This window comes from Lycorma delicatula, chromosome 1, assembly GCF_047948215.1.
Source record: "Lycorma delicatula isolate Av1 chromosome 1, ASM4794821v1, whole genome shotgun sequence".
NCBI lineage: Eukaryota > Metazoa > Arthropoda > Insecta > Hemiptera > Fulgoridae > Lycorma > Lycorma delicatula.
In genome coordinates this window covers 166,176,637-166,632,376 of record NC_134455.1, presented here as the reverse complement: position 1 = coordinate 166,632,376, position 455,740 = coordinate 166,176,637, and the positions used below count along the sequence as shown (strand labels likewise).

General features: G+C 30.9%; 1 protein-coding gene across 1 annotated transcript; it reads left to right on the top strand.

The window, feature by feature from the left end:
• The first annotated feature begins 22,592 nt into the window (after positions 1-22,592).
• On the top strand, positions 22,593-455,052 carry LOC142317703 (uncharacterized). Its single transcript, XM_075354249.1, has 8 exons — positions 22,593-22,768; positions 40,729-40,941; positions 215,769-215,958; positions 223,291-223,484; positions 253,186-253,231; positions 346,326-346,395; positions 365,140-365,239; positions 454,861-455,052. The coding sequence occupies exons 2-8, from the start codon at positions 40,729-40,731 to the stop codon at positions 455,050-455,052; spliced, it is 1,005 nt and encodes a 334-aa protein (XP_075210364.1). The 5' UTR covers positions 22,593-22,768.
• The last annotated feature ends 688 nt before the right edge of the window (positions 455,053-455,740 follow it).

Sequence of the window (455,740 nt, the reverse complement as noted above, 5' to 3'; positions counted from 1 at the left end):
AGACTTTGTTTTCTTTGTTATAAATGGTATAACTGAAATAGATGGAGACAGTTTAAAAAGACTTCAGTACTTTAAGACATTAATAAATAATGTAATAAATAAGGCAGCCAAAAAATATATGAAAAACCAAATTCATTCATTTTTTTCCTTCAAATATTCTGGCAACTAATGTTTTCTCAGTCATTTTAAATCTTTTTCTTGTCTTGCAATTCCATGCAAAAGAATTTAATCTTTTTGTTAGCATTTTCAATGGATATTCCTACTATCTTTATTAGTAAGTCTTTACTATTTTGGTTAGCTGTTACTGCTATCTCTTCCCTGATGCTCTTATCTGTTGTCATGTCTCTCCTTTTGTAACCCTTCCTTGAGTGCAGTTACATCACTTAGCTGGCCTCTGTGGTGCGAGTGGTAGCACCTTTGCCTTTCATCTGGAGGTCCCGGGTTCATCAAATCCCAGTCAGGCATGGCATTTTCACATGTTACATTTGTCTTATTCTCTGAAGAAATGCATAACGGTGGTCTCAGAGGTTAAAAAAAAGAAAAAAGTTATATCACTTAAACCCATCAGGTTGGTCTAGTGGTGAACTCATCGCAAATCAACTGATTTCAAAGTTGAGAGTTCTAAGGTTCAAACCCTAGTATAAGCAGTTACTTTTATATGGATTTGAATACTAGATTGTGGATACCAGTGTTCTTTGGTTTCAATTAACCACACATCTCTGGATTGGTCAACCTGAGACTGGACTGTACAAGTTCACTTACATATCATCCTCTGAAGTAATAATACCTTATGATGGTTCCAAAGGCTAAACAGAATGAGAGAGAGAGAGCCAGACACTTACCTTATAAGCGAGTCATAGCTGTATAAGTCAAACAAGTAAACTATTGCTTATTCTTATCTTTGTTAATACTGATACTCATACTCATTTTACCCATACTCATATTCTCCATTTATCTTAAACATAGATATCAGAAAATTTGTCCTTATTAACTGCTTTCTTGGGATGTTACTGGGTAGAAGTCTTAAAATTTTAATTTGCACGTTCATCAAAGAAAAATTAACTGATCTTGGATTAAGGTTGTAATTCTATTTCTTCGTAATGCCTTGAAAGTATATGGAATGTGCACTATATAATCTTAGGCTGATTTCGACAAACTACATAAGTAGCAACAGTGCTTTGCAGTTTTTTCATTGCAGCACTTGGTGTTGCTCACTGGATTGGTATTTTAACAAGCTCATTGGATTATGTCCCTTTACACTTACCTAAAGTCTTATAGTTAATAGTTAGTTAATAATTTCTCTTGGAGTTTTATAAACAATAATTTTATTTTTAAATATATAAGGTAATCTGATCTAACTAGACTTGTGTTGTACATTACAATTGTAAAAGTAAATAGACAATACTTTTTTGTTTGTAATTAAATTCTGCCTATTTATAAAATATCTACTGATTCCAAACAATTAATGTTTTTTGAAATTGCGGTTGCGATCATTTTATCTTTCTGAATGTTTTGATATTAATTTGTTACCACTGGATTTAAAAACAATTATCCTAAATCAATGACAGACATTTTTATCATTTTATAGAGAGTGTTCCAATTTTAATATCAAATTTTTTAACTCTTGCCAACCTAGACTTTAAATGCAGTAGCAGAAAGCATGGTCAGTCATTCAGAAACTTCAAACTATTTCTAAATTTAAAAATCTCAGGAGTCCCAAATAGTAATAGTATAGCCCAAGGTGCTGAAGGATAATGCCAAGCCAAATCTTAGTAGGTATGCTGAAAATAAGTCAACAATATATAAAAAAACTGTACTTAAACAAAGTGATGAGTTTATATCTGAGGTAAAGATCATGAACAGATCTTATTACTTTTGGTGAATGATAAAATTACCAAAAGTAACAAACTGCCAAATATCACGATTCCTCCATACTCTCTGAAGCACCTTAGCTAACAAACTTTAGTGGCTTTCAATTTTTTTTCTGATGTCACTTGGTTGATAGAAGAAATCAAAAGTTAGTGCAACTCTAAAACCAGGTAAGTAACCTGACAATGTGAGAATTGTTGACTGATAAACCTTCTTTGTATAATTTTCAAATTTATTCTAAAACATTTTATCGTCATAACTCCTACTGTTAAGCAAGATATGTTGAACAAACTTGTTTCTGCTGTAGTAGAAACTGTACAACTCAGGTATGACTCTCACCTTCTATACTGAAAGAGGTTTCCAGGAAAGGATGAAAATATTAGCTTTTTGAGGATTGAGGTCTGGCCTTCTGCTGAAGGCAGAATTTTTAAGCGTGGACATGGTCGGATTCTTTGTTGGTGCAATGAAGTATAAGGTTTCAGGGTGCACCAGCAGATTAGTGCAAGTAAAATTAGAGTTATATTAATGAACTCTAGAAAATGTTCTATTACCTGCAATTTTTGACATTTCATCTGACCTCAGTAACAAATTAATGTTTGCTGATGATCTTGCCCTGACAGAACAATCTGAAACCAATCTAGAGGCAGGAGATATTATGGAGTCTGACGTTGGTGTTCTTATAGACCATGTGCAATATTTGGTTGTAAAATACTTTTAAATAGATGTTTCTGATTATAAACAGAAATTTTATTTTATGGAATTAAACATAATTTTTCATTCAACTCATTTTTCTATCAAACCTATCAATAGTTCAGATGGGACTTGTTTAAATCTAGAACAAAATACACATTTTTCATTTAAAAGTAAGCTTATTATTAATTCAAATTTTCAGGGCAGAAATTCTAAACAGAAGTAAATTTTTCAGAAAATAATATTATACACTTTAATTCATATTTACAGAATGAGAAACAGGGTATTTTATTTAACTTAAATGAGAAAAAAAATTATATTAAAATTTTATTTTGTAGTTTTTTAACAAAATTTAAATATTGCTTTTCCTCTTATTTCTAAAATAACAAAGTTAAAGGTAATAAAGGCTGTGCCACAATTGTTATCCATATCTCTAGTTACAAGAGAGTTAAATTTTGCAAATTTTCCAACAATCCTTCCTTCATAAATTATGTAAAATTATGATAAAAAATTTAATAGATTTATTTGTACTGCTAAAAAGTTATATTATGGTCTTAGGATTGGTGGCTTAGGAAACAGAACTAAAGCTGCCTGAATCATTGTGAAGAATTTTTCAGCCCTTCCTTCCCAGATGAAAGTTTTCAACTACTGCTAAAGGACTAACATCTCAATGAGAATTTAGAAGCATTTAATGAATTTTTTATATTCACTAAAAAATTTGCAAGCTGAAACTAACACTGATCTTGAATTAGGGTTTCTTTCCAAATTAGAAAAAGGAAATAAACTGGCTTGTTCTGTACTGGTCTCTCGGTGAAGTGTTTAACATAATTTTCCACATAAGCTCATCAAGGGTTCTTGACAATGACAGTATTCTTCCATTTCTTATAAAATGGTGTGCTAAATTTATAAAAATTATATCACCTTGGTAAAGATCAAATAAAATAAAATACAGAATAAGAAACACTATTTATTGTGTGCCATTTATAAAAAATGAAATGAAAGTCATAACATGATTTCACTTTTATTTTTCTTCACTAAACCTGCTATCAATCTTAGGGCAAATATATTCAAGATTATTTTTATTTCAATGCAATCTAGGTGGTCATTCCAACTGAGACTATTAATCATTACAGTATGAACTTTGCTAGTGATGACTATTGCTAGTGATTATTGTTAAAGACAGAAGCAAACTTTCAGGTTTGTTCTGGTCACATTTTATCATTACATTTAAAGAACAGTTTTGGCTGTTTTTAATTGTTTAGGGGCTACTATTTCTAGTAAAGCATTAATTAAATCTACTAATTAGCCTACTATTTGGTATCTACAATTTTTTGGACTGCACACAATATTTCATCAATACCATCAAGATGTATTGTTTTTTAAAAACCTAAATGCTTGATCTATAATGTTATTTTATTTAATGTGTTGCTTCTGTCAAATTTACAAACATACTAAATTAACAAACACAGGATAGGTTGACTATACATTATCTGAATACATTTAAAGTAGCTTTCTAATCTTTTCAAACAATTTTCAACTCCACTAAGGTGCAACTATCTGTATAATTGAGGGGGGTGAGATGCAAAAGAGTACAAGTGCAAATTTGTGAAATTGGAGATAAGTACATTACTAACAACTAGAAATTACCAAAATGTCTGTGGCAAACAATGAAATCCTATCCTGTGCTGCTATCTACCATCTAAAATGTTAACTACCACACGAATAAGAGTAATACAAACAGTAATTATCTTGACTCGTCTTCTGAGCATAAGAAAATGTTTGAGCTGTATTTATTACTATCTGTGGAACAACAAATGCCACCAGTAAAGATATATTCATATAGACATATTTTTAACACTTGCTTCAATTTAACTTTCCATAAACTATACAGTGGTACATGTACTACTTGTGACAAACTAAACAACATCATACAACGTGGTCCTGAAAATGAGAAAAGCGAACCAGCTTCATCAAAAGAAATGCATCTCAGAAAAGCAGAATTTGCAAGGGAAGTATAGAAAATTAAAAAGATGTTGCCAGTAAATTTTCAGACTGTGTTGCTTTGTCCTTTGATCTGCAAAAGACATTGCCTACTCCATTTTTAAGCTATAGTAAAGTCTACTACCTTAGGCAACTGTGGACTTACAACTTTTGCGTACATAAATTATTGAATAATAGAGCAAATATGTTTATGGCCAGAATATGAAGGTTCAAGAGATTATGTCTTGTCTTTTAAAATTTATCTCCAGCCTTGCACCCCAGCAGTTAATAAAATAGATGCCCCCAGTGATAATGCAAGTAGCCAAAATAAAATTAAAAATATCATTACATTTTGGTTGTATGTGGTCAATAACACACATTCAATCTGATGATCACAAATTTTTGGTATCTGGCCACTCCTTTATGAAGTGTGACCTGGATTTTGCTGTAATTGAAAAGGCAAAAAAAAAAAAAATCTTTAACATTTTTGTACCACATGACTGGATTATTACAGTCTCAAAATCAAGTACAAGATCTTCTGTGGTTAAGATGAAGCAAAATGATTTTAAGTCAATTAATTCTGTGTCAGTTCATGTAAAAGACAATATACAAGGTATAAGGAAAATGCAGTAGTTACACTTTCAGAGAAATGCACCTTTTACCTTTTTCTTCAAAAACTATTTGAATGATATTACACCATTCGATCAAATTGATTTGAAACAAACAGCCACCTTTAATTCAACTTACCCAACTGTATGGGCCCCTTTATGTATTAAATCACTAAAATATAGAAATATAATGGAACTACTTCTTTATTCCTCTGATTTATCACCAATTCTGTATAAATCAGTAGCACATCAAATCCAAAAAAATAAGCAAAATCATGAAGAACCAACACCATCAGAAATTGATGATGATGTTATCTTAGAGTCTGATTATGAGTAAGGGACAGAAAAACAAAAATTTAATAAAACCTGAAATAAACATGGCAGAAATTCTGCCTTGTTTTTTTTAATAATAGTTTTTCTTGTTGTGTTTGCACTACTTTATAATATAATTTAAACTTTTCAGTAATGTTTTTACCAATTTATTATTTCGGATTGTTAAGTGGGAAAGATTAAAACAGTTGTTCAAAAAAATATGAACTGAGTGAATTATTTTTTCTACCTATCACTTTTTTCACAAGTCCTTTTGTGGCAAAGAGGTACAAGTGCCTTAATTGAAAGCAAAGGAATACAAGTAAATGTAGTGATTTAAATAAATTTAAAAAAACATGTATAAAATGCCGTACCATAAAAAAAATACATAATGATTGGTACTTTCCAATAGTGAAGCCTAAATGGAATGGAAATATTCACAGAATTTATTGTAACCAACAAACTTTAGAGCTGTTTTTCTCAAAACTGTGAAAATGACACTTGTATTCCTTTGCTTCTCATCCCCTCAATTATTACTGGATGATCCATTGGAAGAACAATTTCCATATAAATTGAAAGTGAGTCATTTTTAATAATTTATATTTTCATAGGTGCTTAAAAAATTGTATTCAATTTTTGTGTTTTATAATAAATTATACCAGCTGAACCAAACCACCCCAAATAATGAAATTCTTTACCCTTATCATATACAACACTTACAAAAAATGTATACACAAATTTTTTACAATGATTTAATTAACTGCCCCTGTTTAAAATCTCATATGTAATATATTGGTCAGTGCAAACCCCTACTCAACAAAATAAGATATTATTTTTCAGGTTATGTAATTACTAGACAACTGTGATTATACCAGGAAAGTGAAAAAATATAAAATACTTGATTAGAAGACATCCTAAAATAACTGTATAATGGTAGATACATACAGGATTTTTTACTAAAACAGCTTGATGAATTTTTTTTTTTTTAGCATTGTTAGACTGTTATACTCTTTCAGTAGTATAAGTAGCTTTATGCGAAGTTACTCATCATACCATTATCAAAGTCACAGGGTACCTTGTAACAGTCAAGGTTAACTCTAATATTGATCTGTAAATTTTAATATTACTTGGCTGGCTTTTACTAACAAGAAATTTGGACTGGAATCATTTCTCAGTTATAGTAGAAAATTTCCAAATTCAACCCACAAAAAAAATTTCATTGATTCTTAATTGACAACCCCAAATTTTAATGAAATTCTATTTTCATGATAAAATTATGATATTATGTCAAATTTTATGTACTTCCCAAAATGAAAGCAAATAAATACCACTTATACATTTGGAGAATGCAAATAGTCAACTAGGAAACTAAAGTCATAATCTTTTATGAAAAAATAAATATGAAAATCTTATCTTTAATGCAATAACTTAAATGTAATAATCTTAATCTTGAAGCAATAATTTCTTATTAGCAATAATTATGAAGCAATTAATAATAGTTATTATTCTCATAAACTGAGCAAGGAAAGTCATTATTATGATCTATAGGATAGCTGTGATGATAAGGAGATGTAAGATGACAATTAATATTATTATTAATGTCAGAAAAATTGACATAACTACTAATGTTTTTAAATTGTAGATAATGGGAGATTATATCTAAGTGTCACAATCATAATCATTGTAGGCCACTTGATATGACAAATCACTCTTGAGAGTGATAAAGCTGTCTCAAAAACAACATCTCATTTCAAGCTTAGAAGAAAAATGAGGATTGAAGTAGTTTTCTATTGCCTTATCGCTGAGCTGAATGCTTCATATTGTATCAGTATGCCAGTGAATGTAAATGATAATTAAGCCTATAAATCCTCTTCAGTCTGTATACCAGTTGGGTGCAAGCATTGTAACATGGTGAACATCACTACTTTCAGAGAAAGACCTCTTGTCTATTACTTTGGGTATTTTAAGTAAATCACATCTATAAAAAAAATTGGGACAATTGGTGTAAAGCGACAAATTAATGTACCTTTTTCTGATGTGAAACATCTTTTGCTGCTTCAACTCATTTTTGGAAAATTACACATAAATATTTAAAACGATAAATATTCTATTACTGCAAAGTGGTTATAAATGAAATTATGAGTTTTACTGTTGAATTTTATTACTCTAAATCGTTTAAATATCATTTTATGTATTGTAATAGTTTATTTCAGTACAGTCCATTTCAAAAATTAAAGTAACATTCATACCTCTCAAATCTCATCAATGTAAAAGTGATATTTCAAAAGTATGGTGTTATGATTCAATCGCATTATTTTTAATCTATTTTACTGGCTAATTTATGATTCAGCTTGTATAAGAAAATTAAAACTAATGAATAATAGCAGAGCCAAGTAAAAATAGGTTATATAAATAATTTTTGTTTGCAGTATCATTGGAAAACATTATATGCCTTGCTTTATTACTAGTGATATTACTTTTATATTTATTCAACTAGATAGTTTTTAAATCGTATAATAATTATATAATATTTAATAATTTAAAGAATCCTACCATAATGATCATCTCTTAAAGTTAATGAAGTGAAGTGTTTTTTATTGAAGAAAAATTACATTATTCACATCATTAAATTACATTATATATGGACTCAATATAAAAATTTATATTTTAAAAAACTTTCTTTTTACTGGTTATAGAATTCAACAAAGCAAAGAATGATTTAAAGAGATTTACAGGTAATATCCATTCTGAATATAACATAATTTTAAGATTAATGATACACATACCTAGATTTATTAGAAAAAGAATTTAAGAGAATGTATTAATTGATTAAGTGTACAGAATGCAATATGAACTGAAATTGTCTTTAATGATATTTTGATTGATTTTTCATCTTTGCAATCTTTAAAAGATTTTTAAAATTTAGTCCCTACGTATGTTGGAGTCTATTTAAATTGCATTAAATTATATTTTTCAATCTGAAAATATCCTAATTTACATATAGAAAGCTTAATATTTAGTTAAGTTTAAGTTTCTACATACATAACAGTTTCATATATGTATAAATTGGAATTGTTGATAAACCAAGTTATGCTAAAATCTGCATGTATATCATTTTGCTCATATTTAACAACATTCAGATTTGAACTTGTTAATTATTTTTTGAAGTATAAAATTGTTTAAGTTAAAACATGATAAAACATCCCAGAAAACAATTTAATGTCCAACGGTTGACAATTAGACCACAATAAGCTGGTGTTTAATTTTTTATTATTCAGTCTAGAAATTTTTCTTTCAGAAATATATTGCAGCTACTTTACTATATAATGAACATGCTTATCCATAAATACTTTCCAATAGTAACCCTGAGAAATTTGTATGTTGTTTTCATTTAATGTATTGTTATTAATTCGTTTATTTAATTTACACACTTACTTATTATTCTTATTCTGAAATTTAATAAACTAGTGTTTTCTTTATTTGTTAATAAAAAGAAATAACATTAATTTGTTTTACTATCAGATATTCTGAGACATGTTATGCAAGGAATGGGAGTAGCTGCTCAAATTATACAGCAGTTACGGTTTGGACATGTGAGCTGAATGGGTAATGAAAGATGGGCATATATAATTTTGACATAAGTTTCACCACAAAGGAAATTTAGAAGTCATCCTAGGCGTATATTGTGGATGAAGTTAATTAATTAGGTTATATATGTCAGAAATTTAAAATTAGATGTTCATGAGCCTTTAAAATGGAGAATTTCACTTTTGAATTTCATGTTTCATGGTTAGATGATGTATGTTTTGGTAATTAAAATAATTTCACAGCCATATAATATGGACTTCATTCAAATATTTAGTCTATGTACAGGATACAGGACTATTTCTTGGATTTAGTGTTATTATTTAAACTGTGCACGGGAAAATTATTTCATAATTTTGTGTTTCCTTAATAAATGTAAGCAATTAAAAAATATATATAAAAAGTAAAGTTAAAATTAAAAAATTTTTAAATATTTTTATAGAAAGCTCTCTTTTTGGTTCACTCATTTTACATATAATAATTATTTTTTGTACTTTAAAAATTGTATTCTAAAATATACTCTAAAATTCTTTTTTTTTCTGTTACGCTGAAGCTAGAGTAGGAAAAATGAAATATGTTAAATGCTTATTGGAATAGAATAGCAAAGAAAATATCCAGAAACATGTTAAGTAAAATTTTACGACGATGCAAATTCTAATTATTAAAGAACTACATAGGTTCCTATTCCTAGTTACATAGGAATTTGTAAAAGTAAATAAGATTTCAAAAACAAAACATAAACAATGAAAAATAATGTAAGCACGCTCAGTAAAGTTGTATTACTTAATTTTTGTTTACTCTTTAAGTGTTAGGTAAGTATCCTTTGTTTTTATTCTATTAATATTTTGTATACAGAATATTTTATTTTTATTAATTTTTTTTTTAAACTTTTTATTAATGATGATTATTCACAATCAAAATGCACATCTAGATTTTTTTTTGTGAATAGCTTTTTGGCCATTATTTTTGTTCTTTTATTGAAGCTGAAGTAATTTAGTTAAATTATATTTCAAAGGGCTCTAATAGGAAACCTACAGTTGTAATAAGTATATAAATAAGTGAAGTATATATTGAATTAGAATATAAAAATCTGATATCATAGCATAATGTGATTCCTGGCTGAAATTTCAGTTTTCATTTTATTATATTTTTATATAAACAGTCTAAAAATTGAAAGTACAGATTTTTAATGATTAAATTGAGATTATTCTTCGAATGGATTCCAAAACCACTAGATCTGGTTAAACAATGGATGTTGATTGCCATTATAAAAGAGAATCAAGGTATTAAAACACCACCTTGAATCATATCAGCAAAAGTTTCTTTATCATAAAGCAATGCGGCTACACAACCACAACAGTTTGATTATATGTATAATATAATCCTTCGAAAATAGAAATGTAAATGTAATAAAAGTATTTATCGTTTATTAGGTAACTACTTAATTTTCAACTATTATAATCAATGCTGTTATTGGAAAGTAACCTAATCTTTTGCTGATCTCTGTGGTAAATTGGTATTGTGTCACTCTCATCTGGAAGTTTCTGGGTGAGCAGGTATGACATTTTTCATAATATATAAAATTTTTCATATTATATTACAACACTCAAGTTTATATGATGTTCAGTTTAGATCATACTCAAGTACAAATAAAAAAATAAAAAATAGGATGTTAAATAAATAAAAACACAATTACCAATTAGGAAGTTATATTATATGTAAGTGAAACTTGGATAATTGGAATATCTGAGAAGAAAAGATTAGAAGCTTTTGAAATGTAATGCTATAGGAGAATGTTAAAAATCAGATGGGTGGATAAAGTGACAAATGAAGAGGTGTTGCGGCAAATAGATGAAGAAAGAAGCATTTGGAAAAATATAGCTAAACGAAGAGACAGACTGCAGATCTGTGGCCTATAGGCCACATATTAAGGCATCCTTAAAAAAAAAGGCAATGTTGTAGAATAACAATGGCAATGTTGGGAATATGTAAAACAAATTGTTAGGGGTGTAGGAAGTATACCGAAATGAAACGACTGGCACTTGTTAGGAAATCTTGGAGAGCTGCATCAAACCAGTCAAATGCTGAAGACAAAAAAACCAATTAGCTGTATCTTACATATTTAGACTTGTTAATTTTTTATTGAATTTACTTATGCAAAAATTACTTTCACTTTAGTACTACTATGACCAACCAGTTGATGCAGTGGCTAATGTGCTGGCTTCCAGATCAGATGTAGGAATAGAGTCCAGTAAGCACCTGTCTTTTTTGCTTAACTTCATTCATCTCGTTCTCCTCATTAAATTATGTACAAAAGAATGTCAAAGGTAATAATAATACAAATTTTTTTAGTTAATAAATTAAAGTACTCATAGAACAAATTTAGGAGTTTACTGAGATTATAAAGCTGTGTTATAATTACACCACTGTAACAAATTAAAATTTCATCATTCTTTTAGATAATTTAGTAAAGCTACATTTTACAATTAATCGTTCTTTGCTACTTTATATGTTCAGACTCTACCTACCTTACATTCATTTCAGTGGAATTAATGATATATATATGTAGCAGTAGCTCAGAAAACTGATTTATAACTATAGAATTGAAGATGTGAGATCCGGTATCTCATTTTCGTAAACGTTGGCCATTGAAGAGTATTCTTTGAGGATACAGTGTTGTTTAAAATCCCTTTTCTTATTTTAGTTAAAAGAAATGGCATTTTAAATAATACATAATTCTAATCTGCTAGTTTTAGGTTATAGACTTACATAGAGCTTTGTCAAAATATTTAGATAGTATCAGTATGTATTGTAGAAAGGGTTTTATGATTTTGAAATCTTTCCACCAAATGGTATGATGTAATAACATGTAACTTTTGAAAAAACTGATTCCTTTTTTTTGGAAAAAATGAGAGCAGTTTAAAATAAAGATCAGAAAAAATTTGGTCAGTGATAAAAATTTACCTCATAAAACACAATTGAGGGGTTCACAACCAAAGTGAACTAAGCCCATTTTTATCATTTTTGTGTTAGGTGGATTAATGTGTTTAAAATTAGTACATTAATTCACTGCCATAACAAATCAAGTCCAGTAAAATCCACCAGAATCTGTTGTTTGTTTATGCAGTGATTGTCTTATAAAATTTTTCACTGCCATAAAATTCTTCACATGAACCAAATTCACGTTGAGTTGTTTATGCATGTTCCAAGTTTGTTTTATGTTAACCAGAGATATTTTTTAAAAAATTGACACTGAATGCAGTTTTGCTTTAACGTGTCTATTAAAGGGAGATTGTAACAGATTAAAGTTTTGAAGTTAACTTTACAATTGTGTAATTGCAATATGTTTTCTTAAATATTTTATTATGAATGCTGAGTTTTATTTCTGTTTTTATTATTAAAATAATTAATTATAGTTTCAGTGTTAAAGTAATAACTTATTGTACATTTTGTTACAGGATTTGATCCAGATAATGAAATAGCTGAGAATGTGAAACATGTGGGCAATCATTATCAAACCTAGCAAATAATACAGCAATTGGATCAAGATAAAGAAAAAGAAAATTAAATGAGAGTTCTTGGAAGGAAAATATCAGGAAGAAGAAAAGAGATAGAGATGAGAATTATGTGTCTGCTAATTCAGGTAAAGTTGTACCTGCTAAAGTTTGTAATTCAGATTTCAATTGTAAATGTAAGAAAGGTTGCTGCAGAAAATTCTCTACTGATCAAAAACTAAAGGTATTTAGTCATTTTGGAAATCGAGTGACTATTTAAAGCAAAACATTTATCTTTATGGTTTGGTTAAGGCCAAGAAACCAACAAGATCCCAAGTTCTTGATGAAGATAACGGTAGGAAAAGGAAAAGTTTAACTTATCAATACTCATTAAAGTTAAATAAATATAATGTTTGTTACTATATGTCATAACCTTTTCCTAAATGCATTTCAAATAACTTGGTGTCACCTCTATAGATGCTTAGATGAGATTTTGAATATGATTGACAGCAGAGGAAGGCATGAGCTTCATAATAAACTTGACTTCACCGATATAGTAGCTCATATCAAATCATTTCCAAGTTACATCAGTCATTATTCCAGAACAGACAATCCTGGTAGAAAGTGTCTTCACCCAGAAGTGAATATACACAAAATGTATGGTTTGTATCTTGATAAGTGTAGATGGAAGACAAAGTACCAGTTAAAGAAAAATGTTCACTACAAAATTTAATTTACATTTCAAGCATCCTAAAACAGATACTTGTTTTAGGATTGTCAATGTTAAAAAAAACAGTTAATAGATGAAAAGGAGTTACATTTATGAAAAGCAGAAAAGACTAGAAATTCTTTAAATAATTATAATAAAGATGAAGTATCTGCTGATTTATACTGTTGTACTTTTGACTAGCAAAAAGCACTCCCTTTTCCGAAGTTGCTTCATCTGTTATACACTACAAATGAAATTTATACATGTATAATTAGGGAGTCCATTCCTTTAGTACAGATGTTGGTCACATGTATCTATGGAATGAAACCCAAGGAGGAAGGGTGCTCAAGATATTTCTACTATAATTAGAAAACATTTAATTCAGCATGCTTCAACCTTTAAACACATAATTTTGTATTCTAATGCATCAGGTGGACAGAGCTGCAATATTAAGATGGAGTTAACTTTATTGAAATTAGTTCAAAGCAGTGAAATACAAGCTGATGTCATCGATCACAAATTTATGGTTTCTGGTCACAGCTATTTGCTAAACGATAGAGAATTTGGAATTATTGAAGGAGCAAGTAAAAAAAAGAAAAGAATTTATTTATTCTTCTGAGGTCTGAATTCATATTATTGAACAAGCAAAGCAGAAGCATCCTCCTTTCCAAGTACAAGAAATTAATTTTGATGAGTTTTTATTAGCAAAACCACTTGAAGCAATAAATAACAAAAATCAGATCTTGATGGGGAAAATTTCAGTCAGTTGAAAATGCATTGGTTAAGAGTGTTCAGGGGGGAAAAATTCTTGCTTCGCTTCAAACTCATAAAGTTAATTTACAAAAACTACCACAACATGGAAGACAGATACAGTGTTTGTCTCATATTAATCTGTCTCAGTTGTATTCTCATTGCCAATCTACCACACAAGCAAAGAAGAAGGATATGAATGAATGACCTTTTACACTACATACGAGCTGTGCATCATCCTTTCTATAAGAATACTTCTGTTGAAATTGGTTCTAGGTTTCAAAATGATACAGATGAAAACAAGTTGGATGAAACAGAATTTTACAGTAAAGATGAATTTGTTTATGAGTAAAACACTCAATTTAAGACAGCTTATATTTTATTATCATTATTGTTTTGATAATATAAACATTAATATTTTGATTATTAAAAATTGTAACATTAGAAACTGTGTTCCAATTATTGTTCACTCTTTCACTGCCAAAACAAACCGAGTCCAACAATTAGATATTTTACATTAATAAAAACAATGCGTTTGGTTTAATATTTTTACTTATCTTTCATATACGTATTTAAATCAGAAACTTCTTTGTAGCACATCTTAAAAAAATCAGTATGTAAATCATTAATGAATTGATTTCAATGAAAAAACTTTGCAGGCTTTTTCCACATAATAATGCAGAATGGACTTAGTTCACTCTGGTTGTGAACCCCTCAGTTATTTGCAATACCCAAGCTTCTGGAACAAAAATACTGCAAAAATTGTATCGGCTCTATTTTCTAAATTGTCTGCTCCAAAAATGTGATATACTGTTCTAACTTACTAATTGTAGAAAAACATTTTTTTTTTTATTAGAAAAATTAAATTTTTCTAATAAAAAAAAATAATAATTTTAGTTAATAATAATAATAATAATTTAGTTAATAATAAAAATAGTAATTGAACTGTCGAATATGTTATATTCCACAGTTCAATTGGAATTCATGTTTTTAGATTAACGTTAATATAATTTGATTTGATATTCAAACTTGCTTATTAATATGTAAATAAAATTTTAAAATTTAAGAAGAACAAATAAAGCGACTTAATAATAAAACATTTTATGTGAACTAACATAACTTACGAATTTTCTGTATTAAGTTGAATCAGTCTGTAAGAATGACTGAGTGCAAGTATATTTAAAAAAAACTACCTTTCAGAAAAATGGAAAATGAAAATTGTACAACCTCTTATTAATGGGCTTTAAAATTTGGCAAAAAAACAATGGTGATTTTTAAGAGATTTACCAGCAGTTGGTTCTACAAATGCCGCCAATATGGATAAATGAAAAAATGATGGAATATAAATAAACATGAAGCTTTTATTCTTGTCAGTACATAATAATAAATTACACGGAGTTTTAGTAAAGCACGGGAACCCGTAATTAAAAAGCGTTTTAGCAAATGTAAATGTCACTTCATCGTAAATTGTAAAATGTTTTCATATTCTACCCTTACTACACACAAGTTTACAAGATGTTCAGTTTTAGATCATATTCATGTAAGTTTAGATGAAATACATGTAAAAAAAAAATAAAAAAATAGGATGTAAAATAAATAAAAACACATACGTGGTACTTAAACATTCCTTGGAACATAACAATCGGGTTGCTCGATTCTAATTTCTTTTTTTATAGAGAATAATTATACTTTTTCTCTAGATTTTATATACAGCATTAACAGTGCTTTCTTCAACTACTAAAAGATTTCTCCGATGCTGACTTTAATATATAGTAAGTAGCCAATCAAATAGATACAAATTAAGAAAAAACCAAACGTAACAAATTTAAAATCGAAGCTAGAGAACAATTAAAATACTCGAGGAAAAAATGTAGAAATAAACCGGATTGATAGAAATCTATATTTTTATAATAGCGACTGTAAAATTAATGACATAAGGGTTAGATTTACAAGTGCAATGAAAAATTATTAAATCCTTTTACATTTACAGGATTTGTAGATGATTTCGGAAGGAAATCATCTACACCTTCCAAGAGTATTACCACCCCTTAGATACTTCCAATGAAGACTGTGGGAAGTCTATGGGAAAATGAATTTTGAAACAAAGAATGAAAATATTTCTAAAAGAAATTAATGATATCCCCGATTCCTACTGTAGCATTGGACAACATTTCCTTTACATTGTTCAGAAGAATAAACTTGTCAAAAAAATTAAAGAGTTCTTTTCTTCGGTATCGAGTAACATGTCAAATCACAAAACTTAAATTACGACCTTTAAGAATTACTCTGCAATACGATTTCATTTTTGACGTGCGATCTTAATCCCGTGGAACTTGCACTGGCTGATAATTAATTTTAATTTAAGTAAAGTACTGGTCCAGAAAAGTTATATTAACGACAAATTTTCGGTTGATCGTCTAACAAATTGACCTTTAATTTTGTCAAAGTAGATAACCGAAAAAAATACTTTGAACATGTTACAGAAGTAGAAGAAAATTATTGGGTTAATGATGATTTGGTTGAAAATACAAATGGCGAATTAATAATTCCACTTGGAGGACTGAACAGCTTTTGAGTATTTAGATATATTCAGAAAATTGTGCTTTAAAACTTTGTATTAAAACAATAATTTAATATCTCATTTACGTCGTTACTTTGGGGTACATAAACTAAAATCTAATAATGTGTTAAACAAAGATGGTACACCGATTTATAATACGAAAGGTAAAGTCGATAGGTGGGTGGAATATATTGAAGAGTTATACGGAGGAAATGAATTAGAAAATGGTGTTATAGAGGAAGAAGAGGAAGAAATGGGAGAAACAATACTGAGATCTGAATTTAAGAGAGCATTAAAAGATTTGAATGGCAGAAAGGCTCCTGGAATAGACGGAATACCTGTAGAATTACTGCGCAGTGCAGGTGAGGAAGCGATTGATAGATTATACAAACTGGTGTGTAATATTGATGAAAAAGGGGAAGATCCGTCAGACTTCAAAAAAAGTGTTATAGTCATGATACCAAAGAAAGCAGGGGCAGATAAATGTGAAGAATACAGAACAATTAGTTTAACTAGTCATGCATCAAAAATCTTAACTAGAATTCTATACAGAAGAATTGAGAGGAGAGTGGAAGAAGTGTTAGGAGAAGACAAATTTGGTTTCAGGAAAAGTATAGGGACAAGGGAAGCAATTTTAGGCCTCAGATTAATAGTAGAAGGAAGATTAAAGAAAAACAAACCAACATACTTGGTATTTATAGATCTAGAAAAGGCATTCGATAACGTAGACTGGAATAAAATGTTCAACATTTTTAAAAAATTAGGGTTCAAATGCAGAGATAGAAGAACAATTGCTAACATTTACAGGAACCAAACAGCAACAGTGATAATTGAAGAACATAAGAAAGAAGCTGTAATAAGAAAGGGAGTCCGACAAGGATATTCCCTATCCCCGTTACGTTTTAATCTTTACATGGAACTAGCAGTTAATGATGTCAAAGAACAATTTAGATTCGGAGTAACAGTACAAGGTGACTTTTCACCTTGTTATCTTGTTCATGTTTCATCGTTATCTTTATAACGATGCTACGATTTGCTGATGATATAGTAATTCTAGCTGAGAGTAAAAAGGATTTAGAAGAAACAATGAATGGCATGGATGAAGTCCTACGCAAGACATGAAAATAAATAAGAACAAAACAAAAGTAATGAAATATAGTAGAAATAACAAAGATGGATCACTGAAAATGAAAATAAGAGGAGAAAAGATTATGGAGATAGAAGAATTTTGTTATTTGGTAAGTAGAATTACTAAAGATGGACGAAGCAGGAGCGACATAAAATGCCGAATAGCACAGGCGAAAGGAGCCTTCAGTTAGAAATATAATTTGTTTACATAAAAAATTAATTTAAATGTCAGGAAAAGATTTTTGAAAGTATATGTTTGGAGTGTCGCTTTATATGGAAGTGAAACTTGGACGATCGGAGTATCTTAGAAGAAAAGATTAGAAGCTTTTGAAATTTGGTGATATAGGAGAATGTTAAAAATCAAATGGGTGGATAAAGTGACAAATGAAGAGGTGTTGCAGCAAATAGATGAAGAAAGAAGCATTTGGAAAAATATAGATAAAAGAAGAGACAGACTTATAGGCCACATATTAAGGCATCCTGTAAAAGTCGCTGTAATATTGGATGGACAGGTAGAAGGACAAAATTGTGTAGGCAGGCCACGTGTGGAATATATAAAACAAATTGTTAGGGATGTAGGATGTAGGGGCTATACAGAAATGAAACGACTAGCACTAGATAGGAAATCTTGGACAGCTGCATCAAACCAGTCAAATGACTGAAGACAAAAAGAAATACGTCATTATACAACGAACTTACGTAAAACTTTCACTGAAATGAAGAAAGATGCAGAACTTTTTTTAAATGTTACCATCTTCAGAAAGTTTAAACAGAATTTTTTTAATTTGATAAGTTTTTCGGAAAGGTTCAATCGAAAACAAAACAATCATGTTAAATGTTATATTTCAAAACAAAAGTGGAGGACCGTTATTCACCACAAAAAAACGCTGGACAACTGAATTATAATACTCTTAATTTAATCATCTCTATGCAAGATATTATTAGAATTTGAAGACACCCAAATGTAAACAGCTTAAATTAGAATTTATCGATGTTTCTTTAGAACAGGTGATTTAATTCTAGTGATTTTTTCATAGAAAATAAATTTTATGCACAGCATATATACTATTTTATTTAATAACTGAAATGTTTTTCTGATATTGACATACTGCATCTGAGAAATATTAAAGAATACTCTTGTAAAGAAATCTGTTACACCATAGAGACGCTGAGGAGCTGAGTATGGCTTGTAACCTACGCTATATAAAACCTATGATTGTTTCTATGAGTAGAAACCTATGCTTTTTAATGTAGTAATTTATCAAATATTACAAAATAACTCGTTAATGAACAAATTTACAAAATATTTCACGGGTCAAAATAATGGATGAACTTTAAGACTAATTTAATATTAATTTATTTCTGCAATAACAACAAGGCTGACATCTGTAACAGCTGTCGATGGATGATAACGAATTTGTAGATATAAAAAAGCCATGCTAGAAGTGACTCGAACTCGGAACTTCTCGATGAAACGCAGAGATGCTACTACTCTACCCCGGATATAATAATAATAATAATCGGTAATTTAAAAGTTTATTTACGTTTGTTGAAATGCTAGTAGAACCTCTGGTGAGAAAGTGGTAGAATTTTCTCACTGCTGCTGGAGGTATACAGGTGGTAAAGCATCAATACTCATATTTTGATTTATTATACTACGGTAGACAAGTGAAATTTTATCAATGCAATAATTCATTAACTTTATTTTACGTGTACTGTTAAGCACTAATAAAATACTTCTTAAACTTAATTTTCTATGATAACTTACAACGATGAATTATTTAAAAATTAAATACGTCACTGTTCAGTTCATAAGTTGCAATAGCTTTACACGATAAATTAAATTATATTTGCTAACGCAATAAACTAATTCCAGTTGAAATAATGAGACTGTTAAAATTTTGTTGAGTTTAGTTGGAGTTATGGATAATTCGAAATGATGTAAGAAAATTGTATCTACTTCGGAGGAAAAAACGTTAAATAAGCTTGTTAAACCAGACTATTTGCAAAAAAGAAACGCTCAAGTTTTTATTTAGGCATTGTCAGGATATCAAGAATTATAAAAAGTATACAAGAATGAAAATACTCTACGAAGAATCGGTTATAGTAATTGGACACAGTAACAACAGATTACAGTAATTAGAAATCTCCTATTAATCTTGTTATAAAACGTTCTGAATTTGCGAAGAAGCTTTGAAAAACAATTGAGTTGTTTAAAACAACTATTTTTAAAAGGAGAATTGACTGCTGACAAAACTGGAATAATAAATAAATAGAGTCGTGATACGTATATCGTCAATATATATGTATGGAGAGGATTTCTAATACTTTTCACGTCTTGCAACAGAAAGATCATAAATAACCTGGCACGGGTATTAGATTGACATGTTGGTTTCGCCTTCAAGGAAATTTGTAGTTGTGAATCATTTATATACATTTTAATACTAAAGAGATAATAGTTATCAAAACTGTTTATTATCTTCACTGGTTTTTATTGGTTAACAAGCCCTACTGTTATACAATCACCCACACTTGCACAGATGTGTCCGAAGGTAAAGTAACACCCTTTTTAATTTGTTTAACGCTATTATTAAATGATACTCATTTAAACTTCAAATTCGTGTAATATAATTTAAAACGAATTTAATTTATGCCGCCTTACAAACACACTCACGAGTACCGTACACGAGGAGAAGCAGTAGTTACAGATTAAACCTTATCGTATGTACTACGTATTAGATTTATACCGATAAAATTTATATGAAATAATCTTCATTTTATGATGAGTCGCGTAGACCTTAAAAATCGCTCCTTATTTACTAAACTTAACTTATATTCTAAAACCGATTTTATTTATTTAAAGTCAATAAATAGAACATTTAATTTCGTAACGATGTATTTAATAACAAATAAATATTTAAATGTCGATTTTTTTTTAAAGAAGACAAAAATATTAAAACTTTTATTAAATAAATACCATTTAGAAAATTAGTCATACAAATAATAATTTGAATATATTTTGTTATTTATAGTCACTTTATTTTTTTTCTAGCGAAGCGTACTTTAAATTAAAATTGTTCTGAAATGAAAAAAGTTGGAACGTCATCCTAAAGTGACTAAGACCAAAAAGAAAAAAAATCTGTAGAGTAGTTTGTTGAAAAACAGCATGAAAAAAAAATTTCTGATATTTTTATTAACAATTTTCTAAAGTATTTTATGTTTTTAATATTACTAGTATTGCACAATAAAAATCTGTTGTTTAGTTTGGCATTGTACAGATTGTTGTTGTTAGTTGTAATCATGAATTGCAATACAGCAACAATATTGTTAGATTATCAAGTTGCGTGCAATTACCTACCTTTACTGAGAGCCGAAATAGATATATTTTAAAAATAATCACCGTTTTGAAAATTACCATTAGGAAAACGTACTTAAGATACTTTCTTTGAAGATAATTTTTGTTCCTAATTTTAAACACTAATTGTATGTACAATTTATTTAAATTGAAATACCAGGAAAGCAGTCAAAAATCGGGGTACTTTTATGCGCAAATTGCTGTAATTTCTTTAGTTTTTCTTAAATAAATTGAAATTCAAGAATATAGAAATAGTAAGTATTAACACGGTAAAAAATTCATATTTTCCTAAATTGGGTGGTTTATAAGATATAATAATTCTTTAAAGACAGGATTTTTCTTTTGCACCGAACGCTATAGTGATTTTTTCACAACTGATTACATACTACAAAATACTTATTTTTCTTAGAGATGTTATATCAATTTTTTTTTTATAAGTTAAGAATAATTTAATTTCTATTAAAAAAAATTATTTGGCAACTTAAATGCAGCTTTATCTGCTAGATCAAATATTAAAAATTATGATTTATTACATATCGATATTTAACACAATAAAAAAATACATCTTTTTAATATTTATTTTATTTCCCCTAATGTGACGTTGCAGTCTATTCAACTAGTGAACAATAAGCAATCCCCCCCGCGGCCTAGTGAGTTGAGGATGATACGTACATGTAAATGAGGTGTAATCTTGTAAGAAATCAGGCCGACATGTGTGGGAGAGTGTGGTTAATTGAACTCCAACCACCAAATTTTTGGTTTTCACTGTCTATTCTTTAAATCCATATAACAACAAATAACCTTTACTAGATTTGAACCTAAGAACTTTCGACTTCGAAAATCATCTATTAAACAGCTGATTTGGGACGACGAGTTAACCACAAAACCAGCTCGGTAGGCTACCAAAAGAAATATGGAAAATAAAACAAAGTAGCCGCTAAAAATTACTACTTTTTTGAGATGCCAATATCAAGGATGACACAGGCATAATCTTATCAACAATTTATTGAATATAAAGTAATAAAACCCACAGAATAATAAACCATATAAAGTAATAAAACATAAAACTATATAGTGAAACGGTAACTAAAAACAAACTATACCTATCCCGTATTTCTTTCTCGTGTGCGATACATACAACGACTATTACGCCCGTACTTCTTACCATATGTATATATACTCTTACACTTCTCGTTTTATCTATTTATTTATATTTTTAAATTTTATATCGGTAAAAAATCTCCGACTAAAATTAGAAGTTTATTCGGAATCACTATTTCTGATCAGAATAAAATGTAGAAGACGATTTACGTGTACCAATGCGGCCGCTAAACTATTATGTCGATTAAATCGAGTTATTTTTTCGGGTGATGTGCCACTCATGTCGTTTACTTAATATTTACGATGTGTTTACATCGGAAGGTTTAAAGCGGCGCGTGTTAGAGATGGATAATTGATAAAGGTAAAAGAGATGTAGTGGGGAACGGTTTGTTTGGTAGTCGGTGTAGACGGCAGCGCGATAAACGTCTAGTGCAACAGTCAGTCGCCGGCTGCAGTCAGTAGCCGTTGCATGTTCGTATCGCGAGCGTGACACGCTCTTTATAGTGTTCGTTATCGCGTTAAAATATTGTGTCCGCGAGTGTTTTAAACTTTTATTTCGTTCACGTGTAAAAACAGTGTAACTAAATGTTTTAAAAGATAAATTATTTGTCAGGGATTACAACCGACAAGGTAACATCTTAATATCTATTTTTGTAACATATCTATAAGGTTATATGTTTGTTATGCTGTCGTGTTGTACATATTGTAACCAGAAGAATTATTGTGTATATACTGCTGCCGTCGAAGGTTAAATTCTGTTACTAGTACATAGGTGATGCTAAAAGTAAAATACTTATGATCAGTCACTATTTAATCTGAAACGAGGAAATTTATCGGCTTTACGAGATCAGAATAATACTTTTATCCTGTTTAAAATGGTTTAATTATTCCCTGCTGTGGTAATAAATGTATAAACTGTAAAATTTTTAATAGATTAATTTCGAAGTGTGGTGAAAACATAATAATTCTAATCCAGCTCATTACGACCCGATGATTATAATTTATCTCGTTAATTATGATTATTTATTTTTAAATCATGGTATGTGTATTTTTTAAGAAATTATTAGTACCTATGCGTTTCAATACCGCTGACACTACAGGCTTGTATCAGAGTATTTCAAATGGGAATTAATCCAAGTCGATTTGAATACACACTACGTTCAGATTTTATCGTTTAGAAACTATACCCATAACGAAGAGGTTTACCTTACTGAAAGTTAAATAGTCTAGAGATCAGTCGTTTCTCACGCAATATACCATCTAGCCATAACGTAAACTCGATGTTTAGTGTAGCTGAATAGTTTATTATACAACATTACAGTTTACACGTATATCAAACAGCACACGCAATAAAAACTATATACAACTACAAAAATTAAGCATCTCGCAACATATTCATCCATTTTCGGTACTTTAATGAATTTTATGCGATTACCGAAAAATTTGTTTAATGCGTATTAATTTATAAGTTCACTGAAAAAAGTTAACATTTCTAAATCTTATATTAGTATTTACCATGTAAAGCAGGGTGCTCGTAGGATAGAATAAATGTTTTGATATTAAATTAAGTTTAAGTGAGTCTCCACTTATTTTTCGTGTTGTAAATTCACGGCAAAAAAATTACTTAGGAATAAAACAACGAACTATGTCGAGTAAAGACACAATTACTGTAACTACGACATTGAGTACATAACTTTTCTACATCCTGTTAAATATTTTTTCTCTAATATTTAAACTTTAAATCAATAAGATGGAAAATATTTTTTTTTTTTAATTTTAAAGACTATCTGTAATGCTACTATCGTTATTAAAAAAAAAATCATATTTTTAAGTTAAATTTTTTCGTATCTGTAAACTGCATGAGTTGAAATTGTTAAATATTAATTTATTTCTTTTATTTCATCCAGTGTGGTTATTTTTTTTTACGTACCTTCACACTCTAAATTATACTTCATACTCTAAAGTAGGTGCATAGAGTTCGATGGTTTTCTAATTTTTTTCGAGTAAGTTCTGTAGTACTGTTTTAAGTTGGTAATAATGGGCCTATTGTAAGTTTTTCTGATAACCGAAGCGATAGATAGATTTTACTTCTCAATGAAAAATTAAATTCTCTTTGTAAATGGTTTGAAAATAATTAAAAATATTTTCCTCGAAAATTAAAAAAAAAAAAAACTTAATTGGAAAAATAATACGTATTCGTGGCGTATATTCTGTTTAAAAAAAAAGTATTATTCTTTTAGTATTATATTTAGCCGCTTTTCTCTTTTTACGTCTTCTAACTGTTAGAACGTGACATAAATATTTTTAATATAAACTCATCTACATTAAAAAATTTATTTAAAAAATCTAATTCTAAATTATTCGTGTTTTGCTTATATAATTTATTAGAATAGTCATTATTTAAAACCTTTTGTTTCCGATTCAATCAGAGTTGTAATTAACATCACTGTGTATATTATAACCGGATCTTCCACTTTTAATAATGCAGAAAGACTGAAACAGAAAGATATTTCAACGTATGAACAGTATTTTTAAAATTGTTTTTATTTTTCTATTTCTGGTATAACAAAGAGAAATACAAAGAAAATTATTTGTTTTAACCGGTAGAAAAAAATGAAGGAACGAATTTTCTTGTAACCTAAAATGTAAGAAAATAAATTAAGGGATTATTATTTTAAATAAATTTGAAAGTAGAAATTATGAAATCATTGATTAGATTAATAAAATACAAACGCATTATTATTTATATGAGTAATATTAGAATTTTTTTTCCGTAAAATGCCATTGAAATTAGTAATACTGTGTTTTTCGGTGTAGTGATAAGGAAATTATTTCTCTAGCATTATAATTACTTTTAAAAGCAATTCAAAAAAAGCCATTTTAATGATTGTTAACCAGGGTTTTTTTTTAACTACACATACCATTTAGTATATAATACTTGTATGTAAAATATTTAATAAACATATTGTATACGTAATATATATATATATATTACTAGCACCCCGTCGCGGCTTCGCGCGCTATATGGTTACTTGCGTTTCCCGTTGCGATCAGTTTTTATTTTATTTTATATTTCATAGTCAAGTAACCAGAGGCAGTTGCAGTCAGTCGCATGGCACATACAGTAATAGTACCCGCGGCTGTGTTGGTTGAGCCGCCGCGTCGTACACCGTCGTACCCCTTAAAAAATCGAAATTTAAAAAAGCCGAAAATGGTTTTTAGATATTTATCTGAAGAGTATTTTCAAGCCAAAATTGAGTAAATGTCTCGTTTAGTACAGTCGGAAATGAAGAAAATTTACAATCATTGTTCAAAATTTTGTACCTTTCTCCACCCTTTTCAAGATCGAATTTCGACAAAACTAAAAATTGTTTTTTAGATATTCACAAGAAGATTACACACACACACCAAATATCAAGTTGATTTCTTCATTTGTTACCGAGAAATTAAAAAAAAAAATAGTAAATTTTATTGTAATCTTCTGAACTCTGAGTTTCAAAATATCCTTTCTTAGTGCGAACTTACAACGTAAACTGAACGTGAATACAAATTTTCATCAATTTATCTTCAGTAGATTTTGTTGGGTGTTGATGAGTCAGTCAGACAGTCAGGACATGTTTTATGTAATTAGCTTAATTTTCTTGAAATTATTAGAATATTTATTTTCTCTTCAGACATTCAGTTTTGCTGAATGCGTTTGCTTTTTTACACGCACGAAATTAGGTATTATATAACGAACTCGCGAATACATTAATAAGTAAATGTTTAAAATTTTTGATAAAATCTTTTAGTGTAATATATTTGAGTAATTATTCAGTAATTTACCTAAAAATAGCAATTAATTATTTGTTAGGTAACATTCCTCAGTGTACACGTACTATAATAATAATAATATTAATGAATAATTCATGTACGAGAACTTAATCTTCTGTTACATGTATGATTACACCAATTTCTATGAGGTTTTGAAAAATATCATACTTCTTTCACTTAAAAGTATATGTTTACAGAAAGTATTAATTTATTGTCAATATATTTATGTAGTGATTAGAATATTAGTTCAGTCCAGTCTTTGGTTTGATCCTTTCAGTCCAGTTCAGTCCAGTCTTTGGTCCCAGGCTTGGCATTTTCATTTACAGTTTTACATTTCCATCTCATCCTCCTCACCTCGATGAAAACGTATGAAAATGTGCAGTCAATGTAATTAACAAGAGATAAAAATTAATGCTTTCTACTCGTAATAATAACTCCTTAAGCAAGACTTGTCCATACACCGTTTTTTATTTAGATTATAAGGTTTTATAGATAGGGTTCCCGATCGTCTTAGAAATCCCTAATTTTTCTCTGTTTATAAACACCTGTCGCGGATGTACCAGAAATTTACTTTTGAGATGCTAATTTAAGTTTGTTAAGTACGAAGTTTTATTCTTTGAAGAACGCTTAGTGAAATATGAATTCAAATTTTATTATACAAATTATTTATTTTGATTAATCGAAGGATCTTCAATAATTAATTTCCTACGTTAATTTTTAATATGATTAATAATGCCTAACTTATTCTAATTCCGTACATCTTTGTCGATTAAGTTAAATAGATTAAATAATTCAGTTCATCGTGAACTGAATCGACGACGGACTTTTATTATTCCTTAATCGTTTTTTTCTTACTTAAGCAGTTTCATTTGTTAACTGAAATTTTTCTTCTAATGTTAATACAGCTAAAAGTAAAGAAAACTACTCATTTTTGACCGATTTCTTTTAGTCTAAAACGAATTTACGCTACCTAATTTAGTCTAACACGAAAAAATATTATGCAAATGTTCAAATAACTTATCTTTTCTGATTAATCTTCGTCAATTTAGATGACTTTATTTTTACTGACGGTTATGCAGATATAAGACTCATCACAAAAGAAAAATCTTTTACAGAGTTATAACTTAACGATCTGTTGATTCTTGAATCAACTTAACTTGAATCTTATGACGTATTAAATTACCCAATTGTTTATATGTTATTCTTATGAGCTGAAATCTAAAGAAAACCTGCAGGAGTTAAGGGAAATTACAGATAAAGGCCCTTAAGTTACGGAAAATATAAAAATTAACCGTGGTTTAAAATTTTCTGGAAATTGATAATAAAATAGATTTTTTTCATTTATCTATTTATTTATTTTTTCATAACGATGAGATTATTCGTCACATAAACTCGAAGACTGTGCTGTGCGAGTATGAAATGGAAATTTTTTAGGGTATGAAAAATGTCATACCCGACCGGGATTCGAATCCGGACCTTCGGATGAAAGACAGAGACGGATGAACACTTCGCCATTGAAATCGATGTTTAAAAGCATTTCATTGAATCCATAATTTTAAAAACTCTCACAATAAACAGGAATTAGATTTTTAGGAAACTTGCTGTATAAACCAAGATGGAAATAATTCATTGTTGAATTATCTTTCATTACGACAATAGTCTTATGAAATAAAAAAATACTTCAGAAACTTCACTTGATTCGATCGAGAAACAATTCGAGATATTACTAACAATCTAGAATCGCGTCATTAACGAATTGCAGAGGTTTGCACAGAGTAACTAAGTAATTTACACCAACTCCGTTAGTTGTCGCATCCCATGACATTGAAGTGAAAATTGAAATAAAATTATGAAATTGTGTAATATTTCGCGGCGCCCCTGTGAGGAAGTAGCGGCTTTCCTGGGCGCCGAGGCGCATACTTTGGGAACCACTAGCTTAGTCCTTACTTTCCTATTACTTGCTTTTTTCCCTCACACAGCATTCCAATCATCCATTATTATTCTACAACAGTCATTAATTTTTCTTTTCCGTAAGTCTCTTTATCTGTTCATACGCTACTTATACTGCGTCAACTTCATATTGATTATTTGGGACTTCTTAGCTTTTATAAAAAGTAAATCCTTTGGGTTCATTAATATTCTGACAGGAATTATCCTACCATTAGTAAAACATTGTTCTTTTTAAATATTTTTTTGTTTTAAATGATTCTTTTGCGTTGTTTTCTTCTTTATTTCATCAATGTATATTGTAACATCATAGCTTTTAACATTAATTTTTTTCTTTCCCTTGTCGCTTCCTCTGTATCAATTGTAACTCATTCTATTTATTTTCATGTGTTTTTTTTTCTGTAACTCGTCTGTTTGCAGAGAGATGTTCTTACTTTCTATCTGAAAAAAGCTACATCTTTTGTTGGCTTCTTTCTAGCAGCTGACTGTCACGACTTTACATGCTGCTTCTTCCAGAGATCCAGAAGGGAAGCGATTTTCTGGAACATTTAATAGAAAAACGTGCCATGATGTTCTTTGTGGAATCATATGCTAATGTGCCATGTTTGTAAAATTATTACTCGATATTCCGTTGCCTAACGTGTTTAGATCGGCCGCTCTTTATATGGGGAACAGACGCTGATTGCACCCATTCTTAAAACAGAGAACAGGCGGTGCTTTGAAGCCGCCCCTAACACGGAGAAACGAACGCCTGTATGAAGTACTTCTTAATATGGCTCCTTACCTTCATCTTGTTCGGCTTGAAAACCCTACTAGTAGTTAAATAGTTAAGTTATTGCCGACAGAGTTCTCAGGAGCAACGGAACTCGCAATCCCCACCACCATTACCAAGGCCTGTTACTTTGGTGGGAACTATTTCTTTTTTGAGAAATCGTTATTTCGTTTACTCATATAGTGTGCGATTATACACACATATACTTACATATAAACACACACACCCATACACACAAAATTCATAATTCGCCTACATAGAGCTATTACAATTTTTTTTAATGGAATAAACGACTTCTTATTACTGTATCAAAAAATTTCATTTCCGAAATACTTCATAGAAAAGGTCCAGTTTACTGTTAAATATAAAATCTACTTACTTCTAATAACACCAAATCTTCAGTTCCAGACTGATTGCTATATAATTATTGTTAAAACGTAACGCAATTAATAATCAGTCGGCTAACATTTTTTAACGCTTAATAAATAGTTTTGTTTTTGTTGTAATTAAGTGGTCTTTATATAAATTAGCTAGTTTTTATTACATATTACAAAAACATGTCCTACCGGTCGTGCGAACTAAAAACATTATTTTTCTTAATTACTTAGTCATGAAGTTATTTGAGTTGTATGTGAAGAAAATTTGTTCAAAATACGTCATTCGCTTTTGTTTAAATAATTAAAACTAATTAGACTGCTCGACATGATTTCATTAGGTGAGAGTAAACTTTTCATATGATGTCATGTTTTACATAAAGAACTGGTAGACATAAGTTTGGAACATAATACCTCACGATTTTCGCTATATATGACATTAATATAAAATAGCGACAGCTATTTTGAATGTAGGATAGTACAAATTTCAATAACTTTTAGTTCGCGCTAACGGTTAATTTTATTTTAACTCGTTTACAGTAAACTTTATTGACAGTCGTTTTGCAAAATAGTGACCGATATTTAAGCATTCTTTTCCGAGAGTTGTTTCTTTTTTTTTTAGATTTTTAATTTTTTTGTAGGTTTTAGATTTTTTCTGATTTTTTAAACCTATTATTTTTTTTAAAGTAGCCAGATATATTATTTTTGAGAAGTCTACTTCAATTTATTATTTTTGAGAAGTTTCAGAGATAAAAAAGAATCATACTACTAGGAGTTTAAAAAGCTTATCAAATAGAATATTTTAAATAATCGGTTTTATACGTTTTTTGAAAAAATATTTTCAGATTTTTTAATTTTTAAATGTTATATTGTTTAATTTTTAAATGTTATATTAAAAATATAGTTATTTAAAATCAAACTAACATAAAACGAGGTATAAATCCTTGAAATTTTACATCAAGCCGTATAAAATCGACGGCTTATAACCGATGGGCTTAGAAAATTAAATTGTTAAATTGCTCACTAGACAAAAGTCACTCCCTCCGATTGAATTCGATGTGACTTTTTAGAGTTTGGATTAAGGATTGTTGAAGTACTGTGCAATTCAATTATTTATTTGAATTAAGTATATCAATTCAGTATAAATACGAAACGGCGAGTTAATTTAAAAATACTGTTTCAGTATTTCTGAAAAAATAAAAGGCCTTCATTTCACGTACATAATAATTTTTCCCTTGTTTTTCCTGTAGAGCATATGAGTAACTCCATATATGATTTCTGAGTTCGAAATACTCTTTTAAAAAAAGCCGTTTTAGTTAACGAGATTAAAACATTTAATTATGTAAATAAATCGTACTCGCGTTTGTGGGTTTAAATTAAATTAAATTTTTCAAAAAATTGTACTCAAGAAAAATGACTGTTTAATTCAAAAGGTGAAAGCTTTAAAATTATTATATTGTTATTTTACGCTCCAAAAATTATACTTAAAATGTAAATACACAGAAATCAGTTAAATATCAGCTCCATTTACGGTTATTTGTTATCATATGTAATATACATTCGTGTAACCTGGACATTCGGTGCTTCAGATCTGTATAGTGTTATCTTAATCTGTTCTTCTGAAATGGTTTCTTTAGATCGGCTGAGTCGATTTGTGATCCAGCCGCTTTCTGTGAAGAGAAGATCGAACTGATGTATGATCTGTAGACCCGTAATGCTACGCTGCTTGTTTATATATCATAATCATTATTTTTAATGTAACTGATCTTTGTATGATAATTATACCGTATGTCCATAGAGGGGTTTAGTTTGTTATAATATTTCTTGGTATGACACTGTTGATTTACAAAGCTAGAATCAAAGAACAAAAGAGATAATTTTAGTTGTACGCATAGCCGTAGATTGATTATTTTTCTGCTTGACAATGCCACTAGCAAAGATGGCGACTCCTGAGCAGAAAGCCTTCGTGTTTTGCAGTTTGCTAGTTACAGAACGTTCAAAGTGCGTTCCGTAGAAAGTTTAATTGTGATCCTCCCAGTCATAATAATATTCATCTATAGCATAATCAGTTTGAAATGACCAGATGTCTGTGTGAAGGAAAGAGTACAGGAAGACCGAGGGAGTCTGAAGAAAATACTGAACGTGTCAGGGAGTCTTTTCTGCGTAGTAAAAAATCTTTGCGATGGCCAGCAGCGAACTAGCAATGTCGGTGATAATGTAAAATGTTTTAATGAAACGCTTATATATGCGTCCACCTCGCTGACAGATCTTACAGGCTTTAAAGCCTACCCACTACGCTGTTCATGCTGACTTCGCAATCGAAACGTTGCAGCCTGAAATTTATAACTTTCTTGATCGTATTGTGTTTAGTGATGAGATCAAAATTTCATCTTAGTGGAAAAGTTAACATACATAATGTCCGTACGTAGGGTCAGAAAATCTCCATGAACTCTTTTAATGTGAAAGGGACTCCCCAAAATTAAGTTTTTCCTTTGCAGTATCCCGATGGCAAGTTACGGGCCGTTTGTTTTTTCGTTGAAGCGAACGTATCAGGCGTTCCTTATTTTGATATCCTCCGTACATGGCGCTTTTACAAATAGTAAGGTAGTCCAAAAAATTTTATTTAGCAACAAATTGATGCGTCTCCTTACTTGCATAATTATGCACGGGATTGATTCAATGACGTTTTCCCCAACCGCTGGATCGGTCGGTATGGAACCGTGCATTTTTAGGGTGACTGCCAAGGTCATCCGATCTAACCCACCTCGTGATTTGTTTTTTTACGGGTTCTACAAAGGATCTTGTGTATGTGCCTCCGCTACATAGTGATCTACCCGATTGGAGACACAGAATTGAAGCAGTTGTCGCTTCCATTACTCTAGATATACTGGTTAAAGTATGAGACGAACTCTCCTGTCGGTTAGAAATGTAGAGCCAGATTAATTCGGTCTTTCATTCGAAAATATCTTCAAAGATATTTGTGATTCTTCATGAATCCCAGAATAATTCCAAAAATAATAAAATAAATAAAAAATATCTCTTAAACACCTGAGAGTACTTAGGTGTTTAAGAGATATTAAAAAAGTACGTGATTTAGCATTACAATAGTGATGTAGTATTGTTTAAGACAATAAGTTATTAGATTTTATTATCGATATAATATAAAAAGGTAGCCTTCAAAATAAATATAAAACTAATTACTTCCTTTTGAAGAGCCTGTGTCTATGTATCGAACTTATCTGTTTTTCTACTTTTATGAAAGTTATTAGATTAGTTAATTTGAAACAAGATTCTTGTTTTTCTTCTACAATTATTGTTTACAGCATATCATCTTTATAATCTAGTATCCTAAACTTATTGGGGGTTTTCCATGCTATATTATTAATAATAATTACATTAATTTGGCTTTAATTAGCTGTTTGTAATAATTTTACTTCATAAATTCAAACTCTTTGATAATTCATTAAACAAACTATTTTGACAAGATGAAACAAAAGCTGAATGATTTTCTTTTTGAAATCCTAAAAAAAATTAGTTTTTTTTACATTAAAATATTAAATATTTTAGAAGATTAAACATAATTTTTCTACAAAAATAACTCGCTTTATAAATTTGTGATTTGCTTCGGGAGGTGTTTTCTAAGCTTATAAGCCTCCTTGTTGGCTTGAGGAAGATAAAAAACTCTTCCTTCTAGTATGTCGTATAATAGCATTAGTTATTTTAGACCGTATTAAAAAAACCCACCGGGTTGGTCTAGTGGTAACTCGTCATTGCAAATCAGCCGATTTAGAAGTCGAGTTGTGAGGTTAAAATCCTAGTAAAGGCAGTTACTTTTATACGGATTTGAATACTAGATCATGGATACCGGTGTTCTTCGGGGTTTGGGTTTCAATTAACCATACATTTCAGAATTGGTCGACCTGAGCCTGTACAAGGGACAAGTAATTAAGGATACGTATCATCATCATTCATCCTCTGAAGTAATACCTTACGGTTGTTCCGGAGGCTAAACTGAAAAAAGAGACCTTATAAAAAATAAATTTTGGAAGTGCTAATTAGACCAGAATTTTCCTAAGACGACTATCGTTAACAACAGCATCGACAAACAAATTGCATGGGTCTTTTCAGAGTTGTCCTCCGAAAAGATTTTCCAGAAGTACAACTTCACGTACATAAAAAGTTAGTTCTTTTTTAAAATTTCCAAAAAGTTAACCGTATATCATCATCACAAATATAATTTTATAAAATAACAGTTTTCAAGGTATTTATATCTAACTGAGCTCTTTTTTGTTTAAAACAAAAGATAAAATATTAAAAATTAAAAAATACGACTGCAAAAAAAACATTGCTCTTTAATGTAAGATAATTAAAAAGCGTGCGGGTGACAGTTTTGTATATAGTATAATTTCTTTTCAAGTGTTTTAAATTTATTTAAGCATTATATATATATATATATTATTATTAAATAATTATTTAAATTAGTTATTTTAAATAATTTTTAATATATTTTATTTATATACTCGTGTGCATATATATTACACCACTACCCTAAATGCACTATACGTTTTTGGGTAGTGGTGTAATATAACTGCTTTATAAAATGTATAATTATTGTTGAGGTCTATCATTGTTATACAATTGTGTTATTAAATAGTCTGAAAAAATACTATTTTCCCTGATAATATCTATTCTTATTTTGTAGAGAATTTCTGTTCAAATAATATGTTATCAAATTTTTGTTAAAATACGTATAAAACTTAATTTTCAGACCAGAACTTTTCTTTAAAAAACGAAACAAAAAAAAACAGGAAAAACGGAAAACGTTCCTGACTCGGGTGACGGGGGAAGTTTAAAACCGAACTTAAATTACAATTGTGAAATGATTCGTTCTATTTTTCAATTAAAATTATTGTGTCAATTATTTACATATTATACTCCATAACATCTTTAAACGTATATTACAGTAAAAGTACCTAAATATTTTTAACAATTTTTCTAACGTAAATGTAAATGGAAAAATAAAACACCGAAGCAAACGTTTTAAATGATCATGTGTTAGAAACACGATTAAAATTACGTTAGTTGACTAAATACAGTTTTTTCCTGGTCCTTTTTTCAACCGGAGTGGCTCCTATTATTATTCCCTTCTTACATACTTCCATCTCTCGCACTTCCCTTACCCTTAATCCTAAAACAGTTTACTGTAAAGTGCAATTAATTAATTACTAGTCTAAGTTATTATTCTCTTCAGTAAATGTTATATTGAATTCTGGTAACGGTAAATAAATATATGAATTTGTTTTTACAATAAAATTTTGATAAAGGCTTTTTTTAATTCTGGGAATAAATGATTTCATTCTTTATAAATAGCATAAATTATTTCCGATTTCACATATAAATAATAATTTTGTTACAAATTCTACATTATCTCTGCTTTACAGTGCATAATTGCGAAAGGACACTCCCGATACTATTTTCTTTGTTTGTCCGCTAATGATATTATTCTTAAAAACTTTACTATATCCGTCAAAATTGTTTAACAGATATTTTTTCTAAACGGAGACTGAATATCTTAAAATATTAAAATTAGTGTACAACGAGGATGTTAGAATATTCAATTACGGTTGGGAAAACATATTCTTATGATAGTTTCAACAAAACAAATTAACTGTCATGAGAGAAAATGTAGGACTAGTAACAATAACGTATTCATGATGATGGAATTGTTTGTGGAAAATAGTTTTTGTAATGCTTCGTTCTAGGCTATTGTATCTTTTTTATGAATAGCGTATTAAAAATTGTAATTATGAATTTATTACTAAATAGAAAATTGACTATTAATAGAAATTTTATATCTGTCATATTTATTTATGTTTTCCGGAAATTTAAGTGATTTTATTTAAATGATGAAAAAGGTACATGAAATTATTTTTAGTCGTGCAGCAATTATTAGTATTAATTATTATAATCTTTAAAATGTAGCGAAGAAAAAACTTATTGTCGATCTAACGAAATTTTTTTATTTAGAAGTGTTTCTTGGAAAATTATTTTATGATTTTCGAAGAAAATGTATCTGATTTGCGTTTTTACTTTCCTGCCTAACGCTATAGCAAAGCTGTAACTTTAGAAGGGAAAGTATTGTATTTGGTCTAATTGGGCATATGCGGTTTTCACCGGATCTTTACGTTTTAACACCTAAGGAACTCAAAAAACACAAAAACCGAATGGAAATGTTTGCATGTACGTGTGTGTGTTCACACGATGTATAAGGTGTATGTTCACCTCAATGCTCATGTAAAAGGTGTTTCACACCTTATAACTCCGATTTTTACTCGAGCGATTTTGACCAAACTTGGTCAGATTATTGTTATATATGGGGCGTTGATGCCATCAAATTTTGAACTTAAAAGTCAAGAGGATGAGACTGTAGAGCAAGGTCACTCTCAATATCTGCAGATTTCGCCTAATTAAGGTCTTATTTTTCTTAGGCACATTTGTTAACAATTCAAAAATAATATCTCCAAAAAAACATTTTGCAAACTCGCACTCTCACCCCAAAAAATTCTCTAAATAAACTACTGGCTAAATGAGTATAGTACGTCATTAGCACCCCTTCTCACCACAAGGAGCACTAGTGTAGCACTGACGTGCAGTTGCTGTAGTCGTCTCTTTCTCTTTGTTTTACTGTTTAGCCTCCGGAACTACCGTAAGGTATTATTTCAAAGGATGAATGAGGATGATATATATAAAATATAAATGAAATGTAGCCTTGTACAGTCTTAGGTCGACAATTCCTGATATGTGTGGTTAATTGAAACCCAACACCAAAGAACACCGGTATCCACGATATAGTATTCAAATCCGTTTAAAAGTAAGTAGTACGATTTAAACCACAACTCTCGATTTCGAAATGATGACTTCGATGACGAATTCACCACTACACCAACCCAGTGGGATTGCTGTCGTCATCTGCTATGTTTAACGTCACAAGTAAGCGGTAGAATTAAATAAATTAATAGTATTTTAAGGGTAAAAAAATAATTAAAGCCACTAGAATCATTGAATTAAATAAACAAAAAATATTATATTTAAATACAATTATAAATATTTTAAATTGTGCGTGAATTTGTTTGTAAACCGTGCATCAGAAAAAAGCCGCGTGACGGGAAAGTCCTACAACTGTGTTGTCAGCTTTTTTGTATCGAAATGATAAATTACAGTCCTGCAGTTTTATAACCGGCGATGGAAGTTGTTGAAATTGATTTATGACTTTTAGTTTAACAAAATAACATTTGTCATTAAAAAAACAAACAATTTTTGATAAATTAATTTATTATTTGTGTTACATAACTTTTCAAAGATTTTCAGTCGAACATCCTAACCCCCGTAGGGGAAGCACCCTCCGTTACCGTTAACAATATTAGGCGTTGAGCCCTTTATAATATGTCCGGATAACTATTATATTTTAGTCTATCCGCCCAAACAGACGCCGCGTATAGCGTAATAGCCTCGCACACGCCTTTATACAGAATGCTTATGTGCTTAAAGTTAAGACCCCAATCAGGATTGACTACACGTCGAATACAGAAGAAGACATTGCAGTCCCTCTCCGCGACGTATTGAAGGTGCTTCTTAAATTGCAGTTTTTCATCAAGAAACACCCCGAGGTACTTTTGAACCTGAACATAATTTATACGCTGGCCTGCCATCGAAACAGACTCGCCGAATCACTACCAAACGGCCTTTGAGGAGCATCATCGTGGTCTTTTCCAAGCTAACCGTCATCTTGTGTTGATGACCCCACAGCTCAAGCATTCTGCAAGCCGAGTTGCTCGGAGTTCAACCTGCCTCCGTGAGCTTCCTTCGACCAGCACGAGCCCATCGGCAGCATAAGCCACGATGCAACACCCGCTGAGTAATCTCAGCCGCAGGAGAGAATCAAACTCCACCACCAACAATAAAGGACCCAACACGCTGCTTTGGGGACATCCCGTAGACAGGGTCTTGCCAGCCTCATGGCTGTCCTCGCGGAGCAGCACATCCCGATGACTGAAGTAACTTTGCATAACTTACCATTCACTTACAGTACATTCTCTTTTTTGGATTCTGTAAATAGCAGAAGGCCACAATAGATTATTAAATTCTCCGGAAATGTCCAGGAAAATTCCCAGGATATATTCCGTCTCAGTAGTCGTTACCACACTCATCACACGGAGTATGGCGCCTTTCTGGGACGAAATCCGTAATGATACTCCATCAACAATCTTTGCGAGGTTAACCTCTCATTTATACGCAGATACAGAACCTTTTCAAAGACCTTGCCAATAACCGGAAGTAACGTCAGAGGCCTATACAACGAACTGTTAGTTCGTTGTATACCTTTAGATTCTTGTCGCTACCTTTAAACAACAATTTCACAATCCCCTTCTTCCAACACACAGGGAAGTATCTTCCAAACGAAAACTTATTAAATACACGTGTGTCAACTCTTGCACTTACCGCAAACGAGCGAACAAGAAGCTCCGTCGTTATTCTATCAAAGCCTGGGGGCCTTATTCCTACCTAAACTACAGATAGCTTGACGCACCTCAGCCTCGGTAATCTCCAAGGACACTGCACCTCCACGGAACTGAGCGACCTCTCTCCGCACCCGCAGTTGGTATGCGGTCTCTCCAGCTTCACTATCTCATTAGGTAGTAAATCGTTTAGTAATTTGTGTAAAATCTCAGAAGTATCCGAAATTACACCAAACTTGATTGAGAGAGCAGACAGAATAACGTCCTTCGGTCATTTGTATCGCAAGACCCTATATAATACGCCCCAGGGATCCGTGATCCCCTGCTCATAAACAAAGGAAAGCCAGGCCGTCCCTTTCTGCAGTCCGGACTTTATGAAAGTAATGAGATCTGATATTTGTATTCAAAACTGCCCGATGTCCTCGACGTGAGAATGATCATCCTCACGTTGAGAAGCTCTCCGCAAACGACAAACAACCCTATTCATGATGCAATCCTCTCTCGACTGGAACTTCGGGGAATTGAACACTCAGTGGTATCAAGAAAAGCCACCGACAAACCAACGGCCAGATCTTCCAAATCCAAGACATCCAGACTCCGATTCAAAACTCGGAGCCTGGTCGAACAATTATAATAAAAAAAAAAAAAATACCACAAGCTAACGCAATTCGTTTATAATCCGTTGTTAATAGGTCAGTATGTACAATATAAATACACCGTTTGAAAGTTTTCCTAGCTGCTACCTCGTCTGGGGTACTGTAATTTTGATGGGCGTATTTCATCCACCGTTCATGACTATCGGAACAGATACGGCATGCACAGATTTTTAAATTAGCAGAAAAAAAATTATTTTTGGAAAATCCCGTTATGAGATAAAACATGATGTGAAGTGTAAAATTATCAGAGTAACAAAATTACGGATTTTTAACGGATTTCCAAAGAATTTGAAAATCGTTACTCCGTCCGGTCATTTTATATATATATGTATGTATGTGTAAGATTTTTCGTCCGCTCTGTCGGACTTAAATCTTAACGATTTTGACGAAACTTCGTGGAGTGATATAAACCTATTGGGAATAGAGCCATATTAGTTTTAAAGCGAATCGGTTCACAGAAACCGGAGTTAGAGGCAAAAAACTGGATTTTTGGGTACGTTTCCACGGTTAACTAAAACCGGAAATCTTTACTTCGACGCACTTACTGTGACAAAATTTTTTTAATTACAAGGACCCATTTTACAGACGTTCACCGATCTAACACTTCGTTCCTACACCTGCTTCTCCGATATGTTCGCTCTGTCAGGTGGTCGATGGCGAAGTCATTTTTTAAGTGCTAGAAAAACTTAATAATCGGTTATGTTATAAATTACAGTAGCTGTAAAATATTTTTTATCGTAGTTCTTACCACACTGAATTGTTAGTTAATTTTTTCAACATTACATCGAACGTCTAAAAATTCTTAATTGTTTTTTAGGTTTCTTAAAACTTTCGAAAGTTTTAAAGTCTTTCCTCTGTTGTTAAAATTCCACTCATTTTCTTCTCATCACTTTTTAAAAACGGATCGTGCAAGGAGGTGATAGAAGTTTCAGGCTTCTTTCTCTGCATTATTTTGCGCTTCCAAAATTCGTCAATTTGTTCTGATTTCTATCTCTACCCGTATGTTACATTTTAACCATGAAGTTTTTAAATTCCAGATATTACTTTTTGAGAATCTGTATTATCTATATATAATTACGGTTTGTATGATTACCAATCGATATATAATATTATCTTCTCTTCGAAGGCTGATTTCGCCCTCATCAAAGTTGTCAGTAGCTTCTATAAAGAGCTCAGGCCATAATAGCAATGTACAACGGATGAAGACGTATGATTTATAGCCACCAGTGCCTTTCCTCCAAGAAACTTATACAATTTGATAATGATTAATGTATTCATTTTTGTTTTATACAAAAGTATGTATAGTAAGACAAAACTAACATACTTCCTCTAAACGGAACAGATCAATGATTACTAATTACCGTGAGAGCTACCTATAATTACTGAAAAAAGACAAATACAAAATAAAGAAATAAGTGTGGCCTATTCAGAAAACATTATTAGCATTGTTTTGATTTTATATAACCTTAGCTATACAAAAAAGAAAAATATAGTCGTTACTAAAGAAAATTAGCTGTGTTTGCATCTACTGCCTGACGTTCTACCATACTTCCCAGTTAATTTCCAGCTAGTTAGTTATTCCCAGGGAATAAAATTCATCGAGTGGAGTCAAACAAAATTGGGAATTATTAAGTTTTTATCCGTACTCCCATTAGGAACGTAAAAATAATCTCACTTTCGAAAATAAACAGGATTAAAATTTTCTGTGCCATAGAACATTTTTTTTGTAGGGAAAAAAGGGTAAAATGGCGAATTAATAAAACGATATTACCTTAGGAGGTAGATAAATCTGCTATGTTTGTAATAGGTATTTATTTTAATACGCTTCAATAATTTATAGAGTTGAAATCTTTAGGAGTATTATTAGGTAAGAATTATGTAAAAGTGAAAACGTTTCGTTTTAACACAAAAGCTTACATCCGTATTAATTCTAACAGGTAGTCAGATTTTATTTATCTATTTATTTTTATTCTTTTTTTGTTAGTGAAAATATAGTTATACACTTTACATACCGGTACTAATAAACTAATAACACTGATTTTTCTTTTTAAATTATAACCAATCGTCTATTAACTAATATGCATAGCAAGTTTTACGTGGAATCAATTTGTCATTATAGTACTAAAACAGAATTATATCAGTAAAGTAAAAGAGAAATACTGTTCGTTTAGACAGAGAGGAGAGAGAGAGTTAAAAAGGTAAAAAGTTTAGTGAGAGTGTGCACAAGAGTATATGTTTTTGAATGTAGAGAATTTATTGTGTGTGTTATTTCTTTTTAATCCGTTCTTTAGAATAATTTTAACTATGCGTAAATATAGGTGATTACTGCCCCTCAAACGTATCACATTTATTAAGTATTCCAGTAACATGAATGATAATAATTTTAATTAATTACATATAGATTATTATTAAATTTCGTTGGTAAACTTTACTTAGAATTATTTCTTTTGCGTTTTAAGTATGAGAGTGTGAATTTTTAATCACATCAATTATTATTATTCGTTTTTTTTAGATGGATCCAGCAGCAGCAGCAGCTGGAGATCAGGGCATGCGTAAAAATCGTCCTGGTTTAGGTCGGAGACTTTCCAGAAGATTATCTCTTGTAACTCGGGTACCAAATCTACTCGGCGAAAAGATACGAGCAGAATTTAGTTCTAGAGATACACCTAGACAGAATCGTCGTTTTGAACTCTCAGTTATTGCACCGGACAAAACGCAAAAAATTGTAAGTAGTGATTCTTTTTATGTTTATTGAATAAACCATATCCATTGAAAATTACTTAATTCATTGTGATTTTTTTTTAAAATCTAACGAAAGAATTTTTAGGTCTTATTGAATAATACTTCTAGGAAACAAGATCTTTTTAAAATTATGTATTTATTGACGTAACTGTTATACTGATAACTTACAAAAGGTTCAAGCACATTTACTATACAAGTTGTGTGCGTGTGAGCGCTCGCGCGCATGATCATCAAGGAAGAAATTGAGGTAATCTATTGCGTTATGTTATTCCGTCACTAGAATCATATGCAACTGAATAGCTCGACTTTTAAATATTATTTCATATTAATGTAGGATGTTACTTCCATTCATACGCTGTAAATGATTTTTTTTTCATCATAAGATTCTATGTTACTTTATAAGTTACTTGTAAGTAATAAAAAAACACTTTATTGCATGAGATCGAGTTCCACGTTTTTAAAGGAATTTATTTTATGTTGTTAGTATATTGTCCTAACTAAAAACATCAGTTTTCAGAAATAATCGCACGAAGTAATATGTTAGAATGCGGTAGAACTATTTGTAAACACAAAACATAAATGGTGTTTTTAATTTTTACTTGAAAAAAAAAATTGCGAATTGGTCTGAGAACATTAAATAAGCCGGATATGAAACATCTTTATATTTTATGGATGGGCATGTTAGATAAATCATTGACGTTGTGTTAAGGGCTCATTGTAGTTGCTCCTTCTACCCCAGCGATCAATGCTTCTGAGCTTGGTCGCTTACAATGCATTATAGTTAACGTCTTTATTAATCTATAGCAAATTATTAAAAATCATTAAAGGAAATCTTTAAAAGGCTGTTTTGTGTCTTCAATAAAAAGAATTTGAAAATTAACTTATATTACTCCACTGAAAAAAGACAACGTTGTTTTTATCTCTTTAAGTGGTGTTAATTCTAAATTAGATTATTTTTAAAATCTGTTGAATCATGAAAATTATATGAATCAATTTGAACTTCCTGAATGCTATATTGTGGTGTACATAACCGAAGTAAATTACTATCAACCTAAATTACGACTGACCTGATACACTTTGTGAATTTTTGAGGCCGAAACTACAACAATTCTGAGTAAAAAAAAATTATTATTTATGATTATTTAATGGCATTTGTATTACATTATGTTTGTTTAAATCCCATTTATGAAATCTGGTACGGAAGCTTAAACGTAACAAAATAAAGGGATTTATTCTGTTACGTTCTTAAGAACATCAGCTAAGAAGAAGAAGAAGAGGTTACCGAGTTGTTTGTGGAAAGCAGTAACACACTTTATAGAACTTAACGAAAATTTTACTTTTGCATGTTTTTAGCGTATAAACAATAACAAAAAAAATGATGAAAAAATTAAAATTATAATTTTGCATACTTAGCTTAATGCAGAATATTTTTATTCGGCGTATGCTTACACCGAATTGAAACATTATTTTTAATCTGCCGTACAGATTTAAGCATTGGATTTAATGCATTGATTAGGAAGCTGGATAGAATGTCGCCATATTCTATTGATCTTACTGTTTATTTAATTTTCATTTTTGACGGTTTTTTCCAGTTTTTCATATGTTTCCTGAGAATCCTGTCTACAATGGAATTATTACAACCGTTCGCTGTGGTTAAATATTTAAATTTTTCCTAAATCTGTATTAAGTTTTAACCACCTCATATATTTTTTAAGTTAAGAATATTTTATTTTATTTACTACGGAATTTTAATGTTTTATTAATAATTATTTATGCTTAATAAAAATAAATCAAAATTCAACCTTAACGACGATTCGTCTGAGCTTTTCCAAGTACTTTCGGTCACTTGACCATCATCAGGAAAAATTCTACTTCAATCTAAAAGTATTAAAATCAAAATTAACATAATTAGATTAATAAGTTAAAAATATTAAAATCATAACAACCGTTCGTCATAGTGTAAAAGTAATTACGTCCGTTATGCAGGAAAGTCGCAGTTCATGTGCGCAGTTGTTATTAATCTAATTATGTTAATTTTGATTTTAATACTTTTAAATTGTAGTAGAAGTTTTCCTGACGATGGTCGATTGAACAAAAGTACTTAAAAAAGTGCAGACGAATTATTGGTAAGGTTGAATTTTGATTTATTTTATTTATACATACGTAGTCTTATATACCAACGGTGCCGTGATTGAAAAATTAATTATTCTTACTGTTACCAAACATATCATTATTACGAAGTATACTGACTGAAATACTTTTTAACAGATATGGTAGGAGAAGGGGTACATTTTAAAATTGTTTTAAAGTGAATATTTGTCAGCCTTTTGGAGTTTGGAATCGGTATTTCCAAATGTTTCAAGGAAAGTTTAGGAAAAATACTTAGGATACAACAGTATTTAGGCACGTTGTTTGCCGCTCTCGTGGTAACAGAAGACCATAAAATAACCTGAATAGGATTCATGTCGGAATATTTAGGCCATTATTCGGAAGAATTTGATTTTTTCCAATATAAAATCTTAGGCGTCGTGTAAAACCGCGTTTATGAAACGCTTGTCTCTTGAGTGGCGTTACTGTCAGTCACAAAAAAAAACAAACGATAGCAAAATCTATCGGCATGCAAGTTGATGGCTACCACCTTTTACAGTCACTACAGCGTCCAGTTGGCCGATTTCCCAAGTTAACTAGTTACAAATGATCTTGTGTTGTTGCACAATAATTTGGATCCGAATTCTGCAGTTACCACTCGTCGTTCGGGTGGAATATATTCAGCCACCCACCGTATAGTTTGGAATTAGGCTTCGAACGACTTTTATCCGATCAAAAATTGAAGGAAGTTTTGGAAAGAAATCGATTCACCAGTTATTTTGAACTAAAAGAAACCGTTAAATAGGCTGTCGACAAAAGAAAAAAAAGGAAATCTTGAAACTCGTGAGTCACTACGTAAACGCTTCGATATTCATAACAATCGAGTAAAAAGTTAAGCTTTACCGCTTAGTTTTATTAAATCAAAAACACGGTAATAGCTTCATTTGAAAAACTTTTAAAATCTGATGTATTTACTTTTAAAATACCCTTTACATATTTGTATTATAACTGGAATCTAATAAAAAAATCCTTTTTTGTTAAAATTGATTAGGTTTTATTTAACCACACATAAGTGTAAAAAAAAGATAACATTTATGTTGTAATAACGCTCATAAAACACGAAAATAAAAAGAACGATTTCGTAAAAAAATTAAATACATGTGAAGATTACTAAAATTTTGTGTGGTCTGTTTTCGTTAATTATTTTAAAAGACTAGAAAAAAGCTTATTAAATGGAGCATTATAAGTAGTCTAGTGAATAATTCGTGTAGTTTCAAAAGAAATAGGAAGTATAAAATTTTTAATTAGATGCATAAGAGAAGTGTCATTCGGTGGTCTGATAAGTTTATTAAGATTATGTTTTATATTATATCGGATCGACTGACAATTTTGACACCAGATATTCTGGTTTTCCGTTTATAATTTTATTAAATAAAAGCATATACTTCAATAAGTTTTTGTAAAACGACAATTGTTTGTTTATAATTTTTACGTGCATTAAATTATGAAACGAATATTTGTCTGCCTCTTTACTTTCATTAAATTATGATGTCATTCACACATTCTCATGCTTATTTGTTTGTTTGACACACTTGTGTAAAGCCGTGGTGTGACTTGTTACAGTGAGTTATAAAGTATGTCGACTTGGGTGTTAAAGATACGGGGGTTTTGTACTCGGTACCTTATAAATGTCAGCGTATTTTAATGAATATTTTGTCTACAAATTAAATAAATATATTTATTGGATCACTTTTTATCGTTAAGATGGCAGATGTAGTTAATGTAGATAACCGACCGTTATTTTTTAATCTAACAGTATAGAAATGTGAAAAAGATTTTTCCTGTGGTCTCTTATCTGTCATTTTACTGCAGTCAGGTGTTAACTTCTATATAGCGGCAGCATTTAAAAAAATTAATTGGAATTTAAACCAGATTTGTTCAGTCCGATTCGCATAAAATATGTTGACAGAACAGCCTTCTTTTACATTTACTTTCTTTTTTAAATTAAACCGAATTACAACAAGCTTTGAGCCCATATATACGCACAATTTGGAAGTTAGACCTTATTCCACTCAAGCCGTTTCCTGATAAATTTCCATTAATTTGATTCGACGCGGCCGAAGGGAATCGCATTCAAGATGCGCAAAGTACACAGGGAAAGGAAAGCGTTTAGAAACAACCCTTATGATAATATATATGTTAAACTATGTGATTTCCGCTAATCTATTTTCTACTGCGCATTCACAGCCCAAATTTATGGGCTGTTAATAATATTATGAAATATGTTATCTGAATCTCTCTGAATTTTTTTTGTAATTTCAATTGTAACGACGATTTCAATCTTACCATCTTCGTCATGCAGCTGTTCTGTGATTCCTTGTTTATAACAAATAAATTCAGAACGCTTGGTTTTAATTAGACTTACGGATTCGTATGTTACACATGTAATTTAGTCACTAAGGTTTACTTAATGGCATTGACTTGATGTTCAGTTTGATTATGAAACATTCTATTACTGATATTATGGCTATTTCAATAATATCTTCATAATCGTAATGTGCCTGTCAGCTGGCGTATTTTTTGTTATTTATTTTTCTTATTACGGATATTATATTAAGAATTTATTTCATTTAAAGTTTACTGTGGTATTTTTTCATGTTTTTCATTCTAGCTTTAATATATATACCTGTAACAAATTTTAAAAAAAATATATAAAAATATTAAATATTAAAAATGTAAGTAAATAATAAAATACATATATATATATGAATAAATACTGTAACAAATAATAATACTTTTCGCAAAAATTATAAATTTTAATTTAAAGCTCGCTGCTCTTGCTTTCTCGAGAACATACCACATACAGTTACCCATGAGAAAAGCACGGAGCTCGTAAATTTACAATAGCTGTAAGTAAAGTTTGACCTTGTGACTTATTGATGATCATTTCAAAACATATATTAACTGGAAGCTGGAGTTTTTTAAATTGAAACAGAAGGTTATTAGGTGTGATTGGAATTCTAGCGATAAATAGTTTCTCCTTTGCCGCAACCTGTTAAAATAGTCGCTTCGATGATATGCTTTTTTTATAGACTTAACTTTTAATCGAATTCCATTATCTAATTGTGGTGTCTTCAGATTTCTCATTAGTTTATTTGAAACGTGTGAGCTGTTAATCCTTATTCTGATAAAGAATTCAAAAATTCAGTCTAGTAATGAACTGAATCCTCTTCGCCCAAAACTGTATTAATGAAGTAATACGTTTTTCATCACCTGGTAATTCGAGTTGATCGAAAACCTTTTCGATCAACTCCGTCATTGAAGAAACTGTACGACATAATGATGGTGACAGAGGGGCGGAGCGAGTAATGTGGCGCTCTGTTGGATTAACTTGTGGAACCCACCGGCTTGGTCTAGTGGTGAACGCGTCTTCCCAAATCAGCTGATTTGGAAGTCGAGAGTTCCAGCGTTCAAGTCCTAGTAAAGTCAGATATTTTTACACGGATTTGAATACTTGATCGTGGATACCGGTGTTCTTTGGTGGTGGTTGGGTTTCAATTAACCACGCATCTCAGGAATGGTCAAACTGAGAATGTACAAGACTATACACTTCATTTACACTCATACATATCATCCTTATTCATCCTCTGAAGAATTATCTAAAGGGTAGTTACCGGAGGCTAAACAGGAAAAAAGAGAGAGGGGGGATTAACTTGTGGACGCCGTCAAGAAGAAAATTGAATAGAATTTTGTAGTAACTCCGGTTCTTTTTAACATACCGATGTCAAACAAATTGTAAAACCTTTTGCTCGGCACTAGCTACGAGCTTGCAAAGTTTCATTGAAATCGGTTAAATAGATTCTGAGATTAGCGCGGACAATAAAAAACTCAAGAGATTTATTTATTAGTATATTTAGTTTATCCTATAAAGTATATATATATATATATATATACATTAGCCAGAAAAATTAAATACACTTTTTTGTTAATAAAAAACATAGTGTATAATGTTAAATTTGTCTTTAGAAGACAGAATTTAAAGCATGACTGTTTAGAATGATAGTGTTAATAATAATAATAATATAAGTAAAATTCGCCTGGTAATATTTCGGTACTCATAATAATTTTCTTCAATCTTAAATAAATTTTTTTTCATAATTTTCTCTTTTCCTTTTATCGCTTTTTTGGTGAGTGTGAAGCTTTATGGAATAAACAGGATAAAATATTCAAGTCATCCTCTTTACTGATTATTAAACAAGGACATTCTATTCACTGTTCCGATAGTACTTCGCATTCTGTAATTCCTAATGAAATGTATATCGTTTGTTTTTTTTCAAATACTGTACTCGTTTTCATCTAATATGGAAATTTGATTTATTCATGTCGATCATATTCCTCATTTCAGTCTGATTTTATATCGAAGTTCGTACTACACGTAGCAGTTACATCACATTTCATTACTGATTATAAATGCTTTTTTAATGCATTTAAATAACAGTATTTTATAATGGTATTTTATATTTTACAGCGGTTTTAAACATGTTTAAAGTGGGTATATATTTTATTAGAAATACTTTTATTTTTTCATCGATACGGAATAAAATTAAAATACTTGATAATTTATAAACTGACAATATTTTAAATATATAGCAATAATTCTAAACCCAGTTTATTTGTTGTAACATCCTAAAATTAAGTAGCAGCAATATGTAATATCTTTGATCAACCGTGTGGATGAAACCGAAAAACCGTTGGTTCAATAACCCCCAAATGTAGGACAATAAGAAAAGGGTGTTAATTGAGAAATTGAATTGTTAATTGTTTAGGCAGTTAATTGAACATACTTTTAGATTTATTTTGCGCTTTTCTTGACGTGAATGTAAATTCGTGTAAATAAATAGTCAAAATAAAGTATTACTTCACATATGTTTTGTAAAATATTTCGTGGAAAATTTTTAATATTGAAATGAAATTTTATAGGCTAAAAAAAATTAAAGGAACACACGTCCGTTCTCAATTTCTTACCTCCATTACAAAGAGTTGGAAAATATATAATCAGAATAGTTTGGTTATAAATCGAATTAACTGCGAAACTGACACGGGTTTAATAAATAAATATATTTAATACTACAATTTAATTTTTATTCGGTGTTATTCGTCTTATTCATTTAACTTTTAATATTTTTACGTAATTACTTTCTTATACAGGTAGGAAACATATGAAATTACTTTCCGCCAATTAAAGTATTATTAATTATATAAATCTTATTACTTACTCTCGCTTATTATAATCGTTAAATGAGATTAATTTATCAATGAATGCATATTATAACTACCTTAATATTAATTATGAAGATTATCAAAATATTTTCTATTGCATAAACGTCGAAGTATTTGAATTTTTGTAACTTCATAGTTCATAAAATACATTTTATAAGTAAAATAAACAAAATATTTTACGATTACAAATAATATAACCTCGAATTTAATTCATTGCATTCATCAGCTACATTCTTACATTTCGTTAATTTATATATTACAATAAATATTATATATTTATAATCTATATATAATATAGATATATTATATATGTATATTTACAATATAATTATTATATTATTAATAAATAGTTAATATAAGTTTAAATTGTAATAAGTATATTAGCTAATAATTTTTATACGCTACTATTTAAGCTTATTATTTAATGAGCAGATTAATATTATATATTGTATTAGTCTATTTTAATCCAGTGGTAGCGAGTATAATACGAATACAGCTGATCATAAGCTTCAGTACAGTAAAATTACAATCAGACGACCTTTTTATCTAAAAAAAAAGTTCCATTTAGAAATTATCTGGGATTTACCGATGATAGTTATATCATGCTGATTATTTAATTTTTAAAACATTACACATATAATTAAGCCAAAAACATTTTTTAAATGAAATATGTTATTCACCGAGTTAAGCTGTCATGTAATAAAGAAGGGAGAAAATACATTAAAGAATATCACTAACTTAAAAATAAACGTATTCATATAAAGGCAATAATAGTTTGAATATTAATGTAAAGTTCGAATCTATTATTGAAAAAGAAAGCCGCCGTACATGTTATAAGAGCCAACGACAAATTAAATTAGAAAACTGTTAAAATTACTAAAGTATCATTAAATCAAAATGTTTCTGGTGGTGATCGTGTCTTTAATAGTCTGATTTTAGGAATTAAAAACTTACTTTTAATAAGGCATTCTTAAAATTACTGAATAAAATCGATTATCTTCTTTAAAAACTGAAGTCGCTTGGTCATTTCTTTTTTATTCGTACATCTGGAATAAAATCGATTTATAATTTTAACTTGGCTAGGACCTAATTTTTATTAAATTTATAATTATTTTATATTCATTACATAAATTTTATATTTTATTTATAAATAGTATATTTATATTTATTTTATAAATAATTTTTATTTATTTATTTTATTTTTATATTTATTTTATACATTTTTTCGTCCTTATTACATGACGAAATGGTGTTTTTGATTACAGCTGTAAACGCTACTTGATATTATATATTTAATAATTATTGAAGGGATATCCTATAACTAGTATATAGTTTTTTTATATGGATTCTCCGCTGATACGATGCTTTGAACTAATTTTATAGGACATGTCTTAAAAAAGTCAATAATTTCATTACCTTGAGTGAATTTTGAAAATAATTGTTAGTTACTGAAGTGAATTAATTCATATTATTACATCCTATCTTTCCAATAAATTACGTAAATTTTCTTCTCTCTTGATTATGGTTAATTTATGAAAATCATGGATATTTTATTTAAAAAAAAAAATACGACTTTCCTGTAACACCTTCAACTCACGACCGATAATATTCACACCCACTTACTCGCCCGCGTACCTGTACGTGCATAGCTTTGCTATAATCAAATTCAATTGAATTGAAGTTCAGTTTCTAATTCAGTTTTTATTTGTTGTGTAAACAATCGTTTCACCTTGAAAAGCCGTTTTACAGAGCGCTTATGCTCGCTCCATTGGTTTCTTAAAAGTGTAAGTGTAAATGTACAGTTAAACAAGAAAGAGTTTATTTTTTATACAGCACAGTGCGCCTTTTTTTTAATACTAATTTTTAACACATTGTCATAAAAAGTCTCAATTTCAGCCCACTCTTAATTTAATTTTGTTTTGTTCATTTTTTCAAACTAATTTTCAAACACATGTATACTACGTTCATAACAAGATGTGATTATCCGTGTTTAAGACAGCGTATATATTCAGGTATTACTTTAAATTAAAAATGTAACTTTGTCAACAAGCCATTACGTTCACCAGAAAAGCTGGAATTTTCATATTATCGTATGGAAATGAATACAAAAAATGTTGTAAACACTGATAACTGAACCAATATTTTATTAATTTCACTAGTTGTAGTCATTTTTGTATTTAAAACAGGGTGGTTTTTTTGTAAATTATAATCCTTCCTGGTTATTTCTGCTTAAGCAGAATAGAATATCTTCTTTTTCCTGACGTTGAAGACAAAGTGTCATAACAAAATCTGATCGATATTTAACTGTATTAATAAACGTCTCCGGCCAAAAATACGTCTCATAGAAATGTATTAAATTTATGTTGATGAAAGCGGAAATACCTTTATCTTAGTAACTTTTAAAATCTATCTATATTAGAAATTTATATTTTTCTACACGTGAAATTTACTTTGGTCTTAAGACGCACATTACGAAATGATTCTAAATATTTCAAACTTCAAAAGAATAAAAAAATAAGTTTTGTACGACCGAACTAAAATCCAGATTCCTTCATATTATAAACACTCATAAAACAGATATTATGAATTTACGTTTAGTTTTCTCAAACAATTTTTTCATTAAACTGAATATTTTGGAATACGCTGTACTTTGTAATAATTAGTTATCGCATGACATATACTAGTAAAGCAAGAGATTTTTCTATAAATCTAATTGAAAAATCATAGGTTCATCCGTTTTAATATGAATCAGTAGAATATTGTTTGCTGGATCATATATTACAATGCACACCGTAACCTTTTGAAAGCTTCTCAACGATAAGTAATTTTCAAAAGGAAAAGGAAGTGTAAGTTTTTCTTTCTAATTTACATCAGAAAGGTTATGAAATACGCTAACATTTTAGTGTTATATGTTCTTATATCTTACGGGCATAATGCGCGGAAGGTCATAAGAAAGGCTCTATATACTCGTCTATATATATTAAAACTAGGTAGATAATCTAAGGTTTTGTTTTAACTAATTCTTTTAAGTTATTGTTCCTATTTGGGATCTCTTTTTTCTTTAATTCTCTGACTTTGTAATTTATAAATTTTTTTGCTAGAGGTTAATAAGGTATTTTTAAGATAAGATAAGAGTTAAGAGTATACACGATAGACAAGATAAGAGTATACACGATTCCCTCATTTATTATCGGTGATTGTGGTTGTGGAGACCGATGATTTTTCAGTCAATTATTAATTTAGATTTTAATGTTAGGAAGTATCAAACCGGATACTTTTTGTCTCACTCCTGGGCACCAAACAGCGGTTTGGCTTCTTTAGAAATATTGTTATAGAGTTAATAACCAAACTCTTTTTGGGGATATTATAAACAAAATTATTTTGTCATTGAAAAGAAAATAATTCATTATTTTCTTTCGGTTTTATTACAGATTTTATTGTTTTCTTGAATAAAAATAGTTTTGTCCCGCATGAAATTTGTTCATTATTATACTAGCTAGTTACAATTGTTTTCCAAAACCACTCCCGTCTTTTGAATATAACTTTATCTTTTAAACATGTCTTTACTTAATTAAGTGGTATTTATATCTGTTAGGTCATATTTTAATATATTCCTACAACGTCTATTAAAAGTAAAAGAAAAAAAAATTCATGTGGAAAAAACCAACAAAACAACAAACAAAAACAAATTTTAATTAGTATGTCTTTGTATACATTAAGTGCTTTTAACAACAAAGACAATAACTATGACACGAGATGCAAGTCGTTTCTGAAAATTTGCAATTCTCAAATTAACAAGTAAGCTTTTTTTCCCTCCGGGACGACCGTTAGGTATTGCTTCAGAAGATGAGATGAATGATAAGTAGCGTTTGAAAATGCCATGCCTGACCGGGATTCGAACCCGGCACCACCGGATGAAAGGCCGAGACGCTACCATTCGCGCTATGGAGGCAGGCTAACAAGTAGGTCTATTCATTACCAGGCTTACGTACGAGAAAATGATATTTTAATTAATTATTTAAAACTAGATGTACAAGATTATTAATATTGATACCGATAATTTTTTTTTAAATTAATCCTTTTCTGATACAATCCGGTACTAAATAACTCTAAAATCATTAAAAAACAGATAGTTTTTTTGTAGTATCTTATTTAATTAAAGGAACTACATTCCGCTCATTTCTATAGAAATCACAATTTTTATTACAGATAGTCGTGTATTAAATGTAATTACTATTATATCCTTTTTTCCTATGATTTTTTAGCCCTAGAGTTTTGGTTATAATTTACGTTTGTTTTTAATTATTGTCATTATTTAACAAAAGCGGACAGTATTTGGTTTTGAGTATACTCTGTTTAATATAATCCTGTAATAATTTACGCAGTTGATATTTTGAGTAATGCTTTTCTTTTAATGAAATGATAAATGTGTTTTGCGGAAGTTTTAATTTTATTATTATACGTATCTGACAAATTCGGATCAAGACGTACAATACAAAACAGATAATTATAATTAGACTACACATTAAATGAATAAAATAAAAATAAATACAGCTATAAAGGATTACGATCCATAAGACTTTTAACTGAATATTACATCAGCAAATGAGGAAGTTAATTTTTAAAATTCATGTTAAATTTACACTTGCTATTGTGTGGGCTTATAGGTTATAATTACAGTAACAGGTATATAAAAAACAAAAAAATTTATCTTTTCCTATTTTTTTAGAGATACTCTTCAATAGATCAAAAGTGTCTACTCTACTCGCAGCCGACACTTTCTATAAATAATAAAATTTACTTTTCCGTATATAATCCAAATAGTATAATTACAAGTATATAACCTTGCAATTAGTAAATTATTTTTTGTTTTAATTAACAGGAAAACTTACTTAGGTTTTGGTAAGAAACTTCCAGGTAATAAGGAAACGCATTTCACTATTTAAATTCATACCTTTAACATAGATAATAATTGATGAAACAAAAAAATCCACGAACAAAATAATTATTATTAAAATTAGAGTCTTTTCGGTTGTTAATCAGTTAATAAATAAATATCTGTGTGAATTTATACTATAATTAATCAAATTAATTAACTTTATCTTCGGCATGAATAGAAAGGAAGTAAATTAAAAATGACATTATTATTTTTTTTATAATAGACGATTAATATGAAAGCGTTTTCAGTTATGAAGAGAGTAGCAAATTTTGTTGGACCGAAAGTCGTTTTTATCTGTTAGGAAGCGCGTATCCTAAGAATACACCATTAAAATTAAATTAAGGGTAATTATGACTCGCCAGGTACACCAGACAAGTAGTAACTAATTAGGTCAAGACGATCGGCTAATATTTTTACTTAAGTCACCTACAACGAACAATAAGTGCAATATAACTCGGACCTTGAAGTTGTACACTTTGTTAAAACTTTCATATATATATATATATGTTGAATATATATATATATATATGTTGCAGTAACTAATAAAAAATTTAATTTAAATCAAATATTATTGTTAATTTGACTTGATTCCCTTTAGTACGTCTAAATGAGCTAAAGTTTTTTGCGGAAGTTTTAATTTTATTATTATACGTATCTGACAAATCCGTATCAAGACGTACAATACAAAACAGATAATAGACTATAAATTAAATGAATAAATAAATATAGCTATAAGGATTACAATCCATAAAAGACTGATGAAAGTGAAAATTTCAGAAGCTTGTTAAAGTCAAGTTGTACAATAAAGTTGACGAGTGTATCCACCACATCGGTAAGCATATTATAACTTAATTCAAATATGATTACTAATCTAGGTACTCTTTTCCAAGAAAAGACGAAATTTCATGAAGGGCCGGAAAAATCAGGCGTGTATGATCATTTCAATACGATTTACTGTTTAGAATTATCCTAAAATAATAAAATAATTGTTTATTTTGTGTAAAGCAGCATCATTTCTCCTATTAAAAATTTAACGTAAATCTAAAAAGACCGAGTCTAAAATCTAAAATCTATAAAGACCGAGTCCCGGTGAGGGGATCCTTTGGGGACCCCTCATTAGAGGCATAAAAGACGCCTAAAAGACGGGTGTCCAGTCTATATGGCGGTAACTTTACTCCCGACGAGGTAGAGGCTATGACACCCGTCGGGACCGAGTGTATGTTTAGTTGCGGATCCGGCTCCGGGGGGTGGGAAAAAAAGGAGAAAAAAAGAAAAAAGTTCAGTCATTAAAGCGTCGAAATTTTTTTTTTACATTCTTAACACAGCAAGAAGCTGGTATAACTAATAAATGAGTTTTATAAGCTTAAATGTTAATCAAAACATTGATAAAAAATCACTCCTATTACTTGAAACGTTTAAGTAAATAAAATTTCATGTTATGTATTAATTGTATTCTTCTTGATTCTTTAAGGATGGACAAAAGTAATTTTACCGCTTTTTATATCCGGTTCAATAGTATCGTGGTTAAAAAGCCAAACATTACCTTTTTTTTCTACCATAATCTGATTTTTCATAAACTTTAAGTAACGTTTAACGATTAGATATACGTTAAAATTTTAATAGGCAAAAAATGGCCAATACATTATGTTTTCTATCAAGATAAGTACATTTTAAGGCGATTAGTAAGTTAATTTATATTACTGGGAATGTCAAAAATGTCCGGCACTTATAAGATATTTCAAAGAATGTGTTGTCAGAAAAATAAATCATTCCAAAATATAATTTTCTAAACGTGCCAAACTTCTGGAAGTATCCTTTTAATGAATGCCCAGAATCAAAAAATTCCTTGCTCTCCGTCAGTTGCAACCACATAAAACGACCGCGGTATCACTATGAAGAACTACAGTATCTCCATCGTCACACATCAAGCAAACTTTCAGGCGATAATGCGAACTTCGGTTTTCAGAGAAATCCACTTACTGCTAACTACTAATGCAGTAGTTACTATGAACTGGTAAAAATTTTTTTTCTTCTTTGTTTGTCAATAAGTTTATTTCAGCTCATGTTTTCCTTCATCTCATTATCATCTATTACAGTGATTCCCAAACATTGCGCCGCGGCCTCTTCATAGGAGCGCCGCAAAATATTGTAAAAGCTTCATAATTAATTGTAGACATTTATAATTATTAATTTAATGTTAATAAAGTAAAAAAATAATGAAGATACACGAGTTTTATTTATTTTTATCTCTTACTTACGAGTAGTCATACTTTTACTTAGGGTAGAGCCCCATGGAAAAATGTTAATTGAAAAAGGGCGCCGCGACTCGGAAAAGTTTGGCAACTATTGATCTACCCAAACGAATAGTACTCGCTTACCAATCTAGTGAAAATAAAAATAATATACTGAGAAACAAATTACTGTTGTGTTAATTGTAATAATAATATTAACGTCGCCTAATAACTCTGATAATATTAATAACTATAAGAAAAATGTGTTTGATAATAATTTTTCATTGGCTTCAGCAGCTCGAGTAGACCAATCCCCAAGAGCTATTTTTCATTGTGTATTTTTTAGTCTCAATGTAGTTACTTATTACCTCCTACATCGTTAGTAATCGGTTTCATACATTCCAATATTTGTTTTTTTTTAAGATTTTACCTTACACACGTCTTTCCATCACCGAATTAACTAACCCTGGTTATCCCATCAAGATCCATCGACAAGATTTTGCCACAAAATTTGAACACTTTCTTATTTATCTTAAGAACTCTTCATTTACATAAGATTTTCTTAAAATCTGCCGTTGAACTATCAAATACTTCAGAAAACTTTATAACATGCATTTTAAGCTGGCTGCCAGGAATGTACATTTTCATCTTACTCTAAAAACAATATTCCAAAGCCTTCTTTTTCCTCATTATAATTCTTTAATTTTAAATTTATACTTAGGCGAGACTCAAAAGAGAAGAGCTTGTTAAATTTCGCAGCTCACCAGGTGACCCTATTACAAAAGTATTATAATTTTAAATTAATAATGGATTACAAAACGTATGAATTTAGATGAAACTTCCACTTTAATACAAGTAATTTAGACCATCTGAAATAGGAATCCATTTTATCAACTCCCATAACGTAAAGTATTCGTGTGTGGTATAATTACCTAGTGTTGCATGAGTTTTGATTATCATATAATTGTAGGTTTTTTAAAATATTTTTACGCGCTAATTTCGGATTTAATATTTGTTTTTTTTTCTATCACTTACGGATTTTTGGAAATCAGATAAGTTTATTATTCCCTAAAAAGTAATTTTTATAAGTTTTTACAAGAAAGGAAATGTTTTCTTTCTAAGAGGGTGCAGTTGGCAGCACTTGTTACACCCAGCTGGCTTGCAGGCGTCAAACTTATTATTTAGTTGCTATAGTGATTTGGGCTTATGTTTGTGTTGTGATCTTTAGATTGTGCAGTTTGTGTAGAAATGAGTTCATGCAAGTATTTAAATAAATCGAATGTTTTCTGTTTGTGGTAGTTATATAATTGTAGAGCATATTACTAGTTTTGTGAAAAATGTATATTATGCATAATTTGCTATAAAGTCTTGATCCTCAAGGCTTTCTGCCTTGAAGATCAAGGCAAAAGCTGGGCGCCGCATAAAGTATGCCGTACATGTGTTGAGGGACTGAAACTGTGGAAAAATGGTAAGAAAAAATCAATGCTGTGAGCAATTCCAAAGATCAGGAGGGAGCGATAAAATCGTGTAACGATTGTTATTTTGTATGATTAGTGTTGATGGTCATAACGGTAAAAGTATGAAAAATTTAGTATATCCAAATATTCCTTCTGCCATAAGACCGGTTTTTTCCCTCTACTCCCCTGGGCCGGACCGACTTGATGGTATTACGCCACCCAGGGGAGTGTCCGTTACTCTAATTAGCCCTCCCCACCTACCGGTAATATACGGTAGACCGTATAAGACTGGTTGCACATAATGAATCTCACCCTCTTCCAATTTACATACAACTTTTGAAGACGTGCCAAAGGATTTTGAGTGCAGCTCAGAAAATGTAACTGATGACGATGAGTTCAAGCCGGAAGAAGACAATGCACCTGAATTGCTGAGCCAAGATGAACTTCACGACTTAACTCGTGACTTGAATCTGACAAAAGATGCCGCTGAATTGCTAGGATTAAGACTGAAAGCAAAGATTTTTTTACTATTCGTTGTATTGTTCTCTTGGTACAGGAACAGAGAAAACGCTTTATTATAATTCTTTAAAGAAGAGTACTCGATGGTTTTTTGCTGTGATGTTGAAAACTTAATGAATTTTTTTTATGTCACTCAGGACCAAAATCAGTAGAGACTGTTTGTTTATAGACTCGTCAAAACGAAGTCTAAAGAGTGTATTTACATAACTGCAATTGTTTTGACTTAGTCCCTGTTATTCATTGTGTGCATCTTAAGGAGTCTTATGAAAATCTTAAAGCTACGCTAAAAAACTGACAATTGGTGGCGATTTGAGTCATTGGTATGAAACTCGGTTCCGACTATACGAGAATGTCATGTTTTATGTATGAATGGGGCAGCTGGCACAAGACATGCATCCAACCTGTTCCAAAAAATATAATAAGTGAACCAGAGTCGTTCAGTCAGACAAGATACTACTACCTCCCCGTCGTATAAAGGTTGGCTTAATCAAAAAATTTACTAAAGCACTTCAAAGCAGATATTGGCTGTTTCCAATACTTAGTAACAAAGGTTCCGAAAATATCTTATGAAAAACCTAAAGAAGGGATTTTCGTGGGCCGCAGATCAGGAATTTAATGAAAGATAAAGCATTTGAAGCTACAATGAATCCATAAGAAAAAAGGTCTTGGTTTTATTTACAGACGTTGCAGCCAGTTTTGTGGGTAACAAGAAATAACCAAACTAAAAAACTATGGTTAAAGCGATTTTCCAGTATTTCATGAAATTGGACTTTAATGCGAGTTTGAAGCTTTATTTTCTACATTCGCAAATCGATTTTTCTCCTGAGAACCTTGAAGGACGTCAGTGACTAATAAGGAATATGTTTCCATCAGGACAACAAAGACATGGAAAAGAGTTACCAAAGTAGATAGAATGTTAACGTGATGGACGACTACTGTTTTTGCTAAAGAGAGACGCATTGCTGAGAGGGTGCAATTTAAGGAAAAGAAGTTTCAACCCACCTGGGAAAAAGTTAAATTAGCGTAGGATGAAGGAAAATTTATATGTAATATTTATCTTATGTTTTAGTTATATTTTTATCATTTGAAAATTTTTTTATATCATTCCCATTGTAAGGTTTTTTGTGATATATAACTTTGTTTTACACAAAATTCAAAGTATTTTTTCCTCTCAATTTATGCTTTTACACGCAGAAAAGAGGATATCTTCAAAATAGTACTATTCGCAAAGTTGCTTAATAAAAAATGTTTGTCATACCATTATTGGTGCATATTAAGATTCAATTCGTTTAATATGCAATGTTCAGCTGAAGAAATTATAACGTGGTGTGGCATTGTTATACTTGGCTATTCAGAATAACGGTAATACCGAATTTCATCACTGAATGTATTTCTTAAATTCTGCCAATCTACAATGTAATACGATTTACTATTTCGCATATTGAGGACCACTTGCTACGTATACGATAAACCATGGTGTTTTTCAGAAATCTCTTTTCTACTTTTTTGTGAATTTTGAAATTTATAAGATAACTAAAGTCAGTATAACACAAATATCATCAATGAAATCTATACTCATATTCTTTTTTAATAAAGTATAAAATTTAAGCGACTATTATACTAAAACAAACATTTTAAGTTGAATTTTTAAAAAGATGGGATGTGTTAGAGTAAAAATACATTTCTGCATTCATCAGTAAAAATTCTTTTAAAAACACCTATTTGTTACAAATAGGTAAAACACCTATTTGTTACAAATAGGTGTTTTTAAACCATCATTGAAAAAGTTGATTTTTGCTCCACTGTGTTACCTTTGAAGTTCACATTACACTGAACATTCCCTTGTTCAGTTAATTGAAATTGTCCTCAAAATTCAACAGCCCTTCTCGATATTCAAATGTTATTGTTTGATTAGTTTTCCCGCATTATTTTCGAAAGGTTTTGAAAACTTCTTTATCCAAATTTTCTTTTGTTCAAAATTTGATGATGAAATTAAGAAGATTGCAGCAGCTTTATTCAAACAGATTTTTATGATAATTCTGATATCATAACTATGGAGAAAATAGTTAACGAATTTAATTAATTTAATTTATTATGTGTAATACTATTACTTATAGTAATAGAAAAAATTGCAGCATAAATAATACTATAATATCTAGCCAAATTTCAAACGCTGATGGACGTAACATTATTTATTAATTCTTTTTGCTAATAACTAGGTTATGGACATGTTTAGTGTGACAAACACATTATAAAATGAATATTTTTGTACTTTCTAAATTAATGTTTTAAATTAAGTATATATAGAAGATATAAACTTAATAAATAATGCACCAGTGTCTTTAACGTGTACATAAACGGCGTACGTTTATTTTGCACGTGTAATAATAAAACAATGTTCTTAATTGTTAATACATAACTATTGATGAATGATTTTATTAACTAAAGTAATTTAGGAGCTGAATAGGTCACCCGTTTGTAATGGATGATATCTCTGTTATCGCTAAAACTCGGAAACAATTCATAAATAGAATAAACGCAAATATGTTAAAAAAAACCTAACTTAAAGAATTCATTTTCAAAAAAAATTTGAAAAAAAAACGGTACTAGTTGGAGATTTCTTATAATTACACACATGAAACATTACATATTTACCGAGTTAATTGAGAATCTATTTTAATACCATTTCTTTTTTTTAACGCTTCATCTGTTTGTGATGTAGTTACAGTCAAACGCGATATCCGATTTTTGTGAACTTTTTCAGTAAAGTTTCTTGTCATTAGGCGGAACAATATATCTGCAACAATGTATCATTTCAAATTGTTACCTACTATCTTTCTTATACAAGGATATTTGGTGGATGCGCTGGAGGGCAATTTCCGTCGCCAAGCCGTTGCTGTTGAAAAATTGAACAAGTGGTTTCCATGCTACTCTTGACGCGACATACATTTGACCGTTATCGAGAATTTCCAGTATATCTCTCAACTACTACGCGTAAAATACTGTATCCATTCATATTTCGTCTTAAGCTTTATGTTTTTCTGAAACCGTTCTCCACTGCTGAAAAGCATCTTGCCTATCTTAAAAGCCTATTAAATACTGAACTTTATGTTGGCTTTCGATAAACTTTTTTTACTGTTTTCTGTAGTTTTACTTTATTTAAGAAGAAAAAAGTGTAGAAATATGTCCTCGACAGCTGACAGTCGTCGGTCGATGATGTCTAACGTTCCGAGAAACAGAATTTATGAGTTTGCTAAAACAGTAAGGTTATTTTTGGCACCGGTGAACTTTGCACGGTCAACTACGTTCGACGATTCCGAATTATATTTACTTTTAATGTATTTATTCATTTTATAGAGATAAATTCTCTAAATGCAGTACAAAATACTAGCCTACTATTCACTGAATATGTTTTGTTTTATGTAACAATTCTATTCGTCTTTGTTTACGCAATTTTAACGTTAGTCATTTCATTGCAGATGCTATTTTACCTTGTGTGTGTAAAAAGATAAATGTGTCTCGTAAGGAAAAAGTGACTTAAAATTGTTGCTGAAATTACTGGAAACATATTAAACAGTAGCGTACACTTAGGGCAACCTTGAGCGTTGTTTCAGTTTTGTGTATTATTAAAACTAACAGTAATTATGCTATTTTAACGAAATAATCTCTTAATTTTATTTAGTAATTTTACCAAAAATTAAAGTTATAGCTAATATTCTGTTACTAGTGGCTTGCAGGAGATAGGTAAAAATAAATATTTACTATGTCAGTTATTTCATTTGTTTAAAATCCGACACTGTCATAATACAATGGAAACATGAATGTTTTAATTTAAGGTATTTGTAATTTGAATATTAGCAGATGTGTGCTTCAAAATTATTTTCCGATTTATATTGTAGCTTTTTTTTAGTTAATATTATTGAAATAGTAAACTTACTATTATAGGAAATAATAAATATATAAAAATTGCCTAAGATCAAGAACTGTTTACTAATGTGTGGACTTGCTGACTGCTCAACCAAAGGTTGGATTTAGTTATTCCTGATGAGGTCAAACTTCCTTACTTTCCTTACTAAGTCATTGTAAAAAAAGAAGTAAATAAAAGTAACGAAAACAAATTACTATCTAAGTAGTATTAATATACTTCTTTAATAGAATATTTTACTAATTTTTACTTAATTTTAATTTTGTTATTTATCTCTAATAGCAGTTAAAAGAAAAGTTTACTCTTCTTAAAACGAGTGGTAGTCTGTATATATTGCGATTACAGTGAGGTTTAGTTTCCTCGTATGTCAATTCGTGTGTGACGGAACTACTTATAAGTGCAACAAACAGAACAAGACAGGCCGGTGCTACTCAGCGGTTTTCTCTAGTCTAGTGGAGCAGACAAGTAACGGGCTGCATTGTATTAACGTTACTTTAACTTATTTTAACTTCACACACGAACAAACATATCACACTTATTGTGCTTAATTAAGTGACCGCTGTAAAATAAAATAATGTGATTTTCTCTGTAATATATTACTGCCATATTTTTTCCATTTTATCGAGGAAATTTTTAGACCGGAAAGTTATTTGTTAAATAATATTCAGGGATGAATCCATATTTAATTTATATTCAATTTTTTTTCTCTTTTTTATAAAATGTTAAACTCGCTAAAAGAAGTAATTCAGTTTACATGAATTTTAACATGGGCTACATTCGTTTTTTCTTTTTCGGATCAGTTCCTTTCTTTACATTTTGGTAAATGGTTTTTACATTAGATATTACATACACTATTACATCGACTACTTTATTCATTACCGTCGTAATAATGTGTTACGTGGTTCGAATAACAAAAAGGTCTTTGAAATTGGCCAGGTCTGCGTTTCATTGAATTGCAATTTTTTTATTGTTCCTTTAAATCATTAGTTAGTTTCATTTATGGTTCTTCCTTTTCTGCGAATCCTTGAAGTCCATTTATTTATTCTGTTGCCTTTTCGGTTTCGTTTAAACCATTTGTTGTCGGTTCTAATCCTGTCTGCTGAATCTAGAGTATATACACCACCCTACAAACATATACCAGTTTAACATGGGATGAACCGGTTCCAATTAAATAGCCTAAGATATTCAAAGTACTTCCTGATTTCGATACGACTCGTAAATTCAATGTTTCATACTCGTAAAATGTTAGAATATGTTACAAATTTAATAGTTGGAAAAATATAATCAGTGGATGTACTTTAACAGATGTCTCGCCTCCCTATCAGATTCTTTTAAATGCCTCTTTTTACCTTTCTTCTTGTTTCTATTGAATACTCCGGTTTTCTATTATTATGCTGCTGAAATATGTTTGTTACTTCAATTACTATGTTCTATTATTGTTAATTTTTTCCCCTGATTGTGTTAATAATTTTTACTTTTCTGTGTGATTTTTCATACGGTTTTCCGTTTCTTACCTCCTACCTACATAATTTTAAAATCTTTATATTTGTTTCTGTAGCATATATTCAACCGGCCTTACTGTAAATACAGCAATGGTTTGTACTTTCAGTTTAAGAAAGGAATCTCATAACAGACCCTGATTTTTTACTAATCTGTAATAATTTTTAATTAATTTTTGCATTAAAATAATGTGTTTTGTGTTTTCAGTGATATCTTCGACTATATTTGGAGTTAGGTTACGGTAAAAAAAATGGATTTTAAAAGATTAATAGAAAATTTAATTAAATTATGAAATTAATTTTTTGATCAATTAAAAAGGTAATAAATTTCATTTTCCTCTGTTCTGTTAAAAAAATAACATAAAATTGTTATTACTTTTGATGATAAATCACATTTAAGATAATTAATTGCAGTAGCTAAGAAGGAAGAAAATAAAGTTTAAGTTTTGTAAAAGTTAATTTATTATCGAGTTAAAAATCATTAGTATGAAATAATTAATTATAGTAAAAATTTATTTTTAAGTTTGGTAGTTTATAAAATTTCCTTAATCAGATATCAGTTATTTATAACCTACTTGCTTCTACCTATTTGTTTTAATTTACATATAAATAACGTTACCCATAAACTCACTCATTTATTTACATACTGATCGTACTAGATTTACTTAATCAATAAGTTTTTCGGTGCGTTCGAACGCACTATTAAACATTAATATCTATTTCATGAACTAAAACCGTTATCTTCTTGCTCCACCCCAAAAATTCCGTATATGCAATATCAGAGATAAATTAATTAAAACATGTAAAATAGCAAATATTTATGTTTCTCAGTATATGATGAAAATATAATTATTTTAAATTATTTAATCATCAACGTGTTGGCCACTACCGACTGCGGCCGAAATTTTCAAGGAAATTAATATGTGGGAGAGGAATATTGAGAGAGACATGGTTTTCTTTGGCATTGTTTGCTTAGCCAAATATATGTAATGTACAAAAGAATATCCAGTCCACCGAAATGCAGATCTTATACAGCTCATGTCATCGTTCCCGTTTTCACTAAAAGGATTGACATGAAATTAATAACTGTGCTTTACATGCATTAGAACTACTTAGCGACCAAAAATGATAACTTTAGATAGTAAAAAGAACAAATTTATTAATTGGGACCTGTAATAGACTACATCAGTTTTTCGTGTAAAATAGGACAAAAATAAATTATAAATACTATTTAAATAAATTATATATACTATCTACTGAGTTGGAGAATTAACATCAGGATTGAGTAATAGATCGTCGTAATATACTGAAGCCAAAGGCGATGTTTCTGCTTAGGCTGAGGTAGAATTTTAGTCCATATTTTATAAGAAAGTCTTCTAACAAATTCTTTTAATACATATTGATTTAATTAAATATGCTGACATTTAATTTTGTTGTTTTACTACTTTTATTTTTATGTATATCGTAAGCTTAAATTATTCATTAAGAAAGTGTAGACACGTTACATACTTAATCGGCTTGCAGCATTTTGGTTCTTACTTCTGAGTTTTCCTGTTTTACCGGACGACAATGTACTGTAATATAAACCGCAGTATTTCTTTTTTATCTAATATCTGTTAACCTCATGGAACAAACGCCCTTAAAAATGTAATGATAATTAGTCAATCTTCATTTATTGACAAAATTACTGTGCATATCGCCTCTCTTGGTCAGCTTTAAATAGAAAGATAAGATACTTGAAATATTCCTTTATTCGATATTTAATATTTGTTGTTATTTATGTATAAATTTTTTGTTACCTCTATTCTATATTACCCTGTCATTTATCTGTTTATTTAACTCTCAGTTTTATTCAATTTGTACTTTTCCAAAAAAAAAAAATCATTTATATACCGCTTGTTTCACTTGTTTGTGAAGATATCCAAAATTCTGAAGATATCCAAATATCTAATGGTGCTTGATTCGGGATCCGTATACAATGTATCAGTTGTTCATGTATTGAATGTACCTGAAGCTTGTTACACCCGTGGATTGCCGGGCCAGAAAGTGTTATTAATTGAAACTCGACAACAGAATAGAGTGAACGATGTCGTAGAGCTGTTAAGAGTTAAAATATCTTATACTTGGTTGGCCTTCGATTTGCATTCACAACTGATCTACCGCACCGAAACTAGAACTTTTATCATTTGCGCCTCTCCAACTCATTCCGCCTCTGCTAAATTTACCTTTATTCTCATAATATTAACTATAATATATTTCTGATAATGTCGTTAATGCTGTTACGGTTAAATTTATCAAAGCTTAAATTGAGGGTCACCTTTATTCTCTTTGTAGAATAAATTCAGCAGCAGTAATAGTTGTAGTCCCTAGGTGAGACTGCACTAGTAATTCGGTAAATTTCACGGTCAAATTCGAGGGAAGACATAATTTAAAACCCACAGGTGTTTCGAAATTTCTGACCGTGTAGGAGTCGCTTGAGGAATATTCAAGTGTTTTCATATTCGAGGTATGTTTTCGGGAGATGTGCTAATTTCTTACCCGGTAGGGAAATTCCTAGAACTCATTAGAAAGGCAAAGCTACATATTCTGGGTCACTTTCTTTGAGAGAAGCGTTGCGGTTTAGCCTACAACGAACTCCGCCCCCAAATCCATGATATAGATGTGTTATAACTGAATTACCGTATTTCTAGCTACTAAACTGTCGCTTGTTGCGTGTGTGCGCGCGGGCGCGCGTGTATTTTACTTAAATTTCATTCTATATATTAATTTTATGAGTTTAAGAATTGTCCGCTGGTTGTTTTATATCGTTTTATTTCCATATAAGTTAGGTCGCTTCAGCTTCCTAGATATGTTAATGCTGTGGAAAGCTTGATAAAAATATTTTTATTATGGTGAACCGATTTGAACCTCATCATATCAGTATATCGTGTCGTAAATCCCAAAAATTGTAATAATTTTTCTTGTAATGTAAAGTTACAAATAAAGCGCACAGAATATAATTAATTATCTTAACGTCAGTTAATTTTGTATAGATCTGACTTTATGATTTTTTTACATCCGACTTTAATACTTCGGAGTCTGTATATTTAATTGAAGATAGTAGTTTTATTTTCCGTGAAATATTTTATGATTATTTTTGGCAGTTATGGTTTTTAACTTGAATAAATATACGTAGATTATATTCCACCTTCCTTAAGAATTTAGTGGAGAAGAATTCCCATTTTACTCGATCGCATTTAAACTTCCATTTTTATGTAAAAGTATATAAAATTGTAATAACATAATATTATAGTTTTAAAAAAATCGATAAAAATAAAAACAAAAGAATTTTCGTTCGTAAATGAATTTACAGTTTATATTAGTTTCATTAGTTGAATAGCCTTCGATAACCTGATTTCTGAAGTCGTTTATAATATGACCACGTAATAAAAAAGATGAATTTTTATAAACCTTTTTGCGTAGTCATATTACAAAAGGTTTATAAAAATGAGAAATTAATGTAAACTAATTATTACAGTACTTCTTCGTGTTAACAGTTGATTCTTTTTTTTACATTTTTTGTTGCGTGTAGAGTGTAAGCTACAACATATACTTCTGTAGGTAATAAAAATTAATTTTCAGTTTGTTTAACTTTAATTTAAAAGAATGAAATTTTCAGATCTTGAAAAAACAATTCTATTCTTTTATCTTTTGTATAATTTAATTTTACATTTTTTTTTTAATAATATAGTACAAATAAAGTTTATGTTTAATGAGTTGCTTTCAATAAAAATATTTTTTTAATGTGTTGCTGTAAGTAGAACTAGATAATACTCTGTTATTTTCCTTTTATGAATGTGTTAAAAAGTCAGAGATTCTTCCTAAGAACAAAATCAGTTATTTGTAATAGTTAATCTTAGTTGTGTGTTTTTGTATGTGTTATTTTTTACTAGAAATATTATTCCATAAATAGATATAAAAAATAATTTTAGTAAGTTTGTTATCCGTCGAGTCGTTAAGTAAATTAATGTGGATATGACGATAAAGTGGAGTGATTGGTTCAGTTCCTCTGAGCTTACTATACAAAAACACATATTCACTCGCCCTGTATTACAAAATCTCTGATAAGACATTAACGTAGTTTATCAATCCGAATTTCCTAATATTTTTAATATCTTTAGTTTTGACAGATTTTTCTCCGTCTTTATTTTAATTTTAAATTGTTCAGTGTGTTCATTATGGTGTTTCCTCAGTATTAGAATATTAAATGAATATTTAAAATATTTTATTGTTTACACGTCAATTTTGTTAAGGTTTTATTGCTTTTTTATTTATTATTCTTAATCAGGGTGGAACAGATTTCAGAAAAAGTATTCGAAGTAGTTTTCAATATATGAAAAATCGTTCGGGTAAAGTAATTTCCACCTTTAGGAGGGCAAATTACATTTTAATCTATATGCCGTTGCTGGAAATCTTCAACGTCTTTCTCATTATGACTAATTTATATCGTAATTTTATTGAAAGTAATTGAAAATGAGGTTTCAAAAATTCTAAACGACACCATTTAGAATTTATTTCTGCTAAAATGTAATAAAATCATTTTTACGTTTTTATATCTCTATACTTTAAATAATCGTTACATTTTAGTCCAAAAATAATGAAATAAACTTGCAGTTATAAAAACATTTTTTTGCACGGAGATTATTTAACATTTATTTTATAGCAAAAAAGTAAACTTCAATCGTATAAATAATCATTATTTATTTAATGATTTAGTATTATTTGGGTAATAGAATTTTGTTGAATAATAGATTCAAAATTATTCCTCACTTATAATTTTTGTAAGCCTAAGAAACCAGTTGTTTGATTCGATTCGATGTTACTTGCCAAAGAATTAATAATTTCCAAAACTGAACAAAGAAATAAAAAAATTAAGTATATACGTGAATTTTTACTTTTTGTAAATATTATTAGATTAGGTTATAGTAAACTTAAAAACTAATAATAAATATGGCAAAATTACCTGTAATATTGTTTATTTATTGCGCAACGTTAGTAACAGTAAAATTCAGACGTAACTTAATTTGCGAGATAGTTATTTTACCGCTAATTTTTGATATATTTTCAATACATAACTTTCTTTTTAATACATAAAGAGGGAATACAACTAAAAAATAGATTTAGTAAAAAGTCTAGAAATATTTTCATAAAACTTCATTTTTTATTTACATGTTAATAAAGTTTTTTTTTTTATTTGCTGTTAAATAATCTACTTCATATTTTTTTTGGTCTATAAAAGAATAGGCTGGCTACATTTGCAATCTGAAATCTACAAAAATGTATTGATTTATTTTAAAAGCAAACCATTATTTGTTGAAAATAATTATTACTAACGTCTGATGAGTGGTTTAACGCTAGGTAAGAAATCAAGAAAGATTTAATGATATAAAATCCAAGTCAATAAATCGTCTTGTCGCATCTGAAGCACTTTAAAACGATTAACCCATCAAAAACCTTTCGACTGGCAATTTATTTAACTTATTACGAGGTAGGTTAGTTTAAATAAAATATTTGCTGTTATTCAATTTTTCATTCAATTAAAGCTTTTAATTAACATTGTTTAAAGCTATCGGCCAAAGTTCATGACGCAGATACTAATTTGATATTTAATTCTCGATAAACAAAAAAATGTTGCCATATTTTTGTAAATAAACTGCATTTATAAGTAATAAATAATTTATACATATAGATTGTTTTTTTTTTTAATACTTTTTGCAGATAGCATAATATTTTTATCATGAAATTATAAAAAAAGAAAAATATTTTTTTTTAAAAACCATTTCTGAAGACTTAAAATAAGCATAGCAAGAGTAAAAGTGTAATAAATAATGTAATATCGATATGCATAACTTAAATATAATGATTTTGCAAGTCTTCTATCCCCACTAATATTTACAAAGTACTAAGAAAAAAGAAACCGTAACCTGAATAGAATCCATTATTAATTAAAAATAATGATCTTTAATACAGAGGTTTAATTTCTATAATCTTTTGTATTATTTGGAAAATTTTATGATGTAGATCCTATAGATGAGAGATCCTTCTAAAATTAGTTTTACTAATTTTTTTTTTTACTTAACCTGAAAATTTCTCTTATTTCTTATACTATGTTCGCAGGCATTATATAAAAAGTGTGATCAAGAAGTTCTCCCGGAACTTTCATAACTTATTCTATTCGTGAAAATAATGGAAACGTTCATGTAAACATACGTCCTAAAATGCTTCGTTTGATAGTTAGGCTACTGAAAGACTTCACTCGGATTTCAGCTACCCCGATGAAATGAGATCGTACTGAAATTTTTATGACTTTAATTAAGAAGGAAAATTAGTAATTTCTTATGCTTTTTGGCCTGAAAAATTTAATAAAATAGGTCCCAGAACTGTATCTGCATTAGGTTTTGGAAATCTCGGGTGAAAACCAATAAATTGAGGTTAAAAACCCTGTTTTGTATGTTTGACGTACAATAACTTTTGTTAAGTGGGTAATAAATACATAAAACTTAAAAAAACCACATGTAGAGAATTTAATTTTGAACAAAATGGTGTAAGATAAGTTGAATAAAACAGAGAAGTAGAAAAATTTGAATGTTATTTAGAAACAGTACACTAAATCAGCGTTTCTCAACCTTTCAGTATTTGCGACCCAATTTTCAATCATAATTTTCATTCCCCCCCTCTCTCATACAATAATAATGTATTTTGAGTATTTTGACACTAAAGCTACACTACGACCTTAATTACAAACCTTAAAAATTACCAAGAATAAGTAAATTTATTGATATTTGACAACACCGATCCGCTGCATTGACAAAACCAGAATTGATGCCTCTCTATTGCTTACAATCACCATATCGGAAATTATTGCGGCTTTGCGAGAAGTTCCGATTTGTCTCGAATATTCTGGAACGTCTGCGCGACCGTCTGGGCAAACGTGTATAAATGCTATACCTCGTTCAATTCCAGCCAGTCTCAGTTGAGTCGATCCTTCTATAGATATCGAATCTATCGTGAATGTGTACGTTGTAATTTGCGTGTTAATTGCAATTCACGGTATTGAATATTCACGGCAGTAGATTTACACAAAAATAAAGTTTTAAGTGGATGTAAGCGAACATTAGACGATAGTGAAGCACCAACAAGTGCACAGACGAGCGTGGTTCCGATTAAAATATTTTCAAGAATACTGAAATTTTGGGTTTACCAATACTGAAGTAAAAGAAGGAAGGACTCTGTGTATCAATTGCTCAAAACCTTTAGCTGCAGACACCATGAAACCTTTTAAACTACCAACCTACTACCAATCGACTACCTTCGACCAATCTAACTTTCCAGGTGGTACCCTAGCCACCCGGGGTGTTACTCTACTCATACCCCCTCAGCTGATCTGCTCAGTACGAGATACTTCAGGAAACCAGCCACCTTTGTCCATTCTCTACGGGTCTTCCAACTGATCCGCAGATCCAAAAAGGAATTTACTCTCTCGAGTTCCGTAGTGACTCTGGTACGTTCAGCCTCGTACCAAGGACAAACATAAAAGACATGGCCCACAGTGTCATCAACTCCACAATCCGGGCAAAGGCCCGAATCGACCATATCTAAGCAAACTGTCCCTAAATGCACCATGTTTGGATAAAATTGTGTTGTGTTCCGACTGGGGGAAATCCACTTAACCGCCATCAATTCTCAACCACCATGCGTATATCGACTATTAGAAGATTCGTTTCACCTAACTTGCCAAGAGTCAAAACCTTGGTCTTCAGTTTCATGCATACGCCCGGGGAGTAGAAGGCCTTCCTTCTTCGACACATACCTCTTGCTACGTACCGTAAACAGAATATCTTTATTGCCAGTGATTACAGAGACTGCCTCTCGCGAGACAGTTTTGTAGCCCCCGACAACAGCTAACAATAGAATATGCTGGGCTCGCAATAAAATATCCCTATAACACTGAAATTGCATACGATGAGAAAAGACTGGCGCAGCGTACAACATTTTGGCCTCACAGATACCTTTATAAAGAATCCGTATTGTACGGAAATTCAACCCCCAATCAGGTTGGACTATCCTATGTACACCAAAGAAAGCATCAGTTGTCTTTCTTGTGACATACTGTAGGTACTCTTTGAATTGAAGTTTCTCATCAAGGATTATACCTAGATATTTCTGAATGGTGACATACCTTATGGGAAGGCAGCCCATTACGACTCGTGCATGACGAGTCGCAGCTAGGCGACCTTTCAGAATCATCATAGTGGTCTTTTCTGGGCTAAAGACCATTTTATGCTGAAGACTCTACGACCTTAGTACCAGGCATTCCTGTGTTTCTCGGCATTCTATCTCATTCCTCGAGTTTCCTTCGACCAGTAGCAACTCATCATCGTATAAGCGATAGTGCGGCAGCCACTGGGCAATCTCAACCGCATTAGAGAGTCGAATTCGACAATCCAGACGAGGGGACCTAAAACACTGCCCTGTGGACATCCTTTTGACACGGTTTTTCCTACTTCCGAAACGCCGTCGCGAAGAACGATGGTCGGTTGCTGAAGTAGATCGAGAGAGTTTCTATCTCATTTTGCGTGCAACCACGCCTCTGCAATTGAAACAACGCAGAGGGCCACCGCAGATTACTGAAGACCCCGGATGTATCAAGAAGACACCAATAACATATCTGCAAACACTAGACGATGCTATGTCTAATATTTTGAGAATTGCGTCCTCTGTGCCCTTGCCCGGACGAAAACTATGCTGGTCGTCCATTAACAAATGATCGGAAGTTAACCTACTATTTATTCGGAGGTACAAGCCCTTCTCGAAGACCTTACCTATTACAGGCAAGAGTGTTAGAGGCCGGTAAGATGAGCTTAGGTGGGATCCTTGTCGCCGCCTTTGAAAAGTAACTTCAATACACCACGTTTCCAACAAATTGGAAAATATCCAGCGAAGAGCATTCTATTGAAAATCCTAGTAAGGGGCTCAATGATTGTGGGCAATGTGCGAACAAGGAGCTCCACCGTGATACAATCATATCCGGGGGCTTTATTCCTAGCTAGACTACAGATTACCTGATGGACCTTCGCCTCGGTGATCTCAGAACCAAAACTTGCGACTTCCCTTCGAACTCGTCGATGATACGAGGTTTCACCAACCTCAGTATCATCTGGAAGTAGATTGTTCATCAGAAGACTGAGAATACGATCCTTATCTATTACAACACCGTCCTGTGTCGAGAGAGCCGACAAAAGGAGGTCTTTTTTCCTCTTATACCTGACAACTTTATAAACTACACTCCACGGGTCCTTATTTCCCTGCTCTTTCACAAAAGGGCTCCAGGAATCTCGCTTAGAAGACCTAATCTTATGAAAGTACTCCGTCCTTGTTCGGCGATAGTCCGCAAGCAGAGCTGCACGCCGTTTAGGATCGCCCTCACGTTGTACGACTCTCCTGAGCCGGCCCACAATCTGCTTCATCGCAGTCAAGTTCCGAGTCCACCAACATCTACTCTCTCTCGACCTGTACCTCTGGGAATGGATTGATCGGGGGCTTCAATAACCGCCGAAGAAAGACACTCTGCCAGGTCCGGCACAGCTTGAACGGGAGCTCGTTCAAGCTTCGATTAAACATCCGCAATGGCTTGGCTGCAAGAAGATTAGAAAATTTAGGCAAGTCCACTTTTCTGTGCAGGAAGCGTTCCTGTTGAACAGGAACGTTCTCCCTATATACATCGCGCAGCCCTCTCACTAAGTCAAAAACTATTAGCCGATGATTGCTCGCGCAATCATCAACTACAGATCAGTTCTGAATCCTACCAGGAATATCCTTGCCAGTAGTAACACCGCCCATTAACCGTGCCGGCTACGTAGCCAACACGCCCTTTATATTGAAAACCTCTAAATTGTGTTGCGCAATGAAACCATCGACCAACTGACTGCCTTCATCTATGATCCCATTCTGCCAAATGGATCTAATCATCCAGAGAGTTGAAATGCATCTCAACTGCCCTTACATAGCAACCACTCTCTACTATTGACGGAGTGCCTATAATTCTTGTGTAACCTTTTGCAGTTGACACAAGACGGAGTCTCTTTCTTCTGCGGACAGTGGGTACGCTTGTGGCTTTTCTCATCACAATGCGTGCAGACTGACTCATATTTGCAGAATTTGGCCCTATGACCGAACCTGAAGCGCTTAAAACATCGTTGCACATCAAGGTATTCCTTGACGCGGCAAGATGTGAAATCGACATAAATCCCTCTCTCAGCCAAGAATTTCTGGAAGACACAAGTACCTACTTCAAAAACTCCGTGATACCGCTGAGCATCACGTTTACCGGTCTTGAAGAACATCATAGACTCTTCAAAAGCAGCCTTGTTCAAATCAGTTTTTTGCTCTCGTATGAGAGTCACCATCTCCTCATCGGACAAACTGCGGTCAATGTCATAGACAATGACCTGGGGCCTACGCTTCCTTTTGGGATCAACTTTAACCTCAACTTTCCTGATAGCCGGATAATCCGTGATGACTCGGACTCTCTGACGACAGCACAGTTCACAGTACCCGATTTCATTAATGTACCATATAGAATGATATACTAAACACTAACACAGTATTGAGCATTGTTGACCAGCTGTTATTACTTTATTGCCAATTTTTAAATAATAATTTTTCATATAATTTATTGTATTTCTTTCATTGATAAAAAAAATTATTATCTTAGTAATTTTTATTTTACAATTTTTGTGTAATTTCCAGTTCTTTTAAAATTTGTTATCAGCTATTTTTAACAGTAAATTTTGTTTTAAAAAATTTTTTACATTACCAAAATGGAAATTGTTTTTTTTTTTTCAAATAAAATAAGTACTTTTTTGACAAATCCAGTAATGTAGTTTCTAAATAAAATTCGACTTTTTCTAACTTTTCTTTGTTTTCAACTTATCTTCAGCATTTTGTTCAGAATTAAATTCTCTACATGTTTTGTTAAAAGTTTTTATGTGTTTATTACCCATTTAACAAAGTTATATTACGTCAAACATGAAAAACAAGGTTTTTTACCTCAATTTATTGGTTTTCAAAACCATTGGTTTTACCTCATATTTCTCAAAACTACAACTGATACAGTTTTGAACATATTTTATTCGATTTTTCAAGTCAAAGCCGTAATAAATTACTAATCTTATTTCTTAATTTATGTCCTAAAAATTTCAGTATGACCTCATTTCATCGGGGTAGCTGAAGTTTGAGCGAAATTTTTCACTAGTCGTAACTCACAGATGAAGCGTTTTAGGATCTAATCGTTTGTTTATACGAACTTTTTCCATTATTTTCACGTGTAGAATAAATTATGAACGTCACGGAAGAACTTCGCGACATACTCTTTATGTGTAAAAATGTAAAACTATCGGTAAACCAAACTACACAAATCCCTGAATGTAAGGCAACTTGATAAGTTGCATAATACGCCATGCAGACCGGATTTGCTACCTTGTATTAAATTACTTTTCGATTCATTGTATTAATTTGAAGTAGAATTCGGACTAATATCAAACTTTCAGGATTCCTGCTTCTACAGTAAGAAAGTATATTCTTAGACAAAATTTCATTTTACAATCATTTTACATATTTTAAATTTACACACAATTTTCTGTAATTTAAGTAGACTACCAACCACTTGCCTACCTAATATCTGTCTGTAAATTCAAATAGTATTACTTTTCTCTTATAATTTTCTAAATCAAACCCCCTTAAAGAGCACTAAAAAAAAGAAAAATGATAAAGGAAAACAGAACTGATCATTGTCCAACCTATAATTCTATTTTCTTCTATGTAAACCGAAGTCGTCTTAACATATATATTTTGTTTTCGTAAAAATTGTTGATTCACTTGGCTATTAAGTATTTAAATGACTTAGTGGATTAAGTTTTTCAGTAATTTTAGAAAATGATGACAAAAACTGCCTGTAATTACTGTGATTCATACCTTTTATCTTTTTTTGAACCGGTGTAAGAAATTAAAATTTACCAGATAGAACGTTATTATTATTAACTGGACGAAAGTTATACCTTGAAGTTTTACAAATTTTTGTTGCAATTATATTAATCTCAATCTAAATTATTGTTTTCTTATTTTTATCGTTTTTTACAGTATTTTTTAGATGTTTGTTGTATTTGGCGTAAGGCAGATGGTAATTTTATTGTTTTAATTTGGATTATTAATCTACTCGTAATATTTAATTGTAGTTTTATTTTGCTTTAAGCGTACGTCATATGCGTTTCCATTTATACTATGATTTTATATTACTGGGTTTTAGTTTTTAATTTAATTTTTAATTGTTAATTTTCAATATTTATTTACTACCTAACTACCTTGTCCGGGAGCTGATGACAATTTCGTTGTGCGCTTAGGAAAAAAAGGTTTTCTTATATTTAACAGTTGATATAATTGACTGTACTTCTTTAGTGATGACGATGGTTATAATTTCTGTTCACTACAAATGCTACAATAATTATTCATTTCAGGAGGTTACAAAAATTTCCTCTGTTCTCATTTTTAAAATTTTCGTCTTTTAAAACAGTTCTTCTTTAATTTTTCGTCGCTCCTCTTAATTGCATTATTTATCATATTGAAAACAGTCACACCAAAAAGTTTAAAAAAATGCTTTGTGATTTTAACAATAAGAACAGAAATTCTTTTCGTTCTTAACATTTTAAACAAATTCTTAACATTTCACGATCTTTTTTTCTTTTCTTTATTCTGTTAACCTTCGGAACCACCGTAAGGTATTACTTCAGAGGATGATATGTATGAATGTAATTGAAGTGTAGTCTTGCACAGTCTCAGGTCGACCATTCCTAAGATGTGTGGTTAATTAAAACCCAACCACCAAAGAACACCGGTACCCACAATTTAGTGTTCAGATTCGTATAAAGTACAGATCATTTCATGATCTGTATCATCCATAGAATACGTTTTTATAAAATACGTTTTTTACAATATTTTAATATTAACGCAGTCATTTATACGTTGCTGTACATTTTATGTACAGTAACGTATAAATGACTGCGTTGGTATTAAAATATTGTAAAAAAACCAATTCTATTCTGAATTTTACGACCTTCGTGTATTCTTTGACTGATCAGTTGTCGTTTACTTTCTAAATAATTTCAATTTGAGTGATTTACGTTGTTATAATATCCGATGAGGTTTACCCGTTTAATAGACCTAATAGACCATAATTACTTTACAATAAAAATATCTCATTTTTTGAAAAATTGAAAATAGCAAAGGACTATGTAAATTGCTAACGTCTTTTTTTTTATTAGTATTCCCAAAATCCCAATCGTAAAATTCTTGATTTATATTTATAATTCTTGGCTGCAATGAAGTTTATTGAAAATGAAAGCAATCAAACCCTAATTGTATGTGTATATATATACACGTCAATCAGTCTAATTCATTAGGTTTGTAATTTCATATTTATTTGTTTTTCTAGCATTAATAATAAATGCATTATTTAGAACTTAACCCATTAAATTAAATATTATGAAATTTTGAGTAGGTGTATAAATTTATTACAGGTAGGCCCATATTTATGTACAGAGACCTGCATATCTACGATTATTATGTTATGAAATACTGAACTAATACTAAGACAACAATTTTTTATTAGTAATGCACTTTACGTTTTTATTACTGTTATAATCAAAAAACATAAATTGAAAACAAATTTTTTCTGAAATTATATTAACTAATATAAATACAGAATCCAACTGCTAACTTCGCTACATAGGTTTACAAAATTCTAAAGAGAATATAACTGTTCCAAAATATACGACACCAATAAAAAATAACTTATTGTTACTCTTTATATTAGTACGATAATATTTATAGGATTATAAATTTATCGGACTTTTCTAGCTTTTATTTAAGCAAAAATGATTAAATAAACCGAATAATATTTTATTATATTGTAATAGAATATTATATATTCTGCTACTGAGACATCGTGTTATAGTTTTAGAACAACGATTTACATAATATACATAAATATTAAGACAGAAAATACTTATTGCAAAATTCAGTTGTAGGTTTAACAGTAAAACTTTACAAAACACAGGTGACATGATGTTTATTCGATCACCACGATCTGGAGCACATGTGTACACACTTGCGCATTGCGTTAACTATTTATTCTTCTATTCATTTGTTCTTTGAATTTATCAAACGCAGAGTTATACACATATACGCATGTATTCTTCAATTGTCGTAGGCACATATTTTTTCCTATTATAAGTCAACATAGCATGTGTGTCAGTAATTTATAATGTCAGCACGTAAGTAAATGCAAATACATTTATTATTTTGAAAAAAAATTAGTGGTTTGCTAATACCAGTCATATATATAGCTTAAATTTGTTTCCTAACATTGAAAGTCTTGAATTCAATATTAGTGGCTGTTCAAGTATTACGTAAGCATTTTTTCGTAATTTTGGCTCCCCACCCATCTTGCAAGCGAATTCCATACATCCTTTGCTTACAAAGACTTCTAAATTTAATTACTGTCTTTATTTCAGTGTAGATTAAATCTATCGATTAAATAAGGCTCTGTTGATTTAGTCCTTACGGATATATCGTTTGAAAATCTAGGTATGTTGATGTACATTTATAACATTTAAAACAGTTCACTATTGGATTAATTATGATTTTTTTTAATAAGATACTTAAACATAAATTAAGGAATTGTTTATACTTAAATTCATAAGTAAATAGTTATTAATTACAATATTTGAAAAAGTTACGTCAGTCTAATTTGATGAATAGGACATGAACACTAATAATTCTGGTATCACTCTAATATATCACAACCACTGCATAGTTTATGGAACGTTTCTAAATTTAAAAAATCCTGTTTGTGAAAAATGTGATATGTTCTTGGAATGTTCTCCTCCCACTAACATGTTTACCTAATACCTAATCGCTCTCGTAAATATGTAAAGTCTAAGTTATATGCGGAAGAAAATTCATTTTTCGTAATTTTGTTTTTCATTATGAACCAGACAATAGCAATTGATATTACAATCATTAAAATTATATCCTATACGCTGTAGTCTAAAAAATAAAATTTTTTCTTCTGAGTATTTCCACAATACTCCCGCATAAGATGTTAAATACTTCTCTTAAATTTATAAAGATTTAGGTGTAACCGTACTAATTATGATTACGAATAAAAAAAGCCGGCAAAGAGTTTTCTTTCATCGCTGACTCTGGCTATCGAGAGCTTCTCCCTTAACAGATCACTACTTGAGTATTGCTTTAAGTGGAATATTAAATTATGTAAGTGTGCAAGTAAAGAATTATGTAAAAAAAATTATTCTACTCTGAAAAAAAGTTTGTGATATCGGGATCGATGGTGATGTGCCTTCTACCAGCTTAATCAATTGTGGTCAAACGTAAATGATACCAATAATCAATATTCAGATGTTATCATTCAAAATTTCATAAAACTCATTCAATCCAGACTGAGATATCAAGCAAAACGATTACTGGTGAAAAATAAATTGCTCTTGCTATCCCCTACCCTTAATGAAATTGCTTTATTACATGACCAAAGTGTCACGCTAATGTAATGAAATCATTTAATTAGTACAGGAATAAAACTTTGATTACAAAAAGAAGAAAAAAAAGGTTTTTTGCCTCCACCCTTTTTAGAGGTTTGAATATGACCAAACACCATTAGAAAATATCTTAGCCTCGTAAGGCCAATTAAATTAAGTGAAACATTTTTATCTATACTTTGAGTAAAACTTTGAAATAAAGAACCATTAAGAAGCGTATCTCCTGCCTCATGAGACCAATTGTGACCAAAATCAAATGGCTCAATGGTTCATATTCAGAAATCGTCATGCCAAATTTAAAAATGGAAGAAGTATCATTCAAAAAGTATGTCAACGTACGTACATATATTTTTCGGAATTTTTCGATGCTACAAATGTATTTTTTTTTTTTTGTTAGAGAAGAGTTCTTCAAACGTAAAAATTTGCAAAAATCGCGGTATGCGAATTTGACCCTATTGGCATACTTTCCCTTGTATAGTATACTTTTTACGGTAAATATAGTCTACCATATAGCCGAGAAAGAAAAAAAATTAATTTACTGTTTTAAAAATGATTTGTGTTTGTAATGTAAACAAATTAACCTAGTTCGCTTTCATATGTTTTTCTCTACTTTCTCATTTACTCGACTTACTACAACACATGTAAGGAATTTTGCATTACTAAACGACATATCGACCATTTTTTTCTAAATTAAAACTCTAATTCAGCAGTTCATTATTGTAACTATTGTTTACCAGTTATTTTGTTATTTAAATTACCTAAAATTTATACAAATCCGAGATCTTTAAACGCTTTTGCAAAGCTAAGAAAATAGAGCTAATTTAAATAAATCAATAAAGCTTTGAACCTGATGTCCAGATCGGTAATATAGTCTGCGTTTGTTATGACATACATAGAATCGCGAGTAAACTTGTTTTATTTTACTTTTGAAGTGAGCATTTATTCGAATGAGTGAACCTAGCGGCGGTATTTGTAAAGTAAACCTTAAAAAATGTATTTAATTTCAATAATTTTAATTAAATACTGTGTAACCTAGTTATTCAGAAAGTTCTTCGATCGTTTAAGTAAAATGCGATTTGAAAAAGTTTTTTTTAAAAAATATTACTAAAGAACATTGGCGCCGCACTAATGGCTGAAGGTACTATGGAGGCTAAAGTCAGGAAGTAAAGAAATTGTAATTCGCAAAAAGAGTTTTAATTAACATTGAAAGTCCTTAACTTAAAATAGCTTGTTAATCCATCTAATTCTACTTTAGTAATCAATAGTAAAGATTATTTAATAAATTAACTTTTACTCTCTTTTTTTTTATCAAATTGCAGAAGGAATGTCTGTTTAAGAGTTTGTTTACACGGTTGTTGTATACCGTGTATGTTATATATAAAAGAAAGATTCTATCTAATACCGAGGCTTTTCCATGTACATTTATAGTACTTACTTCAGAATTTGGTAAAATGCGTCTTCTTTTGATAGACAGTCAAACAGGTAGCGCTGGTTAATATAATAATCACCGAATTCAAATTCTGATTTATCAAAACGGACTTCCACGACTTATTTGTGAAATATCGAGCTTCATTATACAATACTGTTAAACGTAAAACAACAATCAGAAGCCACGTTAAGTACTATTGTCACGGCTTGTCACAAACTCGTATCCATCTTATCGAGTAGAAACTGTAATAACTAACTTAAATAACTGAGAATTACATAATTTGCAATAAATAATTGTAACATAAATATGGATCTTTCATGATAAAAAACAAACTGCAAGCAAGTCTATTATGTTTTTTGTGCCATATCTAAAAGACAAAGGCGAAGGTCGCCAGAGATTTCGTTCGAATTGTCGTTCCTCGGCGTATATCGTTGTCTTATAGCCACCTAATTTATACATAAATCGACCATTTAAAAGCAAAATCGAGAATTTATGTAGGAAAGATGACAAAAATGCGGGTGAAATAAATTCTTTGGGTACAATTAAGAACATTTATTTTTTATCTTTAATTGCACCACAAAAGTATATGGTGAAATCTGAAGAATTAGTTCGTAAAGGTAAACCAGATGAAACGCAAAAGTAATAGACTTGAAACAGAAGAGAGACTGTAATGATAATAACGTGATTCAATTTTTAAAAATCAACGTATGCGTTTATTTAACAAACTATTAAGTAGCGAAAATGTGTATTTATACGATTTTCTGTTTTTACTAAATTTAGTAATGTTGAAACCAAGTAATACATATATTTTATTAATTTTGAAAATATTTTAAAACTTAAAAATCACATTTTTTCACGATTTTTTTTTAACAAATAGTGCACCTTAGTTCCGTAGTCTTAAAAAAACAGGGTTTCAGTTCCAGATGATTAAATACGGTAATTTGATTGCAGGTAATGGATATTAAACAGGGATATATATGATTTTCTATATTTTTTTCTGGGAGGGGTTGCAATAAAATGAAGATTAATCCAAATAAATTAGTCAGAAATTTACGTATTAATTTAGATTAATGTAGTGAGGAAAAGAGCGAGAGAGTTAGGGAGGTAGGTACTTACCTGTAGATGTAGAAAGTATGTCTAGGTTAAATTTCAAAATAATGGAATGAAGAAGCGTATTGCGTATTATAAACCAAGTGACTGATGACAACAACAATAATAATAATTTACTTACATTTATATATATGTTATGGTAAATTTGATTAATTCGATAATTATGTATATTTCCGGTGAATATGATTAATCGCCTAAAATATTGGAGAATTTATCAATTATAATTTTTATGTTTAACGTTAATTAGAGTAGATTAGCGAGCGGAGCGAGTGTAGGTTATGTTTGGTAAGGTTATGTTGATATAAAAATAGACTTGTGAGAACGCATAGGAGGCTGTTGCTGGGAGTGGTTTCCGCTTACAGAACAGTCTCCTATGAGGCACTTTGCGTCTTGGCAGCAGTACCTCCAATCGACTTAATGGCCCATTACAGGGTAGAGATATCGCAAGGACTGGAAACTCAGGAGGCTAAGCATAGGCTGATAACCAGGTGGAAAGAAAGGTGGAGAGAGGTAGGACCTGCTAGCAGGACAAAACAGCTAATCCCTGACCTTGAGTGTTGGATCAATAGGAAACACGGGGAGGTGGACTTCTTTTTGTCGCAGTACTTTACGGGCCCCGGTAATTTTAATTATTACCTTCACAGAGTTGGGAGAAGACAAACGCCGGCCTGTATGTACTGCGGCATTGAGGACGATGCAGACCATACCTTCAAGGAATGCATCAGATGGATACAAAATAGACGGGACACAAATTTATCAACGATGAGACCTGAGGAGATTACGAGTAACATGCTACATAGTGAGGACAATTGGAAAAGAATTGAAGGAACTATCAGGAATATCTTAACAGTAAAAAACGAAGACGAGAGGAAACTGGGCTTCTGAGTGAATAGATTAGGGTAGGGTGGATAGCCCCAGTGGTGAGGGCTGGCATGCTTAAGTGTGCCAGTTCCAAGTATCCACTGGGGACTCCGAGGGAGAATAGGTCTATACAAGTGTAAAAGACCCATCGATGCGTCACGACTTTCCAAGATATGGCGTAGCGATACAGAAGGGCAAATGAGACTCAAAAGACCTGACCGGTGGGCCGGCCTGCCTTGCCGGACATACAGCCGGTAGGTGGGGAGGCCCATTAGAGTATAACAGGCACTCCCCTGGGTGACGTAATACCAACCAGTCGGACCGGCCCAGGGGAGCAGAGTCAAAAAAAAAAAAAAAAATGGTTATGTTGATATACGTACGATTCGTCAGTACACGGAATCAACATAATCTAAGCAAACATAACATATGCTCGCTTCGTTCGCTAACCTCGACTAATTAAGAGTAATGATTTGCTTATTTAAATAATAAGTTCAGTAATTACTGCTTATAATAGAGTTTTTTTTTTTTACTGGGCGCAAGATGAAGTGTCGTCATTACCGTCCAAACACGATATTTATATGATAAAAAATTAACCTAAAATTTATCATAAAGTAATGTGTAAACGTATCCGACATATCGTACGCCAAATTACATAAATAGACGAAAAAGACTGTATTAATAATTAATATTTTGAATTCAGATTTACAGCTTTAAGAAATCGTATGACATTCGATAACATAGTCGTACGGTTACCTAAAATATTTCTGATGTTAGCACCAAATTTAAATTTCCGACGCAGTGCCGCATAAAAGACATAGTCCCTTAGTATATTGTGTACAGTCAATTGCAGTAGCAGCGAGCACAAACGGGTGAATCGGTCTGACTCATCAGATATTCATGAGTGAGCCTGGTGTGCCCTGTTCGCGAAGAGCAAAGAATAACCTCCTCAAGACGGTTATTCCTATATGAAGATCTCCAGGGTAACATAGTGTCTTTAACCGGACGAAGTTTATTACCGATGGTAGCATTCCATTCACTCTGCCCATCACGAACTACACTATTTAGAAAACAGATAAGATCATTCAAAAAACGTGATTAGTGAAACCAGGTCTGCGGACAATCCTCTTTTGCCACAAGATCAGCGTGCTCATCACCTGAAACTCCAGTATGGCTGGGGATCCAGAAGAAGCTCACAATTAATTGTATTACATTGTGTCATTTCAGAGGTGATGGACAATAAGGTGTCTAAAGTACAAGTCACTAATGTCTCAAATGGTCGAGTTGTTATTTTAATATGTAAAAAATGTTAATGGAGAATATATAAAATGACCGATATATTTAATAAGTTGCTTTATATTTGTTAAATTCTTCAGCGTTGGAGGCGATTAATCAAATTCACCGGTAATTATGCGTAATCACCGGATTAATCAAATTTACCGTAACATATATGTTAGATATATGCTCACACAGTAACAGTAAGTGGTTTTCTCTCACTAGAGTTACTGATGGATGATAAAAGAATTTTGTAACGGGCGAAAAATGTCATGCCTGTCCGGAATTCGAACCCGGAACTTCCGAATGAAAGACCAAGACGCTACCACTCCGCCACGGAGATCGGCAATAATAAGAACAATAATGATGATAGTAGTGATAAAGATGCTGGTGTTGACAGTTTTATTTCTAATTTTATGGCCCTTTCTTTAAGCAGAATTTTAAATATGAACTATTTTGGGTTTATATCTTAAGCGGTTATTTAGTGATATATATATATATATATATATATATATATATATATAAAATTAAACGTTTATGATAATAAATAAGAATAAAATATATGCTATCGGATTTTTGTTAATTTAATTACGTAAGCTGTGTAAAAAAGTTAACTAGAAAGAATGACATTTAGTACATATTATAACTGTTAAATAATTAATCTTTATGTGCATAGACTAAATATAATGGGGTTAGTGTACACAGCGTGAGCATTATGCAATCGAACTTTTTATATATGTAATTTACGTAGTTTTAAATTGTAAATTGAAGTTTAAAAATATAACTCATCAATAATTGGTAATTATCCAAACGCTAATCATGTTTATTGATTATTAATTACTTGTTTTATTTTAAATTAATATTCGTCTACTTGGATATCGATATTGAACTGCTTATTTTAGCTACATAGAAAATTCAGATTTGTTGAAATATTTGATAAATTTGCATATATTTTCCATGTACTGGTTAGTTTATACCTTAATCTAAAAATTCACTTTTGGTAGCACCATAGCCTGACGTTACAAACACTGTTCTGTTACCCGATTGCACGAGACCGAGAACTGCGTGAAGCGGTTTACGTAGGTGTGAAAATTTTATGTTTGTAATCGCATAAAAAGCAAGACTGATCGTACCCAAGTTAAAACTCATACTTAATACAGAAAGCAAACCTGGAATAGTTAAAAGTTATTTTTAATATCTCAATAACGGATTTTACGATCGTTTTTAATTTTTATTAATTTACATCTTCTTAATTTGAATCTTGAAACACATCACTTCATCAGCAATCATTTATTTTCTTTCCTTATTTCAGGACAAATGCCACTATTTTCTTTATTCATTCTACAGGTGTAGTGTATATTTTATAAAAATCGATAGCGATGTAAATCTATCTTCCGTAATCGATTTGATTTTTTTTTTTGTTAACTTATTTAAAATTGTCGTTATAGTTAATATAGATTAATCGCCCACGCGGTCGCATGCGACACTAGTCCATTACCCCAGTGGCTATGCCATCGTAGCAGCTCTACTTTTTACTTCCTTGTACGAAGTAAAGGAAGTATTGTAATCGCGAAAAATTTCGGTTTTCAGATTTCAACGGAAATATTCATTTTGACCATCCCCGAATCCATTTTGACTAGTTTAGGCGTGACGTTTATACGTATATATCTTGCATAACTCAAAAACAATTAATCGTAGAATGCTGAAATTTTGGATTTAGGACTGTTATAACATCTAATTGTGCACCTCCCCTTTTGATTGCAATCGACTGAACCAAAAATGTCCAAAATCCAAAAAAAATTGGATTTTTCTTAACTGCAGTAATAATCCTTCATCGAGAGCTTTTCAACAATATATCATAAGTTATTTTCATTGGTTTCCAAGTTATAGCCAAATAAAATTTTAATTAATGAAATATTTGGATCTTATAAGGAGAAGGCACATCGGTTCGAATCCGACTTTATTTCCTTTTTATTAACTTTTTTTTTTAATTTAAATATATTGATTTATTAATAATTAATTTACTAACATCTGATTGCAAAATAAATTTTACAATAAATAATAATTCAATGATAACAATAAAAAAAAAAAAAAAAAATATATATATATATATATATAATAATATATGAAAAAAATCAGTAGTTATTAGTGAAATAAAATTTTATATACTCTTAATTTAAAGAAATGTATACATGTAATTTAATAAGTACAAGGAAGTCATGTGGTGTCCACATTTTTTTTACCTTCTTATCAAGAGAAATTTTAAAAACGTAACGACTCCATATATTAATTTAAGTAAAATTAAGGACTACTTTAATATCAAAATACATTTTCAAAAGTTTTATACATTTTTTTGCACTTATATGGATCAACCAGAATGAGAATAAATAAAAAGTCTTAATATTACCTAGAAGTTTATATAACATACAGTATTTTATGTAATTGGGTGATAAGATTAATTTGTTTAGCGCCAGCATGTCTCCTAAAAAAAAAAAGTATCTTCCATTCCATAGCGTACTTTGAATGTGCTACGTATTAGTTTAGTCTACTCCTTACTTCCTTGATAAAATAGATTACGGAAATTTCTATAATAATGCAACAATTACCTACGCTGATAGTTCCAAATATTTTGGAAATTTCATACATACTCGGTTAGAGGGTATGCAAATTCCTTGCCCTGTCATTAAAATACGGAAGATAAGATCTTACCTCAAATATCTTATATTATTATTATGTAATCTACGTTAAACCAATATATGTAAACCAAAAATAAAACGTGGAAATACAATGTATGCCCGCTAAGAAAGCTGGTCAGGCCTATTAGACATTACCGCTGTCGGAATTGATTGGATACTATTCGTTTTCTCTGTTATAAAGGTAGTTGAAAAATTGCTTAAGGTTTTGGCTTTTCTTGATCATTACTTAAGTCCATTGACTTTACTACAATTGTTTTTTTTTTTTTTTAACGGATGATTAAAATGTAAATTTAATGATACTTCAGAGCAGAGCCTGTTAGTACACCGTTTAATTTGGGCAATTTTTATGCAAATGCTGTGAACAGCAATATCTTATTTTACTAAACCGTCAGTCTAATTAATTTTTATTTTAAGCTTTCTCTGCGTCACAAAACGTTCGTTTGTTTCGTTCAGCCTCTAGTCGACATCCTAACTAAATTTTTGTTAATTGAATCCTAATGACCAAAGACGACAAATCTTTGGTATATGATTTATTATTATTTTTAATATAATTATTATATAAATATTGTTTATAACTATGCGTATCTGCATTCGTTGTTGACGCTAGCCTGAAGTTTTAAACAGATGAAGTAGTCTTTCATTCAAGTGTAATTATTTTGGGGGAATAAAGTTTATTCTTTATATTCTTTATAACTGCGAGTTCATTTTGAAAACATGTTAATAATTGAACTGTTTTAAATATAAAATAAATACCCCTCAGTACCTTAAAAATTCTTCATTTACGTACGTACATTGTTTTTATTAGTATTGAAATGCATTCTATCTACATTACTACATTTTTCCCGGCAGAAATAAATATTATGCCACAGTTAAGTAAATATTTTCTCCATAGGCTGAAGAAATTATAATAAATGATAGTGCATAACATTTGTTATTTATTTTCTTTTTGTTCAAAATTAATAACAGCTGTTCTTCTTGATAACTTGACAATAAATTAGTTAAATTACATTTCCATGACCGTTGTTTATTTGCGAGCACTCGTTTCGACTAAGGCCGAACTCCTTCTATTTAGGGCATAAGTAATGGTCTCTTGGGCAGACCCACATTCTGTAAAATATTAATCGTGTTATTCTTCTTCTTTCACAATGTAGAGCATGAATGGAATGCTCTTCCCATGACACATGTCAGCATTTTGTATTTTATATTTTTTTCTGTGATTTAATTCCTAATAATTATTCCGAGTTATTTATCGGTTTATTTATATTTTTATAAATATTTAGTAAGCGTTCTACGTCACAAGAATTAAAACAAGTCATAGGTCTGGAATGTTTATGCGTGTTAATATTTATGCTTATTTTTAAAAAAATATCGTTTTAAATTATAATTTTAATTTATTTATTAAGTTTATCAAATATATCGCTTAATTTTTATGCGGTGGTCGATATTTTTGGGTATTTTGTTTCATTTTTATTCATTGGATTGTATTCTGGTGATGCAGAATTTAAAATGCGATATCCATTCAAAGATGAAGAGTATGAAAACGAATAAAATTGATACCAACCGTTTAGTAAACTGCTACCTTAAGAGTGAATACTCGAATTTTCACAACGGTAGAATAAATTACAAATTTTATCATTCAAATTTCAAATGGTAAACAAAAACGTTTTCTAATGATATTATTTACATGAACTGTAACGAGAGATAATGGACAGTTAAAGCGAGATGTAAAATCTTTTAAGAGATCTGCACCCGATCGATCGAGCAATTTTTTTTCATTAGATAATTGGTTTTGCATTTTGTCGATCGGTATGTTATCACAACCCGTTTCTTTAAATCAAGTACTTGATGTCACTTTTCATATACTCTTGTTGTTCACATCGTTCGTTGTAAAATCATGCAACATTTTTAAGTTGGTAAATGGTGACGAAATTACTTGTATTTCATGAGGATATTTTTTTCTTGAAATCTATACAATTGTACATAAGTTTAGGAAAAATATATAAACCGGTATTTATAAAAACAAATATAAAGTGAAAGGTGAGGAGTGATAATACTATCGGGTAAAAAGTTAAACTCTGAAAACATTAGCAGAAAAAGAAGTCCTGACAAAATTAACCTTCGTAATTGCAAGAGGTGTGCTTACTTAATTCAGAATTTACTTACAGATATATAGTTCCACCTTTTAGAAATCTATTTTATGAAGATATTTTATAGGAAATCACAAAATTATTTAAAGATACGTAAAATCCTTGATTGTCAAGGTCGAATCAAAGTGGAGATTTAAAATAAAACATACAAATATTTCTCTCTTCTTTGAAAAAAAAAAATGTATCGTGTAAATTATCTTCCCCCTTTACGAAGACATTTTTTACTATTGCTGCAAAATGTAGCAATTTCACATTGACGTGGTCATTGATTGATTAGCAACTTTCAACTACTTTATATTTTCAACAGGCTCAGTTCTTTTGTATGATGATATGAGATAAATGGGCTTATTAACATCTATTTCAAAAGAATTTTGTTCATCTTCATCCCAACTTGAGAACTAAAAGTGCTTCCAAGAATATTTGTCAGTTTTTATGACTTTCCAAGAATATTTGTCAGTTTTTATGACTTTTCAGCAAGGAGCCTCCAGTACTGCAGTTTTGTTGTTTCTAACATTCCTATCCGTTAGCAAACCCTTAATTTTTAATTTCACTGATAACTAAAGTGAACCGGTTGTCATTACCTTTAGTAAACATCTTATAATTCTCATTCTTTGATAAGTGTTGACATATTCATATGACTATATCTTTGCTAATTCCTAACTTGGTTTGGCCGGTGTTTGTTCATTAACCGAAGCAGTTTTCAAAGGCCTTTAGGATGTAAATTTATAAAGCTTGCTTTTCACATATTGATGTGATTAGGATCTCATTTTAGAAATATCTTGAATTCACTGCACCATTAATTTCTTCAAGCCCTGTTTGCAGAAGACTTTATTGTAGAAGATCCATTAAAGGCCTACTTTAAAAAGGCCATATATTTTTCAATCGTACTTTTCGATTTTAAAAGAGATTTTGAAATGTCCTTTGAAAATTATCACAACTTTTAAGAATAGAACTTCACATTTTGTAAGAGCTATCCTGACTCCTAACATGAGCCACCGATTTGCAGGCATCGAGTTCCAGTGCAGTCTGTTGTAAACCAATAAAATCCATTCACACATTTTCCTAGCGATTCCAACTGGAGTCGCCAAACTCTTAGTCAGTCACACTGGGTGCCTTCAGATATTCATCCATAATTAGGACTACCTTTTAGGTTTCTACACCTTCTCACCAAAAACCGGCGTGTTTCCAACTCCCCTTTACACTCTACAATACAGTTTAAGCAGTCAGTCCTTTTACTGCAGCAGAGACCTCATGATTTCTTCTCGCTCATACCAGGAACTGCACACATACCAAATGTACAAATATATAACTTCTGCAATAATGATTTCTGGATTTATCCAAACAGTGACTGATTTTGCTTTTGTAAAGTCGTAGAATCTGTCTTTCAATCTTTTCCAGTTTGTCGGTAAACCTCGTCTGGTACGGTCCAAATATGGTTTCGCATCCGTAAAGTATTTCTGGTTGGATAACTGAGTTATAATGTCTTATTTTTGTGTTTATGCCATTTTTTGTTATAGATGTTTTGTGTTTTTATTGTGGCTTTGATGAGTTTATTTATTCTTTTATTCCAGTTTAGATTTTCTTGGAGGTTGTGTGTGATGTTTTCCTCCAAATATTTAAAGTTTTCTACTAGTTCTATGTCATTATTGTTTATTTTTACTTTGCTTATGCATAGTGGGTCTCTCAACATAATTTTGGTTTTTTCGTATGAAATTTTTAGACCAATTTTTCCTGCAATCTCTTCCAGTGTTGACAGTTGGTATCTGGCCTCTTCTATATTTTGGGATAGTAGGGCTAAATCGTCCGCAAAGCCTAGGCAATTTACTGAGATACCTTTTCCTATTTTAACGTTGTCTTTATTTAATTTTTTCCAATCCCGTATTATAATTTCAAGGGCACAGTCGAATAAAAGCGGTGACAGTCCATCTCCTTGTCTCAGTCCTGTTTTGATGTCGATTGGATCAGATATTTCTCCCCTGAATTTAACCTTGGATTTGGTATCCGTTAGTGTTAGTCTGATGATTTTGACTAGTTTTGGGTGAAGCCCTAAATTTCTCAGGATTTTTAGCAGGGATTCTCGATGTACACAATCATATGCTTTCTTGAACTCAATAAAAGTCACTAGCAGTTGTTTATTCCTTAGTTTATGATACCCTATAATTAATTTTAAATTTAGAATTTGTTCTAGGCAGCCTCGCCATGGTCTAAATCCCCCTTGGTATTCCCCCAGTATGTTGTTTGTATTAGACATTTTATCTTTTATCGATTTCCTGCTCACTCACTCTCTCTCTTTCTTGCACTGTACCACACCAATAATATCTGCTATCGCTTGATACATTTGTAAATATTACTAGTAATGCATTTGTAGTATTTTACTAATTCGTATTGTGAAAAAAATATTTCGTTGTAAACAGAACTTCGACCTGCGATTACCTACGGAGATTATTCGTTACGTGAAATCTTGCCCGTTTTATGAGATAATTGCGGTAAATTAATCTTACCCATTTATGAGACCCACCAGATTTATAGAAAATAATATGCTGCGTTAAATTTGAACAGTAAACAAGATATTTTACTTCCCAAGTTGTTAAAAAAAGATACGATAGAAACTAGTAACACAAAAGCAACACGCATTAAAATCTTGTTTCATGAAGAACCACGATCACAAAAGTCAATCCCATTGATGTTCATACTAACATAACGTACACCATCGCTCCCAAAAAACAAAAAAAAAACCCCGAATTATCTCTGATTCAAAAATATATATACTCTAATAGATTTTATGTTTAAATAATCGAGTGCGTTCAATTATCAAATGTAAAAAAAAATTACATAATTGTTTATATTTCATGTACGTTATTTATTTGAACATCTTTTAAAGTGGTTTGAAATACTTCTAACCAAATATTTAGTTATTTTGTACAAATATTTTGCCGGAAAATACCAATTCCTTGATATTTTATTTATCATTATCATATTTTCTTATCAAATAAACTAACCGAATTATTTTGAATTTGTAATTAGTATAAAAACCAAATTATTTTCTATTGCAAAAATTACAAAAAACATTATTATATTGACAAGAAAAGAAGAAAAGTTTCTAAAAATATGACTAATTTTTCTGTTGTTAATTCAACCAATTTATTTTAATGTTTCTTATTAATTTTATTGGTTGTTAATGAAATAAAATTAGGAACATTAGTAAAATATCTTTTTCTGTTTTAGAATAGGGTAATTACTGCATAATATACTGTATATATATATATATATATATATATATATATATATATACACAGTTAGTACTTCATGATATTACATTGTAGTTATGCGTTATGATTTCCCTAATTCGTTAGTTTACAAAAAATGATACCAAAATTTTGTCGTAGAGTGGGTTATCATGGTACGGATTGTAATCGTTCTCTGTTTCGAATATTTACATTGAAGAATAAAATATTTAAATGTAATTTCTTTCATTTAACCTTCATACAAGACTGTATATTACTCTCCTACTGATGTGTACGTGTAAATGGTTAAAATAACAGATTTTAATTTTATACCTCACAGTTTTACTAAATCGATTAAACGTTTTCCTAATATCTTAACATCAATTCCTAATATGACGTAAATTTGTTTACAAATAGATTTTCGACACGGTTATTCGGTGAGCAATATTATTGTCAATATTACGTTATCAGTTATTATACTATTAGTCATGTCTTACATTATTATGAGCTATATTATATATTATTACTATTAACAGTATTACAACCATTTTGCACATATTATGATATGTTTTGATTTATTATTAGTATGGAATATGTTTTATATGCCGTACTTAAAATTTTCAAAGATTTTTTAATCATAAGGTTTATGTGCTTATTTATAAATGATAAACCCATTTTTATATTAGCCTTGAATATTAAAATCGTTTAAAAAAAACTCCGACGAAGACTTTTTATTGCTTTTGGTGGAAAAATTGGCGATTTATACAGTTAATATTTTTCTTAAAGTATAATCTTCGAATAGGCGTTTTTTAACGCCGATTTAAATGTAATTATTTTTAGTTGTTTAATGTCTCCAGGAATCTCATTGAAAATTCGAGGTGGGATAAAAAGATAAATTCACCGGAAACTCTGTTAGGTGGTTAGGGCTGTTTGACGCTATATGTTTTAATGTTGTAAGCTTTGCGAATGTTTTTTTTGTTGCTACGGGTCACTTTTTATATAAACTGTTACTACAGTGTTATACAGGTTTCGAAGGGGTAGGAGATTCTATTCCCTGAAAATGGGTTAGGAATTAAATGTTAGAGGTTTTTTAAAAACAGTTCTCATAATATATTTTTGTCCTATTATAAGAAATTTTAGTATGGAGTAATAGATTCCCTCCCCACATTGATATTCTATATTGAAGTTTTTACTTTCAATTAAAGCGTAATATAATGATTTTATAATATACTGTGGGCAGAGATTACGAGTAAAATAAAGTTTTCTACAAGAATAATTTAGTTATTTAATTAATTTCACTGTGTGGTGTCCAGGACAACTTGGAATCAATCACTATGGCTAAATATTTCGCTCTATCCATTTCCTGTATCCTCTCGCAGTCGCAGTTTTGTATTGTAATCAATGCATATTTCTCAATATAACCTTAATCGAGATACTTTCGTTTGCGATCTGTAATTAACTTTACTTCTCGAAATACGATTACAGGCCGACATAAGTTTGCGGAATCGGTTTTAAAGTGATAATTTATAATCCACAAATTCGGATACACGGAAAGTAATTTAATTAAAATAAATAAATTTATCCTAAATTTTTATGAAACGTTAGTACTTTACGTTGAGAAAAATCTTTTTATTTAAAAAAAAGTAATCAGATTTATCTCTGTATAAACAGCAACTATAAGATACTACCTAATTTATAATCTAATTTATTAATAACTCTTTCTTGTACTTCACCACCGTTAATTTTATTTTACTTATAGATAAACAACAGTAGGTAAAGCTTAAAATCACTTTTTTCTTTTTCTTCTGTATGAAAAAAAACGAGTTCAACATACACAAATACATATAAATAAATAAAACTGGATTAAAGTTTAATGAATAGGGACTTATTAATGTTAATTTATCTATCTACTTTGTTTATTTAATGTGGTAACGTCAGAACTTTTGTATTCTGTTGACGTATAGAACATGTTGTTCCCTATCAGGTTTTTTAGCCTTATTTGTTTTTCACCTCATTCTGGATTTTGTCACGTAGATTATGTAAAGAAAATTGATTATTTTGTTTTAAATTCAAATTTTTTAGCATATCAATTTTGTACAGTATTTTATAGTTATAGAATTTCGGTCAGCCGTCATCTAGTGCACGTCTTCGAATTGTGGAAAGAAGTTCAATCTTATCTTATAAAACTAGAATTATTCTATTAATACAACCCGGTTTGTCGGTTCAAGAATAAACTTTTACAATAAATAATAATTCAGTAATAACAATAAAAAAAAAAATATGAAAAAATAACAGAATTTATTAATGAAATAAAATTTTATGTACTTTTCATTTAAAAAAAATGTGTATATCTAATTTAACAGGCTTACAAGGAAATCATATGGTATCCACATCAGATTTTTGTTTTAAGGATGTCTTTTTTTATTTATTGTTTCGCTGAAATCTTCACTAGTTGATCACCCTAGTTCTAACCTCAGCAATAACAGTTACAATATGCTAGGCAGTCATATGGTGCAGTATGGAAATAAAGTAACAATAATACGAAAAATGAAGTTTCTAAATGGTGTTTTAGAATTAATAGCTGGTTTTTCCGAATTTACAATTCAGATGCTGTATTTCATCTCATCAGAGATTTTTTATAAATTTAAAACTTTTGAGAGAAAAAGAATGATTCTAACAATTATTTTTCATTACACACGAGCGCACATACTCACTCTCACACACACACATACACACACACACACACGCACACACACACACACACACACACACACACACACACACACACACACACACACACACACACACACACACACACACACACACATGCATACATATATATACACACACATATATATATCATTTATGACAAATAATGAAAGTAGATGATATATTGAAATGTTTAAACCCAAATTTTAACCGTTATATATTTTGTTTTCAATGATTGGATATGAACTCTGTTTAAATGCCCATATCTATAAAATAAAGCGTATTTATTACAAAGAATCTCCGTTTTCTTCATTTTTGTCTCCACTTGACCTCTGTTATACCCTTCTTTTTTCAGATTCCAACGTAATCTGCTATTATACCCGTATTCCACCTGAATTTGATACCTTTTCTTCATTTCTTTATATACAGACAAAATCTGTTAAAGATAAATTATAATCTCTTTTTTTCCATTCGCCAAACTGCATATACATAATATTTTTTTAACGGTTACGTTGCAACCGGTTGTTTATGGTTGCAATGGCTTATTTATGTGACTATAGCCGATGCCTATGAGGGAGCTAGTTCCCTCTTCACTAAATTACATTAGATTCTAAAAAATACAGGAATGGTAATGTTTTTACCACGTTATTTACCTATTTCCTCGTATCACGACGTGTAACGTTTTCTACAGTACACTCATTTAATAAGGGAAATTGGTTAACTGATAGTTATATGCCACAGTTCTCAGGGCAAGTAAGATTTATTTCCATTAAGAATAATTAGGTCCTTCATTTTAATTATGAAATAAGAATCATCCGTGAAACTTATTAAAGAACTAATGGAGAATATCAAACTCGAAGAATCGTAGTTTTTTCTATTTCAAGCATTGTGCATGTTTACCGACTTGAGAGTACATGAATTAATGTATACGCGTATGTTTGCGCCCTTAGACTACCGATGATTCTGCTGAAACCCCGACCTCAAAAAAATGTCCAGTTATTTTTATAATGATGAGCGATCAGATGCTCCAGAGGTAAACATTTTTTTAATTCACAATTTGTTTAATGGTGGGTATTACTTTACTAATCTAATTATACGGCTGATTTAAACATTCTTTTTTCTACCTGCATGACGGTTTATAACCGAAATCTAACAGATTATTTATAATTCGCATAGTCTAGAATTTATAACACCGCTATAATATTTAATTATGCGTTAATTAGAATTTAAAATAGTTTGTTAATTTAGTAAATTATATTATTGCTGCATTTTCCGCTAAATGAAACGAAAATTTCTATATATTTTATATAAAATACTTTTTATTAATATATTAAAACAACAATTATTTAAAATCGTAATTAACCGCTTCTATGTATCGTATTAAGTCTGTTCACGTAGTTGTAGACTGTTTATAAAAATTAAACGAAGTCTATAATATATCGACGAATACAGTTTTTTCTCTGAATTTTGGCCGGTTTAATGGTAAAGCTCTGTAAAACTTATTTTTTATAAATTATATAATGATTCTTATTGTATCGCTTGATTCACCCTGCTTATAACGCTATGTATATACAGCATTGACTTCAATGTCACTGCCCTCAGGACTATTATAATTCGCCACACGCTTTTGTATTACCTATAGTATAACTACATGAACGATGTTCGTTCATTTAACATCATGTTATGAGTGCATAGACAAACACGTTACAATCGTACCTATTATTTGTGTGTGTGTCTGTGTAACAAAATTACAATCTATATATTAAACATAATTAAATACAATAAATATCAAAAGCATTTTACTTTTTAAAGAAATCATAATAAAACATTTTTACAACTTAGTTGCCGATTTATTAATTAATATATTTTATTACAGTGATTAATTAATTTATTATTCAGATCATCCGGGTTTTGAATTTCAAATTTAAAATAGAACGATGTATGGTTTGATGTTTAAATAGGTTATTTTGCCATATGCTATTTAATGGCAGTAATAAACATAGCCATAATAATTACAATGTCAGATTAATTAAAAATGTATTAAGTAATTCTAAAAGTAAGTAACATTATTATGACAAATGTTAAATCAGTATTGTGCAGTGATAATAAAAATATAAGCCTAGTTATTATTTTTATTGCAATTATTATATTTGATTCTCAACTGCGTCATATTGTTGGTTTGACCTTCAGCATGTACTTCATATAAATAATTCCTTCAGTTCTATCTTTAACTCCGTATAAACATCGTTCTACCAGTATTCAGATCATCCTTCATTTTATCCTTCTACATTGCTTATTACGTTTCCGTAATAAGCAATCTGTCTTCAGTACATGACCCACCTTAAAGTATTTTTTACATCCTTATCTTTGTAAGACAATGATCCCTTCCTATTTAGCTCTTCTAAAAATGTGTTACTCTTCACTCTGCCCGTGATTTTTATTTACTTTAATAAACATTATATAAAAATAGGTTCTTCATAGAAAAATCTAGCTAAGTTTTGGTTTCGAATTATGCATTATGAAAATTATGCATCAGATTATCGCTAAAATGTGTTAATATAAATCTGTATTTTTCGAATTTATTAATTTATTTTATCTTTACATTAACTTAATGATTTATTTAATGTTAAGTTTCTATCTGACCATTTTAAAAGGAATGAAGGGAACTTTTAATGTGCCGCCTAAATAAAAATATTTTTTATCCCTGTAATCGAACAAAATTTAAAAAATAAAGAATTGTTTATTTAACCCATAACATTAAAAAAATCTTCATGGTTAAATAAAAGTTAATGAGGTAAAAAAAAAAAAAAAAATAATAATAATAATAAATAAAAAAAAAACACTATTATTCTTAATTTAATATTAAGCTATAATATAAATTAATTTTAATAAATCTAGCTTAATTTCATTGATAATAAATTAAGATATCAGATAAGAAAAAATGTAAATTATTTAAAGTTACTTTTAAAAGAGGCGACCTGTTAGTTAATCCTGTTAGATCAGGTTACCATATCGGGAATGTACATTATAAAAGTTAATGTAACTCAGGTTACGTGATTCGCTACAAAATTTCAGGTAATTGCTTTCATTTCAGATAATAACATCGCCATATTATTGAACTTGCTTCAATTAAAATAATTTTGCGCAATACGTTTTTTGCTATATCCCTGAAATAGTTTTAGCAAATGGATTGAATTTCACGATTAGATGAACTAGCTCAAAAATAATGTCGATAATGCTTATATATTGCAGTAATTCACAAACGTAAAAAGAAAGCTGTTTAAATTAATTAATTTAGAAAAGATTACAAAGAAAAAAAGTTTGTGAAATTGTTAAATGGAGTAATGCTTTTAATTTTTGAAAATTACGTTTTTATATCATATGTTATAAAATCTTATATTTTAGTAAAAAATGGTGTGATAAAAAAAAAAACTGTTCTGTTAACAAAAAAAAGATTTTATTATTTTAATTTTTTGTTCTTTTTTTGAAAATCAGCTAAGTTTTACCAAAATAGGGTTATTATTAACAAAATTAAAACATTTTATTTTTGTAATAATTATTATTAATAAATAGCTTTGCAGTCGATGCCCGTAAAAATTCAGTTAAAAAAAAAAAAAAAAAAAAAAAAAAAAATTTTTAACGGTTTTCATTTATAACACAACGCCATTTACCGCATTTTTTCCTTTGTCAAACACATCATCGTACCTACCTCCACAATTACAGGGTTATTATTACAAAAACTAAAACATTTTGTTTTTGTAATAAAATCATTATAAACGAATAATAATGAGAAAATCCTGTACTGTGATAAATTTCACTGATTTATTTAAATCTGTTCATTGTAAATTATCAAAACACAAAAAAAACTTTTCGCTCCTAAATATAATTTACGTTTAGTTATAGTTTATTTTTGTTAAATCAAACTTCATCAGGTAAATAATTATTTTAATTAAAAAATATGAAAAGTTTATGGTCACATAAATTTATATATGTTGCAATTATTAATAATTAATAGACTATATTTTAATTTTTAACCGATTATATTAATTAGTAAATTTGAAGTATTGGATTTCTTTTTAATTAATAAATGTTTGATGCCGATCCTATTTGGAAATAATTTTTACTTTAATAATTAATTATGATAACATAAATTTAATATAATTTTATTTAAATTCCTTATTTATATTTACATATTTAAAATTTTTAAACATCTTTTACCAGTTCTATACCGTCCGTGTTCGTAGTAGCAGTTTTCATATTTTCAAAAGTTTCCAGGTTTTTACGTTATTCCCCAAAAAGTTAATAAAGTATTAGTTAATAATTTTATTCTCTAAATAAGAAGTGTTTTGCAAATATACTTTATTATCAAATACAATAGATCTACTACTTATTAAAGCGACAGTCGGTCGCTTCGCTTTCTTCAAAACATAATGTTAATGAATATCTCTCTTTGTCACTCGATATTCGATTAAAAGTATACTCTCTATCGATTAAGTGCACAAAGCTGTGGGCAAATGTAGATTAATATACTTTCGAATATGATACCGGGTGAGAGATTTGTTCACGGAGTAAACGAAGCAAGAAACGTTGGCATTTTACCTACACAAAGTTAGATCCACGCAAAAAGACTTCGAAAATTTTCTCTAGAGATCTAAATCATTATTTCAGAATATTTTCACTTTCTTACGTGGGTATATTTCTATAGGAAATTATTCTAAGCTTGATATAAACGAATGCGGCACGATTATTTATTGCATTCTCCCACATTTACCTTTTCAAATTTGTAACGGAATATAACTCAACAGGTTTAACTATTACCCACTATGAGTCAAGTATCTTTTTCTGTAAAAGTAATAGGAATTTGGTGATAAAGTAATTAGGTAAATTACTTATACCCTCACGACGTGACCTTATTATTTATTTATTTATCTACTTAAAGAAGAATAATACTTTCTTTTTCTTAAACAAAGCGTTCTAAAGTTGTTTACCTAATCGGCATAAAGTAAACGCAGATTCAACTTTATACTCAACCCCATTAAGATCTTTATAAAAAAATTCAGTTTTATTATTTATGTTGATATTTCTGACGATGTTATCTCTTGATTAGAAAAAAGAACACTTAAAAAACATTTTCATACTCCATCAACCGCATATTTAGACTTTCTCAATAGTCCGCCCTCTCTCACCCATTTTTTGAAAGATGTAATCAAATCAATCATCCTCACATATAGTTTACTACAACCAAATTTAAGAATATAAATTCAAAATGAATCGGTACAAATGCAATAATTTGTTTATTTAACTTATTGTATTTTTTCTACGAAATAGAATTGAAAGAAAAACGTTTAAAGTTTTTGAAATGAATACCCCGTTAAGTGTTAAGAACTACTGCTAATTATCTCTCTAATAGAAAAGATTAACCGCAGCATATTCTAAGTATATCCCTCGTTTAGTATAGGCACTACCTCAGTAAATTATTACTAGTTTTATAATAATTTTTAATTTATGCTAGAACTTTAGATCGGCTTTGATTGATTTGTACTAACGTGTTTTAAATGTGATTATTAATTCATACGTCACGTGGTTTAAAATACTTGGGTATTGAATAGAGAATTTATATTCGTTATTATTATTTAATAAAATTTATCATTTGGACGACCTCTCCGTTTAAAATCAATTTAAAATGGTTATGTGTAAAAACTGTATTATTAAATTTACTTATAAATAGATTATGTTACCTGTTCGCACAACATTATATCATTCGTTTCATAAATGGAAAAATTAATTCTTAGAAAAGAAATGAAAGACCTTGATATTTGTATAGTGCATTTTTATTCGTAATGGGCTTAAAAAGCCTGTAATAATATCGTATGTCCTTACATTATTACTTACTTGTCCTACTTCTATATATTCGTATCGGGCTTAAAACACTTAAGTCCTTTTACGTGGCCGCGTACATGCTTAATGACGTGTAAAAACTCATCCTTTTTTTTTTTATCTTTTAAATTTTAACTTGCTTATTGATACTAAAACTTACACGTTTTGAAAGTGTAATATAAAATTTGTTAATTTTTCAATGTTTATAATTATTTAATTTCTGTTGCGGTAAACATTATAAAAAATTGTCTCCCCATTACGCAACATATGTAAAAATTTGTCAACCGATTGACGACCAACGAAATTTGATTTGTAATCTGTCTAAAGCAAAAGAAACAGTTACTAAAAATAATGTAATAATATTAAATCAATCGGCCATAAATGTAAATGTAAACTTGATTTTGTAAGTAGGCCTTATTTGACACCGATTTTAGATAGTAAAATCCCACCAGATTGAAAAAAGTCTTTTTGAAGGACTGAAATCCCAACGGTCTATTGAGACCAATCGTAGCCCACCAGACTACTGCTTGCATGCAGACCGTATTCGTTCCGCTAGTACGCAGAAAAATGTACAAAACAATGCTAAAATTTCAGTACAAAGAAACAATCCGAGGAGACATAACACGATTTGAGAATTGACTGTTTACATCGTTCTTTTAGTACGAACTGACATCGAAGAAACAATTAACGATATGGTCTCATTAAAGAATCTTTAGGGAAGAATTTTAGAATAAGCATGCAATTACATGTTTACCTAAAACAATAATAACGAGTAAATTTTGCAAGAAAATAAAACATGGCTTTCACAAAGTTAAAGAATTTACCCTTTTTAGCTCCGTCCTATATGTTTATTTTTCCTTCCTGAAAGTACCACAATTATACGAATCATAATACCTTGTCTTGGCAATAAATTCGTTAAAAATTTAAGTCTCTTTGGAGGATTTTTTTAATAAATACACAAAATTCCACACCGTATTGTCTATCAGAACTGCTTTTGTTGTAATTATTGGGTCTATTGAATTAAAATAAGTACTGCCGTTAAGACTACTTATCAAAATAAGTGAACAATTTTAAGTTTACGTTATCTCTTTTCAATTACAATTGTATAATTGAATAAAAGCAACCTTTTACTTAAAAGTAAACACTGGAAATGTTTTGCGGTGGATAAATATTCTCTTATAAGTAATTAATTAATTTTTAAATACTCTTAATATTAATAGAATATATGTGTGATTTCAGTAACATAAACAAACATGTTTAGTTATATCTGTAGCTCTTCTTTTAAGACAAAGGATTTTATTTAGACATTTGATATTGTGAATAGAAATATAAACATATCTTCGGGTGAGGAAGAATTGCCTGCAGATACTAGTTGTGGACGGCGTTTATTTTCAGTGCTTTTAAAAGATCGTGCTGTCGTTTTCAATAAATCCGTAATCCCGGCAATTGTACATGACAAAGAAAAGGCATAGATAGAAATAAAAGATGCAATTTCCGTAAATTCTGAAAATAATTATACTTTTAGAATATTAAAAAAACTTCTTAATAATATGAAGACAGATGTAAAGAGAAAAACGAACCGAAATATTACAGGAAACAGAAAGATGGGAAAAAGCGTTTCTGGAAATGTTAAATTACGAACAAAGTCTGGTTTTCCAGTAACTGCAGGAGACTGCTGCCGTATGTAATCCACAAACTTCTTTAAAAAAATAGATCGGAATTTGGATTATGAAAAGCAGAATGTAAGTGTAAAAGTGTACATTCTGAATTACCACCCGCACAGATTACAGTAATTAAACGGAAAAGAAAAGAAAAAGAACTTCCGTTTAAAAATTGAAGAAACCGAAAATTTTTCTTCATCAGAACTCCATTGTCTTGTTTTACTTGAGCAACTAAATACTGCCAGGTTGCAAGCGAAAAAGGAATTTATCAGTGATAGAATATCGACTAGGACCAAATCTGACGCTACACAGTCAAGTTCGATATTTTAAATTATAGTAGTGAAAGTAACTTTGAGGTGGAACGAGGTGGTTTGCTGTCAAAATTACGAAAATACGTGCAGTTGTAGTAAAAATGACAAAAAGAAATATTTTTGAATAACTGTAGGCCTACTTAGAAAAAAAATTGAATTTTTATTTTGACCAGTCATAATTTGTAGACTACTAATTGTACTGTTTTTCAAATAAATAAATATCCTGTTTACTAAAAAGAAAAAAAAACCATAAAAAGTGCAAAACAATTTTTAATAATAAAAATTTTTTAAATATTAATGGGAAAAAGATTTAAAAATAAAAAGAAACAGGACAAGGTCAGCTCTTTCGTAGCTCAGTCGGGTAAGTTGTTGGACTAAATCAGTCGAGTTCTAAGGTTCAAATCCTAGTAAAGGCAGTTAAAAGTAACTACCGTATAAAAGTAGGCCGTATAAAAGTAACTACTTTTATACGGATTTGAATACTAGATCCTGGATACCGGTGTTCTTTGGTGGTTCGGTTTCAATTACTACACACCTCAGGAACGGTTGATCTGGGACTGAATAAGACTACACTTACATCCAAGCATATCATCCTCATTCATGCTCTGAACTAATACCTTACGGTGGTTCCGGAGGCTAAACAGAAAAAGAAAGAAAGGACTGAATCAGCTGATTGCACAAACTTGAGGTTCCGGGTTCGATTCGGCTAACTCAGTCCGACACCTTACTGACTGAGCTGCACCGAGATTTCATTTCTTATATGTTCATTACCGATTTTATATTCATATATTTTTTATAGGTTATTTATTTAGAATAATCAAAATTATCCTGTAAATATCTGCTAATGCTGATAACACAATTATTTTTGGAAATTTTTCCACAGATACTTTCACTTTGTTTCCTAAATTTGGAAACCTTTGCATGTGCTGGCCGAATACTCTTTCAACTATGACAGTATCCTTAGCATGCTTGACGTTGAAGAGTTCCTGTTTTCTGTTGACAGGGTTTTTAAATGGCGTTAATAACTACAGTGAAATTCCGTACCTACTATCTCCAAGGAAGCAGAAATAACCTTTAAATTCTGGTGTACTGAACTCTGAATCCAAATCCTGGAATCATGTACGCTTCCAGGCCACTGAGCGTTTACATTAGTAATCATTTCACAAGCGACTTACACATTGAGGCTCGCAAATCCTTATTAATATAATATAATCGTCTGCGAATACGATGGTGTTTAATCCTGACACGTGTGCACCGATGTCTGAAATTTGTTAGATCACTTCCATCTAACTACTTCCACTTCCTTACGGATGGAAATTTGACCCGTAAATGTGCTTTCTCCTTTATTTTATGTTGTCGGCTACGCTATTTATAGTCTTACAGACTGTTGAGTGGGGAACACTTAAATCTTACGCAACTCCAGTTTGATATCCGTTGTCACGAATTGCAAAAACATTTCAATTTTCTCGCGTAAGTTGAGAGCTCCTCTAATTTCATCTGCTTCTCACAAAACTTAATCTAAAAGGTAACCTATCTTTTCGCTTTCAAACTGGATTAAATCTTTGAATTGCTCTGGCTAATTTGCTTGGAGCGAAAGGAACTAATTTACTTGAAGATAAAAGTCTTCTTTCTGAAATTTTATAAACCCTGCCGTACGTCTCAAATTAAAATGGAATATTCACTAGTGCTGTAATCCAAGTATTCTCAATAGCCACCTTAAAAATAAGCAAGTGTTAACTTATTCATTTAAGTCAGTTCTTGTTTTTATTTAACTAAAAATAATCTTTTTATAAGGTAAATAAATACTGATTAAATTTTTAGTTTACTTACTGCAGTAAGAGAACACTTAATCTTTAAGAATCACTTTATTTTAATCAATTCGTCGCAAGTAAGTACTTAAAATGTTATAAGTAAGAAGTTAATATTTTTTCTATTCAATAGACCCATTATTTTGAATTTGGAGAATTTTTATAAAAACAATACAAACAAAAACAGAAACTTTCTTCTGACGCCGGAGTTGAAAATCAAATCAGTATGAAATTGCAATTAAAAAATTGAAAGTCTGTTTTAACCGATTAGAAAAAAATATATATATATAATGCATTGTTTCATAAGAAAACTCAAGTTAATATCTTGTCCGTTTATTGGTCCTAGTTTTTTTTTTATTCTTGCATGGATTGAAGCATTAATCAAAAAGATGCAACAAGCATCACGATTGTTTTCTCAGAGATTAATGTCTACTACACAGCCGACACTGCGATGAACTACCAGGTCTGAAGACGGAACGGCAAGCCGTCACTTTTAGAGCTAAAATTATTTTTTAGGGTTTGGTATGCCAGTTTACAGAGTAAATTCGTCTCGTTGAAGAAGACAACGGGAAACCGCTATGATCCTGATTTGAACGAAAAATTAACAGTGGAAGCTTGTTATTCTTGAAGAATAGCGATGCCATTTTCACGATCGACTTCCATCTTATTTCAAATGTATGTAACCGTTTGGTATCACGTTTTTAAAGTTAATTACAAAAAATTTTCTTGCAATTTTGAGTGCAATCATTACGAAGTGAAAAAATCCAGGATTATCAGAATTTTAAAAATTATATTTAACGTTTTACTGTGTTAAGTAAGGCCATACCGGAGGGTTCAGTAGCATTGAAATGCCTCAGCTTGATAGATTTTTATTTAAAAGTTCTGAAAAATAAACTTTTAACTTGCGATGTATCGCAATTCTTTACAGTGAATAACGATAATTGATTTCCTTCAAAAATTAAATATTAAATTTAATAATACTTATTTTTATCATAAACTAGCGTAATTTTTTTTAACTTACTTAACTTTGGCATTTTTTGAGTGAAGAGAGAGGTTTTGTTGTTTCTTGTTTTATTGAACAGGACTACTAACTAAAAACATAAATCTCTGCAATTTTTTCTCTAGTTGAGGATATTAAATTAAAAACTAGGCAGCTTTCTTTTCTGATATGGAAAAACCTATTTGAACTATTCGCTCTTTGTGGCTGAATAATACACTCAAGTATCTGTAAACATTCATACGAATGCATTTCTGGGATTTATAAGTTTCTCTCTTCATTAATTCATTTTTTCGATGATTAGATTATTTTTTAACTTCCGGGACCACCGTTAGGTATTGCTTCAGAGGATGAGACGAATGCCAAGTGGCGTGTTAAATGCCATGCCTGACCGGGATTCGAACCCTGGACCTTCGGATGAAAGGCCGAGACGCTACCACTCGCGCCACGGAAGCCGGCGATCTTATATATATATTTTTTTTTCTTTCTTTTTTTCCCTCTCTCCCGAATGGGATTACACAGTGAGGCATAACACAATCTGGGGGAGTGTCCTTTCATAAACCGGCTGGATCTTATCTACTAATACCTGCCTCTATCTCCCAGAGTAGGGTTACCAGCCCCGACTATGTCGTTCCTGTTCCCCCACTCTAGGACCCGGGACTCGGTTTTTATGCCTTTTGCCTCGATTATATATTAAGTTAAATTATCTTAACTCTTTTGAACAATTAATTTAATCTTCTTAAAATGAAAATAATTTACCAGCGTAGATTCCTCTCGCTACATTATAAAATAAGTGTTAAAAAGATTTGCATTATGGTTATTTATTTCTGTTGAAATTAAATAACAAAGTACATTCCTGTAGCAATCATGTACGAAGAACTTCGGATCTGGTGAAAGGTTTCTTTGCATTATGAATACGTATAAATGCTAACAGTAGGTAGCAGTTTATGTTAATGAAATAAAGCGTTAGATATTGACATCGATATACTAGTTGTAATACTTTAATTATAATTTATATTTCTTTCATAGTTTTACCATTTATTACTTATTAAATGTCCATTTGTAAGAAAACACTTATTGTATTTATAACGGATTACATAAATCAGTAATAAAAATTATAATATCCTGTTACTGAGAATGTAGGCTAATAGTCTCATTGAATACGTTTCTACTCTAAGAAAATTATTCGTAACGCATATCTACATTGTCATTACATTTATGGATATTCTGCCAAATATTTAAAGTCCTTAGTGTTCCTTCCCACTATTGTTTTTGTTAAACGCTATCTTTTACCTCCATGCCTTTTTCTTCTTTATTCACTATCCATTCCAAAGGACACCATATTATTTTTTTAGTGTATATTTTGGATTTATTTTTTATATACTTTTTTATATTATGAGGCTTGGGCATCTAAGGCATAGTCTGTTTATTTCACTCGATCACAGAAACATTATTCCAAACATAGTTTTTTATATACTACAATAAAGCTTCACAGCTCTTAGAAACTTGATGGTTCTATTTACAACCAGCTATTTGAAAGATCTTCCGTGATACTGCCGTTCAACCCATATCTGATTTGAGGTCGGTATGTAGATCGCATTCCTCAATGATGTGTTTCACCGTTAAGTGGGCCCTCACAGGATCAAATATGCTGTACAATCCCTGGAGAAGTTAGGATGAAGTTAGCCTCGTATGCTAAATTCTTAGCCTGGTGATGCAAACTTGTTCATGTCGACTGCACTCACCAGGCATAGGCCATCTGTCTATATCTCGCTTGATCGCGTGTAGTTTTGTGTGCATATTAGCCATATATGTTACCATGCTGCTACACAGAGATAATGTTGGTTGCGGCTGTATTCATCCCATCTTCTGGCTTTATGGCGACCACTTCGGCTGGCAAATCGTTTGCAGCAGTCTTAGCAGTGGTATCTGCTTCCTCATTGTCTTGAGTGCCTACATGGTCAGAGCTCCAGATGAAAGTGAGCAAGGAGCCTTTGTGTCTTAGTTTGTGGCACAAATCAATAATGATCATCCCGAGTAACAGATCCATTGTAGATTTATCTCTATGGCGGAAAAAATCAATTAATCTATATAGATGACAAATCTTTCAATACTACGGGTTTCGCAGTAGCACAACACTTTCAACACAGCATTGTATATGCTCGCTTCCCTTGGAAGTCTCCATGTATGAGGAATTCCATTAGTCACAATGGCGCACCCTACTCATCTTTCTGTCTTTGATCCATCATTGTAAATCATCGTTTGAACCGACTCATAATCATCAAGAACTGCTCAATTCTGTTGGGCAGCATGTTTTCTTGTTGCCATTCGTGAACTCCCGATGATAGTATATACTCTTCATCATCCAAGGAGGGGTTTCGCAGCATTTGTATGAAATCACCTTTGATGATGGCTGGATGAGTGTGTGTATGGCATCGGTCATAAAATTGTTTCAGCTTTGGTCATATCGCAGATGTATAGTTCAGGTGATTAGGAAGAAATTTTCTCTGTGTATTTCAGTAACCTCTAAACTACCTTCACGCAGTTGCCTGAGAATTTTAAATCTCTAAGTTTTATCAAATGCTTTCTCTACAACAAAGAACAGAATGGCCATGTTTTCCTTTGGACAAAAACATGTTGAATGGCGGTTTCCAGACAGACCAATTGATCGATGGGGTGGAATGATGTCTTCAATACCCTACCCCAGTGATGTACCTGTTAGAAGAAATTTTCTCTGTGTATTTCAGTAACCTCTAAACTACCTTCACGCAGTTGCCTGAGAATTTTAAATCTCTAAGTTTTATCAAATGCTTTCTCTACAACAAAGAACAGAATGGCCATGTTTTCCTTTGGACAAAAACATGTTGAATGGCGGTTTCCAGACAGACCAATTGATCGATGGGGTGGAATGATGTCTTCAATACCCTACCCCAGTGATGTACCTGTTAGAGTTTGTTTTTTCTAGACTCCATGTGAGCCGGGAATTAACAATTTTTTCCAGTAATTTTCCTAAATAGTAGGTTAAAGACACGGGACAGTAGTTTTCCATTTTTAGTGGATTTTTGCCAGATTTCAAAAGAGGGATGATAACAGCTTCTTTCCAAACTTCGAGATAGTTTCCCTATATCCAAATATCATTATATATGTTAGTAATCTGGTCAGTACTGCATTTGGAAATAGACACAGTATACTGTAAGGAATATCATCTAATCCCGCTGCCGTATCTTCAGCAGCTTTGATTGTAGATTGCAATTCACTCATCGTTAATGGCGTGTTATAAGGCATAATCTGCATCTGTGTTAAATTGAAAATCTCTCTCTGCTTGTAGATGGCTAGTAAATTTACTAACGTGGGTATATATTATGAAACTAAAGCATTAGAAATTTCTTCTGCACTGCAGATTAATTCCCTTTTGTCTTCTATACATGTAAGAAGACTGAATATTATTTTGCTTGCAATTGTTCGAATTTTCCTACATTCATCCATGATTGGGGTAGCCCTTTCTATTGCTGATATGTATTTCCCCCAACTAGATCGTTTCGCATCTAATATCTTCCTTCGTGCGGCGGCTCGAAAACATTTGAAAGTAACTTTATTATCATTAGTTGGCCTAGATCTGTGTCTATTAAGAGCTCTTCATTTTGCTCTTATTGCCTCCATGATCTTTGTGTTCCACCATGGTACCGGGATTCTGTATGGCAATCACCTGTCTTTGGAATGAATTGTGCTGTAGCAGATGTGATAGAGAAGGTGAAATTCATTACATCCTCTTCCGCATTATCAATGATATTCAAAGGTAGTATGCTGCTATTGAATCCCGATCAGTCAGCACGATCTAAACACCAACACCTCGATGAATGCACAGTCTCTTCTTTGGGCTATGTGATGATATCATAACGGAAAGTAATTGATTCCATGAGGATTTATTTTTCCAATAGAAAGTAAAACTTTAAATTGTATTACGTGTTAAATCGTTTCTTTTTCCCTGTTATGTTTTGAAAAAATTATGCCTATGGAAAATGAACAGTTTAAAATTCTGCATACTACTGATAAAATTTAATGAAAGATATAGAAAAAGCTCGCCTTCTCTCTGTGTATGTACCTATGTGGATGTGTGTGTGTGTGTGTGTGTGTGTGTGATTATTTACACACACACACATATATATATATATATATATATATATATGTTGGCCAGAGTTGGTGCTACTTCTGAGATTACGTCTTCTGAGATCTACTACAACTATAAAGGAAACTGCAGGTGTCGTAGCAACCTGAGCATAATACATCACTTTCGGCGATTTTCATGCTAAGCTCAATTTTCTTAGCTTCGAAGTAGTTGACCTTCTGTATGGTCTTTACCTTCGGGATTACTACTTCTTCCTTATGTCGGATACTTTCAAGATCCCGCAGAGTGATGCCCATGACAATTGGCAGAGGCTGGTATCCTTGCACGGTTCATCCGGATGCGAACGGTCACCACAAACACAAATTGGTTTTCTCGTACATCATGCTGCTGAATGTCTGAATCTCTGATATCCAAAGCACTGCAATTTTGTTTTGAATTAAATTGTAGATTTACATCTAATCTGTGAAAACTTCTCTGAACTCTTCAGTTTATTGAAAGTCAGGACATGCGACGCATATAGTCCAACTTCTCTATTGAGTCTTGTATTCAGTATTTGATAAATTACAACTCTAGTTCAAGAAGTTCTTTTAAATCAGGTCAGGTGAAGTTCTAAACAGTACGAAAATACCAATGTCCCCATCTCAATATTGCTTCTTTTCATTAACCTAGCAAGTTATTTTTATACAAGCTAAAGCAAAGAACGTTTATGATAAATAAGTAAAGATTAATAACATCATACATATAAAAATAAATATTTCTTTTTTAGTTGTCGACAAAGATTATTTATGACAATAAAAATTTACTCGCCTCTTAAAAATAAAAAAGAACTGATGCTTCCTCCATGTATTTGAAGATATTTCAACGGATGAAAATAAGGAAACCATGAAGTGCACAACCAAAAGACCAAAACTGACCGGTTCAGCATGTCTGATTATCCTGCCATATGACAACCATCACCCTAACTAACTAATATTAATTCATTCTTAAAAAAATTTGAAAAAATATAAGTAAGAAATACAGTTATATCAATATAAAAATTAGACAATACTTTATGAATGAATTCTTTATTCTCTTTGCAATCTGAGACCAGTGATGCTTTATTACTTTTCCTGTAAATGAAATGATGTAACATGATAAAAAATAAAATAATAATAATTGAGTGTTTATAGACATAAAACAGAATTATAACAAAATTAATGTAAAAAGATTCACATATAATCAAAATTATGTTTAAAAAAATCGGATGGTGCTGTGTCGGAGCGCGTTGGTTAACGTGAAACTTTACAGACTTTAGATGAAGTTCCTCCAAGCTACAGACCAACTAACTTATCTGTAGAGTTAAATATAAGAGTCACCAAAGTATTTTATGAACAAAACTTTGCTCCTCATTTCACAGCATCGTATGTTGTCTGACGAGCAGGATCTCTGATTCGGCGACAGAGTCAGGGTCGATAGACTCAATCTGATACTTGAGGCCGATATTGTCATCCTCGTCGTTGTCGGATGGACTCCAGTCTATCTGTATGTTGTAGTTTCTGTAAGTATGCGTCGGTCTGCGTCGACGACGAATTTGCATAAAGGATAAGCACGGCGAAATCAACCGAACACTTATCGGGTCGAGCAGTGGCAGGCCTTTGCGCGACAACGTCGGGATTTTATTGGTATCGACTTACATAATCGAAATGCCGCTACATTTTCGCCGAGGAATTTAGTCTGAAGAAGAGGAATGTTACGAGCTTTCGCCTGCTTTAAATCTCTGTCGATCCAAAGTCGATCACAAACGCTGCAAGATAGACCAAACGGATTGTTTTCAAATACCGTTTCGAAGTGTTTGTCGGCTGCACGCCAATGGTCCTGCAACGCATCATTTCGACTGATGCTGATATCCATCAGCACGGGGACGTCTTCGACAGATGTATGGGTGTTTTCTTCACTCGTTATGTCCATTAGTTCGGGTACAGCAGCGGTATAGGTACTCGCGCCGTCGGCGTTGTTCACTGAGCACGCCGTGCCAGCTTTGCGACGCTCCCGAAACAGTCTCCTTCGCTCGGCACCGGACATTGGAGTACCTGTGTGTGGCCCATAACCTCCCCTTTCCAGCGATATGCGTTTATATTTCCGGCTGGCTTTTGCGCGAGCTGAGGCTGACATATTGAATTTTTATACTTTTTTACATTACTTTTATTTTTTAGACATAAATATTGTCCAATATATACTTATTATTACTTAAATCGATCTACCTCGACAAACTCTAAGCACCAACGCACGAATCATCGCGCTATCACATCTAAGTCATGAGCTGCACTAAATGGAAATGAGCGAGAGCACCAGTTTTGAGCGATCTGCGCTGTGCCCCCTCCCCCCAACACCTTCGAAGTGACGCAACCTCAAAGTTGTATCGGCGAGTTGACCATGCAAGTTACAAAATCATACTGTGGTTACGTCTCTGAGACTAATAGTAAGCAGAACGATATAAACCTTTTCGTTACGCTACAAATTTCTGTTCTGGTACCCGCATGTTTCGGTGTGATTTTAAAGATGTTTCACGTCAAAACAACTTAACCAACCAATTTTTATTATTAACACGTAATCACAATTTTATGACAGAAATGAGTAGGATTAAGATTAAAGCATACAGTTAGTATTACCACCTAATTTTTCTAAGGTACTTTAAATATATTGTACTAAAAACAGCAGTTTTTAATTTTCGTATATTCATAACATTGTTATGTTTTGTTTTTAATAATAAAAGTTGATTTTGTTTCGTTTTTCATAAAAGTTTGTAGACTAATTTTTTCAGAATTAAATTCTCTACAAGGTTTGCTAATAAAATTTATGCATTTATTAGTCATTTAATTAAGTTACTTCAAACCTTAAAAAAACGTGTTTTTCATCATCGGGTTTTTCTATTTTACGTTGGATATCATGAAGTTCTGGTACCTATTTTATTCGATTTTCAGTCAAAAAACATAAGAAACCATCAAGTTTACTCCGAAAATTTCGGTATGATCTCATTTCACCGTGGAACTGAAATTCGGGCGAAATTTCCGTCCGGATTTCAGCGTAACTCGATAAAAAAGCGTTTTCTGACATTTATTAACATATATTATATTAACCTTTTATATTTATAAAAGGTTAATATAAACCTAATATAAACCAAGGTTTATATTAACCTCTTTTCTTATTTCAAGCTCTAGAATTAGTTCCCAGTTTATTTCCCTTTCCTCCTGAATCACGTTGTGTGTGTGTGTGTGTGTGTGTGTGTGTGTGTAATATATAAATATTATTATATAATTAAATTTCACTTTCAATTTCATAAAAAAAAAAAAAAAGATTAATATTATTACAATATTGTAAGATTCCAAGTGAAAGTTTTAGTTAAAAAAATATATTTTTAAGCTGATGGTATAAAATAGCAAATACAAATTTATTGAATCAATAAAAATAGATTATAAATAAACGAAGTTAAGTTTTGAAAAAAAAATCATGGTTTACTACTGAAAATAGAAAAAATCCTTAAATTTTAAATTTATAAAAGAGATTGACAGAAGAATAAGAGAGGTAAGAATAAGAGCCTCTGATTGTTGACGGATATTCCTCTTCCAAGGGTTGTGGTAATATTAGCTATGAAATTATATTTGTGAAATGAACTTTTGATAATAATAAAAAAGTATAATTATTTATATCAGCCGAAGTCGTGTCATGCTGAAGTCGTCGTCCTGATAGCCGTTCTTTAGAAATGATGATGGAGTTGTCCTGGTGGAAGATCCTTGGATGGCCTCAGATATCCTCTCTGCTTCCTGACCCCTGGTGACCACGGTTTTCTGACTGACTGACTGACTAAGGTAGAATGAGAATCATAAATCTTGAGCCAAGAGTCAAAAGAAAGAGAGAGATCGAGAGAGACTTGTTATTGGCAACCGCCTGGGCTTATATATACACGGGGTCCTGACGTCAGGTAGAATGTACTCGAACCAAATAATTTAATAACAGATGTTGAACATCTGACCTTTCAGTACTACTTTAAACACGAAGATATCCTAATAACTGTATTCCACCATATTTTTATATTAAATTGCTTAGTTAATATATTAATCGTGTCAGGATTAATATTACAAAAAATAAAAAATAAATAAATAAAATAAAAATAAAGGCTTTGTTTCAATTTTAGACTAATTATAGTGCGATATAACGCCTTTATACAGATTAGCAAAGATATATATATATATATATATGTACGTGTATGTATATATTTTTTTTTATTGTAGTAATGAATAAGAATAGAAGGTACGAAAAGTAATTGTTATTTTATATAGTATGTACTTGATACATACCGATGTTCTTTGGATACCGGTTCTTTGGATACCGGTGTTCTTTGGTGGTTGGGTTTCAATTAACCACACATCTCAGGTATGGTCGAACTGAGAATGTACAAGACTACACTTCATTCACACTCATACATATCATCCTCATTCATCCTCTGAAGTATTATCTAAACGGTAGTTACCGGAGGCTAAACTGGAAAGAAAAAAAGTATGTACTTGATATACGTTTATGGAATATTAAATGTGAGATTAAAATATAATCTAATAAACAAAGTTAAAAAAGAAAATTAATAAATAAAAATTATAAAAATAAAAGGAAATACAAGTTCCTTTGCTAAGTGCAAATTAAGTTTAACGGGGTTGTCCCATGAAGAAATATTAAATATTTTATCCCCTGGACTTAAAGTATAAGTACTATTATGCGTTAATAGAATAAATTATAATAAAATTAAAAAAAACATGAGGTTTTATGCTTAGCTTTAGCTAAAGTATGAATAGTTAACTTTTTCTAATATCTCTAGCTATAAGAAGTAATACTAGCTGCTGCTTAGTGCTTTGTACTTAATTTAGTTATTAAGTAGTAAAACTTATTAAGTGTACATGGATGCCTAGCTTAATTTTCTGGTATAAATAGATTTATGTTTGTAGTTATAAGATGAAATTACTTTTAAAATGGTAAAGGTTTAATAAACACTGTTCTTAGGATGCGTTTCTCATCTTATACGAGTGAAATGACCATTTTCAACTATGAAGTGTGACACGAACGTTTAGTAGGCTTATACTAATCAGTAACTTTCATGAAGACAATCATTTTTTTTATTTGCAAGTGTTATCTTAACCATTAATCTTTAGATACTTAAACCTTATTAAGTGATAATAATAAAAAATATATGAAATTTTTTTTTTCTGTATTATTACTTGGAACTCGATATATGATTTATTTTGGTCGTTTCCATGCGCGGTGTTGCTCGACAAAAACTGGAGTGACCTTCAGTCGGCCTTGAATGGAAGCTCTCACGTTTCCCAGGTTTTGTTACCGAAATATGTTGAACATGCGCGCGTTTAGGTATATCGTCGTTAACATTCATGTGGGGCTTCAAGAAGGGAAATCGGAAGAATGAATGCATTCCTAAAAGTTCTACTAATATGGAAGCGAACTTATATGCCGATCGCGTACAGAATATCTGTTCGATGATCCTATAATGAAGAGTTTAGTCGAATACAATGAACAAATATTTAGTGTTTAAGTATTGACTTTTTTGCAGTTAATCTGTTGGAAAGGGAATATATACAATCGATTGCTGTTAATCTCATTTTAATTTGATGCAGGGTCCGTAGGTTACAGGTAATTGATTTTCTATTAAAAAAAAAAAAACTGTATCTCTATTCTTACCCTGACTTGATTGTAAAAGCTGAAACGACCTGATTTGTCGACGGTAAACATGAATTTATACGCATGAAAGGTGAATTTATTTCCCTGAATTTTTACCGTTTATCTTTTTTTGCCAACTTAATTTAAAAATTATATTATAATATTATAATATTTTTTTGTTTAAATTTAAAAACTTCTTTTTAAAACTGAGAATGTAATTTTTTTATTAATATTTACTTACTGTTTAATTAACTGTTAGTATTTCTATTGCAGATATATAATTTTCTATATGTGACAGGCTTATAATTTTATGTTCGCTATAAATTAATTCAGAAAAAGATAATTAAGCGTGAAATGATTGAATGAATAATTATGTTATAATTGTAAAAATGTTTTCCTTTTTATATTGCATCAAAGAAATAAATTATAAAGTTAAATATAAATATATATGTTTTTAGATTTCACGGAAACTTTTGGTACTTTACGTAGAGCCGGTATTTGTGTCCATTTACATAGCTCGATTTTTTTTACAGTTTTTCATATATTTTTGATTGTATTATTGTAATAAAAGCTAGAAGTTAGTGATGTGAATTTTTTTGTCAGTATTTCTAAAAAAAAATATTTAAATAACTTTGAACAGGAAAAAAATGTCTGTGGGTGCTTAAAACATATAGTTACAGCAAAAAATATAGTATTGTACACGGTAATAAACAGCAAACATTTTATCAAGATCATATGCATAGCTTTTGAAAACTTTAATTTTCGAAAACGATTAATTTGAAATAAAAAAATATTCTTATGAATTTTATGGAAATTGGTTACAGGTGCTAAAAATATATAAAACTTTATTATACAAAATTAAAATTTTATCAGAATTATATGAAAATCGTAGTATAATAAAATACAATCATCTACGAAGTGAAGTATACATTAATATGATGCAGTGTGTGTGTGTGTGTGTGTGTGTGTGTGTGTGTGTGTGTGTGTGTGAAGTTAACAGACGAAATTTTCTAACCCCCGTAATTGTGTGGGGTGATTGTTAAGCGTAGTATCAAAATGTTCCTATGCGAGTTTATCTAATGAAAATGTTTATTGTACCGAACTACGATTATAAATTTTGCCGAGTGAATTTTTGCAGTTTCATAAAAAACAAAAACATTTTTTGAATTTTGTACGTTGATCTCGTTATACGTTTGAAAAACTGTACATTAATTTTTCAATACTAAATCACTATCCCACAAATAGCAGTTATAAAATTTTTAAATCTGACGTAAATGTTTTAACAGCTCTTAAGATAAAATTCTATCGCCACCTACCTTTTACTAAACAAAACGGTTCTGTAATTTCATATAAGATGCTAAGTTGTAGGGCCCCCATCTCGCTTATGTAGTGTAATGTTTGAATGTAATGAATTCTATTTTCGTCAAGTTGAAATTTCCTTCAGGAAGTCTGATTCTTTAGAAGAGGAAATCTGCTGTTCCGTCACCTGTTCTTCCTTTCGTGCAGCTCTTGACAGCAGTCTGAATCTATTTAATTATACTGTTAAAAAATAAATATTTATATAAATCTATTATGTTTTTGGAAACGGCATTAAAAACAACTTTATGAAGTTCTTTTCAAATATTCTGAAAATAAATATTGCTGTATTGTGTTTAACCTTATCATTACAAAGTTGAGTAACACTAACAAATATCTTTGCTTATTAGGTTAAGTTACTATAAATAAATTTAAAAATCATTATTTTAATGACAAAGAAAGAATATTGAATAAGCTTATATTTTTAGATTTATGAGTTATACTTCTATCTCATTTCGTTTATTGAATTTATCTTTTGACACATAATTAAAAATTAAAAATTGGATTAACTTAAATAAAGATCAAATTTAAATCATTTATACTTGAATATTACTCAAAATTTACCTTTTTCATCTGTGAGATTGTAAAAAAATCGGTGAAATAGCTGTATTTGGATTACTACAATAGTATTGATCGTATTACAAATAGCTTTTCTGATAAATATTCTTTTATTAAACTCGTATGTTGCATACAAGTCAAATTTTTTTCTTTTTAATAATTTTCAGTTTTTAACTTTTCGTAGTGCTGTATTGCGTAGAATAACTTGAAAATTTTTTGACGAATTTTGACTCATATGTATTATATAAATAATTATTTTTTCAGGTGATTTCACCTGAAGGAGACTTCACAACTTAAAAAGCATATAGAAATTTATTTAAGTAACTTACAGATTCGGTTGAGGTCTTTTCATAGCAAAATACATCAAGTGTTTTCTCATGTATTTGCTCAAGTGTTTGCTCATAAGTACCGAATCGGGCACCAGGGCTGTCATCAGAGTTGTTAAAAATGGATATGTCTACTGGGGAAACGTGCTCGCTGTGTGTAGATAACTCAGAGTAAGCTTTGCACTTAGTCCAAGAGATTTTCTTAGTTGAGATTTTCTTGATATTCGATTCCCAGGTCGGTGGATTTATAGTAAAGATCCAATTGCACGATCACCTCGCTCCCCAGATTTTACGCCGCTAGATTTTTCTTGTGGGGTTTCATTAAAAATCGGGTTTATGTACCCCCAACGCCTGCTGATCTTGTTCGGCTAAGACTTCGAATCAACCCGCAGCTGCAGAGGTAACGCCCGACTTGCTGGCTACAGTATGGGATGACATTGACTTCAGCTGGGATACATGACGGATTAGAATTGGAAGCCATATCGGAACAAAGTGAATATTGGGTGACAAACTTGATGTGTTTTTCTATGAAATGAGACCTCAACCGAATCTTTAAGTTATCTCAATAAATTTTTATATGCTTTTCAAGTTGTGAAATCCTTTTTGAATCACCGTTGTATAAAAGCTGTGTAATTTACATTCAAGCATATACAAAATAACAGTGCTCGGAGTTTGGTTCGTCATTGTATAGCACTCATTTTATCCATGACCGAAAACAAGATATATCAACAAAGGAGTAATTCAATTTTCCTTTTTTTTGGAGCATTGGAACAACAACGTAAGGAAAGGGATTTCACATTAATTATACGGATCTCCACTAAAAAATGGAACTGTATATAAAATCGAGAGAACCGATGTTAAGAACTTACCGATTATTGAATCATAAATTTAAATAACTTAAAAGTACATACTTTTTTAATTGAATTTAATTCTTAACGAATATAGAATTATAATTATTCAATGCTAATGAAATAATACGAAGCTCCATGTTTTATTCATTGTCTGTGTGGCACGATTACGTAAGAACCCCTTTGAACGAAGATAACCGGATCCCTTTTCATCTGAAACGTCATAAACCTTTATAAAAACTTAGAAAATTGGTATAGATTGGCCTCTGAGATTGTAATTTCCCCGAAACTTATCTAATTTCTTATTCACGCAAAATGAAAACATCTTATTAAGTTTATACATTAGGAAAACTAAGTGAAAAAAAAAACATATTTTTCCGAAACAATCAAAACTCTTCTTCAAGAAAAATACGTAAATTATTCTTGAAACTGTTAATTGGCTGGATTTCGTAGAAAGTGTTGTCGAATTAATAATGTAAACTATTACTCTCATCTTGCATTTAGATCTTGTATTTGGTTCTCTTGCTGAATTAGAAATGCGTCTGCTGGCGTTTAATTAGCTGATCTTATATTCGACCTCTAAGAAATGACATTTTTCATCATTATCTACCAATATAAGAAAAAATTGTGACACCTATTGCAATAAAAACAAGTTATTGAAAGAGAGTGGACGATTTTGGTCTAAAAAAAGGGTTGAAAGCCCTGCGATTAAATTAATTAATTTAGAAACTCCAAAATTAACAGTGCAATATAATTGAAAAATTTCATGAATGTAAAAGGAGTGTGAATTAATTAGCTTTAAAAAAATTATAAATTCATTGAAATTAATGCGGATTTTTTACGATAAATACTGCAGAGTAATAATGTTTTTTTTTTTTTTATTAATTTATTTATATTTATTTTTGGTAGTTTTGGGCAAAAATTGTAAGCTCATGTGGTCTTCTTTTCAAAACCTATCGATGGGTGTGGGAAATCCATTTACTAAGCACTGTATAGCGGTTTTATATTTAATTTACTACACAGGAAGAGAAACTGCAACGCCCTCTGCTTCCGCATCACTTCTCTTAATTTGCTTTTGCTAAATAATGTGTTTTATTGCGGATCTGGAAATAGATTACAGAATTTTCTTTTTACGTTTATTTTTCTTTTATAAATTCCTACGTTGTTATTTACCTTTAAATATCTTAAAATCTACTCGTTATTCTATTTAAAACTTAATAGGTAAGTAACCCCAAATATTGAAATATGTGGGGTTTTTTATCCATGACGGTTGGTTAAAACGTCTGTACTAAAATTTCGTTAACAACAGTCCTATATTTTTTAAATTTTATTAAATGTTACATATTAAAATTCACTTCATAAAAATTTCAGCTGCTGTTTTCGCTATGTTCAACGACTGGTACTGATGTTTCTCACTCTGGCGTCAGATGATGTTGGTTTTTTCTTGAGCTAGGAAAATCGTATTTAGAAGGCGCTCGAAAAGTTTATTTGATATGAACTGTTTTTATTTAATGTATTAAGCTTTTACGTCTTATATATTTTTATATTTCGTAATCTTCCGACATGTTACAATGTGATCTGTTTTTGTATGCATATAGAATATCAAGGTTATCAATAATGTTAATGGTTTGAAAACGATGACTTTATGTTGCTATGGAGCACTTTTAAGTATTCTTTATGTCTTAAACAGCGTCCCGTTTGCCCGATGCAAAACATTCAATCTGTAGATTTTTTGTTTTAAATTTAATATTTATTTATTAATGTCCGAATGAGTCAACGAGTGTGAATTTGTAATTTCAACTTCACAGTATACAATTACCAAAATCCTGATTAGAAATACTGTACGCATGATTTTGCTTGTACCGATGCATGTAAATATGTTTACCTGTATATAATTTAGCCGTAACCGTAGTTTTCTGTTAAACGGTCAGGAACAATTTTACGGTAAGCTATCCAAATTCCGAATTTTGCATGACAGTTTACGCACTAGGGATATTGATTCCATCATGCTTTTAATAAAATTTAATGCGGGTGGCGAGATATTGAGAGTTTGTAATACATCTTGAGCGGGTTGAACAAAACATTTTCAAAAATATAAAAATCATAAAACTTTTAGCTTATCAAAAATATGACAGTCAAAAACATTCCTGAAATTACAGTATCGGAAAATTTTTGTAAAATTTTACTAAGTGCTCGTCCAGCTAAAATATTTACTTTTAAGATGTTTTTAATTGTTTTTACCTACTAACTTTTTTTGTACTCTTAATGAGCCATAATATGGGTTAAAAACTTATGAGCACTAAAAATAAACGTAAAAAATATGAGTTTTAAAAATGCTTTTACCTATCAAATGTTTTCTAGATTGTTTAAACTTACCGATTTGAAATTTTTTTTAAATTAGTTTTCTGGTCAAATACAGTATTGTCATTCGTTGTATTTTTATTGTGTTCTACGATTTATTTAATTATGAACTAGATTATTTTAATATAGAGTTAATGTATGCTGATTATTACGACTTGTTATCGAACTGTATTATTTTTCTTTCTAGGAAAATAAGAAAGGTAATAAAAATAAGGATAATTTTCTACTCCACCATAGAGGAAGAATTAAATTTTTAAGTTCTGCAAACGACAGGAATTTTCAGTGAAACAATCATACAAATTTTTTATTGAAAACTAGGTGTAAACTCATTATATTCCATAAACGAAGTTAAATTTGTTATTTATATTAAGATCAGGATCCAAAAAAAAAATAATACTTCATGTGTGTTTGTATAAATACTAATGTGTAATATAAACAATATTGATTTTAGTTCTTGAATTTTTAACATTAGTACCCTTAGAGTTCCTTTCATTAAAAATCAAATTTATCAGTATTCTGGTGAATTTATTTAGCAGTGGTTTAATTAATCCTCAGCGACCTTTAATTTTCATTTACTGTTTCCTGTATGAAAACCGATTTCAATGAATAATGTTTGCTTTATCTTCCCAAGGCCTTCATAATACCAATTTATTATTTTCTTAGCTATTTGTGCCTTTGAGATTTTTATGCGCAACAAATATGTCTCTTTTTTAAGACGTACATTGTTATTTTATTAAAAATATAGCAAACTTAAGATTACGATTATTTTTAATATTACACTAAACAATAATACTTCAAGTCTCTTAAATGAAAGAACTCTGTCAAGTAAAATAAATAAATAAACTCAGCCTACTATGAAGGCTGTAAGTGTCTCAGATTGTAGAAGATAAACTTATTTGAACGTTGTTGGAAGCAAAGCACCTGACTGGGTTTGAGGAGGTCCCGCTATTATTAGCAGCGTGTCATAATGCGCGGCTGTGTGCACTTGTGTTACAACGTCTGGATAGTGCCGGTACATAAGGTTTATTTGATGCCTACTAACACAAAACAAAATTTATTAAAAAAAAAAGAAAAACACTTTATGTATCAATCATATTTTTTCTAGTTATTTTATCTAATATTCTCGTAAGTGTTTCCGTAAATCAATCTTAAATATTTTCACGTGCATTATTAATTTTTTCATTAATAACAGTGGGGAACAAAAATTTTTTTTTTTTTGTCTCGGGAAGAAAAATATGTGATTCTCATAGTATTTTTTTTCCTGAATTCAAATATGATATCGGTTTTTCCCCGATCACGTAAGGTTTCGGAGAGACAGGCATTTATAATTTCAAACATTTTAATGCTTTCTGCATTTTTAACTACACAATGTTCAAACATCTGACTCACCTAGAAAGTAAGAAATGACAATTTTCTGCTATATTTCGCCTGTGGAGGATTCCTATTGATGGTCCAACACTAATCGGCAAGCATATTAGGATTCCATTTGCCTTGATACCTCTTTTCCATAGCTGAAATCTGCTGATGAAAATGTTCCCCGCGCTCATCGCTCACTGCGCCATGATTTTCCGGGAAGAATTCTAGGTGAGAGTGCAGGAAGTTTACTTAACCGAAATTTTTATAAGATCTTATAAGATAGTTGACATTATCACGGTTATTTTTCGCCTTTCGATTTTTCAAAAAACTCTGAGTAACAATTTTGAATGCTTGCCAAGCTGCTTTCTCCAGTGGATTCAATAGATCCTCAAATCTTTCATCATGCATTAGTGATCGTATTTGCGGACCCATAAGTATTCCTTCTTAAATGTTTGCATCACTAATTTTAGAAGACTTCTGTTTTAAAGTACGTGAAACCAGGAGTATGCCCATGGCCTTGATGAAATTCTTCATTAATCCTAGTTTCATATGTAAGGAGGTAGATACACATTTTTAGGATTACACAGTGGATCATGCTCACATTTTTTCTGTTCAGTAATGAGTGATTCGCGTTTAGGCCATTTTCTAATGAAATGGTTTTTTCTGTCCGTACTATCTCATTCACACAAAAAGCAACAGTACTTTGTGTAACCAAGCTGCAGACCAAGAATAAGTACAATTTCCTTCAAATCACCACAAATATTTCATTCCTACACTGCGTATTGAAGCTTTTCCAATATAAATTTAAAGATTTCATATGTTTCTTTTATACTAGCAGAGTGAGTCACAGGTACTAATGGGAATTTATTGCCATTATACATAAGCACGGCTATTAAACTAACTTTAGAGGAATCAATGAATAAGCGCCATTCTGTTGGGTTATGTTCATTACAAAGTGTCTCCATAAGAGAAAAGATGTAATTACAAAACACTAAGTCATTTTCTTCAGAAAAATAGTCTTCAAATTCAGAATGACGAATACGAAAAGTGCATATCTTTGTATTCTTTTGAAGAAGATTCCATTCTTTTAGCCGGGAAGCAAGCATTTCAGACTGTTTTTTTTGATAACTTTATATCTCGTATGAGATTAAGATTTTCTTGAGTCAGTAAATGAGGCTCAGATTAACTGCTTTGTTCAAAAGTTGTATCACCAGAATTTGTTTCTTTTTCTCCCTTATTTCGATCAGAAACTGAGCTCATTTAATGTCACATGTTCTGGAAGCTTTGGTATGGGCAATTCTTCGCAATGTGGAATTGGTCTCATTGTAGATTGCAGTTAGGGTACACCACTGTATATTTTGATTTTGACATAATCCCTTTAATATTTGTTAACACAAATAACAGTCAGAAGAATGATCTTTGGGTTCCCTCCAATTCATAGGGATAGCAAATGTCATGTGGCGTGTGCCATTTTACCATGCAGTAAGAAGCCTAGAACACGATGAACAACAGATATGTGGTGCCCAGGCCCTTGTTTGGTCCCCGAATTCACACCCAAAATAAAGTTAATAACACTTTTTTACTGATTGAATAAGGTTTTGCCTTTGGGACTTGAGCGTCACTTCATCACACACATAAAAATTGTTAAGATGAATTAAACAAACTCTAGGCATTTTGTAACTAACGACTACTTAAAAGAGATAAAGTTGTAAATATGTAATACACAATAATTCAGACACACAAAGCACTCACAATGACGTGTGTACTGGTTCACTACTATCTCACAACTGGCATCGTTCTGATGAATGTGTGCTACACTAGATCACGTTTGTACAGATCGATACACGTCTGAACAACAGTAGCAACGCTACCCTTTGAGTTAGCTCATTTGGTTCCATCACATTTACAATTCTCTAGAATCATTTACTTGACAATGGACAAAAAACGTTTTAAAATATTTAAAAAAATTAAAATAACAAAAAACTATGGGTGATGGAGAAATTCAGAATGCATATTTAAAGAGTAAAAAATACTTTTTTAAAAAAGATTTTACCGAGAGTAAAAAATATTTAGAAAAAACAGTGAATTGCATGAAGTCCTACGCAAGAACTACCGCATGAAAATAAATAGAACAAAACGAAACTAATGAAATGTAGTAAAAATAATGTAGATGGACCACTGAATATAAGAATAGGAAGAAAAGATTACGGAGGTAGAAAAATTTTGTTACTTGGGAAGTAAAATTACTAAAGATGGACAAAGCAGAAGCGATGTAAAATGCCGCATAGCACAGGCGAAATGACCTTTCAGTCAAAAATTATTTGCTTACATCAAAAATTAATTTAAACATCAGGAAAACATTTTTTAAAGTATATCTTTGGAGTGTAGCTTTTTATGGAAGTGAAACTTGGACGATCGAAGTACCTGAGAAGAAAAGATTAGATGTTTTTGAAATGTGGTGCTATAGGAGAAAATCAGATATATATATATATATATATATAGTTAAAAATCATATATATATATATTTATATATATATATATATATATATAGTTAAAAATCAGATGGGCGGATAAAGTGACAAATGAAGAGGTGTTTTGGCGAATTGATGAAGAGAGAAGCATTTGGAAGAATATATTTAAAAGAAGAAACAGACTTGTAGGCCACATATTAGGTCATCCTGGAATAGTCGTTTTAATATTGGAGGGATATGTAGATGGAAAAAAATTGTGCGTGTAGACAATATTTGGAATATGTAAAAAAAAATATTAGGGATGTAAGATGTAGGGAATATACAAAAATGAAACGACAAGCACTAGATAGGGAAATTTTGAGAGTTGCATGAAACCAGTCAAATGACTGAAGACAAAAAATAATTGAAAACAGGATAACAAACTGCATTTAGTACACCTATTGGTATTCGTGAGGCAAAAATTATGTTGACCAGTGTAATTAATAAATATGGAATTTGTGTATTTTTCAAATAAAATTTCAAATTGTACTCAACAAATTAAACACTCGTAGTTCACAAATTACGTATGTTTCTTCCCCCGAATTGGCTATATTGCCAATTAAAACAATAGTTATAACTCATAAACATTTTATTTGTTTTTTCGCTTTATAGGAATTATTGTCAATCATTGTTTAGAAATATTTAATTTTCTGTTTCAAGGTTAAATTATAAACTGCATTTATGTGACGTTTAAAAGCTTTCTTTGCCAAATAATGTATTTAGCTTGTACACCTTTGTTTCTAATATTTTAATAACATTTCTATATGTAAATGCTTTTTCAAAGAAATTTTTTACTCTACTTTGGCATAACTTTTTTTCTTGTTACATATAGAAGAAAATCTCATTTCTTTAGTTTTTATTAACGAACGCTTTTTTTATTATTTATTCATCGCTTTCTAAAATGTTATAGGATCGTCATGTTGCAAGGGAATATCTTCTTCCTTACTTTTTAATAATAATTTTAACGCTATCATTTTCTTGTTTATGTCTCGTTGATATAATTTATTTTTGAATTTTATTTAATAGCACATTCCGGTCGGTTTCACCATGTGCTTGACAGATGTACACTACCATAACACAAGAATAGGATTTAGCTTCCCATACTAAAGCTGGTTAATTATACAGCTCGTTCACACAATCATTGTACGCAATATTTTGCGAAAAAAAGGCTGAATACCACTTGCATTTTGGTGTGGTTGGAATCTTGATACGCTAAGAATATTCGGCTTAGCGAAAAAAGGATACCACTTCACCTCTTATTCCCTACTAAGCTTGGGAAATTTGTTATTCTTGAAAAATGTAAAGGTGTAATGTTTCTTCCTTGGTATAATTTTTTTAATGCATGTTAGGTAGCTACTACCAGTAAAATTTCTGTATCTGTTAGGCAGCTAAGTAGCTACCTAACAGATACACATAGCATACATATACCGAGTACAAAATCAATTCATTTTCTACTATGTCAATTGGTTATTTGTACCTTTAAGTCGCTACAATCTTATTTCTTATCAATATACGTCGTTTAAAAGAGAATTTCTTTGGAATTTGATGGAAAAAGTTTTCTGCTCCAATAAATATTCTCATTTCAGTTATAACACTGGCCTTCTAAAAATAATCTAAGACATAGAAAAGAGATTTTTAAGAAACTATTTGGTCTTTTAAATGATGACACACTTAATATACACAAAACTCTGTTCCCACAGTATTCCATATCAGAAATTTAAATAAATAATGCAAGAAGAAGATTGGCTTTCATAGGTCACATTTTAAGGATGAGTGATAATAGAATCCTCAAGAAAATTCTCCTATTTATCTAGAAATAAAAACAGAGTGTACTTTAAAGTTAAGAAAAAAACTTTAATACAGCTAGAATAGAAATCCGGGTTTACAAAATTGAGAATTAATTAAGAAAAACTTAAAAGATTTCTGGAAAGCCAAAAAAAAAATAAATTAACAGTAGAATTCAGGAAAAAGGCCAGTGAGAACTTAAAAAGTCTTTTGTTGGAATGAAGGAAGTATTAAAGAGGTCCACTGTTGACCGAAACGAAAAAATCTTGTTTCTATTACACTAATGACGTAAAGTTACCGTAGACTAGAAAACAAAGTTATGGTTAAAGATTTATCGGTGACGAAAAAAACATTTCAAAGTCAATATTTACTGAAGTACCTCGTTGTAAACATAACGTGTCATTGGTGGTTCGAGTGACGCAAATAGTTTAATTAGCTTTCTCGACGGGTAGTTCGAGGCTTGGCCAGATCATCCAACACTAGTGGCTCTCAATTCTGTCCGGCCTTCGTTCTGTTTTAGGAATGCAGTTAACACATCTTTGCCTGACGATCCATGGATGTAACGATCAACATTCCAGATGATCATTATTACATGATGGTATGGTGGATTAAAGATCATTACATGAACAAGGGGACGCAATTTACGAATAGAGAAAGCTGTTCTAGATATCTGAAAAATTCTAAAATATCACAAGAACTAAAAAAAAAAAACAGATAATAGTAAGGAAAAATAAATATAATATCAGTGGAAAAATAAACGTATACGGAGGAAAGCCTACCAACACAAGTGAGATAAAAGCTGGCCGCTTGCAAAGCAAGAGTCGGAAATTCACAGACTATCTAATTTAGATTGGGAAGGTGTGTAATTTATATACTTTTTGATTTAATACGAAATATAATGTTTCATATCACACAAAACTATATCCATATGTTACTTCTATATACTCTCTAGACAATTCCACTTTAAGATTCGTGAAATTCCAGTTTATTCTGTACATTATCACACCATTTAAAAATTTAAACTAGCAACCAGAACTGACCGTATTCTAGCTGATGTATGACTTTATATATATCGGAAAGAGACGTTTAAATTTTAAAAGCACTAGAGTAACACAACTGAACTTTATTGTAACTTTGACCTCCTTTTTAAGAGCCTTTTATACTCTTGACATCTTTAGTTATCATCTTTGGTACATCTTTAGTACTCTTTTGATATCTTTAGTTGAATATGCTCATATTTATCCAGACGCTTTACGGCAAAAGGCAAAGAAAATGACCTACATACGAAGACATATTGTTATTTATTCGACGAAGAATTATTCCGAAGTATTTTTTAAACTACAGAAACACTTTTATATGTATATTTGCCAAAGGAAACTGTATTTTTACCTTTCATTTAGATTTGGTGAAACGTATCTGTGAATTTGTTAATTAATCACTCGCGGACGTGGCAAAGAAAAATAAAACAGAAGTTTTTTCTGGTTCTATGAATTCATATTTCTCATATTCGAACAACTCATATCTGTATATTTATAAATGAGAACGTCCTTTTGAACTATGCACTGATGTTTTAAATCCTATGAATCGTTTGAATGATTCTTTTATTATTATATTTATTGAAGTGGAAAAGTCTTTTTAACCAGGAAACTTTTAAATACTGTATAAAATAAAATAAAATTATTTTTTTGAAAGATGTAGGCGTAAGTTTTCCGAAAAAACGTCAGAATTTCATAATTTATGTAGGTAGGCGAGTGACGTATAATTCTGTAGCGAACGCTAACTTTATACTATATGTATAATTAAGGTTAGTTATAAATTACTGAAACATGTACTATTTTTTATGTTATCTTTGCGATTCATATAGTAATAAAGTAAAAGTCAATCCCTTCAATTTTGACGTATTACTATGTTTGCTCACTCTCTCGTTTCGTGTGTTTTCGGTTTATATAAATATGTACGAACAGTAAAAATTAGTTCAACAAAAGTTGCAAAATGAATCTATTTTAACCGGATATTGGAATTTTACGATTGAAATCAAAATTGATTTTTTTTTAATTCTTTGCTTGAATTATTTACCAGTGGACAACGCGTTTTTTTTTTCCGGTTGACAAAAGTTAGATTTTGATATTTATCAATTTAGGACAAAACACTTAACCAAAACCATGTAAAAGGAAAACTAAAGGCCTTTGTTAAAAATTAAAAAACGTTATAAGTTTTCAATACAGGAAAATAATATTCGAAACATTCTTTCTGTTTTATCTCAAACGGTTTTTACAACCTCCTTTTGGCACAATTGTTTTTTTTAGGGTTTACTGGATGAGAATGATTTCAAATTATGAATATTAGAGTAGGAAGAATTTTAAACTACTTAAAAGAGATTTAACTTCATAGGGATATTTTTTGCATCGTCTGGGAACAGTCTTTTCTTGTAATTTAATGGCGGGTATGTATCTTATAAATGATTTCAAGGGATAAGAATTGAGAAAATGAAATTGCAAACATTTTTTTTTTATTTTTTAATTTTGGCTGAGATTTTCTTCTAGTAATGGAAAAAATTTGGTACTCGCAGAAACACCTTGTATTTCAACTTATTTATACGCCAGTAAAAAACTGAGAACACCAGAATTAAATTTTCTGGAGTAAAATATTTACTCCGCATATACGACTGGAGTAGATTACGAAAATAGTAATTAAAATTTAACTTAACCTAATACCGTTTCAGAATATTAACAGAGGATTCGAAGATATGTTGGATTCAACGTATCCGGTCAGTTCACCTACCGCGATGAAGAATAAGTCAAATTTCTTAGTATCACAGTGGAATGAAATTCTGAGGTACTTGCAACGGTGAGGGTTTCAGATGCCGATGTGATTAAATTTTTAGTGGTTGAAATTTATAGTGATATATAATTAATATATTAATGAAATTATTTACACACGCCACAGTATTAAATATTATCGGTGGTATAAATTCCGTTAATCATGAAGATAAATTTTTATGTAAGACTATATAAGTTCAGACGCAGGCGTCAGTTGAAACCTCTATTTTTATACGTATATTATTGTGGCGGTGATGTCACATTAATAATGCAATTAATTGTGTGTTTAATAAACAAATCTTAGTTTTAATTACTTGATCGTTATTTTCCACATCGAGATCAAAATTAGTTGCTTATTCTAAGTTAGATTCATCATTGTCTATTACGCCGAATAAAATTACTGTTAAATGAAGAATACCCGGAAGACTGTCTGTTTTTTTTTTAACCCAACTGGGCTGTTTGTAGGCGGGTTTGTAGGATTGCTATTTCGCATTGGCTTATTCCTGGCATCACACCATTAATAAATAAACTTTCATAAAAACAGTCACACCACTTGATATTTATTCATACTACTCTGAACAGCAATATATATATATTATCTTTGTTGATCTATTTCTTCAAGTAATTTTGTAAAAGCTCACAGGATGAATTCCAAAACTGCTTCCATGACACGATTAATTAATATTAACCGAAAAAAATTCAATACAAAAAAAAATAATAAAAATACAAAAAAAACTATTTGGCAAAATTAAAAGAAAAGTTGCGCTTAATTAATTTGTAAATAAAACATGATATTGACAGATAAGTTGTAAATACGAATGATCTTCTGACAATGAACACAACATCCACGCATACGCCTATACAATTCAACAAGCATAAACAGTAAGAAGAGATTACGAAAATTTTCCGGTGATAGATGGATAAATCTACCTCATTGGCTAAAAAAATAAATCGGTTAAATTATAACTTCACTCTGTCTATTGAAGAATTACGAATAACAGTATTGCATGTAACTAGAAATAAAAGAATTACGCCTAGCCATGTGAGAAATGTTTAAATTGAACTTAAACAGTAGAAACTTATAAACAAGTATACCGTAACTTAACTATAAACAAAACAGCAAAAACAATGATGTTAATCTTTCATCGGCGTATCAATGACTCGATCTCAAATAACTCAGATGTATTCAAACTGGAGTTAAAGGATTAAGTTCTGGTGTATTTCTTGTAATAAAGAGTGTACTTATCAAAATAAGTACGCCCGAGAGATAAGTGTGAAAAGCATACATGTAAATGTGTCATATAAATTGCTAGAAAAGTTTTTAACAAATATTTTCAGATAGTATTATTTTAAATAATAATATAAATATTTAATAATAATAATAATAATAATAATAATATTATTTTTAATAATAATATTTTAAATAATATTTTCAAATAGTTTCATCAACTGACGTTAGCCGAAGAACGTCACTGGCATCCGAAATAGAGGAAGACGATGCCATGTCTGAGGCCTCAGATACGCTGTCATCAGAGGTTGAGGCCGTCAGAAGAATGGAGAAACGTAAAAAAGGATGGCCGAAAGGAAAGCCTAGAAAGTAATTTTATTGGATCAGAAGTTATAAGAAAAGTAAAATTTTGATCATTTTTTTTTGACACATGAAAATGTGAAATTGAACCCTTTTTTGTTTATTTTTTTTATTTTTGAAGTTGGATGGGGCTAATGACCAAAGTTGTCGATGCCCCTAAAAACCTCAAAAAAAAAAAAACAAATATTTTATGTAAACTATTACACTTTAGAGTACGTAGTCGATTATTATAAATTAATTTTCAAAACCTAAAATTATAAATTCACTTAAAATGTAGATTTTTCGTACAAGTATTTCTTGAAATTTTAGCCGTTCATTTTTAAAAAAACATAAGGACTCGACGGCTGGGCGCAGTCCAACCATTCCTGAGACGTGTGGTTAATTGAACCCCAACCACCAAAGCACACCAGTATCCACTGTCTATTATTCAAATCCGTATAAAAGCAACTAACTTTTACTAGGATTTGAACCTCAGAACCTTCGACTTCGAAGATCAACTTTTAATTAATTTTATTTGCTAGAGTTAACTACTAGGCCAGTTTTGTATTAAAAAAAAAAAATTATAAAACTAATATTCTTTAACTTTGCCGGGTTATTAATAACTGAGTACTAAGTAATATTTTTCCATTGTGTACTAGATGTAGAGGATATTTCTAATAGGATTTTTTTTTTTGAATCCGTACCGTGTGAAATATACAATTTATCATATTCACTTGATATTTTTTAAATAATTGACACAGAAATATTGTACATAAATTTATTTAAACTTTATTTCCTGAATATATGCAACTAAGGAAGTTACATTCATCGATTGTATTAAACTTATGTATTTTACATATACATACGAGTATATATATATATATATATATATATATATATATATATATATATACACTTTGTTTTTCTTTTTTGTTATGATAGAACTGTACAAAATCGGAAAAAGAAAATTAAAATGAAGTGTCTTATATTACTCCTTTCCTTAATTGGTTTGTGAAATCGAATAAAGATTGCTTCATGCCGGACATTATTGATTGATATAGGACGGCGAGGATGTCTAGAGAGGAAGTGCATCGCATGTTTAGAGGCATCGCCTTTTACTAGCCTTTACTAAATTGATATTAGGCATGTCGTTTCTTGAATAGATTCAAACGTTATTTAAGAATCCGTCAATTACTTTCCGCCTAACTCTAGTGTTATATTTTATATTTCAATTACTTAGTGAATGTTAAAGAAGTAACGGAGGATTAAAGAAGTAACGGAGAATCTGTTCTATATGTTGCTTTATAATCTATGTACATTGAATTCAATTTAAAATAGTAATAAGTTTTCATGGGATTAATTAATAATTAATTACATTTGCGTAACTATTGATGATAGTCATCTTATATGCGTAAACATAAATGAATCGTCCCTAATGTAGCCCTTAATGTAAATTACATTTTTTCTTAATAGAATTTCATATTTTGATTTCTATTCCGGAAATATGAAATGAGTAATTTATTGTAAATATTTTAGCGTTTAAAAAATAACATTTACTGATAATGTTTAAGTAAAATTTAATTATTGTTCAGTAATAGTTGTATAGATATAGTTTTAAGCTATATATTGTAAAAAAAAATATTAAGTACGGTATTTACTGAAAATATGGTAAATACTCGTAGATGAAATATTTCTACATTTTTTTTTGTAAATCTATAAGACAATTGAAAAATTTTTTTTATGCATTACTTAGAACGTTTTTATTCAAACGTTTTGTGTTTAGAAAATCAAACGCGTGGTGCCTGCCGCACTTTTGATCTAGATATCGTTTTCCTTTCATCTGACCGTGAAATATCAACTTGCCTAATGTACTTGCCTCAACTCTGATTGAAATGTTGAATATGTTGAGATACAACATTGTTCTAACTCAAAATATTTACCAGCACCTTTTTAAAAAAATAGAATATATTTATATATTTTTTTTGTTTTCTTCATTTAATCTTTTTTTTACATATATGTATATATAAGTTAATTTAAAACATTTTTGGAAAAAATGCCTCTGAAGAAAATCGAAATTGTTTTTTCGCAATATTCCTCCACCTCTTAAACGAATTTTGAAAAAATAATTAATATGAGCAGTGTCCCACATATAGAAATATTTGAGCCAGATTTGAAAAAATCGGTTAGTTCAATCCAGAGATGTAAAACAAAAAGCAGTGCGACACATATACATATGCACGTACATTATACGTACGTTTGTTTTTTTTTTGGTCTAGATGAACTAGTTAGACCCTAAAACGTAAAGATTTTAAAGAACCCGAAACCCCATTTTTGACATGATCACCATACTTTTCCTTGAATATAGTTATTCTAGCTGCATTCGCCGAGAAAGTAAAATATTGTACATTAAAGTCCATGTTTTAAAAATGTTAACAGTCTCGTCAATCTTCGCGCAAGTGATCTGACTTCTGTTTCTGAGAAGATTTTTATAACATTTTTTTTTTTTTTTTTTACAATTAAACACTATAAAAAACGACGAGACAAACATATCAGATCTTTTCCTCTTACATTAAAGACTATTTATTCTACAGTAATCTATCTGACTCAATTTCTGTGCCGCTATTTACAAAAAAGGTACTGCTTCAGTTGAGTAACAGCACGAATTGACGGAATTGGTACACCAAAATGAGAAAGACATTGTATCGTTCTGATATAGATAGTCAATTCCAAAAAGTTTTTTCTTACCGTTAAGTGGAACGAATACCTCGCCTCGGTCTCTGACGACATCTCCTCGGTGTTCAGGTTGAACAGGAGACTGCGAGAAGGGAAGAAGCCTCGCCATCCGGTTATGGGGCAGCGAGGTTTTCTTGCATACTCGGAGGCGGAGAGGGCCGAGGTATTCGCCGATACCTTGGAGGAGCAGTTCACTCCAAACCCCCCTCCCTCCCCGAACGACGAGCACACAACCGAGGTGGAATCCTTTCTTGTAGATTATTTCTCACAGGTGGAGGACGCCCCTCTAGAGATTGACCAAGTCACTGAAGCGGAAGTTTCCGCAGCCATTAAGGCCACAAGCCCCGACAAGGCCCCGGGTGTCGACGGGATCAGCGCCCGTGCATTCCGGAACATACCGGCCTCCGTGATTACAGCAATTTCGGTGATATTCACGTCCATTTTGTACGTTGGATATTTCCCGAATTGTTGGAAAACGGCCAAAGTCGTATGTTTACCCAAACCGGGGAAAAGTTTACTTTTCCCACGGAATTATAGGCCAATCTCCCTGTTACCGGTATTGTCTAAGTTGTTCGAGAGGATTTTTCTCGAAAAACTGAGGCGATACATGGAGGGAGAAGTGCGGCCCGAGCAATTTGGGTTCAGGGAGGGTCACTCAACCACCCTCCAACTGGTAAAAATAATAGACGACCTTGTCGGAGGCCTGAACAGGAAACGGGTGACTGCAGCCGTTTTTCTGGATGTGGCCAAGGCCTTTGACAAAGTTTGGCATAGCGGGCTGCTTTATAAGCTAGCGCGATCGGCGATCCCGTACCGCTATGTCAGACTGATGCGGTCATATCTGCTAGACCGACATTTTGTCGTGCGCGTAGGGGAAACGATTTCCTCTACCAGAGAAATAGCCGCTGGGGTTCCCCAAGGAGCAGTACTTTCCCCGTTCTTGTACACTTTGTACGTGAACGATATGCCGCTGTCGGAAGGGGTCAAAACGGCCCTTTACGCAGACGACACGGCATATTTCTACGAATCCGCAAATGTGGATTACGCGGTCCGGAGGCTCCAAAGGCAGCTGGACTTAGTGGAACCGTGGCTCGACATGTGGAGAATCAGGGTCAACGGTGAAAAATCGGTGGCCGTGATGTTCACATGCAAGACACGAAAACCGACCAGAGAGCTGGAAATCTCAGGGGAGAAAATCCCTTTTGAGAAAACAGTTAAGTACCTGGGGGTGGTGTTGGACAGGCGGCTTACCTTCGGCGAACATGTAAATTATGCGACCCGGAGGGCTAAGGCCGCCAGAGCCTCGCTATACCCAGTGCTGAACAGTGCCAGCCCGTACCCACTGGCAACTAAGCTCCTCATTTTTCGGCTGTACGTACTGCCGATTCTAACATATGCTTACCCGGCATGGGGGGCAGTGTTGAGCTCCTCGCTTCAAAAGAAGATCGAGGCCGTCCAAAACATCGCGTTGCGGACGATCTTTGGAGCTCCGTGGTTCGTCAGGAACGCCACTCTCCGATCTGATGCGAGATTTCAATCCGTGTCCGAGGTGGGGGTGGCGCAGGCGCGCAGACTGTTCGGGAGAGCGGCTGTGTCCGAACACAGTCATCTTCGGGACATCTGCCGAGAGGACCCAACTCCGACAGTTGTAAGGAAGCGGCCTCACGCCGTCCTGGACGAACCACCGTGATGGTGCGGTGCGGTAGCCGAAAATCGACAAACCAGGCTTAGGGGCCTCCATATCGCATGAGCCATAAACGGAATAGTGCGTCAGACGCGTTTCCGGGGTCGCGAGTGAAAAGTTTTCGCGAGTTATATAGTTTGAAGACGTCAAACACGGTAAGTCGCGCATAAAACAAAAACGCGGTCTAAATTTAAAAAAAAACTTACAGTAAGACAAAATATCCCAGCAATTGCGACTCCTCCGGAAAAGGGGACGCATTGCTCTCTCCTTATAGCTAGTGCCCCGTTGTGGCGTATTCCTGCTAGCCTATTAAAGAGTTAGCACCGAAAGGACTTCAGTGGACGGTCTGAAGGGGAATTACGTCGGGAGGACAGGCTTTATAAGCCTAGCCTTCCGCGGTCGGCCCATGAAATGGGTTCGATAACGCTGGTTTAACAACGGATTGGAATGCAATTAAATCCGTCTTAAATTCACTAAAATAATAATAGACAAAACTTGAAAAATTAGATCCGAGATAAAAAAAAAAAAAAAAAAAAAAAAAAAATAACCTTTTTAAAAACAAGCCCGATTAGAATGATCCAGCAGCAAGGGACTCTGTCCAGGTTCTGCGATAAAGTAGGGAGTAATAGACTCCTGCCAACTTTGCATTCCATTCCATTCCATTACCGTTAACTGTGTTTATCACTAATCATTAACAAGTATCGCCTTGTCTTTCTCATTAACTAGTTACTGAATTAAATGTATGTCTATGAACAGGCGTAGAGACTTAATCAAATCTAGAGGTTAATATATCACAAAGTTTACTCTCTTCCTTATCTGTTTATTTTACTGACATTTTTAACATCACCTTACTACCGATGAATTTTTCTTTCTTTTTGTAACAAGAGATTCATAATTAATTCTGGAAGAATCTTCAAGTATTCAGGGACGTTAAATCTCTTTTATATTACTTCCTTGTATGAAGTAAAGGAAGTTTTGTAATTGCGAAAAATCTCGGTTTTAGATTTCAATGGAAATATCCATTTTGACCTCCCTGAATCCATTTTGTCTAATCTCGGCGTGACGTCTATACGTTCGTACGTGTGTATGTATCTCGCATAAATCAAAAACGATTAGCCGTAGAATGTTGAAATTTTAGGTCGAGGACTATTGTAACATCTAGTTGTGCACCTATCCTTTTCATTGCAATCAACTGAACCAAAACTGTCTAAAAAAAGCCCAAAATCCCAAAAAATTGGATTTTGGACTTTTTCTTAACTATAGTAATAAGCCTTCATAATGAGCTTTTCAACTATATGTCATAAGTGTTACTTATTTTCATTGGTTCCAGAGTTATAGCCAAATAAAATTTTAATTAATTAAATATTTGAATCTTACAAGGGGAAGGCACATTGGTTCGAATACGACTTCATTTCCTTTATTTTACCTTTTTTTTAATTTAAATATATTGATTTACTAATAATTAATTACTAACCTCTGATTAAAAAGAAAATTATAATAAATTATAATTTAATAACAATAAAAAAAATGGAAAAAAATCAGAAGTTATTAGTGAAATAAAATTTTATGTACTTTTCATTTTAAATAAAATGTATATATGTAACTTAATAGGCGTACAAGCAAGTCATCTGGTGTCCACATCAGATTTTTTTCACTTTTAATTTTCACCGAGGCAAGTAAACAGGTGTTTAAGTTCTAGAATAAATCATTTTCCGAGTTCTATTGTCAATTGTGTCCTAAGGTTAACCATATTTTATTATTATGAAAGCATTCACATTATTCCGCAAAGTAATGCAAATAATTTTCAGAATTCTTCTGTTAGCTATCTTTTAAATGACTAGTTATGTTTTTTAACTATATTTCATCCTGGTTTTGAAAAGAAAATCCTCTCACACGCTTTAAACTACACTTCAGAACATTTGCCTCATTCGTTTTATGTTTCAGGACGATGTGGTTATAACTTCCTTTCATTTAGGAAGATAACTGACCAGTAAATTAATTAGTTTATTCTATTAGTAGTCTCAGTCTCATTCTGTTGGTGTATTTTTTCGTCGTTTACTTTTTATCAAAATCTAGTTACCTACCTCGTTTACAATTTATTTTTATCTTTGTCTTTCTGACACGCACAAATATTTATTGTTTATATTATTACTTGTTTCTTTTAATAAATTTTTGAAATGTACTTTTTATCTGTTTTGATAGCAATATCATCTACTCGATTTTTATACTTTTTGCCTCATCTTTTATTTTAACATTCATATCCACAGTTCTGCTTCGACTGACTCTTAAATTTACAAGTAAAACGTGATCCACAGTAATGCACATTTTATATAACTTCTCTCTTTATATTATATATATATATTTTTTTAACTTTCGTTTGCGGTAACCTTTTTATTTATTCTTGAAAAAGTTTAATTATGTTTGGCGAGCTTTTTTGATTACCTTTTAAAAGTTAAAATATGCTTTATTTTTTTCCTGTTAAGAAACGTTTAAATTATTTATAGTTAACTTCAAATTATACAAAGAAAATTTACAACTTAAAAACCACAGTGTGTATAAAAATGGTTAAAATAAAAAGAAAAGAATTTCTGCAAGTCATAAATTAACGGAACAATAGCTAAAATTTATTTTACGTAGATTTTTTTTCTGAACAGTATTCTGATATAGAGAAGAATATTCTGTTTACATTTCTCGTACAAAATGGACGACAAAAAATAGTAGTTTATAATAAATAACGTAGACTTGTTAGCTTTAATAATAATCATAAGAATGAATCCTCTGTTGCTGTTACTAATGACTAGTGTTAATGAAACAACTAAAATGTTCATTATTAATGTTTATGATCATAGCAACATAAATAACGCAAGTAATAAAATAAACACCTATTCTAAACTCGAGTACAAAGTATTTTTTTGACGAGATAAAACTGGAATACATGAAATAATCAACTGTTAAAATGATAAACAGAAACTTTTCCTTCGAAAACAAAAAAAAACTGTTTAATGAGTCTGAAATTATTTTTAAACGTTCTCATTTCACAGTACAAAATTATTGTGGATTTAAACCTGTATATGCTTTCAAAAGCATACGTGTCGGACTGCTAGTGATATTTCATTCTTCATACGTATAACGCATGACGTTTGGTAGTGCTTTGACTAAAGTATAGTGCAATATTCTGTTAAATTTTATTTAACAGAATATTACACAGAATATATTAATAAATCAATATATTTAAATATTTAAAAAAATATGGTTAAAAAAAAGATGAAGTCTGACTCGAACCGATTTGCCTTCTCCTAAGATCCAAATATTTCATTAATAAAACTTTTATCTGGCTATAATTCTGGAACCAATGAAAATAAGTACCACTTATATCGTTGGAAATCTCTCAATGGAGGCTTATTACTACAGTTAAGAAAAAGTCCAAAAATCCAAATATTTGGGGATTTTGGACTTACACTTTTGGTTCAGTCACTTGTAATAAAAAGGGGAGGCACACAACTAGGTGTTACAACACTCCTAAATCCAAAATTTCAATATCCTACGGTTAATCGTTTTTGAGTTATGCTAGATACACTCGTACATACATACATACATACGTACGTACAGACGTCACGCCGAAACTAGTCAAAATGGATTCAGGGATGATCATAATGGATATTTCCGTTGATATCTGATCATGAAATTTTTCATATTACTTCCTTTACTTCGTACAGAAGTAAATATGACTGCTGTTTAGGTACGCAGTTCAACCTGAAGAATTAAATCCACTCATTCCGCTTTTAAGGTATTACGCACAGAATACGTAACATCTGCTACTCTGAACGTAACATCTGAGGAAAGTATTGTGTACCGAAATAACTATAATTTATTTAAATAAGTTTTTTGAAAATCAAAGAACATATTTTGTTTTCATTTTCTTTTGTTAAATTTTATTTGATGTTATTTATCCATGAACCACACTGTCGAAATTTTATTTATCACTAGCACTGCGCTAAACGAATCTTTTTTAAATTCAAAAAAAAATGTTCTTTTGTGCGTTTTTATGACGATTTTTATAGTAGTAAAATAGTTTATATTACATTCGCACAGTATTGAAAAAAATGGAATCGAAGTAAATTTTCACACCGTAACAATGTGGTATGAAATCAATACTTTAAAAAATTTGGAATATAGAATATGAAAAATGGAGCGGATTGGATGGAGATAGTCGAGTGTAATATATATTTTATATTCTTGTTCTTTGCTACTCTGATATATTTATTAAATATCGTGACCATTTTTATTCTCTTGAAGTTTTCCATAGCAACCTGAAGAATTAAATCTATTCACTCAATTTTTAATTTTCGTATATCTTAGTTATTCAATAAATACAGCAAAAATAATGTTAAAAACAATTGTTCTGTTCCGTATGAATAATATTTGCCGTCATTTTCCAAGTTCATTTTAAGAACTTGTAAACATTTAAAAAAACACATGAAACCAGTCATTTATCTTCCCGTTAGAGCTTCCATGCCGTTAAATTATATTTTTTACCGAACTCTCTTCATTATAAAATGAAAAGTATCTATATTTTTATGTTTGTTTTTTTTTAATTTTATAAAGGATTTGGTTTTTTAAGCATAACGGTGATTACCATAAAAAGGAACGATTTTGATTATTGCGCAACCTCTAGGTATGCAAACGTTTTTTTTTTTTTTTTTAATTAATCTAAACCAAAATATATACAAAAATTCGGCGGGTTTGGAATTTTTGTGAGCTTCTGCCCGAAATTTTACTTTGGGGAACGGTTTACTAACAGACTTTGTAATGTGAATAATCTAAATAGAAAACAAAGCCAATTTAAATTAAACTAATTTATTCTTTCTGGTTTTCTTATTTTTATTCCAGAAGTTTATTACGAATAAACTGTAGAAAGTGCCTGTAGGTGCAAACTTTTTCTTTTTATTTTTACGGTAAACTAAGAAAAACCAAGGAATTTTTTTAATGACTTTCATTATAGATTTGAGGTCTTCATTGTTTATTATCTAAATTCCTACGATTTTAATTTTATTCTTAATACTTCTTTTGAATAAGATAAAAACTATTTGTAAGGATACATAATATTGTATGAATTTGATGAAGTAGCCAAGGTGAGATATGCTGTTAAAATACAGCGATATTACTAAAAGTTTCATGTACTCGTAGATACACGCAACCAATGATCAAAGAACAGTACTGTTCGTGCGCGTATCCAAGCGTCTCTGTGGACTGTTCTGTACTCTGTATCTCACTCATATGGAGAAAGTCGCGTCATATAGCGGAAAAAGAAATTGAATTTCTTCATTCCTATTTTCGTAATTATTATACGGTACAAAGCTTTTGACCATAATTTTTCCACATTGTATTTGTTTACTCTTGTGATAATCTTTTATGAGGCTAAACATCCGTTATACATGTCTACAATATTTCTACTTTTATTATATTTTTGTTTGATATCATTGTATTATATTTATTTATGTTATAATTGGAAATAATTGGTCTTCCTATTTATATTATTCGGAAAGTAATAACATACTTCAATACGAGTGTGTGAAATTAACGAATATATTGATATTTTTTGATATTTTAATTTTTTTTAAGTAACATTTTATACGTATATTTTTTACCCATACACTCCCAGCAAGCAAGAAAAATTCTAATAATCTTATGACCAGTAATTGCAACCTATAATTGAAAAAATACGTGGTTTAAAATCGGGAAAATAATATACACATATATACCTTAAAAAAAAAGTAATAATCTAGAGAAAAATAAATATGCTGGAATTTTGTCAAAATCTGAAAACCTTTTGTTTGAAAATTTGCAAAATTATGGCTTTGAGTAAAATTTAAAAAACTTTTGAATTCGATTGAGACTGATTATTCTACTTTTGGTTTTATTCTATTGTTGGTTATAGAGAAGGAAGTGGAATCAGTCTGTTACAACTTCATAATTTTTCGTGATCACCGACAAACTGTTACTGTCACTGGCACGCCAGACATTTTTGTAAAATTTCTCATTTAAACAATCGTTAAGAGATATTTTAATTTGTAAAAAGTTAATAAACTTTGTTAAAAATAATGACGAAACGATATCCTGTCTTACCTCGTCTTTTGATTGCGTTTTTGACGCACTCAAAGCCCAATACATTTTCCAAATTTTATGAAAATTTACGTTAAGGTTCCTTTCTATTAATCGAAACGGCGTATTTTTTACAATTCTTCAAAAACTTTTCCGTACAATGTGGCAGTTGTTATTTTCATAAACAGAAGGTTATCGGAAAGTTGTAGTGGAGACAAAGTTATCGCCTGTACTGTAAGGCACTAACACGTGTTTTCCCTTTTCTCTTGATGGGAGCTACTGTTCCCATCACCCATCATTTCTAGTCTGTCTTTTAATGGCTATGCGTTAGATACTTATCAATACTTGACAACATTTATTTTTTACTACATTTTTAATACTTTGAAACCGTTCTCCCACTGGTGTAGAGCAACGGTACTTTCCCCTTTCATTTTCCTGTTTAGTCTCCGGTAATTACATGTCAGATAATATTCAGAGGATGAGTGAGGATGATATGTATGAGTGTAAATGAGGTGTAGTCTTGTACAGTCTCAGTTCGACCATTCCTGAGGTGTGTGGTTAATTGAAACCCAACCACCAAAGAACACCGGTATCCACGATCTATTATTCAAATCCGTGTAAAAATAACTGGCTTTACTAGGACTTGAACGCTGGAAACTCTCGACTACCAAATCAGCTGATTTGGGAAGATGCGTTCACCACTAGACCAACCCGGTGGGTTAGAGCAACACTACTATCGTAACTTATCGGTGCTTTACGGTTAATTCTTGGACAAAAAAAAAACACAAATAAATACAGACTTATAGTGGAAGTGTCTCCTCAGAAATCATCAGTCAGTGATATTCAGCGTCCTTCGAAACAGTATTTACTATAATGCTTTCCAAACATTTTTAATTCCGAACGTCCTTGATTAATCCAGATTTCCTTAAGGTGCTGTATTTCAAATTCTAACAAATACATTTTGGGAAATAACCAATAATTTGTAATTGAACAAATTCAACTATAATAATTATTGAAACGGGTGAGCCTGTTGATCGCTGCACATTTTCTCAAATCTATGAATTAAACTGGAAACAGCCTACTTCATTTCCTTTTCGACACTGATCTTCGTGCGATACTTAGATTTATCACATCAACTGTCAGTAATCCAGCTTCGCACAATTAAGAAGTTGCAAAAGGAATTAAAATTCTCTGAGCTTTACTTGAGAAATAGATACTCATTTATACTGACAACCAAAATTGATAATTCCATGCTGCTAAATTTTGTTTTCAATGTATTGTTATAAGACAACTCAATCAGATGAATCTCTTTTTCTGCAGTAGTAAATTCAGATGTAGCAGTTGCATTAAATGGATCTTGAATCCATACAGATTTTTCAATGTTATCCAATAAAAAATATTTCTCAAATTAAGTGTTCTTCAACTGATTTCTCTCATATCGAGAGAAATTCGAGTGCGATTCTTTTTGGTACCTTGTAAGATTCTAGCAAAGCATCTTGACTTAATATTGATACCTGCTTGTAAAAACTACCCTTTTATTGATTTAACTCTTGGTTGCTAAAGTACTCACGAAACTTACTAATTACATTGGGATGGGTGGTTTCTAAATGGCGTTTCAACTTGCTTGGTAGCTTGCATTCTGGTGACAAAATTTTCATAAACAGAATACATTTTGACCTCTCTTCGCCTTATTTCTACGTAAATGTAAATTCCAAATAGAGCTGTCATCATATTTTCGAGACGCTGGTTGATGAAGTGCTATCTTTATTCCCATTTTCACAGTATTTGTTGCCGTTTAGTAAAATTAATCCGTTTTTAAAAATTCATACGAGAAAAGATACTTCAAAAATTTCACTTGCTTGATCACAACAATATTCAGTCGATACAATCTCCAAAAACTAATTTAACAGTAAAACCGCGTGAAACGACATTTATTTAAAAAGTGCCACAAAATTCGAATGACCACTAAAACATTGGAGACATTAGTGTTGCGTCATTTAGGAACCATTTACAGCAGCTCCCGCAAACAGTAACTAGGTGGTTTTTACTAACTCTGCTAAATATCGCGACCTACGACGCTGAATTGAAAATGTAATATAATTATGAAAATTTTGTAATATTTCGCAACGTTCCTGTGACGAAGTCGCGGCTTCCAGGGCGCTGAGGCGCACACTTTGGAAAGCAATGATTGATATACGTCAATGATTATTACGTTGTTCAAACAGTAAAGGTTGTTTATGTTACTGATTAAATCTTCTTTAGTCAATCAAGATCAACCATTCCGGTGGTTAATTTACTTGATTTTAACTTTATTAATTAAATTTGTAGGGCTCAGTATATTAAATTTAATACAAATGTATGATTTATTATGAAATACGTTTCAGTTTATAATCTGAAATAACTAATAAGAAGTTGCACATCAACCCTGGACAATATTACACCTAAACCTAAACCTCTTCTTTTTTACTTTCTTGTACGAAGTAAAGGCAGTATCGTGATCGTGACAAAATTCGGTTTTCAGATTTCAATGGAAATATCCATTTTGACCATCCCTGTATCCGTTCCAACTAGTTTCGGAGTTACGTCTGTACGTACGTACCTCGCATAACTCAAAAACTATTAGTCATAGGATGTTGAAATTTTGGATTTAGGACTTTTGTAACATTTAGTTGTGCACCTCCCCTTTTGATTGCAATCTATTGAACCAAAAGTGTCCAAAAAGCCCAAAATCCCCAAAAATGTGGATTTTGGAATTTTTCTTAACTGCAGTAATAAGCCCTCATTAAGAGCTTTTCAACGTTATATCCAATGTGGTACTTATTTTCATTGATTCCAGAATATAAGCCAAATAAAATTTGAATTAATGAAATATTTGAATCTTACAAGGAAAGACACATTGGTTGGAATCCAGACTTCATCTCCTTTTTTTAATTTAAATAAATTGATTTATTAATAATTATAATTTCTGATTGTAAATAATAATTACAATAAGTAATTATTCAATAATAATAAAAAAAATTCCAAAGTTATTAGTGAAATAAAATTTTATGTACTTTTAAAAATGTGTACATGTAATTCAATAGGCATTTTATGTATGTGTATATGTAATAGATGAAACATCTGATTATTTAACACTAATTTAAAATTATTATTTATAATCGTATTATTTTTAGATTTTCTAGTTTAATTTCTGTTCAATTTTATTCAATTATTCTGGACTTTCTGTTTACTTTTATCTACATTAAGGTTAACTCCAGCGTGACTGAAAAATAATCCCTCACAAGAATAACATATACTCTGAGGCATACATGCACTATCTTTAATAAACTGCAAAAACTTCTTATCTTTTATTTCATTACTCCTCCGATATTGTCGGGCAATATTCTCCTAAGTCGGAGTTGATCATCATTTTGTTTATTTGTTTTTGTTGCCAATCATTTAATCGCTCTTTGCTTTGATATAATTTTTCTGATCTTAATTTGTGTAAACGTTCTCTAGTTTTCAAATTCTCTCTCTCACTCTCTCTCTCTATATTTATCATCCGCTCTTAATCTTTTTTTTCTGTCGTTGCCCTTAATGTTTTCTTCCTCTTTATATTTATCATCTTCTATTAATGTTTTTATTTTCATTGATTTTAACATTTTCTTTCTCTTTTTTTTAGATATATATCTTCATGTTATCTTTCCTTTTCTTATATGATTGTCTCTTTTTCATTTTTGAATATTCATCAAATAATCCAATAAAAACACCGTAATAATATTATACCGAATATTTTACACCGTAAGGTCAAAATTAGCATTTGTAACCAGTACACAGGAGGTCGCTAAACGGAATAGTTTATTATTAACTTTTATTTATACGACACACCAGAAATCAGAAACGTTTGTTAATGAGCAACTCACGAAGATGCGAATAATACTGACTGATCTAGTAATACGAGTAATAAAGGGGCTTTTACTCTATCCTAATATTTCATGTAAGATTGTTGAATTAATAACTGTATAAATATTTGATGTTAATAAAAACCAATATTTCAGCAATTGTGAACTGCCCACTATATTAAAGAAATGGAGGATCGTATCTCACTTTCAAATGAAATAAGTTTAAATGAAGTGCAGCAAAAAAGAAATGTATATATGTAATTTAATAAGCGTACAAGGAAGTCATGTGGTGTACACATCAGATTTTTTACTTCCTTGTACAAAGTAAAGGATGTATTGTGATCGCGAAAAATTTCGGTTTTCAGATTTTAACGGAAATATCCATTTTGTCCTCCATGAATCCATTTTGACTAGTTTCGGTGAAACGTCTGTACGTACTACGTATGTACGTATGTCGCATAACTCAAAAACGATTAGCTGTAGGATGTTGAAAGTTTGGATTTAGGACTGTTGTAACCTTCCCTTTTTATTGCAGTCGACTAAACCGAAAGTGTCAAAAAAAGCCAAAAATTCCAAATAATTTGGATTTTCAACGTTTTCTTAACTGCACTAATAAGCCCGCATTGAGAGTTTTTTAAACGATATGTGATAAGTGGTACTTTTTTTCATTGGTTCGAGAGTTACAATCAAATAAAATTTTAATTAATGAAATATCTGGATCTTAGGGTAAGGCACATCGGTTCGAATCAGACTTCATCTCCTTTTTTTTTAACTTTTTTTTAATTTAAATATATTGATTTGTTAATAATTATTAACGTGTCATTGTAAAAAAGGTTTACGATGAATAATAATTCAATAATAACAATAAAAAATATAATTATTTATGAATGAAATAAATTTTCATCTAGTAGTTAGTAATTTAATGGGCGTAAAGGAAGTCATGTGGCGACCACTTCAGATTTTTTTATTTTTATTATTATTATTATGAAAATAATAATTTTATTAAATACCTTACGGAATAAATCAATCAAGCATGGACTATCAACAAAACTATTATAATCAGCTGAATATTCTGCTATAGCAACATGTTGTAAAAGAATAAAAAAGTAATATTTTACTAAAGTTTATTCTAAATAAATATGGCATAATCTCGTGTAACACAAAAAATTAATATTTACGTTTGATTTTAATAATAATTTGCACAAATGCAACATTCATTACATTATAGTGTATAATATTATTGGTATTATGATAATAACAAATAGCCATACTTAAGAAACATAATGCAGCACGGAATGAATAAGGAGATACAATTGGCGCTCACTTGTGCTTGATGTAGTTTTAAAAATTATTAAGTAGTTAGGTTTTCCTTCATTTCAAATATTGCATACAACAAGCAAATGTTACCTTCAATTTAATAAATTTTTTCTTTTCGTTGTGTTTACCTTCATTTCCTGTATTAAGCGTGTACTCTAAATAAATTAAAAAAATGCCTTAAGAACGGTGAAATTCACTATATTGTATTAAAAAATAAATTACATAAAAATTGCAGTTAACATTACATTAGTCGTTTTAGATCTGCTAGAATAGTGCTGAAGTCTATAATAAGAAACGTACAGATCAAATAAGTTTGAGTCAAAACATTGAGTTACAACTTTTTATTTATTTATTTTTTTTGTGCATGACAAGTATAATGAAAGTATAATTGATGTGATGCGGATGAGCTTCGCGTACAGATTGTTTGCTCGTTGCAAGATTTGACGATAGCTAATGGCCTTACTAGCCGTTTGCTAGATTGAAAAAATTTAAGAACCTTACGTATTTCTTTAATTTTGAAATTTTTTTCACAACAGTTGAGCATTTTTAAAATATTTTTTTGCTAAATTGTCTTATCAAAAGTATCATTTAAATATCTGTTACAAGATGTAGATAAGCACTAAAACTCTGCTTGATTATTTGTTTATATATATATATATAAAACAATCTATACGATTTCAAAAGAGAATTAATTAGTTGATTTTATGTTTAAGTTAAGCTATATCATAAAATATTAAAAAATTACTTTTCTAGTTTTTTCCTCACGTTATAAATTTGTGTTAGAAATATTCGTCAATAGGTCTTCATACTGATATAATATCGAGTTACTACAACAGTCCATGCAAAATCAAAATGATAAAATCGGTCTAAATTAATTGCTACTCGATCGGATTGATAAGTTAACATCAGCTGCTTCATACGTATCCGAGAGAGATATATCACTCCTCATAGACACGAATAAAACAAATTACAAGAAAAAATAAATAAAATATGTGTATGCCTGTTATTTTTTGTAACCCTTTACAATATAAACCAGCGAAATAAATGTTTAAAAGATCAGTAATAATATGCTAAGAAGCAAGGAAGATTAATGAATGAAAACAAAATAAGATAAATGATTTGACTTCTGATGATTTAATCGGGTATCAAGAAAAATTTATAGACGGAAAAAATTTGATGAGGTTTAAATATCCAAATACATAGGATATAACGAACAATAAAAATGTAACCAGGACTCCATTCGAGAACGAATTCAATTACTAAACAACCGTGTGTTTTTCCAATTTAAACTTAAAATTGCTCAAAAAAGAACTTGTACTCCCTTTTATTATGTATGGATGTGAAAGGTTGATGTTGACATAACCGATGAAATCCTATTAAAAAGATTTGACAGAAAGACTTTGAGAATCTTTGACCCAGTTAAAGAAGGAAACGGTTAGAAAATGCAAAAAAAGGGATTGTGTACTTGACAACAAAAATAAACTCCGATTCAAAAAAGTTGAAAGAGTATTTTTCAGATAACTGATAAATTTATAGAGAAGTTTGGAGGAGTATTATTCAGAAAGTCAAAACCGTCTCAGTGGCTGTAAACCTAGAATAAGTGAGTATTAGTGTTTTATATATATACTTCAACAAATACACTTTAATGTAGTATAAAGAAGTCATCGTTATTTACAGAAAGAAATCAACAGATCTAGTTCAGCTTTCTGTCAGTGTTAAGTTTTTTCCAAGGATTCTGTTTTCACGTCAAAAGTGTTACGTATTATGATCTCGTTTACGGGCTGAACTTAATGATTAATGATTAATGATTAATTACAGTTTAATGAAAATCCGAACCTTTAACCTGTCGAAATTTGAAGTCGGCCTTTTAACACTGATGGCGTTTGTAATGAAGTAAATGAGCCAAACAAAACAGATTTTTTTTTTATGTCTTGTGATTTGAAAGAAATTCGCTTGTTAAAGTGGGCTTTAAAAAATCCGTTTTATTATATGTAACTCGTCCTGTAAAAACTCACAACTTTAATGAGCATTATTACCTGTTACACAGGTAATTAAGTTGTCCTTCACTGAGCTCATCCAGAGCTTTTTTAGCGTTTGGTTTATTGCAGGTGTATAAAGAGAAAATAAAAATAGAAATAAAAGTCGATATCGCTATTCTGCTTCTGAGCAGATTTAGTTAACGGTTTGATATAAACTTTGGGATTAATTTTTAAGTGAGAAAAAACGATGGGTGGAATGTGCTCATTACTATTTGCTAATTAAAAATCATTCTAGAAATAATTTTAAAAATGACGAAGCATTAATACGTTTCTTAACTAAAAAGTCAGCTATTTGTTTAAATGCAAATGCGTACGACTATTAAAATATTTAAATCCGTACGGTACTATTTTCAGTTGTGAAAATAAGGAATGACATAAAAATTTGGAGTTTACTAATTTATGTATGATTAGGTCGTTTAACTTACTTGATGAAAATATTCTCTTACATAATAAAAATGATATTTTTTTAGTATTTAGAAAGGTAGTATTATTTAATTTTTTACGATTTATTGAATTATAAATAGATTTTTCTCAAAAGGCTGGTTTCATATATATATATATATATATATATATATATATATACACACCTATAAAAATTATTAGCAATATTACTGAAGCCTTTCAATGTCTTGATCATGGATCCATGACCTTATTTTAAGCAAACTTTTACTGTATCGCCCTGAAAGTTAATTGCTGACTAGCCCTTGAAATGATTTAAAAAACACTAAATGATCGTTTTATACAAACTCTTTATCGAAAAGAAAAGTATATATCTGTTTTAAAATTCACATCGTTCAATCTTTTTTTTTATTAGGGTTACAATTGACCTTGTATGCTACTTGATCGACCTTGGAAGTATCGGATATCGTCAACTGAATTTCAGTAAATCAAGTAGATTAGAATTATCGTACAGAATACATTCGTACATATTTAGTTAATCTATAAATTATGAAAAAATAAATAAGTATATGTGTGTGTATGCGTGTATATATATATATATATATATATAGAGAGAGAGAGAGAGAGAGCGATCAGGCGACCGAAGCGAGCCCCGAACGTCTAGTATATATATATATATATATATATATATATATATATATATATTTTACGAGTATTGCTTTACGCACAATAAATCAATTTCTATGATCTTTTTTGTTGTGGTAGTTCAGTTGTAAGATTTTCCACAAAACAAGTAAAAGATTTGTAGACGTACAGTTAAATTGTCCTGATAAAAGATCTGACATTTTTGGACATCATTTTGTTATCATTCCTTATTATCGGATTGTTAATAATGTAAATATAATGTCAATCAATATAATAATGCCATTAATAGTATTTTCGCTTAAAAATTTAAAATAACTGATCGGGAAACTTAATTCCCGATCAATGGTCAATCGTCATTCTAGAGAATCTTATATTAACATTTGATAGAAATCTCTTTTTACGTCGTTTCTCTGCATTTTATTTTTTATTAAGAAGCAGGGTTGTTCCGTTTCCGGTGAAAGCTTTTATTCATAACAACGATTTTTATACGTCCATCCTTATTTTAAATGAAAATAAAATTAAAATTTTAAATTACTTCAAAAAATTAAATCGCAGTCCAAAAACTAAAACATAATACTCTTTCAATTTTCTCTAAATCTCTTTTCTTTAAAGTTTGCGCCAAATTACGGGTTAAAAAGTTAATTGTTTTTAATTTGGCGCCGATTTCTATTTCAAAATTAAAATAATTGTAAAGGAACTATTTTTAAAATTTTATATATTATATGTGTGTGTGTATGTGTGTGTGTGCGTGTGTGTGTGTGTGTGTGTGTGTGTGTGTGTGTGTGTGTGTGTGTGTGTGTGTGTGTGTGTGTGTGTGTGTGTGTGTGTGTGTGTGTGTGTGTGATTAAATCGATTTTAATATTCACAAACAGGATTTAATTTTATATTGTTTAATATTAATTGTTAACCTATTATATGTATCTGGTACATGTAACTTTTGGTTAAATTATATAAAATTTAAAAAAATATTTGTTCATCATAAACTTTATTTGTATTTTAATATTTTTACTTATTGGATTATATAATTCACAAGGTTAATCACATTTTCTACTTGATTGAAATTATATAAATTATATATAAAAATAAGTAAGCACTTAATATTTTTTAAATTAAGCAATAGTCGTCTATAAGGCTAACGTTCCTCGGTAACATCAAAAATAATTTTTTAATCAATTAATACATGTTAAATATTTAAAAAGAAAATGACAAAATCCTTGAGTAAATTTAATTAATTTTATTTGACATTATTTAGTATTTGTTTAAATGCCAGAAATTACTACACTTTTAATCGATTACCTTTTTTTTTATTAATTTTAATATCTCTCTTGCTATAACGTTTAATCTCCAACGTTTAAACTCCATTATTATCTCCATTATTTAAAACGGTAACGTAATAACGTTACCATTTTAAAGAGATACGGTAAACCTTGAAAACCAAGATATTCTTTAGATCTTAAAAAATCAGGGTCATCCTGTTAATCATTTTCCACTCCCTAAGATGAGAACCTTTAAGTAATAAATTTTTCATTTCCTGAAATCAAGTAGCATTAGGTAGATACCGTGACAAGTGACTCAATACTTAAGTATTTTTATACTATACTGCAGATGTAGCAACACTATACATAAAGTAAATGTTATACTTTGCAAACGTAATACCTAATATTGATGCGATTTCTTTTCTGTAAAAGTTCTACAATATCGGGTATATTGTAATAATTCTAGACTTGTATATTAAACTTTGACGAACTAAACAAATGACAGGTTTATGAAGAATTAGCGTAATTAGGTGACAAAACACACTATGCAGTTCATTAAAGTTAACTGTTATTAGTGAAAACAAGAAAAAACTTTGTTTCGTCCATCAATTCTGAATGTTCTTCATTACTAAGTTCTGCTATTGTATTTTTAAACGTGCTACTTTTTTCTAGTACAAACCTAAACGATCAGAAATTTACTTCGTAATATTCTTGTTGTAAACTATATGTGTGGACTAAATTTTATTTATGCTGTGTGAAATTTAAGTGTTAAATAATTTATGAATGATAGCATTCGTAAAAAATTAGTGTTGCCAAAATATACTATTTATGCATTCAAGAGACATACAGTAGCGATCATTGCGGTAGTCAACAGTCATGATTGCGTTTAGAATGTCTGCGTAATCTGCGTTATCCTACGTTAAGCGTGTTAAGAGTTGGAATGAAGTACAATCAGTAAATTGAAATATATATATAGGTATAGGTGTCACTTAAAATAAATATTTCTGTTCTAAAAAATCAAAATCTATTCGGTCTTTAATTTTTTAGAAGTTTTCCTTCCTTCCGGATATCTTTATATCCCCTTTCAATTATCTATCGCTACGTTTGTTTTCGGTGGGTATGTTATAAAATTATTAATATGAATCGTGATTTGATGTGTTTTTTTTTTTTTATTAATTTTTGTCATCAATTTTCTCATCGGTATAGTGAACTTCTCCTTTCCGTTTTGCTTTTTTTTGAATTTCGTCACACTGGGTAAACCTACCTCTTCATTTATTGACTTTATTCTAACATTTTTCGGAGATCCGATTTTACCGAATGTCAAATGCATAGAGTCTCTCGATTTTTTGAGGAATAAATATCGATAAGGTTTCGTTACGAGTATGGTGTAACTAATTTACAATATACTGTAAAATTTGTTATTTTGTAACAGAAACATCATACATTTTTATTATTTTGATTTTCCTATTATTTCTCATGTTTCATTTCCATAAGATGCCGCATTACTTTAAGAACTTTAAGAGATTTCCTTGTTAGTAGTGATTTTCTTCGTTGTTTTTCTGACGTCGTCAGTACTTGGTAGTTTTATAACTTATACGAAAATTATTTTTCTATAATGTTCTTTCTTATAATATATGAATAATATTGTTATGAATTACATTAAAAATATTTTAATTTCTCTTGCATTCTTTTAGCCTTTCTTAATATTTAACGCAATTAGTTTCCTTTTTTCATTGTTTGTTGGTTTGTTTAGCCAACATGTATTTTCGTATGAAATCTATTTCCCAGCAATCATTCTTTTGATTACCTGTATGTGTTCCGCTGAAGACATATTTCAGAAAGAGGGGCTATTTTCCTTTATAATATGATGGTCTAGAGTATTAGATAAAATTTTGAATCGAACGTCAATCGATTATTTGTAGCAACAACAGCGATAAAGGGGTAAAAAATCTAAAAAACAAAAATATTTTCACGACCCTCAAAATAAGTAAAAACATTTTATTCACGCAAAAACAATTTCCTTTTTCAAAACTTTTAAGAAAAAAATTGTTAGTTCACCGATCGAACATTACTGACAGGCTAGAAAACCATTATTAAAATGTTGATAACTGCGGATAAAGTTACGAAATCAGTAGTTCAGTAGCGGTGTATATTATCGAGTGAGTGATCCTCTTTTAAAGGATAATCCTAACAAATTAAAAATAATTATAACAATGAAGGAAAAAGTTATCAATTAATATTCAAAATTGGATAATTTTTCTTGTTTTGTTTTTTCCATTTAATGAAGTATTATAATTAAAATTCGTACTGTTCCTTTTTTCTAGAATCAAGGAAACGACTTTGAATATGAATATAATGGTTTTTTTTTAATGTTTTTGTTATATTATTAATGCTGGTATTATTTAGATCAGAAATGTGAAGGTATTTGATGGAGTGTATTACGAACGTTACAATTTTTTTTTCTTTTTACGTTTTTTGTAAATAATATATTCTTGTTAGCCTACATTAAAGCTCTTGCCAAACCAGTTCCGTGCAAGTTTAATAAAAACAACTATAAAAAGATACTGTTCATTCCTTCAGTTATTCAATCATATAATCTATATAACATTAATAAAAGAAATTTAAAAATAAAAACAAAACAGGTATTTTGTATATACCTTGATGTAATCTGAAATATTTTACTTTATGCTGATGCGGTTTACCACTGATACGATGTTATTAAACAGTTAGTCAAATAAAAAATATACAGTACGTTTACGATACGCGGTAGAAATCTTTTTGTCCTTAGATTAACATTTTTAACGATACATAATTGTGGTTTCATTATTTCCGTTTTGTTCTATCGATAAGTACAAACGTAATTAAATTTCAGTGCTTAAAACTAAACGTTTAATTTACTATATTATTATTCTTATTAGTGACAAACAAGCCTATTTAAATATTTATTTACTTAAATTGTGCGTATTTAAGATTATTTTTTATTACCCTCACATTTATTGCGTAGCATAAGTAATAAATTCGTAGTCACTTCTACGTTACCATATGATTCTTCTTTGAATTAATCTTGGCCGATCGGATAATATATTTTTCGAAGGGCCTCTTAACTACTTGTTACCGTATTCCTGTTGATACACCCTAACGTGTATGAACACACAGAGTACGTATAGATCCTTGTCTGGAATATTTTCCAACTAAGTGTTTATTGCAATTCTATTGTCATTCTGATCTCACGCTGGTTCGTTATTATAATTATGGCTGCATATTGTAAATGAGTGACGGTGCGCAACTTTCGCGGGACTTGTTCGCATTTATTCTACGCGTCCTGTAAAATCATGTGTAGTGTCTCAACAAGTAATGTCTACAAGATTAAAAAAGTTGTAAAAGTTACGGAATCTGATCTTTGAATATGAAAATTAGTTTTTTTGCTTGAAATAAAATATATTATAAAAAAAATTGAGAATGAAGTACTAATTATTCTCCAACTTGTTAAACTGAAAAGAATAAAACTGAACCTACAGATCTTGTCAAATCGAACAGTTTCTTCTACCCTTTACGTTTAAATGCAACATTATTTAAACGTTTTCTCTACAAATAATCGAGATCACTTTTATTACCGAAACACTATTGTTTCTTCTCGCGTTTTGTGAAATCTTTGTTTGGAGAATTTAGTAGATTATTGGAAGTTTTACCGGATGTATTAAAAAAGAATGAAAGAGTTGACTTTAAATTTTATTTATTGACTTAAAATTTAAAACCGATTTATTATATGTAATTAAAATAAATAAATATCATGATTAATATTTTACATACTTTGTTGTACACAAATGTTAGGTTAATATGAAAAATTACAATAAATTAAAAAATGAATAAATTAAAAAGAATTCTTATAATAAATGAATATGATTTGAGAGCACGATGTTTCTTCAGTAAGAATCTAACAACTCGTCTCTATTATTTGAGTGACATCTTGATGCAAATTTTTAAAAACTATTGAACATTTTTAGAACATCATTTAATATTCTAATTCATTTCAGTATTGAAAATTTTGCCGTGTCATGGTGGTGTTGTCATATGGTTTTCTTTTTAATATTTTCAGTTTTTTATTTCTCGTTTCAATTGATGTCTAGACATAATTAAAAGAAAAATCAGCTGCAATACGGGTATTTCTTAAAAACAATATCGTAATTTTTTGTAAATTATTTTTTATTGGTGGATCTTTGACTATAATAGTGTTGTAATAGCAATATTATTCAAGGTCTTTTTTTTTCATATATTATCATCTAGTGTTATTCCGTAATAGCCCGTAAATGGCGTAATTAAATAACAGCACAAAAATTGTTTATTTAATCGGTAAATATTTTATCTCTTCATCTGTTCACCTTGTTTGTTTTAAAAGAGAATTCTTTTAAGTTTAATGATGTGCGTTAATTAAATAAAAAAAAAACAAACAGCTTACGATATTTTTGAATGGAAATTGAAATAGATATTTGTTTCTTTTGTTTGACTTTATTTGCTGTTTTATGTTTAGCAAAATTATGGCATAGGCTGATTTAATCTGTGCAAATATTAAGTTAAAATATGTCAAATAAATACAATTTTCGTCATGAAATAAAGGTGATTCATTAACAGTTTTATAGTCAATAGTAAAAAAAAATGTATTAAACCCGACTGATTTCTGTTATTGTCTATTGATAATATCTCTTTTTAACCTTTTACTAAATGATGACACGTATATTTTATTATATTGAACTAATAGAATTCATATAGCTTATTGTGTTTATTTTAATGTAGATTTTGTTCGGGAAGTCCGATTTAAATAACTAGAACATAAACCCTTGCAGCACGTTAGATGTTATATTTATTTTTATTTAACTTTGATGTAATAATCGCAAATCAGCTGATTTCGAAGTCGAGAGTTCTAAAATTCAAATCCTAGTAAAGGCGGATTTGAATGTTAGATTGTGGATGCCGGTGTTCTTTGGTGGTTGGGTTTCAATTAACCACGCATCTCAGAAATGGTCGACCTGAGACTGCTCAAGACTACACTTTATTTACATTCATACATCATCTTCATTTTTCATCTGAAATAATATCTTACGTGGTTCCGAAGGCTAAACAGAAAGGAGAAAAAACAAAACTTTGATGTAATAAAAAAAATCTTTTTTCCAATTTAACAGCTAATAAATTGCATTATTGAGATTCCATTTCCAATTACTCTTCGTTCTAAAGTTTTGCTTGACTGCCTTATTTTGTTCCTTATAAGACTACTGCCGCAGATGAAACATCAAGAAATTATTTCAGTGCTTTATTTAAAAGAAATGAGGTGTAACATTTTGAAAAAAAATAACTACTATGTAATATCAATGTCTAATTTTCTATGTTTAAAGAATGTGCTTCCAGTACATCTTTTCAGTTCTTTTATTCAGCTCTGTTGTCAGTGATATCGATAGGTTGGAAATTGTAAACGAAACTTATTTGGTCCGCGATTAAAGAATAAATATGATTTGTGTTGTATTTTCTCTTATCAACAAAAATCTAATTTAATTTCTTCAAGATAAATTAAATTGTATTTTTATCTTACGTATGTGTATTACAATATTTTCGGCACAAATTTTATACTGCTCTACTGTTCCAGCATTGGTTATTAATTTGATGGTTTGTAAATGATGTTTCTGAATGTCTGTAAAATTTGGATGTATTCCTTCTGTTTGTGTTTGAATGCGCTCCCTGTCTTCCCGATTTAATATTTTGTTGATTTAATATGTAGTTATTTCATTCAAATTAATATACTCATTGGTTTTTATGTTTATTAGTATATAATTTATGATTATTTAGTGTGCTGTTTTGTATTTTTTTGTGTAGTTCTGAAACAAGGGATAAAAAAACATCTAAAAGCACTAAAAAAAATTTCCTAACGTAAAAACAAAAAATACATAACGCTAACAAACAAATCGCACAAAATTATCAGCATTTTTAAAGTGGAAGATTAATTCATCGTTGTAATTCTTTAGAATAAATTAAGTTTAAGTATTTATTTTTCCCCCCAAAAAAATGATTGACTACAATTTGAAGAATCTATGGAAAAATTATACATTTATTTAAAATTAATTACGTATGAAATAATAATTCATAAAAAATTTATTTCATAGTTAAAGTTCTGGATGTCATTTTTGGAAGAGAAAATCGTATTAACTTATGAACAGGACATAATAATGTAATCCTATTTCGTACTTGCCATGTAAATTGAAAACAGAGATATTCGTGTACCATAAATTCATTGCTGCGGTGAAATGATTGATCGCTGAGGAATTCTTATTCAGTAACCGTTTACATTAGTTTTTCAGATTCAGTAATTTATAATACATTTGTTAAACAGTTACATTATTTGCTCTTTTTGGCCTTAAGTAGACATCGAAACCACTGTTTTACTCGTAATAAAAAATATCCGTTCATTTTTGGAATTTTGAAAAACTATTTTGTATAGAATAACTGAAACAGAAAAATACAATGTTATCTGTCTCTTTATCGGTTTGTAAAAACTGTCTCCTTTACTATTTTCAGTACTTCTTTTCTTATTTTGTCTATTTGTTTTATTCTTCACTAATTCCAATTTTTAATGTCTCACTCCAATCCTACCTGTTTTCCAGTTGTATCATAATAATAAAGAATCCTTTCCCCAGTTCCAAGTTCTTGATGCTCTGCAAGGTATCTCCGTTTTCCGTATTTAATTCCGTATTTGCTTATTTCGTTCAATTTGTTCTGATGTTAACATTTCTGAAATGAAACTTTTCGTTTAACCACTGTATTTCGTATACATTTTTAATGATCCTAACAAAATTTATATTGCTTAAAATTGAAATCCAAAAAAACTCTTGAGAAATTTTTGTATTTATGTGCAAATAAAAAGATAACAAACTAAGAATCGTGATGAGACAATTGAAATTAAAATATATAAGAAAATTCCATATAAATTTTTTCATGTATAAATTTCAGTGTTTACTATTTTTTTTAGTTCATCGTCATTGTTTTTTTACTTAACTTTGATTTATTTAGATAATGAAATTTCAATCTTTGTCACTGTGATTTTATCATCACGTTTAAATTAAAATTATTTTATTATTTGATATTCTTTTAGAATCTGATTCACCATTAACAACTTTTATTAATAATAATAATAATAGTATGTTCAATTGTTTTTATCAGTGGCAATAATACATGTATAAGGATGATTATCAAACAATTAAAGTGGTTTTTCACGATTAAAAACGAAATAATAGAAAACAATTATTAGGATCATTATACAATTCATATAACCTTCTTAATAATATTAAAATTAAAATGGAAGGTCCCAGGATCGATTCTCGGCAAGAGTCTAGATTTTTGGTTAGATAGAAAAGCTTTTCTAAACTACTGTTCAATAAACATTAAAAAATTAATCTAGAGTACTTATTAACTTAAACTGAGTAGAATGTTGGCTGTAAATGTAATCTTTCTTTTTGATTCTCTAAACTTTCAAAAAATAAATTTTGTAAAACTTTCCGTAGTTGCATTTGTTAGGATATTATATGAGTTAATCTCTAATAGATGAAAAATTTGGTTCTTCTTAAAAAAATAAATCTATATATATATTTTTTTCTTTTGTTTGATGATATCACCACATAAGCTTGAAGCTTGTTCGTGGGATATGGAAATGGAATTTTGAAGCGTATAAAAAATGCCATACCTGACCGGGATACGAATCCGAGATCTCCGGATGAAAGGCCGAGACGCTGCTACCATTCTGTCAAGAAGTTTCTAATTACACTATAACTTCTACGTCAACAATTCTCCTTCTAAAAATATTTATATTATTGCTGTTATAAATATACATCAAGTTTATTATAATTAAAGATATAAATAAATTTTACTATAAAACTTTTTAACTATATTTTGATGAATGTTACAGATTACACTGTTGTAAATAAAATGATAAAAACGTTGTAATTAAAATGATAGTAAATTACAAATTACTCTGTTGTAAAAAAAATGATGGTTCATTAATTTTAAAAATCTATTTAATACTAATCTTATATTTTAAATGTTTTAGCTATACAAAATTCATTACTGGCAAATATTTTTTTTTCATTCATTCATTGCAACTCGTGATGCCATGAAGGACAATTTTAATTACAGGATGTGAGGTATAATAACCGTTTTTCCGATTTAAATAAAACACATAAAAAAATATTTATAAAAATGTTTTTTACTGCATTTCATTCATGGTAGACTCACTAAAATGTTTTTTTTTCATGATTAACAATGGTTTTACGTTTAACTACTAAATTATATTGATATATACTTACATATGATTATCCTTTATAATTATATCTCAGCGTGTTTTATTTATTGATAATATATTTTGATATACACGCGTACTTATCTCTTTAAAATAATTAACAATCTATTTTATTTTTAAGATAAAATTCTGTTTTGTAAGTTAAGGTAAATTTTATTTATTTTTATATACTTGAGATTTTTATTAAACTTTATTATAACTTTTAGTAATTTAGATAAGGTACGAAGGAAATTGCATGAAGAAAAAGCCTTGACTAAAACGGGAATAGACCTACTGTCTGTCTGTCTGTCTCTATAGCTGTATAGAAGTGACTAAAATTATATAACCCTTTTTTTATATGAATTAATTTTTAATAATTTATGGTCTAGAAATATTGAATTACTATTATCCTATTTATGCGATGTTACAAAAAAGGTTTTGGGGTAAAGCCATAAGTTTATATTTATTTTCATAAAATTGAACTCCTAAAATAACTATTTTATTTTGTTTTTTTTTTTTAAGTTTATCTAGGCGACAAAAATTTTATAGCATTTTCCGTTGATGGTATTTATGTTGTCCCGACACATCAGAAGAACTCCTTGAGGTTGTAAATACAGATATACTTAATAAATCGGTCCTCACATTGAATAATAGGGAATTGACATATACTTTTTACATATTAAATTACAAAATAATAATTCATATTTAGTCAATACCATTCATGTTTTTTAAAACTAGCATTTTTTTAAATGTTAAAACTTTAAATATCTTTTCAGATGTATTCATATGTATCAATTGACCTATGTAATATACATCTGTATAAATACTTATTTAATCTCGTAGCTTTTTTTTTAGACAATAAATGCCTCAGCACTCGATCAATTATTAATGAAAATTATACCCTGGTTTATTATAATGTATGAGACTAATAAAGATCAATGTGAAGGTCAGACTTTAATGATTTGTAAATTACTTATAATACGCCAGATATTCTAGGTGAAATAATTTGATTTCAATAGATTGTACGTTGGGTCTTAAGAGCTAGTAGCCTTATTACAAAACTTTGTACATATTCTAGATATTTTAATAGAAGTTACTTTAAACGATTAAACTATTGATAATATATTTTTTATCAATTTTTAACAGCTGTTAAGAAGGTACGGGATAAAATCTCTCTTATTCATTTTTGGCAATTAGATCGTTTAAAAAGTTATTACTTTGAGACATTTTACTAAAAATGGAAAATGTATAATGGCTGATTGATTTACTTATTCAAATTCACGATTAAATGTTTTCACATACGATAAAAAAATAACGTATTTTATTTTTGATAAAAAAATTCTTAGACAATACATTAATATTATTAAATCTCATTATTATTCCTGTAGAAGTGATTATCGATTAATTTTAACAGTTGTAAATTACTCATGTATCAATTTATAGTTGCTTCTGAAAAAAAGTGATTGAAGAATGTCTAGATGAAACAATAGTTGTTAAGCAGTTTAAAAAGACATGGCATTAATATTTTAAAATGCTATACTCTATCCAGGAACTAGTCGAGAGGGGCGGCATTTTTCATGCTTTGCTTAATGACGGAAGAAAACAGGTATTATAGTTACGAGTATTTACATCCAACGTAAAATAATAGAAATGTTAAAGATAAAAGAAACAGCAGATTTCATTATAAAATATACCTACGTAATCATTTAATAAGATTAAAGAATTTTAATAAATAGTAAAACAGGTTTAACGGATCTCTTTGTAACACAATGCAAAACAGTAAATTAATTACCTCATTCATCAAACCATTAGACGTTTACTCATTATTTTTCCACACCGTATTTACATAGTATATAAAAAGCAATCCTGTAATAATTTTATGCTTCAATAAAGTGGCAAACAAGAAATACACACAACACCTTCTTTTCTTTTTCAGTTACTATATTAAACTGTTTTACTCGCTGTAATTTCAAATTGTTATTTTCTGATGTCACTGAGGTTATATGAGCCGAACTGAATTTATACGACAATTTAATTGGTTTTCAATGAAAATACAGCAGTAAGTATTTCTTTCATATAGAATTTAAGCTTTTTAGAAAAGAAAAATAATTTTAAAGTTAATGAGTATCTAGTATTGCATTTCTAAGCACGGATTTTATTTTATTTGAAGACATCTCTGATTTTAGAAAAAAAACAATTAGTTCAAAAAATCATGGATCAATGATGTTATTGAACTTTTGCATCAAATTATTTCAACTTTTTCATCCTAATCCAGATGAAATTTATGAAGTGTATTCTATTAATATCCGTTATTCATGATTAAGATGAATGCAATCATTTTATTAAGGTAGTTTAAATAAATAAATACGTAAATCTTTACTAACAACGTGAAAAAAAAGGCTCTAATGAAATGGTGAACGAACTTAAATATCTAAAAGATCTTAACGAAAGCGTGATTCAGTTTGCTGCCGATAATCGAGAGTGTTTCAAATCTTTATGAAGTTACTCTTATATTATTTTTACAAATACAAATTGAGTAAAGTATTTTTATCTCTGTTTATTTCAAACTAATACACTTAGTTTTTATAAAGCTTCCTTACTTTTAAGAATACTTCCCTTTAAGTTAACGGAATTCTTTTCTATTCTTTCAACTTAAGCGAATTTAGCGAGTCTTTTCAAGACTCATCTTATCTCGTGAATTATTGCTTTAGTCTTGTTCAGTACAAAAAAAAAGGACACGAATCCGGTTATCTCAATATCCGGTCACTTTTTTTAATATTGTAAATAGCGTAAATTCAGGGTTAATGCAAACGGCTCTAGACACGATAATTCTGTTGGTTATGCTTTTGTGGTTGGCGATAGGACATACATGTTTGGTCTTCTCAGTATCGCCAGTGTTTTCATCGTGGAGCTGTTTGCGATTAACAAGGCCTTAAATATACTTATCCCAACATTCCGATACGTACTTGTCTGTTCAAATTCTATGAGTGCTTTGCAAGCCATTAGTGATATGTGCTCCAGACACCCTGTTATCCGTAATACGCAATTTATTATCTCTGAAATGACTCAACGTAATACAACTGTGAGCTTCTGCTGGATGCCCAGACGTATTGGAATTTCAGGCAATGAGCGCGCTGATCGTGCGGCAAAAGGGGCTTGTTCACAATCTCCTTTAACTAATCGCGTTGTTTCGAAAGATCTTATCGGTTTTCTGTAGAGTCTGATTCGTGGTGAATGGCAAGAGTAAATGGAAGCCACCGGATTGGTCTATTGGTGATCGCGTCTTTGCAAATCAACTGACTTCGAAGTCGAGAGTTCCAACGTTCAAGTCCTAGTAAAGGACTTGAATACGGATTTGTACTAGATCTTGCATACCGGTGTTCTTTGGTGGTTGGGTTTCAATTAACCACACCTTAGAAATGGTCGACCTGAAACTATACAAGACTACACCTCACTTACACTCATACATATCATCCTCATTCATCTTCTGAAGTAATACCTGACGGTGATTCCGGGACGCTAAACAGGAAAGAAAAAAAGGCAAGAGTAAATATAAATAGAATGCTGTAATCAATATAAATTTCGACCAGTTACGGGCACTGTTACCGTGGAATTCTCCTTGTGGAGTAACCGTCGTGAGCAGGTTATTTGCCATTTTTGAGTAGGGCATTCATGGATAGCTGAAGACTCTGACTGATGCACCCGTTTGTGTTCAGTGCTACTGTCAACTGGCAGTACACTTGCGGAATATGTCTGTTATGCGGCATTGCGTCGGAAGTTTAAACTAGAGGCTAACTTACAAAGTATCTTAGCCAACAATGTATCGATATTGTCTAAAGTCCTAAGATTTCTTATGGTCGTATATCTGAATTCAGAAATTTGATTAATATTATATGTTAAAATTGCTGTTGTTAAGAAAATAATTATTAACTTTTCTGTTAAGATTATAATTATATATAATTAATAATTATATAAGTTAATAATTATAATTTCTATGTTTAGTACTGCTTACCCTTGTCAGCGCCATTCTTTTAACTCTTGTTGACGCGTTTCGGAACCACTCGATCTTCAAAACCTATTATACTACTTATAAACTTATTATACTGAGTATAACAAGTTTTGACAACGCAGTGGTTTCAAAATGCGTCAACAAGAGATAAAATAATGAAGCCAAGCAGTACTAAACATAGAAACTAGTTTTTGCCTTTGACGTTCGACAATTTTATTGTTTAAATGTACAATTATACATGAATATTAATTTTTAATATTCATTTATTTACAATATAAATATCGCCTCCGGCCGCTGATGACGACACTTCGATGTGCGACAAAGAAAAAAATCAAGACTCATATTTTTAATATTTTACTAGTAAATCAATTTTATCCAAAAAAAAATCTTTTTAACAAATGCATCAATGATGTACACATATAATTTTAAAATATTAATACATTTTTAAAATAGGACAAACTGCTGACAGCACCGAGATAATGTTCGTTCACATTCATAACGTGGATGTCGCAGTACAGAACGTCTCAAACTGCCTACTGCACGTACTGTGTAAACTCACAGGCGGCTAAGGTTTAATTGCAGCTTTCTAGTAGAATTCATTTTTTTCTTTAGTTGCTGTAGACTTGGGCATGTGCATCGCTACAACATTCTGTTCATATTATAACAACATATATGAATGAAATAACAATTTATTTAATACGGCACTTTATTGATGAACCTGGAAATTTATAATAGCATTGACATAAAAACTAAGTTTGAGAAAAACATAGTTAAATCTATTATCGTTAGGTCTAGTGTAAATATTAATAATATTTTAAAGGGGGAACGATTGAGAATGAAAGATTTCGAGATTAGATGGGATTTATTTTTGAAGTTGTGGAATCGCGCAAAAAGGTGGTAGTTTATTTTTTCTACTTGAATTTTACAGAAAATGGACCCATTATTTGTTAAATACTTCTCGTGAAATATAAACTAAACAACTGGAGAAAATAAAGAAATGAACACAGAAATAAAAAGGAATAAAAACTGTAACAAAATTTGAACGAGGCAAATAATTTGAACATAATGATGCATATTTCTCTTTATTTAAAGAGATGTATTGCAACAAAGAAAAAATGATGAATGAATACAAAGGTAAATAAACATTTATCAGATACAAAACAGATTGAATAACGTTTATGAACTATAGTAAAACGTTTCTCAGTAACTATTAAAATCCGTTCTTTCTACGGAAAGATGAGTGAAGTGGTTTTTTGTTTACTTAATTTACTAAAACAATTTCTGATGTATATGCGTATGAATGTCAAAAACGAATTCGCCGTCATATATTATTTCCTTTTGATCAGGAACAATTATGAAAAATATATATTAATCGGAGTTTTAATCCATTAAGCCGACTCTGTGGAGACGTAGTGAGTTATAGAGTTGGCGTATTGTTCGCGTTACAGTCTTTCATCTAAATCATCCAGGATTCTAGTACTAATCAGGCTTGGCATTTTTCACGCACGCTTTCTTGGTTACGTAGTGAATTTATTATTTAAGAAATTCTTGAATTTTTTTTCATAAAAATTGATCCGAAGTTGTTAAGGATGCACGAAGAAAGTTTCTTTTAATGAACGTTATTATAAGTAAATAAGTAATTAATATTACTACAAATATTAATTACTTATTAATATATTAATAAGTAATTTGTCATATGTATTCCTACCTAGTGAAGTGAATGAGAAATGGAATATTTTATTTTCTCATTGTTTCTATAGATTATAAATAATAATAGAGATGTCATCTCTTTTTTCCTTTTAAAACCTTATGGTCCTTAAATGTCCCATTACTTATGGACAACAGGAAAATAAAATAGATAAGAGGTTTAAAGCCACAATTGTAATTAATTTTGTTATTAATACAAATAAAACGTTACGAATAAAATAATCGGCCTGTTTTCTCTCTTTTTCTCTCTCTGTATGTGTGCGTGCATGTGTTTTTTTCTCAAAAAGGTGTTAGTCTTAGTATTCGTAGTAATATATAATTTTTCAATACTTTTTTTTTAACCGTATTTTGAAGGTTAATTACTTTTAGTATACTTTAATAGCGTTACTGAAGTACCTCTTATAGAAATTGTACTAATTTTACGAGCTACCGCTACCTTGATTTTGCTTAAGACACGTTATAATGTAGTAAAAAATAGATAGATTTTTCTGACCGATCTTCTTCGCTGCGTTTAATTAATCTTTAGAATTATTTAATTAATCTATGTTTTTAAGCGTACCATTTATAAATGTTAATCGTTGTTAATTAAATATTTCTCGAATAATATTATATAAGTGATTGTAAAGGTCACGTAAACTACCTTTTACCTTTATACTAGCCTTTAAATTTTTACGTAGTTTTTCAGTCCAAAGGAAATAAAAGATTTCTGATTTTATCAAATTAAAATTGAAATAAAGCATATACTTATAATCTATGACTAAATCTTCAAAGTACAAAAGTTTTTAGATTTTCCTTTGAATCCCATCTACGCCCACGTAGGCGTATATCATCGTACGTTTATGTGTTTATGGATTAATGAAATCTGCAACTCAATAATATCATTATAGATGCACCTATTTCCAAAATAAGTAAAGTTGTGCATAAAATATCAAAAGAAACAAATTATTAAAATTCAACAAAAAATTCAGTTGAACTTAAAAACTAACTGCGAAATTAATTAATGAATTTTAAAGTTAACTTTACACTTTGTATATAAAAACGCTTTATAATAACACATCTGAGTAAAATAAACAATAGATCCAACCAATATTTAAAAACATTATAATGAAAATAAAAGAATTTATCAAAGAAATTATTTTACGTAATTGGAATATTATCATCAGAAAAGAAATTATTTTTTAAAATAAAATTTATATAAAATATTTAGCTATAACTTACTATACTTAGAAATCTTAACTGAAATATTCATGAATAGATTTGATGACGATATAAAAAAAAAATAAAGAAACTTTACTGAAAACGTAATACAATATTTTTTATACGCATATCTTAAATAATTAAAAAAAAAAAAAAAATTTAATGAACAGGGTACTATACTTGATTTATTACAGAAATATAAAATAAATTTTAAATTTAATTATAAAAATGAAAGTTAACAAGCTCTTAATAATTTAGGATTAAATATTATAAAAAATAACAATTAAGTAATGGTTTTTATGGAGATGAAGTAATCATAATTATTTAATCAGTTTGATGATACTATTAAAAAAATAGATTTAAAAATTATATAAAAACCTTATTAATATTTAATTTTAATAATAATACAATGTATAATAATTGCATTTAAAGTAAGACACATCAAGCATATATATAAATATATATATATATTCTTCAATATATATATATATATATTTTGAAGAAGCTGTTAATTTTATAAAAAGATATCTCAATATAAAGTTGGAGTAAGTAATCAAGTAAATTTATCCGACTTGGATAAACACTTAATGAAGGATATAGTAGATATTAAAAAGTTTCATGAACATATTGGAATACATTAATAAAGGAAAAGACATAAATATTTTGAATTGATAATAATACATCGTTGAATGATATCATTTTTATTTAAATGATATCTATTTTCTTATAAAATTAAAAATTAAAAAATAGTCAGAAAATCCTGATTAAACTTGTAATTTTAATAATTTTTGAATGCTGGACTTCTCAACAGGTTGTAAATGTTGTATATACGTAATTTTTTTAGAAATTTATAGTATTGATAATTAATTATTTTTAATTTTAAACGCGTATTTCTGATAGACGTCCCAATAAGGTGCAATTTTTTTAAGTTTCTTACTTGTGTGTGTGCGCGCGCTCGCGCTCTCTCTCACTCTCTCTGTTTCTCTCTCTCATATATATATATATTCTAATAAAATTAAACTTACGTCTGCAAGTTATCGTATATCCTAAAATAATGAAAATAAATTGAAAGATAAAATAGAAGCAGTATGAAAGAGCCTTCTTACTGGAGGAAATAGTAATTTTTTTTATTACAATAAAATGGAAGAAGGAAGTCACACAATTTCTGATTGCGGTATTGTCAAACCCGTAAATATAAATAGAATTATTAATTAAATTTATAAAATGTATTCCCTTTTATTTATTAACTTTCTGTTTTTATTTATAATTTCGACATTTCTCTTAAAATTTCTCGATTTTTAAATTACCTGCTCTAGTTCATTTCAGCTACATTGACACTTCATTAAATAATTTTTAAATATACTGAAATATTTTAAATTATTGTAACTATTATTTGTAATAAATGTTTATTCAAAAAAAAAAACTTACTTTCCATGTATAAATTTTTACGAATCTCTATAATTCACACGTTTTTACTTCCTTGTTCGAAGTAAAGGAAGTAATGTGATCGCAAAAAATTTCGGTTTCCAGATTTCAAAAGAAATAAAGAAATATCCATTTTAACCATTGCAATCCATTTTGACTAGTTTCGGCGTGGCGTCTATACTTACGTATGTGTACGTACGTATCTATCTCGCATAACTCAAAACGATTAGCCGTAGTTTTGAAATTTTGGATTTAGAACTGTTGTAACATCTAGATGCGCACCTCCCCTTTTGATTGCAATCGATTGAACCAAAAGTGTCCAAAAAAGCCCAAATCCAAAAATTTTGGATTTTTTACTTTTTCTTAACTGCAGTAATAAGCCATCATTGAGAACTTTTCAATGCTATATAATAAGTGATACGAATTTTCATTTGGTTATAGCCAAATGAAATTTTAATTAATGAAATATTTAGATCTTACAAGGGGACGGCTCATTGGTTCGAATCAGACTTCGTCTTCTTTTTTTAACTTTTTTTAATTTAAATATATTGATTTATTAATAATTAATTATTAACCTCTAATTGTAAAAAAAAAATTCCGATAAATAATAATTCAGTAATAACAATAATAGAAAAAAATATGAAAAATATCAGAAGTTATTAATGAAATAAAATGTTTTGTACTTTTCACTTTAAAAATGTGTGTAAATCTAATTTAATAGGCGTACAAGGAAGTCATATGGTGTCCACATCAGATTTTTAAAATCGGCTTTCAATCACACTCATTTGATATTCCACTTTTTGTTTTAAACAGTTTTCGAATTCAAGATAACGCGTACTATTCAAATATTTCGTGTTCTTATTAATACTAGTGTGGCCGGCCTCCGTGGCACAAATGGTAGCATTTCGACCTTTCATCCGGAGGTCCTGGGTTCGAATCCTGGTCAGGCATGGCATTTTCACACGCTACAAAAATTGCTATCATTTCATCCGCTGAAGTAATACCTAACGGTGGTCTCCAAGGTTAAAACAAATACATTAGTGTAGTCCAGACCGAAAAAGGTTGGATACCTCTTCTATTAAAATCTGTGCAGTCTGTTTTGGGTGTTACAGAGGGCCACGCAGACTATCCAAACAAATAAGCCGTTAATTAAACAAATAACTTAGTACATTCGGTTGAAAAGTAGTTCATACATATTTTTTAATAATAATAATATTAGAGTATGTTGCTATCAAAACTTATTGAAAATCGATTTGGAATATATAATATACTTATAGAGAACCTAAATTTTTCAGTTTGCCGCATCAGTTTCAGATTCATTTTTTTAATTTTAAAAAGTTTATTAAATCTTTAATAAACTTTTACAAATCGAATTAATATATCTTTTATTTTTTTTCTTTAGATTAGAAAATAAATAACATCTTAAGAATAAATATGATTTTGAACTTAATTGCTGAAGAAGCAAATTTCAAGCTATAATTCGATACCAGGAAAGTTCAGCTACATTTATAAAAAAAAAGTACATTTATAAAAAGTTATTCGTTTTTATTTATATAAAAAAGAAAGAATTGCATGCAGATTTATAACGGACAAATACAAATAGGCTGTTCTTTTTATTAAGGATTCAATTTATAATACAGAATAATCAATTATATTATCGTTATAAAAGAATTGACTTTAGTTCAACGATTTCGTTACAGATAGGCTACATTGATTAATTATTGTGATTTATATTATCTGCCGTTATTGACACTGATTCTCATGACTGCAATTATCTTTTATACTTCCGAGTAGCGGACCTTCATAGCAATATTAAGATGGTATACTTTTAATAAACTTTATTACAAAAGCCGGGTAAGTAAACGTTTTTCTTTATACGTTTGCATGTAAATGAGCAAACAAATTTAATTAAATCAATTCGCATTCAGAATATTCTATTTGATATTCATTGATTGATTTAAACATACTAGATAATGTAATAGTATAATTTACTAAATATAACCCTTGAGGTGTTATATCTTGAGTTTATAATGGTATATTCATATTAATTTATTCCAGGAAGAATAATTGTAACTGGAGGCGAGCCCAGCATGATGTGGTTTTAATTTCCGTGTCATTTGTTATGATTACTGTAGGTAGGCCTAACACGGTTTCAGAACACATGCGCATTTCAAAATAAAATTGTAGTAAAATATATCATAAATTAGTAACGCTCCGATTACTAGAAATAAAAATTAAGGACGACGAAATCAAGCTTTTTTTCACTTGCGTTAACCTTTTACTACTTTTTTATGCAAAACAATTAAAAATTTTGTGAAAATATCTCTTCAAGTAATGTGAGATAAAAGTTTCGAAAATTTGAAATTAGCTTACGAAATGTGTTGTATAGATACTAGTTTGTTTTCTTATATTGTAACAATAATTTGTATCTTTTGAATGTGAATCTTAATTTTTTTTATATTTACTAGTTAATTTTTTTTTTAATTTCAAGAAAAAAGGGTGAAATTTAACATTAGTTTTATAAAATACATAAAAATTTGCAGTTCTTCCTTGTACATCATTAGAATATTCATCAAGATCAGAAATTGAAAAAAATTGATAATTAGGTATTTTTAAAAATAATCTTCGTGATTTTATTATACGCGATTTTTAAATAAGCTTTTTAATTGTTTCTTGAGAGGTGCCTCCCGAAAACAATAGAGCCATTTTCAAAAAATGAACAGGAGTAGTGCCGTTTCCGGGTTGATGACCTATACGAAACAATAATATTCATCGGATCATGCCAGTGGCTGGTTGGTTCGTTTTATCGATGCAGATAAGAAAATTAAATTTTACCGATCTGGATATTTTCCTGGTGAATACGTTCATTTTAGTTTGTTATTTTTTCCAGGCTTTTTATATCATTTGATGGTGATAATAATAACACTGTTAAGGATCAAACTAGTTACTTCTTCGGCCCAATAAGTTGTATTATGTTTGAAGAAATACTTTCTCTATGGGTCTAAAAAGACACACTTTCTAACGTCAATTATTATCAATGACATAACTTTAATGTGTGTCCCAATTAAGTCCAGATCGGTAGTTTGTTTTGACCGATTTCAAACCGTTGTGAAACAATCCGCTCGATTAAATCCTATCGTCTAAAATACGGCATTTATTATTGATGCTATTATTTGGGATTAAAGGCCTACAAGCGTTATAGTGTTTGAACCTTGTTCTATCACCCTGCAGAAAATGGTTGAATTCTATATTAAAATAAAGAATACGCATTTAAATTTCTTAAAGTGTAAAAAGACCATACGGTGGTTTTCGCTGGGGAATCGGTGACTCTTAGAAACAACTTTTATTGTTCCCCGAGGACCCTAAACGACTATAATATTTTATATTCTAAAAACTTAAAAGTAAAAAATTTTTTCGTTTATCTTTCCTAGTAAAAAAAAAAAAACAAAATTTTGATTCTATTTGTATTTTCTAAACTGCTTATCCGATGAGTCTGAAACTTAATTATTTATTTAACGATGCGAAATCGAGGGCGATATTACTTTAATTAACAGTTGTTTTTCTGTTAAACTAAGATATTTAATTTTATTCTTCTTTTATTTTTCTCTTAAAACTGAAATTTATCATCGAAAAGTGAAGAAAAACTAAATTACTCTTTTGTATTTTTTTCCTAATGGGATCTTACACCCGTATGAAATATGCAAATTCTTTTAAATCACAATCTTTTAACCGCTTAATAAACGATCTTTTCTTTGTACTCGTCCGGCTTAAGTGATTTTCAAATATTGGTCGAATATATAAAAAGTCGCTGTGCTAGGCCCGCTCATCGTACTCAACAACCTGTTAATCGCCCTCACAGTCTTACCGCCCTTCTTACCGCTTCCACTACATGCGGCAGAAAAGAACGCTTGTCATCTAGCGTTAATCCCAGGTATTTAGCCCTGGGCGCAGGTATAATCTCTATGCCTCCTACTGACAAATTAATCTTCCGGAGCAGTCGTCTTCCAGTCGTTAATACCAACTGCGTTTTCTCTAACGCTAGATAAAAGAAATGGTCGACCTGAGACTGTACAAGACTACACTTCATTTATACTCATGTATATCATCGTCATTCATTCTCAGAAGTAATACCTGACGGTGATTCCCGGAGGCTAAACAGGAAAAAAAACACCAAAAAACACCGGTATCCACGATCTAGTATTTAAATCCGTTTAAAAGTCAACCTTTACTAGGATATTAACCCTAGTACTTTCGATTTCGAAATCAGTTGATTTTCGATGACGAGTTAACCACTAGACCAGTCCGATGGGCTTTGTAATTACGTACTATAGTGACGGAATTTAACGGGATCAGGAGGTAAAAATAATGCAAGATATACAGGATCTTCATAAAAGAATGATGGAGTTTCTGTAATTCAGATCAAGGCAGTAAGGAAATTTTAAGAAGTTATGTTGGCAGCCCTGCTAATCTCCAAACCAGAAGTTTGTGTAACAGCAGCTCAGACCACCACACCAGTTTTTTTATTGTTGCTGAGGTGTGTTTAGTTCGTTACTATGACCACTGTTGACCACCGTTATGGTGGGCTAAATTAAAGTCCGTAATTTTAGTTCAACGTTTATTTCGACGTGATTGTAGAAAAGAGTCGTCACATGAAAATAATATACGACATTGGTTCAAACAGTTCGAAGAAACTGCATCTGATCTCAAGGAAAAATCAACTGGCAGACCACAAGTATTAGCTGAAACTATTGTACGAATTTGATAATCTGCAATCAGACGTCCTTACAAATCCATCTCTCGTCGAAGCCTCCAGTTAGATATTCCATATTAATGCGTGTATTAACAGACACAATTCACAAATATGGGATCTGAAAACCCACACGTAACTTTTGAGAAACGACTCGACACGCCTGAAGTTAATGTTTGATGTAGTGTGATGAAAAATCGTGTAATCTAGCCTTTTTTTCGCTAAAAAGACTATTAATGGAAATGTTTATTTCTATATGTTAAACAATATATATTTGGTTTCCTCAACTGGATGAACTCGTAAACATACAACGAATTCATTTCCAACAAGATGGCGCACCCCCGCACTTTAAGGCATTCTTCAGCCAGGCTTTGAACGGAAAATTTGGTCATCGATAGATAGGCCGGCAAGGACCTACACCCTGGCCTACAAGGAGTCCAGACGTGACACCTTGCGATTTTTTCTTGTGGGGGGGTGTATAAAAAAAACAGTTTTATTCGCAAAAAATACGCGATATACTGTCACGTAAACGTAAACATTAATGTAAACATAACGAAGATATCTTAATTCGGGTGTGAGCAGAAACTGAGTATCGATTGAACATTTGCCGAGCAACTGATGGTGCACATATTGAAATTTCTTAGTTAGGCCTATGTAAAAAAATTATTTGAGATGGCAAATTCGATAATTAAAGAACATCAATGGTAGGTAGTTTTGTTATCATTTAATCCATGTTCAAAACCCCACCATTCTTTTATGAAGACTCTGTATAATGATAAACAAAATCTTTGTAAATATTTATTTCTTATAAGACCCGTAAACGTATAGTTATAAGAATTAATATTAAACTCTACCAATAAAATCACGTAATACTCATGATTTTTTAATGTGATTCTAGTTTTGACAACGAGAGGCTGTCTTAGGTTTTTTTACTTATATATATATATATATATATATATATATTTTCCTTACTGTCGTAGTACTTTACTAATTATTTTCAAATTAAATCAACTACAACAGCCTATACGCATATCTTAATATTCTCCTTTAGCATCGTACTCAACAGATATTTTGCTTCGTTATTACATTTTTAAGTCTGCTTTAACCGCTAGCAGGTTTTGTTAGTTTAGTCACTTTGTTTTATATTCTTATTATGCCAGATGTATATCGTACTGTTATTGTCATATTGCTTTCTTTAAAGGCTGTGTAGTTTAACCGTCCAATTCCTAATAGATTTTATTTATTTGATGGAGGATATAGGTATAGTTCTCACTTACCTTTCCAAAACCGCTGGAATCTTCTCTTACTAAGGTAGATTACTTAATAATAGTAATTAATATACAATAAAGCGTAGTAGTAACATTTTATCATTTAAAACGTTTTCAGTTAAATCGGTGTAAAAATTTACAAGCAAATGATTAGTACGATTTCAGAACTGCCAGACAATCTTTTATCGAAGTGAAAGAAATATATGTACGAATGAAATTAATCCTACGTTTTATTACTACCAAACAACATATCGGTTAATAACCTTGCACACCGAATGCATTGTGTATCTGTTTCTGAATAAGATACTTAATTGTTTAATAGAAAGTAAAAGTCATTACCTAGAAGAAACTACATTTACTATTATTATACTAATTAATTAAATCAGAATTAATTAATCAATATATTTATAATGCTCAATCTTGACTTTTCAGTTATTATATATCCAACACGTACGAGTACAATAACGTAATAATAATTATTAAATTTAATAAAAATGTAGGGTATTTATTTTATTGTTTTTCTTCGTTTTGTTTATTTATTTATGATTAATTTATTTTTACATATTAATTTAATTAATGCTTAGATATAGAATACATACAAGGTGATCGTTCGAAATATAAACCATTACTTTCCCGACTAATATAATACGTAGAGTGAAAGTATTATTACCTGCAAAAAACACCCCTCCCCAAACAACATAGTCGTGTAGTTCTTCGCTTTGAGGTCTCTTTAGTCTAAAAAAAAAAAAATATATGCTAGTTTGGAATTTGGTTAATATTTCAGGACTTGTTTACTGTTATATAATGACGTTTAGAAAAGAAAATATATAAATATATATTCTTTGTAGAAAATTTCTACTATATATATATATATATATATATATATATATATATTTTTTTAAGTTTAAAATTAATTTTTGTTTATAGAAAGAATTTCTGCTTAGAACTCTCCGAATTTTTTAATTTTCTTAAAGAGGTAAAACATACGTTGGTTTGTAAATATCTGATTTAATACTCGTAAATTTTTGAATGCGTGCATAATTTTTGTTTTTTGTTTAATTAGTTAGAAAATGTAGTTACAGATCGATGTCATATTTAAAAAATATAATCATCTATTATTTTTAAAATAATTATTTTAATAAAAAATAATACATTTTTATGCTTCCATTATAAAAATATATAATTTTATTATAATAATCCATTATATAAAAAATAATTAAAAAAGAAGTTTAATGACCTTAAGTTATTTTTCACATTACAATCGTTAATAAGCATCATTTATCCCAGTTATAATCAACATTCATCATTATTCTCAGTTCTCAGTAAACTATTAAAATTTTAAAAAGGATTTATTCTTATTACTTCTATAAAATGTAATAATTTAAGTAAAATATTTGATTGGGCGTAAAAATCACGTGGTATGTAATTTAAGTAACAATTGGTCACGTTATATTCTATATCTAAATATTTAAATAAAGATATTATTTATTTCTCACATAATATTCATAAATATCTATGTTCACACCCGTATATCAACACAAATCAAATCTCACACACGTTTTCTAAAACTTACATTATTTTTGTTCTTTAAGAGACGGGATAAATATTTCCTTATTTCAATTTCGGTTATAAGTTGTTAATTTATAACGATGGGCTACTTCCATTCTTTCTAACCTAAAAATAAAACGTACAAGTAAGAGATATTACATATAATTTACAGAAACAGGCCTTAAAAGCAGGTGCTGGTAACTATTAGAAAAAGTCGCACGAGTACTGACATCGTGATGAAAATAACTTGGCTCTTATAGTCGCACTAAGATTTTTCAAGGTGGTTTTGTGTTTATTAAATTCATTTTTCTTTAATATTTGTTTACAAAAAGTTGTAATTACAACATTTGTATTGTAGTTATTTATTATTGCCACATGATATTACAATTTAGTATCGACATAGTTATTTATTATTGCCACATTTAGCATAAGATTAGAAGTCTTAAGTTGGTCAAATGACATTTTTTCTTTATATCCTACTTTCTTTTTCCTGTTTAGCCTCCGGCACTTACCGTTCAGATAATAATTCAGAGGATGAATGAGGATGATATGTATGAGTGTAAATGAAGTGTACTCTTGTACTCTTGTACAGTCCCAGTTCGACCATTCCTGAGATGTGTGGTTAATTGAAACCCAACCACCAAAGAACACCTGTATCCACGATCTAGTATTCAAATCCGTGTAAAAATAACTGACTTTATAGGACTTGAACGCTGTAACAATCGACTTCCAAATCAGCTGATTTGGGAAGACGCGTTCACCACTAGATCAAATCGGTGGGTCTCTTTATGTCCTACTACAAGTCAGTAAATTTACCCTTGAGTTTAAGTCGAATAACTTATCTATAATAAGGGTAAAAAAAATTGGTGAGTGTTCATATTTTATTTTTCTAGTCATTTTTCTTTTATATTATGAAATTATTCATTTTGCAGAACGTTTTCTCCATAGCTGGAAAAAATTATAAAATCCAGTATTAACGTTACTCGATTTTACTCTCCTATAAAACGAACAAAAAATAAAAAATAAAAATAATTCATTTTTAATTATGCAGTAACAAATTTTTTCTCATTTTCCTAGATAAATTTTGACGTTTATGACTAAGTGTGATTTAATCATCAACTATTTTGTGTGAAATAACATTAGACACAAATTGATTAAAATTTAATTTAAAAAACTGATATGTTTGTGATCATTATAATTTTTATATCAAAATTTGCTTTATTAATAATTGTATAATTAATTTATTAATTCTTTGAGTTAATAAATTAAACATGTTTTGTCACAATCAGTTTGTTTTTAATTTTTTCAATATTCGCCAATCTATATTAAAGAAGAATGTTCATGAGTTTTCTGTTTGCTATAATAATATGAAACTTATAAATAAATTACGCCCTTTGCCACTTGCACAATGACGCTGGTAATTATCAATCTTACTACTATTGTACAAAATACAATGGCAGTGTTTTAAGAATTAAGCAAGATTATAAATTTCAAGGTTAAACAAATCAACTGATGTAGTAGTAGGTGAATTTAATCTCATTAAGAACCCTGAAATTCATTTGTGGTTATGTAATATGAAATTTTATTACCGGATTAATTATATGCAGGAGTATCCGGTAAGGATGTTTTATCGTTCGAAAGTATTAGTATCATTGAGAATTAATAAAAATATTCTAATAATTATTAAAAAAAATCAATTACGTTACAGTAGTATGATTTAAAATCCTTATGGTTTGAAATTATTGTTTTAAATAACTTGATTAAGGAGGTTCTCAGTTTGACTTTTTTTTTCTTTTTTTTTTTTTACGCACAACCAAATGAACCGTGTGACAATTGCGCATTAGTAATTCTGCATATCGTGTAAGTCTATAGGCTTACTTACCCAGTGGTCCTAAGCAGGTTTTAAGGGGTTATATTTTCTATTTACAGAATTTTTTCTCTAGTTAAGTTATTTTTACATAATGTACATTTGCATATATTAATATGTTTTTTAATAAATTAAAATAGGTTTTGCTTGAACGATTGAGCAAGGTCAAACGTTTCTTATATTTGCTTAAACCTGTTGTGTGCCGATATAAAAAATTTCAGTAAGAGCAGAATCGCTGATTTGTTTTGCCAAGTAACCAATTGCATATCAACGATTATTTTTTATTTTATACCGGAAGTTCCTCTAGTGATCCTAGTAAGTTTCTTCCACGTAACATCAGAAAAAGAATTAAAATTTCAACAAAATTTGCTTATTGTAAAAAAAAAATATTACGTATTCCCGCATTCCAGCCATCCTTAGTTGATACTCGATAATTGTTTCGTAATGTCTGTTCTCCGAATTTGTTTTCTTGCTTTTGAAACAAGATATAGGTTTCTCAGCGTTTACCTGTTTCTTGCAAGTATTTTTTCATACAGTCGAAAGTTTCTTGTTAACCTATCCTTATTTCAATTTTTTTTAAACAGAACTTTTAAATGGCACAAACCTAAAAAGAAATATTGAGATCGTCTTTAACAGAACTCGCTAAGAAATAAAAAAATTATATCATTCCATTCTTTAAATTTCGGCTACGGTTTATTCTTGGAATAATATTTTTTTTAAATGTTCATATCAAGCGAAAGTGTGTTTATCAAGTGTTTTGCAGAAATTAGCAGTTTAAACGCTAGAGTGACAAAAGATACTGGGGTTGGAGATCCCTTTCAATATACGTTAGTACAAAAATTCAATGCTGATATTAAGTTAACTAGATCTGCTCTTTTTTAACAGCTAATTTACTTATATATTATTACAGAAGTTGGATTTTTTGCCGAGTCCTTGAACTTATAGGATTAATTTCTATGAATTATTTATAACTGAATTATTTTTTACTTAAATATCCCTAGACGGGTCGCATAAAAACTTAATAAGAATTTATATATATTTTTTCCTGAAAAAATATAAAAAAATAATTTAAAATAATTAAATATAGAATTAAATTAAAATTTAATATAATTACAATAGGTAAAAATAATTTTTTTATTTTATATATATATACATTGTATTATATTTTGTTTTGTATTATTATATCGTTTTGCCTGTACAAAGGGTAGAGACGTAATTCTAAATAAATTTGTAATTTTCTAGGAAGAAGGGAAAGTTTTGGCTAGTCTTTTTTTTAAAGAAATACTAAAGAGGAAGTGCTGTCAAAAAAAATAATATTTTTTACATTTTCAATGCAATGGGTAACTTGCGAGATGGATTTAAATTTAAAATAAATCTAAAAAAAAATGTTTTTTGTTACCACAGAGCATTGGAGTGGGATGAGCAAAAACCTTTTAGTAGGGGTTTGATAGCCTATTGATTTAGAAAATACAGATGCAAAAAACTCCTACTAACTCCTTTTCTGAAGCAGCATTTAATTAAAAAAAGAAAAATATATAGTTTTTTTTTTGGGGGGGAGGGAGTGAATATTAAATAAAAGTCTGGTACTTTGTGACCTTAATAAAAAAAAACTTCAAGGATTTTAAGAAAACGTTTTTGGTAAAGTGCCCCACTGAAGATTTGAAATTTTACTTTAGCCAAAACACCCCCATTCCTTTTACCAATTCTTCAAAATCTAATTTGTATTCGTTTTAAAAAAAAAATGTAATTTCTTTTATTCGGAAAAGAAATTTATAGAGAATATTAGATATAAATTATATTTTAAAATTGATATAAATTGTGCTACTTTATTAATAACCTTTTTAGGCATGACCATGAGGAGTGTTGTAAAATTTTGTGTTCTTAAAAATTTAATTTGCTAGAAAATCGTAAATTTCAACAACAAAAATAGTTACGGAAAATAGGAAGAGTAGGCTTCCTGGAGTACTCTAACGAGAGTACATGTGAAGCTTATTGTGGTAGTATTAATATAATTACTTGAATAAGAAATCATTACGATTGATTTGCTAACTGTTTTCTTTTTTCTTAAAATAGGTTGTATTAAGAACTCTCTACACTGCATTTGTATTATGTCTTTCTTGTTAATAATTCCATAATATCAGCTTAAAGCGTTCCAAACTGAAAAAAACGTTTTCGATAATTTTGTGAAATGTCTTGAAGATGAGCTTAATAATATTATATAAAAAATTTCAATTAATCTTAAAAAAAATTAATTAAAAAAATAATAAAATTGTATTTTTAATTAATTGTTCAGAAATTTCAGCGATGTTTTGAAAAACTTAGAAGTTATAAACATCTTTCTACCTTTATAGAAAAAATTGAACAAAAGTGATCATAGTACTGGTTAGTGAGAATAATCGTTAATCGAATATTTTATTCTATAAATATGAGAAAAACTGGATAGGTAATACAGTACAAAGTATTACTGGAATTTTCTTTAACAGAATATTATAGTATTATACTAGATTTAGTTTCTCTCCACAGAGATATACAGGTTGAAGATAAGAGATACGATTTCACCATCTGCGTCATCTATCACCGATAGTTAACCGATTCTTGTTTTTCCCCGACGTTAATTTATCCAAATAGAATGTTAATAATGCTTACACTGAGTTTAGAAATTCTTTAACGTAATTTTATTTCCTGTTTGAAGCTTGAAATACACACATGTACTGATAATTGCGTGCATTCTTTCTGCTTTATTTAAACAATGAAAGTGTCTATACATAGTTAATATTAAACTACTGAAATTCTTTGAACTGCAGTAATGTGTAATTATATTTCATTAACATCCTCGGTCGGGTAAAGGAAAGTGACACAAGCAGTTTTATTAATTATATAGACTATGTCAGACAAAATATATATAGTATTGTTAGGTTAACTGTGACACTGTCCCGTTATTACACGCCACGCATCTCGGTTACTCCTGGTGCATACATATGAGTATGTCCCCTTACTTTCCTGAAGGAAAAGTGGTCGTTTCCGGTATCAGTCACGCATCGTCATCCACCATATTATAGTTAATTCATGTATTTTTCATTCATTGTTATTATAAGGAAATATTTATCAAGAAATCAAATAGTTATTTACTTTAGAGTAGCTTGAGCGTCACAAAGAACGCATTTATGATTACAATTTTTTTTTAAATACCTTTATCGTTATACATTATCGTATTGCAATAAAAAAAATAATACAGTGGATATTAAACATACATATGCTGATAAAATTGTGTTAAGAAATAGTTCACAGCGTTAAGGTAAAGCTAATGAACAATATTTATTTGTCTGCTAACTGCCGTGAAAGTGTGGTTTTAGACGGCTTGACGTAAATTATAAAAAAGCGATTTTACACTGCGGCTTCCTAAAAAGTGCTAGTTTGAACGCAATAACGTATTGTTTTACATGTAAGACAGAGGGGTAAAATGATTTTTTTGAACAAATATCAGACGATCTAATACGTCTTTCACGTTCACTATCAGTCGCAAGGTATTATGCGCGTAGTCATTCTCAAGAATATAAAACATTACACGTAGATTTACTGGGAAATGTGAGGATCAAAGTACTTTCACGTTAATTTGATTCACTGAGCCGACTATATTATTGCACGTTTGCATTCCAAAATCACCGAAATGCGAATGACATCGGTAGTAATTAGTACCTTCATTCGGTTCACCATCACAGGAACAGAGGAAGGTCTCATAAAACTGCTTATTTGGTATTATTTATTACACATATAATTCTTTACTTATAAGAAAACGTAATTTACTGTACAATGAATGCTGGTCTAATTCAATGTCGTCAGACAAGCGAGCCGCTATACATACGGCCCGACAGTAAGTTTCGAAAGAACCTGCACAACGAGGGAGTTTTATTTTCTTATCTGAAAATGAATTCGTTTTCTCATATTTTTAACGATCTCTGTCGTTTTATATTTCCTACTCGGCTAAGACAATATACGTATAACAAACACATTGTTTTCCACAGAAAAAATATTTATGATTTTACTTTATCTATCTCAGTTTTATTATGACTGTGACACATTTAAAACACTTGCAGTACAAGTGACGCTAGTCAGAGATGTCGTTGGGATTAATGATGTTCATTATACAACTTTCATGCGGTCAAAAGAATGATAGTGTCACTTACTGGATAGAATATCACCTGCGTTTCAGCGGGTTTGCCGTACGAACTGTAATATTACAACATTCGGCTCAATGATAAAAGTATAGGATACCACCTCTCTTCTTTTACTTGCAAATCCGATACGCTTGTTATTCGTTGAAACAACTGTGTCATTTTGTAAGAGACCTTTGTGCTCATACTGTTTTACCATTCTTACATCTATACAATATAAAGAAATAAAAATTTTTAGTTTTCATACTTTACGAAACAATCGATTTTAAACACCATTCCCCTTATATAACAATGTTAGCATTTAATGGATTGAGAACTTTTTTTGGACGTGACATTAAAATTGATCAGTTGATTTTCTAGTAAAAAAGTTCAGAGTATGTTTGTTATTTTGTGCTATCAATTAGACTTAAATAGAATATGATTTTAAATATATTATCAAATCTTATGCCCTAGGGGATATGATCTAATTTAAAATGGGTTAAAGTTGGAATTATTTAGACTGAGGAAAAATTATAGGCCGTTTAGTTTGTAAGGTATGAAATACTTTCAAAATTTACTACGCAAAGCGGAAAATTGCGATAAAATTTTTCACTGTTGTAAAACTGTTAATTTCGTTCAGTGTATAACCAAAAAAATATTATTAAAACTTTTCTATTAAAAAATTTATTAAATACGAAAAAATTACATTAATGCAGATAAATTTATAGGTAGACATTCTTTGTACTGTTGTAATAAGTTTGTTTATCTACGTTACATGGAATCTTGTTTGACTTTCAACGAAGGCTCTCGACACCTGTAATGCGAAGCTTTTAATAAATAAAAAATTACACTTATATGATAAATGGCTTGTATGTAATATAATTTCATTATTTCGTAGAATTTCTTTATACTCAACAGATTTTTTTTTTGCTTTACTTTCACTTTTTTGTATGCATGTTTGTAGTTTGTATAATTTGACCTATCCACTGCTTCCATTTTTTTTGTTATAAAAAGCTTAAATTACTCAGTAAGAGACTTAAAACGCCCATAAACAATGTTCATTAGGTTTTTTTTTAATTTCGACTCTTAAATAGAAATCTATTTAAATTAAATTCGAACTCATGAAGATGGTGTCACAATAACCCTTTTTAATAATGAATAACATTTTTTATTTTTACGAATTCATTTGAGTTTAGTTATGTATCTATCTGATGAGTCGAATACTAATCATATAAATACTTTTTTTACGTACAATTTTCTATAAATTATTTTGGGCCTTAACGTTTATTGTAAATCTCTAAACTCTACATACTAAACGAAGAAAAAGGTCTGCTGTTAGTAACGGTAAAAGGCTTAAAAGTTTACGAAACTGTAAACAAAAAATGTGTAGTTTTGTTGTTAATTCAATCATCATTGTTCATATGAGTGAATGCGGGTGCGCCCATGCACGAATGTAAATCTTAATGAAACAAATATCTTTATCTCCCACATTTTAAACCTTATTTCCAATGAGAAAAGAAAGTAATATCTGTAGATAACACAAACTGTTACAGTTAAATTTTAAAACGGATACAGACTATTGAGATGAAGCGTACAATACTTTGCGACGGACCGTGAACGGGAAGGAAGTGTTGGGTCACCTTTTAAGTTTGTTGTGAAAAATCATCTTACACCTCCGTCTTAGATATAAGACAATACGCAATTATTTACAAACTAAAATTGATGAAGTTAAGTAACTGGTGCATGTTTCGATCATTTCATTCATGCGCATTCAGACTCTTTATTTTCTATTCAACTGAGCATCATTTCTGTAGTTTAAGTAAACATCCTTTTATAGCACAAAAAGATGTTCTTACAATGCATTTTTAATTAACGGCAAAAAGACTTTAAACCGGGTACACTACATATTTACTGATGAAATCAAAGGTTAACAACTCGTTTCTTAATGACGGTAAAAAATCGGTGGTGGTATTACTTTACTACGCGATTCCTTTTCTGTTAACTTACGCAGTTTCATTTCATTAATGAAATTTTTCTTAAAATTTATGAAAAATCAAAGATTTTATTGTTATTTTTTTAAGCAAAAAATTATATTATTATGTTATAATTATAATTATGTCATATTTATATTATGTTATTTTCTGCCTATTTGAAACGAGAAAGTGAGAAAAAATTTTAAATATCCCCTATTAACTTTCTTAAAAATTGATCTCTAATTTCCGTTCTTACAGAAACTACTTTTTGGACCGATAGTTTTACAATTGTTGGTCGTTTGCCTTGTAGTAGTTAGGTTTGGGCCTTATCGTTTATTGTAAATTTCTAAACTCTACATATTGTAAACGAAGAAAAAGATGTGCTGTTAATACCGGTAAAAGGCTTAAAAGAAGTTATTTAAAAAGGAGTAGTTAGGAGGCGTAGTTATTTAAAAAAATTAAAAAAACCACTATGTTTATTTAGTTAAACTGAAAAGGAAATATGTGTAGTACTGGATAAAAAAATTATTACGTCGCATTTGAATTAAAGTTTTTAAACAAATGTGTGATAAAGTATTTCGAATGGACATTGTACAATAACCTTGACCATAAAATATCAAACCAACGCATTCTTATGAGCAGTCCTCCACAATATGGTTTAATGGTAGTGTATGCAATTAGGAATCGTTACACTACTTTTCCTCTCCGCGACAGTTAATTTTCCTATTACGTTAAAAGGCTTTTAATCATAAGGCTTCATTTAATTTGTGTAAGGTTTCGATTATTAATGAACTCCTGAAGTAATAACGGTTACTTCTAATTGTACATTGCATATATTCTTAATCGTTTATAAAAACGAGTACACCAATTTTTAAATTGTAGAAAATAACTAATTATTACTGAAATCGATATTATTTTCAAAATTACTCATAACCGAAAGATCAAAAACACTAAAGCCGAACAAGAAAACGGTAAAGATTAGATATTACGCATTTAATATGAAATATTTTTAGGTATAAATTTTTATTTCTTTTCACAAAGATTTAACTTCGTGTCTGATTAAAAGGTAGTCAAGCCTGCTTTCGTAATGAAATTAAATTGCTGAGGTTGATAGTAATGATCGGTTAAAGCTCACCCTTGGTTTTCTGTTGTTATTAAAGTTATTAATATGCTTCAAAATCACTAGAAAAGATGAGCGCGCTATAGATATATCAAGTTTGTTTTATTTTCCAATTAGCTTGTTATACAGAATGTTTATAAAAGAACTATTCGGTTTCAAGTATTATTTAAATGACATTATATTTAAAGTATTACTCGTAATACTTTAAATACACCTCCAGACGGAGGTGTGCAGGACAACGAATAAGCTATCCAGCTCTTCTCACATATTCCAGCATGTTCGGTGTAATGGATATTATTTCAATAATAGCCTATAATCCTCTCCCTTAGGTGGTTGATGTCACGGAGTTTTTCCAAATAAACGACTTTTTTCACATGTCCCCACAAAATGAAATTTGGTGGGGGGTCATCGTTCGGACTCCTTGATGTCCATGCGATCGGCCCTCCTCTTCCAATCCACTTGTTTTGAACCCTATTGTTTAATGCAGCACGGTTACTGTAATGCGGCGTATCGCCGTCTAGCTGATAGAAAATTAATTTTTTACCTTCTTCAATATCGTCGATTTGTGGAAGGACGTAAATTTCAATCATATCACAGAAAATATCCCCATTAATTGTGCTTTCTACAAAAATGAACGGGCCCATACATTAATGAACGGGTCATTCATTAGTCCGCACCAAACACTAACAAAGTCACGCTGATATTCGATAAATTCATGCGATGGCTCTGATCCCCAAACCCTGCAATTGTGTTGATTTATTGACCCTTTAATGTGGAATGTCGCCTCATCTGAAAACATGACATTTTTCAGGTAGTTCTCATTTTCAACAATGTTGTTAAGCATTAAAGCTGCAAACTCCAATCTTTTCACTTTGTCATCGGATTTGATTTCATGTAAAGATTGTTGTATCTTATACGCACATAGACTAAGCCTCTTTCGCACCACTTTGTACACTGTACATTTAGGTATTCGTAACTCTAAAATGTGCCTTGCGACGTTTTTTTCTGTTCCACATTCTGTTCAGAAACGGACGGCCTACCAGGTGACTTCCCCTTTAACACATTGCCTGTTTCCTTAAACTGATTAAACCACTACAGTATTGTTTTATTCGCTGGAGCGGCACCGCCATATTCACATCGATAATTACGCTCGACTGTGATAACCATCTTGTTTCGATAAACCATATCACACACTGAATTTTCTGCTGTGATGTCGTCATGACTAAGAGTGAGTCTGTCGACCGGATTGCAGTGAAGATTACAGTGACTCCAACCGAGAAGAATATTTGCGATGAAAAACTTAATAATATAACGAACATAAATATGAAAATCGGATTCTTTTAACCGATTCCATTATGATTTTTTGGGACCAAGGAGTTGGTCAACATCCAATATAAGAAAAAAATCAATGATAAGTTTGTTATATGATTTATCTTTTGTTGTCGTGTTCACTTCACTCGCATACACACGTTTGATCCATCAGAAGTAATTAAAAACAGAAATTTTACGGTAAAAATTTTTTTTGATGACACTACCAAACATTTTTTATCAGTTATATGAATATAATTTTTTAAAAATCAGCTTTCTTATTTTTACTTTTTAACCCCCGATTCTAGCGAAGCGAAAAAAGGGAAGGATATGTATTTCACCTGTGCGGTATACGTTCCCGATTTTCTCGGTACCCATTGCAGATATCGACTGGTTCTTCAATTTTAACAGAATTATTTGTCATGTTCCCCCAAAGGTTTTGAGCCATAAAAGTCATACATTTTTTAAATGTCTAATCATTCTTTTTAATCTTTTGTTTTATTTTTTTTAACGTCGGGATTTTTAATATTTTTAATTGTAAACTTGTTAACAAAAATTTTCAAACCCACCGGGTTGGTCTAGCAGTGAACTTATCGTAAATCAGCTGATTTCAAAATCAAGAGTTTTCAGATTCAAATCCTAATAAAAGGTGTAGTTGCTTTTATTCGGATTTGAGCAACAGTGGTGGATACCGGTGTTCTTTGGTTTTTAGGTTTCAATTAACCATACGTCTCAGAAATGGAAGGCCTGAATTTGTTCCAAGACTGCACGTTTACCAGCACAGTTACATTACACTGATAAGTCGATAAAGATTTTAATTCTTATTGCAACTATAAATAAATCTATTTAAAAAAAAAGTTTCAGTAAAACCGATCAATTATTGTTAAATAAATGTTTTATTAGACTTGTAATCCGTTAATCTTCTTCTTACAACTCAGTTGGTCTTGTTTTTTTTACAATATTATGTTATTTTAATTTAGTCTATATCTGATTACCTTGTTACACGTTTATTTGGTCGTTTGAGTGCCGGCATTGTTTCGAGAACAGTTGGCCTCAGAGAATACCAAAATGTGCGAGTAACTGGACTTGTGGTCTCTTGCCAGACAATATAATCTGACGGAAAATGATCAGAGAAAAATTACTTTCCTCAGCACTTATAATTCTTTTAACTTTTATTATAAAGTAAAATTAAATAATTTTTTAATTTTACGTTTTAATTCTGATTTTGTTGAAATTCAATCTTTACATCACATTCGTTGAAATATAAGTTTCATTCTAATTGGCTATATATTTTATTTTTAATGATTAATACATCCAGAAAAAATTGCACGATTTCAAGCTTTTTTTTTTATTATAAAAAATTTCGCCTTTCCTCCACTCACCGTCTTTCTTCCTTTATCTTTTTCAAGGTCGTAACCGCTTCGCATTCATCGTAAATTTATTTAATTGCAATTCACGAATTTCTAATATTTCTTATTTCTAAAGTTTTAATGTTTACTCGTAACAATTATGTAAAGTGAATTTATTTTAATAGTTTTATAAAATTTTAGAAAAAGTATTAAATAGTACATACGTCAATGTAATCGGGATATATTAACTATTAGAATGGAATAAAAATGTTAATTATTTAAATATTTTCTAATTACATTTCGTTGTTTCAATGTGTTTTTTGAATTTTTACTTCGTTCATTATAAAATAAATGTAGTTTGCATTTTAATTTTTCCGAATATACAGTCAGTATTATGATGACGTAGTCCCATTACTCGTAACCTCGTAACGATGAAATAACATTTTTAGTCACTATCCGTATAGTTGTGCGTGAGGTTCTACGTAAAATTATTTCATCTAAAGTATTAATAACAATTTTACGATCTTTGTCCATGAAAATTCAATTACTTTCCTATCTAATTTATCAGTTGATGAGGCTAAAACGATTGTTATCTAGTTACAGGAATATTCCTCTATTATTAACTTAACTATCAAGAGGATCATTCCAAACAAAACAAAACTGCTGTCGTATTTTTAATTGAAGCACTGCCTCCACTGATTGAAGGGGCTATGGTGTGGCTCACAACGCCCTTCCTGCTTTAATAAAAAAAAGGAGAAACAATATGACTACTTAACCTACACTCGTTAGATGCGCCTGGTACTCCTAATTTTATATTCTTCCTCCTTCTTCTTCTTGGGCTCGTTCTTTCTTAAACAAATCTGAATCGTAATCAAGCGACTGATAGTATTCTATGTAAAAATAAGTACTAATACATGTAAATACTAAAAAAGAATAACACTCGTAATACTTTAATAATATAGGTAGTACAGAGTATTTTATTTTATAACTTGAAAATGTTTTTCTTTTTTAACAAACACTTTAATAATCAGTTACCCTATTAACTTTAAAACATAATCACTCCACTGAAATTATAATGTTGTTTGTAATCTGTTGGCACCGACAGTGCCAAATGTATGTTATCATTATGTTATCAATATGTTATCATTCACTTACTGGCGCTGGAATACGCCCCCTGTCAGCGGCTGAGTTTATCTGTTTTATTTGAATTTACTATAAGATACTATTCTTTATTTTAAATTTTAAATAAATACTTTAAATAAACCTAAACCAAATAGCAAATCCAACTTAAAAAAAAAACCGCGAAAAAGTAAAAAAAAATACTTTTAAATTTTGAAATCTAAAGTTTTGGATGTCGGTGCCAAATTAAAAACTAACAACTTAATTCCTAATTTGGCATTTATTTTAAAAGTCGATGTTTAAAAAGATATTGAGCAAACATGATTTTATACTTTTTCTGCGTTTTTTAAACGGATTATTTTTTTAAATTTAATTATATTTATTTTTTTAATATCTATTTAAAATTTGGGGAGGCCTATAAAAATCGCTGCCCCTATAAAATCATTATTAACAAGAAATGAAAAAGACCTGGAACCAACGTCTACGTAGATATAAAAATACATAAAAAAAATATAAATTAATGACGCATAGACTTTCGCTACGTTCATCTAACACTGATTGGAATACGGGATGAAACTTACAGCGATAATATAATTCAGAGTTTAGTTTTAATTGAACTCTTTAGCTAAATTCATTCTGTGAAACAAGTTATTCAGTTATATTACGATAAAAACGTTTTGGTAGCGCTTGGTGATTTACATTCCCATTTATCGTCGCACGAGAGCTCTTTCTCAAACTGCCTGATTCACAAACAACGTGTTCGATTGGCACAGATCGAGCAAGAACTGCCGGCTGGATGGTCGAATGCATTGTTCATAAATGCATGAGAATTAAGGGCCGACGTAACATTCTGATTATATTCTAGTCCCGAAATGATCGAACCCCTAATTCTAGCCGCTAAGACAATTTTTTGAAAAATTAGTTGGACAAAATTCGTTGCAACAGTTATTTTTTCGGTTTTTTAGTTTAAGTTAACAAATGTTACACCTTTAAAATTAGTTAGGCTGCAACAGCTAACTCACCCACTGGGTTGGTCTTCTTATGGTGATCTTATCATCATAAATCGGTTGATTTCGAAGTCGAGAGTTCTAAGGTTCAAATCCTAGTAAAGGGAACTCCCTTTACTAAGATAAAAAGTACTAGGTATAAAAGTAACTACTTTCATACGGATTTGACTATTAGATCGATTAGTTCTTTATTTTATCCTCGTATTCTGGCTTTTGCAAGCTTCATTTAAGTCATCAAGCATTTCATTTAGTTTACTTGGGCTCTCCATCAGTACCACTATGTAATCAGCAAAACATAGACATTCTATTTTGCTTCACCTGATTTTTATTCCTCGTTTCCCATTGAAAGAGCATTCATTGAAAGAGTTTGCTATTTCTTCCAGATATATAGCAAACAGTTTTGGTGATATGCACCATCTTGCCTCAATCCTCTACCAATTCATATTCCTGTCATTTCATCTTGTACTCTCACCTTTATTCTCTGATTATAGTACAGCTCTTTTATTAGGCGCCTCTGTTTCCAGTCAACTCCCTTCTTTTCTAAAATTAGAAGTAATTTTTGCCACCCTTGTTCAACACCTCTTCTAAACTCATACTGTTCTTCCTTAATACTGTCAACCAATTTATTGTATATCTTCTTATTTAGAACCTTCAGCTGCAGCTGCATGTGATAATAGGCTAATCGTTCTATGTTCTTCACATTTCTTTGTATTTCTTTTCTTTTCATTGAAATTTTTTTAATTAAATATTTTTATCTCTTTGTTTGCTTGTTTTATTTTCAAAGTTCTTTCTCTTGGATTCTACTTCTTTTTTTACATTTTTACCTTATCTAGTACTATTTTATCTAAGAGTCTTTTTAAAATTTTACCTGGTTTAATTTAATGGTGAAAATAGTGTCTTCACTATCTGATCTTGTTATATATATGTTTTTTAGACTGTTTTTTTCTCTAATAAATTTTTTTGATTATTTTGTTTTTAAATATTTATTTACACATTTATTTTATTGATAAACTTTTATCTCCTTTGATTATAGATTTCACCTAGCTTACTTCTTTTTATGTAGTTTTCTTCTTTTAGGTGTTTTTTTTTAGAAGTCTTAAAACTTTTTTTTTTCATTTACAACTTATAGATCTGTTTTGTTGTTTTTCATTTACTTAATTTTTATAAATGTATTTGATTTATTACTTTTCACTTTATAGTCTTAGATTTAGCCTTTATTTTTATTTATTTTTTTGTATTAAAATACTTTAAGAAGAATTTTATTCTTTGTTAGCTGGTTTTGTTTCTTTTTTCAAAGTTTTTACTACATTTAGTTAGTTCATGTACATTTTCTTAATTGCAGGGTATTCTCTGCATATCTTTTTTCGTAAACTTTTCTTGTAAATGCCTTTGTTATTTACTTTTTTATCTTCTCTTTACACCTTTTCATTTATCTTAACTGTATTTTGTTTCCTTGTTTTATTTGATTATTTATTTCTGTCTTTTCTTGAATCTAGTTGTTCTGTTTATTAGTATTTATTTTAAGAGCCTTCCTAGCCAATTCCTTAAATATTTTAAACTGCTCTGTTCATTTAGAATCTCTAAATCGGTATTATACAATTCTAATTTTGTCATTTTGATACTATGCTCTTTTTACATATTTTATGTGTATGACCAATAAATATGACTTTGCTGTAAACATTTGTGAACAGATATAAAAATATCAAAAGTTATTATTACCTTTCTTCAATTTCATTTCATACTTATTAATTCAGACCTTGGTTACTGTTAATTGAAGAGGAATATTTCAAATATGTACACATATTAGAAACACTTAGCAGATTTTAAAATGTTTTGGTAATTAATAAATAAACTGATTAAACAATTAAACAGTTTTTATTTTTTCTCAGCAACATCAAGCAGTATTTAATTTTATGTAATGGTAGACCAATAATCATTATAATTATTCAATAAAAAAACAATCGTGCTTTATATTTTTTTTTTTACCTGGGCACCGAACCAGTTCAGAAAAAACATATTTTCGACAACAAAAAAGTAGTGCTTGGTAAAACACTTATTTTTAAATAAAAGTAGCAATCTTCTGGGAATTAAATTTTCTTTGTGAGTTTTTTTATTATTTAATTTTTTTTTAAAGAATGTTATAATTTAATAATTTTTCACTTTGAACACTAAATTTGTTGATCTTTATTGTGTTTTTCCAGCCTGTTTTATATAGTAAATACTTATTTGCTTATTTTGTATATATAAATGCGGTTTCTTAAAGTGAACATGTACATCAAAAATTTTCTTCTAATGTTTGGTGTACTTAGATGATCAATGTAATAAGTATAGAGTTAAAAGTTATTTTTACCTTAAACAAATTTAAAAAATATCAAGTTTTTCACTGAATTTTGATAAGACATCAATCATTTCTGCTGCTGAATACCCTTATGTGATATCCAATTTTAAAGTATAAAAGATGAAGTTGCTCACTACTAAGTGTGTAAGGTAATGCAAAATAAGGAAAAGGGGAAAAAAATATTACATGGACAGATAATAGACTAGATAGACTAGACTGACAGATAATAGACTATTCGGCAAAGGGATACTTTTGTTAACCATTTTTAAGAAATATGTTTGGTTTAAATTCTGAAACATATTTCTACTATTTTTCAAATTTAACTTCAGAGATTGTTATATATATATATATATAACAATATATAGAACAGGTAAAATATATATATATATATATATTTTTTTTTTTTTACCTTTTCTTGGCCTTTTGTTTATTGTAGGGATATAGAAATTTCTGTAATTTTTTTTATATCAATCACTAGCAACCAGCACTCATGTAATGACCATCATAACTTAAATAATGGCACATAGATAGAAGTAATATGTGTTCTATTTAATATATCTTTTTTTTCCTTTTTGTTGTGAATTAGGATTTTTTATTATAATATGTTTAAATACACAACATTCTCAATTTTTAAATGGGGTTTTAATTTATTTTAAGTAGAAAGCATTTCTTTTTCAATTTGCTAATTAAATACATAATGCATTTGGCACAAATAGTTCTTTTAGTTTGATTCCGTTGGCAATATTTGGCTAGCTTGGGGAAATAAGACAAGCTCAGAAATTATATTTCTGCTAATGGAATGTAGTTGGCTTGCTTAATGTGAACGTATTACATCAGAAGAAATTAAAAAAGTAAGATGTAAAGTAAAGATATAAAGTAAATTTTTATAACAATATTTAATCAGTAACTTACCTATGATCCTAATATTTTTAAATCATTTGTTTGAATTTCTGTGTTAATAGAAAATTCTAATTTTGCTTCTCAAAAAACTAAAGAATTTTGGTATACAAAGCGATAGGAATGTTAAAAGGTAACAGTAGAACTACCTCTTATAGCAAGTTCAACCAAAGAAAAACCAAAAGGAAATAAATATTTCATAAACAAAATAATTGATTAAAAGGAAAAAATTGACAAAAAAAGAAAATTTTAATTTGAAAAAGATAAAAACCAGTTACTTTAGCGGCAAATTTAATTTAGAACCGTACAAAAAAGAGAAAGTTTTTTAATAAAAGAAACTTGTAGAAAAGTCGTTAAAAAAATAGACAAGGGTCAACAAAGGCTGTTCTAAAAACAGAGGGGTTTAAACTGCAGAGAATAAAAACCTTACCTAGAAAAGGAAAAGGATAAATCTTGATCAAGAAAAAACAAGGAGAGAAGTAAATAAACTTAATTTAGAAGCAAATCAAAAAAAAAGGTTTTACTAAAGTAATAATGAAAAACCATTAATTTTCAAAGAATAAAATTTTTCAAGAGTAACAATAATTACATTTGAAGTAAACAACTCAACAAGAGAAGTTTTTGTGAATAAACTTTTGTGAAAAGCAGAAAAAAGTTACTTTAAAAAACTTCCAGAGGAAACAAATTCATTAGAAGAAACACAGAAAGAACATACAATTTAATACAAAAAGTTGTCTATTGATTAAACAAAAGGTAATCTAATTTAAGTGATATAAAAAGAAACAGAAATGTTACAACCAAAATTATAGGGGAAGGATGGGATTATGTGGGATGGTGTGGTGGGCCCTCACTCTGATAATTTTCTTGTCTTTACAATCATTTTTGTTTGTGGTTGTTTTTATTTTTACAATTGGGAAATTAATTTTTTAAGTGTTAATGTAAAACACTTTGTAGTAAAAAAAGACAATTTTTTTGATTAAATTTAATTTCTCAATTTTTCTTTTTTTTATTCTAAGCTAGTAGAAATAAAATTTAGCAATAGAAGTAACTACTGACAACTTGAAAATGTTGCACGAGTTTGTGCGTATAATTAAAAAAATTTAATAGATTAAAGGACTTCAGCAAAACTTTTCTCAATTGTTCATTGAAATTAAAAAAAGAATTAGATCTATTAAAGAAGATATCTAGTTTATAGATCACAAATTATTTTTCAAAATTGCTAAAAGTTTTTACCTCATCATCTAAATTCTAATAATTTATAAGTAAACAGAAAATGTGAATAGTTAGCATTATATTTATACCTAGAATTTTTTGTATGCATGTACTTAACAGAAATTCTTTTAATAATATTGATAAGAAGGAGGATTTAAATTTGAATACCTGCTGACTGTAAAAATTCTAAACTCAAAATTTTTCTCCCACAAATTCCTCATGACTGCAAAATATTGCCTTTTTTTAAAAAAAAATATAAGGTAATATTTGAAATTTGGCATGTTTACTTTTGTTTTTTCATGCCAAATTAAGTTTTTGAGGGCTCATTATACCAGAAATAAAAATTATGTTATTTCACCAAATTTACAAATAATTGTAGATGCAAAGGAGATAATAAAATGAGGTTAGCAGACAGAGAGATTTAATTTAGAAAAAAGAAGGAAGAGGAATGGTACAGAGAGATATGAGTACAATAAAATTTTGTTTTTCTATAAATACTAGTTTCCCGAACAGGCTCTGACTTCTTCATAGCATACCTACCTAACCCATTGATGAGATTATACGGTGTGTTAAAGTATTTACCTTAATTTTAAATTGAAATCAGATCTCCACTAAAGATATTATTTTTTGGTAGACAAAATATTATTATTTGGGATATTATTTATGGGAGCCTTTGAAATCCCACATTTGCCATTTCAGATAAAAGGGCAGTAGACAAATTATTTACTTCTTGATATTTAATTGTGACGGTAGTACTACTGTTTGCAAGGATTTTGTTTCCTGTGTTGGAATTACCTGAAGGATCCAACTAGTGGCTATAAGATGTTCAATTGAATACTCATCAGGTACAACTGAATTTCTTTTAAATAACTATTAAAATGTTTAGTGAGGGATCTAGCTGACTGGTTTTATAGTACAGTTAAATTCTTCTCCTTCCCACCAATGCAACAAATTTTTTTGCTAGGAACTCAGAACCTGCTTTTAAGTAGCTGTTTAATAACTGAAGGAAAATAAAATAATATTTCAGTAAAAACTGAAACAAGTCACTACTTGATTGTTAATAATTAGTGATCCCATCTTTTTCAAAATGCACAAATATCCTGTGGAATTGTGGACAAGGTGGACTTTCAATATGTAAAGAAGTTCTTGACAGCCTTTCTTGTGGATGGATTTTTGTCATTTGCTGTAATTCCTTTTATGGAAGATCATCTTTTCTTATCACCCTCCCTCTTTCCTTAAAATTCTTCCTTATTTTTTAATTTTGTAGATCTAGGTCTGTCTGTGTTAGATCTTCCATGCTGAGGATGTTGGGATATGTAGATCTATCTTTTAGATATTATAAGGTACAGATTTATATTTGAACTCTAGTTTTGTCTACATAATTTTTCATAGAAGTGATGAGAGAGTGAATTTGCTGAATTAGGAATGAGCTGTGAAGGTAGGAGGAATTTTCTGTTATATTGCATAATTCATCAATATGGTGCCTCGTAATGTCAACAAAGTGCACTTCAATATCATATTTATTTCATACTGTTTTAAAAGTAGCTCATTCTTATAAGAATGATGTACAAATTCTCAGATATAAATTAATTTTCTTATCTGAAATTTTCTGTGTATGTGTGTGTGTGTGTGTGCTTTTTTTTACTGACTCCATTTGCATATACTAGGAGTTTTCTAGTGTTCGGTTCTTTGGTGTGATTTCAGGTAACATGGAAATGTTAAATAGTATTTGAATCATAATTCTAAAAGTTGAAATTTTTGTGAGTTTGGATTAAAAGATAACGAGAATGTTTTAATAACCTGTATATTTAAAATAACTGGCAAAAACCTTGTCATGGCCTCCAGCTCTAACCACTTGACTGATTTCACCAATTTTTTTTTAAATGAAAAGTTACGACCCCTAGATATGTTATCAATGGTTGCTTGTCCCCTCTACCCCACTATTTTTGAGAGATATCGCAAAAACACAACTTCACTGTACATTTTTATGAGGAAATAATATAAAACCATGTCAGAGTCCCCCAGATCCAACCACTCAACCGATTTTGCCAATTTTTTTAGTGAAAGTTTGTCTCCTAGATATGTCATTGCCATCATTGCTTGATGACACTGGTAGGGCTATCTTTGTTTATATTAGCTGATATCTAATATTAATGTATTGATATTCCATTGCGTATATTCGCGATTTATTTTTTTTATTTAATTAGAAATATAGAAAGGTCTAAGTAATTCCTGTACATTCTGTTTTGCAACAGTAGTGGATCCAAAGGGTTAGTAGCGGTTGTGGGTACCCGGATTTGAGTACATACATTTTGCCAAACCCTGGTTGGTAAAATGGTCAAAAGGAGTCGAAGCCAACAACATTAGGTGCTCTAGTACGCATTTAGCTCCAGAGACTCAACAACTAGCGAGTCGACGGATGGTGCGTCAACTATCAAGAAGAATAAAGAGCGGAAGAAGAGGATCCGCTCTACTAAAACAGTTCCGGCTGAGATGGAGCAGCAGTCAAAGATTAACCTAGAGAACATCCCTCAAGGGGAACTAGTTAAAGAGTTACAGTGTGAGCAGTTCACTCTCTAAGCACGCCAAGAAAAATTACACAGCTAGAGAACTGAAAGAGCTTGCCGTAGATATGGCAAGGTCATGACGGCATTTAGAGGATTTGTTGAATCTAACCCCTTTGAAAGAAAGGCAGAACTGAGAGAAGTTATATGTCAGATCAGGACTGATGCCAGTAGCAGCAAATTGTACTGGCAGTTGGAAGAGGGTGTCAAGAATGAAGACATAGATATCCTCGTGGCCGCTAAATGGAGGAGAGAATGAATGGTTCGTCAAGACTGTGGAACTGGATTAATCAGTATTTCTGGAATGAGAAGGGGACATTGCTGTCATACTCGATCTCAATAAGCCAAAAAGCAGATTCTTGGAGTCAACATTTAAAGTGGCTCAAAAAGTCAAACATTTGATGACTACAGGTCAACTGCGTATGGGTCAGCTGCTTGCCTGTAAGGAGTCAGATAAACATCTCCGGGGAGATGACCTGGAGGACTTTGAAAGAAAAGTGTTTATTCTTGTTATTGATTCCTCCATAGGAGAGAAGAATATTTCACATCTAAGGAAGGGTATTGCCGTAATTTTTCTCCAACCTAAACTAGATGTTATCTTTGAAGTCATGGAAGGGGAAGCAGCCAGTGACAAGGAAAGTTCTGAAATATGCGGGTAGAAGGACTAGTAGGATCACCAATCTCTACGTTGAAAAAGAGAGTAAAACTAAAGCCAAGAGAGATAGATCTACCAGTGTGGCAACAATAGAAAGGAAAAAGACTCTAGTTGTTAGGGCGGCAGACCACAGGAAGATTCCACATCCACGGTTCTGGATGTTTTTCTCCTTTAGGTATTTGTGGTGTGCAGTGTATGCGTGTAGTGGTCTGGTATGGATGATGTTTGCTTGCAGAGATCGAATGTGTTGAAGTAATGCTTTATTAGCGGTTTCCCAAGAGGTTGGGTCGTCAGGGGTGGAGGTTTAGTCAGTAGTGCACAGGAATACATACACACTTTCTGTAACAGCTTGCAGAACCTGTTAGCAAGTTCGACACTGCTTTGGCATCCGTAAATGAGGTTCCTCCACCTCAAAAAAAAAGACCATAGGAAGAAGACTTTCGCTGACATCCTTAGGGAAGTCAAGGGAGGCGTTACGGATATAGACTTGGAAATTTTCTCTGTCCATAAGGGGCAGGGAGAGGACATCTTGATCAGAGTTAAAGATGAAGCTGAACACCTTGAGAAGCTAACTAAAAAACTCCAAGAAGGGGTTCAGGGTGTTAAGGTGGTATTAAAAAAGAAAGTTTGAACCCGAAAAATTAGCATTAAGGACATAGATGCCAAAACAACTAGAGATGAGGTGATCAGTGTTGTGGCTGCTGTAATTAAGATTGAGAGAAAGTAGTCTATTAAGTTAAAACCTGCCTGTTCTAACACGCAGGTGGCCTTGTTAACAACTAAGAGTGAGGAGGTGGATAAAATAATGCAAAGAGGTCGACTCCGCATAGGGGGTAGTGTCCTGTAGGGTAACTCCCTGCTTTGATAACTATAGATGTTCAAAATGTTGGAATATGAGCCAAAAGGCCACAAAATGTCAAGGCTCTGACAGGTGCAGCAGTTATTTTAACTGTGGCAAGGAAGGGCATTTTAAGTCTGGTTGCAGGAAGCCTATGATCTGCCAGAAATGTGGTGCGGAGGGCCACAGACAGGGCAGCCCTATATAAGCAACCATGAAGGTATTGCAACTGAATATCAACAGGAGCCGTCAATCCCATAATCTCTTGTGGGCCATTGCAAGGGATACTGATGTGGACCTCATATTGGTCTCGGAACCTAATCTTAGTGTTGTGAAGGATGGATCATGAATCCCAAATGTCCATGTGCCATCACCGTAGTGACTAGACAGTACACTATCACTGATAATGGAGCAGATAAAGGGTTTGTTTGGGTCGCTGTTGCAGGCATGTCGTTCTTCAGCTGTTATTTTTCCCCAAAGATACCTTTAGAGGAATTTGGCGAGTTTGTGGAAGATAACAGCTGTTTCCTCTGTTTCCTTATTTTCAGAAATAAGGAAACAGAGGGACCTGATTGGTATTAATAGGAGGCAATTTTAATGCCAAATGCCAGGAACTGGGAAGTGAGATATTTGATGAGAGGAGCAGACAACTTGCTGATGTTATGGGATCTCTTGGCACTGTATGTGAACGCGTTTGGCGTTCACACATTTCATAGGAGTAATGGAGGATCTGTTCTGGACTTAACATTCATTAGTGAGACCTACACAGGCAGTGTTGTTCATTGGCGTGTTCATAGGATGAGATGCTCAGCGATCATAGATGTATTGAAGTGATTGTTGGGCGACCTCTAAGTAGCCGCGCTGAGTACGTGGGCTCTTGGAAGATACATGAGACACAGATACCGAGACTTCGGGAAAAGTTTGTGGAGAAGATAACTGGACATGATGAATTAGAGTTGGATGAGCTTTATGATGCTACAGTTGAAGGCTGCAGAGAGGCCCTTGGTCGTCGGAATAACTGAGAAAGGCACAGACCAGTTTACTGGTGGAAGACAGAAATTGTGGGAATCAGATCGACTTACATTTAACTTCGTCGTATCTTAACAGGATCTAAAAGGAGACATCAGGATTTTTCATTGGATGAGATTATTGTCTCACAGCTTAAATCAGCTAGAAAATACCTCAGAAGGGTAATAATCAGATCAAAGAGGGAGAAATGGAAGGAAGTTTGCAGTAAACTCGATGATAACTGTTTTGGGGATGCCTATAGGATAGTTATGGGCAGGTTCGGCAGGTCTCTGCCCAAACTACCTAGAGAAACTGGTGGATGCTGTACAGGCACATTTTCCTCAAGACCGAGATTGGAAACATAGAGAGATTGTAGCTGAAGAACTACCAAGATTTACTGTAGAAGAGCTAGAATATATGGTTTCTAAACTTAAACCGCATAAGAGTTGGGTTGTCTACAATATGGTTTTAGAAAAGGCAGATCGTCGGTCGATGCTATAGCGAGAGTAATTCATCCTACATATCTATTCAAAAGTATAACTACTTTTTATTACTAGATTTTTTTTTAAAATTACTATACTGAAGTATAGACCTATACAGTAGTGAATATGCAATTTTAACTACTGTAATTTTATTACCTTGTAAATATAAATTTATGGTCATTGATATATTACAATACAGTAGTCTTGCAAATTGGTTCTTATAAGTGTCACTGCCCAATATTTAGTTAAACATATTTTTCTCCACCAAAATAATTAAATTTTGTATTAAAATAGTTATAAATAATTAACCACTACTAAACAGGCTCTAATACATTACATTGATATAATAGAACTTTCTTTATTTCTGTATCCTCATATATTTCGAATTAAAAAAAAAAATAGTTACTGTATTTAATCAATTATTAGATGTACTCATAAAAAAATTAAAGCTTATACAAACTGATGGTGGATTCAGTCAATCTGACAACAAATAACCTCAGACCCCTCTTTCACCTTATTTACTTATACCAGTTACAGAAGTTTTTATTCTAACGCCTTATGCAAAATGATCATAGCACTTGAAATTGGCCTTAAAAAATAACAATAATTCTTTTGATAATAAAAACAGAAATGAAAAAAAAAACATTATGAAACTAATATAATAGACTCATCAATACAAACTCAGCACTTAGGATTGCCTTAAGAAAATGCACTCAACAAAGAATTGCATGGGCAATTCTTTGTCTTTCCAGTATAACAGACCAAATTGGTGCTTCGTAAAACACTTGACTGACTTGAGAACAGCACCCATGACAAGACCCTTCGCTTCACTGTGCAGTGATCACAAATGTTGTTCATTGTCCGACCGGCCGATGATGGCAGCTGTATTTTTGACCTTATTTGAATCTCTGGAATGTGGTGTTTTTATCTATCCATATCCCAAGGTACATCAACGTAGGAAAAGAGTAGACTACCATGGTTCCAACCTAACGAAATCAGGATCAGCTTCCGCCTTCCCAAGACCACAACCATGTGGGTCTTCTTAGGTGAAAGCTGAAGCCTGATCAAATGCAGGAATGAGATGATAATATTTATCATCTCGTTCCTGGTGTACATCACCACCCGTTCCGACTTAGCTGTCACAAATGCCAAGTCGTTAGTAAACCCCGTCAGGGGGCTGCCACTTCTTGATGGACAAGACTTTGTCATTAGCGATGTTCTGCAGTGTTGGCCTCAACATTGGATGAGTTGTACATGACAACTCATCCTGATCTACACCTCTTTTTACTAAAAGTATCTGAATTCAGCTTCAGATCCATTTCTCAATACACTCATTTTTTGCATAAACATAAACTATGTAAAAATTCTTTTAGCTAGATAAATCTTTTCCAAATGTATAAAGCATTTTGGCCTATCTACTTCATAAATAAAATTTAAAACTTAAATATTTGTAAATTTACTTTTCATTCATTAATCCACTACTTAATTTAAATAGCTGTTTTACGGCAGAGAATGTTGCTGTGTTATTCATAACAGTAATGTATGATAGTAACATTGTTAATTATGATTACTGAATCATGAATAAGATTAAATAACAAGTTTCAATTATAATTTTGTCTGAGAAAATCCTCTACATTATAATCATAATAACTTTCTATTAACTCTCTAATTGAGGTAATTAAGTAACATATGCAGTTCATGAATAACTGATGAAATAATTGAATATTGCAGAAATTTGTTAACACATACTCTGACTGCATCTGTAATAAAAGATGAAACAAAAAATTTTAATTGATTGCATTACTTAAATGTAAATTTAATAAAAATAATTGTTAATATACGATATACTGTTATATATATATATAAACAATAATATTAAAATTACTATAAAGATTATAGTAATTATATTAAGGTTTTCAATGTTTGGTCTTTGTAATCAACTGTGAACTACTATTATCTAAATCATGCAATGTAGTATAGTTTCATAATTTTTTATATTATTTTAAATGATGTAGCAATTTTTTTTAAAATTCAGTGTCATTTTTTTGTCATTTTAAAAAGCACAATGAAACACATGGTTTCAGTACAAGAAGCTAGAAGATGCTTTCTCAGTTCCATTCCATTCTGAAACAACATTTTCAAGAATTAGTTATTTCATATAAGTACTAGGATCACTACACACAGATTTGACAATTCATCTATCTAAATTCCTTGAGTAAGTATCATGGGAATAGTAGTTTTAATCTCTGGCCTGGGATAGTAATTCTGCCCATGGGATTTTCCAAGGACAAGTTTTCTTGTTCAAAATTTGCACAAAAAGCCATAATAGTGCTTGAATAGGTGCCTCAATCACTAGGTTGGATAAAGCTGAACTTCTTTCTACTAAAGTCTAATCTAATATAAAGGCATAGTATCTGCATTCAGTGATTGAAATGTAATTACTTTTTGCTATTTTTTGAATATGATAAAGTGATGTCGAATGTAGGAGAAAATAATGTAAAAGTGGACATTTTCTTACTAAGAAATAAAATATTGGGGATTGATATACAAAGACAGAAAATTAGTTTTTCAACTTTAGTATTTTTAACAGCTTATATTATTTATACAAATATTTAAACTCTGAAAACTTGTAAGTTTATCTTGCATTATCTTTTAACATTGTCATCCTCTCTTTTATGTACTGTGAAATGAAAATCATGCAGAAGATAGTTCAATGCAGTTATTTTAATACTTCATACTTAAGACCATGATCTGACTGAAATTGTATGAAGGTTGATTTTTCATTGCTGGAAACAGATACAGATTGAATCTGAAGGGGCAGATCAGGGCTGTGAACCAGGTGCTGAAGAATTTCTTAATCCCGGCTTTCCAAAAGTTTCATTTCAACATACACTTTGTTTTTTTTGTTTTGTTAGGGGGAGGAAAAAGCCCTGCCAGCCGCCACCAGGCCCACTGTGATGGCAAGTGCGGGCGGGCTCTCACCCACTAAAAAACCTCCCCTACTAGTCAAACAGGGGCAACACAGCCCTTGCACAATCACCCAGGCGCTCTTGTCACTGAATTAGAATAGCCAGAGTGACATCCCCAGGGGATCATCAGCAAACCATGACTCTGAGGAGCTCCCACCACCTACCCTCTAAGGCTGGCTGCCCACAGTCATCCAGCATTAGTTGCTTCACCTCAGGTCAACTACAGACTTCCAGCCTGCTTGCCCCTCTCCACCACATCTTGTTTCAAATTATGGCTGACACCACAGTCGTTACTCTCGTCCAAGCATCTCTGTCACCCAACAACACACTTATGACATTATCATTATCCACATTTACTGTGCCGTGGCCCATCATGGCGGCCTTCAAGTCCTTGTGCAAAATAGCATGCAGGAATTGCCAAGCAACAATAGTACTCCTCTAGCTGAAATCTGAGGCCTTCTCAGTTAAACTGCTCTATTTAGTTTCATAAGAGAAGTTTAATAGGTTACAGTATTAGTTGCTGCATAGTGAGCAATGAAATCCATCAGAATCAAACCATAAATGTTCCAAACACTATCTTTGGTTTTTCTGGTGTTGTTTGATTCTTAAACTTCTTGATAAGCAACTCAGGATGATTTGGAATTTTGTATCAGGACATTTATAGAGTACCTATGTTTTAACCTAAATAATTATGACTCTAAGAATTCATTATCTTTTTTAGAGCAGAGAAGCTGAGTAAGGGATATATACACATAAGGTTTTTCTTCTGCTCCTCAATGAGTTGCCCTAAAGACCCATTTTTGCATTTCTCAGCATCCTAGATATTTGTGAACAATATCCAAGACTGTACCATATGAAAGACTGAATTTCACTTCCAAATTTTCTAATTTTAATATTAATTACCACATATATTTTCTTTGATTACAGAAAATCTACTGTCCACTGATATTCCACTCCTTTCTAACTGTTACAAAATTAACAAAACAAATCTCATTTTTGCATTCTTTTCACAATAAAACCATAAACAACCTTAAGTCTTTGATCGATTTCAGTCAGTGTACAGGGATCCCTTGATTTACGCGGTTAACTTAGCCCTGAAAATTGTCGCGTAAATTAAAAAACCGCGTAAATCAAAACAGTTTTATCAAAAAAGTATTGTACTGTACTACTGTACAGTATAATATCTGTACATAGTGTCTGTATATGTATGTATTTAGTAGGCTAAATTTGTAATTCTTTTCGCAGGTAGAAGAAAAAATTTTTAGACAATTTGGCTAAACATGCTTAATTAATAGAAAATAAATTGAATGCAGTACAGTAAATATGATTACATACAGTTCAGTATTGAAGAAACAAAGTAAAAAATGTAAGAATAAAGTACAAAATAAAATTCATAATATAGTACAGTATTATTAAAAAAGTAATTACCTTAAAATAAATGTATGTTGGCCCAAATACAATAAGGAATATTAAAAAAAAACTTGTGCTTTAGTTCATCTTTGGTTTCTTAAAATAACTTCATTTTACTCTGCTTTACTGATAGTTGCAACTGATCTAACACCATCTTGTAGCATTTCATATTGCTTAACAGTCCATTTACAACTTTTGTACTTCGTTCTCGATCAGAATCATTTTCACTTAAGTAATCAGAAAATTTTTCAATATATTCTAATGCCTCCTGCAATCCTTTTACTGTTAATTGTGGCTGAGAAAGGGGAGGATGAGTTTTAAGGTTCATCGCTGTCGAATTTTGATGACCCTGATTTAAATGTGTCACTGCTATTCGATTTGTCATGTAGTTGCTCATTTGGTGATTCTGGTAGTGCTAACAAGTCCTCGTTTTCTAAAGGTTGTTTATCTCCTTCCACAAGTTCATTTATATCTTCAGCATCGACTTCGAGAGCCCTACTTTACTGGCAAGTTGCATAACTTCATTTTTAATAGTATCTGTAATTCCTTGTTCATTATCATCGAATGCAGTTTGATCTTGATCATCATCTTGATACAGCTTGTGCCATACTCTACAAAGTGTACTCTCTTTGATTTTCTTTCCAAGCTTCGCCGACATTGCGTACAGCATGAAGGATGTTATATTTTTTCCAGAACGTTAGCAAATCACAGATCTCATTGCTTTGAACTGTTAGCCACAGAAACCACCTGAGAAAATGTGTTTTTTTAAGATAGTAAGCACTGAATCAATCCTTGATCGCATGACTGTATCAGTGATGTATTTTATGACCTTTACATGTGGATAAGTTGCTTCAATTCCTCGAAGCTTAGGTGTCCTGGAGCATTATTGAGCAGTAGAATGGCTTTGTATGTAATATCGTTTCTTGTGCAAAAATCTTTGAGTTTCAGGCTAAAACAATCCTTAAACCGGTCAGAAAAAATGCACCTCGTTACCAGTGCTTTTTGGTTGGATGTCCAATGCACGAGAAGATATTGTTTGTTAATTCCTTTAAAAGCTGGTGATTTTCTGAGTGATACACGAGCAACAGTTTTAGTTTACAGTTCCCCTTCGCGTTTCCTCCAAGTAAAAGTGTGAATCGATCTTTAGATACTTTAAAACCAAGCATATGGCGTTCCTCTTTTGCGATAAAAGTTCGTTTAGGCATCTCTTTCCAGAAAATCGTCATTTCGTCAACATTGTCACAGTTTCTTTGACGTGTATCCTCCTTCTTTCATGATAATTTGTAGATCTTTTTTGAATTTTTCGGCTTCTTCACCTTGAATCAAAATCTTATGCAGGTTTGAACGTTTTTTTTAAATTTTCAAACCGTCTTTTGCTTGCATTGAACGGGTTGATACCTTCAGCATGGTATTTAGGTCTTAATAGTTCATGAAAACTTAATGCTCTTTCACAAATAATAATAGTTGTCGCGGGTATACGACGTTGAGTACAATCTTCTATGAAGATGTTCAACAGTCTTTCAAGTTCAACCGTTAAAGGAGATCGTAAATAAGACATTCGTGATGCCTGAAGAGGAACAGCATTTTTTCCAGCGACCAAAATTATATCATTTTTAATTATTGAACGAACTGTTAATTTGACTAGGCCATTATGATTTGTGATATCAATGTTACGTAAACCATCATCGTGTTTTGTTATCACCTCCAACTTTGTGTCAAGAGTGATAGTTTTCCTTTTCTTTCCCGTACTTTTAAGGTAAGACATAGTTGAAAACATGAAAAATATAAAATAAAACGGTATACGTAAATAATTAAATAAAATCCTAAAATATCTCGCACAATAAATTACAAATATTGTACGTACTGTATCATGCAGAGAACAGAGAATCAGAATTATAAAGTGCACAGTAATAACGAAACTCGACATTACTCAACACGACTTATTCTCTGAACAGCTGATGGCTGACTGACTGAGATCATTGAAATGTTTATAAACCAAACACTTCAGTGTTACCAAGCTAACACATGCTTCTGTATGCTATTATTATCTGTGAACTATTATAGACCTGTTTCATTGTTTACTGCATTACATGTGTATATAAGTCCATATGTATTGTTTACCATAAAACCTTTTTAGGAATTCTATCGGAAATATTATTTTATACCTTATAAATACAGTAATTCTGACCGCGTTAATTCGAAACCAGACCCGCGTTAAGTCAAGAGACTACGTATAAAATCAGCCGTCCAAATTCAAAATTGCGTAAATCAAATCGAAGGAAAGGAATATTGAAACTTTTTTAAGCTAGTGTTATCTTTTTTTTTTTAGGTATTAATTATTAATTTTGGAGTTAAGTTGACTGGTTGTTCTTTGTTTCAGAATTATTTTATTTTGTTCGTTTGGACCTTTTCTATTTTTTAGGTATTAATTAATAATTTTGGAATTTGGGGTAGCTTCATGTGTTTACTTGGGCAGGAAATCCTTTATTGGGGGATCCTTTATATAGGGTTTTAATGAAATATTTATTTTTTTACGTATTCCCTTTATATCACAAAAATCAAATAATAGGTCATAACTCTTCTTAAATGCTAACGGCTAGAATAGTCATTGTTTTTACTTACTTGTACGAAGTAAAGGAAGTATGATGATGGCGAAAAATGTCGGTTTTCAGATTTCAACTGAAATATACATTTTGACCATCCGTAAATCCAATTTGTCTAGTTTCGGCATGACGTCTGTACGTACGTATGTATAACGTATCTAGCATAACTCAGAAACGATTAGCCGTAGAATGTTGAAATTTTGGATTTATGACTTTTACTTAACTGCAGTAATGAAAACTCATTGAGAGCTTTTCAACGATATATCATAAATGGTACTTATTTTTATTGATTCAAAAATTATGGCCAAATAAAATTTAATTAATGAAATATTTGGATCTTACAAGTGGAAGGCACATCGGTTCGAATTTGACTTTACATACTTTTTTTTTTTAATTTAAATTTATTGGTTTATTAATAATTATTAACCTCCGATTGTAAAAAAAAATTACAATAAATAATTATTCAGTAATAACAATAAAAACAAAAATATGGAAAAAAATCTGAACATTTTAATTCAAAAATTTCTGCAGAGGTTAATAATTATTAATAAATCAATGTATTTAACTTAAAAAAAGGAAGTTAAAAAAGTATATGCATATGAAGTCGGATTCGAACCGATGTGTGCATGTTTATGGATCTAACATGTTCTCACTTAACCACATAACTACTTGAGCAAAGTGAAACAAAATTAATGTATAAACTAATATAAAATACTGATACGTACACCACAAAAAAGGTGATGCAATGTGGTGCCCACCACAATGCAATTGTGTAACTGTCCACTTTATTAAAGAATTGGAGGATTGTATTTCACTTTAAAATTAAATAAGTTTAAATGAAGTGCAGCAAAAAATGTGTATATGTAATTTAATAGGCGTACAAGGAAGTCATGTGGTGTCCACATCAGACTTTTAACCTTCTACAACTAAAGACCGATTTGCCTGGAATTCTTTGCCATCATGTTTATTGAGCATCATCTAAGGTAGTGTCATGTAAGACCTAACTAGTTCTATGAAGTACAGTAGCAGCAGTTTCTAACTTACCATTGTAATAAGGAAAACAGCAAAACATTATAAACAAGAGAGAATCATGTTTATAATTAAGAAATTTCAGTAGTATAAAAAAAATTATTTGTGGATCAGAAATTCTTAGATATATTTTTTTGTTATATGTAACAATAACAGTAGAAGGAAGGTTAGGAAGTTAAAGAATTTACATTTTTGAAACTGATGTCACAAAAAATTTTTGAAAATTATATAAGTTATACATTTTTAAATAAAAAGGTTTTTAATCTTTCTGGTTCAAATGGTAGTTGATTAGGCATTATTTTCTTAGAACAGTTAGTTGTACCTTTGCACATATGAAATTCTGAAAACATTTAATTCTTTTATACGTATAAAAGTAATTTAAAGTCTAAATTTAAATATACATACCATTATTTTATGAAAATAAAAACTTAAATTAATCGAAGACTGAGATGATTCATTCCATTATTAGAAAGCCAAAACAAAAATAATTATAATTTTTTTTTTATCATGAAATAGTAATACTATTAATTAATAATATATGTTCATTCTGGTCTTGCAAAAGTCACATTTATCAGTGACATTGCTCTTCTAGAACAATGCCATTATAATTCAGCTTACCATTCATCACATAATTGGGTAACAATATCCATTAGAAAATATATTTTCATATAATAAAATTTATCACTCGATGGATTTACGAGTAATGTAGAATATCAATAACTTGTAAGCTTATATATTATACTATCATATTACTTGAAATTTATATTGTACTCTCATGTGCACAATTAGTTCAATAAATACTTCTAATTCACAAGTATGTTAATTATGGAATACAAAATTAAGTTATACAAAATACAATTATGTAATTTTTTATTATATTGTGATGCCAGCCAGCAAAGAATAAAATCAAAATATCATTGTTTATAACTATTGTAGAGTATGCGATACCATATAATTAGGTGCATTTGTTAGTTTAATTGGTTAAAAACTTTTATAATAGAGATATGATGATAAAAATCATCAAATGAATTTCATTTGCATTTAAACTAATTGTTATATTATCCTTCTCTTTTGTTAACATCTGAAGTAGTTGTCTAGAATGTTGGATTTAGGACATTTTAAAGTGTATGATATGAAAAAGAATTAGATAAATGAGATAATGAACTCTAAGTCAATGTGGTCCCTCTGGACGAAGAGACTAATCCCCAGGATTGGACCGTGGATTCGGAGAGGGCATGGGGAAGTGGGTTACTGTCTCATCCAGTTCCTCTCTGGCCATGGGGACTTCATGGCTTACCTAAATCAGTTTAGACTGTGCATATTGCATGCAAGTAGTAACACCAGAGCATGTGTTTTTTTAACTGTGCTTAGTGGGATCATATCAGGGTACAGATGGGACTGGCGTGGCTCATCCCAGATAACATTGTGGGGTACATGGGAATGAGGCGGGTGCATGTCTGTATGAAGCGCCTTAAAACTCTGTGCTCATAACAGGGACTAAGACAAGTCAAAATAATTTGATGCAAACTGTAGTAGCAGTCCAACACTCAGTAAGTCTCGACACTGGTGGAAGGTATACATACAACTACCAGTTCAAAAACCACTGAATATAAACTAGAAAGCCACAGCAACTCTGGCTGCATCAAAGGGACCAGATTTTTTTGGATTATATGTACAAAGCATATTTGCTTTCCTACAAAGTTCAATGATACAAAAAAATTGTGTTGTATTAAAGATAAAAAATAAAAATAAAAAATTAATAAGCTGTTACAGAGCTGTAAAATTAATAAATGCGCTATAAGAGAATGTTAAAAATCAGATGTTGGATAAAGTGACAAACGAAATGTTGTGGGAAATTGATGAAGAGAGAACCATTTGGAAAGTATAGTTAAAAGAAGAGACAGACTTATAAGCCATATCAAGGCATCCTGGAATAGTCGCTTTGATATTGGAAGGACAGGTAGAAGGGAAAAATTCTGCAGGCAGGCAATGTTTGGAATATGTAAAACAAATTGTTAGGGATGTAGGATGTGGGAGGTGTACCAAAATGAAACGACTGGCACTAGATAGGGAATCTTGCAGAGCTGTATCAAACCAGTCAAATGACTGAAGATAAAAAAAAATAATGGAGGTGTACAGAATTGTTTCAAAAATGCAAAAAACAGGTGATGACTATTTAGGATTAAAATTATATTTATTCTTTTTGTAATTTTATAATTGTCAGTCCATAGCTCCATAACAGCTGCGTTTAGAGAAAATACCATAGAATAAAAGTATCTTAAAATATATTTTTTACCCAAAAATGCGATAAAACATGGGGTTTCCATTTGAAATAATGGCCGCCATATTTGATTTTACAAATTTCAGCCCGTAGCTCCTTAATGACTGTGTTAAGGAGAACAATACCCAAGAATAAGAATGTCGCATAATATTATTTTCTTCTCAAAAATGCAATAAAAACATGAGATTTCCAATTGAAATAATCAAGTTGGCTGCCATGAAATATGGTGAAGATTTCAAAAATTGTAATACTGTACTTTTAATGTAGAGAAAAATATAGGGAAGATTCATCATTTAAAGTTTCTCATAAGTGTAGTTTCTGAAATCATTATAGTGGCCAATTAGAGTTATTATTCTGTATACACTGTAGACAGCTTCTGATGAAGTGTATAAATATGTGCAAGGTTTGAAACAAGCTTGGGTGGTTGATGTCTTTCATTATTGGTCAAGGCAGTGATCATATGATATTACTTGATGTTCACATGGTAACAGGCAAGACAATACCTACCTTAGGTAGGTTTGCCTACCTTAAGAAAAATTGTCAATATAGGCATAAGCATGATGGTGTAGGCGAACTAGATAAGGCAAAATTAAAGGCTAAAAAGGTATTGAAAATTTCATTGAAATCATTTTATTGAAATCACATGCCAGGTGTACTAAGGAAAATTTGAAACAAACTGGTTTCTGTCCCCTTTTTCACTGAGACAAAACCGTTCCATATCAACATATTAAGTCCATTAAAATACAAATGATACTCAGCCTTACAAACGGCAACTTCACTTTGTTCATAACAGGGTGTGGTTATTGTAACGAACCCCATTAATCTCAAAGAAAGTAACTCTGATTAGTGCTACTCATACCTCTGATTCTTTCCCTTCATCATGGTTATTAGAAAGGCTGCGATAATACAGAGAGAAAATGTAAAGCAACAAATTATTGTAACCCTTTTGTGGGAAATAATGCTTTATACACATTTAATTATCCACTCTACAGCAAAGAAAAAGAAGTTTTATAGAAATTTTCAGTTCCTATCCAACAACCTTTTTTTTAATAACAGTAATACGTTGTTTATACCTTATTATAATGAATTGTATAAATTGTAATAAAAGAAAATTGAAAATAATAGACAGTTAACTTTATTTAATAACTTAATTTGATGGTAGTTTTGTGAAAATATAAATTGATAACTTATATTTCAATACATGACCAGAAATCAGTTAAAATTGTATTAGGAATGAGATGAATTATTAAATTTTTGAAAAAAATAGAAGATTGAGAATGGTTCAGGGCATCAAGCTTAGAATTTGTTAATTCAGTTATAGAATGAAATGCAGTGTAAAAGGAAAAGATTCTAAGAAAAATAAAATGATTAAAATATATGAAAGAAACAATTTTGAAATAATTTGTTTAGTATTAGATGCTGTTTTTATTTTACAAAATATTCAGTACATTTAAGTCATACATAATATAAAATTAATTCACCTATTGATTTATTTGAAATATATGAGGAAGTTGCAAGCATTCTGAACAAGTTTTTGATCAGACAAAAATCTATAGGTTAGAAGGCATTGTCAAACTATTATTTTTAAATTGATCAGCTCTATTACAATAATCAAGAATATTTGAATGAAATTGAAAAACAAAATTACAAGTATTTATCATTGTAATTACAAATTACAAGTATTTGTCATATTATTATTAATCTATCATGATAGCTACTATATGGTACTGATTTAATCAACAACCTGATTTAGATTTAACCAACAACCTGAATCTAACCTGGTTGTTAGATTCAGGTTATACATTTACCTTTCAAATTGAATTTGAATCACCACATTACTATTTTATTTTTCTGATTAGGGCTCAGTTAATGGAAATATCTCAAGTATGACTAGCTAATCCAGAATTGTAGTTTGGATTTACAGCCTGTTCCTGCAAGGAACAAATGTGGTTATTTACAAAAGTGACACTCATGTAAAGAAAAGATTTTTTCTTTATTCTCCCTTACCAATTTATTCTTATTTACTCTCTTTTCACCACTATTTATCAGAAATTTCCCAAAAAGTGTTATCTATTACAGCAATTAGTATCGCACTTTCCAAATAGATTATGTTACTGCAGTGAACGTAAATGATGATGTGATGATAATGATGCTTATGAAATAAGTGATTTAAACAACAGCACTTAAGTGCTTTCAGGGTCATACAATCATAATGATTCTTACATTAATAATAACCACATACATCCATGTACAATTAACTGTTTTTGTATTTAATATATGAGTAAATATTTATTTAATAGTTTTCTCATTAACTAAGATATGTCATATGAATTCATATTATTAACAATAATATGACTTCATAAATTTTTGTTTTTAATCTACCTGTATGAATATAAGAAATATGAATAATATAGATAAAATGTGATCTAGATTAGCAAAGTAAATGCCGTTAATGATTATTATTTTATATTCATTTAGATTTTACCTGATGAAAAATAACAAATTGTACACTGTACACTTTTTTCGGTTGGTAGATCGGAAAAAATTTAGAATTTCTTTCCATCTTGTTTAATAATAAATATTCTTTCATTTTCAGCACAAAAAGTAAAATTATTTCACATTCATATGGCCTGTGCAGCTTTGCTTGGCACAGCAATATCTATCAACAATATATTGTGTGACTCTTCGCACAAATCACCTTGAATTCCATTAATTACACATTGAATATTTATTTCCAAGTCATCAATTGTTAGTGGTTTATTTTTATAAACCTTGTGACTTAACATAACCCCAGAGAAAAAAGACTAAGGGAGTCAAATCACATGATCTTGGTGGCCAATTAACATTACTATTTCATGAAATTATCAAATCACCAAACCTTTAAACCAATAACTGAATTTTTATAGCACCTGTGTGACATGTGGCAACATCCTGTTGAAACCACATCTCATTTAAATCAAAATTTTCCAAATTTGTAAACAAAAAATCACAAATCATAGCTTGATAGCTTTCACCTTTTATTGTAACAGCATCTTCTTGCTCATTTTCAAAAAAAAAGAGCAGATGGTGCCACCAGCCCTAATCCACAACAAACAGTGATTTTTTCCAGATGTAATGGTCGCTGTTGAATCATTTGTGGATTGGAATCATCCCAAATACATTAATTTTGTTTGTTTACAAAGCCATCAAGCGAAAATGAGCCTCATCTAAAAAGATGATTTTTTTAATGAAAATTTGGATTCACTTTGAGCTGCTCTAGAGTCCAATCAGCAAACGATGATGTTAATTCTTGAGTTAGTTGAATCTTATATAATTGTAAAGCAAGATTTGATACAAAATTCACCATGTTGATTGTGATTGATGTGAAACCAATAAATTTTGATTTTCACCAACACTTGCACTTACAGCAGCAATATTCTCTTGACTCCTTGCATTTCTTTTGTGAATTGGTGTTTCAACATCAAGTAGAGAAAATTCCCTTCAAATTTTTTAACCAAATGATGAATTTTGTTATTGTTTGACCAATTATGCACACCATAAATATTGTCTAATGCACGATGAGTAGCTGTAACAAATTCTATACTTCGATAGTAAATTTTTGTCATTTGTAAACATTGTTTAGATGTGCAGCAGTCCATGATGATTTGTCATCAACTACTAAAAACAAATGACATTTGAAAAATTAAAAAAAATCAACACCACCACCACCACCTCAATCAGTCAATTTTTTTCTTTCAATTTAAAAGGCTCCTTATTAAGATGTAGTTTATCATAAAACTGTGGTAACTAAAATATATTTTTATAAACTGAATGTTTCCTTATTGAAATTTTAAACTATTTTTAATAAAAAATGATTGATTATTGCCAGATAGAACAATGCAAACAGATAATGTTGAATAATTACAAACAAAAATAGTCACATTTAGTGTCAACTATGTTAGTCGTAAGCATCATTCCCCAAACTCAGTAAATCAAATTTCATTGACAACAATAAACTTCATTCTATTTAATCCTTCTTTTATTTCTGTTTTATTAAAATTAAAATAGAGTCATTATTTTGATCTTTTTATGAATATAGAGATGAATCTATGAAACCTACCTAAAATAAATGCAAAAATCAATGCAGTCATTTAGTAAACTATCAGGTTTATTGAGGGCTTAATTTTTTTAAGACAGATTAATGGTTATAACTGTAAAAATATTACTAAAATCTTTTGGTTATTTCTCTTAAATTTTCATTTATTTTAAGTCTAAGAATGACTCATTTATAAAATTGTGGTTCCAAAATATCTTTTCAAATTTACTGTATACGAGTAGTCCCTTTGTCAGCAGTGATACTGATAATGTTGATAATGACACCTATCATGAATTTAGGTATATGAAATACTTTTAACTCATTGACAGCTGTGAACAATATTCATCCAATTGGTTTTCTTAAGAGGCACCAGCTGATGATTTGCATCCTAGTTAATTTATCATTTTTGACCTTGTATGGTTCTTGTAATAAGCTTGTTATTATTCAGTGATACATTCTTCATTTTGTTTCACAATGTAAGTCTTGTACCTGAAAAGCAATTGAACAAAGCAATGAGTAATTTATTTAATCTTATAAATAATTCATTTTAACATTTATTTTTGAAAGAAACAAAATACATTTCAGATAAGCTATTCATTTTTATTATCATTTCTATCAAAAAATTAAAATAACTTTATTTATTTGAGCTTTTATTTTATTTAGAATGTATATCTGAGTTTATTTAGAATTTATGTTTATTAATGCAGCATCATGTTCACTGTTAGTAGTATTAAAAGTGTTAATGTGTATGCAGGCAAATTTTTTTTATTCATTTTTATATACATATATTTGAAATTTACTATGCTTTAAAAGGATTTGTTTCTGGTAACTGCTTATTTAAATATTATTTCTCTTTATTTGCAATACCTTTTCCTCCAAATTTCTTCATACCATATTCAGTTTTTATTTAACTTCTTTACTAACTTGTTGAATTGTGTTTTATGTAATTTTCAGAATGCAGAGTATTCTCATAAACTTTTAAACATCTTATGAAGGAAAATTTTTCAAAATAATATTTTTTTCATAAATAACTTAATAATATATTCATAATTTGCATTAATCTATTAAGAAAACACGATTATTCTATTTACCTTAAAAAAAAAAACAATAAGCACAATAACCTTCTCTGACAATCATTAAGAAAATCTATTATAAGAATACATCATGAATAAAAATAACTCTGGTATAATTTCAGTCTGATTGTGATTATGTCATTGTCTTTTTTTTGTAATTTATTATTGATTGTCGCAAATGATGTACTATCAAAGTTACCAATTTAAATGATCATTCTCTACAATTTATATTACATATTATTTTATTATTTATTCATTCCTTTAAGTACTTTCAAGGCCATGTAGTCATATTTTATTCTGTTATTAATATATAAATAAATAGTTAAATATACCAATGCTATATTAAATCCCTGTGTATATTTATCTCACTTTGCATGTTCTAAAGAAATAAGTAAATATTTAAGTAACTGTAATTTTTATTAACAAAAAACTGCTACGTCATGACATGTTATGACTTAACACTGATGTCAAAAAAAAGATTACAAGACTTCGCTAAAAAAAAAAAAAATAATAATAATCAAAAAGAAACGATTTGTGTGAATAAATATCCTTATTTTCTGTTTTTAGTTTATATAATCTCAGTTCTGTGTCTGCTACTGTTTAAAATAAACTTCTTTGCAATTATACTGCATTAATTATTAATATTTCAAAAATGACTTATATTCAGTCAACTTACTTTTATTGCCTGCATTGTCAGAACTTTTACACATGTACTTAATAATAATAATGATATTACATCACCAAGTATGAACAGAAAATATAGATGTATAGTAAATGTATGTGTGTATATATGCATACATATATATGTATATAGTAAACTCTCTGATAGAACCTGGAATTTGGTTGATATGGGGTATATTTGAGTGAATATTTGGAGTATATTATATCTGATATCTCTCGATTTCAGAAATCAGGACTTTCAGTCAAATTTAGTGTTAGAAGTGTATTTATATCAGGTAATATTTTTCAGGATTAGAAAATTTTGTCCAGTAAATCAAAAAATCATTAATTGGCTAGATTGTTATTACCTAATTTTAAATATAAATAAAATCCCTGAAGTGAGTTTCTAAGATAGACGTTCTACTCAAACTACCTATGTATTTAAAAGATCTTATTAATTTACTTAAAATTATGTTAAAAAATTTCCTTTTCTAGAAACAATATTATTGATAGTTTTTTTAGAGCTGGTTAGATAAACCAGAATATTTTTTTTCATTCTCATTAAACATGTACTTAAAATGTACTCAAAAAAATGTACATGTACTCAAGTATTTAATAGCCAAATCCCCTTCACATTATTATTTTATTTATCTTTGCGTAATTATTATTTTACTTTTAATATAATTATTAGTTCATTATATTATTAGTAATAATATAATTATTAGTTAATATAGTTATTAGTTATTAGTAAATAGTGTAACAAGTTGCATCCTTATAAACTTGTTTTAAATTTTTCCTCCATGTTAAATTTTTTTTTCAAAGATTCCTCTTTCAAAATTTATTTATTTTTCATGTTTCAACTTCAGTAACTTGACATCATCTCCACTTTCTGGAAAATAGCTTGTCCCCACTATTTTCAACTCATCTGTTACTTCTTAAAATGTCCAGTACATTAAAAAAATACATGAATTAAAATATCCAATACATTATTCAGCATGTATGTGCTTGTCTTAATCATAACCAGACTTTAGCATCTTTTTATTTAACTTAATTCTTCTTAAGAGACCATATTAAAATTTTGTGTTTATATTAGACAGTCCTTTAAATGTGATATTTTCTTGTTTTGTACTGTATGTGTGTATAATGTCAGTTTATCATACTTTAATTTCAGATACATTTAGTAAAAGAATGATGATAATAAATGCCAGTGAATCATATTACAATTTACATGTAATTGTATGACCTGAGGTTCCACTTCAATCAGTTAACATAGTAAAGTGCTTTAAAAAGATGTATTTCTGGGGTTTAGCAGAAAATTTGGTAGTCATATCATTTGTGTGATCCATAGAAAAGAAAAAAAGTTCAGCATCCATAAATATCAGCTGTATAGATTCATTCTATTCAGTTGATGGTAATGTAAGCCTTGAGATGACATTCCCAACATCTACTACTAATTAGATATGTAATCTTTCTATGGTTTTTAACATTTTAAACTCTGCTAATTAATTTTTTTTTATGTGTGGTGTTTCAAATTCTTTCTCTTTTCTTGTTACAGTTAACTGCAGTAAGCACACAGAGAGTATGGGAGCTTGTAGAATTATTGATTGCAGAATACAGTGTTCAAGAACCACAACTTCGATTAGCAGGATCTAGAGCAGAAGTTGATCCTGATGTCAGTGCAGATTTATTGGAAGGAGATATTCTTTTAGTTGAGGAAGGATTACGTAATTTACACCCTCTAGGAGGTTTGTAAATGAAGAAATAAATTATATTCACAAATTAAATTCAATTTATGTTGTTTTAAGAAAGTATTTTAATTTTACTTTTGCTTACAGTCAGTTGGGTAATGTAATATAAATGAAAAAGAAAAAGTATTTAGTGATCTGCATAACAAAATGAATTTAACATTTCAAAAAGCTAATTAATTAAAATGACCCACCTTTTAAGTGTGTAGATATGTGATCTCAGAAAACCTTTTCACAGCTATTAGGCAACTCCTTTTCTAGTGGTGTGGTAGCTTTGGTGGTGCCAATTTTGATTTTTTTTTTTGTTTGGGTGTGAAAAATGCCTGAGCGTTATCATCGCTCGGAATTTTTATTAATAAAAGGGTAAAATAACTCTAAAATAATAAAACTTATAAGGTGTAAAATTAATATAAATCATGTAATAAAAATATATTAAAACAAAAGTCAAAAAAGTGAAATAAACTCAAAACTAACATCGCAGACAGAGTCTTTAAAATAAAATTGAAATAATAGAATAAAGAAACTATATAAAACTTACCTAATTCCAATAGGTTGTGCAAATGGCTCCCTTCTCAGATAATAAAATTAAAGACATAGAAAAAAAAAATCAAAATTGAAAGTAAAGTACACTTCATCGCCAATTTTGATGAAGTGTATGATTGAGTATAAACCATTTGAAATAGTATAGTAATTATAATAACAGTGCTTTTATTACAACTAAAGAGTATGACAGTGTAACATAAGAAGATATTATAATTATTATTTATTATTAAACAAAATCAAAAATGTATTAAAAATAAAACAAATTACAAAATATGATTCACACAAAGAGACATGACCATAGGTCATCTGCTGGCAAACTAGTTGAAATAAAACTATTACTTTATTTAGAACTCTAACATTTGAAACGTCAAACCAAATTTTATAAATAAAACATTTTTAATTACTTTCTGGTGATCTTTGCAAGAGCAACTGAAAAGATTATGAAGTTATTAAAAAGTCATTTTATTTATAGAATTTAGTTTGGTTTGTCTATTAAAAAATTTATTTTTTTAATAGAATTGTCATCACTGTCCACTATCAACAAAAACACCCCACTATTACTTTAGTTTTGTATTTGATTTATACATTTCTAGGGCTGTTTCATGTCATCAAACAAATAAGCACCATTTTCATATATGTTCCATCCATCTAATGTAAGCACCTGTATCATGTGATGACTGTAACAAAGAATAAAGACAGTTGAATATCTAGCATAAGTGAATATGGTTTCAGACAATTGTAGACCTGTTATGTAAGGTATAGAGCAAAATTAAAAACATTAGAGCAGAAAGATAGCTGCAATTTTCTCAAAATTAATAACATTTTCATCTGAAAAGATTCCTTTATAGCTTTCAGATTCCTAAGTAAATAACATCATATATCATGTTAACAAAACACAGTACAGGATTATCAAGTTAAACTGGTGTGTTCGCATCGAGTAATATATTGGGCAGTCTTGATGCACATTCAACTATAGATACAAAGAACGTATGTACAGGAGAATTAAAACATAACTGGTTTCTGTGTATTTAATTTCAATTCAATTCAGTTTCTGTGTAAATTATAGTAATAAGGCTCATTAGAAAGTAAGTAAGCATTTAATTAATTTAGCACCTACCAAACTACTATGAGATTATTAATTATATATTATATTATTATTAATATATTAATAATTATTGTAATATTATGTAAAAATTATATATTATATTATTATTATTACTTTTATTAATTATATATTATCAAGTTTAATGACAAATATCTCAGAAATTAATTGTCAGATTGTCATAAAGTATAAAAATAACTTTTTAGTTTTAGATTTTTTGGTGGCCTTTAAAGATTTCTCAGATCCTTAACATGAAAGGGTTCAAATATTAAAAAAAAAGGTATTTTAAAGATGATTCCAAAGGCCTTGTTAATATTGCTTATGAATCAGAATAGGTTATATACTAAAGATCAAGTTGTTAAATTCAGTAGCGTACATTTTTAACTTGTACATAAAATAAACATTACTGCTAATATGTATGGTTCTTAGAACCAAAAAAATTGCGTTATGTACAAATGGTTCATGTACAAAAAAAAATTGCGTTAGCACATAAAAGTTTGGATAGTACATGGTTGGTTAAAGAAATTAAAAATTATTATTGAATATTTCTATGAAAGGTAATTCTTTTCTATAATTCATTGCGTCATTTTTAAGACAAAGAAGATAATTTTATGCTTTTTTTATAGCGGTGGACAATTTACATTTTGATTAAGTAATTTTTTTTTTAAGTTATGCTAACAATAATTTTAACTTAATGAAAGTTAACTCTCTTTTTCTTTATCTCAAATAAATAAAGGATTATCCTTTTACTTCTTTTTCTAGCTGATCCAAATGCAAACTAAAATTTTCTTGATTACTTGGCCTTATAACATAAACAAATTTTCAAACATAAACACTTATTTATAATTATTACTCTGTTGCTTTAATATCTTTTACTGAGCTTTATGCCATAAAGGATGTGCTAATAAACATGAATTTCCTTAGCAAAATTCTAAAATTAGTCACACATTAAAGAATCTTGTAAATTCAATCAGAAATTTCTGTCAAATAAAATTATTCAAAATCATCAGTAGAATGAAAATGTACATTTAATTCTAAAAGTCCAAGAACTTTTAAAGTAGATTATACTTTGCATTATAACAGATTACACCTGTACACTAATTTTAAAATTATTCTTACATTTATACCCATTACCAGAGTGTTCAATTTTTTTTTTCTTGGTAATGATGACATTTATAATTAAAATACATATTATAGGAACTATGATAAAGTCCCTTTAAATTATCTTTCCTCTGTTGATTGTAAATGAGCATATTTCAAAATACTATCATATGTATATGATAATTCCGTAATTTGATTTAGGCTTGTCAATAATAAAAAAAGAACATAAAACTGGCCATGTACATTACTTACTTTAACAAAATAAAACTTATTAACACCCTACATTTTTATGAGAACTTCATGTAAAGCAAATAAAACTAGCACAGATCAAATTTACTTCTTTCCATCATATTTTTAGGGTTTTATATCACTAGAACATGAATGCCAAAAAAAAGTGCAATCTCTAATATGATGATATTGCAGTGGCACCTAAATAGGTGCCATCAATGGATGAAGGAGCTGCATAGTAATTCTTAGAAGATCTTTTAGAAGCAAATTTCTGTATACAGTAATCAGGTCATATTATTTTTTAAATAATAAATCAACTTTTATAATAAATGTTTTACTGATAATCCTTATCAAATGACATTAGCAAATAGAATGTTTTTTATTGGACATATTGAAAATATATACCAAAAAGTTTAAATATGAAACTGTTGGAAAATATTATATTTAGATTATTAAAGCATCTAAAAAAATATAAAGGTTGTAAAAAAGAAGGTTCCTATGGTGATAAGAAAGAGCTTTTATCTGATTAATATTTAGCTTTACCTTCCAATCTTTTTTAGTCTTTAGGGTTTAGAATGTTAGAAGCGTGCTACAATCTGCTTGCCTATCAGATTTCAGTTAGTTCAGGTAGTTCATACAATGTTGATGTTCAACTTAACTAATTATGATGCATATGCTTCATAGTGTGTTACAGTTATATTAAACTAAGGTTATTTTTTCATCAATACAACATTTTCAGATTGAAGAAGGATCACCTGTATGAGATATTTTTATTTACTCTAATGTATTACTAACCTCCTAAGTAACTGTAGAGATGGCCCTAATATGATATGCATTAGAATTCTTTTTAATGCTATACATTGAGATTTTACTTAAGTTTCATACTTGCTGGTTTGATTTTTCTACTTTTTTTTGACTATTTTAGACAATTTTGAAAAAATGACATAAATACAGCAGACGTAATATTGCGTAATAATAATAGTTTTTGAATTAGACAAATTTAAAATGTTTGTGGGATATTTTCAAAAGATTTATATTATAAAAATATTCTACTAAGCTGAAGCAGTGTAAATAATACGCATTTTGTTTAATTGAAGAAGGTAGAAGATTATAATAATAAAACATATTAACATAACTGGTGCTGTTTTGCACCACAGCACCAATCTTTCTTATGACTATGGTATGTAGCTACTAGAGATATATAATACACCAGTAAGAATTGCTTTTTTTGAGAGTTATGTTAACTATGCAGTCAGTCACTTTGTCAAACAGAGGGGGAATTACCACTTGTTGGGCTGAATATCTGCTGGATTTCAATGGGCTTGGTATGCTGATATTCATCAGTATATTCTTGGTTTGTGATAAAGAGAGCAGGAAACCACTTCACACCTCGCTTTGGACTTGTTTCTCTTGTTTATCGATATGTCATTTGTCATTTTCAGGTTTCAAGAGTTATTCGTATTGGGGCCTATGACCACTACACTTGCACACATACATATAAAAAAAATCTTTCTTTTTTTAAAATGAATAAAATATATTCTGAATCTTTTTTTTATTGTTGTGTGAAGAAGTAGTGACAAACAAAATCAACCATCCAATCAAGTAACAATAATATTATAAATACAAAAAACATGCATTTAATCAGAAAACCCTGATTTATAAATCTAACTTTTTAATGTTAATTCTGATGTAAGAAGATAAGGATGCTATTGTATTATTAGGAAGAAGCACAATATCCTCTTCTTTTCCATGATTCTCTTCATTGTAATTTTTTCTGAGCCAATTACATTGGTGATGTTATTAACTTGTTCAAATCTATTTTTTTAGAGATTGAAGTTTGTGGAACCACTACTACCACTTCTGAAAATCTCTTTATTTTTTCCAGCGTGAAGAAAATTATGAGTTAGAATTAGTGTCTAGTTTATTGAATGGTAAAAAGCTTTATTAAGACTCACTTTACAAGATCTGCATTTCTAACTGTTTACCAGAAATTCCTGAATTAGATTCTTAAGTCTATGGCACATTCTTTTAAATTATATTAATTAATTAATGCAGAGAATAAATATAGTATTGAATGGAGTTTTTCACTACCTAGATTCTTTTATACTGTTGATTGTAATTGTGGAAAAAGAGATAAATAACTGAATAAAAAAAGCCAGTCATGTACAATTCCAACTGAATAATGTACTAATTGGTAAAAAGAATCAGTAAGGAAAAAATGTTAAAGCAAGTAATTTTGATGAATTTTTCTGTCTGCCTTAAAAGATTTAACTTTGATAAAAAAAAATAAGAACAGGCTTATATCATTCAAGATGAAATATATGAAAGTTTTTGGTGAAAAAAGAGTAAGAAAGTTAAAAATACAACCATCAAGTCTGAAGTGGTTGAGGATATGGTGAATGCCGCTGTGCAAAAAGTGAGTGAGTGGCTACATTTGAGAAATCTTAGTTTGGCCCCCCCATTAATCCAAGGTCGTCGCACTCACTGGGAGGAGGCGATTACGAGAGATGAGAATAACTATTGAAAATGTTGAGGTTAACACAATGGGGTGCGCTAAATACCTCGGAGTGTGGATTGAGAAGAATCGGCTCTTCAACACTCATTGAATGAGAACATCCAAACACGCCAAGAGTGTTGTTGCAAAGTTAGGTCAACTTATGGGAAGCCATAAAGGACTGCAGGCATCCAAGAGGTGACTTATCCTGCAGGTAAAATAGAAAATACATCATTTTCTGTGTGGCCCCTGCTTGGATGGGTGCAGTTACCAGTAAAAGGAACGTTGATAGGCTGTTGTCGATTCAGCGGCGAATTTCCATCAAAATTATTGCGGCATACAGGACTGTTTCCCGTAATGCTGCTGAAGTGATTTCGGGCATCCCTCCTATTCTGCTGAGTTAAATGCTGTACAGAGTGTATAACAGAATGCCTAAAGTTGAAGCTAGATAAATCCTTTTGAGAGATTGGCAGGAAGTCTGGAATGCTTCTCCTATGAGAGAATGGACAAGACGCATTATACATAACATTGATCTGTGGGTTCAGCATGGCTTTGGGGAGGTGGGATTCTACCTCTCCCAGCTGCTAATCGGGCATGGGGAGTTTGAGGGATACCTGTGCTGGTTTGGTAAACATACTACCTCTGCTTGTAGATATTGCGTCACAAGTTACACCGGAGCATACCATATACGTTGTTGGTGGGACGGTGTTCAACAGGAGCTGGGTTTGACCTGGCTTACTCCAGAGAAGACTATGGGTTATATGCTTTCCAGTTGGCAGGCCTGGGAAAATGTGGAGAAGCTAGCTATTAGAATATTGAAGACAAACTCCTGTGACGGTTGGGACCTTGATCATGTGTAACCGTGCGTGTGTTTAGTTAGGGAGGGCAGCTTTGATATGAAGAGGACGGTTCACTGAGGTGGCCCGTTCATGATGAGGAATCGGGGACCCTTTGTGGTAGTTTTTTTTGTATAATGACAACTGGATAACCTCATATAGGAACACTGCTAAAAAACTGCACAGGAAGTGGGGTACTCTAATGGGTTACTAATAGTAATGACTTACTAATATAATATAAAATAAAGATCTGACCGGCAGCCTGGCCTGCCATGCCGGTCATACTGCCAGTAGGTGGGAAGGGGTGTTAGAGTAGAAAGGACATCCCCTACGTTGTTCTATGCTTAATTGCGGGTCTGGCATAGGGGAGTAAGGGGAAAAGAAGTCTGCTGAAATGAAAACCAACAATTAAAACATTTTAATGGTTCAGTCATATACTCAACAGTTCAGTTCAATTTATTCAACTAAAAGAAAATTTATTATTGTCACCTAACCAACAAAAAATTAGCAGTTAACCATTGCTAATTGTGCTTAATATCAATATTTGAATAATCCATACTTCAACAACAAAAATCTTATTGAATATTTCAATTATCTGAGCATTAAAAAAACATTACAAATATCAGTTGGTTATCAAAAATTATATCACTTCTTGTTAGAGAAACTAGTTTACCTTAATTGATGTACAAATGCTACAAATTATACAGAATAGCTTAAAAAATAAATTTAAAAGATGTTTTGAAAGAAAAATTTTTTTGGTGAAAGAAAAATAAATTGTCTATACTTCAATTAAAGGAGTCAAATATAAGTATGATTATATGAAGGTCCCTAAAATTATTTTCGTTTGAGAAACGAAGGTATGAACTAGAACTATTTATTAATTAAAGGATAAAAATTCTTATCTGAATTTTTTTTAAAAGAAGCATAGCAGTGTGTGTGTTTTTAGTTTTTTCATCATATTTTATCATATACCAAAACTCTACAATTTACCAAAATATGTAATATCATAACTACTTTTATTTTTTCAGAAACTGATCGATTTTATCGGGAGACAGAGAGTTTTATATTAGATGAACTCGAGTATGTGATTGCATTACGTAGTGCGGGTGAATTATTTGGAAGTCCTTTGAGCAGAATGCAGTGTTTTGAATTAGAAGACCATCAGTATATATTTGACAGTATCACAGATTTAGCCAATACGTGCCAGGATCTTGCAGAACAAGTAAGTTAATGTCATAATAATATTTTGATACAGATAACAAATTTTAACTTTATTGATGAGAAAGTATTATAAATTTTGAAAACTAGAATGACTTAAATGATTCTCTAGCTGGTGTTCTTTTGTAGAAGAATAATTTCAAAGTAATCCTCCACATATCTAATTTGTCTACACTGAAATTAAAACTGTGTAGTCAGCACAGTTGTAGGTAGTTGTTTTTTCATTTAGGTCATACTGTAAATAAGATCAAAGAGTATGTACTTTCAACTGTGTGCATTCATGTAATTTGATTTTTGTTAGTTTTTAATTTGTAGTACTTGACAATTTATAGCAACATATTTCAATATTTCCATTTTATCTTAAGTACATGTGTGCATGTGTGTGTTATTTTCCATTAAGTGATTATTTACAAATGTAGTTCTGTTTATATATATAATATTAGTATATGTTCATCGATTCTAATGGTGAATTTAAATCCCATTTGTCCAACGATATGTTCATTACAGTCATTGCAGTTCAACTTGTGTGATTTTACACAGTTATGTATGTTTGTTTGTATAGTGTTGGACATTGTAGCATATAGAACAATAAAATATAAACCAAAAAAACAGTTGCAAGTTGGCAAAGTGCTGTGTTGTTTATGGAGTTACACATAAGTGCATCAATTGTAATTTATCTTTTGCCTTCTTTGTCTTTGCTAATTTTTGGATGAATAAATTGCTGTTTTCATAATCCATTGTATGGTGTAAGGTTGGTAGAAGTCTGTTAATGAGTTGAAACAGTTTGTATTGTCTTCTGTGTAAAAGTACATAATGATTTTTCAAAGAAAAATAAAATATCTTATGAAAAAATATAATTAAAATCTAACATTAACACTAAAGTGCACTTTTAATTGCACTTTCAGTTAATTTTTCTGAGATAATTTTTCAGTTTCTTGCTTCTTAGAAATACTACATTATTATTATATATAATTTTTAAATTTTAATGTTGACAATGAAGCATTAATTTGGCAGAAAGCCATGCATCCTTTTAGCCTTTTAAATAATCAAGTTATCCTAATTACTTAATATTACACTTGATATATTTAAACATGTTATACTATGCAGTCACTCTTACTCTCAACTGGTCCTACAACATTTTGGATGTCCTACATTAATATTAAATTTATCTTCTTTCCTCCAGTATTTTTGCATATAATTTGCAATAAATTGTTTCTTAAGATGTTTTTGACTTCCTTGTACGAAATAAGGGAAGTATTGTGATCGCAAAAAATTTCGGTTTTTAGATTTCAACAGAAATATCCATTTTGACCATTCCTAAATCAATTTTGATTAGTTTCGGTGTGACATCTGTAAATAAAGAATAATAAATTTACAATAGATAATAATTCAATAATAATAAAAAAAATATGAAAAAATCAGACATTATTAGTGAAATAAAATTTTATGTACTTTTAAAAATGTGTATATGTAATTTAATAGGCATTATTGCATATGTGTCTATGTATTAGATTTGGTGAAACATCTGATTATTTAATATTAATTGAAAATTATTATTTAGAATCGTATTATTTTTGGATTTCCAAATGTAATTTATGTTTAGTTTTATTTAATTATTCTGGAATTTCTGTTTAATTTTATCTACATTAAAGTTAACTACAGAGTGACTGAAAAATAGACCCTCACAAGAACAGCATATACACTGAGGCATACATGCCCGATCTTTAATAAAGTGTAAAAAATTCTTATCTTTTAGTTCAATACTCCTCTGATATTGTTACACAATATTCTCTACATGTCAGAATTGATCATCATTTTGTTTATTTGTTTTCTGTTGTCAATCATTTAATCACTCTTTGATTTGATAAAATTCTTCTGATCTTAAATTGTGTACATGTTCACTATTTTCAAATCTTCTCTTTCTTTATATTCATCATCTATCTTAATCTTTTTATTCTTTCCTTGGTTTTAACATTTTCTTCCTCTTTATATTTATCAACTTTTCTTAATTTTTTTTATTTATCCTTTGTTCTTAACATTTTCTTCCCCTTCATGTTCTTGTTATCTTTTTCTTTTGCTATGATTGTGTTTCTTTATATTTTTGATTAAGCACCATATAATCCAATAATAAAAACTGATATTTTACATCGTAAGGTCAAAATTAACATTTGTAACTAGTATACAGGAATTTACTAAATGGGATAGTTTAATTATTATTAACTTTTATTTTACGACATAACAGAAATTTGAAACTTTTGTTAATCAGCAACTCACAAAGATATGAATAGTACTGATCTAGTATGAGTAATAAAGGGACTTTCACTCTATCCTAATATTTCATGTAAGATTATTGAATTTATCACTGTATAAATATTTGATGTTAATAAAAACTAATATTTAAACAATTGTGTAACTGTCCACTTTATTAAAGAAGTGGAGGATCATATCTCTCTTTCAAATGAAATAAGTTTAAATGAAGTGCAGCAAAAAATGTGTATATGTAATTTAATAGGCATACAAGGAAGTCATGTGGTGTCCACATCAACTTTTATGTTTTTATGCAGACTCTCACCATCAGTCTGGGACTAACTTCTTCCTTGCATTGTTCAAAGTTAAATTTCTAACTGTATGTAAAAAAATATTTTGATTCCTAGAAATCAAACTATTAGTTTTCGTATACAGCCTAAAATTTTGTTCTTCGATATATTTTCAAAGCAGACTTGAATTCTGTTTATTAAAGAAGGAAAAGACTTTACTTTTCACATCATCCTTGGATTGATAATTCAATGAAGTACGATTAACAGTACAAGCCTATTTAAGGAATATGTACATTAATGTAATCTGATGTGGTACAAGACTCCAAATGAGATCTGTTTTTTTTTTCTTAAACAAAACTGGTTTTTCATCATGATCGTCAGTTATGAAAATTATACATAAATATTATTTTTTTTAGAAATAAACTTAACCAAATCTATTTTTAATGTAGCATTTACTTCTGTGACCATCTTCTGTCACAAATATCTGCGGTAATGGAAAACTTTGTTGAAAATTAATATTTTTACATAACATTTTCCCTGATCTGAGTTTGAGTTTATGATTCTAGAAGCTTTTGAACAACTCATTACTGTTATTAGCTCCTGTTGTTTATTGATGCTTGTTCATTTTGAAACTGAATCACTGTGCTCTAGAAATATTTCTGTTTTCAAAAAGATTTATTCTATCCATCTATTAAATCTGATGATTAATTGACTGCAGCTTTTTTATAAGCACAGTAAAGTTTTCTTTAGTTTTCTGGTTTCACATAGAAACTTTTTTCTTGTATTTTACATATAGAAAATCTACAGTACCTTGAATGACAATGACTCATTTATCCACATTACCGCGACACACCTTATTATCCTACACATACAAAAGAAGGGTTGGTATGCAAGAAGTTGTTTCACACAAGTTATTTGTATAATATATATATATATATATATATATATATATATATATATATATACACACACATATACATTGTCAGTGACAACTTCAATGAACTTTTACTACAATTAAATATATAGATAGCACTTATCGCTAGCATTTCAACCAAGAAAGTTTAACTTTCAAAAAACAAAGAAATATGTACTGTCATATAATAAATAAACAAACACACTCTATCAAACAGAATAATCTAGAGATATACAAATCAGTCTGCAATAACTTCTCTAAAAAAATTCATTCATTGTACTAAATACTACTTCAGAAAAATAGGATGCACATTTATCAATAAATAGACAGAAAACATTCATGTTGTACATCCAACATTATCAACCTTTACGATCTTATAAAATAGGACATACTTAAAAAATGTATTAACCATAACATTTAAATTTTTTCACATAGCATACAAATGTAGTGCCACCAGTAATTTCACTGATAAAAGGAGTCATAATTAAAATAATTCCCAAGTCTTTTAGTAACACAATTCCATTTTCTAGGATTTGCTTCTCAGATGTGTCTCCTAATATATATATGGTTTTACTAATATATATATACTATTAAGGTTACAACAGTATAAGGTTTTATGATTGATATATTTATGGTTTTCTGTTAATATAAAAACTGCTGTTGTCAATGGATGCTAGTCAAGAATTGTTTGATACGTATCATATATATATATATATATATATTTATTTTTTTTATTTATGCATGATTGTTTTCCTCCTGTAATATGCTGAATGTGTATGGCCTACTCCATTCCATTATATTTTTAATGATACGCACATATTTGTAGGTAGTTGTTTAAGAACCAAATTTTGTGTACATAAGGGAATGGGTTTTATACATAAAACATACACCTTGTTAATGAGTATTTATATACATATTTTGTTACAACATGTAAATAAGTCTAGAAGCAGTCTGGAATTTGTCCTTACCCAGTCTCAGTGTGACCATAACTAAAGTATCATTTATTCATCCCCCGAAACAAAAATTCATCAGTAATATGAGTATTCAGATCAAACTAAAACCAGCTGCACTTTTAACTGAATTAGAACCAGTTTTCTATGCCTCAGAACTGTTGTCATAACAACTGGTTGTAAGTGATGCTAACTAGTCACCTAGCTGATGGGTTAAGGCTTTGTATTGACCTTGAAGTGTGGTGTTTTGGATGTATTTTGTTTTGGTCCCCTCAGGAGCTCTCATTTTAAAGGGCTTAATTGATTGCAGCCTTTCTTCTTCTCAGAATTAAAGCTAACCTAAACAATTCATACACTTCTTTCATCTGAAAAAGCATGAATTTCATCTGGAGCATCAACACCTGGGAAAATAGGAACAAATTTACTTCTCCAAGAAGCGAAATTTCAAATTGTAGAAGATAAAATAATGGAGCTCCAGTTTAAAGAACTAAAGCTCTTGCAATATTGCCCAAAACAAATATAGAACAACTAAGTATTTAGTTTTGGTAATGCATGATTTTTTTAATAATTTTAATAATATTTAAATATTTTTTTCTTCTTGAAGCTTTGTGTAAAACTGGCAATGGATTAATAAAAATTTGGTAATTATGATGTGCATATAAAATCAGCAACCTTATTTGCTTATTCTAATGCAAGGGTTTTTATTTGCATAATTTTTTGTTTACTACACATGAGAGCACATTGCAAAATATTGAATTTTAAACATACTCTACAAGATAGAATTAATGACATCTCAAATTTATTGTTGGGATTATATAAATGAAATATTTTGTAAGGTAAAGACTTTCCAATAGAAAAACTTGGTTATATGGTTATATTTTGTTTTATTGTCTTTACACTTTTCCCACATACTTTTTAAGCATGATAAGTTAATTCATAATGAACAACTATGTTTAAGATATATGAAGACAACATCATTTCCATGAAGGAGCCTTATTAAAAATCGACTTATTGATTTTTTATCTTGCTAATATATTTGTTATGAATTATTATTCATTAATAATATTCATTTTATTAATGTTCCAGAAGAAGACAGAACAGTAAAACTGTTTCCCACACAAAATCTCTACAGATATATAATATAAACATATGCAGTTTTATTATTCTGTGTTTTGTACAGATGCAATAATTTTGAACTTATACACCAATTTAAATAATGATTATAAAATTTTTAAAGTCCAGAATATAATTTTCACTCATTTTTCTTGGTCTTAAGAGTGCAGAAAAAATTTCATAAGAATGGAATGCATACCCCTAATTTGGGAAAATGCATGATAAGTACTGAATTAATTGTCATATTATTAGTTTATTAAACATAGCATAAACAGGAGAAGATGAAATATTTCAGAAATCAAATTCCTACAAAGACTGTAGTGAAATCGTACTTATAAAATAGAATATTTTTCTGAAAAAATCTTGTTTTAATCTAATTTTCTATAATAGTTTAAAAATGAAAAGTCTTATATTTTTCTGTTTTTAGTTCTTAATTGTTCATCCTCTTATTCATTTCTCATTTACCCATAAATCATTAAAAATGTACTTAAGGTATTGCATATTATTATAAAGGGAATTCTACACTGTAAAACCAGAAGCTACATATACAGCAGAAACACTCTTCCACCTGGATGAACAATCAAAGACCACCAGACTCCAGAAAATCGAAGAATTGGAAGAACCTGCTTCAGTACCAGAAAGACAGACAGTGGTTGATTGTGCCCGATAAAGTCACATACAAAGAGTCAGAATCCACCACTAATACCATATATAAGAGGAGACTAGGATTCTTTGAACACATCATGAGAATGTAAGATTTGAGACTTCTTAAACAGTTGATACAGTATAATCTCAACTTGAAAAACACCAAGACAGGATGCAGATGGATCAGAGAAAAGAGAGGATCTGAAGGAAATTGGCCTTACATCAGAAGACACCACAGACAAGATAAAATTAAAAAATCAAGGACAAAAAATACTTGCTTCACACTCACAAGAAAGAAACTCACAACATGAACATTTTCAACACCAGAAGGCCATGGAGATCAGAATGTATGAAAAAATACTGGGAGGATCACAAAGCCCAAATTGTCCCTTTGAAGACATTTGGATAATGGACTGATAAAGTGATCCTATGCGATCATAAAAGGTGAAAAAAAAGGGAATTCTACTTTGTAGAAATATTCACTATGATTTTTTGTCATAGCTCTTATTATTGACTCAGAATTTTGAGTCAAAAATGTAAAGTAGTAGTTAAAAAAATTAAAATTATTTGATATAAAAGTGAATATGAATGTGTAATGCAATACTGTAGCAATAACATAGACTTAGTGCTAAATTTATACTCTGTTGCTGAGCTTCTACTAAGTGACGACTTTTTAAAAAATTACTAAAAATTAAAAAAAAGAATATATATATATATATATATATATATATATATATATATATATATATAGTTTTATCTAATTATACATATATACTGAATAATTTTTCAAGAATAATTTTATTTAAAATTCACTTTAAAATAACCTTTTTCTTTGTTTTCAGCCATCAAAATAATGTTAGTCTTATATGAATAAAAATAAAAGCATGGGGTTGTCACCATTACAAAAGGTCATAATGGTTCAACAAACATCATTGCAAAAATATGTATGAATAATTCAATTAAAAACATATCATTTTCTCTTTCACTGTTTGCAATGATGAGCACCTGCACTTTTATTTTTAGTTTCGTAAGATCAAAATTATCTCTATGGCTTTAAAAAAATTAATTTTTAATTTTTAAAGAAACATTTCTAATAAATTTTAATATATATATATATAAAATTTTCCTTTCTTCACTTTTCACTACATTTTAAATAAAAGTCTTTATTAATTTTTTAAAATTGTTTTATCTATTTTTTGTTATATATTTTTAATAATGTATTAAGCAGTTATTAAAGGTGTGAGTTTTTTAAAATAGATTCTACAGAATTTACTAAATTATGAGAAGAATAAAAAATAAAATATACTCAAATATTATTCTTTATTATCCAAAGCATATATTACTAATAATTTTATAGTGTGTGACAGTGACAGAAGGTTATCACTTGTTTACCACTATGAGAAGTTGGCAATTTGAGGCTTGGCGAGATCTGTTGTATTTTAGCACTAATGACTTCTCAAAACTAGTCTGCTTATTATTGCATTCCAGTTTAAAATACAGCATGTTCGAAAAGTTACTGTGCATTGCAATTATGGAAGTTTAATGATGAAACTATCTTAATTATTTCTTTGTAATTTTATTTCATTATTTTATAGAAACTGATATTACAGTAACTGGAATAGTTTATAAAAGCTGTTAAAAGACCTCCTACAACATCAGTACAACACTGCTCACTTTCAATTTGTTTTCAAACACTTTAACTGGCTGATGTACTGGAATGTCTCATATGTATGCTGTTATTGTGGTTTTTAGTTTGTCAATTGCGCGTGGTCTGTTGTGATAACACTGCTTGTTTTGCTGCCCCCCCACAGAAAGTAATCTTTTTAATAATGCTTCCAACAAGATGGTGCCATAGCTCACTTGTCTTTGTTGAACTAATCATTTCAAGGGATTTGTGGCTTGCACAATCGCCCAATTTGACTTCTTTCTAGAAAGCTTACCTTTCTTGGTATTACCAATAAAGGTAATCTTTATTTTATTACCAATAAAGGTACTCCTTCTAGAAAGATTACCTTTATTGGTAATTCCAAGAAAGTTATTCCTTTCTAGAAAGGAGTCAGATCGGGCGATCATGCAAGCCACAAACCTCTCAAAATGATTTGTTTACCAAAGATATGTTAGCTGTGTGTGCTGTTGGCGCCATCTTGTTGGAACCAATCATGATTGATTTCCACTTTTGTTAACTGACTAATGAATTTTTTTAAAACAGTGCAATAATAGTCACTATTAATTGTATTTTCAAAAAAAATTGGCCCCACTGGTATGTTCTATTCGCGGTGACCTTGACTCCAATTTTCACTTTGTGTAATTCATGAGGGTTAGTTGTCATGTATTTTGTGAATTAATTAATATACCCTTCCAGATGAAAACACGCTTCATCTTTAAAAAAAACATAATGTCAAGGATACCTATGAAATTTTGGTCAATAAAATTTTTAAACCATTGACAATAATTTATTCTTTCGGCATGATCTGTAGGTTTCAGTCCTTGAACACTGATTTCTTTGCAGGGGAAAATTTTCAGTTTTTTTCTTACAGCTTTATGTGCGGTATGAAGTCCAATATCTTGTTGTTATGTTAACTTATGCATTGACTTTGATGGACTTACAGCCATAGTATTCAAAATATCAAGCAGCTTCTGTTCTTTAGATAGTCTTCCACTTTCATCAGTGTCTTCAACAGAGACTGTAGCTCAAAATATTTCTATTACAGTTTGAATTGCATTGCGATGAGGAACAGGAGTATGTGGGAACTTTACTGAAAACTTGTGCTTCACTAAATCCTTATAATTGTCACCTTGACAAAAGACATGTTAAACAAGAAGAATGCATTCCTCTACTGAAAGAACCATTTCATTTCTTGCAACTATTGATTTCAATAAACAAAACAACACAAAATGAAATGAAGCACGTTCAGTCACAAGTCAACAAGTGACGTCTTGGTTTATTACTGTGCAACATCCAACGAACTAACAGGGTCACCAACCTAACGCTGAAAGAACAGAATGCACCGTATAATTCTAAAACATACTGCACAGCAACTTTCCAAACACTCTCTACATTCAGTCTTTGCAATCTGTAGATGTTATAAGTTCCAGGTACACTTGCTATACAAACAAGGGACAAAGATACCTAAATCAAGAAAGCATCATAAGATATTTGGAAACCTAGAAATATAAAAATCAATTGATCAACCACTAAATAACCATGATCTACGTAAAAAGGGATTCATAATTTAATAAATTGAAGAAAATAACAGTTATAAATATCTATAGTTTTTTAAATAATGAGAGAACTGTACCTTTTTCCAACCTGGTAGTCCCATAACACTAGAATATCTAAGATATCTTGAAAAATAAAAAGATGTGAAGTAAGAAGTCATAAATATATATAAACTGTAGTACAAAAGATGTATTTAATCGAGAAAAAATATGGGCTATCGTACATGTTAAAGACTGATAGATTTTATATACTGGTTGAATTTTAATGATAATTGAAATTGAACTAGTAAGTTACAGTAGAAATTAGCACTAATGATTAAAAAATCCTTTGGAGAAAGATTTATACGATCTTACATCTGTTGTAATCATTAGTTCAGATAAACATTTTCCTGCCGATTAACCAAGAAATAGCAAAAGAAAATGTTTAATCTACATAAACAAAAGAATAGTTAAAAACATGTGTCAAGATATTCATATATACTTCAGCATACTGTAAACTAGCATGACAATGCAACATGTTAATGAATATAAGAAGAAATGAGTATAGCAGATATTAAGTCTATAAATGTTTACATAAAAGCAGGAATATTTTAACAAGTAAAACTGTGTAGGTAGTGTAATGAAAACAAAATAAAAACTAGAATATTAATTGCTAATGAAGAACTTAATAGAAAGAAAAGTTGCTACTTAATAAGATTGAATTAGTAGCTCAGTTGGAAGTAGAAGAGAATGGAAACAGAAAAGTATAAGGGGTCTACCACAGGACAGAAAACCATATATGACATATCAGCACCCTACAGTATTTCTATCAGTCTTTTAATTATTCTTTCAACATTATAATATCCAACATATTAGTAGATGTTGAAAATTTATGAAATAAATATTTTTTAAAAATCTTTTAGAGATTAAACTTGACTTATTATGCCTTACTGAATATTTATTGCATGCTTATAATCTCTTTAAAGTACACTGTCTAGTTTATCCCTCATGTTTTTAATATTATCAGTTCCTTAATATCTGCTATACTCATTATTTCTTATATTTATTAACATATTGCACTCTGTCATGATAATTTACAGTATGCTGATGTATATAGAAATATCTTGACACTTTTTTACAACTATTCTTTTGTTTACATAGCTCAAACATTTTCTCAATGGTATTAACTTCATCCTAGACTAAATGGCAATTCTGTTTCTGCCAAGTCAATCCTCTTTTTGAATATTGTGTTCCTTTGGTTATTTACAAACCCTCCCAATAACCTAGTTGGTTGTTGCATTAATTTCCTCAGCAAGTTTTATGATGGACTTTCAGATGCTAGATTAAAAGTTTCTTCTTACAGAAAAATGTTTTTAAACATTAGTGATTTCAATGTATATTTGCAGACTGTTAGCAATCAGGAACATGAGCATTAGATGTAGTGGAATGTCATCAACTTAATTTCTACATAAAGGAATTATGTGATTTGTTATGACTTATTTCTTGATAATTTTATGACCAGTTTTCATTACTACCAAGTAATTGCATTGTTTTTATAAACAGTACTTTCTGAACATATCGTTCAAGTCTTCAATAGCTGTAGTTTAGTATTTTCAATTATGATGTCTAGCAGACAACCAGTATATGTAAATTACAAAATTAAAATTTCATCTATAGATGGTGAAAGCAGACCAAAGGCTATAGTAATGTCCATTTTTAATTTTTACAGTATTTTAATTATATACTTTAGTAAATACACATAACTTTTCGGAACGTTAGTGGGAAAATTTTGTTTAAAAATACTATTAAAAAAAATTGATGCGGACACCACAAGACTTCTTTTACACCTATTAAATTACTTATACACATTTTTTTTAGTGAAAAGTACATAAAATTTTATTTCACTAATAGCTTATGATATTTTTTCCAATTTTTTTATTTTAATTTTTTTATTGTTATTATTGAATTATTATTTTTTGTAATTTTTTTTCAATCAGAGCTTAATAATTATTAATAAATCAGTATATTTAAATTAAAAGAAAAAGTTTAAAAAAAAGAAGATGAAGTCGGATTTGAACAGATGTGCCTGCCCCTTGTAAGATCCAAATATTTCATTAATTAAAATTTTATTTAGCTACAACTCTGAAACCAATAAAAGTAAGTAACTCTTATGATACATTGTTGAAAAGCTCTCAGTGTGAACTTACTACTGCAGTTAAGAAGAAGTCCAAAATCCAAATTTTTTTTATTTTGGGCAATCTAGTCGATTGCAATCTAAAGGAGGGGGGCACAACTAGGTTTTACAACAGTCCTAATCCAAAATTTCAATATCTTACAGCTAATCATTTTTGAGTTTGGGAGATACTTACGTACGTACATACGTATGTATGTACGTACAAACCATACAAACCATGTATACATGCAAACGTCACACCGAAACTAGTCAAAATGAATTCAGGGATGATCAAAATGGATATTTCCATTGAAATCTGAAAACTGAAATTTTTTGCAGTCACAATATTTCCTTTACTTCATACAAGGAAGTAATTAACAAGCAATAATGCTAAATAACAATAAAACTTGGAATACTGTAAAAAAAAATATAAATGTTGTTCAAAAGAATTCATCTTTAATTAAGAATTGTACAGTAGTTTGATGAGAATTATAATAATGGTATTAGGATATTACTTTGTCTAAAGATATTAGCATTTAACGATTATTACTTTGTCAGTCTCTGCAATAATTTAAATATTAATGTTAATGGAAATTCTGCTGTAGAATTATTATCTAAATTTATATATTTCCCTACTATTTTCAGTAATTTTATCGTTTCATTTTTTTTTTTTTTTTTTTAATTAAAGATAAAAATCTTGTTTTATTTCATATTCAATAGAGAATTGTTCTTAAACTGTGGTAGACTAACTATATTCATGATTATGATAAAGATCTTGACCACTGCTGGATGAATACATGACATTTACCTATGAATTTAAATACACCAGCAACCAATTTTTTAAAAAGTATATCTGAAAAAAAAAGAAAATTCGTGTACAAGTAATATATATTGTAACAGGTAAGACACCTAATTTTCTTGTTTTCTTAAATCCATAATCAAGATTTGATTACATAATTGAATGGCTAATTAATAACAGATGATGCATAGAAAAATATTCATTAGAATATGTAAAAAATGAATGTTAGGAATACACACTTATATTTACATACACACATGCAATTTCACAATATAAACACACACACTTCTTTTATAAAACAACCCTGTATTATTGATACCATTAAGATATATTGTCATCTAACGAGAATCCCCATACTTGTCTTAAAATATTTTTGCTAATGAGGTTTACTAAATTTATATATGAATTAGTCTGAATCATAAATAAAATTTTTATGGTTGAAGAATTTATGTTTATCTAGAAAATTATCACATTCAATAGCAGAACAAAATATATAAATTATTCCACAGTGCTGATTTACTCTAAATTGTTTTTTTTTCAAAAGGCTCAAAAGATTGCCTTTTGACAATGTACATTTCTACAATCTACAACTTGAAATGTAGAAAATTAACTGATGCTTGAATCTGTTTAAATGTAAATTTATATAATTTATTATAAATATAAAAAATTAATTCAATTTTCATTTCTGTTTAGTTTAAACAAGTAAATTAAAAATATTAAAAAAGTAATAACCTTCAATTTTTAACACTGGAGAAGGGTTTAATTTTAAGCTGTAAGAGATATCAGGAAAGTTCAACAACATCAATGTATGACTTTATTTTCGCTTTTATCTCTTTTAGATATCTTTGAGAGAATACACAATTGTGGTTAATTGTCTAATAATCAATTATAAAACATTGGTTAGATACTTATCAAATAGTTACTATTTTATAATAGTTTTAAAAGGTTAACTGATTTATTCATTAAGCAACTCTATTTTATGTGAGTTAGTATATAAAAATTGACTGACTTCAGTAATTAAGTTGAAACAAATAAAAATAAAAATAAAAATGATTAAACAAAAAATATGAAAGTTATCATTTATACTTAGCAGTAATTATTTATAAAAAAAGAATAATTTTATCTTTTACAGGCAACAGACATAAAAGTCTTATTAAAGTTTTAACTTATGACCCAATGGATTTATAATTTTTTTCATTAACTCATTTATTTCATAATTTATTGTTAAAGATCATTGTGTTATACTTTACAGTTGGAACTTGGATTAGAAGTATTATTTATCATTTTTATGATGTTTTTAATGAAAGTATTGATTGATATAACAACATTTCTAAGTAATTATTATCTTATGGTATCTATAAATCTATTTTTCTAATTAAAGTTTTATTTACTAAAAAAAATATTTATTCACAGTAGTAAAATTGAAACTGCATTTTTTGAATAAAGGCAAAATGAATAAATATCTCAACTAATGATTTTCACTTAAATAAATATTGTGGATTAAATTAGATTTATAACAGAAAATGTATCATAAAAACTATTATTTTATTAATAATACATTACATTAATAACCAGCTTAAATTAAGTTATTTAAACTCATTGCTTGTTCTTAGTATTAATACATTTATAATGTACATATTAAAATTTGTTACACTTCTCTCAGATTTGCTGATTCTAGTAGGTAAAGAGCACTTGCAACCTATTTAAAACTGAGAATTTCACCATACATGTAAATTCATATACATTACACATGTAAATGTATTAAAAAATGTTAATTTACTTTATGTATCTGCTTGAATTTAGTTTTTAGTGAATTATTGAAATATTTAAATGAGTACTGGTTTCAAATAAGCTAAATCCATTGTTTGACTATTTTCATTAAAATTGTACAGCTCCGCAGTTGCTATTTTATACTTACTGCTGATCAATCATAAATTCCAAAATTTTGTTATTCAAGATGCTGCAGGCAATTTCAAACAGGTTATAATCAGCTGCAATTCATGATTTTCCACAGAATAGTTTGTAAGTAAAAGGATAACTTTTATTTATTTAATAAGCATCTATAAATGAAATATTTGTCTTCAAAGTAAAACACAGATTCAGATAAGAGTAGAAAGCCTGCAAAGAATTGTGGTAGAGAAAGATGAGGCAATGCTTCAATGATACTTCCAGCATGTTTTTTAAGTTTTCCAAAAGAAATATCATTAAATTAATAAAACAACTTAAAAAAAAAAGTGTAACAGAAGCTGAACAAAGAACAAAAACTACTATTGTATCCAGGTACTGAGTCCATGCTTTAATGTAAAGCTACCATCGATGATGAAGTGAGATCTTACGTATCGTAACACTCAGATTGCAGATGGCTGTCACAGTCTACAACAAAGTAGATGGTGTACCATTAGCTATATGGGTTTATCTTTAAAGGTAAGCTAACCTATTAAAATGTCTGAGAACTGTCAAGAGAAATATACTGACTAGAAAATTCATTGATCTGAACAACTTCTGTTTGATGGAAGAAGAAACTGGGATCACTACAAAACAAGATAGAAAAATCGAATTCAGATATTTTCTGTAAAATGTTTGCTGAATTTATTCAGGGAGAGGAAGAGTTGAAAATATTGAAGAAATCTTCAGCCAATACTTGCAACACCAGTGGGTAAAGTATTGAAAAATAAATTGATTCATTGTAATAGACAAATTCAAATTGGAAATTAACATTTGTAAAACAAAAATAATAAAATGTGACAGAAAAGATACAATAAGTTATATAACATTAAGATATCGGTTTGCTAGTTTACATAATTGAATGTTTTAGGTGATTTGACATTTAACACTGGTCGCTCCCAACTAACAAGCATCTGACCCAAGACTCATGAGGAAAGTAATGTGTAAAATAGTTTCCTGTTACCTTCTTTTCTGAGCAAATTTACTGTTGCATATCATTGTGCCAAGCTTGCTAAATACAGCAGACAAATATTCAGCCTTTCAGAATAAACAGTGCCTTCTTCATTCTGTTCATCATAAGGACCAATTATATATGAATTAGTTCTTCTGAGGTAAACAATTTTTAAATCTTAAGTAAAGATACAGTTTATTTTTTAAGGCAATTACTTTTGTAGATTACTTTTTTTAATGAAATCCTAAATCATTATTTATTTACTCATTTTTTTTTTTTAAATTGAGGAAATTTTTTTCCTTTGCTACATTTCTGTTACAATAGGACCAAGTATAAAAATTCATTGGTAAATTATGTCTGTTTTAGATTGATATTCGACAAAATAATTTTATGATATATTTTACTATTTAGAGTGATAGAATTTTTTTTTGTTTTAAGTACATTATTAATTAAGAATTGTAATATAACTTTTACCGACCTTGTCTATAGTAGCATACCTAATTAAACTGAATTCTTTCCCCTATCTGGCCTTCATATTAGCTATAAATTTTGAACCAGGAGCAATAGGCTAGTCAAAAATATTAAATAATAGCAATAATAACAGTAATAATAATTTTTAATACAGTCTCGATCTTTTGATAGGCTGGCTCATTACTTCACGTAGTATGATGTTTATTCCATTAAATAAATGTTTATTTTGTTTAACTCTTTTATGATTATAATGGTTAAGGAACAGGTAATAAATCATTATAGCGCAGCTTATTAAAGAAAGAATGTAGGTCAAATTGTACATACCACGCATGTACATAAAAATGACTTGCCTGTTTGACAACATTAGATTGTATGGGTGTATAGCGTAATTCTTATTACAGATACACAAAACATACGACCCCCACAGATGCAGTACTCGGATAGGAGATTACCGGTCAACTCTTGATCTTCTCTACGAATTATGTTAAAAGAACACAGCACGCGACACACGTTGACCTAACGCCTACGCTATGTTAAGCTATCGTTCCACCTCCATAATAATAATAATAATAATAATAATAATATAAATAACAACTCCTATAAGGAAGATACAGCAGGAATACGTAATTTAATAATGACACAATTTCTTATTTAATTAATCTTTTACGGGTTTTATTTGAATTTGTTACTACATGAAAATTAAGTTTCTCAGTTTTTTAAAACGATTTATGCTTGTTATTATTTCAGAACATTTTTCTGACCTTATGTTACCAGAATACATTATTAGACTACGGTACTAAAACATTGTGAACGATGTAAGGTAAACAATATTACAGTTATGTGTATTAAACCAGTTCGTATAACATGTCCCGTATGTCCAAAATGCCGTAATTCTTATTTCATTTTAACTTAGTTTTAATTTTTATATTATACGAAGTAAATTCTAGAGCTGCATTTGATCCAAAATATGCAGTTACTTCACAAAATTAGTGCAATCGGATGCAGTGGACCAGCGAGGACCTTCTCGTTTAAGGCGGGTTTTCTTAAGTACGAAATAAACTCGCTGCAGTGAACGAGAAACGTTGACCTCCGACTGCTTCTACAAGGAAAAAAGGCCATATGATTTTCGTTGAAGACGGGGTGAATTCTTTCCGAAGTCGAACTTTAGGCAGGATAGACCGATGTCTGGACAGTTATTAGAAGCGGGGAGCGGCTGGTCTAGTGGAGTCTGTTGCATCATTGCGTGAATTTGTGTAATCTGCGCTTTTAAAATTTCCAGCTTTTTCAGATGTTTTTATTAAAATATATTTACTAAGTTTACGGTTTTAATTGTAAATTTCAAAAAAATAATTTTAAGTTTGCAACCTTTCGATATGTTTAATTTAATGATGTCATGTAAACGTTTCACATCAGCAAAGAACGAACAGTTTTATTTTTCGGTGAATTGGTCGCTGGACATTCATTCTCACGAGACGTGAAAATTGCAGTTTGAAAATTGAGGAGCTGAACTCGGGCCTCACTTGAACTTAAGCCTGAATCCCGTCGAGTACAGCAGAACATGATCCTATCCCGTTTTGCGATTTACGTTCCGCTGTAATCCGTGGGAGTCTGGTAATAGTTTCCATCCTACGCAGCAGGTTAATTTTGTTGCTATGAAAATCCATATTTAGAGAGGGGTTCTTTATTTAATAAAAGATAAAGAAAAGAAAAATTGCCGAAAGCGTGATACTGTAACGGCCCAATTTTATCCGGTTCTTAATTCGGATAATTACCCGAGCTCTGCACTCTAGTGACTCTTTTGCTTCGCGTTCGTACCTGACAGACAGTAGGTAAGTGTGAGTTTAGGCTCGGACTCCATACAAAAAGATGATGTACTTATAACGTATGATATATATTGAGAAATATTTATTTATTTTTCCTGTTTTAATACGGAGTTTAAATGTAATTCTTGATTGATTAATACCTGGGAGGATGTGTGTTATTAACTAATAGTGTCTAGTATATTAAAATTAATGTACAAACTTACTGATATTTAATTTAACTTTAACAACATTTAATTCAGCTTTATATAAGAGTTAAATTGCGATAGTTAACTGGAATGGTAAATTTTTAAATATATTTTAATAAAAGCATGCATCAGTTACTTATTTACGTTTTTTAAAGATTTTTAAGTGATTTTATTTAATGACAAAATAAATAATAGTGTGATTTTAGTGGGGAGATGTATGAGAATGTATTACAGCTTTCTATAACTTCTAAAAACTAAATCATGTATTAAGTTTAACAAGAAAAACCTGTTAGCTATTTTACACTAAGATGGGCAAGGCATGAGGAACAAGCTATTTATCCTTAACAAGAATAATCCAACAATTCGGCTGATATATTCTGAACTGTAAAAATAAAAACAGTAAATAGGAAGAAAGAATTTTCCTGTTTAATGAGGAAAAGAGATTGATAATTTAAAAATCAATGCCTGTTTTACAGCTACGCATTGCAAAGAAAAAACTAAAAGAAATACTATTTTTTTAGTTTCAAAAAAGCTAAATATGTGTGAAAACTTCTCAAATATTATTCATTTACTATATTTTAACATAAGTGAGCACTTTTATTTTCTCATCTTACAATTTTTTATGAAAATATCGCTTAAATAAATGGCATGACTCTTTTGCAGTTGAGATTTTATTATTGCTACAAACGTGAAGACTCTGATGCTAGGCACTGTCGGTACTGGCTGATAAAGATATTTAAAATGTACTGAAGGACCAATCCTGCGATCTTAGCTAAATGATACCATCATTTTAACATAAAAAAAGTATTCGTTTTTTTTCTAACCAGATCCATATTATTGTGTCTTTTGAAGACAGAATAATAGAAACTTCCAAGGTACTTCTTGCACTCGTACATTCTCCGATCACATTTCAAAAGCAGGTTTTTTACCTTTCTAGTTTTTCTACTCCCATGTTTCATTCCCTTCAAGCACAAACTGCACACAAATAATTTATGAATCTGTTTAATCTCATGGGAGTTTGAACGGTAATTTTTTTTTCAGAAGTAGAAATCTGAATTCAGTTAATATAGAGACTATATTATAATTACTTGTCTTTACGAAGCAAGATATACAGATTAGAGAGTAAAAGATAAAATTTTTCACTTTGGGATTTTTCTTGACTGCAGATCTTTAGCCCTATAGTTTATCAGGTAGTATTGAATCCCTAAAATATGATACAGACTCTCAAAAATATGCTATTGGATTTTTTATAAAATTAATTTTTTTCCATGTTTTTTATAGCTCCACGATATATGCATCGTTTTCTCTTTTCCATGATTATTTTCTTACTTTATAGAAAACGTTCCTCTGGTGGTTTCGTTGTAAATTTTTTTTCAGATAACGTCAGTTCTGGAAATTATACAGCTTAGTAAATGGTTTGATGATATTTGGTTTTTTTTTAAATTATTGTTTAATGTTGAATATAACGTAATGATAAGTAGGCTGAATACATTCTGATATTAAGAGTACTTTAAAATTGCACTTTCAGGAAAAATGTAGATAAAAAATAATACATATTTTCGCGTTCAGATAGACTTTCCACGTTCGATTATAGTTACTTAGCATTGTTTCTCTGAATTCTTTTTCTTGTTTGCATCAAGACTCAGGTTTTCTAACTTTTTACAATACCTGCGGATACCTCAAAAAGGATGCGTTGTTTTTGTCTATCCATTTTGTAAATAAATGTTAATTTAAATTTAAAAATAACATCAACATTTTTAGATAATTTTTTTTGTGGTTGACACTAAATTATAGTTAGCAGGTTGTAGTTAATTGCTTCTTTTTATTTTACGGTGATTTCAAAATATAATGAAAAGTTAAAGATGATTCGTAAAGTACCTTTTTAAAATTTTTTGTGTATTTTTTACTCTGTTTTATTTGATTACTTTAAGCCTATTTTATGAATAATTTGACAATTATTGAATATACGCGTAGATGAAAAAAGCACTTGCACTAATTTAACAAGAGTTAGTAAAGTATAACTAAAAGTATAATTTTTATTATTATCTACATTAAAAAAATAAATAGAGCTAACATAATATGGGCCGGTATTTATATTTCTCGTGAAATATTGAAAATAAATTTTATTATAAGAATTGTGTATTTAATATTATTTATTTATGTTAATAAATTAAATATGTTTTAAAATTAATGAACCAGTTGATTTACAAGTCAAACGTGCTAAGAAATTACATATTATATGAAACTAATAATTACAAGTTATTTAGAAAGTAAGGAAAATTAGTACTCGATTATGAAATATTGTTAGCCCACTTAAACGAGTATACTCGATATAGTATGTATACATTTCATATGTACATGTAAGTCTTTACACTACAGGAAGAATAGGTGTTGTATGAAGTTCAAAAGGTTATTTAATTGTTATTATAATTTTTATTAGTATTATTATTATTATTATTAACATATAAGATGTTATCTGTTCGATTCTAATTTACGGTTTAGAATATAGAATTTAAAATTAGCAAATTCTTGTGCGCCTTTGTCTGTTAAATTACTAAATATCTAAAACTAATTGCAAAAAACGTTGTATAATAAAACCAAAACTGAATCTATGCGAAAAATCCCGCAATTTTTATTCGCCTACGAAAATTATTTCTATTCATTAAATCAATATTTTATCTTTCGGTTACTAAGCATATGCTATTATGTTTATCAATTTGACATATAAAGCAGCATTTTCTTCCTTTTTTCATTCAAAAATGATTTACACTTTAACCGACGTCGTAGTGTGTATGACGTTTCAAACCAAAAGAATCACATAAATTACGCACATCATTACTCATAGTAAAACAATAAAACATTATCTAAAGGGCATTTTGTCTTTGTCCAAACTAAACAACAAAACGTATCTAATTTGTAAAGTTATTAAACATAATGAGAAAATCTTAATCATTTATTATTGTATTATTTAAAACTTTTGGCAGTAAACTATTATCGCCAAAAATTTTCAAAGAGAAGAGCAGAACAGCAAGTCCGTGGAAATTTATTCCATGTAGAAACTGAAGATTAATAAGAAGAGACTGATGAAGAAAACTTATGGTTTACAATTAATCGTTCAACACGGTTGTCAACCCCTGTCGCAAAAGTTTACTCTGTGAAAACGTTTATTTTACAACTTGCAGCCCATATACTCCATCTTGAAATTCGAGTCCTTGATGCCATAGTTAATAAGATATGAAAATTTAATGACTACGTAAAAACAACATAAAATTTATTTACAAGAGTTTTTAAACGAGAATAATTATTTAATTTTTCGATGAAGATTTTGATTTAAAAAAATACTTAACACCGTCGTGTAAGTTTTTCTAGTAAACTCAGGAATAGTTCTCTGAAATTTTACCCCGAAAATTACTTAAAAATTTGTAAACCGGTACAAACCTGATTAATATGAAGTATGCAATAATGAAAACAGTATGGGCTATGCTTGCTGTACTTATGATATTGCTGTCACATTAAAATTTTTGTTGATTTTTCGTATGAAATTCATTACATATAACAAAGACTTATGCATGGTACCTCTTTGTATTATTGACAACAAACACGGTTTTATAAACAGTGTCAGTAGTAATCAGTACCAGTTGTAACACTTAATTTTTATACGTGATAGTTTAAACACCAGTATACCGATAATAATCTAATTTAAACAGTATTTTCTATTAAATTAAATAGATATATGATTATTTCCGTCCTGTTTTTCTATCCAAACAGTTCAGAAAATAAATAAAACTGGAACTGAAAGGTATTTATCGAGCACAGTTTGCCAACCATACTATTAATAAGACCGATTAGATTTAAAGTTATTTTCGTATTTTCTGATCACGTAAACTTTATGTTAAATGTAACCGTAAACCTTTATAACATCATTAATTAATCGGTCTGATAAAAATCAATGTTAAAGAAGTTTGGGCCGGTCCGGTAGATTTTTAATGGAAGTAAACAACATAAATCATCATTTAATTCATGTTAAATTTTACTTAAAACTGAAGTATTGCAGGAATCCTTCTTTTTTTTAAAGAAATGTAAATTACGTGCAAGATTGTGAAGTAAAATTTCAAATTAAGTTTTAAAAGTTTCCTTTAAATGAATTTACGTTTACTAAATATTTCAAAATCGAGATAGCTATTTATAAATATTTCAGACATCAGGTGTAATAAGGTAATAAGTACGAGTATAACTAAAACAAAACTTCGTAGATACTATACTTTTTTCTAATGGAAAGATAAATTTTTGGAAAATAAAAATGTTTCTTTAGCATAGCATTTGACTTTTTGTAACTGAGAGGAGCTGGGGATTAGATCCACGTGGGAAGCAAGGAAACAGGACATCAATCTGGCGTTTGAACTGGTGTTCAGATTCTTGAACAGTAGTTTTTATTTTAATATTTTCTTACGGTAGAAATTATTCTGAAAGAAAATAAACAGATTTGAATAATAATGTATAAAATTTTGTTAGTGGAGGGAGCTGTTTGGTTGAGGCAGCTGTTTGTTTTGTCGGGAGGGTAACGTTTGTGGTTCCAAGGAAGCCTGAATTTCTCTTTCTTCTGTATGGTAATTTTATTTTTCCTAAGATAAAAATCATTTTGAAAAAATAAAATACTGAATATCGCTTTACTTCAATTTGATATGGAAGTAAACGTGGGGAGGGGTCCAAAAGGATTATGGAAGTTTAAAATCTTTTTTTTCGTAGTGTGATTGTACTGTTCTGGTTCCGGTTCCGTAAAACCTGATTCCAGTTTTGTTGAACGTATGATAAACATTTTTCAACCTGGCTATTTTGTAGCTATAAATACATTTTTATTACCGTTCTCATTACCATTAAGGATACCGGTACCAAAAGAAGAGAAATCAGGGAGTTATACGGTGTGAGGTACGTTTTCACTGTATGGACAGTGGCATTTGAAAAGAAAAGGTGCAGGCTGAAAAAGGTTTAGGAAATTTCCATGTCGACTCGATAGTTTTTCAGACTACCGTGAACAAAGAGAACATGTAAAAATACAAAATATGTGTATCTATACTAGTATAAATATACGATTCTTCCTTAGATTTACTCATTTTTAAAGTATTCATTTTTTTTAAAATTACATTTTATAAAAGTAATGAATTGCTTTATTTTTGCTATGAATTGTACGCCTACATTTTGTACAGATTATTACAGAATAGCCTGTCAAGATTACAGATACTGGAACTTAAGACCACCGGGATTTGAATACTTATGAAAAAATGATGTACACCGTCTTGATGTAGGTGTAGTTAATTTTATTAATCCATACGTATGGTGGTCTCAATAAATATAGTTCGTAATTACTAGCTAATAAGTTGGAGTGGCCTTCTTGTTTGACCCCTTGAAAACGATAACTTTTTTAATTTTTTTCTAAATCAAAGGGTCGTATTCTCTTATATATTGCTTAGTCGTTGGAACTAATATAATCATATTTTATGTATTGTTTTCATTTTATATTTATTATTCTCAGTTGTAAAACTGTTTCTACATCCATAGGTATACGGCAATCAAGCTCACTCTTTATTGCTATAAGCGTGAGTTTGATTGCCAAACAGATATTTATTTTAATTTTTACTATTATTACTACTACCTGTAGCAGCAGTTAAAATGAGTCTAATCTTAAATTTGTTGTCTATAAACTAGAAGAATTAAATTAAATTTTTAACAAACTAAGAAATTTTAAAACATGATCACTACGTAACTAAATAAGGCAATCTGCCGACCATTTGTAACTAATAATTTTAAGTCGCTTAAAAAAAGCCTAATAATAGTTTTTGTAATATGAAAGTGTTAATTTCACAATCAAAGATTTTATGTACGTTCTGAGACTGTTACTGAAGTAAAGATAAAATGAAATATTAATTTTAAATTAATGAAACTTTTTCAAAAAAGAAAAAAAAGAAGACATTTATAAACGTTACATTTCTTAAATATTTTTCAATGTAGACAAATTTTCGTATTCACGAATGCAATATTTTGTTTTTATTATTTTATTTTTAAAAAGCATTTAATTTTGGTAAATTAATGTTTATTTTTTCCCGAGTTTATTTCTTGAAATACCGGTGGATTCAGAAAGGTCTTCGTAACTTTAAAAGCGTACAAAAATTTATTAAGATAACTTACTGATACTGGTGAGGTCTCATATCACAGAAAAACATATCAAGTTTATCCCCCAACATTCACTTTGGTTAGACATGGCTTCCATTTATAATACCGTACATTAGGGTGGTTCGAAATTTTTTTTTTATTTCGGAGTGCTATAGAGCGCAAAGTTGCCGTCCGTATAAACAAGAAAAAAGGAAAAAAAAAATTAATTTTTTTACATATCTTCCGGTCGTGCACCTTGCCGTAGTAAGTTCGAAAAAACCCGGTAAAAACCATACACTTACAATATTTGTTATACGTATGTAAGGATGATATGACTGCAGTCCTACATCGCGTAAACATTTCTCCAAGTATGTTAAAATAACTTAAATATATATAAATTATATTTGTATGATATCTTTTGGTCGCGCATCGTCGTCTAAAACGTGTTGAATAGGAGATTTTAGCGAAATTTCAAAGTTTTACATTTTATTACGTTTTTTAACAAATCTAGTAGGCACGCTACAGTTACAATCCTGTGCCTAGAAGTGCTACTGCTTTGAAAACAAGTGTAGTAAAATAATCCTCGTATTTTAATACTAACTGGTTGCTCAGCCGCATTAAAAAGTGACTAATGCTGCATTAGCCTTAGTCCTAGTCGCGCTCCTTCCGCGAACTTTATTTATGATTTTATAATATATAATATAAAAGTGATATATTTGTATACACAGTTGTAAAAGTACTAGGAACATAAACCTGCTTCAGCAACAATATTATTTTAATTCTTTTTGGTCGCACGCTGAATGAAATAGAGTTCCAATAATTATTTTTGCGGTATTTTTTCAAATTACATTGTGTGTGCAGCTCTTGGCTCATTTTGCTTTACAAAACGACTCACAACTCACCTCGAGGAGGTGGCTGCACTTCGAGTTCCACCCACACCCTACCCAACCAATCATCCAATGATTAGGGTGTTATTTACAATTTTAAAACATAGTTTGTTTCCTACACCTTTTACTTTTTAGTTTGAAACGTTATTAGTTTTTTCCATCACTAAGGCTTTATATTCTGGTTTGTGGGAAAAGGTAGGCATGCCTGATCTTGACAATAATGTTGCTCTTGATCACTGTCGTCAGAAATTTCTGAATCACAAACCTCCGTGTGTACTTCATCGTTTTTTCATAAGTCTGAGAGTTCTGATCGTTTTCTTTCATAATATTTCCGCTTGTGTCTATAACTAATTCTTTTTGTTTCTTTCACATCCAAAGACCCGATTTTCCCAATGCCGTATTTTCTCTGCAAGTACATAAATCCTAAATCCAGGGCAGGAATATTTTTTTTCCTTTTCACATATGCAGTTAATCCTTATTGGACACACACATGCATCTTGCAAGTACAGTCGTTAACAATAATTAAACATTTACATGCAGCGATGTCAAAAAGAGAGGAACCCTTCATTTTAAATTCTTTAAGTCTCAGTTTGAATGTCGGTTTGTTTTTGTCACGACTGTATGATTTTCGTAGCTTTCAATACGATTCATAGTAAGCGTTAATAAGCTGGACCACTCTGCATTCCGTCACAGTTGGGATGGAAGCTTTGTCGTACAAACATTTAATTTTGTTTGCAATTGTTGCGGCTACTTTTGAAAAAGACACACCCTTTTGTTTGTTTCAACAGCCAATCTCTCTTGAAAGCAGCAGCGGAGAACATCCTCATGTGTTGGTAGCTTGTTATTTAACAAGTCTCGCGGGTGGCCAAATATAGGACATTCGAAATCCTTTGTAGCTATTATCTACGCCCAACTTCTTTGGCACATCCATCACAGCATTAATGCATTTGCACTTTTAATCACAAACACGTAATAAAAAAAGTACACTTTGATGACTAGACTGACAAGAAAACAATCACGTATTGCACAGGAACAACATCACCCCAGTACTGACTAAGGCCAACAGCAGAGTGACAGTTGACAATAAAACACAAAATGGAGGACAGCGAGCAGATGCGCGCACACGTGCGTCTCATTATACCAGGACCAAGGTCACTGCGGTGTTAGTCACTGTTTGATGCAGCTGCGCCACCAGTTAGTATTAAAATACGAGGATTATTTTACAATACTTGTTTTCTAAGCAGTAGCACTTCTAACTACAGGATTATAACAGTAGCGTCTCTACTAGATTTGTTATAAAAACGTAATAAAATGTAAAACTTTGAAATTCCGCTAAAATCGCCAGTTCAACACATTTTAAACGGCGATGCGCGACCAAAAGATATCATATAAATATAATTTTAAATATAATTTATATATATTTAAGTTATTTTAGCATACTTGGAAATGTTTACGCGATATAGGACTGCAATCATATCACCCTTACATACTTATAACAAATATTGTAAATGTATGGTTTTTTTCGAACTTACAACGGCAAGGTGCACGACCGGAAGGAAGATATGTAAAAAAATTATTTTTTTTTTTTGCTTTATTCTTGTTTATACCAATGGTAACTTTGCGCTCTATAGCTTTCCGAAATTAAAAAAAAACCTTTTTTCGAACCACCCTACCGTACATCCTGCTTGAAGTCGATTTCATTCCAGAGTTTAGCCAGAAAGTCGAGCGTTACCTCTTCACTGCGGCGTTAACTCGAAGTCTTAGCTAACAAGATCAGCAGGCAAAGGTGGTACATAAACCCGATAATTAATAAAAACCCACAAGAAAATTTCTTGAGGGATCAAATCTGCGGAGCGAGGTAGCCGTGCAATAAGATCTTTACGACCAATCCACTGACCTGGGAATCAAGTATCCAAAAAAAAACTCCGACTTGTGGATGTGTTTGCTATGAAATGAGACCTCAAACAAATCTGTAAGTTATCTAAATAGATTTTTATATACTTTTGAAGTTGTGAAGTCCTTTTTGAATCGCCCAGTATTTCATGAAGTGTAAATGTTTGTGACCTGTAAACAAATCACGTTTTAAAAGTATTAGTGAATATTACTTTCATTAGTATTTGTAAAGTGATGGTTATGTCTTTGAAATATGAAGGATGTTGCATTCATGAGTAAGAAGAATTTTCTACGTTGAAATATATTTAAGAAATTTAACGTTTATTAATGTTTTTTGTTTTTTTTTTTTGAAAAAAAAGCAATTTAAAATTAATATTCTATTTTACCTTTCCTTCAATAGAACTATCAGGACGTACGTAAAATATTTGGTTTTGAAATTAAAAACTTCCATTAGAAAAACTATTATTAGCCTTTATGTATTATGATGATTATGTATTATGTATTAGCCTTTATGTATTAGGATGAAGTATATTGTTCTGAAAGGTATAGTTAATTTGAAAAAGATTATCATCTACTGCTGAAAATAGAAATTTGTTTGCAAAATATTAATAATGAAAGGATACAGCTTGAATTTTTATTAAATATTACTTACTAGAAAATTCGAGAAGATAAATTTCTTAACGTAGTTTTGCTGTGCCCTGATGAAATTACAAATACATAATGCATGATGTATTTCAAACGTGCGGACAATAATTTTTCATTTAACACCATGTTAATCCTGTTTTTTTTTCTTCAAAAATTACATTCTATTAATAATGTCCTAGTAATGTTGTACATTAGTTTAATGACAAGGATTTCAACGAATCAAAAATTGGAAAAATTGATTGATTTAGTTAATCAATGAAAAGCTATTTTAGCCGTTATTTATTCCATTGTATGCATACTTCTGGGCTCCCATCGTCTTCCGATACGGTGCGAGCCTACGCCCATCTTCTTTCGTAATTAACTTGGTTGTCTGGACAACCGATATAAGAAACAATTAAACATAAGATATGATTAGGTTTTATTAACATGCGATCAGACTGAACAAGACGCAGTCCAGGAGTCAAAATAAGGGCTCCTTTAGTTAGTTAATAAGGGATTATTTACTTATTTGACAAAATAGATAAAAATTCTAATGTGAACTCTTTAACCTGATGCTTGTGCTGGGCGCTCTGCTGATTTTTAAATTGTTAAAAATCACAAGAGGAAAACAGTGAAAGAAAAGTAGTGAGTTTATCCTTACAACAAAATTAAAAGAAAGGTTAAAAATTAATGCTTTCTACTTCAGTTACGATTTAAAGCGAAATTTAATGGCAATCAGTCTTTGTATATTATAGTGCACTTTAAACAAAGGTAAATAATATTCATTTTTGTTATTATTATTATTAGTTTGTTTTTTTGTACAATAAAGTTCTAGGAATTTGCAGTCAAAAACAAATATATTCTTACCTTACATATCATTTCTCTAGAAATTTATTTCCATAATAAATCAATCACGCAGAGTGATTCACAAAGAATGAAAAAACTTTTAGAATGTTTTCTACTGGTGAAATTAAAAATAAAATTTGTATAAACAGAGGTTTTTAATCACTTCGTTAGTGAGTTTCGTCTGGCAAAAGAGATCGCCATGTCAAAATAGACATAAATTTTTTGGCTTTCAAAAGCTTTAACAAAACAATTTGTTTTAACAGTTCTATTTTTTTGTTTAATGAAGAATCGATTTGTTTTTTATATATTCTTGATGTGATCAGTGGCACTCAGAAAGCACTAAAGATTAATAATAATAAGTTTTCCGCCCAAAGGTAGGTTTTCACATGGACGGCTCGATTCTGTGCCATCCGTTTCATTTTATAGTAATTTTCTTTCCTTTTTATACTGTCTTCCATTTTCATTCGTCTCCGATCTCCTGCTTTCCTCCCCGTTAAAAATCCTTCCAATGCCATAACCAACAGGCAGTCACATCTCTGCTAATGTTCCAACCAACTGCATTTTCTTCTTATTATTTCAATAATCGCCCTCACTTCTCCCACTCTACGAAGCACCTCCTCATTCCGAACTCTCTCCATCCAACTGATCTTTTCTATCCTCCTCCAAACCCACATTTCAAAGGCCTCCAATCTCTCCCCTTCTCCATACCTAATAGTCCATGTCTCTGCCCCATAAACGGCCACACTCCACATAAAATATTTCACAAGTTTTTTCCTTAGTCGCAGATCTAGTTTGCTACATACTCTCCTCATTCTGCTGAATGCTTCCTTTGCCCTAGCAATTCGTACTTTAACTTCCTGATCGCACTTCATATCTTCCTTAATGATGCACTTCAGGTACTTGAAGGATGCCACTTGCTCAGCTTTATTTCCCCCAATCCTAATTGTTGACCTTTTGGTTGATTTGCTAGTTATCATGCATTTTGTCTTCTTTGTGTTTATCTTCTTCCCATACTCCTCATAGGTTTGATTTATTCTTCTCAACATTTCATTCATCATGTACTCACTCTCTGCCGACACTGCCATGTCATCAGTAAACCTAACGCACTCTATCCTCCTTCCTCCGATACTTACACCCTTATTACCAATTAGACTCTTTTCAATTATCACTTCCCGGTAACAGTTGAACACAGTCATTGACATGCAACATCCCTGCCGCACCCCTCCCAAGTCTGCTTTTCTCCGATAACTCATTCCCAATCTTTAATTTTACCTTCTGTGACAAATACAGATTTCTTATTAACCTCCTTTCCCTCTAAGCGATTCCGTTTTCCTTTAAGATTCTCAGCAATTTACCCCATTTCACCATGTCAAATGCCTTCTTCAGATCTATGAAGACCACATATAAATCTCTTTGCTATGAATTTTCTATGATGAAGTATGAATGTTCCTCTCATTTACCATAGGTAACGACAATTACGCAATCTTTTTATTTTTTAGTAATTTAACTAAGCTTTCTTTATTCAGTATAATACTATTGTACTAGCATATTTAAGTTTATTTAATAACAAAATATTTATTTTAATAAACATTTTTACTTTTGCAGATGAGAGCTGTTTTGGATACATGGAATCCTGATACATTTAAAATTGGTAAGCGTTTTTATCTGTTTTGCTAAAAGTAATGAGACATTTTAGTATGTATTAATCAGATATTAATTTAATTAATAATATTCGTACCTATATATATATATATATATATCTGCGCGCGCGCGCGCGCGCGTGTGTGTGTGTGTGTGTGTGTGTGTGTGTGTGTGTGTTTATGTTATGTGTATGATTAGTGTATGTACTGATAAATTACCAGAAGTTACTATATCGATTATGCATCCTTAAGGATATATAATATCCTTAATAATTATTTTCGAAAAATCAGGATAATTATATTATTACTAACTACTGAGAACAATATTTTTAGTATCATTACGAAAATTAAATTAGTTTGGTGTATTTATTCGATTTTAATATTTTACGTCACATTTACTTCTATGGCGAAGCGAGAGTATTTCTATATATCATTCGATAGGATCCTTTGTAATTTTCCAAATCCTAAAATATATATCGATCACTGTCAAGATTGAAAAACAGCCAAGTTAGTAGATAGCTTTAAAATTAAACATCGGCTTGTATTTACAAATATAAAATCATTTGAGTGTGCAAACAAATAAAGTATCCTGACTGCGACTAATATAATAGTAATATTTATAAAGTTCATTAAAAAATCATCTTTCAAGATTCTACTCATATAATAATGAAAAATATTTTCCTTTTTTACTGATTTCAGTAACCTACACCACGTTGCTTCAACTCTTAATGAAAGGAAGGATTCGATCCGTTGTTTTTATTTTTAAATTCACTCTGACATCGTGTGTGGAATACTCTTAAACGGGACATATTCTAAAACAAGAATAATATAAAAAGTCTATGCATGAATTGTGAATTAAATACAATATTGTTTACAACTAACCTTGCCCACCATCTCAGAGTTCTCGGTGTGCTACACTGTCTAACCTATAAATGCGAGAAATATTATTCCCACGCATAAAAATTGCGTAAGAAAATACCGATTTAAAACAGAATGTTCATAGCCTTTATTTTCTATATGAGGGAAATTCATTCAAAATTACGACGACTGCTCCACCATAGCTGTTTTATATTTTATCGACATAAAGCTTTATATAAGCCGCTTTATATTCATTGGAAAAAAAGGAAAATTTTTCTCGCTAATTTTGAAAGAGATAATTACACAAAATTTTTGTATTTCAGAAAGAAGGAATGCAGTCTCCTTTCATGAATTCGCCGTTCAAAATGTTATTTTTTTATGTAATTTAACGTATTATGTACATTTTAATGCAATTTTTTTTAAATTTAAATATGTTTTAATGGTGTGTGCCTCTTACATTGATTTTAATTAGTTAAATATTAAATAAATGTTTCCCGATATTTCGGGAAATTAATATTAATTATAGAATTTAATATATAGGGTAATTAATACACTGCTACAATTTCAATCATAATTAATACAAATTAATTAATTTATATACAAATTATGGTAATGTCGGTTCAGCAATTCTTGTGATTTTTTCATAAAGTTTTGAAATTAAATTATTCAAACCATTGCACAACTAGTTTTATATTTATAGAGGATATATATATATATATACCTTCGTATCTATAACTTATTAGAATGTGTTAAATTTTAAGTGCTGAAACATAAACTAACGGATTAAGACAATTATATTTAACATTTACTTATGTTTTTTTTTAAATTTTTTTATTAATTTTCCAGTATCATAAATATTTAATATATTATTATGCGTTAATATCAGATAATTGTTTTCTTATCAATTTTCGTTTAAAAAATAAATCAAACGTGCTTGGTCAGAATACACATCTTACAGTTGAGGCAAGTAAATAATGAAAAATAGATTATAAAGACAGATTGTTTTGTTGAATAATTAAAAATAACAACTAATTTCATTCCTTGGAAAAAAACGCAAGTAATTTATTTTAGTTCTTTTTTCTTGTGAAATGATTATAAAATGTATCGTAATTGGATATTTAGCTAAATAAGGTAAAGGAAAATAAGTCATTAATAAAGACAAGGTGCGCGAACAAAATTTTTCATACAAGTAAATATATTATTATAATGATAACAATCATCATTTATTTTATATAATGATGAAATACATTAAAACCACATAATACTATTAATTAGAAGCTAGGCACTAAACATCGGAAAGCTTTCATATAACATTTAAAATAGAAAAAAAATAACATTTATAGGAATTCCTATGTGCAAATTGTCTGTATATTTTAAAGATGTTTTACCTTTAAAAAAAAAATTAGAATGAACGTAGAAGGCATAACTATATGTATATATATATATATATATATATATATATATATATATATATACAAAAGGCAACATAAATTATTACGTGATATCATAGTTGATATCTTAGGATTAAACACATAACCTCAAAATACATTCTGTACAATCTCTTATGATTTCCATTACTTTTCACTCCCGTTTTACTACTGAGATTACCTAACCATTAAGTTAAAAATAAAAACAATAAAATTAAATATTTTTTGTGAGATACTTTAGCCATTACGGTTGAAGATGTCCCGGCATGAAAAATCGGTCACCTCTAAAAATGACGTTACAACTCACAAGAATACTGTACCAATGTGTTTGGTCAGTACAGGATCTAAAACTTTGAGTGATCTGAATAATGCGGATTTCAAAATAATCGGCCTCCATCTTGAAAATAGTAGCTGGTTACCCGTACGAAGGACGAGCAAAAATGTATTTTGCCGGGTTCTTAGCGTCACCCAACAAACACCGCTAGGATGTGATCGTACTTCGTCCTCATTTTTTTTAATTTATGATTTTAAATAACCGTATGCAGGTGTATCCGGTCGTGTCGCATATACAGTAACAGTGGCAGTGGCTTTTTAGGTTATCATTCGCGCGCGCGCGTATGTGTGGAATTAAAATTTGTATTTGTTAAATTATTAAAATTAATCGGTAAAAGTTTATAATCTTGTTCGATATTTAAATGTTATTACGAGATTTCTGTTGTACTTTTATAACATAAAAATATTTTTTTTACAAAAAGGTTTTAAAAGTATGATATTTATAGAAGGACAAGTCTTTTTTTTTATTAACGTTTTATATTTATTACTAAGTTAACTATATATAATTATTATTAGTCTTATATTTATTTTATATATCATTAAGTTAACAACGGTCGTTTTTAGTTTTCGTAATTCTACCCACATTTATTTGTTAAGTTCTTGTATCTTCAATGAAAATCCGCGAATTAAGAAATAGATTTGTATTTATTTATTTTGTATTCAATGAAAAATATCATGAAGGCGGTAGTTCAAGGAAATTATTCTAACTTGAGAATTTATTTTAACGGAGGAGTAAATCAGAATGTTTAGAATTTAATATGCTACGTTATTTTTTTTATTATTATTATTATTATTACTTCTTTTACAGTGACCTAGTTGAAACAAAAATATTATCTAAAACACTATCATATTATAACACAGATAGTTTTGAAAATGTACGCATTTGCAAGTTTAATGATACATTTCATAATGTACTTTAAATAATATTAAGAAATAACAAATTTCGAAGCACTATGTGACGGTAACTTGAATGATGCCCCAGGCTTAACAGGTGCTCGGATTGAACTGGGCACCGCTCTTGTTTCGTCGAGTAGTTTAGTTACTCAATGAATGTTTTTAAACTTAAAAATATATGTTTTTCTCTATACAAATCAATATTTTTTAAATTGAAATGACCTGATCGAATATATTGAAATGTTAATTTTCAAGTGTATTGATGGATATCGATAATATCGATATATTATATTATCGATAATATCGTGTAATCGTAGTATATCGATTTCAATTTCAATATGGTTTATTAACGGAAGCTATTTACTGAATTTCCCCGTAACTACAGTTCTGTTTTGTAAATAGCAGATGTCAGGACAAAATTATTTTATGATCTCTTAACTATTTTTATCCGTTTGGTACATCTGAACGGCTAAACGTTATACAGCAGGAGATTTTAGTTATTTAAGGAAGATTTTTCTACCTTGTAATTCTGAATCTAAATACAGCTAGAGTGTTGGTTTTTTATTGTCTCTTGAGAGTCCTGCTAATGACTAAAGGATGGAGGGATCAACCGCATTAAAATTCAATTAAAACAACTTAACATTTCATTAGAATGGAACTTGCGTTTTGTAGCATCACAAGGAACTGTCCTCGTAGCTGATCTATGATGATCCTAACGCTTAAGCAACAGCCAGTTTTATATTTTTTTGTCCTGTACCGGATTTACATTAATCTTGGAGTTAATAGGATCGTGTAGAGAAAAAATACATGGACGTTTGCACCGGCGCGATTGCTTAATGACAACTTGAACTACAAAATTAGTATGTAATAAATCTGTGAACCTATATATATATATATATATATATATATATATAATATACCTGTTTAAAGTGGAATACCTATATTTTTTTGATTACGTATTTTAAAGTATCTTAACGTAACATGTAACATATTTATTATGTCAGATGTAAATTATCTACAACGCTAATAATATTTCCAGTAATGAGATATGGAAGCACAGTTAAACTTTGTAGTTAAAATATAGTGTAGTATAACAAAATCTTTAAAAAATAATTGGAAACATACATAATAAATTTTATTAAGTTAATCGTTAGATCATAAACGAAAAGAGCAGCGATATTGCGTGTTGCAGACATTCTTACCGTAAAGAGCTCAAAGTTCTAAGCCAAAAATCTAATTCATGATTAAGAAAGACAAGTAAATTGTAAGATTTATGAGTAACGTTCCCATTCTATTTGAAATATGTCAGTTTATGTACAACAGTTGACCGATAGTTAAAATGTTGAAAAAAGTTCACCGTCTCTTATTGAAGCGCGTGTTACAGTTACCAAAATTTCCGTTGTACTGAACGGCCACCACGTTTCTTTTTTTACGGATTCAGTTCAAAAATTAATTTTGAGGGTAGTGATGTAGTAATCGACTCCATAGTTAACCATTGTTTGTTTATCTCTCCATATTTAAACTTCAAGATATAAACCTGTTTGAGTAGAATTTAATTTATTTTTTAACAGTTTTTCATTGTTATCATAGAGGGGTAATCAAAATGTAAACAACATAATTAAATAACAAATTAGAAATTGTAATAAAAAAACCTTAATAAAATATCTATTATTTTTTTATTCTGATATACTCCATACAAACAAATTTATTGCTCTCTCACTCAGTATATATATATATATATATATATACAAATCCTACTCTACTAAAGGGCATTTTTATGTGTGTCTGTCTCTGGGTGTGTGTGTCTGTCCCCCGTAGCTTAGCACCGGAATGCACCGAGCACTAGCGGAAAATCCCGAATCGTTAGTACATGTCTCGTGGTGGTCAGGTGTAACTTGTTATGTTATTATACATCAATATATCGTATGTATATAGATACATACGATCTATTTTTACGATGCGAAATATAGATTAATAATGTATTTTTACTTCCTTGTACGAATTAAAGAAGATATTGTGATTACGAAAAATTTCTGTTTTCAGATTTCAACGGTAATATCCATTTTGACCGTCCCTGAATCCATTTTGACTAGTTTCGGTGTGACGTCTGTATGTATGTCCCATAACTCAAAAATGATTAGCCGTAGGATGTTGAAATTTTGTATTTAGGACAGTTGTAACATCTAATTGCACCAAAGTGTCCAAAAATGTCCAAAATCCAATAAAAAAAAATTGGATTTTGCACTTTTTCTTAACTGCTGTAATATGACCTCATTGAGAGCTTTTCAACGATTTATAATAAGTGGTACTTATTTTCATTAGTTCCAGAGTTGTAGCCAAATAAAATTTTAATTAATGAAATATTTGGTTCTTATAAAAGGAAGGCACATCGGTTCGATTCAGACTTCATCTCCTTTTTTTTAATTTACATATTGATTTATTAATAATTATTTACCCTCTGATTGTAAAAAAATTACGATAAATAAAAATGCAATAATAAAAAAAAAATTATGGAAAAATATCAGACGTTATTAATGAAATAAATGTTTATGTACTTTTCATTTTAAAAAAATGTGTATATGTAATTTAACAGGCGTACAAGGAAGTTATGTCGTGTCCACATCAGATTTTTTTATTTATGTGATTGTTTTTCTTCATAAAATAATGAACCATAACCAAAAAGTAGGCAGTAGAATGTATCGTTCATTAGCGGAAAATCCGAATCGTTAGTATCAATTTCTAATTTAATTTTCGTTATATCAATTTTCATCATTCAAAATAAAATATTTTTGCACAAGAGGTAATCAATTTTGGACACGTAATAATCCCATTCCGTGACGCCGCCCGCCAGGGCAAACCGCCCGGAGGGCCTAGTTTCGGGGGCGTGCCGTAGGCACGCCTCTGCAGCTATTACATATATATATATATATATATATCTGACTAAACAATTTTTTTTTGACAAATATTTTCATTTAATTATGAGGCTGCATCGTCAGTGGAACAGGAGGTCATCATAAATATAACTAATTAAGGAACACATAATTATTTGTATTTAATTCGACTTATTTTGAAAGTGGGTCGTCTTACGTTTCGTGTCATTCGTAATCAGCAAACAAATATATAGAATACGAGTACGTATATATTATAAAAGTATACATTATTCTGAAATTCGTTTTTAAAAATAATTTGTTTATAAACATTTCACCATCATTAATTGTTACTAGATTAAAGTATGAACTATATAATTAATTGTATCATTAATAAGATCGTATTTTAATTTTTAAATCGTTTAATTTCATAAAATACTGTTTCTTAACATTTTTAATTAGTATGTAATTAGTATGTATCAGATTTACTGATACATACACTTGGAATGTATTTGTTAAGGTTAAATAAGAACAATTTTGAGGTAGATTTTAACATGTTATTACCTGAGGGAAGAACCTAAATTCTGAATGTTTTACTTGGATTTGCTAACATATTGCATTTAATTCCCTCTTTTCAGTAGAATTTAGAGCTTAAAATATAAATATTATAGATCAGTATAAGAGAATATATGTGTGGTAACGTCTTGATCATTTTTCTGGGATGTTCGACTTTGAATCCCGGTAAATGTCGTTGCATATGCTCTGTTTTCTCTGTTAGTTACGAATTATGAAACGCATCCTGGCTAAATCATAAAGAATTGGGATAAAGACAAAGAAATAATTTTTGTTGACTTTTTAAAAAGTTTCATCTCTCTTGTGAATCGTTTTTTGTGTAGATATTTTAAAATGTATTCATTAATAAAGCTTAATATTTTTCCATTGTACGTGTTTGAACATTTTTTTAAAAATTATCACAGATCATTCTGAATGAAGAGCAAATATCTATTTCCCATGATATTAAGTTTTTAGGTTTGTTTTTTACAGCCGTTTTATGTGGGTCAATTACATAAAACAAAAAAATTAAAAACAAAATGTTCATAACCGCTAGATATGCTGCGAGTTCTTAGCAACACCAATTGGGAACTCGACAGATCATGTATGTTGCGATTTTATTATTGCTTAGATCGTTTCCGCTTAGATTATGGTCGTATCGCCTATTATTTAGCGCGTAATACCGCGCTGAAAGTGTTAGGTGCTGTATATCATGCTTTTCTGCGTCTTGCTACAGGTGCTTTTATTTTCAAGCTCTGGCACTAGCATACTTGTTAAGTGCGGTGAACCATTCTTTGGGATAGAAGTGACCAACTTCTAGCATCTTACTTTGCCCGTCTTAAAGGGCAACCGAATCTCCCGGCTTTTACCGCAGTTCTTGTTGCGAATCCTAATTTACAAAGATATGAAGAGCATCCACGTTATACTGTACCTATAGGTGTACGTACCGGGTGGTTATTACAGCTTTTAAACGTAGACATACTTCTTATTTTTCCAACGTATCATATCCTCCTTGGAGAATCAATCTTATAAATTTTATTTTTTATCTCACCATATACTAGAAAAAATCAACACCACCTGTCGTCTTTCACCAAAGTTTTCAAAATATTCTTTCTAAGATAAACCCAGACGTAATAGTATACACAGATGGAGCGAAACAGAATGTACCGTTGGATTCGCATTTATTATTAATAACAGAATGTATATGTTTGGTCTACCTAATATTACAATTGTATTTACTGCAGAACTGTACGCTATCAATAAGGGTTTTAATATCGTTAACCCAAAATACCGTCATATCCTTATTTGTAGCGACTCGTGTAGTGCAGTCTTCCATCGCGAGGCTGTCTCCTCCGCAGGTGGGAGATAAGCAACTCTTCGAAATTAAGAATCGGTGCATTGAGATCACCGTTCCGGTTCGGTACAGGCCCGGCTCGAAACCGCATTCCAAATACCTCGGTCCCCTGCCTCTTCGCAATTTCCACATGTCCGTCCGAACTTTCACCACTAAATCGATTGGGAGAGCTTTCCCAATACAGTGGTAGCCGCGTAGGAGGTTGTATTAAAAACACTAGTGCTTATAATTAAGGCTCTGCGTTGGGCATTCCTTAAATTTGGAATAAGTGCTCTATTTCTTTCCAACCTATGTGCCCAAACAGACGCCGCGTAAGAGGTCATACTTTCGAAGAAACCTCGGTACACTATGTACAAAGGATGGCCCGACAATCCGTAATCCTTTCGAGCAATCCTCCTAAGCTTGTGCATCACAGAGACGGCGTCCGCCGCTACTTTCCTAATGTAGTTGCTAAACAGCAACTTCACATCAAACAAAACACCTAGATACTTATGAACTCGAACTCGACTGATTACACAGCCTTTATACTTAATACGGAGGTTACGAATGTATGATAATTTGTTTGCGCCCTTGAGAAGCATAAACTTCTTCTTGGGCACAGAAATCCTTAAATTTTGAATGTCCATCCAGCCCTCTGCGGTTGACAATGCCACCTGCGCTCGGTCTTCTAGCTGCGATTGTGAATTACTACGAACTAACAGGAGACAGTCATCGGCGAAAGCCTGGGCCGTGACCCCTTCCAGGAATGTCAGTCCCAAAAAACCCGTTGAATACCAGGTTTCACAGCAAGGGACCGAGAACGGAGCCCTGCGGGCTTCCCCTGGTGACGGATTTTTCCACAACTACGTGGACATCCTTAAACAGAGCCCTGCGATCCGATAAGTAGTCACGTACTACGGCCTGCACTGGAACATTGCGGTGTTGCAGCTCATAGAGGACAGAACTCCAACACAAGGAAGGACATTTCCTTCCTTTTATTTTATTTTACATAGAGGATTATTTTATTCCCTTTATTTTTATTGACATAGAGGCAACATTCTGCCTCTATATCAATAAAAATTGCCAAGACATATTTACAGTCGGCGCTTTCCACTTCGGCAAGAGCATTTAAGATGCAATCCTCGGTGCCAACCCCTTTCATGAAGCCATACTGGCCTCGAATTAGAAATCAGTTCATATCGATTCTTTTCCAGAGCCGTTCCAGAACCAGCCCTTCAAGCAACTTACCGATTACCGGCAAGAGTCTGATGGTCGATAACTGTTGACCTTACTCGCATCTTTTCTCGATTTTAAGAGCACCCTCACCAAAGCCACCTTCCAACAAGTTGGAAAGCAACCCCAGTTTAGGCACCCCGAGAACAGTCTGCCAAGCGGGTCTCTTATGACAGGCAGCAGATAATAGAAAATATCCGGGTCACGTTGCTTAATTCCCGGTGCCTTTCTCAGCGCCATTCGAGAAACCACCATCTACAAGTACCACAGCCCGTACGCTACGAAATGGTGTCTCACTCGCCCTAACGCCGACTTCTGCTTCACCCTCCGGAGTATCTGGAAACAGAGTATCCACGAACTCTGGAGCCTGGTAAGTCGCCACGGATGTTAAAGTGTGGTCACAATCACCAAACCCGCATCGAACATTGGACAGCATGTGCAATGGCTTTGGCCGATAACATGACTTCGCGATCTGCCTGGGATTTCACTGCAACTCACCATGAAGTCTTGCCAGAACATGTGTTTGGCTTCCTTGATGGCATGAACATACTCATTACGGGCGCGCCGGTAGATCCGCAGACCCTCAGCGCGCACGTCATCAACGATAATCTCCATTAGGGGACGACGCTGGTATCTTCTCCTAGCGGACCTAGTTCTTGCACCAGCACGCTAAGGTCAGAGGACCACCACTTTTTCCCAGGTTTCCGCCAGTGTTTAACAGATGGCTTCCCGGAAGCAGCCGTCATGACGGCTCCAGGCATTCTCCAATCCGCGGACTGGCTACTACCTAAGTCCGTCCATTGGCCGAGGCCGCCATAGGACCCTATCGCAGCCAGTTTGATGGCCCAGCTAAATTGTTCAGCCACCTCCTCCCTGTGCTCCATGCCTCATTCCAACCCTTATTAGGCAGCCGCACACTTGCGCCGCAACCTGTGCTGATCCAGGCCCCTTAGGTTATAGCGACCCGAATCTGAAGCTCTTGAACTGCCACTGTAAGCGATCTCATAGGTTATAAGTCTATGATCACTCACACTGGCCTCGGACCAGACAGTCCAACTACTTAAGCACATCGCCTTTCACCAAGGTGACGTCGATGTAACTTTCCCCTAGTTCGAAAGAGAAAGTCGGTGGTTGTTCTGCCTCATTAAGCAAGTAGAGGTTCCTGACTTCAACGAATTGTGCGAGACGAGCGTCTCTGGAATCAGTGAGTGGTGAACCCCAGGCGGAAGAGTTGGCGTTAGCATCCATAACAACCAGCACTCTGATGCCCGGAAGACCGTCCAGAATCCGTCCCAACTTCGCCAACAAGTCATCGATACTCCATCCAAGCTTTCCAGCTTGTCGGGATACTTCCGTATCCCTACACCAGTACGACATCGAGCGTACCCCTCGTGACTCACACAACGGTGAACCGCTCATCAGAAAACTGGGACATCCAGAAGACTCCCAACTAGACCGAGCCGACCACGATCGCAGAGAGCGGCCGTCCCCCACGAAATTGATTAACATCAACCCCGTGGCCAGCAACTAAGCCGTCATCCCGTTCTTCCTAAGAACGTCGGCCTCCAGCAGCTGCTTCGCCTGCTGGCCATTAACAACCTCTAAGACGACTCCAACGTCCCTCGTTTTTGTGACCCGGGAAATCTGGAACCTTTCCTTCCGCGAGTCCAGGACCTTCTTCAGGGTCAGCTCCGTCATCGCAGACGAAGCCCCTGGACCAGGCGTCACAGGGACCACCTTCACAGTGGCCCGCTTAATTTTGATAGCCGGCGCCTGGACTGGGGGCGGGGAACTAACCCGCTTAGGCCCCGGGACGGCTAGTACCGCAGCGAAGGAGAGAGGTTTTTTTTTACCTTCAACTCCACCCCGTTTCAGAGAAGTGTAGATCTCGCCAAGGACCTCCCCGTTTCCGGTTTGAAATCTTTAACTCCTTCCACCACCTGATCCACCTTGCCTTACAGTCGAGAAACGACTGAATCAAGTGCTCGGTTTGCACCCTGGAGGTTTTCATTTTTCAATGCTAGTTCAACAACCATCAACGATCATTCAGAAAGGTAACCAGTATAGTTCACTAAACGGAATAGTTTAATTATTATTAACTTTTATTTATACGACACTCTAGAAATCTGAAACTTTTGTTAATCAGCAACTCAAGAAGATACGAATAATACTGATCTAATAATATGAGTAATACTTTTACTCAATCCTAATATTTCATGTAAGATTATTGAATTAATAATTGTGTAAATATTTAATGTTAACAAAAACTAATATTTTAGCAATTGTGTAACTGTCCACTTTATTAAAGAACTGGAGGATTATATCTCACATTCAAATGAAATATGTTTAAATGAAGTGCAGCAAAAAATGTGTATATGTAATTTAATAGGCAATCAAAGAAGTCATGTAGTATCAACATCAGATTTTTTAATTAAAAAATTGTATTTATTTTATTGCATGTGTAATTTTTGTCACTGAATCTTCTACTTGACGTATAGGAAATAAATAAATTTCCTCAAATTTCATTTTAGATATTAGTCTTCTTATTTTCAGTAATTATTCATTAATTTTGGTCTTTGGCTTAATAAAGAAACCATAAAAAACCACTTCACTCCTCATTTTCATTAGTTAACCTGGCATGGGACTTGTTATTTTGACAATGGCTATGCCAGTTTCAGGAATAACAAAATTTTGGAGCGTAAAATTTAGCACTCTTTTTCCCATAATAATGACTGGGTTGGGTTTTTCATAATCAAGTTTTTGTTTTTTTTCTTCTTAATTTTAACAAAATTCTTGTTCATGATGCGTTTGACTGTAGAGAAGATAAAGAGGCTAAAATTTTTAAATTGTTATGTATCTTTTATTCAGATAATGAACCTTATTCGAAAATTTATTTGATCTGAAAAACTAGGGTTTTGGAAGTTTGTTTAGTTTCCGTAACAATAATGAAAAGCATTGATTTTTAAACGGATACGTGATAATTGCTAATAAAATATTTTTGGTAAGGATTATAAAAAAGTTGTAAGGAGTTGAAGCGGACAGTTGCGTAAACTACAACCGATAAACATATTCTTTAAAGTATCGCACTGAATACTCATAAATTTTGAACGTTAATTAGTTTGACAAACTGGTATTTCCAGTTGTAACAAACCAAAAGTAGTTTTTTCTTATTCTAATGATTGTCCGATCAATAAATCATTTGCGTATTCGTGGTGGGACGGAACAATTAGAAAACAATTCATTACAATTATATAAACGGATAAAGAAACAGGCTGACCGTATTAAAATATATAATATACGTAATCCATTACATTATATTTTTACTTTCAGTTTCGTTTTCGTTCTATAATACCTTTCTTAAAGAAATTTTGATGCGCTATTGTAATGCGGACAAGGCGTATTAAATCAGTCGGCAATGGTCAAACTCTGCGGGAGAGAAGATAGTTGAATCGATACGTAAGTGCCTGCAGCTACTCCACCCATTTCATTATAGTACTCTTTACTAAATCGGTTTGTAAGAGCCGTAGCACAACACAACCGCGTAACATCTGGTTAAATCATATCATCAGCAGATGTGTCACATCTATTATTACCCAGTCTAAACACTATAATACTTAAACATACAGTGTTGTATTAAAGATGTAAATGGGGAAAGTATATAATAATGAAGTCCATCTGTGCTTTCATTGCCTATTATTTTCCTACATTATTGTTTATTATTATTTATTTAATATAATTCTTTATATCCGTAAATTACAAAAATTATTTTTAGCTTACACAAAGAGATATAGTACCACTTTTTATTTCTTCTTTTGTTTACTTTCAGACCACTTAAGACCGCGTTTGTATAATTTTGAATTTTTCTTTTCCCAAAATATTCCCATTTTGATTCTTTGTTGTTCTTTCCTTTCTTCCGTCCATTTTCTTTCAGATTTAAATTGTTTTTCCTTTCCCGGAAACCTTCTTTAACACTCCAAATTCGTCTCTATAAACTATTTTATCTTTTGTGATGCTAAACTTCTGAAATCATTTTAAATTTCTGTGAATCGTTAAGGTTCGGTTTTTCTTTTATCAAAATAGTTGAATATTTCTTTACTATCTTCCATTCTGCAATATGACCAAGTCCTTTTTTTCTTTATTGTTTGTTTTACTTTTTCTAGATTTTCATAACTTTCCGTGGTACTTCTAAGTCAGTTTAGTTGATTTTCTGTAATCGTTGGATCGCATATTTTCCTTAGGATTTTCTTTTCTAATCTAAATATTTATTTACTAGAGAAGATTTGTAAATGTTCAGATCCATAAATGACTTGGGTAGAATTAGCGTTTCATAATGTTTAATTTTTACATTTTCAGATAAACGTTTTTTGTTATAAATGTTACGGATTTTCGAAAGTCCTACTTCGATTTTTTCAGTTCATATTTTTATTTATGTGTTTTAGGTAGATTTCATAAAAAATCTCCCTATTGTAATGGGTACTGATTCGACTTCCGTAAAATTTCGACAGATCTTCGCGTTTCACATCCCAAGACCCCAAAACCAGTGTCAGCTAAAAAGTTTATATATATATAAACGTTCTATATATATATATATATATTTCACTTTCTTGTGGAGCTGATAACTGCCGTAATTTTGCGCTAATCACTTTCAAATTGTTCCTTAAAAATAACTCGTCCCAAAATCTCGGTTGAGTTCGTTAACGGTCAAAATCGGACCATGAGAGTGGAAATGAGGGGACTTTTCCGAAAATACAAAATATCGCTATAACTTTCTTATTAAGTAAAATATTGAATTCGTTTAAAGCGCCTACTATTCTATGGATAAGGGCCTAAAACATTAAAAATAAAGGTTTTTGATATCTCCAACCATTGGCCCAGGGGTGGAAAAAATGGTGTTTTGATGACAAAAAAATCATCTCTCCCTTAATAGGCACAGTATCGAATCGGTTTAAAGTGGTCGTTGGTCGGTCTAAACATTACCTAAAACTTTAGTGTGAAACAATTTTTGATATGATCAACCGTTACGCAAGGGATGGACCAAAATGTTGCTCCCTGAAAAAAATCACCTCTCTGATTGTCGTTGTCCCAAAACTGGGCTACGAACATGTCCTGAGTTTTCGTCACCGGGTATATGTACACCCTGAAGATTTTATAAAGTTACCAAGCACCATGGATCTATGATGATTCACAGTACTGGATATATCTCTCGGCCGATGCTGTATCCTGCTTCCTCTTAAACAACCAGGGCATGTAGCGAAAAATTACAACCTGCAAGAGGGAAACCATGCAGCCTAGGAGCGTCTCCAGGGAGTACAGACCATCAGATTTCAGGAACCGGTTTTCCTAGCCTTTGCCAACCTCCGGATGCACCGAGTAAGGCGAAGAAGAGGGCACTTTCCACCAACTCTAACACAGACGATCATCACGTAAACATTGGGAACGCAGTAGGGGCGCCGAACGATCTTTCTACCCAGAGACCTGTCAGCAAAACAAGATTCAAGAAGCCAAAAAAGGATGATGACAGGCTTGAAACGGGCCTGGAACCCCTAGTAGAGTTCTTGCAAGCCTAGGATAACCCTTATGTCCTGAATTACATAAACTTCAAAAGCTTCCTGGAACGTTACAGGGGTAACTTAGCAGTACTATAGTTATCACGAGATTACACATCTAACACGATGGAACTGATTCGTATGCTTCGGGAAACATACCTGAAAGTACCAGAAAGGAGTATTAAAAATAGGTTCACGCGTGTAATAAATAAACTGGCGCGTCATGTCTCGACTACTGAGTCAATTAAAGCTGCTGAAGCTACAAGTATGTCTGATGAGGACAGCACCGCCGAGTTACTTCTCGACGGTAGCCCACTCGCTGATATTAGTGTTTAGTCACCCTTGCGGAGAATTTCTTATATACAGACAAGATTTACCATTTCCGTGACCCAATCCTACAATGGAATATCAATGGACTCCACCCCTAGAGAGAAAATGTAAGTTTCTAATCAATCGACTCAGTCCTTCTCTGATATGCCTGCAAGAGACTAACTTTAAGAACAACCACTACGTAGTTCTGAAAGGTTACAATGTTATTCTCAAAAATAGGTTGGATGTCTCCCACGCCAGCAGTGGTGTAGCCATCTTCATTAATGATCAATTACCCTATAAATAAATTCATCTGCATACTAGTCTTGAAGCTGTAGCTGTGACTTTGACGCTTGCTCCTGGAATGTTTACAAAATATAATACCTATCTCCCCAGCAGTCGAGAGTTTACTGTAGATGAACTGACAGACATAGTTAGGCAACTGCTCACACCATTTCTACTGATGGGTGATTTTAATGCTCACAGCATCAGTTGAGGCTGCAATAATTTGGACGCTAGGGCCAAGTTAGTGGAAAGATTCCTTGAGATGTCGGATCTTGTTTTTTCTTAACATGGGCTCATATACAGATCACAACAGCTCGTATTGGATTTTAGTGCCATTGATCTAACAATTTGTGACTCAGCCCACCTCTATAAATGGGTAGTTCTACAGGAACTATACGGCAGTGACCACTTCCTCATTGAAATAGCGATCAAACACTGGAGTGTAACAGGTATTCCAAGAAGAGTGAACCCTAGGTGGCTATTTCAGCAGGCAATAACTGCGATAGATTTAAGGAACTGGTTACTGAAGACGTTGGAGATTTACATTTGACAGGTGACGGGAATCAATTAAATGAATACGTTAAGAACTTTGCGGAACACGGTATACCCAAAACGTCTGGATTCATTGGTAAGAAACGTATTCCCTGGTGGAAAAATGAAAGCAAATTAGCGATGCAGGCGTCAAAGAATGCTTTTGACAGATACAGATGGCATCGGAATGAGGCAACCTTTGTCGAATACAAAAGGCGACGCTCGAAGGCTAAAAGGACATATAAAGATAGTAAACGTCTAACGTGGTGCAGTTTCCTAGCCTCAATTAATAGACACACTCTTATGAGTGAGGTGTGGAACAAGAGCAACAAAATCAAAGGAACGTATAAGACCAATCTTATACATGATCTGGTTGAGAATAGTCGCGTAATTCACAACCCTTACGACATTTCGAATATTCTGGATAACAGGTTTTCACGGAACTCGAGCACTCAAACTTTGATAACAATTTTCTGAGGAATAAAAACAGCCCTGAATTCAGTTTAGAGTACATACTTCGACGGAATATCTGCATCAACCAGAATCTGAACGCCCCTCTCATCTTGAGTGAATTACGAGATGTACTTGCACGTCCAAAGTCTTCTAGCCCTAGATCTGATGGAATACTATATATCTCTATATGGGAACTCTTTAATAAGGGTCTTCAGCACTTATTACACCCGTTCAACATTATCTTGGAGGAAGGAGTGTTTCCGGACGTCTGGAGGGAGGCTGTAGTCATCTCTGTAGCTAAGCCCAATCGTGACATCACTTCAGCAGAGAACTACCGACCGATTGCTTTAACGTGCACCTTTTACAACATGATGGAGAAGATGATAAGTACTAGACTGAAATGGCATCCGGAGAGAATCAAATTCTTCTCCCAATACCAGTACGGATTCAGAGAAAAGAGATCTACCATGGACCACCTAATTTCTATTTGGACAGATGTGTGTCACCTCCAAGGAACATCTCCTTGCTGTCACCTTAGACATTGAAAAGGCTTATGAAATGGCTTGGAGATAGAGGATAATTGCTACCTTGTTACGAACGATGTTAATGGAAATATATTGTGCTTTATAGCTAATTTTCTGAGTAATCGGACGATCCTTGTTAGAGTTAATGGAGTCCTTTCAAACATCTTCAAAATTGGAAATGAAGTCCCACAGGGATCTGTCCTAAATGTACTGCTCTTCTTGGTAGCTATCAATGGAGTGACTGATGTGATCACTCTGCCAGTTAAGAAATGTATCTTCGCTGATGATATCATTGTCACCTGCAGAGGTAAGGAAATGGAAACTAGGAGGGAAATAATGCAGAATTCGTTGAACTCTGTGCACAGCTGGGCACAATGTAGTGGTTTCAAATTGTCGATAACCAAGTCTAAATTTATTGTTTTCTCTAGGCAATGAGTCGGATGCAATGATTTGGTGAGACTGCACTTAGGTGAAGACGCGATAAAGGGAGCAAACGAGATTAGGCTTCATGGTGTGACTTTTGATAAGAAACTGATCTTTTTGAGCCACATTAAGTACACTAAGGCTGAATGTCTAAGGAGACTGAATGTCTAAGGAGACTGAATGTTTGTAAATTCATTTAATCTTGCAAATGGGGTGCGGATAAATCCATCATCCTGAACACGTACAGAAGCATTGTTCTTTCGAAGCTAGAATACGAGTCTGTACTATAAGGCTCTGCGAAAGAAATAATTAAAGGCGTACTTGACCCCTTGCACAACTCCTGCATACGTATGTCAATAGGGGCGTTCGCCACTTCCCCAATACCAAGCTTACTGGTGGAATCCGATGAACTCCCATTGCGTTACAGAAGGAAATATAAGACTATCAAACACGCAATTAACTGCTCCCGGCAAATGACCAGACACACTTGCACTTCGCTACTTGGAAGGACGTCTTTAACGTCGTCCTTCAGCCTCAGGCTGCTTCGCTATCTCCAAAAACTAGATCTGTCTGGGAATAGGATATGGTGCCCTTCGGTTACGCGCGTCTCCAGATATCGTATACTTACATTCTGAAAGTCGTAAACGAAACCCAGGTTTCCAGTCTGCTACAGACCATTTTAACAGGATGGCTAAGAAGTACAATGGGTTCACTCTCATCTATACAGACGGCTCTGTCTCGGCCGATGGATGTGGCTGTTCTATTGTACTCCCTGACACCGAGACATTATATAAGTTTAATGCCTGTTCTTCTGTGTTCTTTTGCGAGGCCTATGCAGTTTACTCCGCCTTGAAAGTTACCGAAACCCGTAGTGATGACAGCTTCCTAGTAATTACCGACTCTAGGAGTGTACTTGAGAGCTTGAGCTGCAAACGTTCTGAATCCATCGTCCAGATTATTCATGATATACTTTCAACGATAAATAAGACTGTGGTACTGGAATGGGTTACTGGCCATTGTGGCATCCTCGGTAAAGAACGGGCCGATGAGGCTGCCAAGAGAGCTGCAATAAATGGCATCCGAGTACCATCGACATGTTAGAAAGACTTCATGAGATCACTCGGTGTAAAATTGCGGGCTCAGTGGAATAGGTCCTGGCTGCTGAGTCCTCCAGTGGCATTACATAACATCAGGGAGAATGTGCTCGAGAAACATCTTTCCCCGAGCAACAGAAGAGACCAAGTCATCTTAACTCAGCAAAGGACTGGACACACCAGGCTTACCCACGATCATCTATTTGGCTCTCCTCAGAAGATCTGTGAGGCTTGCAAGGCCAAATGGTCCGCGCACCATCTGCTCTTTGATTTTCCAATCTTTGAAACCATCCTACAAAACTTAGACCTGAGTTCAGATATGAATTTCTACTAAACCAGAAAGAAGGTATAAAATGTCTGTTGCGGATCCTCTCCTACAGTGGAATGAAGAATACAATTTAGTGGTTTTTGTCTGGTTTATGTATTTTAGTTTGTATTTGTTGTTGTTACTTTCTATGTTTATTCTTTATTGTTCCAATTTCGTTATTGTTTATTTTTGTTGTTTTATGTAAGACTACATGATAGTGTTACTTTAGTCGTTAATGACTGTAATTGTTGATGCGACTTAAAATGAAAGCATTAAAAAAAAGCTACCCTAACAATCTATGAATAAAATTTAGTACATTATCTCTTTTGTATATAGTCTAACAGTAAATCACCGAACCACTTCTTGTTTTCATGTACTGGAGTTACTTGTGACGTCACCTTAATCGCGTCGAACTTAATTCACTAGAAATTCGCTCCTTCACTGACCTCCTCGCAGATTACTCTCTCTTCAAACACGCATAATAACTCCTCGCTTAGAATTCTATCGTAGTACACTCTCGTAGACTCTCCTCGCAGAACTGAAGTCGCAGACTCACATCTCGCAGTTATCAACTGGTCTTCCCCGGAGTATTTATATTCCTATCTTCTTTACCTGCAGGACCAGACCCCAGTTTAACGTGAGATCGATTGACAGAGCACTTTCATTCCCATGCATTCCTAACCTGGGTCCAGTAACTCTTCTTACGGAACAATATCTGTTTAGGTAGGTTAATGGGCAGTGTTAAAAGGACGTTTGTTAAATGGACCTGTTATCTTTACTAAAAGGGTTTCTTTTAATCCTTTCTGGATCTCTTCCATTATTATATTTTCTACTACTTTCTTCTTAATTGGTAGGAATCCGTTACTCAGGTCCGTTATACCAGTCTTGTTACCGTATATTAGTATCAAATCTTGTTAGGAATTTTCTTATCGTACTGAATGTTTATTTCCTTTTTATCTAGATATTAAATTTCCTCCTCTATGAATCATGAGACCTTGCCGTTGGTGAGGGGGCTTGAGTGCTCAGGGATACAGAGTAGCTGGACCGAAGGTGCAACCATATCGGAGAGGTATCTGTTGAGAGCCAGACTAAGGAATGATTCCTGAAAGAGGGCAGCAGCTCTTTCAGTAGTTGTTAGGGGCGTGAGTCAGGACGACTTAAACGGCCGTATCAACATCACTCAGTCCTCTGAGTACTGCGCAGCTGAAAGCAATGGAAAACTACAGCTGTTTTTTTTTTCCAAGAAAATGTGGCTCTGCATTTTCAAAAGCAATAATGGAGGCGCCTTCCTTGGTAAAATATTCCGGAGGTAAAATAGTCCCCCGTTCGGATCTCCGGGTGGGGACTACTAAGGAAGGGGTCACCAGAAAAGTAAAAAATAACATTCTACGAGTCGGAGTGTGGAATGTTAGAAGCTTAAAAAAGGTTGGTAGGCTAGAGAATTTAAAAAGGGAAATGGATAGGGTAAACGTGGATATAGTAGGAATTAGTGAGGTTCGGTGGGAAGAGGAAGGCGACTTTTGGTCGGGTGACTTTAGAGTAATTAACTCAGCGTCAAATAATGGGCAGGCAGGAGTAGGTTTCGTGATGAACAAGAAAATAGGGAGGAGAGAGGAGTATTTCAAGACGCATAGCGATAGAGTCATTGTAATAAGGATAAATTCAAAACCTAAACCGACAACGATTGTTAACGTCTATATGCCTACAAGCGCCCATGATGATGATGAGGTAGAATGTGTATACGAAGAGATTGATGAAGCAATTAAACACGTAAAAGGAGATGAAAATTTAATAATAGTTGGAGATTGGAATGCAAGCATTGGAAAAGGCAAGGAAGGAAATATAGTGGGTGAATACGGGCTGGGCAAAAGGAATGAAAGAGGGGACCGACTTATAGAATTTTGCACGAAGTATAATTTAGTAATTGCCAACACCCAATTTAAAAATCATAATAGAAGAATATACACTTGGAAAAAGCCAGGCGATACTACAAGGTATCAGATAGATTATATCATGGTTAAGCAAAGATTTAGAAATCAACTCGTGGACTGCAAAACTTACCCTGGAGCAGACATTGATAGCGACCATAATTTGGTGATAATGAAATGTAGATTGGGGTTTAAAAACCTGAAGAAAAGGTGTCAGATGAATCGGTGGAATTTAGATAAGCTTGAGGAAGAGGAGGTAAAGAAGATTTTTGAGGAGGACATCGCTAGAGGTCTGAGTAAAAAAGATAAGATAGAAAATGTAGAAGAAGAATGGGAGAATGTTAAAAAGGAAATTCTTAAATCAGCAGAAGCGAACTTAGGCGGAATAAAGAGAACTGGTAGAAAACCTTGGGTTTCAGACGATATATTGCAGCTGATGGATGAACGTAGAAAATATAAGAATGCTAGTGATGAAGAAAGTAAAAGGAACTATCGGCAATTAAGAAATGCTATAAACAGGAAGTGCAAACTGGCGAAAGAAGAGTGGATTAAAGAAAAGTGTTCAGAAGTGGAAAGTGAAATGAACATTGGTAAAATAGACGGAGCATACAGGAAAGTTAAGGAAAATTTTGGGGTACATAAATTAAAATCTAATAATGTGTTAAACAAAGATGGTACACCTATATATAATACGAAAGGTAAAGTCGATAGATGGGTGGAATATATTGAAGAGTTATACGGAGGAAATGAATTAGAAAATGGTTTTATAGAGGAAGAAGAGGAAGTTGAGGAGGATGAAATGGGAGAAACAATACTGAGATCTGAATTTAAGAGAGCATTAAAAGATTTAAATGGCAGAAAGGCTCCTGGAATAGACGGAATACCTGTAGAATTACTGCGCAGTGCAGGTGAGGAGGCGATTGATAGATTATACAAACTGGTGTGTAATATTTATGAAAAAGGGGAATTTCTGTCAGACTTCAAAAAAAGTGTTATAGTAATGATACCAAAGAAATCAGGGGCAGATAAATGTGAAGAATACAGAACAATTAGTTTAACTAGTCATGCATCAAAAATCTTAACTAGAATTCTATACAGAAGAATTGAGAGGAGAGTGGAGGAAGTGTTAGGAGAAGACCAATTTGGTTTCAGGAAAAGTATAGGGACAAGGGAAGCAATTTTAGGCCTCAGATTAATAGTAGAAGGAAGATTAAAGAAAAACAAACCAACATACTTGGCGTTTATAGACCTAGAAAAGGCATTCGATAACGTAGACTGGAATAAATTGTTCAGCATTTTAAAAAAATTAGGGTTCAAATACAGAGATAGAAGAACAATTGCTAACATGTACAGGAACCAAACAGCAACAGTAGCAATTGAAGAACATAAGAAAGAAGCCATAATAAGAAAGGGAGTCCGACAAGGATGTTCTCTATCTCCGTTACTTTTTAATCTTTACATGGAACTAGCAGTTAATGATGTTAAAGAACAATTTAGATTCGGAGTAACAGTACAAGGTGAAAAGATAAAGATGCTACGATTTGCTGATGATATAGTAATTCTAGCCGACAATAAAAAGGATTTAGAAGAAACAATGAACGGCATAGATGAAGTCCTACGCAAGAACTATCGCATGAAAATAAACAAGAACAAAACAAAAGTAATGAAATGTAGTAGAAATAACAAAGATGGACCACTGAATGTGAAAATAGGAGGAGAAAAGATTATGGAGGTAGAAGAATTTTGTTATTTGGGAAGTAGAATTACTAAAGATGGACGAAGCAGGAGCGATATAAAATGCCGAATAGCACAAGCTAAACGAGCCTTCAGTAAGAAATATAAGTTGTTTACATCAAAAATTAATTTAAATGTCAGGAAAAGATTTTTGAAAGTGTATGTTTGGAGTGTCGCTTTATATGGAAGTGAAACTTGGACAATCGGAGTATCTGAGAAGAAAAGGTTAGAAGCTTTTGAAATGTGGTGCTATAGGAGAATGTTAAAAATCAGATGGGTGGATAAAGTGACAAATGAGGAGGTATTGCGGCAAATAGATGAAGATAGAAGCATTTGGAAAAATATAGTTAAAAGAAGAGACAGACTTATAGGCCACATACTAAGGCATCCTGGAATAGTCGCTTTAATTTTGGAAGGACAGGTAGAAGGGAAAAATTGTGTAGGCAGGCCACGTTTGGAATATGTAAAACAAATTGTTAGGGATGTAGGATGTAGAGGGTATACTGAAATGAAACGACAACACTAGATAGGGAATCTTGGAGAGCTGCATCAAACCAGTCAAATGACTGAAGACAAAAAAAAAATTAAATTTCCTTACCGTAGACAGTAAAACTGGTTGCAACTAGGAAGTTGATTTCGTCTACTTTCTGGTCAATATTTCTGAGATTGTGAGATTAGTGGAACGTCAACAGTCAAAGAACATCGGTAACGCGGAAATTGAGATTCAATTAAGTAACTGCACCTTATTGTGGATCTGAATTTGAGTCTAGTTCGTGTAACTTCACAGATCTGCGCTGTAATGACAACACATCGAAAATTATGCTAACAGCTTCAACACTACTCCAGCCTTTAATGTTTGTTAATAATATCTTAAACACTCCATGCAGTAGAATATAAGTGACTTAATGAATCAGAAATAGTTATTCATTTTCTAGTGACATTATGAAAACTGCATTTTATGATAGACACTAGCAATTATTTCATATTTGTAAAAAACTGTTTTTCACATCAAACCTGGGCAGTGACAAAGTGAAGCGAGATAGTTTATGAGGGAAAATCAAAACTAATTGCAATAATAAAGTGCTTTGTTTAGAAAGTTAAAAAAATACCTTCTTACGCCGCATTTATAAAGTATGTGATTTGGTTTTGTGTACTGATTTTGGACCAGTCTTTGATATTAATAATAATTTTAAAGATTACGGGTTCGGATAATAAAAAAGCAATGAAATTTTCATATTTCATCAGGAGAGTACATTTTCAAAAACTATAATTTTAATTGTCAATGAACCACTATTACTAATATTGGGCGTAAGGTACTTTTGAGGAAGCTATTCTCAAACATACTTACCCGTGAAAATAATTACGTATCAAACATATTTTGACATTCTTTTGATATTCTGAATTTTAATTTATTTCGACTGTAGTAGATACAGTAGAAATTTTATCTGGTAGATTTCTTTTGCGTCTGTAATTAGCCGTTTTGATTTCATTTTTAAATGCGAGTTAAATTTTTTTCTGTGTTTATGCTCTGAAATCAATAAATAAAGTATAAATGTTTTTTTTTGTTTTTTTAGCATAATCTCGGATCACATTTTATGTTGGTTGCTTTTCTGATGATTAATGATCAATTTTTTATTATAAAATTTATTCATTGTACTTTTAATAGGATTTTAGTATCTACAGAGTTGGCGTAGTTCACTTAACGATATTACTCAGAAGTGTTGCCATAAATCTGAAGAGCATTTGCCTTGCTGTAGGCTAGCTAATAATCTGAGACAATGCAAAGCCGATTTAAAAAAAAAATTAAATCACTATTAACAGAATAATTCTAATTAATCTATAATTCGTTATATTTCATTTTAAAAGAGTTATTGGGTATCGCCATTATTTTAAGTATAGGTAGAAAAAAATCAGTCTTAATGTTCTGAACAGGTTACTACTAGCCTGTTCATACGTAAATTTGAATTGTGGTATGTTTGACAGTAATAAAAAAACAAACATAAATATAATACATATGTAGATTGTTTTTTTATTGATAAATTCATTCTAGTACCGATAAAATAATTTTAACATGACAAAGGACACTTCTTCTGTATAAAATTTAGAAGAATAAAACGTCTTATCATACATAGAATCTTTCTAATGAAATGGTAGTAGTGAAAGGAGGTAATCAAAATTTAATTAAATGTAACCCCAAGGTAGCTTCGGATTCACCAATCCGTAAGCTGTTTGTGTAGTTATAATCCCTCATCGATTCAATAATCAATGATTATCCCTTCTTCACATTAACTAGAAAGCTGAAAATTGGCAAAATTATATCTATAAGGACTTTAACGAAAAGCAGAGAATATTATTTTTAATAACAATCTCGAGGGATTAAATGAAAAATAATTGAAGAGAAGTGCTGAGACAGGATCAATTTGCTGATACAGAGTCCTAAAACCTAGCACTGATATTCTCCTAAGTTCTTAGCTTTAACTAGAAGGAAATTTTTAATTATTTGCTCCTGGTGAAAAAAAGTGCAAATCTATTTACGGATTTAATTCTATATTGATTCTCTATAAACTATATATTGATTACTAAAAAAAAGTTTTGTGTGCTCAAAATCGTAAGACAACAAAGAGGTGCCTAAAAATTCACATTTGTCCAAGCGAAGAACGGGTACTTCAGTGAGTTGCAAATTAAATGAGTAGAATAAAAAAATAAACAATTGTATTTTATTTATCATTATTTTATTGTTATTTTTATGTCTTATAACCATTAATACTACTTATCACTGTTATTATCTCTTTCTAAGCACTCGTAATTCATTGGTTATTGAGGTTTTTTTATATCCAACCATACTATTAGTTTGTGAAAGTTCTATAAAATAAATAATAAAATTAATAGTGTTTTATTTTTTGTTTATTTACATAAATATTATCTGGTAACAGTATCGTTATGCGTATCATTTTAATAATTTGTCAGAAGTTTACTATTTTTATTACTAACATATTTGTTTTTTTTTTAAACGCTGGTATACATCGTGTACATTTTAAAAGATACATGCCGCTTGTCATTATTTTAACATATTGAATAAAATTTAAATAGAGTTTAGTTTAGTAATATTTTAGTCGTATTTTTTATGCTTGATGTTATGTATGATAAGAGGCAGGGCATTCAGTATTACTCACATGAAATGAACTCGAATCGACTTTCTCCGAACAAGGAAGATGAATGAAAGATCTTAAGAGGTAGATGTTTGGTCCGCTTTATTCCATCCCATTACACAGTCGTACCGAATAAAAAGCTATCCGCTAATATTATTTCTAGTAAAAGTTAAGGAAGCACGACTGAACTATAACCTCTTGACCTAGGAAGTATCATATCAAAGCAAACCGAACAAGTGTGTGAAAGATGTAACCGTTTATTTATGTCCAGGCAAAGTATTCAAAGAAATTTTCTCCATCATCTCTTATATTAGTTAAATAAATGAAAAAATTTTATACTACTATTATTAATAGGCCATCATTATTTAATCCCAGACTACTTTTGTATTCAAAATATTATAGTTAATATTATAGTTGTATTATTATAGTTAATAACATAAATATAACACGTATAGTGACTGTTTGTTGTTCTAGTAATATTCGTAATAATTTATAGAACGTTATATGTTAATATTTCTGATCAGTTATGTTCATACTTTTTAATTTTTAACCGAACATTCGCTCTTTCAATATGAATAGTTTTAAACTTATAACATAACTGATAACTTTTCTTTTAAAATCTAATTAGTAGCGGTACCAATTTTGAAATTTGATTAGCGATAAATGACTTGGATGCGCTAATAAGAAATAAATTCAAATGAAAGGTAAAGCAAGACGAAAAATGTTCTTATTTAGTCGATAAAATTCCATCCAGATTGACCAATACATATATTACATTTTTTCATTTCAGAAAGAGATACATGAGTATAGCTTTATACCATCTGTTTTCGTCTTTTTTTATGACTGTGATGCGTGTAAACATCTAAGGTACAAGAGAAACCGGTACTTACTTTCTCTGAGAGCAATGATGTTTAATTATACAGTCATGTAGTGCGCAGATTAAAGTGTCATTGATAACACTGAATATTTGTCACCTATATTTCGGTCGGCTAAATATAATGATATCCAAACCGTATATCTGCCTCAGTAAAGAAGACAGCAGGAAAATTTCCCAAGTAGGCCTGACTAGGATGCTTATTATTCTTAAGGATGGCTATGTCCAAAAAAAAGTCAGTAAATCGTATTTAAACAAGAAATTGAAAAAGGTAGAACATGAATGCTGAATATTTTTTTTTATGTAAAGGCAAAGATAAAGACTTTTAAAATTTGCTGCTAAGCATGTCGAAAATTAAGTGGATTGATGGCGTTTGAAGTAAATTTCTAAGAAGAATTGAAGAAAAGAGTATGTCCTCACTAGATTGCCTGTATAGACTACCGACCAGCAACCAGAGTTAATTTAGTAGTGAGGGACAGAGTAAAAGGTAGCACCTTTTAGGTAAATCTAGACTAGTAATTGAAGATGTAGGATACGGTAAATGCGTTGAAATGAACAGATTCATGCAGAACGGAAAACAATAGAAAAAAAATAATGGATAAAATTAAGTGCTAATGATAAAAAAATACTTTTAATTCTATTAAAACTAATATTATGAAGTTTACTGTGTAAGAATCACTATTACACCAATAGTATAAGAGTAGACAGAAATCTTTAATTTTACAGAAAGTAATTCCAAAAACAGTCCGAGTGTAGAGAAACTACGAGTATTACTCCTATATCGATGTGTGATATAATCGCTGTTACATCACACCTTAATTAACATAAATAAAACTGTGTTTGACCGTAACACTAATAATATAATTATAACATTATATATTCTTTTACATTGAAATTCTTCTTCGACATTAAAGGGCGTTGCAATAAAAGCAATTTTTTTAATAGATTTGATGACGATATTAACTACTTTCATTCACTTTATAATATAACGGTTTTAGATTCGTTTCCCTTCGGGTTGACAGGAGAGATCAAGTAACCAGTGCGTCCGGTTTGTTAATAACATATCGTAATGAAATGTAATGTAGCAGTATAGGTGGAGAGGATTGAGGGAGGGTGTATTTCCATCAGATCAGATTCGCTACGCATCGTAGAAGTCTGCTTTTTATCCATAAATCATTTTGTTTACTATAATAGAAAGTGATCAGTCCTTGACCTCGCGTCTATCACCGTACCAATTAAATTCAACATCTCAAGTCGCTCAATTGTATCACATTACATATACTCTGTTCTTGTTTATTACCCCTTTATTATAAAAGTGAAATTTATTTAATGTTTTAGGTTAATTTAGACTTCACAAATAATTTTTTTAAGTTTCGTATTTATTAATAAAATACATTTATTTACTTATAATGTTGCAGTTTTTTTTTAATATAACTGTTCGTTATTACAGTTCGTTCTTAAATGACTTTTCACATACACTTAACTACAGAACATGTATAAAAGCTATTTATGAGAAATATTAAAATGCGTTTTTAATGAGTTCTTAATGTAGAATTTTGTGATTAAAACAATTCTTTTTAAAATCAATTTATGCTTAATGTTTATTGTTTTAAGTCAATAATCTATGTCCGGATGAAAATATTTGTCAGTAAAGGTTGGAAAATTTTTTTTAGGTTGTGTTCTGTTCTTTATAATTAGATGTTTTTATAAAATACTTTTTTGCTTTAAACTATTTACAAAGTATATTTAAAAAATTTAAATTCTGAATCTAAACAGAACAAGATTTATTATTTTTATATTACTTTATAAAAAAATCTAATATGGACAACACATGATTTCCTTGTACGCCTATTAAATTACATTTTCACATTTTTTTTAAAATGACAAGTATCAAAAATTTTATTTCATTAAAAACTTTTGATATTTTTCCATTTTTTTTTCTGTTATTGAATTATTATTCATCGTAAAAATTTGTTTACAATGAGAGGTTAACAATTATTAATAAATCAGTATATTTAAATTAAAAAAAAAAAGTTAAACAAAAAAAGGAGATGAAGTATGGTTTGAACCGATGTGCCTTCCCCCTAAGATTCAAATATTTCATTAATTAAAGTTTATTTGCTGTAACTCTGGAACCAATGAAAATAAGTACCACTTATGATATATCGTTGAAAAGCTCTCAATGAGTGCTTATTACTGTAGTTAAGAAAAAGTCCAAAATCCGATTTTGGGCTTTTCTTGGACTTATTAGCTTATGGGCTTTTAATGAAATATTTGAATGTTACAAGGGAAGGCACATCGGTTGGAATAAAACTTCATCTCCTTTTCTTTTTTTAACTTTTTTAAAAATTTAAACATTTTTATTTATTAATAATTATTAACGCGCGATTGTAAAACGTTTTTACAACAAATAATTATTCTACAATAACAATAAAACAAAGTATGAAAAAAAATGAGATGTTATTAGTGAAATAAAATTTTATGTACTTTTAAAAATGTGTATCTGTAATTTAATAGGCATTATTACATATTGTATATGTAATAGATTTGGTGTAACATCTGATTATTTAATATTAATTGAAAATTATAATTTAGAATCCTATTATTTTTGGATTTTCTATTTTAATTTCTGATTAATTTTATTTAATTACTATAGAATTTCTGTTCAACGTTTCTGCATTAAACTTAACTACGTAGTGACAAAAATAAACCCTCACAAAAACAACATATATACTGAGACATACGTGCCCGATCCTAAATAGATTGCAAAAAATTCTTATCTTTTTGTTCATTACTCCTCTGATATTGTGGGACAATATTCTCCTTAAGTCGGAGTTGATCATTTCATTTATTTATATTTTATTGCCCATCATTTACTCGCTCTTTGGTTTGATATAATTCTTCTGATCTTAATTAGTGTACATGTTTTCTAGTTTTCAAATTCTCTCTCTCTCTTTATATTATCATCCTCTCTTATTCGTTTTATTCTTTCCTTGGTCTTAACGTTTTCTTCCTCTTTATATTTATCTTCTCTTAATGTTTTTATTCTTTTTTCGGTTTTAACATTTTCTTCCTGTTTATATTTAATGATCTTCTCTTAATTTTTTTATTCTTTCCTTGTTCTTAACATTTTCTTCCTCTTTATATTCATTTTCTTATCGTGTTTTTGAGGTATATTTCTTCATGTTACCTTTATTTTTGTTGTATGATTGTTTCTTTTTCATTTTCGATTGTTCGCCAAATAATCCAATAATAAAAACTGAATATTTTGCATCGTAATTTTGAAGTTAACATTTTTATCCACTATGCAGGAGTTCACTAAACGAAATAGTGTAATAAACTTTTATTTATACGACAACCAGAAATCTGAAACTAATTGTAAGTGAACTTAAGTCTACCATAAAAAACAAACTAAAACGTTAGACCCAGGAAATAATAAATAGTGTGTATGAAGAAGGTGATCGATTTTCGAAATCGGAAAAGGAAGATAAAACACCTGATTCATATTAAAAAATGTGAAGAAAGAACAGCAGCTACATATGGGGCATCGTGACCCCAAGTCTAATGAGTGAGAAAAGAGGAAAAGCGATTACTATAAGAATTAGCCGAAAATCTGGCGGAGACTTCTTTCTTTACTCCAATAATACAAAACCCGTGAAAACTTGCAACGGGACTAGATGACTGACAAGTGTGTGGTGAGACAGAGTATAAACAAACGACTATACAACATTGAATGTTATAAATAAATCATTAAAAATTAATATTTCGCTTTGCATCAATTTGATCGCTGAGAAAAACTACGAAATGCAATTTTAAATTATAATCCGAGATGTTCAGCGAGTAACACGACCAAACATGAGTTAAATGTAGAGCCTAGATTATGATACCAGTTGGTCTTTAACCTTACGGACCTTTACCTTTGACGGATACAAATAACTCGGAAAGCTGACAACGATGTACGTTATATACGCCTACTCGGGCCTAATAATTAATCCAAGCTGTTTGTTAATAGGCAAAAATCTTACAACACATAAAAGCCATTCCAGTACATTTTATGGAAAATAGTACTTAGATTTCATATCTAACATAACCTAAAACTTGAAAAACAAAATTAAAAAAAATAATAAAGCTGTTGGTCAGAATTACGTTTATGTGAGCTTTCAAGAATTTATTCAGTACGATTGAGGAATAAGGCAGTAGTACCCTGAAGTAAAATTTTGAATATATACATAATACATTCTAATAGAATGTATTAATAGAAATCCTCTTTAATGATACTACAAATTTTTTTATAGATATTTGTGAATAAATAAATAGGGATGAAATATAATAGAATGTCTGTTTTTTTTGTGAACTAACTTCTTGCTAAAACTTGGTCTTAATTAGTCTTCTTCTAAAAAAAATTAGTCATCAAGCAAATGGAGGCCATGTTTTAGTGCGGCCATTTGTTATTTAGTTAATTTGATTATTCAAATATTTCATATATACCTAAAGAAAAATAAACAGATTTTAACGATAATATTCAGGAGTTCTTAATGAACTAACGCAGAATACCTTGTTCGTAAAATGTTCGTTATTAACAGCTAAATATTGTAAAAAAATAAATAAAATCTGACAGAAAAAGCTGCAAAAATACCTAAAAAAATAATGTATAACAACATTGAATGTTTTAAGAGGATAAAAAACTCATTAAAAAATTAATATCTTGCTCTTCTTCTTTTTTTTCTTTCTTTAATTCGTGCAATAATTTTTCTTTAAATCGTGCAATAACTTTAACAGAATCATTCTTATATGAGAACAAGCTTATTTCAATGAAATTATTTAGTTATGAAAATATAGTGTATTACATTTGTGTAATATATTTAGGTGTTACGTATATTTCTAGGGTTTTTAAATCATCGCAAATGGTAGGTAGGGTTTATTTCTATATCTTAATTTTGAATGTATTTTTCTTTGCGGTTTGAGAGAGTGAATCATACTAATTTAGGCAGTTCTTGGTGCAGGATTCAATATTTTAATTTACTTTAATTTTAAATATTTTATGTGGACACTGTTACCCAATACTCAAAAGAAGGGCTGTTTTTGAAAGAATTTTCTAAAATTTAGGTATATGGCTTATAACGTTTTATATTTTTTCCCGTAAACAGTTCAATTGTAATTTTCACAAACACTTACCTTAAAAACGTACTTCTTTAAAACGTAGATTAAAAAATTACTTACTAAATATTCCTTTTTTTCAGTATCTCTTAATAAAATTATTGAATTATCTTTATTTATGTATAATTAATCTACACACGAACACACAAAGAACATAAAAAGCTGTGTTTGTGAATATAATCAAGTATAAAAGAAATAAAATATTTAATTTGTGTGAAGTGTTCGTAGTATTATTAATTATAGCATTAAATTATCAAGGTATATGGTAATTTAAAATATTCCTCATAATGGATGTATAAATTTCAAACCTTTTAATATACGATAGTTAAGTAGTAAAATGTCATTATATTTAATGTTCTTTCTACTGCAGAGGAGAAAGTCACGAGACGATGCAATATCTGAATCAAACACGGCGATCAGCAATTATTGTCTGGACTTGCCGGTTAATTTGAATCATTCATTTATTTTCCACTTAAATGTTAAAACGTATTATAATATGAATAAAATGACTTTAAAACATTCAGTTCACGTTAAGGCTATTTTGTTTTGTTTTTTTGTATTACATATTATTTGTATTACTTAATCAATGAAATTATTTTACTTACTATTTAATATGTATAAATGAATAAATAAGTGGCCGTATTTTTCAGGAATTGTGGTTTTTAGATACTGTGCAAAGGATTTAAACTATTTCAGATTGTACACTGCCATCTTTTTTAAGTGTTATATTAAACACCATTTTTTAAATTAATTGCTATTGTTTTTAACATAAATTAAGAATTTTAACTTATAAACAAATTACAGAACTAAATTTTATATTCAATTCCTTCTACTGATAAATTGTTCATTATTAGTCCGGATACCAATTCTTATACTCGTGTATTACTAGGAAGGAAACACCGGGAAAAATATCAGACTATTTAATACAAAAATTGTTTAAAGTTTTATTTAGTTTAACTTTTTATTCGATTGATTTTTTAAATACGACGAATTTTTGCTAAAATCCATTTTGTGTTTGAAGTTTGAAAATCATAAAAGCTGTTTGTACTGAAGGCGAAGGAAAATCCTTTATAAAATGTTTCACTTAAAAGTTATTTACAATAATTTTTTGCCCCGATATTATTTCTGATATTTGTCCTTATCATGTTAGTAATCCATAATTGTTTCGGACAACTTGAGTTTTTTTAACTTCAAAAAAATGCGAAATAAAAAAATTGTTACTACTTTACCCTTGCTTTAATTTTTGTCCTATTAAATTACTTGGTTTTAAAGAGGTAAATCTTTGTAGAAGATTGAAAGTTTATTTCAAATTTCTTTGATTATTTGTTTAAAAAGAGTATTCATTAGAAAATGGATAAAATATCCAACAGGATATCCTGAATTGTTGTCAGGACGTATTACATTTCTTGTTTTGATTCTATTACTGAAGATACCAATTACGGATTGGGCGGGTAGTCCCTTGACGCTAGTTATGAAATTATTAGGAAAGGTGCAATTTACCTTCTATGGTTCTAAAACATCTTGTGGGTCCCACCAAGTTTAAAGCACAGCTATATGCGCTTCCATGTTCAGTTATTCATCCACAATAGCAAATCGGGGATGATCATTACAAATGCTGACCGAACAGCGTCGGAGCTGTTCTTGTTGACGTATCTGAGTTTTCGTATCTCTTCTTTTACAAAGCCCTAGAATGCAGTGTAAGGTGTAATGAGACCAGGGCTTCTTGCTTCCAAGACAATGGAGCTGGTAACATTTATGACCTACGACCGATCCAGACATTCGAAAAAATTTCATTTAGGCGTCTGCGGACATTCAAAGCAAAATGCGCTGGAGCATCGATTTGCTAAAACGTAATGATGTTAGCGATCCCTTTTGCCGTTAATTCTGGAAGCAATCACTTGTCGAGCATTCTCAAATAACTGTGTTGATTAACTGCGCCATCGAAAAAAATACGACATTCTTTTATAGTTTGCTCTTGGAAAGCGTTGCAATAGCTGACATGCAACACGTCGATCAAGGTTATCGTCACTCAACTTATTAAATGTAGCTGGACGAAAACATTTAACCTTCAAGTCCTTCCGCAAATGGTCTCGCATGGTTGATCTTAGAATGCGTAGCTCTGCAGAACGTTTGCGCGTTGATTTCATCGGTGATCGTTGAATCGATGCCTCCACAGTAGCACACGTTTCAGCTCGAGTACTCGGCCTTCCACTGCGTGGCGCATCAAGAACACTTCCCGTTGCAAAAGCCTTGTTCTCCCATGTCAGTAAAGTTTACCGTGATGGTGACGATTTCCCAAAACGCACGAAAACGATATTCATAATGTTTTTCAATGATTTACCTGTGTGTGGAAGTTCGTGGACACATACACACACACGAGCTAAAAACGCTCTTCGACAATGAATGCACTCATATCCGCCATCGCTCCATACTCGACTACGAATAAGGTCATCCATTCACGAATGAACACACCGGACTAAGGCTTATCCTCCCCACATTTTCCAGCAGCGGTGAGAAGAGATCGTGTAGTCCGATTAAGCTGGATTTATTGCTGTGTTTAGGGACTTTCTGCCACATAGTAGAAAGCCTATTAACGCCTTCTATTGCATTCATTGGTATTGTCATATGGAGATATTTTCGGATGTATGTTTAGTTAAAGAACGATTTTTAGTCAGCCTAAGTGGCTTAAAATTGCTAGAAAACAAAATGTTCCAAATAAGAAACAAGGTCACGGCCTGTAGGCTGTACTTGTCAATAGTCTAGGTACTATATCGAGGGGACGGCTACTGTTATCCCCTGTTGAGCGTCTCCCATATCTAAGTTATAAGTTGTCTATAAGTGCATAAGTTTAAGATGTAACTTAAATTAAAATCAGGATTGCAAGAAACTTATTCTTCAATTACAGCATATACATTACATATATTTGAAATAAGCTCAGCCGTTTTTGCGTGATGAGAGGTTAAAGATAAATGGACAAAAATAGAGTGAAATAGCTAATTTTCTTCAATTTTTCTTAAAATCAAAAGCCATCATGAAAAATTAGTATACTGTGCAAGGTAAATAATAAAAATCATCAATTTTTTGTGCATACCTATTTCGTACTCTTTTACAATACGGATGAAGAATATTAAATCCGTAGTTGCTACGGATGTGATCCAATCCGTAGCAAGATATTAAATAAATTGAAAGAAATCATCAAAAAGCACTCTTTCATATTTAAAAATCAAACTCTAAAGTATGACATTTTAATAGAAAAATCTTGAAAAACAGGATAAGAGAAACGTTAACAATACCTTTCTCGATACAGCGATGATTGCAACTGAAGGTTAGATTCTAAATAAAGAAGGTTAGCAAAACAAAACAGTTCAAACATGCTGCGAAAAAGCAAACCATAGATAAAGGAAGGAAGCGCTCACTGGCAGCCAAAAGCAGAACCACGACGGGAAAGTAGTAGTAGAAGATGATAGTTCATGGGTCAGTTATAGCCACCCAGGTTAGCTGTTAAATAACATCACTTGTACGTATAGATGACTCAAAATTTAACCTATTATCACAAGTAATTATTGTCATATAAACGGGTAGTATAATTTGATTGTATGTAAATATTTCATATACGTTTATTTAGTATTTTAGGAAGAATTAGGTATGGCTAATCTTACTTAATTCAGAAATATCTGTAGAACTAAGCAAACAGATATATCTGAATTGCATCCAGAAATATATAAAATCCATAATAAATTTAAATATGTAAAATATCCTATTATATCCAGAAATATTAGATAAAACTGAAATATTTAAAATATGAAGATATCAATATTTAAAAATGAAATATTAGATAATAATGAATAGGGCAAACCCTTACAGATATTTCATAATATTATAAAGTCCTATTAGATAATATTATCTAAGCTCTACTGATATTTCTGGATTATGATTAATGGTTGAAATATCTGTAGGGCAAAGCCTTAGGGCTTTAAAGCCGTTAAACTTATCATCTAGGAAAGAATTCCCAGGTTGCAAGCAGTACCCTCTCCTCAGAAGATCATAAACGGAAAGAATGCACTCGCAGTACTAGTCGTCATTCAATATGAACCTAATCCAAAAATAGAGAATAAGACAAGGAAAAGGGTGGATTGTGAGAAGAGACGATCCACCCAGTGAACAGCAGCACCAGCTTAAAATTTCCTTACAGAATACACCCAAGATCCCCACGAGGAAGTAAGCTCTATTCCACTCTTAAATCCCTTGTAAGATCGAGAAAATTTTATCCATATAGGAGCAACAAGCTATGATTCAATTTTTCCCTTTATGAATTTAGGTATGCTAGTTCATTATTCGGAAACAAAAGATTTATTTTCCCTCAGAGATTAAAAACCCATCCGAGAATTGGTCCAGGGTTCCTAAAGGAAGGAACGACCCTTACTATATAGCGTGTGGAAGTATTCACCTGAACTACTAGTCATTAAGCTGGATCTTCACCGGAGATTGACCAGCCTAGAACCTTAAATGAGTGCACTTAAGGATTGAAATGGTAGAATAAGAACAAAATTCAGGTAGGAAGAATTTTCATTTAATTCTTTTTACCAAGGGACTTTGGGCTGTAGTTTATGGTTCTTTGGTTGTGAATAAGTTTTCTCTTAACATTCTTCTTTGTTTTTCTTCGGACCACAATGACATGAAACATTGGTTTTTAATCAAAATTATTACTTTCCTTCAATATTTACAGCTTTTCTAACCTAGAGATTTAAATTTCATGGAACTTTGAGAACTTCTGATTTACCTGATACTTCAGCATTTTGGTTATAAGTTCAATCAGTATTACTTTTTTTGAATCTAATTCCACATATTTAGGGTTTTGCACGGTTTCACACTGTCAGGATTATAACAGCGACTTTTTATAATAATCCTAACCACTTATTCATTTATTTATAATAAATCATGGTTTAATCGTGGTTGCATTAAAAAAGTTTCAAATTTTATTTTAGTTGTATACTGATGTTTATGTCTATTTTATCATTTAAAGAATATTGATTAATTTAGTATTTTTTTAAAAATAATACTATTATTATTGTGTCAAAGGAATTACAAAACTAATCAACAATATTATAAAATAAAAATATTTGAAATAATGTAAATTATTTCAAATATAGCCCCGTACAATTATCTCGCACTTCAGCAGAGTAAAGTTTTAAATTAGTTTGTCCATATTGCCAAGAACATTGTCATATTCATTAAATTTTCGTATATGTTTAAAATAATTTAATTTTTGTCTTAGATACTTTTAAAAATTTTTAACTCTGTAGTAAACTATAATTCCACCTTAGAAGTAACTTTCATAAAATATTCTCGTATCAACGTATGTCTTTCCTGACGAATTCACTGCATTTTTTCTGAAACAGTTATCTAAACTTTCGATTATCCCTGTCAAATCTGTCATTATTCAAAATTTTATCTCGATTATCGATATAAATATTAGGTTTAAAATGTTATTATTGAAAAGTAGTAAGTTACTTGTTATTTCTTATGTCAATCGCTAACTTCAAAAATTAATAACGTATTTGTTTAACTTTCTTTTATATATTATAAGTTTACAATTGTCAGTCATCATCAATCATTATAAAAACTCATCTTTTAAAATTGCAACCTTTCCCTGACATTTTACAATGCGTCAAATCTCGTTCGTCAGATATATTATTGATACAAACATTTTCTCAAATGAACACCACTGTTTCGATTGATTTATTCATATTATTTATTATTAACTCTCAAAGATAAATTTTACCAGTTGTATAATTATGTATTCATATTTATTTCCTCACATCTGATTTAAATGTGATGTAATTCACTTAAAATCTATGAACAGTATTTATTTCTCTACGTACCTATAGAATAAAAAACATACTTCCAAACAAGCCTCTGTTATCAGAGAAGTAGAAGGGTTTGGATTACAGAGAGGGGATTGTTATCGCTCTTGAGTCCGACTGCCTGTTACAAGGAGCGGTTCACAAGGTAGTGAGATCTCTCCTCATGTAGTACTAGTTAGTTGTGTACGCTCTTCACTGGACTTTTACGTATAACAACGTTCGGTACGTGATATAGTGAATATATCGTAATGCTGAGTACGTGCAACTCCTTAATATTCGTATTAATTGTAAAAAATGCCGTGCTTCTGGAATAACGAACACATTTTGGATTGCCTGGCTTTTGGTCAGCATTGTTTATGATATTTAATGTTATTAAAAGAATTATATTTAAAAAATAACATTTTCTCTCTCTCTCTGTCACTAAATAAATAAAACAAAATTTGTGGATTCTAAACAAGACATGGAGAATTGTTGGAGTTACCATAATAAGTTCACCTTAAGTTCAATAAAAATATTACGTAAAAAAAGAAAATTGTATTCTTTGAATTCGGATGTCGGTAAATCAAAAATTTAATTTTTCTATGCTATTTATTATTTAAATGACCATATAAAATTAATTAAATGTAAATATTTAAGAAAAAACCAATTTTCATTAATTATCGTTATTGTAATCTGATTACTGTTTGTAAAATAAATAAATAAAAATATATAATTAACAAAATTTTCTTACAATAGACTTGCAATCAATAACTACTGTATAGAATAATAACAAGACAGCTATTTTGGAATAATAACATATATTTTACATCATGTTTATAATTAATTAAATGTTTAAAATTAGTTTCCTAATCATTGCCTCCTTGGCTTCAAGATATTCATTCTGTGTAGATAAAACTAAATTGTTAACCCCTGTAAAATAAAATATTTTGGTTTTTTTTCAATTTCCTTTGTAAAAGAGAGTAAAAGAAAAAGTTAAACTCTATTTTTTTTGTAGATTTCGTTTGACCAAACCGTTTGAAGAATTTATCGATTGATTTATAAGCTTAATATTTTATTATAATGGTACTAAGTTAATAAAAAAAAATTAAATACAATTTGTTTAAAAGTTATCAATTGTGTATCAGCAGAATCTAATTTTATTTTATAAGTTCAATTATATCTATCTATATATTCTACCATTCTCAATCATCTTCTTTTTCTTTTTAGAAGTATATGCATTACTTTGGGAATCCAAAACTTTATAGTCTTAAATTCTTCTGAGTAACAATCATAGTAATGACTACAGTTAACGGATTTATCATCACCGTGATCTTTAAAATAATGATCCTTTAAAAAGTTGGCTCATACACTACTGTGAGATGGCTTACACTATGTATAATTCTTTCACTATGTACTATTGTATTGTTGCTGCCTGGCTAACAAAAATATTCCAAAAATTTTTTTTAAATATGTACTCTAAAGATATGAGCTAACAAATAATAATTTCAACATGCCAATCGAATAGTTGCATTGTCATTGTTTGTTCAATAATACGAGTGTGTATATATGTATATTTTCGCGACATTGCAACTGTTATCAGAATTATTCTCACTGATAGGATATTTTATGAACTATAAAATTAATTAATAGTATGCTCGAATAATTGAATTATAATATAATTATATGTTCACAGTGTTTTTATTTATTTCATCAAAGATAATCACTTTTTAATAAATTGTTTGTTTTACCATTTTATTGTTTTACAGACGTATTCAATTACAGTAAAATTGAATTAATAAGCCGATCTCCGTGGTTGAGTAGGTACCGTCTCTACGCTACCAATTTCCACCGTGCTAATGATCATAGTTGTGGAGTCTGCTTTTTCATAACAAAACGAAATTAATTAAACAATAAATAAAATTTTAAATTTATTATTCTTGTTAAAATAAAAATGATTAGTTTCTAAAGCTCAGTTGTTATAAAACTGTAATTAAAATTAACTTTTGTATTAGAATTAAAATTTAAAACATTTATTAAATCAAGTAGAAAAGAACATTAATCAAAACGATACTATCAAACACAATATTTTATACCTTTGAGTGTGACTTGATCGATGATGTATCTTAGAAGCCTAAATGATTTCAGGGGAGTTGAAACTACACATTAATAGAAATTCCACATTAGTATACTCTAATAAACACTTCCGTAGAAACAATTTACATTTTAATTAAATTTCCTAAAATAAAAAAATAAAAACAATATAAAAAAATCTTCAAATTTTTCTGGAATAAAAAGTAGTTTAAATTTTCAAAAATGTTAACTAATACAATAAAAGATTTTTCGTTAGTAAATGTAGACTAATAAACTTACATCGCTGTGGTAACGTTACCCTCCTTGGGTTCAACATAATCGAGTAATGTTAGAAGCGAACCTTTGCATGTTTAGACACAAAGAATCTTTTTACTTCAGACTACTTTTCTGAATATCAGTTCTTATTTTTACAGACTCATAAATTCAAACCAATTGTTTCTGAATGTTTAATTAACCTCAAACCTAAATAAACACAAGACTTTAATAGATGCCTAAATAAAATAACATGAGAAAAAAGCTATTCTCTTATAAAATCTCAGTTTTCTGTCGGTCTGTACTTTCTTCTTTCTTCTAGCCGTTAATATTTGCAAAATCTACTAGACAGTGAACACCGGTGTACATTCGTGGTTAGAGTTCAATTAAACACACGTCTCAGGAATGGCCGGTCTGAGTCTGTATAAGACTACACCTCATTTACATGTCATTCATATCGTCCTCATCTCATTGGGCTGCTCATAAAATGTACTCATTAGGGAAATAAATTTAAAAAAAGTAAATATGGTAATTCTTGTTTTCATATTTCAATAAGACAGATATTCTTAAATTTGACTTCAGATATATTCAAATAAATTTTAGCTTTTTTTTTAATTTGTTTAAAATTATTTTTGTGTGTGGAAATCAAATATTGCAAAACTGGAAAATTATTCAGTTTAAAAAAAACATGTGTTTTGTACCAGATTTTTAACAGTTTTTATTCTGTTAGAAAAAGATGGTTGAAAATTTAGCAAAAAATTATTTTATGAAACTGAATTTTTCCTTTAGAGAATTTGAACGTTGAATCATCATAACAATCTCAGTAATGAACTGGGTCGTATGAAATAGGGCTTAATCGATTAAACTGTACTTTTTTTCAATAAAATAATTTATGCGTTAGCAAAAAAAAAAAGAAATTTCTGATATTATAATGATATATTAACGTAGTCGTCATCTTGAAATTAGCAAATGAAATTTTGCATATTTATTTCGTTTGAAAATGTCTATTTAATCATAAATGTAATACCTAAAATAATTTTTATTACGAAGTAGTGTGCGGAAAAATCTTTTAAAATAAAACATTGATATACTTCTGCGGAGAGGTTGCGTTACTGTTACCATTACGTTATAGCGTAAACTATAAAAGCCGCTGTTTAGACTGCTGAGCTCTTAAAATAAGGCGCTGGCTCACTTTGTCATTAGAATCCTAAATTTTAAACGTACTATTGTTAATAATTAAATATCATTTCATCCGTGATGTAATATTCATAATGTGCGTATCTTCTTACTCAACTTTAAAAACTACATGTTTTTTAAATTTTAACAATCGTCGTTTCTGGCTGAAATAGTTGGAAACTGAAAAATTACCTATAACCCAAAATGATTTTCAAAAACGTCGAAATTTGGCTTGACAATCAGAAAATATTTTTGACTCTATTATATATATATATGTATATATTTATGTGTGTGTGCGCGTGTACGCGCATTTCCTTTTTTTAAACAAATTTCAATATTGATGTGAAATTTAGGTATTTGTGTATTTTTATGAAGTTTTATAATAAAATGGAATTGCATAGCTTAAGAAGAATGTAAATCGAGAGTACCATTAAAGATCTTACATTTTTACTTTATTTCGTACAAGGAAGTATTGTGACTGCGAAAAATTTCGGTTTTCAGATTTCAACAGAAATATACATTTTGACCATCCCTAAATTATTTTGACTAGTTCGGCGTGACGTCTGTACGTATGTATGTACGTATCTAGCATAACTCAAAAATGATTAGTCGTAGGATATTGAAATTTTGGATTTAGGACTGTTGTAACATCTAGTTGTGCATCCCCTTTTGATTTCAATCGACTGAGCCAAGAAAGCTCAAAATCAAAATAATTTGGATTTTGAACTTTTTCTATTGCAGTAATAAGCCCTCATTGAGAGATTTTCAACAGTGTATCATAAGTGGTACTTATTTTCATTGGTTCCTGAGCTGTAGCCAAATAAAATTTTAATTAATGATATATTTCGTTCTTACAAGGGGAAGGCACATCGGATTGAATCAGATTTCATCTCCTTTTTTTTAACTTTTTTTCATTTAAATATATTGATTTATTAATAAGTGTTAACCTCTGATTGTAAAAAATGTTTAGTATGAATAATAATTCAATAATAATATTAAAAAAGAAATTAAAAAATATCAGAAGTTAAAAATGAAATAAAATTTTATGTACTTTTCATTTTAAAAAATGTGTATATCTAATTTAATAGGCGTTCAAGAAAGTCATGTGGTGTCCACATCAGTTTTTTTCCTGTTACTTTGGAGCGAGTTTAAAGATCATTGACAAAAATGCAACACGACCAGTAAAATAAAAATCTGATATTTTTTGTTTTTATTTTCAGAAGTCTATTTTCCAATTATAACTTGCTTAACTTCTTTTAGTGCGAAAAAGTATTTTTTTAATGTTTTTTTAATCTTTAATATTGATGCAGTTTGTTTTTTGCGTCACCTAATTTAGTAATTTAATTGTTTTTTCTTCACACTATTAGAATTATTGTATCTAGTCGTTTAACTGGTGAAATAAGAAATTCATCACGTAACTACTTCGGTATCAACAGTTACAGCAATTCAGCAATTTTTTCCCATTTTGCTTGTTCATTTTCATCTCCTATTGGCCACTCTCGAATATGGTTGTTACCACTTGCTTCTATAGTGGCTTTCTAAAATATTTCTGGAGTCATCGTTTACAATTTTGTTGAAGTCTTGAATTATCTTCGTTACGTATTTTTGTATTTCCCTTTAACTACAGAAAAAGCTAAAATAAAGATGAAAAAACCATTCCTTTTGTCAATTGTTAATTATTATTTTCGATTTATTTTTCCATATCTTTTTATTATCCTTTAATCTTATATTTTGAAATATTTTCTCTTTTTTACATCCTCAATTATAATTGTGTTCTAATAATTATCTTTTCATATACTTTTTATCATCTGCAAAACCTTCGACAACGAAATTAACTAAACATTAAAATCTTAATACTAGCCTTCCGAACTATAATCTAATTCTTTTTTTCTGCATTATATTTTATTTATTTTACGAGAGTTTGTTATTATTCCCCATTCGTTTCTAATCTCCTCTGCCAACCCTTCATTCTCAACAAATTTACTCTATGATACATCTCGACTATCTGTTTCCTATGTTACAATATTTTATCTTTTACACGGTTTTTATCACTAAATTACCTAAGCCTGTTCGTCTCGTTATACTGCCAATCGCTTAGTTCATTTCCTTATAAGTTCTGCTAGAAATTTCTCTACCTCCTATAATATTAAGACTTCTTTATTCAAATTTTACTGACCCGCTAAATTTTTTAAATTCTTCACTAACACCGCATTTCAAAGGTAATATAAAGGTAATAATTCTAATATTATTAATTTTCTTTTTCCTGTCCTCCATGTTTCACTACCGCAACGCGCTACACTCCAAAAAAATTCTTTCTAATTTTTAGATATATGTATCAACTGTTTTGGTAGTCTTCTGTTTTAGCGTGAAATTTTTCCTTGTTTCGTTCATCGTTTGTAACTTAACTAACTATCTAAATAAAAAAATTCCTCAACTTCTGTTGTGTTGCGTTTTCTTATCTTATATTACCTCCCTTATGTCACATTACATAAAATTTATTTTTCTTATTTATGTACAAATTAAATTTCACTCTAACAATAAGCCATGGCATTCAATATTTCTACTAACAGATTTTTTATTTCCCTCTCAAGAACAATCATATCAACGACTATTTAGAATTCTTTCTTCTCTTTTTTTTACACATTTTTAATGATTAATAAATATTTTTCTTGCTTATATAATGATAAAATCGATCGTTTGGTGTAACACAAAACACATATTAGAACAAGTAGCAATCAATGTACAATGAAAAATCTGAAATTAAATTTAAAGTTGATTCACAGACCCTCCACTATTGAATCAGTCCATATTTTAACAGATTATTATTATCGTTTTTCTTAAAAAAATCTCATAAATAACGAAGAATGATAATTTTAACATCACATAAAGAGGAAAATAAAAAAGTAGTGGAATTTATTTGATTAAATTTAATATTTCTATTGCTTTACAAACAAAAAACTTCATGAGTTTTAATCACAAACTTTTTATTCAAATTAAATTTTTCATCGCTTTTAATAGAAAAATAATGATTAATATTCAATTAAAGTTGTAGCTGGCAATACTTCACCTAGCTAAAAGTTACTTAACTTATTTTTAACATCGCTGAACTACGTATTTGCGATGGTAATTTATAAATATAAATAAAAAGATTATAGTCAGCGGTTGAGAAACTACTATATATGGTTGCTGTTGTTACTAACCGTTTTAAAACTATGTGGGTTATGGGCGGATTTCATTATTGGAATTTCGTTATATTAACAAAATTTTATTAACATTAAATACTTCATAAACAATCTGGAAGGTTTATAAAGGTTTATTGACATAGCTGATTACATTTAACAGTAGTTACTACAAAAATCCTGGCGCATACGTAGGTAAACATTCGCACATACACATACATACTCGTAAGCGGACAGTAGGAATAATTGAGAGAGGTAGAGTGAGAGAGAGGAATAAATAAAAACGGAGGTATTTATGCTCTTAAGGAATGCTGTGCAATAAACTACTTTTTTAATTTATAAATGCAATATATTGCTTTTATTAAACTACATTTTTGTATTTCTTTATTGAAATTATTAGCAAAACCCTCCCGCACACGCTTTAAGTGAACGTATATTACCCTTTGGTATTAAAGTCGCCTTTATAGAACAAGAGTTGTAAAAATATTAAGCGTTTGTAAATTACAGTACTTTTCCATACTACATATATCTAAAATAGGCACTACAACCGTATTTAATGTATAATTATATTCCCATTCGGCTATTTATTCCAGATTATAATTAATTTAAATAACCAAGCGATATATTTTTTTAAAACGTCTCTGTATTCAATAATCTAAATACTTACTCGTGGTCGAGTAAATTTATGAAGTACTGCAAGTATACAAAGAAATTTAATCCTAAACACAAAAAAACAATGCGGTTTCTTGGGTTAAGAACCAAAATGTATGATTGAAATTTTGTATATCCATCGTTCAAAATACATTTGTCTCTTTGAATCTGATATTAAAAAAATAAATTATTTAATAGCTCGAATTAAATTTTGTACCCAAAAAAAGTAATAGTAAAACGTACATTATAGACCGTAAAATTTGGTGTACTTTTAAAGGAAATGTTTTGGATTTTTAAACGAGTGCTCACACTTTCTACTGCAGAAAACGCTAAAACAGATAAGCTTTTAACAGTTTTTGAAAGAAACATTTCTAAAAATTTTGCTCTGGGACTTTTCTCCATGTTGAATAATTTGCAGTAATGTAACGTCCATGCTCATGAAGTAAAATTTTCATCCGATGGATCTGACGATCGGTTCTGATTTTAAACACGCTGAAGTTAGGTAATCTCCTGAGGCATAAGTAATAAATAGTTTTTTGTTCTAATCCCAAACCTACAATTTCTCAAAAATCGTTTTATTTATTAAAATATATTAATAAAATGCTGTTATTTTAGTACGGCAACGATTGTGATAATAAAATTAATCTCCGGTCAGCCGTTCTCTATTAATCTTTGTTCTCGCACATTATTTTTATACATTATTTTGAAACCGGTAATAAGTCAGCCTGTCGTTTATTTACAACAGTTAGTTATTTTTTCATTATACGTTTGCCACATGTGTTCAACCATTTGTGATTCCACGGCTTAGATGTCCTGCCCTCAAATCTACGAAACCATTTTACACACTGCGCCTATCGAATGTCGGTTACAGGATGCTTATTATTTTTTTACAAAATAAAATTTTACCTCTTTTTTAATGTAAAGGCACATTTTGTTTTAAAATCACGTATATATATATATATATATGTGTGGTTATTTAAAATATTTATTTTTTTATAATTAAGTTTTCTATTTTGGTAAGTAATTATAGAAAATGATTCTTTCTCAGAGAATACTGCATTGTTAGTTACAGTCGTTTTTATTAACCGCGCGTACCTAGGTTTTCTCGCTGATGTATACCACATCTATAATAATATTAAAATCTTAAATTTTTTTTAGCAAATAATTGTTAACTTATTATAAAGTTTGTACTTCAGGTTTTATAAAACTACGTGTAATTCACTTTATCTATAATAATTCGATTCCATTTTATTAACTCAAACCCGATTTGTCAGTAACCTCTTTTGACGGAAAAACATATAATTTAAATGATTTTTACAATTACGTAATTATTTATTAATTGTGACTTTCTGTATGATTTTTTTATATATAATAAAGAGATTATTTGTGCGCGGAGAGTTTCCATTATTATGTTAATTTTACAATATCATACCCATTGAATTTAATAAGAGAATATGTTTACAATTACGATTCTATTTAAAGTTTTTACGTTGTCTCATGACTATTGTTTATTTTTTTGTGTACTTATTGAGAATTATACCATTAATTATTAGTTATTATAATGAATAATACTAGCGTAACTCCCATGAGATTTATTATGAACCCTGTACCACATTTTGATGCCCCTGTTTTTCTGAGTGAGAATTAAAATGAGTAAAATGAGTGAGTAATAAAATTTTAATTAGAATCTTAATTGATAAAAAAATGTATGTATATATATATATATATATATATATATATATATATATGTGTGTGTGTGTGTGTGTGTGTGTGACATAAAATAAAAAGTGTAAACACTTCTTTTATCTACCGTTTTTTATTTATTATAAAAAAGAATGATTAAATGAGACAGAGACAGAGAAAGACAGAGATTGAGAGAGTGACTGCGCGCGTGTGAGCAAAGATAAATTTTATCATAAAAATGATTGTAATTAATTGATATAGTTACACAAAGGTTATTTTTAGGAATTTAATATTTAATTATTATTGCATAATTATTATATAACAGTGGTGAGCCGAAGTCTGGAGAAAGGTAGAGGTGAGCTTGTTAGAGAGAATGAAAATTAAATAAGTCTAAAATTTTACAAATAACAGAAGAATGAGAAAGTAAAATTTTAACAACCTAATAAATGAAATATAAAATATTGTTATTTTAACTCCATATCTCTCATATTTTAAAATTGAAAAGTAATATATTTTATTTTATTGATATCGATTCTGAACTGTGAATGTTAAAAACATGATCTCGTTTTTTTCCTTTACTAATTAATGAACCATTATTGTCGAATAGCAATATTTTATTTAAGTTCTGAAAATTGAGTTTTATTCTTTTAATTTCTCAAATGTATTTTAAATATCTATTCTGCTGAACATTTGCATAAGAGCCTGCGAAGCTAAGCTGGTACTATAATAGTTAAAATCATGCGGTAATATATTTTCTGCAATTATACGAATATTAAGTTCATGTATTTAAGGATGACTAACTACGAGTACTTTAATTTTCTAAGGAACTCTATTTGAATTCATTCGTCATTTATTTTTTTCTTTATTCATGTTAATATTTTATTAATTAATAGATATTTAATACCTATTATTAATTTATTTAATAAATTAAGTATAGATTCTTCTTATCGATTTTACTACCTCCGACTGTAAAAAACTCTCCAAAATCTCCTGCCTAACCCCTGAAAATGTGGGTGGAAATAACGGGAAACTGATTAAAATCTGAAATTCTATGTGAATAGTTACGTTCTGCAACATAGCTTTTGTTCTGAAGTCACAATCATTTGATCAGTATGTTTGTGTTCTCTGTTTCTCTTTGATTTCTGCGAATTTTTTAACCTCAATAGCAATTACTATTTTACAAACTCAGTCATCTGTTTTACGTATTCCAATCTCGTCTTTCGGCGTTTTTTTTTTATCTTCAGTCATTTGACTGGTTTGATGCAGCTCTCCAAGATTCCCTATCTAGTGCTAGTCGTTTCATTTCAGTATTCTTTCGGCGTAGCTGATATATTGTTTTTAGTGCTATTCTTTAGCCGTTCTAAAAGTTTATATTTTACTGTTTGTATTTTGAAATATTTGTTTATATTTTAATTTAAAACTAATCGCTTCAAATACAAAATTTGTTCTTAGTTAATTGGTAATTATATTTTGTACTATATTAAGTATCTATATCGATGTAAATTTTTACCTACTTAATACCATTCGTTTTTAACACCCGAAAAATTCTCTAATATATAATCGCTGGCTTATACGTTAAACGTATTCAATATGTTTTATTTTAAGGAATTACACAAAATATCTTACTATATTATTAGTAATCATCAACTGTGTAAGCAAATATTTTTCAATCCTAATACTTGTTTGCATTTGAAATCCAAAGTACTTATCCCATCTGAAAAAGGTTTCTTTAGATAAAGTGATTAAGGTCGGGTAATTAAAAGAATTAATTATTAAAGCCTATAAAATCAATTGTCTGTCCCAATTGATTCTGTTGGATTTAATTGCTATTGAATAGCAATTGATGTGGTATTCCTTTATAATCAGCTAGAATTTTTTTATATTCCAGTCACTAGCTCTATTTTATTTTAAACTAATGACCCAGCAATGCTTCGCTATTGCTAAATACGAGTGTATGAATTAAATAAATTCTGTAGTACATTTAACAAATTATGTTACAAAAATAATAAAATGTACAATATTAGTTCAATATTAATTATATTTCAATTAAATAAATCAAAATCATCATAAATAAATTTTTTGAATGAAAAATCTTTTTAAAATGAAAAGTACATAAAATTTTATTTCATTAATAACTTATGATATTTTTTTTTTCTTTTTTTTTTTGTTACTGAATTATTCATCAATTTTTTTACAATCAGAGGTTAGTAATTATTAATTAATCAATATATTAAAAAAATATAAGAAAATAAGTACCACTTATATCATTGAAAATCTCTCAATGAAGGCTTATTACTGCAGTTAAGAAAAAGTCCAAAATCCAATTTTTTGGGGATTTTGAGCTTTTTTGGACACTTTTGGTTCTGTTGATTGAAATCAAAAGTGAAGGTGTACAACTAAATGTTACATCAGTCCTAAATCCAAAATTCGACACCCCGGCTAATCTTTCTTGAGTTATGGGAGATACAGACGTTTATGTGAGTTTTGCGTGATTCAGGGATGGTCAAAATGTATATTTCCGTTGAAATCTGAAAACCGAAATTTTTCGCGATCACAATACTTCCTTTAGTTCGTACAACTAAGTGAAAGAATCTAAATTGGACATCACATGACTTCCTTGTACGCCTATTAAATTATATACACACATTTTTAAAAGTACATAAAATTTTATTTTAATAATAACTTCTGACTCTTTTCATATTCTTTTTTTATTGTTATCATTGAATTATTATTTATTGTAAAACTTTTTTACAATCCGAAATTAATAAATCAATATATTTAAATTACAAGAAACAAAATTTAAAAATAAAAGGAAATGAAGTCTATTTGAACCAATGTGCCTTCCCCTTGTAAGATCCAAATATTTCATTAACTGAAATTTTATTTGGCTGTCACTCTGGAACCAATGAAAATAAGTACCACTTATGATATATCGGTGGAGTATTTGCTAGTATTAATACAAATATTGTGCTGGGCTGTGACGGTACATAATCTACAAAGGACTACTTTAGATAGAGCTGTCGTAGATCTTTGCTAAGGGCTAGGCCTAGGTAGCACTGAGTCGCGGGAGACGGTTGGAGAGTTTAACCATTAGTTGTTTGGATCCCAGCAAAATGCTGTATGATACGCACGATAAAATGTTTCTCTAGATCGCTTCAGAAATCTGGAAGTTTAGATTGGTTTAAACAAGTTAAGAAATAAATTGAAATGTTCACAGTTTTCTTATTTGGCTCATACGTTAAATACGTTATATCCATAAGTTTTCGAATCGTGATTCTTTCTCGACAATAAATGAAAAGTATTAAATAATAAAAACAATTATAAAAATTAATAAACACGAGTGCCAAAAAATTAAATAAATTGAACTAAAAAAAAAAAAAAACAAGTTATGGAAATAAAGGACTAAACATTGTTATACAGTATTTAATTAAATAGAATGGTGACTAATCGGCTTTAAGACAATTTTAATTTGTTAATTTTTTAAAATATATTTTTCATGTTGTAGAAATTGGAGGCATTTAATGTTGTCTAATGATAACATTAAATACCTGCTATCACCAGTTCTCAGGTCTTATATCGAAAATAAAATTTTTCCCTTCACAGAAAATACTTGAATGCAATCGGGGACTCTGAATAGAAATATTTATGATTGCAATATGATATTCATTTTTCCTCAGCTATTTTTTTTTAATATCTGACATTAAAAATTTTGTGTTATTATTACCAACATATTTTTTCAGAGCTGACCATACCATCTCGATCGGATTTAAATCGGAATGTTAAGGTGGAAGTCGCAGAACATGATGCCCGTGTTTTTTTAATAGTTAATCAAAATGGTACTTTACTTTTGAATTTCTATGTGGTTGAATTATGTCATACAATTGTGGTTTTAACATTGCTTTTTTAAATGGAATATTGTTATTTTCTAACCAAATAATCAGCTTATCATTTGAATTCGGTGGCTTCTCTAGAAGTGTATTGTGGTATGGCGTATTATCGGTAGCAACCACCACCGGTGGGGGTGGGGGGCAGGAATTAATTTTTCAGGGTCCACTTCATAAAATTATTGTTTTTGACTCTGTCGTAATAATCATGGCTTTTTGAACTCGTTTTCCAAGTTAACATCGCGCTCGGATGGACCCCATTTCTCCTCCAGCGTAGATTATAATTAACCGATCACCTTTATTAATCAGCACATTTACACCTGCACCATGATCATCCGACCACAATTTTGTCGTTGAATTGGATGTTACAATATACGATTCGCCCAAATAAAGAATCGAAAAATTTCCTTTTCTGCAATCGGTAATTTTTTTAAAATATTCGATCCTCTTACACCGGATGTCTTTTTTCTCAATCAAAAATTTCCTATCAGTTTTACACCACAAAGCCTAATTCTTTCAGGATAACTGCTAGTGTAGTTCTAGAACCTTTAAATTAAAGACTGTTTTGACCTTCTTCGCGTAATTTATTTAATGTAGGTAGTTCATTATGTTTTGCGTGCAACTCGTTAACTGTTCATCTTACCATGCCTTGATCAAAACTGTCTTATCCACTAACTGGTTTTGAACGCTGTTTATACTTTTATGCTGTGTTGAATAAGCACGACTATGATATAGATTTAAGAAGATCCTGCTTTTCTTTTCCACCGACGTTTGCATGCATCAGGTACACTCTCGATCTAACTCATCATGGTTATTCGGAAATGTTGTTATATATTCGTAACCAATCTTCCGATTTTTAAAATTCAAACCGGGTATTTGCTAGTATAATACAAAATCACAATTGAACCAAACCAGAACAAAGATTAACAGCTGTTATAGTCAGAAATGGGCCTTATTTAACGTTGCATAGCATACGAATGTATTGTTTACAAAGCTACATCTGTTACTAGAAATGAATGTGAAAGCATATTCTTAGATAAAACTACATCCATAGATTTCATTTATTTTTTTCTATTTCCGCGAGAGGAGGGAAAATCTGCTGTCACACGCCCAACAGCCCATACCACTGGGTGTGTGAGGTTTCCTGCCAAAAACTCACTAATCAGGGACTCGCTATAAACAAACCTCCCTCTATAAACAACATGCCCCAGTACCCGCCATGAAGGCATTACTCGGAACATGCTGCTGTCATCACGGGACACAGTAATGGGCCCGGTCGGATAAGAGCAGATCTTAAGGAGTACCACACGCCTCATCACCAAATAACGACAACCCGCAAGTGCCAACAACCGCGCAGAGCCGCCTGCTCTGCGTACGAGCGGTCCACCAACCTACGCCACAGACGCCTTGCAACGGATAATTTTTCCCACAAGACGCGAGATGACGTTCCATGTCCGTTCATCCCCTAGCATCCTTGAAATGATGTTTTCAGGCGTCAAGAAGCCGAACTGGGCATAGTCCCTCCGCATATCCTCCCATCTATGGCAGTGGAACACCACATACTCTACGTCATCCAGCTTCCCGCAGTATGGGCACAAGCTGTCGTCCGCTCTACTGCAGCGAAACAAGTACTGCCAGAAGCAGCCATGGCCCGTCAAAAACTGCATGAGTTCGTAGTTAAGCTCGCCAAATCTCCTGGTGATTCAAGGACCCACCTCCAGAATCATTTATCGAGTCCAAGTGCCCGTCGTAGCAGTGTTCTATCGTGCCTGCCACCTCTCCAATAGAACATCGTATGCAGCCTGCCTGTCTGTTCCTGCGTATATTTCACATTTTATCTGCGATTTAGATTATGATCCCGCGTTGGAATCTCTTACGCTATAATGAATGTTAATGAGTATATGTATATTATATGTTATAATTTATAATATGTATAATGTATTATATTTTTTATTATTACATATTATATAAATATAAAGGGTATACTTATGTTTAAATAAATTTAAAAATTAAATAGTCGGGCCTCGATACCCCGCCCTAGGAGTTAGAGGGTGGCAATGAAAAGATATAACCGGCGGGTTGACCCGTCGGACTAGACTTATGACCGGCGGACGGGAAGGCCCGTTTGAGTGTTAAACTCAAACGGGTCTCCCCGGTTCCACAACATCTACACATACACAACATCTATCATATGTTGTGGATTTGGCCCGGGGGTAGGGTGAAAAAAATTTTAAATCTGAAAAAAAATTATACTATATATAAATATTATACACAAAACTGTCACCCGTACGTTCTTTAATTATCCTATATTAAAGAGCACCGTTTGTCAGCAAGGTTTTTTTTTTTTGACAGTCGTGCTTTTAATCTTTAATACTTCTTGTATTTACACAGATAATCAAGAATTTATCAAAGACTGAATTCCACGCTGCGTTTCCTTTCTATTTTTGTATTTGTAAATTTTTAACAATGGATTCTGTGCTGTGGAGCATTAGCTATAAAATAATGTTAACCTTGGTTTGATATCGGTTTTTATTAACACAACATAATAAAATTACGCTTGCCCATTTGGTTATGATAATGTGTTATTTTTATTAGCACTCAATATTCTTGTAGTACTCGTAATTGTTTGAAAATTTTCTTTCCGCCAGAATATATGGAGACGATTTCTTTTCGTTATTGGTTAATGAATAACCTTGTACTGTCATCTGATCAGGTCCCTACTTGAGACTCGTGAAGAAGAAATATATACTTCATTCATGAATACAAAAGGTCTAACTTTACTTTTTTATTACATGTAGGTGTAAATGTAAGTAGCGTAAACGTAGTTACGTGATATGATTTTTCAACAGATTGCGTGCGTCCGTTTTCTTATTTTTGTTGCTAAAAGCCAGTATTTAAAGTCAGAATACTATTTACCCTTATCTCGCTCTTTCTTGAAATCAGAATTTTTTTAATTTAAAGAGCTCATAAATGATGTGAAGGAGATCAACTTTTCTTAGTTTTATATTTGTTAAGTACATATTATTTCTTACTATACTTATACTTAAGTTTAATACTTATTCAAATTAACTCATCAAAATCGTTAAACCTATAATTAATTAATTGATATTTCTAACATTTATCTGAATGAGGGATGGTAACGTGTTAATTTCAACAGTAATAAAAAAATTATCGAATTTTTGGCTATAAAAATAAATAGATTATTTAATCATCCTTCTCAAACGTTATTAATGGCGTATGGGAAATGCATTTTCTCTTACATTTCTTGTGCGAACTTATAAAACTTTCTAAGTAATTCATGGACGTGATCAATCAGTTTAACTATTTGTATTTAATATTGCGGGTAACACATCTTATTACAATTTTTGAATCTTGTGATTATTAATATGTTGTGTTTAAATGTTAAGGTCGTAAATGTCATGCCACCATTTAAAAACAATGATTAATTAAGAATCTATTACACGAAAGTCTTTTATGTATAAATAGATAATGCATTTTTGTTTTCAGATTGGGAGAATTTTCGCCGTTTATACAAATTTTTATCTTATAAATTTTTATATTCAAGTCAAAGCTTTTTCATTTTTTTATATAACTGCCGTACAAATAATCCGTAACTCAACACTAATACTAAAATACAATAAGAAAAATAAGATTGTATGTAATAAGATTTGAGATGAAAAGGTAATAAAAATAGTTTATATCGACTACTGGTAATTTTATTTAGGATAATTGAACTGATTTTGTTGGTAGCGAGTCATTACTCGCTTTTGAAAATGCACGATTTTCATACCGTGCACCACACCCTGCCATTGTTCTTTCTTTCTAGCATTAGTACATTCAGAGTGATCGGGCTATATGCGTGATTATTAACTGTTAGATAAATTCAAATTATTGGTTACTGTATACCTATATAGCCTGTTTGTATAATATTTTTGAATCTGTTATGTTGATTGCAAGCTATCAATATATATATAGTTAAGTCAAGTTATCTATAGCCTACAACACGCGGTAAATAGAATTGTGCCAAATTATCTTTTAAGATCAGAAATTTCAACCCAGATAATATTTTCAGCTTTGCTTTTCCGGTACAGAAAAAGTATTGCTATCGTAAAAAAAATAACCTTCCCATTTTTTTAATATTCTCATTGTTTTGGATCATTTATTCTAAAATCAAAGTTATATAAGTTAATCCTATATGTATGTATTAAAGTCTGTTTTACACCTTGGGAAAAGTGTAAACAAATCATAAACTTCGATATGGTAACAATAACAGACAGCTTATGTACTCCATTAATATTCTGAAAAAAATAAGATGCACGAATGAAATGAAATTAATTACAAAATTTTTATTTGGCACTTAATATACGACAAGAATTTCTGCAAATCCTTCCTAAATCAGCATATTTTGCCCAAAAACTGGTCGGTCTGATTGTATAACCTGTACTCTTCTTGTTTCTGCTTCACTTGTTTCTCTGTGTATGTGCAAACTGTATGATTCTCACTTAATGACTACGGATTAAGTAAAGTGCTGTTTGTACCTGACTTTCCAGATACATATTTTTGTTTATTTCTTTTTTCACTTCCTGATTGATAAAGACGATGGTACATCAGCAGCGATGACGACGAATATTTTTCAACTTACAACCTTAAATTTACACCCTGCATTTACATGTTTTAAGATTACGTGTTTGAGTTCACTTTTTATTTTAGAACAGTTTTTGTTAGAATAGAATTATAATTAAACATTTTTATAATAAATCATTTAAAAAAAAATATTTCATTGATTTTAAAAGGGAAATTTAATTTTAAGAGGGAAATTTATTTTTTACATTATCTCTTATATAAAAGAGAATATCCAGACTGATTCACTGACTCATAATCAACGTACAACCAAAACTATTGTAGGTAGAGACTTGAAATTTTCATAGTACCTTCGTATCTTTAAGTAGGCGTGCACTAAGAAAGGATTTTGAAAAATTTTGATTTTAAGGGTTTTCAAATCGATAAAAAACTAAATTTCGTGTTAACAGCACTATCTGTTGTACGTAAAAGCAGCATAAGCTATACTATATATTTTACGATTCCATTGCAATGTTTCCGATATGTGTGTCCGCTATTGACTAAAAAACTACTGGACCGATTTACGCGCGGGGAAGAAGGGAGAAAGGGAAAAATAGAAAAAAAGGAAATAGGGAAAATCTAAAAAGGAAAAAGGGAAGAAGGGGAAAAAAGAAAAAGGGGAAAACGGGAAAAAGGAAATACGGGAAAAGCAAATGAAAAAAAAAATAAAAGAGGAAAGAGGAAACGGAAATGGGGGAAGGGGATTAAATAAATTTAATTAAAATTAAATTAAATAATATTAAATGAAATTTAAAATAAATAAATAATTAAATTAAAATGGAATTAAAAAATAAGAATATGTAAAGCAAATAATTGACGATGTCAGATGCAAAAAAATTGGTTGAGATTAAAACCGTAGGTAAAGCATGGAAATGAAGTAATTCATTACATCTGTCAAATAAGTGATTTTAATACATCGTGTGCGCGCGTAGAGCGACAGAATGAGTGTGTGAGTGCTCCAGAAGAATGCCGTTAAATTTTACAGCAGTATTTCTCTGTTTAAAATAATGAAAAAAGTTCATACTAAACATGGGTCCGGAAAGGCTTTGTTTTTTAATTAGGAATAACAAAGAATTTTACCATGATTTCTGCTTAGCGGCAAAATGAACCTATACCGAAATTCATTGAAAACCGGGGAAGAAGGGAAAAATCGAAAAAGGGAAGAGGTTAAAAAGGGAAGAAGGGAAAATGGATAAAAGAAAAAGGGGAAAACGGGGAAAAGGAAATGGAAAGAGAAAAGAGAGAAAAAAGAGGAAAGAGGAAGGGGGAAAGGGAAATGGGGTAATAGTAAGGGAAAAGGGAAGTAAGGGAAAGAAACGGGAGAAGGAAAGGGAAACTGGATAAAACGGGTAGGGAGAACGAATCGAGCCATGATCCTCTGATCGTGACGGGAAGCGCAAGTAACCATAGAGCACGGGCGAAACCGCGATGGGGATACTAGATTTGGGAATGTAATAAATTTTTTGTTTATCTTTACTGGACTTTTATATTGAACTATTTTAATTCATTCATAAAATGGATCGGTCTAACAAATATTGTTTTCAACTTTCTTATCTTCCTTTTTTTATTTTCCTTTATTTAAGTTTTGGGCAACAACTCGTATATTTAAGTTTATCGTATATTCCTTACGTATTTTTCATAAAAAATTTTATTTAACATTTTATCAGGATTTAATGAAAATCTAAATATAATTGTTGATTAAATATTTTTTATTTATAAAAAAAAGTTCCTATATTGTGGGACGGGGTACGCCAGTATGTATTATATTTGATATTAATATTACCTAAGAGAGAGATTTATAGTCTTATTTTTCTAAATATTTAATGGGAAGTTTCCGAATAATTTTTTATGTAGCTTTCTTTTCGTTAATTTTTTTTCGGGGAGAGGAGTAAATATGCCTAAATTGTTCTACTTTTTCTTACAAGCATTATTGAAATTATCCTGACAACAAATTTTTATTCTGTAAACCTATCATTTCTGTTTTACTTTTTGTTATTTTTTGTTTCTAATTTTTTCCTTCCTTTAATTTTGGGGATAAAAGTACTTAGGTTGTAAGCAGATATAATTGTTTCATTTTTCATTAAAATATTCGTTTTTTTATTATGAATAATATTGTTCAAAACTATTTGATGATCAATATTTTGTCGATTATAGACCTGTGTATAACAGCAGCAATAAATATACAATATTCCGATTCGGAATTCGTTGACTTTATTCCCTCACTAAAATAGTTTATTCATTTTAACACCGAACTAGCAGTTAAACTACATATTACAAATGGTAGAATTTTTAAAACATTTGTAAAAAATAGATCCCAATGAAATTATACTAAAATTAGTATAGTAATTCAGTTTTTATTCGTATTTTCTTTTTTTTTTTAATTTAATCAAAGTAAAAACTACATCAGATTTTTTTATAGATTGTAGTTCTGTATGATTATTATTGTATTAAGCGTAAATTTCCCATTGTAATAAGATTTTATAAGCTTTGATTTAACAGTTCCGTTTATAAAACGCTCATCCATATACTGAATTGTGCCAGTTTAGAACAAAATTTATGAAAACTTGTTAAGTTAGTACTCTTTATTTTAAGTAGAGTCGCACCAGTTGGGCCTCATGTTGATGGTCGGTAGGCATCTTGATTTTATAACACCAGTCAAACTAGTCTGTTTCTTATTAAAGCTGTGATGTGAGAGTCATTATTTTTCGTATTTTTAAATGCAGTTGGAAACGTCATGTTAAAGTAGTACTCTCATGTTTTCAGTCGGCTTTTTTTTAACTGAAAATAAAAAAAGTTAATTTTTAAAACAAAATCTTTATACTTAGCGAATTATTTTATTTATTGGGACAATACCGCTCTATCTTTTAAATTTTGTATTTCAATACTCCAAACAATATTAAAAATTAATCAACATGCATTTAGTCTAATGGTTAGAAAGAATATTAACATTTTTTCTCAATTATTTTACCCTTTTTGTTCTATTTCAAAATAGTAAAATGAAAAATTATTTCCTAAATCGATATTCTTGAACGTTTGTTTATCGTCTGAAATCTGAAGTCCTTGCACAACTAAATTTAAATGTCATAATATCCTAATTCATGTGTTAGATGTGTAGCAGACGGTTTCAGGCGAATAACACCTTTCCTCTGTTTGCCACATTGACCGTATAATGAAAATCATTACGCTGAAAGCAATGAACGCTACTAGAATAGCTTAAATCTCAAACGTATTACTTGCATCAAAGCCTAAAAAAGATTGTAGATTAACTAATGCTATAGATTGTAACTCCGTTCTGTGAGGGAATAAATAATTGAAACAATGTAAATTCTCTTCTCAGTAGAAGAATGTTTAATTATGTTAATTTATTATTTTAATTTAGCCAGAATATAAAAAAATTTAATTCTTGCTTATAATTTAATTCAGTTGTAGTAATGAATAATTTATGGAAAAATTATTATAATACCGTTCTAATATGATTAAATAAAATATAAACGCCTCGATATTCACCGTATTCAAATGCGGAATGTTCGCTCTGTATTGAGTACTGTTGGGACTAATGAAAAATATTCACTACCATTAAAAGCGGATGCCTGTTTTAAACACTATTTCAGCTCTATCTCATATTCTCATGTTTAGTATTTCAAGGTATTATTAAGTAACACCACAAATATAAAATATAATGTTCAAAATAACCGTTAATAATTGTGATAAAAGGATTAATAATAAGGATGGTATTGGTATTTTTTCGTTTGGGGTCAAAAGTAGTTGTTTTAGGCAGACGGTTGCATTATATAGGTGTTAGCAGTAACAAGTAGTGTTTTTTCTACTAATAGAATAATTTTTTTTTTCTTTGTCGATTTCCTCGCCCCATTGGAGCCGGATTTACGACTAAGCATAAGCTCAGCTGCAAGGAGTGCCGTGGTCTCAAATTTCTTCGGAAGGGCACAAGGCCCAGCCCAGGCAGCCGGGACTCGGTCTCCCTTGCTTGCCATACCTCAAATGAGAGGATCCCAAAGGGTTCCCCTCACCGAGACTCCGGTCTTAACGCCTCGTCTCTAACGAGGAACCCCAAAGGAACCCCCCCACCGGGACTACGGTTTTACTTTTCCCCCCGACGGTACTGCAAGAGAGTCCCACCCGATCATCGAAGATGAGACCCCAAAGCATCTTTGGCTAGAATCTCTTTGTGGGAGAATCTTTTCTAAGATTCTCCCACAAATTTTAATTTATGTTTTTATTTCATTGGCCACTTCGAAGTTCATGAATTCATCCCTCGCTGTAAGTACGTCTAAGTCCTTGACGACAACATGAGTCCTCCTGCCACCCTTCCCAGTTAATACCGCAGTGGACCTTCTCCACAATATCTCTGCTTAGTTGTTCTGTAACACCACTGTCAGCACGCACCCGGAGATGCAAGTTTTCTCCCTGATCCCCCCTTGCGGATAGAACTCTTGTCTCCCCTGGTGACACCGCAATCTTTACGGAACGGAGGAGTCCGCATAGTCTTCCCCTCCGTCATAACTACAACCGTGGTAATTGGTGGACCCTGCGGTATCTTCTTGTCTCTAGATGGTTGCGTTGACGTCAAACTGAAGAGAAGAACAAATTGATTCGACTCCATCCGCCTGGACACGAATTCTACAGAGCGCGGTAAGATCTGACCGGCATAAGGCCAAAGCCAACCGTAATAAGACCAACCGCTGTATCAATCATTATAGTGTAGTCCATGTGGTCACGATCAATCGTACCGCCACTGTCTTCCCCAGATAATTCATGGGCAGAAGACTGCACAGCCAGGACCTGACCCGCCTTCAGCCTTTCCGCGCAAGCCAAGTTCCGAAACCACGGGGCCTTTGCTATTAATCGGCACATGTCACGAGTGATCCAGAGTGATGCCAGCAGCCACATCCAAAATCCACGCGGACCCCACTTCCTCCGCCAAATCAGTAATATCCTATACTAATGTAGAGGATTGGAAAACGTCTTCCGGCCAGCCCTTCAAGACCAGCCGCTCAATATCCGCGTCCGCTACCCCACGTCAACCGCCCGGCGAAGTTCATCAAGTGTCCAGGACACAGGACGCTTCAACCTCCGTCCTGGGTCTATAACGCTATATCGCTGATAATATGGTACGTTTGAGTAGCCTTTTTCGTCGTCGTTAGCCGGGTAGAAAGTCACGCCTGAGATTCCCAAGGTACCGCATCTTAAACATCCTCAAATAAGTTCAACATACGAGCACTCCCGACCAGTCGGTAAGAGCACTCTTTTATTTCTCCCTTGGTAATCGTGTGTTGCTTAACCAAAGTACTCAACTCCTTAACCTCACGCAAGAGAAGCATCAGATTATTTTGAAAGCATCTGTTCTATGACGAAAGCGTTCCTGCATGTCCTACAGCACCAACTTCCTCCTCCAGTACATCCTCCTTCATGTGAGAGACGCCTTTGAAGGATTCACACCCTTCCGAGTCACAGGGATCACCCGACAAGTAAAAATCACTCCAACCACCAGCCTTAGATTTTTTCATCTCTTCACCGGTAGGCGGGGAGCCACGCAGCTGTCGCTTCCCCGAAGTCGTCAAGGAACGTTGCCATTCACCCACACTACCATCGGATTTAGTCAGGACAAACCTTCCACAAGGTTTCCACTGCCACAACCATGTCAGCGAAACTCTCAGCTTCACTGCTGTCAGAGGTAGCAGTGAACCTCTCCTCTTCCGGTGGGGCCATTTTCTTGGACCGATGCGAACCGGCCATGATGACAAACCGATGTAAACAAACTTATAGCTATATAAACAAGCCCCTAGCAACGCTAGGCTGAAATTGCAAAAAATCAATTATTCTAACAAAACAGAACAATAACTAAACTAAAACAACCTAATGCAAACATAAATCCGAAACAAGAAACTCAAGACATCATAAACCATAAATAACAACAAAAAATTCCCCAATATAATATATAATCACAGATTTCCTATACAGTCAACCTATCTCTTCGACGTCAGCTGTGATTCTCCCTAAAATAATTGTTTGTAAGTAAATAATTATACCTACATTAATAATTTCATTTTCTAGTTTTAATCAAACGCGTCATTTTAATTTGTCAATCGATTATTTTTCTCGGTACCTATCAACCTATTCCTAACTTATACGCTACCTATTATTGCAGCGTTATATATATTATTCATTGGTCGAAATCAACAGCTACGGCCAGGGATCAATTAGAACCTTTATTTTTGTTTACTTTATTTTCTACAGAACCAGTCATCATTGTTTATAATATTGAAAATATTTACAAACCTTATTAAATATGCAGTAATAAGTTCCACGTTTTTAAAAATAAGACTGTCGCAACGTTACTACTAACAAAAATCAGAAATATTACGGAAAACCTCATGTAATTAAGCAGATAATCATTATACTATTTCAGAACACAATTTAAAAGGAGTGATTAAAATATTTATTGTGAAGGAAATAATCTATAAGATTTCTGATATCTTGAATTTTTATGATGGCTATATGAGTCCAAAAGTAGTAAAATAGTAGATGTATTTCACTTTATAGTGAAATTTGACTATTCTTTGTTATCATCAATGTTCCAAGAATTATCTGTTATCGTTTGGACTCGTTCGTTACTTTAAGTTGTTAATTACTAAAAATTTAAAGCCGTGTTGTGGAACTTCGTTAGCTTGGTAAGGTTTTCGTAATCGGATAAATAAAAATTCAGTGATCTGTTTTCGAAAGCACACGGTTTGATACGTATATGCAGTGAACTGCTGGATGGCAACATCGTTCGGCAAACTCTCGGTGTAAACGTCAGTTATTTCTTTAGTTTTAGAGCCGCTTAACATACGAGTTTTTATTTCATTGGCCACTTTAATTTACATTTTTCTTTTTTTTAACTATTTTAGTACTTCATTTTCAGTCTACTAAAACTTATGATAAAAACTAAAACACAATATTCGATTTTTATTTCTTAAAATAAATTAAAGTTATAACTGAGGATAAACAATTCCGTATATTTTAATATGATTCAAATATTCCTTAATAAATGTTGCGAAAAGGATATTTTATGACAGAGGAGTTATCGATTCGATAGCAATTTTCAATTACATCGGCAAAACACTTTCCCTCGCTATGAAGATATTGAACTGCGCTTCGTGACTTGAAAAATTTAGATGTTTTTACCTTCGAGGGAGAGATTCAGCGCAGCGCGGACGCTTCTGATTATTTAGTGTTAAGCGTGAGTGTGTTGACCCGACTAGACAAAGAGCCCCGGGAAGCCAGTAATAATTTGTGGTCGACCTGGGTCTCACCTCTCGCGCTGATCGATCTCCCGCGCTGTACCTTCCGCTAATCGTTTATCGTTTGAAATCCATTCAAACAGCGACAATACAATCGAGTTCACATTTTGCAACCATTGCAGCCGAATTAATTAATAACTCTTGCTCAATTCTTATGTCACTTAATGGTTCTCTATAAGAGCATACATGATCTTTATTATAATTTACAGTCTAATGGTTTTGTAATATATGATTGAATAAGACTCGTACATTAAATTAAATCCCACAAATACCCTGCTTCTCTGAAACGATTATTTGATTTTAATTGTAATAATATTTTAATTCCGTCTCGTGTATACGTACATGCATTCATCACAAAACGATCCGGACAAGAAATTATTAATTTAAGTTAACATCGTCTTTATGTAACATACTTAATAATATTCTATCGAATAATGCTTAATCTTTAATTTAGAAGAATTTTAATTTAATCCTTTAATAAAATAATGAGTAAAAAGTGACAAGTAATTAGTCGCCAGCCTGCAGCAAAATATATAAATAAATATTCTTTAAAGTTGTATTTTAAACCACTACTGTAATTGTAGAGAATAAAATTCTTTGTTTTTTATCATTAATTTATCTGATTCGATTCACTTCTCCATTTGTTTCTGCCTTACGCTGATTTTTATAACCCACGAAATTGTTGTTATATTCTACTATATCATCAGTATTCTTTTCCTTTAAAATTGTTATTATTATCTTTTGTCCATTTACAATTTATACTTTCTAATCTACTATAAGTAGTTAGATAACCAATCCTGCATGAATTAATAAATACGGCCACTACTTTGCTCACCTTTTTCCAAGATTCTCCCACAAATTTCACTTCAGCTTCATCTTTAATTAAAAATTTTTATAACATCAAATTTCATTTTCGTCTTTCTTGCTTTCTACATATTTAATTTCCAAAAATGCACTATTACTAGTATTTTATAGAATTTTTGTTCAATCTGAGTTTGTTTGGCCGTAACTTAGATTCATCCAGTCTCGGTGCGTCTGAGTGATGTATATTCAATGCAGGGAATTAGATGAAGGTTAGAAAAAGATTAGATTAAAAGGTTAGAAAAATTTAAGCATTACCGTTTAGTATGAAAAAAATTGATGTAGACATACCGTATATAAAAAAAAAGGTTGGTACTGAACGAAATGAGTTCTTCAGTTGCAGCGCACGCGTCATTGAACTTCTAAGGATTTCCTTCAAGGTCACATCGATCAGCCTTTCATTCCCTGAGGTTCTGCTCTTTGGCTCTTAGAACTTTCTCGATGTATTTCTCGACATCTTCCCACTGTTTACTGCCGAACAGCATGTATCTCACAGTTGTCTCTGGTAATAACCTGCCTCGTCACAGTCTTTCCTTGATCTGTACCCATCTTGGGCATTTAAAAAATGTGTGGGCCGGAGTCCTCCTCGCAGTAAAAACACGTCGGTGAGTCCCTTCTCCCAAATCTATGGAGGTACGCGTAGAATACCCCGTGCCCGGACAGGAACTGGGTTTGGTAACGTCCCACTTCCCCAAACCCCCGTCCGAGCCAGGCAGTTTACTTTGATTTAGAGTATGCCACCTAACTGAATGTTAAAAATTTACTACCTTTGTTTCCATGATTTCCTTAGTACAGTTTCATGGTATGTCAAAACTTCGTTAAGTGATTATATAAAAAGTAAGTGTACAAATTGATTTAAAACAGATTATCTGGGGATTAATTATTATAAAATAATTTTCCGATGATCGAATTCAGTACAGAAATTGTTATTTTATCTTCTAGTAAAAGAGGTTTTTTCACTAAACTATGAATTTAAAAAAATGTTTTGCACATAAATCCATTATTCTAATTAAAACAGAATGGAAAAAGGGTTTTGAAGGAAACAGTAATGTTACTTAAGGAATCCATACAACTGTTAGGATTCTCAACCACGTCAGAAAAGAGTACAGCCATATCACGTGAGCATAGAGTACAGATCTTGTTAAATCCAATTAATTGCCTTTTCCTGTTTTAATCTTTAACATCCAATAATCTTCACTAGATTAATGAACTTAAAACCGTAGTATCGAATAAACTAATTAATTTCTAAGCGCAATTTTCCGTAATTCCGATTTATTTTCGTCAATTAATTTTCAGATCATATGTTTAACACACAATAGAATAAGCTAGAACAGTAAAAACTCAATGTTTTCCATGTAGTTAAAAGATGTAACTCTTCGAAGACAAAGTTTTGATTTCGTTAATATATTGTATATGATCCAAACATATGTTAAATATTAAAGTTCTTATGCTTGAAAAGAATACACGCATAAGATTTAGGCCCCACTTAAGATATGGAAAGCGAAGTGCCTCAGGGAAATGTTTTCGGTTCCTCGTTTCTGTATCGTTTATTAATTTACTTGTCTCACAGTCTTGAAACATTTGTTGTAAGCCTTTTTGTAGACGACAGACCTTTATCTGAAGATATTTATGTAAAAGAAATTGAAAATTCTTTAATAGTAACTTAAAAAATTATCTGCTGGATAGATTGTAACCATCACATTAAATTCGGGTAAACCGTACAAGGTGCTTCTCAAACAGATGTAATACTGATGATCGCGTAAACAGAATTCCCATTAATAATAACGATAGTATTTCTGTTGCCCACAAATCGGAAATTTTCTGGATGTTTTATTAGATGACCACTTCTCGTAGGACGATCAAATTGATTTCGTTAAAACTAAACCAAACCGTACTGTTTAGCTCTGAAGTCTCGTAATAACAGATTAAACTTCTCATCATTATAAAATATTTATTATGCTTACGTATTCCGTATAAAATATAATTTCATGTCTTTGGGCTCCCTCACAAAATCACCGCTAGTTTTTAGGATACAAAAATGGGCTATCAGATCGTTATCTGGCGCCAAAAAAATGAATAGTGTGGAACGATATTTAGAAAAATATGTCAAATTATCCTTGCGTGTTTATATTTATGAAAATGTGCTATCTTTGATAAAAAGAATAACACCTGAAAATAATAATATCCACCTTTAACAAACTAGACACCGGAACTTTTCCGTATAACTCAGCACACTTTGGCTAACGAGTAAGGGTATTATGCTACCTTGCCATTTTTAATAGAATACTGAACCGTTAGAAAAATCATTCTAACAATTTTTTTAAAAGGCAACTAAAAGATTTTCTTTTACGAAAACAGAGTACTCGTGACGATGAATTAAAAAAAATAATAAATAAAATAGCATTTACCTTTTTTCTTTTTGTTTTTTTTTTGTTTTCTGTAGGAAGTGGGAAAATGTTTTGCCTGAACCAAACGGCCAGCAGCTCGCACATACTTGGTGTGTGGAGTTCACCATCTATGCGGTGGGACCCACTAAAAACCCGCTCCCTCACGCAAAGCAGTGCTGGAATTGACGTAAAGGCATAACATCAGCACCACCCGCATGACTCCATGACTCCCCCCCCGGCGAGTTCAATCACCACGTGGTATCTCCTGCCTCCCTCTGGGGCACACAAAGAAGGCGCACTTCACCATATCCACGTCATCGCAGTACTGGACAAGCTCTATGCTCCTGTTTCCATTCCTATAGAGGATTTACATGACACATTCAATCGATTTTTACAATTAATAATATTAACAGCTCCGAATTTGCACTATAGCTGTGCCGGTGTCAGACATCCCAACCCCGTAGGGGAAGACACCCGCCTTGAGACGCTCCCCGCATGAATTCCCCCGGAAAGTACAAATCGTCACGCAGCCACTGCGCTTCTTCCTTTCCAGAAGCCATATTGCTTGTCCGAGATTCCCCCAGTTCTCTCTAACTCCTCCTGCAGTCTGTTTGCCAGAATAACTTCGAGAAGTTTCCCCAGGCTACCAATTAGACAAAGCGGCCTGTAACTCATTCGGTCGCCCTCTCTGCCACCCCTTAGGAAGGAGAACCACTCTCACCATCTTCCTTGGTGTTAGGAATCTCTCCTTAAACAGGCATTCATTAAATACTTCCAAAAAAGGGATCGAGGAGGACTCTACTAACGCCCTCATCGCCTCCTCAGGCACTCCATCCATCTCTGGGGTCTTTCCTGGACGAAGTCGAGAGACCGGGTATTGCATCTCCTCCGAAGTGACACGCGGTATCTCTGTGGCCACCAACTCCCTCCATCTCAGCATCTCATCTCTCGGAAATAGGGTGTGCATTGTTTCCCGGAGTTGCACCTCAGAAAGCCTGAGGAGTGATCTTCCCAGCCTCTTTGTTACCAATTTGTATGCTAGGTCCCAGTGGTTCTTCTCCAGCTGGGGACAGATCTCCCTCCATTTATTCCGCTTGGATTTGTTGATGGCTCTTCGGAGGCTCCTTGCAGAATGTTTCCATTCTGCCATGGCTCTCTCGGTCTCCTGTCGATCCTCTCGTCTTCTTAATCTCGTGAGGATGCGCCTTTTGCGAACGCATTTCCTCCGCAGATCGGCAATCTCGTCCGATCACCAATATATCTGCATTGGACGAGACCGCACCTCTCTTCTCTTCAAGGCCAAAGTGCAAGTATCCTGGATGACTTCGTTGATGTCAATCTCCTCCCCGATCTCTTGTCGTGCCTGCGCCAATGACTCTATAAACGCCGTCTGTAACCGCTGAAAATCCGAGAGCCCAAACATCCATGGCCCAGCTCGTCTTTCTTGACGTATCTCTCTATGTCCAACTACCACCTCAATACATCGGTGGTCGCTGAGAGTTTCCTCCTCTAGAACCCGCCATTGCCCAGCGCCCGCCATCACGTCCTTAACGAATGCCAGGTCGAGAACGGAATCCATTGATCCTCTTATAAAAGTAGATACCTCCAACTCGTTGAGGCACATCATACTCAGACAGGAGCCGCCCACGCTTAATTAGGGTCCCTCCCCCTAACTCCGGGATCTTAGCATTAAAGTTCCCAAGCACAACTACTGCACCTGTGTGTACCCGCCGCCAGGTCATCCAAAAACTTATGGTAGCGATTCATGCCGCTATTAGGGGAGACGAAGCAACTAAAAACCACCCCCTCCCAACACAAACCCACACAAAGCCATCACAGCCTTCCTGTCGGGTAATAGCCAGTCCCGGCCTCCCACCATTAACGCCTCACTATTTCCAGTATCCCTGGTCCAGCCAGCCTCCGAAACCACGGCCCAATTTAGCTCAGCAACCACCATAACGTCTCCCGCAATCTCCCTGGTAATAGCCCACAGGAGGTCATGGGAGCGTCAACTCCTATTTACATTAAGCTGTGTTATCTTTAATTTGTAGCCCATTGTCCGCTATGTTCGTAATGGCCCTCCGCATCACATCTACAAACAACTCTTTCGCGGCAACCAGCCTTGATGTGCCCATCCTTGCCGCACTGAAATCATTTCTTGGACCTATCTGGTCCTTACACGATGCCGCCTTATGGCCCAAATCCCACAGCGGCCCAGTACCGCTCCTGCTTCACGGCCAGGTCCATATGGCAAGACACCAGTCCAATCCGGAGATGCCCTCTCCGAATTATCTCTTCAGCCTCTTCACTAGGAACCGTCAGAGAAGTCACCTGTGTACTTGAATGAGCAGGCCGCATCTTGATGGCCTGCCTCCTCTCCTCATCCAACTCAGTTACCTCCGCTACCGCCCTAGCTCCCTCCTCTTTTGTTGTTAAGAGCGTCTATATATTTTATTTTAATCCTATGTATTCGCTATCTTTTACGCAGGGCAACCTTCACTCCGGTAGCCCCTTCCTGCAATTTCCTCATTAGTTTTTCTGGCCCTTCCGCTTAATCCTTGACTCTTATATAAATAGCATTTACCTGCATATGTTCAAGGTAATTTTCAATAGCTGCGCCTGAAATGCAAATTATTTTATATTAATTTTTTATATATAATGTATCTATCTTAACATTATGTCATGTGTTTGTATTTGAATAATCAATATGGCTTTCATCATCTACTTCTTATCTTAATTTCTGTTTTTATAAGTTTAATTTATCTTATAATGATGACATGATATATAATGTATTATTATTTATCAGTCAGAGTAAAAGATTTATTTATTAAGCATTCCTGAGCTTAATCTGATAAAAGTAATGTAAAAAAATCCGAAAGTATAAAACTTATGTAATTTCAATTGTGGATAACCATGAGGTTAACTTTAATTCTAATATGGTAGAAAATGCTTCACCAAGAGTGTAAGAAAATATAGCGAGTTATGAATATCCAACCTTTACTAAAAATACTGGTTATGGAAACGATATTTAAGTGTGGTATCTGGGAGAAATGAATAAATGAATTACCTTTAATAATGTCTGCATTATAATTAACATAAAAACAAGTTTGTTTTTATCTCTGAATAAATTAAAATAGTATAATCTCGATGGACACAAAATAAGATGTTTATGAAGCAATGAATACCTACTAAACCGATGCTATTAGGATGCACGTGTTCTCACAAAAAAAAAAAACCATATAAATCGGTATTTATTTAAAATTCTAAATATTTAATCTTTTTCTTTAAATTTAAATTACGTGTTATTTAATGTTACATGACATTAAATAACACGTGAGGTTATGTAATATTGCTTAGTTTAAGGAAGTCTGATTTTAACATTTTTTTATTATATTTGTTTCCTAGTCGTTTGTCTGAGGATTTAATACAAGAAAAATAACAATAAATTGTTTGAATAATATTAGAAAAATGAAATCTTTTTATTGCTTCTTCATAAAGAAAATGTAATAGCAAAGTTCATTATCTTTTTACTACATCTTTTATTTAAATGATTCTCCGTGATAAAATTCCTTTAATGAGAAGATTGTAGAACTCGCCTTAAATCTCTAGTATTTCTCTCTGATAACTTTTCAACAATATAAAGACTTCTAATATGTCCGAGTTTATTGTATTTTTATTTACTGATCATGATCACTTTACGATATTCTCTATGCACGCATATATACGTTAAGTGTATGTAATGTAAAATTGTTTGTGGTAGTAGTAGTAGTACAATATATCATTGTCATTTTAAAAATAATAGTAATAAAAATGATTAATGTAATTATGATAAATAATATCTGTGAATAATGTTGTTTTCTTTTAATAATATAATAATTTTTAATGTTTAGATGGTTATATACATTAGATACAAAAAGATGATGATGAAGTGTGATATTAGTAAAGAACATGTTCTGTGTATATCGTAAAATTTATCTATTACTGCTGTGAAGGTATAGGTACAGAACAGCAGGCGGTTAAAGATGTGTGAATGACCGTTATTCTTTATGAATGGACTTTTCTGGACTTTCTCCCTGTTTACTCATCGCCGCGGGAAAGTCAATACAGTAGACAATCATCAGTAAGTAACTGACTTGTAGTAACTCGATGACCTCCTTATTTGACTTTAACAGCATAACAGTATAATATATACAACGTGTACTGCACGTGTGAAATGACAGAGATATAAATTACAACAGAAAACTGAGATCGAAATAAATTACTCTGTATTTAAGTATGGATGAGTATAATTTAAAAATAAAAAAGTTTTTTTAATGAGTTTTATTTACAATTGGTTTCCTAAAAAAAAAAAAATGGTACCATAAGTAAATCAAAGGAGGAGATATGATACGAATGGAAACCTTCCAAATAAGAGCTTTCGTTAGGTATAAACATTAAGATATGTATCAAACCTCAGAAAGGTTACATAACATTATAACAACAGGACAGTAGATAGCAGACGATAAAAGAAATAAAATAACAAAAACCCTAAATAATAATAATAATTTACAGATAAAGTTAAGGAGTTATTAAGGGAATAAAACGATAATAATAAATGAGTCAAAAAATAAAAACAGTAATAAGTCCTGACAACCTATATCAGAATAGTAGCGATGACAGTAGATAATAAGATTCTTAGAATCTAGAATAGTAACAATGTTAATAGAAATAAGGCATAACACTATATAAATACCTAGCTATTATGACCATAACTTATTATGCCCAAAATAATTTATATTGTGAGCTTCGTCAATAATCACTTGGGTCCAGCACATGAAGCCTCTTCAGCCGTCTAACGTCCCCATTGTTATCCAACAGGTTTATTGCTAAATGGGTATCACGTATATTTAGCCGTGATATATAATTCCTGCTTAATCTCCGTATTTCCTCGTGTACGTGGGAGATCTGAATGTAGTCGTGAATCTCGTTGTTTGGCGCAAACCAAGGTGCCTTGGTTATAGTCCTCAGTACCGTGTTTTGAAATCGTTGGATTATCTTAATGTTACTGACATAACTTGTTCTCGATGGTTGTATACTGTAAGTTCAAGTTGGTTTCAGAAATATCTTGTATATCAATAATTTATTTGACAGAGACAAGTTAGAATTCCTACCCAGTAAGCAAGCAGTGCAATCGCATAAACCTCATGTTTACTTGTTTCTTTTTATATTTTATATGATCTCCGGATTAAACGATAATTAAGGTGCATGCCTAGGTACCGCACTCTGCTCACAGCAGGGATATCGGTATTGTCTAGATGGACTCGATGGCAATCGTCTCTTCACTTGGTGAATATTAAGTGTTTCGACTTAGCTGGGTTCACACTTCCACCTGCACACCTCATTCATCGATGAGGTCCAGAGTTGTAGCTTCCCGGTGATCAGGATCACGTCGATGTCAAGAATGCTGTATCGTTCGCAACGGACGCAACTATGACATAGTCTGGGCTGGGAAAGTCCGCAGTGGAAATCAAATACAATATCGGACCCAGGACTGAACCTTGAGGTACCTCTGGCTGAACGTTGAAAAAGGAAGAAAGTTCCTGATCACACCTCACTTGAGCAGAACGATCATTTAGGTAGTTTCGCAATACCAGCTACAATGTTTGGGGCAGGCTCAACTTTAATTTGTAGAAGAGGCCAGGTAACCAGACCTTTTCAAAAACTTGGTACATCTGTAAGAAAGCCGCTGAACAATAATTCTTTCTTTTTCAGCAGTCGTAGATGATGATATAACTCTCTATGGATTTGCAGAATGGTTGAATGGCCGCATCTAAAGTTGATTTGGTGATCTGGGTTAATGCTTTTTATTTAAATTAAAAAATTTCTTGATTAATTATTTTCACTGAAGCTATTTAACAAAGTCTAAATAATTAAGTTTTCTTTATACAAATAACTAAAACATTTTTTTGCATACGGTATCGTAAAAATTGTTTAAAAGTGCCTAATTTGAGGTCGGTTTCTTTGTTAAGCCATAACTTTTTCTCTCATATCTTTTGCATATTATAATTTATTAAATAAATCTTTACATGAATAAACGACGGTAAGGGTAAATCGTTTTAAGTTAAGTTGAGTTTGGCAGAATTGTTTTGCAGTTCAGTGGTACTTTCTTATGTAATGCTATTCCGGAGACAGTGAAGATGTTCTGAAAATTCTAAACCCGTTCTCGGTTGGTTCAATTTTAAGTTGAGGGATCATTTATTTTTTTTTTATTTGCACATCGATTTACAGCTTGTCTATCCATTTTCCGCTTGGATAACTGATCAGCATGTAATTCACAACCAGCATAGGCAATGCCGGCCATAGTCGAAAACCGACTATGCAACAGTCAATGAATGTTGCATACTTATCAATGCATACTTCACTGCCTCTGGAATCAATTCTTATATTTCTACATCCGTTACTTTTCCCTTTTTTTTATCATTGATGTCTTTTTTCGCGACTGATCAGGCGGAATGTGTTCACGCTTAACAATCAAGATAAATCTGTACCTAAAGGTGGCCGTTAAGCAAAATAGGCCCTTTTTCTGCAATAAAATCTAGGGTTGCTTACAATTTGGAGATGTACAATAGGCAATAACGTCCAAAGTACCGCCTGTTTAAACCGATTCTTACTTTTAATCAATATTTCCGGATCCAATTTGAGAATAAATTTATAAATCTGTACGGTACGAAATTATTTTGTAAATATTATGTCATTTATACCGGTTTGTTGTAAAACAATTAACATTACTATGTATGGAAATAAAATTCAAATACCTGATATCTATTATATCATTTTATACGTACGTAATGATATCAAATGACACGACTACTCATGACAGTTGTCTCTTCGTATATCTTGAACGGTTTTTGATGATATTGCTTTAGCAAACAGGTATTTTAATAATTTTTCTATTATTTTATCTGAATCCAGAATTCTTCACTTACAAAATAGATGAATCTTTTAAATATCAAGCCGTTTAATACTTCATGAAAGTTTTGGCTTTAAAACCTATTTTATTGTCACACACCCCTACGATATTTGACACAGTCATAAATGTAGCTTTATACAGTGAAAGACGTAATCAACGTAAAAGAGGCTCCATCACTTATATAATAATTTACAGATGTTGAAAATGATATCCATCCACTTCTGTGCACTTGTCAACACGTTTAACCATATTCCTGGCTACTCTTGTTAGGTGTACACTGTCTGTTTCCTACGTGGTATTGATAATGTGTGTCTCCAATTCCTGCAGTGTGTGTGGATTGCTTCTATAAACAATCTCTTTTAAGTTTCCCACGAAAAGAAGTTTGGACTTGTCACATCTGAGTATCTTAAATGGCCACAATTCTTTAGAAATGATTCTTCCACCGAAAAAATCCTGTAACAGCTCTATATTACAGCCAGCTGTATGGCAAGTGGCGCTGTCCTGTTGCAACCAGCAGTCACGTTTATCCTCTTGCAGTAAGATTATGAATTGATATATAATTTCTTGGTAGACGGCAGCAGTCACAGCTGTGTCAAAAAACAAGGGTCTTATTATTCGTCACCTTGAAACCGCACACCATACGTCTATTTTTTGTGTGTGTAGGGGAGATTTAAAGAAAATGTATAGTTTTCAGTAACTCAGATTCGGTAGTTCTGACTATTAACATTACCACGAAGGTGAAACCACGCTTCATTTGTGAAAAACATTTGATCTAAAATGCCAATGTTGCCTTTAATGATGTTCTTGAACTATTAACACTAGTGAACCCTTTTAGCATAATCATCATTAGTTATCTCATGGAAAACCTACATTCGATACTGATATTACTTCAGCATTCTCCTCACTGCAATGTGGGCTGAATCTAGTGAAATGTACTTTTTCCGGCTTATTCTCCGCAAAGATGTATGAGGAGATCTTGTAACTGCCGCTTTAATGTCCTGGACGACGTACATCGTCAAAATTGACCTATTTTGGGCACGTTGCTGGGCTAACACCGAACCTGTTTCACGAAAGTTTTTAACTAATTTCTAAATAACAATTTTCACTGGTGCTTCCTTTTCAAATTTCTCCCTGAACTTTTGCCGACACACATGAGATTTCGTTTCTAAATAATTTTTCATCACGAATACATGTTCTTCAACAGTTAACAGCATTTTAACAAATGACAACACACGATTACGCAACCTTGTTCAAAGGCTACTACTGGACAGAGACTGGCAATACTCAAATGTACAAGCAATAAACAGACATCTCTACTCCAGCTGTAGATGTATCGTCATCTTCCACATTAATTTACCCACTGCGCTCCAATATATGCATTTTAACAAAAATATACATTTAGTATAAAGTCCTGAGTGATGAAGCCTCTTTTACGTTGAACACTATATAGTTAGTATTTTCTTATAATCTTAGGTTCATCGAGAAATTAATTCTTTAATTGAACAATTAAACCAATTGAACAATATAACCTGAAATTTTCTTACTATTCTTTGGAAAGTCTCTGTCAGGGTGAATCCATGTAACCCGTGAATCCGTCCAACATCTGTTGTGAGGGAGATAATTCTATGGAGTGTGTTATTATAAAATTGTGATAACTTTTTTACTTTTTTATAAAAATTATCTGCCAACATTTAAAATGGAAGTACTAAGTTTTTCTTTCACGTTATAAAAAATAAATATTAAGCATAGTGCAAGGCAATATTTGTAAAACTATTCTTTAAAATTCTTATTTTTAAGAGTTTATTTTAAAATTAAATTATTCTATTCAACTGTACAAAAAAACTACTACTTCCCTTTTTTGTAGAGGGAAAAGAACCCTATTTACGGGCACCTACGCAGTGTCGGGCTTGCTAACAGGTTCCGCAAGATATTATTAGGTGCATATGTGTTTCTGCGCACTACCGACTAAACCTCCACCCCTGCCTATCTACCCCTCCTCAAAACCGCTTATGCAGCATTACCTCAGGAAGAGAGAAACGCCAGCTCACACAATCCGACACCGCAATCAAGGAACACCAATACAGTCACACGCTCAACACAAAAATACAAAATGCAAGCAACACTAAGACACAGCAAGGCACAATTACTCCCACACACAGTTGGCCCTCAGAGGCAAACACCAAACGCACACAACAATCAATCAAATTGCGGTACACAGACACGCCACTCATACACGCATACACTCAACCAACATCATGCACACGCTCAGATACTTACCACATACTTACACAGAACTTACCAGGACGTCCACAGTCTAAGGTTCAGAAGAGAGGAACTTACATACGGGCCCGTGCCAGCGGAATGACTATGGCTTCATTGCACTCAGTCGACCCCGCAAGGTCGGGGGGCCCCCTAGATACTCGACCGCATCTCTGTCCGCCGCACAGTAATCCTTCAGCTCGTAGCCCCCTTTCGGACTTCTTCAGCGACACGCAATTTGTCTAGAACTACTTTGGTGAATCTCGCCACTGCGTTTCAGTTCTCTTCTTTTGTTACCATAATCTGCTCGAAGTCTTCAGGTAAAAACATAACCCTCCTACCCAACGTGTCCAAGACCGCCACGCTCTAGTTCAAAATGGGGACACCGGAAAAAGACATGATAAGACATCTCTTCAGTTCCACAAACAGGGTAACTATACGTATAATCGAGCCCAAATCTAAACAAATAGGCTCTAAAGCCCCCATGGCCCGACAGAAGCTGCGTTAAATTGAAATCCATCGAGCCGTGGGTTCTCCGGACCCATCCACCAACGTCCCCAATCAGTCTGTATGTCCACCTGTCTTTCGCACTGTGGATCACCTCTCCTGCCACATCCCTATCAACTCTTCCATAATATCCAAATTGATAGTCTCTTTTCGGCAGCAACCGGTGGTCCGCGTTGGCATAACCTTTTCCGTTTATTTATCTCTAGTTCAATCAAGAGCAACACAGCTATCACTTCAACCGTCTTCCGAGATACGGTCCTGTAAGCAGCCGCCACCTGTAGACAGCATTTCCTGTAAAGGACTCCTTGTATGCTCCCCTATATCTTCCGTATACAACATCTGCCCAGATTTCAACACCATTAAGGGCGTGGCATGAGCCACTCCTGTCAGTAGTTTCCCCATTTGTTAACCTGATCCTCTACAATTTGCTAGAATCCCGGCTGTGTATCGTATTATTTTCTCCGCCTCTTCAGTGGCTTCGAGGTCATGCCTACCGAACCTCAAATGAGCATCAAATCAGATTCCTAGATATTTAATGGCAGATTTCGACAGTGTTTTTGTTCCCTGAATTTCGACCGCCAATCTCGGTTTTCTTTATGCCATATAAATCACCACGATTTCGGTCTTTTCCGGCGCCATAAACAGATCATCACCTTCCATCCAGAAGCTCACTGTGGAAAAGGAGGTTCTTATCTTTTCGGATGCTTCCCTTCGAGTATCTGCCTCCACGACCAACGCAATGTCGTCGGCATAACAGACGACTGTCACACCGGTAGGAAGGGGAACACGGAACACTCCATCATACGTTATGTTCCAGCGGATCGGCCCGAGAGCCGACCCCTGAGAAACTCCCCTATTCACTTCCCTTTCCACCATTCCATCATGAAGCTTATATATCATCCTTCTTTCTTTTAAATAAGCATATATTATCCTCAAAGATACCGAGGAACACCGAAAGTCCTCAGTACACTGATGATCGCAGTGTGTTGAACGCAGTTAAACACGTTTCTTACATCCAAAGACACAAGCACGGACATTTTGCCTTTTGATGCTCTACGGCGAGCCGCCATAATCCTTTCTGCTATTCCATGCACCGTAGACATCGTGATGCAGATCTGCCCATTTTCTAACCGTATTGTCGGTCATGGATTCCATCTGTTTCTTCGACTGCGCAGGACAGCCGCTGAAGGATCAATCTTTTCAAAATCTTGGCAGTTGTATCAATTATTGGCAGTGGACAGTAAGAGGCAGGGAACTTTCTGCCCAACTTCGAGATCAGTACAAAGCATTGTCGCCTCTACCTTCCTGGAAGTACACCTTTCTCCAGGCACGCATTATAGGCATTCAAAAACGCCGCAGGATCAGCTCGAATTGACAACTTAATAATTGCGTTAGGCAAAAGGTTAGGTTGCGGTGCTCTATCAGTTGGGATTCGACTCACTGCCGCATCAAGCTCCCCGGCAGTAAACAGTGGTATCATCCTATCATCCTCACCTCAGCTCCAAGAACAATAACAAGAACCTCGCCTCCAGCGGAAAGAGCCCCTCCACTATATTCGCATTTTCTCCGGGCTCACAAGTCATCGGAATTCTGGTTCTGAGTGCTCTTCCAACCAGTAATTGATGTGGTTTACACTAAGGATTATTTTCCAATTCGGCGATAAAACGCCTCCAGTATTCTTTCTTCGATTGCACAATCAGCCGAGCAAGCTGCTTCTTCTTTACTTTATAAAATACCGAATTTGCTGCCCTTGCTGAGTAAAAGTAGGATCTCGTCGCCGCCTGCCTAACTGTGAGGCATTCCCTTCTTTTTAATGCAATCTTAGCCGTCCACCAGTAAACAGGAGGACGGCTCCTCCAATTGTACCTACGAGAAAGCACGTGTCAACTAGTCAACTAAGCGTGTAGACTCTCCTCCGCAGTGGGAGCTTATCTCATCACCTGAAGATCCACCCTCTCGTTAAAGGTACACAGGTTCAGTCCCCTAGCACTCCAGCCCTTCATTGCAGGTCGTCCGTTTCTATTTGGCCTGTGGATTATTACGGTAAACGTTATCACTTGGTGATCATTTCCCGTATATCCTTCATAAACTTTCCAATCTCGAATTTTTGCGACCAAAAGTGTGGAGGCAAAGGTAACGTCCACAATCGAACTCGAGGTTCTTCTTCTGAATATATAAACATTCCCGCAGTTTAAGCACACCATGTCTAGCTCCGCAATGGTTTACCCCAACAGCCTCTCGCGCATATCCGATCTAGCCGATCCCCATATCGTCGACCAGGCGTTGCAGTCCCCTGCCAACAACGCCGGCCAGTGGGCTACGAGAAGGGAACTGCATATTCAGACTGCCGCACGCCCATCCTCCGAGGTCATCTACTCCTGCCGTTAACCAGGAGTGTAGGGTTCAGAAATGAGTATCAAACCGGCACTCATCTCCACCACATAACTCTCCACGTTGTCACTGGCAAGCCTCGAATGGTTAAGATTAATTTGAGCAATCGTCATCGTCCGGCAGTTATTTTGTTGCTATCACTAACATTTTCTTTGTGAATTCCCTTGAACGCCCTTGAAGTAAGGTGCTGTTGAACGTCACAGCTGAGACATTTGGACACCTTTTTCCATTCCACCGCACGATGGCCCTCTCCTCCACAATTAAAACATACACTAGCCCTGTCAGTGCCCACCATAATTCCTCGCTGTGTGCCCGGCCTCCAGGCACCTAAAGCATTTCAAGGGTTCAAGGGTTGTTCCACGATATAGGTCCTACATGACACTAGGCCGATTCACACCCTTCCCTTCTGCACGATGGTGGTGGCCAGTGTCGCCGATAGACGGCAAACGGCAACTTTTGTTTCACCATAGCCGATCCTCAAAGAAATCTGCAGGTCCTTCTGCAGTTCCTGTCCAGCCACCACAGCAATATCCTGTGTCCCAATATTACCCTCCAGATCGCGAATTCGGAGCGTCACCATCCTCGATCTGGTCCGAATGATCCCCTCTTTTAATGCAGTTGCAAGTATCTGCTTAAATTCACCGGCCTTGCTTCTGTCCTCCTTCACCTTGATTTCCATCATGTTTCCTGTCTTCCGAATAGACAGAAACTCCGTCACCTCGGGCACCTTTACTTCGGTCCTGTCCGTTTCAATAAGTCGGCATACGTTACCGAAGACTTTAAAATCAATGTCTCAGTCTTGTGCTTTGTTTTCTCCAAAACCTTGCTCTGTCAAGAGGCGGGGAACCTACTCATAGGGGAAATCATGCAGAACAGTTGCCCCGTCATCCTTCCTTCACATTTCAATATTTTGCGTACATATGTGGCAGACCCCTGCCTATAAATTTCCACCTGCATATTGTCAATATATCGCCGTTATTTCTTCTTACCTTCGTGAAGATATCAATTATACATGGGAAAGGTCTGAGTCCTCCACAGTGTCAACGTATGCCACATGATACTTATTCGTAATCGGAACTTCGCCCGCTTCTTCACCGATGATGCTCGCCTCCAGTTTCGCCGATAAGACGTTACCCGCTCTAATACAAGGGACCCTCTGTAAGCATGCCATCTGTGGATGGCGCGCAGCTAGACTATCAATTAATCTGTGCTTTCTTTAATATCAATTATTGTCAAAATTTTTAGTGCACCTTCTCTCCTATCGGGCAAACCTACCTTCCTATTCTCATATGCCTCCCTGTGCCAGTTCTTTGCAATAAAGTCGACCATTTCCTCGAGTGGCACACCTTTATTTAGCCTGTCCATTATGAGGAAACCCGTTTCCTCATATGTTTGAATGACAGTCTCTTTAACCTGTCTCTTCGTGTAACTAAGGGTGGCACCATGAACCGTCCTCCGCAGATCCCTCATGGCAATCCCGAGGTCCATTCAGCTCCTTAATAGCACTTACTGCTACTTACTGGTGCATGTATAAATTCAGTATTTTTTAAAAATAAGTATTGTTATAAATGATCAAAAATTTATACTTTTCCGTCTCTAGTAGAAAATGTTTTGTGTCTATCTTGTACGAATATTATCATGCAATTATACTTTTACGTTCGGGTTGGGCTGGTTTAAAACAATGACTTAATGACATCCGATATATCTAATTTGAGTCCTACGTAATAATTTCTGAATTAACGTATACAACTTAACAGACTATTGCCATACCTTTCTAGGCATAATATATTTGTATCTATGAACTGTAATTAAGGAATTCTGACAAGGATAAATATTAAACAATTTAAAAATGAAGCCGCATTAAAAATAAAAAAAAATAATAAACTATCAGCAAACTCACCGACCGGCAATAACTTTCTTCGAGGAAAGAATAAGAAAGTACTCTAAATAAATGATAAAATGAATTAAAATGGTAAGAAAATGAAAGTCAACAGGTCATATATGTTATACATTTGTTTGATGTAGATTATATGTTTACATTTTAAAATATTAGTTTATTAGATATTAATGCTCGATACAAAATGCTAGCGTCACAACTTAAACGGTGTGTTTTGAGTCAAATGCTAAAATAATTGCAAGGTAAAATAGAAATTTAATGAATGCTATAACCTAGTAATTACTGGCACTGAAGCTATCATGTAAAGATATTTGTACCATGAACGCAAAAGACTTTACACAACAAAGATTTGTCGACTACCCTGCATAAATAGTTATACCTATTCCAAATTTTTTAACTTTTACTTTTTTTTATTTGGACCTTTTAAAAACCTTCAACAGCTTTAATTTTTGTTAGATTACTAATGTTATTACAGCTTGTTTAATGTTATAATTAAGTACTATTATTATAATATACTGTACGTAATAATTTATCAGCACACTGAATAAAATGTATATTAGTAGACTATATTTTAACAGAATTAGACGTCGTGCATTGTTATTATTCCTGTACTGGCTTTCATCCGTATATCCTGCTGAATCGAAAACAAATGATTCACAGTTTACATTTCCTAACTTTGTTCCCATAAGAATATTAATTCTGAACAGAAAGTGTTTTAGTTCCATTAATAAGTTCAATTGGCATACAATTATTTACATCTATAAACCTAAAAGTGAAGTTTTATCTGTTAAGCTATCTCTCCTGCGTCCCTTATCCGTTTATAACGAAACCTGGTCTCGTTGAACTTTTACTGAGACGTAGGCTGTATGACGTTTCATAAAATTATTGAGAGCATCGCTTTTTCTCTATTAGAAACGTGTTTTATAATTTTTCAAACGAATATTGTGTCATGTTTTGGCTTTAAGGATTATCCAAACAGAACTTAATCGACATAAAATTTAACCGTCTTGGCTTCTAAATTACGTGATTTAGGGTACGATCCCCCAAATTTATCTAGCTCTTACTTGTCCATTCTTTCATCTTTTACGTTAATATACGTATTTAGCATGTCGCAAACACTTTTACGGTAGTTTTACTTAATCTCCCGTTGTTAATATCCTGCTTATTGAGGGGCGTGCACTTAAAACTTTGTTCTGTCATCTTAAAGATTTTGAAGTGGGTCTCCCATTTTTTCGATAATTTAACTTATATCTGTACAAGTTAAGTGATTGGTTTAAAAATATCTTCAGTGATCCAGTATATTGCGTACGTTCAAATATCGCTGTGATATAAAATAAATATCACATTCGTTGTTCTGGACAAAACGAACATTTTTAAATTTATCAATTACGATTTATTTCAATCGTGCGTTAAATTATTCTTCTAAAATCTATTTTATATCCATGTACTGTATGGAGCACGTATGAGAGTCTAACTTTTGGAGAGCGGGAGATCGGAAGAGTAAAATGACCAAAAGTATTTCTATAAATATATTTAGGAAAAATATCGTTGTTTGCTTGTCTGGCTTTAAATTTTATTGTATAGAAATTCATATCTCTAGAACTGATTAAATTTTTCATCTTAAATTCACTGTATACCTGTTTAATCCGATAATTTCAGCGAAATAAATAAATCTGTATTTTCGAAATGTTAGAACGACAGAAAAATAGAAGATTTTAGTTCATTCTGCCTCCGCTATTTTCTCAAACCGTCATAACACCATTCTTTTTCCGCATACACGAAACGCATAGTGTGTTTTCTAATTTATAAAAATTAATGCAGCTGTTCTGAAATAACACAGACTTAAAGATCACAACTTCCTCCACTGGTAGTTAGGTATTAATGAATAATCAGAAAAATATCTCAAACTATAACCTTCTAATTTTATTTCTAAACAATTATTGGTAAAATCAAATGGAAATTAGTTATGGAAATAATTAGGAAATTAGAGCATATAGTTTCGCTTCTCCACTGGTGAAGGTTTTTCTTACGGGTAAAAGACCGATGACAATTATAGGAGGTTTTATCCACAAAGATTAGATTTTTATTTATACATTTTGTGTAAGCAATAGAAAGTATTAAAAGTAGAAGTTTACTTGAAAGTTAAACATCTAAATAATGGTAGAATATTGTGAAATGAATAACTTTGTATAGCAAGCAAATAGATTATTTGACAGTTTTTAATAGAATATTCATTTTAAAAGAAAGAGCCTATTTTGCAATCATTTTAAAAGTAAAAGTGATCAGTAAATATGATAAATATTTGATTTTCAATGAAAGCGACAAGTCTGTTTCATAACTACAATTACTTAATACCTGAAGTCCATTGATGTTTTTGTCTCATTAAATGAATGATGAAAGATTAGTTTTAAATAAACTAAGGTGGAACCTGATCGGAAAATACATTTGCGTTTTCTTCGTCATTATACTACAAATACAACTAATATTTAAACTTCATGTTTTATGTTCTTGAATATGAATCATTTTCTTCATTAATTATATATTCTTCGCTTATTTCAACTTAAAAATTAGTTAATAATAGTTTCAGTTTATTATAGCAGTAAAAATTATTTATTACAATACTTTCTCCAGCTGCGCAAATTCTGGCTTATTATACCGCACCCTTAATTTTTTCTCCAAACAATAATTTTACGACTTGTTATTTGCAAATAGTTTCAATTTTATTTTACAAAGCTTTGAAAGCTAATTCACAATGATTATAACGTTGTGTCTAAGGAATTTTTAAATTACCGAGTATTTACTTTTGCAGATGAATAAATTTCTATGTCAATAAGCGCAATAAAATCAATGTCTCAGTCTTGTGCTTTGTTTTCTCCAAAACCTTGCTCTGTCAAGAGGCGGGGAACCTACTCATAGGGGAAATCATGCAGAACAGTTGCCCCGTCATCCTTCCTTCACATTTCAATATTTTGCGTACATATGTGGCAGACCCCTGCCTATAAATTTCCACCTGCATATTGTCAATATATCGCCGTTATTTCTTCTTACCTTCGTGAAGATATCAATTATACATGGGAAAGGTCTGAGTCCTCCACAGTGTCAACGTATGCCACATGATACTTATTCGTAATCGGAACTTCGCCCGCTTCTTCACCGATGATGCTCGCCTCCAGTTTCGCCGATAAGACGTTACCCGCTCTAATACAAGGGACCCTCTGTAAGCATGCCATCTGTGGATGGCGCGCAGCTAGACTATCAATTAATCTGTGCTTTCTTTAATATCAATTATTGTCAAAATTTTTAGTGCACCTTCTCTCCTATCGGGCAAACCTACCTTCCTATTCTCATATGCCTCCCTGTGCCAGTTCTTTGCAATAAAGTCGACCATTTCCTCGAGTGGCACACCTTTATTTAGCCTGTCCATTATGAGGAAACCCGTTTCCTCATATGTTTGAATGACAGTCTCTTTAACCTGTCTCTTCGTGTAACTAAGGGTGGCACCATGAACCGTCCTCCGCAGATCCCTCATGGCAATCCCGAGGTCCATTCAGCTCCTTAATAGCACTTACTGCTACTTACTGGTGCATGTATAAATTCAGTATTTTTTAAAAATAAGTATTGTTATAAATGATCAAAAATTTATACTTTTCCGTCTCTAGTAGAAAATGTTTTGTGTCTATCTTGTACGAATATTATCATGCAATTATACTTTTACGTTCGGGTTGGGCTGGTTTAAAACAATGACTTAATGACATCCGATATATCTAATTTGAGTCCTACGTAATAATTTCTGAATTAACGTATACAACTTAACAGACTATTGCCATACCTTTCTAGGCATAATATATTTGTATCTATGAACTGTAATTAAGGAATTCTGACAAGGATAAATATTAAACAATTTAAAAATGAAGCCGCATTAAAAATAAAAAAAAATAATAAACTATCAGCAAACTCACCGACCGGCAATAACTTTCTTCGAGGAAAGAATAAGAAAGTACTCTAAATAAATGATAAAATGAATTAAAATGGTAAGAAAATGAAAGTCAACAGGTCATATATGTTATACATTTGTTTGATGTAGATTATATGTTTACATTTTAAAATATTAGTTTATTAGATATTAATGCTCGATACAAAATGCTAGCGTCACAACTTAAACGGTGTGTTTTGAGTCAAATGCTAAAATAATTGCAAGGTAAAATAGAAATTTAATGAATGCTATAACCTAGTAATTACTGGCACTGAAGCTATCATGTAAAGATATTTGTACCATGAACGCAAAAGACTTTACACAACAAAGATTTGTCGACTACCCTGCATAAATAGTTATACCTATTCCAAATTTTTTAACTTTTACTTTTTTTTATTTGGACCTTTTAAAAACCTTCAACAGCTTTAATTTTTGTTAGATTACTAATGTTATTACAGCTTGTTTAATGTTATAATTAAGTACTATTATTATAATATACTGTACGTAATAATTTATCAGCACACTGAATAAAATGTATATTAGTAGACTATATTTTAACAGAATTAGACGTCGTGCATTGTTATTATTCCTGTACTGGCTTTCATCCGTATATCCTGCTGAATCGAAAACAAATGATTCACAGTTTACATTTCCTAACTTTGTTCCCATAAGAATATTAATTCTGAACAGAAAGTGTTTTAGTTCCATTAATAAGTTCAATTGGCATACAATTATTTACATCTATAAACCTAAAAGTGAAGTTTTATCTGTTAAGCTATCTCTCCTGCGTCCCTTATCCGTTTATAACGAAACCTGGTCTCGTTGAACTTTTACTGAGACGTAGGCTGTATGACGTTTCATAAAATTATTGAGAGCATCGCTTTTTCTCTATTAGAAACGTGTTTTATAATTTTTCAAACGAATATTGTGTCATGTTTTGGCTTTAAGGATTATCCAAACAGAACTTAATCGACATAAAATTTAACCGTCTTGGCTTCTAAATTACGTGATTTAGGGTACGATCCCCCAAATTTATCTAGCTCTTACTTGTCCATTCTTTCATCTTTTACGTTAATATACGTATTTAGCATGTCGCAAACACTTTTACGGTAGTTTTACTTAATCTCCCGTTGTTAATATCCTGCTTATTGAGGGGCGTGCACTTAAAACTTTGTTCTGTCATCTTAAAGATTTTGAAGTGGGTCTCCCATTTTTTCGATAATTTAACTTATATCTGTACAAGTTAAGTGATTGGTTTAAAAATATCTTCAGTGATCCAGTATATTGCGTACGTTCAAATATCGCTGTGATATAAAATAAATATCACATTCGTTGTTCTGGACAAAACGAACATTTTTAAATTTATCAATTACGATTTATTTCAATCGTGCGTTAAATTATTCTTCTAAAATCTATTTTATATCCATGTACTGTATGGAGCACGTATGAGAGTCTAACTTTTGGAGAGCGGGAGATCGGAAGAGTAAAATGACCAAAAGTATTTCTATAAATATATTTAGGAAAAATATCGTTGTTTGCTTGTCTGGCTTTAAATTTTATTGTATAGAAATTCATATCTCTAGAACTGATTAAATTTTTCATCTTAAATTCACTGTATACCTGTTTAATCCGATAATTTCAGCGAAATAAATAAATCTGTATTTTCGAAATGTTAGAACGACAGAAAAATAGAAGATTTTAGTTCATTCTGCCTCCGCTATTTTCTCAAACCGTCATAACACCATTCTTTTTCCGCATACACGAAACGCATAGTGTGTTTTCTAATTTATAAAAATTAATGCAGCTGTTCTGAAATAACACAGACTTAAAGATCACAACTTCCTCCACTGGTAGTTAGGTATTAATGAATAATCAGAAAAATATCTCAAACTATAACCTTCTAATTTTATTTCTAAACAATTATTGGTAAAATCAAATGGAAATTAGTTATGGAAATAATTAGGAAATTAGAGCATATAGTTTCGCTTCTCCACTGGTGAAGGTTTTTCTTACGGGTAAAAGACCGATGACAATTATAGGAGGTTTTATCCACAAAGATTAGATTTTTATTTATACATTTTGTGTAAGCAATAGAAAGTATTAAAAGTAGAAGTTTACTTGAAAGTTAAACATCTAAATAATGGTAGAATATTGTGAAATGAATAACTTTGTATAGCAAGCAAATAGATTATTTGACAGTTTTTAATAGAATATTCATTTTAAAAGAAAGAGCCTATTTTGCAATCATTTTAAAAGTAAAAGTGATCAGTAAATATGATAAATATTTGATTTTCAATGAAAGCGACAAGTCTGTTTCATAACTACAATTACTTAATACCTGAAGTCCATTGATGTTTTTGTCTCATTAAATGAATGATGAAAGATTAGTTTTAAATAAACTAAGGTGGAACCTGATCGGAAAATACATTTGCGTTTTCTTCGTCATTATACTACAAATACAACTAATATTTAAACTTCATGTTTTATGTTCTTGAATATGAATCATTTTCTTCATTAATTATATATTCTTCGCTTATTTCAACTTAAAAATTAGTTAATAATAGTTTCAGTTTATTATAGCAGTAAAAATTATTTATTACAATACTTTCTCCAGCTGCGCAAATTCTGGCTTATTATACCGCACCCTTAATTTTTTCTCCAAACAATAATTTTACGACTTGTTATTTGCAAATAGTTTCAATTTTATTTTACAAAGCTTTGAAAGCTAATTCACAATGATTATAACGTTGTGTCTAAGGAATTTTTAAATTACCGAGTATTTACTTTTGCAGATGAATAAATTTCTATGTCAATAAGCGCAATAAAAAACAGTGTATCTAATTCTTACAGCAGTGAAACCAATTGGTTGCTTGTTAAATACAGTTATTTTTATGAATATTTTTCATAAAAATGAAGGAATCGACTTAAAATGTTACATGATATTATTTTTACAATTAATTAGTTATTACTTATAAAATATTCAAATAAATATACACATATATACTGAGAAGTATTGTGTTCTGCATCGTTGAAAATTGTTTATTAAAATACTACATTTTTGTATAATAATATTTGTAAGAGTTTATGTAATATAAAGTAATAAATACAATTTTATTTTCATTATTCCGTTTATTCTTACTGACAAAGACGCATTCGTTATCAGTCAATAATGACCAACTAAAATATTAAAATTGTGAATTAAATATTTTTAAAAATATTTAATTTTAGAACTGTGTTTTATGGATGATTAACTCACCGCATGATCCTGAAAATTATGAATGAATTTATTGTGTAAACTTTTGTTCGTATAAAAAACATCAAACAAGCTTAACCGAGATTCAAAGCCGATACCTTCCGCTCGAATTTTTGACCTTTAATTAATGTCATTGAACAAATTTGTTATAAGTACGAAAGAAATGAACTGACCCATTGTTATCATTATCAGTTATATATTTAAATTTTAGGTTATTGAAATATTAATTAAAGTATTTTTTTAATATTTAAAAAATTTCAGTTTTATTGTTTTGGAATACTACTAAGATTTTTCAGTTAAAGCTTGATGATATCGCCGTATAAGATTGAAGCTTGTGCATAGGATATGGAAATGGAATTTTTATATTGTATGAAAAATGCCATGCTTGACCGGGATTCAAATCCGGGACCTCCAGATGAAAGTCCGAGACGCTTCCATTCCGCCACGGAGATCGGAGGATTTCTACTTAAGGCAAAAACACTCGATGAAAACATATTTAACTGGATTTGATTAATAAAAAAATTCATTAAAGGTAGTGATAAGAGATTTTATGCAAGAACTATTGATAGGATTAACAGAAAGTTTTGCCAAGCTCAATGAGTGTTCTGAGCCTACAGGATTTTTCTTTCACGAGACCTTCTTAAAGTAGGAGTTTTATTCCTTATTTAGGAGGGAGGCTAACATAAAAATCTTACAGATTCAGTATTGTGAAAAATAAATCTCAAATAAAAACCGCGCACCGACTCCTCGTACTATTCATCACTGCGATGCTGTAGCATCGGAGTGATGAATAGTACGTCAAAGCTCTTCTTTGAAGTTTCCATCTTCATTCACCTTAATCTCAAAAAATCGGCAATTTATGGAAATCTAATCAGTTTCAAACACATTTCTAAATAATCTATCTAGTTTTTCTTGAATACATATTTATATTTATTTAAAATAAAAGCACGAAAATAATACACTTAGTTTTGGTTACAATAAATGAAACAATGTATGAAGTTTAAAACTCATTTAATATATACGTGTATATATACGTATAGATATATATATATATAATAATATAATTATATATATATATATTTGTTTTTTAATAAAACTCTTGCCTTTCTTTCTCTCTCGTCTAAAAGCTTTCTAAATAAAAATCTATTTGAATCTTTATAGTGAATAGTGTTAAAATGTTTTTGTTCGCTTAATGTTATTTCAACTTAAATATTAAGGCTTTGGTCATGTTTTTTTTTTTGTTTTTTTTTTTTGACAGAAGCATAACTTAACTATTCAGACTGCATGATAGAGTATTAATAAACTCATTATTATTATTATGCGCTGCTGGTTGTAGAATGTTGAAGAAATACCAAATAACTCTATTAAAAGTAATTACTGTACTATTTACATGAATTTAGGTTACCAGCTTGAAATTTGCTTACGGACTACCAAAATTTCCATTAGTAATTATATTAAATCTACGGAGCGGTCGTCAGTTTTCTCAACTTAAACTTATTTCCTACATACTTAACCATCAAATAATTGAATTGTGTTTTATTAACTTTCTCTTTCTGAAGTTTTTTAGCTCATAAATTTACATGCAAAAAAGGATTACTGAAAAGAATCTCAAGTTTATGGTGAATAATAACAATAAACATAAACAACTCAAAAAAGAGTATATATATAAACTTCTTATAAGTAAAGCCGAAAGTTTGTTTGAATGTTTTCGCATCACGCGAGAACCAACCAACCTTTCAAATTTGCAGGATACATTCGTGTTATCAAAGGGAAGGTTTTAAGTCATAAATCGAGGCCCTTGACCCTTTCGGGGTGAAATTGTGAATTAGAGATATTATAAGTCATTAAAAAAAAAATCCATTTAATTTTATATTTCTGTCACAATGGCAACTGAAATATGTTGTGGAGTTTTCCTTGTCAAAGGTGTATGTACTTCAGTTACCACCGTCACAATTATTCAGTCTTGTGTAATTTAGTTTCTTTTTCAGGTTTCTATAAAGTCTGAATTCCTTCATTGTTGTTTATCAGTATTATTATCTCAACATGATGGTAAGGGAATGCGGGGCTCCAGGGGGCGGAACCTCTGACTAAACGGGAATGGCGAGCGAAGCGAGCTCTGCATTCCTGGATTTGGCCCCGTGATCCTTAGAAGCCTCGGGAAGCCCCTAGGTTGTCCCCGGGACTCACCTGGACCCCGAGGGCTTAGGAGGCGTACCAGACCGGTTTATATATATATATATATATATATATATATATATGTATATATATATATATGTACTTTATTAATAATTAGAAAATCAAAGTATTATTTACTTATTACTTATTAATATAAAGTTTCTTTTATATACATTAACTACATACATATTTTTTATTTTGTTCCTAGCGTTAATTCTGACGATAAAAACTTCTAAATTAATAAAATGGATAATTGAATTTTGAACCCATATTTTATAAATATTTTCTGTAAGTGAATCTAAATATAGTAATTTATTTTTTAAGAAAAATTCATCATTACATTTAGCGTTTAAAACAAGTGTTAACGGCAGTGTCAGTGTGACTGTGTGGAATTACTTAAGTTCTTCCCGTGTAATGTCTTAAATATGCAGTTAACATGTTAAAATAATCGTAAAACTTCAGTTCGTTTCAGTAATTATTGGGCGTTTAAAAAAGTTATGTTTTCTCCAGTAATTGGAAGAAAATAATTTTTTGATAGTAGAAAAATGTTTTAGGGCAGTTATTCAAAAAGTGAACAGCTATAAAATTATAACCATATTTATTGAGAAACTAGAAGAGGTGTTAAACATGTTCTTTATAACACTTATATTTGCTTTACGATTTTCATTTCACGAGTGAATCTCAAACAAATTATTTAAAACAAAAATTAGATATCAAACTCCTTGCAAGGAGTAATACATTTTATATAAACTTCAAAGGGATATTATGTTTTCAAAATCATATAATATAAACTAAATAAAAACAGTTCACGTAAACTTATAGTGTAATAATAATAATAAAAATGAGGCCAATGAAAATTTATTAGTAAGTTTACCGAGTGTTTTACAAGATTACTATTTTTATTTATTTAAAAAAAATAATAAAAATATAAATTATATTAATTTCCATCTATATTTACGTAATTATATTGTATGTTTTATTAAATAATATTTGAATGATACGGAAAGCTCTCTCATATAAGCATGTGCTCAAACCGAGTGTGAAGAGATTTTTCAAAAATACAATAATACCATGTGAAGAATTTTCGCATAATCCCAATACCAGTTACTAAATTTTCTACTAGTCGTCTTCAGTTTTCTATTTAATGTTTAATGCAAACTGATTATCGTAAAAGTTTTCTTTCCTAAACTTAAAATTGTTTTTAATAGCTGCTGGTATTTCCTTGCAAGATTTTCATTTATTTTTCACTACTCAAAATCATTTTCCATAAAAGATCTGAGAAAAATACATCAAAATATATCATTGACAATTGACTAATCAATCTTTTTTCGGTCGTCATAAACTGTGAATTTTGTCTTATATTACGTAATTCAAGTATTTCGCAATATGGACTACTACAATGCTTACATTATATTTTTATTCTATTTTTTTTTACTTAAATGTAATATAAATAACTTTTTTCCTCAAAAAGGACAACTTTTTTTAAGAATTTACGTATTTCTGAAGCGAAAACGTAATTACGTAAGCGTCCAGAAAGAAAAGGTTTAGGTATTTTTATGTATGTACTGGTAGGTATCCCAAGTTCCGCGGAACTTTAACGAGGATTATTATTAAAGTACTGAAAAATGAACTAAATTTAGATAGAAATACACTAAAACTGAACCATGTGTGAATGAATATTTTATAGATTAAACTTAAACTTCTTTATATAATCTCAGTTATCGCAGCTATCCTATACACTGATTGGTAAAAACGTTTTCGTATGATAGGTTTTCGTCGTGAAAAATATTAGCTTGAAGCTAATAAAAAAGTTTAAATTCATGTAAATTTTAGATAAATTAATTTTAGTTTATAAAAATTAATGATCCGTTGTTTGTAAATGATTAAATTTAATTCTGTATTGTTGCGTTAAATGTTAACAGGTATTACTGGAAACGACTAATTAAACGGAGTGTTTTAACTTCATTATTTTCAGTATTCTGCTTAATGTAACAGCTTTATTACTCACGAAATAGTCGTATTTAACTAATTTTTAGTATTAAAATATATATATATATATATCGTGGAACTCTAGTAAACATAAATGTATATAATGCCCAAGAGAAAGCTTACAAGGAAGTAACTTGGCCGGTCTTATTTCAGTAACCGATTGCTGTTCCAGTTATTCTATTGTGCAGCTGTAACGTAAGTTAAAGAGTTTTCAAATTATTCCTAGCTCAACATCTGTATGAAATATGAAGGGTCATCAAAACGTTCCTCTCCCTCTTTGAAAGGGGTTGAATGTCGCTTTGTCACGATACTAATCAAATAACGTTAAAGTTGTAAAGAAGAAAGTGGTTTTATAATGAGCCTTTCACACCTGTATACTCTTTTACTTTGCCGCACCTGTAGTCACAATTCCTACGTGGAAGTCTTTTCAATGATGATTCCTTATATAGGTGAATTGTCTTCTAAGGAAATTGACAAATTATCTTAAAATTTTACTCGCATACATTGTAGAAGAAAGAAATATTTTTAAAAACCTTTCTCCTTTTACTGTAGTTTATCAATGTCAGTTATTAATTTTTTTGCTAATATCTTCTAAAATACAAAAATAAATATAATTTTTTTTTACAGATAACTTACATTGCGTAAATATACTGCAATTATATAAAATAAATATTTTATATAATTAAAATTTTAAATTAAAAAATTAATATTTGATGATTATATTCTTATAACAAATTCATTAATAAAATTATTCCGTAACTTTTGGTTTAATTACCACACTCTTGTAAGAATACAATACAATCTTGAAATCAATTGAAAAATTGAACTTGTACGATAACGGTCATCATAACTTAGTTTATTCTGCGTAAATTCTATGATTAACAATTTATTTTAAAGAAAGCCTGTTGAAATTTCGGAAATTTCTCGTAAAAATGTACATTTTTTGGCCTATATTATTGGCAGTGAATAGTCTACAACTCTGTTAAAAAAAATATTTAATTTTTTTATTTAAAAAAAAAAAAATATATATATATATAGTACTTAAACGGTATATATATATATATATATACCGTTTAAGTACTTTTTTAATGTTCTTATTGTTTGTTTTAATTTGGCAGCCATTTAAAAAAGCACTGTTTCGGCTTTCACTAAAAACAGGACATTTTTTGCTCTGAATTCACAAGTTTAACAACACCATTCTAGCACTACAATAATTTTATAAATTTTTATAAAGTGATGATAGAATAGAAAAAGAATTGAGAAGTAAAAAACCTTTTTATTAAATAAATACGGAATCTCCAAAGTCAGAAAAGAGTTCAAACGCTTAATAGGGATTAACAGCTAAATAACTGTGCAGATGTACGAAATTCTGTACTGCATTCTACGCTTACGTGAAAAAAGTGACTAACCCCAAGATATAATTTAAAACCAGATATACTATAAGCAAGAAATAGTCAGATTTTATTTTTTAATAAAACTATTATATAGAAAACATTTAATCTTCTAATTACGGGATTACAAAACTATAAAAATATCTTGAAAAAAGTTAAATTGTTAACAATTTTTTTTTTGCGTCCCGCAAGTCGTACAAAAATATTGTATTGTACCTTACAATATTAGTTTTATAAGTAATTTTTTGAAAATCTTAGCGTTTTAAAATTTTTAGAAAATTATGGTCGCTATGGTACATAAGTAGAAGCAATTGCATTTTCATAAGGCCGATTATAATTGCAGGAACAAAGAACTACGGAATAATGCGAGTCTTTGACTGTATTTAGATTTACTCTATTTTTATTTAACTTTGGTGGAAAATTAAATTCAATCTGTTTAAATTGTCCCCACAAAGATAATATGAGTAAAATATTGATAATATGAGTAAAATATTACAATAGCAGTTTAAATATAGTTCGAAATTAAATTATTTTTCTTTTGACGTAAAAATTATAATTATTTATGTTTGTTTTCTTTCACAGGTCATTTGTTTTCAAAGCAAGTCTGGGAACAATACGATAGCTATCAGGATATGCTTAGAAAAGCCAGACAGTAAGTAGACCGCACAGATTTTAAATCGTATTACTGATGTTTGCGATTAATATATGGGTATAAATATTATTCAATATATATATATTATAACAATAATTCATGAAAAAAATTGCATTATTTCACTTGAGATGTATTAACTTAGTTAAGCATCTTCTGACATTAAGATATTGCATATTATGTGTTGTATCTTTTTTATGTTTCTAAGTAATGTATTTTCTATTAGAAAATAACGTATTTTATTTACTAGATAATGGGCTGTATTGCTGATTAGAACTTGTATTTAATTGTGACTGGCAAATAAATAAGATAAATTATCTGATAATCTAAAGTAACACAAATAGCTGATTAAGCCCAATTTCTTTTAAACTACCTGATGAGACGCGGAAAATAAATAAAGATAACACAAAGAAGTAAAACTTCTAATTTATATAAATGGGCTTATATTATTTTCATTTATGAAAATAATCTTCTTTTATTTAGTGCTTTTTATCACTTTTATGTAGGCGAGTCAAAAATTATCTACACTTTCGCCTAACACATCTTCAAGTCATATTGCCTTCTGCGCATACGTGAATTGTTACGACTGCGGCAAAGTGTGCGCATTTTTATCCCGATCGCATCATTTGCGTTCCGGCTATTGCAGTCTAAACGTGTCCGCTCCGCTGACAGTTTGCAACCGTTTGACAGTTTGCTCCGCTGACCAAGGAGCAACGAGTAGTGATCCTATTTCTCTAGTCGTACGGTGTGAAAGAGGCTGAAATTCATCGTAGACTTTTATTATAATAGGAGAAATGCTTTATCAGGTAAAAGTATTTTGCGTGGATCGAAAAAATCAGAAGTGGCGGACGAGTGTGACGCATGAAGAAGAAGGAAGTAGAACACTCGTCAACTTCCACCACGAACGACAAGATTTGGAGAGATGGTTCTGGCAAATAGGCGAATTACCATCGATGAAGTTACGACTTCTTTAAAAATCAGTAGTGGTTCTGCCTATCAAATCATTTACGACGAGCTTGGCTTCCGTAAACTTCGATGGGTACCAAAACAGCTTACTGCAGAACACAAAGCTCAAACGTGTAGATATCTGCCAATGCTTACACGATCGCTACAAGAAGGAAGGCGACACATTTTTGAGCAGAATATTCCGCTGGCTTTTAAAACGTGGATTCATCTCTATGGGCCAGAATCGAAATCAGAGTACAGAGTGGCAACACGCGGGATCTCCAACGAAAAAAATTCAAGATTGAGCCATCGGCGGGAAAGTTAATACTAACCATTTTTGGGGAGCAAAAGGGACTATACTGGAAGACTTCATGGCAAAGGACGAGACTACAATCAACAGCGCGATTTACTGTGAAATACTGAAAAACAAGCTGAAACCAGCAATTCACAGCAAACGCCGATGTCTGTTGTCGAAGAAAGTGTTGTTATTACATGACAACGCCCGCCTGCACACGGCTCGCCACACGGTTCAAATCATCAAGTTGAATTCTGAGGTACTGGAACACCCTCTTTACAGCCCATCTTGTTCTCTTCGACTTTCATCTGTTTGAGCCGCTCAAGGATTCTTTACAAGATAATCAATTTTTCCCAAACTTAGACGTGCAGGAAGCAGTGCAAAAGTGGCTTCGTGACCAACCGGAAACCATCTTCTTGGAAGGAATATGCAAGCTTGTCGACCGCTTTATTTACAAGGCCGATGAGTATGTAGAAAACTGATATACATGTTGAACCCCTTTGTGTAGATAAATTGTAGAACTATCATGTGAAAGGAAGGTTATTTTCATTAAGGGAGGTTATGATGTGGGAGGTGGTTATTAAAGTTTCTTTTAATATTAATAATATAATATTTTTTGGTCGGAATAATATTTTACGGAAAAAATGTGAATAATGACTAAGCAAATTTTTATTCAATTTCTTCAATAAATACGTAATTTACTAATATAACTAAATTTTAAGAAGAAAATTCTAAAGTTATAAAATTTCTCCAAAGAATTCGTTTTTAGCAAGTAATATAGAAAGAATACTATCTATTTTTGATAATATATTAAACAGTATTACTATCTGAAGTGTTCGTGGTCATTCTGAATATAAAAGTTAAAAGACATATCCCTCGAAGTTACGCAAAAATCTTTCTTAAGTTTTATGTAATGTATCACACGAAAATGAAAAAAATAGTATTAAAAAGTGTAAGGCTTCTTTTAATGGTGTTTTTTTACTTTTCTGAATGATGCTTACATTGGAAATAAAAAAGTTGAGAAGTCAGAAAATAGGAATTTATTGCATTGTATTTATTGCATTAACCTAATGTTCAATCGTATTTTAATAGTTACAGTGGCAATTATTAACTTTTTCTTTTATTTTTATTAGAAAATTATAATTGTGGATGTGTCGTAGTTTCATCCACATTTTTACCCTGATACTTTTAATTCGAAGTGAAAGCAACCCTTAAGTGACCGTATTATTAATTACATTTAGTATCCACAGGTGTAGCGAGTAATTTATTAAGATGCTTTTGAATTTTTCTATCCCTCGATAAGATCCAATTCGTATGACTCACAACATGAAAACAATGTCTGGAATTTATAGTAGTAACATTTTTTTTATATAATGAAGTTTAGAAACGTAAATAAATTGTACTTTTAGGATTTTACTCTTTGTATAGTTTATAACATGCACCAAAAGATTCCAATCTCTACTGAGAAATATCAGTTCTCAAATACTAAAAGTGATTTGATGTAGTAAGAAATTCGATTAGATAACAGATTGTCAAGCGGGTACGAGCTGTAAAGTGAATGCCTGTTACGTAGGTAAGTGCTTTAAGATGTTTTACCGTAATATAGGACAACCAAACAAGATATTCTTTTTATTGTACACATGGTGTTTGATTAATAATTTTAAATTAATACTATTTATAGCGAAATTACACCGTCTCTAATTTGCAGAGTCTAGCTTCCCAGTAAGATGTGTAATCTAAATGTAAATATTTTCGTAATTTTCATAAAAACTGCTTAAATTTATATTTTCATACTTCCAAACAAAAAAAAGAGTTAAAAAACAAGCATATGAAAAGATTTCTTGTTTTCAAAATATTTCATACATAGTTGATGACATTCTGAATAGAGCAGTATAGATTTTTACACACATTGAATTTCTCATGATTTAATTGTTATTGTAAATGGATAATTAACGACAAAAAAATGAGTGTAGATCCATAAATCAATAGAGATGGTCGTTCAAATACTGTGCTATCATCATCATAATTGTTTCATTTGTAAAAAAAATAATATACATTCTTTTTTAAAAAGCCGGTTACAATGATATACCACTCGTTAGTTTGTTCCGTTCCACTGCCGAATAATCATAAAAGATGATCCTCTTTTCGTTGATTATTCACGGAACAACTTTTTTTTCTGAACAAAATTCATTTTACCTCATTAGTGGTAGGTATATGAGTTGAATGTTGATTATATATGTTTACTCCTTAGGCATTCAATTTTGTTGTTTACTTTTATAGTGGTTTGTCTTGATTAAATTCTGTGTATTTAAAAAAGAAAAAAAATACTCCTTCCCACTTGATGAATTCTTATTCTTTATTTTTCATGAATTAGTAACGGTAATATTTCATTTATTAACAATATAATCCTTGAACATATATAATGCTACATAATTATATATATATATATATATATATATATATATATATATAAATATAATAATAATAATAATTTATTCAGAGATTATATAAATTTATCACTTCACATAAAAATTAAATATATGTGTTATAAAATTAACAGGTCTTAAAAAATGTAGGATTTCTAAGGATGCATTTAGCAAGAATATGTACTATACTAAATCGATAGGCCGTGTTTATGGTCACGAAAATAAAAAAAATTCTAATCTCGTTGCCTTATTATTTTAGCTGAAAATAAGAATGAGCTAGAAGTTATAAACGGTATAATTAAAAGTTACAGAGGGGAAATTTTATTTCAAAAATAATACGGCTGAAGCGGAAGTAATGTGATGAAACAGAAAGCTTGACAACAACTTCAAATTAAATCTTAACATGGGCAGTCTTTACATTAAAAATTGTCCATCTTCTTTCTTTATCCTGTTTAGCCTCCGGTAATTACCGTTCAGATAATACTTCAGAGGATGAATGTGGATGATATGTATGAGTGTAAATGAAGTGTAGTCTTGTACAGTCTCAGTCCGACCATTCCTGAGATGTATGGTTAATTGAAATCCAACCACCAAAGAACACCGGTATCCACGATCTAGTACTGGAAATTTATATCCGGACGTTGAAGGACATTTTTTATTTTTAAATTTCAAAGGTAATCAAAATAAGTCATCATTACTAGATTAATGCATGTAAGGAGTTCTTCAATCAAAAATGAAATCTGACCATAATTTGGATGACGAAAGAAAACAAGTCATTAATTGCTGTAATTGAATAAAGATACTTGAACTACGTGAATATTTTCGCAGGTAAGGTATGTAGAGAAATTTGAAAAGGTGTTGAGAGTTTTATTACTACGTAGTACGTAGTGGACAATAATTTTTTTAACTAATCTGATTTGGGTTTCAGTTTACGTTTTACTGCTCATTGCCCTCTTTACTGTAATAAAAATTTGCAGAAATTTATTATTTTTTTTTTTTTTTAGCTCGTATATTTTCTATAGTCATTATGATGTTATATATCGAAATGTCAAAGACAAAGATAGAAAGTGAGTGAGAGTGAGAGATCTTTTTTGGGGGAGAAATAGTTGACAAATGGGCGGATAGGTATGACTTATCTTAACCCATCGGGTTGCTCTAGTGGTGAACGCGTCTTCCCGAATCAGCTGATTTGGAATTCGAGAGTTCCAGCGTTCAAGTCCTAGTAAAGTCAGTATTTTTACACGGATTTGAATACTAGATCGTGGATACCGATGTTCTTTGGAGGTTGGGTTTCAATTAACCACACATCTCAGGAATGGTCGAACTGGGACTGTACAAGAGTACACTTCATTTACACTCATACATATAATCCTCATTCATCCTCTGAAGTATTATCTGAACGGTAATTACCGGAGGCTAAACAGGAAAAAGACAGGAAGAAAAGGTATGACTTATCTTGGGAATTTAAGAAGTTGACACTACTGATTTGATGCTTCTACTAATAATATTGGGAAAATAATGTTTTTTTTTGAATTTTTTATAATAAAATCAATTTTGTAGCAAAGGTGTTCAACGTAAGGGTTCTCAATGTAGCAAAATTAAATGAAGAGAAAAGATTACAGACGCTGTCAAGTAGACAAAAAGAAACCAGATCGGCCAAAATATGGGATAAAACCAGATCACTAAAACTAAAATGTAAATTATATTCTGGACGAGAATAAATTTTTCAATTGACAACATTGAATTGTTGATGAAACATGAACAGGACGATTAATGCGTTCTATTTTTATTAAAGTACGCTGATTCCAGAATCAAAAACAGCCCGGAACACTGGGCGTATGAACTGGTTGCAGACGACTATAAGTATAAAAGTATATTAATTATAATGGTTTCCAGGATGACAGAGGAAATTGAATCATTGATAGCTGTGAGACTCTAAATGTGGCGCGTAATGACTCGTATTCAGTATATCAGACACGTCATTATGATGAATTGGTATTTATAACAGACATAAAGTCCATCATTGTAAACTAATTTATTATTGTATTATACAGCTGAAAATGACACCCAGGAAGTGTGTTTATGGAAATTAATGGCTAACTAGAGGCACTGAAGATCTAAAATTGGGGAGAAAACGCACTCTCATAGCCACACTTACAGTGATAGAGTCGTTAACAGGAACTAAATCCAGGATTTGCGTAGCAGAAGAATGAAGTTCAATGGTAAGGTGGCGTTACTGAAAAAAGGTTAGAAATGGCAAGCTGTGTAAGAATGTTGTCACAGATAAGACGAGGCGAGTCCATTTTACAGGCGGTGGTTCTAAGTAATGTAAGATTTTTAGGCTTTGAAACTACTCGTATTTATCTTTTTGCCATTACGTAAGGAAGTGTGATGACGAGACTCGCCAGTTTCATTTTTATTTTTTTAATTGTAGTTTCCTTAAATCTGAATAGTGATTTTCTCTTAGGTACAAATATTTTGATTTACACGCATACATTTCAGACGGTTTACTAATTACGGTGAGAATTATAAAGCAACCTTAATTGTCAAAACTGCTTGCTTAGTTCCTAACAAAAATAAATTATTATAAAGTGGTTTTAAATAACATTAAGACAGTTCTATGATTTAGATGAGAAACATTTATAAAATTTTGGCGATAACTGTCAGCTTTATCAAGGCTTCCCTCGAAATAATATCCTTAAATACTGATTTCATTTTTAAGCTGATTTAATTTTCTTATTAACTAATAATTATTTCTAGATCGCCGAGTTGGTCTAGTGGTAAAATTACCGTCGCAAATCAGTCGTTTAACAACTGATTTTCGAAATCGAAGGTTCTGAGAATCAAATTCTAGTAAACGTTAGTTGCTTTTAAACGAATTTGAATACAAGACAGTGGATGCCGCTGTACTTTATTGGTTAGGGTACAATTAACCACACGCATCAGGAACGGTCGGGCTGGGTCTGTAAAAGATCGCACCTCATTTGCATGTCGTGCAAATCATGCTCATTTCATTGGGCCTTGGAGAGTTGTTCATTTTTTAGTAGTTGGACAGATTGAAACACATTAGGAATAAAAAAAATGATTTCGTATAAAAGTTTTAGATCCACGAAAAAATCCATCGCTTCTTTTAACATAGGGAAGTACGGTTCACATTCACAAGTCTATCGTTAGTGAAAGATCTTTCCAACTTGTTATCTTTCCTCAACTATTAAATTGTTATATTTTTTTCATTGATAATTGATGATACTGTAAATTTTAGAATATTTATTATACAAGTTTTAGCATTCAATAAAAAACATTAAATAGCGTAAAACATTTAGTAACCATTTATTTATTCTTTGAGAAACTTTAGGTTCTTGATCGGACTAAAGTTACTGATGAGAATAAATTTTTCAGTAGTCTGTGATAATTTGCCAAGTCTGATCGGGATTCGTACCCGAATCCCGAAAACTAGTAACGGGACCACAACGCCAAGAAATTCACCACTAATGTGTGACAAATGATGTTTAATTCTTTGCCAAGTCTGATCGGGATTCGTACCCGAATCCCGAAAAGTATTAACGGGACCACAACGCCAAGAAATTCACCACTAATGTGTGACAAATGATGTTTAATTCTTTAGTTATAATTCTTTAAGTTATATGCGTGCTTTAGTTTCAATGCATTATTCAGTTGAGACGATGCTGGATAAAAAAATAATATGTACAAATCCTCCTCGATGTTTTAATTTTTTATGACGTAGAGAAAGTATGGAGCCTGTACACGGCATCTCACGTAACACTTTATATGGTTACATTGTTTATCATTACACTAGAACTCATTATCTAGGATAAAAATTATCGTTAAAAGAAGATAATATCATGCAATAAATGTTATCCAATCAAGAAGTGATCAATTTGCAACGAATTCTGTTGTTTCTTAACTTAATAAACGTTATGGTTTCGCATCGGTTAACCCTATCTTCTTCTGTACTGTTCCTTCACCCTGAGGCTACTCTTTTGTAATCTGAACATTAACCTTTGATACGTAATTTATAATATTTTTTCTGTCGTCACAGTAAGTAACTATCATGGAATATGTAACCTATTAATATGACCTCTCAGTTGATTTTAAGCATAAAAAATATTTTAAAACATTTTTCCTTGAACTCGTTATGAAATAGTCGCTTTTAAAAAAAAAATTTTAACTCCTACAACAAAACTTAATAATTAAAGGAACCTTATTTTTAACATCCCGACAGACTCCAATCAGTCTTTCCGGATCTGTTTGTCTGTCGAATTAGAGACTGCCAGGTTTCTTCCCAACAGACTCAAATCAGCGGAAAGCAAAGGGACGGGCAGCTTTGATAATTGGGCAATTTTACACATTGGTATTTATTAAATAATAGGTAATGTTTTGGATCTCATAGAGCAGCCGTTCGGTTTGAATTATCGGAAAATCATCATAAAATTAATTTTACAAGCATCACTTCAATCACGCGGAATTAATATTCGAACTTCGATCCAGTAAAGTTCATATGAAGCAACACAAAACAACCCAAATAAAATCTTTTACAAGAACGAAAAGTTGTATATTTTTCAATAAAAAAAAATTATTTTTTGACTTAGTCAGGTAAAATTAATACCACTTTTTTTTTAAATCGAAGCTGATCTGAAAACCCAAATAGAGCACACTTGTTGGGGAGCAGTGAGTATATTACACAAAACCACAGATGCGAAGAAATGTTTTGTCATAGTTTATAATCTTGCTAATCCTTGCTATAATCTAGGGATTAAACCATTAAATTATACGTAAGTAACCCATAACTAAATCCTATAAAACATATATTTACGAGCATGGGATTTCAGCTTAGCTGGAGGCTATACATTTTCATTGTTTGTACTTATAGTACATGGTCTACGTTCCCGATACGTACTTTCATATAATTCTCAGCTAAAGTATGTAATTAACATGTTACTCAAATGCTTCAAATTCAATAATATTTTATTCTAATCACGTTTCAAGTGATTAGAAGTTACGTTTAATTTTTAAAGGTACTAGATATGTTTAAACTTTTAAAAAAGTACGTTATATATGGAGTCCTTAAAAAAAAATCTCTTTCGAATTTATTCAAAAGTTTTGTTAAAGATGGGGTTGAATATTTCTCACTTTCTTTTTATTTAGTACTATTGATTGACCTATTGATTGATTTGACAGATTACCCTAATATTCTGCGGAAAGTATTCTAGTAAGAAATGTTTAATATAAGTAGCTATAAATTTTAAAATAATTATGTATAAAAGTGGGTAGTACTCTAAAAACAATATTCTTATTGTTTTTACCGAACTAAACTTTTAGTGGTAATAAAATATTTTTTAAATGTTAGGATTTAAAAATCTCACATTCATTACTGATTTTTACAACACAAAAAATCTGATTTTTATATTTAATTTACTACATAAATGATATTTGTAAATTTATTTATTAATAGACAATAATTAATGTGTATCATTTTTAAATAAATAGAAAAACACTTCTTACCTTCCATAAAACTTTTTTTTCTCGTAACGCATTCACTTAATCACAATTCCGGTATTATTTACTTTCTCTGACAGTATTCTCATTATTGTAATTGCAATTCATTATAACTATTTATATAATAATCTAAACTTTTTTCATTAAAAGAAATATTCTCTTTTTTTTATATAACTATTACTACAGAATGTAATGAATGCCATAAATGTAATTCAAACAAATGACCTTGCCTACAGAATAAATGGTTGACATTTAAATAACTCGGGTATCTTTCTTCTAGTAGTAGAACTAATAATCTTAACTAAAAAAGAAGTTACTCTTCTATTTTCCCTTACTGCGACTAGAAAACACAACGAAACCGGCTTATGATCAAAATAAGAACTGTGCAGCAGTAACAACTACCCCGCTAAGGTATGTGCCCTTATTCAACTCTCTTCACATAAACAAGTATTTATTATAGTAATCTTTGTTGTCGTTGATCTTAAAAATCTTACTCTTTCTTTGTCACTAATTATGGAATAAAATTAACTGTTGTTCGAACCATTTTAGTTTTTCTCCCATCTTTATAAACAATTCATCTTCTAACAGAGTTTCTCTGAAGTACGTGTCATAACTTCAGATTTTTTTGCCGCTGTATTAACTAAAAGCATTATTCTGTGATTAACTGCTTAAAAAAATATAGTATCATTATCAGTGTTTTGCGGTTTAGACCAGAACGTATGCTATTAAGCTAGCTATTCTTGTGGCTTCTTCTGAAGTTCTTTTATCTCCCACCTTTCACGCAATCAATCAGTCGTTTTTGTAATGGCGCCTATAAGCTGTATCGTAAAACCGGTTTACATTTTCTGATGTAGTGATAATTAAACTCTAATGATCATTGACTCGAACAATTAGCAAACCGAATACTCAAACCCAGATTAAAATATTGGATTTTTCAAAATAAAAATATATAAAATTTCAATATGTTAAGATTAATTACATGACATGTAAAGTCAAGAAAATAACGTTTATGAAATGTACAGCGTAAATAAAAGTTATAATATGTAACATGATTGTTTATTTTTATAACAGCTAATAAACACTTAAAATAATTAGATTCTAACGACAATTCTTATTTTATAACACAGAACATATTGTATGGAAGACATCACCTTGTGGCGATTCCGATTGCCACACCATTCCCTCCGTTCCTCGTCCTGATGGGCTTTACTGGAGATCACTGATTACCGTATCACAGTTTTCAGCTATGCATCTTTCAGGATATCACCGTCGCAGGTGCCTCTGTAGACATTTAAGATTACACGGTGTTTTTGTCAACTTATGGTGACATTAGTGATTTTAGTCACCACGGTGATTTTTTGTCAGCTTTGGCCTTCGCTTTGTGATTTTTTGTTAGCTTTGGCCATCTTCGGACACCTTTACTCTTCTGTCCTATTTATTAGCTCCCACAACTATTCAGTGTAAGAGAAAATCCCGTACCAAAAGCTAATTTAATGAAGAAGATTACTTTGTTATTCGTTTAATCCAGTTAGAGCTATTACAACTTATTTAATTTTTTAGTGTTAATTTGACAAAAAACCAAAAGGCCGAGGTCAGCTAAATTTAATTTATTACAAAACGAAAAACTGTGCTAATCGAGAACTCCTTTCCACAGATGTCCAAGTATTCCAAGGAGGTTCCCCACTGACGTTAACTATTCAAATAAACTTCACCTTGATTTGGACTGCTTTCGGGAGCTAGGTCTGTGCCATTCTCCTTCATCACAGCTCGCCGCAAAGTTCCTTAACATTGAATTAGTGTTAAACTCCGATCTGGTCTGCTCTTGAAAACGAGATCGATACCTTTACCAGAAGTACACTCGTAAATTTTCCAGTACCGGAGTGTTTGATTTTGTATTCTACCAGAACGCAAGAATATGGTCCACAGCCACAAGCGGTTGCCTGCATGACAATGTTATGAAAATGCACATTTGTTTCGATGTTTACATTGATAAGAGGCAAAACTAATCTTTTTCATGTCAAATGTTTAATTTTTTTCTGAAATTGAATTTTTAGCGACTTATTTTATCACCGTTTGCCGACGGATATCCAAAAGCAAGGATCATTTTCGTACGTTCTGACTTTTATAATTTAGTTTATATTTTTTATCGGCTTTAAGTTAATACAAATTTTATGTGAAAGAACATTTTTTATTTTTTCCAAAAAGCAGTACCGGAACGGTGTTCTAGTGCATCCCTGGCCTTCACCCTTCCACAAAAGCTCCTTTTCAGAGCAAAATGAAATTGAATTAAGCTCATCTAACTGGAGCTCGATAACAATTCTATAATATTTATAGAATTAATAGTTAATTAAATAGTTATCTCGATAACTATTTTGGCCAATTAACTCTCAGACGCGTCCCTAACTACCACGGGCTGCTACGCTAAGTATCAGAGCACCAAACTCCCTCAGCAACTCTGCAGTGCTTCCTGCAAACCTTATGAAGCCAGAAACTATAAACTATTCTTTTCAAGTCTTCCTCCAGGAAAAAATCACTCTTTCAAGTACCTAACAATTTTAGTACGCTCACTCTCGTACCTGGGACAAACATACAGGAGAAGGTTCACAGTGTCCTCGACTCTACAACCCGGTCAAAGATCCGAATCAGCTAAACCAATTCTTACTAATTTATCCCTAAACGCACCATATCCAAACAAGAATTGAGTATATCGATTGGGGGAACCCACCTAGAAACTTGCAAACCTGTAATATCTGGAAAATTCCATGAGTGTCAATGTGTGACATTTGTAAAAATGCGGTCAGAAGGCTCGTTCCACCTAACTTGCCAAGATTCAAAGCCTTGATCTTCAATCACCCGTCTATTCCCGAGGTGAGTTGACCTACAGCACAATTTACTCTCGCAGGCAAGGAGAGATAGGTTTCACACTGGCGATAACAGAAACTGCTTCTAACGAAACAATTTTGCAATCACCAATGACTGACCACAAATGAAGACTTGGGCTCGTAAAAAAATAACCTATAAATATTATATTGCATATGATGAGCCCAGACAGATTCAGAAAAATAAAAATCAGTAAAAATGCTCAAAATAGTGACATAAGATCAAGGCATCGAGCGAACTGTTTAAAAACCTCCTAATTTTTTTTTAAATTGCTAATTAAAACAAAACTATATTAAATGAAATTTAAAAAATTACTTTATAAAAACAGCTGTGTTAAAATAATAGTAGCGGTTTTATAAATGTACAGCGAAAACAATATTTTTCGTTATATTTCCATTGTTACTCGATTTTTCAAGCCGTAATTAAAATATTGGCGTAATTTTCTTCTTCTTTTGATATATTCTCACATTAAGTCGGCAATTATCATTTGAAACTCCTCTCAATTCTGAACTAGCCTCAGGAAATATCCAACATTACGAATATTAAACCACTGCCGAAAATCTCCATAAGGACCTCTTCTTATCGATCCCTCACCTTTCTTCAAATTATCGGCTGCATAAGACCATTTTAGTTACCCCTTAAAAAATGACCAACATGTACTAATTTTTCCTTTTTCGCATTAGATAACTGCAGTGCCTTATTTGTCCTTCGAAGAGCCCATATTCGATGCTATATCTACCCGAGAAATTCCAAGAATTCGTCTTTACGAAAATATCACATCAAAGGCATCAGATCTAGACATCGTTTAAAGTCAATATTAGCTTTTAACATCCATCCTTCAGATCTAGACATCGTTTAAAGTCAATATTAGCTTTTAACATCCATCCTTCAATGCCGTGTACTGATAAGACGTGTTTTTATCAATCAAGTAAGTCCTTGATTACCTAATTAAGGGGTCAATTGCTGTATAAATACTTGGTACAAAATTGCGTTATGGCTAACTTAATGCAAACTCTTATTTCATTTTGACAATATCGCTTATATCAACCTAAATACTTAATATCGCTCAACTTTTCAATGTTTGTCAATACAATTTGAAACTTATTAGGTCTTTATTAATAACCACCACTTAGGTCTTGAAGCCCATACATTTTACAAATTACGTTGATTTTATTCAACGATGGCTGGAGATTGTCATTATTATCGACTAGAGGTAATTAATAAAGTTGGCATTAACTTTTATACCCGTCTCTATCTTCAGCGTCTCCAGAATTATGGATTCAGAATACAACCAAACCATATCGGAGACAATACCCATCTTCGCCTGACACCCTTCAATTCCTTAATACCTTGCCATGTGCGCCCAACCTAAATTGCGTCTCGCTAATATTATCATCGATTTTTTTACAACAAAGGATGATGAATAATTCACAAGAAAGCCTTTAGTGGATGGGACATAAGGCTGATTAATATATAATCATCTTTGCATTTTTAGTTTTTGTTGGGAATTGCAATTAAAGTAAATTTTAAATATTCTAAATTCTATTATCATAAATATGGTTAGAAACTTTGGGAAACAGATTTAAACTTTCACTGATGACAATTTTAACACCTCCAACATTTAATTCATCTGGTCGGGTTTTGCCATTTATACATTCCTGCCAAGTTTTAACCATTTTTTTTTATTACAATGCAATTTTATAATAAAATACTTAAGATTTTACATGTTAAGTATAATTTTAAAAAATTAGTATTTTGATAGATATAGTTTTTTTAAAAACTAACTAGGCTGCTACTTTGAAATTCTAAAATTTAAGTTGAATAAAATAATTTATTTTATGAAAAATGACAAGGTAAATATGTATATCAAATTTCACGTAAATTCCTATCTATTGGCAATTGAGTTTTTACGCAGAAAACACAAACGTACATTATTCAGAAACCTTCCTTACTTTTATATTAATTTTCCACAGTTTGGCTACTTTGAACTTCTGTTGAAGGCCCCCACCATAAAATCGAAAATAACCTAAATTTACTTTTACATAACACTACCCAATAAAGAACTCCGGCATTGCTATTATTTCGCTCAGGAAGTAATATATGAAAAATATAATATAATATAAAATATATGTAATATATGTATGTATAAATTTTTATTTTTGGCAGTAAAGTTATTTATATCTACAATCAGTCCCAATATGCCGAAACCATAAGTAAATTTGATTACAATAAGTAAATGATATGCAAAGAGAGGTCTCCATCGAAATCTCTCAAGAATTATAAATGTATACATATGTATGCTGTATACATATCTTAAATAGTACTCGCAAGTATATAATAAATATATGGACAAGTGTATACGCTGATCAGTTCAAAGAAGATTGATCAAGACCAAAACATAAAAAGAAAACACCAAGAAGTAGTTCTTACTATTACACAAAAATCACAAAAAAAAACAAACCAAACGAGGACAAATAGATAAAATAAAAAATTGTAAAAATAAAACTAAATGGTGAAACAAAACGAAACATTTTGGCGAAACATAATGTCCCAATACAGCTGATTCACCCAACCTCACAAATCCAATATGTGCAGCCGCTGTAGGCACTTAACATCCGTCCTATTATCCAGGAGTTTAACTGCAAGCCAGCTCACATGATTGTCCAGCCTCATTTTATATTTGGTACTGAACCGATTTTTTCCTCTCGAACGCTCGGGATTCCAAGATAATTATGTATCTAAGAGTTACTCATAAGGCACATTGCCTCCATTATATTTCTCAAAAATTTGTTCTGAAATCGCTATACGATGGTAATGTTACTCTCGATTGTAGTACTCCACATCTGGATCATCCCGTAGGTCCAAAGCGGTTTCAGGATTGCTTTATACAACAACTGCAACTGGTATAGACAACTGCGAAAAAATAATATATAAAAATAATAATAATGAAAAAAAAATTATATTCTGAAATATTAAAATTTAACGTTTTCCTTTTCATATTACAAACAATGATATACTACAAAATAAAAATTCATACATTTAGTTGTATCTACTGTTAATTATCTAATTACCCTTTAATATTTTCTATAAAAGAAGTCTTATTTTTCGCTATCAAAATTAAGTCAGGCGTATCCTTGAAAGAAGATACTCTTCTTTGTCATGTTCAGTATCTTAATCGTTTGTTTATGAGTTCATGTAATAATTAATGTTATGCAAAGTAAATATATTTTACACCGGTCCTCTTACTTTCACTACATCCCCTATCATATCAAATCCCAATTATGTTATTAAATAATAGAACGAAAACAACTACCGTAAGTTATTACTTATTACAATTACAAGAGTAATACGCTTCCTACATACTATTTATTTTAACATCTTAGAATTGTTTAAGCTCAGGGATTTATTATCTTGTATACCTTTTACTCTAAAATGAGGTCATAATAGTCGTTTCAGTATAAATTTTATGTAGTTATTTGCATAAAAATTATGAATAAACGAGAAAAAATCGAAAACAGAGTATGATAACCATATTACAACCATTATTATCCTTATATATATTCACCAACTCTACTTTTAACTAAAGTTACGTAAATTTACTTATGTATTTACTTTCTGTTATTATATTTTTGAAACAGTATTTCTTACAAGTATAACGAATTTATTGATATAAGGTTGTATTATCACTCGGGAAACATTTACATAGTCCAGAATTATAACCAACAAATTTTGAAAAATTATTTCCAAGAGTTGTGAAAGATTGTAAAGGGATTTTGTTACTCTCACAGTGAATAATGAATTTTAATATTTAACCATGCATGATAGATTTTGAAAAAATCTTTAATAACCTCCAAAACTTTGGCTTGGATTCGTGTTTAAAATCTGTCTGTTAGAATAATAATAAAATAACTTCATGTTTGTAAGCGAACTGGTATGAGACTTAGGTCTCTGCTGCTCAAAAATATCAAGCACACTGTTCGATCCTTTCTAGGGAAAATGAGTGATTTCGTTCAACCTTCTTCACTGACTTGAATAAATCATAGCACATTGAGCCTACTTTTATTATTAGAAACATATTTTGATCGCATCTTCTGATGTAGATATTCTCCCCTTCTCCAGAAATTATTTTACTACACTTTCTTTATGATGGATTTCAGAAAAAGGTTTTGTGTGACTACTTTTATTTAAGTAAAGCTTTATAATTTTATATTCTGGTGTAACTACATTATAAAATTGTTAAAAATAATTTTTAGAATCGAACTGGTTCAATAAACGTTTTTTTGTGGGAAAAATATTAGTTAAAAAAGATAGTGATAACCCAGACAACAACGTATATTTAAACAGGTAAGTGGTAATAATTAATTTCTCGCTGCAATAAAATTAGATACAATAAATTCAATCTTTATCACAGTAAAATTAAGTGCACTGCACTGATAAACATTCATTAACTGTAAAATTATTACTTTGTTTATTGCATCAAGTTCACTTTCTTACTTTTAATAAATTAAAACTAATTTCCTCCCCACTATTTTTGCCGTTTAATTAATTTTCTTAACAGCATAATTATAAGGTGTGCAGTAGAAGTTTTTAAAATAAATTCTATTTTTTTATCTCCGAAATAATTCCTGTACTAGAAAAATGTGATCTCTAGTTGAAATGCACTAAAGTTAGCGATGTAACACTCTTCTCAAGTCGGAGCGATTGTTAATTTCTTTAGATTTAATTTTATTTTTATAATTGATAAAGTATTAACAACTGAAAAGAATTTACGCTATTATTTATTTTATAATCATAGCATCTTTTTAGTTAATTCTATTTTTCTACTTCCATAGTGAGTAGTTATTTTGAAATTTGTATTATATCTGCAACTTTCATTGCACCCTACTTTCTATTAGGTCCTAATTAATTTCATTTTAATGACTGTAAATGGTATAATATAATCAATGAACCAGATGTAATCTATTAGAAAGTAATTAATGAATTTATCGGTTCTTTTTTAAAGAAATATTACATAATTTATTGTTGATCTTTTTCGTGCCTTTGTTTGCCGCGTATTTGTTATGTACATGACTATATTTATCTCTTCCTCACAAACTTATTTTTAACCTTTCCTGTATATTTAATAATTACGTAATGTTATGAAAATTATTAGGAAGACTTTCTTTATTTCTTATGCTAAAAATCTTTTGTTAAAATAGTCTCTGATTTAAGATAAATGACACCCCTGAACAGCAAATTCTTTTTTAGTTTCAACAGAGAATTATTCTTTAATATATTTTAAATATAAATTAAAAATTTTATTACTGAAACTATAAGTTTTAATTTTGAATTTAATGCTCATTTTATTCAGTTTTTATGAATTATTGCTTTCAGCAACCAAACTAGTCGGGACTTTCAAAGTTTATCTCTATAAAACAGTTAACACGTTAATTTAAAAATACAATCAGCAGGAGGGAACGGTTTATTTGGAGAGAAACTGTACTGTGTTTAATAAGCTATGTTTAATAAAGTGAGTGAATGTTTTATAAAATGGAGTGAATGGCAGTAGATGATTGATAAAGACAAACATAAAACAATTCATTTTAATATACTTGAAATTCATTGTTGTACTGCATAGGTAAATAATTAAAAAAGCTGTCTGAAATTAAAGTTAGCTCGATAATTTAATCCCATCATAATAACGTTAAGATGGAAAAAGAATAACAAGATATAAATTGCGATCGTAAATAATGTAGTGACAGATAAATCTCTTTAGATATATATAAAATATCAGCACAATCACTTTGTTTAAATGAAATAAAGATATATGAAAGCAATCGAATTTAAAATGTGTTATGTAAACCCGATGTGAGTGTAATATCTTATGAATGAACTCTTCTAATTACATTTATATTGTCATTTGAAAGTCCACATAATATATTAGGCCTACATTTTCTTCACTATCACTTAAGAGAGTAAAGAAAGTAATGAATGAAATGAAAGCTTTTACTCCAGTTAAATGAGATAAGTACAACCAATATTTAATATGTAGACTACTTGTGTTATTTATTAATATAAATTTATCAGAATAAATATAACTGATATATTGTACGTTTATAGTGTACAATACATCAGTATTAATTTAAATATTATATTTTTCTTTTTTTTTTGTGTAATATTTTTTATATTTATTTTCGTACGCCCATCTTCCTAGTTTACCTAGGTTTTAACGAGAGAGATTTTTGTGGAAAATACGTTTTTATTTTATTCTAAAATTGTACTAGATTATATTCTACATTCTTATCCTAGAAGTTATGAACAACTCGTGACAAACTAAAGCCCACGTTACTATTTTTTTTAATAAGCTTTGCTTTTTATAATACTTTATGGAAAGAAAATTAGTAACTAGACATTTTTATGATTTACAATAAACCCTATGATTACAAAGATATATTTCCTCATTAACGCTATATCTTCTTACAGATTTGTTGCAAAAGAGAATTATGAATTTATCAATTCTTACGTAATTTTTATAAGAAAGTTGTTCTATTGATTTTCTTTATCGGCTACAATTTTTACTCACTGAGATAATCGACTTTAAGAGAAATTTAAAGAAGAAAAGTTTATATCATAAAAACTAATTTTAAATAAAAAAATAAAATTAGAAACAATTAATTTATTTGAAATCTTTTTCCTTTTGAACAGGTTGCTTCGAGAAAAGGCTACTGACGATGATTTCAATGAACTCTGCAAGTTGAGAAGAGGAGCTGCAAAGCACACATTACAATCTCTTATGGAATTACCGGTGAGTTTTGTCTCGTCACGTAACATATGTTACTTAATTTTTTTAACAGTTTTATGTTCACGATCGATATTATGATTATCTTTCCTTTCTTTAGATACTAATCGGTTACTTTTAAACTTCTTTACCTTATCACATTGGTAAATCTTAATTGAAAGTGATTTCTATATATTTTCCACCTGAACTTTGAATTTTATAGTATCTTACAAAGAAAGAATATTTAATCCTAAGTTTTAGTGAATTTAAAAGTACCCATTTACGGTATAATGACTTGTTTGGAAATAATAGTTCGAAAGATTAGCTCAGTTTACATCACGATTCTTTTCGTCATGTCACTTCTAGCAGCAAACAAGCTTAAGTCGTACGAGATTGAGGTTTTTAGGAGCGACCATTGGGTCCTTAAAATAATTTTTTTTTTTGTGTGTATTTTAACGGGCATCTAAGGTCATTAGCCCTCATCACATTCTTAAAGGAAATTAGTATCACCATGAGGATCGTCATATGTAAGGGTGTAAAAGGCCCTTACATTTTATTTAAAAACACAAACTACACAGAAACATTAAAACACCACAAAAACAAAAACAAAACAACACTTATGGGTCGTAAAGGGCCCCAAAATTAAAATTTGAGATAAAATTCTCAAAGATAAAGTAAAACTATAAAAACAATACCATACCATTCCATTTATTTTCTTATACCCGTCTCGTTTAGTTGTTAATTTTAGCACCCTCGGGGCGACAAGAATCGCCGTGAAGCAGTATATTAGTCGCGCCAGGATGCCGTGGCAGTTGACTCCTTATAAACAGGCTACAGGCATCCTTTGCGCTTACCTATAGCCTAGCGCCCTCAGTCCATCCTTGAGGGTCCCCCATGCCATCATCGGACACACCCCGACTCACTACTTTTGAATGCAGACGAAAAAAAAAATTATTTTTAGGGATTATTGTAAATAGTTACACAGATTTTTTCTTGACATTTACTGATATTCTTTAATTTTTTTTTTTTTTTTTTTTTTTTGCTTGATGAATTAATTCATTAATTTGCCACAGAAACTTTTGAACATGAAAATGGAATTTCGAAGAGTACGAAAAATCTCATCCCTGACCGGCATTCGAACCCTGGTCTCTCGGGTGAAAGGGTTAGACGCTACCGATCTCCGCCACGGAGATCGGTAAATCTGATAATTGTAGCTACTAGAACTACTAATACTATTATTGTAAATGTACGGTAATCAATATACTCGTGTGTGTGTATATATATATATACATAATATACATACATATATATATATATATATATATATATATATATATATAATGATAATAATAAATCTATTTGTTTCAAAAGTTGTAATAATTCTTACTTCCTTGTACGAATTAAAGGGAGTATTGTGATTGCAAAAAATTTGGGTTTTCAGATTTCAACGGAAATACCCATTTTGACCATCCCTGAATCCATTTTGACTAGTTTCGGCGTAACGTCTGTACGTACGTATGTACGTATGTATCTCGCATAACTCAAAAAAGATTAGCCGCACGACGTTGAAATTTTGGATTTAGGACTGTTGTAACATCTACTTGTGCAAGTCCTCTTTTGATGGCAATCGACTGGACCAAAAGTTTCCACAAAATCAAAAACATTTGGACTTTTTCTTAACTGCAATAATAAGCCCTCACTGAGAGTTTTTCAATGGTATGTCATAAGTGGTATTTATTCTCATTGGTTCCAGATTTATAGCCAAATAAAATATTAATTAATGAAATATTTGGATCTTACAAGGGGAAGGCACATCGGTTCAAATGCAACTTCGTTTCCTTTTTTTTAACTTTTTTTTTTAATTTAAATATATTGATTTATTAATAATTATTAACCTCTGATTGTAAAAAAAAATTGTTTTACAATTAATACTAATTCAATAATAACAATAAAACATGAAACAATATCACAATTTATAAATGAAATAAGATTTTATGTACTTTTCGTTTAAAAAAACTGTGTAAATGAAATTTAATAGCCGTACAAGGAAGGAATGTGGTGTCCACAGCAGAGTTTTTTTTAATTATCAGCATGGTAGATCGTTGATGCTATAAAAATTGTTCAAAATTGTTTGAGTGGTTTTTCATATATGGAAAAGTCTTTCTATATGAAAAGTTTAAGGTTAAATATAATTTAAATAGTTATTTCATGAATTGTGATGAAATTTGATTTATTTTAGTTTTTTAATTTAAAAAATTGCTAAAAATGAATTTAAAATGTTTTTTAGGTCTTTTTGTTCATTTTAATTGTTGTTAATTAGGTTTTTTTTAATTTTAAAAATTACTTAATTTACTTGTTTTCATGCTCGACCAGAAAAGACCCAAGTGCGTAACTTAATGGATCTCATGTCTGTAATAAGAATGAAATCCGTTAAATACTGTAAATTGTATTTTACCATTTACGGATAGTTATTATAGTGCTATAAGAAGGTGGTTAAATTACTCGTAGTTGAATTTCTCATATATAGATTTTATAATCCCATAAGATCACGAAATTACTCTACCCATACGTACATCGATATAATTGAGGTGAATTATCAGTTTGCAAGTTTTTAGATTTGATATTACTTTCTATCTGGTTTATTATTTAATTAAAGTTTCCAGTAATTTTTTTGAAGCTCTTAATAATTATGTAATATTGGTTACTTAGCTGTTTCCTTTACAAATATGTCTTAAAACGAGCGAAATTGTTGATTATTAGTAGTACCTAAATTTTTTTAATACGACTAGTAATTTACTAAAGACTATAAAAAGAGATTTCAATTACGATTTGAAAGATCGCTATTCTGACTATTCTACGTTGAGGAATTTTCGTTCATTCCAACAGATGCATCAGAATTATATCTTGTCGGTTCCTTCCAATTATGATACCTAAATGGTTATAAAACTCTATTTAACACGTAGCTTTTAATACCGGTTAATAATGAGTTGTGCTTAACCCAAGAAATAAAGGTTCTGTTTTCACTAACGTAGAAGGAGATAAATTGCTGTCTGGTAAGCCTGACTCATACATATATATATATATAGAAAGAGAGAGAGAGAGTTGCAAGAATTTTTTTCATTGCACTTCATTAGCAGAAAATATTTTATATTTACGTTTAGTAACTACATTAATTTTCTATTTCAGTTGTAATAGTCATGCCTCGTTTTATCACGCATTCGTTTTACTAACAATATTATTTATAAAATCACATATTTCTAGATAAATTTGATTGACATCTATAAAGATAGACTGATATTCTGATATTGTTTTAATGCAAACATATCTCTTTCATATAGAAAAATTAACTTTACTTCATCAGATAGTAATGAAACACGATAAGTCCGGATCTTTAATCTTTACATGCAGATAAAAAGTGTAATTTATTTTCCTTTACCTTTCCATGATTCGTTTTACCTTTTTTGCCGTATGTAATAAAATCTTCATGTACACCTTTAAGTAATTTATTTATTTATATGTGTCTATATTACGTCATGCAATCCCTAGTGTAATATCAGAGAAACCAGCTGACTAAATATTTGCGAACTTCAGCTGCGTAGATCCTATAAATTAAACAAATCTTTACTCGTACCATAATACATACTTTACGCGGAAATTTTATGTTATTTTTGGACTGGCGGTAATTTCTTTATTTGCATATTTCAGTACATAACCATGCAATTGCAATGAAAAAATTTTGAATGAACGAACTTTAATTTATCCGTAAAAATATTTTTATTTATTTATTTTTTTAAATTTATATTTAAATCTGTTAATCTTCGTTACGTTTATAGTGCCATTAAATTTTAAGAAATCTTACTTTTAAATAGAATATCGCATAAGAGGCTACCGAAAAGATCGTACAAATGTATACTACCTGGTAAGAAGAGAACAGGGAGGCTCCAAATGATTTAAACATAGTATGACGATTGACATGTTGGCGGAGTAGACGGTGATTGGAGTTGTAGAAATCCATGAAAGTTAAGAAGCGATAAAAAAGATGCTGTAGGGAGTTGTGCAACAAAATATTAATTATATAGTCGACTGTATATTTTTATTATTAACCCACAGCGCTAATAATTACATCTTGATGTGGTTCTCATGGTTTTTCTTTTTTTCAATTTTAACGGGTGAACAACCAAATGTTATTTCACGGGAACATGCCACCGCTTACAAAATAATACTGCACTACATTTTGACTTAAATTGATTAATTTTGCAGAAACACCGAAAAAGAGAAAATCATTGAGATTGATAAAATATTTGTAAGAAATGCCATTTAAAGGTAAAAATAAACTACATTTAAGGTTTGTAAAAAACGACTAATAAAACGAGAAAAAACAATATAAGTGGGTATGAAAAGTTCGCCATACAGAAAATTCATTTAAGAAAAATAAAATAAAGATTAAATTAGAAAATTGTAACATAATTAAAATAAACACTTTTAAAAGTTCAGATAAATTGAAGAAAAGAACTATAAATAAATTACAGCATGTTAGTTTCCTAACATTGAACAGGAATGACTTTAAAACTTTAATGAGCTCGTTTATTTCAGCCATATTATCCTGTAGAACATCATCAAATAATTCTCTGTTCTGTTTTAAATTTATGCAAATCGGCATAACGTATATAATCAAGACGTATGTAAAGAACCGTTACCCGGGCAGTTGAGAAAAGAAATGCAGCTACAGCGCGCAACGAGTAGCTATTCTCGAGTGGGCGAATTTACTTCAGTATTCACAAACTTCTAATGAAATAAGAAAGGTACAGACGATTTGTCCGTTGATAATCGGTCCAGAAAATGAATCCAGGATGTCTGAAATTATTATCCAGTATTTTATCGCTAACTACGGTCCTCTATTAACTTATAATTTATGTATCTGATATATTTTTACGAAAACATGCTTGAAAACGTTAATTACAAATTTGAATAATATTGACTGGAAACTTTAATTATAAATTTGAGTAATATTGCCTCGAGCGCTCGACAGCCCTGTTAGTTCGGGAGAAAAAATGCATTTCTCATGATTTCGACAGTCAATTCATAGAGGTACTTCGGTCGACCTGGATGTAGTTACTCATTACTAGTCGTACCATACCGGTCGTGTAATTATAACCAGTCAAGGTGATTACTTGTGCGCGACTTCGCATTGAACGCGATATATGATACGTCCGATACGTGTTTATTCTTGTTAATTGCAAATACTAAACCTTCAATAGATAATTCTGAATTCTCATTTATAAGTTAAACTTTCACTGAAATTAGATACATTTCCTTTCACTTAAGTCGGCGATTAAAGTTTTCTTATTTACTTTTTTCTACAGTCAACCCTTTACAGAACAGGTAATAGCTCTGAACAATCACTTCTGTTACAGTTGTATCAATTGTGATTGTGAAACAGATGAATGCTTCGTGTGTTTATAAAGCGTTTCAGTTGAATTAACAAACGATGTAAAATGATATTTGTTTATTTATTTTTAATTCAGGAAGTTCACGGACACTAGTATTACTTTCGAGGTAATGATATATCCAGGTTATTTTCCCTTTCATCAATCGGTACTGAACTTTATTAAAGGTAATTTTCTAAACGGTTTTCGCTGCAATATTAATTTAATTAAAATAATTTTTAAACAAAATAAATTATATTAGGAATTAGATACTTATTTTATGAACTCGGAACAGTACACTTCCTGTGTTAATTAAAATTTCATAATAATATTAATTGCTTAACAGTAACAGACCGAATTATTATTGTTGTTATACTTTCTATTATGGCTGTACGTTAAAGGGAAAAAAATGCACCTTTTAACGTACCCGTTTGCTGTATCACTCCAGCCACCAAGACCTTAAAAAGTAAAAACTTCGCGATCGTCTTAACATCTGCTTCAACATATTTCAGATTATACACCTACCTAGCTGCTGTTTTCTTACGGTCAAAAATGCTCTACTGAACTTTCCTTCTGCGTCCTCTTAAACTACGCCATTATCGCAGTTAATGCTCTTATCAACCTCATCCCTTTATTGGTGAACATGAGCACCGATTGTACCATGACAATTATTATGAATTAGGTATCTGTTTTACTGTATTACATAATTTAACATATACAAACCCGATTAAAACCTTTAACGTCAAGGAGAAGCTTGATCCTGAAGCTAAACTATACTGAACATAATAATTAATTTTCTCAAAGAGCACCCATTCAACGTACTGGACTACAAACTGGATTAGTCAGAAGGTACAGTCACTAAAAATTACAAAAAAAAGTTCTTTACGAAATTTAGTACAAATCTTCTTTTCTTAAATACTTGTTCCCCCAAGATCATTTATTAAAACATATCTCCAACCATAAAAAACCCGTATCCGAAAATTAGTTAAAATTCTGTTTGAAATTTGAAACATGTTTCTTTCGAAAGTTGTTTAAAATTTTATTCGATCAATTTTAATTGTTTAAAATTTTTCGCTAAAATAGATGCTAATCATGAAATCATGATGCAGTTTAGGAAAACATAATGTAAATATTAAAAAAAACTCTTTACCAAAATGAAAACAAGTTTAATTTTCTCTCCTACTTATTTATTTTTATTGTAAAATCCATCTTGAATAATTTAATGTTAAGTTGTATTTTTTTCAAGGGTGAGCAGCTCATTTGAACATGATTTACACAAAGGTATGGAATATATATCCAAGATTTTAATCGTGTAAATTAATACATTTTGTTAAATATGATAATTGTGGATGTTTCGCTAAAAAAGGCGCCCTTCTGGCGGAATCCTCTATTATAATTATAATGGTTAACGATTAAAATAATGAGTTCGGTAATGCAGAGATCCAATGAAGATAAAAATTTATAACCTAGTTTTAGTTATATGTACTTACACAGTTAGCGATCGCTAAAACTCACCAAAATAGTTTCACTCACCTACACAGGAAATTTCATTTTGCCAAGGTAAGATTTTCTTTTAAAACGCTAATATTTGGATAATAATTTACCCGATATGTTGAATGAAATAAAATAAAAGTCGGGTTATTTTATGAATTTAATGTGCGAGTGCTATAGAGTTGTCACTTTTAGAATGGGATTTAGTCATCGACTAGAAATATTGCGTGTTTAAATAGTTGCTGTAACGTACAGCACGTCCTATGTTTATGCCTTACTGCTTACACAATAATGAAATTATCTGGATGAATTTAGTAGGGTATTTATAATATGGGTATTTATATTTACTATTTTACCCCTTTAGGTTAGAAAATAATTTCTATAAATGCCCTCAGAAGTTATAAAAAAATAGTGATGAGTTATTCATATATATATATCGTCCTAACGTTTCCTAAACATTCAACAACATAGCATGTGAATCTTAAGCTAGCATTTACAAAAAGGTACTTATGAACATTTAAACACAAAAACAAACTCACGACATTTTGTTTATATAAAAAGGTAATATGAAATTAAGTAATTTCAATATCCTAATGCCATTTTTATGATTACTTCTCTATTATTTATTTCTAATACTAATATTAATTAAGACATTTGAGTATATAATTAGGTTAAATTTTTATGAAAACAATTCATTACGCTCATGTATGATTGGTTATGAAAAACAAATTATGTATCTAACATTATTTATGTTTTGTAAATATACTACTAAATCTAACTATAATCCATCTGAAAATGAATATTTTACTAACAAGCATCTATAATATTGTACACTTAAATTTTCATTCGTTTACTAATGTTCTGTGGTTGAACTTTTTTTCGTTTTGTTAAGCCAATGCTTTGTCACATCATTTACGTTTCTGATAAAATACGTATCACACAAAGGCTGCTTGTGATCAGTAACTATTAAATTCCGTGTTTTATATATCCGTTATTTAAAATCATTTTACCTTAGAGTATCAGAAACCACCGATTGTAGACTAATAAGCAAACCCACCGGGTTGGTCTAGTGGTTAACGCGTCTTCCTAAATCAGCTGATTTGGAAGTCGAGAGTTACAGCGTTCAAGTCCTAGTAAAGCCAGTTATTTTTAAATGGATTTGAATACTATATCGTGGATACCGGTGTTCTTTGGTGGTTGGGTTTCAATTAACAACACGTCTCAGGAATGGTCGAATTGAGAATGTACAAGACTACACTTCATTTACACTCATACATATCATCCTGATTCATCCTCTGAAGAATTATCTAAACGGTAGTTACCGGAGGCTAAACAGGAAAGAAAGAAAGAAAGAAAGACTAATAAGCAACTCTGTAAAATAATTAAGTACAAGCGAGAATTCTGTTCATTAATCTGCTAATTACTACGGAAGTCTATTTTATGCGAATATAACCGCTTTAATTGTATCTTTACAGTAGACCTTGCTTATTTACTCAACTTATCGTATCTTCATATTTCAATCTTTTCTGTTATTAATAATGAGTCTTTTATCTTAATGAGAGTTTTATCTTACAAGAAAATCATTTAAAAACTCAACGGAAGGAACTATTTAACTTAACTTCAGAAATACATTATTTTAATAATATTAATCGTTATAAATTACTCGGCGCGCTCACGCGTACACACACGTAAAAAAATTGAATAAAAAAATCCAGAGAAAAGAAATGAATTTTAGTTTCAATACCTCATTTTAAACCCCTACTGCTTAGTAAAGATATTTTTTATACTGTATCTATTTGTACTGCATCAGTTGTCCGACATATGCGGCAAAAATACTGCATACTATTATGCTGCTATTACTATTACTACTTTCAAGTCATCGACTGTACATAAGTCCATTCGAATCCATAAAAGATTTTCTATTAAAATAGATTTGTTTGACTTCATACCTACCAGACAGAGTAAACAATTGTTTACTCTTAGATGATTAGATAATATCAGTTGAGAAATATGTAAACACGATTAATTTTTCAATTTCCATCTTATATTTACTGATTCAAAATTAAAATTTTTATATAATATCTTAAACTGACAGAGCCAAGTACTTCGGTATCTACATCAATAATATATTGACTCAGAATTGTTAGCGTAATGTAATTAATGTTAGACGCTAATTTAATCAAATATATTCCTAGATTAAAATATTTTCAAAATGTATACTTTATCCACTCTGCCTTAAAATCAATTTGGGCATTCCGTTTAAAAATTTTGTTTCTTCAAAACTATTTGCTTTATCTTAAATACGCCTTCAGTCGAAATGATTAAAGAAGTGATTGATTACCATTCCACATAATAAATGAAACATTATACTCGAACTTGCATATACCATATTTGAACGATGAATATCCTTAAGTTATGTCCTTCAAGATGAAATCCCAGAAATCAATGCACACAAGCACATGCATGGTTAGCTCTGCTTTTTATTTGATCTTTAATGGGATCTGAAAATGACTCCTATAGCATTTATGGAAAGGAAGATTACGTTAACCATATTACCAACTGCTGAATTCAGAATTTTATATATATAATATATATATATATATATATATATATATATATATTAGATTTTTTTTAAAAAAAGGTAATATTGTTATCTTTAAATATATTTTATATGAAATTTGGAAGGTAATATAAATGAGTTTTTATTCATACTTTTTCATCAGATTAAAAAGGATGTCTTGGATAAGTTCATTTTGGATTATATAATTTAAAAAAACTAAAAATCAGTTTAGTTCATCTATTTTTTACACGTCTAAGACGCATCATCATTACAGGTATTACTATCATTACAACTATCATTAATCATCATTACAGGTAACTAGCACGCCCCGACTACGCTCACTGAATTATGAGAGGAGTTTTAAGGGAATATAGCTTTTCTCATACCAAACCCTTACTTCATTGGCATTCAAAGATATCTATCCAATTAATTAAAACGAAGAATTCGTATTGGTCTTAAAACACTTGCCTCGTCAAACGTCATCAAATAAGCTCATTTCAGTTTCTATCGCTCAATTCCTAAAAACGTTTTGAGGGAAAGTTAATAAAATTAATTAATAAATTATAGTAGAATCATGTAGACCGAATAGGAATCTACCTACCTGAACCAGTTTTCCTCCATAGACGATTGTACGTTGCCCTATCACGCACAAAATCTTTTAAAAATGTGAAAGTGGAGATGAAACCTAAGCGTTGACGCAAGGCTAATGTTGTCTAGAACGAACTCCATGAATCATTAAGTAAATTATCAATTATAATTTAATCTATTTACGGATGCTGTGGAGCAACACGGGTCCCCTGGTATGAATTGTATGTTTAAAGAAAATTAACCTATCATTCCAATTGTCGGTTTCAACCAAAACGACCATAAAATACAGATTTTATAAAAATGAATATACATGCATTTATAGCTATCAGCTAATTATTTCATTCATTATTATATACACGCTAGTCTTGTCGGCGCGCGGATTGTGTTCTCTGAACTTGTTTTCTAAATGCAAACAGTGATTTATAATCGGTATGTTCACTACATGTAAACATTGCAAAACTGAAAATTCGTTTAGTTTTCATTGCCTTTTTTTATTTAAAGTTAAACTCGTATTTAATGGATTATTTATATATATATTTTTTTTTTCAGAAAATTGATTACAGAAATTGAATAATGGTTTAATTTAAAGTCCATTAAATACGAATACTCGTATTTAATCGTACGTTAGTACGAGTATCCAATACATTTGAATACTCATTTATTCGAATTATACACAACGCTCATGAGATTCTAATAGATTTTTAGTGAATTACCATTTTGACTTTTACTGTTCAATACCTATACTTTGCAGAGTATTAATGCATACCTGGAAATTCTTTCCGAAATGTAGGAAAGTCTGGATGCGTTTTAAAAAAAAATTTTAACTCCTTCAGTTAACTGGAATGATAGGTAAAGTACCCTACCCGATTCCAAATTGTACTGCAGTCTCTCGGAAAGTAGCAAAAAATTAGAAGAAATGTTCATATAAATTTATGCCAGAAAACATTAATTCTGAGAAAATTAATGTAAATAACGTCTAATAAAATTAAACACAAATTTGAGAAGTTTGTAAATAACAAAATAATAACTGATCGAACAGTAATAGCAGAAACATCTCTCAAATCAATATACAAATGCTAGACTCTAAACTTAATTGTTAATCAGCTGTTACTGCCAATCTATGAAAAAGTAAAAGAAAATTTAATGTGTTTCAGAAGGATATCTTTCTACGTAAATTGCTCTGTTTAAAATCGTATCATTTTTCCGGTTCAGTTTGGGTGTTTTTATCCGGTCTCATAAATAGAGTTCGGTCTCATAAATGTTATTCACTTTAATTTTCTGAGAATTGCATTCTCTACAAGGTTAAGAAGAAACGGTTATTGGTTTTTAGTAAATTAACAACGTTATTTTATTCCAAACCTAAAAAAGGGTATTTTCCGACAAAACATTTTTCGTGTTTTATCTCGTTTTTTTAAGATCTAAAGTTAAGATAGAGGTCTAGTTCCACTTTTATTCGATTTCTTAGATCAAAAACTATAAGGAGACACCAAATTTACCACTCTATTTTTATCCCAAGAATTTTATTACCATTTAATTGCACAGAAAGAGCAGAAAGCAGGGCTAAATATTTCTTGAACCTAAACTCTCTGAAGAACCGTTTTCTTACCTATGTTTATATGAACCTTTTTCTTAGTTTTGGCTTCAGAATCATCTCTCGAGAGATTGCCGTGCAATTTGGAATCACGCTGAATGTTATAGTCTGAAAAGATTCGTTTACGTTTACATATAGGAAAAAAAGAACTTTTAATCCCACTCTTTATTTGTTTTTATGTACAGATGTATTATAGTTCAGTCTCATAATACATTCCATTACGCAACCGTAATTTATTTTGCATTAATTGTTAAAAGTTTATGAGGAACTGAAGTTATACATTCGCAACAATGTTATAAATCTTATCAAACCGTAGTCTATTGAATCGTTTAGAAGGAATAGATCTACTGATTATTTAGTTAAGTTCTATGACACAAAACGAGGTAACGTAAATAAATATGTAGGCGAGAGAAGTCAGAACTAGTGAAAGCGTGAACATCAGTGTGGGAAAGATGCTCCGCGTCTAGCGGAGGCCGCGGGGTCACCGCCTTGAGCAAAACCTCACACGCACATGTTCTATGATAAAGATAACGTTACAATATTCATAAATTTGCGAGAGAATTATGAAAACAATGCACCAGCATTGTTTTTAATATTTATATAACATTTATGTAAATTAATATTAATGATTATATTATTAGCAAAATTATTGTGAAGAAAGCAAATTCCTTTTATAATAGTGATTTCAGAATCTTACACGTTATATTCGGTAACTTTCATAATCATAAAAAATTTTATCTTAAAATAAACTAAAATAGATCCTTAAATATTAGTGTGTTATAAAATAAAAGAGTACAAAATTCACTGAACTGAGTTAACAAAACCACTTATATTTAAGAATAAAAATAGGTTAAATGTAAGTTTATTACTTAAATCTCCAAAAAATGGAAGCTATATCGAATATTAAATAATTCCTCTCAGAATTTAAATTGAAAATCTAATCTTACCTTTTTCCAATTGAACCTTCTGAAATATATTAACAGAATAATTAGTTAAAATTTCAGAATTAACCATTTAATTGATATTACATTTCAAATTTATAAAGAAAGTTTTTTCTCATAACCTACACCATTTAGACTACCGGATTTACAACTCTTGATGATTCAGGAAAAAATTGTTGAAATCGTAAAATCTAATCATTTTCTTTAGTAAAGAAAGATTTAAATACTTCTGGTTTTATAAAATGATTTATTAATTTTACCTCACATATTTTTAACATTTATCAAACGGTTTAAATGGAAGTTCACTTTTTCTAAATCAATAATTGCAATTTTGAAACGGACCTTCTCGGTCTTATGGTGGGTTCTAAATGAGACGTTAATGAAATATTTATTAAATGTTGCAATTATTTGCTTGGAAAACATTATAAAAAATAAATATTAACCTTAATCTCGATTAATGATTATTACTGAATTTTATGACATAGATATGAAAAATTTTTACTTTCGTAGCATCATAGTTCTAATGATATGCTGCAGGAAGGAAAATATAATAGTACTGGATCCTATTACTATTTTCATCAATGGTAAAGTTATAGAAGAGGTGCATTGTTTTAAATACTTAGGAGTTACTTTCCAGAGGAATTGTAGATACACTGACCATATAAGTAACATATGTAGGAAGGCTGAAGCAATGGTAAAGAGTCTTAACATTATAATGGCAACGCAGAATGGCCCTAGAGTATCAAAACGCAGATTGTTGGTGTCAACGATAGTATCCTCGTTGATGTATGCTGTTCCCGCATGGAGTCACGCTATAGATATCAGGCGTAACAAGGAGAAGTTAGCGAGGGTGCATAGGAGTGAGCTCCTAGGTGTGGTGGCCGCGTATAGGACAGTGAAGCGCTTTGTGTTCTCGCCGGAGTACTGCCGATAGACCTCATCGCGAGATATAGAGTCGAAAGATCGAATGGCAGAGCAGATCAAGAGGCCAAAGATGAAGTCAATACTACCTGGTAGGAGAGGTGGACTAATAGCGGTGTGGGTCGCTGGACAAGACAACTCATCCCGGAGATCGAACCATGGATAAGAAGAGGTTTTGGCGAGATGGATCACTTTTTAACGCAATTTTTCACCGGGCATGGCTCATTTAATAATTACTTAATTATTAAGTACTAATCAATACTTAATTTACTTAATTTACTTAAGTATTAATCAATACTTAAATAAAGTAGGAAGGAGTACAGAGGCAATCTGCATGTATTGCGAAGAGATCGACGATGCAGAACATACTTTCTTCATATGTGAAAGATGGGCCGCCCTCAGATTTGACATGGCAATCGACGGGATGACTCCCGAAGCTATAGTAACTTTTATGACTAGTCGGGAATCCAACTGGAAGAAAATAGCGTATTACACCAGACAGATCTTATCGCAGAAAAACATCGACGAAAGGAGACTGGGTTTTTGATTTAGGTTAGGGAAGGAAGGACAGCCTCAGCGGGGAGGGCCGGCATGCCGAGGTGTGTCGGTTCCAATGAGCCGCTGGGCACTCCTGGGGATATAGTTTAGGGAATAATAGAATAATAAAACACAAGATATAGAGGAAAGACCTCGACACCACGTCACGACACTCCAGGTATGGCGTGGTGTCTGAAAGGGGCATATAAAATAAAAAGATTACTCTCAAAAAGAGCTACCGGTAGGCCGACCTGCCATGCCAGTATATAGCTGGAAGGCGGGAAGGCCTATTTGAGTATAAAGACACTCCCCTGGGTGGCGTAATACCAACAAGTCGGTCCGGCCCAGGGGAGCTGAGAAAAAAAAAAGAAAATATGTTTAAAAAATGGGGTATAATTTTTTTGTATTTCTTGACGTTTCATGACCCAGAGACCACAAAAAACAAAAAAAGTTGGGTATTATTGTCCGTACCTGTACGTATATGCCTGTGTTGGCATGTTTGAATCATTTTTGGAGTCAATATCTCCAGTGGGTGGGGTAGATAGTTTCTTGGGGTCAATTTCTCAAAATTTTGAGAAAATTGACCCCAAGAAACTGTGACAATGTAAACCATCGTCAGATTTTAAAAATTCGATTTTTAAAAATGGGGTATTTGTTAGTAGGTTGAAAGTTAACCTTTGCATACATCAGGTGCACTCTCAGTCTAAGAGATAAAGAATAGTCGGAAATGTTATATCTTCGCAACTAACTTCCGATTTTCAAAAGTCAAACGTGGTATTTTCTAGTCTACAAAATCATGATGGAACCAAACCAGACAAAAAAGAGCAACATTTTTTAACAATGTTTTTTTTTTGGCAATCGTGTTTTTTAATTTTTAATATTTATCTTTTGTTTTATTAATCCCTTTAATTTTTATGTCTGTTTCTGTTCAATGTTTTAGTATCAGCTGTGTCCTTCTCTTCTTCAACGCACAAAGAGACCGAAACACATATTCACGGACTAAAATTAAGCCGGCATGATTCTGAATCGCTAATACGATTTAGAAGTCGGACAATATATGTTTGGGCTATACTGTGGTAGTTATGCTGACTTTATAATCACAATTATTATAATATTCATTATTGTTCTAATCCATAGCAGAGAATATATATAAATAAGGTAGATTGAAAATTTTAATCATTCTTTACGTAAAACGAAATGAAGTTATTAGATGCATAATATACAAAATAATTAATGTCTGATATACTGCTACAAGATGCTCAAAAATAACGAAAATTTAATTACGTAAAAGACTTGCACCAGTTCAAATTCAGAACGCGACCGGCCTCTGTGGCGCGAATGGTAGTATCTCGGGCTTTCATCTGGAGGTCTCGGGTTCGAATCCCGGTCAGGCATGGTATTTTCACACGTTACAAAATTGTCATTCATCTCATTCTCTGAAGTAATACCTAACGGTGGTCCCTGGGGGTTAAAAAAACTCAGAACTCAAATTTAGACTCAGAACTTCAAACAGATTTAACTGTATATGATAGCGAAAAGAGTTAATTGTGAAATAATTTTAATGAATTATGCTTTAAGTGATGGTAAAGTAAGGTTTCCTTTATTTTTTTGTGACATAATAATTCAATTTGATATGTAGTGATACATTATTGAAGCATACCTTAAGTAGTTGTATGACCAATAGAGTTCTGTAAATGTATAAAAAAAGGCAGGAACTATTTACAATTGCTTAACAACAAAATTTAATCAACTAAATATAGAAATTATTATTATCATATTTACTGCTTTATAATATATAATGTGAAAAGCAATAAGTATGATTTATTGTTTTATTCAGTTTAGTGAAAATTAAAACGAAATATAAAACGGAATTATTGATGGTAATTTATTTTGGAGGTTGATCAGTACCAAAAATAATCTTATTGTATTAACAATTTCGTAAGCACTGTTTCCATGGTCACCGGACACCACTGTCTAATGAGTATTGTGGAGGAATAATTCCCACTCTTTCACAATATTTTTAATTGTTTCTTTTTTTAATCCGAGATTAGCAATAAAAAATAGATTTATCTAAACCAGTGCAGATTAATTATTTTAACTAAGAAAAAGCACGTTGTTGTACATAAATGGGAGAGCAGTTCAAAATAGAAACGTTAAACTTACAGACGGATTAAGACCTAAACAGTGAAGTATCTAGTTTAGACTGAATAACGTAACGATTTGCTGTCTCCGTGGTGAAGCGTAATGCCTCAGCCTTTCATGCAGGAGTACCGGGTTCTAATTCCGGTTAGGCATGGTATTTTTCATACGCTACAAAATTCCGTTTTCCATATTCCCACGTAAAAACTTTTCAAAGCTTCTATGGTGAATTAATTCATCAAACAAACAAATAACAAAAATTAAAGATCACGTAAGTAATTGAAGAGGAATCAAGTATTACTGGCTGGCGATGAAAACTTCTTCACATACCTCTCCTTCAAGAGACTCACATTATGATAACTTAAATAATTAAGAAAAATACAGCAACCGTTCCGTAATGGAAAATTGTATGAAAAGGTGTTACACATATGTCGTTCCGGCCTGATAGTAGGAAATTTTATTGCAAATTTTGATAATAAACGTAACAGAAAACGTATTAGGCCATAGCTACATACTAAGCTAAACTAGTGATAAAAGTTCGAGTTAAAGCATTGCTCCGTCAATTAATTTTTAAGTCATTACCTTTCTGTTTATATACTGAATAATTTTTCAAAAAACGTTTTGACACATTGATGACCAAATTCACGACAACAACCAAATAACGCGTATTCATTATTTCATACTATTGGTTAATATGATATTATTTTATAGTATCTGTTAGGTTCCACACTTTTGCCGTCGGGTTCTGCTACCTAGCGAGGGCTAGAGCTCTCCGGCAAGCTATGGTCATACGATGTCCTACGTCTTAATACCGCACGGAGTGGTCATTATGATGTAGCGACTTCTATTCATTCGGTGCCCGAATCCTGCAAAGAGCAGTCATATTTTTTATTTCGTCCAGATGGCCAATTATTGTTACTAGTAGTGTACTTGATAATGTTCAAGTCTAGTTATGTTGCCGGCCTCCGTGGCGCGAGTAGTAGCGTCTCAGCCTTTCAAAGGAGGTCTCGGGTTCGAATCCAGGTTAGGCATGGCATTTTCACACACGCTACAAATAATTCATCTCATCCTCTGAAGAATGCCTAACGGTGGATCCGGAGGTTAAAAAAAAAAAGTCTAGTTATATTAGCATTTATTATTGTCAATTTAGTTTGTCATATTATTATGTCAAGAGTAATTACATTTTAAACATAACAATTCAAAGGCAGTTGAGTTGAGGCAAAGGAGTTGTTTTATTTCTTCATCATAATCAAATACAGTTCATACTCGCTCAAAAATCTACCACAACGTTTTATGGTACTCCGGGCCGGATAGATAAGTCGCCGGATTTGTTGCTTGTATAGAGTGCAGGTGATTAGACGGGGCTATTGATTAGACGACGATGGTATCAACATCGGAGGCTCATATATGTGTCAAATATACGATATGTGCTTATTTCTGTCATACTGTCTGGGCTAGGATTTGCTTACAAGAATGACTAATGTTAGCGCTGAATACGATTTTGAAATTAACAACAGGATGACAAAGTGGTAATTAATAAAAACGCGTTGCATCTGAGATAGTCGATCAACAATTAAAATTGAGTGATTGGCATATCGAAAGAGTTAATAAATTTCAATACCTTGGTACATGGCTACAAAAGGAGACAAATCAGTACATCGAAATAGTTTGAAAATTGAAAGAGCCAGGAAAACCATTTTGAAAAGACTAATGACCGGCAAAGATCTTACCTTAAAATTACGCATGCAGCTCGTACGTTGCTCCATAGGGTCAACGATCCTGTACGACATGAAGAGCTGGGTCCTAACTCCCACGCTGGAGAAGAAAATAGAAGCCCTAAAAATGTACATATACCGATGCATATTAAAAAAAATTTCGTACCGGAATCGTGTTACTAACGTTAAGGTGTTACTGAGAATCTCTAAAAAGATAAAGCTGCTCAACACCATTCGTCAAAGAAAGCTTAAGTATTATGAGCACATAAGCAGAAATGTCGGGAAATAACCTGTTTTTCAACTTATACGTCTATCTTACTGCGTAAGGTAAGTTGAAAAACAGGGTATTTCTCGACATTTCTGCTTAATTTACGGGGAAGAAGAGATATTGGAAGAAAAAATCGTCTTGGGAGTCGGATTTAAGAAAATGGTTCAATTGTTACCAAGAAAATTATTCAGGGCGGCTGTAAATATGGTCAAGATAGTAATTTGGATTGTCAAACCTCGGACGGAAATGGTGTGGTGAAGAAGAAGATAGACTTACAAAATTATTATTTTTTAATAAATTTATATGATTCATATGAAAATATATAAATTTATATGAAATATATAAATTTATATGATTTATATGATCATTTATATGAAATTCATATGATTTTTATTAGAAAATACAACTATTTTACTAATATTTTCATCGTTTTGTATATATTACATACTTTACTGAAAAGATTTGATATTTTTCTACTAAAAAAAGTCGTTACACATTGTCTAGTGTAGTTCAATAGAATTGAACTACCTTGGGTAGTCTTTTCGGATAATTTCTTGTAAATATAATTAGTATTAATCGGACTTATACGATTTATACGAAAATAAAACTCAAAATTCAGATTCGAAGAAAACCACGGTAAACTTAGTTTAAAGACCGTTATTTTACTTATTAAATTTTCGTTAAAATATCATGTAAAATAAATTCAAATTCACGAGAAATATTATTTTAATGTACATTTGTCAATATCTGTCACCAAAATTAATTAAAATTATAAAAAAGCAAAAAACTGTGAAATAATAAAAAAATAATTGGGAGGCAAAGATTGCAAAATATTGAGAGACGTTTACGTAATTATAAAATTACTAGTTATTTTAGTTGCTAGTATGTTCATTAGAAAACTACTATCCAAAAATAAGTTGAATAATAAATCGAATGGGGTGGAGATAATGGGGAAACACGATAGTTCAAAATGATTTATATGCTTTTGTCAACATCACTTAACAGTTGACAATTTAATGACTTTTTACTGTCTTTTTTTTTATTTAAATCTTTTAAACAATAGAAAATCTTAGAACAATGGGTTCGTTGAAAGTAAGTGATACATTATCTAGAACTCCTCTGCAGTGTTAGTTGAGCTGTTACGTAAGTTATGTATGTTGCATTCTTAAAGCAAGCATTAGCTCCAGGAGGATAACAATTTAATTAAGCACTGAACAACTCCCTATTCGGTCCAAAGTTTTGTTTGGAATAAGATGATAAATAAATAAAAACGATGTAATACAGTATAAAGATTTATTTATACATAACTTTTACGCTAGAGCAAAAAAGTAAGAAGTTTATTTTGAGTAGTTAATGAGGTAGTATTGTAATTAAAATTAATAAAACACATATATGTGTTATATATTGTAAATATTCTATGAATCAGTGACTCTTGTCAAAACAAAAAAAAACTTAGTTTTCAACCCATAACAATTTTTGTTTTTTTTTGGTGTTTGTACAAAGAGCAAATAAATTCTTTTTTCGTAATATTTTAATAACACGAAAAAATGCTACAATCACTGTGGTAGCGTTCGTGACATGGAGCGATAGTAATAAGGGTAATAGGTACCGGCGGCGCAACCAATCTTCATGCTTGGTGCACGGCAGCGATAGCCGCAATTCGAATCATTCTACTATCCTTTTAGCATAACATTTGCTTCATTACTAACAGCGAATGAGCCTTCATAAGATTTATTGTGGTGGTGTTAGTATTGGATCGCAGAACACGATATTTTGATATTTTAATCACCCAATGTAAGCTAATATTTTCAATATATATATTTAAGTTATGTCTAATTTAATTGCAAAGAATTAACATAGCATTAGAAAAAAATGTAGCTAAATTATTTCTTAATATGATTCTAAGAAAGGTTATTTCCTGAGTGATAATCCTTGGCTTGTGTTTATTTTTACGATATAAAAATCACGATAAATTATAAACTAAAATAAATTATAAATTATTTATGTCTTACAATGATAATGTTAGTTAATTTTACGTTTAGTTTTAGTCTGCTAACGTAATTATAATAGTTGTTTAGAATATACCTACATTTTTATAACACTTAAAAATATGTCATAATACCTCTTTTTATGGCAAAATACTTAATCATTTATAAAGTACAAACAGCAGAATTAGAAAATATTTAAAAGGAATCCATAATACCATCCAGTTGTATTTACAAGAAAGTAGTTTGCTTCTGCCGGTGAAAACTAAACTGGATGTTTTCAGTTTGGATAATAGGCACCGTGCTAGCCGTCGTAGTCTAATCATCAAAATTCAATGCAGCAGGTACGAGTACATAAACGCAAATTCTTCAATTTGTCCGTTTTACTGAAATTTCAAAAGTTTTAACAAACTTCTTATTGAAAATAAGGGATGGGGATAGTACTTCGATTATTATAGAAAAAAGGCTTACGTAATTAGTAAATTTTTTATCAGGCGCATTATTTTTAGATACTCATACCGTGAAAACAATTAATTAAAATTACTTTAAATAAGAAGGCAAATAATGCCCCAGAGAAAGTATGAAAAGAGAAAAAAAAATCAAAATTTAATATTTAACTTCTAAATTAGTGGAATACAATTATAATGCTTAATAAAAATTAAAATTTATTCAAAAAGTATTCCATTCACTTGAATACCTTGTAGCAGTATACTAATCTCATTTCCAAGGTTTAGCGTTCTAATTTTATTTCAGTTTTAATTTTTAGTTGATGTTTTGCATGTTTGAATTTTGTGACAAAAGCTTCTTTTTTTCATGACTCCCCTCAATAAAATTTTAGGACGACAGAATAAATGTAGGGGTAATTTTTTGTACCCTGCTATTTAACCTACTCTTCAATTCGCTGTTTAACAATTCCTTTTACCGCCAAACTATCAAGTCTGATTAACACAGAAAGTGAAACTAAGTGTGACTACTGAAAGTAAAACTAAGCTATTTTTTGATCCTAAGGTGTTTTCGGGTCTTTTCACATTTACTGCAAAATTAAACTTAGCTCTAGTTCCCTGCTTATTGTTGTAAGTTTGATGTTGTTTCTGTTCTGCTGTAGTGAAATTTACGTATGATGTTCTCTCAATTTTTTTTTTTTTGGAAAGAACATATTTGTAATATAAAAATCTTTATATTTTATACAAAAATGTTTTCTAAAATACAAAACCGAAACATATTTCTTTTAATTGATGATGAGATAAACTGAAAAGAAATCTCTACACTTTTTTAGTCGTGTTCAACATTTCAGATCAAAGCGGTCTTAATTTATTATTCCCTTATCATTTTTCTGGTTAATTATGCAATTGCATTTCAATACTCAAAATTCTAAAAAATTAAAAAAACGTTAAAGAATCATCATAACTACTTTGCACCCTAACTTGACTTTATGCCCATGAGAAATGCTCAAGAATATTTCCAGACAGCTAAATAACAGGCCTTTCTTATTCCCCCCCCCCTCCCCACCACCCCAGTTTCTAATTTTTTCGATTACACTGTGCTAGATTTAATAATGAAATATAATTACACAGGTAAACAGAAAAATGACCGGAAAATAAAGCGCGTGTATCCTCAATTTTTTAAAATTACATTGAAAGTTTTAAAGCTGTTACTTCTGCAAATATTCATGAAAACTAGGATAAGCTGCGTTATGCGCGTGAGTTTTGTAACGGATGAAGTTGGAAGTTGGAAAAATAACCTGACCAGCAGTCTGAAAAAAAAAGTTTTCTGCAAACTAACACATTTAAATGTACGGTTCTCAAATTTTCTAAAACTTTAGCGAAGCAACGCTGAGCTTGTCTTTCTTCCTGAACGGGCATTAATTCGGAGAAGCACAACATTGTTTCCAAATTGAGTCGTTATATCAAATCATGTTATTACATGATTTTTTTTGTAGCTTCGGTTGTACTATATCATAAATTCAGAAATGTGATTCTCTTTACTGCGTCGATAAAGAAATTACGGAACCATAATGCCGCCACGACTGCCTATATATTTAAACGAGAAACATTTAATTTTTACATCATCAAAGTCTCTGCAGTAAATACTGCTATCACGTTTAATACCAACAATCCCTTTTAAGCTAGCTTTATCTATCCAGGTAATTTTTTTAGAAATAGGAATCTCTGGTAACGTGATTACGAATCATTCTGAAATATCTATATGTGCATTAGCCAATACTTTCTGCCAAAACTTCGATTTTAGAGGGGGTTTCCTTTCAGTTTATTTTATTTCAGCTTACGATGTACATTAAGTCGAGAATAGCAAACGCAGTTTATCAAACTTTTTTTTAGGTCTTTGAACAATTGCCTGAGCAGCGACTGCCAAATTTTCGTCCGTAAAGGTTCTTCGAATTAAGTACAGTTAAGGTAAACGTTTCCCCTGCTAACGAAATGTAAGTAATGTATTTTTATCGTCCAGTAGTGGAAACTTCATCGCTTTACTATCTATCCCGATCTTTTTTATACCTGCTACACATAGAAAGCACCTGTGGTACAACTGTCACTAGTCAAAATTTCTTTCCCTAAAAGTAATGACGTTCATTATGCAGCCAGTCCCTACGGTGAAGAAACTGAAGGTTTCACTTTCAGGGCTAAATATTACTTCTATTTAAAAAGCTCACATACCAGCATACTAATATACAACAGTACATCCGGCTCAGTAAAGAAGGTAAAGGGAAATCATTTCATTCCTCACTCTTCTCAGTATTTCCTTAGTATGGAATGTTTGTTATTTTTGGAAATGTACACGCCATTTTCAGAAAAGATTTTGTCGTAAGTGAAATCACCTGCAACCTTTAAGGCATTGTCATTGTTGGAGAAAGATGTCAAAACGCAATAAAACGTGTTCTGTATCGATATTCATAGTAATAGGTGCTACTTCATCCCCGCCGAGTTTGTAAATTTTAAGTTATAAATGAAGAAACATACTGTTAGAAAAAAATATAATGTATTAACATTGAATATTCTTACTAAAAATTGCATCATGTCGAAGCTAGCAACAACCAATCACTCAAAAATGTTATGAAAAAACAGATGTTTCTTTTTATTTGGTTGCTAAACAACTTACGAGTATATTATTTATTTTACCAGTTTGACAGTGGCGCTATTTCCAAGAGTCATCACATACACAACAGATGATGGCAACATACGTACACAATAATGTTATTAAAAAAGAAAATATATAAATTTGTACGTTAAATTAATTTAACGAAATTAATTATTGTTATTTTCGCATTGCTAACTGTGTAAAGTCATGTAAACATTTATTTTATTCTCTTTAAGATTTTTTTTTAAATTAATTTTTTACTACGAGTAATATCAGTGTTGCATAATATGTATGTGACGTCAGTAAATACCTAATACAAAATGCATCATGAATATCTTTAGTCGTAGATTTCTTCTCTTTAACTAGCTTTCTTTTTGAAATTTGATTTATCGTACAACTTAATAAGCTAAACTAATAATAAAAAATAATAATCTAATAAACGTTTTATTGAATTCATACGAAAAATCTTTGAGAATTTAAATTTATTTTTCTTTAACGTAAATATACGCATTCACTTTCTAATAATTTTTCTGGAGCTAAAAATGAATGTAAAAATGTAATATTACATACAGTAATAATTTAGACCAACAGTTTTTGTGACATATAGTTCCAAATTTTGAGAATACTGGCCATACCTTTTATGTAAATTTTTCTAAAATTTTATGGGTATTTTCCGAATAATAAAACACATTTTTGTAATATTTAATCGTTTTTTATTTAATTTCATAGAAATTCACCTTTCTGAGTCGGCAAATGTAATTTCTTTTTAAATCTTCAAAGTTTAATCTTGCATTCTCTTTGACTGTAATTTTCAGTTTTAACTTGCTCAAAATATCTTTACATTTAATGATTTTTTTTTTTACAGATTCATCATCATAAAACATTGATACATCGGCTATTTTTTACTATTATATGTAATAATGATTATTTTTAATACCGGTTTTATAGCGTAGAAATTAATCTTAACAACATATGATACACATACATAGTCATAATTTCACTTGATGATAAAATAAATCTTCCTATAATGAACTTCTGTTTATTATTTATTTTATTTGTTAACAGTTCCTATTATTATAAAAATAAAGATTTGTATATGGTAAAGTATTAAATCTTAGTGCTTAACAGTTAAAAATAAAATGAAATAGATTCATTAAGGTTTTAACGGAAAATTTTATTATTAGATTTTTGTTTTATTATTTAATTTTAAAGAGAATAGTTTTTAAAATAACATTCAATATTCGAGTATATTTTCTCTTCAGACCTCTCAAATATTCTTCTTAATTCCTAGCCACGTAAAGTATGAAATGATCTAATAACAAAAATACAGGATGTTTAACTTAAAAGAGTCACTTTGTTTAGTCTATAAATAATAGTTTACTGACAAACACTTACGTAATATTTTACAGGTGTTGAAAATGATATACATCTATCAACTTCTACTTGTCAACACGTTTGACCATGTTCCTAGCTACTCTTGTACGCTGTCTGTTTCCTTGATGGCATTGGTAATGTTTATTTTCAATTCCTACAGGATGTGTGGATTGCTCCTATAAACAATTCTGTTAATTAAACGCACGGAAAAAAAATCTGGACTAGTCATATCAGGGGATCTTACTGACCACATCGGTTTAGAAATTCCGATTCCGATTATGGCAAGTGGCTCTGTTGCAACCAGCAGTCACGCTCATCCTCTCGAAGTAAGGATATGAATCGTTAGATAATTTCTTGGTAGACAGCATCCACAGTTTTGTCATAAAAGAAGGGCCCTATTATTTGTCGCCTTGAAACGACACATCATACATCTATTTTTTTTTTTTTTTTGGGTGTAGGGGATTTTTAAAGAAAATGTGCGGGTTTTCAGTATCTCAAGTCCGGTAGTTCAATCTGCTACCGTAACCACCAAGGTGAAATCACACTTCATTTGTGAAAAACACTTGATATATGCTAATTGATATAGGCTAATGTTGCCTTTAATGATGTGCTTGAACCGTTGACACTAGTGAACCCTTTTAGCACAATGAGCATTAGTTAGCGGTAAACTTGCATTCGATTCGTATAACATTTCAGCATTCTCCTTACTGCAGTGTAGCCTGAATCTAGTGAAATGTTTTTTTTTTCAAACTTAGTCTCCGCAAAGATGTACGAGGAGATCTTGTAATTGCCGCTTTAATATCCTGGACGACCTGCTTCGTCAAAATCGGCCTGTGTCGGGCAGTAGTTCTCAGTTATACGGGACCCCTACTGAAATCCAACATAACCTTTGTACGAAACTTGACGTAATAAAACTTATATACGTATAACTTGTTACATATAATTTTTTATTTTTAACTTTAATCAGACGAGGTTAGAGAGCGAAGCGAGCAAATAAATTATGTTTGATTAGATTATGCTGATTTCGTGTAATGACGAATTGCACACGTATATAATCTAACCTATTTAACGTTAAATACACAAATCTTTTATATTTTGCCTGTTTAAGAGGCCAGTAGACACAAATTTCGTATAAGATGGCCTCAACACTATAACCTCAGTAGAGGTCCCGTATAACCGATAGTGCCTGTCGGGCACGTTTCTAGTCTAACACCGAACCTGTTTCACAAAATTTTTTAACTTCTAAATAACAATTATCACTGGTGTTTCCTTTTCAAATGTATCCTTGAACTTTCGCCGAAACGCAACATGAGATTTCGTCTCTAATTAAGTTTCCTCGTGAATACACGTTCTTCAACAGTTAACCGCATTTTAACAACATTTACAGTGCTTTAACTACAACACAATTATGCAACCTTGTTCAAAAGCCAATGCTCGACTCAGACTGGAAATACTCAAATGCACAGAACAGATTCCACATTATTTTACTCATCTCACACCAATAAATGCATTTTAACAAAAATATACATGTAGTATTAACTACTGAGTGATGTGGCTTCTTTTAACTTGAACATTCTGTATATGCTGTATAAGTTATTTTTAAACAAATTATAAATAAATCTGACTAGAGAAAAATTTTAGGGTCATATGCATATGTTGAATATTCTTGACGCTAATTAATTATATTTTGAGAGTATATTTTTTAGTCTAATATTATTAGTAAATTAAGAATGTAATAATTTTGGTTCTGAAGACATTCACATTACGTTTTAAAATTCATATTTTAAATATATTCATAAGTTATCATTTAGAATACGTAATTATTAATCGCCTAATAAGATCATCAGAAATAAAATATAGTCGTATTTTATATTAAAAAAATTATATTTTTTGCTTTTGTAACGGAATATATATGAAAATACAAATACTTTCAACATTTTTAAATATTAAAACCCACACGAAGTTGTCATATAATCAAAAAGAAGTGGTAAATTATATTTTTATCATTTTGCTCCATAATTTCGTAAACATATACGCTATATTTATTACATATTAATTAAGACTGAACCGGTACAAGTTTGCTATGCTTGACCCTCTCTTTTGGCACTGCTAGATACGTTACATCTTTGACGATAAATTTATACCTTCATAGTTTAGCTAAAACATCAATACAATTTTAATTTTTCTCTCATCAGTTTTCGATTAATATATACTATTTGATTTCCTTGGATAACAAAAACTACTGAAATTACTTGTTTTATTTATTTTCATTATACAACTCGACTTTTTCCCCCGTATGTTAACCCACAAATTTATTTTTAAATTTTATTTTAACCAGTTACTAACCATTTCTTTTTATAATCCTACTCAATTTAAACGGGTTTGAAGCATTGATTTCCGACTATTTTAAAAGTGATCTGGATTATATTTTCGAATAATTATTTAAAAAAATTGAAAGTCTGTAATACTGGATTCCCTAAGAAAAAAAAAAAACAGAAAAAAAATTAGAATTGCTACTCTGACAAGTACTGCCCTCAGTACATTTTTTTTTAAATTATTAAATTTAATTCTTAATTTTGTCAGATCTGGTTGTAAATCAAAGAATATTATAAAGATTTAATTTTTTGTTTATGCATCTGGCTTTTTGAAAGATTCAGAAAAAAATTTAATAAATGATAATTAAAATAAATATGTGCTTGAAAGAAGAAAATTAACACGTAAAATAAATTAAATAATTACTCTGGATGTTTGCTTTATCTTAATCATTTTCAATACGGACACAAGAAATGCCTAAAAGCCGTTTATAAAAGATAAATGCTTAAAATCTTAAATTATATCGATTGTTAAACAAACAGTCATCCAATCACAGATACTGAGGAATTCGTCCGAAATAAATGATAATGAGAAAAAATAATAAATATTAATTAATAAACAGACACTTAGAAAACATTATAAAGGGAGAGTTTATAAACTAAAAGAAAACAAGTTAAGTTTTTTACTTTTATCCTCAATTCTGGTAGAAAAACTCATTTTATAGTGTTTAGTTGGTATCGTTCGTTTTTAATTAATATTTATTATTTTCTCCCTATATTGTTTATTTTGTTTTATTATTATTACTATTACACTTATTAAAATACTAACTTCTCAAAATCTAAGGCTAGTAATTGTTTAACAATCAATACTAAAATGGTCATTAGTTCTTATGTTTTGAGTAATTTTTTTTTGTATTTTTTTGAGCAGTTTCTTATCTTCTTATTTATTTCAACTAACGTTTAATGTTGTTCATTCTTTATATTTAATTTTTTTATTTAAAAAGAGAATAAAAAATTACAAAATTCAATTTTCTGTTACTTAATCAGTTGTAACTACCTAAGATGATCGTGAAAGTAATCGTACTCAGTCATAAAGTATATCATTTTTGACACTTTTGTTTAAAAATTCAGTTTATTCAAATTCATCCTCTGATTTGGAGAAAATATATTAAATATTAGTTTTCTAACTCCTTTGGTGGATACGTGTAAAGATAAAAAACTTGGATAATAATAACGGAAGTTGTTTAAATATTCAAAAGGCATAATTATGTGTTAATTGGACATTTCATAAATTATAAAGTAATAATAGTGATAAGTGTAGTATTTTAACATCAGTAAATTACATAAAAATATTTTTAAAAAGTCGTATATTTACAAATGCTTGCCCTTTCTTAATGAGAAACTAAATTCATTCGTTGCTCCGGATTCGGAGTGACCCTATTCACAGACAAAGATACTCAATATCATATAGCCTCATATAACCTGTTCGGTTTTTAGCGATAAGCTAGGAAATTTATCAGAAGGTGAATATTTAGATGTAAATCCGACTTCGACCTGAAATCATTATATGAAATCCAGCATTGCTTTAGTTCTAAGTGGATGGATTTTCTAAGCGGTTTTGATATCCATATGACCTGTTAAAAGGAAATTCTCACGATAGTGTTTAATAAAAGCCTTTTAAATTAAAATTTTCATAAATATTTTAATTTTTTACTTATTATAAATCTTTATTAATGTGATTTTTATAAATTCCTTTCTGTTATTTTAATATTTTTTCTACTACTATGTATATGGTATATCTAAATAGGTATTATTTTTTAAGGTGTTAAGTAAGGGAGCGAGTAGTATTGATAATAAGCGTTTGTGATTGTTCCAACAGAAAAAAATAATCCCAAATTTCAGGTCTTTACCTGAAGTAAAACCTTGATAATGTAAAAAAAACTGACTGACGTTTGATGAAGCAGGGACACAGCGTACCGCTTTAAACACGGCACTTAACTAGACAGACTGAAAAACAGCGTTAACGACATAACTTACTGGAAAAGCAGTACAGTTTATTTAATTTGTCAAACACTCAATACGCATCGTACGTTAGAGACATTAGGGTACCACCACGGTTACGACTTACTCAACAACAATATTAACACGCAGGCATGTCTAGTATATTGTCAAAAATTCAGTTACATCTATTATATATGATATTAATTAATTTTTCGCAAAATAAATTGCAATACGAAGTATACCTACAGTTTTTACTTTTTTCTTATCTTTTAAGGTAAGTTTTTTTCTATTTCAAAGGTTCTTTCGTTAATAACGTCTCCACCACCATATAATAAAGCTTTTTCTGGCTACCCTTCATACAATTTTAAAACTACAAATTTTAAACAACTTTCAAAATTATACACTGTATATTCTCATACGGTTTAGAATTAATATAAATTAATTATGACGAGAAGATCGTTTTTAATTAAATAAATTTTTTCGTAATGTTTTATCGGTGTTTTAAATGTAATTATATTAGTAATTGTACAGTTGTTATGTTTTAGAACAGTAGTAAGTATAAATGATTAGAATAGTTTATGAATGTTTTAAAATGTAATAACAAGACTTGATTTTAAACAGTCATAAGACATGTCGAACCAGCTAATATTTTTTCACCTAAAACTGATCAACTTTATCATTCGGGAAATAAATGTAAAAATTAAAATTTTCAGGTAATTTGAGTAGAACCGTTGATATGAAAATAACAGAAAAATTCCGGTTAATTAGAATAAAACTAAATTAATTTTTTAACTAACAAAATGAATTACGTATATCAACAAAACTTGTCCATATATTGCTGCAATTACTTTCCAACTGTAAATAAATTGATTTCAGATACACACGTATATAATCAGTTAGTTTATTAATCATAAATACCTGTTTTAAAAATAGTTATTTTAATTTCAATTTATTATAAAATATTATTTCGAATAACGAATCAACCCGTTTGAATATTAAATGAGTCAATTAAACAGCTCATCCAAATGTTTTAAAAATGTTGTTTTGATAAAATGTTGCGACATATATCGGTACAAAAATAATACCTGAGATTACTCTTATAACTAGTCACCGATTAGTTCGAATTTACAACCTGTATTCTATTTATTCATTACACATTCACTTTCAAAAACAGACCTACATTTTAGTTATTAGAAGAAGGTCGAATGAACACAAACGCGCGAGGACCCAACAGCATTCTACTCGATGATAAAAATTTCTGCATTATATGTAACTCGTTGCCGGTATGCAAAGCGAATTCAATGTTGTATTGGACTTTAACTTGTTAGGGTGATATAAAACTGCGCCCGGCGGTTAGATTTTATTTCATTACAAACTACCAGTCGTTTTATAAACGAGAGTGCTTTATGAATAATGTAGCCTATTAGGACCAAGTATGTACTATTCCTTTTTAAGAAACTTAAAATTGAACTTTTTAATATTATTTAAGATGACAGATGAATTTATAACTGAAATTAAAAGCGGTCATTATCCTAGTTATTGCAAATGAATATAACTAAACTTTCGTAACATTTCGTTGCCTGTAGGCAACGAAATGTTACGAAAAATGTTACGAATGTAGGCAACGAAAAAAGCACCGGATAGACCTACAGGTCTATCCGGTACTTTTTTTAAATATAAAATAATTTTATGTTTGAATCATTAAAAGGAATACTTTCCTGCTATTAATTTTTACTTCCTTGTACGAAGTAAAGGAAGTATTGGAATCGCGAAATATTTCGGTTTTCAGATTTCAATGGAAATATCCATTTTTACCATCCCTAAATCCATTTTGACTAGTTTTGGGGTGACATTTGTACGTACGTATGTATGTACGTACGTAACTCGCATAATTAAAAAACGATTAGCCGTAGAATGTTGAAATTTTGGATTTAGAACTGTTGTAACATCTAGTTGTGGACTTCCCCTTTTGATTGCAATCGACTGGACCAAAAGGGTCCAAGAAAGCCCAAAATCCCAAAAATTTGGATTTTTGACTTTTTCTTAACTGCTGTAAAAACCCCTCATTGAGAGCTTTGTAAAGATATACCATAAGTGGTTATACGTACCACTTATGGTATTTTCATTGGTTCTAGAGTTATAGCCAAGTAAAATTTTAATTAATGATATATTTAGATCTTAGGGGAAGGCAAATCGGTTCGAATCAGACTTCATCTCCTTTTATTTAACTTTTTTTTTAATTTAATTATATTGATTTATTAATAATTATAAACCTTTCATTATCAAAAAAATGTACGATGAATAGTTTAATAATAAACAAAGGGCAAAATATCAGAAGTTTTTAATGAAATAAAATTTTATGTAACTTTCATTTTAAAAAAATATGTATATATAATTTAATAGACGTACAAGAAAGTCACGTATCGTGTTAGCATATGAATGTATAGAAAAAATATGTTTGTTGCTTATAAAAGTTGTAAACGTTAACTGAAGATGAGTTTTGAAAATTTTAAAATTATATATTCATCTTCTTCTTCTTCTTCCAACGTGGTATAGGCGGTTCACCTGTTCCGGTTTCAAAGGATTACCAGCGCTTTCTTGGCCCACACTTCTTTTGCCCTTCAGTCGATAGTGTATTATTTCCTTGTGGAACCTTCCTTCTACCATCCTGTTAACATGGTCCTTCCACCTCTCCCTGTTCTCTACTATTGTGTTCCACAAGGGTAAAACAATTAACTCTTTTCTGATATCCTCGTTCTTAAAACGATCTTGTCTAGTGCATCCCTTTACCGAACGTAGGTATCTCATTTCAGCGTCCTGAATTTTACTGAGCAGTCTCTTTGATAAGACCCTCAGAGCCATACAACAGAGTAGGAACAGCCATCACTTTATAAAACTTCATTTGAGTCTCACTCAGCACCTGCCTGTGCAGTGTTCTCATTGTTCCAGAAATTTATTGAAATCTAATGATCTTCTTATCGCGTTCTATCGTTCTTGTAAGTAACATGATAGCCTAGGTAATTAAAATGAGGCACATGTTCAAGAATCTTATCTCCTGAACGATTTTTGATCAAACAGGAAACTTTCCCAGAAATGCCATGACTTTTGTCTTTGCAAATCATCTTCCATTCTTTGAAGGATTACCTGATCATCCACAAATAAGATGTTACTGATGGATACATCAGGGTTTATTTGTATCCCTTGGGTTATGGCACTCTTCCATTCTCTACACATTTTATCTATATATATATTAAACAGAGGGAGAAAGAGGACAACCTTGCCGTACACCTCTATTTATCACAATCTCCTCAGTCATCCTCCCATCACAGACAATTACTATTGATGTCTGCATACATACTTTTAATCACATTTATTAAATGTTGTGGAATCCCTCTTTTCATCATGATGCACCATAATTTTCCTCTGAGTACCCTACTGAAGGCATTCTCATCGTCTACAAAAAAGACATGTGTTGGTCCAAATTAAACTTTACTCTTTTTGCAATGATCTGTTGAAGAGAAAAAACACCGTCCATGCATGACTGGTCTTTCCAAAAACCCACTGGTCCTCCATTAAAACTACCTCCAAAATATTTTTCAGTCTACGATTGACAATGCTGCTATATAACTTATAGCAGGTGCATGACAAAATTATCCCTCTGTAATTCTTTACCAAACTTCTATCCCCTCTCTTAAAAACGGATTTCACTTTGGCTTTCCACTCGTTAGGGATTTTTGAACTAATCCAACACATATTAAGTAAGTGTAAGAGGCACAGCTTAAATAATGTGCCTCCACATTAAAGCTCAGAGCTCAGAGTTTATACCATCTACTCCTACTGCCTTTCTGTTTTTTTTGTTGTTTTCAAAGTATTTTCCAATTCGTTCATTTCTATCAAATCTTTTTTCAGTAGATTCTGAGTTTTCTATTATACATCCCTCATACCACAAGTCTTTGTAATGTTCTATCCATTCTTCCTTTTCTATAATAACCAGTGTTGTTGTACTTTCTCTGAGCTATTTAGATGTTTCATGAGTTAATAGCCAATTGTTTGTCTCCACCATAGATATAAACCTGTCCCACAATATCTGATGAGCTCTTCTCACTGTGATTTTAGCATAATTCCTTTTAATTCTAGATTGTTCTTGTCTGCTGTGTGAAGGATTCTATATCATAGCTTTATATACCTTCCTTTCATCTCCTATTGCCTCTTTTATCTCATCATCCCAGAACTTCACACCCTCCTACGTCTATATTTTTTGGTTTTCCCTGCTGTTTCATAGGCTACCTTCCTCACTTCATTCCTTAAATTTTTCCATTCTTCATCTACATCATCCATTGTTGGGATTTTTGCAAGCAGTTGTGTCAGCCTTTGCTGATACATAAAACAAATACTTAGTAGTCGTTTTTTTATATATACATGTGTGTGTATATATATATATATATATATATATATATATATTTTTTTTTTTGTTACCAAAGGTATAGACATTGAAACATTGAAACGTTAATGTAGAATGTGTGTTCTTTAAAATTTGTGACAAGTATTTAAAATCCCCAAAAAGCGTTTTCATATAAAAAATATACCCTAAAGTTAAAAATTCTTTTTCTTATTTCACAATAGATTTGTATTATATAAGATACATTTCAAAGTAAAATATTTCCTATTTACTCGATTAAAAAAGATTATAGAATATCTTATTGTAGGATTATCATTGTATAATTTTTTTTAAATAACGGTTCTTATTGTGAATTTTATCTGTACATATTTCATCATTTTTTTCTCTTTTTCAAAATATTATTGATTTTCTTTACTAAAATTGAATTAATTCCACTTATCATAAATACATCATAAAAAAACTAGTTTTTCTGAATAACCGTGTGTGTGTGTGTGTGTGTGTGTGTGTGTGTGTGTGTGTGTGTGTGTGTGTGTGTGTGTGTGTATGTGTGTGTGTGTGTGTGTGTGTGTGTGTGTGTGTGTGTGTGTGTGTGTGTGTGTGTGTGTGTGTGTGTGTGTGTGTGTGAGACAGAGAGAGAGAGTGAGTGATCCTAGACCTCTGTTTCGACTGCTTATTTTTATAATAACTTTTACAAATTAAAGTTTATTTAACTAATCTGATAATTGCATCCTTGTTATTATAAATTTGTGTTTTTTTATACAACCTAAAATATTTCATGTGAAAAAATAGAATAATACGTAAAATTTCAAATTTTATTAGCTTTATAACTAGGATTTTGAAAAAAAATTTTTCTGCGCGTAGTTTTTTTTTTATTAATATTATAAAAATGTAATACTATCTAGAAAATTATTACCCCTTCCTTAAAAAAGATACTCACTTTTTCCCGTACTCAGCTTTCTTGTCCTGTGTTTACAAAGAGTAAGCATATTACTATTACTCATGGAAGCGAAGTTATGAACACCCACACTGATAATCCCATTTTAAAAACCTTAATCTATTTCAGTTATGATTCTTTATATGCTATGGGAAAAATTAATCTACTTTAAATTTTTAACATATTAAAACCTGAAATAATAAATTTTTTATCCATTTATTGAGATTATAATGAGGATATTATTGAACAAAAATCTGTTAAAGTTGCAGTGAACAAAAGAAGAAAACATTCGAAAAATACAAAAGCTTTTTCTAATATAACATCCATCCAACCTACTTCTTTGTTTCTTTGATCATTAGCTAATTTGTTTTTGTGTAAATAAAATCGGCAAAGTAAAAAGTCTTTTTACTAGTATACTCTAATACTATAAGAGTACCAAATTGTTAAAATATACAGAAAAGTTTCCTATTAAACAAATTTAAAGAAATATAGTATTTTTAAAAGATTATAATACAAATTTATATTAGTCAACAAAAATATACAGCTGTTACTAATGGTATGAAACAGAACATTAAATTAGTAAAATATTTTTCCTGTTAAACTAGTATTTTCTCGTGAATCTTATCATCAATTTGAATGTAAAAACAATATCGCAGTTTTAACATTTACAGCTTTATCACATAGAACCCTTGGAAGTACACAACTGTTCTGTACCCATGTTTAGTAAGAATATAAGATACCAATTTAAATGGAAATAATATTTTTGGTATGCTGAAGGGTTAAAAAATTATTTCATCATCGCATCGTATCAAAAATAATTTTTAATATTTAATATTACTGAGTACTTGACATAAGAATGGGTGATAAAGATTACGTAAAATACAATTTTTGATTAAATAATTCTTTATAAACGTTAAATAAAACGATTAAACCATATCGCATACGCTTTTTTATTACTTTCATAATTTTTTATATTCTAGATTCCTATAAAACATTTCCTTTGGCAATTAATAACTCTGAATTGCTCTTGATTTTTATTCTAATAATATTTTTCCCTAGTATAATTAAAATTATCGCAATAATCTGTGTTTGTGACTGAGCGTATTACACATTTCAAATGAAAGGAACAGTTTTATGTATACTTCAGTCTGGTGGAAGGGAAGGAGGGAGTTATTTCTAGTTTTAAAACCGGATGAAATATGTCCCGTCGTGATCAGCAAAGAAGCCGATCCAGTCTTTTACCATCAACGCTTGTTTTCTAAGAGCAAATTCTTGTTACCTATCTGTACAAGCATATCCATTCGGAAATCAACATCTGCCGTAAAAAAATCTAAAAAAAGAAACTTTAAATAGAATTTTGTCAAATAACTGTAGGCACGTCTAGCATAGTTGGATTTAAAGAAATTTGATGTATTCATAGAAAATTTTAACTCTGAAGATTTTCAATAAATTTAGTTATTACGATGGATGAACAAATGATCTTCTTCTTCTTCGTGCGCTTATTTGTGATCCGATGTTAGCTACGCTTATCCTCGGCCGGAAGGTACATATCAGTAAATATATTGCACTCAAGTCGTAAATTTCTAAGTGTGTATATTTAATCTCTGGACATTTTTTGATTGTCCCACCTTTCTTTAGGGAAATAGTTATATCTCTTTAATACCTATTTCAAAGCCAAAATTCTCAGGTTTTCTTTTGTTGTGTATACAAAAATGTTTTAACAGTTTTATCAACCTTTTAAATACCTCTCCTTTCCTCGGATGATATTTACAATTTATAATAATTTTTAATTATAACATCCTCTTATACACAATTATATACACAAAGAAACAATACAAAGATATAGGTGACTGAAATTAACAGACTGTATTAATAAGATGGATGTAAAAAAATTAAAACCTATCAGTCGGAAAATTAGTTATAAAGAAAAGGTTAAATTAAAAATAAGAATATTATTTAAAAATATAATAATGAATCTCTCTCTCTCTCACTCTCTCTCTCTCTCACTCTTATCCTCTCTTTCTTTCTCAGGTGTGTGTGTGTGCGCGCGCCAAAGTTCAGACGTTTATCTACCTTTTATAGCTTTTTTAATTACTTTGGTCTTAGTTGGTATTATTTATAAAATTAATTAACCTGTCAATTTAAAATTTAAAGAAATTGTTTGAGTAATTAAATTGTATTATAATCCTTTGTTGTAAAATACTTACAAGGCAAAGTTTAAAAATACTTTCATAACGTTCTTTGTATTAATTTTTTTACTTTTTCTATTTCATTTAGTTAATAAAAGATATGGTTTTAATATAATTGTTGTTTGTCATTGCCTGTTAAGTTACGTCCACACATGTGGTTCGAATACGAACAAATAGAAATTGATGACCGCGATCGATCTCGAACGAAGGCAAGTCTGCAAAATCTAATTTCTTCTTTGCCGGTCGGTATATCAAAGGCAAATCATTTCATTTTCTTGTCCACATTTACTCACTTATTTATGTCTCGTTTATTTACGGCTGAAAAGAGCTACTGAAAAACAAAACTTTGCAATGAATTTATACATTTATGAAAGTGTTTTATAACTTCGGTAATAGTCTGCCATCTAAAAAAAAGATTGTTGCCTTTTGTTGGCGATAGAATAATTGCGTATAAAATTTTGAAAATATTATTTATACTGGATTTTATTTCTACGGAATCTGATTTTTTTGTTTTCCATAAATCTAGATTTTTTATATCGGTTTCTCGTTTTAAATCATTTTAAATCTATGATTAAGAATGTTATTACAATTGTTATACACATACATATTAGGCTATAATAACTATAATTATGCATACATTACGCCATACTATTTATTCATATTACATAACATAATTATAACAACTTGCATACATTTACGTAGGAGTTATGTACGAATGAATTACTGTTTCACAAAGCAGATCCTTCAGAAAAACAACTGTGATTAATTTTGAATCAATGGTACTGTTGATTGCACGATCCAATTTGTAAAGTAATCCATAACACAGTGTATTTCTTTATGAAATAATTTTCTGAATGTACGTTTTTCTTAAATGAAATCAATTCCTATACACTAATTCAGCAGTAGCCCAACGGATATGGTAAGTTATAAAGAAAAAAAAAAATTTTTTTTAATAATTTTAACGTTAACTTATCGTAGGGTTTACAAAGGCTTTTATAAAGGTTGGACCATAATTACCGTTGTCCGTAAAAGCACACTGTCTAGATTGATCCCTCAGACAGAAATGGTAATAAATTGCACACATAACACGGAACCACTCAGTCTATACGCTCAGTTAAACTGTCTAATATGTCATTTGAAAAATCAAAACTGTCCTAGAAGAAAATGAAAGTATCATTGTAACGGAATGAAAATAGACTATATAAGATTCATAGATGGCGTGTTTTTTCATCTCTTTTTTTTAGGAAATGACGCACTGAATATTCAACACATGATTTCAAAATTAGAAAACATTATGACGAATTACGTAGTATAAAGTGATTTTATAAAAATAATGAGTGTAAGAAACAAAGTCATTTGGGAAAATGAAACGAAATTAAAATAAAAGTAGCGTTGATTAAAAAACATTTAATAAAACAAAATACTATTACGCAGTAATATGAAATTAGTTTAACACTTAGAGAACTAGTTTTTAATGTCTTGTATTACGTAAGAATGTGAAACTTGGATGCTAAGGAAAAAAGACTGGAGAAATTTGAGATGTGAAAATAGTGATAATTATTGGAAAAATGAAAAAGTTATTAATGAAGAAAGTAAAAAAGCATAGAAGCTTGATCCCAACAATTCAAAATAGAAAAGGTAAATAAATGATTGGGATATAACATGATAGTAAAAGATCAGTAGAAAATACAAAAAGATATTCTGCAGAAGGGCAAAAATTATAAACGATATAGAAACAAATGAGAGCAATCAGGAATTCATAAGTTTAGCTGAGAATAGAAAGGATTAGAAATAAACAAGGTTCAAGGGACCTTCCTCAGTATAGATAATCAAATCACGATTGTGATGATATTTACTTACAAATAAATTAATTTATTTTTAATGCGATCACTTTTTTTAACGAAATATATTCACTTGCGTTAATTATATTTTACAATTTTGCATAGAAATAATTCTATTCTATCGACCTACATAACAAACAATCACTTGTAGAAAGGTTTTAACATCATCTTATTTTAAAAGTAAAACAGATTACGAAAATTAATCAAATGCATCATAACGTTGAGAAAATAAATTTTTATTGTTAATGACTTTTTTAAATACAGAGTCATTCAAAATGATAGAGACTCAGCTTCATAACTGTGCATTCCAAATTAAGAACTAATAACAAATGTGAAGTAAATTATATATGACAACACTCACAATAAAGTTTACATACAATTCATAAATGTTTAATGTGACCCCCTCCCGCCTGCATGGCACACATCTAAGCGATAGTAAATTCATCCAACACGCGAGGAAGCATATCTTGTGTCACTTAGTTCACCGCAGCCAGATTCACCGCAGGTCGGCCAGATTTATTGGTAGAGGTGGTTACGTAAACTGCATCTTTGACAAACTCCCGCAAGAAAAAGTCGCATGGTGTGAGATCAGGTGATCTTAGAGGCCAGAAATGAAGAGCCAGGTCTTCATTCCCGATGCGTCCTATCCATCGTTAAGTTAGAAATTCATTCAAATAGCGTCGAACTTCTAGGTGCCAATGGAGTGGAGCTCCATCCTGTTGAAAAATGAAGTCTCGTGAATTTTCAGTAAGTTGAGGGTATAACCAGTTCTCCATCATATCCTGGTATGTTATTCTTCTTTGTCGGAAGTATAATGTTAAATTGGAGACGAAAATCCCGCTGCACTGCCCGGCTGAGATTTGCCGTACTTTAGAACACTAAAACCTTGTGTTGGACTGTAGCCAGCTTTCTCACAATTGACACGTAATGGCGGCGCAAGCACTGTAGCGGTACATGCGCTCTAGCGATGTCATTCAAAACATTCGGACGGATGTAGATCAGTCAGATGCAATGTATAGTTCAGAAAATATAAAGTTACTAAATTGAGCCTATCATTCAGAATTCCGCTGTATATAAATAAGGTTTTGTTTAGCTCATCCAAGTTCGAAATTTTAGATCTCTTCTTTTTGTCTCTTAAATAATACAAATGGGAATATTATAACTGTGTACTTAGTGAATCTTACTACTGCTTTTAACAGCAGATTTTTACATTAAATCTGCGAAGCTGTAGAACAAATAATTCGATCAATCAAATAGTATAGTAAAATACAGACGTTTTCTAAATTTTATACCGATTTACACATACATATCTATTGCCTGCAAAACAGGTTTCCGATAGATATTTTAGATATATTATTTAGATCGATAAAGATTTATTTTACCGCATTATACCATAAATTTAATTTGTTTATAATATATATTTGTTTAAACTTAAATATTAAGGAACAAAAGTGTTAAACTTTCATGTGGTCTTATGTTTGTTTGTTATGTTAAATATTTTACAGGCCAATTCATACAGCAAGAAATGGGAATTAAAACAAATTTAGAATTATTTCATTTCATTAGACTGGCTACCACTATGTTTAATAGATACTGAAATAAAATCCTCCTGATGAAGAATGATCAAACGTACTCTGCTTCTGTGATCGTTCACGTTCGATCATTTACGATGACACGTCCGCACCAATTTAATCGTATTCGATTTTCAGCGTTTGATCGGTTTGTGTTTACGTGACTCTTGACGTGGTTCATGTTCTATATTTGGGTATGATATTGATTAATGATTGTGTTCTTCGAGTAGTGTGGAGGCAATTTTAGACGGACTCCACAAATAGCTGACAACATGTTAATTAAATCTATTTACTTCTTTTTTATCTATTATCTTTCTTCTTAATTACTATAGATAGAAGATATAATTCATTAGTTTTAAAAAAATTATAAATTAGATCTCCGGTAACCTGTATAATCTAAAGTAATTGTCATTTGTTTGAAATTAATAATCTGTAATTAACTTCAATAATCATGACGCATATTACAATGTATTCCTTCATTATGTATACTAGATTTAATTCCGTACAATAATAGCATTATTAATATTGTAACGTAAAATAGTCATATAATTAAGACGATATACTCTGTATAGATCTAAATGAAAGAAATTTTAAGTCCCTGTATTCTTCTCATACTCATACTACTTTCACATTTTACAATAAGTAATTATTAATTAACTGCTTGTGCTTGTCAGTGAAAGCAACTGAGATCATCTGATCATGTTTATCTATCGGTTTACATTGCGTTGTTTAAAATTACCTGAGTGCCTCCTCTGTATGATCGACCGCACGAACAGATTTCATTCAGTTATTAGTTGTTCCGATTGTTTTGTTTTTTTACGTGAACGATCATTATTAAACTTTCCAATTATTTAAATATAACGATCCAAAATCGATATCGTATTGAATGAACGTTTAATTAAATATAAACTCTCTCTATGATATCAGGATTTTGCGCAATACGATGATACGTATGTTTACCACATAATTTTTTGTCAATTTTTGTTTTCTTTTTCATTATTCTTTTTTTTAAATCGATTTATTTATCTTAGATGATTAATGATTGCTAACCATTACCTGCAGAAGAGTTCGTGACTCTTTAATTTTGTAACAGTAAATCATTAATATAATTTTTTTTTCAGTTGTTTCATCTGATTACTACGCTTGTTGATTAAATTACGCTATTGATGAAGGACGTATCTAGATTAAATTCTATTTTAACTCTCGTTAATAATGCCTCTTCATTGTTGTTTTAGAGGTATAAAATACCAATCACGTAGTTAATTGTTAAATTAAATTAAAATATGTATTTAAAATTAGCTTATGTAATTTTAATTTTAGATAGATTTATATTTAAATTCAGATAATATTTTTAAATATTATATTAATTAAAATTACTTCACACAGATAAGTGTATGAAATTTGTAAATGGCATTTTCAGAAAGCAAATTATATTTCATTAAACGTATGAATTGCAAAGTTAGACATTTGCATAAATCAACTGCAATACAGTTTCGGTTATTTGGCAGTATATATTCTTTCTAAGAACATCAAATGTTTTAGGACATTATCCTTTATAATAAATTAATAAAAATTGTTTTGAATAAATAAAAAAAAACAAAAAAAGTAGAAAAAATGCAGATGAAAAAATAAAAATAAGTAACAGTTGTTAAAAAAAAATACCAAAAAGTAGAAAAAATTTAAGATAAAATAATAAAAATAAGTAATAGATTTTATTTCATTTCTATAATAAATGAATTTACAATAAACTGTACAATAGTCATATTACAATAATATACTAATATTACACAATACGAGATAATAAAATTAGTACACCCGTAAAAATAATTTAACTTCTATATTTAAAGCAATAAGTCCAATCATCATACGACACATACACTTTATACCCTGTATTTAATATTCACGTACTTAAATATAATATATTTAGTTACTATAATTTTTACCGTTGTTTTTGAATACGCGTCCATGATTTTCAATGTAATTTTTAACACTAGCAATAATAATTGTAATCTTAGGATTAATTCAGAAATGAAAAACAGGAATACTTGAATGAAGAAAATAAATAGAATTAAAGTAAATAATCCTAAAACAAAAATTACTAAAAGAAAGTAGTTTTGCAACAAAAAAATATTGAAATTAAAATTCAATCTTTCTTAAACTTCTTTCTAAACAATCTTTCACTTAATCAAACCAATCAAACCACTTATAATCTCCACAAAAAATAATTGGTTTATAACTATTGTTGAAGAACTCGCAATAATCTTTCTAACTAAAATACAAACTCAATTGAATTTGTAGGCCCAACTTTTGAAATGAGGAATGCATATAATACAGACCGTCCAGTTGCAGAAGAAACTAATTTGTGTGACAATAATTTTTTTTCTTTTTCCGTAGAGCAATGAAATTAAGTATTTCAAGAGATCCTATTTGTGTATAAACCAGGTTCAAAAACAAAATGTTTCATTTTATACTTTCACTTATTTAAAAAAATAAAAATAAAAATTATATTAACTAGAGATGAAATTCAAACGAAAGAATAAACGTTTTCAAAAAATAACTTTAACAAATTGAAACTTATAGCAAACTATATAGGCTGCTTATTTTTTACGTTATATTTATTCACATTTTTACTTCAGATGCCTGCAATTTTGATAAACGTTCAGAAAATTGTTTGAAATAAATCCCAATAATATTTTCGTTTCCAAACACGACAGATTTAGAAATTTTACGGAATAGTTATGACATTTTTAAAGTAGTAAATGAAAAATATATCTTCGGAACTAGTGATTAAACAAAAACAAGCAATTTCCTCAAAACAAAAGTGGGGGAAAAACTAACATTTCTAAAAATGAATCTTTTTTTATTACCATCTTTTTTCTGGAAGGTTAACAATTTGTATAAACGATTTTTATATTTCATTATAGGGTATGGTAAGTGTAGAAAAAGTGAACCAACACCATCTAAAGTATAGTGGTAAACGCTAACACACTAAAGAGACTAAATTTAATTATAAAAAAACATACATACAGAACGATGCAAGATGAAAAATCTAATTACCGTCTTATTAAAACTTGCATATATATTACTTAAAAGACGACATACGTTTAAGGCTTACGTAACTTATAACAGTTATCTTATTTACCTGTCGGTACAGTATTTAAAATCTGCTATGCAGATAGTATAAATTAGATTTGGAAGGCTCTTCCTTCTGAATGTAGTCTGAGTTGTGACCACCAAAACTACATGATAATTTTATATTTATAAGGTAACACTTTTTTATTTTTAAATGGATTTACTAATACATTAACATTTTATTTTTATTTTTTATGTTCAGTAGAAGTGATTATTACATAGAAAATAGTGTCAAATTAATTATTAATTGGGTTTAAAAATCCCGATATAAATATAAATTCAGATACTGTACGTTATTTTGAATTCTAGGTCATAGATTTATTACGGTTGTACACTTATAATTGACTTACTATAAATTTATGAAAATAATAATAACAATAAGGAAATGAAGAAAGAAGTCATAAAAAACCGGAAAACCAACTAAATTTCTTTTTTAATCTGTTCACGGATGTAGTCAGTTACATAATCGATATTGTATTTTCTTATATTTATTCTTATTTTACATTTTTATACAAATCAACGTGACCAAAACCGGTTGTTTATCCTCCTGTTGATCAGTTTTTTTTTAATATTATTTACTCCTTTTTATTATCAGTTCGTATATTTCATCTTCCAATACCTTGGGCTAAATTTATAATAATATACTTTAAATTATAGTTTCACGAATAATTATGATTCTGCTTAATAATGTACGAGGCGTTAACTATAACTTCTATATTATCTTTTGCGATAGGATTATTTGGAATAATTTTTGTTATTATTTAATTATCTATCTTTCTGTTCTTTAGCAACTTTTTTATGAAATGAACAAGAACGAAAAACTTACTTTCATATTTTAGGAATAAGGCTAAAACACGATACATTTTACTCTTATTATATTTAACTATGTCCAGTATTACAATTTGTTATTTAAAGGCTCCAATCAAACGGCAAGATAATCAAGAGCATTTTACAGTAGTTACAGACGACACACTAAATAGAGATAAAAGAAGAAATTGTACTTCCGATTATTAGATATACAAAAAGTTGGAAAACGATGCTAACGTTTTAGGGTTCACTGGAGTAAATAGCAGTAAAGACTGGTCCAGGTTGAAGAGATTCATTTTATTTGACCTTCCATTCAGATACGATAAATAAACTCATAGCTTTCACTTTATTTGTTTAAACTAATGTTTCATGAATTATTCGTGCTCTATTGTTATCATACATTATATTATTCTAAGTTAGTATTATCATTATTCATTATCGTTATTTTTTATTTAACTTATTCGTTTATCCTTTAATGTAATAAACTGTTTTTTGTTGGAAACAAAACTTCTATAAAGTGACTGAGTGTAAATTTTTTCTCGTATTTATTTATATTTTTGTATAAAACTACTGATAAATAAGTTGTTAAAAAAATCCCTTTCGCCCTTTCGGCACGCCAGAAGGTGGAGGTAAATTTCACGGTGATAAGTAGAGAATAAAAAAGATTTCCACCTTAAAGTTAAGAAAAACTTCAAATTAACTCAATACGACAATGGTTGCATGTGAAAAAATGTTTCACATGTTTAACGTACAACAAGCAGCATCATCTTACAATTCCAGCAACATTTTGGTCATCCCTTACCGTAAGGGTTGGTCATATCAAAAATTGTTTCAGAAAAATATTTTAGATAATGTTCGGAGAACTAACGACCACTTTAAACCGATTCGATACTGTGCCTATTAAGGGAGGTATATTTTTTGTCTTCGAAACCTTTTTTTTTCCACTCTCTGGGCCAGTGGTTGATGATATCAAAAAACATTGCTTACATAAGTTTTAGGCCCTTATCCAAAGAATAGTAGGAGATTTAAACGAATTCGATATTTTTACTTAATAAGAAAGTTATAGCGATATCTTGTTTTTTTTTCGAAAAAGCCACCCATTTACACCCCCATGGTCCGATTTTGCCCATTAACGATCGAGATTTTGGGTTGCTATATTTTATGTATCAATTTGAAAGTGATTGGCGCAAAATTACGGCAGTTATCGTTTCTACAAGAAAGTTATATATATATAAACTTTTGAACTAACGGTGGTTTTGTGGTCTGGAGGATGTGAAACGCAAAGATATGTCGAAATTTTCCGGAAGTCGAATCATGGTATCCATTACAATAGGTAGCTTCTTACCTATTGGTATTATCTACCTAAAAAAGCTCAACAATCGGAATTCGTAATTTGACTTACATCTAAATACAAAACAGTAATTAACGATTATTTTGTTAATTGTTTAATATAAGAACATTAATACCAGATTTAGGTGTTTATATAAAAACCGTTGGAAAGATATATTAATTTACAGTTAAATTTTCCAATTTTTTTTTATCTTCTATTTCATCAAGATTAAGTAGACATAGTATCCATTAAAATAATATGAAACGATTTTAAAATATTCTAGATTATCGTTTCCCAACCTGGAGGTCGCGGTGATATGAAAGAGCGGTCGCGAAATTAGTGTACAAATTTATATGTAAAGCAATAATGAAATCATTTTATCAGAAAAAAAATCATTTGTAAGTACACATGTAAAAAAATTTACTTAATGAGATGATTGTTTATTTTTCATTTACAACTTTCTCCATAAGTGGATCTATATTAGAAACATGCAAAAGCAAATCGTTTTCAAGTGAAAAAAGACAATTCCTATATTTAGTTATTAGTGCAACCATAGACCAAAAACTCTTTTCACAGAGGTAAGACTTGGCGAAAGGGATTAATATTTTCAATACTTCTGTGACTAAATTCTCATATTCGCTTCGACAAGCAAGCCAAATCGTATCTAAATCTTCAGATACGATTTTTAGTTGTGACGTTTTATCGGCAGACGTTTCGATGAGCTGGTCAACTGATAACTTAGCTGCTGTAACAACATTTTCAGTAAATGGATTCGTACTCATTTCTTCGAGAAATCATTTTTATCTTCCGAGACAAACTGTGTTGATTATAGTCTCTTCTTCAACCAAATTTTTCTCAATGTAACCAGAATTGAGTAGAAACATATCAATTTTTTTTACTTTGAAGGCGCATAATCCTTCTTAATAAAAGCACGAACTTCGTCATTAATAAAATATTTTTATAACGTTCTTGTAAATTCATATTCAAGTCAATTAAATGCATCATCTAAGTAAGTCATTGGCAACGTTACTCATTATTCTGTAAAAACAATGAGAAAGGGGGTTGATTAGCATGGAAAAATATTTAATTTATCTTACAATTCCAATAACCATGTTATCACTTTCTCCGCGATAACCTTATGATTTTTGTATGGAAAAGAAGAGACGTTTTCTTTTCGCCCATTTTATCGCAGTTTTTCGTACAGCCTATTCTGTAATGATCGAATTTTAATAAAATTAACCATTTTTAAAGCTTTACAAAAATTTGTTTGAGATTTTTCGACGTATTTTTTATGGCAAGAACATGTCTGGAAAGGAAGTAGTGCGTCCAATCCGCCCTTGATATAGCGCGATCTTTTGATTTCTTAGAAATCCACTGTTGTTACCTATTAAAATACTGACCACATCAATTTCAGCAGGCAATATCAGGCTGTCTGCGATTGTATGGAGTTTTGACGACTTAGCTACACTTAATGCTACGAAATAAGATGCTTCAAGTATGGCCTTCTTACAGTATGGCTTGATTTACAAATAGTAGCTTGTCGATTTCTCAATGTAATTTTCTTTCGATAAATTCCAAGGAATTGCTTATGATTCGGATGTTTAGTTTTAAGTATCGAATTAATTTTGATGGCTTCATGATTTCATCAGAGAGGAGTTGAAAGTAAACTACGCACTCTGGGCTTTCCAGCCAATGAAGTAAAACCATAATTTAAATAATTGCCATTTTACAATCTCAGTTATTATTATTTTCAATGCAACTACGCTTTTAAAAACTTAAATGAAGATACCAGACGCAAGCTTTGCATAAGAAACTAAAATGACATTTTGCAATCCGTTACGCCTTCTGAGAGCACAAACATGATGCTCTCACAGAGAATGTTATGCAAGCATACCAAATTACAGGGAGCGTGTATACATAAAGTTGGAATATGTAAATCGGTCGTGTTTGTGTACTTAATACATGCATGTTCATACCCGTCGCTATCAACGCAGATAAAAATAGTTTTAACTAGGTTTCATGGGGTTGTAGTTGGGGAATCGCGAAATAGTCATTACATATTTTATTTACTTTTGAGCTAAAAAGGTTGAGAATCATTGTTCTAGATTGATTTATTAAGTCACTTCAAAAAATTCATACAAACTGACCCATTGACTTAATATTCTATCCTAACGTATCAAACAATTTTGTTAAACCCCCTCAAGAGATATTTATTTTTTATTTTTTAAATAATAAAATACTTGAAAATATTATCACCTTTTTGATAAATATTGAAAACGTCCTACCCTGATTACACAATTTTTTTTCAATATAGAAAAAGCACGAATAGTCCATTCGTTCATCAGTCCATCCCTTTTCCGGCATTCCTTCACTATATTTTTACTCTTTATCAGATTTTTACAAAAGTTTAACAAAATCATTCCTTCCAGGACACAAGCCACCGCACTAAATTTCATGATTACAGGTTAGTTCGTTTCCGAGATTCAAAGCAAATAGAGTTTGACAAATATATACCCTAAATTTACACTTATGTTCGTACAAAATTTTATAAACTAGAATTTATAATGCTTTAATTCTTTGTGAAATATAAAATTAATAAACGATGTATGGAGTGGGGTTGTTTTTACTTCCTTGTACGAAGTAAAGAAAGTGTGATCACGAAAAATTTCATTTTCAGATTTCAATGGAAATATCCATTTTGACCATCCCTGAATCCATTTTGACCAGTTTCTACGTGACGTCTGTACGTACGTATGTTATGCACCTCCTCTTTTGATTGCAATCGGTTAAACCAAAAGTGTCCAAAAACGCCCAAAAATCCAAAAAAAAATGGATTTTGGACTTTTCTTAACTGCAGTAATAAGCCTTCATTAAGAGTTTTTCAACGATATATGATAAGTGGTACTTTTTTTCATTGGTTCCAGAGTTACAGCCAAATAAAATTTTAATTAATGAAATATTTGGATCTTACAGGGGAAGACTATTCAGTTCGAATTAGACATCATTTCCTTTTTTTTATTTTTATTTTTTAAATTTAAATATATTGATTTATTAATAATTATTAACATCTGATTGACAAAAGAATTTTACGATAAATAATAATTCAATAATAACAATAAAAAAAAATATCAGAATTTATTAATGAAATAAAATTTTATGTACTTTTCATTTAAAAAAAAAATGTGTATTGTAATTTAAAAGGCGTTCAAGGAAGTTATGTGGTATCCACATCAGATTTTTTTAACGGAAATTAGTATTACTTAAGTATTAGTATAACAGCCGGGAAAGTGAAACACTGTCCGATAAAAGCCTTCATGAGATTATAATAATGTATTTTGATTCGTTAAATACATGAATATACTTTAATTTATCCTTTGAGGTCGGTCGCTTGCACAGTGTGTCTCCTTTCTACTCCCAGCTTATTATGAATCCTGGTATCTGTCATTTACTTTTCAAACCTTAACTCTTTAACGCCTTTTCTTGCTGCTCTACTAATGTTTCTAGCGCAGTTTAAATTGAACTTTATCGTGTAATAATATCCCACCAGTTAGTTACCCTACTCTAAATTGTTCTAATTAAGAATTTATTATTCATTTTCACCTCGTCAGTTTAGGATTTTTGTCAATTTTAGGATTACTATTCCTATTTTAACATCTTCCATTTCATTTTCATTTTCTATCGGAAGATGATTCCGCTTTCTGTTAGACTGATATAGTTCTTTTATGTTTTCCTCTCGCCTTTTAAGTATTTATTCATCTTTTATAACATTTAGCAATCTCTAATGATAATTCTTTTGGTATCTGTCCTTTATTGTACTTGTTACTGATTTTATTACTCTACGTATTAGTTCATATTGTCCTTCTATTTTTAAATTTCTTACAATCTGAGCATTCATCTACAAGCCACTGCTCTTGGTTTTTTGTGCCACTGTTCTTAATCATAAATATTATTATTATTATTATTCAATTTTCTGTAGAGTTTGTTTTCTTCATCATCCTTCCATTTTTTTATATTTTCTTTGGTCTTCCATTTTTTCAGTCATTTATCTGGTAACACATGGTTTCTTTATTCTTCCATGTTTTTCATTAAATATTTTGTTTGTTTAGATGCTTTTTTTATTGATATCGTTCATGGTCACCCGAAATTAATTTTCACTAACGCCTTTTTCATTTTTTCTTCAATATTTGAAGTCATTTCTTTCGGAAAAGAGTTAGTAGGATAACTCTTTTCCCTCTGTCATTTTTTCAGATTTTATTTACTTTATCGGTCTTTAACTCTCTTTACTACTACTTTTACTTCTCTTCCCAGAAGCATTTGATCGCTATCAATCTCAACTCCTGATGGTTCAAATGTCCTTTTATCGAATTTATTAATCTTTCTTCAGCATATATGAAGTTGATTTGATGTGTTTTTTCATCTCCGGTTGATGTAAGTAGAATCTTGTTTATTCCCAACCTAAACTTTATTAGTCACAAAGCACTTCCAAAATGTTTAATGAAAGTAAATCATCAGATTTCTAAGAAATTTAACTAATTATTTAATTATATTTATAATTTATAATGTATCAAAATAGATAAAATAACAAAATTTTGAGAAACATTCTAATATGTAAAAATAAAATCAAAAATTACCTAAAATAAGGTACAAAAACTACGTCATTATTATGAATTGTTAAAATAGTTCTATTGATAGTTATGGAAATGAAAACAAACAAAAAAAATACATATATATAATATTTATTTATTTTCCTCATGTTAGATTGTATTTATGAGATTAGGACAACATTCAAAACGAATATAATTTCATGTACAGTTTCAGTAGAAATTAACACGACACGACTCAACAGTCGTGATCAACTCATCCGTCATCACTGACCTAACATAAGAATTGAAAAAACAGAAACACCTTTACTAAAAATATGAATCATCGCTTACTTATAACATCATTCACAACAATATCATTCATTATAGATATTTTCAAATGTTTCATTGATGACTAACGATACATCAATATTGAAATTTTACTATAACATTTTTTTTCGGATTATATAAAAAACAAAATTCATATGAAAATATATTTTAATAACTTTCTTCTGAGTTAAAATAAAAGTACTATAAATAATGTTTACGTATAGCATAATTTCCATTTGTCATTCTTTTCTTTATATGTTAATTAGAAGTAAAACATTTTTATATAAACGCAGTTCGAAGATGTAAGCGATAACTGAAATCCGTTACGTTCCCTACTTCTTTAAAAATACTTATTAAAAAGACTTCAGCATCCCTATAACCATTCGACTATAATAATTAACTTTTAAATTGCAGTAGGATTTTTAAAAAACAACACTCATTGAAAGTCATACGTTACAAATGTTTTATAGAGAGGCTAATTTTTTAAAAATAATTATTTAATATATATTGGTTACAGCCAAGAGATTTTAAATTGATGAAAAAGATATTGAGATATGACAACCGCTTCCTCTTTACAGCCCCATCCCTACAAGATCTCACCTTAATTCTATCATGAGATATTAACCGAAATAGTGGTCCACAGAGCTACACGCATTTTTATAAGCGGTTTTTGTTGGATCTCGATATCTCATGATCCCCTGAGTCAGAAAATGTATATTAACAACCCTTTTCCTCTATAATAGCCGGGAAAGTAAAAGTAAATGGTTTCAAATTTCGTAAATATGAATTTCCTTACTTTAAAATACCTTAAAGATCATGAAAAATTAGTTGCATTGCGTTCAGTTTAGACTAAAATTTTATTTTACTTTGTAGCTGATTGTAATCATAAATTTTTTTTTTCTTCGTGTACATTAAAACATAATTAATTAACACAAGTCTTCCTATTACGGATAGTCCAACCAAAAAAACACATAACAAATTACAAAAAAACTACATCAAAAATTGTATACTCAATAAGACAGCTCTTTTAATTGTAGTATGTTATCGTTAAAATCAACTAGAAATAGTCTACGTGTGGATTGAAGACTAGGTGGTTTTACTTGTAACAGTCGTTAATTTTTATTACCGGTTTTGGTTATTTTTATAACCGTCTATTAAAATAGTAATGAAAATGTGCTTGTAAGGTTGGTTTCAGTAAACGCGTTACTTTTGCTATTGAAAAATTGTTCATCTTTATAGAAATAATGTTTTTGAAAAAATAAAATGGATGATTCACAACAAATTCTTTTAATACTATATTTATGTACATCAGGAACTACTGTTTGCTTCTAACTTATTATTTGCTTCCTCTCGCTGAATTTTTCCTCAAGTAGCTATTTTGTGCATTAAATATCTTTTTTTGTTAGCAACACAGCTGAATAGCTGAGATCGTCTACCAAAAATTGTTTTCTTAATAACTCCGCGTAGGTTATGCATTATAAAGAGATAAATTCAATTATTTCCTTTTGTGTCTTCAGGAATAAAATTCATTAAATTTTTAATAAATATGAAAATTATTTTTAATGAATAAAATTTTATTTTATTTAATTTTTAATGAATATTTTTAAGGAGTATGACTTCATAAATTTTTAAATCTCACTGCCGTTATAGTACAAATTATTTCCTAGTTACGTGCAGTTAAACCTTTCAGCCGATTCGAATTTCACCTTCCATCTGCTGTTTTACACAGACTAGACCGTAGAGGCTGTACGATTACAATACACAGTTTTATTAGTTATGTATATTAACTATTGGTTTACTAAGTCGAAAGTGCGTACTTTTTGTTATCCCGGAAAATTTCCTTTCTACTGATGATGAGTATTAAATAATTCATTCCATTTCTACATTTTCGATTTAATATTAATTTTTTAATATATTTTTCTATGTATCGAACTGCAACTGTTTTGTATTTATTTATAAGGTTTCCTGTGGAAAAATCTATATAGCAATTAATAACTTAGAATTTTTTACATTTTACCTCATTATTGATAAAATTTCTATTACAAATTGTACAATTATTTATAATATAATAGTCCTTACGTTCAGGATAGTTAAATAAATTAAATACTAGAATACGGTTAAAAGTTATTCGAAGTTACAAGGGTGCGGCAAGCAAACAACAGAACTCACGCACGACTCTAAGTCCCCATATAAGTGTTGTAAACAACAATCGGAAAGAGATAACTCGTCCACTGTCAAGGCCCCATTACTAATATCTCTCTGTAATTGTTATACACTCTTTGTCAGCTTCACTGACCCACTTACAAAAGACAATGACTCTATGATGTCTGGTCTCATTTATATTCATTAGATTTGTTACGTGACGTCGAGACTATCAAAATACTATATTGGGAAATCACCGAATCTGATGTCATATAACATATTCGGATATAGGCGTACACAGAAATTTTAAATAATAATAAATTCTAAGAATTAAAAATTAAGTGGATGAATTCTTCACTGGCGAAGTTTTAAATTTCTAATACAATTTCAACATGCTGAAATTTCATAACGACGTAAATACTGATTTTGTATATTTCGAAGGTAAAGAAATAATTAATCGGTTAACAAATGGAATTAAATTGTACGAAAATTAATTTGACTTAAGAAATGAATTCTCCACAAAAATAATTACTATTACAGTAGGTAAACAAATTCCAGAATCGTCCTAAAAAAAAAAAATTCAGTACTCAAGGATTTCATTTCACATACTTTTATAATTTTCCATTCATTCATTCATTTATTCTTTCAAGGATGAATTAAAATTGGCAACCCTTTGCTGAACGATGTGGTCTGTTCTCGGTTCTTTTTAGTTACACATATATTTCGATAAACTTTAAGAATTAAAGTGTACAACCGATCTACACAGTTCCTCATAATATCGGAAAGTTCTGTTTTATATAAAAACAATGAACGATACTCATAGATCAACCCTAAAAAAAATTACCATCTCCGAAAATAAACATTTTTATTGCAAACTGTGACTGTGGATTATATAGCTCAGTTGGTTTCTTCCGTATGCGGTAGTTCTGAGGATAGGTGAGGGCTTGACTTAAGGAAGGAAGTCTCAGCCTCGTCTCAAGTGGCTCTTTATAATCCGGAAAAAACCAAATTGTTTTAGCATATATTTTAGCTGATTAATCCAAAATAGTTGATCGGTAAAGTGCTGGTTTCATTCTGAGTAAAGATAGCTCAATCTAGAGGAATTGTAGCCAATATGAATGCTCACTGCCCGCAGAAGGTCCGAGGTGCTTCTTTGGGTAAAGTTATAGGTTTCGTTTCGCTTTTTCATCTCTCAGTAGATCATTCCTTCTTTCCAGCCACCTCTTTCCTCTGTCACTGAGTCTTTCTTCCCTGGTTAAGTTCATATTTTAATAACTGATTTTGTTTAAGTTACTTCATACTTGGTATTTGTAAAATTTGATAGGATAGGCTCTGACTATAGATCTATACGAAGGCCCTACTACCTATGCTGTAAAAATTCGGACATTGGGCAGGGATGTTTAATTAAACTCCCAGTTTCCTAATCGTTCCTTATACAACACAATATAAGAAAAATTTATTAACTCTGAAGCAGCTTATTATTTTCTGTTAATAATGTTTTATATTATAGTATAGGTAACAGTAATAATTTATCTATTAATATGTTCATTAAGAAACTACAGGCAGTTGCTTGATTATAATTACCGTACATCACTTAGTTACCGTAGCTACACTTTGTAGATCAGGAATGAATTTTATAACAAGTGAAAAATGATAATACAGTATTTTGCGGAGTTATCAGCGACTGTTTGATGTTGGATATTGTTTGACCCATCATAAAACGCAGGGTGTCCCATATAAAACGCAACCCAACCTTATATCGGTAGGTATTGAAATAATAAAAAGGCATGTGTAAATGTAAATGTAATTTTTATTATTACCATCCATTACCTTACATTTAGAGTAAATGTTGGAAGTGGCCGCCATCTTCTTGAATACAAGCTTCAATTCTTTTTACAGCATTTCTTGCAATTTTTTTCAAAGTTTGTGGCTGGATATTTAATACAGCTTGTTCAATATTGACTTTCAATCGTTCAAGTGTTCGTGGTTTGTTGCTGTAGGCTTTTTCTTTGAGGTAACCCCATAGAAAAAAATCCGCCGCAGTCAAATCTGGAGATCTTGGTGGCCACATGCCTCGACCGATAACACGATTACCAAAGAATTCCTCGACGAAATCAGAAGTTGAACCTGCGTAGTGCGATGTCGCACCGTCATGATGTAGCCAGCAGTGTCTGTCTTCCTCTTCCAAGAGTGCAATGAACTGAAATAAAATATTCTGATATCGTTCTGTATTAATGGTGTAGTCAGAAAAAATAGGACCGATTATTTTCTTCCGCGATATCGCGCACCACACGCCCAACTTCTGCGGGTGTAATTGTTTTTCGTGATAAACGTGGGGATTTTCAGCACTCCAAATTCTACTGTTTTGGCTGTTTATGTAGCAATCCAAATGAAACCGTGCTTCATCTGTGAAAAATAACGAATCCATAACATTAATTCCCTCACGCAGAAATCGACGGAACCGTTGACAATATTGTAGCCGTTTTTCTTTGTCGGGCTCAAGAAGTCGATGAACCGTTTGAATGCGATAAAGTCGTAATTGTAATTGTTAGGTCGCCCGATGAACGGTTGATTTAGACAAATTAATTTCAGCAGACAAACGTCTGATCGATTTATTTGGAGAAGCGAGTAATCGGTCTTTGATTTCAGCGACAGATCTTTTGTGTTCTTTGTTATTAACAGAACCAGTCTCTCTAAATTTTGCAACTAACCTTAATACTGATGTTTTGTTAGGAGCTGGTTTATCTGGGTACTTATGGCGAAACAAATCTTGCACTGTAACCACCGATTTCGTACTGAAGTACGACTCAACAATGAAAACACGTTCATCTAGCGAAAACACCATCTTGTCTCTAGCAATACACTGAACGTTATGATTGCATTGTTGTTACTATCGGTAGTGTTCTACTGCGTCGCCGCGATGTTCAGATGTTGGACGAGACCATTTCAGTAACGAGTAGGGGAGTAAGCTTGACTTTTGAAATTTCATGGATGAGTGATCGATGGGTTGTGTTTTATATGGGACACCCTGTTACAAAATAAGTTTCCATAAGAAAAGTAATATTTAATTTCTTATATTAAATTCTTATATTAAACTGAGATATTATTTGAACCTTACCAAAGCAATGACAAGACTTAGACAACCTGTGATCAGAATTAGAAATATTGAATAAGTCTAGAGTTAAATGGCTTTATTTTCTCTCAGAAGCATATATTATCAATTATTGATTTATTTTACGATTCTCTCAGATTTTTGATTGAACAGCAATGCTCCAAAACGATTAAATTATCTCTTGTAATACACCGACTTACTGTTAGAGCAAAATCAGAAAAAAATATTTTCGGATCAGAAAGATTAATTGCTGATCTCCGTCTTGTCCTCTGCTCAAGCCCCAAAAAAAATTGCCAGTGGCCTAAAAATAAAATATTTGGCACTATTGTTTAACTTTTCGCGTTACTACATTTGTTTCCTTTTACGTCAATACTGAAGTTTTCCTATGAGGGATCAAACTTTTAGTGTTCACGAAATTCAAAATCCAACACCAGAAATAAACTTTTTCTCATTCCATCATTAAAATCCTGCTTGCGTGCGTACTGCATTTCCGCCTTAAAATTAGAGTTAAGAAGAAAAAATGAAGAAATTCTTCTTCTTTTTCCCCTCCATAGAATATAGAAGGATTGAATGAAATTAAATAAACATGTCCGTATTTTAGGTAAGAAAATCATTCCATAAATAATAATTAAAAATTACCTTTTTAACTCCGAATAAACTTATCAAATACACTAACAGTGCGAGTAATGGTAACCAACGTCCTCTTTAATTTGTTTCAGAGCTACGCGCATAAAAACCAATTGTAACCATAAAAAAATTATTCAAAAATCATTTTGTGAAAAGTATTTTATTGATGCTGTACACATATGTATCAATTACACAATACATTCATATATATATATATATATATATATATATATATATTTTTGTCTTCAGTCATTTGACTGGTTTGATGCAGCTCTCCAAGATTCCCTATCTAGTGCTAGTCGTTTCATTTCAGTATACCCTCTACATCCTACATCCCTAACAATTTGTTTTACATATTCCAAACGTGGCCTGCCTACACAATTTTTCCCTTCTACCTGTCCTTCCAATATTAAAGCGACTATTCCAGGATGCCTTAGTATGTGGCCTATAAGTCTGTCTCTTCTTTTAACTATATTTTTTCAAATGCTTCTTTCTTCATCTATTTGCCGCAATACCTCTTCATTTGTCACTTTATCCACCCATCTGATTTTTAACATTCTCCTATAGCACCACATTTGAAAAGCTTCTAATCTTTTCTTCTCAGATACTCCGATTGTCCAAGTTTCACTTCCATATAAAGCGACAGTCCAAACATACACTTTCAAAAATCTTTTCCTGACATTTAAATTAATTTTTTATGTAAACAAATTATATTTCTTACTGAAGGCTCGTTTAGCTTGTGCTATTCGGCATTTTATATCGCTCCTGCTTCGTCCATCTTTAGTAATTTTACTTCCCAAATAACAAAATTCTTCTACCTCCATAATCTTTTCTCCTCCTATTTTCACATTCAGTGGTCCATCTTTGTTATTTCTACTACATTTCATTACTTTTGTTTTGTTCTTGTTTATTTTCATGCGATAGTTCTTGCGTAGGACTTCATCTATGCCGTTCATTGTTTCTTCTAAATCCTTTTTACTCTCGGCTAGAATTACTATATCATCAGCAAATTGTAGCATCTTTATCTTTTCACCTTGTACTGTTACTCCGAATCTAAATTGTTCTTTAACATCATTAACTGCTAGTTCCATGTAAAGATTTAAAAGTAACGGAGATAGGGAACATCCTTGTCGGACTCCCTTTCTTATTACGGCTTCTTTCTTATGTTCTTCAATTGTTACTGTTGCTGTTTGGTTCCTGTACATGTTAGCAATTATTCTTCTATCTCTGTATTTGAACCCTAATTTTTTTTAAATGCTGAACATTTTATTCCAGTCTACGTTATCGAATGCCTTTTCTAGGTCTATAAACGCCAAGTATGTTGGTTTGTTTTTCTTTAATCTTCCTTCTACTATTAATCTGAGCCCTAAAATTGCTTCCCTTGTCCCTATACTTTTCCTGAAACCAAATTGGTCTTCTCCTAACACTTCCTCCACTCTCCTCTCAATTCTTCTGTATAGAATTCTAGTTAAGATTTTTGATGCATGACTAGTTAAACTAATTGTTCTGTATTCTTCACATTTATCTGCCCCTGCTTTCTTTGGTATCATTACTATAACACTTTTTTTGAAGTCTGACGGAAATTCCCCTTTTTCATAAATATTACACACCAGTTTGTATAATCTATCAATCGCTTCCTCACCTGCACTGCGCAGTAATTCTACAGGTATTCCGTCTATTCCAGGAGCCTTTCTGCCATTTAAATCTTTTAATGCTCATCTTAATTCAGATCTCAATATTGTTTCTCCCATATCATTCTCCTCAACTTCCTCTTCTTCCTCTATAACACCATTTTCTAATTCATTTCCTCCGTATAACTCTTCAATATATTCCATCCATCTATCGACTTTGCGTATTATATATTGTTGTACCGTCTTTGTTTAACACATTATTAGCTTTTAATTTATGTACCCCAAAATTTCCTTAACTTTCCTTTATGCTCCGACTATTTTACGAATGTTCATTTCTCTTTCCACTTCTGAACACTTTTTCTTTAATCCACTCTTCTTTCGCCAGTTTGCACTTCCTGTTTATAGCATTTCTTAATTGCCGATAGTTCCTTTTACTTTCTTCATCACTAGCATTCTTATATTTTCTACGTTCATCCATCAGCTGCAATATATCGTCTGAAACCCAAGGTTTTCTACCAGTTCTCTTTATTCCGCCTAAGTTTGCTTCTGCTGATTTAATAATTTCCTTTTTAACATTCTCCCATTCTTCTTCTACATTTTCTACCTTATCTTTTTTACTCAGACCTCTTGCGATGTCCTCCTCAAAAATCTTCTTTACCTCCTCTTCCTCAAGCTTCTCTAAATTCCACCGATTCATCTGACACCTTTTCTTCAGGTTTTTAAACCCCAATCTACATTTCATTATCACCAAATTATGGTCACTATCAATGTCTGCTCCAAGGTAAAACTAAATTATACTTCGTGCAAAACCCTATAAGTCGGTCCCCTCTTTCATTCCTTTTGCCCAGCCCGTATTCACCCACTATATTTCCTTCCTTGCCTTTTCCAATGCTTGCATTCCAATCTCCAACTATTATTAAATTTTCATATCCTTTTACGTGTTTTATTGCTTCATCAATCTCTTCCTATACACATTCTACCTCATCATCCTCATGGGCGCTTGTAGGCATATAGACGTTAACAATCGTTGTCGGTTTAGGTTTTGATTTTATCCTTATTACAATGATTCTATCGCTATGCGTCTTGAAATACTCCACTCTCCTCCCTATCTTCTTGTTCATCACGAAACCTACTCCTGCCAGCCCATTATTTGACGCTGAGTTAATTACTCTAAAATCACCTGACCAAAAGTCGCCTTCCTCTTCCCACCGAACCTCACTAATTCCTATATATATATTTAAACGAAAACAATTAGGTAACTTGTTAACATTTTTCCGAACTTTTTGTCTTCTATCTTTCATAGAAATTCATTCTTTGTCAACTTTATTTATATTTAAGTCTGACCATTGGCTAAATGTAATCTAATTCTCATAAGGTCACCCAATTGTTCATTTTGTTTTTAAAAAAGGCCAAAATTAAAAAAACAAATTTAGATTTTGGACTTTTTCTTAACTGCAGTAATAAGCTCTCATTGAGAGTTTTTCAACGGTATGTCATAAGTGGTACTTATTTTCATTGGTTCCAGAGTTATAGCCAAATAAAATTATAATTAATGATATGTTTGGATCTTAAGAGAAGGCATATCGGTTCGAATAAGAGTTCATCTCTTTTTTTAATTTAGATATATTGATTTATTAATAATTATTATTAATCTCTCTTTTTTTAGTCAAATTTTATCATTCTGTATTCTATATCCTAATTTTCCTCCTTTTTTAAGAGATTCATAATTTTTACGTAGTTTTGCGATTTGGTAACTTAGTTTTATAGCCAATCCTTCTTACTTATATGATAACCTTTAAACAAGGTTATCATCAAAGAGCTATAATATATAGTTCAGTACGGGCAAGTTTTTTTTTACATTATTTATTGCAATATGAGTTTTTTTTTTTGTTCATGTCTTTTCTGTAGGTAAATAGTTACAATATTGAGCATGTTTTTATTTTTAAATATGACAAATTTTATGTCAAATATTTATATTATCCGTAATGAGAAATTCAATTTATACACCAGCTGTATGATCAAAAAATCTCAGCGACCTGAATTAAGATTTTAATTACAGCCACTCTTCTATTTATTCAGCGGATAAAATAGTATTTTGTTTAAGTAAAGAAGAAATTCTTCAAATTTGCAGAGGGACGCAAACTCAGCCCTATATTACACTTCTAACCCAATGTATTTCTTTAAATTTAAAATTTACTTATCTCATATAAAATAGTATTGTTCACATTTTTTTCTAAATCTAGCAATTTTAAAATTCTGATGAAAATTTCCAAAAACTTCCACGAATCACCGTTTTCTAATGACTGGTTTAACAAAAATCTCGGATTAAACAAATAATTAATCAGTCTATTTTAAGACGGTTTAAAGTAGCTTCATTAATAAAACTTGCTAGTTAAAAAAAGAACATTTTCACTAACTTCTTATTTTCTTTAGAGGAAGTAATCTCATGCTATCTGTCAACTTAATGTTACCGACCGTCTGGATTTTTCTTTAAATATCTCCCAGATTGTATATCTTATTTATTATATTAATTTATTTTTAATCGTTGATATTTTAACTAACTGAGACAAGTAATATGTATACCGATAATCCATTCATTATTAATTCTATATTGTTAAAAAAACCAAGGAGTTTAGAGATCTATCATAAATACGTGATATGTGATTTTATTTTCTAAAACCGAATAAATACGATTTGTATTATAATAGAATATAATACTTTGTACATGAGAAAGATTATTTGTAATGACATGTAAAAGGGAATGATGGAGTGAGGTTAACATTTGTGGTCACACCCATCCAGCTGGTTTAAAATACAGTACAACGCGCTTATTGTTTCTATAAGAACGAAACAAAGAAGTACCCACCAGTCCTGAATCACTTTCAGGATGATTACCGTAATTTAAAATAGATTCTATTTTTTAATATCGTATTGAAAATGAAAATATATCTTGGTGCATTCCCATTAATAAGTGATGATTTTCATAATAACTGTTATCATTCTGGATTTATTTTTATGTAGTTTATTTCTTTAACCACTTTCAAAAAAATAATAATAATAAAAGTAACTCTCTTTAACTAATTCAGAGAAATTAATAACAAAAGGTTTTTATAAAAATATATATATATATTTAAATAATGAACGCTAAATGTTTAAAAATTCGTTTTTGGAAGCTCTCTATATTGTTCTAAGAAAAATTGGAAAACTCTCATTTCCAGATTTTAATTTTTTTATTTAAATAATTTCGTTATTTAGAGAATGAAGAGGACATCCCCTTTATGCAATAAAATAAAAGGACCTCCTTTACATTTAAATACTTCCTTAAGTCTCTCTATAAAGAAATCTTCTATTTTTAATCAGATAGAATTGTCCACGTATACGTAATTCTTTATGAGTTCCTTATAAATCAATATATTTTGAATGTTTGTGGGACGAGTTTTCTCAAAAATTCCCGAGTTATGTTACTATGGAAAGAAGAAAAACAAAAGAGTTCATAAGGAGAGAAACTTAACCTTTCTTATGGATCACCATGCAAAAAAATGGTTACCAGACGGTTGCAACGATCGGATTTCATTTTTGTTCCGTATATTTTTTCCCGTTCATCGTAAAATAGAAAATATAAAAAAGGTTTGTTTCTTTTAAATTATCTTAAGCAATTTTTAATAAATAACTAACAATTACTTAATAAAATTAAACCAATAAACGGGAAGTTAAACGGGATAAAGATACTTCGATATCGGCACTGCTGTTTTGAAGAAGCATTTCGAGCAGGGCTTATTAAATTAAATGAAGGATTAAATTAGTTACTCGTGCATTCATTGAGCTAAACTTACTTTACATCGTTATGTGTAAACCCGTCAAAATGTAGTCGTTCATCTTTTTTCCCCTACTCCCCTTGGCCGGACATACAATTAAGTAAAGCTCGGCCCAGGATAGTGTCCTTTTACTCTAATGGGGCCTCCCCACCTACCGGCTGAAAGTCCGGCATGGCAGGTCATAAATGCAGTAACATTGACTCCTGGAGGGAGGTTATAGCTTATAGGGCCATATGTGACAAGGCTGTCCCACTTCATGCTTGCCGCTGATTCTTTGCGGTTTTCGCCAATCCGTTTATTGACTGCAGAGTTTATTTGCAATTTTGCTGAGTCAACAGAAGGAGTGCGGGATGGCTAAGGTAGAGAGGTTCCCAGCTTTTCCAATTTGTCAGCCATTTCATTACCGTACATGTTAACATCGCTGGGGATCCATTGGAATTTCAATTGCCAACCTTGACATCCAGTTCGTTTAAGGCCTTCCTGCACTCCAAAGTTCATGTTCAGTCAACTGATTGCACAATGACTTTTCATGTAACACTATTATTATAATGTTAAATGATAAATTCCGGATGGCCGCTTGCGAATCGACAAAGAAAATTGCCTTCCGTGTTGAAAGGATTTCAAGTTGGGTGGCGACTGCTTGAATCGCGGCAATCTCTCCATCATAATTGCTTTGTGAAGCGCCGACTGCAAGTTGCCCATGGAAGTGGCGGTAGTAGTATGCAGCTCCTGTACCCGATACTGATGATCTGTCTGTATAAATGTGTAACCACTTCTGTTTTGGGTAATCTTCATGAATAGCTTGGATGGCAGCCTGTTTGAATTCCACCTAAGAAGCGTGTTTTGGAAATTGATGATATGTGATAAGTTATATTTGGCTTTCGGCAGGTTGTCGAGAGAATCTTCATAGGTTTTACGTGGTTTCACATCTACAGGTGTCACGCCGTACTTCTCAAATAAGTTCCTATATGCAGTGAGTGGTGCAGTTTGGGTTTCGAGCCTGCTTGTTGCTTGCTGATAAGTGTCCCACTGTTACACTCTTGAACGTTCCCAGAGGCGCAGTGCACTTCTTTAACAGTGGACATGAAGAGGCTCCATTTGTGTCTGAGCCTTCATAGCTGCCACCGGAGTGAATTTAGCAGCACCAGTTATTAGTCCCAGAACAGTTTTCTAGACAAGATTCATCTTATACGAAGTTGTGGAACCGGCAGTGACTATCTTCTCACTTCTGTATTCCAAAACTGGACTAATGTATGTTTTATACGATATCATTAACACTTCCTGGTTAGCTTTCCATTTCGCAGCAGTGAGTCTTTTCAGTAGACGAGTCCTTTTCACTGTTTTTCCCACGCATTGTTCGACATGTGGTTTCATGGTGAGTCGTCGGTCCAGGGTAACCCCCAAGTATTTAGAAACGTTGCTTTCTTCCAGTGCTTGACCCTTGTAGGACAGTCTTATTGCCGGTAGTTTTGTGGAAAGCGTGAACAGTTGGAATGTAATTTTGTGGTATTAGAGTCATTAAGACACAGCGTTGCGTGTTCCCAGATTTCAAGACTCAAAAATGCCTTATTAAGGTATTCTTCCAAAGCCTTTACGAAACTACTAGTAGTCCAGTTAAGAAGATCATCTGCGTATAGGAGGGCTTCGACTCCTTGTACTTCTCAGATTGTGCCTAAGATTTCATTGATCATAACGTTTAAAAGTGTACAACTCAGAACAGCACCCTTTGCCAGGCCATCCTTTTGAAACACAGTTTCAGATAGGTCTATAAGCAGATCCAACCTATCATATTATTGTTATTGATGAAGAGTACTCAAAGAGTACCGGACATCCTTTAACACCGATCCAATACGCAACTTGCAAAAAATTACCGGACAGGAAATTATTAAGGATAAAGAAAAACTAATATCTAATTATCTGATATAGGGTCTACCCACATTTTTGATCTGTTATTGTCTCGATAAGAGACAAACTGTTCCACCTAACCCGCTGTACCAAGCTAACCAGAGCCGCAGACAGACGTAGACTTAACATCCTGCTTGACCTCAGAACACGGTGTGACGAGAGAATCCAACAGCTCAGCCTGAGAACATAGGTCGTCCAGGACAGCTAGTTTGCTTGGCATTTCTCCCGCCACCACCCCATTCGGTCGCCCTAAAGCATAAGAACGAATGTCTGTGCCACAAACGGGTACTGAGCCTCGAAACAGTTTAGCGACCAGTGTCCTAAATAGCTTATAGAGCTTCCTAACAGCGTGAGCCGGTGGTGCCATACACCACTGGCTTACGTGTCCCAACCGCTCACTTGTCATATATTTACTAAACTGGGTAGGCGTACCCCGTCAACTGCCAAAAATATATATGACATCCATAAATTGAAATTTACTTCGTCTAGAGAGCAATTAGCTGCCACGCCTAATTGAATGCCAGCAAGTACCTGTTCCCCATAATAAAGCGATTGGAGCCTTAATTGGGTGGTGGTCAGCCGTATATATCTCAAGGTTAGCTTCACACAGTAGTGCGGCAGGAGTTTTTTTGTATAAGGTTCTTTCCGCTTTATGGCGGCTTTCGTCTCATGTTTTCTTGAGATCAGTAAGTCCAAAAAGGTCTGAATTTCTTTGTTTGATCCCGGGAAATACACTTGCCAGCACACCAGAGGATGGCTGATTTTAAAGCCGCAGTGGTTATTTCAGGTCTTCGGTTGAATGTTTCTCTCCAGGAGTTCATAGGAAGGACAATTTCCTGGAGGGTTGAACAACCCAAAAACTGTGAAGTGTTGACGATTTTTCTATATGTCAACTGTGACTAGCTCCAGTATGTCGTTTTCCCCTATCTCGTGCATGATACTGCATTTCGCAATCAGGCTGCTCCGTATACTCCCACAAAGATTCCTGATGCTGTTTGGCGGGATCTTTTAAATGTAGCCACAGCCTAACCGTTAGTCTAGTAATATTCCGATGTTTTTGTAGCAACCCCTGCTTCAGCAATAAAATATACATCCACGTCGGCCTGGGAGTCGTTTCGTTTGAATTGTAAAAATTTACTGCCATTCAGGCCGTCTGCACTTCAATAAATAATGCGGAGGCTATTGTCAGAACTCTGAGAAGAAGACCTGATTTGGTTGAGGTATGGAGCCCCCCTAATTTAGTCAGCGCATTTTAAGGCGGACCTCTTGTTGATCGTTTAGATTACGCAGGGAGCACCACGAGCAGGCGATCAACTACACTCCCCAAAAACAAGGTCACTGTTAACCTATGTTGCTATGATAAACAACTCAGAACAAAGGAACAAAGTTTAATTAAATTAATAAAATAGGAGAACGAAAACATAAAACAGAATTCAAACCAAACCAACAAAAACAAGAACAGTAAACCTAAAGAACGTAAAAACGAGCATTATTGTTACGAATATTATTTTGTAAGTGTAAATACGAAATTTATTGATTGATTCATTTATGAAAATTGCAAAATAATAAAATATTTAGCTGAAAATTGATATATTCTAAATTAATTGATTATATTATTTATTATGAATTATAAATAATTCTGTTCGTATAACTAGTTATCTATTCTTTTTCTTGTATCTAATGGTAATGTACGTAAATTGATTTTAATCATACACTGTATAACACACACATAAACACACAACAAATAAACAATATATTATTATCTAAATATTTAAAAATTTAAGCACTATTCTACTTATTAATTTATTAAGAAACAATTATAATATAAATTTAATTACGACTTTGAATTAAAAAGCAGAAAACGTTGAACTATGAAATACAGATGTTCTAATCAGATGTCTTAGAAGAGTAGTTTGTATGCTGTCACGAGTAAAGGGTTAAATTTATTATAAATGATCTATCGTTCATCCTAACTGTTTTTTTTTTTTTAAAGAGCGTGCCTTGATTAACCTTTACGGAAATCTAAGTCAGCTCCTTCGTACCTTGAACTTACGACAAAACACAGAAAGAAAATTCAATCAAACAGAAACCGAAAAAAACCACTGCTTTCTCAAGATTGCTGTTTAATAAGATTTGAAAAATGAACTGATTAAGAGACTTATTGCTTGAGATTGCTTTAGTTCAATTTATTAAAATTCTAATTTTTTATTCTTGAAAAATAAGGAAATTTCATAACATCAATAAAGATTTTTAGATTGTATATCTATTGTAATGCTTGTCTACGTATATTAAACGAAAATAAATTAATATGCGCGTTCCCTTAGATTGAAATTTTGGAAATACTTGTTTTTAATATTGACGAAATTTCCTTATCTTTCAAATGAAAAAAAAAAAAAATAGTTATTGATAAATGCTGTGAAAAACATTTATTGTCTAAAAATTAAAAATTTTCTAATTTTCTCTCAGAGATGAAAAAATAAATAAACAAATTCCCGCGATTAACCTGAGAATATTAATTTGAATATATTTTTAATTTTGTTTTAAAGGATGTTTTATAGCAATAATTCTTAGATTAATTTCTATGATTTTACATTACATATATTTTTTTAAATATTTCCACACATTATTTGAGGGATAAAATTAAGCACGAATATTTTTGAAGCATATATTAATTGATATCTAAATCGCTATTCTGATATCTACATTTTAAACCTTTTTTCCAGGGATTATAGAACAATATTTTTAAATATTTTATTGAGGTTTCATTAATGGTGGAGCTATCAATATCATACTAAGTAGAACTCTAAGAAATAGAATTCTTATTGGTTTAATCCTTCTCTTTTATTAATGCTCTTTGTAATTTTTTATGTAGAATTATTCAGAAAATTCTGTTATTCTTGTTTGCGTATTGTTTATTTATTTATTTTTTGTTTATATATATATATATATATATATATATATATATATATATATATGGGTATCAACTTCTAAGATCTCCTCACGTTTTTTTAACAGTAAAAAAAAAATTACTAATAGGGTCGTCAGATGAAAGATAATATAGACCCTGACATCCAAATTAAACACAAAATTAATCATAAAAATTAACAGCCATTAAAATATTTACATAAATTGATAGATAATACCAGAAATATGAATCCCCCTATGCCGAGGTGTAAAGAACCGTCACGCAGGAGTTCCGTAGTCAAACATATCCCAAATCTTTATTTCACCGAAGGCTTACCTCAAACGGGTTAGAAATCCCTGGAATAAAGAAAAGCAACTTTAATAAATTGTTCTGTACAAAAAAAAATTATGTACAAAAGAATTATTGCATAAAAACGAAAATTTAATTTTTCCAAAACTCCCTCAATAAAAGCTTTGAAATTTTATTTTTTTGTAGTCGTCGGCGCCAGATTTTAAATAAGTTACGCCGTAATTGAGATACATAGTTCAAATAAATTACACAATCTATATCTCTTGGGTTAGTAAATTCATTTAAAATGTATCACCGACTTCAAAAAATAAGTTTCAAAGATTGTATTAAGGACTTAGTGGGTAAATTAAATTATCTTTTTCAGGTTTTTAATCTCTTTAATATTTTTTTCAAAGACTTTTTATTTTACCCTTTTAGTTTTTTAACTTCGTTGAACCGGAAATACGGGCAGGTATATAAAAAAGGCTGCTTTTAAATGAAAAAGGCTAATATTTAAGTAAAAAAGATTCATTCAAAACGATTCAAGGATTGGAGGGAAACGATGCGACGATTCGGAGTATAACATCTAATATCGTACATGACCAGAAGTCGTATAAAACGCGGGAATACATAATATTGTAAGTTATCAAATGAAATGCAATCTGAAAGTGATCAAAATGATCCGCAAGCGCCTTTCAAATGAGATTCAAGAACAAAATCACACCGGTTTTTGTTGATAAATTACAATCGTATTTGTAATGAAATCCTGAAGAAAATTCACATCGATTGACTATTTTAAAAGAATTTCCACGTGAAAAATTTCGAAACGAGAGAACCAATAAAAGACATAACTCGTTAATGCGTCAAGTATGAGTAATCTAAGGCACGTATTAAATGTAGAAGCTTTTAGAAAAACAGTAATACATTTGAAGGCGTACCTTGTGTATTATCCTTGCCGGACTACCGTGGGAAAATCCTGTAATATTTAAAAAAAATATCATCCTAATTATTAGATTTGGTGAAAACTTATACCCAAATAAACAAATAAAATATGAATATACGAGTCGTATTGAGAACCTCCTCCATTTTGAAAAGATTAGAACCGTAGCGGATCAGATATTAATGAAATTGATTTTTAAAACGCTTGATTATTCTTTGCAAGTATGCAAAAGTAAATTTAAACTCTACCCTTAAAGATCTTTATTGGTTGTTTTATAAACAGCTTCTTAGAAATTACTTTTAAAAAAATCTTGAACTGTCTTTTTAAAAATAAAAAATAACTGAACACTACAAAACAAAACAAATTAGTTAAATACAATGTCCCTGAAAGTAGGGCCTTTCATGCTGATAACATAAAAACGTAATTTTTGATTATTTTTTAACTTGGGACTTCCCAAGTTAATTATGGTAGAAAATTCTGTTTTGTGTTTTCCATAATTTTTGATTGTACAAATTTAATTTCGATGTGCAGTTCAACTTATTAGATTCGGTTCAAATTAACCAAGGTCTTTTGTTCACAAAATTACTAGTAATAGCAGTATACGTATAAAACTTTTTTATATTTTACATATTCATTCACATAAAAATAAAAAATAAAATTCAAAGATCAAGAGATCAGTTATCCACACTCAGTTATCCACACAGAAATTAATCAGAATTAATCAGTTATCCACACAGAAATACATTTATTAGTAACTAAATATCTATTCCATTTTTAATAACTTTTTTATTTTTATTTTTCTCTTTCTCTCTGTCTACTTGGATAATGCAAGGAAGGGCAAAAAGGGCTTTCCTTCATAATACCTGACCCTGCACTCGAGATCCTGTTTGAGAAACGGGAAAAACATTTTGTAGCTTATACTTTTGTTGATCAATGAGATATCATCAGTAATTTCGCAGTTATGAGTACAAATTTCCCGATATTGTTTGGGCAAGATGGCGTCGCTCTGCTTCTGGACGGAATTTTTTTATTCCGAAAGTAGGTCGTCTTTTCTTATCCATTTTGCTTAACTGTGTTTTTCCTCTCCCATTTTTTATTCTGTGGATGAATAGATGTGATGTAGCAACCATCAAGAGTTAAAGTAGACCGATATCCCAAGAACTTGTGAGCAAGATTCCCCATATTTATTACTAAGGATATATTCCCCATGGGGCTTCTGTAACATCTCTATTCATTTTGGTTGCTTTTCTTGTCTGTCTCTCTCCGAAAGTGATCGTGCCTTTCTCATTAAGCACGTCTTTTTAAACGGAAGAGGAAACAAACGATTTTTAATGAATTTTTGGTTGTTGGCCAATCGATGATAAGGGGATTTGTAGAGATTCATATCTTCAAGTATGAAATTATCGTTGGTATACGTCGATTGGTGGAACAGAATTTTCTTATGTATCTGCCCTAAACAAAATCAATCTGGTATCAATTGTTTATGAAATAAATTCAGGCCTCCTGATTATTTCATTCATGTGTGCATTCTCTGTTAATAAAATCTACGAAAAGTATTTAGACAATTTAACATACTTCAATCAAATCTCTGAATCGTTTCTGACTGCTCTTCACTGTTAATATATTACGTAATCGAATTAATGTCTTATGGAAAGTTATATTTGTTTAAAATAAATTAATACAAAATGTAGACTCATCAATTCAGAACTGATTCTTGTATTTTTTTGATAAAATTTAACTTTAATTAATCATAAATGAATTTTTTTTATGTAAGAAGTATAAACAAAAAAAGTTTCTTTTAAATTAATGCATAAAATCTTAATCATCCTAGCTCCTGATTATGTGTTTGCTTTTTTTTGGAAACATGAAAATAAAAACCCTTTAGTAATTATTTCATTTATTTAATATAATTATTTTTTTAGGAATTTAATGAGTGTGATGTACGCTCGTATTCCTATTTAAAACATTTGATACGCCTTGTATATATATTGATGCAACCAGCATCCCGTATATATCAAACAATTGCATAACTATTCAATAGTTGGCGTTAAATAAATGTATCTATAGTATTCTAAGGAAATGTACTGGTTGATTTTGAATAGCTAAAATAGAGTGAATGACCTAAAATATATATTTACTGTAGAATCTTGTTTTAACAAATATTATAGTACTGCAGAGAAAAAAAAATCTAAATTTCATAGTTTTAGTTGAAATTTAATATTCTAGCATCACCTAGTCATCGTCGTTGTCATTATTACTATCATTTTCATTAAAATTAATTGTATTCTTGAAGCATTAAAACAAATCAACAAATTAAAATTCACAGATTTTTCATAATACATGAAAAAAATTAGAAACCCATCCAAATTACGGATCACTAAATCTATTGAAAAACAGTTTACTTATACTATATACTATAGTATATATCATCCCTTAGAATAATTTTAAAATCCATTTTACATTTTTTCAAATTTTACGCTGATTTTTAATTAATATACTGATGTAAAATTCCGTGAAAACGATTAATGGACGAAAAATATTTATCCTTCTTTATCAGAATTATGACTCAATTAAATGTTTATTACGATGTTTTAAAGATAAATGATTTTTTATTACCCAAAAGTATTTTTACGTTCATCTCAAATCGCTCGGTAATCCAAAAATACTTCAATGTAACTGAAATTATTGGAACCGACAACGCATCAGTTGATTTACTTTCTCTTTTTAGTTAATATATAAAATTACAATAACGAGTCATTATTAATATGATTTAATATTTATTATTACTGTTATTAATAATGAATCTAACTAATATTCATTGTGTAAGTTTTATGGAATTGATCTTATTTTCAGATTCATTTAAAGTCATAGATGCTGTTTTTATATATTTTATATATATTTATATTAGTAGTTTTTATGTAACTTCTTAATTTTATTGAAACTTTTTTAAGATGTAGAAATGTAACAGAAATGTTTTATGCCTAAAGCCAGTAATGTCACTATTTAACAAAAAGTCTATAAATGAATGCTTTTTGTTTATTTATATTAGCTCGTTATTAAATATTTTATAAAAAAGTATGCAAACGCTTTTTTCTTGCATTCTATTCCAACTGTTATCATATGTGCATACAGTCTGTTCACAAGAACATAACGTAATATATTTTTTTATCAAATTGGTCCCTCCTTATAATGCTTTTAGTTTTCCATCATTCTCTTCTATAATCAGGGTAACTCACAGGTTAAACACCTAACTTTCCTTGTGGAATATCGATAAAGTAAGTCATTTAAATCAACTGATAAGTCTGGTCGTCTGTTAAGACTGGTCGTGGTAGTCAAAATTTGATCGCTATCTAATTCTTGGCCAATATTTATTATTGGATTATGGTCGACCTCACTTGACCAGACGAATCTTGAATGTAATATTTTTACTTGTGTACTAGTACATCACAAATTTATTATTTAGTGACCTAGCTATTCATAAATCCCGGTTAAATAAAAAAAATTGAATCCTGGTGACTTTCGGATTACCATACAACTTACCCGCTTATATTATCATTACATAACGCTGTGGTATACCACTTTTCAGCCCTCCTTCTCGAAAAGCGTGTAAAAAAATTAATAGTATAATTTTTAAACAAATTAATGCAATTATTTTGCATAACTTTAAATTATCTTAACTAAATGTAGTAATGAGCTCCTCATGAAGTACGGTACGTTATTTGTTAAGAATCCCGAATTTGTGAACAATTTTTAATTTTATTAAAATTCTTGAAAATTACAAATATATACTTTTAAACTTACGATTTAGTCTAAATGACGGGTTAGTTATTATTCGTAATTACATATATATAGATTTCTTAATATAACTGGAGTCATAAAAAAGCTTAATGTACTTTTATATTGGAAAAAAATTATATTATTCATCATTTATCTTATTAAACAGTCACAAATAAATTGAAATAATTTGAAACGCTTCATTGTAATTATAAAACGACTGAATAATTATCGCTCTACGATATTTTAAAACAAGATTCTCAACTAATTCTTTTTGTTTAATGTAATTTACATTAATTAAACCTTCATTCTCAGTATTTCATTACCTTTTTATGAACAATAATATCAAAATCTTTCGCTAGTAAAGTGTTTTATTCTTTATAAAGTCATTAAAAAATTTATTTATTTACTTTTTATCGATTATTGTTTATTATACGATATTAAAAATTATTAATTACATCTATAAAGATAATTTAACACAGTCTTCTAAATAATACTCTTATTTAAACTTTCATTATACTTTAAAAAATAAATCGATAAATAAAATTGTAAAATTGGACGTACATTCTCACTCACCCGAGCGCACGCACACACATATACACACAAGAAACACCTGTAGGTATTACACATAAAAAATCCGATATTTCAAATCATTTCCAAGTAGGACACATGTGCGAAAAGACATACCTCATTGGTCGAATATAATTCGACTGCATACTTAAAAGTTAAATTTTTGCAAATGTTTTCATAACAGGTTTTTTTACTTGCATTTTTCGATCCCGTCCTAATACGGATACCAATACTAACAATACCACTGAATATTTGTTTGAAGGAAAAAACAATAGCTCCGAAATGCCTTCGAGAGAAAATGTTGCAGAAATGAATCGCTTTTCTGAAAAAAGTAATGAAACAAATATGCAGATTTTAAACTGTGGCATCGTTGCCTCCTCTTGAGTTATTGGCTATAGAGAGAATGGAGAGTTCGAAGGGGAAGAGTAAGAAGACGGCAAGAGAAGAATTGTTAGAGAGGTGGCAAAATCGATTGAACAGAGCGGAGGTCGGGCAGTAGACACGGAGGTTGATCCCCTCCATTAAGCCGAGGTAAAGAAGGAGACATGAGGAGCTGTCATTTCAGCTCACCCAATTTTTGACGGGCCACGGCTGTTTTAATAGATACTTATTTAAAAGGAAGAGGAGAAAGGCCGATGTATATCTCTACTGTACTGAAGAGGATACAGTGGAGCATACAGTTGTTCATTGCCCCAGATGTGATGAAGAGAGGCAGGAGGTTTATTGCAAAATGAGTATGGTTACCCCGGGTAATATAGTAGAGGCAGTGCTTCACGGGGAAAATAATTGTAGGGTGGTTGGTGAGATGATAAAAAATATCATTAAGAGGAAGACAGCGAAAGAAGTTGAGGATGTGGGGAACTGAAGGAACCGTGGTGATGTCAGATTACGGTTGGACGGACAGCCCCGTTCAGGAGGGGTGAGATGCTTCGGCGTCTCATTTCCGATGTGTGAATGGGAACTCCTGGGGAGAATAGGGAGGGTTTGTTAAGACCGAAGTCCCGGTGAGGAGACCCTTTGGGGCAGCCCCATTTGAGGCTTGGCAATTAAAGGACCTAGACCCGACGGATCTGGTGTTACTGCTGGGAACGGCATAGCCGGGTAATATACGTATTAATAAATTAAAACTTCGGTTCAATTTTTCTTTACAAACAGATTACCAATTAAAATAAATGTCTTCTTTTAATGTCTGTTTTACAAGAATATCGAAGCATGTGTTATTAAATTTTAATTTGTTGAACTCATTAAATTTTTGATTTAATTTAAATGAAATATCAGAACTTACTCGTTAATAGACTACATTATACCTGTTTGTTATAAGGAGTAATTTCTGTATAATTCAGAAAGAGTTGTTCATGTTTTTATGTTAACCACAATGCTTTATGGGAAAACATTATACTCCAGATACTTAAAATAAGTTTCATCATTTACTGTGCATTTTTCATTTTAATTATTATTATTATATTTTTTTATAAAAAATAATATCATTAAGTACCATCAAAATTCTTCTCAAAAAGCAAAATATCTAAATTGAAATAAATTTTTATTCAAAGAATTTGTTAGTTAAATAATTGGGGGAGAAAAATCAATTTTACTAAAATTTCTCTTAATTTTAGTTTATTTGTTTTTCTTAAGTTATATGAATAATTATTGTTAGTATACATTTGTTAGAAAGTTATGCTGATATTAATTTATAAACACCTGCTAGAGTACTAGAGGCCAATGTTTATATACGTATAGAGTACATGACCCTCTATGTATGATCTCATACGTGACTGCACACATCCTAATTCGCCCCCGGAATTGCGCCCTGACTGCTACTGTTGTTTCCTGTACGAGCTGGCATTGACTTCGTTTTCACACGTATTGCCCTACCACTCTTACTATAAAAGTGGCCCACTCACGGCTTAAATTGGAGTAAAATCTTCACGCTCCCGCTCGGTTGAGTAATAATACATAATTATGGTAATTTAGTTTACATTTAGCTTGTAATTATTCATAACAATGAATTTATTATTTTAACATTTCTACTTGCGGATAAAGATTAAAATAGTTAGGTTTTAAAGCCGGTATGTCAATATTCTTCGAATTAAAATTGTTTGAATAAATTGCACAACTTTTGCAATTTATAATTCGGATAAAGGAAAGTAATTTATAAACCGATCGTTAAATAATTCGGTTGAAAAGATTCCAATTGATTTTTTTCAGACTTAAAAATCAGTATCACACAAATAAAATATAGGGCCTTTTATCCACATTTAAAACACAAACCTTTTAGAAATTATATATATTTTGTTCGTAGAATCGCATCATATTTAGAAGTGTAGTGAACACACGCTGTACTCTGGGGAGCTGTCAAATTAACAGCTATGAGTGTTATAACTTTCGACACCGACTATTCATTATTGATAGCAGAGAATATTCTCATAAAAATTAAATAAAATAAAAATAATACCGATTTTTTAATATTTTCTCCAGAAATAGGTATATTAGGGGGAAAATGTTGGGTTTTAATAAAAATTTATTTCCTGTTTATAAACATTTTAAAAATGAGACTTTTTTATCTGAAAAACGAATTTATTTTAATCTGTAAAAACCGAAATGTTTTGTACTTGTACAAGGAAGTATTGTAATCGCGAAACTGACTTAAGTTAGTAATTAATTACTTAAGTTAACTGTGATTAATTATTTTAGTATTATGATCGCTAAAAATTTGGTTTTCAGATTTCAACGGAAATATTCATTTTGAACATCCTTGATCCATTTTGACTAGTTTCGGTATGTACGTACGTATCTCGCATAACTAAAAACGATTAGCTGTAGGATGTTGAAATTTTGGGTTTATCAACCAACATTTTTTTTTGTGGATTTTGTTTTATTTTGGATTTTGAATTTTAGGACTGTTGTAACATCTAGTTGAGCACCTCCCCTTTTGATTGCAATCGACTGAACCAAATGTATTTGGACTTTTTACTTTTTCTTAACTGCAGTAATAAGCCCTCATTGAGAGCTTTTCAACGATATATCATAGGTGGTACTTGTTTTGATTGGTTCCAGAGTTGTAGCCAAATAAAATTTTAATTAATGGAATATTTGGATCTTACAGGGGAAGACTATTCAGTTCGAATCAGACATCATCTCCGTTTTTTTAATTTTTTTTTTATTTAAATATATTGATTTATTATTATTTATTTACCTGTGATTGTAAAAAACGTTTTACAATAAATAATATTTAAATAATAATAATAAAAATATGAAAACAAATCAGAATAGTGAAATAGAAATTTTATGTACTTTAAAAAATGTGTATATGTAATTTAATAGGCATTATTACATATGTGTATATGCAATATATTTGGTGAAACATCTGATTATTTATTATTAAGTGAAAATTATAATTTAGAATCGTATTATTTTTAAATTTTGTAGTTTAATTTCTGTTTAATCTTACTTTATTATTCTGGAATTTCTGTTTAATTTTATCTACATTAAATTTTACTACAGAGTGAGTGAAAAACAGACCTTTACAAGAACAACATATACCGCTGAGGCACACATACCCTATCTTTAAAAAATTACAAAAAATTCTTAGCTTCTAGTTCGTTACTCCTCTGATATTGTCGGACAATATTCTTCGTAAGTCGGTGCTGATCATCATTTCGTTTATTTGTTTTTTGTTGCCAATCATTTAATCGCTCTTTGGTTTGATATAATTCTTCTGATCTTAATTTGTGTAACCCACCGGGTTGGTCTAGTGGTTAACGCGTCTTCCCAAATCAGCTGATTTGGAAGTCGAGAGTTACAGCGTTCAAAGTCCTAGTAAAGCCAGTTATTTTTACACGGATTTGAATACTAGATCGTGGATACCGGTGTTCTTTGGTGGTTGGGTTTCAATTAACCACATATCTCAGGAATGGTCGAACTGAGAATGTACAAGATTACACTTCATTTACACTCATACATATCATCCTCATTCATTCTCTGAAGAATTATCTAAACGGTAGTTACCGGAGGCTAAACAGGAAAAGAAAGAAAGAAAGAAAGATCTTAATTTGTGTATACGTTCTCTAGTTTTCAAATTCTCTCTCTCTCTCTCTCTCTATATATATATATATATATCATCATCATCCCCTCTTAATCTTTTTATTCTTTCCTTGGTTTTACGTTTTCTTCCGCTTTGTATTTATCATATTCTCTTAATCTTTTTTTATTCTAATTTTAAAATTTTCTTCCTCTTCATATTCATCTTCTCGTCGTTTTTTGAGATATATTTCTTCATGTTATCTTTCTTTTTCCTGTATGATTGTCTCTTTTTCATTTTTGATTATTCACCAAATAATCCAATAATAAAAACTGAATATTTTACACCATTAAGTCGAAATTAACATTTGTAACCAGTATACAGGATTTCACTAAATGAAATAGTTTCATTATTATTAATTTATTTATTATTTATTTATACGACACATCAGAAATCTGAACTAATGATCTAATGTTTCACGTAAGACTGTTGAATTAATAATTGTATAAATATTTGATGTTAATAAAATCCAATACTTTAGCAATTGTGTAACTGTTCACTTTATTAAAGAATTGGAGAATCGTATCTCACTTTTCAATGAAATAAATTTAAATGAAGTGCAGCAAAAAATGTGTATATGTAATTTAATAGGCGTACAAGGAAATCATGTGGTGTCCACATCAGAATATTTTATATGAAAGAGCGGGTATCAACAGCTATTAGCCCAGTGAAAATTGGTAGCACATGAAAAGATGGTAGCTGACCGAGATTTGAAGCCGGGACGTCCGCACAAAATGCCAAGGAAAAATCGCATCAAATAAGTAGAAATTAATCACACTTACTTTTTTTTTTATTAACCAACAACAAATGTACCAGTAATTAAAAATATATATTGCACGTAATTGAAAAAATATTGCGTAACAAAAATAACTCTTCTTTCTGTGAGATACATGAATATATTTGCACTGCAAGATAATTAAAATTACTGTTATTTCTCTACTTATCAATTCTTATGATTATTTTTTTAGCTGCAGGAAATCCAGTCAAATTTTCGAATAATATTTCCTACTAGAGCTGTTTCAGATTTTTTTTAAATTTATTCTTAGCTAGTACTTCTAGAACTACGTATATGAGCCAGAAAAATCTGTAATCTTATTTTACAGAAAAATTTCGAAAAATGGTAAACTTTTTATTTATAATTATTTAAGAAGCAAAATTATTTGTTAAGTGATACAACCGAATGGTTGTAGGCGATTTGACCTGAGAAAGAATTCCAAAAATGGCATCGACTTTAGACTTTCTGAAGAAGCATTAACACGGTTTATTTCAGTTCTTAAAATGTTTACAATTTCTCTCTCTCTGTATGTATGTGAGTGTGTGTGTCTGTATATATATATATATATATATATATATATATATATATATATATATATATGTGTGTGTGTGTGTGTGTGTGTGTGTGTGTGTGTGTGTGTGTGTGTGTGTGTGTGTGTGTGTGTGTGTATGTGTGTGTGTGTGTGTGTGTGTGTGTGTGTGTGTGTGTGTGTGTGTGTGTGTAATGGGGGGGGGGTAATTTTTTTAATAAGTCAATACTTATAAGACCCCATCATATTCCTCTGTACTAAGATATTGTATTTTTATAATTAAAAACCAACTTGAACAACCCAAGTACAGAATTACAAACTAAATGAAATGACACATACCTTTTTTTTTCCAAAAGCACTTTCGCAGGATCCCTCATCATGAGTTGCATATAAGATTTTTTTTCATAAAAAAAATTACATATCAAACATAACAATTATTTTTTAAATTAAAAGATTAAAATTACAATCATATATACAAAAACATATGAAGTCAATTAAATAACTCATACAATGAAATATGACATCATAATTAAAAAAAAATAAATTAAATTTAAAATACTCAGTAATTTAAAATTGGCTGGCCAGGTTACATAGTATATATAAATTTTCTATTTATTTTATTTTAAATTTAATTTTAATTTTTTAATTTTGACATCATATTTATATATATATGTAGTTATTTTATTTAATTGACTTCATATGTTTTTGTATATATGATTATAATTTTAATATTTTTATTATTATTTTAAAAACTTTTTATGTGTGATATGTAATTTTATATAAATATATCTTATATACAACTAATGATGCAGGATCCCGCGAAAGTGCTTTTGGAATAAAAAAAAAATAGTGTCATTTCATTTACTTTGTAATTCTGTACTTGGGTTGGTCAAGTTGATTTTTGATTATAAAAATTCAATATATATATGTGGTGTGTGTGTGTGTATGTGTGTGTGTGTACAAATATGAATTAAGATCGAAAAAAATGTTCTACTGTTCTAAAAAGGGTAACCACATGTAATTAATTTTAAGATGTAACAACATACCTGTGATTATCAAGTAATCCGAGTTAATTTATCTTATTATTTTGTTAAACATGTTTTTGCCGATTTTACATGATGGGAGTAAAACGAACAATGAGCACAAATCAAAATAATACTGTTACTTTGATTCAGTTTTGTATCACAAAGATGGTGTTTAAAAAACTGTATTCTGAACACTAATAATCAGGAAATACTAGAATTTGATATATATATATTCGTATGTGCATCATTGTTTGATCCTTATCCTCTTACTTCCGTGGCGTACTGTTAGCGTTACTTTTGCTTTATTTTTTTAAATAGTTCCCATTTGGGATCTCGGTATTGCTATTTTTCATGCGTTACTTTAATTATTTCTCTTCATGGTATCTATTTGATACTTTTAGGATATGAATTAAAGAATAAGTAACTAATATTATATAAATATATATATATATATATATATATATATATATATATATATCCTAGTTACTAATGATGCATCTCTGCCTTTTTTCACGCAAGGTTATCGGATCGAGTACCTGTCAGGCTTTGCAATTTTTAGTGCTACAAAATTCAATATTCTTCATCATTAGGCATTTTAATTATTCTTGTATATTTGATACTTTTCACTAATAATGAATTGATATATAAATTTATTTATCTTTACCTTTTAATATTCTATATTATTTTTAACTAATTAAGGTATTTATTTTTCAGTTATTACCCATTTAATTCGGCATTTAGTTGAACAACCTAAGTCGTTAAGTTTTAGAAATAATACCTTAGCTTTCCTTCTGCCCTTGAACTCAGTTTAAATTGGAATCGATGAGGAAACACTACAATAGAAATATTTGAAAATATGTAATCAGTGTATTCATTTTTTTTACTATAGAATTTTTTATTTAATACTTTACCTACTAGGAAAAATCAGGAATATTAATACGTTTACAAACAGTAGAACATATTCTTAAACGATATATAAAAAAAAATCGTATAACTTTATAAATACAGATTTCTTCCCGTCTTTCTACCTTCCAATACTTTAAACGACTGCTTTAAAGTAATTATTGTATCCTCTTAACTCAGTTTATCCGCGTTTAAATTGTCCCAAAAACAATTGGAAAATGAGAACTGGTAAAAATTTCACTTCAATTTTGAGATCTCCAATTTTTTTATTGCATTAAATGCAAACTGAAATTAAATTCTACAATTTTGGTCTGCTTAAGGTCGACCATTTTTTAGACAATAGAGAAATTTAACCCCTTCCACAAAGTAACATAAGCATTCGTTTTTACCTGGCTCGTACAATATGTAGAACCCATCCTAACAGACCTATCAACTTTATGTAAGTAAATGACTGACTGTATAGTATACCGAAAGCATCAAGATATCTATTGCAGCTTTCTTGATTCGAGGCAGCTGCGTCCTTTGTTCATGTAATCAGTGAAGTTATAGTTTTTTACGTCCTTGTATCGTTAGGCTGGGATTTGTTATTAATTATAACTCAACAACAAAATGATGATCGGCCACAGTTCCAGGAACAGTTAGTGTTAAAATATAACTGGTTTAATCGTTTCTCAAGCTATTAATCTCCCATATGAGAAAGCTAGCCTTAACCAGAACTGGTAAATAATAGGGATCTATATAATATTTTAAACATATTTTTAAAATTATTTTAAAGTTATTTAATAAAGACAAAAATTTTATGATAATTATAATAATATATTTAAACAATGGTAATTAACAGTTTCGTAACTCTGCAATGAGAAACAAATTATAATTACTCGTATATGGATATTATAGAATTATCAGAAATCTAACATAAATTTTAACACAGATTTTTAATACTAGATTGAAGTTCAGATTATATGTTGGCATTTTAATTTTTATAAAACCGAGCGCGTAACCATTTTTAGGATTTATCTGTACAACAATTTAAGTAATATTAATGAATAATAAGGAAGGTTTTCAGTTTAACGTTGAAGTTTAATAAATCCCGTACAACAGTTTTGCTAACGTGACATAGCATTAAATTTGTTGTAATGGCTTAAATTCTTGTTAAGATTAAGAAACAGTTTTTATGATCTATTAAATAAATGTTAAGTTCAAGTACCAGTGTTTTCATGATCGTCGTCTAAATATTGAAAACTAAACAATGAAATATTAAATGTACGATATTTCGCTTTAAATGTACGTAGTCAACAATTATTCTGATTTTATGGTAAATAAATACAGTATTTACAACGGCATATAGAAAGCAATAATTAATATCTAATAAAACCAAATTTGAAATCGTTTATAATATTGAATGAAAGCCGTTCTTTTACTATCTAGAATGATTACAACTTGGTCTCTTGGCGAAATGCTCATATTGAGTGATTTTGTACGTACACTTATTGTCCATTATATTATATTATATTGCATTGTAGTATAATACAATAAAACGCAGATTCACATCGACAAGAAAGAACCGAATAGGATCGGTCAATCCCGTAGGTAAATGCGTGTCACCTTGAACGCCTGACTTCATCTTAATATAATTTCATACATCGGCGAATGACCCGTCCAATTATATGACATACTCTCCTGCGACAGAGAAATAACTTTGCGGAAAATAACAACACGTCAAACTTATTCTTCATATTTTCTGTAGCATTCAGTACGTCGGTTTCTTATCAAGCCGGTCCTGGGTGTGATTATTAGTGCATGTCTGCATTTTTTCAGCATTCTGGTCATTACTAAAATAACACAAAAATAAAACAATATGGGTACGTCCCTCTAGCGACTGAAAGAGTATTTTTTTGCAGTATTTTATGTATGTTGTAAAAGGTATGCTTAATACAAATGTGAGCTTTATTTCAGAGTTTACATTCGAAAAATGTATTTTTATATAACGGTCTAATTTAGGTTCGGACATCGAATTTCAAATTATCTACTAACATATTTCCTTATGAAAAGAGTATGCCGTACAGAGATTATTTTGCTGTAAAACATTTGTTTTGCCTTTTTATTATCGGTAACTAAAAATTATTCATTAAAACATGACATTATAATTGTGTTGTCGATCTCTATAGAGAGTAATCTTTATTATCGACGTGAATATGTTGATTTCTCTTAGTCAATTTTTGGGTAATATTTTATTTACCCGTAAACAATTAATACCGTATTTTTGATCCATTAAAAAAGTTGAGTATGGTGTATAATATGCACGTATTCTTTTTAGATAAATTACGTTTTATTTCCGTGTAGTAATTAGCTTTTATAGTGTTCACTGTACTAGTATAATTAATATTAAAGCTGTAGAAGTAAATTGAAATAAGTATAATTTAAAAAAAAATCCAGGTACCAATTTTTAATTAAGATTTAAAATAGAACTCAAAGAATTTCAAATAAAACAATTTTATTGTAATATGAAAGCAAATATGTTGGTTATTTTTTACTTTACAAAACACAGTCTAAACAAATATTATGAAGTTCCTTCACCCTGAATATATTAATTTTGACAAATTATAAACGCATTTTGATTAGTTTTTTAGTGTTTGTCGAAAGTAAGGGAACGTGTGATTTCACGCTACTTTACATAAACGTATGTTTTTCAAGTCGATATACTTTGTATAAAAATCCATTTCCGAAAAACAGGCGGCTTCTTTCAAAAACATTCATAAGCTTCTCTCAACTTTTTTCTTCTTTTTCCTTTTTAAATTCCTGTGTTCTTTATTTATTCAAAAATTTCTTGGCAGGTTACCGGTGATCATAGACTTCGACCGCTATAATGACATCTAACTTTTCTTCAACCGAAATTTTCTATTTTTCCTATATTAATAATTTTTAAATTGTATAGAAAATGTGTTTTTGTAGCACTTTATCAATGAAACAACTGCCAAGCACATATGAACATATGAATATATTTATATTTCTATAGTAGTATCTTAATCGTGAAAACTTAAAGTTAACTACAGAATCATCGAAAAAGGTTGCAGCAATTTAAAAAAAAATCGTATCTCGGAAACTACGAGAGATAATCAAACGAGTATATTTTTTAAAAATTCACCAACTCAAATAGTTTGTTTACATAACTTAGAACATCAATATGAGCTCCGTTGGTCGCTTTGCAAACAACCAGCCGATTATCCACTTCTGTCCAGGTTCGCAGGCGTAACTGTGGCAATAGCAGCGGTGATCCATTCTCTTAAATGTAAATCCTTGATTTTTTCACTATAAACAATGTTTTTAACGTATTTCCAGAGAAAAGAGTCCAGAGGTGTCAAATCTGGACTTCTTGAAGACCAAAGCACAAAACTGGCCCTACCAATCCAACGATTAGGAAATCTTTCATTGAGAGCGCGTCGCGTTTCGCTTGTGCTATTCAACATTTTATATCGCTCCTGCTTCGTCCATCTTTAGTAATTCTACTTCCCAAATAACAGAATTCTTCTACGTCCATAATCTTTTCTCTTCCTATTTTTATATTCAGCGGTCCATCTACATTATTTCTACTACATTTCATTACTATCTTTTTGTTCTTGTTTATTTTGATGCGGTAGTTTTTGCTAGTACTTCATCCATGCCATTCATTGTTTCTTCTAAATCTTTTTTACTCTTAGCAAAAATGATTGTATTCGTCAGCAAATCGTAGTATCTTATCATTTCACCTTGCACTGTTACTCCGGATCTTAATTGTTCTTATACATCATTAACTGCTCGTTCTATGTAAAGACTAAAAAGTAACGGGGATAGGAAACATCCTTGTCAGACTCGCTTTTTATTACGGCTTCTTTCTTATGTTCTTCGATTATTACTGTTGCAGTTTGGTTCCTGTAAATGTTAACAATTGTTCTTCTATCTCTATAGTTACCCAAAAATTTTTTTTAAATGCTGAACGTTTTATTCCAGTCTACGTTATCAAATTGCCTTTTCTAGGTCTATAAATCCTATGTTTGTTGGTTTGTTTTTCTTTATTCATCTTTCTACTATTAATCTGAGCGCTAAAATTGCTTCCGTTCTCCCTGTACTTTTCCTGAAACCAAATTGGACTTTTCCTAACACTTGTTCCACTTCCCTCTCAATTCTTCTGTACAGAATTCTAGTTAAGATTTTTGATGCATAAGTGGTTAAGATAATTTTTCTGTATTCTTCACATTTATCTGCTCCTGCTTTCTTTGGTATCATGACAATAACACTGTTTTTGAAGTCTGACAGAAGTTCCCCTTTTTCGTAAATATTACACACCAGTTTGTATAATCTATCTCTCGGTTCCTTACCTGCACTGCGCAGTAATTCTGTAGGTATCCTGTCTATCCCAGGACCCTTTCTACCACTCAAATCTTTTATTGCTCTTTTAAATTCAGATCTTAGTATTGTATCTCCCTTTTCATCCTCTTCAACACCAGTTTCTAATTCATTTCCTCCGTATAACTCTTCAGTATATTCCAACCACCTATCGGCCTTTTCTTTCGTATTATAAATCGGTGTACCATCTTAGTTTAACGCATTATTTTTATTTATTTTTTTTTAACCTCTGGGTCCACAGTTAGATATTGCTTCAGAGGATGAGATGAATGATTTGTAGCGCATGTAAAATGCCATGTCTGACCGGGATTCGAACTCGGGACCTCCGGATGAAAGGCCGAGACGCTACCACTCGCGCCACGGAGATCGACTACATAGGTTGTCTGTTTTATTATTATTATTATTATATATATATATGTGTGTGTGTGTGTGTGTGTGATTTGTGTGTGTTTTTCTTACTAGCCTAAATTTTAATTTATTTCTTAATTATGTTGCCGTTCCCTTTTCAAAAGTTATCGGCCACTTTTAAAAAAACCATCATCTTGCACTGCATTCTGTCTTCCACTATCCTCCATTATGGTTACTATGAATAAATTGACAGACGATGAGTAAACTGTTGTGTTAAATTAAAAATTCAGTATTAAGACTTTACTTCATAGTTATGGAAGGCTGTTAATTAATTCGCATTGCCTTGTTAATTTAATTCTGAAAAATAACTAACGATAATCTAAAAAGAATAAGTGATCCATGAAATGTTTTACCATGCGCTTGATGTTTGCCATTTTTACTTTATACTTGGGGCTATAGTTGTAACGGTTTACGACAAAAAAAATTTGTAACGATTACGATCGGGCCAGTCTATATTATTTCAACTATATTTTTTTTAGTTTTTTTTTTTTATAAAAATTACTATACTTTTTGAATCTATGCTGTTTAAGATTTAAATCGTGCAATATATCAAATTTAATATCGTTATTATTGTTATTATTATTATTATTATTATTATTACAATATATTGTTATTATTTATTATTCCGAATAAAAGACGGGTATGATAATAATCATCTTTGATTAATAATATAATTATTAAGATATAACAATTTCATAATTTTTAATGAAATTTAAAACCGAACATTTTAGATTAAGCGGATAGTTTTACAAATTTTCAATATTAGAATTGTCGTATGGTGCGAAACACAAATTGACCATTTTAGGAGCTTAGGTAAGTACGTAATGCAAAATTGTGGGAAAAGATCCAAAATCAAGAAACAAGAGTGTGTTTATAATAAAAAACACTCCGCCTCAGAGATAGTTGGAGTGGTAGCGTCTTGCCTTTCATCCGCGGGGTTCCGGGTTCGAATTTCCGTCAGGCATGACATTTTTCATATACTACAAAATTCCGTTTTCATATTTCCAAGTTCAAGCTTCAAAACTTCTGTGGTTAATTAAATCAAGCAAAAATAGAATAAAAAATTTCAACGTTCATTGTAATTGTCCACATGTTGCTCATCGGTTACGAATTGCGATTTTCATTATCTAAATATTATTATGCTTATTATTGTTATTATTATGGTAGTCTTTGATTAATCCCGTAGTGGTTATTCAGATCGTGTGATGAGTATGTACCAAGTCACACGTTCTTCTGTTGTAGAAACTTCCTGACTGTCACAGTTGTTTTTTTAGAATTATGGATTTCTATATATCGGCATGAATATGTATTGGGAGATCAATTTTCTCTCTTTCCTTTAAATTATCGTTGTTAATTATAGCAATATTATTACATACGTATGTTATTCTGATTTCTTGGTTAATATGATGTCTGGTCTATTCCATGTAACTTTTTTGTCTGTGAGTATTGATCTGCACCGGTGTATTTTGCAGTTTGTAGTTTGCATTCTCTAGTATGCTTTCAGATGTGTATTGTATGTGGACTTGTAGTTGTCTTACTGTGAGCCATTTATATGATAATGTTCGGTCAATTTTTGGGTTTTGCTTTGTAAAGATTGCCGCAGAGTGCTTTTCCTGCTTATTCTTCTTCTTATGTTGCATTGTGGTTGCGTGAATGTTATATGTGTCATTTTGTTATAGACTGATTGGTGTATATTGCTTGTCTGCTTTGTCAATTTCTTTATGAAGTGATCTGTATTTATTCTTGAAATAAGATCTTAGGTTTTCTATTTGCTTGTGTAATATCTTTAGATCTCTGAGTCCTCTTCCTTCTTCCTTCTGGCTAATTGCAATTCTTTCAATATACAATTTTGCATGTAGTTTATGATTGTCTGTTAGTTTAGTCTTGTTGAGCCGGTTTAGATCTTCTAGGTCTGTGGCTAACCGTTTGATTATGTCAAAGTAATGTGTTAAAAATTTCAACTGCATATGTATTTATTGCCTTCATGATGTTTTTGATATTACGTTTTGATTTGACTATATCTGTTAGCCTATGTTTGTATTCCTTTTTGAGCCATTTTTAATGCTTTTGGGATCTACGCTTGTATTTTGTTCAAAGCTGAGGTATTTGTATGTTTCCTGTGGGTTTTCAAATGTTTCATCGTTGAGTATTTCTGTTGTCTCGTTGTCCGGATTCTCTTTTGGTTATGTGAAGTACTACGCATTTGTTAATACCGAATTCCATGCATACACATGTCTTGTGTGTGCCATGTTTATGTCTTGGTGTGAACTCTTCTTCTACATTCAGTAGTACAGACAGCTTATTGCTGTCTCTACTTACGTCAGGTTTCTGGGTTTGCTTTTTGATAGCCGTCTTACCTGGGTCACACATATAAGGGAATTGAGGACAAAGTGTTCCAAACTTTTGGATATGATGCGGGTCCTTAGTAACACCAACTGAGGGCCGATCGGTCATGTATGTTGCGTTTTTACTACTCCCTTGTTCGTTCCCGTTTGGATTATGGTTGTGTCGCCTATTCTTCAGCTCGTCAAACCGTACTTAAGATGCTGGACGGTGTGCATCATTCGGCTTGCCACAGGTGCGTTTAGATCGAGCCCTATCGCAAGCTTACTTGTAGACAGTGGCAAGCTATCACTTTGGGATAACGTGACCAGCTTTTGTTGTCTTATTTTGCCCATCTCAGCGGACAACCGAATCACCCAGCTTTTGGCCCAGTTCATAGGGATCCTAATTTGAAGAAATATGAGGACCGTCCACGTTGTACTGCGCCTGTGGGTGTCCGAGCACGACGTCTGCTGCAGCGTATGAATGTTAACACTCCCCCGTTGCTTCCATCATGTCCGTGCTCGAATACCCCGTGGAGAATAAACCATGTAGATTTTAAGTTTGATCTTACAACTTATGATAAACGATCAACGCCTCCTATTGTTTTCCAGCAGATGTTTCAGTTTCTCCTCACCAAGTCGAACCCAGACGTGGTGGTATACACTGATGGGTCGAAACGACGGTAACGTTGGTTGTGCTTTTGCTTTCGATGAACAGACTTATATGTTTGGCCTACCCGGTGTTACGAGTGTGTTCACCGCGGAACTACTCGCTGTGGATAGGGCTCTAAGTATCGTTGGCCCTAAATATAGGAGCATTCTTATTTGCAGTGACTCGTACAGTGCTCTCCAGGCGTTGGAAAACCTTTATTCCGGATCATCCTGTTGTCGTTGGCATTTACGATAAAATCGCTGAGTTAGATAAACGAAACAGGGGGTAGGTTTTTGCTGGATCCCTTGCCACGTTGGAATTCTAGGTAACGAGAGGGCAGATTCTACTGCGAAAGAAGCGTGTATTCAGCCTCCTTTCACCACCCGAGTTACTACCTTTGATTTTATCAATCATATAAAACAATCACTGCGGGCGAGGTGGCAAAGTGGCTGGACGGCTGCCGTCGATAATAAACTTCGACGGATTAGAGATTCAGTGTTGCCGTGGGGCTCCTCTTGCAGGAGCTCTCGTCGTGAGGAAGTAGTCCTCTGCCGGTTACGGTTGGGGCATACGAGGATCACGCACGAATATCTAATGTCAGGAGGAGACCCACCCCTGTGCACACGATGCAACTGCCGCATGACTGTGCACCACATTCTCGTGGACTGCGTATGTTATGCGGCTTTGCGTCGTCAGTTTAATATACCCAGCAACATTCATGATATCTTGTGCAATGATGGCGGGATATTGGAACGGATGTTTCTCTTTTTACATGGTACTAGGTTACTGCAAAGGATTTAATATACTCATATATGTTTTTCTATAAGGAGAGTTTTTTAATAATTTTAACCTTTATTTTCGATTTGGTTTTTAGTTCTATGTGTTTAATTTTATTATCCGCGGAGGAGATTTTTGCGCAACCCATCGGAGTTGGTTAAGTTTTTATACTTTCTTTATTCTATTATTTTAGCTTTTATATTATATCAACTTTGTCTGTGGTGTTAGTTTTGGGTTTTGTTTTGCCTTCTTGGCTTATTTTAGTAAATTTTTGTTTTATGGTTAATATTACGTTTACACCCTGTGTGGTTTATTATTTTGAAGTTATTTTACCCTTTTAATAATAACTACCGAGCGATGATAACGCCCAGGCGTTTTTCGCCCACAAACAAAATAAAAAAAATAAAAAATAACATTCAGTAGAGACTACATTTGTTTTCTGTTTTGTACAAATATCTTGATCTCATCCGTGTACGGTACGTAGTTTATTGTTGTTGCAAAGTGTTCTGATATGTTATTTTGAAGCCAAAGGATGTGTTGTTCAGTATTTCAAAGAGGATTCAGGGAAAGCCAAAACCATAAAGTGCTGAGGGAGTCATCCTGGAATATTCTTCTGTTCATCTTGATGTCTTTGATTTGTATTTCTTGTTCAAATGTAATGTTGTCTTCCATATTTACTTGATTGTAAAAGATGTTGTAGATATGGACAGATTTTGTAGATTTCCAAAGTTTATAGAAGCCAGCTACGTGGGATGGAATCAAATGCTTTCTTGTAGTCAATATGACATATAGATATTTCATTGCGTTTTCTCTGTTTGTTTCGTGATTACACTATTGATTATTATTTGTTCTTTGCACCCTTGACTATTTTTTCGACACCCTTTTTGTTCTTCAGTAAATATATTATTTTACTTCAAATGTTTGTCTATCTTATATGTGATAATGTGGGTAAGCATGTAATTGGTCTTGAAATTAGCTGGATTTTGTGTTTCTTGGTTTTTCTTGTGTGTGTGTGTGTGTGTCTCTCTCTCTCTCTCTCTCTCTCTCTCTCTCTCTCTCTCTCTCTCTCTCTCTCTCTCTCTCTCTCTCTCTCTCTCTCTCTCTCTCTCTCTCTCTCTCTCTCTCTCTCTGTGTGTGTGTGTGTGTGTGTGTGTGTGTGTGTGTGTGTGTGTGTGTGTGTGTGTGTGTGTGTGTATGTACGTATTTGTGTGTGTGTGTGTGTGTGTGTGTGTGTGTAGTGAATTGTAGACCAGAAATTATATATGTGATCTATTTCAGGTGCTTTCCAATTTTGTATTTTTTGAATAGTTTCAGTTAATTATTTTGCTGTAATTATATGGTTTGTTTATTGTGTTGTATTTGTATATCTATTCTGGTCTATAATCCAGATGGCTTTTTCTTTTGTTGTTTTAGCTGTGATCATGAATTTACCAAAATGTTTTTATTTCATTTGTGCTTGGATATATGACTCATTTCTTTTTGTTTCTCCAGGCTATTATGGAATTGTTTTTCATTTCTACTGAATCGGATGTTTTGTGACTTTCTTCTATTTGAGTCAGTGTATCTTTACAATTTTGCTGTAAACACTTTTTCAACACTGCTACTATTTCTTTTTGGAGTGTCTAGTGCTTCTGTGGGTGTCTCCTTGTTGGCCTCATTATTTATCATATATCTTTACTCTGTAATATTGTGTCATTGTTGCTGAATCATTTCTAATGTTTATTCTGTTTTCGAGCCTGATTTGTCGTTTAGGTTTCATTTTCTTTCTTTCGCAATTTGTTCAATGTTGTATGAGCATTTTGTGTTACAACTGTTGCGGCATCAGTGTATACCAAAAGATGTATGTCTTCTAGTGTGCTTGTGTCATCTGTCTATTTTTTCTAGTTTTGCATTAACTGTATTGATGATAAAAGATGTGTTTTTCTTGAATATGTGTTATGGTAGAAGAGACCTCCTGGCTGGGGTGATTCCCTTCCACTTGATTATGTTTGTCTCTATTTCATAATTTATTAAATTATCTGTGATTGTAGTTGTATATATCATGTGTTCTATTCTTTAATATGCATTTGTCTGTTGAGTTGGTAGATTGGTTGTTTTGGGAGGCTGGATATTTTGAGCTGGGAAAAGTAGATACAATGTTAATGTCAGTTTTCATGTTGGCTGCTCTTTCTCCTCCTTTCTTGCACATTATGGGTTTAGTTCTTTTGAAATTTGTTCCCTAAAGTTTTGTATTTCTGTGAGCATTTAGTTGATAATTATTTTAGATCGGCTAGTCTTTGTGGAGTGACGGTGTTAATCAGTTCCAAGTATTTTTTAGTGAATAGCCTATGGAGCTCTGGTCGATATCAGATCTTGTGGTGCCGCCAGGTAGAGCGCCGCCACTAGTTCCAGCATTCTCGACCTCAGGCTGAGGTGAGAATTCTGGAGCATTCTCACGACGGTTTCAAAAAGTGCCTGCCCGCAACACCCTATCACCTCAGTCATTTTTATTAAGTAGACTTTCCTTCAAATAAATGGGTATACAGGATAAGCTCCTGGGACTGATCTGACAACCCAAGTACAGCCGGCCGCTACGCTGCCCACCATGAGAACAGAGACGTCCGGATTTGGTTTCTGTTTTAGTCCGTGGGTGATGTTTTATTTCCCACCTATCCCACATCCGCCACCTGGGGAAGCGCACTATGGGAAACAGATAACACCTCACGAGTTATTATTTTTAATAGTATTTTTTTTATTATTATTATTTAATTAATTACATAGAAACTGTGATGTAATTAATAAGATAAGTCAACTATAATTCGGTATTCAACATGTTAAGACAAAATAAATAAAAAATAAACGGTAATTAATTTAATCTTTTAATTACGTTTATTTACAAATTACTATTATTTTATATCTAATTCGAAATGT

What these genes read in the sequence shown, in the direction of transcription:
- LOC142317703 (XM_075354249.1), top strand. Translation starts at nt 40,729, where the DNA reads ATGGATCCAGCAGCAGCAGCAGCTGGAGATCAGGGCATGCGTAAAAAT. An exon ending in GCCAGGATCTTGCAGAACAA is followed by an intron (nt 223,485 to 253,185) that starts GTAAGTTAATGT and finishes TTACTTTTGCAG; the next exon opens with ATGAGAGCTGTTTTGGATAC. An exon ending in AATCTCTTATGGAATTACCG is followed by an intron (nt 365,240 to 454,860) that starts GTGAGTTTTGTC and finishes CTGTGATTGTAG; the next exon opens with TTGTATATATCATGTGTTCT.